The 566,809-nt window shown below is 39.1% G+C and overlaps 15 protein-coding genes and 2 long non-coding RNA genes across 25 annotated transcripts; 10 read left to right on the top strand and 7 right to left on the bottom strand.

Annotated features, from left to right (window-relative positions):
• Positions 1-3,644: 3,644 nt before the first annotated feature.
• Positions 3,645-41,275, bottom strand: chrnb1 (cholinergic receptor, nicotinic, beta 1 (muscle)). Its single transcript, XM_036597620.1, is given in 12 exon segments — positions 3,645-4,617; positions 7,005-7,152; positions 15,364-15,536; positions 21,973-22,196; positions 23,982-24,170; positions 24,831-24,975; positions 27,039-27,147; positions 31,528-31,603; positions 31,606-31,636; positions 32,620-32,664; positions 35,727-35,860; positions 41,089-41,275. Coding segments are annotated over 12 exon segments (1,494 nt in total). The 5' UTR covers positions 41,162-41,275; the 3' UTR covers positions 3,645-4,470.
• Positions 41,276-55,489: 14,214 nt separating this feature from the next.
• On the bottom strand, positions 55,490-138,358 carry fgf11a (fibroblast growth factor 11a). The gene is made up of 5 exons (XM_036597379.1): positions 137,111-138,358; positions 92,615-92,725; positions 80,028-80,131; positions 56,252-56,450; positions 55,490-55,630 (listed from the first exon to the last, which is right to left on the bottom strand). Exons 1-5 carry the CDS (start codon positions 137,301-137,303, stop codon positions 55,494-55,496), a joined length of 744 nt encoding a protein of 247 aa, XP_036453272.1. The 5' UTR covers positions 137,304-138,358; the 3' UTR covers positions 55,490-55,493.
• Positions 138,359-192,802: 54,444 nt separating this feature from the next.
• Positions 192,803-195,776, bottom strand: LOC118826397. The gene is made up of 2 exons (XR_005008747.1): positions 195,349-195,776; positions 192,803-195,199 (listed from the first exon to the last, which is right to left on the bottom strand). It is a non-coding gene; the product is annotated as an uncharacterized LOC118826397 (long non-coding RNA).
• Positions 195,777-195,784: 8 nt separating this feature from the next.
• tmem102 (transmembrane protein 102) lies at positions 195,785-209,339 on the bottom strand. Its single transcript, XM_036597355.1, has 3 exons — positions 209,221-209,339; positions 207,520-207,730; positions 195,785-197,288 (listed from the first exon to the last, which is right to left on the bottom strand). Exons 2-3 carry the CDS (start codon positions 207,719-207,721, stop codon positions 195,925-195,927), a joined length of 1,566 nt encoding a protein of 521 aa, XP_036453248.1. The 5' UTR covers positions 207,722-207,730; positions 209,221-209,339; the 3' UTR covers positions 195,785-195,924.
• Positions 209,340-217,362: 8,023 nt separating this feature from the next.
• On the bottom strand, positions 217,363-220,236 carry tmem256 (transmembrane protein 256). Its single transcript, XM_036597604.1, has 4 exons — positions 220,014-220,236; positions 219,214-219,251; positions 219,016-219,096; positions 217,363-217,825 (listed from the first exon to the last, which is right to left on the bottom strand). The coding sequence occupies exons 1-4, from the start codon at positions 220,219-220,221 to the stop codon at positions 217,682-217,684; spliced, it is 471 nt and encodes a 156-aa protein (XP_036453497.1). The 5' UTR covers positions 220,222-220,236; the 3' UTR covers positions 217,363-217,681.
• A 23,590-nt stretch (positions 220,237-243,826) lies between these two features.
• Positions 243,827-441,265, top strand: nlgn2a (neuroligin 2a). The gene is made up of 9 exons (XM_036597603.1): positions 243,827-244,435; positions 313,668-314,479; positions 338,450-338,503; positions 366,750-366,899; positions 426,540-426,725; positions 433,776-434,041; positions 434,639-434,798; positions 435,310-435,676; positions 436,498-441,265. Exons 2-9 carry the CDS (start codon positions 314,008-314,010, stop codon positions 437,330-437,332), a joined length of 2,490 nt encoding a protein of 829 aa, XP_036453496.1. The 5' UTR covers positions 243,827-244,435; positions 313,668-314,007; the 3' UTR covers positions 437,333-441,265.
• Positions 441,266-451,683: 10,418 nt separating this feature from the next.
• Positions 451,684-471,415, top strand: LOC118826592 (up-regulator of cell proliferation-like). 4 transcript variants are annotated; one of them, XM_036597602.1, is made up of 5 exons: positions 453,630-453,663; positions 454,069-454,160; positions 455,207-455,315; positions 468,899-469,146; positions 470,709-471,415. In XM_036597602.1, the coding sequence occupies exons 2-5, from the start codon at positions 454,137-454,139 to the stop codon at positions 471,312-471,314; spliced, it is 987 nt and encodes a 328-aa protein (XP_036453495.1). In that variant the 5' UTR covers positions 453,630-453,663; positions 454,069-454,136; the 3' UTR covers positions 471,315-471,415. The 4 variants fall into 4 exon arrangements, with proteins under 4 accessions (XP_036453493.1, XP_036453495.1, XP_036453492.1 ...); XM_036597600.1 differs by lacking the exons at positions 453,630-453,663; positions 468,899-469,146; positions 470,709-471,415 and adding exons at positions 451,684-451,730; positions 459,964-467,260; XM_036597599.1 differs by lacking the exons at positions 468,899-469,146; positions 470,709-471,415 and adding an exon at positions 459,964-467,260.
• Positions 471,416-473,381: 1,966 nt separating this feature from the next.
• Positions 473,382-476,362, top strand: LOC118825903 (endonuclease domain-containing 1 protein-like). The gene is made up of 2 exons (XM_036596764.1): positions 473,382-473,753; positions 475,524-476,362. Exons 1-2 carry the CDS (start codon positions 473,469-473,471, stop codon positions 476,100-476,102), a joined length of 864 nt encoding a protein of 287 aa, XP_036452657.1. The 5' UTR covers positions 473,382-473,468; the 3' UTR covers positions 476,103-476,362.
• Positions 476,363-477,742: 1,380 nt separating this feature from the next.
• LOC118826154 (endonuclease domain-containing 1 protein-like) lies at positions 477,743-479,735 on the top strand. The gene is made up of 2 exons (XM_036597041.1): positions 477,743-478,301; positions 478,886-479,735. The coding sequence occupies exons 1-2, from the start codon at positions 477,996-477,998 to the stop codon at positions 479,468-479,470; spliced, it is 891 nt and encodes a 296-aa protein (XP_036452934.1). The 5' UTR covers positions 477,743-477,995; the 3' UTR covers positions 479,471-479,735.
• A 928-nt stretch (positions 479,736-480,663) lies between these two features.
• si:dkey-85k7.10 (endonuclease domain-containing 1 protein) lies at positions 480,664-483,018 on the top strand. Its single transcript, XM_036596980.1, has 2 exons — positions 480,664-481,164; positions 482,156-483,018. Exons 1-2 carry the CDS (start codon positions 480,847-480,849, stop codon positions 482,732-482,734), a joined length of 897 nt encoding a protein of 298 aa, XP_036452873.1. The 5' UTR covers positions 480,664-480,846; the 3' UTR covers positions 482,735-483,018.
• Positions 483,019-484,660: 1,642 nt separating this feature from the next.
• ufsp1 (UFM1-specific peptidase 1 (non-functional)) lies at positions 484,661-485,751 on the bottom strand. 3 transcript variants are annotated; one of them, XM_036597792.1, is made up of 2 exons: positions 485,703-485,751; positions 484,661-485,551 (listed from the first exon to the last, which is right to left on the bottom strand). In XM_036597792.1, the coding sequence occupies exon 2, from the start codon at positions 485,542-485,544 to the stop codon at positions 484,810-484,812; it is 735 nt and encodes a 244-aa protein (XP_036453685.1). In that variant the 5' UTR covers positions 485,545-485,551; positions 485,703-485,751; the 3' UTR covers positions 484,661-484,809. The 3 variants fall into 3 exon arrangements, with proteins under 3 accessions (XP_036453685.1, XP_036453687.1, XP_036453686.1); XM_036597794.1 differs by having other exon boundaries at positions 485,709-485,735; XM_036597793.1 differs by having other exon boundaries at positions 485,648-485,724.
• LOC118826738 (zona pellucida sperm-binding protein 3-like) lies at positions 485,468-492,675 on the top strand. The gene is made up of 8 exons (XM_036597791.1): positions 485,468-486,314; positions 487,387-487,514; positions 487,610-487,713; positions 489,728-489,905; positions 490,012-490,129; positions 490,361-490,452; positions 492,243-492,340; positions 492,470-492,675. The coding sequence occupies exons 1-8, from the start codon at positions 485,655-485,657 to the stop codon at positions 492,565-492,567; spliced, it is 1,476 nt and encodes a 491-aa protein (XP_036453684.1). The 5' UTR covers positions 485,468-485,654; the 3' UTR covers positions 492,568-492,675.
• A 13,813-nt stretch (positions 492,676-506,488) lies between these two features.
• On the top strand, positions 506,489-516,788 carry epoa (erythropoietin a). Of its 2 annotated transcripts, none has more exons than XM_036597375.1 (5): positions 506,489-507,369; positions 512,984-513,114; positions 513,248-513,334; positions 514,467-514,631; positions 515,148-516,788. In XM_036597375.1, the coding sequence occupies exons 1-5, from the start codon at positions 507,291-507,293 to the stop codon at positions 515,298-515,300; spliced, it is 615 nt and encodes a 204-aa protein (XP_036453268.1). In that variant the 5' UTR covers positions 506,489-507,290; the 3' UTR covers positions 515,301-516,788. The 2 variants fall into 2 exon arrangements, with proteins under 2 accessions (XP_036453268.1, XP_036453269.1); XM_036597376.1 differs by lacking the exon at positions 506,489-507,369 and adding an exon at positions 507,498-507,761.
• A 1,321-nt stretch (positions 516,789-518,109) lies between these two features.
• pop7 (POP7 homolog, ribonuclease P/MRP subunit) lies at positions 518,110-520,491 on the bottom strand. 2 transcript variants are annotated; one of them, XM_036597583.1, is made up of 2 exons: positions 520,055-520,491; positions 518,110-519,151 (listed from the first exon to the last, which is right to left on the bottom strand). In XM_036597583.1, exon 2 carries the CDS (start codon positions 519,142-519,144, stop codon positions 518,689-518,691), a length of 456 nt encoding a protein of 151 aa, XP_036453476.1. In that variant the 5' UTR covers positions 519,145-519,151; positions 520,055-520,491; the 3' UTR covers positions 518,110-518,688. The 2 variants fall into 2 exon arrangements, with proteins under 2 accessions (XP_036453476.1, XP_036453475.1); XM_036597582.1 differs by having other exon boundaries at positions 518,110-519,177; positions 520,055-520,480.
• A 686-nt stretch (positions 520,492-521,177) lies between these two features.
• Positions 521,178-547,730, top strand: gigyf1a (GRB10 interacting GYF protein 1a). Its single transcript, XM_036597833.1, has 25 exons — positions 521,178-521,399; positions 532,020-532,607; positions 533,102-533,163; positions 534,029-534,158; positions 534,995-535,090; positions 535,426-535,540; positions 535,829-535,937; positions 536,903-537,096; positions 537,824-538,041; positions 538,174-538,294; positions 538,950-539,123; positions 539,245-539,390; positions 540,132-540,291; positions 542,162-542,325; positions 543,046-543,149; positions 543,406-543,506; positions 544,207-544,265; positions 544,424-544,555; positions 544,725-544,907; positions 545,290-545,465; positions 545,585-545,748; positions 545,984-546,147; positions 546,301-546,348; positions 546,541-546,685; positions 547,580-547,730. The coding sequence occupies exons 3-25, from the start codon at positions 533,129-533,131 to the stop codon at positions 547,645-547,647; spliced, it is 3,006 nt and encodes a 1,001-aa protein (XP_036453726.1). The 5' UTR covers positions 521,178-521,399; positions 532,020-532,607; positions 533,102-533,128; the 3' UTR covers positions 547,648-547,730.
• A 2,579-nt stretch (positions 547,731-550,309) lies between these two features.
• Positions 550,310-554,235, top strand: LOC118826762. The gene is made up of 2 exons (XR_005008774.1): positions 550,310-551,231; positions 552,497-554,235. It is a non-coding gene; the product is annotated as an uncharacterized LOC118826762 (long non-coding RNA).
• A 1,468-nt stretch (positions 554,236-555,703) lies between these two features.
• wrap53 (WD repeat containing, antisense to TP53) lies at positions 555,704-566,513 on the top strand. 2 transcript variants are annotated; one of them, XM_036596506.1, is made up of 12 exons: positions 555,704-555,927; positions 557,541-557,646; positions 557,733-558,038; positions 558,302-558,488; positions 558,683-558,778; positions 558,912-559,020; positions 560,006-560,094; positions 563,969-564,192; positions 564,987-565,198; positions 565,349-565,452; positions 565,570-565,713; positions 566,114-566,513. In XM_036596506.1, exons 3-12 carry the CDS (start codon positions 557,765-557,767, stop codon positions 566,331-566,333), a joined length of 1,659 nt encoding a protein of 552 aa, XP_036452399.1. In that variant the 5' UTR covers positions 555,704-555,927; positions 557,541-557,646; positions 557,733-557,764; the 3' UTR covers positions 566,334-566,513. The 2 variants fall into 2 exon arrangements, with proteins under 2 accessions (XP_036452399.1, XP_036452400.1); XM_036596507.1 differs by having other exon boundaries at positions 555,705-555,927; positions 557,736-558,038.
• The last annotated feature ends 296 nt before the right edge of the window (positions 566,514-566,809 follow it).

Genomic DNA, 566,809 nt, shown 5'->3' with positions numbered 1-566,809 from the left:
TCTGTTCTAGCTCCACAATCTGTCACCTTTGACCTTCACCAGCTCTATGGAAGGCTACCAGCAGATGCGAATGCACATACACTGAAAAGTCAATGCACTTACATTACATTTAAACTCCTAAATTCAGTGCATTACTTTTTCAGTTAAAAACACTAGAGCTCAGACCTTGAATTACAGCAACAAACCAGAGGCAGACACAGAGAGTTTTCTAGAGTACATGACACATGCCACAAACATGTTGTGCTGGATGTACTGTATGAAACAGGCCTTAATAAAAAAGTCTAGTAACAGAGCAGAGAGAGAGAGTGGATGTTAACAGCATTGATTTTTGATTACATCACCATGCACTAGCGTGCAGGGGAACAATATTAACCAATATTATCATGCTTTACTACACCCCCCCACCTATCACCACACAAAAATGCTTAGTTAGCCCAGATGCCTTACCTAAGAAACATGTCACAGTAACATGTCACATTATGGAATAAAAATCAGTTGATTTTCTGATTCATGTTGACTTTAAACTGGAATCCCAATGTTACATAGAGATTCTAAACAGTACACTGTAAAAACTGGTGAGAAAACTCAAAATATCAAGGCAACACGATGGTTTAGGACTTTAGAGTTTTCTCAAAAGCTGCTTTGTAGTCATCCCTACTACGCTTAAGATTTGTTTGTTATGCCAGCAATAAAATGTCACATTGTTTTAAAAGGGGAAATTTATATCACATTACATTTACAACATTTGGTAGACACTCTAATCCAGAACAACATTTAATCATGTTAAATCATGTTACAGAAGTAAGCTAATGTAGCGTAGCAGTCTTTCCCAGAGGTGCTCATTGGTATGACAGCCTGACATGTTCGTTTGGATAGAGGAATCAGACCCAGTCTGCTGAGTGGATGGCAGAGGTGTTATCCACTATGCTATACAGTGTAAAGACATGGGGCCTTATTACAGAAACATTCTAACTGTGAAATCTTATCTGTTTAGTCACCATGACAATTTAAGTTAGAATGAATTTTGAACACTAGCTATAACATAATAACAGTTCCAGAATAACAATTCCAGTTAAACAGTATCAGGTCAAGGTTATTGTCTTATCCTAACTCCTAACTAGTAGGAAAGAGTATTATATAAGCATCCTAACTAGGGAAAACGTCCTAAAACAGCATGTCCTAACTACTATTTTAGCTTTCCGTTTCTACCATTAACCATTTAATTAAAAAGAGAATGAGTGTATTTACGTGCACTTAATAATCCTATCATAATCAGATTTCTGCAGTTATCTGATTATTCAAATGGTCATGTAAACAGTGTCCACATTATCTTAATTAACCTAGTGCATGTAAACACACTCATCATTATGGTTTTTAGGCAACTGTGACAGGAAGCAAACTAGGTTAACTATAACTAGCATAATGACATTACATTTATTCATATTGCAACAGCAGTTTCACCTGTGAGAGTGATTTTCTGTTTAAAAAAACCTAGATACTGCAGACATGCCCTTCATTCCCTCTCATTACCCCATTCCCTCTTATTAATGTTGACAAAAACTTGCCAAATAAAATATTTCATCAATGGCTTTAAACATTGAGGAGACAAAGTTGAACTCTAGCTGTTTATTAGGAGGAATAATGTTAGCACAGCTGGCTAAAGCTTTGGAAAACGGACATAAAAACTGAGAGTGGAGCAGCAAAGATGCCCTATTAAGCAGCAGGGGGCACAGTAACAACTTTTTTGAATGTCTAGGTCATCACACTTTTGTTGTGACATTTAAAAAATAACCTGTCTAGCTAACTAGATTACTTTAGATCAAGTGTTTACATATTGCCAGTTGCTTGGTAACAAAAATAACAATTATCAACTTCAAGTGAATAATTCAGGATTTCATAACTTGTGATAAGATAGAATTACTAAATTATGTTTTGCTTGTATAATATGAATTTGAATCTTATCAAAGCATATCATATCTTAACTTAGGACTAAAGATTGGAAGCTGCTGTAATATGGGCCCAGAAGGGGAATGCTATTTAAATTCTCAAATTATTTATTTAAAAACTGTTGAGAGATGGTGTGCCTTCAGTGGAAATAACAATGGTAACATCACCCTTCTTGTCTTTAGATTACAGATGGTGTGGTGTAGTGGGTAACACTAGATTGATTTCCTGCTTGGGAAAGAACAAGAAATCCTTGGGCAAGACTCCTAATTCTCCATCAGCTAACTCTGTAACATGATTAGAAGTCACTCGGAAAAACACTGTCTGCCAAATGTCATAAAGGTAAAGTAAGTTTCTCCTTTAAAAAATATTTTATTGTCAGCCTTATGTTAAATGAGCAAACAAATCTACACTGTAAAAAATGGTTTGTCAGTTCAATTTAAAAAAAGTATTTAATGTAGTAACAGGCATTTGAATTAGTTTCATCCATCTCAAAATTACTATGAAACAATGATTCATTCACAGTATTTTTTAGGTTGAATAAAACTAGTTAATTTATTTAAATTAAATTACCACATGAAGTAATTTGTTTAGGTTAAATTGACAAACCAGTTTTTGCCCTGTAAGTTGGTTAAACAAATTAACCCTAGAAGGGATGACTACAACCCAGAAATTTTTAATGCATCATGTTGCCTTGATATTTTGAGTTCTCTCAACAGTTTCTTAAGTGTACGCTTTTTGCCAGTGCCGGTCTAACCTTGCAACAGTTGCTAGTTGCTAAATAACCATTTGTAAGCACAGATAGGTCAATTCGGCTAGTATGGCAAAATGTATTGAGTCATATCCAAACGTTAGACATCTTGAAATAGTGTGGCTAAACAAAGTACAATACATGCTTGGCAAGTTGGCACCTAGACTAAAATTTTACCGGATGTATCAGTAGCCCATTCTTCATAGCGGAGCCAAATGCAGCTTAGCAGGACAACTTAACACGCCAGTTAGATTTGATAGAACTGTTGGCCAATATTCAAAATAGGTGTGACAGAGCAGCAGGAACATAAAGTCCACTTCCAAACTGAGGCTGTACAGAATTCTGGGACCATATCTCAAATTCATAAGGGTATAGAGTACATTTGGAGATATTCCAAGCATGATGTCTAGACTTTATCAACTTAATGTGACCTGAAGGCCTCGTCTAATATGCAAGATGGGTCAAAGACGTGGGGCTTCTCAGAATATTTAATAATGATTGAAAGGTCATAATGATCCTAAGCATTAATTCTAAACTTCATTTACTACATTATCCTTTTTTATTTTATGGGACTAACTAAGAACCCAGAATTATAAAGTGAAGCAAAGCATAAACCTTTCATAAAAAGGCTATTTCTGTGTTTTGTTTGAAGGACCCACTTGTAACATTTGTGTGGGTTTATTTACCTAAAATAGCTATAATTATTTCTTACACGACCAATGTCCAACCTCTCTTTATGTCTTACAATTAAACAGGCTGTTTCTGATACAGTGCCTTAAAAGCTGAAATATACAAGTGACCTCTGTTCTGACTGGGTCCCTACACTGTGCCTCATTCAAAAAGCAGTCTGGGCTGAAACACTCCTAATACCTTCATTGAGAATTGGTAAAATGCTGTAGGCTGAATAGGTGGATATATGTAAATGAGCTGTTTTTTGTGACTTCACAAAAACAATGATTTTAAAATGAGCTGATTAATTTCCATACATGGGCTGTATTGAACGGGAGTGAATGGTTTGTTTTGAAACTTTAACCGTGTTTACACAATACATCAAACTCTGATTTCCAAAAAGTAAGGAAAACTTGTTTTTCCATGATATAGGCCCTTTGACAACCAAAACCTTTATGCCCTTGGTTGACAGTGAGTTCCAGTTCTATTGAGTGGAGGCCAGTACAGTAGCAGGAAGGTACGGGGAGCCGGCTGTGCTAGCTCAGAGAGCAGGAGGTCGCATTGCTCATACAGCCACAGGGATCACATACTGACAACAGATGGGCTGTCTCACCGCCTTTGATTCTCCCTCTCTCTGATCTTAATTTAAAAAACAAAAAGGAAATACGGCCAACAGGTGTCTCTCACCCAGTGTGAGTGCATGTGCATGCGTTTGTGTTTTTACTGAGAATTCCTCCTCTTGTTGATGCAGTTGCTAGATTAGGCTTGATAGGCTTGTATATGAGAATAACCTGTAAACAGAGGTGAGTAAGGCTTAATGTAAAGGCATTACCTACAGTTGCTCACTTGAATAGGTATTCTAGAGGGCACATACTGTGCTACATTTCTTACATATGACCTTTATTAAAACACCAAACTTTCATCAAAAAAAAAATACAAATTGCTATGCAAACTTTCACAGTACAGAAATGTTCCACATCAACACTGTATCTACAGTAAACAACACAAGAGCATAAAGGTGAATATATGAAATTCAATAGTCAGCATTGTGAAGTGCAGGTGCACTGGAGTTCAAAACACAATGGTCACAGTGATGACCTTTGGGATCAAGGGCTCATGAAAGGGTCAATGGGAGTGGCGTTGAAACTGGCATCAGCAAAAATAGCCAGCGTACCAACAGTGGTGAAGATGACGAAGATCCAGAGGAAAAGGCGATCGACCACCATGGCAACATACTGCCAGTCTTCTTTCAGCTAAAGGTGGGAAGGGTAGAGAAATAAAAGGGAAGAAGAAGATTAATAGTGGAAAGAGAAGACGATAAATGATACAGGAATGGAAAGCAGTAGAGGAAGAATGATATTGAGAGAGCTGACAGATATGTGAGAAATATGAAAAGGTCTTCAGAAAGGTACATGACACAGCCAGAAGAATGACTTTAGAGTATTTCTAACTGCTGACAGCTGACTAAAGGTTTGCAAAGTACTGTGCAAAAAGTTTCCAGGATGTTTAAATAATGATGACTCTTGTATCTTTTTTCTCATTTCACAAGAAGTGCATGGTAGCTGCATCATACCTTGCTTTCTCCCTTCAGCAGTTGCAGAAGCTACAGGTTGGGATGACAAAAAAATCTAATACTGAAAACACATTACTGTCAAGCTACTGACACACTTCCAGGTGCACACAGATGCTACAATTGGCCAATTTATCCCAACATTACTATCGCGGTGTCAAACTCATGACATCCAAACCTACCAAACCGATGAGTCATGAATCTTAATTTTCTGCTGCATGTGCAGGTTCATCTTATTCCCTGCACTTTTCCAAAGAGCAAGGTTAACTTTATCATATTTTCATTATTAATGACCACATTGACTGTGCAGGATGTTTGGCATAAACCCAGCGGTATGCTTGCTACTGAGTACAATGTGAAAAGTGTAATTTAGTCTGTAAATAGACTGACAGCAACGAAGGTCAGCAACATCTGCCATGGCCAACCAGTGAATAAAGAGTAATGAAGAACGGCAAGTCATGAGATTGATTAGAGCCATGATGATGCTTTAGGATCTTAAAGCGACAGTTTAGAAAAAAAAAATTAAATGAACACAATTCACCACTTACCCCAAATGTAGTCAATCAGACAATAAATGTTTGGTGTCTAAAGTTTGCGTAGTTTTTTGTGCGAACAAGTAATGGCTTATAGCCTCCAATTAGCATTGGGCAAACTGCATGCCTAAATCATCACACACTTTCCTTAAACTATGAGTTGTTAATGTAACCATTGCTATACCTGTTGTAAGCATGTCTACTCGCAACTTGCAGGGACAGACTCTAAAGTGAAATTTTCTGGTTTAAGAGCTTGGAAAACCCTCTTCTGATAATATACCTTGATGTATCTTGGAAATCAGATAGCTAAGGTCAGTGCTAGGGAGCCAAATATCATTGCAGTAAAGACAATGGATTAAAATGACAGAAGAGCATGAAAACAAGCTAAAAGCTAAAGTTCCCTCCTGAAAATCAGCTTAGATCAGCATGTATTGTATGCTGGTCTAAGATGGTTTATGCTGGTTTAGATGATTAACCAGCATGGTCATGTTGACTGACCAGTATACCAGCATCCAAAACACTACGTATGGTGGTTTTGCTGGTGACAAGCTATGCTGGACCATGTTTGTTTTTCTAGCAGGGTTAACAAGATAGATCCCTGACTATCTAGTTATTTTTTCTCAGTTTGAATTCTTGTCTTTGGCTGAAAGGGTAAAAACTTGTCTCTGACAGTCATTTTGTACTGAATAAAGGTAGAATTGCTGTTTTCTCTTCAATTTTGCATGATGACTGAGGTAAAAGTTACACTATTGAGAGCTTGGTTGTATTAATTAGTCTATAGATCAGTATTCAGGATTTGTTGACACCACAGGGATTCTCAGTGGCTGTATGATGTATTTGTGTCATGCATGCATTGCAGTGAGAAAACACGAATAAATAAAAACACAATACAATATAAAATATTTCTGTCAATGAGACTAAGGGATATCATGTTGCGCTACAGAATACTGCATAACACAAATAACATATTAAATGCTTGTTTTAGGCCAGAATACCAATTTAAATGATGTCATATGGACTTGCTTATGTGGTTTCTGACACTGTATAACATACTGCTTTCTATAAAAAGGTGACTATTTTTATAGATAACAGTATGTCAAATAGTATCAGAAACCACACTAGCAAAACAGTTTGAGATTGGTTAACAAATTAATGCAGTTTGGAGCAAGCACGTGATTAATCAGGCATGCTGTTTGTGCAGTGCTAACTGATGGCTATATTCCTTGTTCGTTACATTAAACTCTTAGCTTTAGTGGAAAACTAAACAAGGAAAATGTGGATATAACTTGGCCGATTTTCTACATTTGGGATAAGGGTGAAATTGTGTAAACTTTTTTTTTTTTTTGAAGTATTGCTTTAACTAAGGCCTAACTGAGTCTCCTGTCATGATGACAAAAGATATTCTTGATGGCTTTAAATGGCTCAGTTAGCTTCTTTAATAGCTCCACTTAAGATGTATATAACTGCCTAATTTACTAGTTATAGACTGGAGCCAAACACACTTTGCAGTAGAAATGATAGTGACTGAGTCTCTCACAGCTTCATAGTCCTTCTCAGCCTGTAGCTGCTCAGCGATGTAGCAGATAGCCTCCACAGCAGACTTCAGCTCTGGGGGCAAAGTCAGGTAGTGACTGGGGCCATCGATAAACTTCCGCAGGTCAGTGCACAGGCCATCTGGCTGGTACCTGCAACACAATGCCATTACTGATTACAAAAGGTGGTCACTTTAGCAAGATCAATTAGCGGTATGCCCAGACAACCCCTACTGTAACATTGTAAACCAACAGTAATAGCAATACAAAGTTTTCAGACTGCCAGCAAAAGGGATATGAAGTGTGTAAAGATTAAAAATATAGATTAAATATATCTACAGATTACAAAAAAAATAGATTAAACATATCAATAGATTAAAAAAAAACACAAACATGAACTCTTTTCACTGTTTTGAAAAATATACAAAGCTTATATAAAAAAGCCTTTATTATACCATGGCACGCCAGAACTGACGCCTTGATGAAGGTCATTCCCAGAATGTGTTGGGGTAGCTTTTAAACTGTTTCTTTATAGCCATAATGGAATTTAACTGCTTTCTTCTAGCTGGCAAATTAAGGTCTCAAGAGCAGGAACCAGACATCTGGTCTGGTTTGCTCTTTGTTACTGGAGCGTGAGGTATCATCATGTCTAGATCAAAAGAGCTCCCTGTGGCCTTCAGAAAGAAAACTGTTAATGCCTATGAGTCTGGGAAGAGGTTTAAGAAGATTTCCGAAATATTGGAAATCAATCAAGCTACTGTCCGGAAGATAAAGTGGAGAAGAATTAAAAGCCCAGCCATCTTGTCCAGGCAAGGCTGCCCCAGCAAATTTAACCAGAAAACAGACTGTAAGATGCTAATAAAAGTCTCCAAGAACCCCAATATTTCATTACAGGATCTGCACTTAGTTTTTGCCACTGTTGATGTAAAAGTGCATGCATCTACCACTAGAAAAAGACAATTTTGACCCTCATGGGAAGTGCGCCAGGAGGAAGTCTTTGCTGTCTAAATAGAAAACCAGGACAAGACTAAAGTTTACTAATGAATATCTAGACAAGGGCCAGGATTTCTGGAACAATGTGCAACAGACAGCCGAGTCAAAGATAGAGTTGTTTGACCACAGTGACACAAGCTGTGTTTGGTGAAAACCAAGTACCGGAAGCATGTTTGGTGAAAACCAAAGACAGCATTTGATCAGAAGAACCTCATACCAGCTATAAAGCATTGTGGTGGACATGTTATGGTTTGGAGCTGCTTTGCTCCCTCAGGGCCTGGCCAACCTGTAATTATACAACCGACTATGAATTCTCTTTCATACCAGGGAGTGCTTGAGGAGAATTTGAGACCATCTGTGAAAAAGTTGAAGCTGAAGAAGTGAAAGGATAATGATCCCAAACATACAAGTAAATCCATCAAGGAATGGCTCAATGGTCTAGTCAAAGCTGAGTTCTGAATCACATTGAAATGCTGTAAAATCATGTATTTTGATGCGTTTGTGTTTTTAAGTGTTTTTGTTCCTTTTGCTTCAATTCCAAGGAACTATCGACAGTTCCAGACATTAATTCCTCACCATCATGACCACATAACCTACATTTTAGCTTCATACTTGTTACTGACATTTTATGGTAATTACTGAATTTTAAAGTAAATAACCAAATAACCCTTGAAATTAATAAATAATTTTAAGCCTGAAAATTAATAACTGAATTACAAGCCTGCGGTTAAAGCAGAGAAATTAAATCTGTTTTTTCTTTCTAGGTAGGTTAATCTTGCTCCAGTGGGCACACAATATACATAAAGTACTGTAGTGTTTACCACTATTAAAGAAGACACATAAGTTATGCACAAGTTATTGCGCTTTTCAGCCACGGCATACAGAAAGCAAGGCTTTAGGCTAACAGCTAGCTCTAGCATTAGCTCAGGTCTGCACTCACCCATATCTGAGCCCAGATTTGCTAATTCTTCCTGTTGTACAGGCATAAACAAAGAATAAAGCTGGCTAACCCCACCTTCATAATGCTGCAGAACACATAACCTGGGACCAACATGACAAACATTTCTTGAACATGCTATAGCATGTCCTGTGAAAAACTGGCCAATGCCCAATAGATTGTCAATGTATTTTGCATGCATTGTTCCCTTTTAATGTAAAATGAGCATTCCTAATCTTGGGTAGCACAAACGTAAGCAGGGTCCTTACTAATCACATTGTCTCACCCACACATCTTTACCAAAATTGTGTTCCTCTATGGATGCTTTCTCTCGAGCTGGAGAAACCTACCTAACGCATACATGCTGGATATTTAATATAACACTAAATACACTGTGTTCCCTGAGACTTTGAGGGTTTAAGTGTTATAGACTAAGTTTCTCTGTAAGAGTTATTCAACAATCATAAATTATTCACAAACTCAGACATTAATATGTAAAATATGAGAGTGATTAACTGTTCCACATACAGAACCTTAATGTTTATGAGGTTATCAGACTGTTAAGTTTTGTGGAATTGCGTGGGTTAAACAGGCCATTAATAACAGCACTGACCACCTCAGGCTACTGTTCACAATTTCTCATGGCCTGTGCCACTTTGTCCTTGACAAAAAGGGTGCTAACACTTAAAGCTTTGATACTGGATACTGGATAGCTGTGTGTTTATGTCTGTATTTGTGTGTGATACAGAAATATAGACGTAATCCCAAATCAGAGAGACAGGCAGCTTCTCCTACCATCTCTTTCTCTCTCTCTCTCTCTCTCTCACTCTTTCTCTCTCTCCCCTCCCCCCTTCCTCCTTTCCACTTCCTCTCACTACCTCTCTTTCTCTCTCTCTCTTTTCTCTCTCTCTTCCTTTTTGTTTAATCTCAGCTCTCTGGTGACTGTTTGACCACCCATATAATTTCTCCTGCATGCTGATAAAATGGCTATCGCAACAGCTGTGTTGTGTCTTCTTTCCATGAGTCTGTTCTAAAACATCTGTGTGTTATAAAATTATTAAACTCTCTCTCTCTCTCTCCCTCTCTCTCTCTCTCCATCCATCTCCCTCCTGACCTTTTATAGCACCAGTTAATCAGTTAATCTGCTTGCTCTGGTAGTAATTCCACCATCTAAGCACTGGGGGGCAGTGCAGTTCTTCACTTCTCACTGCACACACTCCTCTGTTGCTCTGTTGTGAACTGGTTGAGTATTCCAGACATGTTGTGGCTGCTGTGGTTGCACTGGCAACCTCAGCATCACTCTCATTACACAGGAAAGCCCATTTCTGATTGTATCACATTTTGATGTGTATTTACTTAAACAAGACACACACACACACACACACACACACACACACACACACACTGCCATACCTAAACACACACTGCGCAACCCACTTAAACAAGGTAATTAAAGCAGGTAAATTCATTCAGTGCTGAGCCTATGTAGCAGGGTTTTAATCATAATTATCTGTTCCCCACATGCTCTCTTTTTGTCTATTTATGTATGGGTGAATAGCAAGATTTGCATGCACTGACAAAATAAATTAAATATATCAGTAGCATTAATCCATATCCATTCCATGTTATCAAAGCAAATATATAGCCTGGTATGTAACCAGAAAGCTTTCAGCTGGAACCTCTCATACTCCTTACTCAAGTAATTTGTGAATCACTTATCTGTTCAGTGAATAGTTTTGGTGTCCAAGGACAAGCCCCAAGTTGCAAATATCATGTTATGCAGACCAGACACTCGCAGAAATAAAATAAGTGGGTTTTATTTACAAAGGGGCAAACCAAAGGTGTAGTCAATAAACCAGGCCAGGTCAGAATCGTGAGGGCAATAAACAGGTACATGGGGAACCAGAGAGCAAAGTAAATAAACATGCAAGGTTCAAAGGCCAGAGCAAAAAACAATACAAAGCCAAAATACAAAACCAAAGAGAATCCAAAACAGCAAACAAGGAACGAAAAAGGGTCTATTAACATGAGAGGTAAAAGCAGAAAAAACGCTCAGTATGCAAAAGACAAGTCAATTGGCAATACTTTGCAAAGAGCAACTGACACTGAACAAGTATATATACAGACAAAGAAACGAGAACAGGTGAAGGCATTTAGAACTCGGGGGAAGAGGATCTGTGCAACTGTTTGCGATTGGTAGGTATAGGGCCTGTGACTATGACGTCCAAACCAGATGAATCATGGGAGTTGGAGTTAACAGATTGGTTGGAGACTTCAGAGGAACCGAGTAGCGTGACAGCAAGAAAAGTGAAGCTAACATACACAACCAGCATGGCTAAATCACAAACACTTGCCGCAAAACAATGTCCAGTTGTTAAGTAATCTTAAACAGACTTGCTTATGGGGTTCTGACACTTACCCATGAAGACAAAAGTACAGACAAATTCAGGTCTCAGGATGGCTTATACTGTTTACAGTGGGTTGGAAAATTTTTCAGTTCATACCTGCAAAGAAGGAACTACTACGTTGAAATAGAGAATAATGTTTCTGAGAGCATAACAGTGACCTGTGGTGTCCCACAGAGTTCTATCCTTGGGCTGCTCTTATTTAATTTATACATGATTCCTCTTGGCCAAATCCTACATGACTGTGAGATATCTTGCCACACCTATGCAGACAATATTCAGATTTACTTGGCCCTCTCCCCAAACAACTATGGACCCCTTGACTCACTTTGTAAGTGCCCTAAGCTCATCACTAACTGGACGGGACAAAATTTTCTGTGGTTGAATGAAAATGAAATAAAGATTATTTTATTTGAGAATAGCAATGAGAGGCACAGACTAGTTGCCTATCTGGATTTGAGATCCCTAAAATCTACATAACTAGCACGTAACCTTAATGGACTTGGATCTCAGTTTTAGCAATCATGTCAAAACAATTACTAAATCATCATTTTATCACCTTAAAAACATCAACAAGATGAGAAATTTTCTGACTAAACCAGACCTAAAAAAACTCCACCACAGCTTTATTTCTAGCAGTACTGATTACTGTAATGGTCTCCTAACTGGACTCCCAAAATAGACGAAAAGGCTTAAGTTGATTTAAGTGCAGCTGCCAGAGTTCTCTATGAGTCAAAGAAGGGAACACATCACTCCCACTCCTAAATCCTTACACTGGTTACCAGTCTGTTACAGAATAGACTTCAAGGTACAATCATTGGGCTATAAATGGCTTAACGGTGTAGGAGTAGAGGCTTTACCTCATATGCTGCAGCGATATGAGCCGAGCAGAATTCATAGATCATTAAGAACTATAAGTTAGTCCAGCCGAAGGTAAAGACAAAACATGGAGAAACAGCTTTTAGTGCTGCTCTTAAATGGACCCAGTTGACAGAAAGCATTAGAAGAGCCTGACACAAGACACTTTTAAATCTGTGCTGAAGATGTTCACATTTCAGCAGCTTTCAGCTCAAAATACTGTTTAAAACACTGTCAGTACTTCTGCTCTTCTTATTATCTTATCCTTATTATTCTATTTTTAATTTGATTTTATTTATTTTTATAAATGTAGTGTTTATTTTCTTCTCTTTTAAATCTATTGTTTTAAACAGGTTTTTAATTTCTATTTTTCTACAGCTTTTACATTTTTTATTGGAATCATCCTTGTATTTTCTCATTTGTAAAGCACTTTGAATGACCACAGTGTATGAACTGTGTAATAGAAAATAAACTTGTCTCACTTTTAGCTATGCAATACGCCTTAATCTGTTTCTTTTTCCCCAAGTTTTTCCTTTAGCATTGTCAATCCAGCATTTGTACAGTGGCCAATGAGATAAATATTGTGTAGAGATGCACACAATAACATTAATCATGTTTCCTCAAGTTCCTGAGGAGCAGAAGTGCCCAGATATCACTGCGGTCAGATGCAACTTTCATTCTGTCTACTACTTATAATATTTTACATCTGACATATTATTTGTCACTTTCAAACTGGGTTATTAGTTCACTGAGGCCAGCCTAGCAAAGGTCAAGTGCCCATACTGTATAATACTGAAGTATGATGTATCATAAAGAGGAACACATGGAGGGAACATAGGGGCCTGGGAATATAGGTACACTCCCATTTGTTAGCTACATTAGCTTTGTAGCTCCAGCGCAAAACTAAAGAAGCAAACTTCAGACACCAAATATTTCTTTGATGACTGGCTACATCTGGGATAAGGAGAACATTGCATATATTTTGATTGTTAAATTTTCGCTAAACTATTTCTAAACAAATTAGTCGTTACAGCACCCCAATCAAGGAATGCCTATCCATTCTCTTGGAAGTCGTTCACCTAGCAGGGTTTAGATCCATCCCTAATTTAACACATCTGTTAGACATGCTAAAGATGGAACTAAACTCTGCATGGCTAACTGAACATGAGCAGAGCTACACAATGTAGCATTCTCAGTATTTAGCAAAACTATCAAAATAGGAATCAGATTTCACAATCACAACCTTGTCTATACACAGATGGAACTGAAGACACCGCTACTGAATATGCTCCATACTAAAGATATGTGGTGAAAAGACAGCTTCTCCTAATCTGATTAAAACAGATGAAGCACTCATATATTCCCAGATATGTGTGTGGTCAACATTAGCTTTCATTACTTGTAAGCTATATTAGCCTTATAGCTGCCATTCAAAAATGAAGAATAAACTTCAGATACCAAACATGTCTTGGCTGACTGACTACATTCAAGGTAAGGAGAAAACTGTTTAAGTTTGATTTTATGCTAAACGATGACTTGGCTCTCTCACTCCCTTACTCATTCTTTCAATCACTCCATATTAGACCACCCGCTGACCCTCCCTCTGTCCCTGCAGTGTGGGTCACCAGACACAGATGACTAATCAAGAAGGACTAATTCGACTAAGACACGGCTCTGGTGCTGCCAAGACACATCGTAAAACCAATTAAGAAGCACGAGATACTGCTGCCTCATCAAATCACCCTGATAGAGTCTCCACCCCCCCGCCCCCCTCTCTCCTCTCCTCTTGTCCCCAACACAGGCCAGGGCTAATGTGTCTGAACCAATTTGCACTGATCATTATTATTTTAGCGATCATTTCTGCTCATTCTCTCTCTCTCATCCACCCCCCACCACTACACACACACACAGCTCTATGGGACACTGGAAGTGTAGTGTAGATTAGTCTCATCAGCAGACATTCAGCCACACTTTCACACAGAAAGGGAGATCACACACCCACACATACATACACACCCATAGTAATACATATAGTATTGGGCTTAAAGACCACCCTTCATTGTTTCATTTCCCATCAAAACAGCCATAAAGTACAAGTTATTCACTTTTCAGGAGACATTTCTGAGGAGATATGAGATACAAATTAATCCACTTCCATTACTGGAGTTCTAAAAACTACAAAGAATAGAGAAAATGAGACTTCTAGCAATTGTGCAAGACTTGGTAGACCACCAAACCGTAACCATCAGATAAACAGCCTGTCCACCCTTCCACTGTGAGAAGACAACTCAACGCTATGTATCTGAAAGGATGTGTAGCCATTGCTGAGAAAAGGAAATAGACAAAAAGTAAGAAAGTTTGCATATCCACTGGTGTTCTCAGAACAATGGACAGTCCAGAACATCACTGAAGTCCAGAGTCCAGACCTCAACATCACTGAATGTGCTTACTTGGATCGCCACCACTTTCTAAGACTGAACTTTAAATGTGTGGAAAAGTATATTGGCACATTTCTTAGAAAAACTGAAAGCAAATCTTCTACACATAACAGAAGCTGTAAGGCAAAGGGTGCACACAATAAAGAGAAAACATGTAGTAATATGTTTAGTTGTTGCAGTTTCTGAGTAATTTGCTGTGTTACTTGCTTTTTCCTGACACTGAAAAATTAATAACTTGTACTTAATGGCCATTTTGAATGGAAATGAAATAACTAAAGGGTGGATTTTGAACAGTGCTGTACATCCTTGATACATTACACAGGAACATGTTTGCGCATACGTAGATGTAGCAATATCACAGCAAACCATAGCAGATAATTTACATTTATTATTGGTGCTGCGTTTTCATCTGTTTCTGTGCATTATTACAGAGATAAGGTGTATATTATTACTGTGTTATTATGAAGTATATTATTGTAAAACCCTCCCATAACCCCTCAAACCCATTAGAGAGCTTCTATTGCTTAAACTGCTTCCATTTTAATTGCTCTCCCTCACAGCTACATAACTTACATATTGGTTCCATTCTAATTATGAGGTCTTTATAGCAGTTACTGAATTATAGGTTTTAATATTAATAACTGTATAATAGGTCTGCAGTTTAAGAGGTTAAGAGCTGTTGCTGTTCCCCATTGTAAATGCAGACTTCAGTGTGAGTGAGTGGTGGCCGCACCTGTTGGGTTTGGGAAAGAGCACACAGGTGTTAGGCTTCCTAATGAAATATTCATCTGCTGCACGGCTGATGGCTTTTGGGTTTTCCTTCTTGGGTGGTCTTTCCAGAGACAGCGGTGTCTCCACTTTTGGCCTTAGGAGCCCCAGATACGGAGGCAGCATGTGGATGAAAATCTGTAAGGAACCAAAATGAAATCAGTGCTGTCAATTTTGTTTATGTCAAGTAATCTACTGAATATTTTGACAATCAGGTTTGGTAAAAGTCAAAACAATAAAAATGGACTTAACTGAACTAAGCAAACTATGGATGGACTTTAAATGTTTCCAAAATATTTTCATGAAAAAAAATCATGAAAACTAGTAAGCCTTTTTAAAAATCTTGACAATAATCAATGATTAATTTTTTTATCAAATGATGAACTGATATCTGAAAGCAGTTAATTGTAGATTGTGTGGTGTCAGAGATTAGAACCTGTGTAGAGCACTGTGTAGTTCAGGTCTTTAAAATCTGCCATAAACACTAAACGTTTAATGGTAGCAGTTCCACGAAATTACTGAAGCAGCTGCCAATAAACGGTGCGTTTGTGATGCTAGTGTGTAATTAAGATAAAAACAGCATCTGCTCTTATTGTCAGTGAGTGGCAGAACCTTCAAAGTTTCCTTCAGAGTGAATATAACTGTACACAAAAACTGCTGACGAGAAACAAAGGTCAGTATGTAACAAAAATGTACTTCTTCATTGCAATGAGATTGATTAATGAGTCTTGCAGTGCTTGTCACAGAAAGGCAAACAGATGCCCTGCTGTTCACGAGCTACAACAGATAGCATTGATGAGCTTTGTTCCATCGTTCCAGTGCAAAGCGTAGGAGCCTTTTAACAAGCCCTGTGCCTCACGCATGAGGTGAAATTTTCTACCCTTGTTTGGTTTTAATTACCGATTGTCATGCATTGTTTAGATAAAGGTTTAATTCACAAGTAAACATTTACACTTGTTAAGGTGCAGTAAATGCTGCCCTGGATCAAAGAACTTAAGAGCATAACTTAAGATTCTTTGTTTCAGGGCCATTTCCTTGAATAACCTTGAATGGCAATAACTCACAAAAAAAAGCAGTGAGGTAGTGAGCAGCTGCCAACTATTTAAGCTACAGACAGCAGAGGCTGCCAGGCATGACTTCACAAAGTGTCCAAGAGACAGAAAGTGATGCTCTGAGGGTCCATGCACTGCGCACACACACACACACAAGCCCAAGGGTCAAATCCACAAAGAATCTTAAGACAAAGAGTGCTTTTTGGGGTTTAGAAACAAAAAAGGAGCTTAGAATAGCACTTAGATGATTTGTGAATATAAGTCACACAGCAAGTCATACAAACACACAGTAAGGGTGAGCAATATTATAATGTGTTAACATTATTACGATAAACTATGTCACAAGATGCTCTTTTTGCAACCATCACAAAGAAGACTAAGGACCAATTATAGAGAGGAGCCTGTAAACAGCAACAACAGCAATAATCAGTGTATAATAACTGCATATGAAAGGGGCATTTCGGCCTAAAACCAGCACTCAATACGTCATTTGTTGAATTATGCAGTAGCGCAGCACTGCAACCCTCAACCTCATCAGCTTGATAGAATTCACCATTTTGTATCCTTTTGTATGTTTTTGTTCATCAATGTTCTCTCACCACAATACCCAGCATGCATCACACTAATACATCATACAACCATTGGGAATTCCCCCAAGGCAATAAAGAAATCCTGATAGCTAGCATTGCCACTGATGTAGAGGCTAATAAATACAGACAGGATATTTGGCTTCCTAGCAGTAATGTTTGCTATTTGGCTTCCTAGCATTAGTCAGCAACTATTCATCCCAAAGCGCTTGTAGTTTCAAAAGTTCCTCCCACCTTCAGCATATATCATCTGAAGGGGAAAAAATTGAAAACCTCACTCTCGAGACTACTGTGGCACCACTGCAGGGAGCAAGTAGACGTGTTTACAGCAGATGTAGCAATAATTACATTTTACATTTTGGCCAGAGTGCCTCTTCAACAAGTAGGTGATTGGACGTGAGCCCATTACATCATTTTCATATTTTATTTGATTAATTCTTCTTAATTACTATATTTTTGCAGTTACATTGAAAAAAAAAGTTATTGTACTCATTTTCAAATCTCAATACATATTGTGTGTATCATGAAAATGTCTTCAAAAGTCATAAACAGCTAAGCTGATTTAATTCTGAATAAAAAAGCAGTTTTGTTGTGTCACTCTTAAGTGTCTGTTTGCATAAGAGGTTTATCTATCACAGTAAGGGGGTTAGTGACATCTGTTGGTTTTCTCAGAACCAGAATTAAAGCCTTCCAGTGAAACAGCACAAATCAAGTTGGACTGAGCCCCAAACTGGTGACTAAGATCCTGAGCCATCAATGTTAGACATGCACATACTGTAAAGCACTGTTAAGCAGTTATAAAGAGATTTTTTACACGACTTTCACCTACTTCCAAATGTAGCCAGTTAAGACATGTTTAGTGTATGAAGTTTGTTTCCTTAGTTTTGCACTGAAGCTACAAGGTTAATGTAGCTAACAAAGAATGGAAGTTTTTAGTTTTTAGCAATTAGAGTCACAAATGCTTAAATCACCACATGTGCGCAAACTGTGTTGCGGTGTATGCTGCATAGCTAAAAACAGTAGAAGTAACTTGAAGCCTGAATTTTGTCTGTACTTCTGTCCAATTTCATACATCACAGTGTCATACAGAGGCAAAAACCACATAAGCAAGTCTACATGAGATTACTTAATTACAGCTTGTGTAGTTTGAGGTAAGTGTTTGATGATTTAGATGTGCAGTTTGTATGATGCTAATTTGCCATCTTCAGACATCAAAGCATGTCTGCATTGACTACTTTTGGCTTAAGGCGAAAACTGTGTACATTTTTTCCAGAACATCACCTAAAGCAGTGAGCATAAGTTTATTACAGATCCTTTTATGTGGGACACAGTCCAACTGCCTAAGAAACAAGTAAAAACTATAGTGAAAAGAAAGCCACAGAGTCCAATTATAATAATCTGCTACTCTACAAATGTTACACACTCTCACTTCCACATGCACTTTTCATTCCTCTTTATTTAACTTGTTTGTACTACTTCTTTCTTTATGTGCATTTCTTATTTTTTCCACCATCTTGCATTCTCAAGAGGTTCTAGCTCCATTAGAGGATGATAATTTGTGTGCTGGCCTGTCTCTCTCTCCGTTCTTGGTGGTGAAGGAGTCATGGTGATCCGGAGGAGAAAAGCCGCTCACCCCTGCTCTAATGGACTTTCAATAATGTGGAGGCCAGCGCCACTGATAGAGGTTAATGACATAACACGGCGAGCGAGCTGTTTGGAGAGCTGCGGTTTAATTCACTTTGGAGTTCTTGCTAAACTAAATCTTTCTCCATTTCTATCGCTTTTCATCTTGTCCTTTTTAGTTCCAATGTGAACCCCTGTCACTCGTTCTTTTTTCTTCCTTTTTTCTTTTTCTCAGAACACCATGTGAGACTGTTCAAAGAAGAGTGAATGAAAGTGCTGAATGGAGGCTTTTCTTGAATCCGTGGTTTTACAGGAAAGTCATGAACCTGGCAAAAGTGGCTGACGTCATTAAGCTTGCTGCAAGGACAGCATCTCATTTGCTCATAGTGACACTCAAATCAAGCCTTCAAACCACTTACCCATGTTTTGCTACAGTTTCATGTTTGTCACCAGCTAAGCAAAATATCCACCAATACTTCATTGTTCAAATAACCTTAAACGAATAATGTAACAAAAATCCAATTCACAAGATTTCCTTCTTACCCTACATAGTCGATCAGCCGAAACATGTTTGGTGTTAAGTGTTTTACTTTCATACATTTTTATAGATAAAAGACTCAGTATCAGAAACCAATTAAGCAAGACTACTCAACAACTCAACTCAGTTTAAAGAAAGTGTGATGATTTAGGTATGTAGTCTGCGTGGTGCTAATTGATGGGGTATAAACTTCCACCACTTCTTAGCTACATTAGTCACGTAGCTCTAGTGCAAAACTAAATAAGCAAACAACTGACACCAAAAATGTCTTTGCTGATCGACAACATTTGGAGAAAGTATAAACCTGCCTCAGAAATAACTGATCAGTCAAGACGAGTTTTGCTTCTTTAGTTTACTGCTGGAGCTACGAGGCTAATGTTGCAAGAACGATACACTAGAAGTCAATAATAACCCACATCTTCTCTGTAAATACATCCTTAAAATTTCTCTCAACCTGCTCAGACTGCATCCAGGTCTTCATTAAGGCTGTCAGAGTCGTTTAGGACACAGTATAACTTACTGTGAACTATAGACAGAAATAAAACATCTCTATCTCAGAATATGACATGTTCCAAATACATATGGACTAAATTTCTGTTGTTTCTACTGATAAACATATATATTCAGTTAAAAAAATCAAGATTAACAGGTATTTCCCAAAAGAAAAACTGGAAAAAATTGAAATAGCAAATAGTAGAGGTGCAGGAAAAATCGATTCTTAGATGCATCGCGATGTGGACGTGAACGATTTTGAATCAATTCACAAATGGCAAAAATCGATTTTCTAAATATTTAATTTATAACGTAATGTTGACGGAACACAAAAGGCAGAACTTGGAAGTGCGGAAGTGCAGCGCCCGGACAGTCTGTGACAGCACATAACAAAAACACAAGTGGATGAGTGAGAAATCCGACCGGCTCCCTCTGCATTAAAAGCCAGGTTAGATCAGGAGTCACAGCACAAATGTTAACATTTTGTCCTTTCAACAAAAGTCAAACCACCTTGGGAGCCGCAACATTTAATGTCCAATATGTCTCAGTATGTGCTGATGTCCTAGAATAGGCTAAAAAAATATAAGCGAAAATGCGGACTTGCTTTGCTTTGCTTTAAGCTTTAGCTCAGCTACAGCCACTTTCCTCCAATTTCCACCAGAAAACTTTTCCTCAGAAGTAGACCAGTTTCCTGTAAAATGTCTCTCAGCGTTCGACTGTTTTACGAGGTTGAAGTCGCTTCTTATTCTCCAGTTTCTTGTTCGAATTTACCCGTTCCACCTTAAATGTAAATGCGGCACCATTTAAGGTGGAACGGGAGAATTCGAAAGAGAAGCGACTTCAGCTTCGCCACTTTTTAGCGTTTGACAGTCTGTCATTGCAGATTTAACGTACCAGGAAACCAAATGCGCTGCTTATAAATGCGAATAACACATCGCTGCTGTGTGACCTGCAGTCTGCACACCAGTTCTCAGTCGTTGCGAAACAGGGCTTTCGCGCTATGTTGCACACGACCCGTCTCAAAGATATTTTACTGACACAGCGACCCCTCCGTCCCAAACAACGAGACCGAAGCCGAAGTTATAAAATCACTAAAGAAAACGGGTAGAATAGCTGTAACATGTGCTGCATGGACATCCATCACCACTGGATCTTATTTCACTGTAACTGCGCATTTTATTGCAGATGAGTAGCAGCAGCTAGCAGAGCACTGAATGAGAGCCTTCTAGTTCACTTGCCACATCACTTCCATTTGTTTTATTAAAAACAAATTGGAAGTAAATTCATTATGGATCATTACAAATACTTTGCTTTAAAAGTACCAAGTCACTTTAAATAACACTGAGTCACTTAGTCACTTTAAAATGTATATTGTCTCTATATTCTGTGTATATTTCGTGTATATTTTGTGTATATTTAATATATTTCATTTTTTCTTGTATTTTTATTTTTACTTATTTACTTTCTGTAGAGTGATTAGCTGAGCCTCACCACAAGCATTTCAATGCATAAATGTCCTGACATGTTGTGCAAGTGACAAATAAACTTGAAACTTGAACTCGAAACTTGAGCTCACACAGTGAGAAAATACAAATGCTACATAGAAAAAAAAGATGCATCGATAATCGTTTTATAATCGTATCGCAGCCCTCTGAATCGTAATCGAATTGTGAGGTGCCTAGAGATTCCCACCCCTAACTGGTAGCTATATGGCAAATTTTTGCTCATTTTCTTATCTCACATTAAACCACTCTGTGCCACATAGACACATCTACATCTACTAATAAACCACATCAAAGCCTGCACGACTGGGCGTGAATGAAGACCTGGGCGGGTTGAGAGATTCAGATAGCGTTTGTTAGCAATGTCAGCCTCATAGCTCCAGTACATAACTAAAGAGACAAACTAGAGAAAACAAATATGTGCTAGCTGATCAACTATATCTGGGTAGGTGGAGAATTGTGAAAATTGTGTAATTTTTCGTTGAACTGTTCCTTTAGAAGTCATCATATCTCCCCAGTCACAACAGGAATGCTCTTGCTCTTGGAGGGTTGGAGGCCAACCCTAATTTAACACACCTAATCAAACACTAAACTGTGCATGGCCAACTGAACTGACTGTGCTGTATTTACCAAACATATCAAACTAGGTTTTCCATCTCCAGCCCTGCCAACACACAGAGGAAACTTTAGACACTGCTGCTGAATGTGCTCCATACTAAACATGTGGTAAAACCTTAGATATGTGCAGTAGTAATAGTGTATTTGCCGTTGTTGGCTGACCTTGCGCACCCACACAGGCATGTGGTGTGTGTTGGGTGAGCGGTGGTGCAGGTTTAACACCACCACACTGAGGATGACTGAGCAGGTCACCAGGATCATGGTGAACATCAGGTAGTTCACGATGATGGGCACACCCAGAGAAGTCTCAGGGACTTTGTCAGCCAACAGGAGCAGAAAGACAGTCAGGGTCAGCAGTACGTTGATGGACAGACCCATTTTCTCTCCTGAGAATAAGAGGAAGAAGACATGTATGTTTACAATATTTGCTACTAACAAAAATATTATATCACAAGGCTTAAACATTTTCTTGATAAATAATATGTACCAGGGTATTTCGTTTTTCTGAGGTGTACGATCAAGTAAGACTGGACAAAATTTACCAGTGAAAGTGCTACATTTAAGAAATGCTATGAGTAACTATGAGCACAATGACTTCGTAACTTAACATTTGAGGAATTTACTATTTATGAAGTAGGAAATAACAAATAAATAGTAAAAATAATCACGTAAAATAACAGTAAAAGGCTGACATGCATCTATACATTGGTTGCTGTAGTTTACAGGCTCTCTATAGTTGGTCCAACTAAGTCTTTGTATGACACAAGCAGTTGTTCTGTGTTGTAGAAGTACTGATGACACCCAAGACATACTCAGAAAAGAATATCATAATATTATTTATATCATCATATTGTCCACCCCATTTCTTTCATATGCTGCTTTCTTTACGTACAAGATGCACGTAAATAGAAAAACACGTCATTCTCTAATGTGCAGCTTCATCTCATAGGTCACTGAGTTTGGACTGGATAATTGTATCTAACAGCAATTTATGGAGTGGACTAAATCATCATAAGCACAATGAAGATCATTTTAGCGGTCATCTAATGAAGTGTAGCACTGCTGTTATAGGCCACAAGAGGGATTTATCCAGTGATTTACCGCTAGCTGGTCCATGTAATTTAACACCAGTTAACTTAATGGGACACGCAGTTAGGAGATCCTACTCTAAATGCTCTGACCCTCAAAAACATTGGCAGAAAATATATACTAACACAAGAACTAAATCACCAAACTCTAAACAATCCAATTTTATACAAAGTCTCAAATCCAAGCCAAGAGGTAACTGAAAAGTGAGTGCATGGCCTGCATTAAGTCCAAAAGGATAACTACTAGCTTGTTCCTTGATTATATATTGATGACAAACAGTAAACACAGTGCAAACATAGACTACTGGGTCTGGCTTTCTAAACATATATTAAAGCACAGTTTAAATTTCAAGACTTCTTCAACTGGTGACAAAGCAATGGCTTGGCCAAAAACACAATTTTCCATGCAAACTGCATGTTCAAATCATCACACACTTGCTTCAAGCCTAATCAAGTTGTTACGTAATCTGTACCTGTGTTGCTTATGTAGTTTCAGACAATTTAAGACATTCTGTTATCTATAGAGTGATTGTGTGTGTGGATGTATATGTCTGTCTGTCTGCCCTGCGATGGACTGGCGACCTGTCCAAGGTGTATTCTGCCTTCCGCCCAATGACAGCTGGGATGGGCTCCAGCACCACCCGCAACCCAGAAGAATAAGCGGTTTAGATGATGTGTGTGTGTGTTATCTGCATTAGCCTTGTAGCTCCAGTGCAAACTAACAATGTGAATTTCAGACACCAAACTTGCCTTGGCTGATCAATTACATTTAGTGTAAGGGGGAAATTATGTACATTTTATTTTTGGCCAAACCTTCACATTAAGATTAATCTAAAACTGTTCCTGAGAAGCTGAACACAATAATAGTCCACCTGTCAACAAACATAGGAAAATAAAATTGTTGCAATTATCTAACCCCAAACTAAGTAGGACTTTCAGCAGATAACAGATATAGTCCTAATCTGTACTAGGAAAACTAGTCACTGAAGTCAATGTTTTTCAACCTCCAGACTGTCCACATTTTTGCTCTGTCCCAGTTCTCTACTGTGCTAGATATTCAGGCAGTGGATAGTGGGGATTTACCAGCATCAGGTGGCAGATAGAAGTTAAAGATGGCAATGATGGTAATGAGGATGCAGGGCAGGATGATGTTGACGACATAGTACATTGGCTTGCGTTCGATGATGAGGTAGAAGGTGATGTCTTCATACAGGTCCTCTTTCTTCACATTCTTTCTGGATGGCTTGTGACGGACATGCCACTCGCCACTCTCTGTGGAAACAGGAATTAAGGGGAGTGTGTAGTGGGGTAGTAGAGGGGGCGGGTAGTGGAGTGTATCTTTGTGTGTATGTACTATACAGTTTGTTTTCACTAAATCCTTAATTTAACCTTTAGCATTCTAGAATTTGTATTGCTGTATTGCTATGCATTCAATTTACACGACAGTTATTTATATGTACTTACATAATTACACAGTTACATAATGTATTACATTTACATTTGATTTACATTCTGTACTGACAGGTTCAAGACCTGAACATTTTTGATGTCTGAGAACAAATGTATAGCAAAGATGGCTTTCCTTTTTACAAAACAAATCTCTATGTACAAAAATAAAAAATAAAAACATATTGTCTGTGCATGTGCTTTGTATAAGTGTGACTATTTTGTGTTTGCTAAATTGTATTCAGCGTAAAGGACAATCTGCATTCAATATATAAGTCCTTTTCAGTTCTCAGTATCCGTTACCAAGGCTAAGGCCACTGGAATAATCTAACCTTGTCCTGACTGCTGCTGTGAGTAGCTGAGTTAGTGAATAACACATTGGCTGTAATAAATGCCTGCAGACACCATTCTTATGCTGAAAGTTTCATGGGGAAGCCTCTACTGTGTTTTTCTGCTTTAATATGAGCTGGCTGTGTGTATCTGTACCGCTGAAGCCTGTGTCATAGATGATCTCCCGTATCTCATTGCCTTTCTCATCCAGAGCATAGTGAAGATCCACCTCAGAGGAGTCATAAGTGTACGAGCGGAACACCATGGTGCAGTTCTGCCAGTCGAAGGGAAAATACGTCACCTGGAAAAAAAAGAAGGAATTTGGAGGCAAGACAAAAGTAGGAGTGTGAGAAAGAGAGGCTACATCAAAGAGCGTGTCAGTGTGGGGTTACTCTCAAAAAAAAAGGCACTAAACTGTCATTGGGGTGGTACTGCTCTTGCCACTGGGGTGGTACCCTCAAGGGTATGTCTTCAGTACTTTTTAGGGAACATAATTGTTTCATATTTCATTGAAATTATATATTTTTTAATTACACTGACTCCACACACCCGATCTTGACTCCAGGCTTTTTATTCTATTGTTCTGTTTTAAAATATTACATTATGAAAATGTACAAAAATGTAACTTTTCCCTGTGAAAAAAAACTTGCTAAAGATACCACTGGACCTTCAAACCATTGTTGTTCATTTGAGGGCACATTTATATTGTTTGTACCTTGATAAGCAAAAAACGTACCTGCACAGAACCTTTTTTTCTGACAGTGCATTGATTTGCTTGCGTATATGTGCCCTATGACATGCATTAGCTCCTCTTTCAGATCATCCTTTAATCACATCTCTTAGATTTTATTGTGAAAGCTATGTATTCACGCACACACCTATACAAGCATGCACACACACAGTCAATTTTCAGATGACAGATAAAACACAGGAAAGCTAGAGCAAAGACAAACAAAAGCAGAAATAATAATGAAGGAAGGTGAAAAGTTCAGAAAGTGGTAAAAATAGTTGAAAAGCTTGAATGTATGTGTGTGTGGTTGTGTGTGTAAGTATGTATGTGCTGGGAGGACTGTGTAGAAAAGAGCTGAGGGTACCTTCATAACTTAGTCAACATGGACATTCATAATCATTATTTAATTTCAGATTCAATGTTCTATAGTAGATAGTGATGTTAGCTAACTGATGCCCACACTGCAGCTGTCTGACTTGCGAAATGTAGCTGAGACAAACATTGGATAAAAATGTGAATTATTATTATTTATTATACAAAGGCAAGCGAACAGCAAGTGAACAGCTTGCAGCTTTCCATGCACACTACCTCTTGTAATAACATGGGTCACATTAGAAACATATTTTATATAGACATGGTGGAACACACCAACAAACTAACATCACACCGTAAGATTTGGTCAAATTATTATTTTATTATTAAAATTATTTGATACATTATTCTTTCTCAAATTTTTTATAAGAAGTAAAAACATTTATTTATTTAACCTACAGCAACAACTACCAAACTATAAAAAATCACAGCAAGAACAAATTTAGTTCACAAGTTTCTGACCAGAAACACCAGCATTTTTTCCCTGGTTTGAGCAGGCTTCTCAGTGGTATGACCACATTAACTACCATGCAGAAAACAAGTCTGGAGAAAAGGGCCGCAGATATTGATTAAGCAAATTAGGCTTTAGCTAATCCTTCAAGTCAATATTCGTGGCTCTTTCTTCTATGGTGTGGGAAAATCGGCTTTTTCTCCCCACTTGCATGGCACCACACCCCTACACGATATGAATCAGTGATTGTATGCGATGGTATACTGCACACCATCTCACAAGCCTTTAGTAAATATTTTATCAACATGTACATGTGTGATTTTGTTTTTCTCAGAATAAACGTGGTAAGTCTTTAATATGTAAAATTTTTGCAAAAGAATAAAATAAAGATGTAATGGGCTCCCAAGTGGTGCAACGGTCTAAGCGTTGGGCCTATTTGTGGGTGGGATGGATGGCCCTCTCTCTCCCCTCATCACTTTAGCACAATGCGAGCCAACGCGGGCGTCTGTTAGCCGATGTAACAGAATTGGGCAGTTAGCTCTCTCCTCCAAGTACGTTCAGCTGTCCAATGACATTGCATCAGCATTAAAAAGATGTTGTGGCTGGCTTCACATGTGTTGGAGGAAGTATGTACTAACCTTCACCCTCTCAGCTTGGCAGTACTGTGTGATGGGGGAGACCTAGCTAGTGGGTGGAATTGGATATAACTACACTGGGGAGAAAATCCAAAAAATAAAAATATAAAATAAAAAATAAAGATGTGATTTGATGGGTGCAATGTAGTGTAGTGAGTTTGATGATAATGCCCTACCTTAACTCCACAGGAGCTGCGGTAAAGGGCAGGAGGATTCCACGTCACTCTGCCATTACTGTACGCCTGGACATGAACGTGTAGAGCCACGTGGAACACACCATCATTACTGCACACAAACAAGGCATACCACAGTGCTTACTATGTGCTTTGTTATACCTTCACAGCTCTTAATGTGCTAAATATAAATACTGAGTAGTAAACATGGTACATCTTGAAATCTGATTTACATTTAAATTACATTTACTCTAGTTTTAACTTTCGCTATCAACATCATGAATCATTTACCTACAGAAACATCATTTACATGAAAAAAAGCAGAAACATTACATGTTTTAACTGAGTCATCAGAACAGGGCTTGCTGAGAAGTACATACTGGATATTGAACCTTCTAGTTTGAGCACGCGTACTGGACCATTGACCATCATTCTGCAGTTACAGAGGGTCTTTTGCATGGAAGAGTTATTAACACCTTGATGCTCTTGTTATGAGTGTCACATGCACTTTGAAGTTTTTGTCTGATTGCAGACCACATCCATTGCGTCTTTTACAAAAGTTCTTCCATTTTGATGCCCTTATAGTAAAATGCTCTATAAATGCAAACAATATGGGACCTGCAAATGCAACACATGTAAACAGTCAAAAATGATTGCTTTACTGTGGTGGGATATACGACTAATACTGCTAGAGAGAGAATCAATAAGTAATTAGAAAGAAATTAAATATTTTGGCTTTGCACTCCCACATGTTGGATTTCAAATGTGGTTATAATGCAGTGTTTACTTCAATTTGCAATGTTAACTTTAATTTGAAGCTATTTACCTCTATCTTTTGAATCATATAGTGAAAACAGTATATTTTATACATTGACCCCTTCATTTAAGGGGTTTTTGGTTTCTGCTTGTTTCTGCTTTCAGTCTTGTCTGCAGTAAATGAAATGCATGCTCTGTGGGGCTCAGGACAGATAATTGACTAGTCAAGTCAAAAGCATTAAACTTTCTGGCCCTGAAAAACTGTTGAAATAGTATGTTTCTGGTCATTGCCCTGCTGCAAGGTGAAGCACCACCCACTCAGTTTTTAATGAGAGAGATGTTTTGCATTTTGCTCACTGTTTTGTTGAATGCCTCACGTCTATGTGCCCCATCTTTTGTGTGAGATGAAAACAGTTCAACTTGAAGTGGTCAAGTAGCTTATATGTCATAAGCGCTTTTTCTAAAGGTTTGATAGTCGTTGCAGTCACTGTGTTGCTTACCCACTGCAAAAAAATTAGTGTAAAATTACCAGTAATTTACTGTTTATTTACAGTGTTCATACTGTATTATAACATTACAATGCTTTACTGTATTTGGACAATTTTCCTGCACTCTTGTATTGCTAGTGTACAGATCATATGTGCTTTAATGTCCAGTTTATAATCAGTTTATATGTAAACAGTTTATATGTAGACAACTCTATTTAGCGAATTTCTGGTAGCAAATGTTTAAACATCTGTGCATTCTTTTACATACTTAAAACAATCACACTATTTTACAGTTAATTTACATGAACTGTAGATGAAAGAATAAAAGCAAATGAACAAAAACTAACAAAACAGCAAGGAATACTGGAAAGCTGCTCAACACTGCACAAAGTACCGCTCACTTTCCCAATACGCTTAGCAAATAAAAGCCAAATTTACATCAATTCTTCACAGTGACATATGATTTTATATATCTACATTATCATGACATAAAACACTCCACTGTAGTACAGCAAAAGGGAGCACTGCAGCTAGAAGAGTCCAAAAAACGTAGCGTGAACCCTGAAGATAAAAAAAGACAGTTTTTCAGACTTCCAAAATTCCATGTGAACCTCTCCATACTGCAGACTTCATCCTTCTGCAGCCAAAGTGTCACCAGTAAAGACCAGTGAGTTAGTCCAGCTGGCAGCTAAACATGGCCATGTTGGCATGGTGAGGTGGCAGTCTTTGGGTCATAAGCAGTTACTTTTCCTTTCTCCACACACTCTTCATACCATCACTGTTCATTCATGTTATCTGTCCATGAGACTTCCTTCCCAGAACTTTATAGGCATTTTCATATACTTTTTCAGAAACTGTAATGTAAATTTTCTGTTCATGAGCCTATTCAGTGGTTTGCATCTTGTGGTAAACCTCCCGAGCTCATTCTGGTAGGTTCCTCTTTTCATGTCTTTCTTTGGAACATCCACATCTACACCCTGTTGAAGGATGCATTCTTCAGTCATTTACTACTAAGGTCTTCTGTGAAGTGCCAGGTTGTTTACTATTTCTAAGCTAACTAGTGCATTTATGCTTCTTAAAAATAAAATGTTCCAAATTGCTGATTTCAAAACGCTATCAAAGCTCTGTCTTTGATTGATTTATTGTTGATGTTTTCCAGCATGAAAATGGCCTGCTTTACTGGCATTGATATATTTTTGAACTCAACTTTAGACCTGCTCTCTTGTGGACGAACTAATGATGCAACAATACAGCTGGCCAACAAACAACCAGCCAACCAGCCAACTGTCCGATTACTTACGGCCAAACTGAAATAGGGGGCCTATTTATAAAAGGGGCAGTGATTCCCACATGAACTACCCAGTGTAGATGTAAATACACTCTTATAGATTAAGGTGCTAAACACAGTTATTTGTAGTGATGCCATAGAAGAACCACTTTGGTTTCATAAAGAACCTTTCAATAGAGGGTTCTGACATGTAAATAAGACGTGAGTAAGAAGAACCTACACGTTATGTAACAGTTGAGCCAAAACAACAAAAAATTGCATCACTGTCCAATTACATAGTGTTGCTGTCCCAAAAAAACAACAAAAAAAACAACGTATATCACCATGTTTTTCTACTACCTTTCTTAGTTGGAAGAAAAAATGTCTTAACAAACATTAAATGTAAAGAACGTCTTTGCCTTCTTCTGTAAAGTTACCATTTTGGAAACTGTTTTTTTGGTTTGGAGAATGATGGTATTTACTGCACTGTAAATGATTATCTTTAATGGTGTGATCTTAATCAGAAGACCCATGAAAATTTCAGAAGACCCTTGGCCGCTCTTTTTTTACATGTAGAGGCAAGCTGTATCAAAGATTTGCATAAGTGACAATAGGAAGTTTGAAGAACCTTATTGAATATGTTCTACAGCACAACCGTGCTCCTGTCCAGTCTTGAAGTATTGTACTGCTGTGCTGCAGAGATTAATCTCTGCTCTTATATACCTGAGTCAACTCACAAAGGGTTTGCTATTGCTGATATTAAGCTGATGAGACATGTCTGATCTATTAGACCTACGTTGTGCAGCAACACTATCTGACAGAAATAAATTAATTTTATCACTAAATGATAACGTAAGGTTGAATGAAGACTCTGAAACCAGCTTTATGATAGGCATGCCCTTCATTTTTTAAAACATTTTCTCACAACGAAGCACAATAAAAATCTTATCCATGAGTTCAAATTTACCTCAGCGACAGCAAATTAAAGAGTAATCCACATATTTATCTATAATCTAAGAGGCACCGTACAGTTCTTATCATGTTTGTACCTAATTGTTCTTCTCCTTAACAGATATAGCAGTAGGCCAGGAGGCAGCATTAATTACTGAAGTTGAGGAGAGGAGAGTGAAAACTCTCTGGGCTACTGTTTCATCTCTTTGGTAGACGTGGGAGACGCTGAGTGGATTCCGAGGCAGCCAATACGGCTGATATTGGAAATCCATGCTCTTTAATTGGCTATAATGCTGAGATGAACAAATTTACAGCATAGTTAATGTGAGTCTGCCTTCTACACACTGTTACTCAGTGTGTGTGTGTGTGTGTGTGTGTGTTTGTGTGTGTGAAGAGAAAAAGAGAATGAGAGAGGCTGAGAAAAAGACAGAAGGCCTAATAGTTTCCAGGAGCTAAAAAACACAAGTCTACAGTGTTTAGTACATTTTTATGTCATAGAATCTTTATTTACATTCTTTAAGTAAAAAAAAACAACTGGAAAATTGGCCAACCCATGGTTTCTAGGTAGATATAGTTAAGCAAGCTCTCCTACTGATTAAAACTTCAAGAGCTGAAGGCCTAACGCATTAGATTATCCGTCAACATAACTACGAAGTGACAGAGGAATTACATTTTGATTTCCAACGGGCAGAACCAATTTCATGGAAAAAGGTCACTCTAGGCCTTTGGAAGTACCAGATACATCACTGACTGTGAATACAGCAGCTTCATCAGCAGGTTGTCAGAAATGGAAAAACAGCTGCAGCAGCTCTGCAGAAGCTCACTACTGAAAGTGTCACTGTGAAACCACTACAAGGTAAACTATGTACGAATATGTCTGTCAATGACCGCAATGATAGTTGTTACACTTTAGTGTTCAAACAATGCCACTGCATTAAATGAAAACACAATACCACAATGCACTGCTACATTCTTATCCATTTAAATTATGGAATATATTGGCAATGTGCTGTAATGTACTCCAACTCACTTGTTGATAAGAACGATGTCTGGAAGCCACACTTTTCCAGCAGGAATTCTCAGTACTTCAATTCCTTCATGTTGTTTGGATCCCAGGACAACCGGTGATCCTTCCACTCCTGCACAAACCAATGCATGAATATAGTGTATGACAAAGTTTGTTATTGCTGTGAGGATTTGACTGTATTCAGCCACAAGAGCATTAGTGAGGTCAGGTACCGATGTTGGATGACTAGTTCTGGATCACAAATGCTACTTTAACTAATCCCAGAAGTACTGGATGGTGCTCTATCACTACAGAGAATGCAGTTTCACTGCTCCACAGCTCAACATTGTGAGGCATTGTAGCCTCTAGAGGATGCTTGGCATTGGGCGTGGTGAACTTATGCCTATGTACAGCTGCTCCAGAGCGTCCCATTCTATTACCAATGGTTTTCTGTGGAAGTTATACAAGCTGCTGCATATTTTAATGCCTGTGTCTGCAGTGCACCTGGAAAGAGCTGAATTATTTTATTAGAAGGAGTGTCTAGATACTTTTGGACAAACAGCTTATTTCACCTGACTACAGACCAGCACTTTTAGCCTGAGATGTTCAATAACTGTGAGCTACCATCCTCATGTCTGTGGCATCATCCAATCAAAGAGCACAATACAGACCGTGGTACAAAAGGCAAGTAAGGACAAAACGAATAGGAAACAAAGTGTGACACCCTGGAAATGAGAAATCTAACCAGTTCATCATTTCATCACATTATTTCAAATTTGCTACCTTCTGCCATTAATTATACTGCATGCAATTTCTCTGTGCATTTGTCCGTGAATAATATCTGAGGCATTTGCATAATTTTTCGTTTTGCATAATTTGTTCTTTATTATTTCTAGCGTTCATAGCTTGTGCATAATGGATGTGTGTGTGTTGTGTTGACATTTTGGCCTGGCAAGTTACCGCCAGCATTACACAAATTTCCCAAAGAAAGGCTTTCTGAATTTGATATGACGGACTGGTTACATTTCTCGTTTTCAGGGTGCTGCCATTTCCCAATCCGATCTAGATGCAGAAAAAAATAACAGCAAATCACAGCTCTACTGTATCAGCACTTACCATGTTCATGATTACGATGGTGTTCATCTCTTCATCTTTCATGTTCTGGGATTGAAAAAAGAAAACACACGAGCAGGAATGTGCTAATGTCTAATTAATTAATGACAGAGGATATGCTTAGCTAACTGACCTGTTAATGAAACCATTACTGATGTGGGGACGCCTAGGTTTTCAAAAGATGTTTTAATACACGTGTGAATGTTTTCTTTGTCAGTTTGCAATAATTACATATGTTATTCTCATAATATATATATATATAATGAGAATAGCATAATATATATACAAACATCATACAGTGCCTGTGTGACATATGGGTCTAGCTTTTTAAAATGAGCATGTTATCTGTGTCAGTTTGCAGTTTGAGAGAAACAGTATCATGTAAATATTTGTGATAATAACTGAAAAAAATATATAAGATGTTTTAATACATGTGTGAATGTTTTCTTTGTCAGTTTGCAATAATTACATATGTTATTCTCATAATATATATATATATATATATATATATATATATATATATATATATATATATATATATATATATGTGAGTGTCAGCATCAGATGCACTAATATTATCATCACAATATTTGCTGTAGAAGACTTGTCGATCTAAGTGTGAGTATGTAAACATTAAAACCAGTCTTTTAGGACACTCATACTGTATGTTCAACAGGTGGGTAGGTAGCAGTGATTAGCAGCAAGAGAACTCTCCAGGGGGACTAGAACAGCTTGGAATTCTCTTCCCATAATGCAGTGCATGCTGGTGCCAGCAGGAGCTGGGCTACGGCACTGCAACCAGAGCAGTTGCGCTGATGGGATTGTTTAAGCAGGGAGGGCACTTCTATTTAAAACCAGCAGAGGAATTTTAGAGAGACAGCTGCCTCTGCCACAGGACACAGGACTCACACACAGACACAGGGGATGTGGGCAAGACAGCACTAAACACACACAAATACACTTACAACCATCTCACACATGTACTGAAGACAGAATACAATTGAAGCCATGTGCACAAGCAGTCAGTAGACATACAAGCACTACCAGACTGAGAAAGTAATGGAATGAGTGTGTAACATTAAGAATTGTCACTACTGAAACACATATGTTCTGCAGTTAGGTAAACTTTTGTGTTTTAATAAAAATGTTATGATTTTATGTGTGTACAACTTGTTAAAGTCACAATTGCTAGGTATGTACTGGGTAGCGAGTTCTGCTTAAAATTAGTATAAATAAAATACTGAAGACATAATACAATTGAAGCCATGTGCACAAGCAGTCAGTAGACACACAAGCACTACCAGAGAAAGTAATGGAATGAATGTGTACATCATTTACACATGAACAGCTTTCACTGTTTATTACACTAACAGTTTTTCAGTTTACCTACTTTTGATAAGTACTGTGTTGGTGTAATAGGTGTTGTTTGTGTGTGAATTATGCCCACTATCAAAGTCATTTAAAATGGTTTGACGAGAAATAGTGCAGTTTAGTGAAACGCACCAACTAAGATTTCTTAATGGTAGTAATAGGAATCAGGGGTTGTTTAATATAATGTCTAATATAGCTACAACACAAACATTTTATTTACCATGTGTAATTACCAGTAAGTCTACATGTGTCTTGCGAGTTTTATGTAATGTATATGTAATGGAGACTGTGGTTAAATAGTGGTAAAGAAAAAAAGTTCTCTTTGGTTACTTTTTTGCCTGCTTATAATGTCCTGTATGTACCTCTCAGCTAAGAATGTGACTAGTTATATTGGGAGAGGGGGAATAATTGTTCTTCACTTGTCCCATACTGTACATTTTGCAGAATGAGAAGAGCAGGCCTACACTATAAAAATGTAACATGATATAAATTGATTTAAAGTGCTTGTTAGACTAATAAATTAAAAAAACATTATTGAATTTATCTTACTTGAATAAAACCAGTTAAACTGTAAGCACATAAATATACACACAAAATATATTTTACGTTGAGTTGACCAAATACATTTTTCCAGTGTATAAGACAAATGATCTTTTAAAAGTACCACTTTTGACACCAACTACAGTTTGTCAAGTTCAACCTGAAAAAAAACTTACTTTCTGTGGCAACAAGCAGTTCAAATGGTTTTATCCAATTTTTGTACCCTTTTTTTACAGCTTAATTTTTGTATTTTGCTCTGTTTTTTTAAGTTGTTTAATGTTTACCCTTATTTTTACCATTTCACTCACTACAGTGCAGTCTGAAGTGCCAGATTCTGAAAATTGTCACAAACAAAAAATAAAGAATGTGTGTACATTTTATACAGGAAGAGCAGAGAGAGAGAGAGAGAGAGAGAGAGAGAGAGAGAGAGAGAGAGAGAGAGAGAGAGACTGTACCACATGCATGCCTATGTGCGTATTTGTGTATGTAAGCGTGTGTTATCTGAGACTGGCTATTAAAGTCCACTGAAGGGAAGTAGAGGATACTGTGACCTGCTTACTTACAGCACCACTCTGTGCGCTGAATCACACACTATTACACACAGACAGCAACAACAGCTGAACCAGTTTCAGTCAGTGCTACAACACACACACACTCTGTCAGTGCTTTAAAATCCAACAGTTTCTTCTAAATGGAGAAGAATCAAAGGTTATCATTCTCTTTAAAGGGACAGAGGAGGGGACAGCCTTTTGTGTAATGGAAGTTTCCCCAAATCTCTTCCAAATAATTTTAAATACCTACAATTTACTAGCAGTCAGTTCCTTTTCAATGAAGCCTTAAGTGCTTTGATTCAGAGTGTTTAAGATTACACTTAGATATAGTGCCTCCTTTTCACTGCTGCACCACTAACAGAGATAAAAGGTTGTCCTGGTACATTTTAAAATAATGCTGATATTCAGGAATGAGTACTGCATAATCTAGCCAAATGACTATAAATGTCTAAATTACTGTCCTTGGCAGTTGAAGGTATATGTACCAAATAGAGATTAGGCTGAAAAATGCTGGAGTATACATTTTAGTGTGTGTTGTGATGTTGAGTCCACAAGCTGTTTAGGGGGACTGTGCATGTGTATGTGAGTATATGTGGGTTTTTCTGGACGTGTTCACATATTTGAATGTGTATGTGTGTGATAGCATACCAAGCTGACAAAGGACGCCAGGGTCATGCCAACTCTCACCACCACTTTGCTCTGTGGTGTTTCCGCCGGCCGAACTTTGACATTGTAAGAGGAGAAAAGTGTCTTCATTAGCTGATTCTCTGCTTCTGAGGCATCTGTTGGAGACAGAATCATCACCCAATCAGACATAGTTTTTCTTTTTGATTTCTTTTGAAGTGAAGTTCAAAGAGTTTAAAGAGTTTCAGTCCCTAGGAGGATCCTTATTTCACCCACATCCCTATTTTAGAGCAGGAAGTGAGACTGCATCCCTGTCCCTCATGGCCACATGGTGAGCAGTTAGATCCTGTTTTTTGAAGTAAGTGTGTCCAGAAGTCTGGAAATCAGTGTGTAACATTAAGAACTGTCACTACCGAAACACATATGTTCTGCAGTTAGGTAAACTTTTGTGTTTTAATAAAAATGTTATGATTTTATGTGTGTTCAACTTGTTAAAAAGTCACAATTGCTAGGTATGTACTGGGTAGCGAGCTCTGCTTAAAATTATATAAATAAAATATAATTGTACTAACAATTTGTCACTACTAAAACAGTCACTACCAAAACATTTGCTAAAGTTTCAGTAGGGTTATGACTGTTTTAGTAGTCACTAAATGGCATGTTAAATCATTCATTTTAATAAAATAAAAATAATTAAGGTACAAGGTCACTCTAAGCAAACAGAATTTTAAGGTCTGTGTCAGTTAAAAGTCTGAAATTCTGAACTTTAACTTTGAAGCAATTTGCTAGAATTACCCATTTATCTGTAACAGCAATATTGATTTTCAGTTTTGTACTGATAGCGAAAGCATCATTTTCTTCCAATTATTTTCGAGGAACAATTCAAACTACATACAAAACAAAATGAACGACAGGTTTGTTGTCTGGAAATTTAGCTAATGTTTGTCATATTTTATAAGTCTGTGTTTAGTGTAATTTTCAGTGACACTGTGGTATATTTGTATTTTATCAATACTGCCCAGAATTAGTTATACAGTCACATAAATCTTTCTTTAACATGAAAGAATATGAGAAAAACTCTGCCACTGATGATTTCACAATAAACTAATCAATAAATACGCAAAGGCATTGATAACAGAGACAACGGAGGCCAGGCAATGCCAGCTGCCTTCATTATGCACCTCAGCACGCACGGTTCTGATGGAGCCTCAATTTTTGCTCCATAAGGCTAATGACTCTGATGTTTTTATGCATCACTCCCGTTTCTCTGCTTTCGAAGGTTAGGAGCATTTATAAGCGGCACTTTTGTCGCCGCCACATTCATCAAATCTCTTGGAGCCGCGGCCCCTGCAGGATCTGCGCTGACAATAACAAATGACAAGCATCACCCCACACACCACCTCCATTAGCAAATGCCAAGAGAAGCTGGTGCTGGATGCTGGCACACAAGAAACATTCTCAACAGCTTTAGTCTTTCAGAACATTTAGACCAAGTGCACTTTCAGCGTAAGATTGCTTAAACTGAACTTTAAATACAAGTGAAAATTTAACTTGAACAAACTTAAGACTATGTAAGAGCAGCGAGGGAGAAATTAGAAGAGGAGAGAAATGAAAATGGTCGCAATTTTTTTTGGATGAAACACAGCATTTGAAAATAAATGAGGCCTTACGGAGGAATGCCATCTGCCGCTGTGAGCTTCCCTCAAATGAGCCGCTCAGAGGCGGACGAATAATTGCTACAATTAACCTCTCCACAACACCTCTAAATTAACTGCTCATTTGAATAGTTGCTGATTCTGGATTTAAGTTAATTAACTAATTTCCTCTGAGCGTATTTCAAAGTCAGAATATAGAAAGAAACTGATGTATACTCTTAAAGGAAAGAAAGTTCCAGTTACAACCATTTTGGGGGTTCTTGAGTTTGTCCCTTTACACTTAAGAACCATAAGGAATGTGTAAAAAAGTTTTTAGTCATCCAGATCACTGAAAGACATTAGTAAATCAAAGTAACTGGACCTGAAGCATAACAATGAAAAGATTATATCAAAAGTAGAGATTCAATGAGTTTTTTTTTCTTTTTTGATCACAACACTGATTCTGAGATTTTTAACCTGCGTGACTCATTGTGTCACTTTGACCCACATGTTAACAGAATTAGACAGTCTGCCTTCTTTCATTTGAGGAATATAGCCCACACTTGGTCATATCTCACTTTTGTAGATTAGCGTAGGGGTACACATTTGGCCTGACAAGTGTAGGGGACCAACATCAGTAAGCTATAGAATATATACAGCATGTAAAAACAGGTAAACAAAGAGCACCAAGACATTCTCAATATATGATATGTTACAATATATATTTTTCAGACATTTGATTAATTGGAATAGACAGAACAGTGCCATATTTAAAAATTACTATCAAAAAGTTTGAATACAATTATTTATATTCAACATTTCACACATGAGCTGCTCTAAATCCCATTAAAGGAACCAATTAGGATCCATTTCTAATCAAATATGCAGTTGGGAAGTACTGAGGATATTCATGGTATGCTCACAAAAGTTTATTGTGACATACTGTGACGTAATTTATCACAATAATGGTAAATATTGTAATATTGCCCAGCTCTGTCACCATTACATATTGATATCTCAAGCTTTATATGTCAGTATTACAACACAAAAACAAATCATAGGTATATCATACATATTGAGTACTGATATTCAGTTCTGTTGTCAATTGCAATGCCATTTTTCCTTGTGTATCACTAAAATTCTTAGTCTGACCTGCATTATCAACATTTAGCAAGATATCCCGTTAATGATAAAAATGATGAAGAAAAAGGAAGAACTATTAATGACTGTTATGGGAAAAGTCAACAAACGATCATAGAACAGTACAGAAGTGTTGAAAACAACTCCCAGGCAGGTTAGTGCTTCCTTTTGTCACTACTGACTACTGACTAAGCAAAACAAGAAAATCTATTTTGGTTTTAATGAGAGTAAAACATATTTGACTGCTATATAATAATTCATTTAAAAACCATACCGTGACACCCAAAATATTCAAACTTGCACCAGTGGTCAAGTGACTTAAGTGACTCTTCATGTCTCGATTACTGCAATACTCTCCTCATTGGTCTTCCATCTCACACTCAGGAAATGTAAAATGCAGTGCAAAATGCAGCTGGACAGCAGCTTGCATCTATGTCTGTGCGCCATATTAAACCCATACTTAGGTTTGCACTGGTCACCCGTGTCACCAGATTACAAGATACTACTTCTTGCTTACTAGGCCCTACATGACACTGCTACACTGCATATCTGAAACGTTACTTCTTCACTGTCTTACTGGCCCTCTCAGTTCAGCAAGCTCAGGATTGCCAGTAGCACCCAAGACCAAGCTTCAGTCCACAGGAGATAAAGCTTTCTCCTCTCCTGCTCCAAGCCTGAGGAATCAGGTCCCTGATAACATCCGAGCAAAAGAAGCCTTCTAAATTTCTTTTTAAAACTTAACTTTTTAGAGATCCATTTTGTTGTTAGATAGTTGATTTATCTGCATCTGTAATTGGTTTATCGTGGATGTCAACATTTATCTTTATTTTGTATGTATTTTATGGATGTGCATAAGCGCTTCAAGCTTTTGAGAAGGTGCTGTATATAAATAAAAAATTACCATGTACCATTACAAAACCATTTAAATCCATTATTTATATATATTTTTAAACTACTATGTTTTTGAGTTACTTTTAATTGAAGCATTTCACTTGAAATGAGCATCTAAAAGTAGACTATCATGCTCAAAGTACTCTACTGCCCCACAGGAAAAATACACAGCTAACAACATCACATCACACAGTGTGAGTGCTATTTATTACAGGACTGGAGTCATTCTTTATTTTCCATCTGATATCCGATATAGCATTTTCTGCTGTTATTGGCCCAGTATTGATACTTGTATCAGACTGGTGCCACCTCTAATGAAGATTATACAGCAAGTCTAGGATCTTTGTCTTACCAATACACTATAAAATTACCAGAGAGGGTTGTTTGACATACAAACTGAAAATAATGTGTTTAATGTTGAAGTATCAAATTCTATATATGTGAGTCTCTTTGACTGAAAGGGAAGTTTTATGCTACAATACATTTTTATACTTAACAATCACTGTGTAGCTTAAACTCTGAAAAGAATAGCAAGAAAACAGCAACACATTATCTTCTGTTACGTCTTGAAAAAATAAAATGCTGATGTTCATTTTTAAAAAGTTATGATTGTTTCCGAACTTTGGCTTTGTAGTGTAGTTTAAAGACTTCGTCGAGCCTTTAGTAGAGAAGCAGTGAAGGTATATCGCAACCTACAGGTCTGTGATATTTACAGTGAATTTTTTAAATATGAATTTTATCTCACTGAAAGGTTTGATTTCAGTGTAAGAACAAGTTCGTCAATAATGCATTTTCCATAACCTTTTCTGTTCATCTTAGCCAAAAGTATCAATAACTCTTTGCCATTAAAAGGAGTATTCGATGCACAGTTTGGAGATTGCTCTGCTCAAATCTCTGTCGTAGAATGAGGGCATGCCATGAACTTTCTCATAATGAACATGTTACATTATAGTCCAGTTCTAAGCTTAATCTGTGACCAGGAAGCTGACCCTATGAGTTAAACTCTCAAACCTAAATTAACCCTAGTCCTGGACTACATTCCAGTCAAAGTCTTAAAAGCCTGCGTAGTCTGGACCACACTGCATTCTGAAGGAGATTCTCCATTTAAAAGACAGTGTAGCCCAGGACTAGACCTCCCTGTCCTGGAAAAATGACCCTATCTGACCCAAATGTGGGCCCAGACTTCAGTTTCTCACTCTCATATCTAGCATATCAGTTCCATATATACTATAAAAATGGAACACACTGAATTTGAAGTGACTGCAAGATTTGGTGTGATAAAAATAGTGCTGCTGTTTAACTTTTTCTTTAATATAATCAAAGAATCTGAATTTTCTTCGGATGAACGGCTAGCCGTTTTACAGTGTAGCAGTTCTTGTCTAATCCACATTAGTTACGGAACAAAAAGTCTTATCTGATTAACAGGTCAGGTTAACCGAATGACAGGAGAGGAGTTAAAAGGGTTAAAGAGTGTAGACCTGCACCTAATTAATCACTTATACTCAACGACTTTTTGACTCGGCGTGTATAACATTTTAGCAAAGCCATTTTCACTGTAAGTCCAGACGAACAGATTAATCAGACCTTTAGGGGACCATTCAGAAGGCAGAAAGTCTCGAGTGAACAGATGATAACGTTCATACTAACTCATGTGAAGCTACAGCAGGAGCGCGCGGACTGATGGCCTTCGCCGCGCGCACTAATAAAGTTTAATCACTCACCCCCGATTCCTCCCAGACCGAGCAGACAGCAGGAGAGAGTGAACCAGTCCAGAGCCTTCATCATCCTCACCATCACCCCCACACTCAGAACTCTCAAAACTCTCACACACACTCACACACACACCGAGCTCCCGGTCAGGAATCACCCGGCTAATGTCCACACACTCCGTGTGTGTTTCTCCGTGCTCTGAGGTGTGTGTGAGAAGGGGGTGGGGGTGGGGGGTCGGGGGTCGGGGGTGCGTCACAACACACACTGACAGCGCGCCCCACACAGGAACACTAAAGATCACAAACTTCACACGACAAAAAATAAAGTAGAAAGAAGAAGGTAGTTAATAGTAATTCGGTAATAATAGTTAATGCTAATGTAAATGAATGTATTATCATTAGTATTATTGTTGAAAAAATCTGCATTAATTAGTTCAACTCATCAGTAGTTTTTCTCACTCCTTCTTCAGTATTAAACTGTGTCACTGTGTCTCCAAATTCACAATATACTGTAACAGTAGGCCTCTACTGGAGCAGGCGCTGCTGCCTCTGCTGGGCTACTACAGATTGTAAGGAAAGTGTAAACCCGGCTCGGCCAATCACATCAGACCTCATAAATTGTAAGCCAATCACATCAGACCTGGGGTAGGGGCTTCGGAGCTACTTGCTCTGCAAGTACGGTTGGCAACCGCTGAAGTTGTGACAGGATTTTAGCTAAAAGCTTATTAAAATAAACATACCTTATTAAAAATACATCATATACCCAATGAAATAGTAAGTAGTTACTGATACCGACAATATGGATTTGTGATAAACTGTCAGTGTATCTGGCTAACGAGTTTTTACCCGACTGTTTGTTCGCTGGGAATTACGTCACATCCGAGTTGATCGTGGTCCAGTAAAACATTCAGAAAACCAAACGGACGCCTTCAAGAAAACCTTTGTTGTGCGTGTTCTTTTAAAATACAGACAACTATTGAACAAAACTAAGGTCCACCTCAAAAATATCAGAGAGGAAGAAAGAAGGCGCAGAAGGTATTTGTTTTCGTTTGTTTTGCTTTTATTACTGATGATGCGCTGTGCAGCCATCTTGGAAGTTCTAACGGAAGAATTGGAGTTCAAAAGTGCTTAAAAATATAACAGCGTTGTTAAAAATATTTTATGCTGTTCTGTGTTCAGGAAATGAATGTATTACTTTATATTAAAATGCTAAAGCATTTATTAACTATGCTCCATCTTAACCCCTTCTTTTTGGACTCGATGGGGAGCGCCCTCTAGCGTTTGAGAAACCCTACAAGTTCTCTGGTTGGGGCAGAGAACTTGTAGAGTAGAGAATTACCACGCTGCAATGTCTTCCGGGTTTCTCAAACGCTAGAGGGCTCTCCCGAGAGAGTCCAAAATGAATGGGTTGATATGGAGCATTTGAGTAAAATCATAGTTTATAAATACTTAAAGATTTTTAATGTTAAAGAATACATTCATTTCCTGAACACTGAATATCATAAAACATTTTAACACCACTGTTATATTTTTAAGAGCTTTTAAACTCGAGTTATAGGAGTTTAAAACGGAACCTCATGTACGTTCATGACGTCAGTGAGCGCGAACTGGAATACACAACTACTTAAGTTTAGGTTTGCATGAGATGAAGGGAATAGGCTTTATAACACTGAAGTCAGCAAGTGGACGAGCCAGCTATTTTAGCGTAAGCATGAATTTTAAGACCTTTTACTGGTTGTGAGTGTATGAATGTCCTTCCCAAATACCCACAGCATGCGTTATTACAGGACTTTTGGAGTTTTGGGCAGCAGAACGCTAGCATTACTGCTAGTGAGTGCTAATTGGTTGGCGAGCGGAGCAGCTCATTGGATGTTTGCGCTCACAGACGTCATAAACGTGCATGAAGAGCCATTTTGAACTCCTATAACTCGAGTTTAAAAACATTTAAAAATATAACAGCAGTGTTAAAATGTTTTATGCCTTTCAGTTTTCAGGAAATTAATGTATTCTTTTACATTAAAAATGTTTAATCATGTAAAAACTTTGATTTTGCTCAAATGCTCCATCTTAACCCATTCATTTTGGACTCTCTCGGAAGCGCCCTCTAGTGTTTGAGAAACCCAGAAGACATTATAGAGTGGGAATTCTCCTCTCTACAAGTTCTCTGACAGCAGTCTGCTGGTTGGTGGACTTGACACTGCTTTTATAGGAAGTGGAGGATGGGAGACAGACAGTCAGGAACGGGGGTGGGTTCAAGCAATCAAGAATGGCCAACAGGATGACAGGCTACACCTGGAACAGATGAACACACAGAAAACAGACACAGCAGATCTGCCAATTAATTGTGACTCGGATCGTAACAAAAGAGACAGAAATAACGTTATAGACAGTTGTTTATATATATTTTTTGTTTTTGTATATCTCTTCAGTGTTTCTAAACAGTCACACCAGTATTAGCCATGTGATGTTGTGTAGAACAAGTTAATGTGAAAAGGTCACATTTGTTGTGTTAACCATACCTCATTTTTATATCATTTTTATATCTAGAAAGAAGGTGACGAAGACCGACAGGTCAGAAGAAGCAGGTCTGATGCAGGTTAGTGATCAAGAAGGAAGCAAGTAGTTTGTTGTAGTAGTAGTAGTAGTTGTTTAAGCTTTCAGTTAAAATTAATACAGATTTTGTAGAAATGCGTTTCCCTTAATATACACAACTTCAGCATGTAGTTTTGTATTTATTTTTTTTTCACAAAAAAAAGGGGCATTTTTTGTAATTTCCACCTGTTTCTCTAAAAGACAGCAGTGTTTGTTGAAGGGATAACAGGCATATGGCAATTTCTTAGAAAACATAAAATTAAAAACAATTATAATCAAAAGTGCAATATCTATATAAAAGTAAACAAAAATATAAACAAGAAAACTACTCGATATTAAATAAACTGAGTGTGACACTTTTATTTACTGAACTTGTGTGTCTGTATAAAGTGTGGCTCTAACCTTTTTGCTGAAATGAATGTGAGAGCATTTGTAATTGTACTCGATGGAGAAACCTCACCATTTCAAACAGCTTGGCTAGTCAGCCAGCTAAGGTAGACTGACTATACAAGTTTTTTCCAGTTCCAAGAGCTGTGCAGTGGAGTTTTTTCGTCATGGATTGTGTTAGACAGAGCTATAGAAACCATTTCCATTATCACACATTTTATAGCATGAAAGCTAACTCTATTCGATTCACACAGCACCTCCTGTTTTTGCAGGTTATATGTATACAGACTAGCCACTTGTATCTACACTCTTTGTCCATTTTAACAGCTCTACTTGCCATATAGGCGCATGTTGTAGTTTGTAGTAGTCTACAAGGTAGGCCACAAGGTAGGAGTGTCTAATAGAGTGGACAGTGAGTGGACACAGTGTTTAAAAACTCCAGCAGCACTGCTGTGTCTGATCCACTCGTACCAGCGCAACACACACTAACATGCCACCACTACGTCAGTGTCACTGCAGTGCTGAGAATGATCCACCACTCAAATAATACTTGCTCTGCCATGGTGCTGTGGGGGTCCTGCCTTTGAGGAATAGGGTTAAGGGGGGTTAACAAAGTATGCAGATGGATTACAGTTACAGATACTGCACCTATATGGTAAGTTGCTGAAAATGGACAGAAAGTCTATATACAAGAAGGTGTGTTTAATGAGTGTAAGTTATACATATCCAGATAGATCAAACAGTAGCAAATGGACATTTATGGTCAGAAATATAATAAACTTTATAAATAAAAAAGCATTCTTAGCTTAACATGACCAGTACTGAGCTGAACTGAAGTTGGGTAGGTGGCATTGTAGTTCTTTTGGTTTAACCTCTCTTGTGTTCTAAGAAATTGGATGAATGTGGGTCCATATTGATGTTGGCCATTTTGAATGTGTTTTAAGGATTATACATTTTCAGATGTAAGATTTGAGGCCCCGCCAGCATATTGATGTATTCTCTTTTGGCCTGAGAGAAGCCCTGCTAATGTGATGTAGGCTTACACCATTTGTCCGAGTCATTAATATGAATTATTCACGGGAATCTCGGCAATTAGCTTAAAATACGATTATTCGGTTTAAGTGCTGAGATTTATACCGCCGTTGGTGTGTGGTGACACTTTTAGAAGGCTGCAGAACTGAGAGGGTAAGAGAATACTGCTGTAATATAGACAACATTCACAGAATTTCCATCTCCGTCCTGTGCAATATTAAATTATTAATATAGGAAGACTTGCCACAAGGCTCACACTCATCATCCAAAATCTAGATCTACATGCTTCAAGCGTATTCTAGGTGAAGAAAAGCACAAAATGTGCTTAGTGTGGGGTTCTCAGGACTGCCACTGGTAACCCTTTGCATTGAAGTGAGTGTAGGACTGAAGAGGCACACCTAGTTGCTGCATTACCTTTAATTGGCCCGTCATTTTTGATGATAAATGTGTTCTGGGGATCTTGTAGACCCACTCTGTCATGCACTCAATGTAACTTCTTTAACAAGTTTAAAATGTAAAACACTTAAATATGTTCTTTTATGACATTTTCCACTACACAAAGTACCAGAACTGTTTCCAGTGTTACTCAAAGATGTTCTCCACTGGTCTTTGGTAACACTTGCAGCTGAAGACAACAGCAATTTAGCAAATTCTTTACTCTTCCAGGTAAAAAACAAACTCACTGAGCATGTTTACATGACCAATAAGTACACTAGAGTGTACACCTGAATGGTATGTTGTCAGTTGCTATTTGTAGAATTATTACTTTGCAAAGAGTTCAGTAAAGTGACATAAGCTAGTTAGGAAGCTAAGGCTAATAACATTTATGCCATCCTCTACAGAATGAACAGTTTTTTGGTTCACAACGAGTTGATTTATCATAGAATTTATTTTACAATTACCAAACCCATAACCAGGACATACTGGCCACTTATGTTGTCAGATAACACAACGTTATCCCACACTTGCTGCTCAAAAAAGAGATTTGGACCGTCAATAACAGTAAAATGACTGAAAGAGAACATACACAGCAGCAAAATTTAAAAAAGAGCCCAAAGGACAATGAAAACACAGAGACACAATTTTACAATCATACAAATATATTAGTTTTATTCAATAATATCCAATAATATGTCTCCCTCAGACTCTGTGTAAGTTATTATAGAAATAGATACAGTTTCTATTGCAAATGCAGGGGCGAGGATGATGGGGTAAGGTATTATGAATGGGGTCGTACTGATTTATTAAATAGGGGTCACTTTTTTTTAAATGTGTCCAGTAAATGTCGGTTCATGCATGCTTTTAGAGTACTGTTGATTCCACTATTCTTCATTCATGTCATATTGCTTCAGGCATCAGTGAGAAGTCTTTGAACCCGTGTCCTAGAGACTTCTTCCATCATACAATGTGATTTCTCCTTTTTGCTGCCATTTTTGTTTGGCTTTCCACTGTGGGTTTGTGAAATGGGAGAGCCAATCCTTACACGATTCCACTGAGATTGTCCTTTTTTGTTGTTCTTTGATATAAAAATAGTGTCATCGTGGCTTTGACTGGAAGACTGTTGAACTCTCTTGGTTTGGAAGACAAGGGGAGAAAAAAGTAACACAGTTTGTTTTTAAAATCCCTTTTGGAAGACGATAATTCAGATCATCCATGCAGAACATACAAAAACCTCCAGGAGCCGTATGATATAAAGCTGACTCCTTCAATCAGGATATGCCACACACATGGCTATAAGGTCTGGCGTGTTTCATTAAGGGTGTATAAGACAGTGATAACTAAAATTGAGCAGTCTATATTGCTGCAGGAAATCCAGGCAGGCAGGCGAGGAGGCCTCTGTCCATTACTGTCCACAGCTCTTAATACACCCTTAGACACTAACAGTCTTTTTAGATTTCCCCAGACTGGACTGAATCAAAAAATTGCATTATTAGTCAGGGTACAGAGGTGTATGCTCACATCAGCATTTCATTAACAATTTAGTCCTAATCAGGCCTTCATCAGACAAACAACTGGACAAGTATGAAGAAAGAAAATGAATGAAAATGTGCTTGTCTGACACATATATACATGCACAGGACTGCATTTATGACCAATAAAAAGGCTTGCAATTTTAGTACAAAGATAAATATTTCAAATAATGGTAAACAGTAGGGCTCCATTTCAGGTCAGCTTCCACTTAGTTGCTATGGTAACAACATTTCATATCTTCATATTGCCAAAGTAGTATCTTTGTGGGCTCATTTAGCACAAACACTGTAAAGAAGAGCTGGCAGTGTTGGATAGTACCATATTACATATCACTGCTGTCGGACCAACACCTCATATCTTCAAAATGAAAACTTTACAGGAGAAGAAAAAATCATACTTTGCTTTTAATGTAAGTCAACTAAACCAGATTTTTTTTTTATTTAAGTGACTTTGGGTGTTTTCTTTTAGTCCATTCATCATGAAGTTTCAACACAAAATTAAGGGCAGCAGGGATTTTCAAATTATGTCAAAAACTGGAAAACAACAAAAATGGAGATATGTGGTTTTGTTTTCCGACAGCAGCAATATATTCTTATGTAATCTGATTACAAATGTCAGATACTTGTAATCAGAGTGGGAGACTTTGAAAAAAAATTGATCAAATTATGATTACTGTTTTAAGGATTGCATTTTTGATTAGGTAACATCAACAAATTGGTCTAATAATACCTTATTAATTGAATATGCCCATAAACGGCATATAGGCATATAATTATGACTGATAGCGATATTTTTTTTGCTGAAAATAAAAATGTTTAGAGCTTTTAGAGCTGTTTCTTGGATGGTTTGAACTTCAGACAGACAAGGTGGGAGTGGTCAGTATTTGACTAATAGATGTATAGAAACATCTTGAAAGGAAGAAAAGGGGAAATATACAAGACAAAATGTAGTCCAAAAGTACAGTTTGTAAATAATCTTAAAGGTTACTGATTATATTTTCGGTCATGTAATTTATAAGAAGTACCAGATTACATATTTTGAGTAAATATGTTAAATAATCTACCCAACACTAGCAGCTTTTAAATAGTGTACCAAATTATAATTAAAACAATTATGGAGTTACAATGACAATCGGGATAGTTTCCCAGAGTGAGATAAAGCCTAAGCCTAGACTAAATTGGATTTTTAATGGTGAAACACCATTAGCTTTGCAGTTTAGTCCATGACTAGACATAATCCATGTCAGAGAACCCGGCCTATGGTCACAATTTTTCTCTAAGTAAATGAATTCAAAAAGCTGCACTGGCTAAATTGAAACAGAATGGATGCTAACAATTGTGAGGACTCACAATCCACAATACCACAACTCACAGTGGAGAGTGGGGGTAGAAAAGAGTAAAGTCACTGTGAAGGGACAACAGGGAAGTGCAATAATTACTGTAGCAGTTCTCTCAGAGCCTCCAGTCTTAAAGGTCACCTTTAGCCATCCACATTTGTGCACAGGGACTGACGCACAACTGCTGCTTATGCAATGCAGATGTTTCTCAGCGTTGCTGCCTTTAAAATGCAGCAGGGGTCTCTCTCAGACAGAACACACATACACACACGTTCAGCCTTACAGTGGGAATTGACAGGGGTAATGACATTCAAGGCAGGGTGGCTCTGGCACAAAACGCTTCGGTGAGGGCTGCAAAGCGAGCAGGCGTGGAGGGGATAACCCTTTGGTTGGGCCACGTGAGTAGGGCTGGGTTTTTTTGTCTTTTTTTGCTGCATTGCAGATACAGGGTTGGGACTACACCTCAAAGTGGCACATACACATACACAATAAGCAACATGCCCGGATGAGAGCATCACTCTCACTGGGCACGTTTTCTCTGTCACCTGAATACACTTGTAGGTAATCTGTTCAATCTGCTAGATATTCTACTCTCTATCCAGGAAACAGGGTATAGATTTGTCTTCTGTAATCACACGTGCCTCGCTTAGCTCACTCTCTCTCGCACACATTTACACTGAAACACACACACTGTAAAAACAAATGCATTGAACTGACTTGATTCATATGTGCTCATCATTTCTGTATGAATAAAATATTTTACGTCAGCACAATTATTGGCAGAAGTAAGTAAACTGAAAGACATAATTATGTTCTAAAACAGCACTTTGTAAAATTTGAAGGGCCATTAAGTAAAATAAATTAGGAAAAAAGAAGAAAACATTTAACAGGAACATTTGCAGAACAACTAAATATAATAAATTTTCAATATTCCATGTGTCCAGTCTGCTTCTATCACAGCTTCCATTCTTTTTGGGAAACTTGCTTTCAGTTCTCAAAGAAATCTGCAGGGTTATTTTTCCATATTTCCTAAATTTAGTCTTAGAAGTTGATTACATTTTCTGCTACTCACGATTCTAGTAATCCCAAACACATTCAATGTTGTTGAGGTTTGGGATAACCAGTCCATCAACCGGAGGACACCACCAGCTTCTGTGTTTCTTTTGTAAATCTCTCAAAGATGTAAGCTTTAAGTACTGTTTATCTGATGGTGACAGTTTTGTTGGTGTACTGGGTTATTTTTTTCACTTTTTGACACTGCCAGCAACCCTTTTCACTGTGATAATTTATTGCATGATGAATGGGCCACCAAAATGGTCCAGAACTCATCACATTATCTTGCATTAAAAGTTAAGATTTCAGAGAAACAAGACTGAGTTACGATAGCGATGAAATTATATACATGTGGAAATAATGTACACATTTAAATCAAGTAAATTCAGTGCATATTTTTTTTGTGCACATATGTAAACAGAGAATAATGTGAAGCAGAATGAGAAGGTATGTGTGACATACATCCATGTAGAACAGTACTTATTCTTTCCTTACTGAGAAATTGAGGAAAGATGGGTTTCCTGGTAGCACTACGCAAGTTTTATACCGACTCACATACACACACTTTCATATTGTGTGTATTATTAAGAAATTCTGACAATACTTTCTTAGAAACACACATGATTCTGGAGTGAGAAGAGTGGGTGCCAGAACATACAACCATGAGAAAACAAGCAACCAAAAAAACAGTACACCATACCACACTACATAGCACCACACCACAAATAAATGGAAAAAACACAATTGACCTACCCATGCTCTGCCCACAAATGTTCTTTCATAGCTACTGTTGTGAGGTTGGACAAGTTTTACAGAATATTGGTAAAAATCCTTTAAACCTAATCACCTTCACCTAATGCTTCACTTCCAAGCTGGACTTTATTATAGCAATATATTTGAAACAGATTTGCCATCATGCTAACAATAACTCAATTACATGACAAAAAAAGTATCTGATCTTACTGAGACCTCCAGAGAGACTTTCCAAAAACATGTAAAAATATCATTTAAAACTAATAATGTAGGAAAGTATCACAGTTACTCTATAGATTTCTCGCTGAATGCCATTTTTATCAATGTCTTGTAAAGCTTGTCCAACATTGCAACAACTGCTATGAAAGAACACATTTGTGGGTAACCATACAGAGTACTCTGTATTGGTCTGAAGATCAATTTATTTATGAAAAAGCAACACTGCAGTACAACATTTGAAAGCTAATACTAACACAAGCTAAACAATAAACACACCTAAGCAATTAAGAGCAAAACTCTAAATGAATAATTACAAATAATATCCACTTGTGCACAGAGAAAACTGAGTAACTCTACTTTTAACTTTGTACCTGTTGTAAGGCATCTCATTTTTTGGAAGTTTGGTATACATAACTATGCTTGATGAAACTAAGCCTAAATCTAAAGATAACACACTTCAGATAAACATGAGTGGACTGTTTGTGTTGCCAGAGCAGGCAGTAGAGAACTGCAGCTTGCCCAACAACATTTTATCACCGTGACCCATGAAAACAAGGCCCGACAGTTTTATCTTCCCTCAAGAGAGGAATTAAAGTGGCTAGAGGAAGAGATAAAAATGCATGATTAAGGGAATTTTGAAGCTTTTATTTCAATCTAGAGATTCAGGTTAGTGTCATCTCTCTTCTGGTGTTGATGGTGGGATTTAATTGGTTATAACAGACTGCAAATGCTGTATTCAAACCTTTTCAGTACTTTTGAATAACAAAATGATTTCTTTCAAGTACATGGTTAACATTCAATAAAACCAATAATCATACCATTTGAAATGTCCTCACTTATATGATTAATGATTGCTTCTTGCTTTCACTGAATTATATGCTGTTTAAAGGGAAACGTCATTATTTAGTGTTTTAAAAAGAAATTTGTACAGAAAAAGGTCACCAATTGTTCATGAATCTATATTTGTACTTATAAGAAACAACATTACTTTAGTAATATTTCCTGGCTTTCAAGACATTTACATTATGCAAATATATTATGCCAAAAATCTTTGAAAATCTTTAGGCAAAGCTCAGTAATGAACCTTCTCTCCAAGTATCAAGTACCCTTAAGGACTTACTGGTGTCTGAAAAATTAGTAGCCTGTAGATATTGTACTTTTTACTTTACCACTGCTTTAACTGGTAGTGTGTTTTGTTCATTTGCATTTTTTGTATCAACAGTGTCATTTGTTATTATGAGCACATGCAGTTTTAATCTTTTTTGCAGTACAATTAGAATTTAGGTTGTGTAAGTTAACGCTGTTACTTTCCCAATTATTCAAGTATGCTTTCAACTTTTTCACTACTGTTAAATAAGTGCAGATGCAAACACACACAGTCATACACACACACTCTCTCTCACACACACACACTCACACACAAACGCACACACTGACAGCTACACAATGTTGACTCAAAATGTGCTGTCACTGCTAATATGTTAACAACTGACCTCAGCACCATGTAACACATTTAACCACCACACTATAAATACAGAATCTTTTTTGGAGAAAAAAGTCGTCTCTGTCTTCATACGTACAATGGGATCCAAAGTCTGGGACCACATTGAAAATCTAAGGTTTAATTTCATGAAATCTGGAAATAAACAGTTTTAGAATTTTGAAAAATTTAAACAAAGACAAGATTCTGCCTCTCTTCACAATTCAGATTTAATCAATTTTGTGGCACTGATCATGTTAATGCCTTTGTACAAAAAAAGTTTTTTAAAAGTCTTATCTTTTGTTCAGGTGACTTTCAGGTGAATTTGTTTTACAAATCAGAGGCTTTTTCACAAACTTGAGAGTCACTGCCAGTTTGTGTGCACGCTGTGACAAACCAAATACTAAGAAATTTCAAATTCATTTTAAAATTGAAAAGATTGAACTTTTTACTGAAATTGTTATGCTGATAATACATTATAAATTATATTATAATGTAGAAAATAATATAAACTTTGTATTAAATGGAATACAAAGGAATGCAAAAAAGAAGCATTTTCACTAGTGGTATCAAACTTTTGGACCACTGTATGGAAAAGCAAAGTGTTGAAAATGTTTGGCTATAGTAAAACTTGTCATTAGTGCCACTCATGTAGCTTAGAATTAGCCCTTTACTTCCATCTTCACCTTTCTAGTTTTATGGCTAACAAATAGCCAAGTAAGCAAAGATCTTTGTCCACAGAAATTAACCCCCATCTTTTGAGCACTACCTCCTCCTGCTTAAAGAATGCATGCTATGAAAAGTAAAGCATGCAAGAGGCGCTGTATATGTAAATTAATATCATAGACAGAAAGTCATTCAGACAGATCTTTTTTGCCTCTAGTTAGGCTATTTCATCACACACTCATTTTGCCCATAGCTAATTTAATTCAAACTTTCATTAGAGTAAAACCTATAAAGTGTGAAGAGCCCACTGTGTCCGGCTGGGTTCCTCTGCAAAGATTACAATTTCTCCTCTTCTAACACTCAGAATTAAACTCACAAAGGCCTAATGAGCTGAATCAGGTGTGTTTAATGAGGAGGAACACTAAACTCTGTAGTGTTGTGGAACCCAGTTTGGCACGCCCGGTTTAATGTGAAGTAATCCCCTTTTTTTAAAGCCCAACCAGTGTTTTCCAATCAAAGCACAGTGTTCATGTCTGTAGCCTCTTCATTAGTACCCCTGAATTTCAGCTATTTAGCTATTTAATCTTCTCTGTAATTGGCCATGGTAGGAGTCGTCCTGTAATTCGAATGGTCAGGTTTGTGAAAGTGTGTGCAAGGAGCAGGCTTTGCCTCAGGCAGATGAGAGGATGAGGAGAGATGAGAGATGAGGCGAGAGTACAAGAGACTAAAAGAACAATTCAGCGGCTTAATTGAAGTCATTAACCAGCACAGGCCAGAGGGTTTTAATCAGACCAAAGGCTTAACCTCCAAGGCCTTTCCTTTTACCTTCAGTTTTCGAAAGCCTCCACTTCTTGTCCCCATTGGGTTTCTGATCATTCTACTGCCTTATTATTTTTTGGTAGCCTATAAAGATGATCGTCAATGAAGCACAGCTCTTGGAGAACATAGTGAAGGTTTCAGATGATAAAAATAGCCCTTAAAATGATGTAGTTTTAAAGAATGAAGGGAGATCTCTCGCCATCATATTATAACGCTCCTGGTCATACAATAAAAAAGCACGGATAATGAAAGTTACATATTCTCCAAGGTTACAGATTCAGCTTTTTAAAAAACATCAAGGTGCACTTTGCTGATTTGAATGTTCTCTGCATTCCTTCCCTGGAAGTTGAATTGGAAGATTTCCGTTTCATTTTTTGGAAGACAGTGTGGTAAATAAATGGCAATAAATCCTAAAACTTAATGAAGCAATCTGTTATCTACTATCTTTCCATCAATAGGAAGCAGAAGTGTCCTCCATTCTTCCCTGCTGCTGTTAGAGAAGATTATTGCATTGATCTAAACTCCAAAACTACTGGAGCCTACCATCTTCTCTACCATCTTCTCTTTCATCAGCCCATAACCTTGGTGTACTCTCCTTACCTTTAATTTGCTCCAACATGCCTTATTTCAGGTTGCTGAATCCAGACTTATTGTTGTTTCAGCTATTTCAGCAAGAGGCTATCCAATATCACTGAGATCAATAAGAGATGAATAGCTGGAGCTTAATTAGCATGGACATTTTTGATTGAATGAAGACATGTAATATACTGTATGGCTTAAAAGGCCTGATATACAGTACACACTAAATTATTTGAGTATACCTGTAGGGAAGCTGCTGCTTTAAGATCAGAAGTCAGTGATGATATTGGAATTTGGGACCATCTACTGAAGCACAGAATCTCAAAGCCATTTCTCATAAATCTATACCGCATGGCATATGTTCTATAATATTAGGAAAATAAAAGGTAGAAAATATTATTGTTCGTGGTTCCATTTTGCTGGGAATATCTGCCTTTGCTTTGGGCCAAATGTGATAGAACAAAATTGATTATAAGGCCATGAACTTGAAGAAAGTTGCAAGCTCATTGGTTAGCAAATTATGCCTCCTGCACTGAAACAAAACGAACCCAAACAGGAGAGGAAAGGAGAGAGCAGCAGAAAAATATTGCTCCTGGGGCATAATGTGCAGAGGAAAACTAATCAAAAGAAAGCGATAATATACCTCAATTCCCGCAGTTATGAGTCACCTCACACGCACAAATACACACACACTCTCATCAGTTTTGGGGACTATTGTGTATAAACAGAAAAGGAGAAAGACTTTTACCTCCTCGGGGTGTAACTCTCTGCATTATCATACAGAAAGGGGAGAGTATGTGTTTGTTTTCTACGTCTGAAATTTCTTTCGTTGTCTGGTGATATGCGTGTGGGTGTGTATGCATGTGTGTGAGTATGCTGTAATGGTCCTCTGGAGAGCATGCTGGGCATTTCCTGTGCTGTGGAGTGGAAAATTGACTCTGTGTCACAAACTAATCAAACAGCAGAGAAGGTGAAGAAGAGGAGATTACACTGGGCTTAGAGATGGAGGAGGGGATTGCGGAGGTTGCTGAGCTATCAGGCAGGATTAGCGTGAGCAGATGCTTCCAAAACAATAAGATCGGCAAGATCTGCCAGGATCCAAGACCTTTCAATGTCATGTTCTGCTTGAGGTGGGGGGACAGGTTTCAATGTCAGGAAAAAAAACCCTTAGAGAGAGGAGATATGTAGGAAACTGACACGTCAGGTGAATTTAAGGGTGAAACAAACGGATCTTTCTTTCTGTTTTCTTTCTTTCTTTGCAGCTTGTTTCTCCTGTGATGTGCACCCACAGACAGCCCAGGGTTCTTATTGCTAAAAAAAATTCCCAGGTTCAAACAGGAAGACCGTAGCAGGAAGAGATCGAAGGTAGGCTTTTCACCAGGACTGCCATGTTCACTGAGCCCTGATGCATCTTGGGTAATGGAGTTCTCAGGGTCAGTAGCACGACTACAAGCAGTGTTTTTCTCATGCCTGTTCCGATGCCCTTTGTTTGTATGTTGGTGTGGTTGCCAGTCTGTGCTCCTTCAGTCGCTAGGAGGCGCTTGTTTTGGGTGGCGGCGGGTCTTTGTTGTCGTGTGTGTGGACAGGAGAGTCTGAAGTTTTGGCTGTTTTCCGAGGTGGACTCTGCTCACCAATGTCATGTAGCGAAGGCTCCCTGTACATGGCCACTAGGGAGAGAGAGAGAGAGAGAGAGAGATGGGGTAGAGAACAGAGAAAGAGTAGGAAAGAGATAGAAACGAGGAATGGGAGAAACAAGGAGTGAGAGAAAAAGACAGTGAAATAGAGATGATGAGCAAAGAAGAGAAAGAAAGAGGGAGGATGAAAAAGAGTGGGAGACCGTGTGTAAAAAAAAAGAGATAGAGAATAAGAGAGTGAGGAAGAGAGCAGATAAGAGAGAGCAAGAAAGAGGGAGAGAGAAAAAGAGAGCAGGAGAGAAAGGGAGAAAAGAGGCAGGAGAAGGAGAGAGAAAGTGAAAGAGAATGTGTGAAAAGGAGAGAGAGAAAGAGAGATAGTATCCCTATTATTTTCTAGCTGTTGTAAATAATGCTAAAATGTATTAAAAGCATTTACCAACAACAATAGGTGTCTCCTGTTATTGTTCCACTGACTGTACAGTGCATTTCTATAGCAGAGTTGTATTAACTTGGGGCAAATGATGAATGAATGGTGTACCATCAATAGGCTAGACTTTGGCAACAACTTTTGCTCCTTTAAACACAGTATTGTCAGTGCCTTTTCAGCAGTGGATGTGTGTGTTCTGCAGACAGAGAATATCATAGCTAGCGCACCTTCGATGAGTTTGGGCAGGAAGTGGGCAGCTCCTTTTGTCTTTTTGACCCGGTTGCCCTTCATGACCTGCCCATCGCGGTTGATGCCGATGTACCAGGCTCGTCCAGACTGCGTTTGCCGGTACAGGATGGATGAGTAGGTCACATAGTAATTTTCAAACACACACTCTTTGAACTTACACTCCGGTGTGAAGTGTTCCTGTAACACAAAACACACACATACACAAAAAGGTTAGTTATGATGAAAACAGGATGCAAATGCTGATATTTCTCCAGCAAGATATTTTGATATTTTCAGCATGAGCTGACAGGGCTGTGGAGCATTTCATTGCTATTGTAAGATAACTTTATGTATTGCATATACATATATATGCATGACTCTGTGTATAATATATATATGTTTATATATATGTTTACTATACACTATGTATAGTATATGTGTTTATAAGTACCTATATGTAACAATATGTCCCATGTGTATAATAATATCATATGATATATATTATATACAGTTGTATGACAAAGTTTAAATGCCCCTGGTCAAAGGACATATTTTATTGATTTTCTAAGTGAAAATAGGTTAACACACCCTCTACAGTGAACTTAAATATGACTTTTTTGGACTTGTTGTGCACAATTTTTATTAATTTGCTGAGTTTAACAAACTGGGAAAAACCTAAAATGTAAAAAGTGCAATAACTTTTGCACAGGCCATATTTTATGTTTCATTTTTCTTCAGTAATGCACAGTAATGATGCAGTAATGTGCGGAAGTGAGTTCTGTTTAAAGGATGTGCACTTTTTTTCACATAGAAAATCAACAAAACGTAATTTGGCTGGATACTAATACTAATGTATATGTTAGTACTTACATGTAATAATAATAATATGTCCCATATGCATTATATCCATGTAAACATTGAAATGTAGTAACTCCACTAAACCTGACCTTAACCTCAGCAACCAAAAAAAAACAACAAAACAAAACAAAACGATTTGGCGCTTTAGGTTTTAATAAATAAAACATACCTGACAGATTAGCCTTTTTCTCCTCTGGTTTTTCTATAAAGTCAGGATATTTTTGTCCTGATATCATACAAAAGTCTCTCTCTCTCTCTCTCTCTCTCTCTCTCTCACACACACACACACACACACACACACACACACACACACACACACACAAACCCACATCCCTTTCATCCACTGCTTTTCCTACATTAGGTATGTGCACACTAGCACACTCACTCACTCAGCTCATTTTAGGTGGACAGCAGTGCCACAGCCTAATCTCACCCTCATACCCACAAAGCAGCAAACACCTTCAGTCTCTAAATCCCTTCAGGAGATTGGAGCCTGTCAGTAAGCAAAGACTAACATCTTACTCTTCGCATCTTTCTTACTCCCTCTCTCCTCTGTCTCTCTCTTGCTTCTCCTTCCATCCATCCATCCCTTCCCTCTGCCTCTCTTTCTCAAGTGCTCCCTCCATCCCTAACACCCCCTCCTCTCCCCCCGTCATTTTGTAACCTTGTCAGGGAACAAACCAATTTTCAGGATTGATTGGAATCCTTGGTGTGACTGGTGAGCTGAGCAGCTGAATAAGGAGTTTGCTCTTCACTCCTTTTCTCTCTCTCTCTCTCTCTCTCTCTCTCTCTCTCTTGCTTCCAGTGTTTGGAACATACACATTGTCAGCAGGGGGAACAGTATGTTATTCATAAATTAAGTACATTTGCCTTGATACATTTCTGTAGCAAAAAAGACTGCAATTAATTTTTATGGTTAATATTTTCTTTGGAAATGACATTACACACTTCTACTGTAATGCAATGGTGAACTTAAAGGAATTCCCCAGATCTTTGACCTCAAACTTACTTTTTCGTTGAGTATACTCCAAAAAATCCAGCATAACCCTATGTTGGGCGTTTTTCCTGCACGCAGTGGTACTGCACGGTACAGTTACTAACCCAAACCCAGAATAATCTATACCCTGTGTCCTTTTCTCAGTGATCAACAGAACCATGAAAGGGGTTCTCTGAAGGTTGATTGGTGGTCACATGATTTCTCATGTGACTGTAGTGCTAACAATATACATAAACAACAGTTGCTTCAAGATCTGATTTAGTTCTTTCTGTGCATTTGGTTTTATGTGCAAAGGCGCAATGAATTTTCTGGCTAGCTAGTGTTTTTTAAAAATGGAATCATCTGAAACGAATGAAGATTCCTGATAATGGGGCGACTGCTTTTGACCAATCAGTGGTCTGCACCATTTCTAGCCCTACCCATACATTCATACTCAGCATGCTTGGTACCCTAGCAAACAAGGGTAATTAAGTTCAGCATGAGTATAAGGTACGTTACAGTTCACTTGGCAGCTGGATTTGTAACTGTATTGCAACACAGTACCTGGTAGAAACACTGCCACCTGTAATGTAAACACAGGGCCTGTCTTGTATCTGGACGAGGAGGAGGTTGCTTTGTTCTACTGTATACTGGTACATGGTTGGAAGGATGAAGTTCTTCTTGATCTTGATCTTCTTCTTGGTCTTATTGGGCAGATACTGAAGCTACTGCCAGTTGGCTTATATTATGAAGCTTGACTTCAGTTTCTGTTCTTTTAGTAAGCACAAGGAAACATATCAAAAATGATTGTGCATGGTAAATGACCATGTGCTACAGATGTGGCAGACAGAGATTAGTTTGAACAATGCAGGAGTATTCATTGAACCTATGTCTTCTCTGTTTAAAACTATTTTAAACAAAGTGCACGTCTTCGACACATGAGATCCTGTCTTGTGCAGATATTTGTCCACCTATTAAATCTTAGCCTCACTGTAAAACACCTTCGGAAGCAAATAGCAGGGGCTTAGGGCCAAGCCTTCCTCCAGCTTTAATTAATTAATTGAGGAATTAAGTGAATTAAAGTGAGGCTCTCAGAGGACAGGGCAGGATGGGAACACGATAGAGAGAACAAGAGAGAAAGAAGGTGTGTGTGTATGTGTGAGTATAGCACTTGCTTTAACTCCAGACATGGGGAGCCTCTCAATTAGGCAGTAATTAGGACCCTCTACATAGGCGCCTATCCAGTGCCTCCTCATTAAACTCTAAAGGGTCCAGTGCGGCCTCTTAAAGCCCAGCAGCCCCTTAGAGACCATCAATAAATAAGAACAGCACTGAGTAAGAAGAGGGAATACATAAACAGAGAGGGAGAGAGAACGAGAAAGAGGGAGAGATGGAATACATAAAAAGAGTGTGAAAGAGACCGAGAGAGAGGAAGAGCAGGAGGAAGATGATCCAGAACTATCGTCCAGCATCAGTACCTTACCTCACTATTGCTCTTGTGGCTGAATACAGTCAAATTCTCATAGAAGTCCTTAATAAAACATTTCTAAAATTTTGTTACTAGTTCCAAAGTAGCCCCAATCTGTACAGTCTATATTATGAAAACTGAACCCAAAAACAGCCTGTTTTGAATTCACTGTTTCTGTGATGTCACAAAAACCAACACATTCACATACATCAACCAGCCACTTCATTAAGTATACCTAACTTGTAGCTACACTCTTCGTCCATATATCAGCTTACCATATAGGTGCACTTTGTAGGTCGACAGTTATAGACTGTAGTCTGCCTGCTTCTCTGCAAAACTCGTTAGCCCCCAGTACCATTTTCCTCAATGGTCACGACCGCCACAGAGCAGGTATTAGTTGGGTGGTGGATCATTCTCAGCACTGCAGTGATACTTTCATGGTATGTCCACACGTCCTCTTACTGTCCACTTTATTAGACACACCTACCTTGTTTGTCCACCTTGTAGAGATAGTAGCTCATCTCTCGCTGCACAGTTTGTGTTGGTCATCCTCTAATCCTTCATCAGTGGTCACAGGATGCTGCCTGCAGGACGCTGTTGGCTGGACATTTTTGGTTGGTGGATGGTTCTCAGTCCAGAAGTGACACTGAGGTGTTTAAAAACTCCAGTAGCACTGCTGTGTCTGATCCACTCATACCAGCGCAACACACACAACACACCACCACGTTGGTGTAGTGCTGGGAATGTTCCACCACCCAAATAATACCTGCTCTGTGGGGGTCCTGTGCACCTATATGGTAAATGGACCTTATAAAATGGGCAGAGTGTAAATTCACAGAGGTGTACATAATATCTGCCTATTCAGTCTACAGCATATTAGCCCTGTCCAGTCACGTTATTGTTGTAAGGACAATTTCAGAGAGGTTGGAAAATGATCATGTTTAAACATATTATATTCACATGTTATATGTTTCTGGTACATAACACCACAAAATATCACAAGTAGACCTCTATGGAAAAAAATAAAACACAAGAAAAATGTAACATATGGGCCCTTTAAGATTAGTAGGCAATGTATAAGCCTATGTCATAGTAGTAGTATTTAGTATGCAATTGGGATACATTCTCTCTCACTCTGTGTATGTTTCTCTATTCACTTCTTCAATCCCTCTGAGCCATTCTGCTTCTCCTGCTCCATTTGTCTGTTCTGTTCGGGCTCCATTCTTCACTTTGATTTTCCTCTTCCCTCATTCCTTTTCTTCTCTGCTATCCTGCTCTTACCTGTTCTCTTAATCACTCTCTTTACACACACTGATGGAGGCTACACTGCCGTGGCAGCGCTCTTGTCTTCTCCTATTCCTCTCACAAGGAAAAAGCAACTCGTCCCCCATATGGAAGAATTTCCCTTTAATGGTCCTGCCTGCAGTTTTAAAGGAAAGCTGCATTACTATCAATCAGCAGCAGGTGGCACACTTTCACTCAGCACTTAGTCATGAGAGTACTCATGATCTAGCACTGCACTGCTAAACCAGTGTCTATTCCATAGAGAGCCAGATTAACTCATTTAACCCCCAGGGCTTGTATGTGTCTACAGTTCAGTTCCTCAGTGTCATAACTACACAATTTACATATATGTTTCATAGTAACTCATAACAGTTACTGAATAATAAATCATATGAATAGGCAATAGGAAAGGGCCCATCTGCTAATTTTTTCATGTATTTTATTTTCTCCCCCGAGGTCTACAGCTTTATCTCTTAGATTTAAAGAGGCTGTTACTGTCTTTAAAGGCTGGTAAACAGTCATATGCAAAATTTGGGTGCCCCTGCTCAAAATTACATGTTTTGTTGATTTTCTCAGTGAAAATAAGTTAACATGCCCTCTATAGAGAAGACACGTCTTCACATTGTAATGCACAATTTCTATTAATTTGATGAATTTAACATACTTGGACAAATGGTGCAAAGGTGATGGCATGTTTTATGTATTTTTTAATTTTATGTATTTATAAAATTATTCAAATATTTAAGTTTGTTCCCTGTGTAATGCCTCAAAAAGCAGGCCAGTTTGACATTTATGTGAATGGCAAAGGGGACAGTGGCAAAGACAAGATGTGAGGACACAGGAAGATAAGAGTGGAAGGAAGAAATAGGGAAGAATATATGAGGATAATACAGAAAGACACATATGTGACACTGATGTTTATCACTATTGCAGGCCATCCATGGCCATTCCACTGAAATGAACATCCGCAGTCAAATGTACCACAGAAAAGTGTTCACACTGACGTTAACTATTTGCTGTGCATGGCTTGAAATCTGTCCAATGGCAGGATTGATTTCATGTAAGGCCTTGAAGAAATGTCAATAAGCATTAGTGGAAAAACTGTGATAAGTATTTGATTTCCCCTGCTGGCTCAGACATGAGGGCAACCCCCGAAACCGCTTACACGCTTAAAACCAGCAAACTGGGCATTAACACACCAACACACATTGAACTCCTCATGCGGCACAAATGCACTTTGAAAGTATGTGTTGAAGTACATACATCACACAGGAGTAAAGTAACTCAGTAATATTCACTCCAGTAGATGAGCAGCTAATGTTAGAAGGCAAGAATTTCTGGATCCTCAGATCAAATAAATTTAATGCTTTTCAATACATATTTATTTAATTATTTGAACAATAGTAGCACTCTCATGCTGAAGCTTGAATTTTGTCTGTACATATTTGTAGAAATTGCATGTCAGTCTAAAGAACCAGACTTGGGACACCAAATATGTCTTGGCTGATCGACTACATTTGGGGTAAGGGGAAAATTGTGTACATTTTTGATTATCACTTTAATAACAGTTAAGTCAATTCTGAGAAATCTGCTGCTGCCTTAGTCAATGATTAACATGTCTATTAAGAGATGTGAACTGTCAGTAAACAAACTTTTCTTGAAACTAGGTGTTTGAAGAATGGAAGGAGACTTATATGCATTCTCTGTTGCCTCTCAGCTCATCTCTCTGTACAGTTATGTGTGTTATGAGTTTTAGGGGCTGTAGGCTGACCCCAGGTCAGGTAAAGGAGCAGAGCAGGGCTGACTGAACACCTGCACGTTTCTGCACCGCTGACCTGCGAACAGCTGGAGAGTGGAGTGTGTCCTCTGCCTCTCACCTTCACCAGCACAGCCTACAGGGAGGTTTGGGTATTTTCCAAAGAGGAAGAGTGCAGCTTACTGTTCCCCACTGTTCTTTCTCTCTCTATCTTTCTTTCTTTTTCCCTCTCTTTCCTTTCACTTTGTTTTTCTCATTTATCCTTTCTCCCTCTATCCTCTCCACTTTCTCTTTCTCTTTCTCCCACTTTCTCATTCTCTGTCCTTCCTTCTCTCCTCTCGTTCTTTCTCTCCCTCCCATTCTCTTCCCTCTCACTCCTCAGTCTCTCCCTCTCTCTTCCCTCTTCTGGCTTTCTCCCTTTTTCTCTTATCGTGTTTCTTTATTTCTTACTTTTTTCTCTCTTCCTCTCTCACTGTTTATGTATTCCCTCTTTGTCTCTCTCTTTCTCTCTCTGACTTTGTCTCTCTCTAATGTCCATTCATTTTTGTTTTTCACTCCATTTTCCTTTGTTTACACAAATGTTTATGCTCTCATTTCTCTGATGTTGGGCTGGAAAATGGAACAGGGCGGTTTGAAGAGAGGGGATAGTGTGTGTGTATGTGTACACGAGAGAGTAGAGTGTGTGTGAGAAGAGAGCGAGAGGATAAAGACAGGAGGAGAGAGATTGCTGACTTGGGAAAAAAAAAAGATGAAGAGTGTGTGTTTCTGAACAGAGAGTGGAAGGTCACGAGTGTATGTGTGTGTGTGTGTGTGTGTGTGTGTGTATGGGCTCTGGGTGGTCCCTGAGGTTAGTCGCAGTCATTCAGGGTCGACAGCAACAGACTAATTACCTCATCAGTGTGTATGTGTGAACGTGAGTGTGTGTGCGTGTCTGTGTGTGTACGTGTGCGTGAGCATGTATGTACATGCATCCGTGTGTGTGTGTGTGTACTGGGACGATAGGGTAAAGGGGCAGAGCAGAGGCCGCCAGTGCCTGAGGTGAGTAATCACCCTGCCAACACCTCACACACACACACAGTGGAACACTTTGTACCATCTACACCATCCATACACCATCAAAGTCAAGCACACAGAGTGCACATACATTTACAAAACCACAAACACACACAGGTTTGTTTTTATACGAAGTTAGGACGTGGAATCAGAAATGTGCCTCATGTCATACATCTAACATATGTCAAAATATGTATTTTTATAAGTATGTATGTATAGAAATAGCGATATGTAATAATGAGTCCTAAATCTGTTAATAAATGCAAGTACCTACATGGATTGTTTCCCATATGTATTATATATAGTATATATATCTATATGTAGTAACAATAATATGTTCCATATGTATTATATGTGTTATGAATGTTTTTATCCAAGTACCTATATCAGGGGTTCCCCAGTCCTTGTGATCCAACACTATGTAGATGCATATACATAACCCAATTTCAAAAAAGTTGGGACAGTATATGAAATGCATATAAGAACGGAAAGCTATAATTAGTAAATTCTGTTTGACCTGTATTAAACTAAAAAATGATACAAAAACACAGTATTTTATCATCGCTGTCTGATAAACAAAAAAAAACATGTATCTCCATTTTTGTCAGTTTTTTTTATATATATATGCGTAGCTGTACAGAGCCTTCATTGTTGTGTTTTGCACACTTTTTACAGACGGAAGACAGGTCTGGACTGCAGGAACGTCAGTCTAGCACCTGCACTCTCTTATTATGCAACCAGGCTCACAAAACACAGCATGCATTATTTCCATAAACAATTTGAAAAGATGACTCATCAGACCACAATACACGTTTCCTCTATGCATAGAGTGCCTAAATCTTTTGACCACTGAGGAACATTATTTTTAAACTGTTGGATTTTTTGCTGATGCATTTTTTTGGCCAAGTCAACCCATCCTTGCTTATAAAGCACTAGGCCTTTCCTGGATGGTCCTTTACCCAAGCAAGATGGCATCACCTATTTAGATTTTTTAAAAATATTTTGCAGTGTTCCTAATCTTAAATTTCCGTGTCACAACTTTTTTGGAATGTGTTGCAGGTATGAGTGTATATATACATAAAAAACAATGAAGTTGGTAAGAAAAAACATTACATTTCTTAAAAAAGGTTGTAATTAAAAAAAGTAGTTGCTCAGGCTGCCTTAAAATCTTTTAGTGAATTTTGAATAGTAAGACAATGGAACAAGAGTATGTGTTTCATGCCCTATCAACTTATTCAAATGACTCAAAAGTCCCAATAACTCAGAATTTTAAGGCAGCCTGGACACTAACTTTAAGTTAACCCCCCTACCACCACCACCCTTTTTTTTTTTTTACAGTGTACAGATCAATGTAGATATATAAATCACTGCTGTCTGTTTTTATCTACATTTCACACACTGTCCCAACTTTTTTGGAATTGGGTTTGTATATGTAAGCACCTGAATGCAGTAATGTCCCATATATACTGTAAGCATTCATGTACACACCTGTATGCAATAATGTCTCATAGGTATCTATATTATGTTTGTCGCACAAAAACCTTGTTTCTCCACTTTTGCTCTTTTTTTTAACTTTCTTTGTATAATTTGAAATATCCAGTTACCCTTTGGATTGTGTTTAAATTTCAAGATGAATGGACCATAGGAATGCTCCAAAATTACTTGTTACATTCACTGGCATTATGAGTTATGACTATTTTCTCCTTCTCTTCTAAAATTAACATTTTGGAGGTACAGTGCCGACATGTAAGTACGTATATGTAATAAAATGGCCAACATGTATTAACTACAAGTAATATAAGTTGGTATAGTGGGTATAGCATATCGCTGCTGTCGGAAGAAAACCTCATATGTCCATTTTTATCATTTTTCAGTTTTTGACATAATTTGAAAATGCCTGTTGTCCTTTACATTGTGTGTAAATTTCATGATGAATGGACCAAAATAAGCGACGCAAAATGACTAGAAAAAAGTCTGATTCTTTTGACTTACATTAAAAGTAAAGTAGGTTTTTCCTTTTGCTGTAAAGTTCTCGTTTTGGAGAAACAAGGTTTTCTTCCGTCAACAGTGATATGTTGGAACAGTGGGTATAGCATAGTGGGTAACACTACTGTTCTCCACACAGCAGACTGGAGTTTGACTCTTTGGCTGGTCAAGCACACCATACCAATAAAAGTCTTTGGGCAAGATTCCTAACACTGTGTTCGCTGCCTCTGCAACATGAAATTGTAAACTTTCCTGGATTACAAATGCTGTAAATGCAAGTATTTAATACTAAACCTAATCCGGATCTTAACCTCACCAAAAAAATGGTTGTACTCTTTCAGTTTTAAACAGTGAAACAAGGTTCTTTTATTTAAAGTAAATAAATACATAAAACCTTAGAAAGTCAGGATCATTTTGTTGGTTCTGATATTGTTGGTAAATCCTGCTTTTTTTCTGGTTGTCCCACATAGTCAGTGTAGGAAAACACCCAACACAGACACGTTGTGCACTGTGAAAGTCACACACACAGACACACATTCATTCACAAAACGATATTCACAGACACAACTACACATTCATAGTCTCTCTGTCATTATTGACATGCAGTCCCGTTAGCTGATAAGTCTCCAGCTCCGCTCCCCAATGTCCCTGCAGCAGAGACAGATGAGGCAGCACACATTATCATTTACATTCACCCAATACACACCGCACTGTTAGAATACATATTACAGCTTTTACACAGCTGTCTGCTCTGGGACCAATCTCTAGCAGCATACATTATTCACAATACTAAATACTGAATCATCAGAAAGAAATGGGCAGTAAATTAATTCAGAAGAGGTTGTGTGTGCATGTGTGCGGGTACATGAACTGTGATGTTGAGTCCTATTCAGAGTCCCAGTGTGACTAATGCTGTTTAAAAACTCCCAGGTTGCAGCAGTTTTGCCTGTGAATGCAGCACACTTAGAATGCTTTCTAACATCATTTCTCTCCTTCCACTCTCATCCCTCGCTCCGACTGGTCATGTGACTATGGTGATCCCTATCTCATTGTAAATGGCAGCCGATAGTATCTTCAGGGTGTGTTCTGCCACAGAGTTGGCGGTAAATAAACCTCATTGTTTCAGTTTAAAGGGGAATTCCACTGATTTTTCACAATCTCTGCATAATTCAATCATTAACATCTAAACATTCAGAGTGGTGCATTGTAGAGAAACATGATGGCTCGGATTTCTTTACAGTGGTACTGGTAAGAACCTGGAGTCACAATGTCAATAACGCAAACATAATTTTAGCTACTATCCAGAGTGACCAGTGAATCTAAAAGTCTTCAGTTTTGTTTTTTTTTATTTTTTATGTAAGCTGTTCATGTTTTGTTTATTTGCTGAAATTTCATGAAATGCCAAGAGTTTAGTGAGTATAAAAATTGTCTTTTTAAATATGTAGACCCACAAAATAAGAAAAAAAAACATCCTCATTGGACATCACACAGACAGGAGAAGAGGGGGAAGAAAAAAAACACAACTAGTAACACATATCAGCTTTACTGTACACTAATCCAATATGAAAAAGAAGAACCCCCTGAAGTAGTAAAGAAAGAATACTTGTATTCAAATGGGATAAGAAAGTTTGCCATATTTTATGAGGATTTTTCATGGTGAAAAAATGGCTTTGGGTGCTATTTGGCACGCTGCGTATACTTCTTCACCATGAATGTATTTAAGGAAGTATGTTATAGGCCAAATTTTTATATAAAATCTATCATAAAACAGTGCCTCAGGCATAAGGCAAATATTCACAACCATTTCATGCAGTAGCTTGCCTCAAGATAGATTTTACAGGTATTAAAATGCTTCAGACATCTGGTTCCTATCACCACTCTTGTGAAAAATTCTGATGCAGCAGGAATCTCTAAAATGCTGCATTTCACAACAAACCACTCTGGAGAAGTTTATATCTTAACTGTTTATTTTGCAGAAATTTTTAAAAATCTGTGAAAAGGGCTTGTTAAAAACCCTGTTCAGTCCCCAATCCATACAGTACTTGTTACATATATGTAAAATAAGCTGCAAAATGGTCCGTTCTATGTATACAGTTCTATGTAGTTGTGATGTCACAACTATGAATTCATTTATATAATGGTATTCAGCTTGCAACAGCTTGACCTTCCCATTCCCACTGATGTGATAAGGAGTGTTGTTACCACAGACAGTCTGTAATGATTAAATGATCCTGTTTAAGGAAATAAATGTCACTGCAGCCTTTTAGACATTTGAAAGAAGTGGCTGGAGTTTATTTTGCTCTGAGATAACCAACGATTCTAGTCTAAGCAGTGTATTCTGTGCATTTTAGCCTGGACTGTTTTTTTTGGACTGTGGCACAATACAAGACAGCCAGTCAAAACAGAGATCATTTACATATGTCAGTATTAAAGGCACAGTAAAAGCACCTGACAATGGTAATGTAAAAAAATAACTATGGTAATTGGAACATAAATCTGCATATATGGAATATGTTGATTTCAGGGGGACAAATTATATATAAGACAATATAGAATATGAGCCATTTGAAACACAACTCAATAGTAGAACATTATTTAACAACAATGAGGTGGGATTTGGTTCTGTTTTGTTCTGTCAATTATTTTTAATGCCATTCAGAGTAAACTTCAACAGCTAAATTCCCTGTACTTGATTTAAAAGCCATGTTTTCCACCAGTGCTCTCAAACACAGAGAAAGGAATTTAGTGTTAGCTGCTGGCTTGCTTTGTATAAACGTCTCAGGAGTACTTGCTCTCATACGGTTAAGAATTTATCACTTACACTCAGTGTATGACTCAGAATGCAAATTATTGCCCACAGCTCTCCTGTCTTGCTGAAATTTTACAATCATAAGAAAATTCAACTGCCTGCCATACTCTCTAGTGAAAGCATATGAAATTCTTATTAAGCTGGATGTACAGACCCAGACAGAGCTGATACAGCAGTGCTGCTGCTGCTTCATGTTTTGGTTTGACATCACGTGCTGTAGGAAAGAAGCCTTTGTTTTCTGCCATTAGTCTGAAAATCCTCACTAGAGAATGCAGTGTGATAATGTTCCCAGAAGCCAATTACAACTATTAATAATTACAAAATCATTTGGACTGATCATTTTTTAGACAGCCAGATTGTTTGTTGTTACCTTGGTGATGAGTGTTCTATGGGTTTTACCAATGGGGAACACTCAGGGCATGTAAAAGAAAAAGAAATAAAAATGACAGACATATGTCTGTTTGTTTATTATAATAAGTTTCACTGAATTTTTGGAAATGAAAAACACGTGCAGCTCTATGTCAGGACTCTTTTTTGAAAGAGTCTAACTGCTACAAGGTAAAATTATGTTAATATGTCTGGTAAAGCTTGAAATGATACAAAAAAGCTTTAAACATATGTGTTTAATCTACCACAGCCAAAAAACATACCTCAAGAATCCCATAGGTGTGTTTTTCCGTGTTTTTGAATGATTTATGACATTTATGGCCTAAGCTGAAGGCCTGGCTCTTAGTAGTCATGGTTTGACACTAGATTTTACATTACATTTTTGGGTGGACAGCATTTGTGTTGATTATAATTTGAGTGTTGTTAGTTTTTACCCTAAATGGAGTGTAATCACGACTATTTGGTATTACAAAATCATTTGCATTAAAGATCGAATCATTTGTACATTTTCAGATTGGTTGGTGTTGCCTTCCAATAAGCTTTTATTGATTTCACATTACATTTCTGGATGGGCTACTTAATGCAGACTTCATTTATCTCAGTAAGTAGTTGGATGTCCATTCACAATCCGTGCATCTATTTGTGCTTTCGTTTGGTCAGAGCAGGAAATGAGAGCACTGGCCTTGCAAGCCTATTGTCAGAGAGTCTGGTGGATTTTATCATTCAGTGTAACCAAGAGCCACCCACTTTGGCAGAAAAGGGACATTTAACGTGCAAACACAACCATGTGCAACAAAATAGTGTGCATTGGCAAACATGCCAGGATTTCTTGTTTACTAGCTACTAAAAGCTTAGTGGCTACTAAAAGAAAAATCTCAAGCAACATTTATGATTTTTGAGTCCAGCAACTGTATGTTGCTCTGAAAAGGCCCACTAGTTTCAAAAGGTTTTTTTATTATTTTTTATTTTTTTTTCCAGTGGACTGATAAAAGCCTGTGCATGGAGGCTTAGCATGCAATAAATATCAGCTTATCCATATCTCTGTGCACAGAGCATCTGAGATTATGAGGACATGATTGGCCCTGCTTATTTGTATGCGGCACTACACAGTATATAAAAAATGAAATAAAAAATGGAAAAACATTGGGCCTCTTTCACCAATATCTTCATAAGTTTTTTCTTAAATGTGTTCTTGAGAAAGATCCTAAGAGAAATTTCCTCTTAAGAACCGTTGGTGAACGAGGCCCAATTTTCTTATAGTTTTGATAGTATTGTTTAAATATGACATTCCTGTTTTGCATGGTGGCGCAGCAGGTAGCAAATATGTAAATATGTAATTGTGATTGTGATTGATGTAAGTGTGATTTTTTGACCAGTAATGTGACTGTAATTTAATTGTGAGTATTTTCTATTTGTTTTTTATTTGCTTTTTGTTTTTTCTATTTTTTGGTAATGAAGACCAGTATAACTGCATTTTTTATCCATTGAACATAGTGTACCAGACTGAGTTTGTGGTGATTGTGTTGTCATGTACACAGCTCATGGGTGTTTGGTTGCTTCTGATTGGTCTAACTCATCTACACACTGTTCAGAAGCTCTCTGTTATCAGGTTAAACTTCCCTACTTAAAACTTGCTAAGATAATGTAGACCACAACAAAAAATTGAAAATTGTCTTTCAAAGTTAGATTTCGGTATTAAAAATTATGAATTTTTCAGCCTGAATGGGTTTCCCCATAAAACAGAATAGTGTAGAGCTTTGCTACAGATGTCAGTCTACTCCTCATCACTTGCTGTCACGGCCACATTACAGCTAAACTTTCCTCCACGGCAACTTTCTAAACTCTGTCATGAGAAAAGCTGGCCTGCCTAAACACACTCTGCCCCAGTTCTGTCAGGTTACCTCCTTACCTCTATCACTGCAAATGGGTGCTTCTGCTTCTTGCGTGTGTTTGGGGTTGGGGGGGGGGGGGGGGGGAGGTTTGTACATGAAGGTGTATGTGTGTGTGTGCATGTATATATTTGCCCATGCTAGTGTATGTGTGTAAATATGAGTGTGCACATGTGCCTTTGGATGTGTGTTTATGTGCATGTAAAATGGTTCCCATCCCCTTCATTCTGAGTTGCGGGTCTGGGTGGAGTTCTACTCAGAGCAGAGTTAATAAAATGGGTCAGGTTACAGGACTGAGCACTATTTTTATCAGAAGCAATTTCCTGCAGGCCCCTACAGGTAGCACAGCAGCCTGCAAAGCACACGCCAATGACACGCAGCTTTCCTCCACCTTACACCACTCTCTAAAGACCTGACCTCAGAGACAGAGAGTATATACCGTATATATTGTTTTTATTATTTTACACCGTTTGAAAACATCAGCTGTCCTTTAAACTGTATGAACATTTCATGATGGATGGACTAACAGAATGATTAAAAATGATTTGTTACTGTCATGGTTTCCCTGGTCAGGTTCCCCCCTTTCTTTTGTCTCCCAATTCTTGGCTGCATTCTATTCTACAGGGTCCCTAAGCCCCCTTATATTCCTTACACGTTGAGCATGAGGTGTCTTTTGGGGGAACTGCAGTTGATTAAATAACTGATGGGTAAACTTTCCTGCTTTCCTGCAAAGTTTTCACTGCTCTCTGCCCAATGTGGAGTTCTCTTCCAATTAAACATTCCCGCTCCCTGTGGTTTAAAATAACCCTTAAAATGCCTGAATACCCTCCGTGGTCTAGTTTTCATGGAACTACTAGGGAGACTGAAATGCACCCTCTGTCGCCATCCCCAGCTCCAACCCCTCGTCATCCATGTCACCTATGTGTGATCTGTAGCACCTCATCATCAATAGAGCTAAAAAGTGAATAGTAAAGCTAGGCCCCCAATTTGGGCCATCAATGTCAAAACTCATTGTAATGAGGAAGATCATGAGGAGAAAAACCCACCTGAAGGATAGTTTATAAGTGCTAAGCTAACAGCAATTCACACTAACACTTTCTGATGAGGCTAACGTAAGCTTCTTATTCAAATTTCACCTTTATTAATGCAGCAGTTACATTTCAGCATATTTAGGCACCATGTAACTACTGCAGTGTTTCAGGTGGAAAAAAAATTGTTGGCACTTGCCGCACTGTTTAAGATGGGTTGGAAAATTAGAAAAAAGCAGTTCTAGATTAAACAAAGACATTTAAAGCTTTTAAAAGACATTACTTGTTTTACTTGAAGCTGGTGACCATATTACCATTATGTTTTACCTTGTAGCAGTTTCACAGTCACTCTTTCAGTAGTGAGCTCTGATACTAAGCTGCCATTGCTGTGTTCTGTTTCTAACAACTTACTGATTAGGGTGCTTCTCATAGTCACAATCAGTGACGGGTCTAAAACTTCCAGAAGGCTTAAAGTGACATTTTATCTCACAGAACTGATCCTACCCATCGGAAATCAAAACGCCATTGCTTATTTCCTCTATTGCTTCGTAATTATGCTGATAGTAAATCTAACGGGATAGGACTTCTCTCCAGCATTTGAGGTTCTAATCAATAGGAAAGCTTGCTTAGCTATATCTACCTAGAAATGGAGAAAAACAAATCCTGATTGGTCATTTCCCACTCAGTGTTTTTATTTCCATCCTGTACCTGACAATGAAACAAAAGTAGTATTCAAATGCATATAGAGTTGAAATACAGGAATGATTCTATAGAATAAAATAGATGCATTTTTAGTTCCCAGAAATCATGAGGAAATTATGAGGGTTTCCCTTTGGTGTTCATTGAATACATAGTCGATTGTTTGCCTTTTTAGACTGTTTCCTGACCTACATTGTTCATTTCCCTTGCTGTTTGGTACCTATGTGTTGTTCTCTATGCATTTTGTCCCACGTGTTTAATTGTCTAGTTCTAATTTTAGTGTTCAATACTTAATTGCTTTGTTGTTTTCTTTGTTTTCTCTCAGCTTTCCATGTTTCCTTTTCATGTGCTCCCCAGCTCTCTTTGTATTTGCCTGTCATTTGACCCCAGCCGCAAGCCTGGACTTCAATAAAAATGGCTGTGTCTGAAATGTAACAAACGCTGCCAACTCATACGGTATTCTGAGGTGGGAAGGCACCCTGTCATGTCTGAATCGCATGTTTATATAAAAAGCTGTCTGTCTGCTGAGGTTTCTCTGTTCAGATGTATTTTGAAGGCAGAATAGATGTATCCTTCACTGCCTTACATATCCTATAATCCTTAGTGTCAGCGCTGATACATTTAGGAAAAAACAGCATCACAACACTGCCTTCTAAGACAATGACTTAAGAGACAGCATGATGGTCCATGGAGGGTCCTGACCAGAACAGGGTAAAGGGGGCTAACAAAGTATGCAGAGAAACAGATGGACTACAGTCTGTAATTGTAGAACTACAAAGTGCACCTATATAGTAAGTGGAGCTGATGAAATGGACAATGAGCATAGAAACAAGGAGGTGGTCATAATGTTTTGCCTGATTGGTGTAGAAATAATACAATTCTAAACTGCCCTCAGTGGATGTTTGAATTTTGCAACCAATGAACATCAACAAAGGAAAGGATCAATTAGACCCTCAACCGCCAGTGAACAGATTTTATTTAAACATATAGAGAAAGGACTGTTTTTGTTGATATTCAATAGTGTTAGAAAAAAGTTCAGTTTCCAGTTAACTCAAACTGAGGCATTGCACTGGGCTGGTCTCCAGAACAATTTCCGAGTCCATTTCACCCCGAGACCAAGACAAGACTGAGTCTAAATGACTGAGACAAGACTCAGACTGTTAATTTATAGTTTATAGTCTCAAGATCTCCCGTGATTCTGAGACCACGCTCCAGTCCTGCAACACTACATAAGCAGTATGGTCTCTCGGATTATCTTATTGGAATACCCAGTCATTTTTTGCAGCTGTACTTCCTTTAAATGAACAGAATGGATAGGTACCTTCAAACACATCAAAAACAGTTTGAGATCTGTGCGTCTAAGCAGTTCTATTTGACTGCCAGTGAACAATATGCACAGTATATAACACTGAAAGAAAAATGTGTGGTTGTTAAAATTTTACCTGCAGTGATTATTAAAAAGAGATAGAAAGCAAGAGAGAAAAGGAGATGGGAAGACAGACTGAGGGAGGCCGTGTGCGCCAAGTGTATGCGTGTGTCAGAATGTCAGAAAGTCGGGGCATGTGTGTGTGTGTGTGTTTGTGTGGTCTCTGTGGAGGACACAGTGACAGCATGTCTGAGTTTGTCAGCCACAGAGAAACATGAATTATTGATGGGCATGAAGTTAGATACCATCAAGAGAGAAAGGCAAAGTGTCCACATGTGCACACACACACACACACACAGACTCTCACACTAAAACCACTGAAGAGTGGCGTAGCTTAGCATCCAAACATTTAGTGAAATCATAAGCAACATTGCAATGAAAATGTAATGACAAAGAATATTCACCATTTTACACCATACTATATTTTGTACTTAGAACAGACTTAAAGGGCCCATATGCTGCATTTTTCTTGCATTTTATTTTTCCCCTTAAGTCCATTTGGGACATTTGCATGGGTTTATGTATCAAAAACATTTCTAATCTTTCTGGCTCGCTTAGAATTAAGCAGGCTGTTTTTGCTGCTGTGCCTTTAAGACTGATACAAGAAAATGATCTGTGTTTTGATTGGCTGCTCTGTATTGAAGCAGTTCAGCCTTTACAAGTCTTTATAACTTCAATATAAATGGGGGAAGCTAAACTGATGTAGGCACACACACAAACGCAAGAGGAGCTGTTAGACTGTAAAGAGGTTACCTTCACATGCATTCTCTGGGTAGAAGAAAGCCAACCTATTTTTCACTGCGGGAAAGGACCACATCAGTGAGGGGAAAAAAATGGAGAGGAAAAAGAGAGAAAATCCCCACAAAGAAAGAGACTGTCCTCCTTTCTCCAGGAAAGTGCTCACCCTGTTCTACCTGCACTCCAGTGGCCTCACTTTTATCTCTCCTCTTTTTATCCCTTCTTTTCTGCTCTGTTATGCTAAAGAGATGAGCACTCACACTGGCAGTAACACAAACCTCAAACAAATCAACAAACCAGCCAAAACGAAAAGAAATGCAGAGGTTTGTGAGCCGGCGCGTAGCTCCATCCGGGAATAGCACAGAGGAACCCAAACAAGAGCACAGAGCCTCAGAACCTCACACACCACGCAGCCAGAGGAAAACATTTTAACATTCACCACCATCTGTCAGCAGAGTAACTCCAAAGTTACCCACTTTAGCAGTGCAGCAACACTACCTGAAATAATACCTGAACACACACACACGCTTGTTTTTATAGCTTTTTAGGACATAGGGTCATGTATATATTCTATATGCATTACATATTGTCACTGTCCAATGAAAAACATGTATCATATATGATTTTTATGTTTCTGCATCATTTGAGCTCAGCAGTCGGCCTTTAGATTTTGTGAAAATTTCATGATGAATGGACCAAAAGAAATGCTCCAAAATTGCTTAGAATAAAATTTAATTAAATTACATTGGAAGTAAAGAACGTTTTTGCCCTCTCCTGTAAAGTTACTATTTTCAAGATACTTGTTTTTTTTTGGACAGCGACAATATCTGTAAATACCTGAATGTAATAATATATCGCATACATTTTATATAAATATATGTACCTATATATTATAATATGTCCCATGTGTTTTATGTATGTGCAAAAGCCTAAATATATTAATAATATGTCCCATTTGTATATATATATAATATGTCCCATACGCATTATATGTTGATTTTCTAAGTGAAAATAAGTTAATACATCTTTTATACACAACACACTTCTAAACATTTTAATGCACAGTTACATATTGGGGAGATAAAATATGAAATGTGGCCTGTGCAAAAGTTATTTTATGTTTTTTTTCCCAATATGTTATCCCCATAACAAGCCTTAGATGTGTGTGTAGTATTGGGGTGGAGTCAGAGAGGAGCAAGAGCTGGAATGAGCTATTCCAGTCATGGCCAGTCCAACAAGTCTCCCCACAGGGAAGAACTTGTGACATTTCAGTGCAATTTATTTGAGTTTAATTAGAATTAAATTCTCTGTGCATCGGTGTAAACAGTTTTCATTCATTGAAACGTATTTTCATACATTTTTGTCTATTTTATGTAAACCAGTTACTTAAAAATAAAAGAAGTAATTTATTTAATGTCAACATATTTTCAGTTTGTAAAGCACACAACCCTGTTGGTTCATCCCTGAAGTTCATCTTACTTATTTAGTTCAGGTAAACTATGTTGCTGCTGAATGAACAGACTTTCCTACAAAGGCGTTGCACTTGATAATGATAAGTGTAAATTTTATAACTTAAAGCCCTTATATATGTTACTTGGTGTTGCTTTTTAAATTTTAGTAGCTTGTAAACTCAAATATAGGGGCAGTTTACATTCAAACCAGGCTATGACTGAAGCAGGTGTAACTGGCTACTGGACTTTCTTCTAAAGCTTCAGAGTCAGATTTGAAGACTTTGACATCTGCGAATTTGGACAGATCTATTTCACTCTTTTATCTCAGTCATTCACTCTCACACACACGCACAGGCGTACATACACGTGTACACTTACAAATACACACACACGGTAAGGATGAAAGAGAGCTCTGTCAGAATGATAGATGTGCTGGAAGGGCCTCTGCAGACTCTCTGTAGATCCTTTATGAAACAGTGTAACATTCTCTAACACAAGGTGAGTCTGATCGAGTAGAGATGGTCTGTGCGAGTGTGTGTGTGTGCATGAGGTGTCTATACCTTACATGCGTCATATCTGTAAGCTTGGCTGCTACAGAAGTGCACGCTGGCAGTATATCTCCTTTGAAGTGTGTAAAGATCTGCTTCAAAAGGCAGAAGACTGGCTCTCATGAAGGTAAGAGAGAGGGAACAGGATGTTTTCCTGCACTCACATCTTTCCTCCCTGCTCTTTACTCTTTCTTATTCAGCACCTCTACAGGGGACATGTGTCAAGCTCACGTGGAGTACCATGAAAAAAGAGTCTGCCGACGAATCCTGTTTTTACTTTAACACCCACACGTGCACACACAGACAGTACAACTGCTACTACAGCAGCATGTTTTGTCAGATACAACACACTGATTTAATAGAAAGGTTTGAACACCCCACACAAATTGCACCATTTTCTAAATGAAAAAAGTCAACATCTCTTCTACAGGGAAAAACTTAGTTATGTATTTTTCTGCAAATTTTAGTGCACAATTTGTATTTATTGCTCAGTGTAACACTGAGGAACAAGAGAATGTAAAATGTAAAATGTGCTATAACTTTTGCACAGGCCACATTTTATGATCATTTTTCAATACGTTAAATTCAATAATTGTGCATTAAAATATGCAGAAGTGTGTTCTCTGTAGAGGATGTGTACAGTAGCTGTCCTTTACATTGTGTAAACACCTGTTGATGAATGGACCAATAGAAATGTTCCAAAATGACTAAAAATAAAATCTATTAACATTAACTTACATTAAAATTTAAGACCGTTTTTAGCTTCTCCTGTAAAATGATCATTTTGGAGATACATGGCATTTTTGAAAGTGATGATATTCAATATAGCTATGATGTTGGCTTTTATTTGCTTTATCCTTGTAAAGCACTTTGAGCTACGTAACATATGAAAGGTGCAATATAAATAATGTTTGTCATTACTACTAATATTATAATGATTATTATAGCAGCAGGGTCGCACAATATTTACACAAAATTCCATACTGCGATTAAATTGCTACATACCGTAATTATGATATGACTTACATCAAAACACATTAGTGAATCCTTCATATACTGTCATACTTTTACAGCAGTATAAAGTATGACTACACGATATGTACATTCATTTCCAATACTGTTGCTAGATTTCCACATATTGCATACTGCATTTATGATATCATTTACACGTCAAATGTCACACCGACAATGCCTTCATTTCCTCAGGAGACTAAAGAGAGTCTGCCGTGGAGTGGAAGGCCCTGCAGAGGGTGGTGAAAACTGCCCAGTCCATGACTGCAGCTGCCCTCCCACTCATATAGAGCATTTACAATAAAAGATGTTTGAGCAAAGCCAGCAGTATCATCTCAGACCCCACACACCCCAGCCACTTCCTGTTCCACCTGCTGCCATCTGGGAGGAGATATCAGAACATTCAAGCCAGACACACCAGATTCAAGAACAGTTTCTACCTTCAAGCTAGTAAATTGGTCACCCCCACAGCGCCCACCCGATCATGAATACAAAACCACACAAACTATATGCACATTGCACTTCATTGTCATTCGGAACTGCTGACTGACTTCTAAGTACTTGGACTGAACACTTGAACTAACACGAATACCATGGTTACTAAACACCACCTCTAAAATTGCTGTACATATTATGCATATTTTGGGTTGACTACCCTCTGAAGATTTGACACACATATTTTGCACTTTCTATGCACCAGTACACTTCTGTGTCAGTAAATTATTTTGTATTTATTGTCAATTGCCTACTTATTGTATTGTCTATTTATTGTGGTGCTTATGTTGTGACTACATACTGTTTGTCATTAAACTAATACATGTGCACTCATGTCCTTGTCTTAATGTTTATGCACTAGCGGAGGACATGTTTCGTACAGAATATTTCGTTATACTGCACCCCCTGTATGCATAAAGACAATAAAATTTAATTGAATTGGATTTATAATATATGATTAATTCATCCAAACACACACAGAAACTCATTCAGAGCATATGTGTTGGGGTGCTCATAACATTTCATATTGTTTAGAAGCTCATTTACATATTTCAGCCTTCTGCTATATCAGTGTTGCAAAGACCAATAATGTCATAGCGATTAACAAACAATATATTGTGCAGCCTGAGCACACAGCAGTGTTTACCCAGTCTAGTCCTTGAGGCCCACCTGCACAGCACAGTTTTGTGTTTTTCCTGCTCTAACACACCTGACTCAGCACTAGACGGGTCTGATCATTAGCTAATGATGTGAGTCAGGTGCAGGGAAAAGATAATACTGTGTAACGCCTGCAGGCCTCCTGGACTGGAGATAGGAAGCTCTAGCACAGTAGACTCTGAACAGCAATGGACAATGTACTTTTACATAAATACAAAAAAAACTGTTTACATAAATGCCACAAATGTTTAGATTAAAGTTAGAGACAGGGCTGCTTCATATTATCCCATCATATCATCATTTTCTTCTTAATTTCACATGCATTCTTAGTAAAACCAAGTTTAAACAAAAGAATGTTAACCACTGCAGGGCTTTATTCAGTTATTAATCTAAATCTTTTTTAATTAATCTTTTTTTTCTGCAACTACTAGTGTTTCTCCTAGAAAACTGTTATTATTGGGCAGAGATGGCTAGTGACTAATTACTCAGTTACATGTAGCCAAGTAGCATTTTAATTTATACTTTCCTGAATATTTCAAAATCTTTTACCCATACTCAGGTAAATAATATTTTTTTATTCAGATACATCTTAGTCACATTGGTGACATCATCTGTGCTGCTTTGTGATTGGTTACACCTCAACCTTTTGGAGCTTTATGAAAAGGATCCCATAAAGAGATGAAAATAGAACTTGTTCAGAGCTCAGATCTAATGCTGAAAAATGCTGGATGCACTAAGAAGGTCCACTTCAGTTATTTAGGTTACTCAGTACTTCAGGGTTCTTTTTGGCTTATTGTACTTCTATTGAACTGTTTTGCTTTTGAAAAGAATTTTTACTTTCATTTAAGTCATTATTTCACTAAAGTAGCAATGTCTTTGCTTGAGTAAGTTTAGCCTGCTTTATATGAGTCTTTTAGTGGGCAGCATTGGTTGTCAAGAGGGATGATATGACTATCACTAGCCTAGCCTACATGACCCTCCTAGTGTTCCTCCTGCTGCAGTGGGACTGCAAGTTGAAATACAGCCCATATGTGGTTCTGATTATGGGCCTAAACTGAACAATATAGCACAAATGGTATATTTTTAGAGTTCCTAGCTAGAAACCACTAGCATACTGTAAGTGGCAAAAAACAGACTTTGATCATAAAAATTGTGCTTGAAGAGCTAAATAATCTATTATTAATGATGCATAATAGAATGATATTTAGAGATACCAGTGGAATTGAACAGATAGAATTATAATGGTTATAACTTACCGAAGTGTACAGGTAGCCCTCACTATTCATGGCGATGTAGAGACCTGTCTTAGTGCTCTGGATGGCTACTATCCTCAGGCCCACAGGAATCAAGTTGAACAGCACTGAGAGAGAGAGAGAGAGAGAGAGAGAGAGAGAGAGAGAGAGAGAGAGAGAGAGAGAAAGAAAGATTTATGGTTATAGTCCACCTTCATTATAAGTCTGAAATCCCTCAAATTGGCAATGACTGTTCTGTCAGTCATTTATTACTTTTGGGAATCTTCTAGTTCATTGAAGGTAACCACACACATACATAGCACACTTCTAAAGCTGTAAGACACACATTACACACACAATTCTGCAATCGTCTTACATCATGCCTTTGTAGGACAGTAATTCCTCCAGCCGTGGCCTATAGGATTTCATGTCCTTCAGAGGTGAGGACTTAATTTAGTGTGCGACTGAATTGGTTGTGACATTGTTGGCAGTGTGTGTTTATTCATAAGCCTGTCTCAGTGACACTGCGAGTGTTGTGCCTGTGTTTTCTGGGAAGAATGTTGACTGAAGCTGTAAGGCATGAGAAAAGTCTTGAGTGACATGTTGACTTCAGCAGGAGTGCCAAATTGCCAAAGGCAACGCATCTCCATGGGAGCACTGCAGATTTCAGCAGCTCCTCAAAAGACTTTAGACCTCAACTGAACTCCAATATCCTCTGACAGCAAATCAGGAGATATGTGAAGAGAGATCCCATCGAAATATAATGGACAGCTCCATGACTATGTCTTCACAAATCGGCTTTAACTGAAAGCAGTGGAAAAAGAGAAAGTGATAGAAAAAGAACTAATCTTGTCCAATTCCATCATCATCATCTCTCACACTGGGTGGATTACACTCTCTTCAGCCTGGAAAGTAGATAAGTCAGTCTTTTCCTGCTCCTCATTCTCATTCTCACACATTATATCGAGTGTGCAGCAACTTTTCAATTAAGTCTTTTAAAAAATGGAGTGTAAGTGTGGGTAAAAAAAAATTCTGATCAGCTAAATAAGAGGAAGGATTAATGTGTGTGCGTGTTTGCATGTGTACATATACCAATACTTTGCACCTACGCAGGCATGTGCACAGCTGCAGGGGGGCCTGGGGCCTAAGCACCCTCGTTTGAAAGCCAGGCCCCTTAGACTTCTGACAGTTAAAAACAAGCCAGTGAACATATTACTTAATGTAAGATCATCATGGGCAAAGGAGCTGTTTTATTTTTCTCACGACTTTCTGTCGACAAATAAATAAAATAAAACTCTCTTTAGATCCTCACAAATCTTCAGCAGATGCTATCGCCACGGCACCGTTTACATTGCTGCATGCCACTGTTGGCCACACAAATATGTTTTTTTTTAACTCCACTCCAACATGTAAACACAGAAATAGCACTACCACTTGATGGAGAACTAAGCTGAGCAATGCAATGCAGTTACTGTAAGCTGCTTACCTAGTTAGCAAGTAGTAGGACTTGACCACAAAAAACAAGATCAACACTGTGAAAAAGGGTTCAGATCATCACAATCTTTAACTATTCGCCCTAGACATCTACACCTAATGCTGTAAAAGGGAAGCCTGGGGTTGATTAGCCAATATCTTCTGTGGTTTGCTGTCAGCTGTTACAGAAACTAATGTTAGCAGTTAAATGTGACAAACAATTATGTGTTGTGTTTAATATTCAAAAATGTTTTAGCTATGATGGAGATGGCTAGCTGGTAGTTTTCATCCTCATTATACTCATGTCTCTAGGCCTTATTGCTTACTAGTTGGTCCACCCAACCTGTAACCAGGCCCTCCTAAAATGAAATTCTAGCTATGCCACTGATGCACACATAGACTCCAGAAGGCCCTGAGACTGATCTTCTGGTCAATGTATTTAATAAATGTTTTACATGTTTCAAGATCTGTTTCAATGAGTGAACTACCAACTTAGATTTCACCTCAGTAACTTAATGTGTCAGGCATGTACACATCACCGCAGCACTGGAAATCATGCTGATTAAGCACTGATAATCTCTTTAAGAATGCATCCCATTGCATATGTGGTCATTCAACATCTGCAGTAATAGGCACTAACAACTAATATAAAGCCCTATACAGACTGGATTAGGTTATCAGAGGGACTGTAACAAAACTTTCCTGTCTTCTCAGTGATAAAACTCTTGCATCTAGATTACAATAAAATTGCCACAGGATGACCGAGTTTTTGGTGGGTTGTATTTTCTACAAACCTGCATGTTTGCATCACATGTGGTCATAGAAAACTAAAAGATAATATTATGAAGATAAAATAATGCTTTATACCTGTAACTGCCATTTTAACTGCTCCTTTGATCAGCCTGCAGTTCTTGCTCTTCTGCAGAGACGTCACTAGACTGTACCAACACAGTCTAGTTTTACAGACTACTCAGCCTCTCCTCAAGATTCCAGCGTGCTTCCACTATGCACCGTAAAAACAGCTTGCCAGTTCAAACTAAACGTATGCCCATGTAATGCACACTAATATGCATATTACATTATTTTGTCTCCCTCTGTTTCTCTCTGCCAGCTTTTATCTCCTCTGCTGGTTCTCTTGCTTGTATAGTCAGTTTGTGTCCTTTCTTAGCTGCTTTTGTGCTAAGCTCCTCTCCAACCTCTTCTATCCTCTGTTGCTGCAACATTAATTAATTGTTTTAAAATATACATGCTAGCTAGTATGGTATGGTAGCAGTTAATGAGCTTATGTCACAATGGTGCATTTAAGTTTGTAGTGACGTTATGAGTAAAATAATATCATTAATGTTAATAAATCATTAATGTTAATGTTGTTTTGTTTTTTTTTTCTAGCATAAGCAAACGTTACTATTAGCCAGCCTAACATTAAAGTCTGTTGACCATTAGTGCTACTACTCATTAAACAAACTAACATGTGTTATATGAGTAGCAATGTGATGTGATTTGTGTGTGATTTGACTGGCCAATTCACCCCACACAAAGTAACTGTGTAATTTCCCCAAATTACCCCAAACAGCCTGGATTAAAACATCATTGTGCAGATGTTTACGTCAGTATTATGAGACAGGTGCCACACTTTCAAACAATAACAACACATTGTGCAGCTAAATGGCATATAGACCAGCATTAGGCTAGTAAAATGGGTTTACTTAACTTACCAAATATCGTTCAACAAGACAGAAAATGAAATGCCTTGTGAGAGGTGCTTTCTAGGTATATTATTTTCTTTCTTCTTGTAATTCAGCTGTTACCAAAAATGTTGTGGATTTTAGTAGGCTTGTCATGAAATTGAGGATTAAGAAAAAGGGATAAGTCAAGCTCCATTTTAGCTGTTAGTCTTCACGTCAGATAAAAAAAAGAAAAAAATGGAAGAACCATTTTCTGTTACCCGGTTTTGTTATTACATTACTGTGAAGTCAGTTCGAACAGGACGACCATTACTATCACTCAAATTACAGCACCTTCCCATGTAAAACTAATCCAGATCAAATAAGGCTTAAGACATTGTTAAACTGTAAAACACCACAAAAGTAAAATGCTTAAGGAGGGTATTTAGCTGTTTTTCTCACTTCTTTTCAAACTTTTATTGCAGCAATGCACTCGTACTACCATTCACACTGGTGTCTTCTTAGCACTAACAATGTCCACCAGCTATTGATGGAGGGTTAATTCCACACGAGTCGATTCTTTGACTCCAACATGTCTTGAGATGCTTAGAGTTGACTCTTTTACTATAAATATTATATGATTCTTATTTCAATCATAGAAAAGAATCTGGGGCTATTAAAAAAAACATTTTTTAATAGCCCCAGCCCGGACCTAGTCACACCCCTGCTTTTCTGATGAACTTTTTTTCATCCTCCTTCTGCTAATGCTCTCCCACTGTACAGAGGATGGAGACGAAGTGCATAGATGTGCATCTGTTTGGGACTAAAAGCTATGTAAGAGCATGTATGTGTGTGTGTGTTGGAGATACAAGATATATACACCTAGTACCCATGTGTGCGTGCGTGTCTCTGTGTGTGTGAAGAGTTAATATCTAATGAATAATTTGTATACATACACACACACCCATACACCTCTGGCACCTGTGGGAAATGAGAAATGTCAAAATCAACATAAGTACGCAGGGTGATTGATAAAGAGCAGAGAAGATGTGTCCTTCTCAGATCACTGCAGAAGGGTCAATAGCAGCCACTGACTCACCTCATACACACACATGCACAAAAACACACACACACATACGCAATACGGTGTGTGTCAGCACTGTCGCATGAGAGCATCACTGTCGTTAGAGTGTCAGTGAGCAGCTTATTCAACTAACCATCAATACACACTGCTGTCATAAGGGACAGCCAAGCTGCAGTCATATGGTATGAAGTAGAGCTCAGAGGTGTGTGTGTGTGTGTGTGTGTGTTTTATATGTAATTTCAGGACACAAATCTTCTGATTTTCTAGGAAAAAAAGAGAAAAAGCAGTACTAACCCATAATATCTGGGTCAACAAAATGATCCTGATTTTTTTTTTTTTTACAAAAGCCATTTCTTTTTGGTTACTGAGCTTAAGGGGAAATTTAATTTTTAAAATACCCAAATAATTCAACCATTTACATGTAGTCAGTCATTTAGAATGGTTTGATTTGATACGGTGCATTGTAGAGACGGACTGACTTGGATTTCTTTACTGTGATGGTGATAGGTGATAGGTCGTGCTGTCTATAATGCAAATATAGCTATTCTATTTACTATCTAAAGTAACCAATGAACCTACTTGTATGTGTCATGTTATCAATGGTAAAATGATCTCAAAACTATCGTAAACGATGTCTCAGCTATCAGGTAGTGTTTTTATATCCATTTCATGCAAGACATTTCCTTGATGATGCTCCATTAAATGCTGGTTCCTGTCACCACCACTGTGAACAATTCTGACTCAGCAAGTGTAACTAGCATTTCACATCAAACCACTCTGAATGACTTTGATTACATTGCAACAATTTAATTTTGCAGAAATTTTGAACAATCGGTTGAATTGTATATTTTGTATATGTGTTTATTGTGTTTTTTATGTCGAGGGAGTGGGTTTTGTGTGGGGAGTCACCATCAGAGTGAAGTGTATGGCTAGATGTGACCTTCACCTCAAGTTCAGTGGTCTGTATGTGCCCCATTTCTGTTGGTGTGTTCGATAAAGAATATGTGTTATAGCAGAACCATGGCTACTCCTGTGTTTATTTTTCTACCGACACTACGCTGGTGTCTGAAGTGGGATAGCACCCCTAGTGGTCTGGAGAAGAATGGTGCTACTCCAAACCCAAAGGCGGGTGGTGTGAAGAGCAGAGTTTGGCGAAAGACCGTGATGACAGGGACGATGCTGTGAGGCTCCTCGGGGAAGATGGCATCACGAGCCTAGGCTAGCAGGTAGACAGATGCCGGCTGAGGAGTTTCAGTAGTGCCTGCAGACGATGGGCCAAGTGCGGTCTGGACTACAGATTGTTCATCATGCCCGCCACCACAAGCTCGACAATATCTCTACTGCAACCAGCGTGCTCATGCACTGAGAGGGGCACATCACACAGCTGGAAGGTGACCATTGTCCAGCTCAGGTCAGTTACCAGTGCAGCACACGTGCGGCATTCGGGACAGCATCGCTGGCGCAGTGAGCAGTGGTAAGAGCGGAAGGGCCAGGTTGAGCCCTGCTGTTGCTACTCCCATTCCCAGTTGTGCGGGAGTTGACGTGGCTTGTTGTAGGGAGCTCTACAGTAAGATGGAGGAGCCGTGGCCCAGGAGAGGACTTACTGCAAGGAGCAAGTACCCTGCGGCGTTTGTTTATGCTGGGACTGTGCGTGTGCCCGAGGACTTGGCTTGAGCTGGTAGGTCGCTGAGGACCAGCTGACCTTTGAAGAGGGAGCTGTGTGGCATTCGGCTGCTGGCTGGCGCTGGCACCTGAGACTCGGTTGGTGTGGCAAGGCAGATAACCACATGCAAAGGCGCATGGTAGCGCTCACCCTCCAACAGAGCAACTTATGTTGTTTAGTGATTGATTTAAGTTGTGTATATGTGTTTACTGTGTTATTAGTGTTGGGGGGTAGGGCTTTTGTGTGTAATGGGGGTCACCATCAGGGTGAAGTATGTGGCTGGAGGTGACATCCTCCTCGAGTTCTGTCTGTATGTACCTCTTTTCTGCCGGTGTGTTCAATGAAGAGCACTGGTTATAGCAGAATCATGGCTACCCCTGTGTTTCTTCTGCTGGCTCATATATATGATGTCAGGTTGTCAGGCCAAGAAAAAGGTATAAAAACAAGTGTGTGTGTCTTTGCCCATCACTTTGGCAACTCTTAGAACCCGCCTCTGGGACCATTTTTCTGTGCACAGCATGCTGGGATGTGGCATAGGGGTCACAGCAGGTCACAGCACCAGCCTTAGCCAGTCTCCATTTTATTCTCCCACAAATCACCATATTTCATTTTCTGATTGTTTATGTTTCTTTTGACTTTCTGGAACTGATGTCAGCTGTCTTTTGTGTGAATCTTGAGCTGAGACATCTTGCTTTTTCAGTTTTAGCATCTCTGTTATCAGCTCCTAATATGCTTATGATGGGGGTAGAGTTGAAGAACTAACCATTCATCCATCCATCAGACCATCTATTCATACTTCTATCCATTCATTTACCCTTCCCTCAACTCACCCCTATATCCATCCATCCATCCATGCATGCAAGCTGGCAGTTCTAGGATCTGTTCCTCTCTCCGTGGCACAAAACGTACCTCCCTCTTCTGTCTTTCTTATTTACGAAGAACTCTCTCGAACACAAACTGTTCTGACACACAGACACATCCCACAGCGTTCCGTGCTCGTCTGTTTCCTGTGTCTTTTCATTACTGTGTTACATAAGCAGCAGCCGGCACCTCCAGAGGGCGGAGACTGGAGGGGTATGTGCCAGGCCCCCAGCCTGACAGGGCACACTCTGTGATTGAACACCCATCAATATCAGGCCAGACGTTTCTCTGGCATGCCCCAACTCCCCAGCACCCCTGCACTGGCCAGTGAGTGACCTGTCTGGGTGTGTGTTTTCACAGAGGCCAGGTTTACATAGAATGACTGTTTTCTTAAAAGGTCTTATTTACTGGTTTTCAGTAGGCAAATGCTTGAGAACCCTGGGTCATTATTAAAAGCTTAATTAGCCATGCTGAATTTTAGTATCCCTTTCTTAATCCTTAATCCTAAACAATGCACCCGCCCTTCCGACATCTTCACATTGGATGTGCTCTGATTAGCCATGATGAGTGCAGCATTCACATTAGTCAGCACCAAGAGATACCTGCCCACCTTAAAGGCACCGAAAATATATAATAAAGAGTTAAAGACATGGTTCAGCCAAATTGTCTCCTTACCTGAAATGTGGTGACATATTTCAAGTTCCGTTCTTTAGTTTTATACTGGAGCTATGAAACTCTCTAATAATGGGACTGTCTCAAACTGCTTGAAGTAATCTGAATAAAACATACTTGTGTGGTTTCTCACACTGAAAAACACTGTCATTCATAAAAATGAACAAAAGTACATCTTTTAGCTAAAAACAGTAGTAGCAGCTACCTTTAGGCCTCAAACTGGTCTGTTTATGAAAATGACAGAATGTCTTACAGTGTCAGAAGCCACATCAGTTAGTCTATTTGAATTTATCTAGCAATTCGACATGGTTTGTGTTTGTGTGGTGATTTAGGCATGTTCTTTACACAATGCTAAAGGATGGCTGTAAGCCTCCATTACTTGTTAGCTAAGTTAGCCTCAGTAGCAGATTCTGGACACCAAACATGTTGTAGCTAATTGATTGTGTTTGTGGTAAGGTGGAAATTGTCCAAATATCATTTTTAGTTAAACCATCATTTGAAATAAAATGCTGAGTTTCCTCAGGCTTCATTTAACGTGTGAACTGCTTTGCACTGTTGAAGTAGTTTATGCTAAAGGTTAGCATTTATGTTGCTGGGGAGAGAGCCTTTGTTCAGGATGAGCTGATGGTCAGCATCTTGACAAGGTGCATGATGGGGAGGTTGTGGAGGTCGTGAGCAGGGATGGGGCGGGGGCCGTGGGGATCAATAAGACAGGGCGGCTGTAGTAAAATGAGTCCTTAACTGGCTGAGATGAGCAAACCGCAGCATGTAATCACTCTGGACAGAGGCCAACGCCAGCCAAGCCACAGCCAGCCAGCTACCCTGCTCTCAGCTTAATTGTAGAAGAGAGAAAAAAGAGAAAGTGTTCTCATCTCTACACAGTGTCCTTAAGACAACTTCAACGGTCAACTGTGCTTTAGGAAGAGTTTGTAGAATTAACAGGTGGGTGTATGAGTGTGTGTGGTTGCATATGGCCTTGGGCTTGGCAGGGCTTCATGGCTTGATTCTCTATTTAGATTGGATGGGCAGCCGGGGCACACGGGGACAGAGACAGGAGAGGGGGAGGGAGAGAAATAAAGAGATGACATATCCCTTCTGACAGGTGGACTGGAGAGCTGGCTGTGATTCTTTACTGGTGAACGTCTGGTGTGTAAGCAAGAGAGAGAGAGAGAGGGAGAGAGAGAGAGAGAGAGAGAGAGAAAGAGAGAGAGAGAGAGATAGAGAGAGAGAGAGAGAGAGAGAGAGAGAGAGAGAGACAAAAAGTGAGGGGTAAGAGAGAAAGATTGACAGAGAAAGGGAGGGAGATACAGAGAAGTGGTAGAGTGAAGAAATACAAATGGGGGAGTGAGAAGGTAAGGGAGGAAGAAGAAAGAAAGAGGGAGAAACAAAGAAAGAAGTAGAAAGTGAGAGAAAGGTACAAGACAGATAGAAAGCAAGATGGTTTAAGAGAGTGAGAGAGAAAGAATAGCAGGGAGAGAGGAGAGAGAAAGAAAGAAACAAAGAAAATAAGGAAAAAAGAGAAGCAAAAATAGAGATACAAAAAAAGAAAAAGAAAGTGAGACAGAGAGATGGTGAGAAAGAGTGAGAGAAGCAGAGAGAGAGGAAAAGTAGGAGAGGAAAGAAAGAGAAAAAGATAGATAGGGAAAAAAGAGAAAAGAAACAGTGTGAAACAGAAAAAAAACAAAAAGAAATAAAGAGAAAGACAAAGAAAGACGCAGAAAAAGAAAGAGGAAGAGAGATAGTACAGTCTGTACTGTTGCTGTGGTAATAAACCCTTGTGTCTCTGAAATGGAAACTTAAGAAAGAAAATCTTCCTCATGTTTAATGTATGTTAAAGTAATGAGGTTTTATTCCAAGTCATTTTGGACCTTCACACTATGTGTAAAAAGGCATAAAAAAGTAAAAACTGTTTAAAAAGAAAAGTTTGAGGATTTGGTGTGAATGTTAGTGAGTGCTGTGAGAACACTGGTGCTTTTAGAAGAACACAGAAGGCTCCGAAATCTGCATGTGATGTTTCTACCACTGGTCATGAAACCAGAGCATCGTCTTTATTACTGCCAATGAACTGTGGAACTATTGACCAAAGTAATCCTAGAACCACAGAGCATTTGAAATGCACTTTCCAGATGCGAGTTAGTCTGTGTGTGTGTTAATTATTTAGCCCTTTTCACTGCTGATTCAGCGCTTTTTTGGAGCTCGTTAGCATACTCCGCAGTGTAGCGCATAATGAGCAGCCTGATAGCCCTCACACTGCTGAGGAGAGGGCACACACCTCTAACACCTCCTGCTGAGACAGAGAGAGACAGACTTCTTGTGTGTGTGTGTGTGTGTGGGTGTGTGTGTGTGTGTGAGACAGTGTTCACTGTAAAGGATGTGTTGACTTATTTTCACTTAGAAAATCACCAAAGCATGTAATTTGACCAGGGTGCCTAAACCTTTGCATACCACTATAGTGTGTCAATCCTTTGCCTTTATTACAACTTCCATTCTTTTCGAGTTTTCCACACCTCCAAAGTTCAGTCTTAGAAGTTTTTTTTGAAACTTTGAAATTTTTTGGAGCTTCAGCTTTGGGCATTTTTCCCCACTCATTTTCCTTTGTCTTCCTCTTCCTTATGCATGTACATGATATTATATCTAATCTTGTGAAAATTAATAACTTGTACTTGAAACTTTTTCTCTTTGTCCATCATGTGTTGCACAAAAAAAACAGAAATGGGAGAAAAAGCTCAAACCTTCAGCTCTTAACTAAAATCCCAAGGGCAAGTCCCAGGTGACAACAACAACTTCAGAGACAGTGATGTTTAGTACACAGAGCTTTAGGCTCTTATCTCTATAATGGGTTTATCTCACAGACACCTGACAGGCCTGCTGTTAGTGATGGGCCTGAAGGTGAGCTACAGGGCCTTGCTGTCATTCTAGCCAGAACCAGGGTCTACGACAACAACTTTTCTGCACCACTGCAAAAATAACACACCAACTAAACAGCCCTCTGACTACAGAGGTGTTCTGGGGTTCTTGACCGATGGTCCAAATAATATCTGGCCAACAGCTGTCCATTGGTCAGAAATGGAACAGTGGTACATGGGGCAGAGGGTGACGGAAAAAAACAGAACGGTAAGATAAGCTGCAAACATCTCAATCTCATGAAGCAAGTTTAATGAAACAGCCAATCAAAGTGCCAGTAAAGCATCACATCAAACAGCAGCATTTGAAAAGACTGATTTCCCTGGATCAAAAGACAAGAAAATAAAACAGAAAATGGCTTATTCAGCACTAAAAAATGGGGTCCTCTTGATTGACTTTATGTAAAGAATGTAGTTTTTCATTTTGTCAGTTACCATAACAATAACAATAATAGTTTCTCAGAGATAACATTTCTATAACCAGCTGGCTCAACTAGCCAGCTAATGCTAACAGCCTGTCAAACGGTCACCTTTGCCAGTGTTTTTTCTTCTTTGTTAACCTGCTGTTATTGTGATCTACAGAGGTAGCCCATTCATTTTCTCCTCTCTTGGTGCTGCCAATTTGACATAAAGCAGAGATTCCTTTGGGCACCAAAAATGAAAATTATTCTAGAAGTGGGGATTGAGATACTGCCCTAAAAGAACTTGCAGTGCTTCTAGAACTTGGAGATCATCAAATACAACCATAATGGTTGCTAATATTAATTGAAAGGCTTACCATACACAGCAAGTCAATTTTTGACAGATAAAAGAGAAATAAAGGTAAAGAAGAAGAACAGCAGTGACAGCTAGAATATCATACAAAGACAAAAAATGCTTCAAATTTGCAAATGTAAATAAGGTGGCAGATGGTTTTATATAGCAAGCTCGAAACTTACAATCAACTAAATTGTGTCTCAGTAAAGCATCTTGCTCAACTGTAACTTAAGCTGCAAATGTCTCAGTCTCATGATGCATGTCTCATGAAACAGCCAAAAAAACACCCCAGTAAAGCATCACATGATCACATCAAATACGATGTAGCTAAAAAAATACAAGCTGCTAATTTCCTTAATCATTAGTCAAATGTATGCAACTTTGTTTTTGAATTTTTGAATTTATGTAACATTTATTCTGCATGGAAATTAAGTTCCATGCAATTGACAACATGCAACCACCTGGAAGTTTTACTGTGTAAAGCCAGCTTTAGGATAATTCAAATGTTTTGTTGTGTAATCAAGCTAACATTAGCATGGTGGCAAATTTGCCACTGTACTTTGTTTTGATTAGCTATAACAAAATAGTGTAGCTCAGTAGCATAGCATTTTAAACCACAAGGTCAACATGATGTGGGTAATCTAAGTAAATATCATCATAAGGTTTAGGTTTAATGGATTTTTGCCAATGTTCTGTATAAACCTTCTCCAATTAAAGTAAAATATACATATCTGACTAGATGTTTGGCTCATGATACCTGAAAGTTCTCTGGACACATCACACTCAAGTCTAAGTAAAGGTAGAAGTATGCTGCTGTTTTGCCAAGTCAACTCTTAAGTCATTAAATTTGTGCTTTGGGGTTGGACTTGAGCCCACATCTCTGCATGAAAACACTCCAAAATGCCTCCCCCCATTAAACACACTATATGACTGCTCTTTGGGGAGCACTAATTCAAAAGCCTACCTGCAACCAGAGCTTTCACTCTGAGACTGAAAGAGCTGTCGCCCCCCATTTTTACGGCTTTTATTTGAGAGGTGCCCTCGAGTTGAAACCATGTCTGAATCACTTCTATCACATGGCACAGCAGCAGTGTCTGGGGAGGGTTCTTAAAATGTACAGCTCCATGGGTGTTGAAAGCACATGAACTTTTGTTTTGACTTTTAATTTTTCATCAAAAAAGCATTAAGGCGTAAGAAAACCTCTTGGCTTTGAGTTTGTTTCCCCACATGGGACAGATGAAAGGTTGTGTTGATGTTGACTTTAAAAAAGCGCTATAGAAAAAGTGCTATAAACAGTTAACAAAAGAAAGTTCGGGTTTGAACTGAGCTCACGCTGCACCACGCAGCACTCGATTAAACAGAAAGCAAGGGTTACATAAAGCATATTACAGAGCCCCACGGGGGGACGACGTGAGTCAGGGTGCTACACTTTCATCTTCTGTTTCTTTTATGATGCAGAATGGTGTTTAAGTGTGAGTTCAGCTGAGGTTGATGGGTGCTGTCTTGCTGTGCAAAGCATGTTTCTGGAGACTTACAAAAGGAGCTGTTTTCGTCCTTTGTGCCGTCCATGGTGCCATCTGGTAACATCTGGAGGTAGAATCCATGTCGGCAGTACAGACGCGTGACAATGCCTTTCAGCTGAGGCTCTGGAGGGAGGAAAAGATGGAGAGAAAAAGAGAGAGAAAATGGGAAGGGTGTATTAGCAAATACTAGTCATAGACTCACAGGTCTCCTACAAGGACCCTTTTAAAGCAAGAGTTTGGTGAAAAATATCATTTGTATGCAATTTACACACTTTATGTAAAAATTATCAACATAATTCAAGGTTCAGGATGGCTGTATTGGTACTTTTGTCCATTTTTATAGATAACAGTAGTATGCACACCTGAGTCCCTGAACCTTTTGTCTCAAAATTACACAAGCTTGATTGCTCAGTGCTGCTGTTTCTTCTCTCCAAGCATTTTGTGTCTGACACTTTCAGTTTACAGCTTCGAAATACAAAGTAACATGAGTTTAAATTTCACAACGCAGAAGATTGTAAGGCATGTCACTCTTATTTCTGTATGGCAATAAAGAGGTGTGATAAAGAAACACTTAAATTATAAAACAATGTAGTTTGATACTAAAATGAAGATGATGCACTTTGAGATTCTTATTGAAAACTGATGAAGCTTCATCATATTGTGAATTAGCCATCTATCATCACATAATATTTACAGTCATATGCAAATGTTTGAACACCCCTGGATAAATTACACCTTTTGTCGATTTTCTAGGTGACAATGAGTTAACAGATTCTCTCCAGGGAACAAACTTAAATATGGCATTTTGCCTGCAATTCTTTGTGCACCAAATCTATATATTTGCTGAGTTTGACATATTGGGAAAAGTAAAACATAAAATGTATAATGTTCCGTAACATTTGCATGGCCTCATTTGTTGTATATTGTAGTTTTCTCCCAATCAGGAGAGATGTGTTCTCTGTACAGGTACAGCTTATTTATTTATATGCACTAAGAAAATCAACAAAACATGTTGGATGACCCAGGGTGTCCAGACTTTTGCCTACAGTTTTATGCACAGGTTGGCTTTTGGGTAACACAAACAATGAAACAGTAAAACAATGGTTAAATAAAGAGTGTGGATACTATTACAAAGTCATTGTAATCGATCAACTATTATTATTTGTATTCATTAAACATAAAATAATATCTGCATAAAGACCACAATGAATAACCCTGTCCAGAATAACCTTGTGGTATGGTATTAATGGAATGGTAATGATATTTTCATAAACTGAAAAAGTTCTGATATAAAATCTGCACCAGAAGTGCACCCAGTTAACATTCAAACACCTCAGCCCATGCCAAAGTCTGTGCACACCACCAGTGTGTGTTACAGAAACCACATAACAAGTGTATTTGAGATCACATAACTACTCAACATGGTTTGAAGCAAGTGTAATGATGCAGACATGTAGTCTGAACAATGCTAATTGTTGCTTATAAGTCTCCATTATGTGTTAGCTACATTAGCCTTGTAGCTCTAATGCAAAACTAACGAAGCAGACTCCAGACACCAAACATGCCTTGGCTGATCAACTAAATTTGAGGTAGTTTGTGTAAATTTGATTTTTTTCTGAACTATTCCTTTAAAATACCTTTTTGTTCTCCTCCAGCCATGTTAATGTGTACATGGTAAAAGGTGGACATCACAGGTTGCTGGGAGACGAAAGACCGCAACACAAACACATGCACGTTTCTTGCAACTTCAATACCTCATTCCTTGCCTTAAAAATGAGGCAGACTTCAGCCCTGTCAAATAAACAAGAGTGCCACATTTACAAAAGCCAGCGGCGAGGAGAAAAGCTGTTTAGGGAGAATGTGAGAGAGTTTGTTTTTCAGGTTGAAAGCATGAGTTTTGTCTTGCTTTGCTCTTGGCAATGTCAGTCGCTAGCAGCTCACAACTGCCGAAAAGTGGCTGTTGCCCGGCTGTTCGGCAGACTTAATCATTAACTCCAGGCCTTCAGAGACAGAGAGAGAGAGAGAAAGAGAGATGGATCCAAAAACCACTAGGAACAAAACTACATTAAAGCATTAATCGGACAGATCAAATATGCATGAGCTCTGGGGCTGTTTCCAGGTGTCTGCTAATACAGGCCTGCCTTTATGTGGCCAGTAAAGGACGCGAGACAGAAGAAAATACACAGAAAACAATAGAAAGTGGCAAAAGCAGAGGAAAAAGTCCCCTTCAGGAGCTATTCTCAGGGGGTTTCATGGTTTTGGAAGCAATCCTGCTGAGGAATGTGAATTTCACTCTGCGTGGAAAATTATGTAACACAGCTCCATTTTATTTTGCTGTGATGCAATGTTAAGTTAATGTTGAAAAAGCGCTGAAAACTTTCAGCAAGCGAATTCTCTTAGGTAAGCTCGGTCTGTCTCACTGGGTTAGATCTATGAGGATCCAACATCATTCACGCTTGCAACATCAGTGTGAAGTCAATGTAGAAAGCAGAATTACTGTTGAAATGCAACTGGATATATAAAAGGGTAAATAAATAATACTTAAATAATTCAGTATGTGAACTAAATTACAACATTACAGATTGAAAGTTTTAGAGCAACATAACTTTATAGAAATAAACCTGAACATTTTTTCAATACTATCTCACAGGGTCTCTCCTCTGCAGCACGTGGGGAGATGGCACATGAACAATCTAGTTTTGTTTTGGCTCACTCTAACTCCAGTTCAACCCTGGCACCCACTCCTTATCACACTTACCTGCAGCTTCTTCTGGACTCATTATGATAAAATGGACAATAAGCGTAGAAACAAGGAGGTGGTCATAATGTTATGCCCGATCGGTATAAGGTATAATGACTATATATAATAAATTCTTTGAAATGTATTGAAAAACTGTAGCATAGAATACAAATCTTTGACTGTGACTGGGAAAACTTAGTATTTAAAAAATTGATGTTTGCAAAAAAATTTTAAAGTCAAAGTTTGTCCTCGGAATTTAGAAGAGAATATAAATCAGTGAGTGCACTTACAGTGTAAACCATTCATACCCATGGTCTGCTACATAAAGGTGGATGTTGTTCTAAAACATCATGGAGGCAGAAAGCAGTATGAGCAGATCCACACAGTGCTAGTGAGGGTTAACAGGAGCAGGAGCAGCAGAGGAGCATCTCCATCAGCTTTGCCTGTTTTTACACCAAAGTGATGGAGGCCTGGAGCTGACAAGACTCTTCTGTCAAAATATCAGTGTGTTTTTGTCTGTGAGAGTTTATCCAGGCTGTCTCTGTCACTTACTCTCTTCTCCTTTCTTACTGCATCTTCCTTCCCAGGCCAGTCTGCCTTTATTCTCCATTCTCTGATCTCTTCTTCCCCTCATGCTCATCAGTCTCTGTAGATAGGAAACCTTCTTGCTTTTTGAAATGTCTATCTTTCTATTTCAGTCATTCCTCTTCTATAAACATCAACTTTTTTATGGATTGTTTTGTAGGCTGAAATTGTGAACAGTTATTAAAGTTAGAAAGTGATGTAAGCATGGTCCAGCAGGTCCATATAATTGTTTCTCTGATGTAGAATATTTTTCTGTTGTTAAAAAATTGTATTATGTTTACTGTAAGCCATAGATCATTTAGATCTATGGCTTACCTGTCCTCACTTTTAAACAGCACTAGACAATGCAAACTAACATAACCATCTCAGATTTTACATGGAGATGAGTTTCACAATACAGAATGTCATGTGCAGTTTGGTATCAGCATCACTGATATTTTCACACTTAATTAAATTTATGGATGCATATGTGTAAAGTAATAGCATGTCTGTGTGAAGAGCTTAACCATGAAACAAATATTATAAGTGCATTGTTCTGGTTCCAAAATATGACTGGCTGAACCAAGTTCAAGTCTTGTGTAAAATGTTCAGTGGTGAACCATGACTATTAGAGATAGTCTGTCAGTTCAGACCATAAATGTAAAAACTTGGTCAGAAAATGAGAAAAAACACCTAAGGTTTATTATAGAAACTGGTGCACATGTTTTGGCAGTTCTAAACTAAACATGGACATTTGAAACTGGCAAAAGACATTACTAGTTTTATATGATGCTTGTGACAGACATTAACATGTATTTTACCTTGTATGTAGCAGTTTCACTGTAACTCAGTAAAGAGCCATGATACAGAGCTGCTGCTGCTGTTTTCCATTTTTATCCTGTTACAGCTCATATTCACAGTCAGTGATATATCTAAGATCTCCAGAAGTCCTAGAGTGATTTTTCTTATGAAATTGGTCTCACCCATTGTAAATCAGGACATAATTGGCTGATTCCTCTGTTATTTATGCATTATGTTAGGGATTAATCTAACGTGTAAGGCCTTTAGTCCAGCTCCTAAAAGCCTGACCAATAGGAGAGCTAGTTTATCTGTATGTCTCAATTCTCAGTTTTCCACTGGGCAGTTCAAGACTTTAACCAGTTTGGTGACAAACCAAAGTGTAACAATGAAATAAGATTCTATTAAATAAAAAGATTCTATTAAATAAAAAAATGAACTGAAACAATGTAGTATCTCCAAAATAATAACTTCGCAGGAGAGGGCAAAACATTCTTTACTTTCAAAGTACGTTAGTAGAAAGAGATTTTATTCTAAGCAGTTTTGGAGCATTTCGATTGGTCCATTCATCATGAAATTTTCATACAATGTAACAGACAACTGCTGAGCTCAAATGATGCAGAGAAGTAAAAATCGCATATAAATTGAGATACATGTTTTACATTGGACAGCAACGATATACAGACACAAATTCAGTTACAGAAAATCAATAGGCTTTTTCTGAGGCCCTGAAGATTCCCCTCTGAAAATACCCGATACACACATATGACCACATATATTAGTTGTAATCTGTATCAATGCGCCAAGTTATTAATAATCTGTGCAGTCTTTCACCAGCATGTTGCATGGCAACCATGGCCTACTTTTACAAACTGTATTGCTTATTTATTGAACAGTGTTGTATTTTGTCAAACTGGATTGAGTCACTTTTTTTAAAGCAATAAGACACTCGAGGCTGTGTTTTGATAGTCTGTGTTTTTCTGTATGTGTGTCAGTGTGTTGAAGACACCAGTGAGCCAAGGTCCAGGCCCTCAACAGAAGTCACATGGACACGGTCACCCAGGAAAGCATCACCAGGTGATTTTTCACTGCTTTTGAATTCAGGCTTCCCCTTCTTCCTTTTTTCTCCCACTTTCTGTCTTATCACCCCCTCTCTCTTTCTCTTTCACTCACTTTCACCTCATCCAAACCCCAGGCGGCTGAGTTATGCGGGTTTGCATCGCTGGGAATAACGCCATACATCAACCAATCAGCAGGAGATACAGAGTCATTACTTTTCTCTGCTGAGTGAGAGAGAGAGAGAGAGAGATAAAGGAAGGGTGTGGAGACATAGAGAGATGACACAGTTATTTCATTAGAGGAGATTCACACTCTAAATAAAAGTGGAGGCGCTCCATACTTTTACATGAGCCGTCGATAAAATGCTCAAACGCGACGGTGCTTAACAAAAACCTGCCCTTCCACTGGGGAAGCCTGCAATGTGTCAATGGTTGAAAGAGTGGAGAAAGTGAGAAAGAGGAAGAGAGATGAAATGAGAGCAAGTGGAGGCACTGTGTCTTTATAGAACAACAGTAGATGAATCAGCTCTGCAGTCACCGTCATTATCAGAGACACCATACCATGTTATGAGTGCCACGCTGTTCACACACATATTAGCTGGCAGTTGTTGAAGTGGTTAGCAGCATGGAAGTTGCAGTCCACAGCATGAGCACTAAACCATCTAGGAATGTCCCTGTCCCAGTTTTGGCCCCCATCCTATCTTTTAATATAAAGTATCTGCTGATACAGTATCTAATTTGGTATACACACAAAACTGAACTGGGACAGAATGTGAAATGCAACTGATTTGTAAATCCACTTTGACTTCTTTTTAAATAAAACAGTGCAAAATTGTTTAATATTTTACCTTAACGATTTCATTGAATTTTGTAAATATACATTCATTCTGAAATTGATGTTTGCAACACTTTCCAAAAAGGTTGGGACAGGGGCAGTTTAAGAATTGGAACTTCATAAAATGTTATAAAAAACATCTTGAAAAGGTGATGCAATCACTTGGGAATAAAAGGAGCTTCCATGAAAGGAAGAGTCCTTCGTGAGCAAGTATGGGTAAAGACTCATTTGTCTTGGATGCATCAGTGAATAACAATTTAGGAACATTCCTCAAAGAGTGAAGAATTTTATCTATATCACTCTCTATGGTGTATAATATAATCAAAACATTCAGAGAATGTGGAGAAATCTTTGTGCATATAGGTCAAGGCCAAAAACCACAGCTGAATACCTCTAACTTTTGATCTCCTAGACAGCACTGAATTAAAAAACAGCATGCTTCTGTCATGAATATCACCACATGGGCTTGGGAATACTATAACAGTTGAGACTGTACTAGGCACAGTGGAATTGCATAGTAATTTTTCTCCATAGAAAAGTATTTCCCCTTTCCTCCATGGTGCATATATAGAATTGACAAAAAACAGCATTTACCTATATCCACATATTCAACCTACTGCAGTTTAGCCCCGCCCAATCGTGCTGAAGCTATAAGCAGTGCAATACTGGGAAGCCAGTCAGAAAAGAGGTCATTAACATACAACAGGCACAGTAACAAAACTAGCCTGTTTAGTTCTAATGCAATTAAATAGCCATTGCCTTAGCATATTAGAATGCTACTGTGAGTACTGTGGAGGAATGTGCAGATTACTGAACCCATTACTAAGTAAGCATATGTGTAAATGACACTAAACCATCAATGCATGAACAATATGGACAGTTCCTCCAGCACAGAGACCACCAGAGTCCAATGCCAGTGCAGGAATGCTACTTGTATGTATAGCTTTTCAGGAGCAGAAGCATGCAGGTGTTGTTTCATATTCATGAGAATTGAGCAGCTAAACTGCATAAAATTACAGTGGGCGCTCCCGCTGCCCTAATCTGACTGTGACTAATGGAGAGACGGGGGGGGGAAGAGCCCGTGCTGGAACAGCAATATTTAGTTGGACAATCAATCATCTTCCCAGGGAAAACCCTACCATCCCTCATCAGACAAAAGCTAGACACCTCTAAAACAAACTCACTCCTGCTCCACAGGCCGAAGGCGTGGGCGCTTAGGAAAATCAATAATGATGTATTGTAGAAGGGCTGCTTCTAACAGCGTTTATAAGTCACTTATTAATGTTTAATAAGCAAACAGTTCATCATGAGTTAAAGAAAAAAAAGAAGCACATAAGCAATAATAAGCTTTCAGTGCTGGAAATCTAATACTCAAGAAAAACAATAAGATAAAACAATGATGCAGGTATGAACATGGCTGTTATTCTTTTCCTACTAAAAAATTAACCAAGTTGTTGTTTGACTTCCAAAGTGGGAATGTGTCACATTTATTGCAACTTTATGTTGAGGTAAGTCCATATATGCTGACTCTGCTCTATATGATTGATTGGAAATTATGTTTCTATGATTTTTCTTGTATGGAGAAGATATTTCTTTCAGGTTAAGGAATGTGAAATGCAGGCATTTAGAAAAAGTCACATCTGTTCATTAGAGATTCTTTATATAATTTTTTTGATACACAAGAATACACAGACCTTTCTTATATCTCAGTCTTTTTCATCAGTTTTAGGTATCACTTTACATTAGATATAAATTTTGTTGTTAATGAGTCATTGAATATTCATTAATGATATACAGTGGGGTTCAAAAGCCTGAGATCACATTGGAAATCTGGAATTTGTTTTGTTTATACATGAAAGTAAACAATGGAAAGTTTAAGAATTTTGAAACATTTTAAAACAAATGAAAACATATAACAAGTAAAATGAAGAATAAATGTTCAGAATTCTGCGCTATTTCTAGGTAACTTCAAATTTAAGCAGATTTGTGACATTGGTATTGCCTTTTTGTTTTTAATGTTAATTCGTCTCTTTTAAATCTATTGTTTTAATGATGTTTTGATAGACAATCTTTTGAATTTCTGTTCTCCTACATCTGTTTTATTTGGATTTGAATTATTTTTGTATTTTCTTATTTGCAAAGCATTTTGTAAGACTGCAGAGTATGAGTGAAATATGCTATATAATAAACTTGCCTTTTTACAAAAAGGTCTTGTTTTCTGGAGTTTTTTTTTCCTTCCAGTGAAGCTTGTGTACACTGTCATTAAAGCAAAAGGGAGACTTTTGCTTTCATGTTAAAATTTCAAAGATAAGCTGAAAATAAAATGTGTAAAAAACTATATTAAATTCAAAAAGAATGCAAAATCAAGTTGATCACACTGTCTTGATTTATTTACCATTTATTAACCATTAGTTATTACATAGTAACTCATTAAGTACATAGTGTTAGCAGAGTACACTGTTAACTATTAGTTTAGTTTGTTATTAACACAGTGGGGAAAAACTGTAACCTAAAATCAGTAGATTAATTAATAGAGAGTTAATGGAGTAAACACATGAGTACTAGTAGATAGTTCTCATCTTATGTCTTAATGTAAGCAAATCAGACACACAGCATTTCATTACCAGTGTATTAAGCAATCTTTTGTACATAATTAATGAAGAAATAAGCTAAAATATCAGTTTACACTGTACTCAATTACAAACTGCTAAGCACTTAATCAGATACTAAGTAATAGATAATGCCTAATGAACAGTTAGCTAATTAATAATGGGTAATCAATACATGTTTATTCATACATTTATCATACATAATTAATAGTTAATTTGTAACCTTTGAGGGAAATGTTACCATTTTTTCTATTAAACATGACTTTTATATAAAAACATGCATCTGCACACACACACACACACACACACACACACACACAACACACACACACACACACAAACACACACACACAAACACACACACACTTGTACGTGTAAGTTTGTGTGTGAGCAAATAAGTGCACACGCAGACAGCACTGTGGTGGCAGAGTGGTAGTTCAAGATTAATTGAAGTCAGATTAATTAGCGTTTTTTTCTCTCTCTAAAGCTTAATGATTTGTGGTTACACGAACAATCAAATGATTAAAGTCAGCCGACAGAGGGGGAGAAAGAACGCCTGATGAGAAAGAGGAAGATGGAAAAACGGCTCTGAGAGAAAAGAGTGAAGAAGATGCAGAGATAAATAAAGGGAGGGAGAGAAGAGAGAGAGAGAGAGAGAGAGAGAGAGAGTAAAAAGCCACTGATAAAGTTTCCTGTGTTCACCTTTTACAGCTGTTAATTACATTAACGATCTGCCCAACAAAGGCCCACACTCTGCCTCTTCCACACAACCTGATAACCACGACAAGTGTGTACATGCGTGTGCGCGTGTGCGCGTGTGTGTGCGTGTGTGTGTGTGTGTGTGTTTAACTCTTTAAAAATATTTTCTTTTAAAATTGATAATTAATGATATTACAGCCAGATTCATTTTTACACAACATAGAGACAGCACAATAGCTATTTTATTTTCCAATACTGATATTGGAACTGATAACTGATAACAAAACTGATACTGAAAGCCTAAGCATAAGACAATACAAAAATTTAAATCTCATCTGAAAGCTTTAAAATGAGCTATTTTTGATTGAAGCACCAATTATGATGAGCATATAAAAGCAGCCTTTCATATTCATATTACTCAAACACTGTCATCACACAATGTAAGTGTGTGCTATTTTAGAATAGATTTTCTTACTGTATTAGATCAGATTAATTCCTTTTTTACCCTCTGATATCCGATCTAGCATTTTCTGCCGAAACTCGGACACAGACACAGCATCTCTAACATAAGTCGATGTAAAAACCCCACAGATATAGTTTTACAAGACTGTATGACTGTGTGTGTGTGTTGCCATGTGGCGTGACAGAGATGAATGGAGTGTGTGAATGTGCACATGAACTGAGGAGTGTGTTTACCTCCAACACCCCTGACCTGTTGACCCTCTTTGGCACCAGACCCCCCTCCACACACACTATTATATCAGCAGAGACCCACGGTGCATCAGACAGCACAGCAGCAGTGGTGGTCATAGACCTCTATTGTCATGTCAGCACTCTGCAGTCAATGTCATGCCTAAATTAGGAATGTGTTATTAAGAATATGAGGAACCCCAAGTCTTAGCAGATTACCTCTATGTGAAAAATAATAACTCTTTGGAAATTGGCACAGTCATATGGTAAAGAAAAAATCTGATATGTTTTCCCCAAAGTGTCACTGGATCCTCTGAAGTACGACATCGTTCAGCAGTCATGATAAAATAAAAAATAAAATAATGCTACAGACGATACAAGCAAGCTAACACTCCTGAACACTGAATGAAAGTGTCTACTAATAAACTTTGACCATATTATGTGTCAACACCTGCTGCTCACATTGTAACCTAGTATTGAAAAAGCATCTTAAATACTACATTTGACAAAGCTTGATGTTTTGTGTTGGGTATTTTGATGAGGATCCCAGTCATTTGATGTCAGTTCAGTGCAGAGCAATATTGCTTTTAGCAGTATTTTCCACTCTCTAACGATGTCATGGTTTGAGTATTTAGCAAACTTTTAGTGAAAACAATGTATATATGGCGAAATGTATTGGCTTTGTAACATTGTTGTTTAACACAGGATGCCATAGTGGTGATTTTTGAAAAAGCCATTCATTTTTCCCAAAGAGAAAACCAGCTTAGATCCAGAGTTCCTAATGTGGGCATGATGCCGACTACAGAGTGACAACACGACTTTAGAAGTCTATGGCCACCACTGCTGCTTTGCCGCCTGAGTCCATGTGGGTGCCTAGGTGTGTGTGTCTTCATGAGTGTGCAGTTTTGAGCAAAGGTGGAAAGAAACTCCACTCAAGCAAAGTACCTGGAAAGAAAACACACTTAAGCAAAGTAGTGTTACTTCAGAGAGAAGCGGCTTTAAACAGAAGAACGCTCACAACAAAGCAGTGAGGTAGAAAAAAAGTGTTTGAAAAAAGTGCTTGTTAAAAAGAAAGAGTGAAAGTGTATCCGTCTACAGTGTTCTTCTCCCGTCTGGCCTTGCTGTTACACCGCTGTAAGCCGTCTGAGATTTCTCTATTGTTCAGAGCGCCATGTGAACTGAGACAAAGAGAGAAACGTATATATATATATATATATATATATATATATATAATATATATAATGAAGAGAGAGAGAATATAAACAACAACAAAAAAACAGCGGCCTAAAGCCTACAGCTAGTACCTTACCTGACACGACTCAGCAGAGAGAGAGAGAGAGAGAGAGCGAGAAAGGGAGAATGAAAAAGAAAAAGAGACAAAGAGAATAAGACAGAGAGAGAGCATGGCAGAGAGATAGAAAGAGAGAGAACGACAGAGACAGAAACAGAGACAAATTGCGACAGAGAGATGGGGTATAGGAGGGTGAACATGTCTCTTTGTCTACATTCTTTCTCTTCACCACTTGTTTCTCTCTTCCCTTTCTCCTCCTCATCACCCTGGCCCCCAAAATGCGCTGAGTAAGTTTTTTCATTCTCTCTCTCTCTCTCTCTCTCTCTCTCTCTCTCTCTCCCTCTCCCTCTCTTTTTCTCTCTCTCTCTTTCTCTCCCTTCCCTCTACCTTCATCACTCTCCCTCTCTCTACCCTCCTCACTCTCGTTCTCCCTCGTTCTTTTGCTTTATCTCACAGCAGAGTCACGGCAGTGGGACATGGACACAATGCTAATCAGCTTCTCTCTCTCTCTCTCTCTCTCTCTCTCTCTCTCTCTGATGTCAGGAGCTATAAAGGCAAACAAACAGCGGTGGGCGCGTCTCTCTTCTCTCCTTCACTTTCGTTCCCTCGCACGCTCACTCAAGAGTAGAAATACTTCATAAGCACAGCTAATCTGCCCGCAGAGCTCTGCTGCAGATGCAAACACAAACAAACTGACACATTTATGACTTTTTCAGGCGTCACTGTCTCTAACCGTAATTACTCTAAATATTGTGTTAAAGTGTTGCTTTGTCATATTAAACTGTGCATATGTACACATTTCCACATATATGGAAATGTGGTCTGCATGCTAAAAGGCCTCAGTTAGTGAGTGACTGTTCATGTACAAACTCAGACTCAGACCTGAAACCAGGTGTGAACGAGAGAGTATGAAGTTGTGTGTGTGTGCGTGTGTGTGTGCGTGTGTGTGTGTGTGTGTGTGTGTGTGTGTGTGTGTGTGTGTGTGTGTGTGTTTGTGTGCGTATAATGCTGAGTGGGACATGCAGAGCTTGCAGCTGGAGATGTCAGAACTCCACATCGTCATCACACTGTACCAGCAAAGCCACAGCGACAGGGCACACACACAAGCGTCCACCCACACTACTGCCAATGGAGAGCCAACCGGCCACTCAGACATGTACCCTTTCTTTCTTTTTACTGTGTCATCCATCCTTTTTCTCTTCATCCAGTCTTTGTTCCTCTTGGCCACACAGAGTCCCTATTGTACAAGAGTCTTAGAGCACCTGATGAAGTTATATAAAGACACTTGTCTGGCCAGTAAGTGGTTATTTGCTCAGAAAACACTAACATTACAATAGATACAAATAAATCATAATACAATCGATTGTAATTTCTTTCAGTGTGTTAACCATTTCCAACTCCCCTCAAGGCAGTCCAGTATTTGTAGTTACCATCCAATACCCACTTCATCTAATCAATACTTCATTAAGGGGTGAAATTTAACAAATGCAGGAGAAATTACTACTAATGGTTCGTACTTTGTGAAATCTCCTTTTTGAGTCTTCTCCTATAATGCTTGATGAGATCAGAGGAGCAAGGCAAACACTCCTCAGTACATCTCTACAGATCCTCAGGGGTCCTTTTTCCTCTCTTCAGCTTACCCTGCAGGTTTTTAACCCCTTAAAATCCCAGGTTTATTACAAACTAAGACCTATTATTCAGTAACCACAGGGACTTCAACTAGCTGAGCTGTTCATAGGTTATAGAAATGTGTAATAAAACTTTGAGCCCACTGGTAGGCCCTGGCCATTAAAGGGCTTAATGTGGTTAAGGTCAGGGGATTGGGATGGCCTTGGCAAAAGCTTGACTCTGCTGTCATTGAACCATTTTTGTGGGGATTTCAGTTCATGTTTTGGATCACTGTCTTCCTGAGAAGATACAACCACAACCTAGTTATAACGTTTTGGTAGAAGCAGGCAGTTTTCATTTAAAATCTCCTGGTACTTTGTTGAGTCCATGATGCCATGTTTCTTATCAAGGTTCCCAGGTCTTTGGACCTGCCCCCAAAACCATAGATCCTCCACCATACTTAACAGTGGGGATTTGTTTTTTTGCTGTTCAACCACCCTTCTTTTAACACCAAACCCTCCTTGTTTGTTTGTTTCCAAAATGCTCTATTTTTTCTTCTCTCACCGTAGAGCTCCCAGTCAGAGTTCAGGTGGTTTTTAGTGAACTCTGGGTGATTACATTTTTAGAAAAAAGAAAAAGCTTCTGGCACATTTTCTAAATTATTTATATCCATTGAGGTGGCTAATTGGAGGCCAAGTTTTCGAGACTTGGTGATCCCAAAAATAAACCTCCAAGCATGATGCTTAGAGAACTGTTTTGTCTTTCTTACAATTGTCCTCACTGTGAATAAGTAAAATAAACATGTGTCCTCTTCCAGACAGGTTCACTACAGCTCTGGTTGTTTTAAACTTCGCAATTTGCCCTAAGAGTAGATACGGAAGTTGTCCGGTCTTGTGTATAAATAAATATTGATTTCTCATTAGATTGAATTGGATATTTGCCAGTGTTCTGTAAAACATGTCTGAAGTAACAAGCCTCACAAAATTGCCACAAAAGAACTAATTTGTTGGCGAAGCAGAGAGAGATACATCTTTTGGTTGCTCTACAACTTTTGCACAGTGTGGTGTACTTGTCATCTCTACTGCTTAGTGTGTTTCTCCTTTTCTCGTCATCTCTTTCCCCATCCTGTTATCTCTCTCTCCCTCTCTCTGTGTGTAATCAATTCCTTTACACCGTAAGCCTGCAGTCTAATCTCATGCATCGATACTCTTTAATTAATCTGATTTGTTCTTTGTTCACTCTCTCTCGTGCCCATGGCAGCCATAGCTCCTCATTCCTGTCTCCACTCATTTGCTGCACTGTATCAGTCCTTTTGGTGGCAACGTAGACCAGAGCAGAAGAAATAGACAAGAAACAAAAGCAGGTAACCCTAAGGAGGCCCTGTCATCATGAAGCAGTACAGAGAAACTGAAGGAACAGCCTAATTGGCACAGGCTTCAGTTAAAAATGGTCATCACTGCCACAAAGACAGAGTGGTAGCCCTGGCACTCAATTAGCTAAAACAGTGGACAAAAGGGCTGGAAACTCAAGGCAGTAGGGATACACAATGTGACTGATGTAAAGCGCCAGTTTTACTTAGTGCCCTTGGTGCTTTTCTGCCTCTTGTTATCTCCAGTGTGAGATTCTGCTGGTGTAGGTTCATGTCAGTTTCCTCCATTTCAAAAGCACACACAGAATCTACTTGAGTGCTAAAACGAAATAAATAAAGTAAAACATATCCTCTATAAGTACTGATGATGTACACTAATGCCCAACAAATAGATATACAGACACACTGTGGATAAATAAGATAAAAGATGAATATATGTTACAGGTACAGAAACAGGCAAAAAGCAAATAAAATAAAAGTTAGCTTAAAATAAAAGCAATACTTTTAGTCTTAGCACACAGACAGAGCCTTAGACCTTCTAACATCATCTTTCATTCATCTTCCTCTGAGATATTCTGCCAGGCTTTTGCTGCAGTAACTCACAGTTGTTTGTGTTGATGGGGTTTTCATTTGAGTTTCCTTTTCATCAAGTGAAATGCATGCTTGATTGGACGTAAATTAGGAAACTGACTTGAAGAGCCCAAAATCTTCCACTTTTTCTCCCCCTCATTAAGTCGTTGGTTGCCTTTGTAAAGAGAGTGTTTTGAGTCATTATTTTGCTGAATAGCGATGTACTGGCCAATAGATTTAGAGGAATGTTATACTAAAAGAGCAGGGAAGATAGTATTGTACTCTTTTGAAATCATTGTAGTAGTGCCAGCCTTCAGCGTCAAAAAAGGCAGCTGAGCCGGTTCCAGACAATACACTGTACACTGGAAAAAGTGGCTCGTCAGATCTACTTAAAATGACTTCATATCGTAACAAGTAAATGAACTAGTTTTATTCAACCTAAATAAATGCTTTGACAAAATTATTTTTTCAATCAAAGTAGTTTTTTAAGTTGAATAAAACTAGTTCAACTGCTTGTTACCACATGAAGTAATTTTTTATGTCAATCTGATGAGCCACTTTTTACAGTGTAGTAAGTGTATTGTGTAGCTATATTGGGACAGTGTTTCCTTCTGTTCCCACTGTACTTACATAAACTCAATTCCAGAAAAGTTGCAAAAATGATTGAGCAATGATTTACAAAATATTCACAAATGATTAACAGCAAGAACAACAAGAAATTTCATGTTTCAACTATATATATATATATGTATATTTATATATATATATATATATATATATATATATATATATATATATATATATACATATATATGTGCTTATTCTACATGTGATGCCTGCAATATGTTCCAATAAAGTTGAGACAGGGGCATGTCTACCACTGTGTTACATCATCTGTCCTTTAACAATGTAATGTCAGTAAGCGTTTAGAAACTAAGGACATCAATTGTTGTAGTTGTGAAAGTCTGCGAAACTGATGTACTGTACACCAAGAGCTAAATTATCACAAAAAAAAAAAACATATGGTGCTTTATTTAAGCCCGCCCATAACTTTGAACTATATATAGCTAAATATAAGCGTTATAATAATAAATATGTAGATTAATGTTGTATCTTTTCAGGCTGCAGCATCATTTAACTGGCTTAAGATTTTAACTTGTTGTTTTAATGTGAAAAGTTTTACACACTCTTTCTTTCACACTTTCCTTAATGACAATTCAATCACATTGATTCACTGCAGTAAATCTTGCCAGGTGATCCCAGTACATCTTCTTAAAATCTTCAACAGCTTCAGAGGAACCAGGAACTCACTTAAGGAGATCCCTGCTAAGATTTGGTTCCTGACTATATTTATATGATAATGAGGGTCATCACAATAATAATTACAACCAGCCAGTTTCCACAGAAAAACACACCTAATTGCTTCCATTGGTTCTCCTGGGTTTAGTTAGTGTACATAAAAAATGTTTGTCTGTGCAAGATAAGACAATGAAAGAGAGAGAGAGAGAGAGAGAGAGAGAGGAGAGAGAGAGATTTTCGTTAATGGGATTGGCTATATCTCAGATTCTCCATACAGCTTTGGAGAAGAGAAAAGGTCGGCCGTTAATATACACCTCTTTTTTCTTTTTATCTCGGCAAATGTAGCATGATTGTTTTCTTTAATATACAGTGTTGATTCAAATCTGAGGGGTAAAGAGGAATTTGTCTGTGCTGACCGACATGCTTTTAATATGATCCTAACAGTTTCACAGTTTCTGATGCAGTTAGTCTGCTGAACAAGCCTGAAGAGAACATTCTCTAGTTTGATTTAATAAGAAGCAAATAAGAACTCTTTGAAAAAAGGCACACACTGTGACCAGTACAGAACTATACACTCACACAAGATCTGATTCAGTTTTCATTCTTATGCTCAGATGATAAATTACTACTACACACAATACCACTTCATGCTATGGGAATACATCACACTAATGTCATTACACTCCCAGAGCCAGTTATGCTAACACTCTACTACTAAGATCACTGTGGTCCACATACTTCACACTATGCTAACTGTCAGGCACTACTATGCACAACATGGTTTCTCCACACTATGGTAACTACTATGGTCAGAGGTATTCAAATCCAGATCTTGAATCTAGTTTCTGTTCCTAGATTTTGCAGTCAGTAGTGGGTATTACGCTAGATGGTGAAGTTATGTCTGTAGTTTAGTCATCTACCAATGCTCGCAAAATAAAGGACCAGAAAATGGATTCAGGGTCTGTATTTGAAGACCTATGCTTTAAAGTTACTCACACTATAAACCATAACCAATTCCATGCCTACTCATAACCAGTGCTATACTCTACATAGTTACTCCACCCTATGCTAGATCCTAAATGCTATGCTTCACATAGTTACTTCACACTATGCCAACTATGAACTGCTTTGCTTTACAGTTACTTTACACTATGCTAACTCTTAACTACCATACTCAACAGTATGCTAAACCTGCTATTGTGCTCCACATAGTTGCTCTGCTCTACACTAATTCCTAACTGCTGGTATCATACAACCTCTCCACACTATGCTAACTCCTCACTGCTGATGTAACAATGATCCACAGAGGGGCTTCGTGCTACACTAACACCCCATGTATCTCCAGCTGCCATTTAACTTTTATGTAGCTAAATTGCAGAGCTTAAAAGCCTATTAGAACAGCATGGTACCGTCACTTAGAAAATCATTTATACTGTATTAGCTCTTGTGTTTACAACAGACACTTTGACCTTGGGATAGTGCGGAAGGAAATGGAGAGGAATGAGTGGTTGTACACTTTTAAAAAGGGGGTTCAAATGGTGATTTAAAAGGACAGTGGTTCTATATAGAACTATGAACACTCAAAGAACCATTTGCATGGTAAAAGGGTTATTTGCATGGTGAAAAGTTTCTTCAGATTGATGGCGAATGTGTTGTATATGGTTCCAGCACCGAAAACGGCTCTACTATTGTTACTTGCAACAATAGCAGAACCTGTTTTGGTGCAATATAGAACCCTTTTCAAAAAGCTTCTATACAGAACCATGTACAACACATTTTACATCAATCAGAAGAACGATTTCACAATGTAAAAAAACATTTAAGCATGCAAATGGTTTGTTGAGTGTTCATGATTCTATATACATTGTCTTTACTAAAGAACCTTTAACAGTGTAGTGTTGACCAGTTTACATAAATTAACAAATCATCATGAATCAATGTGAATCAGACATCATAGCATATAACTGGTTTAACAATTTAACATGTAAAATGTGAAAATGTTTACAAAATGAGTTGTATTTTAAGTTTATGTTCAATAGATTGTTAACCCTTTAAAATCTCAGGCTTATCACTTACTAAGGCTTATTTTCAGTAACTACAGGGACTTCAGTTCAAACTGGCTGAGCTATTCTTAGGTTATAGTGTGTAATAAAACTTTGGGCCCTGGCCATTTAAGGGGTTAAAGTAGCTGCTAAATATTTCCAATTAACAGATCAAGTACAGCTTAGAATATTCCAGTGACTAATGTTAGTAATGCAACATAATGAGTTTTACTGATTTTTGTAAGGCTAACGGTAGCATATTATGACAAAGCACTTACTGTGTGAACCATGTCCTCAGGGAGTAGTTTGGTTTGTCAAAACACCAGCATGGAGGGGATGCTACCATTTACTGACCATTTTGCTGTTTCAGAAGCAACACTGGCATGTTTTCTTTTCTGGAGGTTAAAGGTAACATTAGGCTTCCATGAAAAGCTAAGTTAGATCTGCAAATGTTGTATGAGACTATTTTAACCTTCACTGTATGAACTTGCTTTCAGACTTTAGTTCTGCTTTAACATTCTGCCATTATTGTTCTTTTTCTTTCACTATCCACCCACACAAACAGAAGGAATCAAGTCTGAATGTATACGTAAACATAATTTACATTATCTTTAGACTACAATTGTGTTCACCTTAACTAGAGCAGGGACTAAAGGGTGGATAGCCTATGTGTGTCTTGTGTGTGTGTTTGATGTATTTGTGGGAGTCTGTATGTGGAGGTCATCTCTGTGGGTGTAAGCCATGTTGCTAAGAGAGCAGGACTAATTGCAGCTATTATTATAAGATAGAGACTTGAAGGAAGAGTGAAAGAGAAGCAGTGAGAGGAAGAAAGACTGAAATACACACACACAGGCCAGCTGGTAGCAGCTTTGCCTTTTGATATAAGGTTGTATGCCTGCTGGCACTTCAGTTTTTCACATTTTTCATGTCCTCATGTTTCTTTGATGGGCTTCTGAAAAGCTCAGATTTGCAGTTGCTCCAATATATCTGTTGGAAAAGCATGAGTCAGCATTATTTCTTTAGAGACATCCCTCGCAGACACAGTCGTATGATCCAAATAATGTAATTATTTTACAAATCTCTACATTTTCAGACTCACATCTTTTTCTATGGGTTTCTGGAGACCCAGAAGTCATGAATTTCTGCCTTCTCTATAGCGTCTTCCTCTGGTCTGTTCAAAAAGGTCAACATCAATTACGCTGAAGCACTTAGACGAAGGTGTTCATTAAAAGTTTAGCAGCCTGTAATATTTCTCCAAACTCTTCCAGAGGGAGTTATGTGGCATATTAATTTATGCCAACCAAATGAAAGCATGAGTGGTGTGAGCAGGTGCTCTCTCTCTTTCTCTCTCTCTCTCTCTCTCTCTCTTTCACACACGCAGACATGTCTCACACTCTGATGTTACATTCATTAAGAGATCCATTAAGACACTTTTAATTAGATCTTTTTATCCAATCCCAAAGACGCACTGTCACTTCATCCTATCACCTTCTCTCTCTCTCTCTCTCTCTCTCTCTCACTGTCTCTCTCTCTCTCTCTCTCTCTCTCTCTCCCTCTGTCTTTTTCTGCGTCACACTTTTTGCTGACTAGGGAACCCCTGAAAGTGCAGAGTGGTGCCTCCCATCAGCACAGACATCACAGGGGGGCCCGAGTGCAATTAGAGCGAGAGAGAGAGAGAGAGAGAGAGAGAGAGAGAGAGAGAGAGAGAAGGATAGGAAAGGGAAAACTCAAGCCCTGGTAATCATTCTGTGAGCGGACCTCCAGAGTCTCAGCTAATGTCTGTTATGCCACCAATTACCGCCCCACACACACTTACTTGCACACATATACACTTACATTCATGCGTGAACATTAAGCCTCCCAGACACAAGCACACATATATTTACTTATTTATACCACACACATATTTATTGCAAACAACATGATACCACTTTCTTTACTGATTTGGATATTGAGAGCTTTGAGTTTTGGCCAATAATGAGCTGCTATTTTTCCTTAAAAACTACTAGTTATAAAAATTAGCTATTTTTTTAACTACAGCCCTTACTTACAGGAATACTGAGACCAAAAAATTCAAATTAACATAATGCAGTGGATCAGCCAGGACATGTTTGATACCTGATTACTGCTTCTTTAGTTTACAGGTGACGCTAGGCTAAATTGCTAACAAACACTGGACTGTCATCAATCTCATCTCGGTAAATACATGCCAAAAAACTTTTTAAAGTTTTAAAACAAACTTTAATTTAGTAAAATGTCATGGATAGACCTTTATTAAACATTTGAGCTAATATTAGAAACTACATTTTCATTTGCATGAGGTCCCATTTTGTAGCACTATTTTGATTATAAACTGGACTGCAAGGAGTGCATTGTACATCAAAACGTCACCATGTAGGTATAAGGTTTGTCTGCATTGGTAAGGCTTCATAACTGTAAGATAGAGTTTAGTGCCTGTTTACACCTGGCATTAACATGTGTTTCCTATCCATCGTATCTGAATAAACTTTGGCTGGGTTCCAATTACTTTACTTTTCACTTAAAAGTCTTAAAAGTGTCACTTAAAAGTGTCTTCAGTGTGACCACATGAGAACCAATTGTACATTTCCCAAGTAAAAAGCACGTCAGCACATGCGCTGTTTCCATTTGATTTTTGTATACTCTTTTCCTCATTATGATAAGAGTCAGCTTGGATGCTTTCATCAGCCTGAAACGCATGGAGGCTCTTGGTTTGAGGCTAACTTCAATCTTGTATATCTTCCATCTTTAGTTTCCTTGTTTATCCTCTCAACTGCTAGTCCGCTCTCAGCAGACGCATTTCAGCTCACATAATTGTATACTGATAATGAAAACACATTTGTGTTCAACGCAGTCAAGATCTGTCTCTGACCACCTTCAAATGTCGTTTGAGTGATCCAATCATAATCCTGGCTTTTCACCAAAAGCACATGTCAATGCAAGGTGTAAACAGGCCCAGCAGAGACACTCCAGATGGGTTGGCATCACCTGGCAGTTGCCACAACTACACCACCAAGTTCCTGTCATACAAGGATTCGCAGGTATGCCTGGCGAGTCACTGGTGGGTCCAGCATCCAGTTAACTTATTTCTTCATGTGTATACTGAGGTTCAAACATATATAGTTAAGACTCATTGGTGCTGAAAATGTAGCTGTCAAAATCATAATTAGACATATGTTTGATTTCCTGAGTATACTAGCTTACCTTCTCTGCTAAGTTACCTTATGGTGTGTTTGTGTGTTTAGGAGTTCACACTGCCCCAGTGTTTAGTCATCCCACCATTCATCTAAGCAGCATTTTTATAGACTAAGGTAAGTCATACTGTGTTCTAAACCACAATGATTTTTCTGCATGAAACAGATGAAAATCTGGATGTGTTTTGAATGGGTTGAGAGGCATTTTTGGGCATATATTGATGGAGATGAAATTGGTGATAATCTAAGTTCAACGTTAGCCTAGCACCTCCCATTCAAAACTTATAAAGCAAATTTCAGATACCAAATGTCATGGCTGATCGACTGCATCTAGGGTGAATGATACATCATATTTATCATGACTAATCACTTACATCATGATTTTTAGCCGAACTAATCCTATTAAAATGTGGATTGAAAAGTAGACTATCATGCTCAAACCAGGAGTGTACCCAGTGGTGGTTCAATGATTGGGTCCAGCAGGCCTGGATTTACCCATTTTTATCATTGGCCCACCCTAAATTACAGCACAAGTTTACTTTCAGTATCAAAATCTTATGAATAATTACACTGCTGTACAAATTTACATTTACAATTATGGCATTTAGCAGCTGCTCCTATCCAGAGCGACTTACAAAAATGCTCTGTTGTCTATTTAGAGAATGTATTCTAGCTTGTATAAATAGGTCAGAGTCCAAAATATACTTTTTTTCAAGTCCAATATGTAAACACAGAGTGAAGTTGTTAGACTGTTTCTCATGATGGTGAAAACTGCTTAACTAGTTAGCGAGTAGCAATACTTGACTGTGGTAAAAAGAACAAAGTTCAATACTGTGAACATTGCTGCCATCAACCATTTGCCCTAGACGTCTACACTTAGTGTTGTGAAAGGTAGGGCTCTCAACAATTAGCCTGTACCCACCATGAAATGCTGTCAGTTGTTATAGTAACAAATGTTATAGTAACTAATGTTCAACAATTGTGTATTGAGTTTAATATTGAAAAATAGTACCCTTAAAATTAAACTCTGGCTATGCCACTAGTTTAAACTACTCAAACACTACACTACCCCACGGAAAAGAAATTAACAGATGACAACATGACATTATACAATGTAAATGTGTCCTTTTCAGACTAGGTTTGTTACAGAAACGCATTAGATTCATTTATTTTGATGATATTGCCTGGTACTGATGCCTGGTCAGTGTCATCTTTAATATTAACCTTATATTAACCTTATCCTCAGGAACTAAGAACTAAGAAAGAAATATTTTGATTTTTTTGTGTTTTGGAAGTGAGAAAATGAGAGGAGAAAAAGTAAGGGGTAACTAATGAGACTGCAGGATCCTTAGACCAGGGAAAAGACTGTCCGAACTTAAACACACAGTTGTTATTACAGGAGCTTTTGTTACTTGGGAGAGTTTTACTAAGAGTGTGTTCATGGGTGGAATACAGGTGTGTATGTGACGCTGTTGTGACGTGTGTGGAGTTTTACTGAGGTTGCTGTTTTAGATTCTGAGCAGGTGTTTGTGAGTTAAACACCAGCAGACAAACAGTCTAAGACACTAACACCATCTTTTACACTGAGAGATCCAGAAATGCACATCTTTTCTTTTCATGCTCAGTGAGCTCAGACATTATAAATAATACTGTGATGTTTTATATTAACTTGGAGATACGAGGTTTTGTTCTGACAACAGTGATATATATATTTTCAGAAGACTTGCTTTCAATTTTTCAAAGAAATCTGCAGGGATATTTTTCCACACCTCCAAAGTTCAGACTTAGAAGATGCTTTTGCGTTTCTTGCTTTTTATGATCCAAGTGATCCCAAACACATTCAATAAAGTTGAGGTCAGAATAGAGAGATCAGTCCACTGTTCTGACAACACCAGCAGCTTCACTGTTTAACTACCTTTCTCAGAAACTTTCATTCAGACTCATAGTGTTGAGTTGACAGACACATGTGGATCATTTCAAATCTGAAGCAAGAGTGGAGCTTGATTTTCTCCCCTCTCTCTCAGAGATGAAAGCTTTAAGTGCTGTTTATCTGAAGGTGGCAGCTTTGGTGATCTACCCCAACTCGTTTTTTTCTGTATCTTTGAATCATTTTTTGAACTCTAATTTTGGAAACTCCTATTTTTTCACTTATTTTCCTTTGATTTTCCTTTACCTTGCACAAGTGGATTATATCTTATATCTTATCTCCTCAGAAACATCTCCTCAGAAATAAATAACTTGTACATAATGGTTGTTTGAACTGGAAATTAAACAAATGAAGGGTGATCTCTGACTTCTTACCTGTCATCTTTTTCCAGTAAAGTATTTTGCAATGTCTGAAAGGCGTGGTTTATCACTGTTCAGTTAAGTCCATTTTTATTGCTTGGCCTTTTTAATACTTTGATAACCACACTAATCATCAAATTAATCAGAAGATAACTCGATATCTAATATAATCGATAGTGACAGTCCTTAATGTGTGTCTGTGTGTAAATCAGCGTTTGGCAGTCTCACACACTGATTTAATTTGGAGAGCAGTTCACTATGAGCAAATGTTTCCCTTTCTACTAGATTAAGATGCTGCTGTTGTCATTTTCCCTTCTTTCAGCTCAAGCTGTTTATACTTCTGCAGTACTTCATGATTGCTTACAATAAAAAGAACTTGGCAGAAAACAAAACATAAACAAGTGTGGTAATTACGACTCGACTGGCGAGGAAGAAATGATCACCAAAATCTCCCTGCGGTTCCGTATGGTTATTATCTAACAACCTGGGTGTTCAGCTGTGCTTTAATTACAGTCTGACTGTCGTTTTCACTCTAGTCTTTAAAGGGCCCATAACCAACATTTTTAATGGACATTATTTTTCCTCGAGGCCCATTTATTTTTGTAGGTTTCTGTACAAAAACATTGTAATTCATAGGAACATAATTCGACAGATCTTTATTCATCCTTTAGAGTGAAACAGACCAATTTTGTAAGTTTCAAACTTCAAAAAGTTTGGAATCACTGTACAGAGGTTTGGAAAAATGTCCAGTGTCCAGAATGATGAACAGAGATGCAGAAATCAAATCTTTAAAAGAACTGAGAAAGCTGTATAGCATTAAAAGTGAAATTATAATAAAATCAATATCCAGAATTCATCACATTTCAAAAGAGATCAAATCTCAAAGCAAATAAATTGACAGAAAAATATAAATAGACAATTACAGTATATTATTTATCATTTTATAACTTTTCTATTCACGGAATTCTTGAAATGGTTAATAAAATATCTAAACTGTTTATAAGTGAATAGTTTGTAATATTTAATTACACCTTGTATAACTTACTATTGTATATATAAATTCCAAACTTTTGAAGTTTATGTAATGCCAGGATCAGACTACATGATATTTTTGTCTTTAATGATGGTCACTATGTCAGATTAGGCAATCATAGTGCCATAAATCCATGCTATGTCTTAGTTGGGGGGCTGGCAACACTCCAAGTTTGAAACTGACCAATCATTCACGTTCATGTTCTTACGCGTTCTTGGACTCTGTCATAGTCAGAAATGCAGGGATATTGTTGCCAAAGTTCAACGAACCTCTCTTCTGTTTCATTGTTCTGCCTGAAAGTTGCAACAGCAGCGTCCCTCTTTCTTTTCGCTGTGTTTACATATGTGCGGCAGACAGTGCTCTGTCATCCTATAGGTTAACATCAAGGAACGCGTCACAGAAGATGTCAAATTAGGCGGAAAAATATAAAATATTCCGACATGCTAGACTTTTCATCAGGGTGTCATGGGACATCCCAGATGCCACATCGCTGTTCTTCGATTATGTCACACTGCAAGACCCGTTCTTCATTCTCAATGCTCATATTCAGGTCCGACGCTGGAAATTTGTCAGCTGCAATAAAATTATATCATATCAAAATCATATCAGCTCTGTGCTGATTGGCTGCCCTGATGTGTGCTCCATTATAAAAGCTGTCAGGACTGAAACACTACCTAACTTCAGTGAAGGGATGGATATGTGCAAATGGGCTGTCTTTTGTGACATCATAAAAGCAACAAATGAAAAATGGTCTGTTTCTGCATCTTAATTTTCACATATGGACCTTAGGGGGCTGATGAGGAATGTTTAGGATCTTTAACAGGGCTTACACACTACATCAAACTCTATTACTTCAAGGAAGGAAAACTTGTTTTTCCATGATATGGGCCCTTTAAAACCCTGCTGTTAAGCCTGTCCTGAAACAGGGGTGACAGTGTCTACAGTTATGCAAAATATCTCTTATTTTCCTCCAAGATCAATACACACTCATTTCTGCTAGACTCATGTTGGAGGATGAAAAGACAGTTCCTGTTTTTGTCATCCTCCTGTCATCCCTCCTCCTGTGTGAGAGAGGGAGAGCAGATGATGAATTCTTCAGCAGGGAGAGAACAGAAAGCTCATATGTAGTCTCGCAATGTGTTGATGTTCAATTGTGTATGTATGAATGAAAAGCACTGGAGTGTACTTGTGTGTGTACACATAAGTGCAGGAGATTTCCTACTGAGCTTTGAGTTTATTCATGATGTATTTACTGTTCAAAACATAAATGTGTGTGTCAGTAGAAGAAAGCATTCAAGTGTGTGTGTGTGTGTGTGTATTTGGTAATATGTGTGTCTGAGGCACCTTGCTGATTGTAGCGCTCTATCTGAATGTGTCTGTGTATGATGTGTGTGTGTGTGTGTGTGTGTATGTATGATGTGTCTATGATGCGTATGCATGTATGATGTTTATGATGGTGTCCATGATGCATGTGTGTTTATATAATATTTGTGTCTATAATGCATGAATTTATGATGCTTGTGTGTCTATGATGTATGTGTGTTTGATGTGTGTATGATGCGTATGTGTGTATGATGTGTATGAGTATGATGTGTGTCTATGATGTGTGTGTTATGTATGTATGATATGTGTATGATGATGTGTGTGTGTTGTGTTTGTATCATGTGTGCATCTGTGATGTATGTGATGCATGTGTGTGTATAATAAATGTGTCTATGATGCCTGGGTGTATGATGAGTGTGTTGGACGTGTGTGTCTATACTGCCCGTGTGTGTACACCAATCAGGCATAACATTATGACCATCTCCTTGTTTCTACGCTCTAGGGGTGGGGGAAAAAAACGATTCTTAGATGCATCGCGATGCGGACACGAATGATTCTGAATCGATTCACAAATGTCAAAAATCGATTTTCTACATTTCAATTTATAACGTAATGTTGACGGAACACAAAAGGTAGAACTTGGAAGTGCGGAAGTGCAGCGCCCAGACAGTCTGTGGCGGCACATAATAAAAACACAACTGGATGAGCGAGAAACCCGCCAGGCACCCTCTGCATTAAAAGCTAGGTTAGGTCAGGAGTTGACAACCCAAATGTTAAGAAGAGCCATTTTGTCCTTTCAACAAAAATCAAATCACCTTGGGAACCACAACATTTAATGTCCAGTATGTCTCAGTATGTGCTGATGTCCTAGTATAGGTTAAAAAGTATAAATGAAAAGGCAGATTTACTTCGCTCTGCTTTAAGCTTCAGCTATAGCCGCTTTCCTCCCATCTCCGCCAGAAAACTTTTCCTCGAAAGTTGAATAGTTTCTTGTAAAATTCTCAACATTCGATTGTTTTTACGAGGCTGAAGTTGCTTCTCATTCGCCAGCTTCTTGTTCGAAATTTCCTATTCCACCTTAAATTCTGACTGAGGCGCCAAATGTAAATGCGGCACCATTTAAGGTGGAACAGAAAAATTCGAAAGAGAAGTCGTCAATTCAAAGTTTATTTATATAGCGCTTTTTACAACAGGTGTTGTCACAAAGCAGCTTTACAGAAAAATCTGGGTCCAAGCCCCCATGAGCGAGCCAATGGTGACAGTGGCAAGGAAAAACTCCATACGAGCAAGAGGACGAAACCTTGAGAGGAATCAAGACTCAAAAGGGGAACCCATCCTCCTCTGGTCGACACCAGATAGCAAATAGTATTAAAGAAGAAGAGAAGCTGACTTCATCTTCTCAACTTTTTAGTGTTTGACAGTCTCTTGTTGCAGATTCAACATACCAGGAAACCAGCTGCAGTGCTTACAAATGCGAATAAGTCCATTTATCTCCAGATGTTCGTCTTAAATCTCTCTCTTTACCTTTTCATTAGCTACTAGCTAGGCCAGAGTGCGTTGCTATGTGACCTGCAGTCTGCACACCAGTTCTCAGTCATTGAGAACCAGGGCTTTTGCACTATGTTGCACACATCCCGTCTCAAAGATATTTTACTGACACCGCGATCCCCACTTTTTACAACGAGACCAAAACTGAAGTTATGAAATCACTAAAGAAAACGGGTAGGACGACTGTAACGTGCTGTGTGGACAGTCATTGCCACAGAATCTTATTTCACCGTAACTGCGCATTTTATCACAGATGAGTGACAGTCTGCGTCTCCTGTGCTCCAAACAAAGGCAGTGAATGAGAGCCTTCTAGTTCACTTGCCACATCACTTCCATTTGATTTATTAATAGGTATTGGAGGTAAATTCATTAAGGATCATTAAAAATACTTTGCTTTAAAACTACCAAGTCCTCACACAGTGAGAAAATAGTAGAAATCCTGTATAGGAAAAAGAAAGATGCATCGATAATCGTTTTATAATCGCATTGCAGCCCCCTGAATCGTAATCGAATCGAATTGTGAGGGGCCTAGAGATTCCCACCCCTACTACACTCATTGTCCATTTTATCAGCTCCACTTACTATATAGGTGCACTTTGTAGTTCTACAATTACAGACTGTAGTCCATCTGTTTCTCTGCATACTTTGTTAGCCCCCATTTTACCCTGTTCTTCAGTGGTCAGGACCCCCATGGACCCTCACAGAGCAGGTATTATTTGGGTGGTGGATCATTCTCAGCACTGCAGTAGCACTGATGTGGTGGTGGTGTGTTAGTGTGTGTTGTGCTGGTCTGAGTGGATCAGACACAGCAGTGCTGCTAGAGTTTTTAAACACTGTGTCCACTCACTGTCCACTCTATTAGACACTCCTACCTTGTCAGTCCACCTTGTAGATGTAAAGTCAAAGACGACAGCTCATCTGCTGCTGCACAGTTTGTGTTGGTCATCCTCTAGTCCTTCATCAGTGGTCACAGGACGCTGTTGGCTGGATATTTTTGGTTGGTGGACTATTCTCAGTCCAGCAGTGACACTGAGGTGTTTAAAAACTCATACATTCTCTAATTGTAGAACTTCAAAGTGCACCTATATAGTAAGCAGAGCTGATAAAATGGACAAAGAGCGTAGAAACGAGGAGGTGGTGTGTCTGATGTGTCTATGATGCGTATGTGTATATGATGTATGTGAGTATTATGCGTGTCTATGATGCGTCTGTGTGTGTGCGATGTGTGTATGTGTATAATGTGTGTCTATAATGTATGTTTTTATGATTCCTGTGTGTATGATGTGTGCGCGTTATGTATGCAAGATATGTGTATCTGTGATGCGTGTTCATGTGTGTGATGCATGTATGTGATGTGTGCCTGTGTGTGTATGATGTTTATATAATGTGTGTGTATGATGCATGAGTCTATGCTGCACGTGTGTGTGTGATGCATGTGTGTATGATGTGTGTGTCTATGATGCCTGCGCGTGTATGAAATGTGTGTGTGTGTGTATATGATGTGAGTGTATGGTGCATGTGTGTTGTGTATGTATGATATGTGTGTGTGTGTGTTGTGTGTGTTCCCTGAGGATGAGGAGCTCAGGTGTGTGTCTTGTCCTTCACTTTAATGTTCCATCAATCTCACACACTGGAGGCATGCCAGGGTGCTCAACACTTTAGACAGATATTAAACACACACACTCACACACACACTCACAAAGACATCCTCAAACACCCCTCAGCCCTGTAACAGTCCCGCACTCAAAAAAATGAATGTTACTTAAAATGTTACTTAAAATGTCAAGTGGTTCCACTTAACTGTGTTAAGTAGCTTCTAAGATATTTGATTAAGTAATGTGTATATATGGAATTTAAATAAATCACACAAAGTGATTTGAGTAAATAGTAATTGATAATCTAATATGTGTGCCCGGGGACCCGAGTCACCAGGGAGCCCCCATGAGCAATTATGACAACCTAACAGTTAAACAGCTGTTTTGACTCATGGTGGTAACGTTACTAGTGGTACACGGTAAACATGAACTAATACCATGTCCTAAAAGCAAGCAATGTGAGCAATCAAATTTCTGTGGGAGCCAGTGACCACTGAATGTGGATTACTTGGATTGTGAGAAGCAGAAAATGCAGCCAACCTCTGAGCCTGCACTTTGGAGGTGTTCAGAAATATCCCAGCAGATTTGTTTGAAAAATTAAAGCAAGATTTACACAAGACTAAACTAACTGACAGCAGTTCAAAAAGAAACAAAAAAAGAATGGAAGCTGTAAGAAATATGAAGGGTGGACACAGTAAATAGTGCACTCAAAACATGGCCTGCTCACCACTCACACACACACACAGCTCTGAACATGCTCCCACTAATGACTACACTTTTCAGCAAAACTGAAAACTAATGAGGTTTTATACTATAACATACAGTAATAAGATCTTCTTTATGGCGTTGATGAAGCCATTAAATTGCAGGCTACTGTGCTGTGGTGCGAATAAAGACATGATTAGACAACATGATTTTTCTATAGTTATATAAGACTGTGTCATGAAACTGTCACAATTATAACGCTGGTTAATTATTAAAGCTGCCCTTTTTGTACTATTACTGTATTACGTTGTTTTAGTTAGGGCCTAATTAATGCAGCCGAACGTGATGAGCCATACTGTTCAAAGGCCAAAGACTAATTTTCACTTTTAATTAGATAGACAATGAAGGTAAAGCTAAATCTTAATTTAAATCTAAGGCAGCTTATAGGAAATGGCCCTTGTTAATTAATCTTAATACATCTCAGTCTTGGTGCTGTTTTGTCTTGGAACACACTGTAATTTTTGCTATACGTTTAATCTACATTAAATAGTTATTAAAATGTAATTTATGAATTACATACGTGATGAAATACATTTATATTTGAGTTTGTATTGACAGCTTAAAATCTGCACTCATGGCTTTTTTCCTGTTTGTTTCAATACAAATTTGTAAATGGTATCAGTTAAAAGTTTAGAATCTCCACTTTTGGAAAAAAATTCTCCACTGAGCTTTGAGTCAGAAATTCCACCAATTTTTCCAAATGTATATAATTCAATTGTTAAGAGAAAATTTAAGAAAAATTTGTGACCTGTGACTGAAACATACCTAATAGCGTGTAATACCTCCACAAGCATGTATAACAGCTGGTTGTGAAGGACCTGCGTTGACTTCTAGAAGCAATTCTTGCTGGGAAGCGAAGTGATTTTTCTTCACATGCCGTGAAACATGCTGCTGGTCCCTGTCTGTCAGTTTCATGTTTCGGCCGCAATTCTGATGAGAATTTCCTGTAAACTGTGATTTTTGCCACTGTTGGTAGACCCGTACGACCGTTCGCCTCGATACACCTGCAAATTCAGCTACTTCCCTCACACTGTGGCCTTTGGCACGCCCAAATACAATCACTTCTTTTTATCAATCATTAACATCTGCTTTGCGACCCATTTGCCACACATTGAACAAGACTGCACTGTACCACCTAATCTATGAATCCTGTCACACCCCCGCCCAACATCCTCGGGCAATGCCATATGCAGGAGCCTGAAGTTACTACCACCTCACCACCTTATTTTTTGTCCGGGGAGCTTAGTTGTTTTATTTACTATCTGAAATAATCAGTGAAACTACATGTCTTCTGATTTTTTATATGTAATGTTGATAATGGTAAAGTAGTAGGGGTACTATTTTCCTTACAACCTCTTGGATGCACCTCTTGCTTAAAAAATATATACATCAGGCCAAAACCTCATCATAAAACAATGTCCCCAGCATCAGGCAGCATATTCATAACCATTTCATGCAAAAGTTTTATGTGATGTAGTTTTTGGAGACATTAAATGCTTCATATGTCTGGTTCTTATCACCAATATTGTGAACAAATTGTCTAGTTCCTCCTGAACAAAGCATGTCACATCAAACCACTCTGAATGACATTTACATCTCAACCAACTGATTATGCAGATATTTTGTAAAAGTAATGGAATTCCCCCTTTTAAGTTATAGGAGCGAGGAATAGAAGTCAGGGCTCCTCAGAGTCTCCTGGCCATGTAAGGTGTTAAGCAAAATGAAATGAAAAGATGGTGCATTTTAATTGAATAAAAATGAATACATTTGTGATCACATAGGTCTACAAATATTCCTGTCAAAAAATACTTTTTGTTTGATGTAAATTCTGTAGATCCTGATTTACGTTATATATTCAACGCACCATCATGTGGTAGAGCAGCAAAGTGCCGAAGTCTATAAAACTGCAATACTGTTATGTCACCATCCTCCAATGTGCATCACACTCCTGCTGCCCTCACATAACTCATAACCCTGACAGCATGGATCTGATGGGTCACGTAAGGGCTACGTCTGAGGCGAGAGCTGATGGGGCTGCCATGACACGGAGAAGGACTGGAAAGAGGGGATGAGTCACAGTTCCTCTACAGTAAATGAAAAAGACTGACTGCCTTCTCTACCAGCGACTCACTGTCGTAATGAAATGTTACAGCTCTACAGTACTGCAGAATTATAAATGGAAACCTACAGAGTACTTACAAAGTACTGCTCCTGCAGAACAATCAGTGGTGGTACTTTTTATTATTTGCATGATAGAACAAAATTAGGGAAAAGTCACACTGTGGGATTTTAGGGTTCTGCAATAAACATGGCGACAAACCAAAAATGAGTCTACATATGTCCCAGATAAACTATTTCCAAATAGAGCTCATTATCACTCATGCAGTGGAAATGTGCATTTAGAGTAGGGATTAAGGCAATATTCTGCTTAAAGGTGCAAAATACTACATTGCAATTAAATTGCTACATATTGTGATTGCAATATACCTTCCAATATATTGAAACCACTTCAATGAATCCCTGATGTGATGTGGTTTAGAATTGACGGAAATCTTTTATGTTTTTTCAGATCATGTGACTGCCTTGATTCATGTAAACACCCAAAGAACGTCTGTGATTGGTCAGGATGGTCACAGCACATGGTAAACCATGAAGTGATTCATAATAAGGTTCATTTTCTTATTGCAACCTTCTGCAGTATCAGTGATAGAAAGACCGATCTAGAATAAGGAATAAGTAATTGTATGTTTTGTTGCACTATTAGACGGTGCCTTTTACAACAAACATTGTCACAAAGCAGAAGTCCAGACACCTGGCGAGCAGACGAGAAAGTGTGGGCATCCCAGGTCTCTGTACATTGTGTGATCACTGCATGAAGAATGGACCAATAAGAATTATGCATAAATTATTTGGAATAACATCACTTTACATTCATTTACATTGAAAGTTGAGAATGTTCTCTTTGTACTGTAATTGTTTAAATTTGGAGACACATTTACAGTGAGCTCCAACAATCTGAGATCACTAGTAACTTTTTAAAAGAAGGAGGAAAAAACATTACTACCTGCATGTTAATATGAGATTTTATTCAGAGTAATTTTGAGCCATTTCTATTGGTCTAAAACAAGAAGAAACGTATAGTGATGCCCTTTTGTAACATTTTCTTTTTTATGCTATAAAAAACAGAATTTGCTGCTGTTCCAGTTTATTTCCTCTAACTGTGCGTAGCTTTATGCATCATGATCCTGTATATACTAAGGATTACATTTCAAGATATGACTTGAAGTGGTCCGATGACATGAAGCCACAACTAAAATCCTAAAGGGGAAAACTTTGGACGGGACAGCTGACCTCTCTCTCTCTCTCTCTCTCTCTCTCTCTCTCTCTTTTTGTCTCTCTCTGTCTCATGCACACACAGCAAACACATGCACAGACAAGGTGCTGGTGCCAGAGATCCTGTTATGAGTATGTTTATTCGCTCTTCAGAAACAGTCGGTGGGTATTTAAAGCCCAGATGCTTCAAAGCCAAAGTGTGTGTGTGTTTGTTTGGTAACATAATGGAGATGCCGTTCCATTCTGTCACATACACACCTGTTTTCACCATGAAAAGACTCCTAGTAAAACTCTCCCAACTGACAATGCTCCTATAACACACACACACACACACACACACACACACACATGCTCACTCACTCTCTCTCTCTCTCTTTTCTCTCTTTCTTTATGCGCTGCTATTAAAACTTCAACAGGTGTAAACCAGAGAGAGTAAGAGAGAGAGAGAGAGAGAGAGAGAGAGAGAGAGAGAGAAAGCGTGTGTGTGTGTGTGTGTGTGCTGTATGAGTTTGAAATTGAGCCTCTGTATTGAACCTAATACTCTGAACTGAAACACAATAACACCACAGCATCAGGCCTTAACACTCACAGTGCACACAGTGGAGAGTGTGAGTGACAGTCTAATTAGACACGTTCATGGATACAATCAAACAGGTGTGTGCATGTGGCGGGGTGGGGGCAGAGGGAGAGAGAGAGAGAGAGAGAGAGAGAGAGAGAGAGAGAGAGAGAGAGAGATAAGTGTGAGAATGTGTGTGTCTCTCTCTGTCTCATTTGTGTGTTTCTGGGAACACCACAATAAAGTTCACTTTCCACTAGCATTACTGAATGTAAATCAATGCTACACTGTAAAAAATGACTCATCAGATCAACCTAAAAAAATTACTTCATATAGTAACAAGCAGTTGAACTAGTTTACTCAACTCATAAAATAACTTTGATTAAAAGAATTCCTCATTCAAAGTATTTATTTAGGTTGAAAAAAATTTGAGGTAATTTACTTGTTACCACATGAAGTACTTTGTTTAGGTTGTACTGACGAGACATTTTTTACAGTGTCGTATGTGAACATTGCTAAGATTTTAAAATGCATCATTCGTGCTATAGTACAGTCTATATATGCAAACTAAGATGCAGCTCATTTTTGAACTTACTGTTTTTATAATGTCAGAAAATCATCATGTTTACATATATTACATATATATTTACATATAGTGAAGCCTGGATTGCTCTTTTAATGAGGCAAATACATGACAGCCAATTAATTTAACATCTGATATCACTCTTAAAGACAGTGATAAAAAAAAAGCCTCTTTCATTTTTAGGAATAAAAAGAGGTTGGAAAATGGCCAATTGGTACTAAACACAGAAAAAAGTAGTCACAAAAAGGTAAGTTACAGCTCAACAGAGCACAGAATACAACGTAAATCAGGAGTGCCCGAACCTGGTCCTGGAGATCTACCACTCTGAAGAGTTCGGATCCAATACATCTAGCTCTAATATTCAGAAACCTTCATTACCTTGATTAGGGTTGGAGCCAAACTGTACAGGGTGGTAGACCTCCAGGACCAGGATTGGGTACCTGTTCCTACATTTTCCTTTTTTTTTCTCACTGAAGTCCACTTCGAACATACTATGAAAATTATTAAAATTATTTATTTTCACATACCATTTTACCACTTCTCTTAATTTTTTAGAATTAAATAAGTTGTTTTTGTTACTTTTGTTAGTTGTTCTGTTCTGATTGGCTGCCCTGTTGTGCCTCATTCAGAAATAAGTCTTGGCTGAAACAGTCCCTGTAAAGTCAGTGTGAATGCAGCTGGGTTTCCATATATGCACTGGTGAGTGAGTGGTATGTTTTGAAATATTTGCAATGTTTACATGCTACATTATTTATTTCAGAAAAGAGAAGAAAATTCAGCTTTCAATGATGTAGAGTATTGAATTGTTTATGATGTTGTAATACCGAAAACATACTGAACCTGACTCTTCATACAACACTGACAGACAGAGAGAGAGAGAGAAGTTTAAGGTTAGGTGTTCTGTGTAGGTTACAGGTTGTCCTCTGGTTTCATTATGCAGAGGTGACTCAAGTGTTCCACTGTATTCTGATACTGTTTAAATGTCACTGAAATGTCATCACCTTTTGTGTGTGTGTGTGTGTTTGTGTGTGTGTGTGTGTGCATTTAATTGTCAGAGACCATTCTTATTCTGGTTATTTGTTGGCACAAGTGAACAAGCATTTCTGGAACTTTGCATCCCTCATCTGTGTGTGTGTGTGTGTGTGTGTGTGTGTTGAGTTGGTGTATCTGCTCTTCATGTGACCTCAAATCAGGCCAGCCAAAACACCTGGGACCAAAAAAGACGAGGTCACACACACACACACGCACAAAGACACACACAGACACACACACATATACACACTCGACTCGTTCCTAACAGGTCATGTTTGTTCCGTGTTGAGGCGTCCACGTTCCCGTCTGCAGGTGAAGATAAATCTGTGTGCACTGACAGATCAAACAGTCTATCAATAAAATAACTGAGTGCTGGGCAGTCACAGTGACCTACCACACCCTCCACAGAGAGAGAGAGAGAGAGAGAGAGAGAGAGAGAGAGAGAGAGAGACATCATATATCATCACTATTGGAACAAAACCTATAATGGAATTTAATGTAAATATTTTCCAAGTATTACATTCATGTAATGTAAAGGGCAGCTGATATTTTAAAATTTTATTTAAAAAAAGCCCAAAAATACAAAAGCATAGATACAAGGTTTCACTTCAGACAGTGACAATATATATATATATATATATATATATATATCTATATATATATATATATATATATATATATATATATATATATATATATATATATTGTTATATTGTTAGAATCAAGTGCCATTCAGTATGAGACATCCCAGGCTTATTACATACTAAGGCTTATTATTAAGCTATCCTAAGTTCATAGAAGTGTGTAATAAAACTTTGGACCCGCCAGTGGGCCCTGGTCATTTAAGGGGTTAAAAAGTAAGCATGAGTACATTTAGCTCTAGAGCTTTACAGTCCTATGGACAACTGTGGACAACTAAAAATGATTGTTTTTATTTTCAATATGATAATATGATAATTCTTAAGCTCATAAATACACAGCACCTTTCTCACAAACACAATGCAGTAATGCACAGCGTATCTTCAGCGGCCTGAATTAGCTCTAATCTAAACAAGGAGCAGAGATCAGATGCTCAATTCCCCCTTTATTGCAAATGTAGTTATAAGTCTGAAGTTTGTTTTTTTTTTTAGTTTTGCCCTGAAGCTACGAGGCCAATGTGGCTAACAAGTTATGGAAGCTTATACCCCTCCAATTGTTCAACCTGCAAACCTAAATCAATACATACATGTCTTAAACTATGGTGAGCTGTTAAGTAATTTCAAATAGACTGGCACTGAGTATCATAATACTCTCTATAATAATGCACAAAAGAATAGACAAAATTCAGGACTCAGGATGGCTGCTAATACTGTTTTAGCTACACAATGCATTGTTGTTCATTTGTATAAATAACAGGGTTTTAATATATTTCTGAATATTTTTTAAATGAAATCATTTCGTATATGTTGAGGTTCTTGCCTATTATTTTGGCAAAGAAGACCAGAACATCTATATTTTCTTTACATTTACATTTACATTTACATATTTTCTGGGTTGAAGCTTTGCAGTTAGCTGTGGTTGTACACCACACATGGGTGTTTGGTTGCTTCTGATTGGTCTAACTCGTCTACACACAGTTCACAAGTTCAGTGTTATTAGGTTAAATTTCCCCACATAAAACTTAAGTTGACATAAGCTAACATTGTTGTTGATGCAGGCTATAATTTAAACTGCAGCTCCTGCGATTTGAAAATCGTTCAAATTTCAAAAACAAATGATCTGGCAGCAATTTCACATAAAGTGGACCAACATTTGCTTTAAAGCATGCGCTTGGGCAACACAGCAAGGAGGAGGGAGAAGAAAAAAGGACAGACTCGAGAGGCTCCATTCTATAACAATGAGACAGAGAAGGAGGGAAAGAGAGAGGGGGGAGAAAGAAAGAGATTGACAAGAGAGCAGATGTCCTTCACTAGATAAGGGTTAAGGGCATAAGTGGGGATACACTACCTGGCAGGGGAGAGAGAGAGAAAGAGAGAGAGAGATGAATAGAAGTGAGGGATCAAAAAGATGCAGTGGAGGGGGGGGGGTGATAAATGAGAGTGTTAATGAGAAACGGAGTGTTCAGACGAATGAATCACCCAGCAACAATGAAGTGCTCCAATGACACAGGCACACACACACACACACACATACACAAACACACACACGCACGCACACACACGCTGTACTGTATTCTGAGCGTGTTGTCGATCAGCTGCAGTGGCTCACAAAGTACAAACAACTCCTGTACTCGAGTGCAGGTACAGACATCCTTTATAACACATTACTCAAGCTGAAGTTTCCTGTTTAAAGCTAAAGTTGTGAAGTTGTAAAGCACAAAAGTACTTGTTTTTGAACACACTCAACTATCAAAATTAAAAACACTGAATTTTTCTAGCTACTAGAATTTCTAGTAATAGTTTATTTTAATAGTTTTATTTTAACTTTTTTATTTCTGTTTATACCTGTTTGGTTGCATACATGATTAACAGTGTTTAAAAAATAGGCAAACCTTTAAAAAAAATACGTTTTCAGCATTTCAGATAGACCCAGGACTGGTTCTGTTACTTGCATGCTGTTGATTTCCAACTCTCCCCTGGAATCGTACTCTGATGCACGTCACACAGGTGTATGGACGTTAGATTACATTTGACGGTTTTTGTTGTTTATATTTATAAACATGTATCTTCAGTTAGGAATTTCAATATTAACAGTTGTTTTATGAACAGGAACAACAGAAATTATGAACATAATATGTAACATCCATATGCCTGTGCACCATGTAGCTGGACACTCTCACTATCAGCATAACACTTTGAGTGAAAAGTAGAATCTTTGAATGCCTGGTTTGTCCCCGTTTTGCTTTAATGACAATGTGCACTCAAACTGGCAAGAAGTCCATAGGTTTGTGCAAAAGCGTGAGCTTCAGTGGAAGAGATAAGAAAAACACAGTACATGGTCAATGTCACAAATTAGCTTCCATATCATGGAAAAATGACTTTTCCTGACGTTCAAGAAATTATAGTGTTTGACGTAGTATGTAAACGTTAAAGTTTTGAAATGTGCCGTTCCTCCTCAGTCCATATATGAAAACTAAGCTGTCTTGAAGTTGTACATATATCCACCTACTTGGCCCACAGCCGTTTAGCTTCGCATTTTTGTGGTGAATTTACAAGGTGTGTTTGAGCCTGGACTGCTTTTTGAATGAGATTCAGTACAAGGCAGCCAATCAGAAGAGAGCCTGTTTGCATATTGTCACTGTTGTGCAAAAACCTTACATCTCCATTTTTGTGGTTTTGGACTTTTTTAGTAATTTAAAAACTCACACTTCCCTTTGTGTTGTGTTAAATTTTCATGATTTTCCGAACAATTCTTCTTACATTAACTTCTGTTTTAATTTAAGAATATTTTGTCCTTCTCCTGTAAAGTTACTATTTTATAAAAATGAGGTTACATTTTGACAGTGACATTGATCAGTCTTAAAAGCACATTATCAAAAATAGCCTGTTTTATTTTTAAGGAATAAAGAGAGGTTGGAAAATAGTTGTGGAAAAATTAATTATGGCTGTTTTTGGCTCATAAAACCACACAAATGTTATAGGTTTAAACATTTTATGTACAAGTATTTTATTTCTTCATTCTACTTGTCATAACTTTTCTTTGTTTTACATTTTTGAAATTCTGAAACTTTCTGTTGTTTAGCTGCAGATTTAAATGAAAAATAAAAAAATCCCAGATTATCAATGTGCTCTCAGACTTCTGGATCTCACTGTATATACTTTTTTGTTTTCTTATGTTTTCTACATATGATAAGGCTGGCAATCCATGTCAGTCTATTTGCATGCATATCATCACTGCTGTGCATCTCTAACATCTACGTGTGTGTGCGTGCGTGTGTGTGTCTAATTGCAGTGTACCTGTCTGCTGCATGACAGTTTAAGTGTGTGCGGGTGTGTCACATGCTGTCATGTCAGATTGAGTCTGTGCTAACGGACACTAATGAACACCGGTCACAACAGCCCACTCAGCGTTTAACAAGGTCATCACGCCCCCCAGCACTCACACACACACACACAGGGTGAAATCTCACAGCTGGAGAGCAAAAAGACACACAAACACACACACACACACACACACACACACACACACACACACACAGTCTCTGTAATTCTAGTATTATAATTCTTTCTATATCCTTATTTACTGTATGTTTTGCCTACTGTGTGCACTTGTCGTTGCTGTTCTGTGTTGTGTCTACTCAATTTATGTCACATGGTTTAATGTTGTGAAGCAACCTTGAAGAAATAGAGCAATGAAAAAATCAACTTTCCACTTGTCTCAGATTCAGCTGATCAGTCAAGACATGTTTGGTGTCCAGATTTGCTTCTTTAGTCTAGTGCTGGAGCTACAAGGCTAACTTTGCTAAAAACTAGAAGTCAATAGTTACCCAAATCTTTTCCATAAACACATCCCTAAAACTTCTCTCAACCTGCACTGCATCCAGGTGTTCATTAAGGTCATCCAGACTGGATATGATTTAGAGGAAAGCATGACTTACTGTGAACTATAAAAATAAACAAACTACTGTGTAGCTGAACACAGTTTTAGACAACAAGTGATTTGCTGAAATCTGACTCACCCTCTGCATGCACACAGGCATATGGACGTTTGTCTTCTTTTCTGATTTACTACAAACATTTTTATTATGAATTTTTATACATTTTTCTTACTATCAGCATAACACTTTGAGTGAAATGTAGAATCTTTGAATGTTTACAGAAATTTCACAATTTTAGTATTTAGTTTATACAAAAATTCATAATGAAAACTTTTTTGGTAAATTAGAAAAGAAAATTAAAGTAGATACAAAGTAGATACATTTTCACAAGCAGTCTCAGATTTTGGACCCCAATGTTTGTTGGTTTGTTTACATTTTTTCTTGGTTCTAGATTGTTTTTAAAACAGCTGAAATCCTGATAGGGAAAGAAAAGGAGAGAGAAGAGACAAAATAAGGGGCAGACAGAGAGAGAGAGAGATTTTGAGGGAAGGAAGGGAGGACGGAAAGAGAGGAAGATAGACCAGGAAAGAGGGAGAGAAGGAGTGATGTATGACAAGAGACATAAAGAGAGGAGCTAGAGGGATCAAGGCAGAGAGAGACAAAGAGAGAGCGTTGGAGAGAGAGTGAGGGATGAGGAAGGGAGACAGAGAAAGGAGGGAAAAAGAGACAGAGTGAGAGTTAGAGGAAGGGAGGGCACCCTGAGTTCATATAGGGTAAAGTTTCTAAAGTAAAACAGCGTATAAATTCTCTCGTTTACCCTGGGGTACAGAGAGAGAGAGAGAGAGAGAGAGAGAGAGAGAGAGATCAGCGCTCTCTAAGGAGTATTTCCTTTGCAAAATTACACACCAAGGGCTTTCTCCCTCTCTCCATCTTCCTCTCTATCTCTCTCCCTCTTGCTCAGGGTTTTGTGCTGACAGGCGAATCTGTGCGTATGACAAGGCAACACTATGAGCACCGTCAGCCGCTGATTCTCCTCCATCAAAGCTGAGGCAGACCCCTTGCCATTTCCATAATAAAACAATAAGCACAGCACTTTGGAGCAGCATCCGGTGATCCTAACAGCGACAGAACCAAAGGCAAAGCAGGCTTGTGTGCGGCCGTATTTTACCACATAATTACAGCTGGGCAGCCGGCGCTGTGCCGCAGCAGATGCTGTGCTACGCGAGGACGCTTTCCCTGGTAATTACCATGATGAACTTGGCTCACGCCTGTCATCAATATCCCGACGTGATGACGCGCACGTAGCCAAGCCCTCTGAACTGATGAGGCTCTCTCAAGTGTGCGTTACTGTGTATACGTGTGTGCGAAAGAGAAAAGCACCTTTGGAGCTGGACGAGCTTTACTAGGGGATGTTCCATAATGTAATGTTTAAATACTAAATAATTCATAGGGATAAAGTATATTGTCACTGACACTAACACTAACTGTCATAACTAAACTTCATATCCACAAAATGGGAACTTCACAGGAGAACAAAAATAAAGTTTGCATGGTTAAAACAGTTAAACTGTCTGGATGTAAGCAAGGTCATGCAGAATGTTATGATGTGAAATGTGTGCTTTCCAGAGGAACATGTTTGCAGAACTGTTTACAGTGGTGGTGATAGAAACCAGTCATCTGAGGTGTTAAATGCCTCTAAAGGTCCCTCACAGAAAGTTATTACACTGTGAGTACGCTGCCTGCTGATGCCTGAGACACTGTTTTACAATAGATTCACTGGTCATGCGTGGCACCACCACTGCGAAGAAATGTGAGTTGGTAAGATTATCTACAATCAATCAGTTCACATCATAAAATGTTTACAGAATATACAAGACAGACATGATTTTTTTAAATGTGCAAAAAGAAAAAAAAATGGATTTACCACAGACAACCTGGATTGAAACATCAGTTCATGTTAGCATTACATTATCAGATCACAGTCAATGACAATAACATTATTTTCAAAATGTTGTAGCTTACTGTACACCTGTATTGAGGATGAAAGAACTTTGTCAAGACATTTTATACACCTTGTCCTCCGACCGCCAAAAGAAGTGGTGTTGTTTATTTCCAGTGGGTTTTGTTATTAAATTATTGTTATTGATTTGAACAAGACTTCTTTAGATCTTTGAGGTAGTGTCATCATCTATTAGCAACCAGAGTCCTGGGTCAAATCTGTGAAAAATAGATGGTGTTATCATGCTCCAAGGTTAACCAATGAGTTCCAAAGTAATTTTAATTACACATACACATATGCAACATGAAAACTGGCAACCTCACCATAATATGCCATGGAAGCCAGTAAGCTTTATCATGGGTGAAAGTGAAATTATTTTGACAGTAGGCTACAGTCTGAGTAGCTGGTGTTGTGCAACTGTGTTAAATTATAGTAGCAGCTTCTTTCACACAGTCAGTACGATGCACAAGAGTGTTAGCTTGCTTGTAGTATGTATGTGGCAAAACATGTATGTTTGTATACTATTTAGTAACCTCATAGATCAGAGGACCTGGCGACATTTGGGGGAAAATATACACAGAACAACACATATTATCTTTGGTACATCTTTGTTTACCACAGGGTGCAATAGCGGTGATTTATAATGACATTCATTTTTACCACAGGCAACAATGGAATTACTCTGGAATTATTAACTGTGATGCCTGTGATGCTGGGTTAAAGTCACAAATCTCTACAAAAGTCATTTCAATTATAGTACCTAAAGATTTTAGATTTTAGAAGTAGTCAAGCTCAAATAGGGTTAAAGAAAGAGTTTGTGCCCATAAGAGACTGAAATAAATCAGCAGTGTTTGCCTTCTGGATGCCACTAGGCAACACATCCACCATACAACTTGTCCCCGTGTCACCTCTGTACCAGTAGATAAGGCTAAATCCGCCACAGGCACATATTCGTAGCATTTTCTCCAAACCGTCTCAGAGAGTATTATTCTATTTTAAAAGTTTCATTCAAATGTAAATTGAATAAAAAAAGAAATGCATTTATGAAAAACAGGATGGCTAATTTCTGGGGTGAAGGATTCACCGTGTCTAAGAGCAGGAGACCAGAGGGGTCTGATAGTAAGAGAGACCCAATTCAATTTCCATGCTTCATTTATGGTATTTGCATAGCATTCACCCCAGCGGCTCCCTATGCTGACAAGAAACACAGAGGACTCCATTTAATTGTTCTAGATATTGTTCTAGACTATCTCTTGGGTAAAGCTGATCATTATCTCATAATTGGCAAGCTGCACTTTGTACATACATGCACACAAACATAAATACATTTCAGATGAATTCATCTACTCAAACTTCAAACCAAACCCCTCCGGCTATCTTTTGAAAAGCTGTGTAAAATGCATTCAGGCTTTTCCAACAGTAAACATTGCATTACAGTCTCTCAAGAGGGAGATGAGCACATCTGTTAAAGATGGTTCAGTTCCCCACCACTTCTCTATGATGTTATAAACCTCTGAAGGGCCTTTGCCCGTATTCTTTACCACCTACCCAACATGAACTCATCAGTAATATGATCGATTTATTGTGACAGAGTAAAACTGTCATTGTGGTTTATTACACAAACAACAACGTTCATCCACCCAGCCCAACACTCATCCATGCAGTCTCTCTATACATACAGTTGCATAGTGAGAGGACGAGTGAGGCAGACACTGGAGGACTTGTAAATGTTTTTACATGCGACTTTTGCATCTGTTGGCTATAAATTGCCAGGCACTGCAGCGTCACACAACCAAATAATCAGGACGATTACACAGCAGTAAGCGCTGTTCTCCACCAGACACTGATGGACAGCACACTGATGTCTTTTACGGAAGACGTTACTGCATACTGGGTATCGGTATTGGGTCGATATCAGCAGATCAGATATCAGGAGACCACAGTAACCACAGTAACCACCTTAGTAGTTTTGAAAAAAAAATTGGCTGATACTCAAGATTTCAGTGTTGGTATCGGTATCAGCAAAGTGGTATCATGCCAGCTCTAGAGGACATCTTTAGTATCCCTATGAGTGTCTCCAGTATCACATACACACTTCAGCACTAGAGTAAGAAACTGCTGATAAGTAAGTATTTTGTCATTTACAGTAAATGGCAAACTGATCTGACCAATCACAATATGGAAGACCAAATTACACTTTTGGAAATTGGGTAACATTTTTGTTAAAAGTGGTTTAAAAGCGACGTTCTTCATCCCTGATAACCAGAACATGCTTACATCACACAACTTGTCAATGCACCATACACAATCACCCAAGTTCAGAGGGTATCAGTGCATGAGTGCTCAGAACACTCACAGGGTCAAAGCAGGCAATAATGATTTTTGTCCTTCAGTTAGTTCTTTAAATTATTATCAAATCCTCCTACTCACAGATAAAATCATAACAGAAGATAACAAAAGAAATGTGATTGTGATCAACTTTAACCCTAACTTGAAGCTGGAAAGAACACAGAAGGTAAGTGTGGAAGAAGGAAAAGGAACCTTTCTGGACTCACCGGGTCTCTTCTCCAGTTTCCTCCCTCGGCCGCCGCATAGCCGCACTTTGGAGATAAGGATGAGGATTTGTTTCTGACACAGGGACTTGTTGCTCTTGGGGCAGGGCTTGCGCTTGCTGGCGATTTGCCGGTTGGCCTGGGGTTCCTTCACTTCCCTGCGCTGTCGGATCAGTGAGCTGGCGAGGGCAGCCATCTTGTCGTGCCAGGATCACCCGTCAAAAGGCCGCCAGCCCGCCCAGTCACCCAGGGCGCCGGACAGGAACAGGCAGGGGGAGCACAGACAGCAGGAGAGGTACAGGGTCTCCCGAGGCAATCAGCAGATGAGGAGGCAATATCAAAGAGAGAAAAGGGGGCTGGATCTATGAGTCAAAGGGGTGGGTTCACACCAAATAAAGTCCCAGTAAAGTTTTCTTTGGTTGAAAAAACAGAAGCAAACAAACAAAAAAAAAGAGTCTTTTTGAATTGAATCAAGGTTGTTTCCTAAATGGCAACTGCTGTTCTTATTGATTTTGAAGTGGCAAGTTCAGTTGCTGGTGTTGTGTTTCAGTTGTCGTGCCGATATGCTAACGTTGGACCACGAGTGTGGCAGTGGGTGATTAGCGGAGTCATGTTGTTGCTGTCCGGCAGCAGAGAGTGAGGCACCGCTCGTCCATGCTTCACTCTATCTCCATCTCTTGGAGTCTCTGCAGTCCCATCCCAGCCTGTCCTGGACAAGCCTCCACACCACATGCACTTTATCCAGCTTCAAATTGACTTCGTAGCTTCCCAAAACCTTGACTTTAGACTGGAAATCAAGACTTTAGACTGCTGTCAAATTAAAAAGCAAATCACATCATCCAGATTCTCTGACCTCTCAACTGAGACAACTCCAACCAAACCTTCCAAAAAATCCATAAACACTAAACTGACATTCTTTTTCTTCAACCTGAAATCTGTTTTGACTCCATTACAATTAAATTGAAATAAATAGAGAAATTGCTTTTAAACAAACAAAGAAAGGTATTTAAAAAACATCAAAACCTGGTACGGTCGTCCCAGAAGCTCACATCCAGAGTGAGGGATTAGAGGAAGAGAAACAAGGATGGAAGGAATCAGACGGGAGACGGCTTCCCTCCTCCATGCCCCCTATGCATTCCCTCCATTTCCAGCCCCTGGGAGAGGGTTTGTAAATTTCACAGGCTCCCTCGCACAGGGGTGACATTCATGAACGAGGGAAAGCGGACACAAAATGAGAGAGAGAGAGTGGGAGCAGGAGAGAGGAGAGCCTCTCCCTCAGCGTAAAAAGGAGAGCAGCGTGGTGTGCAGCTAATCTCCTGGCAGTTCTGTGTCCTTCACACACACTGAGACACGAGACAGGAGAGAAGGATGAATGAACGTGGGATGACGGGAGGGAGAGGGAGGTGTGGAGAAGATGGAGGGTGCAGGTATGTGCTCCTTAGAGAGATCGCTGTAGCTTGTACGTGTCAGTCAACTCCGGAAACCAGCTGTGTTGTACAGGTCCTGAGAAAAAAAGTCAGGCAGGAAGATTCAGTTCAATACAGTTGTGTCCTGCTTCAGTACAGCTCTCTCCTAGTTCAGTATAGTTCTGTCCTGGTTCAGTACAGCTCTCTCTTGGTTCAGTACAGTTCTGTCTTGGTTCAGTACAGTTCTGTCCCGGTTCAGCACAGTTTTCTCTTGGTTCCGTACAGTTCTCTCCTGGTTCAGTTCAGTTCTGTCCTGGTACAATACAGGTCTGTCCTGATTCAGTACAGCTTTCTCTTTGTTCTACACAGTTCTATCCCTGCCCTATACTGTTCTACACAGGTTCAGTTCAGTTGAATTTAGTACTGTTCCGTCCAGGATCACTGTTGTTTGGTAAATGTTCTGTTCAGGTTTAGTACTGTTCTGTCCAGGTTCAGTATTGTTTGGTCCAGGTGCTGTCCCAATTCAGTACTGTTATGTCTAGGTTCTATGTCAGTTCAATAATGTTCTATCCAGGCCCTCTCTCGGTTCAGCACTGTTCTGTCCAGGTTCAGTGCTGGTTCATAAATGTTCCATCTAGCTTGTGTTCCAGCACTGTACAGTCTTGTTTCTGTTTTGTCCCAGTGCTGTAAAGTTGTACAGTGCTATACTCTCTGCCCTGGTTCAGCACTGGTAGTCCAGGTTCTGTCCCGGTTCAGCATTGTTCTATCCCAGTGCTGTTCAGTTATGTACCATTTCTGTTTTGTCAGAGTTCTATACAGATGTCTGTACTGTCCAGTTCAGTACTCTTCTGTCCAGGTCTTTTCCCAGTTCAGTAATGATCCATCCAGTTTCTGTCCTTGTTCAGTGTTGTTCAGTCCAGATTTTGTCCCAGTTCAGTACTGTTCTGTCCAGGTTCTGTCCCAGTTCAGGACTGATCTATCCAGTTTCTGTCCTAGTTCAATTCTGTTCAGTCCAGATTTTGTCCCAGTTTAGTACAGGTCTGTCAAGATTCCATTCCAGTTCAGTACTGTTCTGTCCAGGTTCTGTCCTGGTTTAGAGCTGTTCAGTCCAGGTTCTCCACAGTTCTGCATTTCTAATGTCCTGGTCCATTTCCGTTCTGTTCCAGTTCTATCCAGGTTCTGTCCCGGTTCAGTTCAGTTCTGTCCCGGCTCCTCTGGCTTCTCTGTACACACTGATGCCAGTTTCTATCACTCCTTCTCCTTTAGTGTGTGTGTGTGTAAGGTAAGTCTCCTCAGCTAGGCACCTCTGATTCGGCGCCTGCAGTTGACAGTAAGTGTGTGAGTGTATGTGTGTGTATATGTGTGTGTGTGACTGAGAGTGTGTGTGAGTGTGTGACTTTCTCTCTCTCTCCCTCTTTCGTGTATGATCGAGCCAGCACGGGAAACATGCTGCTCTCTCTTCCCCTCCCTCTCTCTAGAAACCCTCCCCTCTTCTCTCCTCCCTCTCTTGTTCCCTCCCTCTCTGTCACTCATATCCCTCCTTTCTCTCTTGATCGCTCACAATCCCTCCTTCTTCCACTGTCCTCACTTGAGTCCTCTCATTCCTCACTTCCTTCTCTCCTCCTCCCTTCCCTCCCTCTCTTCCATTCTCTCTCTCTCTCTCTCTCTCTCTCTCTCTCTCTCTCTGTGGTGTGGTGTGGAGCGTTAAAAAATTAAAGCCCCCTGATGTTGGCTTAAAGGGACAGAGAAAGAGACACTGTCAGCAGCTGCTGTGCTCTCTATAGTTGTAATACTGACAAACTGCCTCATGTATGAGAAAGAGAGTCACACACATTAACACATGCACTCATAGTTAGAAATATTACATAAATTCATAGACTCAAGAACATATAAAGGTCAGACAGGTGTAGTTACAGATGCTGTCTGCACAGTGACAACTAAAGGAGAATTTGACCGATTTTTAACAATGTGTTTGTAATTCTGTCTTTGAGATGTAATCAAAGTCAAAGTGGTTTGATATGACATTGTACTCTGTAGAGAAGCTTATAAGCTCAGATTTCTTTACAATGGTAGTGCCAGGGACCAAGGACACAGTGTCTTTAATACAAATATAACCATTTATTTACAGTACCAAATGACCAGTAAACTTACAAGTATCTTCTAAGTTTTTATATGAAATGCTTATAATGGTAAAATAGGGATTAAAAAAATGTTGGTGCTATTTTGCCTTACAATACCTTGCATGAACCTCCCAGCCATGCCTGGGCCAAAATTATACCTAAACAATGTCTAAAGCATGAGGCAATGTACTGTATTTATAACCACTTTGTATAACAGCTTTCTGTCAGATAGATTCAAAGGACATAAACTCTTCTGACATCTTGTTCCTATCAACACCACTGTAAAAAAAATCTGTGAGATTCTCTAAAATAGATATTTTGCACATCAAAACACTCTGTATGGGACATGAAATAAAAGCCTGAAACTGATCCCTACCCACGAATTGAGACCCAACCCAACCAGGCCCGACTGGTACTGCTTAACCTGAATCCCGAGCTCAAACCAAACCCACTCACACAGATGGATTATTGCAGACATGTTTAACTGTGCTTTGCTTTGTAACAAAATGCTTGATTGACAGAAAATGTTATGATGGGAATGCTGGGATAAACTGATATTTTCACATCTGTAATACATTAACAGTATTAGCATTGTATTTTTTATAGAATTGCTGATTGTACCTGGCAGAGAACAGCATCCATGTTCCTCCGATCAAGAGTTAGCTCCACTGGGCTAAAGTTCCTTATGTTACTGCTGCTACTGCAGAAATGCTTAACACATTTTGGGCAAGTTTAACAGGCAAAGGGGAAAGATCTGCTGCAACCTTTTTATCAACCCATCAATTGGATGATTGTGAATGATGTACTGTCAAACTTCATTCCAGTTTTGTTCAGTGGCATGTTCACCCAATTCTAAACGTTGTATGTGATAAATTCGCCAAAATCTCATATTTTGTACTTGGTTGGCTAGCAGACCTCTACTTTGCTTATATCTTAACAGTTTAATTATACAGAAATTGTAAAAAATCTTCGAAATCCTGATACCACTGATTAAAAAGTACTAAATAATTAATTAAGTGACTTATGTTTATATGTTATCGTTAAAGTTACTTCTTGATCTCTCTGCCTTAGAATTACTGGGTAAACTACCAAACTGGAGAGACAAATCCAGTTACCTGTAAACTACAGAATTATCCTACACTTATCTTCCTCACACATAAGTGTTTACCACTACATGACCTTCATTTTTCTTGTCTTTTAATTCTCGGCTCATCTTCCTTAAATCCGATAAAAAAACACACTCACGTACAGTCTCTCAGACTGACGAGCAAGTGTAGTAAACTTGCGAAGCTGCTTTGTAGAGCTCTTTAAAGGACAGTGTGGCTCTGAAATCTGCTCTAAAACAGCTGCGAGACCCATCCTGACATTCACGTCTCTCTCCCAATCCACTCTTGCGCATCAACCCAATGTGATGACATTTAGATACAAGGCCGCCAGCACTGACAAAAAACAGTGATATAGGGGACCACCCACTCCTTACGTCCAGCAGGCTCATTCTGCAGGCCTTAATAAGGTTCCATCAGGCACATGCAACCAGAATTAGTGTCTGCTGCTGAAGCTTGTTGTCCACTGCTGAAGACGAGCTTTTATTACGCCCACAGAGCATAAATTCCCAGACAACCTCTGAGAGACGGAGACATCCAGTACTGAAAAAGAGAGAGCACACATGCAGGGTCACCAACAGATAGTGAAGACTCCCAAACTGGGCTTCATAACACAACTGACCTATTGTGCTCTGCCCTCAAATGTGTTCCTTCATATCAACTATTGTGAGATTGGACAAGCTTTGCCGAACACTGAAAGAAATTCCAATTCAACTGAACAAATTTAGGTTGGAGTTCAGATTCACTAAATGATATTGAGTGACTGGTTTAAAATGCTACACTACCCAGCTGGAGTGTGTTATTGTGGCTAATTGAAACCAGGCTTGGAAAATGCCATCAAGTTTCCCACAGCCGCTCGGTTATATGATTCTGGAGGGCCAGTTTTCATTTTTGGCTCATATTACCAACTTGATTGGGTCATGCAGGTTTCTCCTCTACAACATCCAGAATATTTGACCCTTTCCCTTTAGGAAGGACACCCAGGTGCTTGTTCTGTCTCTTATCACCTCAAGGCTTGACTACTGCAACACATTTCTGGCTTGTCTTTTTATGCATGCCATCAGGCTCTTAAAGCTGATCCAGAATGCAGCAGCACGGCTTGTCTTCAATCTTCCTAAGTTCACCCACGTCACTCCACTGCCACGTTCTTTTTGCTGGTGTCCTGTAGCTGCCCGCATCAGATTTAAAACTCTGATGCTTGGCCACAAAGCCAAAAAAAGGACTTGCTGCTCCCTGCCTGATGACAAACTCAATCTATGTCTTATACCTTCTTAGCTTGACCCACCATCCTTCAAAACACATGGAAGACGTGTTTTCTCTGTCCTGGCACCAGGTGGTGAATTGAACATGTGAAGAGCAGAATCCCTCACCATCTTCAAATTCCAATTCTTATGAAATTGTCTGGTTTTGCAGTTCTGTCCTAATTCTTTATTTTGGATCTTTCTTTCAAGTTATCAACACCGGCACTTTTCTGGCAGTGTCTTAGCTCTAATTTATTTTTACTAGCTAAGTGGACGGAGTGAGCAACAAAGCACTTTTGTACATCACTGTGGATAAGAGCGTCTGCTAAATGCTTTAAATGTAAATGTACATACACAAACAACTATACTGTATCCTTTCTAACAGTGTATACTCGATCCATCCTAACAGTGTTTGAAATACATAAATTTGAATAAATAATTTCCGTGACTGTTGTACGCTACAATTTCTCATCAAGATAAATGCACTTTTTATCGAATGTTCTGTAAAGGTTGGAAACTTGCATAATAAGAATATATTTGTAGGTGGACAGGAGCATGGAATCCCCATCTTTGCTCTGCCCAGTTCAAGCTTTGCTCCACATGACTGTGCCTGCTGTTTTTTATCGTTTATGTCTAGGATATCATCTGTTTTGCAGTCTAGTCATCTCTCCCTGTTTTCAGTGTTTTCAAGTGTCTTCTTATGTTTCTGTGTATTTCAGTGTTTTTTTATATACATTGCAAAGTTTTGCTTGGGGTGAATGGTGAATATTTTTCTAGTTCTTTCCCAGTGTTTTTTTTTCAGTCTAATTACCTGTATTTACCTAACATTTCTATTCCCATTTGTTTTTTTTTTGTTTGGTGATTCTCTAGTTTTGATTTTGCTTCCTGTTTCTTTGTTTTTTTGTATTTTTGTATTTTTAATATGGACATGTCTATGATGTACCAGACTGCTGGTTCTCACTGTCATGCCACAGACTGTGATAAAGATTTAAAATGCCCTTCAAGCAAAGATGATTCTTGTTGTAAGGTTTGAAGCAGAGTCAGACGCTCGCAGATGTAACTTACAGAAAGGGCTTTACTGATAGGAGCAAAGTTCAAAGTCGTCGTCAAAAACCAGGCAGTGTTCAGATCCAGAAGGCACAAGAAATACACACAGACATACATCAGACAATGCATCAAATCCAAAAAGGGAAAGGCAGAAGCGTGGTCGAAGGTGCAGGCAATTGGTCAAAATCCAAGATCAGAATCAGTGCAAACAAATCCAAAGGGCAGAGCAAAAAGGGCAGAGTCAAGAAAACAAAAGGCAAAAATCATACACAGAATACACAACAAAAGAAAACCGCTCAGTAGATCACAATAGTGGATACAATACCTTGCAACTTTACTAAGCTAAAGCCCGGGCTTATATACTAAACTAACTGTGTCATATGACAAATAACACAGATGATTCACATCAATACTCCAGAGCTCTAGAGCGCTGATAGGAGCGCAGAGTCACGTGAGAAGTCATGTGATTCCTCAGAGGTTCTTGGGAAATTGAGTCCATCTCAGTGTTATTGCCTACGGGAAGCTCGGAAGTCATGTGATCTCCCAGAGGATTCTGGGAGATTGAGCCGAATCCACAAGGGAGTTTGGTGGATGCGTGACACTTGTGTACATTCTGCTTCAAGTTTGCATGTATGTCACAAATGCACAACAGGCAAAACCCATATTTTTCTTTATTACACATTGATATATGTACCTAGAGTGCTTCATGACAACTGCTGTTGTAAAAAAGTGCTATATACATAAAAAATATTTCAACAGACTTGAATATATACTTTTGTACCATTTAGATTTTAATATTCTTCACTTTTTCTAAAAATGTTCACTTCTTTCTAATTACACAGTCAGATCAAGAAAGAAAAAAGTGTACAGATCTAAACGATTGCTTTCTGTAACGCATTTAAGTAAATCCAAATCCTCATGCCTCATGACTTGGCTTTGAGACACTATAACAAATAAGGCAGATGTTCAGTACATTTTAACTGGCTGAACATTTCATCCTTGCATTTGGAATTTCCTTGAATGCATATTTGCCTTGAATGTGCACGTGTTAGAAGAACTTGAAATGATGTGAAGTGAGTGAGCTGACTGTTGGATGTTAGTGTAGAGGACAGTCTGTATGATATAATAATGACGTAAACGCTTACATGGGCTGCATTCTTTATCGTCAAAACCCCCAGACATGATGTGACCGGGTCGTACTGTCCGTCTAAAGAGATTACACTCATCCAGGGACCCCTGAGACCCTACTGTGTGTGTGTGTGTGTGTGTGTCTGTTCAGCTGTTTCCCCTCTCTCTCATCCACCTCTCCTCTTATCAAACTCACCACTACTTAGCACAAGTGTCCATGTATTTCTCTCCCTCTCTCCCTTGTTCGCTCTCTCTGTCTCTCTCTCTCTTTCTCTCTCCCTCTCTCACACACTCTCATCTCTCTTGCTCTCTCATCTCTCTCTCTCTCTTTAACACCCTGCCGAGGTAACAGGCTTTCTGCATTTAATCCTTTCCTCATTATGTAATGGTGTGAAGTGTCCTTCTGTATTTTGGACTGTAATACCCTAATGGTACTTTCCATGTTGCAGTAGCTGAGTTTTTTGCTTATTGACCTCTATGCTAATCATGCCATACTAAGAGGTTTAGTCTAGCGAGAGAGATATATATATATGTATATATACACATACATACATATACACACACACACACACTTATATAGTAGGGTCTCAGGGGTAGTTAGAATTTTAGCTAATTTTGAGCATAACTCAAAAACACATGAATAGCAAACACAGCTTTGAACAGTTGTTCCCACAAAAGATCAGAATATACTTCATTAAAACATTATGTTTCGGTAACGGTCATTCTTAATGTTCCACACTAATTTTCAGATTTCAGGACATATTTACACCACAACCCAGAAGGATAAGCGGTTTAGATGATGTGTGTGTGTGTGGGACATATTTACTTAAAAAAAATTGCCTCTACCAGGGATGCAGTCTCACTTCCTGCTCTAAAATGCAGGGGTGTGGTTAAAATAATTCTCCGTCTACAGACTAAAACTGTGTGTGTTTCGGTATAAAGTTTTTATTAAAAAATTAAACTTATGATACTCTAAATCCTTCAACTCATTTTCAAAAGACATAAAAAAATCTTTAAAAAGAAAAACAATACAAAAAAAATATTAATTCACAAGTTGAAATTTAAGGGTTAAGGTTTGGGACACACACATCCCAATAGAAAGTAACTAGTGAATGATAATTTTGTAAATATTTAGTATATTACTTTCTCAATTCATGCCTTTAATATATCATAACACAATCCTAGTAAACATCCAAGGTCTGAATGTGTAATTGTTGATTTTTATATTGTGGGACTGCAGTTTGAACTAATTCTGTAAAATTGTCTGCATATGTTCATATGTAAGATGTCAAAACCCCAAAACTGTCTTTGAACACATTTCAAGCAAATGGATTTCTGGGATATGTGTTTTCTATGTGGGTAAGAGGTTAAACCCCTGAACTGTGTCTGAATGAATCTGAAGTAAGAATGCTGGGGGAGCAGCAGTGTAGGGGAGGTGAGCGAGTGTGAATAATGTGAGTAAAGTGTGTGCGGCCTGCAGAGGAAAAGAGCTGCTCCATTTTAATCAGGCAGCCTTCAGAGTGTGTACCACACAGCCACAAACTCCTGCTGAGTTACACACTCAATAACACACACTGACACACACCAGTCACTGTGCAGTAACTCACTCACACGCACACACACACATTTGAAATTCGTTTGCTTGAAATGAATTCAAATACAGTTCAGGGGTTTTAACCTCTTACATGTGAATACACACACACAGAGTTGTGTGTAGAGACTCCAGCAGCAGATTTGGTGTCTGTCTATGAGATTAGAGGGGAGAAGCTGTTTGGCCAAAAACCTCATTTCAGCCAACAGAGGCTACTTCCAGGTTCATTTCCCCTTTAAATCCCTGCAGCACACTTACACACACACTCACACACTCCCTGGGGTTGACTCGGGATTAGAATGTTATAAATGTGTCCTCAGTTTGGGGTTACTTTTGGATCACAGGTATGCGCATGCAAACAGAAACTTATCACAGTTAGTTTGTAGTTGTAACTTAAATCATTTTTGCTTCTTGTCTAAAGAAGAAACTGTCGAAACTGTTCTCCACGTCAGTGATTTTATTCCACAAGTCCAGAAGCACTCTTCTAGTCTCCAAGCTGTCAGGCTGATAGAAAGGTTGGGGGTGGGGCTATGATGGGTTGTACAATGGTTTTGTGTAAAAAGAAAAGCAATCATGAACATGAGAAAACAGCAAAAATAGTTCAGGCACAGTTACATTCAAGGAAATACCAAAAAGAGAGAGTAAAGAAATGTTTGTATAATTTGGACAAGTTAAGAAAGGATTTTCTTTCCTTATCTTTTGAGAGGTTTGTAAGCCAGTAATGTAATTGTGAGTGAGTCTCATGTGAGTGAGCAAAAATGCTTCCTGGTCCTGCTTCTTCCTTGAGATCACCACAATAATAAAGCAAGTATATAAGCAAGCATATAATTTATTTGTCATTAAAATGTTTTAGCAGTTTTACAAACAACCATGCTTGGTGAATGCATTCTAGGTTTAAGGATTTTCTCAAAACATTTGATTTGTTACATGCCTTGGTGGCTAAGTATAATCCAATACAAGGCTGTTGAGGTGCTTAATACACCTTTTACACAAGAGGTTCGTAACAAGAGAGAACAATAACTTAATAAATGTCTAGATTTCATTTCGATCTGTACTCAGCTACTCCACATCCCAGGCAGAGAGAAAGAGAGAGAGGGAGAAAGGTACAGAAAGAGAGGGAAAGAGAGAGAGAGAATAGAAAAGAAAGAGAGAAAGAAAAGGACAAAAAGAGAGGGAGAGAGAGAGAGAGCAGAGAAGATGGAAGGGAAAATAGAGTGGAAGCGATTAGCATAATGCTTAATCTTAACACATCTATGAAGAGAGAGAGAGAGAGAGAGAGAGAGAGAGAAATAAAGTGCTGAGCCAAGTCTGCAATTTAGCCCTAAAACAAATGTTGTGAAAAAGCAAGGGATGGGAACGGAGATGGACAGGGTATGGGCTGACAGAGCTGGTGAAGGCTTATGGAGAGCAACAGAGCAGGCTGAGAGGAAAAAAGAAAGATGGAGAGGAAGAAAGATTGAGGCGTTCTGCTAAAATCTGCATAAATCAGCACTCAATACCCCATAATGAGAAAGTGAAAACAGAATTTTAGAAATTTTTGCAAATTTATTAAAAAGGATAAACTAAATTTTCACATGGACATAAGTATTCAGACCCTTTGCTATGACACTTGACAATTTAGCTGTGGGGGCCTTCCATTTCTCTTGATCATCTTTGAGATGTTTTTACACCTTGATTGGACTCCACCTGTGGTAAATTCAGTTGATTGGACATGATTTAGAAAGACACACAACTGTCTATATCAGGTCTCACAGCTGACAATGCATATCAGAGCAAGACATGAGGAAAGAACTGCCTGTAGAGCTCAGAGATAGGATTGTGTGGAGGCACAGATCTGAAGAAGGCTACAAAAAATTCCCAAGAGCTGGCTACCCCACCAAACTAAGTAATGGAGGGAGAAGGGCCTTGGTAAGAGAGGTGACCAAGAACCCAGTGGTCACTGAGCTACAAAGATCCTTTGTGCAGATGTGAGAAACTTCCAGAAGGTCAATCATCACTGCAGCACTCCACCAATCTGGGCTCTATGGCAAAGTGGCCAGCCAGAAGCCTCTCCTCAGTAAAAGACACATGAAAGCCTGCCTGGAGTTTTCAAAGCAGGGTTGAGGGAAAGCTGAGTGGAGCAAAGTACAGAGATATTCTTAATGAAAACCTGATCCAGAGCACTTAGGACCTCAGACTGGGACAAAGGTTCACCTTCCAACAAAACAATGACCCTAAACACACAGCCAAGACAACACAGGAGTGGCTTAGGGACAACTCTGTGAATGCTCTTGAGTGGCCCAGCCAGAGCCTTGGCTTGAACCCAAATGAACATTTCTAGAGAGACCTAAAAATGTCTGTCCACTGACAGTCCCCAGTTACCTTAGAGAGTTTGAGAGGATTTGCAGAGAAGAATGGAGGAAAATCCCCAAATCCAGGTGTGCAAACCCTGTGGCATCATTTGACCAATTGACTGGAGACTGTATTTGCTGCCAAAGGTGCTTCAACTGAGTACTGAGTAAAGGGTCTGAATATTTATGTCAATGCAATATAGTTTTTTCTTTTCATTAAATTTGCAAAAAATTAAAAAAAATTATGTTTTCACTTTGTCATTATGGGGTATTGAGTGCAGAATGATGGGGAAAAACTAGATTTTTTTTTTATTTTAGCACAAGACCGCAACATATGCATTGTGTGCATATATATATGTGTGTGTGTGTGTGTGTGTGTGTGTGTGTGTGTGTGTATGGAGAGAGAGAGAGAGAGAGAGAGAGAGAAAGAGAGTGGATGATGACTAAAACCTTCAGCTGAACACACATTCGTGAAAAGACCTTACATCAGATCAGCAGTACAGAACATAAGCTACTTCCATTCTAAACTTTGGTGTCACTGTTTTTAATTGCATTCAACTTTTTTGTTGCAGATAGATGTATAAAATTATTATATTATTATGCTACAACTCTACAATTCAATGATAATCAAAATGAACACCCAGAATGCCTCATACTTCAAAAATTGTGAACAAATGTTAATCAAATACACTCTCAGCAAAACAGATTACACATTGTACACAAAATCTTCTATAAAATAAAAAAACTTCTATAAAAATTTCTTTAAAGAACCACAACATGTTTAACATCAAAGAATAACCATTCAAAGAAATATTTAAGTTTTTAAATGTTTATCTGAGTTGTCATGGTTCTACATATAATCATAGCCTTTACTAAAGAAAACTTAATGAACATTTATTACAGGTGTAAATAACACCAGCTGTTCCCAACATAGTGTAAATCTACATTATTTATATAGTCATATGCAAAAGCTAATCTGCAGACGATTCACTTAAACATGGCATATTTGTACAAATTTTAGTGCACAATTTTTAATTATTTGCTGAGTCTAACATTGAAAAAAAATCATAATGTTTGCAAATAAACAGTAGTTGTACATTAAATGTGCAGATGCTTGTTTTCTGTTGAGGATTATTCCACATAAAATAAAAAAAATGATCAGTAAGTGATTCCAAACAAAATGTGGTGTTCATTAATGAAAAAGCTAGAGATGGTCCCGATAGTTTGAACGTGAGAGGTGAGAGAGACATCAGCTGATGTCAGCTCCACACAGGGCTCTGTAAATTACAGCTTCCAGACAGTCTGCAAGCTCAAATATGCTTCTAGTGCATTAGAGTGGGTGTCAGTCAGAGCTTGTTAACTGGCGACCAGTCTGAATGAATCACTAGGGAACGAGGATTGATACTGCAAACAGCCCTCCAGGGAGCGTTTAATAACCGCATAACTCAGTGAAGACGTGCCGTACGCGTTCCATTATTCACACTCACACATGCAGGAGACGGGCAATGGAAACCGTAGTAAACATCTCAACAACATGATACAACATTTGGCAGAGAGCTGTGTGTTTCTGGTGAGTTACACTTTTGGGCTAATCAGAGATGTTTAAAGAACAGTAGATGAAGCACAGCTTCTTTCTCTTCCTGAAACCTCACATCAAAACAAAAGCTCAACTGAGAAATCAAAAAGCTGAGTGAGTGTATTTCATCTCCTGTTTTTTTCTGGGAGCTCCATGCATCACTTTTGTGCAATTTAAATTTTTTTTATATGACCATTTTCCAAGCTTCCATCTCTTAGGATGAAACAGACTGTTTTTGTTACTGTGCCTTCAATACTGTTATATGTAAATTAGCTCTGTTTGTCTGATTGACTGGCCTGTAATGGGCCTCCTTCAAAAAGCAGTCCAGAAAAAAAAGTCCTTATAACTTGTGAATGGTCTAAACTATTTTACAAGTATGTGCCCCCTCCCCAAATTCTTTTATTTTTGCTAATTTGTCACATTTAAACGTTTCAGATCGTCCAACTCATTTTAATACAAGATAAAGACAACACAAGTAAACACATAATGCAGTTTTTAAATGATTATTCCATTTATTGGAGATAAAAATGTATTCAAAATCATATCATATTCATATCACCCATGTGAAAAAGTAACTGGCTCCTTAAGCCTAATTACTGGTTGTGCCACTCTTGGCAGTAACAACTGCAATCAAGCATTTGTAATAACCTGTGATGAGTCTTTTACATCGCTGTGGAGGAATTTTGACCCACTTTTCTTTGCAGAATTGCTACACAGGAAAGTTTCTGAGCTGATGAAATTATTGTTTAAGGTCTTGCCACAGCATCTCAATGGGATTCAAGTCAGGACTTTGACTTTGACTCATTGTCCTGCTGCATACCCCAACTGCGTTTGAGCTTTAGGTCACAAACTGATGGGAAGGCATTCTTCTTCAGGATTTTCTAATGGAAAGCACATTTTATGGTACCAACAATAATGACAAGTTGTCCAGGTCCTGCAGCAGCAAAGCAGGCCCGGACCATCACACTAAAACCACTATGTTTGACTGTTGGTATGATGTTCTTTTTGTGCAATGCAGTGATGACATTATACCAGATGTAACGGGACCAATGTCTTCCAAAAAGTTCCACCTTTGACTCATTAGTCCACAGAATATTATCCCAAAAGGGGTCATCTGTTTTTTGGAAAACCAGAGATGTTGCAGAGATATCTATTGAAATTAGTATGCTAACCAGCTAGCCCTGGCCTGTCTCGTAAAATAATAGTTAACATCGGCATTGTTTACACTGCTGGAGACAGCTCTTGGCAAAAGGGACAAAGTTTGATGCTTAACTTGCAATGTTTCTTCTAGATTGGTAAGTAAACAGGAGGAGGAGTGAAGAGGGAGGAGGGACTGTGAGGAGTATGAATTTGACAGGTTTCGTTGTCTTACATATTGCTCCTTTAACCTCAACCCAAAACCTAAACCTTGGTCCTAATCCCATCCCCAGTGCTGTTAAGAATCAACTGAGTTTCACCAGATAGTTTGCTAATAATTTGAACATCTGTAACGGGCTATCCAAATAAAGTGGGACCACATTGGGTTTTCTATGATATGAGCCATTTAAAGCTTCTGCATGATTCAAGCACAGGGAAGGCACGACTGACACAGCAATGCTTTCTTGTTCATGCACCAGAGTACACAGTGTCACAGTCACAGTCACTATGTTGGCTTTAAGTATATAAGTGTAGGTGGGCTTTTATGCTTGTGTTTTGTGTACAGCCTAAATAAAACCATTTCTTGCTCCAGTGTGAACAAACCTTGGACTTGATATTGCTTTGTAAAGTGTCAGCCTGAGGGGAATGAGCCACTGTGTCCCACTCATCCAAATACAGAACACAAGATCCTGCTGAATGAAACAAAAACAGCATGAAAGTTTCAGTAGGAACTGCTCCTCCACCGTTCCAAACACTGCTGGCTCAGATATCAGCATGCTGACAGGGAACTGCGCAAGCATTACTGGAAAACTAGACATGGCTAAAGTTCAGTAAATCAAATTTTCAGTTTCCAAATACACAAAATGCAGTCCAACATATGTTTGGTATCTTATGTTTGATTCTTTACTTTTGCACTGGAACTAACATTTCAGCTGCAGTTCAACCAATATAAACACTATAAACACACAATATAAAAACAATATAAATAGAAAAGTTGACAGGTGTCTAGTTCAAGCAAATAGTTTGTTTGAGTTCTTTGCTCCAACACACCTGATGCAACTCATTAATAAATTACTGAGTTTAGCACAGCAAGGAAATCACCAAACAGAGCAGGACAGTGGCCCTCCAGGTCTGAAGTTGCCCGTCCATGGCATAGACAAACCACTTTTAGTTCCCAAAAGTAACTTTCAGTGGATGGTTCTTCAAAGAACAACTAAAAAAGAACAATAAATGACATGATGTGTGAATGTGAAGAATCTTTTAAAAAGTTTAAAGAACCTTCACGGTGTGTTTCTCAGAACCATACATCCAAAACAAGAAGAATTAAAAACGTTCTTTTTTATAATGTATAAGCAAAGCATATGAGGCTGAATATACACATGACTGGTTCAACATTATATCATTCTGTATTCATGTAAGTTGATCATGCGGTGGTCCACACAGCCTCAAATGGCCAATGGTCTTAAAGGTTTCAGTCTTCATCAGATACGATGGTCTACACAGAAGCATCTGAGTGTGTCTGCATTCTGCCCTTGAGCAGTAAGAAAGCACAAAAGCAAGCAAGGCAGTAGGATGAGATAGCATTAGTGATGGAAGTCACCCGGAAAACAGGGGTTTCAGTGACACAATAAAGCGAGATATTACTGTGGAAGTGATATTCCAGTGTTACTGAGGGAGACATCAGCACTGAGTGTTACAGGTCATCGACCAGCACACAACTCAATTCAGCTCAGGCCTACAGGACAGAACAGGAGAGCAGAGGAGAGTAGGGTCATTTTTACAGCCTTACGGCAAACTACAGACCCTCTGCACGGATCACAGAGTGCCCTCCAATCCCTCTCTCCAGCTGTTTACGTGTGTGTGTGTGGGCATGTGTGTGTGAACTCCAGCTGTTGCAATTATAGTCCCTGAGTGTCGGGATAATGCTAATCCCATCTGTTGCGCTGTCACTTAGATGAATACAGGAACCTAAGAGTGCCTGTTAAACAGAGTTCGGCTGAGTTCAGCAACACAAATCAAAAGGGGAGGGCAAGAAAAAAACAAACAGGCAATGGAAGAGAAAGAATCGTTATGATCAGAGTAAAAGTTAGAAAGAGTAACAGAGTGTAGTTAAACAATATTGTGATGTCAGTAAGGAAGAAGTGGCAGCAGGACATTTAGAACTAATGGAAATGTTCTTTATTAGCTTGCTCACACTTATAGCATGTAGCCCAGATGCCTGGTAGCTACCATCCAAAACCAGAAGACAAAAGGCTATAGGATACCAGTGGGGGGGATTAACCATCAATCTCCCACTGATGGCAAACATTATGACACCTTGCATGAAAAAGCAGGTTAACGTGCATTTTAACAGCAACACTTTTTCTAGCTAAAAAGACATAAAACACAGAACAGGCCTGGAATATGTCATTTCTGCAATATGTTATTATGATTGTTACAATACACTTGTCTGAGTATTTTGTGGATATTTTGGGAATTTGCTATCTAACTAACTAATTTACATATTCAAGCATCCAACAATGATCATGAACGGATGCTCAATTAACCATAGGGAAGGATAAACAATGGAAAAAAAAATGACTTTGGCTGAAAATAACGTGGGTTATGGCTTACCTTTTTTTGGCAGCAGCACTGGTGTTGCACAAAGCAGTACACAGAGGAACATGTGTAATTATTCAAAAACAGCCAAAGTACATCAGTAGGTTTTCGTGTTGGATAAGTAACGGATGTTGCCTCTTCAGATGAGCTAACAAAGTGTCACGGTGGATGCTAATAAAGAGTCACTGTCTTCTACACAAGGTGTTTTCTCCTCAGTGGACGATGTACAAACGTTATTTTTCAGAAAAATATGTTCATTGTTTCTAGACTTTGCCAACAACAGCTAGAGTAGCTAGTCTAGCTAACGATAAAGCACTATCTCTGCCTCCTCAGTCACATCTTTAAAGCTGCACTTTACAAGTTTGGCAAATTGGTGGAATTGGCAACATCTCTGGTGGAAATATACAACTGCATGAAACTTGTGGAAGAACATTTTGTAATGTGGGCTGTGCTGCTGACCCCTTTTCCAAGCAGATTAATCAGAACCTGTGTTGATTCTGGTCTTAGCTCAAGCTCTGTCGCTCTCCCTTTTAGCTTGGCTGTCTTCAGTTCTACGTTTCTTTGCTTGGACCACGGGTGACGCTGTGGAGGATGACTGGGTTTGCAGTTACACATATAGCAATATCTCTCTCCTTTCTTTCACTCTACAGATCACCAGCGTTGCTCATGTAACTTGTCCATATCGAGCCAGACAATTATTTTGTGTCTGTGCGTGTGACATCAATACATAAAGATGTCTGGCATGGTCTGACATGGTTTGATGCTCCAAAGCTCATCAAAGCCGACCCGACAGTTCTAGCTTTTGAAAGAATGCTTCAGGCTTTACAGGAAGACTTGCAGCATCACAAGAATGCCATCTTTTAGAAGATTTTTTCTTCTTGACTCAGTAATGTGAATTCTTTCCATTTCAACAAACAAATCTTACATAGTGAAGCTTTAACAATGCACTTGTGTTTCAGAGTAGCAAAGTATAACCATCACATTTAATTTAATTATCAGACTGTTTGCCTCTGTTACCCACAACAAAACACAACAAATACACAAATACTGATTTCAGAAAAACTGTGCTAAAAATGATTATTGCCCACCCTGAGAAGAGAGCATGAGGGGGACAAGAGAGGGAGGCCAGGACAGGATGTCAGCTGGCTGGAGAGGGAGAGATACAGACACACTCAAACAGAAGTGCAGACATTCAAACAGACAGAGGGAAAGGGCAGATAGCTGAGGGCCTCTTAGCTGTCTGAGAGAGAGAGTGTGTACACATTCTACAGAAATCTCCTAAGGCAGTAGATGGGCTATTGTCTTTAAAACACAAACACAAAGCCCCTTAACAACCTCTCTACACAGCAAGTGTCAAGTGTGTAAGAACGTTAAGCACTTTCTTGTAACAACATGGGTTCAAACCAGGTGGCGGTTTGGTTTGGTGTTAGGTAAAGAAGGCCTTAGAGTTTTAGTCTTAGTCGTTAATATTTTACTATTATTAGTAGTAATGGTAATATTGTATTTTTCCCAATTTTCTCACCCAATTTATTCATGTCCACTTGCTAACTATGTCTCCCTTCAATAGCATGATACTACTAGCGCTAGGAGGGTGAAGGCTAGCACATGCTATCTCCAAGTCATGTGAAGTCAGCCACCGCATCTTTTCGCAATGTCACTGGACAGCTTAACACACTAGGAAGAGAATGTTAGATGCCAGTTCTGTTACATTAGCTAACAGACACCCACACTGGCTACACTGGCCACACTGGCACAGAGCAATGGGCCATCCTACCCACCCAGAGAACAAGGCCAATTGTGCCCTATTGGACTCTCAGCTGCTATGGATTGAACTCACAATCTCCAGATCTCCAGAACATCCAAAACCTAGACGTTGCGCCTTGGTTGATAAGATTTTTGATTTTAAGGTTAAGATTTGATTTGATTTTTAATATATTATGTGTTAAAAATGTCTTGATTCCACAGAGCTGTAATTATATACTGCACAGATTAGTTTAGCTCAGATAAATAAAACGTTCTCCAATAGTTTTAATCAGTGCTTGCCATGCCAGCCCTCTAAGAAAATAACAGCTAGAATTTATAAGAAGCTTAAGAAAAAATTCTGTCATTTTATTATTAACACATGTGTAGCAATAAGCCCCTCCCCGTCTCCTCCCACTTTGGTTTTTTTTTTGTTTTTAGTTTATTTTAATTTTAAACCCATTTTATTCATATTTTTAACAATATGCCATGACACAACACTTTCTGCTATTAAAAATCATTAAACATGTCTGATCCCTATAAAATAGCAACATGCTTTTGTTATCAGTGGCAGCAACTGAGGGTTAAAACATGTCTGCTGCTCATTAAATGGGAGTTTTTCCCTCCAGTGCTGATGACTGACTCTGCTAATGACTGGTAAGAGTGGGACAGATAATGACTGGTGAGAGAGGGATGCTCAAGCCTGTATTATGTCTCTCTTCCAGTGAGAATGCAGTGCTAGTGCGTCCTCATTGACCTCCAGCCTGCAGCGGCATTTAGACTTGCACCTGAATCCCAGCTGTAGGAAACGTCTGTGCAATGCTGAGCAGAGGTGGGTTAGTGAAAAGTTACACTTACAAAAGTACATGTACTCAATGATATTTTGATGGATTTGTACTTTCTTGAGCTTTTTCAAATCATAGTACTTCTACTTAAGTATATTTGTGTTATTTTTTACTTATTTCCTTCATTAACATTTAGTTACCAATTGTGTGTGTTTAATTTCATTATGTTATGTGTACTGCTTTGTGACTGGTCATTCCTCTCACATTTGAGTTTTATTGTTTTATTAGTTTATTTTAGACCATGAGCACATCAGAAAGGGAAGAATTAAACCTCACAAACTTCACTTCCTATGCTGATAAGTGCTGGATGCAATAAAACTCCATCTCAGTTCTGTATGCTACTAACTACTTAAAGAGGCACTCTGACCAAAATTAAAAATGTAACTATTATTACGTCTGTTGTAAATGTGCCTACTCACCTCCTGCAGTGATGCCACAGTAGGCTCTAGAGAAACATTTTCCAGTTTTAAGATTAGGAAAATCTCCTTCAGATGATGTATCTTGAAGGTAGGAGGAACTGAAAGCCACAAGACAGTGGGGACAGACGCCAGATAGCTAATGTTATTTCTACGAGTATAAATAATGCTGTCCCATGTTTTCATGTCACTCCCGAAATACAGAGTTTTAGTCCATAGGTGGAGCCTTATTTTAGCCACACCCTTATTTTAGCCACGCAGGAAGTGAGGCTGCATCCCTGTCCCTCATGGCCACATGGTGACCAGTTAGATCTCATTGTTTTGAAGTAAATGTGTCTCAAAATCTGAAAATCAGTGTGTAACATTTAAAATTGTCTACCAAAACACATTTTTGAGTTTTAATAAAAATAGCATAATTTCATGTGTGTACTCTTCAAACCTGTGTTTTTTAGTCATGTACTGGCTAGTGTTTTTGACTCGTGCTCAACATTAGCTAAAATTGTCACTACTGAAACATTTGGTGATGATTTGCTAGTGTTATGATTGTGTTCGTAGAGACAAAATGGAATGTTCAGTCATTTGTTTTAATAAAATAAACATAATAAAGGTACAGGGTCAATTAAAGAAAAAATTAATTTAGTCTGAAGTAAATGTCAGCAAAAGTCCAAAACGTGTTATAAACTTTAAAGCAATTCAGTAGAATTGGCTATATTAGCCTCTACATCAGAAGCTATCCTATCAGTTTTTATAGCAGGCTATAAAAGCAGGATTCCTTTATCACAATCAGGGCTTTGGAATCCCAATAGCTGTATGAGTCATTTGCATAAAGCATGCTGGGTATTAAAGTAAGAGAACACTGACGGACGAAAACACAAAATTGTGAATCCTGTCAAACCTATGGGGCTGAGGGACATTACATAACATTACAGCTTGACATATTAGATAACAAGTTACATGCTAGTTTTAGGCCAGCTACTTTTGTACTTCTACTTAAGTTGTTTTTAGAGAAGTACTTTTACTGGACTGATTATTTCGCAAAACAATAATAACAATATTTTATATTGAGCTGAGGCTATTCTACTTGCCTCTGATGTAGAGCAGCGCTTTGACTGGATGTGCTCTCTAGCACAACAGTTCAGCTTGAATATACAGGAAGGAGAGAAAAACACAGAGCTGAAAAAAGAAAAAAAGATGAGTTTCCTCTCCTTCCCTGAACTCGTCATCTCAAGCTACAGTCTCTTTCCAAAAAGCCCCTGCCATGAGCTGTTGAGTAGGAAGCATTTAAAAATTTGATTTATTTCTTTATTTTTAATTAAAGCCATCCAAAAGCTTTACATAAAAGCTTAATTTTGGCGCAGGCTTAGCAGAAATGAGCTTTTCAGGCGGTGATTAAAAAGAGAGGCAGTCACAGCAACCCCAGCAACACATGGAGATGAAGGGATGTCGACGGATGAATGCGGAAATAAACAGACCGCATGCTGAGAGAAAGCGTGGACGGCCAGATCCTACGTGAATGGATGGCTGTGCCACTGGACGCCAGCAGAGAGAACACGCTGACCTCTATACATCCATTACAAAACTCAAGCTAGTGTACAAAATGCTCACACTGGTCATTTTTTTGGCTGTGGGTTCATGTCCAACGGATGAAGCTGTCCTCAGGAACGTGAGTCCACTTCAAAGCAGCTTGCAAAACAATGTGCTGGCTATAATGTACACTACAAAATCCTAGTGGGGTCAGATCATGCAGCATTATCTTCATAAATCTAAATCTATCACATGGATAAAAGAGAGAGAGAGAAGTCACAGAGAATATGCACCAGACTGCTAAACTCTGCGATGCAGGGTAAACTTGGGGTAAAGTGATGAATACTCCAGAGGCTGAAATGAAAGTGAGTTCTCGCATCACCCATGAAGCAGCTCAAGAAACAAGAAGATCTGCTTTAGATCAAAGCGGGAGTAAGAGTGTGACAATTTCAATACAACATCGAAAATGTTCCAAACTGGTATTGAAATTTAAAACTCTGTCTCCCTTTTCTTCTGAGCATGCTTTCTTTGCTCTCTTTTGTGGAAACCATGAAATATGAAAAAACAGTAATAGTACACTAACATAGATTTAGCACATATTTTAATAAAGCAATAAGCCACAAGAGGCCATAGGTAACAGTGATTTTATCACACAAAAACGGTGGTCTTTAAAAAAAGTGGGTTACCCCTCATCTGAGGTAAAATCACTGTAATGCACTAATGACTCAAGTGGCTTATTGCTTTCATAAAACAGCAACAACATAAAAATATAATCAAATACACACATTTACAGTAAATAACAGCAGTTTTGTCAACTAATTAAAAATAATACAATAAATAAACAATATTGATAAAACTTATTCAAATATCACCTTTCATACATTAACGTGCAGCTCAAAATGCTTCATGCTGACATATGAGCCACAGAAAACAGAGAAAGAAAAAAAACTGAGAAAAAGGAAGGAAAATAAATATATAACAAAATATAAAAAAAATAAAATTCTAAAACTAATTACTTCTGAAAATAAAAAGCAAGAATAAAAATAAAGTATCAAATATGAGATAATGATGAAATTGGACAAGAAATTATAACAAAATTAAAACACTTAAAAAAATATATAAACATAAAAATAAATATATAATTTCTGTAATAACAGAAAATATCAAAAATTGAAAGCAAAATCAATTTATTTGCCAAGCTTTTGGAGGGCTCCCTATCCAGGCATTGTAGAAATCAGGACCCCTGGTTCCTGCCACTATCACTTTAAAGAAAATATGAGTCGATCAGAGTTTCTCTGCACTGAACCATTTCACATCAAAATTCTCTAAATGACTTTGTTTACATATCAACAATGTAATTGTACATTCTGAAAAAATAGTGGAATTCTTCTTTAAAAGGATATGCTTTGAAGGATAGAGACAGGGACAAAGAGAGAGAGAGAGAGAGAGAGAGAGAGAGAGAGAGAGAGAGAGAGAGAGAGAGAGAGACAGATATAGAGAAAGCAGGCGATCAGAGGAATGAAAGAGAGGGGGATGGATAGCTGGATGTTTAAGTGGAATCCTCCTACAGTAATTAAGTGGCTCAAGTGCTGGAGCTGAGCTTTCTGGTGCAGGGCTGCTCAACCAATCAGCTGACAGAACAGTAACAATAGCACTGTTGTCCTATCTCTCTGAAACAGATTGAGATTAGCTGCATATGATCCAAACACAGAGAGAGAGGGAGAGAGAAAGAGAGAGAGGTGGAGCTTTTCAGAATGGTGGGATTTCACTGCGTTCACCCTTTATTGAAGATGAAGAGGCTGGATCCATACCATAGAAAGCTGCTTGTACATACTGCCAAGTCTCTCTCTCTCTCTCTCTCTCTCTCTCTCTCTCTCTCTCTCTCACCCTCTCTCTCACTCTCTCTCTCTCTCTCTCACTCACTCTCTCTCTCTCTCTCTCTATTCCAGTCCAGACAGACCCTCAGCACAATGATTAGTCAAAGTGATGCATGAAAACTCTGAAGTGCAAACAATATATAGTCACCTGTTGAGGGAGGTCAGGAGCAAATGAAGCGTAACGGTTTTGGAGAGACATCTTTAGATCAGTTAAAAGTGGCGTAGGACATAGACCAGCCTTACCCAAGGCTGAGACACAGCTTCAGCTGAGGACAAAGTGATAAAATGTGAATGCTGTGAAATGTTGAAAATGATGCAAGGTCTAGTCGTTACAGCCAATTTGAGCTGCAACTTTCTTGCAACCAACTGAGGTGACATTTTTATCTGGAGCGCTGTGAAAGGATGCGGCCTGCCAGCGCTACTTCAGAAAATATGCAAGACAGGCATGGCAAATATTTAAAACCAACAGACAGTGTTTAACAAGTCTAAGAAGAACAAATGTCAGCTAGCTCTGTCTCCTGTGTTTGGAGAGCCTGGAGTGTAGCAGGGGGAAAGAAAATGTATCTGTTACCGAGCTAAGAGCAACCATCTCTTTAGAGTGCAATGTGATACCAGATCTGTATTTCTGCATTGTTTTGTAGAAAAATACCAAAAGAAAGTGTCTTATAACATTCCCAATGAACTGTGGACCAAAATGTGTACATCACTTCAACCTAAATAATAGTATATAGTAATAAAATATTATACAATTATTGATATAATGCATTCATGTGGAAATTTCAGTGTGTTTATAGATCATAGTACATTCTGCAGGTGTACAGTGTCAACGTCAAAACTGCCAATCACATGAAAATCCTCCTGACCTTTTCCTCACATTTGCCATTTTTTTTATGAGAGTCTGGCCCAAAGCTCTTCTGAAAACCCAGTTTTACATCAAAAGCTACATCTAAGGAGTAAAAATCCATCCTCTAACTGTTTGTGCAAAACCCCCAGCCCAGAGAGCAGAACGTATCAGACAGATTTAGGTGGTCTTATTTAAACTTCATTTCCTGGCTCTGCTTGCTGTTCTGATACCCTGGAGTTCAGTCGTAAAGATCTGTAAGATCCAGTCATGGCTGTGAGTCATAGTTTCTTTTACACTGTATTTTTAACAGCCTATCCACTCCAGTAAATCACAGACCAAACTGGGCCTTTCCATGAGGCCTCTGTATTAGATGCTTAAAAGTTAGAGTGATAACTGAGATCAGTATAACTGAGAGTGAGTGAAGAGTATAACTGAGATCAGATCAGATCAATCTGTGGATGGATACCCAGCTATTGAAGCAAGTGGAGAGATCCAGTCAGAAATGGCAGTTTTAAACTTTCAGTCATGCTTGTCAGCAAAAGAGGAGATTTTTTTTATGATTGTGATTAATAGTTATAGCTGTGTGTAGTTTTGTTTCGCAGAAAAAAAACTATCCTTTATATTTTCACACACTCTCAGAAAAAAGGTCCAAAACAGTCACTGGGGCAGCACCCCACTTGTCACTGGGGTGGTACCCACAAGGGTACATCTCAGTACTTTTAGTCAGTACCCTAATCCATTGAAATTATATTTTGTTATATATAAGTTGTATTAACTCCACACACCCTGTCTTGTCTCCAGGCTTTTTGTTTTATTGTTCTGTTTCAAAACATTAGGTTGTCTGCAAGGGGGGTGTGATACCTTTCCATTCCCTTTGGATGAATATAATATCCTAATATGATTATGTGATATACACTGAGATGTCTATTATAGATTTTTAAATTCCATCCAAATGTGATATTTATAAGTTGTGTTGGAGGTACTGGGTTCTACATTTCAGACCAACCAGTTACAATCAGGGACAACCATGTATTTTTACGTTTTAAACGCTGCTCATATCTCTCCATTTCTCTCCATTAAACTAAAAGCACCTCTCCTTGTCTCCTTGTCCACCGGTAAATCTTTCCTAATCCACTGTGATCAGCTCTGTCCTAACTGCCAGGAGGAAATTCATTTCTTTCAGAAGGTCTCCTTCAGCGGGGCTACGCTGTTGGACATCACTGTGTATCGTACATAGGAGAGAATTACAGTCTGGGTGACACACGTGCAGGAGACGAGGGGACAAGGAAGACGTTTTGGGAGGCAGCCATGCCCTCTACACCCACCAGTGTTTGAATAAATCAATATGGAGCAGAGCGATGTCAGTTTTCATGTCATTTGGACTGGATCTCTGAGTGGAGGTCAGAGAGAAGACACTCAGACAAAAACACTAGCCTTTCTCTGTAAATAAATATATACAATGTGCAGACAGGGCTTTATCTGCATAGTCTGCCACAGGGATATAACCCACAACAAATACATCATTGCGAATGAAAAGATAATGTGTTCTAAAGAGATACGAATGCAAGCACGAATAGGCGGCATGAGACAAAGTTTTCATCTGCAGAAAAGAACTTGAAACTTGCTTTTTTAGATCCGGAAGCACAGAAGAGACGAGATACACTGCAAACTCACTTGTGTGCGTTAGTCACTTGTCAATCTTGGAAACCAGACTAAACATAACCTTCTTCATTTTCAAATGAATCCTGTAGCTCTACACCAGCTGGCAAATTAGCATGTTAGCATTGCACTGATATTGAGGTGTAACAATTCACAAAATTCAGAATAAATTCCATACAATACATGGTGTCATGAATCAATACATTTGATGATAAAGCAAATACTAAATACTAGTGTAATAGTAATAAATACTAAATACTTGTGGCTAAATGTGCTTTATTATATCAATATTTCCATTTTCAGTTTATTAGAGCATTTGTCATTAAAAAAGTACAATATTAAAACAAAAGCTTTAAGATGTCCCAACCTAACGCTGTAGTCACAATCTGATTTGTTATCCCCAAGTTAATCCACTAGCCCCAAGCTAACATGCTAGTCACAGTACAACAATACAATACAATTAGAGTGGAACCCTCAGGACTTTCTAGGCCTTCAGAGAAGGCCTAATGCTTTCTGGGAACAAAAAATACATTACTGTAGTTTTTAGCTCATTTATTATTATATTCAATAAAGGCATGTTTGTATTTAAACTCTGCAAGTATACTCAACTGTACTACTACTGTATACTGTACTACTCAACATGTTAGATTAACCGTCAACATAATTATGAACTGACAGGGGAATCGACAATCATATTTTGATTTCTAATTACTGGGGCCAATTTCATGAGAAATAAACATACCTCTAGACCTTCTGGAAGTCCAAGAAATGTCTTGGACTGTGAATAAAAGTGGCAGTTTACTCAGTAGCTTACAGTTGTATAGAAAACAGTTGTGGCAGCTCTACAGCAGAGCCCTTTAATGAAAGAGTCACTATGAACCTACTACAAGGTAAAGGATATCCTAATATGTCTGTCATATTTATCAAGTAAAACATATGAGGTCATTTAGAAGCCTTAAATGTCTGTTTTTAATCTAGAATGGCCAAAAATGTTTATGTTTGTGCCATAGCATAGTGCTAAAAATGGTATTAGAATCCCATAGGGATGCTAGCAGACATTAGAATTATCATAGAAGGCTAGATGTGCAATACTTAGCTAAATTACTAGCCTGACCTGGGTGTGCTACTAACTGAAAGAAACTTCTGAAAGCCCAGTTCAGCATTTACAAAGTGAAAATCCTCTGTCTGTTTGTGCAAAATCTGTTTCCCAGAAAGCAGAATGTATCAGACAGATTTAGATGGGCTTATTTAAGCTTCATTTCCTGGCTCTACAGGCTGTTCCACCACCCTGGGGTTCAGTAATAAAGATCCATACGATCCAGTCATGGTTGTGAGTCATAGCTTCTTCTACACAGTATCGGTTAAATTGTCCACTGCAGTAAATCACAGTGCGCATGGGGAACTTATTTCAGGAGAGGCAAGTAAAGTTAGAGCCATGAAGGTGGGGCAGGTGTTCTCATAACGACAACAAGGTCTCAGGCAGGTGTTAACTGTCTGCTCGTCATAACACTTTGCGCTGCACAAGCGATAGGAGTGATTGAAAGAGTGACAAGGGGAGGAAGAGGGTCAGACCTTCATCTTAAATCATCCACCCCCAGACATCATTGGTCTGTGTGAATGTGTGTGTAACTTGTCAGGTCTTTGCATAACCAGACGACATTCGAGAGTATTTAAGGTTTGTCTAAGACAATGTTGCCATCAATGTCACCTCCTATTGGTTCAATTACTTATTCGTCCATCTTATGGTAAATAATGCAGCATGACACACGACTGTAATTAGAATCTGTTCAGTGCATAGAATCAATGTAATGTGTATTTTCTTAACACTTTGACATGTCCTGTTAAGGACAACACATTTTGTATTTCTTTTAATAAATGTGTTAATTTATTTGACGCAGAAAAATTCTGCATGATTAAATAGTTGAGATGTAAACAAAGTCATTCAGAGTGGTTTGATGTGAAATACCTCATTCTGGGGGAACCTACCAAGTCAGAATTGTTCACAGTGGTGGTGATAGAAACCAGATATCTGAAGCGATTAATGTCTCTAAAAGCTTCCTCACAAAAAACATGAAATTGTTGCAAATACATTGCCTGATGACTAACACATTTTTTTACCATAGTTATAAGATCAGGTTTCAGTCTGATCAGCAGTAGTACATGCAGGGCATTATATGCCAAATTAGTACCCAAATTTCAGACGTATCACTATTTTACCATTATCAACATTATATATAAAGAGATTCATAGAGATCTAAATGCCTAGCTTAAAATTTGTTTCAGGTGATAGGTCTGCAGCTACATGGTAGGTGTAGCTCATAAAATAGCCAATAAGTGTTTTTAGTGGTTAACCATTACTATTACCTAAGATTTCCTAAAGATCTAAAGTGATGTCTTTCTCTCAGAATTGGTCACACCCACTGGAAACCAAAATGTCATCTATTAGAAACCAAAGGGTAACTGGTTGATTCCACTGTCACTTCCTAATTATGTTGGTAGTTAAACTAACATGTAAGGCCTTTAGTCCAGCTCCTGAAGGCCTGACCAATGGGAGAGCCACTTGGCTGTATCTACCTAGAAACTAAAGAGAAAATAAATCCTGACTGGACAATTTTCCATTGGGTGTTCCAAGATTTTAACTTTTGTTTCCAATCAGAACTTAACAATGAAATAAGAGCATCTCTCTGGTTATTACAGAGATTAATACAACAAGCATGATGATTATACTAAATAAAAATGATAGAAATGTATTTTTTTATTTTACAGACATCATTAGGCCTAGAAGGTTCTGAGGGTTCACCGCTGGTGTTTCTAAAAAGCTGCCAACCCAGTGTAGATTTGTTAAGTACACATTGTTTAACTTTTATCACTAAGAATAACCCCCCCCCACACACACACACACTGCCAGCACTAAATACCCATGTTGTTGTAGCATTACTGACAGCACTGAGACTTAAGTGGAGATAAACAGAAGTCTGCTTTTACTTCATCTGCCAGATAGCGTGACCTTCATGGAAATGTATTAGCAGAACAAGAGTGTGACATGCACCCCTGCTGAGTTTTCTCTCGGGCTACGGCTGTGTGGAGTAAAGTTGACACAGTCTGGCAGCAGATACTGTATGAGCTCAGTTTGCGTGTGTGAGTGGCAGTTTGGCATATGGCTCTCTGCTTCAAAAGAAATGGGGATGACACGGCCGCCTCACTGACACCAGCCCCCGCAACACACATACACACACACGCTTACGTCCCAATCACTCATCACTCGCACTCTGAGAGCTCTTGACATGGCTCTCATCAGACGGAAGTTGATGTGTGTTATGTAAGCCCTTGTGTGTATGTGTGTGTGTGTGCGCCACTCCATTAAGAGCCAACACTGAATATAACAGGATTAAACAAGACTCTGATCCAAAATCTGAATTAGACAGAGAGGGCACAGGGATAATTCAGTGCCACACTGTGCACACAAATGGAATGGTCAGAGATCAGAAATAAGCGACTATTGAGAAAGTGAAGGAAGGAATGGGGAAGAGGGGAAAGAGGGAGATGGAGAGTAGAGAGTAGGTGTTAGAGGACAGCAGGAGGATGAATGAGCTGCCAGTGTGCTGGGATTCCTCGCTCTCACACAACTTTAATTGGAATTTTTGTTATGTGCCATTTGTCTTTATCAGGGCTGCTGGAGAGGGGGCTTCCTAACTGAGAGAGTAAGAGAGAGACAGAGAGGCCAAGAAAGAGAGAGACAGAGAGAGAGAGAGAGAGAGAGAGAGAGAGAGAGAGAGAGAGAGAGACGCCTCTGGGGACTGGAGAGATGAGAGTGTACCGGCTTTACAGGCTCTCTGGCTCCCCATCAGTCACATTTGGTAACACACACACAAACCCTCATGTTCATAGCTGTTGTAAGAAAACCTGTATCTCTGAAACAATAATCTTCAAAAGGAAAAACTGTATTAATAAGAAGGGGCTGCACTGAATTTTTACATTTTTTTGCACTGAATAAATGTGTCCATCATTGCCACGTGAACAGAATGTACTACACCATCACAAATCTGTTTTTCAGTTTACTTTTGGCAATAAATGTATTGAATAAAAATGATGCGAGGCCAAGACTTAGTAAGGCATGGGAACGAGATCCTAATGTCTGGCCATGATTTAGTAAGGTGTGGGAATGAGATAATTAAGCCTTGACCACAGCTTAATAAGGCATGATCTGATTCCCGCCAGCCTTACTAAGTCATGGCCATAACTTGATTTTCTTCATGGTCACGTATCAGGATCTTGTTCCCACATGTTAATACGGCATGGCCACACAATATTTTTTATTTGTACGGGATGTCACCAGCAGGGATCCATATTAATAAGCTTCAAATGTCCATGTTTAATCTAGCAGCCCTAAAAATGATGTGAATTGCTGTTAATTGAGCTAGAACATACTTCTAGAGCTTCATAGGGGCCACTGTTAAAACATTTTTGCATTCTCCCATAAAGTTACTATTATGGAGATAAATGGTTTTGTAAGGACAGCAACAATATATACCTAGAAGAATAACTCAAATTCCAAGTGTGCTTTTTTATACTACACAGATCACTGCACAGTCTGTGCTGTTCTCACACACCCTCAGCCCATTATAGTTGCATAATTACATTCATTATCACACACACACAAAGACACACATAGTCATGCTTTTGCTGATGCAGATGTTCCTCTGGGCAGGGCTAGTAACATGAATATTCATATAGTCCTGTGATTGTAAGGATGTGCAAGCATCTGGTCATAAGTGTGTGTGTGCAAAGGGGGTTGGGTGGCTGGTTTAGAGCAAACAGTCTTTAACAACTATTCCTGTTTCTCTGATAAGACAACATTGTAGACTTTCATAGAACTAGTCTCTGCTATTCTGTGCAAACACAGTGCAGACTGGATTAGCACTGTTTGTTCTGAGGTGATCTGTAGCTTGTGTGGAAGTCAGTGTCTGACCTGTATTAGTGTAGTCTTTCTTGTGTCCCACAAACCATGTGTGCAGTCCAGGCCATCATCATCATTATCACTTTTCAGATTTTTTAATATTATCTATAAATCCTTTCCCAAGCCCAAGGTCACCTCACAATAAACGCACAATGTAATGAAAAAATTATTTGAGAAAATAAGAGAACTAGACAAATTAAACAGGGCACAGTGAAATCTCAAGACATAATATCAACACAGAGCAGTTATACAACACAGCTTGCATCAATAATATGTTTAGATCCTGGGGGATGGTGAAAACAGAAGGAAGAAAATAAATCTTAATTAAAGATTAAAACAGCAGAAAAGAATGATCATTATGAAGGGTCTCGGGGGAGGGGGTACATTCTGAAACTTTCAGGCATATGATACTGAACAACAGTGCTGTAGTATTCCAGTCCTGTCGAGTCTATATTGAAGGCGTTTTTCTATAGTCTCTGCCTTGTCTTAGAGTTCAGTATTTGTACTCTGCCTTGTCTTGGTCTGCTGCTATAATAGGGGGGGCAGCTGTAATAGCCTCTAAAGTTTCAAGCTGGTCCCTCCTTCTCTAACCAAGTTATGGAGCTTGAAATTTCAGTGAGTTTCCGGCCGCTCTTGCCAATTCCCCAGGGCATGGAGGGTCGGGGGCAGTCTTATTTAAACCCTAATGTTTGGTGTTGGTACAATCTCTTCTTGCAGAGTAATCATCTCCAAATTTAATCTCGGGTCTCGACTGAGACCAGCTCCTCTTTAAACAAATTATATTTGTAACGATAGCACCACTTGTAAAGTCACATGCTAGGTAGTTTTAGTGAGTGTGTGAGAGGTCCAAAAAGTCCCCAGAGTGTCCTCAGTTTATTGAAGCTATTCATACACTGTATATTTACACTCACAAGAAAAAAAATTAATTAAAAAAAACTAGGCACTTGAAGCATAACTTCATTGATCCAAAGATCAACATACAACTGTTATTCTATGTTTTTGGAACCCATCTATCCAAGGTAACATGAGTCTGGAGCTATGAAGCCACACAGAACTCTTCTATAGTACTGGCCTCCTCGCCATTTTTTCCTCTATCCTTCTGTCTCCCCTTTTAAGCAGGTGGGCCCTCTCATTTAGGGTCTGGGTTATCCCACATTTACACCCTGGCTGACAGAATAAGAGACATAATTACACAGATACAATATTACAGTCATGGCCATCATAGTTAGTACATATGTGTATACACATATATATCATGGTACCATTCATATCTTTAGTTAACTAGCATGCTCTAATCATAACATTTCTTTCCACAGGTTCTCTCTCTACAGGTTCCCCCTTCTCTTGGATCATCATGGACCCTTCCGGGCCTAGAAAGGAACAGGATCGTTTGGGCTTCCCCTCCTATAATGGCATCACAACAAGTAAACATTCAGTTATTACAGTGTCCAGTGTTCACATGTGTGCTCTCATTGCAGTCTCCAGCAGTGTCTTGAGGGGAGGTGTATTAAACGGTCTTGTGATATCTTAGGGCTACCTGCCATAATCACAATATGTATTTGTATTTTCTTGCTTTTAACTGGTCACCCATGTGCACTGACTCTAGTGCACCAAAAAACAAATCACTGTCTGTGTGTCCCACAAGTTTTTAGTGGGATTTAAAATTTTATTTGGGGACTATTTTGCCAGACAACACCCTGCATGTACCTCCCAGCCATGAATGGATTTTTAAAAAAGGCCAAAAGCTTATCTCAGAACTTTTCTGTGAGGTGGCTTTTAAAAGCATTAAAGGGGAATTTCACCAGTTTTTCAAAATTTCTGCACAATTAAATGGTTGAGATGTAAACAAAGGCATTCAGAGGAGTTTGACGTGAGATGCTCTATTCTAGAGGAACGTACCATCTCAGAATTGTTCACAGTGGTGGTGACAGAAACCAGACACTGACCTCTAAAAGCTCAGAAAGTTATTACATGAAATGTTCATGAATATGCTGCCTGATGACTTGTTTATGATAATTTTGAGAAGGTTTTTGGCCTAACACATAGTTCTAATTCCATCTCTAGTGCAGTGGGACTTGCAGGGCAAAACAGTCCCCAAAGACTTCTTTTTTCAGATTTCCCACTATTTTACTATAATTAACATAACACATAAAACCCATGTAAGCAGAAGTGTAGTTGTTTACATCTCAACCATTAAATTATGCAGAAATTTGGAAAAATCAGATGGAATGCCTCTTGAAACGCTTGACGTCTGGTCCCTGTCACCACCACTGTGGACAATTGTGAGTCTGAACAACTTAAGCATGCAGAAACTTACCATTCCCATTTAAGTGAACACGACAGATAGATCCAAACACATCAAAAATAGTTCCTAAACACCTTTATATGACATATATGGCTTATATTGATGCTAATAGCTTCTATTACGTATTAGCTACATTAGCCTCATAGCTTCAGTGCAAAAGTAAAGAAGCAGATTTTAGACACCATACACTGGCTGGTGGGGTGAGGGGAAAGTAATGTACATTTTTTTACCAAAACTATCACTTTATGCTTCGGTCTACTCCAGACCTTCCAAGGCAAAGAAACTGGAGTCTGGCTTTCTGTGCTATAGTGAATATAGAGAACTCTACAGCCATTTTAAACAAGGTGCATTCCTGAACAATGCAGGCATTGTCAGAGGTTGTTACTGCTTATCTGACAGTCATTGTCAGAATACAAAGCAGCCCCTCTATTTCGGCTCTCTTTTGTTGGTTGTATCACTGGTCATAAAACTGTCCTTTTTTCTAGGCTGATCAGTATAAATGTGCTTATTTACTGGATTATAAATCCAGCTCTCATTAATGCCTAGTTTACAGTAGATTATGTAGATTTATGTAGAATCTTTGCATCCGTATCTCTGCGGCTCATGCGGGACTTCAGCTTGTGTTGATTGCCCTGTCATGGTTGAAAAGCAAATAGTAACCTTCCAGTGTGTGCTCAGCCATTTCAGAAGTCAATTGCGGCCACTTGTGTTTTGAAGGTCCTATTGATTGTTTGATTGCTGGACTGCTTTGCCTGATTGATTGCCAATACAAGTGGGTTCATCCACACCATTGGGTGAATAGTGCGTATTCCCCAGTGTGTACAAGGGGCAAGAAAAAGGCGTGCAGACTGGATTATGACCTTGGGAAATGACCAAACTCTTGGATGTTCCCTCTGGAGAATGGAAGGTGTAACTGGATTTGTAATTCTTCATTGTCTGTGGAGTGCGTGTGTGTGTATGTGAGAGATATACACACACGCGTGGGCTGATATGGCCTTGAGTGCAGGGGGAGATGTATGTACAGCACAATGGAGAGTGACAGGCAGAACTCACACAGCCTACCTCCTGCTGCCACACACACACACACACACACGCATGCGCATGCACGTGCGCACACATGCACACACATACTCACACAAACTCTTACACCTTCCTCATGCTTGCCAGAGGGTAAGACACATGCCATAGCTCAGCTCTTCTGTTTTCATCTGAAGATTCTCCGTCTCTCACATTTTGCAAGTACTCAAATACTTGTTCTCAAAATCACCCTTAAAACAACATTTATGCTTCTTGATTAACCATAAGATTAAACATTTTAAGAATTTTCGCTGCTGCAGAAATGTATCCACTAGGCAGCAAGAATGTTTTAATAGTCGGGCTGAAGCTCAGCTGCTCACGTGCCCTATGTTACTATAGAAGCCCTATTTATCATTTTAGTTTTTGTTCTTTTTATTTAGTCGCTTTTATTTATTTTATTTAACTAGTTCATCATTTCTAACCGGGGAAGCAGTAGTAAGGGGGACATGCAGGCCGAATTGAGTTGCCATAGCCACGCTACAGAGAGTGGAGCGGAAGATTGGAGGAGCTTTAGGAGCTACAGGCTGAACACAAGGAGCACCACTCTGGAAGCAGCAGGAGAAGTGACGACCACAGAGCCGCTGTTCCTCTCTACTGATCCACTGCCAGAATTCACCACAATAAACAGGTTTTAGGCTCTGGGCTCCCAGATATTAGCATCGCTCTTGCCAGAGTACTAGTGGTACTCGGATAACTATCACCACACTATCACTATACATTTGAGATGATTCACATGTCATGCCTTCGTAGCAACCTCTCGCAATGAGACATTCTAGCATATCCACCTACTGGATATATTTAGCCAGTAGTGATGGCTAAATGCTGAATACACTGATCCAAATGTATTCACTAACATATTCCAATACAATACATATAAATACAATATACAATACATTTAAAAGTAACATATTCAGAATACATTTAGGCCCAATCCCATTTCTTATTTTTACCCCTACCCCTTGTTTTTGGTGTCACCTTGCCCCTTGGAACTGAGTTACAACAGGTAGTGGTTGAAATCTTTCCCTATGAAATGGGACAACCCTCAAATAAAGAAGAACATTGCTTCATTAACAGGCTCCTAGAGGTGCTCCATGGGCGACACTGCCAGTCTGCAGTGATAGCAGATGAATGGTAAAGTTCAGCAATCTCACTGCTGAGCTTTAGTTAATTTTAGGGCATCATATGCTTTCAAAGAGGGGGGATGCGACAACTATCACCCACCCCTAATTCTTCGGTGATATGAAGCTGAAGTCAGCTATTCGCCAGCTTCTCATTCGAATTTTCCTCTTCCACCTTAAATGCAGCAGTTACATTCTGGCACTTTAGGCATCAGTACTGCTGAACTATTTAAGGTGGAACGGGACATTTAGCTAACTAGCTACCAAGACATCTGCAAATTATTAGCGAATTAAAACTATTAGCACAAAACAGAGGGCTAAGTGCTAAGTGGTAGGGGCAGGGGGTGAAATGGGATTGGGCCTTAGAATACATATTGATAAGGTACATAAGAAAAACTCTACTACTGTAATTTGTATTTAATTCACACTGTTCCTGTTAGTCGTTGGTTGTTTTCTTCAAATAATTCTTCTGTTAATGTTTCATGAAAAATTCACTTATTTAAATGAAGTAACAAAATTCTCAACATTATTTTATATTTCGTCTTCTGCTTCAGCCCACCGCTGCTCCTGTAATCCCACTGCTGTCTTATGAACTAAGCAACAATTCACCAATAACAAAACCAAAGCAAATTTGACTATAAAGTGGGTTGCTATGTGATTTTCAGTTAATAACATGTATGTAACAAAACACATGCAAGTCCAGTACAACACTAATGCTAATCTTATCACTCCTGAACACGTCTACTACTGAGGAGAGTGTTCAGTTTAGTCATCCCTCAAAAGAATTTAGTAATGCTGAGATTAATAACTGACTCATTATCTTGATTTATCAGTCTACTCAGGCTGTTTGTAAAGATTTGTTTGTTCTGTGTTTGTAAAGAAGCCAGATTTTTACATTCTATGATCTTAAATTAGTGAATATCCAAGCATTGATGTTTCATTAAAAGATGGTACATATTTTTAATTTAGTGGGTAAGTATACTATAAATATTCTATTAAAATTTAAAAGTTCTGAATACTGCCTTTACAAAAATGTAACTTGGAGTGAATACAGATCCTTAATTTCTGTATTCTGAATGTGTTCCCAACACTTGTATGCTTATACATCCCAACGCTGCTTATCGCTGGATCGCAGCTACAAGTCGTGTACTCCCATTTTTCTTATTACCTGATCATTTAAAGTGCTCTTGCACACGTGAGTTCTCAGGCATCTTTCCTCTTTTAGCTTCATTGACCATATGGAAGCAGTGCAGTTTGTTGCGATTTGTTGGCAAGGCGACATGGATCCCTAAACTAAATTAGCTATACTTGACTTATTTGATAGTTTGCATATATTAACAATATCTGTCCTTTTTAAAGGCCTTTGCTGATGAAATGTGTTGTAGTTTAGGCTACATTTTTTGTGGCTCAAAAGAGAAAAAAAACAAAGCTTCTGAATACTAAACATAGAATTAACCTGGTATTCACATTATTTGGGCCCAGTCCTAACACACACACACACCCACACACACACACACACACACACACACTTGTTTTTATACAAAGACTTGAGTTGAATCCCTGGTTTAAGGGAAGACCAATGGTTTATTAATAGTACATAATCAACTTGATGATCAAGGTGTCCAGCATGAAGCATGTACTTCACCTGTCCTGTATCCAGTAATGGGGGAGTCCTAATTAGCAGTGGATTTGGACATAAGTCAGTTTGGATGAATTTACACTAAAACTAAACCCTGGGAGTATTTAATACTAAAAGTACAGATAGATAAAGAAATAGTTTTACACTATTAGTTTTAAACAATCAAATGGAGCTTCTGTTAAACATGTTACAAAGTCTGAATCATTTTGTTGCTTTGAATATTGTAGATTAGTCTTGTTTTATTCTGGTTTTCCTTCAAAATCAATCAATTTTGTCTTAAAGATGAAAAAAGCACACACAGGCACTGATCTTTTCTCACGCTCCCCCAGCCCTTCATTCATAACACAGCAGTAAGTGAGATGAGTCATCCTATAGTGTAAAAGAGGACAAACAGCACTTTCTCCTCCCCCTCCCTCTTCCATCCACCCACTGCATGCCATGTAGCTGTGTGTGATGTAATTCAGTGTGAGAGTAGCATGTATTGAACACTGTTAGTGTTTAATCTGTGTGACTCTGCTGCTCTACAGCTCTCTGTACTCTTTACACTGAGCGGAGAAAACAAGGCACTCTCTTCATTAACAGCACGTCTCTGACATAATTACATATTTACTTTGTGTTAAAAGTCACTGGCTGTGTTAATATGTAAGATGTTAAAATGAACAGAAAATAATAATAATGTACTTAAATGGGCGTGAAATTTTATATGCTACAAAAACACAGAACATGTTTTTAAATCTCTCTCTTTCTCTCTCCCCCATCTTCCTCTCTGTTTCGCTCTTTATCTCTCTCTCCTTCTCCCTTTCTATGTCCTTTGTCTTTCTTCTTCTCCCACTCTGTTTCTCTTTCTCTCTTTCTCCCCATTCCTCTTTTTCTTATCTTACTCCATCCTTCCTTTCCTTTCTCTCCCTCCCTCACCCCCTCTTTCTATCCCTCCTTCTCTTTCTCTCTCTCCCTCTCTGTTACACTCCTTCTCTCTTCCTTTCTCCTTCTTTTTTCTGTCTCTCTCTCTCTCTCTCCCCCTCTCTTCTTCTTCTTTCTCCCTTCTTCTTTTTCTTTCCCTCCCTCCTTCTCTTTCTCTCTCCCTCTGTTTCACTCCTTCTCTCTTCCTTTCTCCTTCTTCCCTCTTTCTCTCCCTCTCAGTCTTTTTCCCTCTCTGTTTTGCTCCTCTTCTCTCTCTCTCTCTCTCTCTCTCTCTCTCTCTCTCTCCCCTTCTCTCCCTCTCTCCATCTGTCTCCTGATTTTTCTTCTTTCCATTCATCTGTTCATACTACCAACTCTGTTGTAACCATTTCAGAAAAATAGATATGTGTATATGTTTTTTCATTTTTTATCCATGATTATCAATTTTATTAATAAAAAGTAAAGGCAGGAGCAGCAGATGATTACTGTGTATGCGCGCCTGTGAGTGCATCCTGTGTTTACTAGGCAGTCCACTCCTCCATTCATTCCTCCTCCTCCCTCCCTCCTTCCATCCCTCGCTCCTTGTCCTCTCTGTGGTTCAATGTCAGTGGATGCAGGGACATCAGCTCTGGCTCTGCGCTAAAGGGCTGCGCGCGCATTGGCCACTCCATTACTGAATCCATTTTCCATCGACGCGCGCCTCATTTCAATTCCCGCGTGCAACCATGTGCATGTGTGTTTTGAAAGTGAATGCGCGCGTGCGAGGGCGTGCTCGTCTGCTTACAGTGGGTGCATTTTCATTTCTTCTCAATGACTTTCCATTCTTAGAATCAATTCTTCTCCAGAATGGGAGGGGAGAGAAGAGAGAGGGAATGAAAAGAGGGAAAGAGGCAGACCGAAGGAGAGAGGAAGATGTAGGGATGGTGGAGGAGGGATAAGTGATATCCCATCATCTCCCTGCTCTGGCTGTCTGGCATTCGGAGCCACACACTGGCTCTTAAACACACTCCCATTAAACTAAGTGCAATAATAAATACAGCAGGAGCGCCGTGGAATTATTCATCTGCTCCCAGTCTGGAGAAAGAGAGAGACAAGAGAGAAAGAATGAGACGGAGTGAGGGAGGTAGCTAGAGAAAGAGAGACAGAGAAAGAAAGAAAGAAAGAAAGAAAGAAAGAAAGAAAGAAAGAAAGAAAGAAAAGAGGAAGGGAGATTGAGGGAAAGAGAGAGAGAAACACACAGGGGGAGGAGGGCGGAAGAGAAAGAGAGAGACAAGAGAGAAAGAATGAGACAGAATGAGGGAGGTAGCTAGAGAGAGAGAGACAAGAGAGAAGGAAAGAGACGGAGTGAGGGAAGTAGCTAGAGAAAGAGAGACAGAAAGAAAGAAAGAAAGAAAGAAAGAAAGAAAAGAGAAAGGGAGATTGAGGGAAAGAGAGAGAGAGAGAGAGAGAGAGAAACAGACAGGGGGAGGAGGGAGGAAGAGAAAGAGAGAGACAGGAGAGAAAGAATGAGACAGAGTGAGGGAGGTAGCTAGAGAAAGAAAGAAAGAAAGAAAGAAAGAAAGAAAGAAAGAAAGGAAAAGAGGAAGGGAGAGTAAGCAAAAGGAAGAAAGGAAAGGGAGAGATATAGATGGGGACAGTGAAATAAAGAGATGGGGGAGAGAGAGACAGAACAGAGAATGATAGAGAATCAGACAAAAAAGATGGAGAAAGAGAGGTACAGAAAAAGAAAGGGAGGAAGAGATAAAACAAACATGAGAGAGAGAGAGGCGAAAGAGAGAGGGAGAGAGAGAGAGAGAGAAACACCTGGGATAGAAAATGAGGTTACGAAGGAGGCTACACTGTCTCACGGCAATAAAAAATTAAGCCAAGCAAGGTCTTTGGCTCAGATGAAATTTTCCCCACCAAATAGAGGCCCAACAAAATAGTAAAATACTGCAAAATTAATAACTCTGTTTTCAGAGAGAGACAACTGCAGTAAATAAAGGAGAAACTTGAGGTACTAAACTGTCACTGGGGTGGTACCCCTCTTGTCACTGGGGTGGTTCCCTCAAGGGTACATCTCAGTACCTTTAGTCAGGGAACATAATTGTACCCCGTCTCGTCTCCAGGCTTTTTATTTTATTGTTCTGTTTTAGACCATTAGGTTATGAAAAGGTACAAATAGGTACTTTTCAACTGGGGAGAACTTATTTAAGGTTCAGAGTTGGACCTTAAAACCTCTGTTGTAGCTTTTAGGGAACATTTACATTGTTTGTACCTTGATGAACGAAAAATGTACCTGCACAGAACCTTTATTACTAACAGTGTATGGCTACAGTAAGATATTCAGCTTCTAGTAGTAGTGTTAGATGTTTTGTTTCTTTCTGCATTCACCAGCTAATGACACCAAAAAGAACTTTTATAATATTACACAACGAAAATCCACCCCAAAGCAGCTTTTCCAGAGTTCCTCCCACCTTCAAGATACATCATCAGAAGGGGAGTTTCCTAATCTTTAAACTGGAAAATCTCCCTCTGGAGACTACTGCAGCACCACTGTTTTTCATCACATTTTTCATTTTGTCTGGAGTGTCTCTTTAAGTAAATAGTGGAACTTTATTTGCAATAGCCTCAACAAAATGCTCTCTGAGCTGCTTATCAGTCAAGTTCAGTGGTGAAGAGGTATTTTGACTCATCATTCCTCTATACAGAACTGCCTCAGGTCATGTATATACTGATGGATCCATATTGCAGTTGAACAGATTTCTGTTCACATAGTTTTTTTGTAATAGCAGAACAGGTCAACCTCCCCTTGACCTGAACTGATTGGAACACCTGTCCTCAATTACCCTCTCTTCAAGAGGTCATTTTCTAGAAGTTCATATTGTTTTTCCATAAATGCAGCATGAATTTGTGGTATTAGGACTGCTATGCCAAAATGTGGAGCTAATTTTCCCATTTTTCCCACCTTAATATTGCACTGCTGTATGTTTCACCGTTTACATGCTTTTAACTGTAATTTGCTTTAGGGAAGAGCATCTGCTGAATGACAAAATGAAGGGTAATTTTCACATACAGCCCATTTAGCTCAAACAATTCTGTTATCCTGCCCCTTGAAATGGCCTACAGCAAAGCTGACTCTATAACAAAGTAATCAATACCAGTCTCAGGCCTAATGACTATTCTGCAATACAGTATAAATAAACAAGGCCATAGTGTGGTCAGTAGCAGAGTAGGGGTTAATTACAGGAACAGCTAGAGGTTAATGTGGCTCTTCAGCACTAAGAATGATAGAACACCCAGTGTGAATTTGCTGATAACACGAACAAGCCTTAACTCAGATATGAGGTCGCAGTTAAATATGATTTACTGCTGTACTATGTAATACATTCTACTAAGACCAGAAAACAGCCAAATGTGTATTATATCATATTTCAAAATGCCTCTACAGAATTTTAAATGGAGGCTTAAAAAGTTTACATTAAAAGTTAGGAATGTGAAAAGGAAAGAAACAGATGCGAAACAAACATGCAGTGAACAAGCATACAACAGGTTTGATGGCTGATACATCGAAAGAAAAGGCTGGCTGGTTAGGAAGTGCAAAAATGTTTTCAAGCACTAATTTTATTTTTAAAGAAGGTTATCCTGAGCACTCAGTTTCTAGGTGCCCGTGTCCTGCATTGACAAGTTTTACACAAGCTTTGCAACTCAAAGAATTGTGCTGTAATGGACTACATAAGAAAGTTATTTAGCATATATGCTAGCACATTGTACATTTAGTTAAACTTGAAGACTTTAACCAGTCTTAGCAGGCTTAGTTACATACCTGTCACATGTTCCCCAGACACTTTCCTTCCCTCTCTGCCCCTGCCTTGTCACCTCTCATTCCACCCCCTTGTTATTCAGTTTACCTGTGTCTTGTTTGCAACCTCACCAAGTTATCTATCTCAGGCGTTTCTTGTTGTTTTTTCCTAGTATATATACCCTTTGTCATTGTCTTGTGTTTTGCAGGGCACTGTTTGTTCTGGGGCCAAAAACTTTCCCTGTTTCCCTGTAATAACTTTCTCTGTCAACCAGGCTGAAACTCAAATGGCTCCCTTGTTCCTATGCTATGTTATGAAAGTTATGAAAAGTTAAAATCTGGCTTTAACACCCAAATAGTGCATTATTTGTGCAGTATTGAACTGTACACACATAGCTGAATTCCAAATTGATATTTCTCAAACCTATTATATAATGAAAATTACAACCCCCAACTCCAAAATGTTGGGACACTGTGTAAAATGTAAATAAATGTAAATAAAAACAGAATGCAGTGATTTGCAAATCTCATAGACTCGTATTTTATTCACAATAAAACATAGAATACATATCAGATGTTGAAAGACATCTTACCACTTTATAAAAAACATTAACTCATTTAGAACTTGATGGCAGCAATGCATCTCAAAAAAGTTGGGATAGGGACAACAAAAGGCTGGAAAAGTAAGTGGTACTAATAAAAAACAGCTGGAGGAGCAATTTGTAACTAACTCACATGACTCAGTACAAAAAGAGCATTTTAGAGAGGCAGAGAAAAACTGCATCTAAAAGTTGTGGAACAATTTCAGAAAAATGTTCCTCAGTGTAAAATTGCGAAGACTTTGGAAATCCCACCATCTACAGTACCTAATATCATCAAAAGATTCGGAAAATCTGGAGGAATCCCTGTATGCAAGGGACAAGGCCAACAGTCAATATTGGATGCTCCTGATCTTCGGGCCCTGCATTAAAAACAGGCATGACGGGAATCTGTACTGGAAATCACTGCATGGGCTCAGGAAGACTTCCAGAAATCATTGTCTGTGAACACAGTTTGCTGTGCAATCCATAAATGCAAGTTAAATCTGTATCATGCAAAGAAGAAGCCATATGTGAACACAATCCAGAAACGCTGCTGTCTTCTCTGAGCCAAAGCTCATTTAAAATTGACTGAGGCAAAATGGAAAACAGTTCTGTGGTCAAATCAAAAATTGAAATTCTTTTTAAAAACCACAGACACCGTGTCCTGTGGACTCAAGAGGAGAGGGACCATCCAGCTTGTTATCAGTGCACAGTTCAAAAGTCTGCATCACTGATGGTATGGGGTTGCATTAGTGCCTATGGCGTGGGCAGTTTACACATCTGGAAAGGTACTATCAATGCTGAGCAGTATATAGAGGTTTTAGAACAGCATATGTTCCCATCCAGACAACGTCTCTTTCAGGGAAGGCCTTGCATATTTCAGCAAGACAATGCCAAACCACATACTGCATCCATCACAACAGCATGGCTTCGCAGAAGAAGAGTCCAGGTGCTGAACTGGCCTGCCTGCAGTCCAGACCTTTCACCAATTGGCGCGTCATGAAATGAAAAACCAGTTTCTAAGTGCCCAGATCATGCACTGACAAGTTTTACACAAGCTTAGCAATTCGAAGAATTGTGCTGTAATAGACTACATGAGAACGTTATTTAGCACATATGCTAGCAGATTGTACATTTAGTTAAACTTAAAGACTGAACCACACTTAGCTGGCTTGGATCTATACCTGTCGTAGTTTTCCCAGACACTTTCCTTCACTCTCTTAGAAATATTATTCACGGACATATTGTGCAGGAAGGAGTATTTTAATTCCTATGTAGCGCACTATGTAGGGAGTAAGGAGCCATTTGAGATTCAGCCCCAGGTTTAGATACTCAAGCTATGATTAATCCACTGCCACTGTGTTAATGCTTACTGGAGTAATTATTGCTTTATATTCTTTTTTTGCCCATCTCCCCATAATTTTCTCCCCAGTTTTCTCCACAATTTAGTCATGTCTAATTCCACTCACTAGCCTGGTCTCCCTTAATTACTGTCACACATTCAACGGCCTCCAGCAAGGAACCGGACTTCATCTCCCAGACTCCTCTGGGGGATCACATGACGGAGCAACTTCCCTCTGACTCAGACTCAGACATGGACTCCATTTCCCACAATACAGTGGGGACTCGCGTGACTTCGAACTCCCGCTCGCGCACCAATCAGCGCTCTGCATCTCCAGAATACTAACTGGTTTCACCTGTGTTTCTATTCACATGACTAGTTAGTTTACTTTAAAAGCCCGGGCTTCAGATAGGTTAAGTGCGAAGTATTGTATCACTTTGATCTACTGAGCGTTTGTATATTCTTGCCTGTTTTTCCGTTTATTGACCACCATTTTGTATCTTCAACTTTGCCTTTTGCCTTACCCCTTTTTGTGCCTTTGCCTATTTGGACTGACCTGTGTTTTTGACCTCCTTGCCTGTTTTTGTGACCTCGTTTTTGCTCTGCCCTTCTGCTTTGTGATTATATTGGTCATTCTTCTTACATCCGCAAGCGTCTGTATTCTGTTGACTCCTGACAATTACATGATACTACCATTGCTAGGAGGGTGAAAGCTGGCACATGCTTCCTCTGAGCCACCTCATCTTTTTGAACTGCCGATGTGTGTCAAAATAATGCAACATAATTGGACAGCTCAGCACGCTTGAAGAAGAACGATAACTGCCAGCTCTGTTACATCAGCCAACGTTGGCTAGCATTGTGCTGAATGACGGAGGGGAGATGGAGGACTATCACACATACAGCTGTGCTGTCCTGGACTCCTGGTTAGGGATGGTTTTAGCATCACTGGGGATTGAACTCATGATCACCTGATGGTGGGGCCAACACTTAGGCAGTTGCACCTGTCCGAGGTGTTTCCTGCCTTCCACCCAATGAACGCTGGGATAAGCTCCAGCAACCCCACGACCCAGGAGGATAAGCAGCTTAGATAATGTATGTGTGTCAGTGATGATAGAAAATCCAAGGTTAGAACAAACCAGTGTTGAAGTGGGTAATCAGAAGAGTCGGAAGAATTCCCCGTGGGCTCGGAGCATTTTGGGTCAGTTACTGTGAGCTAATGTAAAAACTCAAGCACAGAAGCACAAAAACACTCAGACAAAGTGTACATGTTACATCCAAGAGTAAATCTGTAATAATTTAGGTGTTAAACCAGCAACCAGCAACCTTAAGTTGTACAGCCTTGGTTTTCTAATTGTAACTTAGTCTCGTACAGTGGATAGAGATATGTCATTTTAAGGTAGCTGGTATGTGGGGTCTCTATGGTAACTGACTGATGAAATGCTCCTGAATTAGCCTATACTAACATTCTGTTAAACTATATGTGCCTAGCAGTTGAAATCCTTTACATAATCATCCCCTAAGTAAGCACTGACTTAAGATGTATATTTGTGGAGATCATTGATTTGACAGCATAAAAAAAGATGCTATTTTTGCCAATATTACTCATAAGGAGATTTTATGCTAAGAAAGGAAGACTATTTTAAGCACAGCTGAGGTAAATCAAATGCAAGAAGGATTATCTTGAGAAAATCCATGTCATGAGTGATTGACTAAATCTTTTGGGTTCAGCAGAGGTTGTTCAGTCCATTTTTGTCATTGGCATTCACTGTCCCTTTCTGACAGTTTGACTAACAGAGGGCCAATAAGTGTTTAATAGATAGACTGTATAGTTCAGAGGTCAGAGATATTGTGAATTACACACATACAACGTAATCTGTGTAGCCGGCGCTATCATGACTTCTCCTCCAGAGTGTGGATCGGCACCCACCAGCACCTGATTCATATTCAAGCCACAGCTGGACCCTGTTGTGGTTTAATGTGGTTTAAGCGAGGAAATTGAATGTCTGGGAAAAGACGCTTAATGCAGTTTACAGGCTAATGTGGCGTGAAGCCACTGTTTGTAAACACAGTTAGATTGTGTGCGGTCCCCAGAGGTATTGGTAGCGTTAGCATTAGACACGGTATTGACTAGAACATGCTTGGAAGCTGCTATTGGGGGTCTGTCCTGCCCCTGGGTCAAACTAATGTGGTGGTAGAGTGGACAATGCTTATTCAGGTGAAACTGCATGCAAACGCATATACACATGCCAGCCATATGGGAGGATATTATAGAGAATGTTCCTTAAAGGAATCCATTTTTCAACCTGCTTCAACTTTACGATCAATTACAAAACATATTTCATATTTCCCTGTACAGAAAAAACATTGGCATAAAAATCATAATAAAAGTATAATAAAGGTCAATGGGCAGGTGATGAAGCAACTGGCCCAGTGGTTTCTATTATAAATGCAGCTTGAGTCAACAGATTTTCTGTTCTTTTCTAAGTACTTAATACAAAAATATTTGGTGTTGTCAAAAATAATGACACACAACTCAAAGTATTATGGAGTCCACTCTGAACCTTGACTCCGATGGAGGTGACTCCTCAATTCCATTTAATTTTAACCAAGATAGCATTGATAAAGGCATATAATGGAAAGTAAACAGTAAATTATGTAATCAAAATCATAATGATATAATGCTAATTTGGTAATTATACCAATCAACTCTTTTGGAGTTGACTCTCCATACTGTTCCAGTCATTCCAAAGCAAAGGGAATTTTTCCGCCACTGTATGTTAAATCAGTAGCTAATGCTGGAGCTAACAGTGATAGATGAGGGGCAGTTGTCATCTTCTGCAGGAGGTAAATTATTTTCTGCTCAGGATGATGTGGAAACATCTTGGCTTATTGAAGTAACATAAAAAATGTAAGAAATATATTTTCTGTAGCAATCAAGGTCAGCTTAGCTGCAATATGTCACACATGTGTCACATTAAGGCTTGTGTTTTGTATTAGGGTAAAATAATATCCAATAACAGGACACTACACTGAAGGGTTTAGAGCATTTGGCTCAAATAATACACAGAAACACTTCAGGTAGATCTGACTAGTATGCATGCGCATTTCTCCGCAACAGCAGAGGACTTTTCCCACTTGCGGCTTTTCCTGCAAGCCGACTGGCTATTTGTATTAAAGAGCAGGACTTTCCCTGTAATCAGATGCTATGTTGAACATTATGAACATTCCCATTCATTTTTCAACCAGTGAACTTTGTCCTCTTCCTTTATAATATCTCTGGTGTTAATCACTGACTAAAATGCTCAGCAGGTTGCCGGGCTAAACTCTAAGATGTACAGCTGTATGCCAAAGTTTGGGCACACCTGATAAAATTATGTATGTTAATTTTCTAAGTGAAAAGAAGTTAACACACCCTCTACAAAGAACATCTGTCTGCACATTTTAATGCACAATTACTGTTTATTTGCTGAATTTCACATATTGGCAAAAAGACAAAACATAAAATGTGGCCTGTGTAACAGCAACAACAACTTATTTGCAACAAATGTCTCTCCTACCAAGAGCGTTCTGCATGGCCACGCCTCCCTCGCTCCTACAGCAGTGTGAGCCAGTAGTGGGATGCTACAATATGATGTTAAATTTTGCCCTAAACTGTGCACATATTATCACTAAAAAATCAACAAAACATTCATGGTAATCAACATATGATATACATGCAGCCAGAGATTCGGCTGGAAAAATGCCGGAGCATTCCATAAAGGCCAGTCTATATTCAGCTACTTCTTGTGTTGTTTTCTTGGTTTTCCATCCCTCATCTTTCTCTCTTTGTTCTTAACTTCACTGAAGCTATTCCACATCAAAGATTCAGCAGCATGACCAATTTCCGGCAAAGCCTCGAATTCCCTCCTGACACACAGTGTAATTAAAAATTTAATTTAATTAATACCAACCAAAGTAGGGAGGGAGGAAGAGAGACGGATATCTTTGAACTGTTGATCAGACAGAATTTGTTGAGTTTGTGCGATGCTTCAATAAAGAGTGTGCATGTGTTTTCTTGCAGTGGGTGCGGGTGAGGATGCCATTCCTGGGCTCTTCCTGGATGATGAGGAGCAGAGTTTGTGTGTTTGTGTGAGCGTGTGAATGTGTAGGCTCGTCTTTTCTCAGCGGCAGGGCTGTGGAAGTAACAGAAGGTGGAGGATGACTCCTCGTTGCTGTCTCAGCACTGCCTGCTCCCTCCAGAGAATAATAAAGTTTAAAATCACCCTAACACAAGCCAGGACCAGCAAGCTCCACATAAAACAGAACAGGCAGCAGCCAGAGAATCAAGCTCAGATTCACACCTATCTGGATATCAGTGCTAAGGGTTCATGTCCTGCTTTTGGCTTACTTTCCTTGAGGTTCACACACTGGGGAAACATCAGTGGGGGTGTAGGGGACATTTCCTTCCCAACTTTTGAAATTATGCAAGACAATTCTGGGGGTCACAGGATTGTTGTTGAGAAAAAGGACATAGCTGAGATGCAAATCAATCACACTTTAATCCTCTAATGAAAGTCAAAATAGAGTTTGTTGTTTTGTTTGGTCAGAAGGGACCAAACGAAAGAAGCACTCACTTGCCCTGTAATAGTTATCAACACTTGCATTATAATTGTGTGTTGAATTTTGATAAAATACTTATAACAACATGTAGATCATACAAAAAATTCTGCTAACAGAATAGTAACAATAGTAATAGTAATAGAATTGTAATAGGCAGCAAAATTTTATCTCTGTACTGAATATTTAAAATATTATTACTGTTAATAACAATATTTGTTTTTGAATTGTAATACTGACATATAAAGCATGAGACAACCCCCACCCCAACCCTGACATCCCATAATGAATTTAAAACAGGCTGTTTTTGCAGTTTACTTTCTATAAAGGGACTGTATGGACTGAGATGTAAATAGTGTTTTGAAACTTGTTAGCATGCTACATCAAACTCTTATACAAGGAAGTTTTGTTTTTTTTATACTGGCTGTTTAAATGTCAAGTGTTCTCAGATCCGCAAATTGCAGGTTGTAGTTGCATGTACAAATTATAAAATTATTTTAATGTGGTGCCAGTACTGTACATCTTAAAGCTACACTGTGTAAGATTTTTTTGTTAAACTTGAAAGAAGTAGTACTAAATTATGGTGTGTGTGTGTGTGTGTGTGTGTGTGTATGTGTGTATGTGTGTGTGTGTGTGCGTGCTGGTGCCACACTGTAAAGCCTGAAATAACAATCTAAAAGTCAGTGGTGTCAAGTTTTCGGACCACGTCGTACGTCTTTATATATTAACATCACAGACACAGGCTGAAAAGAGAAGAAAAGATCTGGCTTGATGTTTAGGTCTCAAAAGCAAAGTGGACATTAGAACACTAGATTCATTCATTCATTTACATCCTTACGTCCTACACCAAGTTTTGACTGAGTTGTCCTTTGATACTCTTCCGATGCCTTCACAGTCAGACTGATCCAATCGAGGAAGTATACCAAACACAACCAACAATACAAAAAGTTCTTCTGCACGTTGTATTCAATTACACATTTCCACCAAATCCCCAAAATCTAACATAGTGTAGCTGTAGTCAAGAATGATGAACTATAGACGACTTTAGAATGACAGAGAAAGTTATAACATTGAGATGGAAGTTCCAATTTAAAATGTTGATATGAAAATTCATAATAAAATTAATATCTAAAATACCTCACATTTAAAAAAGTGATTATCAAATTTTGAAGATGACAAATATTTACTGTATGCAGTATAATTACATAGTGAACTGTTTTGAATGCTGATCAGAAACGTTCATGTACAGACCAATATTTAAATAATCTACTTTGGGTTAGTATAGAAAAAATTGGTAGAAAACAGTTTTAAAAAAATTAACAAATGTGTTTGTGGTCTGAAGAGAGCAAACGCAGGAGAAGGAGAAGACATTGTGTGGAGAGAGTGAGTGAGAAGGAGAGAAAGCAGCAGCACTGCGGTGCATCCCAGGCCAGGCAGAGCCTTCGATCAATAAGCTTTAATTGCATTCGCCATTTAAAATGATGCACATCATCACAATCATCACTCGTGTCTTACACTTCATTCTTATCTTATCTGACATCATATGACCTCCGACCTCGCTATCAGGACTTTGCAGCTAAGGCGTTCTTGGCAAGGCTTAATTGGACAATATAAGAAAGGTGAGTGTTTTTATCCCGAATAAACACACAGACACACAAAGGCACCAAAAAAAAAAGTAATAGTGGCAGAACGTGCCACAGGGGAGCCTGACTAGAGGACAATGATTAATATCTCCAACAACCCTCTTCTTATAAAAAAGGAAAGGATTTGGAAAGGGCTGAAGCACCAGTCCCACAAAACATGATGACAACTCTGAAACAATGATAGCAAACCAAAGCAGGAAACTGTGGGCATATGAGAGAGAGAGAGAGAGAGAGAGAGAGAGAGAGAGAGAGAGAGAGAGAGAGAGAGAGAGAGAGAGAAGAGAGAGAGAGAGATTAACGAACCCATATAAGGAACAATAAAACAGTTATAGCAGGCTGTGAGGGTGGGAAAGCCTTTGTCTGTTAGATGGTAAACAACTTAAGGAATGCACAAGAGCAAAAACCATTCTCCTTTATTCTGCCCCAGAAACTATTAATACTCATGCATCTCTAATGGAGATAAATGTGAAGAGGCAACAGAGCAGGAGAGAGAGAGAGAGAGAGAGAGAGAGACAGAGAGAGAGCGGGAGACACACAGAGAGAGAGGGAGAGAGAGAGAGAGAGAGAGAGAGAGAGAGATATGAGTGTGACACTGTACATGAGGAGGGGAACTGGAGACAAGAATGAGAGATGGATGGTTGGAGGAGTGCAAGAAAGGAGTGTTGACCTGGAGGAGAAAGAAAACTAGCACAGCTAAATGATGAAAACACAGCCATGATGGATCCGCACACCCATAGGCCAAACATGTGCGCACATACATACGCACACACAGTAAATGAATGGAAGCCCACTTTTACTGCTGCAGTAAGCGATATTGGCATTTTGCCACAAGTAAAAGCTTAAAAAATACAGATGTGATATTCAGCTTCCTACCAGTAACATTACATATTTAGCTTCCTTCTGCATCAGCCCACCTTCCTGTATTCACCTTTTTTCAAATGTTCCTCCCACCTTCAAGAGACATCATCAGGGGGGGTTTTCCTAATCTTTAAACCAGGAAATCTCTCCCTAGAGACTAGCATAGTACCACTGGAGGATGCAAGTACAACAAATGTAGCAATGGCTACATTCCTATTTTGGCTGAAGTGTCCCTTTAAGCTGTAGTACAAGACATGAGTGTGTTCAGCTCTGTTTGGTTGTTTCGGGAAAGCAGTAGCCTATTTAACCTGTGCCAAGTTACAGAGCTTTTTATTGTCGTTTAACACGACCGTCTTCTCTCTAGAGCTCAGAATGATCAGTGTGTTGGGAGCTGAAACTGAACAACAGAGCAGACATGCTGAGAGCCCTCATGAGCTCTGGACAGCTAGGCACTCGGGCACCAAGCTGCACCTGCAGCGGACAATAATAAACAGCACAGCAGGTGGCATCATCTATGTGGACAGACAAAAGTTCAGCCTGAAATACATCTAGTACATCTAGTACTCATTTACACTGTATTACATCCAGGGCTCATAAATGAAAAAAAAATATCAATCAATTTGGTGAGCCATACCAACATTTTTGTTGGTTACCATTGATTAATCTAAACACTCCATCCAATTACAGGCTGGTTTCTTTTTTCTTTTTCTCAACATTCAAGATTGTATATTACCTGCAAAATCTTTTCCTCTGTTCATATTGCTTGTGTTATTGTTCGCTATCCGGTGTCACCCAGAGGAGGATGGGTTCCCCTTTTGAGTCTGGGTTCCTCTCAAGGTTTCTTCCTCTTGATCTTTTTTCAAGTTTTTTCTTGAGACTTGCTCATTGGGGCTTAGACTTTTATGTGACAACACCTGTTGTAAAACTACTATTTAAATAGACTTTAACTTGACTCTTGTGTTCCAATGGCCACATAACTTCGGGTTAGTTATGGGTGTTATGATTAAATAAGCACAAGAGTTAGTAAATTACCCCATTTGAAAATGCATAAATATGCTAGCTGGTTTCGATGTTTTCATTCATCTGTGTTCTCTCACTACAATACCCAGAATGCATTATGCAAATACATCATACAGCCATCGGGAATCCCTGTGTTGTCAACTACTGCTGACTGCTAGCCTAGCCACTGATCTATAAGCTAATAAATACAACAGGCCAATTGTTAGAATGTTACACAATATACCATAATGTACCATACCATAACATCAGCACATACAATACCACCTTTACTGCAAATCATTATATCTAGTGATCCTCACAGTAAAATTTCAAGTGCTGAATTAAACATATTCAAAATAAGTGAATAAATGCAGTGTCTGCATGGCTCGCAGGCAGAGTAAATCTCTGCATGTTGTGCTCATGTCCTTGAGGAAGTGTGAATGACCTCAGAATAATAAGGTAAGGTTACAGAGTGGCCTGTTTCCCCAGCTCTGCCTGAGGTTCAGCCCAGCCTTGGCCCACTTTTACTCTGCCTAGGACAGGAAATACAGCAGACACACCAGACACGGGGAATCACAAAGGCACAAAACAAAGGGCACATACCAGAGAAAACCCTCGCTTTTCAAAATAAAAGAGTTTGATGTAAACACTGTAAAGGTTTCAGCCATAGTCCTTAAGCCCTCATATTAAAACTAAACAGAAGAAACAGGGCAGCAAATTAGAACGAAGGTCATTTACATAAAACACTCTTAAAGGCACAGTAACAATGAGAGATAAAGAGCAGTTGGAACATGGTCATTAGGCCTGTCACGATCATGGCACTCTAGCTGACAACTAAGTACCATGTAATTAATTGCAATTAACAATTTATTTCTTAATTTAATCCTTTTTGGAAAGACAGCTGAATTGTATTGACGTACAAGCCTAAAATGGCCAAACTGGCTGATTAGCTATTTTGCTTCCTAGCTTTTGATACTTAGGAGCTCCCAACTGAAGACACAGCTTGAGCCCAGATAAACAGAAGGTGTTACAGCAACTGTCAAAAGGTGAAAGCTTTGTTGTTTTTCGTAAGAACCATTGCGTGTCTTAACAAATGAGTTTTCTGCTTTCTTTTGTATTTACCTCAACTGATGAAATGTTCATAAGTAAACAAGTAACGGAGCAGGTTCACTCTCAGTTCACATCCTGTTTGTTGTGACATAAAAACATAACGTGAAACCTAACAAATGTGCAAAATCACTGCAGTCAGCTTAAACAACTGAGATGATGTAACAACGGTCAAATAAAAATGGGGAAAAATAAAAGAAGCACAGGATGAGCACAATATGAGCCCTTTAAATGCACTAAATAGGCAAGGTAAATCCAACCTTTCTTTCCTGCTCTCTGTGCAGCACAGTGGAATACTAATTACCTGCACTAACAGAAGCTTTTGAGTGAGTTCTGGAGAAAAGGGTTCAGGGAAAGTGCAGCTGAGCTCCTGTTTCAGTGCTTTGTTACAAAATACACGCTGAATGCAGAATGTGGTGGAACAATGTCTGTCTGTATTTACAGTGTATTCATTCAGGCTGTGTTTATTAGGGGGACTGTATGTCCCTCTGTGGCCCAGCAGAGGCAGCTGTTCTGGGGGAGAATTCCCTCTCCGGCCCTTCTGTACACCTCCAGTGGAGCTACAGACACTGCATAAAGGAATATTTTCCAACCTAATCTCGATCTGTTTATGCATCATATAGTCCAGTACCACAGACAATCATTTTGACGCATATCTCTGTGCTTAGTGAAAGAACAGACTAGGTTATTTTTTTAAATATAACATTACACTATATTGTGTTAATGAAATGCTTCAAAAATACAGTTTTAAAGGAAAATAAGAATAATATATAGTACATAAGTGTTTGCTCTCTCCTCAGGTATGGGGGTGGGCTAGGTTAACATTCTGATGGGCTGATAGGCCACATTTTGGGCAGCCCAGAGATAGAGATTAGGTTGAAAATGCTGCCGTATCCCTTTAAAGGCTTGCAGCTTATGGAGGGACAGAACAGAGTGCATTTACTGTGGTGTCCTCACAAGTTAAAAAAGCAGATGACCCCTGTTTAGCCTCGAGCGGCATGAGTCAGGATAACCTTATGTAATGTCCAGCAGTGGTGGGGTTGCTATGACGATGACTGACAAGCAAGACACACTGGGTGTAGGTGTCACTTTGGGGGTGATCTCATGTGCTGGACATGTAATTCTCTTAATGAAAAAGGACAGATTGTCTTGGTGTATGCGTGCGCGTGTGCAGTAAGTGTGAATGAGTGAGACAGAAACTTCCAACTCCTAATCTCATTTCTCACAAGCTTTGGCAGCCTCAGCACTCGGCTCCCCTCTGTCCATTTAATTTTGAGTGCAAGTCTGTGGTGGCAGTGTTCATTTCTCTTCCAAACTTTTTCGAAGTGTTAGAGGAAGCAGAAAATCTACTAGTTACAGACCAGCCAGTGTGGGCATGAGGACAGCAGCCTGGATAGGCAAAAGGTACAAGACTGTGCAAAAGTTAGAGACCACCCTCCATTTATTTTATTTCCAATCAAAAAGGTCAGGAGTACAAGTTCATTTTTCAGTGGCAGGAAAAAAGTAGAAAGCATATATAACAGAAAATTATACAGAAGTTTGTGAACAACCAAATATCACATTTTTGTAGCCCTTAGTGTGTCCACCCTTTGCCTTTTTACCAGCTTCCATTCCTTTCAGGAGACTTGCTTTTAGTTTTTCTAAGAAATCTGGAGGGAGATTTTTCAACACCTCCATGGCTTAATCATGGAAGTTGGTTGCATGTTTTGCTTCTCACAATCAAAGTAATCCCAAACACATTCAATGACGTTGAGGTCTGGGCTCTGGGGTGACCAGTCCACTGTTCTGAGAACACCAGCTACTCATCCTTTCAGACTCATACTGTTGTCTTCTCACAGTGGAAGGATGGACAGAAGCACCTGTGGATTTTTTCCAGCTCTGACGCAAAAGTGGAGCTTAATCTTCTCCTACCTCTCAAAGATGAAAGCTTAAAGTGCTGTTTGTCAACTGTCATCTGATGGTGACGGTTTTGGTGTTGAATGTTTTTAGGAGTCCTATTTTCTCTATATCATCTAGAAAACACCATTTTTTTCCCTTATTTTCCTTTGACGTTCCCCTTCCTTATCCAAGTGGATTATTTTATATCTAATCACCTCAAAATTTCTTCTGAATAAATGAAACAATTGTGTTTAATGGGTGTTTTGACAGGATATTAAATAAATGAAGGGTGTCTAACTTTTGCACAGTACTGTTGGTGTTTTTAAAGGAGGTATATAAAAATCTATCTTTTAAGAGAGATTAACGTGTGGTAGGTTTGAGTGTGTTTGCGGCTGTAACACAAAGCAAGAGAAGGGAATGTGTGGTATGACAGGATACAAACTGCAGGTTTGGGGTTAAAAAAAATCCTTTCCTCTGGTTCCTGTCTAACCTTTGCTTAGGCTTTTATCACCACCGTGACTATCGGGGCAAAGCAGGCTGCAGTACAGAAGAGGCAGTGTGCTGTACCACAGCGCCCTCTGTTGGGCTTCGACCAGCACTATAGCTGGTGCTCAAGCATGAAGCTTTCTTTATATTTAAAGTACAGGTAATTTATAAGAATAAAATAAAACAAAATATCAAACTGAAATATGGACCATTATGTAGACTAATTAGGTGACTGACCACACTCACTTCATGATATAATGTTTTATTTCATGCTACGACCGACAGCATCGCACATGATCTTAAAGATAAATAACAAATCAACTGAAATGCCTTTGGAAACGAATAACAGCAAAATGCACAAAAAGAAAAAAAAAATCTGGCATGAGAAAAATACAGGACAGAAATTTCTTGTGTCACTGCACAGTTTAACAGCTTGTTTCACGTCTAGGTTCATTCATATACACTTTAATTTAGAGGTAAAACATGTTTACATTCATTATCTTTCCTCATTCCATTACACTGTAACTACAAAACAGCTTTGTGCTGTCACTTTAGGAACTGCCTAGGGGCCTGCCTGTCTAGCTGTGATAGCACTGCTACCTTGCAATTTCGGGATAATATAGTTTAAAAAACACTGCAACACAAATTGTCAGGAGAATAATGGCTGTGCTTTGGTTTTTATAAAGTTATCACATCTAAAAATGTGGCCATTAGAATATACTGTTATCCCCTGAGGCAGACACTCATCGATTTTTGCCACTGAAATCATTTTCCTCCATATGAAATGCTCTTGGTAATTACCTCAGACAGGGCAGGGGCTAATATCTCACTGAAACAGATAAGCTCCTGACAGATATGGTGAAATTGCATAGGACGATTGTTCATCTAATTTTAGGCATTGTGCGGTACAGTGATCATAATCAATGAGTAGAACATACATATATATTACTGTTCCAAAGACGATATAAATATTGATTCAAACATTTTACATGATTCAAGCCCATTAAAACAGGCTGTTTAAGGTACCCAGTGTCGAGCTTAAGCATTCATCCATCATATTCTGTAGTTTTTCACCAAGAGATCATTCAGACATTAAATCTAACCTCACTCTTTGGCTTCTTTTCCGCAACACGATTGTTATACTGTCGAGTTCTAGTGTACGAAGTTGCCATGCAGTCATGGCCATGTTTTGTACCTTCAGCATTTTCAGTAGTACCCCATCTTTCAAGTGCATGACACAAACCTAACAAATCTATCACACTTAGAGCAATTTACAGCCAATTTGGAAAAAAAAAATGACATAAAACAACTGTCCAGGCCCATTTTATAACCATTTTCACTCAGCCAAAGGCCTTATCTGAGCCTGACTGCTCTGCTTACTGCATTCATTTACAAAGAAAAGAACTGTTTTGGGTTAGGTAGAGTGTAGAACTCACACCAAGGGAAATGCACTACAGTTCAGTCTCTGATGTGGAGAGAGAGAGGGAGAGATGGATAAAAGAGAGAGAAAAAAGGATAAATTAGACACACAGAGAGAGGTAGAGACAGACAGAAAGAGAGAAGCAGCTGTCTGGACTCCCAGGAGCTCCATCCGTTCTGACTAATCTGCCAATGGAGACTGCTGCTGGCTCTCTCACTCTATCCATCCCTCCATCCCACAGCTACCAGTGCACATCTGTGGGAGAAAGATAGGAACTGACTCGCACCCAAGACAATTTCTCTGAAGATGCTTCATGTGACATCATTGTGGTGCTGTGTAACATTTTCGCTGTCCATCCTTTTCTTTCTCTCTACCCATCTCTGAATCTCTGTTGAAAGAAACTGCCGTTTTCCAGCGATTAGCAAAACAAGCCAGCCTAGCTGAGGAAAATGATGCAGTACAGTTGAATACAAAAAGTATATTAACAAGAGTTGCTGTATTGCACTCTCTCCCTCTCACACAAAATTATGGAAGCAAACAAAATTGAGATTTGCACATTTAGTATTTTGTACCATATGTAGAGATTAATGTACAATCAAGCACCAAGCTGAGAGCAGCTAAAAATCAACCATCAGCTCAAAAACAATTCCAGTATGATACACAATCATATGACACATTACCAACTTTGTCACAAGGTAACATCATAGCGATAATCTTTTGCACAGCAAATGCGGCAGCCGGAAAGACATGACATTGTACTATTTCTTCATCTGAGCCATCACTCCTTTGCTTTGATGCAGCTAGTTTTCACCCTTGTGACACTGGCAGGTCTTGCTTTGTAGTTTGGTTCGATTACGTGTCAGATACACATATACTACAGATATGTTCCAGCAGAAATGCACCAGATCATGATCCTGCTTTAAAAATGGACCTGAGGTTTGAACAGTTCAGAGCTTCAGGCCCATGGCTGATCCAAAAAATAAGTGTATAGTTTAGCTACAGGGTATGACCCGCTGAAGCAGTGCACTGGACTGACTTCCTCACCTTTAAATCACAATCATCATCTAGCTGTCTTGTCTTCTAAGCCAAAAGCAGCTCCTGAACTCTCATCTGTCAACTTGTACAATGTTCAAAATGGTGGGAGGCACACAGGCAATACCACAGACACTGGAAATGCCATCATCTTCATGTAGCAATAAAAAAAAGTCAGCAACAAAAAGTACCTGAGAAAGAGAATAAGACGAATAAGAGAGATTCAGTATAGATTAAGTAAAAGAAGTAAAAGATAAAGATATTGAGTGTTTCACTGTGACTTTCCCCAACCTTTTTTCACCCCCAAAAAAAAGAATACATTCATTTACATTATATGTACCTTCTTTTAGATCATTTCCATGACGATCTTGTTTACCAGAAATAATAGACGTTTAAAAAAAAAAAACAAACACCTCAGTAGTACATAGCAGGATTAACACCTATAACGTCTAAATTGGAGTACTGTTCCACTGAACAAGTCAACTTGTGCAAGATGTTATGATCCACAGCAGTTTGCAGGATTAAATTTCACTGAGCGATACAGCTCCAAGGCCCCATCAAACAGCATACAAGACTAAAACATTTTTGCAGTCTTCTGACAGCTGCTCTTGTCCCTTCCTCCATTTGGTGATTTTCTCATTTTTGTTTGTGCTTCTTTTTTTGGTAGCAGAGCCATGTAGCTGACAGAGGACTTGATTTGGGTCAGATGGTCTCTGTAGCAGCAGCTTAATCATATTTTGCAGAGCTGGCTTACAGATTGTAGCGTTGGCAAAACATCACTGATTACGCCCAACTTGTGTGGGGGCTATTCATTTTGAAACAGTACAGTGCAATGCACAAGGTAGGAGTGCATGCTCTCAGCTTTAACATTTAGCTTTAGCATTAGCTCTGTGGCTCTCAGCGTGACTTTGTTATCTCAGTAGAACTTATCGTCAATGCGGAAATGTGGTCTCGTGACATCATCTGGGTTGAGGAAGACCGAAATGGATTTGCCAGGGTTTTCTGTGACTAGCTGCTGCAGCCTCTGTGCTAGTCGATCATCTTGAGGTGACCCTGCTGCAGATGGCCCACGGCTGGGTGACGAAACCCCATGTCCGTTACTGGCCCCGGTAGCTTCTCGTTTCAGCTGGCAGGCCTGCCTGGTTTGCTCCAGCGCCGCACGCAAGTGTTCGGCTGGATCAGAGCGCAAATGTGCTAGTTTCCGAGCCACCAGCAGGGCGGCGCCATCGGTAAGGTGCTCTAGCATGTTATATTGAGGGAGGAAGTAGTTGGGGCAGTTTTTACCCAACACGCAGTGGGCTAGATCGTCCAGGAGGCCCAGGAGTAGGCGGGCAGGTGTCTCTTGTTCTGGGCAGCTCAGGTAGGCTGCAGGTAAGCGGTCACAGGCCCAGAAAAGCAATGTGCGGAGGTGGTAGAGGCTAAGGCCGGTACGAGGACGAGCAAGCAATCTTGACAGAACGGCCTTGGCCGCCTGGAAGGCCGCAGCCATAGGGTAGGGCACACACTTCTTCAACTGGACCTCACTCCGCGAGAAGGCCAGCCTCCACTCACGGTCTGGTCTAGAGGCAGACCCTGCAGCCGGGGAACAGCAGGGCAGCAGATAAAACCCACTGATGGCCTCCTCTTCGGTGATCTTTCCATCCCAGAAGTGATTGGTGGTCAACCAACTTTGTGCAACTGCTGGCCAGCCACGAAACGACACAACGGGTAGAAGATCGTAAAGCACACGGCTGGTACCTGCTTTGAGGATCAGAGTGGTCAAAGGCCCATTCCGTTCAATGCGATCCGGAACTGGAATCCCTCTTTGAGGATTCCGCCGAAGTTCATCCACTGCTGTTCCCACCACATTCCAGAACCAATCCGTAACCAGCAATGGCGAAAAGTAGCATCCATCCAAAGACTGTGGAGACTGCAATGATGGAATTGACCCCAGTATGGAACCGCCTTCTTCCTCTCCATCCTCATCTTCCTCACGCTGCCCATTGGCTTCATCCTCACAGCAGATACCCCATCGAGCCAGCATGGCAGGGTCGCAGAGCCGTAAGCTGAGCCAAGAGTGGCATGGCGGAGACTGGCGCATGTCCAGAGTTACAGGCTGGTTGCGGTCATGCAATTTGAGGGCAGGGACCAACAGGGTGAAATCCAGGTCAAAGTCCACGCCTCGGGCGTAGTCACCCAGGTCCTCGGGGTTCAGGTCCAGAACACCCTCCCTGGCACCACCGGACAACAGCAGGTACTCGTTTGCCACCGGAAGCCTCTTGTCCACCTTCTGTACCAGGCCTAGGAGAGGACACATTCACCGAGTCAGAAAATTACTTTATTACACACCCAAAAAAAGAGCACCCAGACTTTGACTAAAGTACGGTACATAATGTTCAATGACATTATCACTGGGTATGAATCCGACTTGGACTTTTTGTTTTAAATGTCAGCTTTCCAAAGCCCAAGGCAATGTTTCACTGAGCTATGTGTATTTTTTTATCCTTTGGAGAAGTTAAAGTAATTTTTAGTAATTCTTAACATCTCACCAAAGCTGCAGAGACATTCCATGTACAAGCAATGCAGTGGATATGTGTAAGAGACTGTTGTGTCTGTGTGCGCTTCTTTCAGACTGTAAGCTACATCCTGCAGTTTAAATCTTATAACATGATTTCACTCATCCAATTATCTGCAAACTAAGCCAGCGTGTGAACCCCCCGCCACAGTGCTGCAAACGTGGGTGTATAACTCTTCTTGTATGTGTGAATGAGTGTGAAACAGACAGCTTGAGAAGGAAAAAGAGAGAGAGAGAGAGAGCGAGAGAGAGAGACTGTGAAAAGAGAGGGGACATGCTGAGAAGAACATAACACATTTGGAAAGGATATAAGAGAAAACAAGCACTTAATGTTCTTGCTCACTGTACTATGACATATAAGAAGTTTAGAATTTTAGATGCTTTCTTATGTCTATTTCTCACAATTCTTCATTACGGTTCTGTGCACGGTTAGGGAGCTTTCACACCTACCTTATTTGGTCCGGACCTTCGGACATTTCAGTTTGGTAGAACCAAAATAGCAGGTGTGAAAGGTGCCTCGGACCATGATCAAACTAAATCATTGTTCAGTTCGTTTGCAGTGTGAAAACAATGTTCTGGATAGTTCCGACTTTTGGACAAATTACAGTAAGGCTATCATCGGCCATTAAACAACAGAAGAAGAAAACCAGGAGAACCAGAACCAGGAGAGAACTAAAAATGAGCCACAGTAGCACACAGGGAGAAGACAAGATGAAATGTTTAACTGTAATTTGGTCTAACAAAAAAAGTCAACTTGAAAAAACAATGTCAAAACTTGCAATTTTTTTCTGAGAGAATAAAAGAGAAGGGATATTCATTTTTCTCCATTCAAACAGAAAAGGATACCCACAGAACTGACAGTACACCAACGCCAGACGCTTGCTCCTCTATAAACAATCAATGTCAAGTATAGGGAGATGCAGCTCACATAGATGATGATGATGATGATGACAATATGTAGGGATGTCATTCTAAGTTCTTTAGTGCGCTCACTAAATAGCAGTCTGAAACCAAAACTAACTAGATCAAATACAATGTAACAAAAACATTAACCTTGGTTTGGACTTTCAGGTGTGAAAACACAACATTAACCTTGCCAGCGACCAGGGGTGGACACAGTAGAGAATTGAGCCAACGCAGACAGCATTTAATTTAAAGGAATAATTTGTTGAAAAATCAAATGTACAATTCATTAGTAACATGTCACTCCATCACTGTCCATTCACTCTCTTGTGCCATGACCTTCCATGTGAGGTTCCAAAGCATACAATTATTTTATACAATAAAAAAAATAATAAAATATCAAGCAGCAACTACATTAAAGACGAGTTAAAAATAATCTTAAAGGAGTAGCTGGGAGAAAAATCTAATTCACCCAATTTTCCACTTAACCTAAATGCAGCCAATCAGCCGAGACATGTTTGGTGTCCAGGTTTTGCTTCTTTAGTTTAGAATAGGAGCTGCTCCAACGGTGCTAACAAACACTAGAGGTGGTCATTAAAACCATTTCTACAAATACATGTCAAAATCTTCATATATTTGTTTTAAATTACATCGGTAGGTCACGTAAACATGTTTGGGAAAAAAATGGTAAAATGCCAGACCTTATTTAGACATTTAAGTTAATACTGGAGCTACATTCTCATCCACATAACACCCCATCTTCCGGTACTATTCTGCCTTCAAACTCTGGTAGGATGTAGTGCAGAGCCTTCTTGTAAAATGTCACTGCACAGGTAGAAAGTGTTAACACAGTCAAACCTAAGGCCTGCTTACTATAAGAGAGTTACAAGCTGTTTATTATAAAGAAATCTACTGGTAGTCTTGTATGTTATTACCAATTTCCTACTGATGCAGACACATGCAAACTGTGGCTTTGGGCAATGAACAACAAACTAGCAAAGGAGACCTTTAGAAAAGCAACACAAAATTCAAATAAGAAGCTGGTGAATAAGAAGCTAACCTCAACTCTGTGCTAGAGGGTGGGTCCAGAGAGTCACTGGTGGGTTCAGCATCCAACTGACGCATTTCTTCAAGTGTATATTCAAGTTCAAACATATACAGTTGAGAATCATTTATACAGAAAACGTTTGACTCAAATTTGTAATCAGACATCGCACAGTTTCTGTTTCTTTTCTTTTTCATTTTTATAGTTCACAGTGAATCATACTGTGATCTAAACCATGTTGACTTGTCTGAGGAACCTGAATTAAGACCTGGATGTGGTCTGAACGGGCTGAGAGTTTTGGCATGTATTTGTGAAAACGTTTTGGGTGATTATTGACTTCCAGTGTTGGTTAGCAATATTAGCCTCATGTGAATTAGATTTTTCGTCAAACTGTTCCTTAAAGATTGTTTTTAACTGATCTTTAATATAGTTGCACCTTGATATTTTATACTGTGTATATAGTGTATACTGAAAATACCATTCCCACTATATGTCCATAGAATTAACCAATCAGGTTGTATGGACCTTGAGACAGGGAAGAAGGCATCCATGACATTCTTCAGAATACAGAATACAGCAGTGTTCAGAAAACCCTTAGTCATGAATGGCCACTTAAGCAGGAGAGTTTCTTATCACACATATATCTCTCACCAGGCTGTGATATGTAAAACGTCACACATTTAATACATGCAGAGACCCCTAAAGCCTGTAAGACAAGCAAGATTAAATCAAAGTGCGAATGCTGTCTTTTGTTGTTGAGAAATTGGACGCGCACACACCCGCCTGCCAGAAATAGGCAGAGCATTCTCAAGCACTTCTGAAACTGAAAAACAAAAGATAAAAGGAGTGGAGAGGAAAGAAACTGCACAAAGGAAAAAAGAAAACGAGCGAGGGGGGGAGGCATGCAGAAGCGAGGAGGGCAGTGCAGCGAGAAGGCTCGGATTTGGGTTTGTTTTGTTTTATCTGAGAGGAATAAATTGGGTCAAATGGGGAGCAGAGGAAGAAGAAACTCTTATCTCAGTGTGATGGCTTCACACACATAGAGAAAGCAGTCAGTCCATTAGAGCAGCCTTACAGCCTCGGCCCTCCACACTCCACTTCTGCGCCTATCTGCTAGGCAAGGAGGGGAAAAAAGCACCGATGAAAAACTTTTTAATTCAACTCCTGTCAGTGCTCAGTTTTCTGGGGAGACGGCAAGAGCTGTGCGTCATCACACACACCCACACTCATACCAGCATAGATCTCTCCTGCCTACACTGCACTACTGTGACAACTGCAAATTAACTTAAACAAATTCAGCATCAACTCTTTCAAAAAAAACACCTGAATGCTAGACAAAGCAAACATGATTCTGTGATTCTGAGTTGAAAGACATCATTTAAAACTCCTCTGAGGTAATAATTAAAATGCTGGGAGTTGGTGATAATATGCAGACAAAGAGTGGGGGAGTAGGTAATATATAGGGGAAGACTTCAGAAGGTGTAATTGCTATGCAAAGCATAACATAATTAAACAGAATTCAGGTCAAAGGAGCCGGAGGAACATCTCTAACGAAGCCCCGATGTCACACTCGTCTAAAGTGGTTCCTCAAAGATGCAGGCCTTGATATTTAAACAGAGACATTCCAATTCTTTTTACAAACTTAAAGCATTTAAGAAACTGGCAAAAAAAAGCAAAAAATTGTTTTTCAGAGAGACAGAGCAATCGAGACAGACAAATGAAGATCTATGACCATTTGCACATCTTTTCTCTGTTTAACAGACAGAATCTCTATCTGTCTTAAGAAAGGCAGATTACTCTGAGAAAATGTAAATGAACAGCCTCACTAAATTCCACATTTATTCATTCAGGCCACGTATGTGGACCAACTATCGTTCTCTAGTCCAAATTAGATGAACGCCTAAAACGCAGACTCGGCTGTCATCTGTCTGATCCTTCACTCTGAGTTTTCTGTGTTGGAAAAAGAAAAAGGAGTACAGCTGAAATTCATCTTTTTGTAAGGGGCTGAGTGCAGTATTCGGTGACAGATCTAAATACATGATCTGTCAAATCTAAAGCACCTTTGGGCAGCTGTTCTTCATGCCATATGTTTGGGCATATGCTGTTCAGATACGTGATACCCAGAGCAGAGCTCATAATTATGCAAATGTAATCCCCTATGGAACAGAAACCAACAATTAAAATCATTTTACATCCGTTCATGAATTGGGGTTCATCCAACTTAATTACATTAAGTAATATGAGCTACATAAATAAATGTTGAGAGGCTGAAATGATCTGTATGGAGTACCTTGCAGTGTTCAGATCGGGGTGTCTAAACCTGATCCTGGTGAGCTACCAACCAGGAGAATTAGTTTAAACACTTCTGGCTCTCAGAGTGCTTTCCAATGGACAGCACATAGGCACGATACGGTTACAAATATGCAATCACAGATTTTATCATCATTTCCACTGCCAAGTGACATACCTGAGCACCTGTGCTGAATTTGGTTACCCTTCTTGATGGAGTACCAAGCACACCAAACCAGAAACTATGAGTTGAGCTAGAAATGCAAATCTTCACAGAAAAGGTTCATATAAAACCAAATAGCATGTAAATGCCAAATCAGAACTTGAAGCTCCTCCACTGTTGCAAGAGTTTGTGTCTATTGTTATCACTAGTGTTGACTGTCACCACCACCCCTTCTAAGGAACCCCATCTACTTTCACAAGTACCATGGAGTACCAGGAGACCAGAATGCAAAGGTGATGTTCTAGTAACTGGATATGTGAGATGACTGACAAGAAACTCGATGAGGATGTTTAAAAGGTGATAATCACTGTGTTGGGAAAAAGAACTAACAGACAACTAAAGAGGACTAATTTACCTTTAAAGAGTTTGCCAAATAATGTTAAACAAAATGTACAGATAACGTTTTATTCACTTTTACCGTTACTGTGATTATGTAGGCAATGGTATAATCAATAATGGTTACTAACTAGAATTAAAAAACATAGTGCTTATTATTTTTGATATTGCTTATGCTTATTACTAAATATTAATGATTAGAGCATCATTCTTGTTGCAAAACTGCATAGCAACTCTTTCTTTATCATTACATGATTATTTAAAAATAAACAAAGATAAGTGAGGCTTAGCAGTCACAAGTCAAGGACACGACCAGACATGGGTGAACTAACTGCAACTTAGAACAAAAAAAATACTTTTAATTCTACAAAAAGGAAATGGACACAGGCGTTTGACTAAGGTACAAATAGTTCTGGATTCAGATTAGTAACCATACCATCCTGAAGGCCTTCATTAACTGGATCATGTGTGTTAGATTTGGGTTAAAGCTGCATCTCTTAGGACAAGGCAGTAGATCTCCAGGACCAGGGCTGGGCACCCTGGCTTTAAAACCTTCAAAACAGAGATATTCTTCGATGAAGATGATTGGCAGTTAGACATTATTCAAATTTCAAACAATTATCCGTGACTGACGTGTGGTGATGGATTTGGATGTCACGTAATTATACTGCTGATTGACATACAGGTACAGGCTAACCAGTTTGGGATGTGCCTATTAAATCTGCAGGAAAAAAAAAACGGAAATAGCCAGACCAGTGTGCAAAAGCCAGTCTATCAGCAGTTGGCCGTCTGACTCCATGATTGCTCTGCCTGAAGCATTTTACATGCCGGCATAAAACATGCACTGATCACCTCATTAAATGCTAGTTAATTACTTTAATGTTACGATGGGAGTCTATTCATAAACATGGCTGTTATGCACAATATTAATCACCACAAAGCGCCACACCAGTATTGCCTTTTTACAAGGTATTAATTCAGCACCATGCTGGGTATGAAACCCTTTTTTGGACACATAACACAGCTAGAGGAGTTTGAACTCAGTGGCCCTGTAATCCACTCAGCCCACTCAACAGGATTTTTTTTTACCAATAGTAAAATCAGCACTATATATGCTCCATAATTACCACAACACAATCATCTATGTAAGACAGCATGTCAGATTGATACGCATTCAAAATTTAAGCGGAATGAATACTAAGTTCCTGTTCTACATACAAGATATAAACGTGATTAGCCCACAAATGCACACAAGCCATCAGGGCAATGAGAAGATGTTTTACTTAACATGCAAATATAATTAGCCTTTGACCATGAGAACAAGCAACCACATCATCTGCATGAAAGCAGTGATCACTCAGCACAACGTGATTATGGAATTAGTAGAAATATCTGTCAAGTATCTATTTGAAATGCACCAAGAGGGAACAGGGACCCAGGAAAAAGGAAGAAACCACACAAAAACAGCGAGTGGAAGCAAACAACCACAAATTCGCATTATGCAAGTGACAACATGCTAATTGGGGGATACCGGCTTCCATTCATTGCTGGCCATGTTAGCATATTTGGTTAAGTTACTCATTTAAGACCCACTAAGGATTCCTCCCATCTGATAGAGGAAGAATTTGAGTGAATACTGAACCAACAAACTAATGCTTTATTCAAGCTGGATTTGTTTTACCAGAGAAGGTCCTGTAGTGTCATTTCTAAGGGCTTTAAATGGCCAATTTGTATGGAATAATATATATAAATATATATAAATATCTGTGGAATTTACGCCAGATTGCCCAGATCGAAATACGATAGCTTGGATGTTCTGTTAATGTTAAGATTAAAATGAAACTGGTCCAAACAAACAACAAAAACTAACTTTTCAGTTAACACCAGATAGAACAGCATTAGGTCAACAGAGTGAGCTCACTCAACTTAAACAAATGCCGCCTGACAAGACTTCCTTTGCAAGAGGTACTTCAATCACATTATCCTTTCCTTTGTCTAATTAGGCAATCACCAAAATGTAGTAGATTACAGCAGTCCTGTTATGAACTTGAGGATAAAGGAACTGTGCCAGGTCAAGCTCATCTGAGCAGCAAGCCTTTTCTTCCAGTCGGGGGATGTGGTGCGTTGAGTGGAGCGGAACTTTATGCAAATTAATTAAATGAAGCCAATGAGATGTGTCTACTTAATCAGGCGCTTGCATGATTCATGTCTGTAGTTCAAGGTATGAAACATTAGTTCTGTTTTTCAAACGTTTCTTTGCAACATAGAAGACCAGTGACAAATGAGAACGGCCATATCTGAATTCATGCAGAGAATGTGTAGTGAGGAGAACTGCCACTTATTGCTTATTACTTATCAGATGTCTTCCAAGTTTAGCAAGCATTAGAGGGCGCTCACGAGTAGGTCCACAATGAATGGGTTAACATGGAGCATTTGAGCAAATGCATCATTTGTAAATCCTTAAACATTTTTATATAGAAGAATGCATCAATTTCCTGAACACAGAACAGCGCAAAACATTTTAACATCGCCGTTATATTTCTGAGCGCTTTTAAACTTCAGTTATAGGACTTTATAACAGCACCTTACATACAATTAATGACGTCATTCAGTGCAAGACACTTTACTCAGCCAATGAGCTGCTCCATTCGCCAGCCAATCAGCACTCACTAGCAGTAATGCTAGCACCCTAATGCCTAAATCCTGTTTGCTGTAGAAACAAGGAAATATACAGTTAAGTTTTATTTGCTTTTTTTTAGTGAAATATAGACTCCTACTTTCTAAATTTAAAGCAAGCTCCTGTTTAACTTTTTGTTTTTAGCCGTTTAGCTCCATTTACCTCGATTCATTTAGGACTCACTCGTGGGCACCTTCTGGCATTTTGCAGTAATGTTTTTGATATAACAGGAGAAACTGGAAGTGGCCTGGCTCCCCTTAAACTGGCTCTAATTCATGTGTTTGTTGTTTTGTTTTGTTTTTAGGCATATAGCAAAAAAATACAGCAACGAGGCTTGTAATGTGAACAAAGCCTTAATTACTGTGAGGTCAATTTAAATAGGGCTATTATTACTGTGGGAGCTCTATAACTGGCAAATTATAAAAGGTAATTTGCTGCAGAATTATTACTTATAAGACTTGCAAATTCATACTGGATTAAAATTTTGACAGTAATCTCTCAAATTAAGGCATCTCCACAAGTAAAACTAATCCATCTTAAAAAGAGCTCAACAAGAACCCTGTCAGAAAAGGAGGAACTGTGTTTGGCACTTGCATCATTTCACAAAAAACCCATGACCTTTATCACAGGATGGAGAGCAGCTGCATTTTTGAGAATAAACACTGCGCTCCCCACTGGCTTTCCTGCACAGCACTGAGCCTTTAAGAATGCTATAATGCTGCTTCAGTATAATGAGCTCTTCTGGGGGAAGAGGGTCGAGGGTTAGGCCTGAGTACATAGAAAAGCATGCCGAAAGTATGCAAATGTTTGTCTGGAACAGCACTGTAAGATAAGCCGAGCAAGTGATGGTGATTGTGATACACTGTTTTGATCAGAGTGAAAATTTTTCTGCTCCCTTTCATCATCTGTTTTTAGAACCAGAGTGGAATAAATGAAGAACTCAGAACCTAAACTGCATGTGAGCTAACAGGAAAACAGTGAAGCAGTTCTTTGAGGGTATACTTGTATTGTAAGTTGTAGTTTTCTTCAGCAGTTTTGATTTTTTAAGTATGTACCCCTTGAACAAGGTACCTGGATAAGATCATTTTTCTTGTTAACCTACAAATGCTCAATCTCAATACGTGTGTGATAAGTTAAATAAACAAAGCCCTAAAATAGCTCACTATTGACTCTGTGTCACTAAAGAAAAGGAAAGAGATAGTGTTGGAATTCTCTATCAGTGAAGTTCTCACTTAAAGGAATCTGGGTGCCAATCAAAGGGGGGGCTGAACGAATGAGGAGTAGCAGAGAGATAAGCAGAGTGATATAAACTATTTGAAAATCTGTTTGCACCCTGGGGAATGAGAGTAGATAAAGATAAACAACAAAAAGTACCAGAGAAAAATAAATCTCTCCAGCAGGCAGAGAATAGAGGACAGAAAGCACTAGACAGATAAAGTACTGTGAGGTATTTTACAGACACTGACAAAAAAATAGGTCAAAGAGAAAGCTACAGGCTAAAGTGTGAGAAAAGAGTAAAGGAAAAGGTTATGGTGGAAAACAGTACAGCAGGAGAGCCAGAGAGAGAGAGAGAGAGAGAGAGAGAGAGAGAGAGAGAGGAGAGAGAGAGATACATGGAAGCTGTCTGTTAACTAATCCAGTTTTTGACAAGATTATGTGAAGCGGCTGTTATGATATTTTCAGGAGAAGAATGAAAAGCTCAGGCAAATCTCCCTCTCCCTCTCTGAGCTATTGTCATAGAGACTAGCAGAAGAAGACGGGATGACAGTTACTTTGTGCGTGTGTGGTGTGTGTGTGTGGGTGTCTAGGTGAGAGAGGGAAATGTAGCAATGAGTGATGAGAATGGGATATTGAGAGTAGAGAAACAAAAAAGAAAGAAAAAATGCAGGGATTTAAACCAGAATAGATCTGGCTGGTGATGCTGTAAAACAGAAATAGACAGAAAATGGGAACAGTGCCACCTATTGGTCAGACAGGCTTACCTGCAATCAACAGTGTGGTAGATTTGTGTGGAAATCTCACCAATGAATGATAGAATCAAGAGAAATACCTGGACAGTGGCCACTGTGTTTGGAAGCATAGATTGAAACTACTTCAGCTTATTAAAACCGTAGCAATATTGAAAGTATGTCTGCTCATTAAAGGTATACTGCCTGTGAAAAGTTTGGAGGAGTTGTGTGTAATCTTCACCTTTGAATAGGATTATCTGATGTAAAAATTATGTCTATATATGTGTTGTCAGAAAAAAACCTTGTATCTCCATTTCTGACGTTTTGCAGTTTTTGACATAATTTGAAAATGCCTGTTGCCCTTTACATTGTATGTAAATTTCATGATGAATGGACTAAAAGAAATGACCGAAAATGACTCGAAATGACTCGAAAATGTGTGGTTCCATTGACTTACGTTAAAAGCCAGGTATGTTTTTTTTTCCTTCTCCTGTAAAGTTATCATTTTGGAGATTTTATAAAACGTGTTTCTCACCAAGCATGTTGAAAATGAAGTCTTTGGCAGTGTGCACCTCCAGTGCAGTCTGGTCCCCGAACTCGCCCTGCTCCAGCTGTACGAGCTCCTGCACCTGCGTCGCCAGCTGCTCCAGTGTGGTGCCCGAGCGGAAGTCTACCTCTGCCACGCGCTTCACTGGGGCAGCTGGCCGAGCGGCCACTGCGCTCATCAGCGTTTCCATCAGGAGAACCTGAGAGAAGAGCATATTATAACAATTAGACATGACAAGCAACCTATTACTTTAAAGGGAATTTACCTAGTACCTTCACTGATAAGTTGTCCACATTTTGGAAAAAGGAGTTTTGTTTTTTTTTTTATATAAATTACATTACATTACATCTGTTAAAATTTTAGCTAATCCAAAGCAAGATGACCTGATAATACAATAAGGACAAAAGCTAAACGATATTAAATGCACCATCTTCAAACAGGAATGTGTGGAATGTATTGATTCTACTGCTACTAAATAACATCTTTAACGTCTTAAGGGTCAAAATGTGCTCGCCGTGTTTATAAATGTTTTTATCAACCTGATCACTTCATAAATAAAGGTGTCTCTATAGTGGAACCTCTCTCTCCTCAGCCGTGGTCCCAACAGACAGAGCTATTTTGGCTGCCTTTACCGGAGGACACACGTTTGGTTGCTGTGTTAATTCTCTTCATTAAAACTATCCGATATTAATCGGTATCGCTGACTGACCAAAAGAATCGTCAATGCGAATTTAGAAACGTTTCTCCCTACACTTTTGGACTCACAATCCTAAGATTTCCTCTTCTTAAAAGCAGTGAAATATCAATATTGGACGAAGCTGAAGTCAGCTTCTTATTCGAATTTTCCCGTTCCACCTTAAATTGTGCAGGAGATCTGTTCTGGCGGATGTAGCTGCTGCACCGTTTAAGATGGAACGGGGAAATTTTGAACAAGTAGCTGGCGAATAGGAAGCCAACTTCAGCCTCGTAATACTGGAGCATTACTGACTGAAAACACATAAGAAAAAGCTTTAAATAGTCTCACCACAGGGCAACAACCTGAAGTGGCTTATAGTGACCATAAATAAAACGGAAATAAGTCCCTCTGTAATAACGTTTGGGGCTGTTATGCTAATATTCTAACGTTACTTTAGCATGTCACGCCAAAGCTACGTTGTCTCTAACTTTAAAATAATAAAGTATGTAACGACTTAAAAAGACGTTTCTGAAGTTCACTGAGTTGATTGAGCTTGTTGGCAGGGCTCAGTGAACCCCGGCAATCCGTCTGTCCAGCACTACACGGGTCAGTGGGCAGATTACGGAGCAGCGTGGCTAGTTAATTAGCCAGCTAATGTCCAGCTAACTAGCTAGCTAACTTGCCTGTTTATGTTTTCACACTACCGACATTCGTGAATACCGAATCCAGACTGTGAAAGCCGTCAGCGCTGAGGTTTGCTGAGTCTATCGCGGGAAGGGAAGTAAACGGCTGACAGTTTTGCACATACATAACCTATAAATGTACCGTTAGCTGCTGCTTCTGTCTCTGCAGGAAAAATCACATTCCACAGCTTTGCTCAAGCAGCTCGGATTAGCCGGCTCGCTAGCAGCAGAGCAGGTGTGGGACAAGTGCATGAAGCTAACAAAACGGTTAGCTGCAATGGTTTAAACAGTCTGTTTCTACGCCTTTTTTCCACACACACATACACACACCCCGGTTCGTTGGCTTGCAGCTCTGTGTCTTATGCCCCGCTGTTTTTGTTGTGGTATGTGATTTGGAATCCAGTTTCAGCTCCCGTCATTTCCAACTCCAGTCCGGGAACACGCCTTCCCCCTGGCAACACCAACCTCGGAAATCATGGGCCACCTCAGAGGATCCTGGGATTAGTAGTATTTTAACGGGATCAAGCCGTTAGTGCTCCCTGTTTTCTTATTCACCTTCCTTCACTGTGGTAGTCCTGTTCTGAACAAGAGCTGGGGCCAATAAGCGGCGTGTAAAAGCAATAATACACCGTAAAAGCAAATTTATACATTTACTCTTTACCCCACATGTAGTCAATCAGCCAAGACATCCCATATTTCATAGAAATGTACTTTCATATTTTTTACTAACGTTTGTTTGTAATGTATTTCCATATGTTTGCCATATGTGTGAACATTAAACATGGACATTATTACATATATTTCATATATACATATATATATATATATATATATATATATATATATATATATATATATATATATATATATATATATATATATATGTATGTATGCATATGGTTAAATATATTTAGCAAATGCATTTTAAAACATTACATATTTTGAACATATTTTGCATGTATATTTTTAATATGAGCAAATGTGTGTACATCATTTTTCTTTCATATGGTATGTTTGGTGTCTGTGGTTTGTCTCTTTGGTTTTGCACTAGTACAAAAACTCAAACACCACTCAACCATGGGGTTATTTTACAAAGCAAGATTTCTCAGGAAGCTGGATATCATAAGCCAAAAGTTGAGGACACAGTAGTAAACATGACCCTGTCCCAACCTTTTTGAAATGTGTTGCTGGCATCAAATTCAAAAAGGGTAAAAAAAAAGTTTCACAATTTGATATGTTGTGTTTGTACTGTTTTCAATTAAATACAGGATTTGAATGACGGCATTCTATTTTTATTTACATATTGCACAGCATCCCAGCTTTTTTGGAAACACGGTGGTAGATCTTTTTTCATAAGGGACAGTTTTTTGGGTGGAAATTACTTTTATGAGTGGAATTTATTTGGTTTGTTTAATTAAAGAAAAGCAAAAAGTTAAAGTTCTTCTATTAAAATAGTTTTACCCACCTGCATACCTCACAGAATATTTGTATGTTTATGTTCCAACACATAATAAGATCTGCAGATACTGGCCTTCTACAAATATTCTACAAATACCTTCTGTAAAACACAGAATACGTGCACAGACTCTTTCTGTTATTATGCTTCTAAACTGCAGAACTCAAGTCCAACTTTTATAAGGCAGTCAAACTCAGTGCTCAATTTTAAAAACATTTGAAAACATCTCTTCAACTTGCCGTTTAATTAAATTTCTGTGTCTCTTTTGGTACTTATCTGTATAATTTGATCTGTGTCATTGTCTCCTATGACTTCAAATTTATACTCATAATTTCTTCTACTACTGTTAAGCTTTGTCAATTGTCTCTGAAGCACTTTAAGCTGCCACCAGTATGAATAGAGCTCTATAAAAAAAGATATGATTATTAGTATCACACTTGTCATTTACTTGTCGAACAACTTAATAGACCTGATCATTGCAATTGTAAGAGCTACACCTACAGTCTTATTACTGGTTTGTGACACACCCTCACATTCCACCACAAGAGTGGAAGCCAGCGAGAGAAAACCATCTCAAGCTTTAAAAAGACGAAATGTCACCACAGGCACCTCTCAAGCGAGCCCCATGACAGCTTTTAAACTCTTCCTCTCCCCCCCTCTCCCTCATTTTTCTCCATCAGGTGAAATGTGATCAAAAGATGTTCAAAACTACTGCCAGGTCCCCCCGTTCCATCCTGACCCCCTCCACTGAGGTGTCACCTTGAAGCGCCTCCCTTTTGAAGAGGCATCTGAGTGGCTGGCAGTGCAGATAATTGGGGCTGTGGAAGGAAGGCCAGAGAAGTTTTAATTCCTCAGTGCTCCAACTTGGTGCCTCCTTCTCAGCAGTTTCTTCTCATAATGTAGTACCAGAATCACTTTTATTTGCTAATACAAATAGGGTACGTGGACCTTGTAAAGTGCCAAATACAGTGCCCATCACAAAAGTATATACAATATGGGTTGGTTTCCCAGACATAGCTTAAGCCTAGTTCTAAATTGCAGAGCCAATGGTGAATCTCCATTGACAGTTCTATTTATTCTAGGTTTAGGCTTAATCTGGGTCTTAATCTAGGTTTAAGATGGTTGGGGTTATACCCTCACTAGCTGATGCTTGGCATTGGGTACTGTGACTTTAGACCTTTAGACTATATATTTATTTATGAACAGTGGGATGATTTACAAATCTGATGTACAAATGTACTTTTCTTTGTTTTATTCTCAAAATATTGAAACTGCCTATTTATTTACAGCTTTAAGTGAAAAAAATTCCAGATTTTCAACGTGGTCTTAGATTTTGGGCCACCCTGTATGTATGTACAGTTGTATGCAAAAGTTTGAACACCCTGGTCAGATTACATGTTCTGTTCTAAGTGAAAATAAATTACTACATCCTCTACAGGGAACCATCTTAAATATACTATCTGGTGGGTGGCAGTTCTGTGGAAGAAAATGCCTTGTTAATGAGAGAGGTCAATAGAGAATGGCCAGACTGGTATGATCTGACAGAAAGGTTACAGTAACTCAGATAATTTCTCTCTACAATTGTAGTGAGCAGAAAAGCACCTCAGAATGCACAACTATTCAAACCTTAAGGTGGATGGGCTACAACAGCAGAAGACCTTGTTGGGTTCCACTTCTGTCAGCCAAGAACAGAGAGCTAAGGCTGCAATGGGCACAGTCTCACAAAAACTGGACAGTTAAAGACAAGAAAAAGGCTGGTCCGAGGAACTGTGATTTCTGCTGAGGCTCACAGATGGTAGGGTGAGAATTTAACACCAACATCATGAAGGTGTAATAGTCTGGGGAATGTTTTCTTGACACAGTTTGGACCCACTAATACCAATCAATCACTGCTTGAATGCCACAGCCTATTTGAGTATTGTCGCTGACCATGTGTGTCCCTTCATGGCCACAATTTACCCTTCTAATGGCTGTTTCCAGCATAGTAATGCACCATGTCACAAAGAAAAAGTCATCTCAAACTGGATTCATGAACATGACAAAGAGTTCAGTGTTCTTCAGTGGCCTTCCCAGTCACCGGATCTGAATCCAGCAGAACATCTTTGAGATCTGGTAGAACTGTAGATTCGCAGCATGAAAGCACACGCACACACACACACACACACACACATATATATATATATGTGTGTGTGTGTGTGTGTGTGTGTGTGTGTGTGTGTGTGTGTGCATGGACACAGAGAAAAAGAGAGAGAGAGAGAGAGCATTGACTAGGCAATAATGTAATCATTTCTCAGTCTCAGCAACTGTTAGACAATTATCAATGAAATGGATTTCGCTGACCCTAATTTCATTGTACAATACATCTTTCTGAGCTTTAAATCAATTTTCACAGTTTGTGGTAGAGTTACGCCATTGAGAACACACACACAAAGGTTTTTGAAAGAGTAAGTGAGACATTTTGTTGGTTTGCTCTTTAATGATGTCTTTTACACACCTCCTGTAATGTGTCTAGCATGTTACAGCCACCATTTGTGCAGACAGAGAGCACAATGGAAGGTCAATAGTGAGACTGATGATCCAGAAAAGCTTAAATGACAGTTTCAAATGCCATTTACTTTAAGGGAGGTTTACTGCAAACCATAAAAGCTCTCTAGCCGTAATGGTCACCTTTAGAAGGCACAGAGAGGTTGAAAGTGAGATGCAGTGTTACTGTATCCTGCTCAGAGATTCCACTGACTCTGCGTTATGGACTATACTGTTATGATTTATGCTTCTGAGAAAAAAAGCACTTTCTCTGTGCTCTTAACACTCTTAACACATTACCCTCAGTGTGTGTGTGTGTGTATGTGTGTGTGTGGAACGGCTTTGGGTAATCGCATCAGTGTGTGGGCAAAACATTTTCATTTCATTTCAAAGAGGGACAAGCATATCCTCCCACAAACTCAGACAGAATCTCTCTAAACCCTCCCTGCTGACGGGATGTATGTGCGTGTGTGTGTGTGTGTGTGTGTAGCGATTGAGGGTTAGTGTCATGCTGACTTTGACCAGAACCGGAAAATCAATTGGGCTCCAAACACAGCTAGTGTCCAGAAGAAGCAGGAGGTGAGGTAATTACAGTGTGCAGAGGAAGAGGCCTAAGGAGATGTGTTTTGTATGTGTAAGGGAGGAGAAGCAGGAGTAGGAAGAGAGGCAGGGGAGAACGTGAGCACTAAGTAAGCCCTAAAACTTTCTAGATTCACTTATTTTATTTACGGAGAGTTCACTTCATTTTTTTTGTCTCAAAATAGCACCCCCTCCCCCGCTCAAGATTATGATAATTCATTGGCTAATCATGTTATTAGATGATGCATCATTATGGACACTACTATTCAAAAGTATGGAACCACTTGCCTTGTTACTAACTGCTGTTATTTTTTTAATGGTAACTCAAACAGTGTAGATTGGAATACTATAAGCTACACTCTTGGTTCTTTAAGGGTTCTTTAGTAAAGACAATGGTTCAATTTAGAACCATGAGTTATATATAAAACTATTTCATGCTTAAATGGTTCATGGCATGGTGAAATGGTTATTCAGACTGATGGTGAATGGGTTGTATATAGTTCTATATAGCACCTAAAATGGTTCTGCTATTGTTACAATGTCAAGATACAATGTCAATGTCAAAATAATGGATTACCCCCTTTTTGGAGCTATAATAGAGTCACTTCCAAAAAGATTCTATGTAGAACCACATACAATACATTCTCCATCAGTCTGAAGAACCATTTCACCATGCAAAGAACCATTTAAGCATGAAATGGTCCTATATAGACCCCATGGTGCTAAATAGTACCATTCCATTTACTAAAGAACCTTTGAACAACCTTTTTTTATAAGAGTGTAGATAGCAGACAATACTGTGTAAAAGTTTTTTCAGAGATTTATTTAATGTCCAGTCAAAACAGCCATTAAGTACAAGCTGTTCACTTTGAGAGTCAAAAAAACTGAAAATAAATATTTACCAGAGAATTACACTACATTTAACAACTAAATATGATTGCTAAATGTTCAGCATTTAGAGTGTTCACCCTTTGCCTTCATAACAACTTGCATTATTTTCAGACTTCCTTTGAGTTCTGCAGGGATATATTTTTTTCCCACACCTCCAAAGCTCAGTCTTAGAAGTTGGTTGCATTTTCTGCTTCTCACAATCAAAGTAATCCCAAACACATTCAGTGATGTTGAGGTCTTTTTCTCCTTTACTCAGTAACAGCGTCTTAACAGCTACACATCCTTTCAGACCCATAGTGTTGTGTTGTCTTCTCACAGTGGATGGACAGAAACACCTGTGGATGTTTTCAGATCTGAAGTGAGAGTGGAGCTTGATTTTCTCCTCTCTCTCAAAGATGAAAGCTTTAAGTACTGTTTATATGATGGTTTTGGTGGTCGACCAGGTCTTGCATAGTTGTTAAGAATCCTATTTTATCTTATAATTATCTTATTTTATTTTTGTGAAGTCTAGTTTTGTAAACTTTTTTTCACTTATTTTCCTGTGACTTCCTTCTTCCTTATGCAGTTGGATTATTTTACAGCTAATTTGATCATATATCTTCTATGAAAAATCCCCTGAAAAATCTTTTTTTGACTAAAAATTAAACAATTGAAAAGTGGTCTCTGACGTTTGCCTACTACTGTAGTTTAAGAGGTTTTTTGGGAACATGAAGAACGTATGAAATTATCAAATAAAAGGCATTCTGATTTTTTGTTATAACTTCATTCTCAATGCTATACAGCTTTCTCAATCACTATGGAATCATCTACAGCTCTGTTCATCATTCCTAAGAAACGTATAAAGTTGTAGAGTAGAATCACCTTCATATGCATGTACATCCGACAAGCAAGTTTTATATTATTGAAAACAGTGATTCTAAACTTCTGCATGGTTATATTTCCTTGAGCAAGGCATAAAGCTATTCCAGAATGTCAGATTGTGATTGAAGTGACATGTGACGCATCAATATACTCCTGCTCCTCTGACTCTGACAGAATGATATTTTTAGTAATGATTATGTGATTTTCAGCATAGACCAAGACATCGAACTTGTTATTTTGGGAAAACACTGGGCCCCATTCACCAACCGTTCTTAAGAAGAAATTTCTTCTTAAAACCCACTTACACAGTTTTCACAAAGATACTGACATTTACCAGTGTTTTCTTATTTGGGGTTTGTTCTTAGGTAAGAACAGAATCTACACACACTCAAGAGCACAAAGGAGTGAACAGTTCTATGGTTTAAGAGCATTATGGATCTGATGCAGACTTTTTCTCAGGATCTTTCTCAAGAATAAATTTAAGAAAAAACTTAGAAGATATTGTTGATATTGGCCCAATGTTTCAAGATCTCAAATTAATAATGCTATTTCAAGGAAAAGTTTGTAGCAGCAGCATCCTTAAACTGCATTATTACACAGAGCAACCAAAATCAAAGTAATTAACTGGCCAATTACGGATTACATATTTGTAGCAAAATCTGGTGATTCCGATCTTGGCTGGTTCCCTAAATTTGACCCGTTATCCTTTGGAGGCATTACACAGCTTTAATAGTCTTCTGTCGCCCCTGTCCCAGCTTTTTTGTTGCTGCCATCAAATTAAAAATGGCTTTATACATTTCAAAAAACAATAAGACTTCAGTTTTAACATTTGATATGTTTTCTGTACTATTTTCAATTAAAAATAGGTTTTGAATAATTTGCACATCATTGCATTCTGTTTTTATTCATGTTTTGCACAGTGTTGCAACAATTTTTGAAGCGTAGTTGTAAATTATGTAAATCCATGCCTTTTTAGGATTCTGCACATTTGTAATACAGATGTATGTCAAACTCAGATGAAACATAGTTAAGGATATCTTCCATAAACTGTTACCTCAGCCAACCATTTGCCACCAGACAGGTCAGTGGCACAGCTACAAGCTGCAAGGCCAGCGGACTAATTGCCCACAATGCTGTGGCCTACCAGCACCCACAGATAACGCAAGCACAATGAGAACTTCACAACAGAGTGACCACAAGGCCTTGGTGATGTGTTGGCCACTTAAAGACATTGATTTCCGCAGTGTGATCCTTGCCAAACAGTGACCGAGAAGAGGGAAGAGAGAGGGGGAGAGAGAGAGAGAGAGTGCGCGAAGAGACACTTAACGTGGTTTCCTGAAGCAGAGCGGTATGATACGCCCTTATGGATTTTAACGAGGAGACGGCGATCTGACTCTGATAATGAGCGGCTGGCGGAATTCCCAGCACTGCTGAAAATGTCAGCACTGAGAAAAGAAAAACACGAGAAAGAAAACAAACTAGAAACTTGTAAAAACAGCCTCCTCACATGAGTTCTGGAACCTTCTCCCAGCCTTTAGAGACAGTACTCACTTAGGAGGGCCCCGACTCCAAATTAGACCCAATTAAATGTGGCAGTGACATTTAAAAGCGTGATAAAACATAGTTATATGCTGTTTAGCCCCTTGTTTTCAGGATAGATGTCCTATTTGTGCAGGCAAATGTGTGCTCTCCCCTAGGTCCCATGCAGCAAAGACTGAAGTAGTTTTGATTGCTTGACCCTGATTTGCAGAGCAGCGCTAATAGTCTCAGTTAATGAGGGTTTTACTAGAGCCGATCAGAGTTTACTGGGACATGCAGGGTCTATAGGAGTGTCTCCTCTCCGTGAAGTCGGCTTATGAGGCTGGCCTCGCAAATTGACCTGGAGATTTATTAATCAATTTTCAAAAGGTCCCCAAACCCAGCACTGTGCCTACCATCAGAGACCCAGGAATTAGTGCCTCAATAGATTTCACTTTTTCATTTGAATATAGATAGGTTGGAACACTGGCTGCTCTAAATCGAGGCTGCTAGTAATGAACTGCCTCTTGCCATCACACTCAGAGGATCAAAGCCAGAAGGGTTATTGAGACGTCTCAACGCTGACCTGCGGGACTTCTTCACAAAGCCTTTTCCTCCACAATATCAGAAGGTCAACCTGGCAATCAGTTTCTCAGACAGCTTTATTTTTCATCCCGAGAAATAAAAACTGCACTTACATGATTTCAAGACATCACACTTTATCACTCACTCACATTAAGTCACAGCCTCACCAAGTATTTCTATGCATATAAAACAAGGATTTCTGTAAAGAGAAGTGTGATCCCTGACACTATCATCATCTGCCAGACATGACTGAACAATTCTATCCTCTACACCACATCTCCAGTTCTCTTCCACTGCTCCATCTCAACACTTTACACCCCCTGCCAGAGTGAGGTGGTCAAATAGTCAGGGGCCTGTGTACCAGAGAGAGGTCCAAGTTCAGAGAGCCATGGCAAGCCAGCCAACGATGAAAAGTACACCACCAACTGGCGCCAGCTTGGAGAAGGAGGGGTCACCTGTAAGGGCCTGATGGTAGAGGGGACCACAGAAGCAGCCCATGCCAGCCAGAAGAACAGTCCCGGCCTACAGACAGAAAGGAGACATTAGGTGTGGAAAATGATATGACATGTCAAGATGTGTCACATACTGTTACTGAAATACGCAATGCACCAAAAAAAACCACCTGTATGATCATTTTGATCTTCTCCAAAAGTATAATTGTTGCATAACTTTAGAAAGGATCAGTATTCAAACATAAAAACATCCACACAATAATATTTCACATACCACACAACACTGAATACTAATGTTTCAGTCAGTGCGGACTTCTATACTTTGTCTTGTTTGCGCTTACTGCACAGTATGTGCACTTATGTGTATTTATTATTATGCATACTTGTACATATATACAGTGGCCCCAAAAACTATTTATATATTTGTTACATACTTAAAAAAGTTAACCGACATTTCTACCTCTGTGCTTCACGGTTCCCTTAGTGCAGTCTGGTCAGAATTCTACTCAAGGCTTTTCCTACACAAAAAGTCTACAGTCAATTTGATGTTGTGCTAAAACTACTTTTCTCTGAAACAAACACAAACCCAATTCCAAAAAAGTTGGGACCTTAGTTAAAATACAAATAAAAACAGAAAGCAGTGATTTGTGAACTGTTTGGTACAGGTATTTGAAAACAGCACAAAAAAGAACTATTTAACATTTCATTTTATCAGCTTTACTAAAGTGTTATATCAAGCAAGAATTCTTTTCTTTTGTTCTTTCGCAACTACAACAAATAGTGTCCTCAGTTCCTAAACGATTACTGCACATTGTTAAAGATTTTGTAACACGGTGGTAAACAAGCCCCTTCCCCAACTTTTTTGGAACATGTTGCAGGAATTAAATTTAAAATAAGCAATAATCAATAAAGTTATATAGCTGAAGCATTAAATTTCTTGCCTTTGTACAGTTTTCTATTCAATAAATGTTTTTATTTACATTTTCTACTGTCCCAACTTTTTGCAATTAGGTTTTCCACTTTATTAAGCACTTTACCAATGATTAAATGGTAAAGGTGTCTGAATACTTTTGGGGGGTCAGTGTATTTGCTGTGTGCCTTTGCTACTACTGCACCTATATTTCCCCTTGAGGAGTTAACCAAGTCTGTCTGTCTCTCTATGTATCTATCTATCTATCTATCTATCTATCTATCTATCTATCTGTCTGTCAGTTTATCTGTTTATCTATCTATCTATGTATGGCATTGATTTGTACTTACTAGAGCTGGCTTTCTGCACCGAGCGGCTCCTAACAGGGCCAGAGTGTGATAGAAATGATAGGTATTGGCTGTGCTGTACAGCTGAGGGTAAAAAAGTTAACTTGTTAGATTCACCACTTAAAGGCATTGTCCATAAATCATTACACTACAGAAAATGAATTTCTACACTTTACTTAAGCGCTTGACAAACATACTTACCTCTTTCTGGTAATCATCTCTGTTACTCAGCCTAAGGCCTGAGACAAAAAGAGAACTTTCATTAGGCAAGGGCCATATTTACTGTTATAAATGATATTACATTACTCATTACTGCACAGTGTACTAATATCAGCACTTAAACAACATCATAAAGAGAGTAGTCCTGTCTAATCGGACTTAGAACTGCATTGTATGTGAAATGTCAAATAAAAATCATTGCACTCAGTTTTTGAGTGTTTTTTTAAATGTGGCAATACTGATTCTTTCTTTGTGTGATCCAACTAACCAAACCTAAAACTAAATGTCAAGATACACAGGATACATGGAAATGTCTTGACTTGGCCCTACTGTGACATATTATGTTTCAGCTTTTCCTCCCACCGCTAACCTTCATTACTGAAAGTAACGTGTCAGATGTAGAAGCAACGACATTGTTAATGTCTCTCACTGCTGTAATGGATTAAGGAAGCAGGATGAATGATAAAAACATAAAGTGCTAAAGCGTTCACCACCCCAAGTTAAGCAGAGATCCTCTGCGCCTGCGCAAACCGTTGCTGCTGTGACTGACTGATGAGAAGTTACGTGACATTCTGCAAGCAGCCACCAAAACACGGAAAGATCTCAGTTCTCACACGAGGATTTCTCAGTGAACTGAACCCAAAGTGACAACTACCCATGAATGACCTTTAACTCTTCCCCTATTGGGCAGACTCGACAACTGTCTTAGTCTGATTTGTGAAACCCTGCTCTTTGAAACAGGTCGCGGGTCACTAAAATAACACACAAATAAGTCTGATTACCGTGAGCTCCGTAAGCACCAGCGGTGACCGCCAGAGCCCCGCTTAGAGCCGCTAACCTCTGCACGGTTAAAGACGCGCTCATATCTGCTGTCTGTGAGAGGACGAGCAGAGAAACAGAAACAACACAGCAGAAATAAACACAGCTCTCACTCTGAAAGACCCGCCTCCGCCGCTTCCTGCATCCGCTTCCATCACGCTGAGCCAACATGGCGCCTCACGACCCAGTTTCACACTTCCGCCACTGTCCTGCTGAGTGAACACTGGTTCAGCTCTGCCCCTCACCGCTCACCGCGTCCGGCTGAGTACGCTGTGTGGTAAAGATGGACAAAATGCAAAATGACGATATGTTATTATTGTACATAGCTTATCATAGCAATATGAGAAATTATGTAATAAAATAAGACGGAATAAAATATAATCTGCTCCAAAATCGTGCCATAATACGTATATTCCACGTACGAAACTTTAAAGAAGTCGTTAAGGTGCCTTTTGTTTTTGTGCACCAAAGATTTGGAACTGGCAACCAATACATATTTGTCAGGCTACACAGTAAATGAATAAAAATAAATAAATAAAATGTATTTGTTTAGCATCTAATAAGCTTTTATTATTTTCCTTAAATGCATTGTTTTTCTGGAATGGTACTTTTACACCATTTTTATATTATCTTAATTGCTATACTTTTATTCTATTTTCTTTGGTATTGCTTTGTTCTGTGCATTTTTGACTATTATTTCATTTCTTTCTATATTTTTACCTCACAATGTAAAGCACTTTGAAAAATATGCAATAATAATAACAACAACAATAATAATAATAATAATAATAATTATTATTATTATTATTATTATTATTATTATTATATAATATAGGTAATATAATATAAATAAATGAACTCAAAAAATCATCAACTCATAGTTTTTCATAGCCTTATAAAAGTCAACCTGAGATCAGTTCAACCAGTTCATCATGTCATATCATATAAAAGAAGAAATTCTTGGTTTTCTGTATCTTTGATCAAAATGTTGTGACTTTTGCCCAACTTGAAAATGTCTTTAGCTATTTTTGGTTATTCTGTCTGACATTCTGTTATGGAGCACGTCAGTGAGGATGTTCTAATGACTGAGAGATTCATAATATGACAAAAGTGATGTGCTGAAAGAAAAGCCTAGAATAACATATGACATTTTATTGTCTCTGTCGAGTTTTAAATAGCCTAAAAGATATTTAAACACACATATTCTACAAAAGTAGAACATTAACCGTATAACTACAAAATCTGGAAAGAATAAGCCTATTATAGGTTGGAAAATTAATATTCCACATAAACACAAAGGTTGGCTAAGCTGTGAGCTATAGGTTTAGGTTAGGTTAGGTTTTCCAAATGAAAAAGTATGTCATCTGTATTATAAAATTGGAGATACATTTCCCCAGTCCCGAACCAACAGATAACAGATTCTCCATTATTCTTAGCTTCATATCGACCTGCACGACCCCAATTGAGTGTTTAAAAATCAAACAGCCCTTTTTACCTTGGCTGTTCGAAGACCGAGCCCTAAAAATGTATAATTCATTCAGCGAGCTAAATTATATGAATGTGATTTTTATGAATTATTAATAATCTGCCATTTCACTAAAAAAAAGTTATTAGAGAGGCTTGTACAGCCCTTTGCAGTCTTAGCCCAAAATAGCAATGGATAGTGTGCAGATCCGACTGTCGTGTTAGACTCCATAAAACCAATTATACTCGCATAATAAAGTGCAGAGAAAATGCGCAGCGGTTTTATTTCCCTCTGCACTTGTTTGGGGAGCTTCATGTTTATTTAATTCCATCTCTTGGCAATGGAATTCAGAAAGGAGCTGATAGATTAGAATTCCAATGGGGGGCGCTGTTTTACTAAACCCCTAAAGAAAGTGAAGCTCCTGTAAGTAAGCCTGAAAAAAAGAAGGTAAATTTATGATGCTTTCAACACTCACTCTTTAAACAATCCTGTCCTAGGGTGCAAAAGACACATTTCAGTCCCTTTTCATAATTAACACATTTTAATTACAGCCTAATTAAAAACAAGCCTGTTAGCTTCACATGCACATCTGGGCAAGTCTGGCCTGAGGTGAAAAAGGACGTAGACATGCAATCATTCAGCTTCTGCTTGACTGCAAATTGATTCACACACATCACACATACACGTACATATATACACATTATGTCCAAAAATACCTAGACACCCCTTCTTATTAGTGAACACAGCAGTGCTAATAGAATGGGATGCTCCAGAGCAGCTGCTTGTCAGCCTAAGGTCACCATGCCCAATGCCAAGCAGCTAGAGGTGTATAAACCTCCCCAGCATAAAATGTGGAGCAGTGGAGCATTGTTGGAGCATTGTTGGAGTGATTGAGCTCCATCCAACACCTCTGAGATGAGTTGGAGTGGAGTTTGTGATCCATAACTAATCATTCAACATCAGTACCTGACCTCAGTAATGCTCTTGTGGCTGAATGCAATCAAATCCTCACAGCAATGTTCCAACATCTAGTGTAAAGCCTTCCCACAAGAGTAGAGGCTGTTACAGCAGCAAAGGAGGACAAACTCCATTTTAATACTCCTGATTTCAGAAGAAATGTTGAATGAGCATTGGATATATAGTGAATATTTGCGAGCATGCTTCCATCCTCTTTCTCTCCTGCAGGTAACTGTAATAGAGGCAGCGTAGCCCCCTGCCCTCAGATCCATACAATGTTATTGTGCTGCTGGAGAAGTTGAAGTACCTTAACATAACATTTTCCATGTTAGAATGATATGCAATTTTGTCATACATCACTGAGCTGGATGTGATTGTTAGATTGAGTGCGCTGTGTTGCTCCATTATATTACTCTGTTTTTTTGCAGCCATTTATGGAGCAAGAGTGCATCAGCAAGTGGGTCCTACAGAGCCCTGCTGGTGACATCCTGTATAAATAAAAATAATGCATGGCATATTAACGCATGGGAACGAGATCATAATGTGTGGCCATGACTTAGTAAGGGGTGGGAAAGAGATAATTAAGCCTTGACCACATCTTAATAAGGCATGATCTCATTTCCACACCTTACTAAGTCATGGTCACAACTTTATTATCTCGTTCCCACGCCTTACTAAGATGCATTATTTTTATTTATGGGTCATTTTCCATTTGGAGTGGGAAACCATGTCACAAAGGTTGCAGGGCTTAAAAAGATGCTTGAAGTATTAGGCACAGCTCCAAAAGTCGGTATGTACATTTACATTGTTGACCTAGGATTAAATAACACAATTTCATTATGATTTCTCAGATTTTTCTTTTTTTATCCTGTTTCATAGTTGCTCTGCATGCGTGAAACAACTCGCTGCATAACTGGTAAGAGATTTAACTTAGGGATTTGTATAAAACAGATTAATGTTTACTTTTTTTTGACATAGTATTTTCAACTCTATTAAACTGCTTCTTTAGGTTGAGGCTCATCAGAGAGGAAGCATCCCAAGGCATGAGAAGGTGAGTCCACACTTGCTCAATATATTTCATTAATTTATTAATAATTTTGTTTATCAGGCAGCACATAGCTTCTATATGTTACCGGGTGTTTGTGCTTTACTGGCTGGGTAATTAAAATTTTGTAAAAATAATACTATATATCATTTTTATTACAGACTTTAAATAGTTGCACAAGCTCACCTGACCACCAATGAGTCAGCCAATTCACAAAATCTTCAGTTTTACCCAGAATGTCACTGGTGTCACAGTCACTGGTGTTACACTATATTCATATAAAACATGTAAAGTATGTTTAGAATGAAGCTCTCCTTTTTGCATATATGATAATAGGAGGTGTTAATGGACATATTAAGATTATTTAGTTTTAGAATGAAAGAAATAGATTTTTAAAAAATGTATCCACCTGATTTCCCACTCCAAATGGAGAAAGACCCTTATACGGGATGTCAACAGCAGGGCTCCGTAGGGTCCTCTACTGTCTGAGAGCTGTATAACATGGCAGTGTTCTGAAACAAAATACTCTTGTACTTTCAAAATCCTCCTTTTTGCCTTTCATCTGTTTGCAAGCAGCAATATCAAACAATGACATGCTATGCCAAACAAAACAATAGCGCAGTTATGAAACATTCCCTTAGTCGAAGCACAGATTCCAAAGTCACCCTGCCAATCTTTCACAACGGTTTCCAAGCATTCACTAAAGAGCATCTGTTTTTCTGAAGCTCGGTACAGATGTTCTTCTCTTTAAATCTCAATTGCAGTCAGTCATGTCATGATATTGTTTAAAAAATTTTAAAAAGCCACTTGACATCCTCAGAAACAGCAACAAGCACTTAAAATCAAACTCACTCACAGACCTTGAGGTACAGCTGACTCTCCTACTGACCATGTTCCTGTAGCTGAATGTGGCTCATTGTGTCCTTGTAGTCCTTGTGGGTGATGGATTGAGTCTTGTAGTGGTGAAGTAGACGCTCTTTTGACCGTGGAGTAGATTTGTAAGGATATGTATGCCAGACATTCTTTTCTTACTCATTTCATAACCTAAATTGTCACAGTTCAAAGGACAATATACTACACTGCAGAGGTGGGAATCTATGATTTTGGGCCTTTTACTTCATACTCACAAAACTAATTTGTGACAGTAAACGTGCATCACTGAAACTGCATTTCCTTTCTTTCTCAAAGCTGGGCTGCTCCAAAGCGTCCTACTTCATGAAATCTCTGGCCGCATGAGTATATTTTAAAGTAGGGGAACACAGAGCCTATATAAAAAACTTATCCTCCCATTTAAAAGACAAAATTCTTTGTTTGCTTTATGTTTGCCTAAACTGTGATGACTTTTGCACTCCTTGAAATTTTCTTCTGATTTTTGATTGTCATCATGCACAGTAGATGTGAAAAATAATATTGACCAATAACATCATGTTTCATTTCCCCCTCCCATCACCCCATGTATCTCTTTTTTAGCTGAATGAAGCTGCCCGTCTAGCTCTGAGACCTTCTCTGATTCTCCATGTTTCACTCTGCAATATTGTCATGGTATGGAAAGAAAATTAGTTATGATTTCTGATTCACGTTGACTTTTAGCTGTTGTTCTGATGCATTTTGTCTGTTCCAACAAACCTCGAAAAAATTAAATATTGTGGTATGTATTGTATATCATGAAAATGTCAACAGTGGAATAAAATAAAACATTTAATTGTATCTGTTGTGCTTTAAAGATGAGATATTTTGACACACTTATATCACAAGGCAACAGAACATGTGATCCTCCAGCTCTACGTCTGAAAGTGATAGGCCTGTTATATCTTAAAAAATGTTCCACGTGAAGGTTGGCTATGCTATGAGCTACAAGCATTTGGCAGGGTATGCTAAGCTCTTCTAAGATCACCACTAAGAAACAGGCTTAAAATGACATTTGTACAAAAAAGGTGCTCATTTCAGAATATTATTTCTGCTATGAATGAAATCTGTCATCTAAGTGATAAAACTGGAGATACAGTTTCTCAGTCCCCAACCACCAGTTCTTACAACCTGCATGACCCTAATTCAGTGTTTAAAAATCAAACAGCCCTTTTTACCTTGGCTGTTCAAGGACTGAGCCCTAAAAATGCATAATTCATTCATTGAGTTAAATTATATGAATATGGTTTTTTATGAATTATGAATAATCTGCCATTGACATCTTTTGATCAATTCTAAATCTTTCAAGTGAGAATTGCAATAAATTTCAGAATAAATGGAACGGAATAAGCTTGAGAATTTAAAGGGATTAAATTATCTCTTAATTTTAGACTGACTTTGTGTTGCTTATTGTTTTTTTTTTCAGGAAGTGTGTTTGAATAGATTACCTTCTACTTCATTTCTACTTTTGATTAAAGGAAGGTTCTGACATTTTTGAAAAACATTTCAGCATGAATTGTTAAGAAATAACCAAAGTCAAATGTTGTGTGTTTCTAAAGAAAACAGTATATTCCAAAGTATTTACCAGTTTTATAAAGATGCAATGTTAGTAGTATTAAAATAGTGATACATCAATAAAAAAAACAGTATATTGAGTGTTATGTAGAGTGTTATTTTTCCTTACAATGTCATATGTGTTTCTCTCAGCTCTGCATGCATTACCTAAAGGTATCAAAAAGATATAGACCAAAACCTGATCATAAAGGGGAATGCATTCATAACTATTTTCTGCAGTACCTTTCTTTGAGATGACTTTTAGAGGCATAACTGCATCACTGCTCTTTCAGCTTAACTCTTAACGTGAGATTATTTCAGTAGCCTTCTTTGACCCAAGCAAGTTAAAATAATTTAATGCTCATCATTATTCATTGTATTTCTACAATACATTACGTTTCAACAGTGGTTTAAATCATATCAGGATACAATCCAGATCCATATCCCATGACTGACCAAGTGTAAACAGGGTCTATGTCTTCAGATACCACTATAAAATGGCAAATTTCTAAAATAATGCACTATGTAGTGAACAGGCTGTAGTTTCATACACTGCCTGCTGAATCAGATGTGGTGGATTAACTGTGAGGATTTCACTGATTTTTCAAAAATTTCTGCATAATAAAATCATTAAAATGTGAACAAAGTCATTCAGTGTGGTTTGAAGTGAAATGCTACGTTCTTAAGAAACTTACTAAGTCACAGTTTTAAAGCAGTGGTGATAGGAACCATATGTCTGAAGAGTTTAATGTCTCTAAAAACCCCTTTACAGAAAGTCATTACATGAAATAGTTATGAATACGCTACCTGATCACTAAGACTTTTTTATGATTTTTTTTTTTAGATTTGTTTAAAGGCTTAAAACATATTTTTTTAAACACATTAATGGTGGAGAGGTTACATTCTGGTCATTATAAGGAAAAACAGTCTCCCATTTGCCACTATTTTACCAACTATCTTATCACCACCACTGTAAAAACACAGAGTTGGTGTCTCTATAATGCACTACTTTACATCAAGCCTCTCTGAATGACTTTGTTTGTGTCTGAGCGATTGAATTATGTGGTATTTTTGAAAAATCAGTGGAAAGGTTGGAACTCTGCATGGTAGATCACTGTGCTAGGTCACCACAGAAAGCTGCGTAGTGTTAAAAGTGTTGGTAACATAACCATTTATAGGCTGTGTGTTGAGAAATAGCTCTTATAGTCAAAACAGAAATCCATAGACGCAATCAGACATAGCACCACACGGCTCGTTTAGAGATTCCAGCCATGACCTCATGTTTTCTACTGACCCATGAGCTTAAATGTCGGGTCCCAAGATGATCACCCAGCTAACACTCCATGGTCATCCCAATCTATGTTTGCACCAGTGAGAGAGAGAGAGAGAGAGAGAGAGAGATAGAAGGAAAGAGAGACCTAGAGAAAGTGAGAGCAAGTAGCACAGTTGTAATTAGCAGAGCTCATTAAGCCCATCTGCATCCCTCTTCAAAGGCGATCAATGCAAATTGACGGGGTTTAGCCACCGGCTCCTGTTTGAAAGGCTCAGCGCTACACAGCCGTGCCGGCCCCATTCACTCGCTCTGAATGCTGTTTGGGAAAAATAGATACATTTCATTCAGTGCTCTCCTCCCACTCTGACCAGAGTCTATTGAGCAAAGGGAATGCTGGGTCCCTGTTCCTGCTCGTTAGGAAACCAGGCTGGGAATTCTTTTCTGCATTCTTTTACTAGGTCATTTGTGTCAGGAGAGGTCATTGCCAAGGCTCTGATTGTAGGCAAACCCTTTATTTGGCTTTGATAAGGTGTGGGGGATTTAGGTGATGAAACAAAATGCTGCTGCTGTAATTGTGTTGCATCGAACGGCGCCCCGAAGAGAAGGTTCCAGGTCTGTTGCTACGGCAATGTATGTTCGCAATCTGTTGCACAGGGTCTCTGTGGTGATGACGCTGTATCGCTAAGCAGCTCTTTCTGGGGTTCTGAGAATATTTGGGTGGTTGCTAGGTGATGTTCCGTGTTCGTCGTGAGCTGACTGTCTCCAAGAACTGCTCTCAGACAGTCACGTCTTGTCTCTTTTTCCTCCACGTCTTTTTTTCTGCTCTCTCTCTCTCTCTCTCTCTCTCTGAGGGTCTGTTTCTTGGAGGTCATCTGCTTCATCTAACAAGCCAAGATTCACTGTTTTTCCAATACTACACTCATGACTAATGACTTCCCAATGGAGGCTTCCCTTTTTCTATCATAACATCTAGATCAATCTGCATGGATTTTTGCAGAGGTGCTCGAATGTGGTGGGAGGATTGTAAGAGGCGCCCCCAAAAGTTCAATCGCATCCTCTCGAGCAAGGTGTTACCATTAATTTGCAAACTAATATTGAAAAGAAAGTTCTTAGTTGCTCTTAGCCAAAGAGTGACTCCTATTAGCAAGGTTAATTGAAAGAGGATCAGGACTGTGCTGGCCTCAAGGGCCGCAAGCTTCTCTTCATTTAGGAAGATGAGGTTACAATCTCCGGTGCAGTTAGGATTAATACAGCCCTTTAAATACACACATATGCTCAGTGGAGTGTGCAGTGTACATAGAGGAGTATACACATGTACGCTCTGTGCCTGCATGTGCGGAGATCATACACACATATGCTGCCTTGTGCACAGCGAACACTTCACTGCTGCGCAAATGCATGCACACAGCCTGAAGTGGCACTTAGTAATTTTGAGGCAGATTTCAGCAACACTCCAAGGCAGTAATCACAAAACTTGTTTACTGCAGATGAAGGAGGGAAAAAGACAGAAAAACAAGACGAAACTCATTTTAGGATGAGCCTCCTTGAGGCCAGGTTTGAAGCATTTTTCATCCTTGCCTTGTTGGACCAGGCCCAGCGCGAAAGACCAGGATGCTGAGAGGAATTAGAACAACTAATGCTCCAAGAAATCCCTCACAAATTCTGCAACATATTTTATAAAAACAGACAGTTCTAATTCTAAAATTGGAATTGCACACATCAGTGACCGCACACATCAATGACCGCACACATCAGTGACTGCACACATCAATTGAAAAATTTAGAACATTCAATTGAAAACCATTCTTTTGAATAATCTTAAACTGTTACCTGTTGCTAAGCAACCATAGCGTACTATAAGCAAACTAGAAGAACTGACTTTTTGCAAAATAATGATTGACGTGCCTCTCCGCCAATCACAATCATCCCTATCCTTACAGAAAAAGTCACATATGTAGTGTCTGAAAACCACGCTTACTTGTAAACAATGAATGTTGAATAATGAAATAATAAATAATGGTTGGTCATGTGACCCAAAACAGCACATGTGATCACACGTTTCTGTTATGGTTGTTTTGCGTGTTGCCTTTGAATTTCATTTGGGAACAGATGATGGCGTGTGTGCAGGGTCCTGTATTTGCATGTTTGTACTGTAAGCACATGTAGGTGTGTTCACCATTGCAATGCACAAGAGCTGTATTCTGCTGTAGGAAATATCAGTAATGTAATGTCTGTTTCAGTGCATGCATTCATTGTAAGAAATGAATCAGTTTATTGAATATCAAATCACTGTAATGCACAGCATCCCATAGCTTACTGCTTTATTCTACTGTGCAGACTAGTACCTCACTCTGGATTAGAGCATTAAGCATTAAGGATTAAGCCGTGTGAGTAGCCTTACAGCACAGCACTCTGATCATATGAATATCAAACTCATATCCTACTTAATTACCTACTTTATTCCATAATCTAATGGATTACACCGTCTCATTAATGCAATCTGATTATTTGTTTTCATGCTGAGTTACTTGAAGGGTAAAATGAAGTCTTGGCTTTATTTCCATCCTATCACATATCAATATTCCTTTTCACATTTCTTTTGTTTATATTTTCTTTTGTGTTAGAGGAACACATTACTTCAAAATCACAAGATTTCCTAACTATGTGAATATAACCCACAAGAGCTCACTTTTATCTACAGCTTTATCTTATTCTTATCATTCGTCTAGCTCATAATCATAAAGGAATGAAATGTAGATTTTTTAAAAAAGGTATCAAATAGGATTTTTGAAGTTTTAAGTGTTTCAACATGTAACTAACCAGGCAGGTATCCTGGAATAAACCCAGCAACATCTCTTGCTTCGCTGCATTCATTAAAGCTTGCAGTGTTGAGCAATAAGAATAGATCAAGCTTGATTAATGGCTGAACAAAAGCAGAGGATGCCACTTGGAAAGCCCAAGACACTTTCCTTATGATATATTGACATATTAGAATGGAGCTCAGCTCAGACAATGGAATGTACAAATAGGGTTCGATGTGAGAGCTGGCCACGCAGTAGCTGCCCACTACAGGCCATTATTCTACTGGAGGCAAGCGATGCAACCTTGCAGGAAATTATACTGCCCACAATTTCCTGCCACAGAATGAAGGTCACAATTGATCATTTACTTTGTCTCATCTATCTATCCATCAATGTATCTACCTGTTTGATTTATTTTAGTTAATCTGTCTATCTGTATTTATTCGCTGTATGTATCTGTTTGATTTCATTGTAGTCATAATACGTTCTTGCATGACCTCTTGGCTATTCTGCTTTCATTTAGTTTTTTTGTTTTCTTAAGCATAAATAGGGGATATAGCTACCTTTCATTTCTCCATAATGTGTCTGTTTACAACTCTTACAAACAGTAATGTGCTGCACTTCATCAAACGCTGAATTACAAAGTAACTTTCAAAAAAGCAAAGAAGCAAATAAATAAACAAATGGAGATAATTACTAGAGTCAGCACTATGTTGAAACCAGGATGAGTCGATTTAATAACCTGTGAAATTGCATTCTATTTACAATAAATATGGAATGTGTGTGTGTGTGTGTGTGTGTGTGTGTGAGCGCTTTCTGGCTTTACCCATATACTAGCGTATGTGTTTTCTCAAACTCTCCAGACTGCTTGCCTTAAAAGGTCCAGATCAAACATTTCTCTTGTATTTTTGTGGGTTTATGTTCCAAAAACAGTCATAATTCATGCTTGCATGACCATTTTCCACTTCACTTTATCGTTTAGAAATAAACAGGCCATTGGACCTCATTCACCACCCGTTCTTAGAAAGAAAATTCTTCTTAAATCCCACTTACACAGTTTTCATTTAGATTCACCAATGTTTTCTTATTAGGTAAGAACAGAATCTGCACACACAAAAGCACAAAGATGTAAACAATTCAACAGTTTAAGAAAACATCATGAATCTCACATAGACCTTTTCTCAGAAACTTTCTCTAGAACAAATTTAAGGAAAAACTTCGGAAGATATTGGTGAATGAGGCCCATTGTTACTGTATCTTTAAGACTGATGTAGGTAAATGACCTCTGCTCTGACTGGCTACTCTGTGTGTAGCCCAGGGGCATAGCCAAGGGGTGGTCAGAGGAGGCCAGTGCCACCCTAGCCCAAAGCATGGCTACCTTTCATGGCTACCTTTCTGGCCACCCTAGTTATGCAAAGTTACACAAAGTCAGCAATCATCAATAAAACAGCAACTATCTGAGCTCTGCAGATCACATAACTGAAGATTTTATGTTTAGCAGAAATTAGAAATGCAACAGAGAACTGTTTTAGAGTTAAAACAGTTGTATTTAAAATGTGGTTAATTGGTCAGAAACATTATGGTCAACAAATATTATTTTGTTAATCTTGATAGAATTATTTATGGCTACATTAATAATTTCGCCAGTACATGACATGCTTTAAAGTTAATGTGCACTGAAAAATGCTGCAATGAACACTTTTGACAGTAACTTGATGTAATGTTGTATAGAGGTGGAAATTATGTACATATTTAGTTGTGTATAAAATAAATGCAAAACACATTTTTACATTATTTTAACAGTGCAGACCTAATATATGCATAGACATTATTACCTGCACTTTTATTTTCCTCCTGAAAAGACTGCTGGGTCTAACCTAACCACTATAGTGTAAAAATGTTGGCTACACTCCTGATTGTGTTTTATTCAGAGAGCAGTCCAGGTTGAAACAGTACTTACAGGTGAAAAGATGTGGCTAAACTACTGTAGACTGAATAGGTATATATGTGCAAATATGTTGGTTTTTGTGACATCACAAAAACAATGGGCTGTTTTTGTAACCTAATTCATATTTATGAACCATGACAATGCGTAAATTCTACATCAAACTGTTTTATTTGAAATAGCAAGAGAAATTCAGTTTTTTTATGATATGGGCCCTTTAATGTGAACTGTGGGGAAAACATGTATGAGTCATATCCAAAAGAGTAACTTTACAGGAGAAGCCAAAAACGTGCTTTACATTTAATATAAGTTAATGAAGTTTTATTCCAAGTGATTCTATTCTATAACATTTCTATTGGTCCATTCATCTTGAAATGTTCACACAGGGTAAAGGACAGCTGCTGTGGTTAAATAATGTAGAAAAATAAAAACAGAGATACATGTTTTTGTTGGAAAGCAAGGATATGCAATCCCAGGGCTAACCATAACGACTAGCATTAATATGGGAGTGCATGACACTGGCTTTAATTCCAGTTGCGAGTGTGTAAGGGAGCACTACGTGTCCTCAATGCGTCATTACAGAGAGAGAACTCCCTTCAAGGAAATATCAAACAACTACATTTTTCTCCTGCCGTGATTTTTACGAGCCTCTCGTCATGAATAAAACATCAACTGTGGGGTTTCAATCCCAGCAGGAGAGAGAGCACACGCACACGCACACACACACACACACACACACACACACACACACACACACACACACACCCTCCGCCATATTCACAACTGAAACATATACAGTACATATGTATTCTTACAAGAGAATAGTATGAAATGGTATGAAAAATGACCACATAGAGGAACTGTGTTCAGTACTTTTTCCCTTTCTCTCCAGCTCTGCTCTTTTTCTCCCCATGCCTTTGTCTCCCCCTCCTTTTTTTCCTGCCTTCATCTAATAGAACACATTTGCAGTATGCACTCTGTTTCAGTTTGTTGTACGCCATGTGGAGTGAAACACTTGACAGGTGCTGTATAAATACAGTACAATACTGTATTAGTTTTCTTTCTTTCCTCATTTCTGTATATCCTCTCTCTCTCTTTCTCCACCAGTTACTTCACATTCCCCCTTCTCCAACTCAGTCTGCTTCATAGATGAGCATCAGTTAACGGCAGATGCCAAGGGAGTGTGAGACTGCATACGCACACACACACTCACACACACTCACACACACATGCTACATCCCACTTGTACCAAACTTAGCAGTGTGTCTCTGATCACACAAATGAGATACAGAAACGAGAGAGAGAGAGAGAGAGAGAGAGAGAGAGAGAGAGAGAGAGGAAGACGCAAAGGGATGCCAGTCTCCGTTGCCCCCGGCGACTACCGTTCCACTGCCAGTGCCAGGTGGCGGCCGCTCACAGATGCCCGTTCACTCAACTGGCCACGGACTGACACACAGGTCACTGCTGCTTAATTAAGATTTAAGAGAGAGTGAAAACATTTGCTTGCTCTGTCAGAAATCCCAGAATTACCGGAGATTCTATTTGGCTCTAGTGCTGTCTCTCTTCCCTGTTTCACTCCAGAGTATCTATACCCTGCGGCATTGTAGCCACTAGCAGAATAGAGCTTGAAATAATTGACGTATGTCATTTCTTGAATATTTGTCAGGCTCAGGTTGGGCTCAGGTATCACATTCAGGTTTGTCAGAGACCCATTTTGAACTGATTTTGGTCCACATTTACTCTGCTTTAATTAAAGTGGAATTTAAAGTTCATTTTGGGCAGCTCATAATCAGGGTGTTGGTTCTGATTTTGTTTATTGAAGATCTGGTGACGGTTGCCATTGCCACAAGGTAACCTAACAAGCTCCACTACTAAGAATGTGAAGTTTTACAATGAGAAATTTTATCAGAGGGTCAAAGGTACTTTGTAAGCATATCTACATTTTAGAACCTTTTACTAGCTAACAGGTAAATTAAAAGATAAAGGCTGGTTAACTACTGTGTTCAAACAGCTAAGAGCTTTCTCTAAAATCTGGGCATCTTCTTCGTTTCCACTGTGATTTGCTGCACTGATATAGCCAAGCTGGTTTGATTTTACTCAGAGATATTGTTGGAGTAAAATTTATTAATAGCCAAACACAACACACAAGACTAGTACTGCACACTGACAGCATTGGGCAAGTTACATTAAAAAAGTAGAATACTGAACACTGAAGACACTGTCCTAAATATATTCAGTAATATGTTCTATTACAATAAATAGAAAAGTAACATATTCAGAATACATTTAGAATACATTTAGAGTACTAGAAGAAAAGTAACACTGAGATTAATAACTGATCATCACATTGATTTATCAGTCTACTCAGGCTTTAGCAGAGCTCAGCAACACTGAGATAAATAATTGACTCTTTACATTGATTTATCAGTCTACTCAGGCTTTAGCAGAGCTCAGTAACCCTGAGATTAATAAGTGATCATCACATTGATTTGTCAGTCTACTCAGGCTTTAGCGGAGCTCAGTAACACTGAGATTAATAAGTGATCATCACATTGATTTATTGACTCTTTACATTGAATTATTAGTCTACTCAGGCTTTAGCCAGAATAACTTTTGGTAAGGAAACTATTAATTGAGGGCCTCTTAAGGGTTCATGGTGTTTCTCCAGTTTTTTTTCTTTTTCTTTTCTTTTGTTTTCTTTTTTTCTATTTTAGTCAGGGTACATCTGGGTTCAGGTAGATTTTTGTTGGATTACGGTACAGTTCAGAGAGAACTTTGTCTGACTACAGTTGAGTTCAGACAAAATTTTAGTCAGGTTCAGAAAGAATTTTGCTGGCTTACAGTTGGGTTCAGACAGAATTTGTCATGGTACATTCATGGTTCAGTCAGGTTCAAACAGAATTTGGTTGGTGTACAGTTGGGTTCAGACGAAACATTGTCTGGTTACATATGAACTCAGACAGAATTTTGTTGAGCAGGCAGGTTTAGACAGGATTTGGTTGGGCTTCAGACAGGTTTAGACAGAATTTTGTCAAGCTACAGATGGGTTTGGATTCAAAACATGGAGCTGTGGGTTGGGTTTAACTTGGGCTTTAATGATTGGGCTTGGGCAAACTACTGTGTAAAAGAACATCTGACTCTGTGGTACTGATTTAGGCATATAACTTCCATCTCATAGTATTTTATATAGTTTATTTACTGTTTATTGTAAAGATGTAAAGCTTGGTCAATTGTTGCATATCTAGTCACAGTATCATGACTATCCAAGTGTGATGATGTCTAGGCACTTTGGAAAATCTCAGAAATCATGTTGGTGATTCAACAATTGACTTCAACAGGTTGAATGGACTGCATTAAGGCGTTTTCAAGCACAAATATCCTGCTTTTTGAATCTCAGTTGAATTGAAAAAACTGTGAGAGACTGTTAGAGATGACTGAGATTACTAGTTGAGAATGATACAACATTTACTGTCTTTCTTTAATATGGCACAGATGTTGCCAGTGTCTTTCTTACAGTTACATCATGCTATACACATGATGGTTACTCATCCTAATGATTCTTCCAAGAGGTGCCTTAAAATTGCCACCATGGAATAGATTGGGATATTCTCGGTTTTGTGCTTTTGTGCCTAAACTGAGAGTGCTTTTAATGCTGAATTGATTCAGGTCTTCACACTTTATAACATCTTATTATTTTTGGTAACCAAGTGTTGACACATTGGGCTGCTTGGCACCAAGCCAACAATCCAATTTTATCTGTCACCGCAGGTTATGCTAACACTTGCTACAGCTTAGCAAACAAACTCATATAACGTGCAATGCCATCTGCAAACCTCCATCTAAAGTTCTGAAAGTGTTTTGACACAAGTGCCTGTCGCACTGTGACATTCATTGTTGTGACAGGTGTCACGGCACAGTTCAAATGCAGCTTTGGAGCCACTAAGGACGAGGCTGACAGGTTGTCTTTTTTAAAAAACAAAAGTGAAATCAGCGAGATAATAAAAGATTCCCTCAGTTTTGCTGTAGGATGGAGAGCATTCTGCACTTTCAGGATTGTGTAAAGCAGCCAAACACGACCTCCCACAGCGTGAGAAAAGATCACGTCCCACAGACAAATAGCAAAGTGTAAATCTACTGTATTTCAGATTAGAGATGCCTACACATGCAAGTGTTATACAGTGTGTCAGTGTGTTGGGGTGTTTGTGTGTGTTTGTTTATTTGTTTATGTATGTTCTCAGGACAAATATATCTTGCCTATGCGGGAAAGCCAGGAAAAACAAGAATAACCCATAAAATCAGGAGCAAAATAATTACATGTAGTTACTGCTGTAATATTTCTTTGTATCTTTGAAATGGTAACTTTATAGGAGAAGGACTTAAATGTATGCTAATGTGATAGGATTTTATTCAAAGTCATTTTGGATAATTTCTATTGGGCCATTCATTGTGAAACATTCACACAGTGTAAATGTTTTCATATAGTGTAAAAAAAAATAAATAAATAAGTGTTACTAGGTTTTGATATGACAATGATACATATAACAGAGATGGAATATGTATGATCCTATGTCCTCACAAGATATAAAAACAAACCTGTGTGTGTGCTTGAGAGTGTGATTAGATGCTCTGTAGGAGGGGTAAGGTGTGATTGCGGTGAATATGGTGATGGGGGTGTGAATGAGAGTGATTTCAGTACTGTCTGTGTGTTGAATCTGAAATAGAGCATAAGAGTCTCTTTGTCTCTCAGGAGAATCGAGCGCCTTCACAGAATCCCACTGCTGTCTGCCCACTACATTAGTCACAAGAACTGATGAACAAATATTACTGTAAATTTTTTGCCTAAAATAAACCGCAAATCATTAGGAGATTTGAACAGTCTGTACATTTCCTACAGGAATTCTGTTTAAGGCTTTAGTTTTTCAGGATACAATGTGAATTGGGGTATAGATTATGAAGACACATCACTAGCACAATAAAACTGAAAATGTAATATGCAAAATCTAATATGCAAAATGCCAATGTGCTTGTATATTTGCATCTAAATTTTACACCCATATATGTTGGGCTGCTATTTTAATTTGCCATTTGGTACACTAGTATTGACATTCTGTTTACACAAAAACTTAGATGCTTGATAAGCAAATTTGTTTAAATTAAAATTTATTTCCTGAACTGCATAGCCTCATGTGATTTTGCAAAAATGGTTTCAAGATGTAATTTATGCATTTGCACTATTTAATAAAGCATTTGAAATTGCATGATCAAATAGTACAATATGCACTGTAATTACATATGTGTGCCTACTGCACTCATTCTATGGCAAAATGATTTTGAAAATGCATTCAACCCGATTGCATCTTCATTTTCATAGACTTCCAATCATCATCCCATTAGAGTTCAATTGATTGATTATAATCAATTCTAAAATTACAAAACTGATCAGCATCTCAGAGAGGTAGTCAGTCAGGCAGGTATATGCCACATATCCTTTAAGAAAGGTATACTCTAGGATCTGCAGATACTCACTTTAAAATGCATAGTGGTACATAAGAGATTCAGGTTTTTGGTCATTTAACACAAGAAAGAAAATAAATTTCACTGAATAAAGACTTCCTTATTTCTCAAGCTGACTGGCAAACAAAACCTTAAGATGTCCCCCAAATGCAAACTGCATATTACAAATTACGCTACTACTACAAAAAGAAGAGTTTTGCCATTGCCAGGTTAGTTGATATGAGGCAGAACAGGTCAACACCCCTTTAGAATCTTTATATCAAAAGTTCTTGAAAAATGCTCTTTCCTGGTTTAAGTGAGCCTTGTAGGTTATACCTGAATTTGCTCCATAATGAATGTGAATAAAAACTTAAGTAGACATCTTTAATCTGCTAAATGAAAAACATTCAAGATTAAATCTGAAGTGCTATTACACCATGATTGCAATGTTAATGGGTAAGTGGTACGCTATTAATGTAGCTACCTCACAGTAAGTGGGGTGTCTGGTAGCTTAGTGGTAGGAGAGGTGAGCCAACAACCAGAAGTTTGCAGGATCAAATCCCAGGGCAACACCCCCAGAATTGCCTTGAATAAAATCTGTTATAATAATGTACATTTAAGTTAAGGACATGAGGGATTGAATCATTTCCTAAAGAATCGTAATCAGGTCAGCTAGTCACAGAATACCCACTACATCATACTGTTCTACACCACTGCTTCATCTTCAGCTCAATGTATCCTGATGCACTGATGCATTTTTTCACCCCTAATGAGTAGAGAGTCATAGTGTGGCTCCTGTGTGTGTAGGAAAGTCTACATGTGTGTAAGTCATCTTTTTAAAAGCAAAACCCCTCCAGCGCCAGGGGGTTGACAGCAGCGCAGAATCCTTTAAGAAACTTCAAAGAGCCTTTTCACTGGTCACTTAACAAGAATGAGGCCGATCAAACATCGCTTCACAAAGAGAGATGAAGAGGGAGGAAGAGGGAGAGGGTGAGGAGAGCAAAATAAATGTAAAAAAAGACTAGAAGCCATAGAGGGAATTCTCTACAGCATATAGAGCTCCCTGGGGGTCTTTTCCTATTGGAGCTGACATCCAGCAGTTAGGTTACATGGTGCTTTTTGTGTTCGTGTGTGTGTTTCGGCAGCATGTTTGTGACTGTGTGGTTGAGAGTGTGTGTATGAGAGATAGAGGGACATCAGGTATCAAAGCGGATGTGCAATGTTAGCTTTGATTGGGCACGGATGTCACCGCCTGGTAGCGTGGGCCATTATCTTTGATGGCCAATCCTTATTCACTGAGAACCACTCATAACCTCTCAACTACCCTCCTCCATCCTCTCTCTCTCTCTTTCTCTCTCTGTCTCTCTCTCTCTCTCTTTCTCTCTCTCTCTCTCTGTTTCTCTCTCTGTCTGCATGCAGCCTAACAAGATTCCCCTCACTTGATTTTATAGTTCAAATAAGGTTTTGCTGGGCTATTCAGAAAATATTTGTTTAGAAATGTCAAAACACACACACACACACATATATACACACACACACCCATACACACACACACACACACACACACACACACATATAAACATTTTTTGGTCCATCACTTTAAAGAGAAAACATAGTCCAGTGTACCGTTTCTCATTCCTATTAGTCAGTTATTAATATTAATGGTTATTATTCAGTAATGAATATTAATTATTCAGTAACTATACTCTTAAAAATCAAGGTATCAAAAAGCATTCTTTGGTGCAATGCCACTGAAGAAGCATTATCGGTTTCTCAAAGCAGAGGTTCCAAAACACCAGGCCATGGATCGTTTAGTACTGGGCTGCAACAATGCAATTTCATATGTTTGTGTAAAATATTTTTGTGTAAAATATATGTTTATTTAAAAGGGCTCCTATCATGGAGAAACAGTTCTTCATTTTTTTAAATAACAGTGTTAATGTAGTGTTTATTTAGTACATAAACACTGTTAAAGTTTCAAAATGTGCTATTCATTCACAGTCCATGCATATATGGAAATGAAGCTGCAAAACCAGCTTGACTTAAATTTATAAACCTACATAAATGTCTAGATAACTAGAAGCCACAGTGGAACCCCACATAAGCATCATAAAAAATAAAATACAAGAGTGCAAATACAAGTGTAGGCTGTTGGCCCTTTAAATATATACAGCCTTTGTCATGTCTCCGCAAGGCCTTGTGCATGTGAGCAGGTTTCTACTGGATGTTTTCAGCTTATGGCTAGTTTAGGAGAAGAAGTCAAAATATAAGAAACGAATAACATTAACCAGCCTTTTCTTTGGGTTGCAAACAGAAAAAAAAACAAAGCCAAGAAGAAACTAAGAAGAAAAGCCTGAGAAATTGAAAAAACTTTTGTATGATGACAGCTACATAAAACACGGATTCCTTTAGTGGGAATGCTAATACAACAAATAAAATGTGTAGTAGACAGGAACAAGCTAGTTAATGAGGCACTTTGCATTGTGACACCACTAAAACAACACTGGCACATCGAAAATATCTGTGGGCCGTGGTTCTGTCTGTGGGACTGTGGACTGTTCTGTGGGAGGTTGGGAACCTTTGTCCTGAACAGCCTTTCAATGTTACTTTTCACAGTCGGAAAAAAAAACCTCAAAACACACAGTAAAAACTAATGAGCAGTGTGTTTCGACGTAACGTTTTTTCCATTTTACTGACTACTGGGAAAACAGTCTAAATTATTGTCTATGGTAAACAACCGTGTGTTACATATGCAGCAGAATCAGCTGAAAACACTGGAGGATTTGTTTCAAGAACTCTTCATTCAAAAGGAAAAATTTTATATGAATTTTCCACATGCAGATGTGTACCGTTTGCTTCCCAGTTCATAAAAACTAAGCTGCAAAACAGCGTGTTTTGAATTCATCGGAATTCAAACTGGAATTTTTGTCCATTCAGTCAGAAAAGCATTTGTGAGGTCAGGCACTGATGTTGGATGAGAAGCTCTGGCTCACAATCAATGTTTCAGTTCATTCCAAAGGTGTTTGAGTGGGGTTGGGAGCAATGCGCATAGTGATCTTTGCCTTGGGTGCACCTGCTCGGCCATGGAAAACCCATTTTATGAAGATCCCAACGCCCAGTTCTTGTGTTGATGTTTCTTCCAGAGGTAGTTTGGAACGCTGTAGTGAGTGATGCAACAGAGGATAGGCATTTTTTTACGTTCTTTGTTTTCAGCAGTTACTGGCCCCGTTCTGTGAGTTTGTGTGTTCCACTGCTCTGTGGCGGAGCTGTTGTTGGACCTAAATGCTTCCATTTCAGAATAATAGTACTTACAGTTGACTGGGGCAGACCTAGCAGAGCAGAAATTTCACAGAAGTCACTGAGCACTCCAGCCCATACTGCCAATATTCGGCCTTGGAGATTGCATTGCTATGTGCTTGATTTTAGACACCTGTTAGCGATGGATGTGGCTGAAGCTCCTGAACCCAATAATAAAGAGAGTCCCCCTACGTTTGTCCATATAATGTATCCACATATACAGCCTACAACAGTTTGGTCCCACCCATTCATGCTGACACTATAAAAAGTATTTAAAACCAGCAGCCAATCAGAACAGATGTCATAGATATATCAGTCTACACTGGTGGAAATTGGCCCTTTAAAGCAAGAGTGTAAGAGTGCACAGCTAGCTCGGCCACTGTAATTGACAGTGCTATCATCTATCATTTAAAGCTATGTGTGCTTTATTTTCAGTAGAAGCGCTGATATTGTTGACTCTGTTAGCCAGAACCAATCGGCTTTCGCATCAGTCTATCCCAGGTTGAGCTTGTTTTGTTTCCAGACACAAAGAGACACATACAGCCACAACCTCTGAGCCCAAACCACTGGTCCCAGCTCAGCCCAAGGCAGATGCTTAGATTGTTTTAACAGATTTAGATGCACCTGCTGCCTTCATGCTAGTGAAAACAGCCAGCATGAACGCAGATCCTTCTAAAGTTTGCCTGCATTACACTGAAATAAGCTGGAGATGATGGATAATGAGATTTTATAGTTCGGTTTGTTTTCTTTGCATATGTATGAGCTACCCTGTATTATTGTGTTTGATTTAGGGGTCCACTGCAATGAGACATTTCATAGCCTATTTAAAATGTCTCATGGACTTCACCAAATATCTCATCTCCATAAACAGCTTCAGCACAGTCAGCAGAAACTCAGAGCCACTGTTGGCTTCTGAATGCTGTCACACTCTCAGAAATTATGTGTTAATTAACAACATACTTTTTGTGCTATGACTCTTTCAACACATTTTGTATCAGTAACACAGCGCAGACTGTGTAATTAGAACACATGTTAGTGTTAGAAATCTTAACACACAGGAATAAAGCCATTTGTCATCCAGACCCTTAAAATTATGAAAACATTTGTAGGTTCATATTAAAAATGTAGGTATGGTGACAACTTTTTTTAATTTAGGCAAAAGCACAGCTTTTTTTTATCTGGCTTTTAATTAAAATACAGTTTTCATTAATTAATATATCTCATTTGTTTCTTGGTTGATTTAATTTTGTTTCTGCTTCATTATCATATTTTATATTTTTATTATGTGTATGCCAAAAGGTATCCAGGCAGCCCTAGCAATTAGTGAATTTGGATGCTTTAAAGGGGAATTCCACTGATTTTTCAAAATTTCTGAATGATTCAGTCATTGAGATGTAAACAAAGTCATTCAAAGTTTGATGAGAGATGGTGGAGTTAAATTTTCTTTACAGTGGTGGTGATAGGAACCAGGAGTCATGCTGCCCACAATATAGTCATTTTATTAACAATCCAAAATCTTGTCCACCATGAAGGGATTTTAAAAAATGCATTTTAGGTCAAAATATTGTTGCAAAACTATATAACTATATAAGTAAAACAATGTCTCAGGGATCAGGCAACGTATTTTAAACTTTCTGAGATATAACTTTTTTGACGCATTAAATGCTTCAGACGTCTAGTTCCTATCACCACTGCTGTGAACAACTCTGACTTTGACTTTTAAAACCACAATTACTTGTTTAGATCATAACCATTTAATTATGCAGAAATTTGGAAAAATCAATGGAATTGTCCTTTAAGGTGCACCCATTGCTGAGACAGATGTTCAACTATGCACACAGCTCATATAATCTCCAAAAGCATTGCCAATAAAATGTAAAACTCTGGATCAGCAGCACATGGGCCTAAGGTCTGTGCCCAATACCAAGTGTCGGCTTGGTATTGGGCCCCCAATATTGGGGTTGTAGAGCTGTGAAATTGTTGTCTCTGGAGTGATGGAGCTTCATCCAATACCTTTGCAATAAAAAAGGGGGGAAAACTCATTATTAATCCCCTTGACTTCAGAGAAAATGGTGAAATCTACTGTACTTTCTCACAGTGCATAGTTATGCTGCACCTGTCATAATGTTGTAGTTGGATCCTTCGGCCAATGTTTTATTCTGCTCAGGCGCAAAAAAGCTCCCTTTGAAATGGTGGCACTGGTCCAGTGCTGAGCTTTCTCTCCGTCTCTGTCTCTCTCTCTCTCTCTCTCATTGCAGGGCCTGTAATCTCCACAGTGAGGTTAATTAGGGATATGACAGAGGTACAGAGCAAAAAGCCAAATCCAAATCTCTCAGGTCAGATACAAAAGCATCAGGCTGTGGTGCTGGAACGATTTCATGATATGGTGACAGTCAACGTGATTACTGTAGGCCATGATTAATAAATTCCACTCTAATATCTATTCCATGTAATTGATGTTGATAACGGAGTGTCTAAGCTATATATAAGCCACCAACATTTGTATTTCTGGTTGGTTTTCAGGGATGATGATCATTGTGATGCACTTACAAAATAAAATGAACATTTCCTGCCCTGATTATAGACTACTCATAAATAACCCGCACACAAACGGAGAGAATATCCTGTTATTTAAGGGTAGAAAATGGGTAGAAAATATTCTTTTATTCAGCGGCTAAAAGTAGAAAATGGGGCCTGTATCGCTTTAATGGCCTCTGACGTCATCCTGATGCAGCTCGCCCAGCTGAGGACGACAGAGAGAGAGAGTGAGGGAGAGAGAGAGAGAGAGAGAGAGAGAGAGAGAGAGAGAGATTGTGGATAACATGCAGTTCATCCTTTGCGTTTTGACCGCCATGTAGCTGTGATCCACTGGTGATTCAGTGATTAGAGCGAGCAGCTTCTGCTGCCATTAAACACAGCAGGAGATGCTAGCAGAGTGAAAGCGGTGGTCCACCTGAAGAGGGGGATGCAAACTGTCTACGACATGGAGCATCACTGAGAGAGAGACACACACACACACACACACACACACACACACACACACACACACACACACATATACAGGGAGAGAGAGAGATGCTGAGACGAGCCAGCCAATGACGGTTGATCAGAAGAGGCCAGCATCTTCCCATGTAAGGCAAAGCTGCCGAGGAATGAAGGAACCGGGCGGTTTCTGCAGCCCGAATTAAACCTTTACAGACACACGGACACGCGGAGAAACCTGCCGGTGGATTTAAAACCGACAAATGTGAGTTTTAGTCTGAGAAACAGCGAACTGGAGCGGCACATCTGGCTAAATTAAACAGGAACGAAGCAGCGGGCTTGCGTTAGAACCCACAGCTAACGGCTCCGGCGCGAGACAGAGTCGGTTTTTTTTAGTGAGCGGGTTTAACGATACAGTAAACTCGACCCGTTTTCGCCTCTGTTTGTCGGGAATTTAGCTCCACAAACATTTAGCTCTATCTAATAGGTCAAAACCCGTTTGGTAGAGATTTAGTGCCGGGCTCATGTGAAAATGTGTGGAACTGAAGGAGGAGGAGGCGGAGGAGTGGTGTAACGTTAACTGAGAACCGAGGACGGAGAAAACGAGGGAAATATCAGCCGACGAGTGAACAAACGCGAGGATTTCTGCCCATCTGGTCATCTTCAGGTAGGAATACGTCTCCATAGTGCCAGAGCTGAACGTAGCCTTCAGCTTAGCAGTCAAGCCCCAGCATCACTCAGACTGCCTGTTAGCTGTGATCCCTTAACGTTAACAACTGGCTTTACATTCGGAATAACCACTTCATTCAGCTGCTGCTGTTTTCCAGCCAGCAGTAGCTGTAGCTGTTGTGAAGACTCCCAGGCTGTCAGCCTCAAAGTGAAGCCCTGCTCGTTATATCTGGGTTAGAATGAGGATGCTGGAAAAATTAAAAGTACAATGACCCATTTTAAACGTGACACTCACCAAATGTGCCTTGGACGTTCAAGCTGAAGGTTTTTCTTGTTATTTCGGTACTGCTTTTGTAGCTAGGTCCTTCACGAGTCCATGAAGCTAAATGGTAAATCCAAATGATCAGCTGCTGAGAGTATGTTTTAATCTCTGTTCTTTCGTGCTTGGGTGTAGGGGTGGGCAATATGACGATATGCTATCGTTACCGTGATAAATGACTTCACCAAACAGTTTTCTGGGTATTTTCATGGGTATGGTCAGCGTTTATTAACTTGTTCTTAGTATCTTGAATGTGTTCTGTTTTAGAAAATGGACAGATGATCTGATAGAAAAGCTCTCTCTCCATCTGTCTCTCTCTCTGTAGTTCACCACACACACACACTCTCACACACACAAACACATAAAATCTATAACCGTATATCAAAGACGAGTAATCTTCTCTGATGTGCTGATCGGCTCATGGGGAGAGGTGTAGAACAGCACGCACACACATGAACGCTTGTGCACGTACACACATACACACACACACACACACAGGAAGAATGGGCCACATTTATATGCTGTTCTGGTTTGTCCATTCCAAGCCTGGTGGATGGTGGAATTCAGCAGAGACAAGAAGATCTCTGTTCTTTGGCTCTTTCGCACTCTCTCTCCCTCTTTCTTTCTCTCTCCCTCCCTCATTCTGTCTTTCTCTGGCCCAAATGAGAGATATGGATAGCTTGCCGTGTCATTTGGGAGTTTTGTAATGGATGGACATAAGTGTGTGACTGTCCTTGCATTCGACTGATTTGTCACCAAAGTTGTTTTCCAACCACCAAGTGTGTGTGTCTGATCTATTTCGGTGTGGCTCTGCCTCCATTAGGTGTGTATTTGTGTGTTAGAAGCAGAGCCTGGAGGCCAGTGTTGTTCATTCATATGGAAACAGCAGATCGATGAGCTCTAATTGATTTGCAATGGGCTGATTAAACACAGGGAGACAGGTGGCCCTGTCATTGAGAGGATGGTGTGCATAGGTTTGTGTGTGTGTGTGTGTGTGTGGTTATTCTGTGGGGAACTCTAAGGCACACATCAGTCAAGTGATAAGATGCAAAACCCTGAGCAAATGGGTTCATTTGTGCAAAGGCAAGGTGAGTGTGAGTGTGTGTGTGTGTGTGTGTGTGTGTGTGTGTGTGTGTGTCTATGCTTGTGAGGAATCTCTGGTCCAGCAAATGGATGGAAAGCTTGTTGGCAAGTTTTCTGTGTCCCTCCATTATACTGAAGCCTTTTACTATTTCAGCACAATCCTGTCATTTTCATCACATTTCATTTCAGAGGCTTCTTTTTCTTTGCTACATGTGTGTAGGGGTGGGCAACATGCAATATGTTGATATATTTTCACGATTCACTTTTCTGAGTATATTATGGTTATGGTGAGTACTTCAAGGTCAGTACTTGTCAAACAATGGCATGAGCCAAAAAAACAAAACAAAACAGATTTAGACCAATAGAGCAACAGTAATAAGTGAAAAGTAACTGCACAAACTACGTGCTAACAAGTAGCTGGCTGGAGGAATGTCGGAGGAAAACTGAACAAATCTGATGCAATCCTGTAATAAATCTGTCCTGAAATAGCACACACTCTCATTGTGTGATGCTGTTTGCTATTTATTTCTTCGTGTGGATAAGCAGTGTTTGCGTAGTTTGAGCAAGATTGCCTACTTTTAGATGCTTGTCGTAAGTCAAGTGTTGCAATTAAAAATAGAAGATTTTAAAGGTTTTTTTTAATATTGGATCAATGTTGTTATTAGTCCATATCCAAGGTTTCGATATTGGTATCGCTTTCAGAAGAGAAAAAGTAGTGCTATCTCTAACAGGAAGTCATCCCATTATGCAATTGTCTTGTTATTTTTAGTTAATATTGACAAATGGTTTTTCTTCTGTTCCTTCTTACTTTGTTTTTGCAGATGTTGGAAAAAAGTATTAAAATTAAAAAAATAATTTATTTTTTCACATAAATTTAGCACTGCTGTTTTGCCAGTGCATTTTATCTGTTTCCAATTGTTCACAAACCTTTGATAAACAAAATATTGCGATACATATTGTTGTCAGGTATCGTGATGTTATACTGTTGTCATATTGCCCACCCTTACTTGTGGGTCTGTCCATTTTTCTGTGCATATGTGTGACTGTGTAAATGTGGTACAGGTGTACACCAGACAGGTGTTTGGTGAACTTGGCGCTGTCCGTGTTGCTGAATCTTGGAATGCTTAGAGTGATCACTCTCACACACACACACACACACACACACGCAGGATTGTGTCTGGTCATGCCTCTTAGATCTGCGCTGTGCTGAGAGCTGGAAGTTATTGCTGGCCACCATGCAAATGCACTGTAGGCCTTTTAATGAGATTTTTTTCCTCAAGGGTATGTGATGCCTCTCCTGCATGTGTATGTGTGGTGGAGTGACAGCAACCATGTGTGTGTATGTGCGTGTGTGTGGGACTAAATATCTCTACAATAATAGGAAAAGAGTTTCTGATATTGTGGGGACATTTAGCTTTTATTTCAAAAACATCAACGCATTTTGTTTTGCTTTTTGAGGTTAAAGTGGTAGTTTGGCAAAAAGTCAAATGGACAAAATTTACATGTATTGATGCAGCTTACAGCTGTAAACATGGACATAAGTATAGACAAAATTCTGTTTTTAGCAATGGGAAGCACTTTTGTCAGTTTTTATAAATGACAGTGTTATTAAGTGTGATAAACCACAAAATCAAAGGCTTTTTGAGATTACCTAACAACAGTTTGAGGCACACATGTGATGATTTAGGCATGCAGTTTGCATAATGCTAATTGCTAGGGCATTGGCTTCCATTACTTATTCACTCAGCCCATGTTCTGATTTGATACACAGTACTTTGTTTGTGATTTGGTATTCTCATAATATTTTAAACAAAATTCAAATAACCAAAAATGATGACGGTACGAGTACATGTTTTTAGTACTCACCGATACTGATACATACTGAGTAGCCTGTTTAGAATTAAGTAGTTGTTAGTTTAAATGAGTGGGAAGCACCTTAACAATTAAATCATCAAAATGTAGCTGATCTTAAATGAAGTGCATTAGCTAGCTATGTTGAGTTAACTACCTTGGAGTGAGTAGCGCTGCAGTGGAGTGAAGTGAGTTTGTTCCACACCAGGAAGGCACTTCCATGCAACTGTAAGTGAAGTATGTTTTATAGTTTTACTCCCTGCTCCTCATCTGTCTATTTCAACAACAGTCTTTGTAGTACAGTGACAGCAGGAATTGCATGCGAGGCTAATGCATCCGAGGAGCCCGCATTTCAAATTTTACGTCTTGTTGGAGTCTTTTTCTCCTTTAAAGCTATGTGAAACACAGCCTGTACAGACAGTTCTGTCAATAAACAATTTCCAATAAAGCTGCTCCGAGTACTGAGCAAAAATGCTGAGAAACTGTGCTATACCAGTTCTGCTAACGTGTACCACACTGTGCACTGAAACTAAACAGTGAAATACATGGGTAGGACCGAGTGGTGATATACATGGGTAGGACGATGAGTAGGTGTCTCTCAAGCCCATTTTGTAAAGACAATTTAAAAAATCAACATAATAACGTTTATACCTCCCAATACTATTAAGTCAAACAGAGTAAAAAAAGCATATATGGACTTTGGTACTGCGAAAGCTGGCTTTTTTGCCTCTGTTTAGCTAATTTACTTGTGACCCTTGTGACTTGTGATTGCTAGCTAGGTAGCAAGCTTGTTCACGGTTGCATTTATTACCAAGAGTAAATTCACTGATAAGAGTTCACTAAACAGTTGTTTTCATTTTTAAGATGATAGTTAAAAAGACACAGTTTGCTCTGCTCTCTTGCACCACTTCATGCTGTTCAGACAAAACCAACAACCTTTTCAGGGTTGCCAAATTGAGCAGGTCCCTGGTTAGGAAAATTTATCAGTGATGTTTTTCTTTAACTCGCAGTATTTTAATTAAAGTTTATTAAAAAGCTAAATAAATAGAATTTATACACCCCTACTCATTAGCTATATAGCCTTGTAGCTTCAGTTTAAAACTAAAGAAACAAACTCCAGACACCATGTCTTGGTTGATTTACTGCATTTTGAATGAAGGTAAAATTTAGTAAATTCGATTTTTATTGAACTGTTCCATACTGTTTCATAGTTAGGGTTGGGTTAATGCAGGTATGGCAGTATTTACCTGTGGTAATGCATAGTTCAAAGGAAAACTCCAACAAAGACATTTTTAGAGTGTATGTGTGTGTTAACATGATTTATGATGGAGTGATGGTGTTTCTGCCTGGGCGGATTACTGTGTCCTCTTTTCTTCTTCTGATTTCTTCCAGTCCTTTTGTCCACTGTGTCTTTTTTTCTTTATCTCACGGGCTTGCATTTTAAGGTTAGAGGAAGGTCGCTTGCTCTAAAGAAGCTTGAAGCTTTGCACGCCACACACACATACCTCATACACGCTCTCCTTCGGTGTGTGAAACACTGTCGCAGGGCTGCAGAGCAACCAGACCAAACTACCGAGGTGGACAGACATCATAGATTGCTCAAAGACATGAAATAAAAAGTTGTAGACACTCTCACATACACACTTTTTGGTGTGTAGACCTCCTACAGAGCAGCAAGATCTATCTCAGAGTTTAATGTGGCTTGGATGGCTGCTGCCAGAGTTTGTGTGACAGAGGATAAGCCTACATCAGTGACAGGGCTTGGTTTCCTCTTTGCCAGACAAATGACTGCAGTGTGTTCTGAGTTTAATCTGAAGTTGGTCTGGTTCATGATTAACAGCATGGGGACAAGTATACAGACACCCAGTTATATCTTATACTTCAGGATGCAGTGATATAATTTACGTTATTACTGTTATCATGTTTGATTACTTTACAATACTCTTTTCTGAGTATATCATGGGTATCAAAACTACATATGATGCGTAATGACTAGTATATTGGCACACATAAACCTTACAGAGACAAGAAGCTGATTGGATGTCAGCACATTATGCCATTATCTTATTAATTAATTGCAAACAATTGTTTGATTTTTCCTCCTGTTCCTTCAGGTGAATTATATCCATTCCATAATAAGCTTCAGACAAAGATAAATATCATTAGACCGACTGAGTATTGAGACAATCCCTTGAATTACAACCCCATTTCCAAAAAAGTTGGGACGCTGTGCAAAATGTAAATAAAAACAAAATGCAATGATGTGCAAATCATTTAAACCCTGTATTTTATTGAAGACAGGACAAAGACAACATATCAAATATTGAAATATCAAATATATGCCCATTTTGAATTTGATGCCAATAACATGTTTCAGAGAAAGTTGAGACAGGGGCAACAAAAGGCTGGTAAAGTTGTGTAATGCTAAAACAACACCTGGTGGTTAATTGGCAACAGGTCAGTAACATGACTGGGTATAAAAAGAGCATCCCAGAGAGGCTGAGTCTTTCAGAAGTAAAGATGAGGAGAGGTTCACCAATCTGTGAAAGACTGCACAATCAAATAGTGTAACAATTCAATGTTTCTCAACATAAAATAGAAAAGAACTTTTGCTTTTCATCATCTACATAATAACATTAAAAGATTCAGAGAATCTGGAGAAATCTCTGTATGCAAGGGACAAGACCGAAAACAAGTATTTGCTGGCCATGATCTTTGGGCCCTCAGGAGGGCTCAGAAACACTTCTGAAAAACAGAAAAAGTAGAGAACTGCAGACCTCGTCAACCCTTGTTCTTTGTTCTTTTATTCCCTTCAAAATGTCTGGTGTAAATTACCGCTTACAATACAGCGTCCAGTGTGAACCCTCTACACTTTAACATGCATATCTACACTGACCTTTTTTGTTTATTTTAATGTAAAAAAACAAAAAGGGCAATGCTGTAAAGGATGTATTTTTTCTTTCCATAAAAAAGGCTGTACACCAATGCACACCAATAACTTTTCATCAAATTCAAATCATAATACACTATTTCCTCTTGTGCTTAGAAACACAAATGTAGTATCAGTGGAATATTTGGATCCACACAAAATTTCTGTTTTTTTCAGTGAGTCGCAAGTGGGAACAAATCATATAAATAACTACAAGCTTCTAAGTTTTGACACCTTAAGTTTTTATTTAGGATTGATGATTTTACATTTCCATCCATCTGTTCATTTAGGCATCTGTTTGTCCATAGTAACACAAGGGAAGTCATCTGTAGGTCAGTCAGGTGTCTGTTAGCCCACAAAGGAAATAACAGCTGTCTCTGAAGCAGCTACTTCATTAAGAGTCACAGCTTTATCAATAACAATGTGTACTATTGATTATCTCTGAATGATCAGTATTGATTCTCTCTATGTACTCCTCTCTTTCATGTGCTCACAGCATTGCGGTCGCTTCCTTTCAGCGGCCCGCTTTCGTCTTCCTGCTGTTGAAGGGATTTGAGTAAATCCGGATGGCATGATGACGCCCAGCTAGATTAGTGCATTTTTTATGTAACATACACACATACACATACAGACAAATACACATGCAAACATACACACATAAAAGCAGACAGTAGCTTTTATAGGCCCATAATAAAACCGATGCCGCTGTTTCTGCCCTATCCACAGCTGCTTGTGTTCAGGTGACATGAGTTGCTCTGTAATATCACCATTTCACCCGGTAGATAAGACACAGAGTGTGCGCTAGCCTACTAAACCCTCGCCCACCTGTTCCACCGCTTTATTTATAGAAACCCAGAAACAGAGGGACGCTTTTAAGCCGAATGGCTACCCATGAGTGGTCAGACCCATTTTAGCACATTTTCACTTCCAGTAGGGAAAAAAACGGAAAAATTCAGAATACTCAAGCACTGATATGACATCTTGCGTCAACCTGCAGCGTTTCTAGCACTGGCATAGCTGCCAGCGGTGCAGGCAGTGCAATTGTACTGGGGCCTGTAGCATGGGGGTACTATGGTGACTGCACTTGCAGTGTCTTTATTGGACCCCTTATATCACTGCTTGTTCAATTTTAGCCCCATGACTCATGATTAGCTGCAAAAATGTGATATAATATTTTTACCACAAGCCTATATTAGAGCACCAGCTTGATTGAGCAGTCGTGACTAAACAACCAAATTGAATTGCATTTTTTCAATGATAGTGGTCATTTTTGTATGGAGAGTCTATGAGGTCCTAATTATGCTAGCAATCCTCCTCATTTACTTATTGTTGATTTTGTCCTGTGTGTTTTTCCTTCCTTTCTGTTTTCCTAACAATAATACATACATTTGCATTTCCAACTCTCATGTAGTAATCTAGTAGTCTAGACTGCGTTGTGGTGCTGTAGGAGAGGGATGTGGGTGGCTGCTTCTCTCTGTGTCCTTGTCTGAATGTTAATGTTTAATAGCAGTTCTCGGTGAAGAGAGCCACTGCTAGCAGCAACAGAACAAGCAAGCAGCAATGGTGACAGGCGCCCGTCACACACAGGCCGGTGTGGAGACTAATGAAGTGTTGAACATTCTGTCTGTTATAGTGCCTCGCTTTTGCGTGCATAAACAGGCGCCCACGCACACACACACTCACGCGCTTACACTACCATTCAAATGTTTGGAATTACTTGTCATATTAACAACCTTTTATGTTTTCTGCAACAGTAACTTATATAGAACATATTGAAATATTATAAACCAGACACCAAAGGTGCTTTTAGGCGGTTTTGAGGACAGCAATAAGTTGAACTAATCTACCTTGATATTTGATCATCACTGGCTCATATATGAGCCATTTTTGGATGTTAATTTAATTATGATTTCACTCTAATAGCTTTCTTATTTATTTTAGAATCATTTGCAGCTTTGTTCATCATTTTGAGCACATCTAAAATCATGTGTTTTCACAGCTTCCTAGCATTCTAATAACTATACATGCATCAAACTAGCTTATTGTTAAAACACTGATGCCAAACTGAAGCTCTAAATCTCTGTCCTTACAATGCTTCAGTTCTGATTCTTCAGATGATTCAGCGCATTGTGAAATCTCAAAATTCACCACAATTTGTTTTAATTTGATTGGTGAATTTCACAATTATTTTTAAGAATAAGGAATACACAGGTGTACCTTGAGAACTTTACACAATACTGGAACAAATGTACATACAAATTCTGATTTACCTTTTATTATTAAAAAAAAATCTTTTCTAAATCAGTGCTTTCAGATGAATGGATCGATGCATTGTTAGACCTCTGATTCTAAACTTTTGAATGGTAATATATATCTGTCTCTTTATGGCTTGGTGTTGTGTTGTGAGGTTGCTCTGTGTCTGACATGCTCTGGTCCTGGTTGGCCGGTTGGTTGGTTGGTTGGTTGGTTGGTTGGTTGGTTATGTAGGTTATGGAGGCTAATGGAGGAAGCAGGCTGGGCTGTGCAGTGGTGCTCTCCTGGGGCTGCTGAGCTGATTGCTGAGCCTCTCTCACACTCTCACGCTGCAGGCTCTCTCTGCTCCAGATTGGGCGCGGCGGTGTGCCGGCCGCAGGGGGGGCACTTGACCTCGGCCTGCATCAGCAAAGAGAGACAGAGAACCCCTACACTGCACTTAGATCAGTGCTGCAGGTGTTTTCCAAACAGCCGCACTGGAAGAGATGTGGGTGGCTAATGGAGAATTTAACCCCCACTTTCTTTAACTCAGAGAGCTCTCTCTCTCTCGTTTTCTGTCTGTCTGTCTTGCTCTCTCTTACCTTCTTTCACTCTCTCCTTTATAACAGTGAGATTTAATACATTACTTTATCTCTCATCCCAACCCACCAGTAGTACTTCACTCTACTCTCAGTGCTTCTCTCATTAGAACTCACCAGAGAGAAAACGTGGGAGAAAGAGAGAAGGAGAGAGATGATTAGTGTTAGAGCTGTCAGTGGAAAAAAATTGTAATCGATTAAAATTGACCTTCTTGATGAATAGACAGTATTTAGTATTTAATTGACAGTTTGCATGGTGATGATGCATATTTTATTTTTTTTCCACTGACTGGAACAGCAATTGTATGCATAAACAAATGTTTTACTTTTCCCTTTTTTGGGGCTTCATAGTTTATTTTTTCCCATTTCTATATATTTTATACATAGTTTGTTATTGGTCATGGGTTAGGATTATAGTTAGTTTGTCTTCGTTTGGCTGTTTTTGGTTTGTTGTCCAGTTTTAGAAACTGATTACTGGATTAATCATCAAGATAATTGGTAGATGACTTGATTACTTATATGACTCTATTAGTAATCAAGTCATCTAGCAATTATTTTGATGATAGTGACAGGCCAGTTAACAATGCCATTAAGCAGCAAAGAAGGGCCAAGTAATGAAGAATGGCCAAAACTGCAGTGTTGCTCATTTTTCTACCCTTTTCTTTACAGCGGTACTGGTGATCATTGCTGCTACTGTCACAGTCAGCACAGAAAACATCAACCTTAAGGCCCAGTGGCTTGGGGGGTGGGGGGCGAGAGAAAGAGAGAGAGAGAGACAGAGAGAACAGAGTGAAGAGAGAGTTCCCCGGAGCTGTCTAAAAATGGGGAAAAAAGAACACTTGAAAAACATACACAGAAACACTTGACACGGTTTTCTTGGCCAATTTAGCTTGACAGCACTCCTTTCTTAGGCAGCATATTTTGTGTTTTGCCATTCTTCATGCGAAATGGCGCTCGTTGGTGTTTCATTAATCTGCTGCTGCCTGAAGGCTGAGTCTATCACTCAAAAAGAGAGGGATAAGGGTGGGACACTTCTTAAAGATAAGGACAACGCCTCATTGGATGCCTGCCCTGTTACTCATTGGCAAGTGCATAAGATGCTACTTGAAGTATTGTGCTACTACAGCATTAATGGTTAGAATTATAGAATTATATATAATATGGAATTATAGTTATTACCTTTGTTTTGCTTTTTATAATTACACATTTAATTACACAGTGATACCCAATGAATTACATTCACTTTTGATATGCATTCTGTCTGGTCAGGATACATTTTTTTCTGTTTGTCTTGATGTCAAGAAATTACAAAAATATGGCAAAAAATGTAAAGGATACAAAACAAGACTTTTCAAAAAATTCAAATTATAATAAAGTATCTTCTTTTCTGCTTATAAACACGGACACTACATTGATAAAAAGTTGAGACTTCACACTTCTAACTGAATTTCTCCACTTGTTTCAATGTGCTAGCAGTTAGAAATAATTCATATAAACTTAAGCCATGCTTTTGTTATCAACTGCCATAAAAAATGCTTTGTGAGGTTTAAAACCAGTATGACCCTAAGTGAAATGGAAGGAGACATGCACTTCAGTGGAAAGTTGCATGTTGTAAAATACAGATTTCTACTGGTGGCTAGAGCTGTTAGTTGCTTGTGAGCCTTAGCCTAGAGTGCTAATTGTGATGGATATGCTAGCTAACATAAACAGTGATGCTGTTGCGTCATGCTACAGTTAGAAAATGTGATTAGCAGCAAGTATAAATTGGGGAGAGAGTGATATGCAAGACACTGCTTAGAGTTAAAGTACTGTACAAAAAGAGAAGGGAGAGAGAGAGAGATAGCTGGAAGGGGAAAAGCCTTCATGGTCCCTTGGTACTCAGATGAAACGATCATGAAGTTTCTCCTTAATCTCAAGGGACTGTTTTTGAAATGAGGGGAAAAAGTGTGAAAAAGAGAGGGTGGAGAAAAAACACGAAGCAGCGAGTCAGCAGGATTCTTCTTTCTCCCTCCTCATTTTTTTTCCTAAGGAAGGCAGTAAACACATTTCAGAGGATGAGGCTCACTGTTTAACTGGAAAACATGCTTCTCATCCAGCCCGAGGATGTGAAGGGCCACCCCTGTGGATGCCTCACCCATGCATAAATTTATTATTTATTTTATTTTTATATTTATTTCAGTTGTCCTCCTGAGCTGCAGGGTTTCTCAGAGCTGCTCCCTCTGCAGTTAAAACCCACGCAGGCCTTCGCAAGTCTTATTTAACCTTGAATTATAAAGTGCTTGTCAATTAGATCCACACTCTGCAGTTACACACCACAGGAAAATACATTAGCAGCAGTGTCAGAAATCTCTGACATGCTAATTAATCATTTGTAAGTTTCACAGCTTCTGTATTGCTGCCTGTCAAGCACACATGGAATGCCAAAGGTACTTAATGCTTCCTATGTAAATGATAGTATAGTTTTAACAGATGAACTGCATTTCCAATCACCCTCCAAGGCTTTTTTGGTTTGCTCTCCAGCTCCTTCCATCTCTTATCCCTCCACCCCCATTGCGGCCACTTTCCTCTCTACTTAATTAACCCATTGATCAGTGGGCTTGTAAATTAGGCCTCTTGAGAAAGGCTGGCTAAGCTTTCCACCCACCCCCCGTCTCCTCTCTCCAGCCATCCTCCTCAGTCAGTGCTTCCTCCTTTCGTTCGATACTGAAGGCCTGAAATGGAGGAATCCCCCTCCGCCCCCTTTTAACCACAGACGTGTCATCATTAAGGGCCAGAGGCATTGTTCACCTGTGCTGTGATATAGAAGGTCCAGAGAGGGTCAGCCATGTTCCTGTTAAATCACAAGATTCATTAGCCACTAGCTCTGCTCAACCTTTTACATGGATCCCTTTGGCTTTGCTCCCTCCTTTTCTTCCTCTCTTTTTCTCTTACCCCTCTTGCTGTCTCTGCCAGCCTGCAATATTGTTTTTTTTCTCAGTGGCAGCTGGGATCACTGCTCCAATTAAGATGGACCTTCTTGATCACTAGGGCGAGCAGAGAAGACCCTCTGAGCTTGATCTCCTACCAAATGCATCCTTCTTTCCCCAGCATTAACCAGAACTCTTCACTTTAAGCACAACCTTCTCAAACACACATACCTTCACCCCAGCCCTGTCGGCATGGCCATGTCTGTGCTTAATGATGCAGGCAGGTTGCTAAATGGATCAGAACTATTTCGAGGCATGTGTGCAAGGTCTCTTGGTGCAGATGATTTAGAGGGTCTTGGATTCGCTGAACCCTAGGTTGAAACCCTCTTCTTCCAGCTGTAAAGTATACTGTTTGTTTATTGTTACTGTAATAATGGCCTCTGCAGTAGACCTCTGAGGATGTGTCATAATTTTATAGCATCCGGAAAAGCCCTTGTGTCTTGATTAACTGAGAGTGAATATGTTTAGTTTTACCTAAGCTTTCCCTCAAATATGACTGTGGCATTGAATTACAAGGTCAATGAGTAGTCAAAATGAAAGTATTGCTATACAAAGAGTACATGCAAGCTAAAGTGCCTGCACATTATATTGTATCAGCTTTGCAACATTGTAGTTTACTACAGGGTGCGATATGATTGATTTTTGTTTTAAAAAATTGCCATTCATTTTTCTCACAGGAAATGGAAAATGGCTTAGACCTGGAATTCCTTATTTGGGCATGTCAACAACTACAAAATGTAACACAACCTCACTATTCTATACCCCTATTGCAGAGAGCCTCAATATGCAAATGAGCCCTCTAGTTAATCATAAAATTGTTTATTGCATGTGCATTTTGATCAATCACAAACTTTCCTGTTGAGTGTTCTGTGGGTATTTTAACGAACAAAGGCGTAACGTTATCCAACAAATGTACATACTTTTTGTTCAGGCCACATCAGAGATTCTCAGTGCATTTCTAATATATGGCAAGGCGTATCATAGTCACAATATGTAGCAATAGAAGTGCAATATGGCTCTTCGTCCATATTATTATTCTCTACTTCCAGCCCTCCACGTTGCATTAGCATACAGCCAGTGCTTTTACCAATCCCGTAATGAGAAAAATGACACGCTGTAGAAGAGCAGTGTTTATACCTGTGATTAAGAGGTGGAATTTTGTGCTTACATTGAGAGGCATTTCTCAATGCTTTATGATCAACAGTGCAAATATAAAGAGCTTGCCAGGAGTCAAACATTGCACTCCAGATCCACTTCTTCTCCCCACACAAAGGCATTACGCATGGAATAAATGAGTATGGCTCAATAACCACATTACGAGCAGACATACTGTACCTCATACCTCCATTATCCCACAGCTCCTTCAAGCTACAATTCGACGTACCTTGTGTTTTCATGAACCGCACACCTCACTGATACAGAAGCTCATTTTCCCTCAGAGGCTATTGAGTTTTTCTTCCTTAATAATTCTGTTTATTGGTAATTTTCATGGTGATACTAAGCTTTTTTCATAGCATGACTGATTGTGAGGCTGCAAGTGATTCTCGAAGGTGTGCCATTTGCTCTTTTTACCAGCTTGGCTTAAGTACATATGAATCAGTCATATTTTTATTTAACTGCCAACTGAATTAATCATTGAAAAAAAAAATCTTTATGAATTTAAATCAGGCAAAAAGTGTGTAAGCTAAATATTTATGGTGTGAAAGCTTTGGGGAGACTATCACGCAGACATATAAGTTCTTTCTTGGGCATCATGCCAAACTTCACCATGCTCATACCTTTTGTGTGTTTAAACCACCTTTGGGTTAAAAGATTTCTAGTATGTGTTATGTGCTTTTAACAATAGTTTAGGAAAAAAACTGACATGAAACCTGCTCTTCATACCAAAGAGGATGCTTTGATGAACACAAAGAAAAGTATTAATAAACACCTCTCACTTATTCTTATAATGTATTTTTGCTTATTCTTATAATGAAAATCCAACAGTACTCTGAACATTATGCTTTCCAAAGAAGGCATGATGTCTCCAAACGTTTGATGGATAGTGTATGCTTGTGTGCATGCTTATTTGCCTGCATGTCTGTTGGTCCTGTCAAATTTGAATGGCAGTATGTATGCACATTTGTCACGTATTATCACAGCTTTAGCATTGCCACAGCCTTAGCACTGCCAGCAGCATTGAGACGCCTCTGTAGGTGGCAAATAGAGAATCACAGGCCTCCCTGTACTTTCCCACTTCCATGCTAGTGACCAAAGATTATACAGCCCAGGGTCAGTCTCCTCAGTAGCCAGTTTGACTGGTACCGGTATAGAAGGGCTGCTATTTCTAGCTGTTTCTTTCTCTCTCTCTCTTTCTCTATCTCTAAATGACTGGAGAGTTGGCTGTGTCTCTTGGGAGCAGCTCTCTCTTTCTCTCTTTCTGTCTCTCTCATTTCTTGGTGAGAACAGTCTATGGTCCTCTCCCCCTCCATTACTGGACTGCTGAGTGGGGCAGAAAAGAGCTGCACATGGAGGCCTTGTCCAAGCGCCTGCAGGGAGATTCCTCTAACCACTGGCCTTCTGCTGTAAATAAATACACTACAGTCAAACAGACTTACACTGGTCTTCCTACAAGGGCTTTCATTTGCTCTTTCCCAGTCCTACTGCTTCCTGTGTTATGTGATAGCCAATGTCTCTCCTCTACTTCAGGTTGATTCAGTTTAGTTTATATTACTGACTTTACTGTATCAAGCGCAATATTGCCAAATCATAGTAAAAGAAATGTTTTACAGTGTAACTGTTTATAGTTGAACTTATTCAGTGATAGTAATAGCAGAAGTTAATGACAACAGTAACAACATACTAAAACAACAGCAACAATAAAAGCAATAATAGTTAACTACAATAACTACAATGTGTAAGCCTGTTGTATTCCGCTATTTGGCAATACATTACAGACAGGAAATCTGAATGTTTTCTCCAAGAACACTCATATGATTCAATCATTTCTGAACTATGAAATATGTCAGCATATTTATTAGAAAACATTAAATTGTAATTAAACTTAATCAAGGCTGTTCCTTTAAAACTGGACTGGGTACCATCATGCCTGTCAAGTTATCTTTCACTTGAAGCCTAAAGGAGGACACAGAGAGTTATGTATCAATCTCACTGTATTTCTATATATAGCATCCCTATACCAGCCAGTATGTGATAACATTGAATGAAATATGAAAGTGATTCTGTCTTCTTTATATAAAAGGTAGTAGGTGAAAAGTCTAGGTGCAATTCAGGCTATTCAGTACTCTGAAAGCATTTACACATGTAAGTGTCAGTATTTTATATGCTGCTGTATCTTTGTGCCACAGTCTCAAGCCCTTCACGCTTCAGCCTACATTGAGTCCACTCATTCAGAAGACCATAAATAGCTCTGAAAGAGGAGTTTTAATCTCTCACTCCCCACTCCACCTTTGACTGCAATACACTCTGAATATAAATACTTTTGCTTTGAGTTTACATTCTCTTTATAGCAGGATTTTTCTTTTTCCTGTGTATTAGATATTCAAAAATATTCAGAGAGCAAGCTGACCAGGTTGTTTACTGACCCAAACTGGTGCTGAGAGATATATTGTCTGTATGAGTACACTGGTATTGGTGTAATACACCCAGCATTATTGACTTTTAGTTTTAATGGTATTGACAGATACTCTTTGACCCCGTTTGCATCTGGTCGTTTCATGTGATTTGTATCTGGATTGTAACTTAGTAAGATTTTAACCACGTTTTTAAACTTGGTAGGCAAATGTGTCTCTGGTTTGTCAGAGTAAAATCTGATTGCTACATGGCACATAATATGCAAAACAACTCATATACAACAACCGATTGCCTGTTTTCCTTGTTTTCCCCTTTGTATTCAAAAGGTGGTTGGTGCCTCAAAAATCACAATTTTGCATGGTGTTATTAATTTTCTTATACTGGCTTTACACCGATGTTTACAAGAAGAGGGCAGATTAGAATAATTAGTCACTGTGGTTATGGACTATGTGAGTTAAATGTAAGTTATTATAGTGAGATGATGCATAAGGATGAGACGAAGTATGCATTTATCAAACTGGTACTTAATTCTAACTAGCTCGGGCTGCTGAAGGCTACTGAATTAAACTCAGAAGAGAAACTTATGTCAAGATCTGAACTCAAGGAGCAGTGATACCTCTGTATAGAGGTGGCAGTCCAGTAGACATTTTTTATCCCCATATGCAGAACAGTAGAGGGAGGTGCAGTATTGGGAGGGGCTGTCAAGTGTGACTTAGAGAGATGTATTCATTTACACCTGTATAACATCTGTCTAAAATGCACCTCACATCACCTTCTAAAGTGCATTAAGTGATCACCTCTTTCAAATGTGTCTTAAGTGCATCTACATCTGCATTGTTATGTGGATAATTTTGAATGTAATTCTGATACTCAAGACACATGAAATGACCGATGTAAACGGGGTCCTAGCTTCAGCTTACTTTGAAGGAACAGTTGAAAATACATAAAAAGTACTAGAAATAGCTTCTGTCTCACTAGCTCAGTGAAACATGCTAGATTTAACTCAGGTCTAAAAGAAATTGTTCTATCATGGTATAGCAATACATAAGAAGCTTGGGTTCATTTACCTTATTAATGCAAATTTAAATATCATCTGATACCATAATATATTTAAAAAAAAAAACAGGTTACTGAATTTTAGCAGTTCCTCCCAGCAGCAGGCAACCAGACCTACACATGCGCTCGCACACATAGACAACAAAACTGGAACATTTTCATTGTGGTCTGCAGGAAGACACGTTCTACCAATCAGCATTCAGTTGGGTAGTTCTCGACCAATTAGCTATCAGAACGAGGGACCAGAGGACTGTGGGTAAGGCTGCCTGGCGGGTGGCTCATCGCTCATCTGGTGTGTGTCAGTGATGGAGCGAGTGTGTGTGGTGGTATTATCGCATGGGGTGCGTGTCCCATTATACCCAACATCAGCACACCCTTCTAAGAATAAACAGCCCTGTGCTTTGATTGAGAAAAATGAGAAGTCACCCCAGAGAGACAGGTGCAGACGAAGAATAGAGAGAGAGAAAGAGAGAGGGAGAGAGAGAGAGAGAGGAGGGGGAGAGAAAGAGAGAGAGAGAGAGAGAGAGAGAGAGAGATGAGGGGTAAAAAAATGCATCAGTGCAGGGAGCTTTTAATCTACATGGATGAATTAGCGCACACATACACACAAACGCACTCCAGCTTCCTATACACAAGGGACATTAGCACATATTTGTTCGTGGAATCTAACAAAGGCTTGTACATACCTGCATATGCAAACACTCTTTAGAACACTTGTCACTCTACCACTGGTCCCCATTAACGCACATGTCGTGACACTGTACTGTACACGCGGAACACACTTGAGGGCTTTTAAAGCAGTCGGCTGTGCCATAATTGTGATGTGATACAGGTATCATTTTCGCTGTCATGCAAAGCAGAGCACCTCATAGAAAATGAGCACCATGACAAGTGCATGATTATACACCTGCAGATGAATGGCAGCAATTATCCACGTCTTCAGCAACCCCACCCCCAAGCACTCTGGCTAAATTCACCTGCCAATCAAAGAAGATAACAAAATTAAGGATTTTTTCATATTGAAGCATGCAGGTCAAGTAGATAGTCATCTGCATGAGTTTGTTATGGTTTCACTGTACACACGCATACGCTGATAGATAGATAGGCCTCACCTGCCTGATTAGACTCAGCGCCATTTCTGTGGCTCTAAATGCTCCCTCTTCACCCCCAGCACTTACATAAGGCAGACAGGTGCAGGAAGAGAGCGTGCGAGAGTGAGAGAGCGTTTTGGAGTTATTTTTGCCCACAGGTGGACACGTGGAGGCAAAACAACGCATCACACGCTCTAGAGAATGCAGGCATTCAGGGACCAGATGTGCGCTATCTCACTCTCTAAACATGCACATGTGCGCACGCACATATCTTTAGTGTGGTTGGCTGTTCACTAGAGATGCCACTGGTTTGAGTGTCAGTATCAGGCTGATTTCAGCAGAAAAAGCTGGATCAGGTATGGGAGGAGAAAAAAGAGCGACTCATCCGATTCTGTGAGAAATCTAGCTGGAAAAGTGCACAGAATTGCTTGCAGTGCAACACAGCAAGGCAAAGTAAAGTAGGTCACGTGACCACAACAGCTTAAGAACAATGAATAACGAATTTTGAATTTTTTTCACTGTAAATGAAATCTGTTTTTTTGTTTTTTTTTTGGGGGGGGGATAATTTAAGAGTATGCGCGTGAATGAGCAATGCACGTGTTGTCATGTTCTTGGCTATGTATATGTCCCTATAGAATAGTGAGAGGATTTGTTTGAGCGGTTTGAGCATAGTTTTAGAAGGCCATCTGAAGTAAAATGCTTCAACTAAAAATATCTAATTTTAAAGAAAAATATACTAGATCATTATCAATATCATACACTCTACGTTTCGGCATTAATAAATCATAAACGAAACAGTGGTATCATGCCCTCTCTACTATGCAACTCCTCTACTGTTCCTAATGCTACCTTATGACATCTGAAAAGCTTTGAAGATAATACTCCTACTAGTGTTCCTGCTGTTGTTGCTTGTGGAAGTGCACTGATGTTTGACATTAAAAAAGGATGACTTTATTATAAATTCACATATAAGGCAAAATCTGTTATGATGCACTCCCCGTGCTCATATTTTATTGATAGAATGTACTCAAAATCCTGTCCATAGACACTGCCATAGGTCAGCAAGGCAAGAAATATTGATGTTGTGCGTGCATGCGAATCTGTTTGAGTCTCTCTCTAGTTTCTTGTGTTACATTAAATGGATGAATACTCTAGGGAAAAAACTCCCGGTCAACCACAGAAGTCAGCATCTATTATATTGACTGAGATGCAGGCAGAGAAGCCCCCCAGAAACTATTTGTACAAATTAAGAATGTTCAAGGATGGAGTCAAATCAGATTTTTCATCAGTAAATTAGAGTTTTTTATTTCCACATACGAGCTAAGACTCGTAGTACAGGCTAAACAAAAAAGGCTTTATTAAATAGTGTTTTATCCATCAATTTTTATAACAGATTTCTCCTAGCCTTAAACCTCAGATGATATTGTTAGCAAACCGGTATCAGCTCATACTTTTGGAAGTCATTTCAATACAAATCGACTGTTTCCTTTTGAGAAATAACATAACCACAGAGGTGCAATTCAAATTAAGGATAAATACTGAAGTATGGTCCTGTCACAATGCAAATTGTTATTTTTCTTCCTGGGACCAATCAGTTTCCACTCTTTTCTATTCAAAGTGAAATTGCTTTAGAAAGAGATGTCATTGTGAAGCTTGTGATGGCTGGAATTGGGACTTGAAAACTTGAGGGCACCGTTGGGAAGGCCATGGCACTGTTTCAGCAGCTTCTGCTTGGAGACTTAAATAGTGCATTGTAGTATTCTAATAGCATAAATTTAGGCAATCACACTAAATTACAACAAAATTTCTGCTGCTTTCCATTACATAAATCTTAGTTCAACAAGGGAGGCTCTGCACCAAGCTCAACCCTGACATGAGGATATTTAAGACTAATTTTTAAAAATTGCAGTACCTACATTGGTCGCATGCGATTTAAAGACGCAAATTTCCCTGGGTGATGGAGTAAATTGTGTGAGAGTAATTTAGATAGAGCCGGCATGAAGCAGGATTGTGGGCTGCGGAGAATTGGTTAGCTGTTAGAGAAAGAAGGTAAACGCAGTGCTGGTACGAGAGCGGATTATATACTCTTACTGTGACCCGTACAGAGCCTTCCACACGGAGAGAGAGAGAGAGAAAAAGAGGAAGAGAGACAGAGAGCTTAATATGGAGGGTGTCTTGCGGGTATGATAAAGGGTTTTGCTGAAGCTGAGGAGAGGGGAGAGAAAAAGCAAAATGGAGGAAAAGAGGGCAAACTGAGGGGATAATTTAGTGCAGAAAGGGAGGAATATGAAGCAAAAGAGGGAAATGACAATACAGGGAAAATGAAGAGTTGCTCCATACTGTAGACTGATCCAATTTGCAATAATTGGGTCTTTTGACACTTGGCGTCATCTGTGAGTGATCACTGGTGGAGACTTCTGAGCCACCATCGATAGTTACAAGAGCCTTACGGCAAAGTTCATCAGTGTCCTCTTTTATTTCTTTTTACGAGTCCATTTAACATGGTTGCTGGCACTCCCTCCCTAGGTTTATAGCCTGCCCAAGCCTGACCTTGGACTTAGAAATAGCTCATAGTGAGTGTAAAGTCACGACTGCAAGCGACAGATAGGTGGGCTGTAGGCTGTGATTGAAGTGGTTGCTTTGCTCTCAGCTGTACTGCAGGCTTCAGTAACTGAGGTCAGGCCTTAGTTAAAGCAGGATTTCACTCTAGTCTAACATGCCCCCAGAGCACAGTGCTGGAACAGGGTCAAATTTGAACTTGTATACACTCTGGAGTTGCTATTTCAAAGGTGCTCTGAAATGTTCTGCTGGGGCATTAGTAGACCATGTGGGCGGTTAATAATGGTGTTATTGCCTTTTTCCTAGAACAGGTGTCAGCAATTCTGGTCCTGTAGAGCAAGAGTCCAGTACAGTTCTCCTGTTCTAGCACATGAACTAAACCTAGTAATTAACTTATCAGGTGTATGAAATGTAGGACTGTCACTATTAGTTAGTCATTAAATAATTTACCAGTTATTTTGATGATTTGAAAATGGACTTGTCAGAATGATTCCAAAAACCATATTTGTTTGTTTCTGTTTCTTACTGTGTCCACTGCACATGAATTAATCATTCAACATATCGCTTCCATTCATTTACAACATGGGGTAGCAAACAAATGTGTGAAGGATTTTGGATTAGCGAGCAACGACATCTTGATGCCATGGTGAAAAAAGTTGAGCTTGTTTTGGCTCATAGAGATTACAAGCTGCAGCCATGTAGCACTGACTAGTAGGGCAAAAGCAACTTTACATTTTCTGTATGCAACAAAAGTGTGTCTGAATAGTCCAGTCAGAAAAAGCTCTTTAATACAATGATAACATGAAGATACTCCTCTCAAGCGGTGAGGCATTGGCAAAGGAATTGGACTGAGATATTTGTGGACACATACTGTAAAAGACAACAGTTGGTGAATTTAAAATGCACATTATCATCTTTTGAAACAATCACTGCTGAATCTCCAAGATGGCAAATTCAATGATCTTTTAAAATCAAGTGATCATATCATGACAGACCTAATCCGGTGTGTTTGAGTAGGAAAATCACTAAACGGTGCTGGATTCTGACCACCAAGGACTATGAATTGTGTTTCCAGTCCTAGGGCTCATTTACTTGTGAATTATCCATTTTTGTAATTTTTTTTTTAAAGTTTTTTTGTAAACTAGTATCGTATAAGAGAAAGTTACCCTAAAACCACCTAGTTGATTTTTCCCATCTGCTAAGGCTTGCATCAGCACCTTTTTTTATGCAGTAGACGATACAAAGAAGAATATCTGGCCCAAGGCAGTGGTCCTGTTACTTAACACCAGGCTCAGTCTTGACACAAATGACACAACTGCATGGCAGCTTGTCTGCGGTCGATGTACCAGTGAAGAGAAAGAAAAAGAAGAGCATGTGGCCAAGTTAATGTGACTTTGATAGTGAACGCTTCAGCAGAGAGAATATACTGGGAATTCTGGAATATTTATACACTCATTAGCATGTTTATACTCTCATTAGCATACCCAAGGCTATATTATGGTTATATTATGGTCATATTGATGTAGCTTCACAAATAGGACGCTAATGAATTTTAACAAGGCTTTCACACTGCGGCACTGTGTGTTTGTGCACTTGGCTATCGTCAAATGACAGATTAAAGAGCAGAGTAAAACTGCATTGGTCACAAGCCTGCAGCTGATTGATTGTTAACAATCGTTCAGGATTGATCAGCCAACAAGGGCTCACCAATTAGGCTCATCACTCCTCCCTTTCAATTAATCAATCAGGGCAGCGGAACAGGAGCAATCGAGCACCTGACGAAATCTCTGCGCTAAGACACCTTCATTTGATTAGCTGTGCCAAGTGATGACTTGATTTGTGCAACGATGAGCCTGACTGAAACTGTGGTGCCATTTTGAGCAATAGATTTAAATCATGAACGAATGGCTTCATTTACATCACAGAGCAAATAATGTTTTTGTCATTGTAAATTATCACTGCATTTCTCTTATATTCATAAGCTGAAGGGTTGTCGCTGTAATAATGCAAGTGTGTCAGCTGCATGGCATTTGTTTCTGCTGAAGCTGACTGCTTTTAGCATTTCATCATTGTAATGCATTGTCTTTCGGGTTGTGACAATTACGATTATTTTATTAGACATATTAATTTTTACAAGCTTTTTCTGCTTTGTGGTTGTTTCCAGTGGGGTGAACAAGGCCATTAAAATAATTAGCTGTTCCCTGTAATTGTTTATGAGAGTTTGGATGAGGTGGTGGTGTGGCACAATATGGCGCCAGACGAGAACGAGTTTCTCTCTCTGTCTCTCTCTCTTTCTCCCTCTCTCTCTCTTGCTGTCTCTGCTTCCACCCCTCCCTTCCTCTCTCCTCCTGTCCTCTTCTCCATCCTCTCATTCTGTATGCGGGGGGATTTAGCAGTGGGATAGTGGCAGATTGAAGTGGTGAGGTCATAGCGCTCCATAATCCACAGGTAGGCCAGTAGCGTTTGGAATCCAGTCAACAGAAGAATTACGCACACCTAAAGCGGTGCACCAACCCCAACAACCCATGTACCAATTTTACTCCTGTTGGTACTACAGTGAGGGTGAGTCTACCCTGGCCGTCGTCCAAATCCACAGCCTGCATATGTACGCTCGTGTATGTCCATATGGCTGATGTCCTCCATAACCGCATCCCAAGCAGGGCCATTCTAGATCTATGCTTGAACAATCTGATTGAGCAAGAGGCAGTTGAAATGTTATCTAATGTTTGGTCCATTGTGACTTATTGACCATAAAGCACATTTCTGGCCTCATCGGCGGAGCCCTTAACGCCTTTTTAGCAGGCATCTCATTCACACCCAGCTTGTTTGGAGCTCCTCTCCTCCATCCTGGAGCACCTCTCAAAGGCCCTTCAGAGTCACTCAGCTTCCCTGAGAGCGACTTGCCAGAGTGGGGTCAGGTTAAGATGACAGGTGGTGTTAAATATGGAGAAGTGGGTGTTTATCCTCTTTAGCTGCAATAATAATCACCACCTCTCAACCCCTCCATCCTCATGGAGACCGTCCTCTCCAGAGCACGCAGAGAGCCTTGTGAACGCTTGAATTCATGCTTCAGGGTGCGCTTGACCTATTTGTTTTTTTCTCTGTTTACTATGGACTAGATTTTTCACTAGCCTAACATTTAATAAAATCCAGATCTAAATTCATACATACAGTATATGGACAAAAGTATTGGGACAGCCATCCTAATTATTGAGTTCAGGTGTTTCAGCCACACCCATTGCTAACAGGTTAATAAAATTAAGCACATAATCTTGCAGTCTCGATAGACAAACGCTGACAGTAGAATGGGTCATACTGACGAGCTCAGTGATTTTAAACATGACACTGTTGTAGGATGCCACCTCTGAAACAAGTCATTTTGTGAAATTTCTGTCCTGCTAGATCTGCCCCTGTCAACTGTAAGTGCTATTATTGTGAAATGGAAATCCAGGAACAACAACAGCTTAACCACGAAGCAGAAGACTACGCAAACTCACAGAGCGAGGACACTGAGTGCTGAAGTGCACAGTGCCTATCCTCTGTTGAATCACTAAAGAGTCACAAAATGGGTTTCCATGGCCAAGCAGCTACACACAAGATCAAAATGCACAGTGTAAAGCACGCAGCCACTGGACTCTGGAGCAGTGGAAACGTATTCTGTGGAGTGACGAATCATGCTTCTCTATCTGGCAGTCTGATGGATGAGTCTGAGTTTGCTGAAAGCCAGGAGAACATTACCTGCCTGGCTGCATTGTGCTAAGCGTAAAGTTTGGTGGAGGAGGGATAATGCTATGTTTTTTTTTTCAGGGGTAGGCCTAGGCTCCTTAGTTCCAGTGAAGGAAAACCTCAATGCTTCAGCATACCAAGACATTTTGGACAATTGTACGCTCCCCACTTTGTGGGAACAGTTTGGGGAACAGTTTTGGCATGACTGTGCCTCAGTGCACAAAGCAAGGTCCATAAACGCGTGGCTGGGTTTTGTGTGGAAGAACTTGAATGGCCCCCACAAAGCCCTTACCTCAACCCCATCAAACACCTTTGGGATGAACTAAAACAGAGATTGTGAGCCTGGATTTCTTGACCAACATCAGTGTTTGACCTCAAATGCTCTTCTGGATGAATGGCCGAAAATTCCCCCAGACTCCAAAATCGTGAAGAAAGCTTCCCAGAAGAGTGGAAGCTGTCATTGCTGCAAAGGCGGGACCAACTACAAATTGATGCCCCTGGATTTAGAATAGGATGGCATAAAAGCTCCTGTAGGTGTAACGTTTAGGTGTATGTTTGTCTGCTGGGATGAACTAGTGCTTTCTTGGTCGACTGCGGTCATGTGACGTCTAGCACATGAACGCAGTAGACCAAACCAACCTCTTCGACGATACTGTCCACGGTTCATACTCTTATTTCTAGCTGGGCTCTTATTGCTCTGGTTTGCTGGTCTTGTTAGTCTTTGGGCTCCTATTTGAGTGCTTTCTACACGCGCTTGTCGTCCAGCGTTAGCATCAGTGTCAAAGGCGGTTAAGCAGCTGTACGTTTAGCCAACACGTTGGCAGAGAACGACAGAGCAGCGTTGGTGTCGGCCATGAGCATGTGCTCTGAGGCGCCTCCGAGGACTCACCGGAGACCTAAACTTATTTTCCTGCAGAGTAGCTATTTTCACTCGTTCTTGTCTCTCACTCTCTCTCTGTATATTCCTGACTCACCACCTCTTTTACCATCTCGACGTATATCGTTCTCGGTTACCGTCTGTTCACCCACTCCCTCTTTCATTCTCTCTCTCTGTCTCCTGTGATTGGAGATGATTTATATAGCTGGTGAATTCCCTCTAGCAGCACACACTTCTGTGTGATTGAAAGCGTCGGCTGGTAATTATTCTGCTAGACGTATTGACTCAGCAGCAGCAGTCACTCTGAGCTGCGATTTAAATCAAAACGGCCCGTTACCATGGCGGCACCACCCGCCCAGTCTTGCAGCTCTACCTTTTTTTAATGGAGTCCCCATTTTACCGCTCCAAACCCTTTCGCATACTGAACGCTCTTTCTCTCATGCACACTCGCTCACTGTCGCTCTCTTTTTCTGCTTCCTCCATTTTGTTTGTCTCTCCCCCCACTCAGTCCCCCCCTCCCCATCTCCTCTCTCCTTTTCTCATTCCAAAAGGCCATGTCACATCAGATTTCGTCTGCTTTTTAACGCTCTTGCCCGTTTCCTACCTCTCTCCCTCTCTCCTCCCTGGCTCTTAATCTCTTTTCTCCTTTTCTCCCTCTTGCTGTGTAATCCCTCCATTTACACCTCTTCTCCTCATTCTGGCGGCCTGTCCTTTTCCTGTCATGCAATTTTTGCCTCTTTTCTTCCTGCTCCCCCAACCCGCTATCCTTTTTTCCCTCCACCCTGCAAAGGGGTCGATGCCAAGACAGCTGCAAGGAGAGGGATTAAAGAAAGAGAGAGCAAGGAGGACGGAGGGAGAGAGAGAGGAAGAGCATGACTGAGGTAGAGAAGGCAGAAAAGGAGGAGAGAATCATGGAAAGCACAGAGCTGTGATAGATGTTTATTAGATGTTTATTAGATTGTAATATGTGAGAGGTGGTAGACATGTGGAGACAGTGGCCTCCATTAGAAATGTGTAGTCTATATTAAAAGTTTATCTGCTGTCCTATGTTTCTCCTTAACTGAAGTGACACATCTGATAAAAAGTATCATTTAGGGATGCGCATGGCTAGTTGGATACTTGGTTATCTGCTCCAGGTGCTGAGTTGAATGTTCGGGTGTTTGTTATGTTGCATTACAGGTCAGTCTTAGCTTCAGGCACTCCGGCTATGTATACGCAAAGCATTTTATATCTGTAGTAAATTATGCTAGCACAGTTTTGCCAGTTGCATACTGCCTACCCCGACTTGTGTGTAAACACACTTCCGTGCAACCTGGTTTTAGTGGTTCATTGATAAACACACTGTTTTTCCCATCAAAGGAGTTACTCTATGTGCTGTGATACCTACAAGCCTAAAGTTGATGGACTGAAAAAAGTTTGTGAAGTTCATGGCATCGCATCTTTCAAAGTTATTCAAGAGATTTCTTTAAATCATTTAATAACGCTAAGTGAGAAGTTCTTGTGTATTTGCTGAAGCATACTGACTCATTTCTCATGGGTGTGCTTATCTTCTAGTGCTGTTTTGAGAATTGCCTGACCCTGTACATCATGCACAAACATACGTTTATGACTGGTTATGTTGTGTGTCTATCAAATGGCCCGTTCCTGTGAAATGGGGCGTTCTTGGCCATGTAAAACAGCAAAACTTAACAGTCTCTGAAGATTATGGGAAAGACTGTTGCGCAGAGGTTAAAGATCACCCTTTTTTAAATTTTCTGTCAAAACGGCCATTCAGTCAAAGATTTTTTTGAGGAGCCTAAATATGTGTAACATTAATAATTTAAAAGGAATGTGACAAACATTGCACATAATGTTGGAAATTATGTGCTACGCTGCATCCATAGCTCTCAGTACAACCTTTTCCACTATGCTGGGGCAGTTCATGCTGAGTGGCTACATTTCAGAAGACCTGTCACTCTAAATCAGTTGACCAATAGAGAGTCTAGGTGAACACCCTCTGTCCCCTGTGAAAGTGTGCCAAAAAATCAAAGGCTAAATAAAGATTTCAGAAGTAAAAGAGCGATTTCAGAAGCAAAAAAGTCCAGACCTCAACATCATTAAATGTTTTGAGATTACTTGGATTGTGAAAAGCAGACAATTAAGCCAACTTCTAAGCCTGAACTTGGGAAGTGTGGAAAGATATCCCTGCAGATGTCTCTGGAAAACAAATACAGGCAAAAACTGGACAAACTGGACATACTGAAAATCTGATATTATTTTTAGTTTTCTCAGATTTTGACTTTTTTACTTAATTTGACATTTTACTTGATTTGACATTTTTACTTAATGACCATTTACCGTTTGTGCATATTTGCAATTTTGCTTCTATTAAACTGAAATGTCTCAATGTGAGTGTGTTGCCAATGACATGAATGAAAAATCTGAGGTAGTACAATTCTATCTCTACCTAGCTGATGTTAGCTAGGACCAGAAACAAGGAAAGGGTATTTCTCTGCTCTCAGTGCTACATTGACAAACTAACATGTTGGCATTTCATCCACTGAGGAGAACAGGCTTGTGTAGAAGCCTATGAGTGTGTAAGTGTAAATAACAGCCTGGACTTTGACATTACAGTGACGTGCTTGTCATTATTCTTTTTTTTTGGTGTCCCTAGTACTCTTTAACTGCAAATGTAGCTGAACACATGAGAGTGTCAAAAGCATGTGGGTAAGGCACACTGCATGGCCACAACAAACACGCTCAAAATGACTTTTTATGGCTCAAGGCCTTTTTACCTTTATTTGATGAGACACGCCAGACGTGCAGGGATATATACTTTCTGCCCCCTGAATTACACAAACACCACCCTCTCCTGTGCCACATGCATTATTTAGACCCCTTTTCACCTCCATGACATTTGTTCTATCAAACATATGCATGAGGCATGAAAGAGTTTTTTTAAATGATCTGCTACTTTCCTTCCATGGATTTGCACAGTAAAGATCCAGCTTGTGGATTAAGTGTGTTGAGTATACACAGATTAAAACTGTTGAGTCTACATAGATTAAAATGCTTCTTAAACATTGATTAACTCTACTGTCAAATCTACACTACTCTTGGCCCAAGTGACTTTGTTAATGGGGATTCTCCTTTGTAAATCCTTTTTAGCTTAGGACAGGCTTAATCTGTGGCCAGAAACCCACTCCAGTGAGTTTCCACAGCTTGCATTTAAAAATACAATAGGATTCAAAGTCTAATTGCTGTGTGTTACCAGAACAAGCAAAGGTACAATCGAAATTTTACTTGGCAGAAGTACCCTGAACAGCAATCAAGTGAGACATTATTCAGACTGTGCACACTACTATTAGTATTTGTGAGTGCAGACCATGGCTCAGGTAATCAATTGTGGTTTGAGAAGTGAATGCATAAGTGAAGAAAGGGCAAGAACTCAGACAGCATGGACTGGAAGACAGGGTGGCTTCTGCTTTTTGCTAGAATGGTGGTTTTCAACCTTTTGCAGCTGCTTTCGAAAAATGTAGTTTTGAGGGTTTGTGGTCCCCATTAGTTTGTTTGTTACTCACCCTGAAACACATGACAGCAACCTTCTTCACATTTCTTCACTGAAACAGTCCAACAACCGTCTTTGCGTTTCTCCTGACAGGAGTGTGGACTTTATAGAACCAGAAGATTGGGCTTTGCAGTCCAGTTCTGTTGTAAACACTTGCTACATTGCCACCTCTGCTTAGACTCCTAGTACATTCCAGGCCAGAAGTTAGCAACATTACTAAATAGAGTGGCTACCAAACACAGGAGAACATGTGATTTCTGACCATAAATTATTGATTTTAAAATGTATGTGAATATTTGCATGCAGATAAACATCCTTTATCATCTTACTTCTGCTGAGTGATACCTGATATGTGTAATTTTTATAGGTGCCTAATAATTACATTATGCTGCTGCACATAGTGAGAAGAAGTGTAAAAAAGCAGTAATACAACAGGCTACACTCTCAGAAATTCTCTTGAAATAAAGGTTCCAGTGTGGTTCTCTTTGCTATATGGCTCTAGCCAAATCCTTTAATTGTCATAAAATCATTTACATTATATTGAGATTTCTCAAATGTTAAAAAGATTCTTCACACTCACATTTATCTCAAAAATGGTTCTTTACTGACCCAACGGTGGTTCTTCTGTGACCACTCCAAAGAATCCTTAAGGGCAACTTTATTTTTAAGAGTGTACAGTGGTGTAGCAGCAGGCTGTTTGTCAGATAAATGACAGCTAGCAAGATCCAATGAGTGTGACAGCCAGGCCTGTTAGTACTAAGACAGCCGTTGACTTCAGCTTGTTAATGAAGTGGAATGCTTGAGGGTAAATTCCTGAAGCAGCTGACCATTTCCACCTCTGCCTTGTCACTGTGAAGTGACTGTGCCAGTAGGCTTTTTCTTTTTGAAGTCCACAAGTTCCACTTTACTGACAGTGGAAGCTGAACTTTTATTCTGACACCACCTTGACAAGTTTTCTGTAGGTGATTTTGTGATTTTCTCTTTGTTACTGCAGTATCGTATGTGAATATTGATAAAGTAATTGCTGGTATTTTAGCTGTGTGGTCATGTGTGAAAAGAGAATAGAGCCTCAGGCCCAGCCAGCAGCCTTAAAGATCTCCAGTGTTTGACAGATTTCATTCGTAAACTCTTTTGCTGATCTTTTCTGCCTGATGTCCGTCCAGCTCTCAGCAGCAGGTAGAATTTGATATAAATATATATATTAGTAAATGCAGCTCCCTTGTATGTTAAGCTTCTGTCGGAATCAAATGTAATCATGCGTTATCTAGGAAGATAGGAAGACCACTAGATGTTGGACCGTTGCTGCTGGGGTTTGATTCCATTCAGCCACAATAACATTAGTCAGTCAAGGCATTGATGTTGGTTGATGAGGTTTGCAAACAGCACTCCAACTCATCCCAAAGGCGTTTGATAGTGCTTCCACACGAGAGAATGTGATTCTACTGCTCCACTGCCTACTGCTAGGGAGATTTATACCCCTCTAGGGATTGCAGGCAGTCACAATTAGATTTGTGGCTGTTCCAGAGGATTGTATTCTACTACCAATGCTTTTGTAGCTGTGTACATGCAACTGAACGTCATTGATGGGTGTACCTTAAACTCGCTGAATCCACTAATTAGAAATGGTATCTAGATAAAATGATCTAGATGATTTTAACATAGACCCTGCCCCATGCTGCAGTGACTTCCTAAAACATTAAGACACAACAGGCTGTGTGTTATAGTAATTTTACCACGGTTAAGCGTTGTTGTTTATAGAAGGCAGACAAAATACAATATTGTAGAATGCACTCATTTAATTTACTATGAATAATAGTCACAATGAACAGGTCTTCTGCTAGGCATCAGTTAACAGTTGGCTGTGGTTGCCAGGCAGCCCTAACAGTCAAGGTTATTCCATGAACAGCACAATTATGTTTTTAATTAATACACAATTTTTACTAGCTTGGCTAATCTATTCATTTGATGTATGCAGTGTATTTTACAACAGCATTGAGCACAGTTCAGCCAATCAGATTTTAGAACCTATCATGTTTTTTTGTGCATGCCATCTCATTCTTGCCATTCATTCCAGGGTCACTGGTGGACTGTCCTTCAGGCAATGCCACCTTTAATTTTCCAAGTAAGGGCCCATGATGCTGGGATGTGTTAATGAAAACGTCCGTCAGCCCAGGCATATCAGCCTTAATATTTCCGGCCATTGCATTCAATTTCTGTTTTTATGAGGGCCTCTTCAATTACTATTACCTATTTCTCCACCTTTCTCTTTCTTTCGCTCTCTCTCTCTCTTTCCACTCTTCCTATAATCTGCTCTCCCTCTGTCTGTCTCCTAAAGAGCACAGATGAGTTTTGGAGAGGGAGCTTTTTTCCCAGTGCTCTGGGCTCTATGAGCTGACCGTGTGTGTGTGTGTGTGTGTGTGTGTGCGCGTGTGCTCTAATACCCGTGTGCACAGAGGTGTTTCAGCGACCTCAGTGGCGGCTCAGCCGGAGCGGCTGGTGGAATAACGAAGAGAGAGAAGTTAACGGCGGGAGGAGAGGAGAATGGGAGCAGCCAGGGCCTAAAAATAGAGCAGAAGGCCAGCCACTCAGCAAAGAGAGAGAGAGAGAGAGAGAAAGAGAGAGAGAGAGAGAGGATTGCGGAATAAAGAAAAAGCTCTGCTCTTCAGACAGCAGCTGCCTTTCACAGTGCCATTACATGTAAAGAGAAGGTGGCAAAATTTCCATGAATTTGTATGAGTGTGTGTGTGTGTTTGTGTGTGTGAGAGAGAGAAAGAGAGAGAGAGAAAAAGAGATATGCAATAGTCAGTGTATAGAGATAACACCTGCCATCTTGGTCTCCAGAGAGCAGGTGACAGAAGAGGAGAAAAAACAAAATGTATTGTATTCCAACACACGTCTGTCTTTTCCTCGCTGTCTCTCTAGTGCTGAAGAGAAGGAAGGCTTCAGACACAGATACAAGGAGAGATAGAGTGGGAGAAGAAGGTAGAGAGTGAGTGAGAGATAACCACATTTAGAGTGAAGTTGTAGAGGACTATGAAAACATTAGCAGTGGCTCTCAGTGCAGTGGCTTTAGCCAGTGCCAGGCAATTGTCTGTACCAGTGTTGGTTTCACACAACAATATTGATTTCTGTTTGTAGCAGTGCTTAGTTAACTGTATGTATGCAATTTGAGTGCTTCAGAGACACCTTGCTAGTGTAATTTAATAGTAGCAACACAATTCTATTGGTGTGTGGTCCTATGTGTGTATATCCAACCCCAGCATCAGAACAACTTATCAGGACAACCTATGCATCATGTGCACATAAAAAGGCTTGGCCGTCCAACAAGCTTGTTCTAGAATTGTGGTTTGGGTATACACACAAATGACCACGTCAGTTGACATTTTTGTGTATATTTTAGGCAATTGCTTGTCTTCTAACACCTCTCCAGCAGGCCTGATGGGCCTTGATGCTGGGCCTGTGTGTGCCGTATATTTTACAACAGCTCTGAATGTAGCTCAGGCAATCAGATTGTAGAACACAACCTATCTGTTTAAAATACATAAAAACTAAATAAGCAGTGATTTTCCTTTCTAAACATAGGGCTTCTGTGTAAGGTATGTGTAACATTACAGTGTAGGTTCTCTTTGCTGTATAAGATAAGAAAACAGAACAAAACTGTCCAATCAAAGCAAACTGTATTGTTTAATCATAGAGTACTGCTATTTAGGAAGCTTAGGGTCATTTTATTTACTAATACAAATGTGGGTGTCATCCATGGCCGGAAGTCCAAGAGAGCACAATTAGTTGGGTAGGACGGCCCTCCTTCCCCCCTATCACTTGACATAAAATGCTAGCTAGCATAGGCATCTGCTGGCTAGCACAGGTGTCTGTTCGCTGACATAGCAGAACTGGTAGTTAGCATTCTCCTCCAAGTGCGTTGAGCTGTCCAGTGACGTTGGCAGTTTGAAAAGATGCAGTGGCTTGCTTTACATGAGAATATCCTAGCCTTCACCCTCCTAGCGCTGGTAGTATCATGTGATTGGGGAAGCTAGTGGGTAGAACTGGACATAACTACATGTTTGGAGTAATGATTAAATGAATTTTATCATTACTGCTCAATAGTAGTTTAAACTGAAGCGGATGTTGGATGTGCAGCTCCACTGACACACACATGTTTTATAGAAACCAGCCCACAATGCTTTGCTGTCACTAATGTGATTTAAAATAGTCTGCATCATGTGGAGAGAGTGCTGTGCATATGCGCACACACACACACACACACACACACACACACACACACACACACACACACACACACCACACAGTGACTGTTTATGGCTGAGGGCCCCTTTACTGTCATGACATACAGCACACATACATCCAGCCATACACATATTAATTCTTTGTATTGGTCTTTGCTACATATCAATCTGATTATGGTAGCTGGTATGATTATATGCATTGCAAGCCCCGAGTCTGTCTACTAGACTAGACTCTATAATCTTTATTGCTGATTCAGCCACACCCAGTACTCTAATTACTTAGAGATATAAAATACGCTTTGCTTATAACAAAAAACTGTCTTGTTGATTGACTCATGGCCTCAGGGTTTTTTTTTTGCCTCATGCTACCTTATACCTCCCTGAGTTGAAACAATCAACTCCAATCACCTAGACCTTAGCAGTATTTTGATGGTAAGTCGATTTAAAGTGGTCTTAAAGCAGGTAAGATGGATGCATGCTCCAGCCAGTGCGTATATAGCCAGATCCAAGAGTTGTTAACGTTTCTCATATCCCAGTATTGTTTGTTGATTTTACAACAGTGCTTAAAGTGCCAGCGCAGTGTTCAGCACTTTTAGTTTGTGGTCATTACTTTTTTGATTGACTACAAGATAGTAATATAAAGCAGGAAGGATTTTTCATTTTCTCCACAGAAATTCCACACTCAGACAAATGCACCAAATGTTGTTTCAGGCTACGGGTATAGGTGAACACAAATGATGTACAGTTGTCTGCAAGAATTTGCTTTCATAAACAGTGATGGATGTCATTCAGACATTGCAGAGATGCAAAAGACTGTTAAGAGATTCCAGCTTAGGAATATGCACTGTAGAGCTTTGATTTCAACCAATAGTGCCTTAAAGAGTCAAATGCAGAATTAATGTGACAGATTGGACTATAATGGAGTGGAACTCTTTAGGAGCTGGAGGTAATGCTAGTGGAAGAGTTAGTTCAGATACTCCTGTAATGTCTCTTGCTCTCTTTCTTTCTCACTCTCTCTCCTCTCATTGCTTTTATTTACTTGGGTCAGCATGACTATTCCACCTTCTCACCACACTGGGGATGTCTAGCAGTTTAATATGTTATTATTATTTAGAGGTGGGGGGGGGTTGATTCTTAGATGCATCGCGATGCGGACATGGACGATTCTGAATCAAATTCACAAATGTCAAAAATTGATTTTCTAAATTTTTATTTATAACGTAATGTTGACAGAACGCAAAAGCTGGAACTTGGAAGTGCGGAAGTGCAGCGCCTGGACAGTCTGTGGCAGCACATAATAAAAACACAACTGGATGAGCGAGAAATCCTCTGCATTAAAAGCCAGGTTAGGTCAGGAGTCGACAACCCTAATGTTAAGAAGAGCCATTTTGTCCTTTCAAAAGTCAAACCACCTTGGGAGCCACAACATTTAATGTGCAGTATGTCTCAGTATGTGCTGATGTCCTAGTATAGGCTAAAAAATATAAACAAAAACGCAGATTTACTTTGCTCTGCTTTAAGCTTTAGCTATAGCCGCTTTCCTCCCATCTCCGCCAGGACACTTTTCCTCAAACGTTGAAAAGTTCTTTGTAAAATGTCTCTCATCGTTCAACTGTTTTACGAGGCTGAAGTGAGCTTCTCATTCGCCAGCTCGTTGTTTGAATTTTCCCGTTCCACCTTAAATTCTGACTGAGGCGCTGAATGTAAATGCGGCACCATTTAAGGTGGACCGGGAAAATTCGAAAGAGAAGCTGACTTCATCTTCGCAACTTTTTAGTGTTTGACAGTCTCTCGTTGCAGATTTAACGTACCAGGAAACCAACTGCAGTGCTTGTAAATGCGAATACGTCCATTCATCTCCAAATGTTCGTCTTAAATCTCTCTCTTTGCCTTTTTATTAGCTGCTAGCTAGGCGAGAGTGCGTTGCTATGTGACCTGCAGTCTGCACGCCAGTTTTCAGTCATTTCACGCTATGTTGCACACATCCCGTCTCAGAGATATTTTACTCAAATCGAATTGTGAGGTGCCTAGAGATTACCACCCCTATTATTATTATTAATAGTAGTAGCAGAAGTAATAATAATAATAATAATAATAATGATAATAATAATCTATATGTCCAAAAGTTGGATACTTCTTCTTATGGAATTCAGCTACTTTAAGCTGCACCACAGCGAACACAGGGAACACCACAGCGAACACAGGCATTCCACTGTGAACACGCAGCTTGAGTGATTTTCATGGAAAAGCATTGCCAATAGAGTGAGACGTTCTGGAGCAGCTGCACAAAAACCTAAGGTCACTATGCCCAATTACCGAGTATTGACTAAAGGGGCAGTAAAGCCCCCCAGCATTGGCCTGTGGAGCTCCATCCAGTACCTTTGGGAGGAGTTGGAGTGATGTCTGTGAACTTTTGGACATAGTGTTTAAATTTCTCTTCATCTTTTTTTTTTATTATTATTATTTTAATAGCACCAGCATAAACATTAAACAAGGAGAAATAAAATAGGAAAAACTAAATAACAACCCCAAATAAAAAAGGTAATTAGGTAACATAACATTAATATAACATGACATCTCCTCAGTGCTAAAACAGAGTGAATTTGTTTGTGAGTGCACTTGTGCCATTTAAACAAATGAGCAAAATACAAAAAAAGGAACAAAAAAGCATCTATTATATTTATTCTTGTTTTGCCTCTGTCACCTTGCTAGCATTTGGCTCGCAGCATTGCTTTTCATGCAGGGAGATGAAAGAGATGTGGCTGTGTTTAGCAGTGATACGTGTGTGTGTGTGTGTGTGTGTGTGTTTGAATGGAGCGTATTATTGGAGAAGGGAGTTTGTTTACAGATACTACATATAATTGCTTGTGTATACAAGAAGACCTCGATATACAGAAAAGGAGAGAAAAATTGGTCCATTTCTGTACTCATCATCTTTTATTAAAGGATGCTCTGTATGTCTATTTTGAGCTCTACAGTAATATTGAAAAGCAAAACTCCCAAACCCACTCTGCACAGATGCACTCCCACCACATGCACTCACACATATACGCTGTCTTTACAGTACCACATGCCTAGAAGCATTCATGCATGTTTGCACATGTACTGTATTATGAGAGAGAAAGGCAGACATGCAGTGGGTAATCTCTACTCTGTACTGACATGAGCTGTGCACAGCTGGCCAGATGTCACATTTTTCATACACGTACAACTGTATCATACCTACTCCTCTGTGTGTTACTGCGCTAGCAGCTCTCAGTGATTTCCCAGTGATTTACCCACCTGTTTACTGCTTTTTAAAAACTAAAAACCATCATGATTTATTTCATGCAAACCATAGCAAGACACTAGTATTCCCACATGTGAACATATGTGTATGTATATATATATATATTATATATATATATATATATATATATATATATATATATATATATATTACAGTGTAGATTTTAGGACATCCTCAGAACACTACTTTAAGTTTCAGAAAAAAAACATGAGCAAAATCACATATCAGCTCTTGTACATCAGGTGGATCCGGCAATTTCAGATGGTCTCTGGCTAAGCTAAGCTGGCACAAACTCTGGGACAGTAAAGTTTATGTGATATTCACAATTCAGATCATTCTTTCTAGATTAATTACAGTTTTGTGACCAAATTAAAGATCATACTAGAACCACAACTGAACTGCACTTCTTTTATGTTCTTTTATATGACAAAGATTAAGCTGTTTTCTTTAATTACTGTAAAGAACAGAAGTAATTTATAGTGGAAACACTGCAGTACCGCTACTGTACAGCTGTAAAAAAGAGCATTCTAGAAGATACAGGTCACGTTTCTTGTCAAGTTTCTTGTTTTTAAGGTAATTATTAAGGTAATTATTTGCAAAGCAGTTTGAAAAAGAGGCCAATACTTTGTGCAGTCTTGAGCAGCCTGTCTCGAAATATTGTAGTGACAGGGGCAGAGCTTCCTAGCATTCCTTGTGGTTTTTGTTAAGTTGATCCCAGAATGTTATAATGAGTCGATATTTGGTTACTACCATCTTTGTAGTCTTAAGCCCTATTTGAATGAGATTAGTCTTCCATGGGGTGGTGGGGTAATGCTAGTTTATCTCAGGACATCTGTAATGTTCACAACGATTAGGAGGGGATGGGAAATCTCGGTCTAAATGACAGAGATAAGAGTGGCTACTCGTTTTACATGTTTTAAAGATGTGAAAACATTTAATGTAGCCATTATTTTGTTTGCCCTAACCATTTACCTTACTGTTTTAAGTGAATGCAGTCACTTAAATCACCAGTAGCTTGAGAATTCACAGCCAACGGTCAACTTCACTACATAAAATCAAACTTTTTGTCTGTAATTTTACATGTTCTAGGGTGCACATGTGAGACAGGACAGTAATGTTACAAAAGCCTGATTTTAGCCAAAGAGAACAGTGAGGCTGAGGTTGGCTTCCTATTTGCCAGATTCTTGTTTGAATTTTCCTGTTCTAGTGGAGCAGTTACAACCTCAGTGTTATAGTAACTGCCGCACTATTTAAGGTGAAATGGAGAAATTCAAACAAGAAGCTGACTTTAGCTTCATCAGAGAGCAAAAGTAAGCGCTTCTTCAAGTTTCTCCATATTTAAGAAACTCCCTTTCCACAGGATATGATGGTGCTTCTACCGACATGTTGATTTGCACAGGATTCTAAAAACCTGAGGTTATCTACATGGCTCATTTTACAGAATGTAAAAGGCACTGGAATCTTTACTGACGCAGAAGTGTGCAGTCGGTAAAAAGTACTGACATGGCACATTCGGATGGGACTGGAAATAATTACATTACCCCACCTCCTCATGTAAAACTAATCCTGTCTGAATAGGGCTTTAGTGAACGTAAGTACTATAATGTGACGTTCAGTTCACAGTGTGATTGATTGATAAGCAGTATTATGCTGTTGTGGAAAATGGTGTGATCTTTCTCTTAACTATGCAACAGCGTGTATGAGCTTCTAAGCATTTGCTACCAGAAGCTTTCTAGATATAATGGTCCTGTTTGCCTATAGGTTTTGCAGTAAAAAAAATGTTCATATACAATAATGAACTGTATGTAGAAATACAGTAAAACATGTAATTTCATAATACAGTGAGTACTGCAGGACTAATGGTTTCTAGACAATACAAATCTGTAATTCTAGAAGCATCTGTAAATCAGTAAGTTTATTTTTACTCAATAGAATGATGCTCTTATTTAAACTTTGCAAGTATTACAGTATGTACAGTATTACAGTACAGTATCTTGTTTCATTGTTGCATTTTGGATAGAAACAAAAGAGTTAAATTCTTGAAACATCAAGTGTAAAATCTTGTATAGATATGTGACACAAATGTGTAATTAATGGGAACAAACTTGTGCCAGATTTGCTTTTCCACACAGCTCTGAAAACATCAGATCTATGTCACAATAGGGCAAAAAATTAGATTTGTACCGTTTCAGCCTGGTAATGTGAACGTAGCCTAAAAGTCATGGTACACATGGTTTTTTTACAGTCTTGCTCCTGCGTTTGCCTCAGTGTCAGGGATCTGCACAAAATTACCAGATGAAAAAAGCAAAGGAAAAAACACCCCACCAGCCCACCCCCAGACAGATTTAAACATATAACGCAGTTACTTTTCACACAGTTACCTGAAGTAGAGGACTCTGTTACTGGCACAGACCTAGTTTAATGTAAAGCAGTTCATTCAATACGTGTAATTATGTGCCGTGAGATAATGTGAGAGAGAGGGGTGCGGAAAGCATTGAGAGACAAATGCTGAAAATGAGAGGGAGGGAGTGACAAGAGAAATAAAATGGAACACACACGCACACACATACACAAAACCAAACACACGCGCAGAGCAGTGATAGGTCATGTCCCTATTTGTTAGCTTCCTCTGTGCGTGAGTGTTGAAATAGCAGCAATATTTTCATGATATGCTTTCCTCACATTATTTGTGTGAGTGTGTATACGATATGAGAGAATGCCTGTGTGGAAAAAGTGTGTGTGTGTGTGTGTGTGTGTGTGTGCATGTGTGTTGGTATCTTATTAGTGTTCTCTTCAATTGGTCTGTAATGGCTCCGTTGCCATGGTCACCTCTGATCTACGCGCATGCTCTGAGCTCTAAGCCTTTTGTGTCACCGCTGTGAAATAAGCCCTCAGAGGACATCACACTCACATGAACGTACACATGTTGGCTATTTCAACATTGTAGCAATATTTTCTTTATTAAAGCATCATGTAATGTACATAACGTCAGTGTATAATTCAGTTGTCAGTAGCAACCTATGCTGAATACCTCAGTTAATTACTTCACTTAATTAACACACAGCTTTTTCCCTGAGAGATTTCTGTAGCTTTTACATATCATATATTGCACATAATTCACATATTATAGAAGCCCATGTTCATTATGCCACACACACACACACAATTTAATTATACAGTGTCAGGATATGGGGGTCATACTGTTGTATTTTACATTGTTATATTGTATATTGGCAGACATTGTTGCCGTCAAATCCATAATCAAAATTCAAAATGATAGCATTACAGGAGAAGTAAAAAACATTATTAACTTACAATGAAGGTTTATGGAACAAGATTTTTTTTCCATAGTAATTTTAGACCATTTCTGTTGGTCTGTTACTACTTGAATGTAATAACAAAGTCCTATATAAGTACCCATCTGTACCCACATGTACCCATCTGTTATAATAATATGTCCCGTCTAAATGTAGTAAAAATGTTCCAAGTCTAAAGCTAACCCTAGTCTTAACCTCAGAAACCAAAGGGAATAGTTTTACTTTTTCACCTTTAAACAATGGAACATGGAGTTTTTGTTAAAATAAAAAGTCTGGTCTGTTTTGTTGGGCCTGCAGTTGTAGATTAGTCTTGTTTTTCTCTGTTTTTTCTACTAAGTCAGGATATTTTTGTCCTGAAAATGTACAAAAATAAACATTCACACACACCAGGACTGATGTGACTTACATGTTTGGCTTCTAGTTATATCAGGAGGTGATTTATTGGATGGCTCCTTCAGGCACATGTAGCCAGGAGGATAGATGGCGAGAGAGAGCCAGAGAGCGAGAGAGAACGAGAGAGGGAGACGGAGGGTGGTTATGGTCTGTGTTCCACATAACATACATGTGTTAATGAAATCCATAATTCAACTGCCAAGTACCGTTTACAATAACAATAAAAAAAGATTGTGTAAATTGGTTTCTCTCTATATGGGGGTTAGCTAATACAGCCTAGGCAAAGCAGATAATCGCCTGGTTTGACTACAAGCGCTGTGATATATGGTAACCCACATTTAAACAACAGCAGGCATTAGTCTCAGTGATTCCTCGTCTTGCTTGCAGACCGTCTCCGGTGGGCAAGACACCAAGTGTGTAGAATGAATGGAACAGCGTCACTGTTGGGAAAATATGTAGCATGTCCCTGCCACAAGTTTTCTGCTCAGTATAAACTAAGAGTGTTCCGAAGCACATATTCAGTAGTTTGTCTGTGTGGTGGTAATGAGACAATGCATGCTGTGAATAAAATACATTTCGTTTTGAAGTGTTGTATTAAAAACTGCTGACTTTTGTAATGCAACATTATGTTCTAGATGGCAATTTGTTTTCTTCTTTATTATGAGATTTTGCCAAATACGCATGTGGAAGCAGTGTTGGTTCATTCACATTAAGATGTTGCAATTTAAATTAGTTTTTCTGTTCTGTTTTTATGTTAATTATGCTTTATCATGTGCTGTGGTCTTGTTTTGTCAGATGACTGTTGACATGTTTTATTTACTCCTGTAATGAAAATGTATTGATGCAGTATGTACATTACATATGCTGTCATAGCCCAAAGTATAAAGCACTCACTTTGGTGTTTCTGTGCCAGGATTTTACATTAAGATTTCAGCTCTCTGTTTCTGTCTCTCTGTCGTCAGAGGGACCTATTCTAATCTATTGTTGCCTGCAGCAACATCACAAATGTCAGGCTCTGCCAAGGAAATGGAATTTAATAGATGTTGGCACAGAATTTCGTGGTAGTCGTCCGAAACGTAGCCGTTATAATCACACTTGACGTCGTGAGGAGACAAAGTTGGCTCATGAAGAACATGTGCACCAACTTCATCTGACACTACCTGTCATAACATCATCTGTTTGTAGGTTCTTCAGGTAGCAGAGTTTATTCTGGGCTTTAACCCCTGCCACCTGCTTTTGGCTGACCCAGTGTAATCCAGTTTACACTGCTGTTCAAAACTTTGGAATTACTTATCATAATAAATGTTATTTTAGTCAGTTGTAACTCATACAGTGTAGACTGAACTCTTATAAACTATACAGGTGTTTTTAATCATTTGAAAGTAGTTGTTGAGAACAAGAAGAAGCTATTAAATAAAAAAAACTGTAATTATTTATTTATAGTAATTTATTGTCAAGCAACCTTCGTTCTGGCTTGAAAACAGAGATAACTAAAAGTAACAGTTCCATGCTGGGAGTGGCAAAAACCAAAAAATCCATCCACATCCACAAAGCATGTGCAAAATAATGTCATTGACATACCATTGTTTTGTGTCCTGATGAAGGCCATATTTTCAATAAAGGCTTTTTATACTTTTCTTAAGGCTGTGTGCCCAGAAATTATTTTGCTCTGGGATTTATTTTGCACATGCTTTGTGGATGCGGATGGATTTTTTGTTTTTTGCTACTCCCAGCATGGAATTGTTACTTTGAGTTTGCTGCACCCATAACCCAGGAGCACCTGTCTTTTTGCTTTGTTTTCGTGACCTCTGCAGTGCTTCTTTGTTTTCTCTGTTGCTATGGAATTATTTACAGCACGGTTCATCTGGACACAATAACAATAAATTAAGACAAACAATTTATTTTTCAACATCAGAAAAGAACAGAAAACATACATTCAACAGAAAATTATATAGAAGCCTCAACAACTGCATATAATATATATAAAAAAAAAAAAAAAATCAGTATTCAGTGCTTCCATCCTTTGCCTTTATTAATCTTTCATTCATTTGAGGAGACTTGCTTTCTGTTTTTCAAAGAAATCTACATGGATATTTTTCCACACCTCTGAAGTTCAGTTGTAGAAGTTGGTTGCATTTTTTGCTTCTTACTGTTCAAGTAGTCCCAAACACATTCAGTGATGTTGAGGTCTGGACTCAGTGAACAGTCCGTTGTTCTGAGAACACCAACAACTTCTTTTTTTGATTTGCAAATTTTCCTCTTTTTGGTCTATTTCCTTTACGCAGTAACAGCTTCTTGACAGCTACTCATCCTTTCAGACTCATAGAGTTGATTTGTCTTCTCACAGTGGAAGGATGGACAGAAACACCTGTGGATTTTTTTTAGATCTGAAACAAGAGTGGAGCTCGATTTTCTACTCTCTTGTGAAGATCAGTTCTTTATGTACTGTTTATCATATATTCACTTATTTATTTTTCTTTGAGTTTTCCCTTCTTTTTGCAAGTAGATGCATAAAATACATTTACATTAACTTACATGTAAGAATGTATTTTTCCCTCTCCTGTATAGCTACCATTTTGGAGATACAGGGTTTTGTTCTCACAGTGACGATGTATTTATACAGCGTGCTGCAGTACAGTTTTCCCCTGAAGGTCCGTGACTCAATTTTGTAATAAGTTTGACATTATTTTGTGCCTTCTCTTTCTCTCTCTCTGTCACTCTCTCTCTCTCTCTCTCTTTCTCTCTCTCTCTCTCTCTCTCTCTCTCTCTCTCTCTTTCTCTCTCTCTCTCCTCTCGTTCTCCCCTGTTGGTCTCTAACTGAATGAAGTTGCTTGGCTCTTATAGCAGCATGCTGCTGTGTGGATTGTGTGTTCCCCTTAGGAGCACACTGCGATATTACACACCATCACCGCGCGCGTTCTCACGCTCAGCTATGTGCCATCGTCGCTCAATCTAATGAACAGATGTCTTTATTGATCCGAACAGCCATGTTCCTCTCCCCACAGTGCACTCAGTGGGGAAACTCTGTTAGGACAGCAGTTGACGGCTGCCTCTCTACTGTACGTACATATATATATATATAACACACAGAACACAGTGTACTGCTGCTTTATTGGACGGAGGTCTGAATGATTGGCATGGGAGTGGAGGTTAGGCTTTAATAACTGAGATTGAAGTGTGTAATGGAGTGTTGGTGATGCGGGACATTCGGGATGGTGTTTGAGGTTAAGGGGTGGTCACGTGTAACAGAGGTGACTATGGTGTCTCTAGAAGTGGGCAATATGATGATACGGTATCTTTATCATGATACATTATGTTGCACAACACTTTCCTAAGTATATCATGGGTCAGTACTTCTACAACACTGAACACTATAACACTATTACAGTCTGTCTATCATACATTAGTTTCACTAGAGAGTTCTTACATGTGCAGATCAGCTCTTTTTTAAACAGGCTTCCACTGTGCTCTTACAGTCTGTATGTGAAGTAAAAGGGTTATAAAACAGTATTACATACCCTTCATAAGAGTGAAGTTTTGTGTAACAACCAACTCTGTCGACTGCTAAGAGGCTAATCGAGTAATTTCAGTTAGGCTTTGAAGTTAAGATGTTTACCGATAGATTTAGTCTAAAACTGGAACATACAGAGTAAAACATGCTACATGAATGTCTCTTAAAAGCATTGAATGTCTGTGTGTAGACTGGAGCTGTGTAGTGTTAAACTGTCAGCATGATGCTAATTTAACATGAGAAAAGCCATTAGAGTGCTAGTATAAATTAGCATTATCGTAGCGGTGAATAAACACTACTTATAAAGTATAGACCGCCACATTAAGCACCATTATATCGTGATTACATGGCTGAGGCACATTTATGATTGCATAATTAAAGGATCAAAAAGTTGAAGAAAACCTCTGGTAAATCCTGTGCTTTAGTTTGTCGGGGTGTTTTCACAGCTCTCAGAAAGGGTTGCAGTACTCCTTAGCAGGGGTTTTCAATTCCAGTCCTAAGTGCAAATGGGCCTGTATTATAATTATACAAACAGTCAGCATCAATATGAGGTGAGTTTTTGAATGACATTGATGAATAATGTTTTATTTAGCTTTTAAGTACAATAATATTGTTTCTAGTACCGTGGTCTGTTTTCATCCATGCACAGATTCAGAAATTGAAAGAAATAATATTATTGATATTTACAATTTTTTCGCTTGTTTTAATGCAACAAAATGCGTTTGTATCACTTTTAACCACAGAATTTTCCTTGTAGACTGTAAGGAAGTGAACCAGTCATTCAAAATGTTATGTAACATAAGTAACACTATGTTTTGCAAAATTTATATTTAAAAAATTATAAATATCGGTAATGAGAAACAGATGTGTGGGTACATTGTGTTAATGAGAAACAAATGCGAAAATAAAAATTTAAAAATAGAAAAATGAACTCCACAAACTGCTCTACCATGTAGAGCTCCAACTGGTCTGTTTAATCTGTATGGTGCTGATGACACTCAAATATTTATGGACATGTTTCGAGGTGGCTTCGATAGAATAACTTGGTGTAACTTTGTTGTAAACCTCGGAAAAAACTAAAAATGATCATATGTATTGTGAATTGTCAAGTATTGTAATTTTGTGTTTTCCTTTTTGCCCACCCTTAGTGGCCACTCAACTCTCCAAATAAAGCATTCAGTGAGAGAGAGAGAGAGAGAGAGAAAGAGAGAGCAAGAGAAGGAGAGAGTGTGAATGCAAATGTAGTCTGGGAGAATGGAAGCAGTATGAAGAGGTTGGGGTGCGTGTGGTTGTAAGTGTGCTACAAAGCATATATAAATGTGCTAAAGATGATATCACGAGCTATGAAATGTACACCAACCTTGACCTTAAAAGATTTCACAGTACTCAATTGGAAAATGTGAAGCAAATTCCAACACCAATTTGGTAAAATCAGATATGAAAGAACATTCCAGAGGCTTTGCTGCACATATTTCTGATATGAGCAGGGTGTCTGTTTTCTCTTATGAAAGAGGACATTTACAAGGGATATGACTCCCCGCACTGATTCAGACACTAGTCAAAATCTTTAACCATTCACACACACAGCACACACACTTCTCTGTGAGTAAGAGAGGGAAGGATAATGGAGCAGGCACAAAGTGCGCAAACAGATCCAGCAGGCGTGTGTGTGTCTGTGACATGGACTTATTTTGGCAGGAAACAGCCGTCCGCCCGCATCGTGGGATGTTGCCCGAGGGTGGTTACAGTGGTGGTTTCGCAGCGTCTGCTCTGTGTGTGTGTGTTTGTGTGAAATGGGGGAGGCCAAGCGTTCTGGTGTCCACAACCAATCGATAGCAGGGGGAATAGTCTCAATTTATCACTGGGGTCAGTCTAAACATATACACACAGGCTACATTCAAATTACCAGGCTGAAGTGGCACAAATCTGAATTTTTGCCTTCATGTGACACATATCTGATGTTTTCAGAGCTGTGTGGACACGCACATGTGATCTTTTCAGATCACATCTGAGCCACTTTGGCTACATTCACATTACCAGGCTAAAATAGCACAAATCCAATCCAAATTTTGCCCTAATGTGACATTTATCTGATGTTTTCAGAGTTTCCTCACCCTTTTCGCCCTTTGTCTTGCTCTAATAATGAGCAGCTGAAGGCTGTTCAGAGCTAATTATATTTGCAGCAAAGGCTTTTTCTGCTGGTTAGTTTGCTGTTCATGATGCATCCGATTAATCTGCATGACTTTGATTATGATGTGCGCATGCAGGTTGTTCCACGACACCAGTTCGTTAACATTAATGACAGATTTGAGTCACTTACCAACACGAATGTGAACCAACATATTAGAAAAATGAGATCTAAGCAGAAATCGAAATTTGAGCACTGAGGCTTGTAATGTGAACATAGCTACACATCCCTGTAAAGAGTAAACAGAAGAAGAGCTTGTGTTGTGCCATGCATCAGAATATGATCATTACTGTAAACACTCCTAATCCCCCTGTAAACTTATTATTTTAGCAGGAGTTGTATTTTCAGTCATTATTTTAAATTCACTTAGACATGGTGTGAATGTATTACTGACCTGGGATCTGGATATCTTTTCATTATTAAAAACAGTACTACAGATGCAAGACACCCTGTAGATTTATCAGTAACCTGGGAGCAGTGTGTCTGCACAGTGTTTAAATTAAGATGATCACACACTTCTCAATAGAACACACAGGATTATCACTGATAGAAGATGAGTCACACTGATCGTTAATTTAACTCTTTCTGAACTATATTAAGGCCTGTCTACTTCTGCATATCTTTGTATTTTTCATCATCATGTCATTTTTGACTGTATCACCAGACTCAGCATAAACCTGGCTAATGAAGTATGGCATGCAAAAATGCTGCTGTACTTTAATAGGATATATTAGTATATTTAAAAACAAACAAAAAAAAAACACAGAATTGCATCTAAAAGTTTCCTGATACACCACCAACAAAATTTTTTTTAAAACAAATTATGCATAAGAGGGAGTTAAATGTTTGTTTTCTTGCTTTTTTAGACTTTTTTCATCTCTCCAATGGAGAAAATCGGTCATGACAAATTTCCACCAGCTAGCTAGGTCTCCCACCATCACGCGATGCTGGGAGGGTGAGGGCTTGCACCTGCTTCCTCTGACACCTGCAGCCAGCCACTGCGTCTTTTCCAACTAACACATCATTGAACAGCTTAACACACTTAAGACAAGACGACTAACTGCCAATTCTGTTACGTCAGTTAATGGACACCTGTGTTAGCATGGTGCTGAGTGATGGGAAGTGGGAGGGAAATTGAATCCACCCAGAGGCCACTCGTGCTCTCTTTGCTTTGACATCACTGGAGATCGGGATTTGCCGTCTCCTCCTGACAGGGCTAGTGCTTAGACGGTTGCAAGTTTAGTTATTTTTAATCTCATGTAGACTTTTAACTAACCAAAGATCAGGCCTGCATTGTAATGCATTAATCTGAATGTGGTGGTATAACTGCATTGATTTCGAAGTGTTATAATTGATTATAATGTTTTTAAAAGACTATAATCAATCATAACTATACAATTATAATATTCATTAAAGAATGCACTCATTTTTTGGACAATATAGTTTCAGGCCAGTTTCCCCCAGATTATACTGTTATAAAATTCACTTTTAGCTCCTTATGTGGCCAAAGTCCAAAGTTTTTTCACACACTTCCATGGCCTAAGAATAGCTCAGCCACTTTAAGTCCCTTGAGTTGCTGAATAATAAGCCTTAGTATGTAAGAAGCCTGGGGTTTTACAGGGTTAAAAACTTGACACAAAACATACCTTCTTTCTTTATTTGTATATTGTTTTTTCTTTTTGGTCCTTGGGCCACAGGACAAAATGTTTGGGCACTCTTGGCCTATAACTTACAGTAACACCACGATATATTTATCCTCATCATTTTTCAATGATGATAATTCCCTGTGTATGTGTTTGCCTGCTGTAGAACACACACACATTCTCACACACATAAAAGCTGAACATCTCAGGGATAATTAGACTGCCCTTGTTGGTGAAACAGGTGATAGGCATGCCATGCATACACTTGCACGCAGCTGCTAGATGTTTATTTTTGTTTATTTTAATATCCAGTAGCACGTCAGTGGCCATTATGGAGCGCAGTGTGGCGTGACGGCTTTTTGATCCACAGGAAAATAGGAAATAAAGAAATAAGGGAGGAGAAAATTATACCAGTGTGCTAGCTATTTGGAAACAGCCGCTATGGCACTCTACATCAGCATGCTTTTGTTGCATGTGTGTATGCCTGCATCAGTGTGTGTCTGTGTGTGTGCATACACAGGCATTAGCAGTGTTCCGATTACGATTCTTTAGGAATGATTCAGTGCATCATGAATATCACCCTGATTTGATTAGATTTAATTATTTTGTTTTAATTCAGAATATTGTAGTGACGGGGGTCCTAGCATTGTTTGCGGTTTTCTTGATTTTTATTGCAAGTAATGTGATATTCATGATGTGATTGATAAACAGAACTACACTGTTGTGACTTAAAAAAAACCTCTAAATTCAAAATGCAAAGGGCCCTTAGACAGTTGTAGGTGTGTAATCGTGATATTGTGATATCACAGTGCAAAACTGTGGCAGTGTGCATTAGGCCAAAAAATTTGCTCGAAACATCGTGAGCCTACAGAATTGTGAATCTAAGATTGTCAAATTTAATTGTGGGCTAAGTGTACTGTTATGCTGCTAGTAGTTTTACACTATTTTTACAGTGTAGTTGAATATAGACAATATAAACAGTATACCTTACAGTATACCTTGACCCAAAAAAGCAGACAGCTTTGAATTTGAGAATTATTTTAGGTAAAAAAAAATATAGTGTACATTATTATGCTTAATTATAAATGACTCATAATAATATAATTTATTATAAATGATTATAACGTTCCAAAGTCAGTGCAGTTGCTTTGCCAACTTTACTGAATGAAGAATTTTACATTGCTGATTGACACCTCATTATAACAGTGTCAACATGTGAGATTTGCACTGTGTGTGTGTCTAGGTGAATGTTCCACCTGTGGTGTTGCTTGTGCTGTGTGTTGTTATCCCTTTGTGTCTTGCTCCCTCAGAGCTTGTTAAGTGTGATGCTCCATCTCTACACGCACACACACACACACACACACACACACAAACACGCGCGCGCACACACATGCACACACACACACACGGCCAACCTTCCAGTCGCATAAAGGAGTCAATTTGTCAGCAGTGCCAACTCTCTGCCATTCTGGTGTGTGTGTGTGTGTGTGTGTGTGTGTATGTGTGAAAAGTCTGTTTACATGTTGCTTATGAACACACACTTCTTGGCTCACTGTTGGCAAGATGACACTGGAATGCCTCTCTCTGCATATATTTCCATAATCAAAGAAAATTTGGTTTAATACACTGGGCCTTATGTTAATTTGGATTTTGTTTGCTGTGTGTGTGTGGTGTCTCTGTGAGAGGAGCTGTTTAGGTAGGTGTGTGTGTGTGTGAGTGTACTGTGCATCATGCTGTCTTTGTGTCGAGGGGTTGTAAAGGTCAGTGTGTGTGTGTGTGTGTACCTGTGGTGTGGTGTTTTATAGCCCATTTACTGAGCATTTCACATCACAGTGGAGAGAGGAGGATCACTGCAGAGTCTGGATGACTGCAGTTAATTATCAGACGCATTCACACAGCGACACACATTCGTTCCCTCTTTCTCGCTCCATCTTTGTCAGACACATACACACACACACACACACACTACACTTCCCACCATGTACCCTGTAAGATCCTATATCAAAAAGCAGCAAGGTGTTCATATCCAGCAGGAGCTTAAGGGAGTACTCCAGTGTTTTCCAATAGCCCAGTCTCGATAAACCATCTGTAGTGTACATTCAATTAACATGGACCAGGGATGTCCCGATCTGATCAAAAGGATTAGGATCAGAGCCAATCCAGGCATATTGTAATGGCTTAAACCTGATCCAGTTCTGATTAGGTGTGTGTCAGAATCTTTGGATATTTGAATAGTCATGAAAGTGTAAAAAATCTGATCTGAAAATCTGAAATCTGAAAATCTGAAATCTTCTCTCTAATGTTTTATGTTCACACATTGAAGGACCATGAGGTGTCTGGTTGAGCTTGCATCTTATGTTTTGGTCAGAGTGTCTTATCTGTTTAATTCAGTAAAGTAAGCCCAGACAGACTACTGCAGCCATCTAAAGGAGGAGAAGCTCCATGCTGCTGCCATAGGGTCTCTGGCGCCAAGTATCACAGCTAAACCGCATAGGAAGCACAGCAGAAAAATACCGATAAACAAGACACTTAAATAAATTGTACACTTTGTTTATGTACATTTAATGGAGTAAAACTTTCAACATCAATTTGTATGTTTATTTTTTGGCACCAGCAAACTAACTCTTTACAAACTCACTGTTTTTAAGCTAAAAATATGATGTGAAATGCTGTGTGACGAGGCTAGTGATGAGAAGAATTTTACACTGAATGAAAAATATCTGCAGTGACAGTGTTTCAACAGTGTCTGAGCAAGCCATTTTTCATCTGAACACCAAATGTGAGTGAGCAGGTATTACACTTTGAGTCTACTTTGTGCCACTTGCCGCGAGGGGTATGCCACCAGAGGCATGTACAAAACCACGGAAATGTCCTGCTTTACTGGTCATGCTTTGTGCTTTTGGTTTTAAACTGGTGTCAGCAGAACTTTACATTTAAAACTGTAAGAAAGAAGCAGCTACTGCTCAAGCACAAAACCAATATGAAATCATATTGTATTCACAGTGCTGTTAAAAATAAAAAATGAAATGGTTTACTGCATAATATTTAAAATACGTGGAAGCCATATCATCAGGAATGTAAATCAAATTTAATCATAAGCCATTATCAAACACACTATAAAATGGTCATTAGATGAAAGAGATAGACCAAAAAAAAAGCCAAAGTGCAAAGTGGGTTTGGACCAAGTACAGGGAAAAATCCACAGCCCCACATTATGGACTTAATAAAAAGAAGTACTTAATTAATAATTGTATTTATATATCATACATATTTAAAATTATGTAGCTCTGTAGTCTGTGACAACACAAATATGAGATTGATATGGGTCAGTACTCAACAATAGAGTACTGAGATTGGATCAGGGGGCCAAAACAATGGATCATTATATCTTTGAAGTGCACAGTAATGCAGATCTGTTTGCTTGTACTGAGAAAAGAACAACACATTTATTCAGTCAAAACAGATTTGTAATAAAAGCCACTGGACAGCTGCTGAAGCCAAACTGCTAAGTGGGTTTTGATTGAACAGGTACAGGGAAAATATTATCCACGGTCGTTTACTGTATTCTACAGATGCACCAGACAGAGATTAGGATAAAAAACACTGGAATATTTCTTTCTCTTAACTCAAATTTCAAAAAATTTCAAATTTCAGTGTACATTTATATTGTCTATGTTATCAAAGTTAATACTGACAATGCAAGCTAATGCCATGGGCCTTTTAGAAATCAGAATTAATAGACCATGTTTTTGCTCTACGATGAGGACGGACCATGTCCACGCCAGCACTTTTTCCACCATATTCCTCTAAAACAGCTGTGGCTAGCGTTAACCAAGGATGACAGTAGTTAATGAGAGAACTAATATACTCCCCAAATCAAGTAATTAAACTCTTGTCTAACATTAATTATCATGTAACTATATGTAGTTATGATTATTAAGCTGAGATTCCATTTAATCTATTACGAGATACAGAAAGGTGACCCCTATTAAAAGCTATTATGGAGCTAATATGGTGGACCTTAGTGTAGATTTGGTGTGTGTATGAGTGTGTGTGTGTGAGTGTGTGTGTGTCGCAAAGGGACTGTGCGGATTCTCAGTCTTTGCCAGCGTTAGTCAATACTACAAAGCGAGACTTGGCAAAGCTGGATGGCTGGCTAAATATTTACAAACTTGTCAAATGCAGAAGTGACACAGCTCTGCCAAGAATTTTCCATCTTTTCTATCTCTCTCTCTATCTCTCTCTCTCTCTCTCTCTACCTCTTTCTCTCCCTCTTCTTTCTTCTTTTTCCTATCCTCTGTCCCATCTCTCTCCCTCTCTCTTTTCTATCCTTTTTTCTCTTCTCTGTCTTTTTTTTCCCCCCATCTGGTCCTTCTTTCTCTCTCTCCCTTTCCCTCTTGCTCTTTCTCTCTTCTGCTTCTGTTTCCGTCTGTCCTTTTCTTTCTCTCTCTCTCTCTCTCTTTCTCTTTCTGTATGTCTTTCTCTGTATCTCTCTCTCTCTCTCTCCTTCACTCTCTCTCTCTCTGACGCTGTTGTGGATATTGTAATATTGAGATAAAGAATGGGTTTTGGCCTGAATCTGCTGCGTGGCTGTCTCTAAAGCCTTGCTGTTTTTTCGATTTAACAGTGAACAGCACAAATACGCTCACAAATATGATTTCCACTCATCGGATTGTTTGTTTACCTTCAGGCTCCTGGCAGGCAGACAGGATCAGGGCGAAGGCTGATGCCGTGTGGACGGTTGCCATGGCAAGTAGGAGTGGTTGCCGCGGCGCTGAGACAGTTTCTCTCGGCCTTTAGCCTGGCTTAATTACTAATGGCTGGACTCGGCCTGCTGGGCTGCCCCTGCCCAAGTGTGCCTGGACCAGGGATGCCCACAAGGCTCTCTCTCTCTCCCCCGCCTCTCCTCTTTCACATTCTCTATAATTCTCCCTCCCTCTATCTTTCTCCCCCTTTCTCTTTCTCTCCTCTCTTTCACTTTCTTTATTTTTCTCTCTCTTCTTCTATCTCCTTACTTTTTCTATCTTTATTTTTCTTTTCTCCCTCTTTTCTGTTTTTCTTTTTTCCCCTCTCTCTCTCTCCTCGTTTTAATGTTCAAAGAATGCATTTTCTATACTGCAAGCAGCGCAGCAGGATTCGAAGCAAAAGCTCTTGCCTGTCGTGCAGTCGATGAAAATAGAACCGCAATAGGACAGAGAGCAGGAGAGAGAGTAAGAGAGAGAGAGGGAGGAAGAGAGACAGAGAGAGAAAGATGTGGATAAATGTCCCATCTTCCTGTAAGCATACAGCATGTGGGGATCTGTATGTAAAAAAGCTTGGTGCTGGCAGGGTGGATGGTGGAAGAGAAGCTGTGATGGAGTGATAGAAGTCTGATGATAGAGAGAGAGAGAAAGATGGAGTGATTGAAAGCAGCCTTTTTCTTGTATTCTGTTGAAGCATTGTCATACATATACATTATACACTCTCCTGCAAGGCCAGTGGCAATCTTTTCGTGTGTTTCTCTCTGCTATTGGTGTGTGTGTGTGTGTGTTGAAGGACATTGTGTGTTTCATAATGTCCGTGTGTTTGTGTATAGATGAGCGTGTGCATTCAGATGTGACAGCATGGAAGATTTCGTGATGTTCTCTGTATGGAGCCAGATGATTATAGCTTCATTTAAAAAAAGTGTTTTTATTTCCATATGTCCCTGAGTGCATGTTTATGTGTGTGTGTGTGTGTGTGTGTGTATGTGTGTGAGTAAGTGTGCATGCATTTAAAAGACAGCATCACTCTTTACATGCAAGGTATAGTTTCAGAAATGTGGGCTTATTTTTATATGTTGCATAACAGAATGTACAAGGCACATCACATATGCGTTGTTTGATATATGTATATTATAAATCAATTAAGACATTAGTGCGAATGTGTCTGTATGCGTGTGTTAAAGAGAGAGAATATACCTGAATAACATTCTGCCAGCTTGTAGTGTTTGTAGATTTGATATGTATGCATGATTTAATAATATAACCTTACAACCATCATTTTGTCACCCTTTTTAGTGGCTAGTCTTGCCATTAAAGTAATAATTTGATGAAAAATCTAATTTACACAAAATTTACAGATTTTACCCAACATGTAGTTGATCAGCCAGGCAATGTTTGGTGTCTGAAGTGCGTTTTTTCGGTTTGAGCTACGAGGCTTATGTAGCTAACAAGTAACTGAAGCTTCTATACACCAGTTACTGTTGCTCTAAATCAACTCAAACAGCGTAACGTTGTTAAGTAATATCAGACAGACTTGCTTATGTTTCTGACAAAGTGCTGGGTGTCTTTCAGAATATTTCAATACCAATATCAGTACATATTCCTAAATAATACTGCTTTTGATGCCATCTATAAAATTACAAACCTGACATAGGTGCGGCTTAAACCAGAAATGAGTGTGAGGTGCAGGGAGTGAGTATATTTCCTGACAGCAGTGGATTAAAGACAAATCAAGAAATGCTGATATTAATAACTTTCATACAAATTGTGGTTTAGACAGCCAATCAACAGTCCAGTGATTGTAGTACAACTGGGACCAGCAGGCCTAGGCCCACCCACTTTTATCATTGGGCAACCCACAATACTGCTCAAATTAAAATAGTATTAATAAATAAACTTAAACACAAATGAAAATGTACTTGTTATATACATACATGTATACATTAACATGGCTTGTTTTAAAGCATGTAAGTAGCTGAGCACATCATGTAACATTAGATAAAAGCAGTAAACAGAAACAGTTATTCAACTCTGAACATGGTAGTCATCAAACAGCTCATTAAGACAGAATGCGTAACTGCATGAAATCATCAGCGTATTAAAGTTAGGTCGGCCGTTACTGCTCCTGTGTGCAAAACAAGAGATATAGGTTTTCTCTGTTATGAGCTCCAGGTTTTATAAGCAGTGTCTTCTACTTTAGCATATGAATGACGGTTAGCAAACACCTCAGGTATAATGTATATTTCATTTTTAACGCATATATCGCCTCACCAGTGGGAGTGAAATTAAAGGTTTGGCTCACCAGTGGATTTGTTGTGCTCATCTGAAACGGCAGTTTTGGTGCCGCTCTGGAACAGTCTGGATTTTGGAACAAGCATGGTTATTGGCTCACACATATGCTGGTAAAACTGACTACTTAGGTTTTAAAATTTGGTGTTGAATAGCAGAATTTTTTGATGCTTGGTGATATTTGGTCAGTACCATTAAAGTACTGAATCTTTTGATATTCAGCCCTGTTTCAGACACTGTTTGACATACTGTTACCTTTAAAGTGGACCTTGCTTAGCTAAAACAGCAGTAGAATCTTAAAGGCTAAATTCCATCTGTGCTTTTACATGGAGTATAAAATGTTGGGATGTACCAGATTTATTCTGTGTTCTGTGCTTTTGTGAATGGTAGGAAGTAGAGTCTGTGTGTGGGTGCGCTTGTCGACATCTGTGCCTTACAGACGAAGCCCTGGGCAGTGTGTGATGATCGTGGGAGTTGTCTGTGGGGATTGGGACCCATAGGATGGCACAAGCTTTGTGAAGTTGTAAACACTTCTCCACGCACATTGTCACTTGTTTTGTTTCTTCTAGCCGCCATACATAATCCTTTTTGTTTAGCAAGATTTACTTTTCTAAACGAGTGTTTTAATCACCGGCTAGAATAGCCAGCTCAGGCTGCTCGCTGCAGGCATTAAGGCCATGTCAGCTCCAATTGGAGTACTATACAGTGTCAGAGATGATGTTGCGAGAAGTTAATTTGTCTGTTACCTGAAGCTGAGTGATATGTCTGGAGATGCACTAGGATTAGGATGGTACAATAATTCCCCATCATCATGCCACTGACCAAAATTATCACAGCCTTCGGTATTATCACACTATTGTTAAAATTAGGTATGAAAGTCTCTAGGCTCCTTAGAATTTTTGGCCATTGCCGATATCAGATATGAAATCTGATATTTTTGATATACATAGCAGTTGTTGCATTTATGATATGATAATATAATGACGATGATCTGATTACCTTTAGATACGGTTTTCCAGGAAAAAAGGATGTATTTGTACCTTTTCATAACTTAATGTTTTAAAACAGAACCAAAAAATAAAAACCTGGAGACAAGACAAGATATGTGGAGTCAATGCAATTTAGAAAAGTATAATATCAGTGTATTATGGTACAGTTATGTTCCCTGAATAAAGGTACTGAGATGTACCCTTAAGGGTACCACCCCAGTGACAGTTTCCTCCCTTTATTTCTGAGAGTGTAGAATGATTAATTGTCTTTGTGACTTTTCCAAATGTATGTGGTAAGGATGTGCATTCCAAGTAATTTTTATATTTTATATTTATTATTATTATTGTATATTATTATAATATATTATTATATTTAATTTTTTTTATATTAATGAACGGATTTACAATTAACTGCATAACTGAGTAAGGAAAAAACACGATAAACAACCAAAAAAAGACATTTCAGCTGAAATTATTGTAGGGCTGGAGCATGAGGCTTACTCTTTTAGGTGATGTCACTGTTAATAGGCTAAAAAATTAGTAGCAGAAGGATTTAGGAACATTTAATAATGTTTTATTAAAAAAAAAAGCCAGTGGAAATCTGTAGTCTTTGTGTGGAATGAGGCTGCCTCTTCAGATGTGAGCTTAAATTACAGCTAACTAGTACAACACTAGATGCTGAGGAGGACTCCTCATCCTACACAGGGTATTTTTTCCTCAGTGGATGATGCGCCAATGTTAGATTGTCAGAGAAATATATTTCCACTGTTTTTGGATCTAGCTCACATCAGCTAGAGTAGTTAGCTTAGTTAGCAATAAAGCTGCGCTACATCTTTCTTCTTAATCACCTCCTTAACAATGCGTCCTTGGCAACCTGCTCATATTAAAACACTTGTTTTTCGGAGTGGCAAAGTAAACCATGTCATTTCACAGTCTAAAACATAAAAGTGGCATTTCATTGACCTGTTAGTTTGTATGTTTTCTCCATCTTCCTCTGATGAAAAGGAACTAATACCTGAATAGTGATTTCAGAAATCGAATACTGGCACCTTGAATGGTGGTGAACCGAGTGCTCGTACACATCTCTAGTACATGGTTATGGTAATTATTAAAATTTGAAATGATTATAAGAGGGTTTTATACTACAGTAAATCAATAAAACTGGTAACTGTCCCACCAGTAAAGACCTACACACTCACACAATACTTGGATTAGGCCTGCCACTATCTGACAATTGCCATAAATAATTGCAGTTAACAGTTTTATTGTTTTGTTCATTGTATGCAACTGTGTTGTCAGACTGGCTGATTAGTTATTTTGCTTCCTAATTGTCAATATTTAGTAGCTGATGACAGACACTCAAATTGACAAACATTAACCACTGCTGCCCTTTAATGTTTTTATAGTGCCAAATCAGCTGTCTGAACTTTTGCTGTTTTTACAAAACCCATGACTCGGTAAATGTGTTTTACACTTTCTTTTATTTGCATGCATTTGCCTCAACACAACTGATTAAAATGCACCAGTTCATGTTAATGTCGTGTGACATATATAAAGTTAACAACTGTGGGAAATACTTGTGGTCAGCTAATATAATAACGATTAGTTCAAAGAATTGTGATCGGGCAGTTATGATACAGCATTATGTCCTAGCTAGGATGGTCTTGGAGTCACATTTTGGTTGGGGTTACTGACAGGCATAGTGTGATAGTGGTGCTGCTGTCTCAGCTACACACACACACACACACACACACACACTGCCTTACATAGTTTTTTCATCCTGAGCTCCAGTCCTCTCCTCTAATCACTACTGGCTGAAGTGATTAGTGTGTAGTGGCCATTATGCTGTAGGAGGTGTATATGTGTGTGAGTGTGTTGAGAGGGGGTTTAGTACAACAGAACTGGAAGGATGAAGTGGAAAGGAACAGGAAGAGAATGAGTGCCAGTGCAGGTTTATAGAAGAATGGAAATGACTGGGCAGATCCTGTGGGAATGGACAGAGAAAGGGCAGTTTTAGCGCTGGCCTTGATTTGTGATTCTTTCAAGAATGCCCTGCACTCAGTGGAGCATTAAAGTGGCTACAGCCTGTCTTGTTAGCAGGAGATAGAGAGAGGTTGTCTCAGATTCAAGGCTGTCATTCCCTTTTAATGAGTCATATACACAACTACACACGTGCAGCGCTGTCATTGCAGTGTTGGCCACAGTCAGCTGCACTGCACTTCCCTCCAGAGAGACTGCAGCAGACCTACCGATGCCTAATGGTATAAAACTGCATGGAGTGCATCCATTTGGAAATGGTCATTCTGTTGCATCTATTTTGAAAGGTGGAATTGATTATAAACCATTATAATAATATCCAATCAACTATGCACTCATTTAGTGAAATCTGAAGATACAATTTTTGTTAGTTTTTTATTGTAATATGTGCTGAGAACACAAATATAAAAAAAAGTTTTAATTATTTCCAGTCACATTTGTGTATTTGGTGAATCGTTTAGGGATGTACCAATACAGCTCTCCAGATACCAATTCCAATACGTGAATTTAGATTTGAATCTGATACCAGAGCTCTGTTAAGGGATATGTGTATCATTGTAGCACAGTAAAATCTCATATGGTTAATTAGATGCAATGCAAAGAATTGCACATGTGCAAGTGCATAAATATTGATTTTTGCACAGAATATTTACATTTTAATTTAATTTAATTTTTTGATTTTATTTCAATTAGAATACCACTATAACTTTTTAGTGCTGTGCATTTTTTCAATGATATTGCTCTATGGTTATAATGACAATATAAGGTTTATAATGACAATTATTAAGAAGCAGAATTGGCTCTGTTCTGGTTGTGTCTCAAACTTATCTTTGGGGTAGGAATAACACATTAAAACAAAGAACCCCTGCAGATGAAACATGTTAGGAGTCTTGCTCAAGGACTTGTGTGGCATCCTAGAATGCAGTTTATTTACAGTAGGCTAATGTGGAGTTTCTGCTGTCAATTTACCTCAGTTATTTACAGGTTGAACTTTGTTGGTATGTTGATGTTTGTTTATTCATGTGAATTAATTGACTTGATTGTGGCCTGTAAATGTGAAGAGCTGCAAAAATAAAATGTTTGGCAACATTGTGACAAATTGAGGTACTGTTCACCAAGAGCTAAATTACCTCCATGCAAAGTATGTGGTGCTTTGTTTAAGACTGCCCATAATTCTGAACTACAGTAAGTAATAAGCAATATCTAAAAGTGATATAATAATAAATATGTAGATTATAGTTTGTCAATGATTTTATTATTGTCAGCATTATCAATAATGCTGAATAATTGTTTCAGCCCTACTTTGCAGTTAATATTTTTGAAAATGATGCTTAATTGACCAAATTACTAGAACTAAATCAAATCCTGGTGTAATTTCAGAAGTTATGATTTATTGAATCATTTCCTATATCGAACTGAATCGTTTTGATCATATCCCTGTAGGCGCCTCTGTGGAGCTCATGATGGCTGGAACCAAGAGTCCTCTGGGGCATCCAGAGTGTACATGCACACACACACAGAGGCTGTGAGTGGGGGAGGATATGCTTGCTGTGCTTTACTGTACATCTCTTTGATTCCTCTCCCGGGGAAGAGTGCGAGAAAGAGATGAAGGGAGTGAGAATGCAAGGGTGAGCGGAGAGGAAACCTCTCTGCTCTCCTGCTGTTACTGGCTGCAGGCGTGGCCTTCTGCGTCAGCTAAACGCCTGCTTAGCATGAGCCTGCTCCGTTTGATCCTGGGGAACACCGCAGCAGGCCTGTGCACCCACACTGACTGTGCAGCAATCCAAAGGCTTGGGGGATTCCACTACATGAGCAGAGTCCTATTCATTTATTAAATAGCAAAGAGAGAGAGAGAGAGAGAGAAAGAGAGAGAGAGAGAAGGAGTTTCTCATTCAGAGTTCCTTCACCTTTTTCATTACCAAACTGTTATTGTTTAAAACCAAGCCTATTCTAACCAATCAGAAGGTACCATTTGTGGAAAACATTGATATGGTTGTGGAAAACATATCAAGTCTTTGAAGGTAGGTGCTGCTAGGACTTTTCAGTTTGGGCTGGGGATAGGGCAGCACCTCAAAAAAGCATGGTAGAAAGCTTTTCTGGCCCTGCATGCACATAAGAAGACCTGGATGGAAAAGCCAGAAATAAAAAAAAAATGGCAAAAAAATGAAGTGGAAAATTTTGCAAGAAAGATGAAATGCAAAAAAGGTGATATAAGGTGAATAAATGATGATGTAGTGGGAACACAAATCTGACGATAACAAACATAGCTCCAGATAAAAACTATCAGGTGTGTCTCAAACCTCGTATTCCATACTAAATAATACATCCAATTAGTGCTCCATCAGTACAGCCATCAGTGCTACATCTGGATGACGTTAGCAGGGGTCTACTAAGAGCCAATAAAGATTTGAACACCTCCATGAGGTAGTGAAGAGAATTTGTGCATAAGATTAGCTTTTGGAAAGACTGATTTTCCACATTTTCTTATATCAACTTTTTGGAAATTTGCTTCAAAATTTGTAAAACATTTGAATGAAAACGCTGCTAGAGAGAGAGAGGAAAAAAGAGAGTGCAACAAAGCGGGGCCTAGAGGCAAAATGTTAACATGCTAAGAGAGAACACTGAAGCACACACACGCACACATACACACACACAGAAATGATTTATCTTGTGACCTTATCATAGAGATGTGTCTGAAATTCTCCTTGAGGAGCTGAAATTCTAGAGTTCTGAGTTATGTATGACTCAGCCCAGCTCTTATATTTCTCCTCTACCCTCCATGCCTCTCTCATCCATCTCTTCTCAGTTTGTGGAAAGTAAAGCTAAAGTACTTGACTGTTGCTTTTCTGAGAGTCTGAACATGATGTAGTTGGTTAGTCATGTTTTTGGCAGCTTAACATGCCAGTACAGAAAGAGAAACTGACTTTTTACTGCTAATGCTGTTACAATTCAGATAAAAATATTGTAGTGTACTAACATCTCAAATTAAACTGACCTGTGCAGAGATTTATTTCAATATTTCAAGGAGGAAAAATGAGCTTTAGATATTAGATATTAGATGTTATGACCAAACGTAAAAATAACCCTTTGATACATGTTTACATTCAATTTAAAATCATACTTCACACTTTCAGGGATTAGTAGGATTTACACTCAGAAATGTCTTGAGTGTCTTTCTCTCTCTGTTAATTTTCACTTTAGCATCTCTGTACTTTTTTTTTCTCTTTTTTCTTCTCCTCTTCCCTCTCCTCTCCTCTCCTCTCTTCTCCTCTCCTCTCTTCTCATTATCTTTCATCTCCTCCCTTCCCTACCTCTGCTTCCCATTGCACGTCTCCTCTTCTCTCCTCTCCTCTCCTCTCCTCTCCTCTCCTCTCCATCTCTCCTTCCCACTTTTCCTCACCTCTCCTATTTTCTCCTCTCATCTCATTCCTCTCCACTCCTCCTCTTTCTTCTTTTATCTCTTTTTTCCTTCTCTCCTCTCATTTCATCTCTTCTCTTCTTCTCTCCTCTCCTCTCCTCTCCTCTCCTCTCCCATGCTCTTATCTCTCCTCCTGCGGCCCTGTCTCTCGCATCTACCTCACTATTCAGTGTGTGGTGAGAGGGGCAGTGTCTCTTTTGGTTCTGTGGTCAGCAGATATGTTGAATATGCATGGCTCCGCACCCCGCCTGCTGTTGAATATTAAATGGAGCGAGAGGCAGACACAGTGACAGCTCTGCTGGTGTCTCCGCTGCTTACTCTGGAGGAGTGACAGAACGGAAAAGACGCAAATGTTATTGAATTTTAACAGGGCTGTGACACGCTCCCTCTCTCTCCCTCTTGCTTTCTCTCTGCTCACACACACAGTTATATTAATGAAGCACTAGTGTTATGTAGGGCTGCACAATATATTGCTTGTTAGTTGGAAACAAGAATAACATCAAACATTGTATCAATTGTGCTTTAATAGTGGCAAAAAAATAAAAACTAGTAGCCTTTTCCATTACAGATAGAGTCATAGAACTGTTGCAATATCAGGTTCAGCTCAGATTTTTCAGGACTTGCTAGATTAACTTTAATATCGATTTGTTCCAGCCAGTCTGTAAAGTATTCCATAGCCTAAGAAGCCTTTAATTGCTTGCTAAATTGTATTCTGTTCACTTCATTCTAACTCCACTTTGTTTAGTTGTTCTGCCGTTACAGCTGCCAGCTGAAAAGCTTGCTTATGGGCAACGACAGGTTCAGAATTTAATGTAGGCCTGCTTTCATACTCTTCTTCAGAATCTGACCATGCTGCAGGTCAAATATTATCTTGTTAGCTAATGTATCCATTTTTTTGTTTTTATATGTCGTTGCTGTCCAAAAACAAAAATCATTTTTATCCATTTTCATTTTTCTGCATCATTTGAACATGAGAGTTGCTCTTTACATCATGTGAAAATTTCATGATGAACGTTTTTGCCTTCTCCTGTTAATATTTTGGAGATGTTTTTATTTGGACAGAGATGATATACTAACATAGAAACTTTGTAACAGTGAACTGTAGCATAAAGCAAGTCATTAATTTGCAACCAGCATTACTTAGCAACTAAATTACTGACATATCTACACAAAGATGCTTTTACACAGAGTGACTTCTAATCATCCAACAGAAATAAGTGCAAGTAGCCTTAGGAATCTTACCAAAGAACTCTTATTGGTATTGCTGGTGTGCTTGCCCAGGTGGCCTCCCATCTGTGTGGAGGGCAGCGGTGGTCCCCACCAACCACATCAGTTCCTGTCTTGACCATGTCCGATTTGTTATTGGTTATTGAGTGACATTATTGTGTTTTAATGTATTGGAAGATTTGTTGCAATTGCAATATGTGGCAATTTAACTACACAACTAGATTGTTCAGTGTTAGCACCATGTCAAACATATATGCATACATACACAAACACAAACACACACACGCACACACGCACACTGCAGACAGTGAGTGAGTGCAGCGGTCATTGTGCTGTCTAATTAGTCCTATGCTCTATGGAGCTGGTGTGACCCTCACTGGTAGAAGAGGCGTCCAGCCACATTAAAGCACTCTAAATATTTACTTTTAAACTCCTCTGGTCTTATTGTTCCTAATTTTGTGCTCCAGTGGTCTGTGACCTCTGCTCCCCCCGAGTGTGTGTGTGTGTGTGTGTGCATGTACTGAGCTCTTTTTAGGAACTGTATTTTCTGGTCTCTCTCATTGGCTGTGTCCTCCCCCATTCTGTTGTTACTCTCTCTCTCTCTCTTCCTCTCTCTCTCTCTCTCTCTCTCCCTCTCTCCCTCAGTTATTGTTGCATACTGGCAGCATAGGCTGTATTCACTATTCAGTATTCAGTGTTCTCATTAGGCTGGCTGTGTTGAATGCTGAAGTGTTTGGAAAGTGTTTGTTGAGGGTTTTGGGGAATAGACCATGAAACAGGTTTCAGTCCCAAAGCCCTAAGCTTCTTCTGTCTATCCACCGTCAGTACACCTGAGCAACTCATCATTCTTTAACTTCCTCTTCTTCTTTCTCTCTAGCTCCTCTCTCTCTCTCTGTCTGTCTTTCTCCGTCTTCCTCTCTCTCTCCTCCTCTCTCTGTGTCTCTCTCTGTTTGTGTGGTTGAAATGAGCAGTACTGGGATTGGCTATCAGTCTCCCACAGTGATGATTCTGCAGACATGCGGCCCGACAAGGAGAGCACTCAGGATACGAGTTTGTCAACAATAATGTCTCTCTCTTTCTTTTTTTGTTTTCCCCACAGTGACCACTGTCTCTCTATCCATCCCTCTCCTACATTGCTCTTGACACAGTGGGGCCCTGATGGATCCTTGTCTTAATCTACCAGGAGAGAGAGAGAGAGAGAGAGAGAGAGAGAATGGGTAAAGAAAGGAGACTTAGAGAGTAAAAAAAAGAAATATAGACACAGAAAGAGGGAGATAAAATGGCGGAAAATGAGAAAGAGAGACAGAATGAGGGCGAGAGAAAGAAAGAGATAGATATAAAGTCATTTAGAAAGACAGTGAATCAGTGAGAGAAAGAGAGGTAAGAGAGAGAGACAGACAGGTGAGGAGAAATAGAGAGCAAGGCAATGAGTGAAGAAGGAGGCTTAGAGAGAAAGAAAAAGAGACAGATAAAGAGAGAAAAGAGAGAGACAGACAGAAAAAGAGAGAGAGAGAAAGTAGGGGTGAGACAAAGAGAGAGAATAATATTAAGAGAAAGAACCCTCTCTCTTATAGAGAGATAGAGAGAAAATTTGTGAAAATGGGAGAGAGAGAGAGAGGAAGACGAGTGAAAGAAAGACTTAGAGAGAGACAACAGTAGAGAGAGAGACAACTGAAAGAAAGGGATAACAGAGAGAGAGCAAGATAAAGAGACAGAGAAGGTGGGAGAGCGAGAGCACGCGAGAATGAGAGTGAGAGTGAGGTGTGAGCGTAGTTTGACCTGCCCGTCAGTGGTCTTGCTATCAGTGAGCTGTCTGGCTGCTTTGTCACACACACACGTACACACACACACACACACACACACACACAGACTTCTGTCATCTCCCAGGGTGCTGAGGCTCCACAGCAAGAGGTTGAGCTCGGGCCCGGAGTCTTACACACACACGTTGTGGTCCACCCGCCCACACGCACACACTCTTGCAGTTATCTGCTGTCCTGATCGTGACGACGGCCTGGCGCCAGCTCTCCAATTCACACTCCCCACAGAGAACAAAGCAGCGTGTCTCTGTGCGGGTGTGTGTGTGTGTGTAAATTTATGGACACTATTGCTTTCTCTCTGTGTTTATTTCAGCCATTCATCATTCTCCGCTGCCACCTCGCCGTGCAGCACGGCCACAACAGCCCAATTAGGCCTTGTAACGATGCCAATTAAGCAATTAAGACACAAATAACCTGAGTGTCCTGCGGCAGCGCCAGCCCTGCCAGCCACATGCCCACTCAGTGCCCGGCCTGTGCCCGCTCCCGGCTGCCCAGAGGGCACAGGCGTCAGCTGCTTTGAGACCAGTCCAGCAGTGTGATTAACAACTGTGTCACACTGCCTTCGGATCAGAAAGGAGACAAACTCGTTAGACCAATGCAAACCTTTTGTTAGCAAGGCCACTGATTCCAGATCAGCTTGTATTGGAGCAGGTGGGAAGTGGACAGTGTAAATATACACTGTTTGGAATTGTCATTCGCACGCTTGGAATGCCATGATGGGATGAAGTTATTATAAAATTAGCACACAGAATGCCTCATGTAAAGTGGTAAAATCTGAGGCCAGTTACCATGTGTGTATATATATATATATATATATATATATATATATATATATATAAATACTCACCAAGCACTTCATAAGGAACATCTCATTGTATCTACACTCATTGTCCATTGTTATCAAAATTTGTTAGCTCCCTTTCACCTTGTTCTTCAATGGTCAGGACCCCACAGGACCACTACAGAGAAGATATTATTTGGGTGGCTGATCATTCTCAGCACTGCAGTGTGGCATGTCTGTGTGCGTTGCGCTGGTATGAGTGAATCAGATTAAGCAGTGCTGCTGGGGTTTTTAAACACTCACTATCCACTCTATTAAACACTCCTACCTTATTGGTGCATCTTGTGGATGTAAAGTCAGAGACGATAGCTCAGCTGTTGCTGCACAACACACACTAACACGCCACCACCTCGTCATTGTCACTGCATTGCTGAGAATGATCCACCACCCAAATAAAACCTACATGGTAAGTGGAGCTGATAAAATGACAATGAATGTAGAGACAAGCAGGTGTTCCTAATAATGTGGGTGAGTGCATGTAGCCCCTAATAAAGGTACAATTATTAATATAACACAGTACTCCAAAATTTTAAGTTTGGTACAAGTGGCTGATCTTTTTTCTGTTTTTTTGTATTACTGGTGCAGACCACCCTTCATTTATTTAATTTGTAGTTAAAACAGCCATTAAGTAGAAATCATTTTTATGAGATGTTCTTGAGGAGATTAGATATAATATAAACTATTTGCATAAGGAAGGAGAAAAATAAGTAAAAATGCAAAAGGTTCCAAAACTGGAAAATTTATTAATCGATATAGAGGAAGCAGGATTCCTAATTCCATTCGTGCAAGACGTGGTAGGCCCCCAAACTTGTCTCCATCACATAAGCAGCACCTAAATCTTTAATCTTTGAGTGATGCCACATTCTTGCCTCAGATCTGAAAAAAATCTGAAAAAAGCTGCTAGTGATCTCAGAGCAATGGACTCTGTCCAGACCAGTCCATGAGCAGGAGTCCAGACCACAACATCATCGAATGTGTTTGGAAGTACTTGGACTGTGAGAATCAGAAAATGCAATCAACTTCTAAGACTGAACTGGATCTATATGCCTGCATATTTCTTTGAAAAGCTGAAAGCAGGTCTCCTGAAAAGAGTGGAAGATGCAATGAAAGCAAAAGGTGAACAAACTAAATAGTGAAAAATTTGATGTATTTAGTTCTGTGTAATTTCTTTTAAATATATGCTGTTTTCTGTTTTTTCCTAAGGTGAAAAGTGAATAAATTAATGGCCGTTTTGACTGGAAATTAAATATAAGATGTTATTTATCTCAAGATTTGATAAACACATTTTCATTCTGAATGTTGATTTTACTCCAGCATCATTCCTGATGTTATACTTTCTTTGTCATGTTAAAATCTTCCCCATTCTGGAGACAAGAATTTCTTTTTTTTTTTAATATAGAAAATTAATTTATTTTTTTTCAAAGCTTCTAAAGTTCACAGGGCTAATGTACTGAATTTATTTTATATGTTTGTCTAAAACCAAATTGGTTTTATGTTATTGATTCCTTTGAACGGTGATTCCAAACTTTTGAACATTGATTCCAATTTTTTGAACAGTAATTCGAAGCGTTTGAGGAGCAGTGTAGTAATGCTGTGTTGCCCAGATTGGCTGGTCTGTTCTGCTCTTTCTCTGCTCTCAGGTGAACATGGTCTTTTCCTCATCTTTTTTCAGGCTTTTCAGTATCTGCTGTTTATACATGCCTCTCAGATGTATTACAGTGCATGTTTCTCTCTGACTTGAGCCTTCTCTTTTCTATTTATCATTTGCTTCACTTCTTTGTTGGTGCTTTTCTCCTTTCACCTTTCTTTCGATCAGTTTTGTAGCATAAATGTTTGATGAGAGTGTGTTGGATTGTGAAGTGTGTGTTTGTGTGTGTGTGCTGGCCAGCATGCATGGTCTCTAAGGTTTAATTAGGGACCAACCAGTAGATCCTGTCAGTAGTGGCAATGAAACACACACACACACCAGTCTCTTGATAAAAGAAAGCAGAGTTAGTGATTGCACGAAAAACATAAATAAACTAGGAATTGCACGTCCTACACTGTTTTCTTTACAGTCCCTGTCCACTCAGAGTAGGAGAAATAGTAGAAGTTGTCTTTTCACCCAGAGATGTTTTTATATCCAGGAGTGAATTGGATTTTTCTTTTTATGCTAGCTTAATTTAAACTTGCAGTGGCTGCGTGGGCCTGCGGGCTATTTACTGAGCATGTCAAACCTCTCTCAGTCCTGTACCTCACTTTACCATTCACACAGCTTTATTGGCATAAGAAAACGCAGACCAGACTGGCAGTGCAAGAGCAGCACTAACAAAGACATTAGACTATTATGGGATGGTGATAAAGCAATAAAGCAGGACAAACTAGAGAGAGGAGTGTGTGCAAACTGCTGATTATTTCTGTGGCAAAGATAATGATAGTGATGGCGATGATGACGGTAATGATGACGACGATGATGATGAAGATGATGGTAATGGGTATGATAAACAGTGCATATTGTTTGCATCTTTACAGAACTTGCTGTCCTCATTCAGTCATTTCGTTCATTATTTAGACTCGCTGGGCTTGAATCTCTTTGTGTTCTCCGGCACCCCGCTGTTCTTACTGTACTTTGTGTGTGTGTGTGGGAGTACTCTGGTTCTGGACTGCGAGCTGGCAGCAGCTGCTTTCTCACCACTTGTAGCTAACTCCAGAGGAAATTAATATCAAAACACGCAAGCATCAATCATCTCCCCCACAATTAGAGGATTTTAAAGAACAAAAGGAGCGCTCAGTCTGTGATGTTTGCTCATATTCTTAATTAGGCTTCATATCCTCACATTATTTCCCTTACAGACTCCAAATGTTCCTATGCCTACATTTGGTTTGTTAATCATAAATGACTGAGCAAATGTTCTTTTGAGTCTGAGAACTGTGATTGTGTCTTTGCCATCAGAAATTGCAGGATGGGAGATGGCAGATAGCTTAGTTGTACACACTCTCAGCACAAGTGGTCTATTTAGAACCATTTTTAAAAGGTAATCAGAGAACTCTGTACAGGTTCTCCATCATGGGGGTTAGACTAGATGGCAGTAAGAAGTGATGCAGTGAATATAATTACCAATCATGACCTTGTAGAGTTGACTGCAGCATAATTAGAATGGCACACAAAAAGGAACCATTTTCTGAGCTGGATCTTTGAGTTGTTATGGTTGTACATATAAGAATTGCCTTTAAAGCCCTCAAAGAACCTTTTTTAAAGAGTGATAAAACAAGCAAGCTACTGTAGGGGTGCAAGTTTGAATTCCTGGACTGACAGGTTGACCGGTTGATTCTTCAATGACTGGTGAGCAGTTGGCCATGGTGGCCTTGAGTAAGACCTTTAACCCCTACTGCCCTAAACAGCACTGCTTTGCTTACCAGTGCCATGCTGCTTTCATGAGGAATTTCTGTTGAAAAACAGATCAGTGTATTACAACTTAACCAACATAACATATTGATTATTCAGAAGACTTACTTAGCAGTGCCATGCTGCTCTGAGTCTAGACACTGTTAGGCAACTGAAAGACTTATTTCTATTGTAAAGTGGACCAATAAACTACAACTTAACAAAACATATTGATTTCCCAGGACAGCAGATACAAAGCTGTTGTGGTGCTGAGCACAAAAAATGTTCTTTTTCACCTTAATTCTGAATGATTTCTGCAGCCACAGATTCTGGAATATGGGGAGATTTGTTAGCCTACACAACCCAGAAAATGTCAGTTGGCATACATTGTCAAAGGTCATCATTGTATATTCAGCTGCTATATGGAAATGTCTAACCTTTAAGAAAATGGGTCAGCGTTGATTAGCGTGTTATATAATTATTAATTTTCTGCCCTGAGATTTGTGGATTTCTGCAATATTAATTCTTAAATGCACGGATGTTTCGCTAATCATCTAAGGGTTGTTGGCAATCAAGCACTTATGTCTAACACATATAGATCTACAAACTCCCACTTAGTGAAAACTGTCCAAATCGTGTACTAACAATACAAATTAAGGTAAAATATGCTGTGTGTCACATTACTAATCATGCCATATCACAGCGATTGACAGCTGGTGTACCCAGCAGAATATTTCAGAGGATTGTACCAAGGACTGGAAAAAAATTTGTAGCAAAGCTGATTAACTTGCCTAAAGAAATTGTGTTTCAGCAACATACTTGAACATGAACCAGCGTGGCTTCTGTAGTAGTCCTGTATTGCAATTTATCCGACCCACTACATGGACATTAACAACTGTAGCCAAAGGCAACATATTGGAACAGTGCCAACAAGGCTGGATATCAGTTTAGAAAATGAATAATTTTTCACAAATGTATTTTCGTAGATTTAGTATGTACTATTTATTAACTTATGTTCTGAGTGGTGAAGTGACAAAAAAAGTAAACAACAAAAATAGTGTTTAAAAACAAATGAACAGAAAACTATATTTTTTAATTTATTTTACTTTATGACAAGGCAAGATTTCTTGTTTTTACATACAATGGCTGATGCCCATATTCTCATTACATCATAAAAGTCAGTTCAAAATGAAACAGTTTGAACAAAATATATTTGTTGTGTTTTATTTCATTTCATTCATTGCCTGGACAAATATTAATGGGTAAACATTTAAAGGTATCTGTTGTCACTGTTTGCTTATGTTAGGACCTTTGATATAACTGGACCATCACACGTTTTAGTAGAATATCCCTGCTATATGACTTATGCAAAAACATATGAAATGGAATGAGGTCAAGGGTTATTAGCTACCTAAGTTGCGCTTTTAAGGGTTAGTGACTGTTGGTGAAGGAAGAAAATTTGACTTATGCTCTGAACTCTAACCTTTGCTCTCCTTTTCTTTACTCCTAACAGGATTGCTGAGTGGCTGTGTGACCTCTGTGACCCCATGAGGACCGCTCAGGGAGATGGAACGTAACAGACTTTTCACCCTTGATCTTCACTTTCTGGTCACAGTGACTCACCACGATTGAGACTGAAGTTGCCAGGTCCTCGTCCACCTCCCCGACCCTTCCAATCTTCCCCCGTTCCTCTCTTCCCTCTCCTCTCTGCCTTCCTCCACAACCTTCCATCCTGGCTCCTTCCTGTTCAGATAATCGCTTCCTCTTCCACCTCTGACCTTTCTCTTGGCCTTTCAAGAGAACAGACCTATAAACGAAGAGAGTGCAAGATCTAAAAGAACAACAGGACAGTCATGCACCCCTTACGCTCATGTAAGTGTGACTTGGGCACTGCCCGCAGATCGGACGCTCTAGGCTCAGTCTACTTAGTGTGTCTGACCTTATGGTTGACACTGGCAACATGCCAGCGCTTTGACCCCAGCGCCAAGTATCCCACAGTCACTACTAACTATGGCAAACTACGGGGGATCAAAAAAGAGCTCAACAATGAAATCCTGGGCCCCGTGGAGCAGTACCTGGGGATCCCATATGCCACTGCGCCCATTGGAGACCGACGCTTCCAGCCCCCAGAGGCTCCAGGCTCATGGCAGGAAGTGCGAAATGCTACACAGTTCGCACCCGTATGCCCCCAGAACCTGCATGGAGTGCTGCCAGAGATTATGTTGCCTGTGTGGTTCACAGACAGCTTGGATGTGGCAGCCACCTACATCCAGAACCAGAGTGAAGACTGCCTCTACCTCAATGTCTATGTGCCCACGGAAGACGGTGAGTGCCACATCCAGCACAGTGTAGTGCAGGATAATGAAAGCACTTCAGCACAGGAAAACACAGTGCAGTGCTGTAGACAAACACAGGGTGTCCCTTAACTCATAGAAGTTGCAGATATCACCAGCCCGCACTGATGCTGATGCTGTGTGCTTCTGAATAGATTAGGAGATATTTCATTATGATTTGAACCAATGCACCGATCATGAATTCCGAATCTGATTTCTTCAGTGCCAAATTGGCCAATGGCTGAATTTTTGGCCAAATTAATGTCCACTTTTTCAGCCTTTTCTTTAATCCGAAGCTCACACTGTGTGGGTTAAATGAAGACATGAAACACAGTAGCACATTTCCAGAACTGTTTATTAGTCAGCCCTGCAATAGAAACAAAATTATTTTCTCATTAATGCCAAACTGACATTTAAAATCCTCTTTTTTAAATCAGTTGCCTAATCAAATAACATGAATCAAATAAAGTGCTACACTGAAAATACGAAGCAACTTTATAACAATGAACTGTGCATAATTAAGCGACGACATTTTGGCACAGGTGTAGCAGCAGCATTCAAATACCGCACATACCTGCCTCACATTATTGACCTTAAAAACTGCAACAGAGATTGGCCAAAATTAAAAAAATAAATTGACAGATTGCTGATTTTGTGTTTTAAGCAAAAACAATTTGCCAATTCCAATCACGGCCGATTCCTTTTGTGCGTCTTGAATTACGCGAGGTTAATGAAAAGTTGTTGTTGTTGTACTGTTTTTTTGTTTTGAGGAAGGAAAAAACTATCCTTTAACTTTTTACTGTTTTTGATTTTTTTAGCATCATGTTGAACAGAAAATAAAAGTCTTGAAGATGACTTGTTGAAACAGAATATAAATGAAGTGTAAATGTAATTCATTTCATAACAAATTTTGCAAGCAATTATTTAATGACTTGTAATTATAAAAATGAAGTTAATGTAAATTGAATGTATATCAAATTGAGAGCAGTAATCTTCTAAGACTTCTAAGGGTTAAGGAAATGTTAGGCCTGCTAATATAATACATATCATACCATGTTGCTCTGCACAGCTTTTGTTTTTCAGGAGGCGGAGCTAAACACTTCACACAAGGGATTTTTTTTCTTCTCTTTCCATCTAAAACACTCAATACAATGGAGATTGTTCCCTATTGCTGATTTGCAATGCTGGGAGACTTTTGACCCAATGCACGGTGCTGGAGCATAATCTTCTTCTGCTTTCACTTTAGATCCTCTTCAGTGGATCAGGAAGTGAGGTTAGAGCTAGTGGATGCAGGCAGGAAAGCACAGAACCACACTCAAAAAAATGAATTGTTGTGTGAACTTCTTTTAATTATGCCACATATTTCCATTCAGTCAGATAAGTCTTTGTTACCTTAACATAAAATGCAGTTGCAATAAATGTCGAAATATTTTCAGTGTGTCAAGTCAAACAACTTTCTTGGTTCATTTTTTGATTATTGAAGTCACTGGGCGCACAGTCAAACTGAAATGAAACAAATCAACTGAGAATTAACAGCCCAAATGAATGAATGACTTTTGTGGGCTGGGGTAAAACCATGACTTTTTTCTCTTTTCCACTTCTATTTTGTTTTGGGTTTTCAAAGAGAGTAAAGTGGACAGGAGCTCTCGGTGGACCAAAGTATCAATTTGCGAGGCTACATTTTATTTTTCTTTTGCAATTAATACTCCCCTGTCAGCTGCCAAAGAAACAAATGATCAATATTGGTGGCAATTTGTAATCTCTGAGCATTTTCTCCCCACTTCTCTCCATCTGGTCTTCTGCTTTTGTGTCTATTTTTGTTGTGAGATGGTGAAGTTCTCGCTGAATTCTTTTTATCATAAAGTGCTTTTGCAATCAAACCTAATTTAACTCAAAATCAGCACCATCTGAATAAGAAAGAAGAACCTTCACAGTTTACAGGCTACAACTTCTGAAACTCTCTCTCTCTCATACACCCACATAGCGCTAGTGGATTTAATTGAGAAATAATAGAGCATAGCACGTCAACATGCAAGTGCAATTCCACTGGGGCTCTGCTGAGGACAGACTGAGCATGCTTGTTTGTGTGTTTGTGCGTGAGTGAGTGGGTGAGTGTGTGTAACTGTGTTGTGCGCTTGTGTGTGTGTGTGATTTCATAGGAACACCCCTGGTGCGAATATGGCTGTTTTATTCTCTTGCCTGTCAACACCACCAGCAGCTTGTAGCTTTTTTGAGCATTCACAGCTCCTCTCTCGCAGCTCCTCTCTCTCCCTCTCCCGCTCTCTCTTTCTCTCCCTATCTTCAGATATCTCTTTCAGTCTTTCTCACTCCTCCCTCTCTCTCTTTCTTTAATCTGTCTTTCTCTTTCTGTTTCTCCATCTCCCTCTTTTCTGCTTCTCTCTGTCCCACTTTCTTTGTCCCTCTCACCTTCTTCTTTTTTCTTCCTCTTTTCTGCTTCTCTTCTCATCTCTTTCTTTTTCTCGTCTCTCTCCCTTCTTCTTTTCAACCCCCACCACCACTCCGGCCCCCTCCTACCCGTGACCTCTACGAAATTTGCCAGTTCTCGGAGGCTCAAATCTGCCAATTTCCATTTTCCCAAATCCCCAAATTCCTCTTAATCCAGCCAATCCTTCCCAGCGGCCAATGCTCAGGCCCACATATTAGATAATAAGTCATTTTGTTCAAAACTCATAATCATAGACTTTTTTGTCAACACCAAAGAGTGCACTTAACATCTCACAATCCCTGTTTACCATGACTGACATTCCAGCACATTTCCAATCTAGTGTCTATAACTCTAATGCGTCTTAGGGCTACTTATGTGGACAAAACATTCATGTTCATAATATATTTAGATGTTATTGTGATATCCAAACACTCTGAAAAAGTGACCTGGAGAGTCAGTCTTCAGTTGGTCAAAGACACAGTAAAAACAAGGGGTCAACCAGTATGTTTTTTTGTGGCAGATACCAATACTGATACCGATTATTGGTTTAAAAGGACACTGGTAACCGATATTTGTGGCCGATATTCATTTATCCTAAATTTGATGCGATTCTTACTCACAACTTATTATATAAGATTATTATATTAAATAAACATTAGAACATTACAAGAAATAAAGTGCTTTGAGCTTTAGACATGCTCTTAAAAAAGATGGTCCTTCAAGGGTTCTATAGTAAAGAAAATGGTTCTATATAGGATATAGGAACCCTCATGAACACTCAAAGAACCTTTTGCATAGTTAAAGGTTTCTTTGCATCATTGAAGTGTTTTTCAGAGTGATGGATAATGTGTTTTATATGGTTCTATGTAGAACATTTTTGATGTTTCTTCTATTGTTACACACTTAAAAAAGATGGTTCATTAGTGAACGATGCAAAAAACCCTTTAATCGTGCAAAGGGTTCTGTGAGTGTTCATGGCTCTCTAAAGAACCATTTTCTTTACTAAAGAACCCTTGAAGAATTATAATTTTTAAGTGTGTATGATGCCAAGCTTGTAAAAATAGAAGAACCCTACTGGATGCCATATAGAACCCTTTTTTCAAAAAGGTTCTATATAGAACCATCTATAGCACATTCAAGCATGTTTTCCGTCAATCTGAAGAATGCTTCCATGATGCAAAGAACCGTTTAATCAACCTAATTATTAAATGTAAAACGATATGTTATGATTTTACAAATAATTGACCGTTTTCTGGAGTTTTTTCTGCATAGTTGGCTGACTGAAGCTCCGCTGTAGGTGCACACATTCTGAGCGCTTTAAAATTTGGTGCAGAACAGTGTGTCTGCTCTCTACACAGAAGCCACACTCACGCCAAACGCATGATGTTTCGGGCAGGGCTTGAGCTGCACGCACATGTCTCGTTTAAATTATGTGACCAAATGCATTGAGCTTTTTGCCAACTATGTTGTTCAACTGTGAGAGCAAAGCAGGTGCTGCTTCAGTCCCTCCCGCATCTTTCACATAACTTTTCACATAACAAAATGGATTTACTCAACATGGAGTGACACAGAGACAGACTACAGAAGTGTGTTTTGTTGATCACGGTTGCATCAGATATGTGCATAAATAACAGAAGGCACTTTTATCACCAAGGAAGCAAGTTCATACGCCGATTCCGATAATTAGAAAAGTCCTGAATATCGTCTCCGATTAACAGTCAGACCGCTAATTGGTCAACCCCTAGTAAAAGTGTGGTTGGTTGAAGGATTCATTTAGCAGACTTCTGTAGTGTGAATATTGCAAAGGCTGATACCAAGAAAGCGTTTAACAAGCGATATTTTTTGCAGCCTTTGTGTGTTTGTGTGTGTTTGCATGCAGTAGGCAGCAGAAGTGTGTAGCCCTGCAGGGTTTGGGGCTGGTGCTGCAGCTCTGTCGTGTGAAGGCCCAGGGGGCGGCTGAGCAGAGGCCTCTCATCAGTCACTGTCCGTGAGGGCGATCGGCTCACCCCCCCCACCACTGCCCCGCTCCAGACAGCATGCCCTCCCATACATCTCCCTCCAGTCAATTCTGTGAGTGCTCAGCGCTGCAGTGTGCTCCTGCCCAGCCATGATCTGTCATTCAAAGCCTTCTGTCAAATTCTAGCAGCCACGTGCAGCCGTGCATCATGCGATAGGTAGGCCTGTTACAGTACACTGCAAGTCTTAAGCCATCAGAGAACACCACATTTAAAGCTAATTGCTGAGAAAACACTAACATTGCAATAAATCCAAATAAATATTAAAGGTTACATTATATTTTCTTTTCATGAGGTCCACTTGTTACATTTTATGTACCAGCACTGTTGTAATTCATTTTTTACATGACACAACCTCCCTTGGTCCCTTAGAAATAGACACGCAGTTTTTGTTACTGTGTTTTTAGGCCTGATATATGCAAATAGCCTCTCTTCTGATTGATTGACCTGTGTAGTGCCTTTTTAAAAAAGTGTGGGCTAAAATGTAACAAACTTTTGCATGAAATCATCAAGGATAATGGAAAAATCAGGTTGAAAAACTTCAGCCACTACTTTTGAATGTCTCGATCCATTGGTGTGCTGCAGTGATATACTATATGGCCAAAAGTATGTGGACACTAATAATAGAGTTCGGGTGTTTCAACAAAGAGGTAGACAATGTGAACTCACAGTGAGAAACTTGTTGCATGTGAAAATTGTCTATCCTCTGTTGTATCACTGCAGAGTTCCAAATAGCCTGTGGAAGCAACATCAGCACAAGACCTATGCACCGATTCTTCGGTGAAGCAACAGTACACAAGCCTAAGATCACTGTGTCGGCTGGAGTGGTGTAAAGCACGCTGCCACTGGACTCTAGAGTGATATATCTTACTTCACTATCTGTGCACAACAAGCTCATATAAGTGTAATGGTCAAGTGACCACATACTTTAGGCCATGTAACGTATGCCCTCTGACAACCAGGAACGTTGCTGAATTCAGAGTGAGCTGTTTTTTCTATATGTGAACTGTGTGGACTGGATAGTGAATGATATGCTTTATAACTGCAACAATGATTGCATAGTACATAACTGAAGTGACTGCTCTGTTTGAAAAAAGCAAGCAAATGTGTTTTTCAATAGTGTGAGGCTTTTAATGGCTTGCCCATTTCCAAAGCCTTCCTTAAGACAGTCCAGTATTTGTGATATTAATATCTTCTTTGGCTAATCAATACTTCATTAAGTAAGTTCATTGACCTAAATCAAGCGAAATCAAGGGTGCTGGTGGTGGAATTTAACAAGTCCATGCAATGGCCAAAGAGTGTCGAGCAAAAGAACCATACTCTTGTTATTTTCTTTATGTTTTAATGTTTATTAGCAATTAATCTTTTATTATGTTTTATAATCCAAAGGATACTGTAATAATATGTAATAGTAATATAGTTTTAAGCAGTTGTCCTTCTGTACAGTACAGTACGTCCTTCTCTGTATCCAGATTTTAACAAAAGTTTGATAATTAACTGATAAGCTGAATCAGGTGGATTGGGCTGGTGGTAAGTAAGCTGTGCTGCCCTCTAAGACTGAGAGTTGTCCATTCTTGCCTTGCATATATTAGCATTGTCTCAGCCTTTTGCTTTGTTCTGTCCTTGAAACAGGTAACTTACTCTCTTATTCCCTGTTCAGATGTGCTAGTAGCCCATCTGCACATACAGCCCTTTGTACCACACCTCACTCACTGTCCCTCCCGTCCTGACCAATACCCAGAGCAAAGCATCTCATAATGATGCATTAAGAGCTCTTCTAGAGAGTGAACTATTCTACTGTAGTCCTCTGAAGTCTGGGAGAACCGTAAGGGCACACAAAACTAGGACACACAAATGTGAACATGTTTTTCCTTTATTAGGCAATGCAGTGCTGTTTTTGGAAATAGGCTCTTTTTTCATCTCTCGCATATTTGTGTGGAGAGTGGTCTCTCTCTTACACACCCCCTTTCTTTTTTCCACTATGCCTCCCAGTCTCTCTCCCTATCTGCTGGTGTCTTTCTGTCTTTCCTCCTGCAGTCATCCCAGCTCTGACCAAGCTCCTTGGGGATGCAAACGCAGGCTTCAGGACCCTAGGGGAGCTAGGAGTGGAGACTGGGGCGGCCAGTCACTCCCAAGTGTTTTGGGAAGGGTCTGATGAGATGGTTTCTGTGTGACTGCTCTGCCAGCTCCCTGCTGACGGTATTGCTGGCATCTACATTATCTCAACCCTAAGCCCTGCTAACATAAAGAACATAAGATGTTAAAGCTAGCGCCTCTTTCAAGCACCCTTAAGTACTTTACTCTAAGATGATCTTAATATAAGTAAATGATCTTAACACTGTCATGGCCCATTTAGGTGTAGATGTCTCCCTAACATCTTCATCATAGCCTAAGGCCTTGAAGCATGAAGGCCATAGAGACTAAAGCTGGTATTTCTATTGAGTACTTTAAATCTCTAAAACGTCAACTTTAAGATGGTTCTAATATACAGTAAGTACAGGGTATATTACCAATACGAATAATAGTTAACTAAGGGTGGGTGATATGGCAAAAATATAATGCCACAATACCTTTTTCTGATACATGATAAGCATCACAATAGCTGTCTAAGACTAAGAATACCCCAATTTTGTTTCAGTGTTTCATATACTGCACTGCACTAAATCCGATTAAACAGGCCTAAAATGACTTAATAATCAATTATTTGTTTTTTTCAGTGTTCTTTAAGTACTAACAATGTCCACGATATGCTAGAGAAGCTTTTTCATCACCTGAACCCTAAGCCTTTCAGCATCCTCATATAAAGAACATAAGATGCTAAAGTTACTATTTCTATCATATGCTTTATGTAGTATGTAGTCTCACAGGTCTACTACTAGATGATCCTAATAGATGACCCTTATGGGCAATCTCTCCCCTATCTCCAAACGCCAGACCAAATACTATCCAATAGGATATTGGTTTACTTTGGACTTAAAAAGGCTTTGGTAGTGTCTAAAAAGGCTCTACAAAGGCTCCACACTAAACTCCACTAGAACCTCTAAACAACCCTTAAAAAAGGACATAAAAATACAACACACCGTAATACCGTAAAACGACAAAACATACCCAAAGATCAACAGCCTCTTACCCCTACAGCTTCCTAGACTGGTCCATTAATCACTGACTGCATAAGCTCAACACTAAATCTTAGCTAACCGCAATACAGCAAGTAGGTAATAGAGAAAACACACGCCAAGTTTGACAAAAACCCACTCACACCCAGCACATCACGTTGTTACAGATAGGGGAAACTGGAGCCTGTGCACAGTGGATGTGCTCAGAAGTCCTAAAAACACTTTTCTCCATTTGTGTGCATGAAGCAGTGTCCAAAACATGTCCGCATTGCTGCGGATAGCATGTCTGCTCTATCTGTACTCTATGTGCTTGCCCCGGAGGTATAAATAGATAAACAAATGCATGGATAAATAGACGAATGGATAAATAAGTAAATAAATGCATAACTAACCAGGCGAAATGCACCACCACACAAATATGATATTATGCGTGGCCTTGATGCAAGAACAATCAGGAACTTTATTTGCGATTCGATCTTTTCATATCCCAGAGGCCGACGATGAAGGGTATTTTTGTCAGAAGGAGGGTGGAAAGCAGGGGAATTGGATGGCATTTTCTCTGGCAGGGAAATGAAGGAGTACTTCGAAGCGGCACCTGAGTGTTTGCGGATGGGCCTTTTTTAATTAGCGTCAGAGCTAAAGGCATAGGTGCCAGTCTGAGACGTCCCTGTTCCGACCGCAGAGTTGAGTACCAGTGGAGAGCAGAGAACAAAGCAGCTTTGAACCACCAGACCACAAACAAATACAAGTCCAAAGTGAAGAGTCTGGGTTAGATGCAAGCACAGAAGTGTTTTTAAATTAGATACATGCTAAAAAGAATAGAGTAGTGGAGAACGGGGAATAGAATATGGTCTAGAATGAATGAAGTAGAGGAGAATTGGGACGCAAATGTGATAGAGAACCAATGGAGTATTGGAGAACTGAGAACTGAATATTCAAATTCCAAATTCATTTGTATAGTAATTTTACAATGATATTGTCACAAAGCAGCTTCAGCAGAATCCAGGCTCATGCCATTAATGAGCACGTTGGGGATGACAGTGGCTGGAAAAACTCACTAAGAACATGAAGAACACACCTTGTGAGGATATCTTCTAGATGCAGCTGAGAATTGCATGTTCTAAGAGGAATCAAGTACTGGAGATTTTGGTATTGGGTGTGTTCTAGAAATAATGAAGTATTGGAGAATTTCTTATGTTCTAGAACCCATGTGTCAAACACAAGGCCCATAGAGCCAAGTCAGGCTCAGGTCCTATTCGGCCTGCGGAATTATTTTAATTTTCTATTCTTATTAGTCATTTCACCCTGAGATGCAGTACAGTACCCAAATTTCACTGCAACATAGTGTGCCTTCTGCCCCCCTTCCCCCAACAACAATCTATGGGCCAGCAGTTACACAAAAAGAAAAGATGTGTGGTGTCTAATTCAAGCAAACAGGCAGTAAGTAAGTTTTCAAAAGTAAGTTTTCAGTGACTTTTTTGCTTTTGCAGTTTTGGCAAAAACCCCCGTTGGGGTCATGGCAAAATGTTCAGTAAAAATGAAATAAAAACACAGCCGGCCCATGGATTTTTTAATATGGCCCTTTTAGTGGTTGCTTCTGACAGCCCTGTTCTAGAAAGATTTGAATATTGGAGAGTTGGGTATGGGGCATGCTCTGGAGTATTGGGGATTTGGGTATTGGGTATGTTCTAGAACGAATGGAGTATTGGAGAATTAGGTATGGGGCATGTTCTAGAAAGAATGGAGTATTGGAGATTTGGGTATTGGGTATGTTCTAGAAAGTATGGCGTATTGGAGAATTAGGTATGGGACATGTTCCAGAAAGAATGGAGTAATGGAGATTTGGGTATGGGTCATGTTCTAAAAAGAATTGAATACTGGAGAATTAGGTATGGGGTATGTTTTAGAAAGAATGGAGTATTGGAGATTTGGGTATTGGCTACATTCTAGAAAGAATGGAATATTGGAGATTTGGGTATTGGCTACATTCTAGAAAGAATGGAGTATTGGAGATTTGGGTATTGGCTACATTCTAGAAAGAATGGAGTATTGGAGATTTGAGAAATGGTGATATGAATGCCATGTAAAACTACTTCTCTCTTGCCCTGCGTTCTTTTTCTCTCTCCAACATCTCTCATTTTTGGCCACTGAATGGACAGCAGTTGATGGAGGAGTTCAGCTTTGCTGCAGGGTGGAAACATTGAAATCTGCTGAGGTCAATTACTCATTTAGAGTTAGAGTTTTTATTGCAAAGTAGTGAGCAGAAATTGGTAACTTCCTGGTTTGTGTGTGTGTGTGTGTGAGCCCAGAGAGGATATTTTTTGAGGTAAATCCTGAGCTTGAGCTCATGTTTTCTAATAGGTTGGGAGTTTTAATGCTAGTTGGAGAGCCTGATAAAGAAACAGGGAGAAGCACATATAATGAGAGCCAATGAAGGGATGAACAGGGAGACATAGTGGATAATGGAGAGACAGAGAGAGAGGGTAAGAAAAAGCTTTTGCATTTCTCTCTCTCTCTCTCTCTCTCTCTCTCTCTCTCTCTCACTCACTCACTCTCTCTGTCTCTCCTGCTTTCTCTCTCTCTCTGAAGGTAGATGAAGCTGAGATTGAAGACAGAAGTGGGGGATACAGAGGGAAGGGTCGCCTTGGCAACCCTGCAGCTCTTTCAGCTTGTAGCTGTCAGGCATCGCATCAGAACTGTGTGTGTCTGTGTATGTGTGTGTGCATACTCAAGGGTGTGTATGTGTGTATGTGCGTGTGTTCATCCATTTGCCTCTCTGCTAGACTCTCAATGAGGGAATTAGCAAGAGCTGCGCTCTGCTTGCTATTTATAGCCTCGGAGGCGAGAAAGAGTAGAGGAAAAAGTTTGTGAGTGTATGTGTGCGGGTGTTTGAGTGTGTGTATGTACTCCTGACTGATGCCGTCACTGTGCAGATGTTGCATTCTCTAGAGCCTCTCTCTCATGGTCTATCTATCTATCTATCTATCTATCTATCTATATATCTATCTTTATTGCAGTTTGTTGATTTCTCTCCCTCTTTCTCTATATTATTGCCATTGTCATTGTTTTATTCTCTCTCTCTTTCTCCTGCACTTTCTCATTTCTCTCTATAATGTTCTCTCTCTCTCCATCTATGTTTCTATCTTTCTTTATTGCTCTTTCTTGGTCTCTCTCTCCCTCTTTCTCTTTATTGCTGCTCATTCTTTCTCTCTCCCTCTTTCTATTCATTATTTTATTCTCTTGCTGTGTCTCTTCATTTTCTCTTTATTGCTCTTCTATCTTCTCTTTCCTCCTGTCCCTTTCTCTCTATTGCTCTCTTTCTCTCTCTCTCTCTCTCCCTCCCTCTCTCCCTGTCTCTGTCTCTATCTCTTTCCCTCTTTGGCTTTTTTGCTTTTTATCATTCTTTCAGTCTCTATCTATCTATGTCTTCCTCTTTCTCTCAGTTGCTCTCTCCCTCCCTCTCTCCCTCTCCTTCTCTCTCTCTCTCTTCCTCTGTTTTTATTGCTCTTTCTTGATCTCTCTCCTGCTTTCTCCCTTTTACTCTCTTTTTATTGCTTTCTTTCCCTGTTTCTGTCTGTTGCTCTCTTTGTCATTCCTTCATTCTCTCTTTCTTTCTCTCTATCTCTTTTTATTGCATTCTGTTTTGTCATTCTCTCTTTTCTCTCTCTCTCTGTTGCTCTCAATTTGTTCTCTTTTTTGCTTTTCAATTTCTCTTTCTATATGTTGCTATCTTTCTCATTCTTTCATTCTTTCTCTATTTTCTCTCTGTATTACTCTCTAAATTATTTTGTTCTTGTCTGCACTTTCTTTGTATTTTTCTCTCTATTTCTCTCTCTACCTGTGTTTGCTCTCTTGTTCTTTCATTTTCTTTCTGTTGCTTTTTTCTCTTTCTTTTGTTTTCTGTCTCTTGCTCTCGTTCTTATTCTTTCATTGTCTTTTTCGGTCTCTTTCTCTGTTTCTAGCTCTCTGTCTTGTTGTTTCATTCTCTCTATTTGAATCTGCTACCTACTCTCTCTCTGCCACTCTGTAACTCTTCCTCCATTTCTGAAAACCTCTCGCATCCTCTGAAGCTTCAGAAAGGCATAAATGTTTGGTGGATTGTTAGCGTAGAAGCCGCTGCGATTGAAGCTGGAATTCAGCTGCATCACCCGTTTGAAGATTTAGCACATCTTGACCCTTGGTGGCATGAAAAGCACTGAGAGCTGGAAATGAATGGGCCTCAGTAATGGAGATATTAGCTCTTCAAAGCCAGAGGACAGTGTGTGGTGGAAGATTCTGGAATGGCAGGTGTTTGTGAGCTGGAGGTTGAATTGGAAAAAAGCCATAGGAGGGATAGACTGGCCTTCTCACAATGAAAATTCACAGATGCTATAAAGGGTTTAAGTCATTCTTATTCTGTTTTTGTTATGGTTTTCCAAAATGGTTCTCTCTCTCTCTCCCTCTCTCTCTCCCTCTCCCTCTCTCTCTCTCTCTCTCTCTCTCCCCTCTCTCTCACACACACACATACACTGTGTTTGCATTCACTTGTTCTTCTCCCGCCTGCTGCATCCTCTTCTTCTCTTTTTCTCTCCTCTTCTTCTCCCCTTCTCTCTCGCTCTCTCTCTCTCTTGCTCACTCTCTCTGCAGCTCAAAGGGATGTCTCTTCAGTGCCTGCTGTAGCTAAGGTGGCAAGTGGCTCTGAATGCAAATAAGATTCACCCCTCCACCCCTTCCCCTTTCTCTCTCTCTCTCTCCTCTCTCCCTCTCTCACACGCACGTACATATATATATATATATACATACCCAGGGCTTGTACTCCTATCTGTGTTTGGGAAAAGGGCTCAGCAAAAGAGCAGTAACCGAGAGAGGGGGCCAATAGGATGGAAAGAAGAAGGGAAAGAAAATAAGAACATGATAAAAAAAGATTAAATGCAGTTTGTTTTGTCTTTTTCTTTCCTTTGACTAAAAAAATTGTGATTTTTATTCTTGTGTTGCACAGATACCACTTTTTCCCTTCTGATCTTCAAGTATCACCCGACACAGAGTATCAATGTCAGTCCTAACTCAGTCTAACCTACCTGCTCAATCGTGCCTGATAATCAGGATATTCAAACCATTCTACATCTTCAATGTTGTATTTTGATAAAATCAGTTTTCTGTGTCACACATAACACACATTAAATTGAATAAATGGAGTTTACAGGTTGGATTATATACTGAAGTACTTGCTGGTCATGCCTCCCTTAGAAATACTGTCGTTACAGAATTAGCAGTCAGCATTTTTACTACTGCTTGTCTGAAGTGTGAAATAATCCCAGACTGCAACATGTTGCTTGCTTCACTCAAGCCCTACTGGCACGCATGCAAGCATCACTCAGTAGCACTGTCACCAATTGTTTTATGGAATCAGTATTCTCTTGCCAATAACAGTACTATTAAATGCCAGTGTCAGGGCTGATACCTGTGCGGCATTAGTATCGGCACAACATTAATTTATTAATATACTGAACATTTCTACTGTTACTCTCCACACATAGCATAGCAGATTTTTATTTGGTTCAAGTTGGGGGAGTAGCAAGCAAGCATTAAGTCATCATCGTAGTACAATTAGCCTGCTTCATTCTGTCTGTATCATTAGAAATTGGTTCGTCCTAATTACCCATAAGCAAAGAGAAAAATGAGTTTTAAATGTTAACTGCCTGCTAAAAATAATAGCATTCTATAGAGGCCTATAGGTTAGGCCTACCTTTTACAGCCCTAGGTTCCAATGTTGGAGGTATTTGTCCTTCTTTTGCTACCTCTTTAAAAATTGCAGTATTGAGCATTGTTTACTGACTATTATGCCGGCTAGCTAGGTAGGTAGTATGTTACAAACTAGCACAGCTCAGCTACATTTCCACTATCAGGAGAAGCAGTCAACCAGCTACAGTAGTGCAGGGACAAATTGCATTTTGTCAGTTAGATCACTTAAATGATGGCCTTATATTTTGCAGCTGAGCAAAATGCAGTACAAACAAAGACCGAGAGGAGTGGAGAGGAAGGCCTAATCCACATCCAAAAACATGCTAGGCCTAAATCTGCCAGGCTAACAGTGCTGTAAGAGGAATGTGTCAAAGTGTTGAAGTGGTCCAGCAGTCTTTGGACTGCGAACCGTGCAGAAAGTGGCACGCTTTATTTTAATCTAAGTGATTAGTGGCCACGTTTTGTATGTTTTAATAAGATTAAGTCAATGTCAATGAGACATGGAGGAGAGAGATTGTCCCACAAAATGAACTAGATTACACTAAACCAACATGATTAGCCTGCATCTGTCACACACACACACACACACACACACACACACACAGAGGAAAGATGGGAAAGAGGCAAACCAGCCAATGACTTTGCAGTCTTCGCAGCCATAATAAGGGCTTTTTAAAGCAATTATTACAGCATGAGTAGTTCCGGTTCTGAAATATGATTGGTTGACCCACATTTAAACCACTCTAAAATACTCAGTGTATGGACATATGAACACACAAAACAGCTTAATTCTGCATTAAAGCACAGAGTTTTTAAAAGCCATTGTGCTCTTTATAAGGTAATGTTATTGGCATCTAAAGCCTGCTGCTAACTACTGTAACTAAAAATTAGATACATTTAAATAAAAAAAAATGTAAAAAAAAAAAGAGAAAATTAAAAGCTAGTAACTAGTAGCACGCTGTGATTTATTTAACACAGTGATGATCCTAAAGATCCTTTTACGCAAAAAGAGTGATATGTATTTGTTCGTTTTAAGCAACAAAACCCTCAGTGCTGTGGTGAAAGGCATAAAGTAGGACCTAATTTCTGTCTTACCATTTTGGAGCTCTAATTCAAGGTGATAATACCGGTTTTAACACCAGGTTCAGTCCAAAATTAGTTTCTTACTGCTCCTGATTCATGTCTAGTTTGCATACTCACAGCTGCATTCATTTCCAAGAACAAAACAGAGTGTAAAATCTAGCGAGCTGTTCAGAACCATAGGAAACTGCAAAAAGACTGACTTTGTGCAGAAAGTGGCATTTAAGCGCTTAAAAACTTTCATCGTGTAGAAATATGACTATAGCTTAGCTACTCACTAACAAGAGATAACAAACAGTGTTGTTTTCATTTTTTAAGACACTGGTTATAAACACTCTTTGCTGTTCTCTTGCGTCACTCATTATGTTAAAAACAGTGCAGAAATAACATTTTATTCTACTTTCTGTGAAAATAATTGTTTGTCAGTTATGTCTTTTTAGTGTACTGTGTTAGTTCCATTTAGTTTCTTTATAAAGCATCAATAAAAATATTATTAAGAAAAATAGAAAAAAGTGGTACCAAAAAATCACATGAAAAGCAACTAGACTTTGTTTTTTTCATGCACTCAATTAAAGTAAAACGTGTCATGAATTTTTAATGCTTACAGAACATTTGAAAATATTTGATAGATGCAGCCCTACAGTTATCGTACCATTGTTAAGGGGTGTTGTAAGGCATGAGACAAAGCAAAATCACTTTGATGCACGGCCTCTAGTGGCTTATTGCTTTATTACACAACCTTTTTGACACTAGCATTAAATAACTGATAACAGGCGGTCAGGGTTGTGATACCCTGTAGTCAGACTTTATAAAGCTGCTATATCACGTGTATGACCTCACTGAGGCTTTATGAAGGATGTAGTGAAGCTCAGCGGCAGGGCTGCTGGTCATAACGCTCATGAAACCTGCCTGTAATTGTCACTGTGGCTGGTGTTGCTGGAAATTGCTTTAACCTTCATGCCTTCTCCATCGCCACCACTCCGTAAATGTCATCCTATCTGGCTGCTCTCCCTCTGCTCGCTGTTTAAACACTCCTCTTTTCACACACTCACTCTATCTCTCCCAAACATTCCCCCTGTCACAAGCACACGCACACACACATTCTGTTCCAATCACCTTGTGGCAGTATGCCCTCTATCTTTCTCTCTCTCTCTCTCCCTCTCTCTTTCCCTCTTTCTCTCTATCTCCACCAAACATTCCTCTTCTCCCTCACATCCTCCATTCAAATCGACATGTGCAGTATCTTTCTTACTTTTTCACGCTCTTTCTTTATGTGTCCCAACCACTGGCTGCACTCACCTGGACATGCTTTGTCATTGTATAGCATCTCAGACTTAGAATTCTGATTTAGGATCAGTAGGAGATACATGCCTTTCATCTCTGTATAAATATGCTTTTATGTGCAGAAAGAGGCAGATCTGGGCAGGTGTGAGACATGTAGACCAAGGTGTTTGTCTGCTAGTGCTACATTATATGGCCAAAAGTATGTGGACACCCAACCATCACACCTATATGAGCTTGTTGGACATTCCATTCCTAAATAATGGGTATTATGAACCCCCCAACCTATTTTTGTGGCTATAACAGCCTCTGCTGTTCTGGGAAGGCTTTCCACGGTAGGTAGTGTTCTCCTGGCATCCACCAACCCCAGATTCGTCCATCAGACTGACATTTAGTGAAGCATGTTTTATCAATCCAGTGAACAAGTTTCCGCTGCTGTAGAGCAGATTGTGTCAATCCAGATGATGCTTGGCATTGTGTCACGTTAATTGGCAGAATAGCATGTGTTTATTTCACGCTGTAGTATTATTATTATTAAGCTGTTACTTGTTGATTGTGCTTATTATTCAAAATAAATAAAATTAGTAATCGAATACATCCATTTTCTATGAATGTAGTGATACTCTGCCTCCTGTCTGTCATGCTCCCACTTGCTAGTGCCATGATCCTTAATTTTGAGCTTGTGCTATGATCATGAAAATGGGGCCCTGATTATCTTACTCTAATGCTACTAGGTCAACATATTCTCTCTCTCTGACCTCCATGTTGGATGAGCCATGTTAATTTAGCAAAATAACCCCAACCTTCATGCTGCATTACGTTTTAGCTTAGCTATCAATTATGGTTACCATAGTTGTTCTTATCTTGAATTTGTATGACAGACCACAAGTGTAGCAAGAAATAATTTTTAAAGTTTCATAATTAAGTTAATTTGCAACCAGCACCCAGCACAACACCATGTGATATGATTAGAGTGGAATAATCACTAGGAGCATTGTACTCAGAGTGTTTTGTTTTTATGTTAATAAACATAATACTGTTCATTGTCTCTTGAAAAAAGTGCTAAGTTCATGTTTTTGTTTTTTTACAAAGTTAATATTTCTTCTAAACTTTTGGCCTGTAGTGTGGATGAATTAAGGCAGGGTGTAACACCAGGCCATCATCGGGTGTTTGCCATCTGTTTACTTCTGAAAAACATTGTTGAATCTGTCCAGCAGATTTATAACCAAATGTGCCTTCTACACTTAAAAAATAGAACTTGTGGTGAGTTTGAGCATTCATGTGTGTGTGTGTGTGTTTGTGTATGCCACAGGGAGCAGTCTGTAGCCTAGCCTTGATTTCCAGTCGATTGCATTGCCTTGACAGACTGCACCACCAAACTGGCATCAGCCCACCCCCCTCTGGGGCAAAAGGAAAGATATTTCAAATAGAAATATCTTCAGTTCTTTCACTTAAATGCACAGAGCCACAGTTTTGAAAGCTTCTGAATTCTCCCATCATAAAGTGATGGAGAAGAGTTGTGACCAGCTCTGTTCAATGCCAGGAATCGAACTAATTCCAGTTGTCAGCTAGATTGAACACCAGCTGTGCCCATTTCCTTCCTTCATGCGTTTTTAGAGGAAGGAGGAGATTGCCGTCATTTACCTGTTAGACCTGTGTGGCCTTCTGATTACAAGACCGGGTGTCCAAATCAGAGAATGTGTAATTTTGATTGACATCAGCTGATGAAGTATGCTCTGAAAGTAAGTGTGTGTGTGTGTGTGTGTGTGTGTGTGTGTGTGTGTGTGTGTGTGTGTGTGTGTGTGTGAAGGTTTGTTTTTGTACATTATAAGGATAAAAATATTCTGACTTTGTAAGAAAACCAAAAAGAAACATGGTTAACGTACAATTAAAATGATCCTGACTTCGTGAAGTGTTTTTTCACAAAGAGCTCCATTTTTCATTGTTTAAAACTGCAATGTTAAAAGTATCTATTTATGGTTACTGAGGGTTAGATTATGATTATTTTTAGGGTTAGGCTTAGAAAATTCTTTTTACATTACATTTATAACATTACGTAGTGTGTTTTTGCCTGCAGTAGAATAGAATAAATGCTAATACAAATAAAAGTAAGTAGCCATGCCAGGACTGTTTTAGATGGGCACAATAAATTCTTGGTTTGGAGGAACCTTGAATTTCACCTCTGTGGGAAAGGGGGCTACAGTAAACGTTGTTTCTAGAAGTAATAACCTTGACTACAAGGCATGTGTTAACTTCAGGACAGGAGAAAACTCAGACATAACTCAGAAAAGAAAAGAAACTTCTTTCTGTTACACAAAGAATCAGTAATATTTATTAGTACTTTAAAATTCTCACAGTTTCTTTTTAATATTCTAACATTCATGCCTTTTAGACTTTTTCTATAAGCCAGCTTTAATGTTAAATAACTGTTATTATAGAGCTGTTAGTTCTGAAGGCACCGTCTGTTTGATTGAGAAGTGTTTTTCAGCAATAACTGTATAACTCTGTTGAGCACCGGTTGCTAAGCAACAATTTGCTTTATGCTCCAACTAACTGTTACAGAGACTGTGTCCAAAACTGTGCCCTGTTCACTATATAGTGCACTATTTTGGGGTCTGGCATTTTGTAATGGTGTCTGAAAACAGTACAAAATATCCAGTGCATTCAAGTGCACTGTCCCACAATGCACCACAATAAGTAGTGTACAACCAACAGTGATGAGCAAACCCAGTGATCCAGATGTTCTAACATAGGGTATAGTGATTAGGGAACTATTTCAGACACAGCATAAGTTTCTACTTGCTAGCACATACAAAAACAGAAAATGGATACAATAGATGGCTTCTGTAGGTATTATTTGACCTGCAGTCTGTTTGGTTAGATTCTGAAAAAGAGTACAACAGCAGGCCTACATCAAATTCTGAAGCTGTCATTGCCCATAAGCAAGCTTTCGGCCAGCAGCTGTGATGCACACGCCAAAGGCGAATAACACACTCCCCCTCGTGTTCTATTGCTAAGTAGTTAGTATATTTATGGAATGGTGTGCTTGGTAATAGAGCTGGGAAATATGACAAAAAATGATATCACAATAATTAAAGAAATTTTCACGGTACACAATATATCACAATATTTATTTTTTTTCTGGTATCTGATAAATTGGAACAAACATAGTAGTACTACTTTTGAAAATACTGTCAAAAGCTACGAATGCAGTGATTTGTATTCAAAATTCCACACACTGTGCTGCACTAAATCAATGTAAACTGGCCTAATTATGTTTTTCTAGTAATCAAACATGCAGTTGGAAAGTGTTTTTTTAAGTACTAGCGATGCTCAGAAAAGCACATTATAAATGTGCTTAAATTATCATGATAATGATAAATATTGTCATATTGTCATATTGCCCAGCCCTACTAGGTTACTTTAATGCTTTAAATAAGCAGTGTATATATTTATCCAGTCCACACGAACTGATGATGGCCTTGGAAGAGTTTTGATTTTTATTTTCCTGTTACAAGGTCGAAGTGCTTTGCTTCAGTTATGTTTGTTGATTAAACAGGAATTTAAAAATGTCACATATTTCAAAAGTGCAGATTTATTTGTGTTTTGTTTTATTTATTAATGATATTTTAATAATGAAAGTACATTTAAGCAGGGAAAATTGGTGGGCTAGTCCCACTGGGACCAATTACAATGCCACACCTAGTTAGAAGAGCTCAGGTTTGGTTCCTGACTCTTCTGTGCACTCCAGCCATCACATGGATTTGTTCAATTTTATCAGAAGCACACCTGATTTAGCCAAACTAGATATTGGATGGGACCTGTAAATACTGAACTTCTTTGAAGGGAGGTATGGAAATGGTTAAGTAAATACACTGACAGACATTAAATCACGATTGTTTATTTGTATTAATTTACATATCATTTTCTCAAGTGCCCTAGACACTGTATATATAATACGTATGAGGCATAAATATGACCTCGCATCCTGATATAGCATAAAAACAAACATGTCTGTGTGTGTATGTCAGTCTCTGATTCATCCAAGTAAATCAGTGGCCTGGTCTCACTCCTGCAGCCCTCATAACCGTTGGCAGTCACACTCATAAGCTCTTGCAGATACATAAAGATGCATACGTGTGTACAGACATCAGCTCATGTTAAATCGTCACTCATCCATGCACTGCAAAAAAGTAATTAAACATACATACTTACGAATGCATATTCACATACACATTAACATAAACACACACACACACAAATTCACCTACCAAACCTCCAGTTAAGGCTGGCATTCAAAGCTTTTTAAAGGATGAAGTGCAGAAAGCACCCCCTCCCACCCCCCCATACTCAGTGCTGGCTGGTGTTCGCAGCCCTGTTAAGGCTGCAGGGCGGCACGAGCTGATTGGTGCAGAGTGAGGTCAGTGCAGGAAGTGGAGCTGAAGTAATGTATTACATAAATACTAAGAGAGAGAGAGAGAGAGATTCAGAAGGGGAGGGATGAACAAACTGTGGGACAGAAAGATAGAGAGAATGTTACTATTACTCTCAGTTACTGGGTAAATGCAATGAAACTAATTTAGAAATACTGCGAAAAGGTCACAGAGACATACATGTGTAATTTTCAGTCAAAATGGCCATTAAATGTAAGTTATTCTTTTTTCAGTGTCAGGATAAAAGCAGAAAACATACATATTAACAGAACATTACACAACCTTAAAAAATACATTTAATGTCAATTTTTTCTGTATTTATTGTGTCCACCTTTTTCCTTTACTAAGCTTCCATTCTTTTAGGAGACTTGCTTTTCAGACTTGCTTGTCAGAAATCTGCAGGGTTATTTTTCCACACGTTCAATTCAGTCTTTGAAGTTGGTCGCATTTTCTGCTTCTCACGATCCAAGCAGTCTCAAACACATTCAGTAATGTTTAGGTCTGGATTCTGGGGTGGCCAGTTCAGTACATTTGCAAATGTTCTTTTTTTTCCGTTTTCTTTTCTCAGTAACAGCTTCTTGACAGCTACACATCCTGTCAGACCCATAGTGTTGAGTTATCTTCTCAGAGTGGATGAATGGACAGAAACAGCTTGGTTTTCTCCTACCTCTTAAAGATGAAAGTACTGTTAATCTGATGGTGGTAGTTTTGGTGATCTGTTTGGTCTTGCACAGTCTTTAGGAGTCCCATTTTCTCTACGTCTCTTGTTTTTTGAACCCCAGTTTTGGAAACTCCTCAGAAATATCTCCTGAAGAATGAATAACTTGCACATAATGGCTGTTTTGACTGTAAAGTAAATAAATGAAGGATGGACTCTGACTTTTGCACAATACATTAAGTACAAATATTACAAGATCCCACATACAAGACCTTAGGCTTTAAGGGGTTAATGAAATTTGTAAAAGAGGAAGAGGAGAAATAAATAAAAGGTGAAGGAGAGAGAAAGAAAGAAAGAGAAAGAGTATTACAGCTGATACTATATGCTGTCTACCAGCTTATGACTGTTTAGCCTCCACTGATGCGTAGCAATGCTGTAGAACACAGCGATGTAATGAGATTTTGCCTAATTGCCTACAATGCAAAGCTGTGCCACACTAATGCTAATAGAAACAGCTAGAAGAGAAGCTAAAACAGATTTGTATGAAATATGCTGCTAATTCAATCATATATATATATATATATATATATATATATTATATATATATATATATATAATACAAATCACAAAGTAACATACATATGATAAGTATGGTTTTGATTGAAATGTTACATTGTCTGATCAGGAATGTGTTTCTTACTTTTTTACTGTTTTATAAGTGGGATGAACACAAGAGACCACAGAGGCACAGGTTCATGACACTGCTATGTTCTTTTTCATGTTCCTGTAATGTTATGGTAATCAAACTATTGCTTTTTGATAATGTTTTAGCACAAATCCAGCTGAGTTACGGTAGTAGCTTATCAAGCCTGGTCCAGTTCAGCATGGCTCATACATGACGAGGGTACTGTAGGGACCTGTAACATTACAAATGTATTTATCGCTTTACATAAATCACAGTGGAATGCCATAGTGTGAGTGTGTGTGTGTGTGTATGTATGTGTGCTGTGTACATGTTTGTGAACTAAGTTCTGTCCAACGTTATGCCTCAGTTAACTATGTGGCAACTGCGCAGTTGCTGCAAATTGGCTGCAGAACAGACCAGAACTTTACCCATGGCTCACAAATTAAAGTAATGTGGCTTAATGAGTGCAGTGACAGGTTCTACCATCCAGTACTCACGATCAGCAGGCTTTATTAGCTTCACACGCAGGATGCCTCTCATTCTCTGTGGCATCCTGGAAGCTTCTTGGCCAAATTTGAGTGGCTCCACAATTTAGCCCTGCAGTACGCCACTGAGAGAGATGTGGGGAAGAAAGAGAGAGAGGTGCACTGAGGAAGAAGGGGCGGAGAGTTAATGGATAAAATGGAGAGAATTGGTGGAAAGGCAGCAGGGAGGCAGAAGAGGAAAGCAAGATAAAGAGAGGGAGGAGAGGAAGGAGAAGGATTTGGCTGAGTCTGAGCATTGGCGCTGTACTCATTAAACACACTGAAACATGCAGAACTATGCACACAAGGTTGGCTCTGAATTGATTTTCTAAGGTAACTGGACTTGCCTGAGGCACGTAAGCCATTTAGAGGCAGTGCATAAAAAACAGGAGAGAAATGGAGAGAAACGGGAGAAAAATGAGAGCTGCTTGGTTCACCTTACTAAACTAAGCTTCAGTTATTGCCTGAAATTTTATTTTTTTCTTTCGTCCTCTATCTTTCTGTATTTTTCTATTTCTGTTTCCACGCTATGGCTGTCAGCCTCGATCGCCATTCAGAGTTCAAACACAGCTCAGTTTCTCACTCACATCCATCCCAATAAAGGTTTCCATCTCTTTCTTTCTCTCTGTCTCTCCAAAACTGCCTAACTCCCATTTTTTGTTGTTTATTGTTTTAAAGCATTGCTGACTGACCTTCACATTATGTAAACGTTTCTTAGCAAATGAACCACAAGAAATAACATATTATAAATATAATAAAAAGCTATGTTAATGTAGATTGAAATTAAGAATGTTTTTTCATCTCCAGGAAAGTTTCAGAGATTCATGGTTTTCTTTGTGCATATATTGTGTAATATGACATATTAGAAGATGCATATTACATATTAGAAGATGAAAAGTTCTTTTTCATCAGTACAAGAAAATTGACTATTTTCACTGTTACCTGATAAAAGGTATACTGTGTTTCTTTCCCACTTTTTCTACACATTATAAGCACAATCCAAGGTGTACTCCATTTCTTCATTTTGCTTTGCCAGCAGAGTGAAGCAAAAATGTTTTGAGCCACAAAAAAATGAATGGGTCTGATATTGGGATGCATGATTTTGACTAATGTCCATCACATAACCTGATATTTATTCCTGCAGGGTTTTGTCTGCTTGGTCTTCTTCATGTCCTGTTTGCTCTGCCAAATAAAGCTTTATTTCCATGACTGTGTGCTTAATAAAAGAAAAATACACATCCCTGTTGTTTTATGACATCATCACGACAGGTTTCGATAAACACCTGCTTGTGCTACAAAATAATAATAATAATTACAGCATCCCTATCCATGTGTTCCCAGCATGTGTATGTGCAGAGTGTGTGTGTATGTGTGAATGTGTGAGCATGTGTGTTTCTCTATGAGGGGCTCCTTAGTCCTTAGGCTCCTTCACTCCCCACGTGGTGTTTTGTTTTTTTGTTTTTTTTTCGGGGCGTGGGGGTGAGAGCCGGACAGGGCAGAAGGGAGCAGGGGAAAGAAAGAGGAGGAGGAGGAGGAGTGGGGGGGGCAGTCTTGTTTTTCAAGCCACTGAGGTTAATTCCTTATTCCTCCTCATTGATTTTTCCTTCATCCCCGGAAGCCAAACAAGCCGTTGGAACCATAGACACTAAAGATAGTGTAAAAAAGGGCAATAACAAACAGCGCAAACAAGGACAGAGCCAATTCCCACAAGCCACAGGGAAATATTCACAGATCTAATAGCACATTTCTTTGATCTTGCCAAGAGTTTGTGTCTTTCTTGCACTGATTCTGTGTTTATGATGCCTTTTTTGTTTTCTTTTGTTTTTTCCTCTTTTGAACAAATAAGATCAATGACCTCTTGATGATTTGTCTTTTTTGCTCTTTCTTCTTTTCTTTTTTTGATTTTTTTCTCTTAGTTTTGAGGTTTTTTTCTTACCACAGTAATCTTTTTTGAATTTTCTCTTTTCTCTCTTTTTCCCCCCTCCTTTTTGTCTTAACCCTAGGTCCGCTCACAAAAAAACACGATGAATCTTCAATGAACCGGCCGCGAGACGAAGGTATTTTTGTTGCATGTTTTTCCTTTTTTCTTGTATTTTTTAAGTCTTTTTTTGGGGGAATTAAAAAAGAGCCTTCTTTATTAGTCATGTGTAGTAGCATTTGTTATCCTCATGTGCAAATATAGATATTTATATGTGTGCGAGTGTGTGTGTGTGTCTGTGTGAAAAAAACTTGAAAGCGTTATTGGATGTCTTCGAAGAAGAGTGGTAAAAGACCATCAGCAGAGCTGATTCCTGTGCAGAGAAATTGTAGCTTTATAACGAAAGGAGTGCTGGCCAACGACAAAATCCTGCCGTATCACCAATAACGCAATAGATGACAGAGGCTTTGAAACATAATGCTCAAACAAAGTTGTTTAAGCCATAATTTCACAGCTTTGCTGGTTTTACCAACTGTTGCTGCTGTGTGGCGGCGTTGTGCGAGGCCACGTAGAGATTATGATGGCTGAAATATCACCCCAGCTCTAATGAGGACAAATCAGCCAGGCTCTATTCTGCACTCCAGTGCTGGAACTTCTGGAGTGGCTTTATCTGCACACACAGTAAATACCACTCTGCAAATATAAGAACATTACTGATTCAGTAGGTAGATAAAAGCATTAACACAGACACACAAACACACACCAGACTAAAAAAAGTGGTGCACTGAGTTTACTTGGTTCAGATGTGTACATCGTTCAGTGATGAATGAGGGCGTGTTCACGCTTAGCAGGTTTTGTTCGATTAAAGCAAACCTTACTGCAGGAGTAGTGAACTTCAGTCATGGAGGGCCAGAATCCAGCACAGTTTGTTGATGCTCCTACTCAAACACCTGATTCAACTCAGCAGTTAATTGCCAGGTTAAGGTGGTGTTTTTAGAGCAGGAAAATCACCAAACTGTGCTGGACACTGGCTCTGCAGTACTGCAGTTTGCTACTCCTGCTCTAGTGCAGTTCGCTTAAACAAGTGATGCTGCCATTCAAACTCTTGTGCGTCTCCAGACAAACTCCGGAGCAGTTGTTTGAAGTGCAGACCTATGGTATAAGCAGCAGAAGAATGTTCACAAGATGTGTTTTATCATCTCTTATTGGGCTCTGAATTGGTCATTATAAAACAGATTTCATTTTAGAAAGTGGCTGAGGCACATACAAAGCCATTATAAAATATTCTATAAACCATTATAAAATATTCTTTAAATATAACCCCACATTTCAACTGTATTGTGTTTAAATGTATAAAACAACACACCAAGTAAAGCTAAGCAAAAGCAGTATGCCAAGACCATGTGTTATAGTGGTTTTACCTTGCTTTGTCAGAGAAGTAACACATGGCCTCTCGTGGCTTATTGCTTTAAAATATCAACAGAGATAGATAAAACAAGACATTCATAAAACCCACAAGTTAGGCCAGAGAATACATTGGTTATGAAAGTTCGGTGGGTGTTATGCTACTAATTGTCACCAAAGCCTGTCAAAAGTCAACTTTTACGTACTTTCTACTCGTAAAGGTGTCTTTTGCTCACATCTTTTGGTTTGATGTGGAATATGTCAGTGTGAATCCTAACCGATCTATTGCTAAATGCAACAATGTATAATTTCCCTTTGGTCCAGATCCAGGAACCTGAACCATAGATATTAAGAGTGCTTTCAAACCTACGTTGTTTGGTACAGACTCATAAAATGTTTTCATTAGTTCGGTCTGTTTTGACATGTGTGATAACACCCGTGGAGCCGTACCAAAGAACTGAACCGTGCACAGGTGAAAAATGTGAGTCTCAGTCTTCCAAGTCACTTCCAAGTGAACACTGATTCAGTTTACTGCCTCTGGGAACACATTTTTATGATGGTCAGCATCAAATAAGAGATTTCAACTAGTCATGTACCAATATGGGAACTCTGGGCCAATGCCAGTATTTGATATTTACATAAACATATTTTTACATCTTGCGCATGCAAAAATGCCTTCTGTACAGGCCACTGCGCACCGGGCATGCCGTTTTGCACAGCGTCCAAAAATTTGATTCCCCAGCTCGTCACAGCATGCCATTTAGCATTTTGCCTTTATTGCATTAAATTAAAGCCATATCGAGCCCACAGAAAGCCATAGTAGATCACATGTGGCTTGAAATTTACACAGAGGTAGACAGGCAGTCTTTTAGGCAAACAGCCAAACGCTAATGGTAAGTTACCACAGCTAAAGTTACTCATATCTTTCAGCTTGAGAACAGCCTGTGAAGAGGTAGTAAACTGATACCAAGAGTGATAAGTAATGCTGAATGCTTTATTTCATTCAATTTATATGAGTAGAGTGTAAAAATGAACTTGAACCTATTAACGACTCTCTTTGCTGGTGTCTCGGGTGCCAGAATGTAACTGCTGCACCATTTAAGGTGGAATGGGAAAATTCAAACGAGGAGCTAGAGAAGAAGGAGCCAACTTCAGCTTCATAGTTTTATTGCTGGTAGTGTTTGTTTTTAAATAGAAGATTTAAGCTGTCAGAAAATCCTACCTAGAGTTCTATGTATGGAGCTACCTACTCGAGTAGCTGCAGGTTTTGTGTTTTGTGCAGTGCTGTAGGAGACATTTTAGCTGTGCTGCTGTAGGGCATCCAGTGTCACCTAAATGTTAGTGGAGCTCTTCTGGCATATAATAAATACGTCATCAAATATCTGTTTGAAATATCGGCCAGAACTAAGCTTCGGCCCAATGCTGTTGATTTTTGAAAAAGCAAATATCTGCCGATACCGATATGGTTCCGATATCATTGTGCATCCCTAAATTTAACATCACAGAATGATTTTCTGCTAGTAACAGCAGGCAAGCAGTAAAATTATAGCAAAGATATGCTTTTGAATTTGGCATATGGATTTCAAAACTTATTTTTGGCCAAGTATACATGACCTCATTGGTTACATTCAAATTGACAAACCAATCACACAGAAGCGGATATTAAACAAGATTTGTTATAACAGACTCTTATCTGTCTGTTATAGCATCTCTATTTTAAATTTTTTTTAATAGTGGCAAATGTGAAAGTAACAGAGCATTTGTGTTTCTCCAAAATGTCTGGCCCATGTAAAAAGATGCACAAAAATGTCACAGAAACTCAAACTCCGATGTGGACCTGAGCAAGTGAACTAGCATATATAAATATATATATATTACATCAACCCAGTTTTGTCTTTATTGTGTTGATGTACTATATTTTATTTATGTGGAAATGATGTACACTTATGAATGAAGTAAATTTAATGCAGTACTTTTTTCAGTGCTCACATTACCCATGAGCTCCTGTTCAGAAATGTTTAAAATCTATCTTAGAAATGGTGATAAGCACCTCTTTGTCCTGGCTCTTTTTGGACTCCATTCTTGAGAGGGGTTTCTGATGGAACTGTGTGCTTTTTGCCCTGCTGCTGTTTCTTGAGACGGCTTTTCTGTTGAGCTGTGTGCTTCTTTCTTTGCCCTGCCACTGTTTCTTGTGCCAACAAAGAGACTCTTTTTCTCTCTTTGCCATTTTCAGTCTTGTTGTTTTCTTTTTTTCTCTCTTTTTTGGAAACTAAGTTTGCGATTTGGTTTTAAGGAGTTCTCTGTGCAATATATCTTCACTTTTCTTTCCTTTTCCCCCGAAGACATCAACACAGTTTGTGGCTAATACGGTGTTTTAATTTATGAATGGTTGGATGGATCCTTAGGGGGCTAGTCAGAGTATCTTTCTGCCCTAATAGAGTAGCGCACTCACTGAGGCATCATTAGTGCTTTTAAATGAAGCTTTCTCATGGTGTTTTGCTGTTAACTAATGGTAATCTGACGTAGTGCCAGTGCCTCTGATAGCCAGCATGTACTGGGCCCATATCCTACATTTTTCTTGTGTTTTATTATTTTCCCCCAAAGTCCACTTAGGGCTTTTGTATAGGTTTATGTACAAAAACAGGCAAAAATCATTTGTACATGTCCACTTTTCAACCTTCTGTTGTCCCATTAGAATTAGGCTGATGTAGCTTCTGTGCCTTTAAGACTGATGTGTAAACGAGGTCTGTTCTCCTTATAGCTTCTGTGTGAATTGGTGGGGCTAAAAAGCTCTAGACGAATAGGCAGGTATACACAAATGTGTTGCTTTTTGTGACTCATGAAAAAATTGAATTCAAAACAAGCTGTTTTTACAAGTTCATTTCCATATATGGACCATATAAACCTGAGCGTGACCAGCACATATTAAAACTTTAACAGTGTTTACATACTACTTCAACTGTTCATACTATTTTATTTTAAAAAGGCAGACAAATGGGTCTGTGAAATAAAATAAAAATGATAAATGTCTGTATGTGCTAGATGAATGTTTGCGCCAAAGTCACTGTGTGTTTGTGTGTGTGTATGTGTGTGTGTGTGTGTGTGCGTGTGTGTGTGTGTCAGGGCCAGGTGTTGAAGGGGATGATATTTGTGTGCAGGGTGGTGTTAAGCCGGTGTGCTGAGAAAAGGATTGATTTCTCGCTGAAGGAGAGGAGTGTGACGTCTGAGGTGTGTGTTGTGTGTATGTGTGTGTGTGAGAGAGAGAAAGAGAGTGAATCAGAGAGGATGCATGTCCACCTGAGCCCAGCTGATTATCCACAGAAAAACTCATCACCTTACATTATTAGTACACACACATGCACATACTTATTTATACATCTCACATTCAACCCACCTAGCTCCTTTCTCTCTCTCTCTCTCTCTCTCTCTCTCTCTCTCTCTCACTCTCTCTCTCTCTGATTCTCTCCCTCTCTCTCTGTCTCTCTCTTTTCTTTCTCACACTTTCTCTTCTCTCTTTTTCTATGTGTGTGTGTATGTGTGTAAGCTGCTGGACCTGAGGTTGTGATAATGGAGAAGTGAAAACTGTCATTCTGTCCATCAGATCGTCATTCCATCTTTTATTGCTCTCAAGGTGGCTGCACATTTGATCTGTCACAGCTAGGCATGTGCCAGTATACAAAATAACCTAAAACTTTTATCAATATAATTCGATATTGTCACCATATTTCATGTGTGTATATATATATATATATATATATATATATATATATATATATATACACACATATATATATATATATATATATATATATATATATATATATACATACATACATGTGTATATATATATATATATATATATATATATATATATATATATACACATACATACATCCATCCATCATCTAAACCGCTTAACCTTCTGGGTCGCGGTGGGGTGCTGGAGCCTATCCCAGCTGTCATTGGGCGGAAAGCAGGATACACCCTGGACAGGTCGCCAGTCCATCGCAGGGCCATACAGTGCAATTTTTGTTTTATATTTTATTATTTCATTGTAAATTTTGCACGTGTGTCTACTTATGACATATATATATATATATATTTATATATATATATATATATATATATATATATATATATATATATGTCATAAGTAGACACACGTGCAAAATTTACAATGAAATAATAAAATATAAAACAAAAATTGCACTGTATACTGCACTGTATCATTTAATTAGTATGCTACATGCCCCAGCAGTCATTATATAACAGTGCTTACTGTGGAAACCTTTACTTAGTAGCCTATGTTTACGAGAAACACCTGCAACAAGAATGCTAATTTCTGCTTACGAGAATATGATATTTTGATTCATATGTTATCAGCAGGCTAACAGCAATGGAGTTTTTTCCACACTGGGTTCAATACTACACAGCTTCATTCTACATCCAAATGTTGGACAGTCATTCAGGTACATTTTTTAACTTGTTCCAGCTTTACATTAAATAATTTTGACAGTATTTATATATCAATGTTTTCAACAATACAAAACCAATTTGGTATGTTTGGATAATTTGAGTATAAATTCTATATGTTCTAATATACTTGTCCTTCTCAGGTTTGAGATATTTAGTAGTCTAAGAAACTGTAAATATAAATGAAGAAGGTTGAGATATGTGTAGAATGATAAACAGATTCTAAAATGACTGAGAAAGCTGTATAGCCTTGAGAATGAAGTGATAAAATTAATATCCAGAGATCCTCAAATTTCAAAAGTGTAGATCAAATTTCAAGGCAGAGAGCTTAATAAAAATGTTGTAAATAGACAATTACTGTAGATTATTTATAATTTAATAACTTCTACTTTACACAATGTATAAAAATACCTTCTGCCAAATAGTTTGTTGTATTTAAATCCACACTGTACAAGTTATTATTGTATATAAAATAATCAAAAAAGATAATATGAAAAATATATATTTCTGCTTATCAACATCATTTTGCTTAATGTGAGCCAAAAAATCAGCTACTTGTGTCACAGCATTCTGTATCAGACACTCTTTTTATACTTTAACTGCACATACCTTACTTCATATGTTATTCAGGTCACAGATCAATATATTCAAATAACCACACTCATTTCGATTAGGAGCCAACATATGGTATAAAACATAAATAAATAAATACAAAAGCACTACTTAACCTGTTTACTGCTCTCCACTCAAGCGTAAAGATTCTGTATTTCAAATCAAATGCATTTTACAAGAAAACAAAGAAAACAGGACAGTGTATGATATGAGAAGCCAGCAAGACTGAGAATAATTTCTGAAGTAAAAGAAAAGAAGTGAAGATGGGAAATACATACATTATATGCCTGGAGAATAACAGACCAAGCTCCAAACATGATGAATGTCATTAAGGATGTTTACAATAACTACGGCTAATGCTGAGTTCTGCCTTAAATGGATGCATTTATCCAATTTGCAACGTCGCTTTCACCCATTCATGCCTTTTATGGATCTCCACTTTCAGCGCAGACAGATTGAATGTACAGGCTGTCTTTAAAGTAAGCATCCAGACTGATCCCAGGCTTCCATTCGAAAGTGTCCTTGTATGTTTTCCAGGAAGAATTAACATGCAAATACTGGAACTGAATGTTGATGAATGTGATTCTGCCATACAATAGACAAGAACACGCAGCAGCTTAGACTGTAACACAATGCGCCACAAAAACCACCCAGTTCTATTCAGGTGAATACAACATGATATTGTCGAGAAGGGCTGAATGTAGCAGGATGAGGCTTTGTGCAACACAATGCCATATTTTATTTTTATTTAGCACGTATATAAGAGGGAACTCAGTAGACCATGTTAGTGCTACACACATATATACAAAACCTAATTAAAGAGTTGCTAAAGACAACAACATCCACAAAACTCAAAAAGATTCAGTAACAAGAACCAGCAACGTTTTATTATGTATTACATAGTAGAGGAACACCATAAGAGAACATGTCAGAAAAGATGTAGTGCGTCTGCTTATGTTCTGCTCATGAAATAGTCAAGCGAGTAGGCAGTTACTCTTTACTTGCTACTTACTATTCGTTATTTACTGAGGACTCAATTGTGCATGACCTAATGTTTTTCTGACTTCACTTTATAAAAGTTAACAAAACACAATTTTTTGTTATTCACCAAAGCAATACTGTTGTTACCTCTGCAGATACCAGTGTTGGGGGGAATGTGATGCAAAGTTACAGGTTACAGGAATGTGATTACTGTTTCCCGTAACAGTAGTAGTGCAACGCATTACAGTATAAAAGCCTGTAATCAAATTACAGTTACTGCCTTTGATACTTGCATTACCCATATGTGATATGGACCCATATGTGATATGGACAGAGCAATATCAGTTGCATATGATGTATTCAAAACATACATCTGTGTCTGTACATAATTGAGCATGTGTGCTAACTGCACCAGCTAACTGCTTAACTTTGCTTATGAATATGAGCAGTGCGAGTGGGAGAAGTACTGTCTCCAACAAGTCTGTCAAAGCATCTGATAATGTTAATATGAAACTAATGGATATAGATCCCTGTGTTATGGAAGAAAGAGTCTAGACCTCATCTAATGATTTTATTTTGAGGCAGCTGTTTCTGAAATATTTCTAGTGGCTAGTTTTCAAACAGCATCAGATTTTCATTTTTATCAGCATAACTGCGTATGCCTGACTGAAAGGCAGAGATATTGACAGACCTTTCAAAAAATGTTTACTATGTTAAGTACTGAAATGAATTTCCCCTTGTACCATTTGGTACAGATCTGTGTCAGTTTCTGAGTAATGGGATTACAATTTAAGAGTAATTAGTAATTTGTAATGGATTATTTTGAGTAACTACCCAAACACTGGCAAATACTGCCTACTTAGTGTAAGATAGCAAATACTATTAAAAACAAACCAGGTGGGGTACAGCTGTTGTTTCAGTCTTGTTTCTTTGTACTTACTTTGTAGTTACCAGTTCTATATTTAGACGAATTATTGAATTGAATAATTACATGATGTTACAGTCACTATTTCATCTTTATCAGCTGTACTTACTCATTTCTATCTGGTATGCATGTATTTCCTGAAGCAGTTTGGTAATATTTACCATTATGATGTTAGTTCTTGGCATCACATACTGCTGGATTCCTGGTGTTTCTCACATTAGTTGCTCTGTACTTACATTTACAAACTGCAAACTATAAACCAGAGAGTACTTGTAAGAACTGCATTTACTCATTAAACCCTGATTAGTTAATAAAGTGTAGTACCAAGTACTGCTGTGTATATCTGGTTAATATCACATCAGTTACTATGTACTTGCAAGCTATAGGGGTATCAGCAGAAAATCCTGGATTGGATATGGGAGAGAAAAAATAATTAATCTGAGCCAATCTGGTAATAAATCTATCCTGAAATAGCACACAGTCACACTGTGTGTTGTGATGTTGTCAGCTATGTATTTCTTCCTGTGGCCGTGTAGAGTGATTGAGTAGTTTGAGCATGATAGTCTACTTTTAGATGCTCATCTTAAGTGAAGTGCTTTAATTAAAAATAACTTATTTGAAAGTACTTATTTGCAGTAGTTTTCTAAAGAAACAGTATCTGTATGTGTATAAAGATGTGTATCTGTATCAGGATTGTCCAATGAGGTTTCAGTAACATTTTTAGTATTAGAACAATAAAATTGGTATCGTGCCATTTCTAGTCACTTTATTAGACCATATTGTTACTGTAGTATAGTCCATTGTTACTGTAGTATAGTCCATTATTACTGTAGTGTAGTCCATTATTACTGTAGTGTAGTCCATGTACTGCTGTAGTATAGTCAATGTGTTGTTTTTCTAAGTATACGTCAACACATCCTCTACAGAGAACAAACTTAAATATGACATTTTTCTGCAGTATTTGGGCTACAATTTCTATTTATTTGCACATTTTAACATTTTGAGAGAACTAAAACATTCAGTTTAAAATGTGCCATAACTTTTGCACAGGCCACATTTTGTGTTGTATTTTTTTTGAATATGTTAAATTCAACAAATAAACAGTAATTGTGTATTAAGATGTGCAGAAATGTTTTAATAAATAATAGATAGTTATGTAGATAATTTATTTTTACTTAGAAAATCAACAAAACATGTAATCTGACCATGGATGCCAAAATCCTGCATATGATTGTGGTTCATATTTTTACTTTTTTATTTCTATAATAGTCTGATTTTACTGTAGTATAGTTATTTTTTCTACTGTATTATGGTTCATGTTTTACTGTAATATAGCCCATGGTGGTTGTTATAGTATGGTCAGTTTTTGAGACTGTAGTATACCCCACATTTATATCCCATGTTTTATATTGTAGTTTAGTGATTGTTTTTACTGTAGTATTGATTGTGTTTTAATCTGGTATTGTTCATGTTTAAGTGTAGTATAGTCCGTGTTCTAACTGTAGTATAGCCAGAGTTTTTACTGTAGTACAGTTCATCTTTTCTACTGTAGCTTACTCTGTTTTTACTATAGTGTAGTCTGTGTTCCTACTGTACTGTAGTGCATGCGTAATGTAGTATAGGGCCTGCTTTGTTCTTGTAGTTGAGTGCTACTAAAGGCACTCCAGTGAGCAGGAGATGTTTTTTTTCTTCTGCTGATGCGCTTGCACATCTCCCATCAGGCATGATTGGCTGATGCAAATTGCAGAGAAAGAGTGTTTGTATGTGTGTGTTTCTGTGTATGTATGTGTGTGGCTTTCTCTCTTTCTCTCTGATAAGCCTTCTCTTTCAATCCCTGTTTACCCTCTTTCCAGCCTTTCGCAAATCTCCCTAACCTTTCTAATGCGATTCCCTGCTGCCCCTTCATTCCTTTTATTTCGCTGTATACCTTCACTGCTCTCTCTTTCAGTGCAGTAGTTAGCTTGTGGGGTATGATGTGTGCTGACAGCTGACTATTCGCCTGTACCCTTCCATTAGCAGTAGTGTTCTATACCTCCATTATCCCCTCTACCGCACGCAGTGTCTCAGAGCCATACAGACATACCTACACCACACACACTCTCTTGTCCTACATTCTTAAAAAGATAGTTCTTCAAGGGTTATTTAGGAAAGAAAACGGTTCTATATAGAACCATGAACTCTCAAGGAACTCTTTGCACGATTAAAGGGTTCTTTGCATCATGAAAGGGTTGATGGAGAATGTGCTATATATGGTTCTATATAGAACCTTTCAGAAAATGGTTCTATATAGCACCAAAAAGGTTCTTCTGTTGTTACATGTTTGACATCTTAACAATAGAAGAACCCATTTTGGTGCTATATAGAACCCTATTTACAACACATTCTCCATCAACACTTTGATGATACAAAGAGCCCTTTAATCATGCAAAGAATTCCTTGAGAGTTCATGATTCTGTATAGAACCATTTTCTTTACTGTAGAATCCTTGAAGAACCATCTTTTAAGAGTGTAGTACTACCACCTAGCATTAGTAGAGATTACCTTTTTTGAACAGATCTACACAGATAAGAGATCAGTCCAGTGGTACATCGCGAAACTTGTAAGGTTAAAGCAGTGAGCTACAAGAGGCCCAGCATTACAGTGATTTTACCACAGTGAAAGATGTTGGCGTTACAGAAGATGGCAGCATGCAGTCTGTAAATGTTTCCATGATGACAGCATCACCATACTAACAGGGCAGCATAAACTAAAACTAATCTAATTAACCATTGCTCCACCTGTTTTCCCTGTTTTGTACTATAATACTTTATACCAACACTGTTTGCTATCCGGTGTCGACCAGAGGAGGATGGGTTCCCCTTCTGAGTCTTGGTTCCTCTCAAGGTTTCTTTCTCTTGCTCTTAGGGAGTTTTTCCTTGCCACTGTCACCACTGGCTTGCTCTTGGGGGCTTGGACCCGGATTTTTTCTGTAAAGCTGCTTTGTGACAACACCTCTTCTAAAAAGCACTATATAAATAAACTTTGCTTGCTTGCTTGCAGCGGTGTACGATTGGACTAACTGCTGCAGAATGATATGGAGCATCTAATTTGTCGTCATCTGTCTGCTGTCATAGTGTAAATGCAGCATAATCCACAGCCGCAAATAGTCGATTACTGTGTGTATTAAACTGAAAAATTCAAAATGTGATAAAATACACATCTCTATTCTTAAGGTTCAATAAAAAATTGGATCTATTATTAAAATAATGACAGTAAACCGTTATTTTACCAAGCTGTTTCTTAAGAGTAGACCACGATTGCCAAACAACATGAAGACAATTCTGAGAGCATTACATTGTGAAGGTATACCAATTTCAACACATTATTGAAAAATAAAAAAAATAATGTTTAGAACAGTACATCAACATTAACAACAATTTAGAACTCTATTGAGAGATGTTGTCAAAACATCTCTCATTTACCATCTTTTGTCAGAACCACTGTCAATATTCAAAACTAGACATTTGATTGCGTTCTGTGGGTGGGAATAAGAAGGTCCTTAAAGTCTTAATAGAATATTTGTATTAAAATAAAATATTTCTTTTTCAGTATTCACTTTTGGACTCCACTGTACATAAAATTGCCTCTTACTGTATTAATGTTATTCTTATATGTTCTAATATTAGTGTTTTCCTAAGTATAATTTTCTGAGGTGCCTAGGACTCATATGAGCTGATCCTATGCTGGCATAAATGGGCATTCTATACTAGTTACATGTGTGGGTTCCACAGCTCCCTCTGTTGGTGTATGACCCATGGACAGAGTCAGTGCTGGGGAATAGTGTGTGATAAGAGAACATGAATTTCTGTGGGTGCAGTGCTGAAGAAGCCTGAGATGTGTGTGACAGGACTATTAGGCAGTGTGAGTAGAGGAATAGTGCAGGCAGCACAGAACAGGTTAAAGCGTTAGAAGGACCATCATTTAGTCTGGGGGCTGTGTGCTTGTGTGGTGGTAGTGTGTGTGTGTGTGTGTATGTGTGTGTGTGTGTGTGTGTGCATGTGTGTGTGTAGAGGAGGGTTAATCAGCAAGCCTGTCAGCTCCTGGCTGCATCTGCACCATCTACAGGGCTGTCAACATCTTCCGTGCTGCCCACATTAAACACACACACACATACACACCAGTTAAAAGCTGACAGACTCACAGGGCAGGGAGGGGGAGAGAGACAGAGAGAGAGAAAGAGAAAATGTACAGAGGAAGAGATAGATGCTGGTGCCTACTGAACCACCAGCGTGCAGCGAGAGATAATTGCTGAGCTAGCATTAATCAAACCACAATGAGACTACAATTTAATTCACTGCTTTAAATCTTATTAGAGAGGCTTTTAATCTTACCAGAGACTGCGCTTGGATTTTATCAATGAACCTTGAAATGATATCAAAATAGTCCAGATTGTTCATCTAAAACCAATATAATGAAAATCATAGATACAGAGCTATCAAAACATGTTTGTAATCAGTTTTTAGAGCCATAGATCCATAAACACGTCAAGCCCGCTTTGTTTCTGTTCTTTTTTTCTGTACTTTTTCCTTTTTTTTACTCCCACAGGTGACTGTAGTGCAATATCTGTGCTGTGAGAACTTTGTTAAGCTTCTCCTCTCCATCGAGCACCCGCTGAAACGACTAGCGTTTTTCAGCCTTGTTTCAAAGAGAATGAGAAATGAGACATTAAGAAAATGTGAAACATAAGCTCTGATACCCCAATTCCTGCTAGAAATGTGAATCATTTGGGCCAAATGAAAGTTTTAAGCCCTGTCATCCAGTTTGCTTTCTCATTTCCTCATGTGAATTTGAATCACTTGCTGAAAGAGAAATGAAAAAAAGCTAATGTCAGGTTTCGCATTCCCAAGTCTTCAGTCAGGCGGTACAGTCACGCACAGGTATGAGATATAAGCTCACATTCAGGCTGTATAAAATGCATTAACCCAAATGTATCTTTACAGAAATATTCAGAGACTTTAGCTTTGTACCCTTCAACATGTTAGAATATGATGCAGCACTCTTAACGCTCTTTCAGAAAGGGTTGTATATAGTAATAAAAAGGGTTTTATCACTCCTAACAATAGTGGAACCTTTTTTTTCAATGCTGTAACTTTTTAAAGAGGTTGTTTTAAGAACCATATACTACACCTACCAGCTATCATAGAGAAGGACCATTTGTCCATGCGAAGAACCATTTATCAATTCAAATGGTTCTATGTGTTCATGGTTCTATGTGGAACCATTGCCTTTACTAAAGAAACTGTAAAAGTGTAGTGTATTTGCAATGTGTGAAATGTCCATGTTGGCCATAGTAAAATGGATCAGCACATGGAATCAGAGCTTTCTGTGTGCTATTGTGTTTTCTATCACTGTGTAAAAGAAGCAGTATGCTGCCCTGTTTGTTGGATGCACTGCTTCTGAGACAGTGTGCACACACATTCAGAACATTTCACATTTACAGTATTTGGTAGATGCTCTTATCCAGAGCAACTTACAGTTTTTGATCATTTTTACACAGGTAGGCGAAGGTAGTGTTAGGAGTCTTGCCTAGGGACTCTTACTGGTATAGTGTAGGGTGCTTGAACCCCATTCTGTGGCCTAGAAGGCAGAGGTGTTACCCACTATACTATACCAACCTACAGAACAGCATTTAGGGTACTGTTATTGATTTGTTTCATCAGAGTAATGATAAAAGGGGACTGAAGTGAGAAGTATATTGATGGTAGTTTGTGACACCTCTTGAGAATTTTCAGCTTTGGTAGATCATAGTCTTTACATATCAAAATAAAAGGTTGGATGAGAAATGAAGTTACTAAAAAAGAAGACTAGAGAAAAAGGCAGCAATAGCCACCTGTGTACTATGTAAACACTGTAAAAGTTTCAAAGCTGCTCAGTCACCAGTCTATACATTCCATATCTAGAAAACAGCCCATTTTTTGGTGTCACAAACAAAACTACATATCTGCCTATTCAGTCTTTAGCAGTTTCAGACCCACCCATTCACATTGAAAGTGTTTCACCCCATATTACTTTTTGAATGCAGTGTAGCCAATCAGAGCAGAGGTAATTTATATGTCTTGAAGGCAAAGGACCGAAACAGTCTGTCTGATTCTAAGGGGATAAAGAAAGGTTGGAAAAACAGTCGTGAAAAAATGAAGTACAACTGTTACATAAACCCTCAAACTACCTTTCATCTGTCTAGTGCTGCAAGCCAACCAGACCTGTTCTAAACCTGATACTTCACACTAAGGCTTAAAAGTGCTTCTTCTGTGTCTGATCAGAGTTGCTCTGATTATACTTCCACACTACTGAGCATGGGTAGAACTATACTTCATTTGACAATCCTCTCTTTGTCATTGCTTTTTTTGCCCTACTTCTTAGATTATGCCATTCTTTTTCCCTGTCCTTTCCACCGTGCCTTCACTCCACATTTTGTTTATTATGTATGTGATGATGACAAGAGAGACAATAGCAGCTCTAGTGTAGGAGTGTACTGAATATAATACTGAAATACTAAGTGTAATTCCCAAATACTGAGTGTGACATGTTTCCTTGCCCATAAATATCTGTTGTTTTCAGCATTAAACTTCAAGGCCCAAACTAAGCTTGACTATATATTAACTAAAGTAACTAACCAAACTAGTCTCTGTAAATGGTGCAGTCTCAACTAGGGGAGGTATGGATAAACCAGTCAGTGCTTCAGTACTTTAACCCCTTGAACTCTGGGCTTATTATTTAGCTCCTAGGACATTGAGTTACTACTATAACTGATTCAGTAATTACTATGAATCTACTATGAAAGCTATATATGAGACAGGAATGAAGGAATTCAAGTGTGGGCCCATATACACAGTTCTAGGAAATAACTTTTATTGGTATAGAACTTTCACCTCATGTGGAGGTTCTCTGAACTTTAAAAAGGTCCTTTGTACCTGGACATCTCATTTACAATTGAAAAAGTTCTTTACGGAACTGAAAGTGGTTCTTCTATATATCTTTATATCTATATATCTATATATCCAGATATCTATATACAAAATAGGCCTACATGTATTTTATGTATTTAATGTCAATTCCAAAAAACTTGGGACAGAATGTGAAATGCAAATAAAAACAGACACCGTTGATTCATAAATCTACTTTCCCTGACATTTAAACGAAAACAGTAGCAAGACAAGATATTTAATGGTTTACCTTATCGAAGGCAGTGTTTTTTGTAAACCACAAGTGAATGGCTCTGACCTTCAACCCTTCAGACGGTCCTGTCCATGCCTGTTTCAGCATGACAACAGAGAGTGTGGGTGCTAGACTGGCAGGCCTGCAGTCCAGTCCTGTCTCCCTTTGAAAAAAATGTAGTGCATTATGAAGCACAAAATATGACAACAAAGGCCATGTATGGTTGCGCAGGTGAAGATGGAAGAACCGAAAAAAATTCCACTTTCAAAACTGCATCAATTTAAGTCTTCAGTCATAAATAATTATTAAGTAATGTTAAAGGGAAGGTGATGCAACACAGTGGTAAACATGGTAAACACTAGCTTTCTTGGAAGGTGTTTCAGGAATCCAATTTGAAGTATATTTCAAAAAAAAAATTCATAAAGTGAAACATCAAATATTGTGTTTTTGTACTGTTTACAGTATAACACAAGTCAGACAGAATTTACTGACCACTGCTGTCTGCTTCTGTTAGCATTTCACATACTGTCCCAACTTTCGTTTTAAAAATGAGAAATAATGACCATCCCAAGGTCTGTAGCTGAAAGCCAGCTTTTCGGCACTAAACAGTTCTGACTCTGTTCTTAACTGGGTGAACCTGGATGTGCGTTCCACTTCACACATGCATCATAATGGGATAGAGAGTTGAGAAGTTGAAATGAAGCAAAGGTGACTAAAATTCAGGCTGAATTATAGCATTCGCATACCTCTAGACACACAAGAGCTTGGGCATGTCCAGGCTGGTATTGTCTGTCACCATCACAAAGTAAATAAGATGCTGAGTGAAAGCACAGTGGAAAGGGCAGGGAAAGAGAAGGGCATGCACTATAAAGTAGGGCAGAAATGCAAAATAAAGAATCAGTAGATCGGACTGTCAGCTGAGATCAGATTCTCTCCATGCTTACTGTGTGCAAACCTGTGTATGTGTGTGTGTTTGTGTGTGTATATTTTTTTGTGTGTATGTGGCTGTTATTTACGCTTGAACTTCACAGCCTCTCGATCGGCGCCATTGATCCTCTTTAAATAAAGACAAATCAAATCGGCTCTATTTAACCACTCTATTTTGGAGCGCTTGCGAGACATGGAAAGCAGAGAAAAGAGAGTACAGGGAGCATCGTAAGTGCTGCAGATCAGGCAAGAGAGGAGAACGGAGCGGACTGACAGAAGAGCAAAAGATGAAAGAGAGAAGGGGGGATGCTCTGAGCGCTAAAAGAAGTGGTGGATGGGAACGGGGGAGTTCAGGGGATGAGGGAGAGACAGAGAGAGAGATAGAAAGAGAGAGAGAGTGAGAGAAAATATGGTTTAAAAAAGGAGTGGAAAGAACACTGCACTATCTTGAGATTTGAGCAAAAGGCGACTGTAAATGAAGTCCCATAACGAAAGGCAAGGGAGGGAGAGAAGGAGAGACAAAGAAAGAGAGAGAGCGACATAGAGAGAGGTAGAGAGAGAGGGGAGGGGGAAAAAGAAAGAGAGGGAGAGAGAAACAGTGAGAGAGCAAGAGAAATAGTGAGAGGCAGAAAGGGAAGGAGAGAGTGGGAGAGAGAGATCAGAGGAAAAGAGCGAGGGAGGCTGGGGGAGAAAGAGGAAAAGACGCAGGCTAGAATGGTGCACTTGTTTCTGTCGATGCTGTTATGAGGCAGTGAAGATGGAGAGCACAGGGAGGCCTTTGTTTGTTATAACAGAATTCCTCACTGCTTCTCTTCATTTTTCATTCTTCCACTCTCTCTCTCTCTCTCTCTCTCTTCCTCCTCTTTTGCTCTCTGTCTGTCTTCACCCCTAACTGACTTTCCATTTTTGTTTTTCCCCTTTTCTTTCTCAGTGTCGTTTTTCTCTTTGCCTTCTCTTTCCTGAAGTTCATCTGTTCTCCTCTCAGAAAGCAACTCCAAATTCTTATCATATACAGTTAGTGAAAAGGAACTTAAAATCCAGATCTGGGGCCAGTTGCACCAGCTGTATGGGAGTTCAGATGTAGGCTAGTTATAATATAAGTGTGTGCTTAGTTCAGGTTTACGCATTACTAAATCAAAACGGGCTGCAGTACACAAACTAATTTATGTGCTGAGCTTAGGAGTTATTAAATATTTACACCTCCCCTTAAGCAGGTGTTGGTGAACTAACGGGAACAACACACACACACACACACACACACACATTTTCTAAGCCTTTTGCTAATATAAGTTAATATAACAATAATAATAAACTAATAAACAATAAACGCTGTATGCTTTGGTTTTACTTTCATCTCCAAACCAGATTGATGCTTGCCATTTAGCCAGATCAACAGAAAATGTTGTTTGAATGTTTAAATATCTGCACATTTGGGTGTTGTGCAGAGACATAAAAAACAAATAAAGAAACTATTCAGTTCATAAAACTTCAAAAAAATCATTTTTCCATGGCATGTTTCCATGGCAGCGTGTTCATTGAATGGTATTGCTTTGGTGGTGCAAGCACATTTAGTAAAAGGATAGTTTGAAACTAACTAAAGACTTAGTAAAGACTTTATGCACAAACTTAAGCACAAACTTACAAACATATTCTTACGGGTACCACCCAGTTCTGCTCATTTCGTCAGGCTACATGTCTCCCTTATATTGCAAAGTTAAACAATAAGAAGAAGAAGAATAGCTCTTTTCTTTTTAGTTACAAAATCTTTAAATTCATTTGGTTATAAAAATGCTTTAGATAGGAAGATTAGCAAAACATTAAAAAGATTAAACATTTTGGTTGAAATGAAGTAACAGCACACTTACAAACTATACAGTAAAAAGAAACGCAGTAGTCTAGTCATATGGTAGTTTGAACAAGTATGTTTTTAATCTAGATTTAAAAACACCTACTAACCTTACATTTCTAATGTTCTCTGGAACTCTATTCCAGTGATCCTAGGAATTTATAGTAAGACTACAAATTCCTAATTTATTATTCATTTAATAATCTTATTAATCTGCTGCACAGGACATGTACTGTCACACAATGCACCCTTTAACATCAAGCTCAAGTTTATTTTGCATTATAAAACAGTAGTTCCGGTCCTGTAATCTGATTGGGTGAGCCGCGTTCAAAGCCGTTGTAAAATCACCGATATTCCACGGCTATGATTGCCTCCCAGCGACTGACTCTGTATTACTGCGCCACAGTGCAAAAAAACCTTCTGCTGTCAATGGATTAATCTTTGACTCTAGTGCTAATCACACGGAGCACCAAGTGTACTGATGAAGTAAGAACCTGTTTTTTCAGCCCCTCAGTTTAAACAAACTTATTTTCTAGGCTGGTCAGCTAGCCAACAGGCTAAAAGCTAGCAAACATGCTAAACAACTCCAACAAACAACTCCAACATCACGGGCAATATAAAAGTCTAAAGAATGTCACCTGAATGGATTACACGCTGCAGATGTCCGTGTGTCAGTCAGAAGTAGCATCAAACCAAGGCTGAATCCCAATAGGCTCCGTACTCCCTAAATAGTGTGCTGTGTAACATTAAGTTTAGAAATTCAAGCTTCTGCTGTCAAATAATGCACTGCTTGTCGAGTATGAATGTGGATGAATCCCAAATGACCATTTTTAGCAATATTTTGCATTGTTGGGGTGCAGGAGTATTTAAATTTCTACATAGTGCACTATATTGGGGGCAGGGAGCCGTTTGAGATTCATCCCCAGTGTGAGAAAAGTGGCGTTGTCAGACTGGCAGAAGAAGACTTGCGGTGGTAATTTGGTGACCAAAAAGGACTTATAAACTGAAAGTTTTTGCATTAAACAGTGCTATGTTACATATGTTTACTGTTATATGAAAAATGTTTTAAAAAATCATGAAATGTCTGCAGTTTACAGCAATGGGTGACATTCTTGGGTGCAATGGGTGAACATTCTTCTCCTCATTCAGCGGTCCATGGTTGCTTAGCAACAATACTGTACTCTAAAGGAACTACATTTCTTGGTGGAATACTTGTGTATGTCGATTATTATTATTAATAACTTAAATAGTTATCTAAAACATTGTGCATTTTAGTATATTTTATGTTGAAATTATTCACTTTTCACAATCAGTTTATGAGCTGGAAAAAGATTAGGCTAGTAATGATAGCTGAGATAACAGTCCATTAGTATTTATCTGTTTATCTTCAAGACTTTTGAATGACTGCCTTCCTCTGTGTAAATTTCAAGCCACATCTCTCCTACTATGAATTTTGTGGTCTCGTTCTGTGTTCAATTTGTGCAGTTTATCCATCCATCCATCCATGTTTTACATATACACATCGTTCGATACCGATATCTGATACTTAACATGTACATATGTTTACATCTTGGGTATGCAAAACTGCCTTCTGTAAAGGCCGCTGCACACCAGACCAACCGGGCTGCATCCAAAAATTCAGAACCCTTGTTTCTAGTGGAGATACGCTCAACTTTAAACTGTGTTTAAACTGTGTTTAAAGTGATTCTTGTATAATACTTATCGTTATGACTAAAAGACATTCAGTCCACCAAGCGCTGTGACAACAACCAGCATCTTTGGTTTGTTACGCTAAATTAAACTATCACTGTCAGACTCTTTGTTTGGCTTTAGGTCCTTTTCTGGCATCTACTGGGAAGGTAGACTTAAGATTAACAGTTATTTACACATAGAAACAATCTATCATGTCCATATGCCTGTGTGACACGTGTGCACACAAAGGGGAGTCAGAGTTCGGCACAACACTTTTTACTTGGGTGTCATTATGCAGCTGCTGCACTATTTAAGGTGGAATGGGAAAATTCATACAAGAAACTGGTGAATAAGAAGCCAACTTCAGCTTTGTAGTTTTAATACTGGTAGTGTTTTTTTAAAAAGGAGATTGAACCTCAGAACATCCTACCTATGGTTTTATGTACAGAGATATCTACCTGTGTAGCTGCAGGTTTTGCTTATGTGTGCAGCGCTCTGAGAGACATTAGCTGTGCTGCTGTAACATTGCTCTTCTGGTATACAATATATGTGTCATTAAATATTGTTTGAAATTTAGGCCAAAACTAAGCATCGCCACCATGCCGATGATGTTTAAAACAGGAAACATTGGCCGATACCAATATGATTCCGATATCATCGTGCATCCCTACTGTCTATTAATCTCTATTAGGAACTCACCCATATGAAAAATTTGGGCTATAATTATCTGTCGATGCCAATTGTGATAAAACTGTGATAAATAAACATTTTAAAAAAGTAGAAATGTACTTGGATTAGCATTGCAAAGAAATGTAAATGCAGTAAAATGAATAAAATGCAGAGATTTTTGTGCAGGAGTCCAACGTCGCAATTAGATTCCAATATAATTGTGTATACCTACTATCTGTCCTGTCTGTCTGTCTGTCTATCTATCTGTCTATCTATTTAGGCCAAGCATATCAAACTGGGCCATATCAAATCCTTCTGGGCCAAATTGCTGCAGAGATTAGCATTTACCCTCATCTAACGCTCTGGATTCAGTTCATGAAGGCCTTGCTAATTAGCTGATGAGCTGAATCAGGTGTGTTTAATGAGGCAGCGTGCTGAAGTGTGCAGTGTGTTGGCCCGCACGGACTGGATCCTGACACATGTGATCTAGGCGAAATAGAGAAAGTCCAGACAGGGTAGTTGATATGTTGGAACTTTCTTTTAGAACTTTGCTCCTTTGCCCTGCTTATCCACTAAGAAACAGCATTACTGTCCCATAGTCACAGGTGTGCTGGTAAAGTTTTACTCCACAAAGCTGGCAGTTTGGCTGCTTTATAATCAAGCTTTTATAATCAAAGCAGAAAGTATCCATCACTTAATTCTCTTTATTTCTTCATCATATTTCATCTCCCTTACTGTGCCCTCTCTCCTTTTTCAAATATTGTTGCTCATTTATGTTCATTAATATTAATAAAAGGATGGGAGAGAAAAAGAGAAAAATCATGAGATTAGAAATTAAAATGATTATAGAGAAAATCATATCAGATCATTTCTTTCCCATTTTTGGGTTGGAGTTGGTTTTTCAATTCACCTTAATATCCTTTTAATTATAACTCTCCATACTAGGAAGCTCTAATCCATTTCCCTACATGCTTGAGTTGATACATGTGAGATTATGTTCGACGATAGTTTTAATGCACTTCTTTTTTAGAGCTACTTTATTTCTCTCTGTATGGATCCACTTGCAGTGTGAAGTGGATGTCCAAAATATTTCCAGAAATACATTCCTTTTTTTGCTCACAGCATTTTTACTCTCTCTTTCTCTCTACCCACTTTCCTCTCTCTCTCTCTCTTGCTCTTCCCCCTTCTCTCTCCCCTCTTTCTCTTTTTCCCTCTCTTTTTCTCTTGCTCGCTCTTCTCTCTCCTCTTTCATTCTTTCTGTCTCTCTCCCCTTCCTCTCTTCTTTCTCACCTCCCCCTTCCTCTCTTTGTCTCTCCTCCTTCTTTCTTTTTCTTTCCACTCTTTCTTTCTCCCTCCGCCCCCCAGCTCTCTCACCCCTCTTTCTTTCTCTGTTTCTTCATTCTTTGTCTTTCTTTCCTTCTCTCTTTCACTCTTTCTCCTCAGTCTTTTTCAGTCTCTCCTCCTCTTTCGCTTTCTCCTCTCTTCCCTCTTTTTCACTTTTTCTTACTCTTTCTCTCCTCTCTCTCCCTCTCTGTTTCTCCCACCCACACCCCCCCCTCTCTCGTATAGAGCTGCTATGATTTAGCTGAACAGTCCTCCATTTTCTTTCAGCCAGCCCAGTGATGCATTCTACACAGTCTCTGTGGTACATGGGAGTGGATCAAAGTGAAAATGAACACTTAAATGACTTATAAAGGTCTTCACTCCCACAGGCCTAAAGCACATTGGTTCAACATTACTCTCCCCTTTACTGCAAAATGTACTGCACTGCTGATTCAACATCGAAAATGGGTGACATCAAAAGCACGGCCTATTGAGAAGAGAGTAAAATCTGCAAAGCGTTTGCTCCGACCCGGCGCAAAACCACTTCAGTTCACTAACGAGCTTTTTTAACAAAGAAGAGAACATAAGTAGTGAAGTCAGTTTGGAGGCTGAGTTAAGGCGCCCTTGTGTTATGCGTTTAAAGGACGGAGGTTGAAGATCAATTTGAAGTAATAGCGAGACTGTGTACAGCAAGACTGACAAAAACTTCAGAGAGAATCTTACAAAGACACTGTAGTGCTGAGGTCGTTGCTGCTTGCTACCAGCTCAAAGGCAACTATGTTCTATTTTACTTTTCTTGTATTTTTCTTTCCCATAAATTATAATTATGTATAAACCAGTTTTCACATCATCATTTTCCAACCTCTCCTTATGCCTGAGAATTAAACAGGCTGCGTTTGTTACTGTAACTTTAAGGCTGATATATGTAAATCCTGTGTTCTGATTGGCTGTCCTGTATTGGACTATGTTTAAAAAGCAGTCCAGGTTGACATAGGGAGCAAGGGAGCAAACATGTTCATCCACTATTCACTGTTGACTCTGCCTAATGTGGACATGCATGTGCTGTATGTCCTCTGGAGGCAGATTTAAACAAGCTAAAGGGACCATCACCAAAGTCTCTGAATGTTTCGCTAGGGAGATGTTCTGATTGATGGGTTAATCATTTTCCCCACATCATTCGGTGCAATAATGCTACTACAAACTGTCTGCAGTAACATCACCTCTTATCACTTCTGCAATAACATCACCCCTTATCACTTCAGTGTCAATGGGCAGCTAAAACTGCTGAATATGTAAGTGCGTGTTTGTGGTTGTGACATCACAACCATGGTGAATTCAAAATGGGCTGCTTTTGTAGCTTAACTTCCATGTATGCACTGTAGGACTAGGTACTCTTTGTAACTTAACAACGTTTACATTGAGATTGTGTCACAATACCCCCCCCCTCTGGAAAGACTCTTTGGACCTGACCCATCTGGAATGGCTCATTCCAGCTTTTGCTCATCTTTGGCTCCACCCCTCTGTCATTAAACATACCTGTTGTTAGTTTATGGGCTCAATAACAACCCTTACATTATACTCCTGCATTTGGTCTTGTCCCTTACGAAGTTTACTTGAGCTCTAAGCTTCTGAGTTTACTTGTATAGTTTACTTGATACAGACACAGTGTTGATCTGTGTTGGTTTCTTATGTTTACACCCCTGCTTTGTCTCCCGTTTTTTTGTCTTTTGAATTTGCCTAGTGCAGCGGTCGGCAACATGCGGCGCCACAGCAGAATTAGATTTTTAGGTAAAAAGAAAATCCTTCTTTGCAGTAAAATAAAGCTTTTTGACAGTAAATGGTTATAAACGCTGGAGTTAATGTATAACTGCTTATTCACCCTTCAACACTGAAGATCGGCGCACAGACTGCTGGTCACCATAGCATAAAACAGTCTTGCGTAGCTAGTAGCTAACAAAAAGACAAAAAGAAAGATTTAAGACAAACATTGATAATTTGGAGATGAATGAAATTGGAGACTGGTTTCGTGCTAAGTTTGATCTGCAGCGAGAAACTGTGAAACACTGAAGTCAGCTTCTCGCTCGCCAGCTTCTTGTTCAAATTTTCACGTTCCACCTTAAATGGTGCAACAGTTAGCTACTCAGTTAGCTACATTCTGGTGCCTCAGGCACCATTTAAGCCTCGTAGAAAGTCGAACGTTAAGAGACATTTTGCAAGAAACTATTCTACTTTTTCAGAAAAGTTTCCTGCCAGATATGTGCAAAAGCAGCCATAGCTGAGTTAAAGCTTAAAGCAGAGTAAAGTAAGTCTGCATTTCATTTATATGATTTTTTTTTTAGCCTATACTAGGATATTAGCACATACTGAGACATACTTACAGCCAAGAAAGGTGAAATGTTACTTCAATAAAATGGACATGAAATGTGGCTCCCAAGGTGGTTAGATTTTTGTTGAAACTTGACAGAGTGGCTCTTCTTAACATTTGGGTTGCTGACCCCTGTCCTGGTGTGTGTCCGCCTGCTTGTTTTTTGACCCCTGCCTGTTGTGACTATGATTGGTAGAAAGCCCCTAATAAAGCTATGATCAACAAGTAATGATACGGGCCCGTTAAAACTAAACATTCAAAGCTACAACTTTAAATTTGATAGATATTGATGCACACCGCAAACAGATATTGATCCCAGAGTTTTACTGATAAAGTGGTTTGGTTTCCCCAGATCAGTTCCTCCTGGTCATCATAATCACTTGCAATACCACAACCGATACATAATAAATTTTGTCCAAGAATTCAAGACAGCGATACTGTATCACTCGATAACAGCAAAAACACCCGAAAACAATGACCACAGAGTACAGCAGTGCTCAAATGAGGTCCAGACCACGGTCTCACATGGCAAGTAGCCCATTGTGTTGTGATAGCGTTTTAATGGGATGAAGAGTGGGAGGAGAATAGAGGAAGAGAATGGCTAGCAAGGCTGTGTCCAATGGATTTAGAACTAATTAAGTTCACACAGGAGATAGAGATTACACAGTGGACTCACACCCATCACCCAAACAGAAACACACACACACACACACACTCACACACACAGAGCAGTAAACAGAAGTTTGTTTCTAATCACTCCATTGTCTTTGTTCTGCATGAAAGGATCAGCAGTAAGCAGCAGGCCCTCGTGGGTCCTTCTATCAGTGTGAATGTGCGTGTGTATTTCTGTTGCCCATTCGCCTTCATTTAGTCTCTTCTCTCATCAAGCTCTTTCTTACGTCAATGTGTTTTTCCGTTTTTTTTTGTTTTTTTTTTACTGCATCTCTCCACTTTCTCCTCTCCCTCTCTAAACGCTTCTACTCTCTGGCTGCATGCATTGCGTCCAGTGCTTCTCTTTCATTCACTGCCTCTGGTCACGTTCTCGTTTACTCTCCTCTCTTCTCTCGCGTAGTGTCCACCCCTCCTTTGCGTGCCCACGTTTTACTGTATATTGTGTACAGTTTGTGAATGCAGAAGCAAACGAGACTTTCAAATGTGCTATTAAAAAAAAAAGAACCAGAGCAGAAACATTTTGGAGAGAACACTTTAGACTTTACACTCAGATCCACTGGCAACAGGAGAAGGAAGAGAGAGAGAAAAAAGAGAAAGAAGAGAGGGACAGAAAGGATTTTGGATGAAATGAAGCAGAGAGAGACAAGGAGATGGGGAAAGGGGGTGGAAGAGAGAAGATTTAAGCCAATTTACAAGAAGAGAGTGGGTTAGATAGAGGATGAAGGAGAGAGACGCCGGAGGAAGGAGCAAGCGGAGGGAGGGGGAGAGAGAGGGAGATAGACAGAGGGAGAGGGGGGGGAGAGAGAGAGAGCATGTCTCTGGGGGTAGAGGCTATCAGTCACTGTGGGAGGCAGGTTGATCAGGCCTGAAACACAGCCTGGACCACATTACCACAGGCTGTGAGTGACGTGTCACAACTATTCCGTGTCACTCTGCTTATGTCTGACCGTGTGTGCGTGTGTGTGAGACGTCTCCATGCCAACAGTCAGTGAGGCCAAGCCCGTTGATGGAGTGGCTGCTGTTGGAGGGCAGAGGTGGGGGAATCAGACTGAGACAGTTACCGTAGTAACGTACTATCACAGCTAGGCAGTTACCGTAGTAACATACTGTCACAGCTGCCTGAGAGTCTGTGTTGCTTTGTTCATATGTAGGCTTGACATTAAGATTTTTTTTCAAGGTCTTCTCATATCCACGAGTAAATCTGCATTTCATTTGTCTGAAGGCCAAAATCACTTGGAAAAAAGGTCAATAACATTAGCAAATGACTGCATTGCATAAGTTTATTAAATGTTACAGTTAGCGCTGAACAATTTATAAGGTGTGTGAGAAAGAGAGAGAGAAAAAAGGAGAGAAAATAATTCAGAAGACTTCGGGTTCAAGAGAGAGAGAGAGAGATTTTAGCCTACTCAATTTAATTGGTGTTACTTTCACAGGTTTTTTATAACTTCATCACTAAACCACAGTCGGCATAATTATTCTTTCTCTCTCTCTCACTTCCTGAATCTCTGCTTCCCTTTAACTTCTAAATGACCAGTTGCTGTGCTAGCGTTCAATAAAATTAATTCATTAGATTAAATACATTACCTAACTAGCATTGAGTGTGTCTTGTTTCTTAGCACTGTATGTAAGTGAAGGTGTGAGCAAGCCGTATGGGTCGATGGTTACTTTTGCAGCTAACGTAGCTACTGGCTTCTCAGTTGAATTGGGGTGCAAACCCCAATATATCTGATGTAGATATAAACTAACTCGCTGTTTGTAACCACTGAGCACACGCTTCAATTGGCTGCTCTGCAGGGAAAACAACACATTTAAGATATACCGTAGTTATATCACCCATCTCAGAACTTTGTTTTGTAAAGTAATTTGGTTGCCTGTTTGTTATTTTTATATTGCATTTTTGCTTGTCTAAATTCATTATCTACTTGTTTGACACAAACTTCCACTTGTCCCAGACAAGCAGACAAGCATTAATGTCAAGCCCTGCACGGTACTGAGCAACAGTCAGACACCACTCTTCTTTTATATTCCTACCAATCAAAACAGCAAGTTATTCATTTTCATTCAGCAGATATTTCTGAGAGGATTAGATAAAAGAAAATCTACTTGCACAAGAAAGGAGGAAGCCGAAAGAAATTGAGTAAAATCAAAAATTCAAAAATTCAAAAATACGTTAAATACCACCAAACCTGTCACCATCAGATAAACAGTATTTAAAGCTTTTATCTTTGAGAGAGAGGAGAAAATCAAGCTCTCTCTTGCTACAGATCTGAAGAAAATCCACAGATGTTTCTGTCCATCCTTCCACTGTGAGAAGACAACTCAACACTATGAGTCTGAAAGGATGTGTAGCTGTCAAGAAGCTGTTACTGAGAAAAGAAAATAGACAAAAAAGAAGAGAATTTGCACTAGAACACCAAAACTAAGAACTGGAGTAAGGTTTTATGGACTGATGACTCTAAATTTGTAATTGAGATTACTTAGATAGAAGTAGAACTTTGGAAGTGTGGAAAAATATCCTTGCAGGTTTCTTTAAAACTGAAAGCAAGTCTCACGAAAAGAGTGGAAGCTGTAATAAAGGTAAAAGGTGGTGTTGATGATTCTGGGTAATTTTCTGTAAATATTTTTTCTGATTTTTTCTGACACTGAAGTATGAATAGCTTGTGTTTCATGGCCATTTTGAATGAAAATTAAATGAAGGATGGAGTCTGAATGTTGTACAGTACTGTATACTGTACTACACTGTAAATGTATAATACTACTGCTAGGCAGTTACTATAGTAAGATAATATCACTGCTAGACAGTTACTGTCGTGGCTGAATATTACTGAATATTATTGCTGCATATGTGACTGTGTTGTTAAGTTTTTGGTTATGTTTTGAATAAAACTGAAGCAGATACACCACAGTAACATACTATCACACCTAGGCAGTTACTGTAGTAACATGCTATCACAGCTGTCTTAGTTTCTGTGTTGTAATGTTAATGCGAATGTGGGTGTGTATGGCTGAGTCCATGAGTGTGTGTAGGTGCGTGTTTAACACTTCGATATTACTGTGTGGTTTGTGTGTTTAAAGAGTGTTTTCCTATTTCTCAGTCTTCCCAATTGACACAGGCTGGGTGTTAAAATGTTCTATAAAATATTCCTTATATTTGAGTAGAAATGCATTTCTCATTCAGACCCAATTGGAACGATTATATCTAGAAAGTTCCTCCAAAGTTCCTCCGTGTGACTCAGAGCTTTTATCCGCTCTCTAGCCTCCACTTACATGCTCCTTATATATTTTTAATCATTTATTTTCAGATATCCGCGACCGCAGAAAGAAGCCTGTCATGCTGTTCATTCATGGCGGCTCGTATATGGAAGGAACCGGAAACATGTTTGATGCAAGCGTGCTGGCGGCTTACGGCAACGTCATCGTGGTCACCATGAACTACAGACTGGGAGTGCTAGGTAAGTCACCTGGCTTTATTCAGAATCATCATTCAAGCCTTTCCTAGGCCCAGTTAATGCTCTGAAGTATTTGATTATTAGATTGAGCTGCTGGTGGTGGATCTTCTGCTCAGGCCTTAGGTTTCATAGATTGTAGTTATTAGACCCAAGATCAGAATGATTTTCTACCACAGAGAGATGACTTGGTAGTCAGTGACTGTCAATTACAGGTCAGAGATCAGTTTCTGCCTTGCTGTTCGTAATAGGAGCACTTAGATTTAAGTCATTTCGCTGCTTCTGAAACTAGAACTTGACAGGGATTAGAGCTGTTGGCAGTTGTAGGTTTCTGAACGCAGGCATAGAGACATTTCCTTCCTATTTGAACCAAATTCTTTGTGGGACGTTCTACAGCACGGTTTAGCAGTGTCTCTGTTTTTACATGTTCTTAAACGAGTTAAACGAGGTGTATTTGAGCAGGGAAAACAGTAATCTGTACTGTCACCAGGACTTGGACTGGATTTGTACACCACATAGAGCTACTGTTGATTGAATTTTCAACTCCACTCTTAGGGATGCTCTTGTCCTACAAGATATGGGTGATTCCACGATTTTCAGACGAACAAATTGGGGTGCCATTTAAGCCTTGCAACTCTACAAATCTAAAAATATTAACTTTTTTTCCAAAATTGAATCTAAGAAAACATCCATTTCTCCACTCAAAAATGTGTTAACCCATCTCAAAAACAGTATCTCATTTCTTACAAGATTTCTTTGCTGACAATGACTTACATGAGTAACAGGGTTGAACTCTTTTAGTTGTTTTTGTTTTTTTTTTAGCATAGAATTACCAAATACACAGCACATAGTTAACTAGCATTCATCTTAATAATATTAAAACATTCAAATGATTTCCTTGAAGTCTTTTTAAATAAATAACATACTTTAAGTCTATAATTTGGGTAACAGGGTTGTACTTTCAAAGTGACATTATCAGTGAATTTGGCAATATCATTGAACATTAAGAAAAAAAGAACGAGAGAATGAACTTTTCTTCCTTTCATGATATTAAGGATTTTCAGACGAACAACATCCTGCTGAACATGATTTTGTGTAATATTCCAGATACACCGATCAGAACATTATGACCAACTCCTTGTTTCTATGCTGATTGTCCATTTTATCAGCTCCACTTACTATATAGGTGCACTTTGTAGTTCTACAATTACAGACTGTAGTCCATCTGTTTCTCTGCACACTTTGTTAGCCCCCTTTTACCCTGTTCTTGAGTGGTCAGGACCCCCATGGACCCTCTCAGAGCAGGTACTATTTGGGTGGTGGATCATTCTCAGCACTGCAGTAACACTGACGTGGTGGTGGTGTGTTAGTATGTGTTGTGCTGGTCTGAGTGGATCAGATGCAGCAGTGTCACTGCTGGACTGAGAATAGTCCACCAACCAAAAATATCCAGCCAACAGCATTCTGTCGGCAGCGTCCTGTGACCACTGATGAAGCACTAGAGGATGACCAACACAAACTGTGCAGCAGCAGAGGAGCTATCGACTTTACATCTACAAGGTGGACTGACAAAGTAGGTATTTCTAAGTGGAGCTAATAAAATGGACAGTGACCCTAGAAACAAGGAGGTGGTCATAATGTTATGCCTGATCGGTGTATGTAATGTTGATGAATGTGTTTAAGTAACACACACACACACACATTATCTAAACCCCTTATCCTTCTGGGTCGCGGGGGGTGCTGGAGCCTATCCCAGCGGTCATTGAGCAGAAGGCAGGAAACACTCTGGACAAGTCGAAAGTCCATCGCAGGAGAGACACACAGACTTATACAATCACACACACACATTCACACATAGGGACAATTTAGCATGTCCAGTTGGGCTGACTGCATGTCTTTGGACTGTGGGAGGGTGTTTAACTGCCAGGTTGAGTGAATGTTGAGTAAACACAAGTAAAATGTACATTCATAACACATATCAGGGATGACTCATGAGAAAGAATTTTTGCAGTATTTTACTGATTATATTTCAAGGTAAAGTGTAGTTGTAGTGATCTGGGGCAGACAAAATACTGTTTTCTAAGTGCTGTGCATAGTTTTTTTTAATGTTTTAAGTTATTTATCTGTAAGATATACATATGTTGTTGTGAAAGACACTTTTTTGTTAAAGAACATCTTTTATCTTTATTTTATGTACATATTTGTAACTGTAATGTCAGTGGGACATAAGTGGCACCCCAGTAGAATGATAATTACAGTGACTTTAATCAAATGTTAAAGCAGAGAAAATGTGAAACTTTGAAAGCCAGCAGGTCTCCAGGAGCTGCAGTAATAGCAAAAATGCTTCCAAATCATTTATTTTGAGCAGCAAAGCTGCACCATCTCAGCGAACACACCAAGGTTACATTAGTGTGTGATAATTAAACATATATTATTGCTCAAAAGATCTTTCTCTCAGAATGTATTTAATGTCTGTGGAAAGCTCTGCTCTCTAATCATTTGCATGTCTTTGCCAAGGTCTGTATCTTACAGCCTGTGTTCACATATGTACATTTTGGATGTAGGTGGATACACTGGACACAACTGCTTTAGTTTTGCAGTAAATTCACAGTACAATTTACAATAATATGTAAATTGTACTGTATTTTTTCTGTTTTCTTAAATAGCGGTATGTTATTGTATTTTGCTATGAGTGTAACAGTTTACTGTATAATGTACAGTAAGTCATTGCAAAAATACTTTGAAAACATATGAAAACAAAGTAAGAAAACCAAGGACGTTCTTTCAAATTCTACATCAACATAAAATATACATGAAAGGAAGAGTCTGTGTGAATGCAAAGTTTAAATACTTTATTCATAATAGAAAAAAGAATATGAATTATGAAGTAGTCAGTATGGCTTACTGAGAAATTTCCAGCTATAACTATTTAGGGTGAAGGTTTGATTGAGGATGAATTCATTGTAGGTGTAGGTGCATTATTATTATTATTATTATTGTTGTTGTTGTTGTTGTTGTTGTTGTTATACATGGCACTAAAGTTTCCATTTTGTCAGTTTCAACTTATTAAATCTCAAAAAACTAAATATTGTGATGCATATCTTGTACCGTAAAAATGTCTGGAAGTATCGTGACAATCTGCTGTATTTCAGGAATACAGTAGACTGCTGCAGTGTTTCTACTGTACAACAGTTCTTTACAGTGTTAGTTGATAAACATACAAAAAGTCTTGTAATTCTGTTGTCTGTATCATAAATAGAAAAAAAGAAACAAAAACAGATGCTGAACGTTATAGATTAATATGAAAACACCTTAAAATGCTCTGCCATGGATAGAGCATGGGTTTGTCAAAAACAGGGAGCTGTAATTGGTTTAAAAATGTGCACTGAGGTCTTACGAGAGCATTTTGGCACCATAAACTCATGTTTTTTTCTCTTTCTTTACATGGCTGAACTATTGGAGCGAGGTACATTCATGCAAATCAGCGATGACTGTGATAGGTTTATTGGGCGAGCACAGTTAGAAATATATTTCTCCGTTTCTCACTTTAACTTCTGCACTGCCCAGAGCGATAGCCGGTCAGCCCTGAGATTTGTGCTTTATTACAAAAAAGAGAAAGGGCTGTTAAAAAAAAGTCATTTAAAGCTCCGGAGCTGCTCCTCTCAACCTCAGGGTGTGATAGACTGCGGCAATGCAGTTTCTTGAAGACTCGTAATATCTCACACATACACACGCACTTGCGTACACACATTGCTGGAGGTATGGATGCTGACTCAGTTGTGGATATGAGCCTTTTTGGTTTGCTTGTGTGGTTCTCAGTGATTGAGTGTGGTGTAAGGGGCTATTGCGTAATGCGGTTGTCTGTAATAGAGTTAAGTGAGAGAGGCCAAGAGGTTTGGGATGCCCTTCAGTCAGCCGTATCTAAAAGTTATAAGAACTTCATGAGAAGAGACTGAAGATAACCTAAATGTATGTTTGTTTTTTTTATACAATTCCAGAACCAAGCAGAGAAAAAAACAAAATGATCCTGATTTGTAAATGATTTTTTAAACTAAAGTCATTTTTTAAACAGGACATGTCGTACATGTTTCTTGTATGTTTTTTTTACTGAGGTCCACTTATTTTGTGGTTCATTTTAAGACTGGTACTTTGTTCTGATTGGCTGCCCTCTATTGTGCCTTATTGGAAAAGCTGAAACACTGCTTGTAACATCAAGGTGAATGGGTGGAGCTAAACTGCTGTATGCTGAATAGGTGGGCGTGTTTAAATGGGTTCATTTTCGTGAAAATACAAAAAACAGAAAATTCAAAATGGGCTGTTTTTGCAGCTTGGTTTTCATAAATCAGCTGTATTCAATGGGGAGCGAATTGTATGGAAGTGTTATTCAGACTTGATGTGTTTGTGACACAGAACATGGCTTTTACCAAAAAAGGGGAATTATATACATATCAGAACTTGTAAACTAGTTAGGTGATGTAGAGCTTTTATCAGTATCGGTACTTCACATCAGCTGATGCTACTTAGGTATCAGTATCGGTATCAGAAAGAAAAAAGTGGTATTGGTGCATCCCTATGAGACATGTGTGCATGTATCCTCCCATGTCCTGATGTACAAATCAAGTGTGTGTGTATGTTTCCCTGTAGAATATGAGTAGCAGTCATTACTGTCACAGTATAAAGCAGTGACTCGGAAGAGGAAAAGGGGCTGTGTGTGTTCATGCATGTGCATGCACACATAAATATGACTAGACTTGCCTGTTACAGGTGTCAGAAAAGAATGTCATGATGTAATGAGAGAGAGAGAAAGAGAGAGAGAGAGAGAGAGAGAGAGAGAGAGAGAGAGAGACTGCAGGCCAGCATGCAGGGAAAATAACTGTCCTTAGCTAAACCCCGCTGGCCTTCCAACTCAGCTGTGCCATTTCTAAGTGGTGTGTGATAAAACTCAGTGGGGCACAGCTTCTCCTGTGACCCATCTAAAACTGAAACTGGACTTTGTTGCATGATAAATGTGGCACAATGCTCTGTCATTTGAGCTGAGTTTTTGTTGTGTCCAAATTCACTGAGTTGTATATAATATTGAGAGGGTCATTTCAAGGTTATTCAGCATCAGCCCAACTGATGGCCTAGTTTTAGATACAACACCATTTTATCCTTCTGTTTGTGTGTTTGTACATGTGTTTGTTTTCATACATTTTCAGGACAGAATGTCCTGACTTTGTGGAGAACCCAAACTAAAAACAGTTCACATACAATATCAGGACCTGACTTTACAAAATGTTTTTATACAAAAGCTTTATGTGTCATTGTTTAAAACTGAATGGAGAAAATTATTTTTGTTTACTAAGGTCAGAGGTAGGTTTAGAATTAGGCATAGAACATTCTTATTATATGTGGATACATACATATTCAGTGCCCTCAAAATGTATTTGGACATTTGGGCTGTTTTTCTGATGATGGTGTCGTGAGCTTGTGTTCATTGATACAATCATGAACTGAGAAGTGTTCAAAGGCATTTTGGATGCAAACCTGCAGAATCTGCAGAGAAACAGCTTAAACAATAGCAGTCTGAAACACCAGCTGTCTTTTGGAAGAAGACTTAGCCAAAAAGAAAATTACAGTCTTGGAATGATCAGTTTAAAATAGATGCTACTTGGTTAGATTTTTTTTTTTTTCCTAATACGGTGAACCTAATATATTTTAAGCATGGGCCCACTATATATAATACATATAGGACATATTGTTACATATAGGCAGTTACATATATATAATAAATATGGGACAATATTATAACATATAGATAGCTACATATATATAATACATGTAGAACATGTTATTGTATATAGACAGTTAAATGTGAAGGGATTTGCTTTTTTAAGATAAACATTGTTGTGAGTGTGAGTGAGAAGAAATATCAGTGCTATATTATGATTAATATCACCTTTATTAAAGAAATAGAAATTTATTTCCCATTACGCCAGCTGCAGCAGAAACTCATTATTTACAGCATTTTGTAATAAAACCCTTCACATATATAATACAAATAGGACATTAACATTATATATAGATACTTATATATGAAGAATAATATATATATATATATATATATATATATATATATATATATGTATAATATATATATATATATATATATATATATATATATATATATATATATATATTACCACTGATATATCTTGAGTCTGCAAAGCCCACTCTCAGCAGCATATATCATGAAAACAAAAGTACATTTTCGAAAGTAGTTCCCAATGTTTGCAAAGAAATGTTCAGGACATATTATTATTATTATTATTATTATTATTATTATTATTATTTTACAAATAGCTACTTATACAGTATCCACATGGAACATATATATGACCCTTAGTTACAAAGTTAATAAAACAAAGTTATAAAGACCCCTGAAGTTATAAAAACAAACATGGATGTACATGGATGTGTGTAAGTGTGTGTGTGTTGAGCAGAGTGTTCAGGTGTCAGGTCAGCTCACTATGGGTGTGTGTTGTCAGGTTGAGACAGGTGTGCCCTTGGCTCTGCATGTTCCAAACTACATGCCTTCAGCCTTCATCTCATCACCTGCCTCCCTCACACACACACACACACACACACACACACACACAGCCATACACATATCTCCAGACACCCAGCAAGACAACCATACTGTACATTCAATCCTAAACAGGCACTCAGAAAAAACCTCCTGTTATGCATATATGCACATACATCACACTTAACAACCACCCTTTTCTAACACACACTCTCATCTTAACAGCATGTACAGTCCCTGAGGTTCCTCTGCCTCCCTTATCACAAAACACGTATATATGTTTTCTGCTGAGTTAAGTCTGAGCGCAGTGCGTTTGCCCTTGGCCCTGTGGTACACCTGCATTACTCAAGTCTCTGCCATTCGCTCCTGCACAGAGCCGTGCTTACGAGTAGCAAATCCTACCACTTTCTGTTGCTACCCTTTTTTCCCCACTCTCTGCTCAGCATCCCTTGTTGCCGTGGCGGCGGTTGCCGTAGTGGCGGTTGCCGTGGCGGCGGTGATTTAGACTCACCCCTCGCCCCGTGTCTGTCTGGCTGTTGATTAAAACGCTGTGTCGACCCCAGTCATCAACCACACACCGGATATCACAGGGGTTCCATCACTAATAAAGCAAGGAGACATCTTTACTCCTTCTTTCCTCACTCTGCTGCTTTCTTGCTTTCTTTCTTACCTCTTTTCTCTTTTGGTCATTCTTGTCTTTTGTGTTTTGTCCTTCTGTTCTCTCTCTGTCCCTCTCTCTCTCTCCCGCTTGCTCTCTCTTTCATCTCTCTCTCCCTTTCTTTCTTCAAACCTTCTCTCTCTAATTTCTTTATCTCTCTCCCCATCTCCCTCCATCTCTCTCTTTTTCTTTTTATTCTGTCTCTTTTCTCTATCTCCCATATTTTCTGTCCATCTTTGTATCTTATTTTCATATTTCTTCCAGCTTAGCCCTCCCGCTGTGGAGAGCTTTTTTCTCTCTCTGTCTGCCTGTTAAATAGGAACGTACATGCTGTTCAGCTTGACCTTGGCTTAGCTGCCTTGGCTACGTGGGTACACACACATACGAATGTGTGTGTGTGTGTGTAAAAGAAAGCAGAGGAGACAGACAGAGCGAGAGTGAGCCATGTGCATTTTCAGGCAGACAGAAAAGCAGAATATGAAGCAAGGATTCTCCCTCCGTCTTGCAACGAGGAAGGAGAGAAGAGCAGGGCAGAGAGATGAAAGAAAGATATAGAGTGAGACAACACAGAGGTATGCAGAGGAGATAGAGGAGAGAGACATGTCAGAGATACCTGCCTAGTTATATATCTATTATTATTATTATTATTATTATTATTAGACTTTTACTATTTTTTACTAAATGTTTTTCTTTTACTAGTACTATTATTATTATTCTTATGTCTGCTTATTTTATTTGATGTTATATGTGGTTCTTAAACTCTTTTATCCCAAGCTTTGACAATACAAGTGCTAATATTTGTCATGCCAATAAAGCAACCTTGAATTGACTTGGCAGCAGGAGAGAAAGAGGGAAAAAGAAAGAGGGTGGAAATAGTTAAGATGGGGCAGGAAGAAAAAATATGAGAGAGAGAGAGAGAGAGAGAGGGGGGAAGAAACAGAGGGGCAGAAAAAGAGAGACTGACAGTGAGAGAGAGAGGGGAGCAGAGAGAGAGGGATGGAGAGACAGGGTATGAAAGAGAGACAGATTGAGTATGGTAGAGAGATATAGGGAGAGAGAGAAGAGAAGAAAGAGACAGAGAGAGAGATAGAGACAGAAGACGAGAGAGAGTAAGAGGGAGAGAGGGGAGTAGAGAGAGGTTGCGTGGCATTGGATGCTAAAAATAAAATTCGCAGCTGCCTTTTAAATCCGCAGTGATCCATGTAGCCACTAAAACAAGAGACGTACAAAACAGTTATTCAGTGAGGTTAGGTACACACACGCACACATACACACACACGCGCGCACATATATCTGTAAAGGAAAGAGTCATACATTGAAAAGTCAGTTGATACTCAGGAGCACAGCACGCTACAGAAAAGACGGGTCCACACTGTAGGTATATGTATGTGTGTAAGTATGTATGTACGAGTTTTTGAGAGAGAGAGAGAGAGAGAGAGAGAGAGAGAGAGAGAAAGAGGGAGAGAGAGAGAGAGAGAGCGTGTGGTATGTAGTTTGCCCTGACAAGGTTGTGGGAGATATTAAGACATGAACGAAAAGCTTCTCCAAATCCAGACCATCCGGACAGTTTCCATAGCAACCTACAGCAGAATTGATAAGCAGAAGCCTCTTGACTCTGATAGAGAGAGAGAGACGAAGGAGTAGGGGGTGGAAAAGAAGAAGGAAAAGTGAGGGAGAGATAGAAGGGTGACATTAATAAGTAAGGTGAGACGAAATGAACTCCGCAGCCTCCTTCACGTGTTACATACACGTACACAAACACACATATACACACAAGCTGCTCTATTCCTCTGAGATTTCGCATGTTTCTTGCATATCATTGTCACATCTTAACTTTTTTCTTTATAAACTAAGTGTGTAAAAGTGTGTAGACACTTGCTCATCCAGTGTTTCTTATAAAATCTAGTTAATTTACTAGATCAGACTGAGTGTCTCGCAGGCGGTCTGTTCTAGGAATTTGCCGATGACCTCCTAAACTCTTTTAAATCTGCGGCCAGAGGAGGTACAGATCGTGCATGTCTGCATGAGCTTTTATTACTGATTTTGAATAAAAATAATCATAAAACACAACATAACACTAGTGACATAATACTCTTCATGTCTTTGCTGGTTTTGATTGGTTGTTTGTGAGATTACTACTAACTAAATACAATTCAATAATTTTCGGCTTTGTCAGATTAATACAAAAGCTCTATGAAATCACATTATTAATGGAGAACAGACGATTAAATAACAGAAATAGCCACGGTTTTGGGTCAGCCTTAAAGAGTTTGTCCCCTTTTGATAAACTAACTGCATCTACCCGTCTGATTACAAACGCCACTCCAACTCATCCTAAATGTATTGAATGGGGCTCCATCATGCTGCCTTTACATTATGACGGTACATGGTGAACGACAACCCAGACATTTAAAACATTCACTGGAGCAGCGATGAAAAATTCTGCCACCATAATGGCATCAGCAGCGTAGCACAGCAAGAATGCCATCTTCCCAACTTTTGCCCTTATATGGGCAAGAAACATCAGTGATGCTGTCACTATGGCAACGTTTCAATGGCTGCACACTACCTTCGGTCACGTTCCTTTACTAATTCTGCTTTTTTTTTTTTATATATATGGTCAACATGTAAACACAGCAACACTCCAGAGATCACAGTTCCACTGACCCACAGCCCACAGTCCTATGGGGGCTTTATACCCCTCTAGCCAACACTATTGGGTTGTGTGCAGCCACAGAGTGTCCCTGTGCTTTTTCTGTAGAGATTAATCAAGCTGTGTGCACAGTTGAATACCTGTGTCAGCAACAGATGCACCTTAAAGTAGCTAATCCGAGGCACCGTCTGGAAACTTTTGGACATATAGTGTTTCTTATATATGTCTCTCTCTCTTCTTTCTCTCTCTCTCTCTCCTGTTTCTTTGTATCTCTCAATCTCCTCATTCATTATCTATTCTGTCTTTCCCCAGCGTCCTGAACTGGATGAAAAGATTAATGGTGCTTCTGGCTCTGATGGATGTGTAACACCTCAGACGCTTATTTCCAGAAGTTTCAGTAAACTTTGCCTCTATTATAGCTGCAGATAAATCACGCTGGTCTGACAGACGGCAGAGAATTCACGGGCCTTTGAGCAACTTTTCTTCAAACAGCCGATACATTGAGTTTCCCTCTTCCAGTGTGCCGTGGCGTGCTCAAATGTTGAGCGTGTCAAACATTTGTGTTTGACACCTTATTCGAACCAGTGGGAATTGTAGTATGCATCGATTGTGGAGAAAAAGAATCAAGAAGTCAAGAAGTAAAGAACAACTTTATCATCATCCCTTTCCGTAAACTAGAGTATAATTAATGTTCCTTTAAGACCTTGATGTGACCTACAAGACAAAGGCAGAATGCTCAGGACCATACAATACAGACACAAGACAAAAGATTGCACATAATAAAAAATAGACAAGACAGTGAAGCACAATATAGTAAGTGCAATAAATAAATAAGCTGTGCAATTAGACACATCATGGCAGCGCAATACAATAAATACACAGGGCAGTCTGAGATAGATAGGCAGTATAAAGGTGTAAATTATGTGGGCAGTGCAAAAGTGTGCAGGTATGCAGACCTGAGCAATTTGAACGTGCAAATGGCTTAAGTAATTATAGTATTAATCTGTCACTATTACTTACAGGATTAATCAGGTGATTGTTTTGACAGTTGATCAAGGTTCTTATTCAGGGCAAAACAGTAAAATGGACTGAACTAAACAATAAAATGCATTGCCGTTTAAAGATTCCAGAAGAATTTATTGGACTAGAAAGTCTATAAAAAGCCTTCATGAAGGAAAAAACAGGACGGGGCATGCCTACTTGGCTGCCATCAGATGTATGGCATTTGTTTCTTGTCAATACAAACATTTTCAACCATATTGCTACAACTATTACTGCGACTACGACGAAATAATAATAATAATAATAATAATAATAAATTAAATAAATAAATAAAAATAATAATAAATAGAATTTTCAGGGTTTTTTCGCCCAAGTAAGTCAAGTTATCTTACGTTTAATCCGTTCAATTATATGGAACTCTTACTGTTATAACAGTGGCATTCCTGCCTGAGCTATGCTGTCCAATTATCATCCCTCACTGGCAAAAGAAATGGGATAGATCTGTGTTGTCCGTGAATTCATTTGATAATTCATTTCATAATTCTGACAAGGTATGTCTCTTGCTGTGCTATATCATGATTGAATCCATGAAGACACATCTGACTACTTCTCTAGCTAGTTCTAAATTTGCATAATGACATGCTTTAGGACAGCTATTAGCATAGTAATATAACAATTAGCCTCTAATATGAATTGTACTCACACACACACACACTCACACACATGTCTACAGTTATACAGAATCATGTGTAGTCAGGCAAAATGTAAACTTACTTTTGAGAGTGTTAAAATCAAAGCAAAAACCACCCGTTCTCCAGCTGCTAATATATGCTAACAGTGCTAGCATTACATCTTTAGAGCTAGCTAACATGGTGAACTCTTTACAAAGTGAATTCTAAAAATAGTGATCGGCACCTAAAATATTATTGCTACATTTACATGTTGGCGGTAGATGGGCGATGGCAAACTGGATATTCTATTGTTTTCAATGGAACTGGGATGGAAAATTGTGCCTCTGTACCTGTTATTGGGTCACTGTTTTTTGTAAGACCCATGATGTTTCACTGAATGTGTTTCTGCTTTCTTCCATTATTTATATTTTAGCCTTATATTGGTAGTATTGGGAGGGTGTGAGGGTGACATGAGTGTCTAGCATCACCTGCTGCTTGTCTTGGGTGACGCTTGTGCATGCACGTTTCAACAATGCGTCTCAGGAACAGGCAAGGTCAGTGAGAGACAGCGACTCTTGTAGACATTTCAATGGCTGAATTCATCATGAGTGTAAGAGATTCCAGACCGGTAAGAAGACTTACAATATATATTATTATCATGCAAATTGGTGTCTAATTGCCAATAAGGTCAATGTTAATCCATGATTTTTTTTAATCAAGTTTAATTGAGTAGCTGAGACAGCTCTAGATTCCATGTGAAGACAGTAAACAGCATATTGCATGCAGCAGGTAGATCGTCACAAGTAGCAGCATAATAATTAAGACAGCTGTGTTCTCCTCTCCTCCCACTGTTTAACTTGTTTTCTTGCACTTTTTCTCAGATTTGTTCAGCTCAGCGGGAGAAGGTGGTAAATCCTTTGTTGTACTCTTGCAGCACATTGATCTACTTTATCTCCTTTAGTAAGCACAGGATGTGGTGTCTAGACCACTGTCATGCTCTTTTCAGTGGTAAATCAGCTGAACCTGCACTCCAGTCCAAGACTAGGCCTGACCTCCATCTAAGCAATTTGACTGTGGTGATTTTGGGATGTAATGTCTGAAACGGAGTGTAATGGGACGTGGCTGGAGGTCGTCTCCAGGGCAAGGCCTCCTACTGTTTTTCTCTCACCAGAACAGTGCACTCTGACTGGGCTACAGCTGGTCCAAGCCTGGGTCATCTCCTCGCTGATGGAGCTCCAGTTAACAACAGCTGAAGCCTCTTACAACTGATAAGAACAAGTCCTCTTCTCTTCTCTTCTCTTCTCTTCTCTTCTCTTCTGGTCTATTTTCCCCTTGTCTTCTCTTTTCTTCTGTTCTCTTCTCCTCTTTCATCTTCTCTTTTGTTCTGTTGTCTTCTCATCTGTTCTCTTGTCATTTCTTCTCCCCTCTCTTTTTTTCTGTTCTCTTTGACCCTTCCCGTCTCTTAACGCCACTTCTCTTCTCTTCTCTTCTCTTCTCTTCTCTTCTCTTCTCTTCTCTTCCTGTAATTCTCTTCTCTTCTTTACATCACTCTGGGTTAACATGTGTTAGGAATGCAAATTATGCTTTCATGTGTAAGATATGCGCACACACACATACAAAGTGCAGGCAGGTCCACTGACACTGGGAGTGGCACTCAGGCTCATTTGCATGATGTTTGCTGAAGGACGGGTTGAGGATATGACCACAGTCCAGTGTGTGATTGGCTAGAGCTCCAGTGACTGACACAAAACGTCCGCCTCCTGCCCGATACATGTCACCACTGTAGGGAACAAAGCGAATGGATGCAGAGAGGATAGAATGTAGAGAGTATAAATTAAAAAGGTTGAGAGAGATGGAAGGTTGGAAGAGAGAGGCAGAGAGAAAGAGAAAGAATAAAGAAAAGATGCATTGAATGTAAGCTCTAAAAGGGGCAATGCTGCAGAGAGATATGACAGAGAAAGAGGGATGATAGGCTAAAGAAAAAAGAGACAGGGAAAAAAAGAAGGAGAATGGAGGAGTGAGCAAAAGAAACCAGGAATGCAACAGTTGGTCGATGTAGTTGATTTGCCGTCCGATGTTGATTATAGAAAAAGTCAAAATAATTTACCTACAACAAAAAAACAGCAGCACTCAGTAATGTTTTGTAATGTTCCTATGATATACGTGTGGTCATTGTGAATGATTGCAGTATACTCAGGGGTGGAAATGGATCGAACCACGTTCTGGGAGTAAAAGTCGAGACAAAACTGTGTTTGGCTCAGATCTTGAAACCTGGGTAACTATTTTAATAGGGAAACTACGCACAGAGTTATTTTACCCTATTTTAAAGTGTGTGCATGAAGTGAAGTGTCTGTTGAACGCAACTCAAGTTCAGCCTTAATTTAGGTTTGATGAGGAGATTAATCAAGTAATAGTGAATAGATTCTAGAAATAATCGTTAGGTAAAAAGCACAAAGAGAAAGGATGGGTGGGGGGAATGATGATAGAGGAGAGGAATGAGGGAGCGGGGCACTCATCCATTCACTGGGACATGCTGAACACAGGCTGCCCTTGCTACCCATAACACACTGCAACAGCTGCTGAGAGAACATGGTCACATCTGCGCTCTCTCTCACGCTCTCTCTCTCTCTCTCTCTCCCTCTCTCTTTCTCCCTTAGCATTGTTGAGCAGCTCTGACTGATATAGAGTGAGTAGATCAGGTGGGCTACACCAGTTAAGTGGGCGGGTGAATAATTAGAGCCTAGCTGTACTTTATTGCATCAGTGATTACCTGATGACTGCCTCTCTTCTCTTTTTATGCTGCATTCCTCCATCTCTCCACCGGCACCTCCGCTGCAGTGGTGGAGGAAAGACAGCTGTAGCCTTTCAGCCTTTTCTTGCTACGCTGATTGATCTATCCATGCTCTGCCCACAAATGCATTGTTTCATTTTGCGAGGTTGCGAGGTTGGACAAGCTTTACAGAATGCTAGCCAAAAACACATTCAGCCTTAAGGCCCAGTCACACTTGCATTTGCCAGCGAATTTTTACAAGCACATTCACGTCAATAGAATTTGCTACAATGAGCGATTTTGAGTCATACACTTCCAGGGTGAACAGTGTTTCGTACTGAGTTCCACTCTGGTTAACGTTGACACTGCTTTAGCCGTGTTGACCTCTGACGGGGTGGCCCTCCCTGCTGAAAAAAGATACTTAGAACCATTAGGATCAAAACCTAACCATTTTTTGCTTTCCAATGGCAATTGTTCTAATGGTTACCTTTAGATACCACTAGTTTCCTGTATAACACCTTTAGGTCCCATTAGGAAACCATGAAATGCATCTGGAATCAGGGTCAGGTCACCTGGTAAACCATTAGAATCCTTTAGACTGTGATATCGACCCATCAAGACATGCCACAACACGTTACAAAACCACCAGGAACAAACAGAAACATTTAATGGTTTCTGTGCTTTTTTCCCGCAGGGCTTTATAGCACTGAACCACTAAAATAGAGGAATTGTTTATTTAACCACAAATGCCATTTATTTCACACTGGCTATAAATAATCATCAAAGAGAGACTGCATGATACACGGTTAGTCAGGAGACTCTATTATTATTTTTACTTTTGTGGTTTTTGTGGTTAGCAAGGTAGCTAGCTTGCTAACTGCACTAGCATTTTTCCATCACCAATGTTCCAGACGAGTATCGGTTACACTCACATTTGCAAACTGCACATGTCTAGCGCGACTGGTGGCTTAATGAGAAACAATTCATACAGAATTTTAGAGTAGGTTATTCACTTCAAGTGATATTTATTTTGCATGCCTGTTAAAGGTCACACTGTGAGTATAGATTGAGTGTAGTTTTATGTTGTGTAAACGAGTTAATGTTTGAATGCTACCAAATTATGTTATTGTTTACTACCTACCTGTTTTGATGAGCTACAACAACATTGTCCAGTTTGGTAGCATAGCATTTTGAACTGGAATGAGGGGAGTCTAAACACCAACCTGTGTTCATTATGTTAAATGGGATTTTTGCCAACATTCAGTAAAGCTTTCCCATCAGTTGTTTCTAAAGAATACATTTGCAGGCAGAGCATGGCCGGGTCAATGTTGTTAGAACAAAAAAATGCAATTACTGTAATTTAACAGTTATGTGCCTATAGTACACACGCATACATGAAACATTACTGGTGCGAGCTAGCATATGGTATTAGTCAAGGTGCTTAAAGGTTCATTTAAGGTTGCAGTGCGGGATGTGAGAATGTGTGTGCGTGTATCTCCACATTTCACATGGAGCGGCAAGCTGCTCATGCTAATTTACTCATTAACTCATTAACTGGTGCATTCTGGGAAAGCAGCCTGTTCTCACTCTGGTCCCATAAGCTTAAGGGAAAGGCTCCTTCCCCCTATACACTGTGGTACATTTATAGTCACGGATAAAGCAGTTCCGCTCGGCTGAACAGACACAAAGACATCCACCTCCATTATGAGAGCTAATTTGCCCCGCAGATGCTTTCGCTTTAGAACGAATGAGCAAAAACAAACATGTTTATATCCAATCTATCCAGAGCTCAGTGTGGAGGCTCCATCACACAGCAGCAATGCATCAGACTGCATTTAGCATGTCTGCCTTAACCACAGCCTTGCAGCACTGTCTGTCAAACTTTTACATTCTTAATCAGCCGGTCAGACGCTCCACACACTGGCCACTTTTGATTGGGAGCCAGTCAGGCGAGTTAGCTAGCTGTGCTGGAATGGGATGAAGTGATATAGGATCGCCAGGGGGTGTTTTGAAGCCATGTGTGTGCACATATGTGTGGTGTGGCATTCTGAGTAATCTGCAGTATTCCAGCTCGCAGACATCCGTCCACTTTAGGAAGAGACAAAAATGAGATGAAGGGAAAAAAAGCTTTGCCTTTAAGAGGAGATATAAGTGTCAGATTTGATCACATTTGCTTTCCTTACAATGATTTGCCCACCAGTCATACCCGCTACCCCTGTTAAACATTCACTACACCCCTCTGGCTCTCAGTTAAAAGCTTAATGAGCATTTTCATTAATTGGCTTGATGGTAGCTGAGCTTCTACATGGCTTACTGGCTGCAGTGGTGGGACAGGGCCGAGAATCAAAGGTCACAAGTAGTTTTTGAATATTGTGGTTAATTAATTTATCAATTTTTTAGCAACTTTTTGTTCAGCCCTAGTCCCAAGGACACGTTATGTCTGCTGCTGCTGGCCTATTGCTGTTTTTCTTTGATAATTAGGGCACATTTTTATATGTTGTCACTATATTCCTTGATAGATAAAATCTATTGTACTACAGTGTGGCTATTCAAAGAAAACCTTTTATCTAAAAAATGGTAACTTTTTTAAGAAGATAATAACATTCTTAAAGAGCCCACATCTCTGATGTTCACTTATAACATGTTTCTTTTTTTTTCATTATTTGTACCAAAAACAATCGTGATCCGTTTTTATACAACCATTTTCCAAACTCGCTTTATCCCACAGAAATAGAATCAAATAGAACTGTTGCTGTTTTTGTTACCGCCCCCTTAAGACTAATGTATGTAAATTACCTCTGTTCTGATTTGCTGCCCTGTGTGCCTCATTCAAAACACTCAAAACACAGATGTGGGGGCTAAACCGCTGTAGGCTTTTTGAACATTTGACAGTGTTTACATAGTGTAACTCATATAATACAAAAGACTAACAAAAATTGCTTTTCCATGATATCGGAACTTTAAGTTTTAATGTTACAGGATATTATAACCTTGGACCATTTCTATTGACACATTCATTATAAAATTGTGTGTTAAAATGATTATGTTTTTAAAAAGTGTAGTTATGAGGTTTTTATAGCAACCATATTTTTCAGTACATTACTATTTGAGGTCTGCTCGAATATAAAATTGAAGTCCAAACCTGACTCCACAACCTTGAGACTTAATCCTGACCAGGACCATCTAGTACTGCTAAATTTTAAGCCCAAACCTGCTCGCACTGCAAGGTCAATGTGTCGCTGAAGAGGTAACTTGCCACTGCTTTCATAGCTCAAAATACTATAGCAGGCTCTACACCGTACGTGACCAGTGTGCTTTTTATCTTATGTAATGGCCAGGTCATAATGTTTCCACAGTGAAGATGTCCCTGACTAATTTGGAATTGTAATTTCCCTTTAGCAAGCTTTCTTTCTGTTTTGGCGATGAGCTCATTTAGATCATTTGTCATACAGACTATACTAGAAAGAGAGAGACAGAGACAGAGAGAGAGAGAGAATTTACATGAGCATATTAATTCAAATAAGAACAGATCTACCTAATTAAACAAATCACTCATCAGAAAACAAACCCAAGCCCAATACTGTTCGTGAAATATTGTCTCAAACTCCAATCCTAATATTTTGCCAGGCACCATCATGTGCAAGTAGCAGATCTCTAATGGTGAGCTTTCCAGTCCAGTGATAAACGACACACAGCCAGCGTTATTTTGTTGGATTCCTAAAGTTCCTGAGCCAGGTAAACAAGGCAACATCCCAGAAAGATTTCCACATTTCCTCTCCTTGTCTACTATCATACTCCATTCATCATCTAGTTTAAAGTCCATGAAGCAGAAAAAATGAAGAGGTACATCAGTGCACCCCTCAGTACAGCGACACCCTTATCACTTTGGTTCTAAATTGAACTTGTCTACTGAGCTAACCCAGCTCATACCATGTGGCACTTTTTCATAAACTACATTTGTATCTTTTCATGGTCAGTTGAGATACAGGGGTCTGTAGACAAAGAACTTAACTGCCACTTTATATATTTGACACTATTGTTAGTCCATCAGATCTGTTTATGATCTGACTAGTTATATTCTCAGCATAATTCTCGTATTTCTCATCTGTCGGTTGGTTGTACTTCTGACCGATGTTAACCAGAGGTGGATAGGTTTTGAGTCATGGCTCCTCTGAGTGGTTTTTCCTCATGCTTTCAGGCAGTCGTTTCCACCTGAGGCCTGGTTCTCTCAGTGTTTCGTCCTCATGCTCCTGGCAAGTTTTTCAGTTTGACTCCTGGTTATCTCAGGGGTTCTTCTTGTGTCCTTAGGGAGTTTTTCCTTTTGAGTCTTCATTCCCCCCAGTGTTTCTTCTTTATGCTGTTCATGCTATTTTCTGTCTTGGTTCCTCTTAGGGAGTTCTTAGAGAGTTTTTCCCGTCGCTGCCACCCTGAATTGAATTGAAAGTGAGGGTCACATTCCTTATATGAACAGCAGGATGCTGTCGTGTGCGTGGGTGTCACCCACAGGTGTAATTCTCTTCTGCAGTGGATATGCTTTGACATGCCCCTGCTTAGGGGACATCTGAAGGAAATTCTCCACTCATCTCCTTTGGTACTTGGATTGTACTTGACATGGCAAATTTTGGAAATGTTTCTGGGTCGAGAGGGGACACCAAGAGGAGCTTTCAAGTGGAGGAAACAAAATTGGACTTTTGGAATGGGCACTGGCTGAGAGTGCCTGAACTGGAAACTCCTAAATTGAAGTTAGAGACTGAGCAGGTAGAGATGATCCTGGATCAGCTTCAGAGTTCCCAGCCGGACATCCCACAGCCAATAGCTGGGCGGCCAGCGTTCCTGCTAAATTTATCAAAGCTCATTTGCACTCTGATATCTTTAAATGAAGAAAGGTAATCGCCATAGTACTGTCACTAGTTTGTTGTATGAGTCATATATTGTGGCTGTCATATGAGAACCTTCTAACTCTACAGCTGCCCTTCACATTGTGTGACTATTTCATGGTGAAAGGACCAATGGAAAAATATTATTATTTGGAAAAAAAATATATTTTTTAATATATTAATGTGCAAAAGTCACAGACCACCGTTCTTGTATGTAAATTTACAGTTAAAACAGTTGCTAACAGTCACAAGTTCATCATTAAGTACAAGTTATTCATTTTTCAGAATCAGAAAAAAACAGAAAACATTAAAAAAAATACACAGAAGCTTCAACTTTTAAATATGATAACTAAACCTGTCAATAACTAAATATAATCTTGGTTGTATTTAGTTCAGATTTTTTTAGGTATTTACTGTCCATTCCTTGTCTTTCTTCCAGCTTCCTTTCTTTTTGAGAGTCTTGCTTTCAGTTTTTTAAAGAAATTTGCAGGGAAATTTGAAATACTTCCAAAGTTCAGTCTTAGAAGTTGGTTGCATTTTCTGCTTCCCAAGTCATCCCAGTTACAAATTCAGACTCAGCAGTTCATAAAACCTTACTGCACATCTACTGTACTGCACATTAAGAAAAGTTTTCTTTCATTTGTAAAGTTACCGTTTCTGAGACTGGAGGGTTCCTTTATGACAGTGGCAGTACCCTCGTGCTTGTGTGTTTGTGAGTGTGTCAGAGCACATCGTCTGCATCACAGAATGTTCACGAACCCAATTAAAAGGCTCTTGCAGGCGGACAGGTTGTTTCAGAATGCTGGCTGTTTTCATTGCTTCTCTTTCACTGGAAGTTTGACATCTGCTTTTGTTTAATTATCTTCTGTTGCAATTAAAAATACTTAACTTGGCTAAGACTTGAACAAAAAAATTGAATCAAATAGCAGAAATGTGAATAACAGGAAACTTTTTGCAAGTAATTGATTTATTCTATTGTGACGTCAGCATAGAAGAAGATGTGAAAAACAGCACATACAGGTGAATGCTCTTTTGTTTTGAATAGGCACTTCAACAGGCAACATTAAGGTGACCACACTTCTAAAATGAAAACTGGGGACATTTCCAGTTTGGCAGTCATTAAAATATCCGATGTTTTTATCTACAAAATAAAAAATCAGCCTACCAAGTAGTACAGTTCAGTCCTGTAACCCCACGCGTGCTTTTACTCCCTGGGTTGCTTCGTGTCTTGAAAAGACATTTGTGGTGATGTTGTGGACTCGTTTGACACTTGCTAGCTTCTGGTCGAGTTTTACACAGCAGCATTTCTAAAACTAGATGAGCAAGTGGTAGAATAAAGCAATAAGCTTATTGCTTTTATAAAATGATGGCCATCATCAAATATGATAAAATACAATTTTCAGAAAATAAGTTATTAATAATATTAATGGACATAAACAAGTATTGTGCCTAGAAGTGTAGTTCCTTTAGAGTATGGTATTGTTGCCAAGCAACCACTGACTGTTGAATGAGAAGGACGTTTGGTCACCCATCACTGTATATTGTGGTCATTTCATGAACTTTTTACCTTTTTGCCGTATAATAATTAACAAATCATAACACGGCACTGTTTAATGAAAAAATCATGTTTTTATAAGAATGTTTTGGTCACCAAATTACCCCAGAGAGTCTTATATAGCACCAACCCAATGGTGCCTGTCATCCCACGCTGGGACTAAATCTCAAATGGCTCCCTGCTCCTTACATAGTGCGCTATGTAGGAATTGAAATACTAGCTCCTGCATCCCAACAGTGCAAAATATAGCTAAAAAATAGTCATTTGCAGTTCACCTACATCCATAGTTGACAAATTGTGCACTATTTGGCTGTAGAAGCTATAATTTCAAAACTTCCCTAGCACACTATTAAGGGAGTATGAAGATTTTTTAGATGTTCGATGCTTTTTCTGACTGAAACTTGGACATTTGAAGCCTTTTAAGTGACATTCTTTAGTCTTTTATATTACCATTTTACAGTGAACCGTATCATAGGTACTTTAATTCGTCTTTGATTTCAATGATGATGTTGTTTAGCTGTCTTTCCGCCTGTTAGCTAACTAACCAGCCTAGCTGTACTTAAGAAAATAAGCTGTCAGCTCCTCAGTTTAAACAAAATGGGTTCTTACTTCATCAGTACAGTCGGTGGTCCATGCGAGCAGCATTAGAGTCAAAGATTATTCCAATAACAGCACAAGGATTTTTTGTGCTGTGGCGCAGTAATACAGAATTCAGTAGTTGTGATGCAGTCATATGCATGCATATATCGTGTATATACAATGACTTGGAACACGGCTAAGCCAATCAGATTTTAGGACCAGAACTATCCATGTTCTAAGTGGTTAGTAGCCAGCAGCAGCCAGCTCCCTCTGTTGGCCAGAACAAGCACAACATGAAATGTCTGTCTGTCTGCTCTGCTGCCAGGTCTTTCTTAGGACTTTCAGGGGTGTTTTTAATTCACAGTTAAAAATGGGGACATTTACGGGGACAGCTCCGGCTGGGAACAGGTCACCAAAATGGGGACTGTCCCAGGAAAACGAGTATGTCTGGTCACCTTAGGCAGAAATGTTCAGCCCAGCGCTAACACAACACAAAACATAGGAGAGGTAATGCTGGAGAACAAGTCATCTGTGGAGGGTGGACACTTCAACACACTGTAAAACAATCCTCCTCAGTCACAATTACTCCAAACAGCACAACCACACTAATAAAATCAACAACAACAACGTCAGCAGCAGAACCTGTTTAACCCAGAACCAAAGCGCCTCCTGAAAGCAACTTTGCATGGTACCCCCCAAAGCCCCTCACAGCTGCGTGGAGCCTGTGGTGGATGTCACAGGATGTGCATTGCAGTGTTACATATTTCATCAGAGTAATATAAGTAGTCTAGATATTTGAGATGCAGAGGTTTTTTATACCTCCATTTACTGTCTCTTACTAGTTCTTTACTTCACTGCTGAATGTCTTTACCCACCCTTAGTGTGGTTTCTCACTCTTATCCCCTCAGCATTGGCTCAGTACATTTTGCCTCTGCACACTGCGCTTCTAACGTCTTTCAATAATGTATAGCTTTGTATGATCTATAATTCAGCACAGGGCTTATAGTTGGTACTCCCTGTTTCACTGTACAGCTGACATTCTTCATATGTAGAACACTGCTCTGTCAGTGTGTGTCTGTGTGAATGACAGGGAGCGAAATCTCACTTTATACTAATATTGTCATTTTACTGCATTAATTTGCAGTGGACCCAAAGTGGTTATGCTGGCAGTCACAATGTTTGGAATGAACAGTTTGTCTCAGTGTTTTTGTGTGTGGATTATTTATAGCTGTACACAAAGACGTTTGAGCAATTGATTCAGTCACACATCCTTCATCATACAATGACACTTGTGCTGATTTTAATACGGCAGTGTATGTATCATGACAGCTCTCATCAGAACAAACGATAAGTATAACGAATACAAATGCTGAAATGTAGAATGCAATGTTAATCACATGAGTCAGTTTATAGAGGATGAGAAGTGCATGACTGCACTGACTACATTTCTGTATGTATGTATAGTCACTATGTGTCTATACACTGACATCTGTTAGTGATGTAAAATGCATTGATGGATCATTGTTCTTAAACTGCCCAAATGTTTTTACTGATTATAATCTATTATAGTTGTGTGTGATTTATAAATCCACTTTGACCTGTATTTAATTAAAACAGCACAAAGAGGAGGCATTCAATGTTTTGCCTTATTAATGTTTTTAATATAAGTTTTAAGAATTTAATTTGAGGGCAATTTAAGACTATTAATGTGAAATGGTCAGAAAACATCTTAAATAGGTGATGCAGTCATGTTTGGGTATAAAAGGAGCATCCTAGTCCTTCATGAGCAAGGATGGACTCACCACTATGCCAAAAATGCATCAACAAATGAGCCAACAGTTTTTAGAGCAACATTCCTTAATGAGTGATTGCAGTACTTTTAGGTATTTCACCCTCTGTGGTGAATAATAGTAAAGGGAATCTGGAGAAATAAAGAGAAATAAAATCTGGAGAAAGGGCAAGGCCGAATACTACAACTGAATATCCATGGCCTTTGATCCCTCAGACAGTTCTGCATTAAAAGCCAGGATGCTTCTGCGATGGATATCACCACATTGGATTGGGAATACTTTGATAGACTCTCAATAAATACTGTTTGTCACTGCTTTCACAAATGCAAGTTAAGACTGTACAATGCACAGTGGAAGCGTTATGTCAATCATGCCCAGAAACATGGCTGACTTCTCTGGGCTCGAGGTTATTTGAAATGCACTGATGCATGGTGGGAATGTGAAATAATGGACATTGTGTTCTCTGGGCCGAAAAAGAACAGGATCATCCAGATTGTTATCAGTGTATAGTTCAGAAGCCAGGGTCGGTCATGGTATGGGGGAAGTTATGGGGGTAACTTCCACATCTGTGACCCTGTGACTTCTGTTGACCCTAAAAGATATATAAACATTTTGGAGCAACAATTGCTGCCTTCTAGATGACGTCTTTTTCAGGGCATGACATCATAACGGCAAGCCACATTCTGCACGTGTTATAACAAGATGGCTATGTAATCAGAGAGCACGAGTGCTAGACTGGCCTGCTAGACTGGCTCTCTAAGTACTCTCTATGTAGCCTCTCTCTCTCTCTCTCCATCCCTTCTTCCTTTTCCTTGCACTTTGCCCTGGCTGATGGGTGCTGGATTCTAGCTGTTATGACAGTCTGTCAGTGTGCATTCACCACACAGTCTCTCTTTCTCTCTCTTCTTCTTTTTTCTCTTATTTTCTTTCTCTCACTCTCACTAGCCCTCCTTCTGACCTGTCCCTTTCTTTCTTTCTTTCTTTAGTCAGGGCTTGTCTTTCTTTCTGTCTCTTTTCTTTTTCCTCATTAATTTCTCTCTCTCTCTCTCTCTCTCTCTCTCTCTGGAACTAATTTCACTCCTTTCTCATCCTCCCTCCCTTCCACCACTCACGCTTGTTCGGCCTGCATGCTCTTTTTCTCCACCTCTCTTTCTGCTCCTCATCCATCATTCTCTCATTGTCTCTTCCACTTCCGCTCCCTTCATCTCAGGCATTAATAGCCACCGCATCTGTCTCACCCCACTCCTACTCTCTCACCTGCCTGTCCTTTTTCTTTGCCATTTATTCCTTCTCTATCTCTCTCTATCCCTCCTTTTCTGTCCTGTGTTTTCTGAGGCCCATGGCCCATGTCCCCAGACCCCAGCCTCATCCGTCTCTGTCTGCTTCTCTCTTCTTCGTTTTTGCTCATTCCTGCATTCCACTATTGTTTTACGGCTGCTGTAGTTATGGGTATAAGAGCAGAACAAGTGAAGACTTGTTGCAAATTTCGAGCTGCAGACTGTGTTGCTGTGGCAGAAAGGCTATGTGCAAAGACTGACAAGAAGTTAAAGGGTGTGTGTGTGTGTGTTTGTGTGTGTGTGTGTGTGTGTGTGTGTGTGTGTGTGCATGTGTGTGTGTGTGTGTGTGTGTTTAACTGGCTGATCGGGACAGCAGTAAGCTTTTGCTCGTCAGCTCCCATTAGCTGCTCTTTAGCTCCGGCCTTCATGTTTACTCAGAATGAGTGACAGCAGGAAAGATTCACTCACAAACAAAACGTTTGGTCCACTATTTTGAGTCCAACTCTAATAATACAACCACACACACACACACACACACTCATTCACACAGGATAATTAAGCTCCCACACAAGTAAACAAAATGAAACAAAAGTAATCATGATCAGTCCCCTCCGTTAACTTGCTGAGTGTATACCTCCGTTGGGTGGGAGGTTGTACTTTGTGTTGTATGTATGAGCACTCTATTTAGTCTCCAGTGAGAGGAAAGCATGAAAATTGTGACATTTTGGGGACATGTTGATGATCCCCATAAGGAAAAAGCTTGCTTCACACTAAAAGTGCCTGTTTGCTTCGTAGGCTTAAGGTAGACTTAAGAGACTTAAGCAGCAGACAGTAATCACTGATATGCAGAATTAACTTGTTTTAAATGTAATTTCCACTTGAATAAAATATATCAACACAGCAACAGTTATTGTCAAAAGCAAACTGGAAGACATTGCTGTGTTGATGTAGTATGTTTCATTCATGTGGAAATGGTGTACATATGTTCGGAGCCTATGGTGGACACCACAGTATGTATATTGCAGTCTTACGTCTTTCATCAAGGTAATAAAAGTAGTGTAGATATTTGAAATGCAGAGATTCTTACACATCTTTCTTCCATGTAAACTGAAAGACAGTACTGTGTTAATGTATGTTTCATTCATGTGGAAAGGAGGTACACATTTGTTGCGCATACATTACAAATTCAGAAAAAAGGCACTGTACAGGTGCATTTTTGTTCACCAAGGTATAAACAATGTAAATGTTCCCTCAAAGGTACATAACTTAGCATTTTAAAATAGAAAAATAAAATAGAAGTTAAGGCAAGTTAAGACATGGTGTATGGAATCAGTGCAATGTAAAAAAAAAAAACACCCTTCTTACGTTTTAGTCAGAGGTTCAAATCTGGTTCATCCAAATGAAGGAAACACAGCATTACTGCAGCCATACAAAGGCTACCATGATGAGAAGCGCCGTGCAGCAGACAGTGCAGAGCACAGCTATAGCAGAATTTACACTTGAGCATTTAACTCAAGTTCATTTTACAGTCTACTTGTGTAATTTAAAGGAATAAAACTTGTACCATCATTTAGTGAATTTATCATGTTTGATATCAGCTAACTCTTCACAGCTGTTTTCCATCTTAAAGCTACATGAAGAAGTAAGTTACAGTGTGACTAGGCCAGTGATGTTAGCTGAGGTATCAGATGATTAGCAGTTGTTTATTTATCTTGTGTCAAAGACTTGCCTGTGACTGCCTTTCTCTCTGTAAATTCCAAGCTACATGTCACTTACTATGGCCTTTTGTGGTCTGGTTCTGGATTTCTTTTAATGCAGTCATAGAGAAATGAGGAGTGGTGCTCAGAAACAGTGAGCACACTTATAAATTAATACACCCAGTCACTTTGTCCTCAAACACTGTTCCACACCTTTCATGGCAACAGCTCTTATATTATTTGTACAACAGTCCCTGCACAAAATGCAGTTATTGACTGATAATGAATCTAAATGACAGTGATTTTAAAATAACCAACATTAAACATCTGACTTGGTTTCAAAATCAAAATTCAATTTACCCACTTATAACACACCTGAGCTAAACATCAGAGCCTTTATGACTTAGACGAGTTATGTGAAAGAGCCTGAACTGCAGCGCTGTAGACCTGAAGGAGTTTAGTAGTGTTAACAGCTCAATTCTTGGCTGGAGCAAAGCGATTCTCTAAATGAAAGCAGTCAGAGAGTGTGTCAAATGCTCTTAAAGTGGAGTGAAGGCTGAACGATTAATTGGTGTGAATTGGAGCTGTTAACAGTCTGCTTAATATTACGTGAGAAATTCCTTCTCTCAACTTTTCCCATTTTAGTTATTGAAGTGTTAGGGCAAAGTCCACAGGGCATTTTGCTAAAATGAGGCTATAAGTGTTTTCTGATTTGAATATGAGATTTTTGAAAAATGAATGCATATTACACACTGGCTTGGCTGTAGTAGAGTTTTTGTGAAAGGACATTTTTGGTAATGAAATTTTAAAATGCAGCACCAAGTCATTTCAAGCCTTATGAACATTGACTCCTCTCTGTAGTAATCCACCAAGCCTGAACTGGTCAACAAGGACTCTCTCTGTAATGCAGACCAAGTCCTGTGATGCAAGATCTAAGAGTACCATCACAGCAGCTGCTACTTCTTTTAAAATTATTGTTCTCATTTTCTCATATTATGTAAACACAAAACATGGCAGAGATGTAAAGGATAGATTTTCTTTCTGCAAAATAACACTGTACACAAGAATAACCTTTCAGCAAAGGTAATAACTGAATATATCATCTTCTACATACAGCATAGATGTGGTATTCATTGAAAGTTTCTATTCTGCAGAATTTCTTTTGCTTGTTTCAATGAGCTATGAGTGAGATACAGTTAGAGATGAACTACAGTGTCAAATTAGATCTATCAGGCGTAAAGGCATGCTATTAACATTAGTTGGCTAATTACATTTGTAGGATTATATCTGATGTATCTCATTACGGCATATGTTGGCCTCGGGGTCAGGCATATTACAACAGAGTAAATCACATGAGGACCTGTGAAAACAATATGCCTGCTTGTGTTTCTTGGGAATTATATAAATAATTTAGAAAAGAGCTTATATAGTTGGCTTAAGTTATTTCATGCATGACATGGGTGCAGTCCAACCAGGTCCGTATACCCTACCAATAAAATTAATTAATTAATTAAGTGTCTGCTTCCAGGCTAACATGAAAAGTTCACATTAGCACCTATTAGCTAGCTAGCATGTGCCATTCTGTTACATCCATGCTAGCGCAAGGGTTAAAGGGTGGCCCCATCTCCACGCTCTTGCCATAGGCTCAAACATGTACGCATTAGTGTCAGTACCAGACAGCTTGAGTTCCACAAGGATGTCTGGTGACAGGAAATGTTAACTTTGGATTTGAATGAACTGAATCCGATTTAGTGTGCTTCTGTCGCTTACAGACAGATACCACTCTGAAGATTGTCCCGCCAGTACGACTGTCACAACAAGTCTGACCCTTAAACAGGCTCCCCTAGGTATTAGCCATAGCTAAGATGTATACTTTGCTTGATTTAAGTTATCTTTTCGGAGACATGCTGGATTCATTCGAATGGCTCAGTGAAGGAGATCCAACAGCAGCTTACAGGTACTGCTTTCTAAACAGGGGCATACCTGCATGTTTACAGCTGAATTCCAACCTTTTTTAACAAACCCCTGCTCTCTGTGATTTGTTAGGAAAAATTACAGACATCTGATAGACGTCCCTTAAGAAGGATGGTTGATTACACAGCAATTGCTTTATTTATCTAAGCTATATTACCTGGAATTTGAGGCTAGTATGGCTTAGGTTTATGTGTGCCGAAATGAGCTCTCTCCTGCTGTTCCAGCTGTGTGAAACAGGTGGGGAAAATTTTTCATAGCAGTGGTGAGAGGAACCAGACGGCCGAAGTGTTTAATGTTTAAAGATACTTCGTGTAGTGAAGTAGTTGTTGCCTGAAGCCTGAGACATGCAGGGTGTTGAAAGGGAAAATGTCATAAAAAAAATAATATGTATATATATATATATATATATATATTGTAAGCACTGTGACCCCTGGTTCCTGTCAACACCAGTGTAAAGAAATCAGTAAGTTTCTCTACAGTGCACTAATTTCACATCAAACCACTGAATAACTTTATTTATATGTTATGACTTACGCAGAAATGTTGGTGGAAATCCCCTGTTAAGACTTATGAATGTTAAAATATTACTTACACACTGTACATACGTCGCATCCTCACATCTATTAAAATTTGAACGATAACATACGTTCATCAAAGCAGAAAATAGGGGGTCCTTACTGACCAGAGGTGACACATTCTAAACAATATGCTGTATCATTGACAAACCAGAGACCAAATAATGGATAAACATCTAAAAGGGAGGAGAAGACAGATAGAGAGTGATGAAAGTGAATCAGATGGATTTGGGCAGCATAACACTTGCCAAACACCACCTCCTGATTGCCTCAGGAGTCTAAGAGAAACCGATTGACTTGGAACATGCACTAGTGTGTCTTCGTGTGTGTTTGTGTGGAAAGATGCCCCCCTCTCTCTGGAGGATGAGCAGCTTCTATTGTGCAGTTCTAATGATAAGGAATATATTTGGTGGTGTGTTCCCAAAGGCCGTTCATTTCAGTCCAGCTTGAGCATTCAGTGAGGTGCGCTGGACAGTAGGTTTTAAATAATGTGAGCTTTGAAGGTATTGGCTTTGTTCTCTTTACCGAATGTCAACTCCTATATACACGGACCTGAAAATTACAGTAGCTGCAGCGTTAGTTTCTAAATTATTCTCTTTAAGAAACCCACACACACGTTCTTACACACATTACTCGCTCTTCATCAAACTGTAATTGACACTCATTCAAACCCATGCTCCTAAATGAGGTGGAAGCTATTCTGAGGCTGAGGATGGGTCATGTGGTGATGGCTACGAGAACGAGAGTGAATTCCCTTATTTTCTCCATGCACTCTTCCATGGTGGAGCGTGGGTCTTCAAGGTTAGCCCTACATTATTAATCACGCATTCAATATTACAATCTTCTTCTGTCCTTTCAAGATCCACCCCATTAGCAGGAGGAACCTTTGGGAGTTGTTCACTGAAGCACATTTGCATCTTTTCTTCAGCTGTAAAATTTCTGGTTTGCATGCGAGTTACTCTTAATGCATTTTTCAACCTAATCTCTATCTGCCACATCTATATCGTACTGTTGGTTACTATGGACAGTAATTTCTAGGGATGCACAATGGTATCAGAATCGTATTAGTGTCTGCAGGTATTTGCATAAAAACAAAAAATATCGGCACTGGACAGATGTTTATATTTGACCAATATTTCAAGCAGATATTTGATGACGTATTTATTTTAATTCTGAATTTGTGACCCTAAAAATCAGTGCTGTATTTCTCCACAGTGTTAATGCAGGTGTTATGCCTCCCTCCAGTCCTGCTGTTACTACTTTCCAGCCTCTGGACTCCATTTCCCAGAACACCCCACTTGATCACATGACCCCAGATCTGCCTCACGTGACTCTCCAACGCTCTGCTTCACCCGATTACTGATTCAGCTCACCTGTTAAGCCCACTACATAACCCCCCCTTAGTTTGGTTGCACGTTGTTAAGTATGTTGTTACACAGAGCCTTACTGGGCCTTTCAGTCTGTCAGTTTAATTTTTCTGTGTATGACCATTGCTTTGTTTGTTTTTCGACCTCACCTTTAGCCTTGCCCTTGTTGTATTGTTGGTATTTCTGGTTTTCTCAATTTTGCCTCTGACTTTGGACTGGTTGATCTCCTTTTGCTAATAAACCTATTTTACTTCATTTTCGTCTGCAAGCGTCTGAATTCTGTTCAAACCTGACAGCAGGTAGTTGTAGTCCCGCTTTCAACAATTTCTGAATGTTTATGTATTGGTACCTATAATGTCAAATATCAGCATCAGCCCAAAATTCCCATATTGGTGCTTTCCTAATAATATCAGCAGCTGACCCTTGACTTGTATTGTAAGTGTGCTTTGAGTCAGCAGGTTTTTTGTTCTTTAGTAAGTACAGGAAAGCAAGTCACTTTTTATGTCTGCGGTAATCAACTGTATGCTACAGATTTGACAGAGTATTATTAAAAATAATTGAGTATACATTTGAGGTTAATAGGTGCAATCAGTCATATGTCAGGACATCTTTTTACTTTTTTGTCCTTATAACATCATTCTTTGGTGCATGTCCTTTATATTATGTAATCATGCCTAATATAGAAATAGGCATTATTAGCTCAGATTTTAGGTTATTATCGTGTTCATATAAATTTGAATTTGAGGTCATTTGAGTGTTTTTTGTTCAGGAAAGAGAGAGAAGGGCGGCTTGACCTTGCGAGATTTGGCAGGTAGCTCCTGGAGCTGAATGCGAGGACTTCAACAGCTATTGAATGGGACTAGGGAGGTGTACCTGAATGCAAATTTGATGGAGGGATGCTTTGAGGGAGTGCAGGAGGAGAGATGTGTGTGTGTGTGTGTGTATGTGTGCCTGTTCTGTAAGATGGAACATTTAACGCTGACTTATAGACTGACAAGGCAGGACTGTGTATAATGGCGATGATATTGTGCACTTTAATTCCCATTATTTCCGTGACCTTGGTGTGTGCGCCTTTGTGTTGAAACGAGTGTATGTGTGTTATACGTGCGTGTGCAGTTTGCGCATTCATGTCAGCGTCAATGTGTGCGTTAAGGGGAAATGAATGGCAAGCCTGCTCTCGCCTTCTCTCTTGCTCTCTTTCTCTCCCTCCCTCATTACTGCACTCTTCTCTCCCCGCTCATGCTCTCCTTCCACAATTATAACAGCCATTAATTATGAATCCTTCCCCGGATGAGCGGAGCAGAGGAGACAGACGAAAGAGAGGGAGAGAGAAGAGAGGGAGAGATTTGGAGACAGCAGAGAGAGAGAGAGAGAGAGAGAGAGGCAGAGAGACAGTGTCAGAGTACAGAACCAGAGAGACAGAGAGAGTACAGTTCGAAGTGGTTGCCATGGCAAAGGGCCATTTGGGTTGTTGATGCTGTCTGTTTGCCTACGGAAGCGCAGGATTTAATTTTCCCTTTATTAATGCAGGTTGTTACCCAGCGGAGCGGCAGGGGGTTGGGGGCACAGCTTCTATAATTATTTTCCCATTATTAGTCCTAATAGTAATACTGCTGATAAGAGGGAATTTGTTTGGCCCTTCAACCCCAGCGCTGAGCTACAGTTTTTGAATATGGATTATATTGTATTTAGCAGGCGCTGGATGACACTTGGCAGGAAAGGCCTGTGCTGTTTGTAAAGGCTGGTGAATTCCCCAGGTGTCATTGTTATTCAGCGCCAGAACAGCATGAAAAGGAGGACGCACTGACACGCAGACGTGACGTGATGGAAAAATGGTATAGTCAGCAGAAATATTGTATTCAGGGTGGCTGATATGGGAGGTAGGCTGAGAGAAGCAAGCCAGTAAGCAGAAGGTTGCCGGTTTAACTCCCATAGACTGACTGGGTAATTCCTGTTTAGTGGCTGGACTGGGAAACAAACAGATGCCAGTCCTAGATGTATCTAGTCTGCCATTGCCTTTAGTGGTTAGAAACTGGACTGATAAGTGTAGTGAACATGAAATGGGGAGAGAACATTCTAAAACAGTATGAATGAAGCGTATCGGATCAAAATGTTCTCCCCACACTCTGTGCTAGAATATTCTTTTTTGTCTACCTTTTTCAGTCAGGTTCTTTTGCTTTATAGTTTTCTGAACAGTCTAAAACAACAGCTTGGTGTTTGTTGCAGAATGTTGATTCACTTTGCTTTGGCCTTAACCGCCACTGCACTGGACAGCGTTGCCCTGCTTGTGTGCACCATGCTGCCTTTAGTCTGGACATTGTTTGGCAGCAAAATGATGCATTTCGTTTGTAAGATGTAAGATAAGTTAAACTGCCCAGCTCACCACTTGTTACTAATCTCACATACAGGCAGTGACAATCAGAAAGAACGCAATCATATTTCTGTGCAAAAATGTGCTTTTATAGAAAACCTTTTATGTTCCATGACCTGTTACAGCACTCCTAGCTGTTTGGAGACTTTCTTTTTATTTGCTGAGCTTCTTCTGAGCTCTAACATCCTCCATTACAGCTGCAAAATTATGCCATTAAGTTGTGCTTTGTCATCAAATCTTGCCCCACTGACTCTCCTGAATGTTTGCCAGTGTCAAATGCGGATCATTCCAGCAGAAGAGGATTAGCTGAGTGGTCTTATGGTCTTATGTGCTTTATGTATTTGCAGTCTCCCATCCACTGTTAAGGTCTACTACAATGAAGTCTGCAATGAGCTGTGACTGTGGCCCATTTTGGGGCACTGTACTTCCAGCTTCATTTTTGGCTGTTCCCTTTCTCTGTAAGACTTGCCATCCTTCCAAGTTGCTACGTCCCAAATGACAGGCCATTCCCTATGGAAAGAGCTATTTTGGGTAGGATAAAGAGAATTCCTCTTTAGGGCTTTTTAGAGTGGTGGCATCTCAAATCTCAAAGGCCCGTCTCATTAGCCAAATGTCATCTATGTCCTTTTTTACTTTATAAAGCGAATCCCGCACTCGAGCACTGTCATTCGTTAACAACCATGGCCCCGCCTCTCTTGGCAACAGTTAGATTGTGATAGCTGAAGAGCACATACAAAACGGAGTTGAAGAAAAGGCTCAGCAAACACAATTAGTACATCTATTATTAACATTGCGCTTTCGGAGTTTGTCACTTTGAGTTTTCGCAAGTGGTCCCATGAGGTGGTGTTACCCGCATTGCATCTGACATGGAGAGGAGCCAGCTGATTCTCAGGAACAGCAGCAAGCAAAGTGCAGGGCTTTGTTCAAGGGCATGTCTGAGGTGGGGAGATTTTTTTTGTCTCTCTTTTTGTCTCTTTAATAACCTGTGATCCGTAAGCCAGGTCAGGGGCAAACATGCAAATTGAGGTGTCTAGGAATGCCCGTAGCTCATGCTGTAGAACTAAAAACCATGACCAGTTTTACTTTTGTTTTCCTCTACGTGCGAGGAAAAGAGAGGTGGTGTCAGGATTCTGGCATGGAATATAAACACTGATGCACATTAGAAAGTCTAATGCAGGGAATCGACAGTTGGGGAGTGACGAGAACGGGGTCAGTGCCCGCAGTGTGTTCACCGAGGCGTGCGGATTCACATCCTCTGAGGCAAAATGGGTCGATCAGCACCACAAGGAATGACCCATGTGAAGGTCACAACCCCCGTCAGGAAGTGGGTCTTCGTTGGGAGCGGACAGGGCTTAGCCACTCTTGTGTTGGTGGGATTCGTATGCAGGTTGGTTTACTAATACACACAGCAAGGATAAGGAGTGAGGATTAACCACCATCAGCACCTATTAGATTAAAGAGGATGCTTTTCAGTGTTTGATATCACAGAGTGCTTTGAAGGCAAGACATTATTCTGGCTGTGACAGCACAAGTGCAGCTCAGTATCAAAGCATATGCTTTACATTCCCATATATTTTACATCACACTACCAGCAGACCACTCTTTTGGAATCATATCTGCCAATGAGGACCTCTTCTACCATTTAAAGTACTTTTGCTCTGATAATGATATGAAAGAACAGTAACAGTGGGATGCGTTCAATACATGAGCATTGAATAACATGTTTGAAAATGTTTGAGTATTTATGAACAGTTTATGTCAGTATTCACAATATGACTTAAGATGTTTTGTGAAGGTTAATGCTGTTGTATTGACACAAAGGCCCTTATACTAAAGTGACGGACATTTGCTCTGTTTATGACACTGTTATGAATCGTCATTCCCCAAAAATGGGGCTTGTAAGGTATATATAGGTAACCCAAATACATCAATCCAAACAAATTCATGGTTTCTCCAGCAGAAACCAGTTCAGCAGATTAACTTTGGATGCACTTTATTAAAATGTACATGGTACGTGTGTGTGTGTGTGTGTAGGTTTGACATATGCCTCAAAATAAAAGCTATTTCAGAGAGAATTTAACAGATGACACATTACTGATCATTTGTGATATGTTGGATAGAAATGGGTCAGCCATAAATTCAGTTTCCATTTTTTTGTTGCCCCACCTGGGCAAATAACTAGGGTCCTGTCCCACACCTTTTGAGCCCCTCTAGGCAACAGTTGACATAACTGGATTCTTTTGTTAAAGATAGCTAGCTGGCTTTGGCTAATGACATTGCATTTAGATGATAACCTTTTATCATCAGCTGCTGTACAACTGCTGTTAGACAGCTTTGGCTGGCTTGGCTCACTGTCAGACAGAAGTATAGCTATATTTAGCTAGCTTTAAGCAGCAGTAATAAGTTTTGGCTTTGGGCTTATCAGGTATATACACAGACTCATTAGGCTTATTATTGCCATTTAGCTCTTGTTGCTTATAACCAAATGATGAGTGATGTCACTCAGTGTGTCCAAATTCATTCCTTGTTAAAACTATGCATCCGTGTACATCTGCACACCTCTAGTTCAAGCCTTCCTCAACATCACCTTCATGGACATCATAGCACATGGAAAGTGCTTGTTCCTTGCGAAAGTTATTGTGACATGACATAAGGGCTTTTATAGGCCATCTGCAAACTATCCTACCAGGCAAGTGGTGCAGACTATGGTAGTGGAAATTACCCAATAGTTCAAGGGTGCTAACACTTGCTCTAAGATCCACCACAATGATACTTTGTATCAGTCTGCATATTTGCAATGGAGGGCGTAAGTATTTTCAGATAGGAAAAAGACAAGGGAACACTTTTTTTGAAGACTTCCCATTTATAACACATGCACATGTTCTTAATTTATAAATATGTTATTCAGTTTAAGTAGCCTTCAAGTAATATTGTCCTAACAAAACCTTGTATCTCCAAAATGATAACTTTATATGAAAGGGTTTTTCGGTGTAATATAAGTTAATATTATTTGTTGGTCAGTTCATCATGAAATGTTCACACATTGTTAAAGCCAGTTGGTGTTTTCAAATGATGTAAAAACTAAAACAATTATATGATATGACAGTGACAATATGCATTTTTACCAAGACCATTGGTTATGCAATGCAAAGTCTTATTTAGTATTTCAGACACAAGTATCAGAAATACTGTCCTTCTTTGGTTATTCCAGCACAAATCATGTTTCTGCTAACACAAATGTGGAGTAGTCATCTTATAGGAGAAATGAGCTGCCTTGCACTATGAGGACTTTGTGAAAAAGTTAAAACACATGAAGAAGGGAATCAGGGTCAGCCTTGGGTCGGCCTGAATCTATGTAAGCCGCAGCACATTAGTAGGTTTCCCTGCTGTTTTCTCTGGGGAGTAACATTAGCTAATTCAACTTCAGCATTAACGTTCATCATTATAATCCTCTTTCTCTTATCATCGCCCCCATTACACACTGGAAGGACACGGGCCTTGTCAGTGCAGTGCAATTGTTGTGCTAAGAAATGCAGGCATAAAACACATTAAGTGGCACACACGCTGAGACAGAACAGCATTAGACCTTTTTTTCTTTTCTCCTCCTCCTCCTGCTGATATTGTGTTTGTAGAATACTATTTAATGGTGGGTGTTCTACTCTTATCAACACCCCACCCTCAAACACATACATACACACTTAAATACACCCATTATCATGCCTATATTCCTAGGAACGATGGCTTACTGAGTCTTTTGTTTGACCTGCGGTGATCCCCTCAGAATTTCACTGTGATGATGGCTTAATGTTGTGTAAGTACTGGAGAGATAGCCTCACTGCTCGAAGCCTCGCCTGCTGCCAGCTTCCCTGTTTCAGGACGTTTAGATATGCTGGAGATTTGCGTATCACAAGATGGGTGCCGACAAGAGAAGGCTGAACAAGATTAGAGAGAGAGAGCGAAGGGGGGAGTCAGTGGAAACCTATTCACTTCCATTATCAGGTTTGGTTAATGTGATGACATCAGCAGGCTGGCAGGCAAGTAAGATTTAAAGTGAGATTGCTCCCCACACACACTCACACACGGACACACACACACACACACACATTCACACACACACTCACTCTACTGTATTTAACTCAAAGTGAATTCTTTCACATTTGGCCCAGGTAATAATAGTATTCCTTCAGCAAGCAATTAAATAATAGAGCTTTGTGTATGACCTAGGAGTGCTGATTGACATTGTGATTGTCCGTTCAAATTAATGTTTTTTTCTTTCCTCGACCAAGCTCATCTACTTTATTCAACAAGCTTTTATGTCCAAGAAACTGTCTGTTCGTCTGTTCATCCATTGTTTTCCTTGCTAGTCAGTACATGCAGGGATTAGGGTTAAGAGTTTGTGTCCACATTAAGCCACATTCATATAATCCTATATGGAGAAATGAGCTGCATTGCCATTGGCCGTAATGAGGCAGTCCAAATACAAGACAGTAATTAGAAGGGTTAGATAAGATCACAGTCGCCAGTCTTGTGATATTCATCCTCAAAACGACGAGCCATCTTAGCTCAACGCTGCAACTCGGTTTGACTAGCTTATAGCTACTGATAATGAAACTGATAAGGTTGTCTCTTTGAGTGTTGCTGAAGATGTTTACATGCATTAAAGCCGTCTGATGTCTTTTAAAAAGAGAGCAGCGATGATTGTATCTGTGCCTCGTGCTTTCTCTCTCTGACTCCCTCACTTTCATTGATTGGGTATTGAAAATAAAGCTTCTTAGTCTCTAGCTAATCAGTGCCATCATCATATTTAATGATCCTATCACAATTTTCTCATTATAATCAGGGTCTGATTTAATTTTTTTGCTGAAAATGAGATATTCTCAGAACTAATTAGCAGAGTAATAACCATGGTCTGTCGAACTGAAATATGAGATTGATGAAAAAACGATGAATTTCTCATTTCCATGAAGCAAAAAAAAAATCAGCTTCATAAAGCACAGAGTGAGATCCATCAGATTAAATCTTAATATTATTCTGTGTGTGTGTGTTTGTGTGTAGAGATATGTGGATGGGTGTGTAATTTGAGGGTGAGAATTAGAGTAAATAATTGAGGGTGAGATCTGAAATAAGTGTATATATGTGCACTGAATTCATGCCAATTGCTTCAATCAATTAAATGCTAGTATGTGTTACAGTGCTAAAGCTTTTCTGGCTGTGAGGTTGAAGGTGCAGTGTATCATGCTTGGTTTGTTTTGCACTGTAGTGGAAGATGGAAAAGTTTTTTTTAACAGCAATTTGTCTCGTGTTTGTTAAACTGGTTTGCTTTTTGCTGCTGAGATTAAGGTTATTTAGGTTATATAGGTGTAGGCATATACAGTACTGTGAAATAGTCAGAGACCATCTTTTATTTATTACATTTTCCAGTTAAAAGTACAAGTTATTCATTTTCAGCTCCAAAGTCTTTAGTCTTGGAAGTTGGTTGTATTTTCTGCTTCTCACAGTTCAGGTCATCCCAAACACATTCAGTGATGTTGAGGTCTTGATCTGGGGAGGCCGAGCCATTGTTCTGAGAACACCAGCAGCTTCTTCGCTTGATTCTGTTTTTTTTTTTCACTCTTTATCCTTTGACTTGCCCCTTCATCATGCAAGTGGATTGTCTTATATCTAATCTCCTCAGAAATATCTCCCGAAAAATGAATAATTTTTACTCAGTGGCCATTTAGACTGGAATGAAACAATTGAAGGATGGTCTCTGACTTTTGCACAGTTCTGTATTTAGCTATGATAATAGTCAGTGTAACAGTGATACTCACTAAAGATACCGTGCGTTTTTGTGTATGTGTGTAGGGCCTTTAGGTATTTGTGGGTCCACGTAGCCCCTATGGTGATGCATTGTTGGTGAATTAGGAGCAAAGCAGGCTGTTTATAGCAGGCCTAAACCTGATGCCAAGGCCATACATAGGAAAAATGACCTGAATCCACCCCCCCTTTTTATACTTCATCCACACTATACTTTCCCCCACAGCCGACAAGGTTAATCAATTTACTCCTTCAGTATCCCCCCAAGCAGATATCCTGAAGATGTTTTTACTCCTTTTCACTTTGCCTCTCTCTTTCTCTCTCTCTTTTTTGCCCCATCCTCCTCATTTCCTCCCATTTCATACTCCTCACCTGTCTGTCTGTCTGTCTCTGTCTCTACTGTTGAGTTACCTGAAGCACTCACTACATATTCATAAGCGGCCTGACAAACTGCAGCCCTAAGCTCAAATCTAGCCCCGAGCATGCACACACACACACACACCCACACACGCTCACAAGTTTGAATTCCTATTTTTGTAGGAAATTTCCATTGACTTTTGTATTACTGCAGAAAAATACTGTTGGTGTAACGCTACACATATTTTCATGTTTGATACCATTTTCTAGGTAAAAATTATATAATTTTTGATATTTTGTGTTAAAAGGTGTCTTGATTCTACACAGCTCTATATATACTATATATATATATATATATATAAGTATGTACTACTTGGCTCAGATTGGTTTGCTGCTCTGGCCCATTTAAAGAAGGTAGCTAAGCTTCTAATTGAGTATATAGAAATGTATTTTCTAACATTACACTATGTACTGTTACTAAAATGACAAAAATACAGTGTTTAATAGGCATATATATTTATAGTATTGAAATCACTGGGTGAAGGAGTGGAGTTTGGGTAACATTCTTGCAGGCCGAATCAAATGTCCTCATAGGCCAAGTTCAGGCAGCCCTCATGTATAACATAAGACCCTCCCCCTCTCCCTGCCCACTTTACTCTAATAGAATGCACTCAGATGCCTAGTTTAGATCACTGACAATGGTTTAAATTAAAGATGGCAAATATAGTTTTACATTTCCATAAACTGTTACAGATGCTTGATTTTTATTTCATTTTTTTGATACTGTACTGAAATTGTTACACCCTTATTGCTATGATACACCTTCCCCAACACTAACCTTAACCTTAGGAAACAAAGGATATTTTTTTTGTCTCATAAATGTTTTTAAACAGTAAGTAGCAGAAAGCTTATGCGTTTTTAAATAATAAACTGAGAAAGGTTTTGGGGAAAAATCCTCATGATCCACAACATTTATGATTTTGTTTTGATGGAGAAGACCTAAATACGTGACCACTCTCACACACACGGATCGACTCAGAGGCAGAAAGATGGACATAGAGGGTTTGTCCCTTTGCTTGGAGATGGCACATCTCTTTTCAATAGCAATTGATGGTTGCCAAGCAACAGCAGACTGTGGCTCAAGGGCTCAAGGGGCCAAGCTGTAGCTTCGGAGGATGAGCCTGCAAACCCCGCCTCTCCGCATCAGCTGCTCAAATAGACCAGGGCTTGCACACACAGCCATTCATTTCAGTTCATTTTCGTCTTTTCTTTTTTCTTTTTTTCCCCAGTGTTGCTTTTAGCCAGTTCATTCTGTTGCTGTAGCTCCGCCTGTCCCTAGAAGCCAGGCTGCAAAAGTGAGGGCTAACAGATGCTTTCTTGGTCGTAAATGTCTCAGTCATTTTCGTGATTGAATAAAGAGTAATTTAAAGACATATATGCAAAAAGTCTTTCATTTGAGTTGGCCCAAAACATGAGCATTGTATCTTTATTTTTCTCTGCAAGGCAGCATCCTTTTTTGTATGCTGCTGGTGCTGTGGCTACTGTGACCTAAAGCTGTTTATGGATTTAGTTGGCTTAGCAATTCACAATACACACCTGCTACATTTAACAAACACACACACACACACACACACATCCATACAGGTCAAAAAAGAGTGTGGATGTCTGTTAGGGCTGCATGATATATGGTTTGTTAATCAGTATTGCAATGTTGACCTTTTAATTGATTATATTGCAGAAGGCTACATTATTCAAATGAGTGTTCTAACCATTCACAGTATGTCCTGCAAGCAATTTGACCAATCATAGTTCCACATGAGCAGGCCCATGCACAGACATTGTGGGGCAGGGCCTCGTTGCATAGAACACCTTATGTTTTGCCTTTAAGTATGAACCTTAAGGGAGGGTTTTCCCTTATCCAAGGGAATTTGTTAAAGGTGTTGCCTAAATCCCTACAGGAAAACACTAAGGGGTTCACTACAGTGACTGAGGTTTAGCTGTAGTAAAATTCCATCGCCTCTATGACAGCCTTCTTTCGTTAATGGACCTTACTATTACTAGATAACATAACCTAGCTAAGTCCTGAAACTAACCAGCTCTACTAAGATTGCTGCTGCCAAGTTGAAAATTGACTCTTGGTTTAACCATCTGCAAAGAGTGTCTTCCACTCCATGGACACCGAAATCTCCCAGCATGGGCTGGAAACTCCATTGGAAATGTTGCAATGTGCAGTTTGGATAGAAACATTCATGAAAATGTATCAGAAACCATTATTTACTTTAAGTGTATGACGCTCAAAGTCGTCTTCCATCTCGCTTTGTATTTACACATTTAGTGATGGTTAAATCTGTACTCTCAGTATTATTTATAGCTTTAAGGTACGTTCTCCTCTTCAAACGCTTGTCTTTAGCTTCTCACACTGGTCAATAATCTTAAGGGGGTGTTTCCTTGCCTTAAATTATCTGAAAAGAAATGACTGTTAAGAAACTGCATGCAACGCTTTGAGGAAAATTTGATAAGTAAGAAAGAATGTAAGGGTGTGTGAAGATTTCATTTAAGGAAATCCTTGGTACCACCTGAAGGCTTTTTGTGCAACACACTTAACTTTAGGAAACACTTAAGGGTAATGTACAACTTAAGATTTTTTATGCAACAAGGCACAGTGCCTAAAGAGAAAATTTGGCACAATTTCCATGAATTAAACTTCATTTAATTTACAGCATATTACAACCACTCATTGCAACAATAACCACTTCCTCATGTTTCAGGGGAAAACAAACCCAATGCTGAGTTATTCCCCCCAGCATACTCCAGCATACAGGGTCATAACATTATCCACCGTGGTATCTAATGGCTATGAGGTGTGGAGTTGCAGCTTATTTTGTAGCACTCCACAAAGTGTAGCGTAAATCCCTGTTTTTATAACAGAAACTTTATTTTTCAAATTTTGCATTTTTTCGGTTGTTATGAAGAATAACCACATTATGCAACAGGACATTCTCTTAGAGATTTTCAGTGCTTTATCAGTGGGATTTTCAGTGTTGTGTTGATGCATGCATCCATGACAGGTCCGAGTTACCGAGGTGAGATCTCCATAGGGGCCACCCAGAAGCGATAAAGCTTGCGGGACCCGAGCTGACCCATGAGCTCTGTTCCCGAAGTAACCTTCAGCCTCACATTGCAGAGCCTCACTGAAATTGATGTTGAAGAATGGCCATATTGTATCATATTAAAGACAGTGATTACACACATCAACCAAGAGGGCACTGGTATAGTCTGAGGGCAAAGGAGCAGTGGCTTAAGCCGCCCCCACTGAGGTCTGTCTCTGTGTTCGCCTACAGTTGAGTGTTTCTGTATTACAAGAAAAGACAATTATTTTGGTCAAAATATTTCAGGCCAGTCTTTAACCACATCACATTGCAAGGCATATCACAATTGCAGTGTATAGCAATATAATCACAATATTAATATTTTATCTGTAGCATGCAGCTATAGTATGTGTGGATGTCACAAACCCTCTAAGTGTGTGTATGTGTGTACGTGGGTTAGGTGTGTTGTGCAGTGACTATTTGAAGGTAGAGGTGTTTTTTTAGCTCTTTGTCTATATGGAATAGTCTTGCTCCAGGCACCATTTTAAAGGGAGAGCACTCTCTCTCTCTCTTTCTCTCTCTCTCTCTCTCTCTCTCTTTGTGCGGTCTCTTAGCACTTACATTCTTCTTCTTCTCTCTCTCCCATCACTCTCTCCTCAGGAACACACTGCTCTTCGCTGGGACCTTTATTTTTATCTGGCTTTTTATTTTTTATTCAACTCTTTCAGAAGAAATGTGCTGAAGATACTGAGGTCACAAAACATTTCTGTCTCACTTCCTAACTCTCTCTCTCTCTCTCTCTCTCTCTCTCTCTCTCTCTCTCTCTCTCTCTCCCTCACTCTGTCTCTCCATGCACACCTAGACATTTGCTCACTTCAAACTTTCTCTACCTAACTGCAGAATGTGAATGTCCATTTCTAGCAATTAGAACCTTAGAATTGTTCCTTCTTTCACAAATAAAAGTTCCTCTACAGAGTTTCCCAACCCTGGTTCCCAGGTTTCTCTGCCCTTACACACCCAACCTTCTGCTCCAGAAAGGCTTGTTAATGAGATCATGAGTTGGAGCAAGTGTGAAGGAGCAGGAAAACCACCAAACTGTGCTGGGCAGGTGGACACCAGGAGCAGGTTTGGGAACATGTGCCATAAAGAAACAAGCAAATAGCTATGAAATGTTAATAGCCTTCCTGTTTTTAGAGATCTGCTGCACTATATATTAACAGTGCAATGCTTTTTCAGTGCTGCAATGTAGTATTATGTTGTACAGTCAATACTCCAGCTTTCAGTACTTTCAGTTCTTTATTAATATAGATTATGTATTCTGCCTGTAGGCAAATCAAATTTTGCATACTAATTTGACTCAGATGGGGAGAGGTCTGTCCATTAGCAGGTTAGTATCTAAAACATACAAGTGTTTTATTCAGTAACATATGACCGTGACCCTCAAAAACACTCACAATAAAGTGTCAGGCTGTGATGTCTGATCTTATCTCTCTGTTAATCTTCCCCCAAATAACATGCTGAATGAGGATATTTAGGATCTTCAATTACTTTAGTTAACATTTGAAGAATTTTGAAAAATTCTGTTATAACTAAATCAGTTTTGAAAATAACCTTCGTCGAAATTCATCTATTACTTTCAGTAATTCATTGACCTTTTTTCGTCATTGAATGCAGAGTTCACATGAACGTGAACATGAAAATCACATGATTTCCTTAGGGTAATCACAGCCTCCAGTCTTCATCATCAGTATTCAGTGAGAGCCATCAGTGGCTGTATTCCAACCAGTGAGCGTATATATCATTTATATCATATATACATATATGACTGCTCCACCAATGTAGCTTCTCAGTCTCTTTCTCCTTCAGCTCATTGATTGTTGTTACAGTAGGCTAGGGGTGGGTGATATGGCAAAAATATTACATCAGGATATTTCGAGACAGAAAATATCTGAGATTTCATAAGTTGCAACAGATGAAGTAGAACCTGTAGGTTCTACTAACTATAAATACTATTAAAAGATACAATAGTAAATCGACAACTTTTTGTGTAAACCTACAACACTACGATTAACATCAGGATTAATAATGCTCTTTTTGGTGTTCTTTAATTACTGATGATATTGACAATATGCTTAAAAACCTATTGTGACATAATTTATCACAATACGATAAAATATCGTCATATTGCCCACCCCTACCTCAGCCTGCTTCATTACAGATGGTTTCAAAAATCAAACATGGAAAATGCATTTACAGCATTTAAAAAAAAATTGTTGCATTGGCAGTTTACCACAGTAACATGTTTTTGTCATCATCAAGATATTAACATTGATAGCGCTAGATAATACACATGGTTTGAGCATCAAAGTCCAAGTTCTGAGCCCTCATCCACCATTTAGCACTTAGAGAACCCTGTTAGAACTATTTGTTTTTTATAGAACCTCTACAGGAACAAGCTAAATAGGTGTAAAACCCCTTCTTCCTTTTAGAGTATAGCAGAAAAAGAAAAGTATATATTAGTTTTACCCATTTATTTATACTGTGGCTGAATTGTGGGGTTTTTATGTCTTTTTCCCCTCCTCAGTCTCACCATGGCATTTTGGAAAAGATCTGCTCCTAGAGTAACCAGCAGAAAATGTTTTCTTTCATGGACATTTGAAAGAGAAACAGGTACAGAGAGATAGATAAAGAGGAGGAGGTGGAAATATAGTTGAGTCAGTTGAAAAGCATATTGTTGCCGTTGGATTTTGTGGCAGCATCAGCACATTGGCATTACGGGTGGTTTGTCTCAGTAGGCTGAGGGATTGCACTTGTAAAAAGTCGTGTCCATAACAGCTCCTGTAGCGGAGTTTTCCTCCAGCGCTTTCAGGCCTCGCACCCACATCTTCCGCCTCTTTACAGCGTACACAGATAAATGGATAATCCTCTTTGTCATTAGTTTCATATTCTCAACCCTCTTCATTTGGTGCGTACGGATGCGCTTTGCTCGTTATCTGACAGATATATTCAAATATTCGCCACATTCAGCACAAACTGCCACAATCGCCGCTGTTGTAATGAAATGTGTTTTATCATATTATTTGCATATTTTAATTATGCCGCGGGGTAAGAGAGAGCGAGATTTGAGCCGTGGGTTTTTCAGCTCTGGCGGACTTTTGAATGGGAGGAGATGAAAACAGCGAGGAATTCTGGGAGTCATGTAGAAGTCACCTAACCACATTAGCGTAACGGCATTGGCATCAGTTACTCCAGATGGTCCGAGCTCAAATACGAGTCAGAGGGGCCATACAAACATACAGTCATATGCAAATCGTTGCCCATGGTCAAATTGCATCTTTAGTTGATTAGTGAGAGTAAGTACACTCTCTCTACAGAGAACACACATTCTTATGCACATTTGCTATTCATTTGCTGAATGAAATGTGTTGTGAAAAAAAATAGAATATGGCCTGGGCCAAAGTTATGGCACATTTTGTATATTATGTTTTATTTTTTTTTCCAATATGTGCACCATAAATTGCAGGAAAATGGCTTATTTAAGTTTGTTCCTTGTGAAGGATGTGCTAACTTATTTTCACTCTGAAAATCAATAAAACATTCATTTTGACCAGGAGCGTCGAAACGTTTGTATACCACTGTAACTACATTTATCATTCTACTTGTTTTTTTTGTCTGTGTACTTTATACATAGTGGAGACAGTATACACGGGCATTCTTTTTACACATGGTCACGTAGGCCTTTGACTGCAGTGGCAGGCCTCTGCCCTGACATATAAATAGGAGTGAATGAACTAACATGCTTGCAGATGTGGCAGCCCAGGTTTGCCAGGATCAGAGAGGTGTTTTCTCAGTAATGTGGACTCTTTCTATAGCTCAGACATTAGACTACAGTTTCTTTCTACATTGCTTAAAATGCTTTCTTGCATTTGGCAAGCTGTTAGGCTTTTAATCCACACATTATTTGTATTACAAGTTCAATATGAGCATGTACACAATTCTACATGATGTTTCAGCAATGAAAAAATTGTTCTTTTCTGAAATATGAGACAGATCACTGTGTGGACAGAGAGAGGCATGCAAAAATGCAAAAATGTGTTTAATAGATTAATTTTAATTGGCCCCATATTTAATCAAAGTAGAAAACAGGGATGTAACAGTAACCTATTTTAAATACATATACTCACCGAGCATGTCTGCAGTTGAAGCTGGTTGTCTTAAATACCATGAAACTACCTATCAAATCAAATCTTTGTGAATTCATCACCGGATGTGAAATGTTTTCTTATAAATTACAGTATATTTATGAGAAATTATAGCAGAATGTCCCAACACAGGACAGTGTAATTATTAGCGGTGGGAATCGGCCAAGGCTCTGCAATACAATATTATCATGGTACTTCAGTCACCATATGATATTATTGCGATTTTAAACATACTGCAATATATTGTGATTTATTACCTTTTTTCAACTGCAAATACAACCAACAGAGTGTATTCTGCAGTTTCCCATTCTTGTGCTACATTTTGCAGGAGGTTTGTAATGTATGCCCCAGTGTAGCTTTCATGTACTGCTCTTGTTTGGAGAATGTGAGACAGCAGTCGCCAGTTCTTAGATAATGCGCTGTTATAGTCACATAAGAATCCACTGCCCTCAATGTCCACACATCACAAGTTAATGCAGTCCTTTCTGCTATACTCAAAGATGCCTCAGCTTTAAGCTTTACTTCTCTGATGAGCTTGGGTACGGCTGTGTCAATGAAAAATGTAGTCACATACCTGGGTTCCAGTGTCTTGAGCATGTAACAAAAGCCTTCATTTTCCACAACGTTGAATGGATGGATGCAGGTCTTTGCACATGAAGTAGGAGATGGACTGTGTTATTTTCTTAGCTCGCTCAAATCTGGAAGGTAGCTTTGTCAAGCTGATTTATTCAGTGGAGCTGATTTAACACAAACCAAAAGTCAGCTTCTTATTCGCCAGTTTCTTGTTGGAATTTTCCTGTTCCACCATAAATGGTGTAGCAGTTATTATCCGGCACCAATTAGTACCATGTAGTGGACTAAAAAAGCAAATGATTCTATTATTCTAGTACCAGAAGGATTCATTTGTATTTGCAATTTATATAATAAACTATCTATATTTGACGTCCATGTATCAATACTTGGTGTCCATGTATGAATACAATATTCCCATGAAAAATATCATAATATTCTGTATCGATTTTTTCCCCACCCGTAGTATTTATGTAATGTGAGTGCAGCATAACTCAATTAATGATTTGTTGAAACATACTTAAATTGACATTGTCTGTAGATGGTTTTGTAGATGTGTTATTTTTATTGTCAATCATCACTATCGTAAATGAGCAGCGAACTAAGAAAAGCAAGAGCAAACTGGAGTGTGGAAAACTACACTTGCTCTTAAAATCCTCAAATGTAACAAGTATATATAAAAGATATGTTCAGGTTCATGATGAAAATACACACACACACATTTTTAAGCCGCTTATCCTTCTGGGTCATGGGGGAGCTGGAACCTATCCATGATGAAAATAATGTTATTGAATTATTGAAAATAATAAATCAATTCTGATCAAGCTTATTTTGTCCACTCACATAGCAATAAAAATGCACCATAAAAAATCTTTATTTGGGGAAATAAGACAAATGTGATTAATCGCAATGAACAACACAAGATAATTAATACATTGTTTTAATAAATTAATTGCAATTTATTATAAATTTGTTTAACACCCCAAATCTACATAAATATAAAGACACATTATGCTGCAAAGCTTCATAGGCAAGAAGTCATTTGGTAAGTTATGGGATCCTATCCTTATATCTAAACCAAATGATAAGAATGTGTAGGATTAATTAAGTCATATGCTCAGTGTTGGATTTAGAGCTTGACTCAGTGCTCGGCATTTTCATCAAAGTTTTTCAGTGTTTTTAATCTCTGTCTGACAGGTGTTCTTCACACTGCAGCATTACCATAAGCACTTTGTTCTGTATTCACTTCAATGCAGAGACATTTCCGCAATACTGTGTGATTGCAAGCCGCCAGAAATAGCATGCTGTGAGGTGATAGGGTACGATACGATACGATAGAGTGTAACTAAAGGAATGGAGATAATAACTTCATTACAGCCTATACATGATAGTATTTCACGATACCATGTAACTGGCAACTAATGTTAGTACTTGAAATGCTTTGAGTTGTCACAAAAAAGTTTCTAACAACTTTAGAACACCCAAAGTAGGAAAATGGACAGAGTCCATAGTGCACCAGATGGAACAGATGGGGTCAGGCCTTCTAGCTTAAAACAGAATGAACAGAACTCCAGCTCATGTTCGAGTTCTGTCCCCTCCTACAATAATACAGTCTTTACTGTAAACATATGTTAATGAGCTAGTCTCAGCTTGCAAAATATTTCTTCATACAATTGTTGAGTGTGTTTTAAATGCATTTCAATAGCTTGAGATATTAAAGCATGTTTATTTTGAGGAAAACAAAACAGTATAGTAGTATTCTGAGAATGTATGTAAATGTTTGTGACAGTACTACACTGGGTATAATGCCAAACCTCACACATTTGCCACGATCACTCATCAGCACCCCAAACTTTCAGCTGTTTAAACCACCTTTGGGCCAAAATATTTCAGTATGTACAATAGTTTGGAAAAGAGACACTATTAGTTAATTGCTGTTTGATGTTAACGAAACCTTTGCAGATTTTTCTTATTTATATTCATACGTATGGTTGTCATCATTTACTTGATTAATTACATATTATTTTTATGTTATGTGAGTATTTTATATTCTCAATGGACCAGCAATTATTTGCATGATGATAATGCACATTTTACATTCTCTTAATGTAAATGGCAATTGTAGTAAGAAATAGATCCTTTTTATGCATTTTTGCCACATAGCATTTTTATACAGCACTATGTAAAAGTCAGGAAACACCCTTCATTTATTTCATTTCCAATCAAAACTCTAAATATATAAATAAACCTGTGGTCGAGCTTCTCTGGCTCTACAAAAATGGTACTGAATGTTGTTTCAAGTTCAAATTTCTCAAATAATTTTTCTCGTACATGCATCCCGTTCACTCACACTTACATCTCCAAGTGTCAGTCTCTGCTGAAGTTCAGCAGATATTACAGTTGTTCACGCTGTCAGCAGCAGCGGTTGAGCCGCAGATTTCTCATGAAGTTACAGGCTGCGAGACCCTGCCGCTGCATGACACAGCTGACCGACGACGACAATAGGTGAAGGAGCCCAAGTGGGTCTAGTGGACACACAGGCCCTACTAGCGAGCTGCTATGCTAAAGGCTAGACATAAAGGCTATCATTACCTATAATTGCCTATCATTACTCCAATAACAACCTCAATAACAACCTAGACTAACATTAACTCTGACTGTATCTACCTGCACTGCAGGAGATTAGGGATTACTGAAAGAAGCGGCTGAGCGGGTCAGGTAAGGGGATCCTGTTAGCGTTTTTTACACTATGTGTATGTTGTTATCTGGTGCATTTGTGACATACTAATACCTTAGGAAGAATTCAAACTGGAATATCACCCACCACCACTGCCTTTTCACAAATAACTGGCATTACAGATTCTGTCAGGAACTTTTTTACTGCTGCTTGTCAATCCACACTGCCGATGTGTTCTTGTATACTTATGTGCATGCATGCATCACAATCGCCGAATTACAGCGTTTAAGTTCCAGTATCAGCTCTTACACATATAAAGTATCATCATCAGTGGGACCCCTAGATGTAAGATAATGCCACTTATATAAGGAAAATAGGTGAAAAACAGGAGTCTGCAAAATTTAACTTTGAAACTGAATTATTAAAAGACTCCTAACAACCATAAAAAATATGGTAGACCACCAAACCTGTCACAATCTTATAAACATAGGAGATAATTAAGAACCATAGTAAATGTGTAGGAGAAAATTAAGAACCACTTTTGCTTTAGTTCTGAAAGAAATCCACAGGATTTCTGTCCGTTCTTCCACTGCGAGAAGACAGCTCTACACTAAAAGTTGTTTATCTGCTGTTCTATATTGTTTTACTGTAGGTCATTTTGCACTGAATACTGCCTGAAGATTACATCAAATTCACTGTAGGATTTTCCCAAACTGGAGTTCAAAAATCATTAAAAGATACAGCTCTACTATTTGACTCTGAAAGGATGTGTTACCGTTACTGAGAAAGGAAACAGACAAAAGAAGGAAATGTGCAAATCAAACAAACAAGCTGCTGGTGTTCTCGGAACAATGGACTGACCACCTTAGGGCTAGGACCTAAACATCACTGAATATGTTTGGGATTGCTTACATTGTGAGAAGCAAATAATGCAACCAATTTCTAAGACAAAACATTAGGTTTGTGAAAAAAGTCCCTGTAGATTTCTTTGAAAAATGGAAAGCAAGTCATCTTAAAGGAATGGATACTGTAATAGAGGGTAGACACACTAAATACTGAAAAAAATTTGCGTTATACATATAATGCATCCTTTTCTAATAAAGTATATTAGAATCTTTGAAAGCATATTTATGGTTTGTTATTGTTTGGTGGACAATGCTGTTGAATATATATATATATATATATATATATATATATATATATATATATATATATATATATATATATACATATATATATATATATATGTGTGTGTGTGTGTCTGTGTGTGTGTGCGTAAAAGTAAAAGGGTTACTCATAGAGTAAAATCAATGTTAAGAGCTACATAGCCACATATGTATTTGTGTCTAACTGAGAAAAAAAACTGGAGTCACTTGTTGAATATAGTGCAAACAGAACCTCGGGCACGTTTCCATCAAAATAAATGTGAAGTGGGAAAAAATGAAGGCAAAGGCAGAGGTCGTCCTCCCAGAGATTCATTTGTGTGCTCTTCATTTGTGTGTGAATCTAATCAGGGTATTAATAAAAGAGGAAGCAGAGTGGGCGAGGAGGCCCCCCGAGATGAGTCTTAAGTAGATGTAGTGCTCCAGCAGGGTGTGCACGCATCAAAGGACGTAAATGTGTGGGCACAGAGACGTTTCACACACACACATACTCCCACACACTCCTGCACACGTGTGCATGTGTTGTGGAAGGCTGGCAGACTGCACTTAATTAAGTTCTGTTTTTATCTGCTGTGCTTTGTGTGTGTTTAAATGAATTCCTCCCTTTCTGTGTCAGGCTTTGATACTTGTGTACTGCAATAGCACCCAGGGTGTGTGTGTGTGTATGTGTGTGTGCGTGCATGTGTTCCATCATGCAGTGCTTGGCTACAAATGCCCGCTGTCACCCCCATTTCACCCCCCATTACCCCCGCCAGGAGGGCAGGACAGGGAGCGAGGGAGCAGAGAATGAGAGTAATGGAGGGAACACACACACACACACACACACACACACACACTCAGAGAGAGAGAGAGAGAGAGAGAGAGAGAGAGAGAGAGAGAGGTTGTTTGTTGGGAGTTTGTGGGGAATTATAAATTGTCCTCCTAGGATTCAGGATTGTTTTCATGGTAGAACCACTATTAATTAGAAACTAGAAACATCAGCAGAGAGGGAGACCTACAGAGGGGGGATTTGGCAAAAGTTCTTTATCTACTGTTTTATACTGTTTTACTGTAGGTAATTTTGCTCTGAATACTGTCCAACAATTACACCAAATTCACTGTAGGATTTTCCCAAACTAGAGTTCAAAAATTATTAAAAGATGAAGAGAAAATGGGACTCATAAAGCTTTCATCTTTGAGAGAGAGGAGAAAATCAAGCTGTATTCTTCCATCAGATCTGAAAAAATCCACAGGTGTTTCTGACCATCCTTCCACTGTGAGAAGACAGTTCAAGAGTCCAGACCTCAGCATCACTGAATGTGCTTGGGATTATGTGGAAACAGACAATGCAACCAGTCTCTAAGACTGAACTATGGGGATTTGGGAAAATATCCCTGCAGATTTTTTGGAAAAACTGAAAACAAGTTTCCAGAAAAGAATAAAAAGCTGTAATTAATTCAAGGTCAAGCAGATCCTACACTATGACTGGGCTAGAGGTGTGCTACCCAGTCCTCTGTGTTCTGTGATCAGGCTCATGACACAATCCTATCTGGCCCCCAAAACTATTTTAATTTTCTGTTATTATTAGCCTGTTTCACAATGCCCTGCACTACATTCCCCAGCAACTTAATGTGCACTCTGACTCTTCTACTCCAACAATCTATGGGGCAACAGTTACACCTCAATTCTACACAATTCTACACAGTTCCATACCAGTCATACCACCAAACACACTAGCTGCATTTCAGCTGCAGTCCAACCACATAAACACATAGCATTAGCTTAGAAATTGAGCCCAAGTCTTAATGAACTTGCAGTAAAGAAAGGATACTAGGTGTCTAGTTCAAGCAAATATGTAGGTTTAAAAGACTGAGTTTCTAGGGAACTTCATTCATATTCATGTAATATTTGTTCTACAAGGGCCTATATTTTACTGCTGAAGTTTTTGTGTATTTTGAATAAACAATGGCCGGTTCGGGTTATAGCACAACGTTAATTAAAAATGAAAGAATTTTTTTTCTGGCCCACGGATTTGTTGAGATTTTTTAATATAGCCCCTTTAGTTGTTGAGTTTGACACCCCTGCTCTAACCCATACTTCCTCATCAGTGTTGTGCTACATCGGAAGGAGGATTATTTAGTTTACTAAATGACAATAAAAATGCATTAATGTGTAAACAAATTCAGACACTTTCACATCAGCATTTTTTAAAATTAGTAATTAAATAAATAACATTTGGCTTAAACAAAGCTGAAAGTATTGTCTTTTTTGTAGCTGTTGAGATGGGTGTAACATGGAAGTGCAGGGGATGATGGGAAAAATGCTGCTCAATGAATTTGGACACTAAGACTGTGTGGCATGTGTTACAGTGCCTTTAAATGCAAATAAGGATCCATTTTGACCCCTGTCTTAGAAATTGAAACATTAGTCTGTTTAATAGGTGTAAATCTCTGTCCTCACAATGATTTGACTGTGATTTTTTAGGAAATCTCGAAATCTCACATTCTACCACAAGCCTGTAATGTGTATAGGGAGCACAAAGCTGAGTGATGCTGATGTTGTATGTCTTTAATAAAGAAGGTGTTGATACACAGTGGATGCCTGCTGATAGACTGAATCACATAAACCTTAGTGCACCATTTCACATATGCAGTTATAGACGGCACCTGTAAATGAAACACACACTCACACTGATTTCCCTCAGCAGTAAATATTCTGGAACAGGTCTGCCTCACACATAACCTCACACACCGCTCAGTGCTCAGAATTACTTCACACTTTTTGAGCTGACTTTCTCTCAGACGTCTAGCGTTTGTCATTTTGGCCTTTTTTCATCTCTTTCTCACTCTTGCTCACTCTCTGTGTCTCCCTCTGTTTTCTCTCTTTTTTCTCTCTTTCAGATATAAATGTCCTTTCAATCTGCTGAGGAAAACATTCACCTTCATTAGTTTTTGATCTGTTTGCTTCAAGGTGTAGAGGCCTAAGGGAGCTATCCTTGCTCCATGTGAACATGCAGCAGTGTGAAATAGAATAGAATGAGCTGGCAGAAGGAGGCTGAGCTTCATGGAGTGCTGAATGTGTTCACAGAGGTGGTGATAGGAACCAGACGTCCAGTTTAATGGCTCAAAAAGCTACTTCACTTGATGCCTGAAGTATTGTTTTATGATACTTTTGAGATAAATGTTTGGCCTAAAATGTATTTTGTGAAATCCATTCATGATGCAGAGGTAAATGCAGGGTGTTGTAAGGCAAAATAGTACCCAAAGAAAACATAAAGGAATCCAGGTCGGTAAGTTTCTCTAAAAATGCAGCATTAACATCTCACCACTTTTAATTACTTTGTTTGCATTTCATCAAATGAATTATGCATAATTTTGTAAATCAATGAAATTCCCAATTTACTGTAATTTGAGGCATTTTGCTGTAGCAATATGTAGCAGTATAATTGCAATATGGTATTATCTTGAAGCTCTAATAATGACAAACAGTGGTGTGTGTAAAAGTGTCTTTCTCCCTTTCTCTCTGCATCTCTCTCTCCTTCCCTCCCTTCCTCCCTCTGTCTCTCACCCGCTCTCCCCTCTCTCTCTTGCTCTGAGCTGTATCTCAGGAGTTACTGTATCTTCACATTATCTGAGCTGTATCTTCACATTTCTCTGAGACTGTGTGTGAGCATGTGTGTGTGTGTGAGTATGTGTGTGTGTGTGTTTCGCCACAACGAACATGTCCCTGCAAGCACAGTGGGAGTCACACTGGTGAAAACTGAGAGTAGCCTTTCTCTCTCTGCAATACACACATACACACACACAAACACACACACAAACCCATAATCATCATAACGCACATTTAACCCTAAGGGTCCATATGTTGTCCCACACATTAGATTCAACTGGGTTCTCTATATTGATTCCATAGCTATTCTATTCGTTTTCAGTGTTGGGGTAACAAAATAATGCATTACAGTAATATGCTTACTTTCTCCTTTAACAAAGTAGTGTAATGCATTACCTTCCAATTTTTGGAATCACATCACAGTTGCTGCCTTATTAAGAACTGTGTTAGAGAACAATAATAATTACACACAGTTAAATCATTCATTTCCCCTATTCGTGCCTGTCTGTACATAATTTGTGTGCGCGTTTGCTGCTTCAGCTGATTGAGTGAATATGAGCAGCGCGGAACTGGTCCAACAATCTGGCAAAGCATGATAAAGATCCCTGTGCTGAAGAAGAGAGACCCTCACCAAAGATTCATAAATCCTTTATTTTGAGGCAGCTGTTTGTGAGCTCTGTCTAGTGGCTAGTTTTTGGGTTTTCAAACAGCATCAGCTGTCCATAATTTTAATCTGACATAACTGGCTGTGCTGTTCAGAATAAAGGCAGAGGTAGTAACAGGCTTTTTAAATGATGCTTACTATTATGGGCTTTTTCTTTCTGAATAAAGTACCATTTGTGAGTTTTTTTTTATACTTTCCCATTGGTACTGATGTGTTTGGGTTTTAGAAAGTAATGCAGAAGAAAATAATGAGCAATAATTAGTAATCCCATTACAGTTTGAGAGATGTAATTAGTCATTTGTAATGGATTGCTTTTTTAAGTAACTTCCCCAATACTGTTAGGTTTTATAGCAGTTAAACAACAATTGATGGTGGTTACTGAAAAATTAGTCTTATGACTAATAAATGAATGATAAGAAATAAGGCCGTGATTTGAGGGCTCTTCAGTTCTGCTACACCAAGCACACTCATACCTAGACACTCTCATGTGATAGATCACTATGTTCATACAGCAAGCCCTGCGCTTTATGCTCTTTACTGTATTTCATGGAACACTTGCTACTATCACATATTCACATACAGTGCATCTTATATCTGTGAATACACATTCATGTCAGCACACAAGCTACACACACACACACACACCTCAGTACTGAAGCTAATCAGAATGCAGCAGAAAGAGGCATGAAGCAGCGTCCACTGAGAACAGGCCTGAACTTCCAGCTTTCACTGAACATCCACCCATCTCCAGAGAGAGAGAGAGCGAGAGAGAGAGGGGGGAGAAAGAGATTGTAATGTCAGAGGAAAAGCAGCAACGAGGAAGATTGAAAAGAGTGAGAGAGTCGCAGGAAATATTTTATTTATGGAGATAAATTAGAGGAGAGATGCAAAGAAAGTGGAGGAGAGAAGGTCAGATAGAGAGAAAGGGAGAGATGAAAAGGAAGAAAAACGTCTCAGATCTGATGCCTTTCCTCCTGGAAATGAGGGGGCGGGGGGAGCAAGAAGAAGTGCACTGGAGAGAGAATCCTGCTTAAATCCATCCATATTTAGCTCATTATGGTCCAGATTTCATTATATATTTATTTTTTCTTCATTCCTCAATTAATACAGCTTAACATATGTAAAATGTTGACTCTGGTTTTAATTGCTTTGTACTTGCTTTTGAACAGTTCTGCCAAGAAGCATTTTTGGAGCGAGAGATTAAAACAAAAGCCAAAAAGCAAGAGACAGTCATGAGAGGGGAGTGTGAAAAAGAGAGGGGAAGGAGTCTAAATGAGGAATGCAGTGGAACTCAATTTGTCTTGCTCTTAATTGCTTTTGTTTGGCTGAAGCCTTTGAAAGCCTGTGATTTCAGACGTGTAGCTTCTTACTAAGTGGCTCATTTAAACATTACTTGCAGTGGATCAGTGAAAGGGCTGAAATGCCAAACCTACATCATTTACTAGCATTATGAACTCTCTCTCTCCCTTGCTCTCTCTCTCACAAACAATCTCACACACACACACACATATACAGAAGTGTGCATTTCACTGGAATAATTGGGATGGCGCAGCCAAGAAATGCTAATGATGATGGTGATGATGATGATGATGATGATGATTATTATTGTAGGTATAAAACCACACTAATTAGAGCAGGCCTAAAGTAGCAGCAAGCAGCTTGCTGTATGTTTTGGTTCAGAAAGCTTTCTGAACAGCTCAGGAGGGTGAAAAATGGTTATCCAGTGTGCTCTGACATTTCTGAATATGGCGTACAAACAACAAAACTTTTGTCGCTTTGTGTTGCGGAACAGTAGTATATTTCAATATTACTCCAGCATCTATCACACCTGAGCCAGGTAATCAGCACTATAGAGCACCAGAATGCCTACATATGTTGAGATGAGCTGAGAAGTTGATTAGAACAAAAATATGGACAGGCCAGAGCACAAGAGGACTAATTTAGCAGGCTTTGTGTTACATGATGTTGTAATCACTGTTACATCAGACATACGCCTATTAGGTAACCATTAGAAATCACAGTTACTAGCAGTGCTGTCAAAAACAATGTAATTTTGATATAAATTCTTTTCTCACTCGTCACTCAAAATTTTGTCAGAAGTGCAGATTCTAAACTTCAGATTGACACTGCATTTGTGTCCGTACATAAAAGAGGAGATAATTAATTTATTAATTGAATTTGATTTCTTACTTTGCAAAAAATAAAACTTTCCTTGACACTGAAGCTAAAAGAAAAATATCAGAAGTGCAGACTCAGACCTGTTTATATATAATGCAAAAGTCATTCATTGTGTAGATCACTATGTAATTAAATATGTAATTATGTATGTACATTAGGAATTAGCTGGCCACTTTGTAGGCGTTCTACTAAAATACATGCAAGTTCAGCTGTCCAGAGTAAAAATGAATGCAGGCTAGGATAGTTCTCTGTTTTGATAAAATGCAGGTGAAAAAAGGCCTAATGATGTTGTAAAAAAGTCAGGTAATGTAAAATTGCTCACCAACTTCTCCCCATCTCCTCAACATTAATTCCTGTGGTTAGAATATGGATGTGGCACATGACAAACGTACCATGTCAAATTTCACATTTCAGATTGTTGTGAGTTGTTCAGAAATAGTCAGCTTTATCATTCCGTTCGCCTACTTTGGTCTGCTGCTTCACATACACCATAAAAATGATTTAGTATTTTAACTTTAAAAAAATTGCTTTTTATAAGGAACCTAATTGATGTTCATGGGACATATAATAAGTTAACAGAGCAATAATCTGTTTTACATTTTCTCAACTTATTTTTTGAAGTTCAATTAATAAAAATTTTAAGGCAACAAGCTTAATGACTTTTTTTTAAGTTAAAACATTGAATCAGTTTTTAAAGCACATACTGCCACCTGTCTCGTAAAGGAATTGTAAATTGCTTCACTGTAGTATAAATGCAGCAAAAAGGTTAACATGGAAATAGTGCTTGTAGTGTTAATAATTACTAAACTATTAATTTCTTACATTTCCAAGGTTCTACTTCTAGTCATTTCCTGGAAAACTTATCAGTTAACAGTTCTTCCTAGCTTAGTTAGCTACATTTTAGGAGTTACTTCCCTGCAACTCTGGAGCCACTCATGCATCTTGCATGGCAAGCTGTGCATATTGTGTAAGTTGTGTGTGTGTTTACAGTGGGTGTGTGTGTTTGTGTGCAGATGGTTAAGCAGTTGCACTCAGTACCGGCTCATGCTGTGACAGCTGCAGAGGCAAGCGACTATACAGTAGATGTGTAATTATAATTGCAGACTTGGCTGTGGTGTGTGTGTGTATTTGCGTTTGTGTATTTGTGTATGTGTATCCGTGTGTGTATATCCGTGCGTGTGTGTGTGCGTGCACTGACAGCTCGTCTCTCTTTAGTGTGTATTTCTCAAACGGGGGAGTTTGTCTGTGACGCCTCGCTGTGCAGCAATATGTGGGGAATGGGGGTGCACGTGAGTGTGTGTGTGTGTGTGTGTGTGTGTGTGTGTGTGTGTGTTTGGCGGGGGGGGCGTTGAGAGGCTGTTTGTACATCTCTTGCAGCTAAGCCATTTTAGGCAAATTATATATGGATATCGTATGTTACTGGTTGTTCTATCAAACTCATAGGTCTTATACAGGGAGATACCTGGCCTTGTCCAAAGACCTAGTCAGAATTTGGTAAAGGATGTGTCTTAAAAAGAAGTAAGTAAATGGTCTGCTTTTGTCATCATACCTTAATTAGTATAATGTTGGTTTTGCATTTGACACCTAAACATCAGGCCTGTTGTCTTCTTGAGCCTGTGCACACAACGTTGATATGTAAAGACACACCTGACTTTTATATGATTATATCAGGCTTTACAGGACAACTTGCAGCAGCATATACACACACACCACAACTACTTCTAACATGAATATCTTACATAGTGTTGCTTTACCCCTTACCGAGCCACAAAAAGCTCCATTAGTTCGCATTGAAGTCCCTGTAGTCCCTGAATAATAAGCCTTAGTATGTAATAAGCCTGTATTGTTAAGGGGTTAATGGACCAAACTGGCTTTTTAAATTCTTAACCCTTCAAGACTGAAGCAAAAGTGTGTTTTTTTGCCATGCAATCTGTGATGTGTAAATGCTGTTGAAGCATTTATTTGATATTGTCAGTATCGGGGCAAATCCTTTTTTTTTAAGATAATTCACGGATATCAGCTGCCCTTTACACTGTGTCAAAATTTCATGATGAATGAACTAATAGAAAGTTCCAAATTTGTTGGAATAAATCATTTCTGCTTTAATAAGTTAAAATGTGAGGCTTGTTACATACTAAGGCTTATTATTCAGTAACTGCAGGGACTTCAATGCAAACTGGCTAATCTGTTCACACCCTCAACAATGTCACGCAGTGATACACACACTCTGATGCTAATTGTATGATGTTAAAGTTTATTAGATAAGAGGATGCAGCATGTTAAAATTCTTTGAAACACAATGGGCATCAGTTGTAATACAGCAACATCTCACTCTGCATCAGCTTTTCTGCTTTTCTTTCTGCATTCAGGAGACATTTCACACATTTTTGAGACACTCAGCATCTGTGTGTGTATGTGTGTGTGTGTGTGTGTGTGTGTGTGTGTGTTTGTGTGTGTATGTGTGTGTGCGTGTGTGTGCGTGTTCTCTGCAGAGTCAAGCTTTGATCATGTATAGTTGCTGGTGTCTTGGAGGCAGATGAAACAGTTTCTTCAACTCAGCTCAAAACACCCACCATCTCCCTTTCCCCTCTCTCTTTCTCTCTCTCTCCCTCTCTCTCCCCCTTTCTCTCACTTTCTCTCTGTTCTTCTCTCGCACACTCTAGTCCCACATATTTATCATTTATTAGCACACCTTGGTTTTGTTCCATGAGTTAACCCTGAATGGAGAACATTGAAACTGCTGCTGTTTCTTATACCTCAGTGAAAGTTGCCTGAGAGAAATGAAGGTGTTAGATGACTTTTCAAAACATGGTTTATTGAGCTGAGGGAAGTGATAGCACTCGTTCCTTTCTCAGTATTGCAGTTTACTTCAATTTAATTGGTGATTTACTGCTTAGAGTACAGAACACTTGCCAAAGTGATGACCTTATTTATTTCATCTCTCCCTTTCTCTCTCTCTCTCTCTCTCTCTCTCTCTGTAGGTTTTCTCAGTACAGGAGACCAGTCTGCTAAGGGAAACTATGGGCTGTTGGATCAGATCCAGGCTTTGCGCTGGCTGAATGAGAATATTGGTCATTTTGGGGGCGATCCAGAGCGCATCACAATTTTCGGCTCCGGAGCTGGAGCCACCTGCATCAACTTACTCATCCTGTCCCACCACTCGGAGGGTAAGAGGATTGTGGTTTTTTTTGTACATCTTCAGATAAAAATGTCTCACCTTCATAGGAAAAACACAGTAAAACTCTGGCTGTGAAGGGCTTTTTTAAACTAAAGCTCCATGTTTCTTTGTTTAAAACTTGGCCTGTATTTGGATTCTCACTTCAGTTCCTTACTCTTGTAACTACATATTCAGAATAGTTATTGAATAATTTGTTTTAATTGCTAAAGTCTTGCAATTTAAACCAGAATAATAAAACTGCAGTTAATTTTTGAAAATTCTCATTACATATATACACTTGCATATATATACAGTACATATCGCACATATCATTAATTTTAAATATATATTTATATATATATATATATATATATATATATATATATATATATATATATATATATATATATATATGGCACATTACTATTATTGTTACATGTTACATTTAACTACTATGTAATACATATGGGACATATTATTCCATGTACTTGCATACAGTACATACAGTACTGTGCAAAATCTTAGGAACATAAGCAAATTATTTAAAATGTTAATGCATATAAAAGCACCATATATGATTAGAATAAATTCAAATAAACAAATACAGTAAAAAGTAACAAGAATTTCTTGTTTTAAAAAATCTTGTGAACTAGTTTGAAGAAGAAGGTTCCAGATTTTTTTCTTGACACCCCTAGTCAGTATTAGCTGATGATTATAAGTAATACCAGGCTTCCAGGCGGAGACGTTTGGACAGTTGTACACACATAAAATCATAATATTTTTCATCAAATCATAAAAAAATACTGAATTGCAGAAAATATGTGTTTCAGTAGTGACAGTTCTTAATGTTACACACTGATTTTCAGACTTTGGGGCACATATACTGTAAAACGATGAGATCTAACTGCTCACCATGTGGCCATGAGGGAGGGACAGGGATGCAGACTCACTTCCTGCAGTAAATGCACGGGTGTGGCTAAAATAAGGCTCTGCATTATGGACTAAAACTCTCTGCTTCAGTAGTCATATGAAAATGTGGAGTTGTATTTTTTTAATTTAAAATTAAACTCATGATAAATTTAAATATTTCAGCTTCGCTTCTGAAGAAATCAGAAAGATCTTTAAAAAACAGAAAGTGTCCCATAGATGATAATTTTGTATATGTTTAGCTTATGACTAACTCAATTAATGCCTTGGTTTAAATAGATCATGACATAATCCTTGTAAATATCTAAGGTCTAAATGCTTATAAGTGTGTCTAAATGAACATGCTTGTGTTTGTCTTGACCATTTAATTATATAACATGTAAGTGTTTGCTCGCTGGCTCTCGCAGTCATTAGGCTCAGTGTCAGTTGTGTATGCAGGGCCTGTGTGTATGTGTGTGTATAATTTCACCTGCCCTTTCAGACTCACATCATCTGTGTGTCACTGCTGTCTCACTCCGTTCTTCTCCATTGTCAAAAAAACCCTCCGTCTTCGTCCCCACCGTCCTCATCCTCACTGTCATCCTCACCTAACACCAGTCGTCCAGCCCTGACCTGCCAATCACCACAGGTAAGCCATGACAGCCCTTCTCCCTGGAGACGCCAGCCATGTCAGCTCAGCCTCATTCTATGGCCTGTGTCAAATCCCAGCAGAAGACACACAGCTGTAAGCTGTAGAATAGATACGGAGATAGGGCAGAGGAATGTGGAGAGGAGAGTACAGAGCACAGGGACAGGAGATGAGAAATCCCAGACACAGGGCAGGAAATAATCATTTTAAGGGACAGTTTTGCCCTCACAGGCATTTTATACATGTATAGGGACACCACAAACTATACAAAATAACATTTTCACAAATCACAATGCTAACTAATGATACTACTTTAACAGCAGAAAACATTTCAGTTAACATTAGCCGGCCTGTTGGTAGCTAACTAAATGAGCCCATTCTTAAATGATCACCAAATAAAGTAATGCAGTACATATGATCTAACTTGCAGCCCATTTCAATCTAGCATCTGTTTCTCAGTGGTAGATAAGCTGACTTTAAGCAACAACAGCATCAGGATGGCTACAGTGGCTGACTCACTACTTCCTGGCGCTTTAGCCAGGGTCACTTGTAGCCTTTCAGGGACCCTAAGCAGGATTTTGCTAGGTGATGGACTGTAAAATTAGGGGCTGAAGAATAACAGTAACTACCACAAGCTGTTTAAATTACATACATTTATAACTGGCTAATTTGTGTATTCCTGATGATTGCATGCTATAAGCCAAAACAAATGGAATAAAGTTACCACAAATAAAAACACATACCTTTATCTTCAAGTTTCAAGCTTTTCCTTCTCATCTTCTGTTTTTCTTTTCCATTTTTTAGCTCCATATGCATGTTCTTTTTTGAGGCATGATTAACCAGTCGCTTTTTCCTCTCGCTCAAGCATCTTAGACATAATGGAACAGTAGTAACCCAGAAGTTGTCAGAGAGCCTGGTGGCTGTGGGGCCCTAAACAGCTGTTTATGGCACTTATTATGTAGAGCTGGCACTGCCTATAGCCTGCTGCCTGCCATAGTCGCTAAAACATGGCGTTTCAGAAAGTTAGCCCTTCGAAGTTGACGCAAAAAACTATTTCTGTTTAATATCCTCTTCTCCGTTAATCACGAGTTCTCCGTGCCGTCACTGCGTTTGTTTGATATGTAAAGAATGTGATCTAACAGAGCTAAAAGAATTAAGATTTTTTTATTTAGTTTGTATCACAAGCTACCTCTCTGAACAAGAAAACACATGACTAGAAAAATAATTCACATCAGTCACGTTTTATCGTTACTCTGATTAAACAAATCAGTAATAAACTCTTACTGATCCAAGCTGTGCTCTCATGAATTCATAGAGTTGCTTGGAAAAAGATCACAGTGCATCCAGCAATAATGGAAGCATTGTGCACTTTTATGTTTGACTCCTGTGTTGAAAGTGGCACTGCTGTTTGTAATAATTTTTTATATTTAAAACATTATTTTGGGGGCAAAATGTTGAGCATGTGGGGATTTTTTGTCGCTTGCTATTGGTTTCCAGCTCTGCACTAACTCAGCATTCTCCAGCAAACCCAAACACTAAGTTGGTGTGTTGTACCTTTTCTGATTGTTGGAAATACAGAAATAGAAATAGCTCTTTGGCATATTCCCCTCTGTTCATGCTGGTTTATTTGGCTTGGAAATTATGCCTCTATTCCCTCCAGCCAGAATAAGACACTAGAATTTTGTAGTTTGTTGGAAAATAATGTGTTGGCATATCCTGAGCTGCAGATTGCAAGTAAAAGTGAGCAACGATGGATGAAATTTGTGAGAAGATTTTGATTAAGAAGACATAAAATAAATTTAAATGAGATCAAAATAATGATTAACAGAGGTGTTTGTGCTGTTGTAGTCTTTTTACAGGAACTAAACATCCTTCCGTTGACAGAAATGTCGTCTGACACTGTGGGAGTATTTTGCAGGTCCCCACGAGAAGTAAAATATTCTTATAAAAAATATAGATTTCGCTTGAAAAATCGCAAGAGCCAAAAGTCTTTTGGTTGCTGAAGTCAAGGTTAGGGTTGTTTAGGTACAGACGTATTTAGCTACAGCGATTAGAGAGCAAGAGTGTGTGTGTGCATGTGCTTGGGGAGGCAGTGGTGTTGGGAGGGTAGGTTTGCAGTGACTAAGCTACAGTAGCTACTTATTGATCTTTCTGGGAAAGAAGCTCCAACATGTTCTTCAATAATTAAACAGAGAAAGAGAGTCAGCAAGCGAGAGAGTCAGAGGGAGCTAGAAAAGAACGCAAGAGAAGAGAGAGAGAATAAGGGGGGAGAGAGAGAGCTCTTCACTAACAAGCATCTACACTAGACTTGCACTAGAAAGAGAAAAAAACAGATTGTGTTTGTAGAATGTGTACTTGTACATGAGAGTGAGAGAAAAAGGAAGAAAAAAGTGGAGAGGAGCAGAGGGGAAGAGACAGTGCTGCTGTACAGGGGTCTTCTCGTCTTTCTTAATGAGTGGATGTGGGTAAAAGCGGACGAGGCAGTGAGATGGAACAGAGGATGAAGCTGAGCAGTGCGAGAGGTACAGGTCTTTTCTGAGCGTGTGCAGTAGAAGGGCAGTATAAACCGCCTTATTAACATCTATAATCACCTCATTTAGATGAGTTCAGCTCTGCACTGCACTAGAGCGCACATGTAAAAACACAGCATTTACATTACAGGGTTAAAGTGGCATTGACTGGATTCTTTTTACAGCAGAATGAGCTCAAATCTGATTGTTTCAAATCAGAAGTTGATTCACCTGCTTCAATTTCGGAATGTCAGTATTATAGTGGATTATATTAATATTCACAAAAGTAAAGATAAGGACTTTCAGACACATAAATCTTAAATAACAGTTTGGTCTGTTGTTTTTTATTGTCTGTGTTCTGCTACTGTACAAATAATTCTGTCAGTCACAATTGTGTGTTCAGTGTACTTTTAAATAATTCTAAATCATACATAAACAATCAAGTTGAATCATGGTCTACTGACTTGTCTCTTAGAACATTCAATTAATTCAGCACAGTCGGGCCCGATTTGAGGAAGACTGGTTAGGTAAAATGACAAAAATCACCCCCCCTTTTCCATTCCCTCTGGATTAATGTTGGTATATCACCTAAGGTGTCTATCAGTATTTTCATCTCATCTATATTAACACACTAAGTTGTCTATGATGTACGATTGTCAGAAAGTTTTTTATATTGTGGGTTATTGGCTGGACCTGATAACACAAAATATGTTCTAATACCGTAGTATTAAAATATGTCAGATTTCAGATCACTGTGTTTTTAAGATTTTGAATATTAGATGAAAAGTTGTCAGAAAATATGTTTTTTCATATGCTAAAAAAATGATGTAAGTAACCCCCACTCTACCATACCCCTTGATTTTTTTTACAGTTTTACCGTTGGTTTTGCATCCCATCACAGTAACATGCGAAATATCTCCAAATATTGAATCATTGCTTTGAAAATACAAAATGTATTGTTTTACCTGTTTACACCCCTACTCTTACACAAGGGTGGCTGAAGTGAGAACAGCTCTTTATTTATTGAGAAACCAAGGAACAAGCTCACATCTGTGGGACAAAGGGTTGTTCAAAGCAAAAACCACTCCTGATGAAACTGAAAATATGTTGTATTATTGATTGTGGTCATGTTTGGAGCTGGGCAGTGAGAAATGTTTGACTTGAGATTCTAATAGAGTGTGTAGACTCTCAGCTTGGTACATTTAGCACACTGGCAGTAAAACACTGTGGCTTATTTGTGTGGCTGTGTGATAAATGGTGATTTCTTGGTCATAACATAACATGGCTGTGTCCTTTCCACTCTTTGCACGATTCCACACCCCATCCACACAATCATCACTGCTCAGAGCATCATTCAGACTGAAATGGGTCAGTAATAATGGAGATTAAACCATATAACACATCAAAGCAGTTTCTCAGACTAATCATTGCTGCAACCGTTCTGACAGGACATTGTTGTAGACGTTGTCTGAACCTACACCAGGTTTAGGAGTAATCATTAAATGTAAAGAGCTTCTCTCTTCAATCCTGTGATTTCAGGTCACATTGTGAATGTTTTAAGCCACTGATCATGCAGCATGATCATTCACACACCTCCTTCAGTTCACTTCAAGTTTATTGGCACATGCAGTAACCGTATAATGTGTAACGTAAGTAGTGAAATTCTAAGCACTGAGCCCCCAGGACTTTGCATAGTAAAATACAATTGTAAGCATCAGCAGGACATGCACAGATAGACCCCCAGGGAGGTGTGCTTGAGCCCCTGACCTTTTGCCCTCACAACTGCGTAAGTGCCTTCTTGATCATCATGTATAATCATTGTCTTTTGTATGGTCATTGTTGAAGATCAGTTGATTAGAGCTTGTCCGAATATGGCACAGCTTCTGCAAGTTTTATTACTCTTGGGCACCCCCTCTGCAGCAGGATCAGCGCCTGTGGATATTTCAGTTCAGTCAACCCCATCCTGACTCTTTAAGAGAGCGTCACATTGAATAATGAGGCTACTTTGAGCAACATCCAAATAAAATGCAAGGGCTGCTAATAACTTGATAAAACATTTTTGTTATTGTGAAAACAGGGATTATGCTAGCTCTGTGCAGCTCTGAAACAGAGTTAAAACTTAATGGTTTATAGCAATTAGGTAATGTAGCGTCCAGAAAAACATTTTGTAACATCAGTTGTGCTTCAGATTCCTTCCTTGAGCAGATGAGCAGAGCTGATGAGCATGTTGAAAAAGTATTCTGTCTCCTGAGGATGTAAGTGAATTATCTACTATTGTCATCACATCTTCCTCAGTATTATGTTGATTTTTTTGCATATGAGACTGAAACATTGAACCGGACCTTCTTTATGAGCCTGTGCGTGTGGTGTGGTCTAGAAAACTCCCATGAAATCCAACTTGACACCTCTGACTTTTAAATTATTATTTCAGGCTTTATAGGGTGACTTGCAGCAGCACATGTAAACCATTTTTGGTGTGTTTTTTGTCCTGTGTCAATAATGCTACTTCTTTCAATTTTAACCAAAAATCTAACATAGTCCTGCTTTAATGTTCATATGTCCTTTTTTCCCTTAAGCACCCCAAAAATATCTGTGTGTGGGCCTGGATATAAGAATAAAATAATTAAATCTAAATCTAAAAAAATCTATAAAAATGCACATAATACTACCAAAATAAAATGTATTAGTGATAAAATAACAAACTCTATAATAATAAAAAAAACTACATTTGAAATAGGCCACAAACATGATACAAAATTATTTGGAATTAAATATTGGTAAATACACATGAACTTAACTTACATTATCTTACAATAACTTTAAAAACATTCTTTACTTCTCCTACAAAATGACCATTTCCGAGATGGAAGGTGGTTGTGTTTCAACTGCGACGTCATCACGCTATCAGCATACAGTGGAGTAAACATCATACTTAGTCTCTGAAGTGCAAAAGCAGATTGTGTTTGATATATACTCTGTGTTTGGTCTCCTGCAGGACTCTTCCAGAGAGCCATCGCCCAGAGCGGCTCGGCCATCTCCAGCTGGTCCATCAACTACCAGCCTCTGAAGTACACCAAGATCCTGGCGCGCAAGGTGGGCTGCACTTACGGCGAGACGGCCGACCTGGTGGACTGCCTGCGGAGGAAAAACTTCAGGGAGCTGGTGGATCAGGACATCCAGCCCGCACGCTACCACATCGCCTTCGGGCCTGTGGTGGACGGAGACGTGGTGCCGGATGACCCTGAGATCCTCATGCAGCAGGTCTAAATGGCTTTAGAATTCACTTCCAACTGAAAGTACCTTTCTTCACATGCCGATGGAGTGTACTTTCAGACCGAGCATGCTGCATGCTTGGAGGGCCGCAGAGCTACATAGTTTAGCGGTTTCCCAGTTGTGCTGAATCAGTTAAAAAGCCGGGAAAGCATTAAACTGAGCAGTCTTGTGGTCCTCCAGGACTGGAGTCTGTTTCATAGAATGTTTTCACAGAGAATTTTCATTAGCAGCATAATAACATCCAAGGCTTGGAATAATCAGTGGCCGAACTACATACAGACGGTTGTAAGTGCTACACACTTCTTGGATGTAATTCAAAGCCAAACATAAAACGGAAAATGCTTCACTGAAGCTCCCTATGCTTTATCCTTGAAGAGTAATGCAAAAGCGTGCACTTTTTTCCCTCAAGAGATATCATTCTTAGCTCTAGTGTGACACTTCACAGACAGGGCTGTGAAAGTAAAGTTTCTTTTTCTAAGTGAGCAGGTGCTTGTCTGTTTCAGAGGAATGAGAAGGCATTTTATGTTTTTTTAATTATTATTATTTTAAGATCTAGCACTGTAACTTGCACACTGTGTCCACTAGGGGGAGTTCCTGAATTATGACCTATTGATTGGCGTGAACCAAGGGGAGGGGCTGAAGTTTGTGGATGATGGTGGCTCCGAGAGCGAGGAGGGAATTTCTGCAGCTGCCTTCGATTACACTATCTCCAACTTTGTGGACAACCTTTATGGATATCCTGAAGGTGAGCGTTATCAGGCCCTAGAGGGATTGATAGCTGGGCCTTTTTTATGTTATTTTTGAATGCCGCATTATAAAATACAGCCAAATCTGTTCAAATCTACACATCAGCGGAAACAAGACATAAACAGCGAAAGCTGCCACACAACACAGCCTGCATTATAGAGCAGCTGCCACTAGAGGATGCTATTGGACTAGAATTTTTTATCTCTTGCCAAAAACAAGGTTTTGAAATGAATTTATGAGAGAATAGTGGATTTCAAGCTTGGTTATCTTACCATCTGGGAAATCATTTGTCCCTTCAAGGGTAAAGGTGTCTTGCTGAAAGGAACATGTCAATACAAACAGGGGGCATCTATGTTTATTAGTGCTGAAGTTTCATTGTCCTGCACACAAACCCAAAATGTTAATTTCTTCATTTGTCAACACTTCAGATATTGGATATTTGATGCCCTATTTAAATTTGTATATTTTCTCTTCTCTTTCTGCATTTCTCTTCTTTCATCTTCTTCTAGGTAAAGACATACTGAGGGAGACCATTAAGTTTATGTACACAGACTGGGCGGATCGTGATAATGGCGAAATGCGCCGAAAGACCCTGCTAGCATTATTCACAGACCACCAGTGGGTGGCGCCAGCAGTGGCCACTGCCAAGTTGCATGCAGATTATCAGTCGCCGGTCTACTTCTACACGTTCTACCACCACTGCCAAACAGAGACACGGCCAGAGTGGGCAGACGCTGCACATGGGGATGAGATTCCTTATGTGTTCGGTGTGCCCATGATTGGAGCAACTGACCTCTTCCCCTGCAACTTCTCCAAAAATGATGTCATGCTCAGTGCTGTGGTCATGACCTACTGGACCAACTTCGCCAAGACTGGGTACGTTTCTGAGCTGTGGTCAAAAGATGCCCAGTAGGCAGTGGATTCAGACAATCCTGCAGACTGTAAGGTCACTAATTTCACTCACATGTCTCTCTTTTAGAGGCAGAAGACCTAATTAGTCACATTAAAGTTGGAATAAAACTCTCTCACTCCTTATGAAACCTTAGAACAGACCTTGTAGAACTGGAGAAGGTTATCATTTTTAAAAGTTAATTCCAATAGATTTAACTTCCAATTTATCTCAAGAAATCTCATTAAGTACTGGCCAAGGCCTTTTCTCATTGGTTGATTGCTTGTTTGTGTGATTACTGCATGTAGCTCATGCAAAAGTTTTCAAAGACACTTACAGATTTACATTTGGCTCAGTGTGCTTAGATTTTATTTGAATTGGACAATGCAGTGATGTAAAGTACATACACTACATACACTAATGTTTGTTAGTTTTTTGTTCTGTTTCCATTAAATTAATATTTATGACTGGACTTTACTGTAATATTATCTGAATGTAATATACCAGTAAAATATAATTAATCCCCATTTACATTATATAATATAATATGCATTTTCATATTAAAGAAATGTTTCTATAAAATCATTTTCAAAAAACTACAACCTTGGTAGCGTGCTTTTTTTATTAAAACTGAGTTGGCATGGTATTATATGACTGTGATTATTGCACAGCATTATAAATCCATAGGCAAAATTCTACAGGCATAATAAATCCACAAAACCCAAATAAATATGGAGTCAGCCCTTATAGCACATTTTATGTAGATTGCAAAACCATCTTACTGACCAAGTCTTCTGCCTTCTTTCAGGGACCCTAACTTGCCAGTTCCCCAGGACACCAAGTTCATCCACACCAAGCCTAACCGCTTTGAAGAGGTCATCTGGACCAAGTTCAACTCCAAGGACAAGCAGTACCTTCACATCGGCCTGAAGCCTCGCATCCGTGACAACTACCGGGCCAATAAGGTGGCCTTCTGGTTGGAGCTGGTCCCTCACCTCCACAACCTACATGAAGAGCTCCTGAGCTCCACCACCACTCGCTTACCAATAGGGACCACTCGGCCTCCGACCTGGAAGGGTCAGGGCCCCCGCACCACTCGTCTGCCGTACCCCACCTTCCCTCCAGACCCAGATCCAGAAGGATCTGAGCGGCCTCGCTTCTCGCCTTTTCCTAGCGACACACGAGACTATTCGACAGAGCTTAGCGTGACGGTTGCCGTGGGCGCCTCGCTCCTCTTCCTCAACATCCTGGCCTTTGCTGCGCTCTACTATAAGCGAGACAAGAGGCACGAGATGCGCCGGCATCGCTTGTCCCCCCAGCGCGGCGTTCCAGCTAACGACTTAGCACACAGCCAGGAAGAAGAGATAATGTCCTTGCAGATGAAGCACTCTGAACACGATGCCCACCATGACATGGAACCGCTGCGGCCACACGACATCCTGCGGCCTGCCTGCCCACCCGACTACACACTGGCACTGCGTCGGGCGCCCGACGACGTGCCGCTCATGACACCGAACACCATTACCATGATCCCCAGCACCATCACTGGAATGCAGCCCCTCCACGCCTTCAACACTTTCCCCACCACTGCCACCGGCCACAACAACACCCTTCCCCACCAGCACTCCACCACTCGCGTATAGTTACTGCCCTCTAGTGGAGAGAGGGAGGACAACACGCCCTTTCACCTGACCCCTTTTACTCTCTCTCTCTGTTCTCCCTTTAAAGGCCCTCTCTCTTACAGTTCCACAATTCTCTCTGTTGAAGAAGCGCAGCAGCACCCCCTAGTGGTGCTCTCACAAATCCAGATAGACAGCATGTATTAGCTGTAAACGCTGTAGCCATTGAGGCAGCTTCTTTTTCAGACTCTGCTGTGAGACAAGGCTGTGGTTGGCAGTGACGCGTTGTCCATTAATGGTCACTTTCGTATTCTTTTCCACATTGCTGTAAGTGGAACCAAACAGTCAGTGGGCGAGCGAGTGCTGTTGTCATGGCAGATACGATGCAGACAGAGAGAAGAGAGAGAGAGAGAGAAAGAACGACAGAGGGATTTTTTTCTAGTTTTCTTTACTCCCCTCCCTTACATGAAAGACTACAGTTATTAGCCCTTCATCTCAGCTCTCATCATATCCCTCTGAAGTCTTATTCTCTTCCTTACTCTCCATTGTTCCATTACAGCGCTCTCATTATCAACTCATTCTCCCCTCCTCTGAGCACTGTCTGAAAATGCTCTGTGACCTTGTGTAATGCACAGTGGAGTCATTTTTTATATACAAAACAGAACGTGCAGTAAGTAAACAACACATGATGATACACGGATATGTTCTTTCTACCAGCAATCTTGGTGCCAAGTACTGTAGTACACCCCGGCAACAAGATAGACCAAGAGATCAAACGACTACGTCCTGGAACCGAAGAGAAAGTTAAAAGTGCCAACCTGATCGCTCTCTAGCTTTTCTTTTATTTTTTCACCTTCCTTTTTTGTCATTTCTACCCTAACATCTGTTAGACTTTGGCTGTGTCTTTTTTTCTTAGAAAGATTTGTACATGTATAGATATAGATATTATATAAATATATAAATATATATATATTCAGAGAATGATATATATTTAAAAGGTTTGCTCAGTGGGATCTATGCATGAAATATTTTTAAAATGACAAGGAGGAACTCGAAGGTAAACTCACAGCACACGTCTGAGGTACTTGAGGTTCAATTGTTCAGTTTCTTCATTTTTTTGTTTACAGTTCAAATTCATGGAAAAGGCTGACTGCGCGTATCTGCAGGAGCAACTCGTCCTCAGTAGCACTAAACAAATTAGTCAAACATGCCATAGAAGAGCTCCAGCTCCTTCTTTCCTGCCTTGCTCTTGCATATGACACCCCTTGCTTTTTAACCAGTCATTTGAGACATTGCTCTGCTAACGTCCTTTCATACATTCTTTCATATCAATGTATAATTATTGGTGCTATTGTTTTATAGTTGGCCGTTGACTACGGCTGTACTATATCTTTAAGTATACTAGTGAACAGCAACATGTCCATGGTCACCTAGCCTGGCTAGCTGCCGTTACGCGAGTGATAGACACATGTAGCTATTCTTAAGCTTGTGAAATAGGGCTTGGTAAACTAGTTTACAGAGTTTGTTATGTTTTTTCAGCATTCACACTCTGTCATTGCTTCATTTTCACTCTCTCCTGCTGTTTGCATCTTTATTTCCACAGCATGCTAATTCTTTTGGTGGGAGCGCTAATCATGTTTGCGTCAGAATGTTAGAGTACGTGTGTATGAGCTCTGAGCTGACAGCAGTGCCTCACAACAAGACTGCTAATTGGAGAGAAATTGAGAGACGAAAATTCAGAATAAGAGTCAGAAATATAGCTAGATAATGTGTTCCTTTAGAAAAGACTTCCCTCGTTAGCTTTTTCCTTCTCTCCTCTCGTACTCTCAGCATTCAGCCCCCTAGACTGCACAGTGTGGTGGGAAGTAGAGCGGTGGCGCAGAGAACGTAGTGAGTCTTTTTTAACTTTTTAGTGACGCAACTCCTCAAACATAAAATCCATATGTGGTGTAATCCCACGTGCTCCTTCAGTGTGGTTACAACAAGCACAGAGAACAGAGAGAGCCCAGTGAGCTAGGCTAGGCTAATGAGATTTAAAGCACTCATTTCCAGTCTTCTGGATGTCTGAGTGCTTTCTGGTAGCTAACCCATGTTGTGCCTCAATGGATAGGCCTCAAGGACTCTCCAAAATGCCTGTGCAATGAAGGCAGACATCAAAGGCCTGTGAGTCCTATATTAAATTGGTCATGACGAATAAAAGCTCTTTCTGGATGCTATTGTTTTGGTGCCTGCTGAGCATATTTTTTTTCTTTCTCAACAATATGTATAGCCTGTTAGGCTAATGTAGCTCCGATAAGATTGACCTGAGGTCTAGGACATGGTGTCTTTTCATCAGACACAGCAGGCACCTCATGCACACACAAAATCATAGGAACAACACAGTATAAATATCCACCATATCTCTTCATTGCCTTAGCTTTGGTTAGCATCGCTGTCCTGAGTTCTGTGAGAGTGACAGGCTGTTGTGGTGGAGATGTGTCTTTTTCTACAGGCTCGTATGTGGAACAACTGCTGGACTGCTGGTGTAGCCTACCGAGACTGAGCAGTCTCAGAGCGGGGGCTAACAGTCTGATGCTGCACTGTAACATATGAAAATATTAGCATTGCTGAACTAGCATACTGGAGATCCTGTATGCTGGACAGCGGAAACAATTCAGTGCTGAATCTTTGGTACTGGATTCTAACTTGGAGGCACACAAAACCATCAAGACAGAAAAACAGAGGACGTTTGTAGCGTGAAAGCTACTGTGAATAATGATTCAGTATAACTGGTTGGACCAGTGTGCCCCACTGATGACTATTTGTGGTAGGAAGCTTATCTGAGCTCTGAACTTAGCTTATCAGCTAAGCTTACCAGAAGTGGACATGAGGTGCATACAAAACAACATGAACTTTGAAATTCTTCCTTTCTTTTATTTTGCTCTGTTTTTGTATGCTAAACCACTAGAGGGCAACATTGTGGTAAAATTACAGTAGAGACCTTTTCCTCTTGATGAAGGCGTACGGAAAGCAAAGGTCCTAAACGGAGAAGAGGACTTAACTGTACATTTTTAAGTGTAAGATCAAACCAACAAAAATATTTGTAAATATTCAGTTTCTCGTTTGTTTGTTTGTTTGTTTGTTTGTTTTCTGAGTGAATGAAATACTTACTTTGTGAGCAGGACAACAAGTGCAAGTTTGAATTCAGCCACCAGCAAACTTCAGTATAAAAGCCTGATTTTGCTGTCTCATTCATTTTAGGGCATTAAGGAGTAATGATGCAGTGATTTTATGGTCCAGCTGGATGATCATCTTTTCAGATAAAACACATTAAATAGCTAAACATCTAATTTTTACAGTTACACTTAATCATCAGCATGTTTAATCAAACCCTTTACATAAACCTCATTCTGACAGTTTCACACAGAGAATTATAGTTGTTCCATTTAATGCTGTGAAATGGCGGCTCATATAAAGCTGCTCTGGAATTTTACAGGATTTTGCAGGATTGCCTCTCTATAACTTATGAAAGTAAACACAGTTGAGTCTGGTTTTGAGTTGGTTACATTTTGATCGTGTTTAATTTCATAGATGTTTCATTTCATTATTACATTCATTTTCAAATTCATCTGCTGAAAGTTCCCTGTATTTCAGAACACTCGTGGTCTGAGTAATGCAGAATTAAAGAAGCACATTATTAATCTCCCTGGGGGAAATAAGTCCTTCCTGATAAGCTTTGCTGGGTGGCTAACTTGCGCCTGTTGTCTTGTTTTTAATTTCTTTGTTGAAAATCAGAAACCCAAGACTTGAGATGAAGAAAACATGTTAATAATGGATTTAAAAATAGATGCTTATTAAAAAAAAAAGAAAAGTAAAAAATATATAAATAAGGAGATGATATTTCTGTTAATTTAGAAATTATTACACACTGTATGCTGTGACTCTGATCTGGGGAACATTAAATACATTCATAGCCGACTCCTGTCACTGTTTCTTTACTAAATAAGTGTATATAATACTGTATAATCACGCACACTGTTTACTGACTACTTATGCATAGTGTACCTTCACAGAATTGCACTGTAGTCTAGAGTACCATAAAACATCACTATGTCTCTTTCACTGCAGGTTCACTGCAAAACATTTCGGTGTCCAGGTCTATTTTATGGCTCCTGTAGTCAGATCATCTAGTGTCCTTAAATGAAGCAGCATTTTAACAGCTATAACATTACATGTCCAAAGATGCTACAGTGTTATACAAGTTTTTGGGAAGTAACCAGTACAATATTTGTGACAGAGACTAAAACATTATTACACTTTTGAGTATTAAGTGCATTTCCATACTTGCTAGACCATATCCAGTTTCATGTTGTTTCTTGACCTCACACTTAACTACAGCAGATAATACATAAATCTAAGGTCACCACATGTCCAGGATTTCCTTGGATTATACAGGTTTTTGGTTGCCTGTCCTGGAAAAAAATCTATTCCAAAAATAGCGTTTTCATATGTTGGCACTTCTTAGGGTTTAAACTGCTGTTTTTATCCAGTCAAACCTTTGGTATACAAAGAATTAGTTCGATTAGGTCAGGTTAACATCAAAGTAAGAACAACAGTTTGAGAAAGGTGAACTGTTGGTGACATTTAGGAACTACAGGCATCACTTCAACATGATAACTGAGAAGATTACATTCTATAACTGAACTGACATGTATCTACCTTAGCCACAGGGTTTCACTTCCTGTTTAGTTTGATAATGTTGACTGGGCAAAAGCACAGTAATAACAACAACAACAGCACTACTACTACTTATATTAATAATAATAATAATAATAATAATAATAATAATACGTTAGGAATATTAGAAATTAAATTAATATAATAATGTACCCACAGCTAATGCACCCACTCCAGTAATCTCTGTCTTCACTGTAAAAGGCTAAGCAGTTGAAAATGTTCAGAGACAGACTTTAAATGAACGTATTCACTCAACATTCAACAGCCGTTGTAAAGCGGCAGCAGTCAAAGTGAAGATGTTACTTCATGTGTCATTCACAACTGTTATAGGTGGGTTTTCTGCTCCCAGTTCACTGTAAAAGTCGCAGTGCCTTATGGGATTGGCTCTTGGCGCTCATCAAAGGGTGTGTGCTGAATGTGCGGTTAATGAGGTAAGTGAACTTTTTAACCTGAATGATACTGGTCTCTTTGAAATTTCGCTTTGTACTTGTTCCTGTGTCTAACTAGCTGCAGTTGAATGTAGTATTTCGTTCAAAAACCAAGCCAGTCAATTTCCTCATGCTAGCTAACGTTAGCCTTCGTCTTCTTGCTAGTCAGTTAGCTAACGCTAACTGTAACGTTTTTGTTTGTCCGAGTTGAAGCTGCGAACATTTAAGTGAAGAGGTGGTTTGGTCAGCCGTTGTGTTTGTTATTTATGTTGAGGTTTAGTCTTATAACAGTTCAGCTTAAGCTTGATTAATTTTAAGACCGGTCTCATCATTTAGCCCAGATATTTGAAAATTAGAAATATGCAGAAAACCAGGTAGTTAGCTAGTCAGCTAAATTAGTTAGCTAACCTAGCTACCTTAGCTTAGCGAGCTAGGTTAGCTTTCGTTCGTTTTGTTCTTCCTGTTTCAGTGAACTTGCTGAACAGCCATAGTCTGTATGGACATGCTTGCTGAAAGGATATTTTAGGGGAGCTTATTTTCCTTCTGTCAGTGATAATTCAGAGCTGGTCATTTATTGGTAGCTTTCCTTTTGCTCTTTGCTAACATTAGAAATGAAGGTAAAGTTAGCTTGGTTTGTCTGTTTTATCTTGGCACCAATACAACTGGCACCACAGAGGGTTTACAGAGAGGGACATTGCTGTGGGGTGTTTACTGTGATTTGTAAGTTATGTTTAAGTTAAAAATAACTTATACGTATAACTTACAATCAGAGTAAACAGCTAACAGCAGTGTCACTCTCTGTAAAAGTATTTACTAACTACATGTCTATTAAAAAATAACAGACACGTAGTTAGAAAATACATTAGAGGTACCGTTAAGCCCTATTCGAGCTGGAACAGTTTTACCAAAGGAGGTCCCATAGTGTAATTCATAAGGGATTTAACTGGCTAGTTCGTGCGGGATAAAGTTATCTGTAATTTCCCCACATTAGCTCGGATAGCCCGGATCAAAACCTCATAGCTCGGACATTCACTTCAGCATTAAGGCCTTTACACACCGAGCGCGATTTATAGAGAAATTAAGCATGCGTATAAATAGCCACGTTTACATGCAGCCTAATAATCCATTAATAATCCGACTAATAACGCTAGCTCAATCGGAATAGAATACGTCCATGTAAACACCTCAGTCGGAATAGTCTAGTCCAATTGAGGCCATTCGGAATACAATTTCTATCCGATTGAACGAGGTGGGTAAACTAAATAATCCGTTAAATAGAAGAATAATAACCATGTAAACGCCTGAATCCGATTACATTCCAATCGGAACGTGTAAATACGTTCTGCTCTAAACTTTAAAAGACGGCGGTGGGACGGACGTCCAGCTTATCTCAGAACTTCTTCAATAAGGACATGTAAAGCATGTTTTCCTGAGTCTGACATCATTTTAAAGCAATTAAAAACACAAGCGTGCCAACTGGAAACTCATCTCGCTCGGACTGGACCTCACGTGATGTTGGCTGTCATGGTAACGTTTACTCTAAGCGCTACTCCACGCATGCGCGTCATTTTGCATCGGATTACTTGTAGTGAGCATGTAAACGAAGATTTTCCATCAAACTGTTGAATAGAGTGTGCATATAAACACCTCAGTCTGAGTCTGTAATCCGATTGTATTCAATCAGATTGGCAAAAATCTTTGCATGTAAACATAGCCAATGATGATATTCTCTGGTGTTGGCAGGACAACGACCAGCAGACAGAACTTTTTGACCAGCGTTTGCTTCCTCACGGATGGTGTTAGAAAAAGCAGCTCAAACTGAGTTACACATATCTGAGATTTATGTGAAATCTCATACAGTTCCAGCTGAGGAATGTGGTGGTGAAACTCTCTGTGCTTCTTTAACTTTTTTAGAATGAACAGCAGCCCCCCCAGTGTCATGGTTTACCCACTGTTAGAGGAGCAAAGGAGATCTGTCACTGCATATAAAGATGCGTTGCAAAATAATTGCTGTGCTTTTGATACGGAAAAAATAGTGTCAGAATACTTTACATTTTTGAGCTGTTCATTCGCATCCGGTTCGATGTGTAAAGGCCCTTAAAATTAGAATTAAACAGATCCAAATAAACAACAAATATCAACTGCCAGTTAATACCAAATAGTATAGCATTAGGCTCATTCAACTTGGCAAATGTGTTCCAACAAGACAGAAATACTGCTGTCTTAGAAGAGGATCCTTCAGATATTTAATTTCGTTCTCTTTCTACTTAGCCCATCACCAAAATGTTGTAGACCACAGTAATCCTGTTTGAACTTGAGGATAAAGGAACTGTGTCAATAGCTGTATTTTAGTGGTTAGCATTGTTTCCCAGTCACCTAAAAACAGAGGTGCCGATGTCTATTAGCAGATTTTATTAAATTACCATGAGGTGGATTAAAACAGGACCTTTATTACTGAAAGAGCCAGATTTATAGAATGTAACTCACTCTGAAATTATTACTCCACAGTACTGACTACGGACATGGATTAATGGACTTGTAATGGATTAAAATCACAGATAATCATTCGAATTACAATACTTCTCCAGGTAAAACTAACTTAAATATGGTTTTGAACATGATTAGTTTTACAAAGGAAGATTGGGGTAATGTAATTATTATGTAGTATTTCATATTGTTTCTCAGTGATTTTAAATTCCCAATCTAATGACAGTGCTACTAAAACACTGCGTTCACTTAAAACAGCTATGAATGATGGTAGATGAATTATGATTATGATCATGTGGACATGTTCTCTACTTGTGAGCAGCTGAATGCACTGCCTTTTTGGTGTGAACATGCATAATTCAAGTGGCACTCCCACCTTGGTAATTTAAACAGATCACTGATATACTGATTTATAAGATTTCTTATCGGGTATGAATCAGTCATATATATTAGACATCTTGTGGTAAAATTACTTTTTCCCACATCTACTAATCCTGTCTGAATAATCAGAGTGCATTTTAATCAAAGGTGATTAGTTGGTTTTTGAATGTAGGTTTTTATTTGTTTTATATATATATATATATATATATATATATATATATTTCTATAGTAGGGCACTCTCCCTCCTTATTTTTATTTATCATTTAATACCTGGAATTCCTAAATCGTTGCAGAACTTCGTTGCAGAGATCAGCATCTCCAGCAAAATAAAAATGTTGCCTAATTCTAGCTATTAATTGCTATGACTGGCATGTAACACTGTGGCTTGCTAGCCAATGAAACTCCAGTGAATAACTTTGTTCTGAAGTAGTATACTAAAGGGGGTGTGCCTTTTGCCCCTTTATCTGAAGGGGCTTTTTACCCCAGAGATTTAACTTTAACTTAAAAAGACAAAAATGTACAAGAATCATTCTTATCATTCGGCAGTAAGAGTGTTTTTGCTTGTAAAAAGTGTATATCATTAGAACAAATCAAAATATACTAATACAGTAAAAACAACAACAAGATAACAAGAGTGACTATTTATAAAGAAGCTAGTTTAAAGGATAAAAATTGGTTCCAGGTCTCAAGCTCCCAGCCATCGCATACATTTATTCCGTTTCATCAGCTTATTAAACCTAAATTTCTCAGGTGTCTAAAACTTGTACTGTATATTTTATTAAACAATGTAAACTAAATGATCTGACAGCGCTACACACACACACAAATAACCACATAATTTTAACATTTCTAAATATTTAATATAAATACATGCACCACTAAAATCCATTGACAATAATATTTGTCAACTGAGGCCAAAACAAAACTTTCAGGGAAATAATTCAGTAAATATGTTAAAATTAGATTTGGCCCATCATTTAATCTGGAGTGAACATAAGTGGGTGGCGTCTTAACCTGGGGACTACTTTCCTCAAGCTTCCATAATTGACTTATTTAAATTATGTTGCAGATTACAAACAGGATTGGCTAAGGGGTCAGATGTGAAAACAACGTGGAGACTGATGGAAATGCTGCTAACAAACTGGCAAAGGAGGTTAACAGGAAAGGGGTGAATGGGAAAACTTCCTTCCGGTCCTTGTTGATGAAGGTTCATCAGCAATGGTAAGTAGTAAAATTATTGATTAGGTAATCCTTAACAGTTTGATGGAGCATAATCAAATTGTTTGCTAAAGTAAAATGAAAAAAACAGTTGGAGCGTAGAACCACCTGAGATATTTTATATTTGGGTTGTGGATCATTGTTAGCACAGCAGTGACAATGACATGGTAGTGACATGTTGGTGTGTGCTGCACTGATATAATGTATCAGATACAACAGGGTTTTTGGAGGCTTTACACACTATACACTTACTGGTCACTTATTACACATCTGCATCGTTGGTACAGTGTGTAGCTGCACAGTTAGAAACTATAGCAGTTTCTGATGACAGGACCACCAATGGCTGGATATTTTAGTGTACTGGACAGCCTAAAAGTGACACCTCAGCAATGCCGCTGTGCCTGATACAATTGTACTAGCAGCACACACGCTACCACACCACTACAAAGTCTCTGTTACTGTTTGCTGAGAATTTATTGAAATATAACATTTACAAAAAGATAACTTGTTGGACCATAGACAAAAAATACAAAGAGGGAATGGCTCTCACATGACAATGACAGTGGCACAAAATAGCCTGGCATCAAATTTGAGCTGTTTTTGGCAAAAAGAAAAAATGTGACCAGTTGTCTCATAGCACTTTTTAAAATCTCTGGAGGTAATTTGATGTTAACGGGATTTATCCTTTTTTTCTCTCCCTGAACAGTTGCTGTTAAGAGGAACCCTATGTTTAGCAAAGCTGCTGATAGAAACATTGAAAGATTCATCAAGAGATGGTTGTAGCTGGCACTAGAATGGGATTCATTTATTTGTTTATTTTATGCAGGTGTGTATACAAGTTAGTCACCAAATTCAATAAATTGACAGTTGTTTTAAGTGTTTATAAATGTCCATTTTAATTCAAACAAGCTAAATTTGTATATATTAAGAATATATATTTGTAATCATAATTATCACAATATCTAAAACTACACAATATAGAAACTCAGTGTTGTCATTTTTCTGTTTTAGGAGATCTATACAGGTAATCTAGTTAGGTAATCTATTTACATTTTGCCAAATGGTATTCCCTAAAATTTCCTTTGTGGTATGTAAATGTAAAAGAGATTTCAATTTATTTAGTAATTATTGTGAGTTTAAATAATAATTTACATTCATAATAATTTGTTTACATTTAATAATTTTGTATTTTAACACAACAAGTTTAATCTGTGAATTAAGCTTTACGTTCATGTGGTGTAGTTCTAGTTGACAGGTCTCGGCCTAGCAGTGACACCTCAGCAATGCCACTGTGCCTGATAGTTTTAGATGTTAATGAGAGGTGTAGTTTGAAACCTGTAACTTTTTTTTCAGTCATAGAAAGAAATAATGACATTTAAATAAATTTGCATTAGATTAAGCATTGTAGGGGCTCATGGAGACCATTTTTGCACAGTATTTCCAAATTTGGTTAAAATCAGACAAAGACTGGTAGATTTGTAGCCCCTCATGTCAGAAAAGCTAAGGTTAAACAATGTAATTGATGTCTTTTGAGTAAAATACACAGAATAGTTTGAAAAGCTCATTTTTGAAACTTTAAACAATTGCAAGAAATTGTAAAGAATTTTGAAAGACTTGCATTAAAAAAATGTCAGTTTTCATGCTATGCTTGATTTATTTTTATCCAACAAAAAATCAATAAGACTTATTCTTGTCGTTTTTTGTTTTTTTTTAATGGGGTCACCTCATGGCCAATTGTTGTCAAACTTGATAGGCTATTACAGAATTCCTATGTGGACACATCATTCAATTTGTGTGATGATGGGCCAATGCTAAGCTCTCCAAATGCCTGTTTAAAACTTATTGGCCAATGGCGGCCATATTTGTCCAATGTTTGCATTGTCCTTAACACGTATAAAGTACCCCATTGATGCAGCATGCAAAGTTTTGGCTCAATTGGCCAAGCGGTTGCCGAGAAACAGATTTTTGGTTGTTATAGTGCCCCCTATTAAACTATAAGTATCAAACTTGGTGGACTTCCACAGAATCACGTCGGGTATAGGCTTGTTAAGTTTCATGAGAATTGACCAAAGCAGTCCTAATCTATAACCATTGTTGTGAATTAAGCTCCACCCAGAATGGTTTAATTGGCATGTGACAGCCATATTTTTATACATGTCAATCTTTTTTGGTAGTTATTTAGGATTTTGCAGATAATTTTAAAAAAATAAGGTTTTTCAAAAAATGCAAAATATCTCAATTTTTCCAGGGGGCCGTTTTGAGTTTTCGATGAGTTTTGGTACAGTATGAGTCAACAAAGCAGCACCAAGAATTATGTCTGTCACCTGTACGGACCAAATCTTAAAACTATGCTGTAGCCCTCCCCTTTAGGCCAGTTGGCGAACATTCTAGAGACTTTTAGTACAACCATCAGGAGTTATGGACACTTGAATGATATAAAATGTTACTTACCTGTATTCCTTTGAAGAACGTCCTTTAGGGGATGCTGGCGAGAACAGGGCCTCCTCTTATTCCAGTCGGACGGATCCACCGACACAGGGAGGAGGGGTCCACTCTCGTGCGGGTCCTGGAAAGAAAAAGAAAACACGGTTACAGTGATCATGATCTTTATATACATAATGTTTGTATATACACACCGATAAAACTGTCATGGGTTGCAAACAGGTGCATGTAATGTTGTTACTGTACAGTATGTGTTGAGTGTGTGTTAGCTGTGTACCCTGAGGTTGGGATTTGGTGTAGGCTGGGGCGGGGCTTAGGGTACAAGAGCTCCGGGACAGTCATTAAGAAAAAGCTCGCCTGTACTCACTACTAGCCGTCCGTGTAGTTTGAGTCAGCACATGTTGTTGATGTGTGTGTATGAGGAGTTCTAGCCTCGCGGCTGTTACTCCAATATACTTGTCAATAATGTATATTTTATTGTTTTTCATTTTGTTCAGTGTTCGTGTCCCGTCGTTTAATGGTCACTTCTAGTTGGAGTCATCCCGTTAGTACGCACCAGCCCACCCACACAGACTTTGACCACAGAGCTAACTTAAAGCCAAAGTCCTCCATCCGGGGGTATCACCATCTAATAACCAAAACCTCTTAAACTTGCAGTAATTAGACCTCTGATTAAGAACCCTAATCTTGATCCCTGCGAGCTGTCAAATTATAGATCTATCTCAAATCTTCCTTTTATATCAAAGATTTTGGAAGAAGCTGTGGCACAACAACTAAGTTCCTATTTGCGCAAGAATGACATATATTAAAAATTTCTGTCTGGGCTGGCCTCATCATAGTACAGAGACAGCACTAGTGAAAATTGTAAACAATCTCTTATTATTCTCTGACCAAGTTAACGTATCTCTGCTGGTTCTACTTGGTCTTAGTGCGGCATTTGATACGATAGGCTAGAAAACCTTGTGGGAGTAACAGGAATAGCTGTTTCCTGGTTCAGATCTTACCTGACTGATTGCTATGAGTTTGTGAATGTAAACAGTGAATCATCTGTTCTTACAAAGGTAAAGTATGGTGTTCCACAAGGCTCTGTTTTAGGACCTCTATTATTCATGTTACATATGGTAACACTGGGTACCATCATCAGTAAACATGGCCTCAATTTCCACTGCTACACTGTTGGCACACAATTGTATATATCGACCAAACCAGATGATAAACTTCAACTTCAGAACATTGAGAACTGTAAAAGACATAAAAGACTGGATGTTGAGTAACATCCTCCTACTCAACTCATATAAAACAGAGGTTCTTCTTCTTGGTCCAAAAGCTGCTAGAAACAAACTGTCTAATTTAACACTTCACATCTGGCACATCTGTAAAAAACCTTGGTATCCTTATCGAGCCTGATCTTTCCTTCAGTGCACATATGACCAATATTGCTAGAATAGCTGCCCTCCATCTTTGCAATATTGCCAAATTAAGAAATGTACTGCACTGTCTCTCTAGTTCATGCGTTTATTACCTCAAGGCCTGATCACTGTAATGCCCTGCTGTCTGGATGTTCCAGCAAAACCTTAACAAGCTTTACTTAGTCCTACACTGGTTGTAAGTTAAATTCTGCATTGACTACTAAATTCTTTTACTGATACATATAGCTCTGAATGATCTCGCCCCTCAAGTGAACTTATCTCTTATTATGAACCATCACACCTACCTAGATCACAGGGTGCTGGCTTACCTAGAATTAGTAAAATTACATTGGGGGTAGAGCCTTCACATACAAAGCCCCCCCCCAGCTTTGGAATAATCTTTCAGTCAGTGTACTCAGTGGATTCAGACACAGCCTCAGTCTTTAAGTCTAGGCTGTAAAACTGCTTGTTTAGTCAAGCTTTTGGTAAGTAGTTTTTCCCGTTAGATAAAAGGTGCTGATCTGGGAGTTCATGGACATAGACTATTATGGTAAACTAGGAGTGTTGCTGCTGTCCTGTTTCTCTCATGCGTTCACTCAAGTTTGTTGACGGTGGCGAAAGGGAGCTGACATCTCAGGGAACCCTCATGTCTCTGTTATCTTTTGGCTCTCCCTGTTAGGGGAGAAATAGCTAGACCTGCTGGAGTCTCTGCTGCACTCTGTTACACTGTTTACTATAATCAGTCTTTCTTAACAGAACTAACTGTGTGTTTCTTTGCCCATCCTGTGCGACCTGATGCTGTTGCTTCATCTGCCTTGATCGGGTGCCCACTGCTCACCCACTTTCTGAACCAATTTGACCACCATTTTGGAGCTTCCTGCTATACAGTGCTGTGCAAACCTCACCTGCATGCCATTTGACCCTCCTGATGATACTGCTGCATGCACAGACTCAGACTGTTTAATCATATCTATTGCTTCACCTGCTTTTCCCTTTTTCTGTATTTTAATATTTTATACTAATGTTAAAAGCTTATTGTCTGTTCATTTTGCTCATGTTATTGTTTTGCTTTCCAGTGTCAACCAGAGGAGGATGGGTTCCCCTTTTGAGTCTTGGTTCCTCTCAAGGTTTCTTCCTCTTGCGCTTAGGGAGTTTTTCCTTGCCACTGTCGCCATCGGTTTGCTCAATTTTTCTGTAAAGCTGCTTTGTGACAATGCCTGTTGTAAAAAGCGCTATATAAATAAACTTTAACTTGACTATGAGGCAGGCTGCACATAATGGTGTGACAGATGACCGGGTGGGGTGCCTGAAGAAGAAACTTCAGGGAGATGTCAAACAAGGGTATATATGCATTGTTTTGTGGCCTACTTAGTTTATATTGTTCTTTCTGGCCAATATAGCCTGTTAAGCTAATGTTAAATAACTCCTTCAGATGAAACACTTTACTGGGTGGCCTACTTGTAGCTTGTTTTTAATTTCTGTGTTAAAAATCAGAAACCCAAGACTTGAGATGAAGAAAGCATGTTAGTAATGGATTTAAAAATAGATGCTAGTTAAAAAAGGAAAGGTAAAAAAAATATAAATAAGGAGATGATATTTCTGTTAATTTAGAAATTATTACACACTGTATGCTGTGACTGATTTGGGGAACATTAAATATATTCATAGCTGACTCCTGTCACTGTTTCTTTACTGAATAAGTGTTTACTGTATAGCACACTGTTTACTGACTGATTGTGTATCCTCATACAGTTAGACTTTAGACTAGAGCATAAAGCCATAAAGCTAGATTAGATTTTGTTGAACCAAATAACTACAATGCAGTAAGAAACTTTGCACAGTTTGATTTCCAAATTCAATAACACACCCTATTGAGGGGTATTTGTTAGACATGAGACCTTCAAAAAGCAATGCATGACACCCAACCAAAGCATTTAGGAATGTTTGTTTAGGTGGGTGTAGTTTCACGAAACATCACTATGTCTCGGTCACTGCAAGTTGACATTTCGGTGTCCAGGTCTGTTTTATGGCTTTGCTCATGTGGTCAGATAGTAATTTTCCTTTAGGGTCCTTAAATGAAGCAGCATTTTTAGCAACTATAACATTACATGTACAAAGATGCTACCTTGTTATACAAGTTTTTGGGAAGTAACCAGTACAATATTTGTGACAGAGACGGAAAAATTATTACACTCACATGTTTTCTGTTTCAGGAAAATAAATAGTTCCATTCTTGGACACTTTTTTCATATGTTGGTATTTCTTATGATGTTTAAATTGCTATGTTTATTCAGTCCAACCATTTGTATACGAAGAATGCGTTTCAGATTACCCACAATGCAGGGACAACTGTTTGGGAAAGGTGTATGACGACATTTAGGAACTATAGCTAGCGCGTCAACACAATAACTGAGAAGATTAGGTTTTATAGTTGAATTGACATGTATCTACAGCATCATGAGCAATAACCCATCTGCTGAGTTTAGTTAAAAAAAACTGAGGGCTGAGGTGGCAACACTACATAGATCCCAATGTGAATGAACACATACAGCGCTTTATTCACTTTAATGGTGTTAATTTGTGTCTAGCTGGTCTACACTGTACATGTGAACTGAATACTAGCTGTACTTGTTTTTGATGTGGACTATTACATAATCAGTTGGGTAAACTGATGGTAATGATTAATATACTTTGAGGTCTTAACGTCGATAGATAAATATGAAAACATTCATAAACTTTGGAACTTGATCATTTATTGTTGCTGCTCTGCGGAAAGTGGGAAACTAGTTGACATGGGTACTGATAAGATTTGGATTTGGAAGATGAGTCAGCATAAGCCATAGGCCTTTAATTATCTACCACCAGCATAAACGTATTGGTTTTAAAAGTGTTTTCCGTTCAGGTACAGCTCCACCCTTTCATTGCATGCAAAGCACTGTGACCTGTTTCATTTATCCGGTTGATAAAAAATAATCAAAGTGCAGGGAATGGTTGGGTTTTGCTTTTGGTTATGCGACGGACTAAACCATTGCCATTATTTACTGTTACCTGTTAATTCTTTAAGAAATGATCTGCATCTTCACTCACCACTGCTCAAATTTCTGAAATACTTCAACCTTCCACACTAACTGACTGTAACTCTGTACTAAAATACTGATGGTTCACATAACACTCCTAAACAGATGTTTCTGCTCTAAATGGTTTTGCCCCATGTGACTATTTAAGCAGCTAGATCTAATATTTAATCAGAGATGCTTCTGCTTCCAGAGGAGCTGTAAGTAAAACTCATCATTTCATAGCTGTCAGATCTCTCTAATCGCTCAAATCATCAGTTATAATACATAGAATAGTCATTTGTAGAGCTTAGATAAGAACTTTAGCCAGATAATAGCTTATCTCAACTTTGTTTCCTTTGCACACTAGCTATTATCTAAATGTGTGATATATATGTTAAATAGTTAAATACAAATTTTAAGACTGAAATACTTCAAATAATTTATGGAATACTCTTCAAATGATGTTTGCTGCCATGTGTCTATGTGTGTGTGTGTGTGTAATGACACATCATTAAAATCACCTCTCCTGTGCTTCTGCGCTTTGCAGATCTCCTTCCATTTGCAGAAGTTCCAGTTACAACACAGTTAACCAATCTGAATACAGCTCTTCTGCTCTTTTACAGTAAAATCAGATGACGACCTCATGAAAACCTCAACCTGACACTCAGAAAAAAACATCAGCACTGTCACCATGGATTCATCCTCTGATCCAGATGTAAATATTGTTTCATAATAATGTTTCAAAAATAGGATACTATAATTTTATTATTTACAAATGATTTGTTCTCAAGTTCTGAGTATCTGTCTGATTGTCATTATTTAATCAGAATTGATACTGTTTTATTCCAAAAAAGTAAGTGGTAAACCCAAACCTCTCATCAAGATATAAAGTAAAACAACCTGCTGAAAACTTCTTAGACAAGCTAATGTGTTTCTACTTTTGGCACTTGAAGTCATAGATTGCTTCAAAACTGTCATTTTAATAGGTCATATTCAAGAGTCACATTTCTATGGTTTTGCCCGTAAAAAATCTTGGACTGTAAAATTGCTCAGATTCACTTTTTCAATAGACACTAAGAGTAAGACACAATTGATCAATTGAGTAGTAAGAGCACAAAAGTTACTGACTTGAGTAACAACCCATTCTGCTAAAACAAGCTCAAACACCAACTCACACCTGAAGCTCTACAGTGTCAAATTTGTAAGCATTGTAAGCATAATTGTAATAAAACTAGGTTTATAAAAGCCGAGGAGTGCATTAATTGATAACAATGTTAATCAGTTTTGTTGCATTAATTTTCATAGGACAGCATTTTACATCAACGAAAACTAGGATTTTTATAGCTAAGTATTAAACTGTATTAAAAACATAAAGTACTGTGCGAAAGACTTAAGACTAAGGCACCTATCATACTGTGTAAAACCATTCTTGGCAGTGTGTTTTGCCACCCAAAAACACCATATATCATTAAACATAAACACAGTAAAAAAAAAAAATAAAAATTTTGAATTTTGATAAAAAGTAGTTTTTGATATCTTGTGAGTTAGTTTGAAGAACAAAGTTTAGTTCCAGATTGGTCTTGGACACCTCCAGCCATCACATCGATTTGTTAAATTCCATCACCAGCACTCAGCAAATAAAAGATTACTGTCCAGATTAACAGCTTTATAATCCTATTTTTTTCAAGTCTTTTACACAGTACTGATAGTTTTAGTATTCCTTTGAGATATCTATTAAAATATTAACATTTTCAACCCAAGGAATTTGAAGATGCCACCGATGACTTCATCCAAGATGAGGTACAAAAAGGTTCTTCAAGAACTTGTTTTGTTCAGTCAGGAAATGAGGAGGACACTGTCACATCAAAAGGTACAGTGCATTGACAGCATCCATGTATTTATATGAATAGTTTGTACCAGATCTTTCATTCACTGATCCCAGATGTAGACTATTTTCAAAATGTATTTTTACAGTTTTTACTGCACATCTGCTTAAAAAACATCATGCATATTCTGATTACATGATTACATTCTGTTAATTACATTTTTTAAATTTACTAACTACTTTTAAAAAAATAATTGTGTCTCTGTGTGTATATAAATTAACAAGGTAGCAGGTAAGTAAGAAGTATGATAATTACCTAGGATTTGTTACTATAAATAAATAATTACAGTATACAATTTACCATTTAATGACTCTTTGATGTTCCCCAAAAATATTGAATGAAACATCATACAAATAAATAAAAAATGAATAAAAATATGAAGTGTGGCATGTGCAGAAGTTTAGACACCTATTTAATCAGTAGTTGGTAAGACCCCCTTTGGCTGAAGTCAAAGCCTCTAAACATTTCCTTTAGCTAGGGCCGGCTCTAGACTTTTGGGCGCCACCATCTACCCTATTCCCTCCCCAGACCTAAACATTGTAAACAGTTTAAAAATAAAAGCAAAGAGAATAATTTGTGGCCCTACTAAGTGCCTTGGTGATGTCAGCTTTTTCTAATCCAATAGCTTTTTTCTGCAGTTCTCACTCAGGCTAAGCCAGTTAGCTTGAGAGCACCTTCATGTAATTATGTTCACATAATAGCATTCATAATCATTATATTTTTGTTTATTTTTGTTATTATATTTTTGTTTACTCTTTGTATTACTGATGACGGTAAGCTAATGAATGTCCATTTAGAGTTCTAAAAAGTGTAAATTACAGATAGCCATCTCAGTGTTCTCTGTCCAAACCAGCTACTTCTTGTTTTGCACCTAAAAGCCAAAATAAATGTTAACCTTTATCTTTTGGATTTTTCTCCTCATCTTCTCTTTTTTTAATTTTCCATGTTTATGTATGTGCTTTTTTGAGGCGTGATTAACCAGTCATGCTTGTAGTCATAAGTTGTCTTGCATGCACAGCATGTTTAAGATCTAATCACAGATTTTCAGTAACAGTCCAGACTGGGGTTGGTGACAGCCATTCCAAAACCTTAATCTTATGTTTCTTCATGTAGTTCAAGGTTGATTTTGATGTGTGTTTTGGATCATTGTTTTGTTGTTACAGTGCCCTCTACAGATATTGGCACCCTGTAATCAAGAGCAAAACAGGCTGTACATTTTTTTTTTCTTTATTGCTTATCCATTTGATCTTTGATTCAAAATATTAACAAAAATCTAACCTTTATTACAATGAAAAAAATGAAAAAATGATGACAAAACCTATATTTAATCAGGAAATAAATATTTTTCTCAAATCTATGTGTGCAATTGTTGGCACCCTTTCTGCATCCTCCTTTTGCAAAGATAACAGCTCTTCTCGTATAATGCTTAATGAGACTGGAGAACACATGGCAAAGGATCTGAGAGCATTCCTCCATACAGAACCTTTATAGATTACATGTAACCAAATAAATTGTCCAGGGCCTTTGGAAGGAAAACAGCCTCACAGTATCACAGATCCACCATAATACATATCAGTGTGAATGGGGTACTGCATGGCTATCTTTGCGTCCACGCCAAACTCACCTCTGGTGTTTGTTGCCAAAAACCTCTATTTTGGTCTCACCTGACCATAAAATATGGCCCTACTCCCTGACAAAACAACTTGTGCTTATATAAGTGGTGTTTAATTGTGGTTTGGGAGACATTCTCACCCCAAGACCTAACTATTGTCTTCAATTTCCCATCTGTGATCCTTGGAGATTCTTTGTCCACTTGAACCATCCTCCTCACTGTGAGTGGGGTCAGTACGTACAACAGTACGTCCTCTTCCTGGCGGATTCTTAACATCTCCAGTTGTTTTAAACTTACCAATTATTGTCCTAATAGTGAAATATATTCATCTCATATATATTCTCTAATGAAAGAGAAGTCATGGCTGACCATTTAAATGTTCCTAATTGTTCAGGTGAACTTAAAAACATAAAAATATGAATGGGAATATACTAATTTTAAAGCTTCCAAGCATTTGAGGCAAACATACAAAATATTTATTTCATGACAAGATTTGTTTTTTTCTTTCAGTCTGTGTTCCTTAAATAAAGGTTAGATTTTAGCTAATATTTTGAATGAAAGATGAAAAGCATAGATAATGAAGAATATTTTTTACAGCCCGTTTTGCTCATGATTACCAGGGGTGCCAGCATTTGTGGAGGGCAATGTATATCCAACCTCTATTCATCTTCATTTTCTTTGCTGACTGCAGAAGATTAACTTGCAGGGTTTTCTGCTTTTTAGCCCCACAACATTTCCGGTGCCACTGGCTGCTGTACAATCTCAAAACATATTACATCCACCCCCATGCTTAACAGTTGGCAAGATGTTCTTTTCATCAGATGCTGAATTTTGTGATGACATCACAGTTAAGGTTACCTTCTGTGATTCTTCTACCTAGATGATGTTTGTGCAACAACACTGCACAGTAGACCCATGCATCACTATTCCTGTGCCAGCCTCATCTTCCTTTAGCTTTTTGGCAGTGATGTGGGAGTATCAGTCTGTGAGCAATTCTGTCAGGAGATTTCCAGGATACTCCAAATCTCGTATCTTGATTTTAACAGTTCTCCTTACCTTCCATTTCTTGTTCAGATATCTTTTTGTAGTCTTCTCTTGCTCTGTAAGAGTCAGTTATCTTTGTTTCAGATACTCAGTCAGCTGCTTAGATTAGCCTAATATTTCAAAAGCTCTATGACCTTAATAATAATTGTGCATCAACATTTGCAGAAATATGTCATATTTGTTTAGTTTGTCCAGGGGTTATGTTAGTCTCTTTTTATTCTGAAAATCACCAAAATGTATCAACTAATTAGGAGTGCCCAAACTGTTGCATGTGGTATTAGATACACATAAACTAGCAGGGTCAATCTGAATAGTCTGCGGCTATGCAGCCCCAGTACTCAGCAGGGTGTGATGTGTTGTGGCACATTCCTCCTGTAACTATCTTTTAAAATTTCTGTGACTTGTGCCACAGTAGCCCTTCTCTCTGTTCAGACCACATAGGATATCCCTCACGCATCACTGAGCCTTGGCAACCCAACACCCTATAACACTTGTACACAGTGTTAATCCTTGGTATTCAGAGAGGTCCCATGTTGGCTAGCTGCTCCAGTGTGGCTGACTGCTCGCTCGCCATAGCAAACAACAATTCACGTTTAGCCCTTTTTCTTAAGCTGGCAATGCTACATGAATGAGCAGCATAAAAATGGTTGTAGTCCATGATCTTATCATGTGCAAACAATGCATTTGTAGTATATTTTATGTTTAAAACCCCTAGATTTATGATAGAACTGCTGTCAAAATGTATATAGACAGTGGAACTTTTAAAAGGATTCCTTGAGTTTCCGGTTTAAAAATCTATGCAACAAAACTGGACTAGGACAAAAAAATCTACAGTTTGAACTTTCACATGCATACAAAGTATGCAGTATATGGTAATAGTAATTAATAGAACACTTTAAAGTTAGGTACTTTGATCAAACTTTGTGTGCTACAAATTCTCATTAGGTTGAAGGGCTTGTCCATGCGTCACCATAGCTGGTAGAAGGGGAGAGCATTTGTGGGCTGAGTATGGGTAGGTTAGCAATCTAGTACTTGTGGAGAAAAAAAAGTCCTTCGTAATTCAAGGCTTGAATGGAAATACACCTTACAGTTGATATAGATGATATCTTCATTAAAGAGTTTGAAACGTGCATGAGCAATCTTTTTAGAAAATAGTCTATTGGCCATTTGTCCAAATAACATACAAGAATAACTAATAGTGTGGTTCTGATTCTGGTATATGACCAGCTCTTATGATAGGAGGACAACCAGAGTACTGACACTCACAGAATAAGAAAATGGGCACACAAACAGTAAAGGAGTGTCTGGCCATTGTATTTGGCATCAATATGCCTACGGCCATAATGTGAAAGTACACTCTGACAAACCACTGGAAAGCATTAAGAGGACATCCCAGTTCCTAAGAGGGTACACTGGAAAGAACAAGTCAAGAGACAATAGCAAATATGCATACCATGCTGTACTGACCCATATCAAGAAACAGATATGATTTAATACTAGTCTAGATCAAGGCCTTCATTAGTGATTGTAACATTTGCCAATCAGTATTTTTTAATATTAGTATTACATTACACTTCCTGATGTTCTAATTCATACTACTGATATTCTTGAAAGAGACAATACTTAATTATTAAATACAGGACATTATTTCACAGTCTTGTTACCACTCTGTTATGTTTTACTAATTAATAGACCTAGTATGATTGGCTGAATAATGGACTAATTAATGTATACAGTTAATAACTTGGTAAGTATTGTATAATCAAATACAGAGTATTAGTAATATTTATGAATAATTCTTACACCATACTGACTTTTAGTTTAAGGCATTTGTCACATGAATTTTTTTATACAGTTCATAAAACTGTTTGTAGAGTTCAGTGAAATGTTTACCATGGATTATTGTATCTCACTTTTTAGTAAATTTAACATGTTGATTATTGTTTACTAATTTCAAGCAATATTTTTTTTTTCAGAAATCAGACTTTACAGCTTTCTCCAAGACTTGGGGCTAGAACACCATTACCAAAATAAGCTGTCATTGAGCACAGCGCTGCAAATAGACAAAAGGACAGTTAGAGATGACCCAGGACAGTCCCTATCAGCTTTACCATGGTGCTTCCTGAAGAAGCTGATGATGGTCAATGTGACTGCCAGGAACATAAGTTCCTTATCAGATAAGGTAGCTGCAGATAGTTCAGATTGGGAAGATGATCAGGAGAATGACAAAGATGAGCAGAATCTTTTAGTGAACCCTTCAGACATTGTGAATGCTCTTTTCCTGTGTGCTGATAATTTTCTTCAGCAAGAGATGGTTTCAAAAATGTCTGTGTGCCAGTTCTCTGTTCCTTTACTCCTACCAAACTGTGCAACCAATGAGGTCATCTTCATGCTCTGGGCAATGAGAGATATTGTGAAAAAATACAAACCACACTCATTGGAGGACCCAAATGGATTTGTTGAAGACAGGATAGTTCTCTCTGACATCCCTCTAGTGTCATTTGTACGGCTAGATGACTGTAGCACTTCCAAATCTCAGATTTTGAACAAGTTGCTCAGCAATCCCCAGCAGTATCATGATATCTTTGTACACAAAGACATGGAATGTGGTGACGTTCCAAGAAAAATATCAAACGGTTTGGTGGAGATCAGCTGGTATCTCCCATGCGGGAACAAAAACATTGACATCTTCCCTGAACCTGTGGCTGTGGCTAACTTGAGGGGTGACATCAGTATGTTTGAAACTCAGTACTCTTTCCTGTGTCAGACATCTAACGCAGTTTTTGTCTTTTTTGACAAACTGGACAAACACGAATTTGTGACAAATCAGCCAATTAGAGGACAGCTGTTTTTAATAGGAAATTCTGAGACCAGTGATCTAAAAACAAAAGCCCGACAACTGAACCTAAAAAGAAACAATGTCATTTTCAGGGCCAAACAGAATGAAGATAGCTTTGTCAAAACAATGCGTGCAAAGATGAACACTGTGATTAAGAACAGTCAGAATAATAAGTCACTGGAGAAGGGGACTGAAGTAGCACATGAACTTGGGATCTTGGTTGATGAGGACATCACAGAATGTAAGAATGCAAAGGTCCTTGCAGACAAAATCACTTCAGAAATACGTGCCATACCACAGTTCAAGGAAACCCAACTTCCCCTTCAGGGAGAAATCTGGAAAGAACTGTCAAAGCTGGAGAAAGAAGAGAGCCGGCTTCAGAAAGCAGGAGATCAGAGCATTGAAATGTATAAATCTGATCTCAGTGCAAAAAAGAAAGAGCTCAGGAAGCAGCAATGCAGTTTTAAAACATCAGAGACGATGGCACAATTCATGGAAGCACTTTCAAGACCTCGCCTGGAAAGAGCTTATTTTTTTAAATGGATGAGGATGAACCTGGACAATCTGACCACTAAAAATGTCTCAGCTCTAAAGGAACAATATCAGAAATGCCAAGAGTCTTCAAGAAACAAAGAGGAGATTTCAAAGTTAGACAAAGAAATCTCATGTTGTTCTCTAGGAATTGAGCACTTTCTAAGAGAGCTGGGTCAGGTATATGAATCTGTGGTTTCTTTATCAGAAAAAGAGTCTGAAAAACAAATATCAGATCTTCCGAAGCTGTGTGCAGAGCTGCTGCTTGAAGGATTCCCTTTAGAACTTTTAGATGGAGAGGCATCTAATATACCAATGAGATGGATCAGTGATGTGCTGAAAGAGTTGAATGATTTGTTGCAGCCTAACAATAAAATAATGGCAGTTACAGTTTTAGGAGTTCAGAGCACAGGGAAATCCACACTGCTCAACACCATGTTTGGGGTTCAGTTTGCAGTCAGTAGTGGGAGATGTACTAGAGGAGCTTTCGTGCTGCTTCTCAAAGTCACAGAGGAGTTCAGAAAAGTACTAAACTGTGACTACTTAGTAATTATTGATACTGAGGGGCTAAAATCTCCTGAATTAGCACAACTTGATAATAGCCATGAGCATGACAATGAGTTGGCTACGCTTGTTGTTGGTTTAAGTGATGTTGCAATAATCAACATTGCCATGGAGAACTCCACTGACATGAAGGACATTTTGCAGATTGTAGTACATGCCTTTCTCAGGATGAAGCAAGTAGGTAAGAAGCCAAAGTGTTTGTTTGTGCACCAGAATGTAGGAGATGTATCAGCACATAATAAGAACATCAGAGACCGAACACTTCTGTTGGATCAACTGAATGAAATGACTGAATTAGCAGCTAAAATGGAGAATAATGACCAGATAACAAGATTCACCGATGTTATGGAATATGATGCACATACATCTAACTGGTATATTCCTGGACTCTGGCATGGGAACCCACCAATGGCATCGGTCAGTGCAGGCTACAGTGAAACCATTGCTGAGTTCAAAAAGAGAATGATAGATGATCTTGGGAAATGCAAGACGTCTCGAAATAACATGATGGAGTTTCTTGAGTGGACAAAAAGTTTGTGGAGTTCTGTGAAGTTTGAAAACTTCATTTTCAGTTTCAGGAACAGCATAGTGGCAGACGCATACAGGAAAATATGTGTGGAATTCAACAAGTGGGCCTGGTCATTCAGAAAGAACATGCACACCTGGACATTAACAGCTGAGACAAACATTTCCAATTTTGGGAAATTCTCTGAAATCACTACTGCACATAACTTAAATGAGCTTGTTAGCAATTTGAAAAGTGATGCATTGTCAGAGCTTTCAAAAGAGGAAAGCACCATTCTTAACAACATTGCCAGTTACTACGAACAAACAGAGGGTCACGTAGAGCTTGTGGAGAGATACAAAGAAGACTTCATGAACAGTGGAAAATCTTTGCGTCGAGAGTTGGAAAATACAGTCAACAACAAACTAGACGCTGCTGCAACTGTCCGTAAAGCAGTAACAAAGCTAGAGTACATCAGAAAGACACAAAGAGAGACGATGGAACAGAGAGTCCTGGCGTTGCTTGAAGAGTATAGAAAAAGCAAATTCCACAAGACAGATCAGGATCTAGAGCAGGACTTTGAGAAGATGTGGAATGAAACCATTGAGAAACTGTCTTTTCAGCCACTTCCTAAACGAAGCATCATGGACTGTGTTTTTAAACAACTTAGGATCAACCTGCAACACAAGGGAAGCTCAGTCACTGAGGAACTTGACAAAACTAATCTAATGGACTGTGGAACAGGTTCCTTCAATGTCACAGTAGGGAACAAATTGCAAAAACTTTTACATAGGCACACTGTGCTTGAACTGCAAATGTTGTCTGAGAGAATCGTTGCAAAATCAGAGCAGTTCATAGCAGAAAAGGTCGCAACCAAAACTGATTATGATGACACATACGTCAGGGAGGTTTTGCAGATAGTTGATGAGGGATTAATCTCTTACAAAACTCCTAAACATTGTGAGAAAATTGAAGTCCCATTAAAAAAGCACATATGTGGTATTGCAGGCAAGAAATTTCAGACCATGCATGATAGTTTTATTCAAGAGAATGACCCCTGTAGATGCTTAGAACAGTCCAGAGATATGTACTGCAGTGACTTTAAGGATTTATTCCATGAACGGGATCAATGTCAAAAGAAAGCGAAAGATTTTGCAGATTGTTGTCTTATGCCTGCAGTGGAAGCATATCTTTTCAGTGCCCTTGGTATTGAAATTGTTGATGAAATGACAAAAGGAAAAATTCATTTCAGCACACGCACATTTTTTCAGGAGTTTATTTTGAAAGAATTGCTGGATGAATCAAACTATTTAAATTATCTCAAGTATATAATTACTAATGAATCTTTCATTAAGTCCAAGATTTTGATTGAAATTGTAAAATGCTTCATAATTGAGGACAAACTTGCTGAATTAGAAGAGCAGCTGTTAACAAAGATTGCCAAAGACATAACAAAGTCTATCTCCAAAGCACAGGTGGATAAACAGAAATCCAGCAGCATTAAGGATTTTATTTTTACCATTTGCAAAGACCTGGAAGAGACCCTGGTCATTCCTGTGGATTCAGTTGAGGAGCTTGTGAGTCTAAACAATGCAAAAGTTGAACAGTTTGCTGAATGGCTCACAAAATCAGTTGAGGAAATGAAAATGCTATTGCAACAGAAATGTGAAAAACAGAGTCTGGAAGAGAAAATAGAAAATCTTCAATTCAAGCCAGTAGAGGAGCTTATACAACAGTTGGTAGGTTGTGGAGAACAGTGTCCATTCTGTGGTGTCCCATGTGAAGCAACAGGTACAGGACACACTGAACACTTTGCTACAATTCACAGACCTCAGGGATTAATCTCATATCATTCACATCTGACTACAAAACTTGTGACTGACATATGCACCTCCTCTGTGTTTAGTGAAAAGTTGTTTATTTGTGAGAAGACAGGTAACAAGCCACATCCCTACAAGAGGTATAGTGAGATTTATCCTAACTGGCGCATCCCTCCAGACACCACTGAGGCTTCCAACTACTGGAAATATGTGATGGCCAAATTCAGTGAGGAATTTGCCAGTTACTATAAGACACAACCTGCTGATATTCCTCCTGCCTGGAAACACATCACCAAGGAGCAGGCTGAAAACAGTCTGAAGAAATCTTTTGGAGGAACATAAAAACTGCCTCAGTAGAGCAGGGCATGGTTGACGCCAAGTCCTCCAGCATCCTCGCTGATAGTGCTTTGGAAATAAGCACATAATTTTATATCTTCTGCAAGTTTCAAGCTGAGAGAAACCATCTGCACGAATACATTGCTTATATATTATAACAGAACTGAACCATTACATTACTGAAAAGAACCATTACATAATCTCCATCTTGACAATAACGTCTACAGACTATTAACATCTACTTTTCTATTAACAACTAACTTAGACTTAGGCTAAGATAGTGGACTGTTTGGTTACCTGTTTATTATCAGCTTTCCACAGTTGTGTTGAACTAATGCCACTGGTAAAAAGGGAAGACAATTTTGTAAAATCACAGCAGAAATGTTTGCAGAGAAAGTGGTAACATACACATCAGTATAGTGTTGCAGATAAGAGAGATTTGATAAGTTTGAAGGATGAAAAGAAGAACCATGTACTATTTACCATTAGTATAAATACTAGAACTCACTGAAACATTGTATCTCTCTAATGTGATGTGTGACCCTTTTTTTTCTTGGCAATTAATTGTTGGTGATTTCAAGTGTAATTGAAGTAGAATTCAAAAGAATATAGAATCGAATAAATAACATTTGTCACTGTCTAAATATTGCACTGTATGTAGTTTAATATATATAAAATATTGCTTAGTATATAGTTGAAAGCCATTTGGTCTTTTATGTAATATTTACCTTAATTTTAAGTTTCACTACTGCAGGGGCTTTATGATTTGTGTGTATGTGTGATCTGAAGAAGTTAATAATGAACCCCAACTTCTGCAAAAATGGGTTCATACAAAGTGTAAGCACAAATTAGCATGGACGTAATGTAAGTGAATGAGATCCAATGATATACTAGTGCAGTTTCATGACAAATAGGGAAGGCATTGTGGAGCCTGATGGCAGTTTGTAGGGAAGACTCCAAAATAGCTTGAGGAGGGAGTAGCTAAACATGCTCCTGGACAACACATCATGGAGAGGATGGTCAGAATTGTTAAAAAAAAGAGAATTGAAAAGCTGAAATAATTTGTTCTTTATAGAAAAGCCATAACATATAATTTCAAAGCAAATTAATGATTTCTGTAACCTCTAGTAAAACATCATCAGTGACTCCGCCATCTTCATCAGGTCTGCTAAGTACTAGCCTCTAAAGTGCTGGTAGATCTTGGTCTACAAGGTGGGCTGCAAATATGGTGAGACGGCCAACTGGGTGGAGTCCCTGAGTAGGAATAACTTCAAGTAAGAGAATATATGCATTGTGTGGCCTACTTGGTTTATATTGTTCTTCCTGGACAATATAGCCTGTTAGGCTAATGTAGCTCCGATAAGATTGACCTGAGGTCTAGGACATGGTGTCTTTTCATCACACAGCAGGCACCTCATGCACACACAAAATCATAGGAACAACACAATATAAATATCCACCATATCTCTTCATTGCCTTAGCTTTGGTTAGCATTGCTGTCCTGAGTTCTGTGAGAGTGACAGGCTGTTGTGGTGGAGATGTGTCTTTTTCTACAGGCTCGTATGTGGAACAGCTGCTGGACTGCTGGTATAGCCTACCGAGACTGAGCAGTCTCAGAGCGGGGGCTAACAGTCTGATGCTGCACTGTAACATATTAAAATATTAGCATTGCTGACCATCAAGACAGAAAAACAGAGGACGTTTGTAGCGTGAAAGCTACTGTGAATAATGATTCAGTATAACTGGTTGGACCAGTGTACCCCATTGATGACTATTTGTGGTAGGAAGCTTATCTGAGCTCTGAACTTAGCTTATCAGCTAAGCTTACCAGAAGTGGACATGAGGTGCATACAAAACAACATGAACTTTGAAATTCTTCCTTTCTTTTATTTTGCTCTGTTTTTGTATGCTAAACCACTAGAGGGCAACATTGAAACTATTCATAAAATCAAAACACCTTCTAAAAGACACCCAACCAGCCAAAGTGTTTAACCCTTTAAATGCCCCAGATCTGCCAGCAGATCCAGGCCTTCTTTCCTCTCTCTTTTTTTACTTAGGAATATCTCAGTCAGCTGGGAATAAAAGATGCATAAGACTTTACTATGTCCCCTTCAATATGAAGTTGTTTCAGTGTCCATAATATCAAATTGACATAGGGTATGTTATTATAAATTGTTACCATAAATGGTAAATCTTTACTGCTCTAAAACAAACCTTGGCAATTAAAGGGAAATTCCACCTATTTTTCAAATAATTTCAAATATTTTTCAAATAACTTCCACTTATTAGTGAACTTTGACATGAAAGCGTGCACTTTCTTCACGGTGGTGGTGATAGGAAACAGGTTGATGATTCCTACAATACAAATATAGACATTTTATTTATTCTCCAAATCACCATAAACATTGCATATCTATAAATTAACATCTTCCAGTACTATGCAAATTATTGGGAAGTCTCCATTAAAATATTTACTACGAAGATTGGTATGAAACAGTATTACACTGACACTGTGTCCATATTATAGCCTCACCATATAATACTCCCTGAGATTAAAGCCAGCTAAAGAGATTTGCCCAGAGATCTGTTAATGTTGTAAATTCTATTATATGAAAAAGACTGGGTGTAAATGGCTTATATGGAAGGGTGGTTTCTAAAAAAAACAAAAACAACAACAATAAAAAAAACTATAAAGCATGTTTATCTTTGTTAAAGTGCACTGGAATTAGTCTTTTAAGATTAACAAAAATCCATTGCACCTTGTTTTGGGCTAATAGACTGATTTTTCAATTATTTTGTAAAGTTTAATAAACCTTTATGATTAGCTTCTTTGCATTTACTATGCAGTGATGTGCTTGAGCATACAGTGTTAGGCCACAAGCTGAAAATAACCAGCATCCTTCAGAAGAGGTAACAAGCTGTGGTAACAGTGATGACAGATTTCAGTGTAACAAACAGTTTTCCTTTATTTACACCATTAACTTGGCAAAAATGTAATTGTGCTTTAAACTTAAAATAAGTGAGTATGCTTTTAGTACTAATCAGAGATATACAATATATATATATATATATATATAATATATATATATATATATATATAGTTCACTTATGGTGTAGTTCACAGTAGTTTAAGTACAAAATAAAAAAATAAACTTAGATGTAGTTATGTACTCATATTTTATTACTTTTACACCTAAAGTATACTTAAAAGTATACTTGTATAAACTAAAAAGTGGGCCAATTTAATATTGAAGTACTGAAATAGTCAACTTAAAGTATAAAGTATACTTGGGAAATATACTTGAACTTAAGTTTACTTAATAAAATAAGCTATAAGTATACTTTCTTTTGTAAGGGTTATATGTGGAATACATAGACAGTCTGCAGAGGGTCAAAGAATCATGGGAGTTTAATACTCCGTTTCTGTCCTTCACTTCACTTCACAAGCCCCTTTAAAAAGACCCAAACAGACTCAGATGCTTTACCATATGAATTACAGTAGTAATAGAATGCAGGGTTTCTGTTAAATGTATTTATTTGCTTGCTTGCTCAGCTCAGGGATATGACTATACAGTTCTATGCAAAATTTGGGTGTTTAAAATATGTTTTGCTGATTTACTAAGTCAAAATAATTTAACACATCCTCAACTGAGAACACACTTCTGCAGATTTTAATGCACAATTACTGTTTATTTCCTGGAAATATAGTAAAAAATAAAACATAAATGCAGCCTTTTTTATGTTTTATGTTTTTTTTTTCCTACATGTTAACCTTGGCAAATAAATAGAAACTGTGCACTGAAATTTGCATAAAAAGTGTGAGTTTGGTCCCAGCAGTGGATTTGATAACTTATATTCACTTAGAAAATCAACAAAACATGTCATAGTTTTTGTGTAAAACTGTATGCACAATGTTCTGTGGTTGTACTGACATATTGCATCTATAGATCAGAACAAAAGTGAAAATAATGAAAGAAAGGTCCTGTCTATGATTATGTTCCATTTGAAGTTCTGAGAACCAAATTACTTTCAGCTGCACTAATGCAATACCACGGTCAAACCATTTTATGAACTGACTCACACCACTGATCTCCTATTGGTCAAACACAGTCACTGACATTTGCATACACTATCTCTCTCTCGCCATGTTCCCTCTGACTTACAGCACCAAAAAATACATCTGGATCTGCTTTCAACTATATACATCATCATTCTCATCATCATCATCATCATCATCATCATCATGATAATTACATCATCAGACTGTCTGATGGCTCCTGTGAGGATCCCTCTCTTTACTCTTCTCCTCTTGGCAGGATTACGAGTGTCAGGAGCTACAGTCTCTGACAGCTTTAAAGAATGCAGTCAGTTCCTCTACATGCGCACAGCACCAACTGGCATCCGAGGGGGAAACCTAAAGAAAATTTGCCAGCGATATGGAGACAAACCACGCTATGCCACCCTGTACGACAGTAGTCGACGTCTGGCTCTCTACTCAGCCTACACATTCAAGAAATCAGACGGACAGAGGAGGATGGACACTCCCTGGATGTATGAACCTCAGGTAGAAGAAAGAGTTTGGCTTATTTTATGTGCTTTATTGTGTTGCTTGCAGCCAAATTGTACACACTATATCATGAACTACAAAATACGTGGAGCATAATCATTTCATAAAATAGCCTCTGATAGAAAACTATGTACAAGGCCATGAAAACTAAATACTGTGCATTTAAAAAGAAATCAGCACACTGGTAAAAATGGTCTCCAAAGTCCACTGTCCAGTTCCACAAAGGGCCCATATCCTACATTGTACATTATCTTTTTCTTAGCTTCTCTTTATTCCTTAGTACTAGACAGGCTGTGCCTTTAAGACTGATCTATATATATATAAATGACCTTTGTTCTAGCTGCCCTGTTTTGTGCCTTGTTCAAAAAAGCTGACCCGTGTGAAACATCCCTTAAAACTTAAGTGTGAATGGGTGGAGCTAAACCACTGTAGGCTGAATATGCAGATGCATGTAAATACATTGGTTTTCATGACATCACCAAAAAAAGTTTAAAAAAAGAACTGTTTGTGCAGCTTAGCTGTAATATGTGAACTATGTGGCCTGAAAAGTGAGCTGTACATTTTAAACTATAACACTGTTTACATACAAGATCAAATTCTTTTCATGATATGGGCCCTTTAATAGTGATGAATTTAGTGTGGACTAAAGAATTGTGTAAGGTCAGTGGTCAGTTAGTGAATATACAGTACTGTGCAAAAGATTTAGGCACCTGAGAAAATTATAATAAAAAAGCTGTTTAAAATGTTTTCAGTAGGCATTTATTTAGTCGGAAATACACCGATATAATAAATATAATAATAATTATACAATTAGTAGTGATATTATGTATGATGTGTTTGTTTAACAATTAAAACGTCTCTTTGTGGAAAGCAGGTAATATTTGTAGTTGTCATCTAATACCTGGTTTGGCAAACCATTATTTCATTATGTTAAATCAAGTGTACTGGTGATGGAATTTAATTGTTCCATGTGACACCTGGGGCATCCGGGAGATATCTAGAACCAAACTTTGTTCTATTTTACAAAAATATATGGTGTTTTAACAAGCAAAAACCTACTCATTGGCAAGAAAAATAGCTTTAAATAATGTGTTTAGGTGTCTTAGACTTTTGCACGGAACTGTTCAAGACAAAAAACTTTTAAAGCAATGGCTAAACAAAAAAACTAATTAAACACTTTACCCCTCACCTCAAATGTAGTCAATCAGACAAGACATGTTTGGTGTCTGAAGTTTGCTTCTTTAGTTTTTGCACTGGAGCTACGAGGCTAAGGTAGCTACCAAGTGATAGAAGCTTATAGACACCAGTTAGCACTGAAGTTCCTCTGTAAGAAGACCAAAAAGAAATGAAAACTTATAGCCACACATATACAGTGCTAACTGGTGGCTATAAGTTTCCAATACTTATTAGCTACATTAGCCTCATAGCTTCAGTGCAAAACTGAAGAAGCAAACTTCAGACACCAAACTTGTCTTGGCTGAAAATTGTTTACATTTCATTTTTGACCATTTGTACATTGTCTTTTTTATGGTAAACATTTCTCATTCCCTTCCTTCCAGCTAGCCTCTGAGGAGGAGAGTGGGAACATGCAAACACTGCCCCCTAGTGACAAGACTGACCCATTGATTGAAGAAAGCCAGGCAGTGTTGGAGGACTACGTTGATGCTGTGGAGTATGAACGTGGCCCACTGAACCCAGACCAGCACCAGGCTGACAACCAGGACAAAGCTGCTACCTACACTCTCACCAACATTGTGCCTCAGATCACTGACTTTGTGGAAGGTTCCTGGGCAGCATATACAGACAGAATAAGACGACGACTCAACAACTTCTGTCGAGGTGTTTCGTACGTGGTAACTGGGGTGACCATTTCTGGGTTGACCATTCGTAGAAGTGGGCAGGACCGCATGGCAATCCCTAAGCACCTGTGGTCAGCGTACTGCTGCCCACGGTATGATCGTAACTCACCGTATGAAGTTAGGTATATGTTCCCTTCCTACGCGGCGTATGGACTCAATGAGATAGTGGGCCACAGTGTAGTGGAGGTTTCTCTAAAGACACTGGAGAGCTTTCTGAAGAACCAAACAGGAATGGACGGAAATGTGAGCATATTCCTCAATGGCTGCGTCTCAGAGAACAAATGGAAGAAAAGGAAGAAGAGATAGAAATATTGTATGTGACAGTGTTTAAATGCTTATGTTTCAAAGTTAGAAGAAGCCAGTAGAACATAATGTGCAGCACATATTTATTTTGAGGTATTTTTACCTCAAAAAAGTTTTTCATATATATATATATATATATATATATATATATATATATATATATATGAAACATATATATGATATTTTAATTTGTATTCGGTATCTGTATGTCCTGAAGTACTGTGATAGTGTAAGGTTTCACTCTAAGCTGTAAAATGAGATAAAACTCAGCTGCAAACCAAAGACTTTGAAAGTAGCGATGTTATAAGACTGTTGTAAATGGACTGTAAATAAAGTCAGCTGTGTTGGACTCTGTCTCTCTGTGCAGATCATTTCCATTCTTATCATCACTGCTGAACAATGAAGCCGTGTGTAACGTACTACCACTACTATCTCAGCTCACTTTTTAGCGTGGCAGGTTAATACAACCTGAAACTACACCAGAATCCAAACTACACTTACTGAAGAACGTTTGTCCCCAGTTTTCACTGGTGTAACATTTTGAAACAAAACTGAAATCAGGATGAGACTTACACTGTATTTTTTTTGGTGCAGATGTGAAAATACTGCCTAATAAATCAACCAAAAATGACCACTGATGTTTTTTTGTCTTGTAGTGAATACCTCTGTGCCCAACATTTAAGGAATTAAAAAAAGTGATGCATTTGATTAAAATGTGAAAATCATTTCCACGTGTATAAAATGTAGCACATCAAAACAATTACTGACATTTACATTGACCAACATTGCGATAATGATGTACACAATTACAAAAAAAGGCAAGGTACACAAGTTTATTTATACAGCAAATAAATATATATATATATATATACACACACATAGATACATATTTATGTATTTCACAGCATTGGCCATAAAATACAATTTCCACCTGTTTTACAAGAGGCCCATCAGTTGAACTGTGCTTTTTTAGTTTAGTTTATTCAATCTACAGGGACACATTGATAAACATCTCTGTGAATGTTTTCAACTGCAGGCCCTGGATTTTTATCTTCAATAACATTAGTGTCATATGTTTTAATGGAATTGTGTATACAAATTTGGAAGCAAGCTGGATTTTCATCTTCGGTGAATAAACATTATGAAATGATTTTATTGTGTTCAAATGTTATTTTTTATTGTGGCAGTTGCACATTATTTTTGTATTAAGCAGGCTGCTGTTGTGCGATGTGTTTTATCTTGGCACGGCCATCTTTGTGCAGAGGTGTGAATCCTGTTCACAGCAGACATTTCACACACAGAGAGCCAACAGCATTCAACAAGTAATCTGATAAAAGAGAAAATAGTTTATTTGATTACTTTTTTAAAAACATGAGTCTATTTCCACTAGGCAGCCAGCAGAAAGGGGTCAAGTGTCAAAGGCCTGAGAAAAAAAAGAGTGTTTAGTCTGTACTTAAAGATGACCAAGTGGTGCACAACAGTTTAAACAGAAGTAAAATGTTACAGGAAATCTTGATGGAGTTACGTACAGAGGGAAAGGAATGACAAAGTTACATCTTATTGTAAAGAAGGCATCTGTTACACAGTAAAACATAATAATTTCACTTGATTCATGGGTTTACTTTACTAATTTGTCAAACTTTCTAATACAAATCTAGTAACACATACTATTTCTTGTGTAATCTTTAGTTAGTTAGGCACACTGAGATAAGATCAGTTCATTTGGATGGGCCCTACAGGCTGAAGAGTCTTTTGCCCAAAGCTTCCCAGCATTCTTAGTGGTTTTGTTGGTTTCTCTGCTATTTAACTCTTACTTTTTTATTTTGGATGCATTTTACTCGTTTTTATTATAATGATTGGGCTGTGTGAGTTAATAACCTTACTTACTGCAGAAGTGAGGATGACTGAAAATTAGAAAGTAACTCTAACTCAGATATAAAGGTATTTAAGCTTGAACTTGTTAAGTAACTTAATTATTTAGAGAGCATGATTTTTTTAAGTCAGCTAATATAAGTTTACAGTGTAGCCTCATTTCCATATCTTCTCTCTTTCTCTCTCTGAACTTTCACATGCCACTCCTCTCTCTCTCTCTCTCTACATGTACAGTAGTTTCTGATCATCAGTTGTGAGCAGTAAGTGTGAGCAAAGGTAGAGGAGATGTTTTCTCTTTCTCTGCTCTCCGCTCTGCTCCTTCTATCCTTTCTCGTTCAGGCCAGTGTGGATGAATCTTTCAGGGACTGTTCTCAATTCCTCTACCACCAGAGGCCCCCCCGGGGCGTGCGGCTGGATGGTCTTCACACTATCTGCCAGCACTATGACAGTGAGCCACGCTACGCAACCCTGTATGATCCTGCCCGCCACATACCTCTCTACTCTGCCTACACGTTTAAAGGCTCCGCTGGAGAGAAGATGGACAGCCATCCCTGGATGTATGAACCACAGGTAAAGAATTCCATTCCTCACTCCTTTATCTTATGGCTTAGTAACTCAATGATTTTGCATTGTTTTATATGTAGTTGCTGAATATTAATCATTGGGATGTGAATGTCCATGAAGTTTAAGGGGTTGAGGGCCTGTTTTTGGGTCCAATATTTAATTCTTTACTGTCATAACTACATAACCTACAGATTAGATAGTGCTGAATAGTGCATCTTAAGATTAATGACTGAATAATAGGTCTACAATTTAAGGATTAAAGATGGGCATGCAATTTTCAACCATGGCAAACAGCTTATAAGACTTATTGTTTTATAAGAAAATAAGACTAACAATATTGTACATTCTTAAATGTCACTAATAATAGAAATGTAATAACTAAAAAGACAGAAAAATTAATCAACTTAGAATTCTGCATATATAAACGATATATGGAAACTAATAGTATGAATTTTGATCAGCTGTGAATTTGGAAACGTGCAGTAACCATATGAATTTTAAACTATTGTCAGTTCTGAAATATATAAACTGAAATGTGAATTTTAAACTATGGTGAATTCTGAAATACACTATATGGACAAAAGTATTATTACACATTACACCTACAGGAGCTTTTATGACATCCCATTCCAAATCCATAGGCATTAATATATAATAATAGAGTTGGTCTTTTTGCAGCTATAACAGCTTCCACTCTTCTGGGAAGCTTTCTACAAGATTTTGTAGTGTGTCTGTGGGAATTTTCGCCCATTCATCCAGAAGAGCATTTGTGAGGTCAGACACTGATGTTGGATGAGAGGGCCTGGCTCGCAATCTCTGTTCTAGTTCATCGGAAAAGGGGGTGGATGGGGTTGAGGTCAGGGCTCTGTGAGGGCCGGTCAAACTCACCCAACCATGCCTTTATGGAGCTTGCTTTGTGCACTGGGGCTCAGTCATGCCGGAACAGAAAAGGGTCTTCCCCAAACTGTCCCTACAAAGTTGGAATCATACAATTGTCCAAAATGTCTTGGTCTGCTGAAGCATTAAGATTCCCCTTCACTGGGACTAAGGGTCTTAGGCCAATCCCTGAAAAACAACCCCACAGCATTATCCCTCCTCGACCAAACTTTACAGATGGCACAGTGCAGTCAGGCGAGTAATGTCGTCCTGGCATTCACCAAACCCCCGACTCATCCGTCAGACTGACAGACAGAGAAGCGTGATTCGTCACTCCACAGAATACATTTCCACTGCTCCAGAGTCCAGTGGCGGTGTGCTTTACACACACACACACACACACACACACACACACATACCCAAGTTTTCACAAACTGACTTGTGGGAGAGGAGACATCCTACAACAGTGTCATGTTTAAAATCACTGAGCTCGTCAGTACGACCCATTCTACTGTCAGTGTTTGTCTATTTGGGAATGCAAGATTATGTGCTTAATTTTATCCACCTGTTAGCAATGGGAGTGGCTGAAACACCTCAACTCAATAATTAGGAGGTGTGTCCCAATACTTTTGTCTATATAGCATATCTTAACTAAAAATATTAATTTTAATAACTGTTTATTCTAAAAAAAGTGAATAAAAATCAGGTCTGAATTAACAGTATTCATTTCAACACAGCCTTTCAAATATAGCAAGCAGTTTACTACATATACATTTTGAGAGGTTGTTATATCTTTTTATGACTAATATCTCTCTTTTTTTCTCTCTTGATCTCTCTCTCTCACTCTCAATCTTTCTCTCTCTCTCTCTCTCTCTCTCTCTCTCTTTCTCTCTCTCTCAGCTCTTCAGCACATCAGAAACAGGAAACATGCAGCCTTTTCCTCAAACTGGAGCTGACCAGCATTTGGAGCAGACTCAGGCCGTATTAGCTGACTACACTGATGCTTTAGGTTATGAGCGTGGTCAGCTGACCCCAGACCAGCACCAGTCCAGCCCAGGGGACAAGGCTGCCACCTACACCCTGACCAATGTGGTGCCCATGACCAGAGAGTTTCTCCGAAACCACTGGGAGCCACACCTGGACACCATCCGCCAGCGCCTCAACAACTACTGCCATGGCACGGCCTACATAGTGACCGGCATCACCACCGCTGGACATGCCATACGAAGGGGCAACATCAACCGAGTGACCATTCCCAAACACATTTGGTCTGCTTATTGCTGCCCTGACTTTGATCCTGGAGTGCCATACGATATTCGCTATAAGTTTCCTTCTTATGCTGTGTATGGCCTAAATGATGTTCTAGATAACTATGTTAATGAGGTTTCACCAAAAAGGCTGGAAGCACTGGTGAAGAGGGAGATGCCAGTGGATCAAGACTTTCAGCTCTTTCATAGCAACTGTATATCAGCCATGTAAATATGCAGATTATAAAAACATGTATGCATTTCTTTTGTTCCTTGCTTTAATAATAGTTAAATTAAATGCTATAAATTAAATGCCTGGTTATAGAACTTGTAAAATTGTTCAATTTGTTTGAAATGTACTACATAGATAATTTTACTCAGCTATTTTACTCTGTTGCTAAAATATGTGCATTTGGTGGTTTGATGTACCGTTGTGTAGACTGTTAGCATTGAACATCTTGAATGACTCCAAAAATAAAGATTTGTGAATTAGTCTCTGAGCTCTCTAGTAACAGTGACAATTACATATTGACTTATCCTTACTGTCAGTATCAAACTGACTCAGCGACAGAAATGATTGCAAAAGTCACTCACTCTATCTGTGTGTGTGTGTGTGTGTGTGTGTGTGTGGTGTCCAGGGTGCTGAGGTGGGGGGTGGGGGGTTCTTAGTATGATAACACTGAGTGAAGCGATGTGTATGTTTATATGTATGTTTGGTTTTGAAAGAAGAACAGCCAGCATTAAGTTAAAAAGTATATACACTGGTAGAAATTAGGCCCTGCCTTTATTAGCAGCTCATATTTTTAATTACAATATATCGTTCCTCTGAGATGGACTGGCAACCTGTCCAGGGTGTTTCCTGCCTCCCGCCCAATAACCGCTGGGATAGGCTCCAGCAACCCCCCATGACCCATGAGGATAAGTGGCTTAGATAATGTGTGTGTGTGTGCGTTTTGCTCCTGTTATCTGCAAGTTATCTGCAAAGTGTAATGTCTATAATTTTAGCAGTTCAACATCTTTGTATATTTTTCTAACTTTTATTGCCATTCTTTTCGTTTCTATTTAGCATTAGCTGGCTAATAATTCATTTGTTTACAGAAATGTTAGCTTCGGGACACACATGGTTGTTGTCATAGCTCAGGAAAGCTTGAGTCAGGTGGGAGGGGGGGTGTCACCTCAGCTGTTACAACTCTCTTTTAAATGAGTTTCAGAATGCTTTACATTATGTAACTTAAGTACAATTTAGTTTCATATAGGTTTCACCATGTAAATCCAGTCCAACATTAACCTAAATGTTAATAGTAAACTAATCATTTAAGATTTTAAATTATAAAAATTTATTGTATCATGCTGTAGGTTTTGAAGAATCCATAAATGATGATACTGTAAATGGTTTTAATGGATGAGATGCATTATAAATATATAAGGGAGGTAAACAGATGTCAGGGCTGCCTCTGTAGTGTTGAGGGACGCTCACAGATCAAGTGAGCCTCAAGTATATTGTTAAGAAATTGGATCATTCTATCAGTCATGGGTGAACAATGTCTGCACTTATAAATATTTTAGTGGACCCTGTCGCCACGGGCCTTTCTCAGTGCAGTGGGACCTCCCCCCACCCCCACCCCCAAGTAGTTATGCCAATACTAAATACTAAATAAAAATAAGACTGAGATGAATAAATTTAAAGCGGAGTAGACCCATGTCTGCAGACTGTAGAAACCAAGCAGCTGAAATTCACCATTTCATATATCAGCTCTGCATATTTGCATGTCAAACTATTCTTTCATTAATTCATTCATACTTGTTCATGAAGTGGTCAAACATCATAGTCTGTCTTTTCCATACCTTGAGAAAGCAGTGATGAGTGGATCAGCTGGGACCAAAGGTCCCCTTCTGGTTTGCATACTGGAGTAGATTACAGCAGAGTGAAGCTGTTGTATGAACGTGCCTTTATTCGTTCATAGTGGGATAGTATCTAGAGTAAGAGTGTGCGAGTACAGACAGCATACTGGCTGAAAGAGAGTCAGAATAAGACTACATCTAAGAACTTAGAGCTTTTTAAGAACTGCAATCTTGGTCACTCAATTTTAGTTCACCATTTTGTCTTTTTTGGTAGTTGTACATCATGATAAAGTTCTGGCCTCGTATTTTTTCTGTAACTGCTATTGTATTGCTTCTAGCGGGGCTGCCAGTGAAAGCTACGGTGGAGCAGACTCTTTCCCCAGAATGCCGTGAGTTCCTGTACATGGGCACAGCACCGGTGGGGCTGGAGGACCACTCACTGCTTAAAATCTGCCAGCGCTACAACAGCAAACCTCGCTATGTCACCCTATACAACACCAAGGACCATGTGCCAGTCTACTCAGCCTACACCTTCAAACGCTCTGATGGAGAGAAGAAGGTAGACGTTCCCTGGATGTATGAGCCTCAGGTGAGTGAGATGTTTTATTCATGGCATTTTTAAAATAGTCTTGCTTGTTCTTCTCACTAACGTAGTGCTATCTTCACTCAGTCTGCAATGAGACAGCATTGTCTCAGCAGTCTAGTCAATTGCTCTCTTATAGTGAGAGCTTGAAACATAAGAGCAAAATGTTAAAATGTCATAATTCATGAAAATATCTCTGAATACTAAGATCAAAGAGAGTTTTATACATTGAGATTTGTAATTTCTGGCAGTTCTGGCTGCTACAGTGCTTAATTATATGCAAAGTTTAACAGTACTATACAACAGAGCTATATACAATGTGCATAATTACACTACCTGCAATATACTCATAAAAAAGGGTTCTTTGGAGCAATGCCACAGAAGAACCACTTTGAGTTTCCTATAGAACCTTTTAGCGGAAGCATTTTTGTAATGGAGATAAGCAAGTCTGAAAAACCTTTCCAAAAAGAGTAAAGAACTTCCACATAAAATAGCTTTTATTTTCATATGTGCAGAAGTAAGCTGGAACTGATGACAGCTTCTCAAAGACAAAACATTCCATGTCTCTTTCATTCTGTCTTGATGAGCAGCTATCCACATCCTCAGACACGGGGGAGATGCAGCAGTTCCCGCGTGGCTATATGCACCAGAACTTTGAGGATGCTCAGGCTGTGCTGGAGGACTACACCAATGCTGTTCTTTACGAGCGTGGACACCTGAACCCTGATGAGCACCAGGCCAACCCAGACGACAAAGCAGCCACCTACACACTGACCAATGTGGTCCCGCAGGTCCGTGAGTTCCACAGAGGCCCGTGGAAGGCCCAGGAGCACATCATCCGCCGCAGACTCAACAACTACTGCAGGGGCACGGCCTACATGGTCACCGGCATCACCACCTCTGGCAACATGATCCGCAGGCATAACATCGACCGGGTGGCCGTCCCCACCTACCTGTGGTCAGCTTACTGTTGCATTGACTATGATCACAATGCACCATATGACGAACGCTACAAATTCCCTGCCTTCGCCCACTACGGACTTAATGACAAGGAAAACAATCAGATCTTGGAGCTGTCTGTCCCCAAGCTGGAAGAGTTCCTAAAGAAGTCCACTTTCGTTGACAAGAACTTCCAAATATTTGTGGATGACTGTGTGCCGCCTGGATCGGCCTAGCTCTGTCTAGTCATGCTCTATAAATTACTTCTCCATATAAATTACTTACATTACTTCATGACAACAGACAATATTTAACTAGTCAATTGCAAATATAAATGGATTTAATGGAAAATTGATTTATAATGAATGGTGTCCCATATGAAGTTTTCCCAAAGCAAATATGTAAATGTATGTTTTGGTGCAAAAAAACTGCTTCTGCTGGAGCACTTGTGCTAAAACTGTACTGTTTAAATCATCAATTAAAATTTCACAATCTGTCATCCTTATTCATCCTTATTATACACATCCTCATGTTCACATGCATACATTAAAAAAAATAATTTAGCAATGCATTATCACTAGCCATCACTAGCTATTGGTTTAAAACATACAAAATATGGATAACGGAGTAGTCATAGTATAACTGTAAATTTAGAGCCATACTTGGTCTTAGGTGGTAACATTAGTTGTATTACATCAATCAAGATAAAAGCCTTCATTCAAAAGAACAAGAACATGATTATTATTAGAACACTTCTTATAAGATGTGAATTATTATGTCTCATAACAAGAATGTATGACTGCATAGAATGCAAACTACATTAGTCGTTTAAACTTGAATAGCCTGCTCAGGTCCAGGCTGACATTCCTCACTCCTATAACTTAAGAATAACTTTTTCCTTGAAGTTACTGAATAATAAGCCTTAGAACGTAATAGGTCTGGTAAGGTATACTTTCAAGTTTTACTATTGCTTCTGGTTCAGTTACACTCATACTATACAGTGAGGATTAGAGAATCAGTGTTGTTCCAATGTACACAGAAACAAGCCTAAATGTTGTTTGCCTTTTCTGTTGGGTCAAACATTCTTTATAAATATGTTGGGTTTGGAAAACCATGAAAATCATAATATGTATAGTAGTAAAAGTGATAGAGAAGAAATTCAAGGTTGCATATAGAATGACCACAAGATAATGGGCACTAAATGCATAACATCATGGTGAATGTCTCTAAGAAGACTTAAGAACACTCAGCGGTAAGTCTATCGGCACAGTAGCCATGGTGATATTCTCTTAGCCAAGCGATTAAACTGCTCAAATTTCAGTTTGCTTATGATTTACATACACACCTGCAAATGACTCCTGCCTTCAAAGTACAGCTCTGATAACATTCGAAATAAGCCAATGGTTGTCTGTTCCCTCTACCTCTGAGGAGTACACTCTTAATGAGTATAGACTGCCTACAGAGATAGTGAGAGGACGAGTGACAGTAGATTTTACATATGCTTCTGTCATTTTACCCGTAGCTCTGGAGCAGGGACACGAGGGACCTAGGTTGAAAATATCTGAAGACATTTGAGAATAAATAGAAAAGAGCTGGAACTGAGCTACTTATCATGAGGTGCAATCTCTCACACTGTGTCTTGTGCACAGTTTTAGTCATCCAGCTGTTTCTTCTGACTGTGCACGTAAATGCTGGGGTTGTGGATGACTTCAACCATATTGAGCGCTGTAAGGATTCTCTCTACATGGGCACTCCGCCTCGAGGCTACCTTAGCAACTCTCTTAAGAAGATATGTCAGCGATATGAAGACAAACCCCGCTTCGTCTCCCTGTACGACCCCCAGAAACACATCCCTGTGTACTCTGCCTATACTTTTAAGAAGTCTGACGGGGAGAAGAGAGTGGACTTTCCTTGGATGTTTGAACCACAGGTAAGTGAGCCTGTCTCTGCTGTGCATAAATCAGTATGATCAGGAAATTCAAGTTGAAATAAAAAATCTGAAAAAAAAACCCAAAAACTTTCATGCCTACTTGTTCTCTGTGGTGCTATTCACTTTATTTAATTACATAGTTAAACATATACTTCCATATATTTAATATGCATTCCTTATATTTTAATGTAGAGTTCAATGCGAAGGAATATCCCTGGTCAACTATGATGTTTTGTTAATTTTCTAAGTAAAAATAAGTACCAGTGATGTTAAGTATTCTTAAACACTGCATTTTTCTGCAAATTGTAGTGCACAATTTCTATTTATTTGACACACTGAAAATTATGAAATGTGCCATAACTTTAACAGAGGGAACACTTTTTGTTTTATTTTTCCCAATATGTTAAATCGAGCAAATAAACAGTGTTAAATGTATTAAAATGTGCAGAAGTGTGTTGTCTGTAGAGGATGTGTTTACTTGTCTTTACTTGGAAAATCAACAAAACATCTTATTTGACCGGGGTGCCCAAACTTTTCCACAAATCCATATTTTTAGGACTATATGATCATCCAGTCATCCTTTTTTATGTTTTAAGGATCTTTCTGACAATCATTTTTTACCAGGTTTTTGCTCTATTTTCATACCCAATTAAGCTTTTGATATAATTACTATTCATTTAATCTTTTTCCATTTCATCATGTTTACAATATCATATATATTATATATAATATATAATATTGTTCAGTTTTTTCAGTGCTTTTGTTCATGTTTGTGGGGGAATTCAATCCTTATTTTTTTATAATTCATTTTAATAAATTAATCACATTGAACTTTCCATTTATCTAACATTTATTCCATATCCATACATTCCATATATTTCCATGGATCCATTTTCTTTAGTGGATATCATCCAGTCTTCCTTTTATTTATGTTTTGAGGTCATTTAATCTCTCTGACACTCATTTTTACCATCTGTTTCTCTGCGTGCAGTTGGCTTCTGACAAGGGCAGCAGTAATATGGAGCCCTTCCCCCAGTCCTCCCACATGCATAAGAACTTTGAGGACACGCAGGCCGTGCTGGAGGACTATGCTGACGTGGTACAGTACGAACGTGGCCAACTGAACCCAGACCAGCACCAGGCCGACCCGATGGACAAAGCTGCCACTTACACCCTCACTAACGTGGTGCCTCAGATTAAGGAGTTCAGTGTTGGGCCTTGGGCCGCACACGAGCAGCTCATCCGCAAACGCCTCAACAACTACTGCCGCGGAACGGCCTACATCATTACAGGGATCACGACCTCTGGCAACATGATCCGCCGTGATAACTTGGACCGTGTGGCCATTCCTGAATATATGTGGACTGCTTATTGCTGCACCGACTTTGATCATAACGCACCTTATTCAGTGCGCTACAAGTTCCCAGTGTTCAGTGCATATGGACTTAATGACCATGTCAATAACAACATGGTGGAGGTTCCCATTAAGAATTTGGAAAAGTTTCTGAGGGGTAGAATGGATGTGGACAAGAACTTCCAGATCTTCTATAATGACTGTGTGGCTGACTAATAAGGTGTTATCAAATGATATAATCTGCCACTGCATTGCATTTGCCATTATATAATCAGAGGCTGTGATCCTAATACTAATGAGTGTATTTTTGGTGGCATATATTTGAAGTGTCTCATTACGAATTGCTGTATGTCCATTCATAACCATTTCAGATATAATGAAGTTGAAAAGAAAAACAGCTGATGTTTAACGTAAAAAACGTATTAATCATGATATAGCATTGATACGTCTTGTGTAAAGCCACTCTCAACAACATATAGAGTGAAAAAATACATAATTAAAGCCATATCTCATTTTATAACTGCTTTTACAAGTTCAATAATAAATAATAAATATGTTATTTTGATTAGTGCAAATGTCATAGGTTATATAGGTTGAATGGAGTCAATGTTATATTATTTTATATATTTTATGTCCAACTTTGGAAAATTAACTTTGGCAGCCTGTGCAAAATTATAGTTACAAGATCATTTTTTCTTCACTTTAAGTATTTCTTTCAACATGTTTTCAAGCTTTGGCAGCTTGCTCAAATGAGACGTCTTAAAAAATTCAAACCCAATATAACAATAAAGTTCCACTAACGTCTTAATCTTTGCCTTTGATCACTAGCTGCATTTGCATGTTTGCCTGTAAAACTGTACCACGTGATATGAATGAAAAGTATCAGCTTTTCTCCTTCTGTTATCATTAACTGTTTCTCCCCTTGAAGATGCGACAAAGCTGTGTGTCTAAGCAGAACACTATTAATACAAATGTAGGCCTTGTTTTAAATGTCCTGTTGTGCTGTGGAATTTTCACTGTTAATGTGGTTAGTCAATAAACCAATTGATTACTTAAGCTTCAGTGTCAATGATTTAGTCTCCTCACAATAAATGTGCTAATGCTGCAATTGCACAGTGTTAATATGAATGTGGTGAGTGAAAGTGAACTGTATTGACCAGAAGAGGGCACAAGAGCCTCAACTTGCAGTTACAATCAGAAATCCCTGAAAAAGCACTGCAGTATAGCTCAAACTGTTGTCCTACAGTCTGTTTAAAACTATTTCCAGTAGTGTTTAGGTAGAGGTGAGTAGGAACCAGCCCATGAGTTTTATGAACTCAACAACAAATTTGATAGATTTTTTCTTTACTATTCTCAAATGATGATTAGATTCTACTCTAGTATATTTGTGAGAAAAAGAGGGACGTAGTTAGAAAAACAAATTAACCAAAAGCTCGACTAAACCGGTAAGTTTTTAGCCTAGACTTAAAGATGGAGGCTGTGTCTGAGTCCCGAACACAGACTGGTAGGCTATTCCAAAGCTGGGGGGCTTTGCATGAAAAGGCTCTTCCCCCTGACGTAACTTTATTTATTCTGGGTACTAATAATGAGCCCGCACCTTGTGATCTAAGTGGGCGTGTCGGTTGATAATAGGAAATAAGGTCACTGAGGTACTGAGGAGCAGGCCATTCAAAGCTTTATATGTCAGTAGAAGAATTTTGTACTCAATGCAGAATTTAACTGGCAACCAATGTAAGGTACACAAAATTGGGCTAATGTGGTCGAATTTCCTCGTTTTGCTGAGAACTCTGGCTGCAGCGTTCTGGACTAACTGAAGCTTGTTAAGGTAATGTGTTGTATGGTTCCATATAGTACCGAAAAAGATTCTTCTATTGTTACAAGCTTGAACAATCGGAACAACAGCAGAACCCTTTTTGGTATTATATAGAACAATTTTCAAAAAGGATCTATATAGAACCATATATAACGTAATCCACCAATCGGAAGAGCCACTCCACCATGCAAAGAACCATTTAAGCATGAAATGATTCTACACAGAACCACTGCCTTTACTAAAGAACCTTTAAAGAAGCACCTTTTATAGGTGTAGAGCTTCCTCAGTACTTTAGAAGATTTTTGACCTGTATTTTTATTTCACCAAGTAACAATACTTCCACTTGAGTGCAGATTAAGGCCACTCCACCTCTGCTTTTAGACAAACTCACACAAGGCACCCTTTAGCCGACATTGGTTATTTATGCTGAAACCAATTAGAGATTAAGAACAGAACTGTATCACATTAATTATCAAAATTACATTTTTGTTTGTGGCAAACAAAGATTATAGAAGGAGCACTGATCTAGAGAGCTCACTCGCTTCCACGCCACCCAGCCCTGCCTCTGCAAAGACTCTTTATCCAGCGCAGGGCCATAGTAGTGGGGGTCCATTATTAACAGGTAGCTCCCCTGTTTCCCAGTGCACACTCCCAGAATGCCTTTAGAGGAGTTGTCCCTGTCCCCACCCATCATTACAGGAGACCCACGGGTGAGGAAATGATGGTGAAGTTCCTCTGCGGCCTGCTCAAGCTCTGACCCACCACTCCGCACATGTGAGATACGGCAAGGAACATCATAAAGTTGGTCGAGCACCAGAGCAGCTTCATAGGTTCCTATCCATTCTCTGGAGCCCAAGAGGGAAGATGGTTTATCTCCTACTGTGACCAGAGCTTGCTGGATTTCTGCTAGACTTGGGGGAGGTCTGGTTCCAGACTGAGATCCACTGAACAACCATGAGCATATGGTCTGAACAGTCCTGTATCCACAACCCCAACCTCTGTCATCCTGCCCATCACAGCCATAATGGTAGTAGAGACATTCTCCTGATATCAGAGAACATCTGTCACAGTCTGCCAGCGGCTTGGACAGTCCATCGTGGGCATTTTTCACTAAAGTATCTTTCAAATTGCTTCCGATGGTCACTTTATCTTGTCCACATAATCGCTCTCCCCAGTCTATGAGCTCACCTGTCACTTTGCCTGTCTTCTCCATGAACTGGCTGCGTATAAAGAACGATTCAAAACGTCACTCTAGCTTTTACATGCACATCTATGATGAAATTAATATATTCTCTCTTACATACATTTCAGCATACATGAAAAATGTGCACAGTTTTCTTTTATTTTCGTGAACAAACAGAGAATTTGTACCCTTACAGCGCCTCTGGGACTACGTGTCCGTCAACAAAAGCCGTCCCTAGAGTTCAACAGCGCCTACTTAAGAGTTCCGCATTCAAGACGTTGACTGGTTGGGAAGCTTCTTACTTAGTTTATGTCCACTTCGAGCTTTATCTTAGACACATAATATATAGTAAATACCCTAAAATGATACAAGTACTTTTCTTAATCAGTTTGTGTGCTCTTGTAGCCTGTGGGCCCCGACCTGTATACGAAAGTCCGAATACCAACTCTTCTGCCTCTTCTGGAAAGTTCGAGAAGACGCCAGAGGAAGAGTCTTCACTCAATAAAAGTGACTATGATAGTCCACACGACGAGTCTGACAAAATATTCCCCGGATATTCGTTCTCAAAAGTTAAAAATGCCTCAGAGAATGGGGGTCTAATTGTGAAGTGTGGAGAGAAAAACTGGAGGATAGTGGTGAAGAGAAAGTACTTCGGACGCGGCCTTCCTTTCTCACCGCGGGCTGTTCGGCTCGGTGAGGATGGCGGCGCTGCCATTGAGTGCAAGCCTCAGACAGACTTTCTCACCGCCTCTCACATGATCATTTCTGCAGGTTTACAAGACTGTGGTAGCGAGTCTTGGGTAAGAAATGACAAACAACCAGCACGAGCTGGGTTATTCCACGATTGGAGTGCCGTTAGCCCTCACTTGTTTATTTCTTTGTTTGTTTCTTAGCTACTTAGTCTAAGAAACGTCCATTTAACCATGTTTTTTTTACAAGGTCTGTTTGCTGACAATGGCTTAAATGAGTGACAGTTGATAGTTTTTAGCATAAAATTAGAAAAAAAAACACAATGTGGTTAACTAACGTTAGCATTCATGCTAAGGGAATGAGGGCATTGAGGACATTTTTATTTTTTATTGTATTGTGGTGACTGGGGCAGGCAGAAATACTGTTTTCTAAGTGCTGTAGGATTTAAGTTATTTATCTAAAACATGCACATAGGTTGTTGTGAAGGATATGTGCCTGTGTTTAAAATGTGTTTTATCTCTATGTACATATTTGTAAATGTACAGTCACAATATATTGCACCCCAAACATGGAATCATGGAGCTGCTGAAATAATTGGTGTTTGTTTTTAGAAGTTATTCAAAATGGAAAAGTAACATGAAAAGTTCTTGTGCTATGTAAATGTGCACTATGTAAGTTTTGCTGATTTGGAGACCTCTCTGGTGGAAATGTGTAATTCCACGCAACATGCAGCAGACTATTTTGTAATGTTAGTTGTGCTGGACCCCTTTCCAGAGCAGATCAGTATGATTACTGTGAATGTGTTAAAGTTTTAAAAGAAAACCCAATCAAAACTTTGTGACCGTGTCTTCCGAGAATGTGAGTTATGTACAATTGTCATCATCTCTTTATCAGTACAATATTGCTTTTGCATTTGATTTGTAAACATCAAGCTGGACCTTCTTTTTCAGCCTGTGCGTGTGATGTCATGTAAAGATGTGTGATATGGTCAGAAAAACTCCCACACAAAAACAGCCTGATGGCTCTGACTGTACTATGTCAGGAAAAACTACTTGTGTACCAAGTTTCCTCTAGAGCTGTAGTGGAGCTCGAAGTACTGCTTGGTGAGAAGTAAAATGATAAAACTGAGAAGTCAGTGGTGTGAGCAGTTGTAAAGCTGTATTTTTTTCCTGTAATTTTTAGGTAAATGGTGACTGGCTCATCTACTCCAATAAGTTGGTGTTTTCTTCTGGTCCTTTTCTCACCTTGGATGGCATCCTGATTTTCAGACGCACTCCTACTGTGGTTCCCATTGAGTGCCATTATAAAAGGTTGGCTGTGTTTTCGGTGTACGATAACCATGTTCTCTTCCCACTGTCCTGACAGAAATTCTGCTTGTTTTTTTATCTTTTTGTATCTCCCACAGAAGGTTTAGAGTGAGTGCGGAACCACTCAGCCCTACCTGGTTACCTATGACCTCCACTATAGAAGCAGCTGGATTGCTGCACTTCTCTTTACGTGTTGTTAAAGGTGATCTACCAGTTGAATCTCACTGTTTACTTACTTACTTATTTTGTTCTGACTTATCTCCAATTTTTGCCCATTCATAAATGAGGATTATTGGCATTTTCATCCAGTTCCACAATTTGCACAATTTACATATGGCAGAAGCCATTCATAATGCCACACAATCTCTCAAAAAATAATGCCTGAACCACTCTGGTAAAATTCCTGGTAAGACGCCAATGTGGATTAAATGATGTTTTCTGTAATGTTTCCATGTTTGGTCACACATGCAACAAATAGTACACACAGCTGATTAACCAGTGTGGTTAAAAGACACGTCTTGATCTGTTTGGACTGAACGTCATGACCTGCCTTTTAACTGCTGTTGTAAGAGTACAGAAGAGAGAAAGACTTGCTCAAGCAAGAATTTAATTATGGCAGATTTAACTGGCACTGTACTTAAAACAGCTTCTTCTTCCTGTGCCAGATTCAGTGTTTGGCGAATTCCCATGCTGTGTGTGGAAAGTATGTTTAGCTTGCATTCCAAATATGTGAAGAATAATTTGACCTGTTGAGATTCTAATTACATATTACTGCAATTATAATGAATTGAAAAATGACTTGAATTATTATTATTTAACTTTAATTTTTTATTTATAATAGTTTATAATTATTATTATTTAATTATTTAAATATCTTGTGTGCAAAAGTAAAATTCCTACAGTTAGAAGTTAGGGTTCCTGCGCAGTATGGAAAAGTGTGGAATTTGATTTTAATAAATTCCAGGTCTGGATAAGTATGGAAAAAAGAAAAGAAAGTATGGGAAAATATTTTTGTTTTCTAATATGTAAAATTCATAATTTGTAAAAATTGATCGTACAAGCAGGGTATTCTTCAGGGTATTTGGAGCAGGCAGACAGCACAGCCAAAATGTTTACCATGTACCACTGTGTGAGAGAGCAAGGGTCAGAGCGAGCTTGATGTTGTCGAAAGTAAAGCAAGTATGATGTGCGACTAAACATACAGAGCTGCCTCTACTTCTGTATGTCACAGCTTGCAAAAGTTCTGCCTCAAGTGCCTTATAACTGTAGCAAATCCGAACGTCCATGAACAAATTAGATTGAAAGAAAATGTGGGAACGACAAGAAAATGTCTTTTAATTGCATCTATACATAGCAACACAAATAACCAAATATTACGCTTGTCTGGACATTTAAGAGTTATGCAGTGATACAGTTGTCAGAAAAGTAAACAGACTGTCTTTTCGTGTTCATTGTCATTTCCATGGACACAGTAAATAAACACGGCCACCATGAAAACTATTAAACTTTTTTCAGTTTTTTTTCTGGCTCTTATCTGTAATAGAGAAAAAAAGGGGGGACAATAATATGTGTATATATATACTTCTTTGGAAAGAGATGTTTGACAGTGGAATGTTGTCCGGCTTTCTGCATAGGAATCTGGACTGAACGGCCACTATGAGTAAATGCAAGTTTTCCGAGGGCTGGAAAAGTTCCGAAAGATCTATTTAGGAATCTGTAATTTTAAGTTTGATTTTGATTTTGAAACATATAAATGTCATTTTTTTTTTATAGAACAAACTTTTAATCAAGAAACAAAGTATCAGAAAAAGTTAAAAGCATCTTTACCAAAAAAAAAAATGTCAGCACTGTTTTCCCTTAAAATTTATAGCTTTGTTTCTCAGTATTTTTTTTTTTTGTTTGTTTTTGTTTTTTTATCTGTTTTGGCAGCCACTTGGAGTGTGGGTCTTTAACATGTATGACCTCGTTTACGTGTCAAATTTCAGTTGGCTCTTGCTTGGGACACTGGAGAAAATACTGCAGAGTTAAAAGATACCATCGCTCTAATCACCACCACAGTGATTTCTGAATAGCTCATTTTTACTGTGGTGCATATTTTGCGTGGCATAGCATTGTTAACACCATGTTTTATGAATCTGGCTCAAAGTGTCTGTATTGACATGAGGAAAGAGAGATTTGCACACAAATGATTGTAGTTGATTTTTGTCTCACCTCAGATGGCAGTGGCTCCACTCGTCAGTCCACTCATTTCCAGCAGGGAGAGCCATTGCTCCTGGAAGCAGCAGTATATGCCCCATTGCACCCTCCTTTACGAATCTTCGTGGACAGCTGTGTGGCCACTGCTAATTCTGACCCGTTCTCAAAGCCCAGCTATGAGTTTATATCCAACCATGGGTTAGTGGTAAAGTCCTTTGAATGTTTAAAAGTGAAACTTTCTCAGACCTGTTCTTTTAGATCAGACTGCCACTGAACTCGGAGAAAATGCTTTATTTGCTCCCAGGTGTCTGGTTGATAGCATGCTGCCAAACTCGTCTTCTAAATATTACAACAGGCCAGAGGAGAACGTCCTCAGGTTCAGCATTCCGGCTTTCAGCTTCCCCCAGGATCAGAGAAAACAGGTTAAATTCTGGTTACTATTATAGAGTGTGTAATGAGCTTGTCTCTAAGTTGTTCTAAGGATGCTGTATGGCAATGCCATCTCCTATCCTGTTTACTTTTGACTGCCTAGAAATAGAGCAGCGGCTGCCCAGTTGCATCTACAGATGGTTATTAAAAGTTTTTTAAAATGATTTTCAGTGGCACATTACCTTGCATTCTTTCATTCTTTGTGCCATCTTTACACCTCTTAGGTTTTCATTAGCTGCCATTTGAGAGCTACTCTTCACCACAGTCCATCTGACTCCCAAAATAAGGCTTGCTATTTTCATGGACCTTCATTCAGGTCAGTTATTTGATGTTTATTTTAAGATTTGCAGGTTCTACAATGGCAAGAAAAAGTATGTGAACCTTGAAAGTGCTTGTATTTATGTATTAAGTTGTCTTAAAATATTGTTTGATCTTCATCTAATTTACAAATCAAGAACAAACACAATCTGTGTAAAATAATGACACAAAAATAATAATGTTTTTGTCCATATTAAATATGTCATTCACAGCACAGGTTGGAAAGAGTATGTGAATCCCTAGGCTAGTGACTTCAACACAAGCAAATTGAAGCCAGGAGTTAGCAAACCTGGAGTCCAATAAATAAGATTGGATATGTTGGTTGGAGCTCCTTGGACTAGTCTTTTGATAATAACCTCTCAAACATTTTGGTGTTTTCTATTCACAAAAAGCTTCTGCTGATGTGAGTCATGAATCACCAGAAGAAATCTCAAAAGGCCTACAATCAAGAACTGTTGATTTGCATCAAGCTAGAAAGGGTTACAAAGTCATCTCATTGAGTTTTGGTGTTCATCAGTCTGCAGTTAGAGACGATTTAGTATTGTGTTTACCTGAGAAGTGGGTGCCCAGCCAAGATTACTCAAAAGGCACAATGCTGAATGCTCAGTGAAGTAAAAACAGAATCCTAGAGTGACAGCTGAAAGCTTGAAGGAATCAACTTAGTAGTTAACGTGTGGCAGGACACCATGGAGAAAGCCTCTGCTTTCCATAAAAAAACATCACTGCATGCCTGAAGTTTGCCAAAGAGCACCTTGACACTCGAAGAAAGCTACTAGGAAAATGTTTTGTGGACTGATGAAACTGAGGTTGAAATGGTTGAGAAGGAAAGGCAGCGCTATCTATAGTGTGAAAAGGGTACTGCGTACCAACGCGAAAACATCATCCTAACAGTGAAGCGCGGAGAGAAGAGCATAAGGATTTGGGGCTGCTTTACTGCCTCTGGCTTGGAATTTTTTTTTTTTTCCCTCAATGATGGCAATTAGTCCAAGTTATCAAGGTACACTACAGGATAATATCTGGGTGGATGTCCTTTGGCTGAAGCTCAGTAGAAGGTGGGCGATGCAGCAGGACAATGACCCTAAACATTAACTCAGAATAGCTTAAAAAAATTTAGTTTGCATTTGAGCTGGCCCAGTTAGAGCCCACACCATATCCCAGTAGAGGTGCTGTGGAAAGACCTCAAGAAAGCCATTCACAGTAGACATCCTAAGAACATGGCTGAGCTGAAGCAGTTCTGTAAGGAAGAGCAGTTATTAATTCCAAGGGTTCAATTACTTTTTCCACCAGCACTGTGAATGTCTATTTCAGGGGTGTCCAATCTTATCTGCAAAGGGCTGGTGTGGCTGCAGGTTTTCAATCCAACATAGCAGGAGGTCACTTGATGAAATGTTTGAAGCCTGAGAGGAACTAGTAAAATCAAGTGTGCTCAGCTTGTTTGGTGTGAAAAGCTGCAGCCACACCGGATAAGATTGAACACCCCTGGTCTATCTGGTATGCACAATAAATACTTTGAAAGATTAGTTGTTTTTGTTATTAGCTTCAGCACAATGTGTTTGTCTATACTTCTGATTTAGATGAAGAATAGATCACCATTTTGTTGACCAATTAATGCTGAAAACCAGGTAATTTCAAAGGGTTTGCATACTTTTTTTGCCACTTTGCATTACATTCTGTAAATATCATATTTAGTAAGACTTCACTTGGGAAAAACTTGATTGATGCTGAAACAAAGATGACTTATTTATTTAAGAGCTAACTCATTTCAGACGTAATGTCTGATTTGTTCAGCTGGCGCTCGATAGAGGGGAACAACACTGTTTGCTTTTGCTGTGAAACTGGAGATTGTGTGGCAGGAAAGATGGACTTATCCAGCATATACCTGGGAGGTATGTGTGTGTGTGTGTGTGTGTGTGGTGAGAGCAGTACCTGCATTCTGGTTTTCTTGTAAAACTCTACAATCAGTTGTCATAATTGTCTGACAAATAAAAAAAAAATACTAATCTTGTCTCTTAAAGAAGAGCAGACTGCAGTGGATGTAGGCCCACTGCAAATTCTACCCACAAATTCACACTCGGCTGGGAAACTTACCATAGGGGATGTAAGCCTCACTTAAGCTGTGACCTGCCTGGAGCATGCTGTACTTCACCAGGTGAGATACTGAACAGTCCAATTGAATTTAATTGAAGATATAATAGTACAGAATTATAGGAGGCTGCACTTAATTCAGGGTCAGTCCATGTGATGTCACCTCCCGACTGACCACCTCTGATTAAATACTTACAGGAAATAATGTAATTGCACCCAGTACATGGCAAAATTTTAGGCTTGCATTTTCATTAGTTCCTGAGATATAGAGGCTATAAAAACAGCCTTAATTTTGGTCTTAGAAATATCATGGGGCCCATATCATGGAACAAAAAAGTTTCTGCACTTGTTTAAAAATGTGATGTGATGTATAAACATTGCTAAAGTTTCATGGTCCATACGTGGAAACTAAACTGCAAAAACAACAAATTCCACTTTTTGTCCACATCTCTGAATGATGTAGATGCAAGTCTGAACTTTTGCATGTATCTGTTAAATCTGAAATGGTCAACTTTTTTGAAATCTTGTGATTTGGGGCAGATTTCAGATACAGTTAATTTAGCTGTATTTGGATTTTAAGCCATTTGAGAGTAAAGTGAAAAGCATTCAAAACTATCTGAATACCTACAAATAATTATTTAATGCTATTCATTGAATTCAGGTTTGTACTGTATTATCAAATACCCAAATACAAAAAACCCTTTTTTCTAACTCTGTTTTATGATTGATAGACCTGTATTATTCTGATCAAAATTATTTGCATATTGTATATATCTGTAGTATTGCAATAAAAATTAATATATAATGTGCTACGCAGTCAGAGCAAACTTGTAGAACTTAGCCAATTATTTTTGTCTTTTTACATTGTTTTATGCTATTTCAGTTTCAAGGAAATTGCTAAATCACAAATGGCACCAATACAAGAAGCAGTTGTTTTAGTAAGATCTGTAGTTGCTCTGTCTTTTTAAATGAATTCATCTCTTTGTTTAAGTGTAATACTGAGTGTCTTTGACTGTTAATGCAGTCTTATTGTTGGTCAGTGTTGCCTTCAATTCTCATTACCTTCCACAATTCCTGAAATGAAGTATCACACATTTTTCAAAAAATGTTGTAGCACTGAAATGGGCAGTTCTCCCATTTTTTGGAGCACCCTTTAAGTGGAGGTTATATCCATCCTGTTTCTTTTAGGTGTTTCCTCACAGACTCAAGCCAGTCCTGCAGAATGTACATCTGTTCCCTTTCCAGTTTTTCTCCTTATTTCCCTGCATACTTTTTGAAAATAAACAAAACTTGTGACCTTCAGTTAAAATGGCTCTCAACTGCAAGTGAGGCCAGTGTAGGAACACCATTCAAAAATATTCCTGTATAGATAGGATCCCATTGTCAAAGAAAACAAAACATCCAGTGTGAACATAAACAAATAGAGTGGTAAACACATCTGTCCCATACTGCTTCATGTGTGTCAGTCCTGTATATAATGCTGTTCATAAATACTGGGGCATTAAAGATTTTTTGCTGTGTATTTGAGCTGTTTGAATTAAAGAAGTTTGTCAAATGAGACAGAAGTGCAGTAAAAAAAATCAGATCACCTTGTTAACCCCCCACTCCCTCTTTTCTGGTCTTGATTCTGTCATTTTGTTTTTGCATCTTCAAGTGTTGCCTAGTAGAAAAAACACCATTTCTGCATTCTAGTTATTATAAATTGTCAGACAAAAGGTTGCAGTGTTGCAGTGCAGGGTACATTTTTGTTCACCCAAGGCACAAACGCTTCTCATGGCATAATCCCTTGTCAAGGCAAGGAGGCTTGTTGCACTAGGAAAGCATATAGCTGTTCTGCCTGGAGTTTTGACTCCTTTCAGTGTCTCCCATAGCAGAAAGGTCTTAATCTTTCCAGACTAAACTTACCATGTGAAATAGTTGTGGGAGAGCAGGGTTTAAGTTGGAGGCAAGTTATTGTGATAGTGTGTCCATTAAAACACAAGAGGATGAATAAACACGCAGGGAGATATCAATAGTTGCTTTATATTATACCTGATGACATTGAGCAAACAGAATATGGCACAGATGATGTTCACAATGTGGATGGATGAGGATATAAGATGTAAGTAGGAACACAGTCACACACTGACTCTTCAAACCATTAGCCTTGCCCTGTCCTGTTGCAAAGATTCATGATTTTTAGAGTTTATGCCTGCTCCCTGGGGAATTTCCGACAGCCACCCCCCAGTATTCTTGCACATTGACTAAAATTAGAATTAAAGAGAATATGGGTCCAGTATAGGCCGAAGAGGAAGAAGATGAGAGACTGGGCTACTGTCATTTTTACCACTGAAACAGTTTTTGAGTTGTTGAGGATTCATTACATGTAACACTGCTAGGGGTGCTGGACTGTCAGTCAGTTTTATTCATTTGTGCCTCAACTGCAAGATAGGGGGAGATTGTCTAATCAGTTCCTAGAGTGGTTTGTCGGGATCTGACTGTTGCCACCGCCACTGTTTCACATTTCAGAGTTTACATATACTGCTTGTAGTAGTGATATATTCCACTGCCCCATGAGCAAATGTTGAGATTGATAAAAGCAAAGCCAGAGAAATCTGAAGATGCATAAACCAAAGGCTTTGAGTTCAACATACCTTCAGTCTCAGTAAGTACTGTCCTCAGCACCTTCTCAGTCACTGACTGGATGCCAAGAACAGCTTGAAGTGCTGCTTTGATGGACATGATTTCCCTTTCCCCTTTTCCCATCAAAATAATAAGCATTAGGAGGGTTAAAGTGAAAGTTTGTTCGCTGTTTAGCCAGCTGTGTCTTCCAAGTAGCGCTGAGGGCTTCAAAAGTTCAGCTCTTTATTTCCTCCTTTGAAGTTTATTCCTTGATCTGACCACAGCTCATAAAGGCACCCTCTCCAGGCAATGCATCTTCTAAGCTGTCCATTTCCATAGACCATAAAGGAGACTGCCATATTTGTAGGCAAGAAGGCAGTAGATTTGCCATTTGTGGAGTAATAGGTTTTGCTCGCAATTGCTTGCATTGCACACAGGACCACTGATGTTTGCACAGTTTGCCAGCCACGTAGTTTCCAGTAATACCTGCGGATTTCTGCAAACACACTTTCAGGACCAGCGTGAAACTAGGTCTCTTCATAATGTTTAATCAGGAGTGTGGTTAAGGGATGTTTGAAATCAAAACTACTTGATGGATGTTGTCCGGTTCACCACTGTTCAACTTCTGCAGTCGGCCTCCGACTCTAATCAGTCAAGTATGATGGTTATACACAGGTGCTAAAGCAAAGAGTTGGAAGCACTTAGAGAGGTTAAGCTAAGACATTCTGTTATGTCATCTGCAGTGTTGCCAACGCCAGAAACGTGTATGTGCAATGCTTTCTGCATCTTCTTTTATGATGAGGCTCCATTGTTCTTAGAAGTGGCGGAGCGGTTCATCACCAAACTCAAAGGTGGACTGCAAAGAGGACAAAGCCCAGAGGAAGGGGGTACGTAGCACTATACTTGCCCCCTCCCTGCCAGGTCAAGCCAGCCCAGAGCAAGGTGGCTGGCAGGGGAAGACAGCAGTGGAAACAGCAAGGCAAGGATTGGCAGTGGAGCCCGCCGAAAGAGAGACAGCACGTACTCACTTACCATGCTACAATGGCAAGTGCGCCTGGGACCAGTACTTCACACATCTGCAAGTGGTTGCTTGGCATTATGGCTGGATGATGGCAATCACCATGATGCAGCTGTGTCTGGCACTGGAGAGGAAGGCAGTGCTTGTGGGCCTGTCGGCAGAACAACATGACGACCTAGCGGCATTGACCACGGCCCTCCAGCAATGATTTAGGCAGGTGCTGGCAGCGTTGACGGTTGGGTGGCTGCTCCTGGAGAAGCAGGAAAAACAGATAACCATGCTGGCTGTAGAGTTGAGCACAGTGGTCTAACAGGCATATCCAGCATTGAACAAGGCTGTGCAGGAGAAGTTGGTGCTGGAGCACTTCCTGAAAGCGCTGCTGCTGGAGGAGCTGAGATGGCACACGCAGGAGTGCTAGCCTAGCCCTTTTCATCTTTTTGTATTCTAGCTCAAAAACAGCCAGTCAGTGAAGATGTTTTTGGGCTCTCCCTGCTGACATTCTATAGCAGAACTTTGCTACATGATGCTGCGCGGCACATCTAGTGTGCAGCGGCATTTTTATCCTTGCTCCTTGGAGAATTTCCAGCATACCACCTATTGGGGAAACAGCAATATAGGACTATGTCAGCAGCTGATGATCACAAAGTTAACATTGGTACAGACATCAGTTCAGCTGAAGAAGGCAATGGTAAACCGCTTCTGTGCATTATCAAGAAAACCACATAGATAGACACAATACAATGATTAATGGTTGTTCCAGAAGATGGGACCTTTGGGTCAGAAGGCACTCATCATGTGACTGAGCAACAGCTAAGGATTCCTCACAGTACATCTTGTGTGTATGATGCAGCTAGATTAAAGCCTTCTGGATATCTGGTTGCTGATGTTGACAAGTGAGAAAAGAGAATTCAAAACTGCAAAACAAAGTCACAGTGAGAACTTTGAATGTATGGAGTATGAGTCATGGTAAGAGGTAAGAAGGCTAGAAGTAATGAAGATGGGTTGTCTACACATCAGCATCCTATGGGTCAGTGTACTGAATTGGACTGGATTAGGGCCCTTTTCCATCAGGAAAACACACCACCTACTACTCGGCTTATGAACAACAAAGGAGAAATGGAGTGGCTTTAATGATCAAAAAGTATGTCAGTGAGTTATTTGATATAATGCTTTGAATGACCGACTGATGTCAGTCCAATTTAGTGCACAACCATTCAGCATTACAGGTTTATTCCCCAACAACAGTTGCAAGCAAAGAAGTAGTTGAAAAGTTTTCTGATGAAGCTTGAGTTGAAATAGACAAGATCTGCAAACAGGATATACTGCTGGTGATGAGAGACTGGAATTCCAAGATCAGAAACAAGGAGGAGAAACAGGAGTGTAAAGGCTAATGACTTTCTGTACTATTACGTTCTTCAAACAACCAAAAACAATCTCTGTGCACCTGGACATCCCCACATGGTTTTGTTTTTGGTTTTGGTGAGACGGAAGAGAGATGGAAGAGCTTATTTTTAATGGCAAAGAAATAGTCTGGAGCTGACTGTGGAACAGATCACAAACTTCTAATGTGCCATTTCCAAGTGAAGCTGAAGAAAAAAACAAACAAACTATCAAATCATCAGACTTCCAAAATATGACATGGACAACCACCTGTCTTCTGAGAAAACTTCAGGAACCTTTTCCTGGATAAGTCATTACTGATTGAACAAAACTCAAAGAAAGACCTCTACAAAAAAGAGCCTCAACAATATTTTCTGTGGCTGAGTCTACAAAAATTGTCAAGACACTTTTGTTATTGTCTACGTAGCTGACGAACCTTAAGTGCTACCTACAAGGCTTGAGATCATTGCCAAACTAAAGCCACAGAAATATAATAAACAATAATATTGCAGTAGAAATATTTCAAGATTCTGAAGAAGATTTGGTCATAGTATTGACCAGATTATGCCAACAAAGCTGGAAAACCACTTATTGGCTGGCAGATTGGAAGAGGTCAGTTTATATCTCACTACCAAAGAAAGAAGACCAGAAAGAGTGTGCGGACAATTGTACCGTTTCCTTTCTTTCACACAGTGTGTAAGTTGTAAAAGTATGCTCTGGATCCTTCAAAGCAGACTAGAGCCTTACATTGAAAGAGAACTGATAGATGTGCAAGCAGGATTTTGCAAAGGCAGAGGAAGGGATGTCATTGCTGATGTACCAAGGATAATTGAAAAAGCCAAATTCATTCACTACAACAGAGCCTTTGACTCTTTTGGTCAGATATGGAATTATGGATTGTAATCAGGAAAATGGGTATACCAGAGCATGTCATTCTAATGAGGAACCTCAACAAGCCACAGTCATGACAAAGTGAACAAACCGACTGATTCCACATTGACAAAGAAGTTAGACATGGCTGCACACCACCATACATGTTCAGCGTGCATGCTGAACATATATTAAGAGAAGCAGAACTGTAAAAAGATGATAGAGGATTCAAGATTTGTGTCAAAATCATCAGTAACCTTCAATATGCGGATGAGGTGACACACTCAGTGAAAATCACAAAGGCCCTTTAAGTTAAAGAACAGAGTGAAAAAGTGGGACTTCAATTCAGTATGGAGAAAACCAGTTACGACAATGGGAAAGGCCCCTAACTTTACTATTAGTGCTGAAGGTGCAGACGTGGTGAAAAGGGCTTTTCCCTATTTGGCTCAATGATTAACTACAAATGATCCAGCAGTCAAGAAATACGGCACAGATTGGCACTCAGCAGAACAAGGATGAATGATCTTGAAAAGATCTTTGAATGTATTGATGTGTGTCTACAAATAAAGATCAGAACTGTCCAGACTAGTCTTTTCTGTGGTTATTTATTCATGTGAAAGCTGTACAATAAACAAGTGGGGTTAGAAAAATGATGCCTTTTAACTTTGGTGCTGGCAGGGACTATTGACAGTAGTTTGGACTGAAAAGAAAACAAATAAATGGATCCAGATCAAATGAAGCCTCACCTCTCACCAAAAGCCCAGATAACCAAACTGAAACTAAAATCTTTTTTTGGACGTATTATGGACATTCCATTTCTGCCTTTTCTTTGTAATGTAATCCTCCTGGCGGTTGCTTTCGATAGTTTCCATCATTTTCACCTTGAGTAAAAAGCTGCTTCCCAAAATATACCAAATTGCTTTGGATGATATATGTGCAGTGATTCTGATTCTGAGCTATGTTTTCTGAACAAGACTGTTTGTTTGTCATTTGTAGAAGGTTCTGAACTTGCTTCTGTCTGGTGACATTAAGGACATGCACTAAAAAGCGCTGTTATTTTGCAGCTATAAAATGTAAATAAACTGAAATGGTCAGAAATAAAACATGTTCTGTACTTTTGTCTTCTGTATTTTTTTTATTTGAATAATAAGTACAGTGTAGAGATCTATGTAGTTATATCCCCAACTCCAGTTGTATTGAGGTAATTGCAATGGAAAAATCAGACAGCAACAGCACTGAATAGTGCTGAGTAAGCCTATTTATTAAACCATTTTTGCGTGCATGATCTGTGTCCGGAAGTTGAATAACATTAGGAAAAGTTATGGATCAGGTGTGGAAAAAGGCTTAAAGCATTTTCACAAGGTCACAGACATAACAGGTAGATAACAGGAACATGGCAAAACATCAGTAAGCAGTGAAAATAGACTGCAGGCACAACAGCAGATCACAGTAAACATAAAGCATGATAAGAGCTAAGTTGATTGTGATCCAGAAATTAATGTTTTGACTTTAGATGGGCTGGTCTCAAAACACTCATGTGGAGAGGGAGGGAATTAAAAAGCACATCTTGGAGTCCCAGATGTAGCAAAGCATTGTGGGCAGGATGGAGCTGAGCTCAGTATCAGGAGGGTTTAAACTATCCATCAGTGTGTAGTTATGAGTCAGACTGGACACGAGGAGAGGTCCAAGACTGTAAAGAGATCTGCTGGTGAGTAGTAAAGGTTTTTTAATCAACCTGTGCTGATTATACTTTTTATAACAAAAATGCAGAATTGGATTAGTTGATTATTGCCCATATTGATATTGTAAAATAGTGGTAACCTGCTATTTTCACTGCCACTTTTTTGTAGAGATATTTGTCAAAATATACACTTCTGTACAGGCATCATTGTGGTAATGTTACAATTTTATTGCCTATTGCCTCGTCCACCATTTCTCCAGATTCTGTAACGTTTTATTGTAATCTCTTGACCATGAGCCTTTGTACTGGGTTATTTGGAGTTCTAGTTGCATGGCACTGACATAGTGGCATTGTTAGTCTGCACCTGCCAGTGAATTTCAGTGTGCAAAATTTGCTGAGCTGCCAGAACACACAGTGCTGATTTTAACTGACGAGCAATGTCAGGAATTAAATTTCAATTATAAGAGAACTCTGCAGACCATGTGAGAAACCATTTCAGTCCCTTTCTGGTCTGACTTAGTCTTCATATACAGGATTACATAGCTGAAATATGCATATGATCTATACATCATGAAAGTCCACCAATGTTTCAAAAGTTATGCATAGTTCATTTGGAGTGGTTTGATGTGTGATGGTAAATTGTAGAGAAATTTACTGATTCAGATTTCTTTACAGTGGTGGTGATAGGAACTAGGGGTTGTAATGTCTACCATGCAAATATAACCATTTAATTTATCCAAAACGACCAGCCAATCTACACAGGTATTTTGAGTACATAAAGTAGAACACCCTGCATATACTTTTCTGCCATTAATGTTAAAAATGTAAAGAATGTTTTAAGTCAAACCTTATCTTAAAAACAATATAAAACAATGTCACATGCATCAAGCAACATGCTCACTTTTTTAAGTAATAGACAATTATATTTCTGTGAACTAAGTTTTAGAAGCATTAAACACTTCACATTACGTTCCTACTGTGAAAATCTATGACTTGGCAGTTTTCTCTAGAATGGCGCATCCCGCATCACTGCTCTGAATTACTTTGTTTACATCTTAATGATGTAACTATGCAATGGAATTGCTGAATCAGTAGAATTTCCTATTTTATATTGCAGACATTTGCCTGTGTGTGACTGGCATCCCTGATAATGCAGTTGACTGCATTTTCAGTGGAAGGAAGGAAGTTAAAGCAGCATTGAGTTACCAACATCATATATATTTTGGCATCTGCTTCATTGAAATTTATTGGTGACTGTTTTAATAAAAAGTACCTGAAATTATGAAATTATACTTAAGACTTCACATTCTGATAATGTTATCGGCTGCTGAGCACTGTATTTACTTAAAGGATGCAAAGTGATGTTTCAGCACATTCATTTGGACATTGCTGCTGCCAGAGGTGCACATCAGTTCCAGTGCAGATGACTTGAGTGTTTTTGGTCCCAAAAATTGACTTTATGACTGAGTGAATCAAGGGTTGGAACTGTTGTGGACAAAGCAGAGTGAAGAACATTTTCCAATTAAATAGTATTAGGTTTGATAGTGATGCTTTATATTTTGTGCTTACTATAGTGGGAAGCACATAAGCAGCAGCAAGCTGATAAAAATACATTCCTGGCAAAAATGAGTTTTTACTTGTAACTTATTTATTTATTAATTAGTAGATGTTCATTTGTGTGTGCGATGTTCAGTAACACTCTAGGAATTCTACTGTGGACACAGGAAGTACAGTTCTGCAGTGCCACAATAGTAATGTTAACTTTTAATACAAATGTTGATATCCTTTTGTGTTACAGCCACAGATAATGCAGGATCTATTTATTTCCCTGCTGCTGAAAAGAGCAAAAGGCAAGGCTAAAAATATCTCCTTGTGTGTTTCCTGATAGAAAAAAAGAATGGCATTTTGGCACGTAAAGTGCTGTTTATATCAGCAGATAAGGCTTTTTTCTCAGTATATTAAAGTCCCCACATCTGCTATTTTTATCAAAAAAATGAGACGGGGTCTTCCTAAAACATTCAGTGCAAGTAGAGGTTGGAGAGGGATAGCAGGACCATGGTAAGGCTATTTGTGTAAGAGACCTGCCAAATATCTGGTCAGCCTAAGAGGTTTCCTCTTTTGGTTGTTAGACCCTTATCTTCTTGTGGAGTGTGAACTTTACCTCATAGGCCATCCTCATGACACTATGAACGCATTAACATATCTCATAGTGAGACAAGGGCATGCACTGGGAAGGAAATACTCTTAGGTGAGAGAAAGGCATAAATAGCTATAAGATCATGACTGTAATAAGACACTAATAACTAAACAAAGAGTGAGGGAATACGGGTTAAAATGTACACGATTTATACCAGTCAGTAGTAATCACGTGCTTATTTGATTTGGACATTTTAACCATTTAACCATTGGTAAAAGTTCCTTAGGTTACTTTAGAAAATGTTTAACAAAATAATGTTTGTTTAACAAAATAATGTTTATTTCTGATATTTAAATAAAAAAAAAACTTTTAGGTCTGTGGCAGTTTTTCTGATGTCGCTGAACTTGGGTTTATTGATGGGATCATAAATTTAGAATTGTACAAAGGCATTTTGGATACAAAGCGGGAGAAATTCCTCAAACAAAACACATCAACCACCTTTGCCAAAAAGAAAATTGTGTTTAAAATAAATAACACTTGGTTTGACGTTTTGTTTCCTAACGAAGTGAATATAAAACATTTTTAAGTATGGCACAAATGTCCAATATATATTTTGGTTTTCCGTCTGAATTTACATGCCAAAATTGTAAGGCAAATTATTCAGTAACTGCATGAAATAAATATAAATTAGTTTTTTTCCCCCCAAATTAACAGAAAATGTGTTTTATGATCACAAACATAATGCTATATGCTTACAATTTACTGCTGAAAGCCAAAAATCTTAGATGCTCTGTGTTTTTTAAAAAAATAATTTTTACAGAGTATATCACTGAAGAGACACCATCTGAGATCCAGTTTATAGCTCAGATTTGTGGAAAAATGGGTCAACTTTCAGTAGAAAAAAAATGTGAGTTCAGCTTTTATTATAAAGTTTTAAAATTACATTACCCATCTATTTGACTGGAAAGAAGACAGTTACAGTTTTCATATGACACCCACCTTTTGAATGAAGCTTATGAAATATGAAAGTTATGAAGTAAAGAATATAATGACATGCCACCGGTGGTTCCAAGGAGTTAAAAAGGTTAAGGCCACTTTGTACTTTACTGTGCAAAGACCACCTTTTATTTATTTTTCATTCAAAACGACCATTAAGTACAAAGTATTCATTTTTCTGTATTTCTGGAGTTTAGATAGAAAAAAAAATCACCAAAGCTGTCACTATCACATGACCAGTACTTAAAGGTTTCATCTTTGAGAGACAGGAGAAAATCAAGCTCCACTCTTGTTTTGGATTTAAAAAAAATCCATCCTTCCACTGTGAGAACTTCATGTGGGCCTCAGTGGATGTGTAGCTATCAAGAAGCCATTCCTGAAAAAAGCAAAGAAACAGCAAGGGCAAAATCTGCTAATCAAACAAACTACTGGTGTTCTCAGAACAATGGACCAGTTGAGACCTCAACAGCACTGAATGTGTTTACTTGGATTGTGAGAAAGCAGACAACGCAACCAACGTCTAACTTTGAAGGTGTCACCAACAAAAAAGATGACATTATGACCTCTGTTCCCTTAAATACTATGATAACCGTTTTGGTCTCCTACTGGCCTTGTCAATGTGCTCAGTGACTGCTGTAATGGAAAGCATACTACAGTTGTAGAGCCCCAAGGGCAGCTTCTACAGGCCATTTCTTTGAAATTTTCAGATGCACAAACTGAACAGAAAAAAGTGCTTATTCTGCCTTTTTTAAATCTTGTTCATAATATTGCCACTTGTATGGTAAGAATGATCAATGAGTAGTTAGATTTGTAGTTGGTAGTAATGTAACACACATAACTTATAAAGAATGAGTTTTTTGGTTTTCTTCACTTTTAGATTCTGAAGGTGCCAGTATTACCTTGAAAAGGTCAAGTGTGTCCATGGCTTTGCAGGATACACTCCCATGACACATATCTTCCATGACGTAGTATTTAATGCTGTATTTTGTAACAATGTCCGAAATGGACCAAGTGGGAATACAGGTAACCAGCCTGGCTTGCAAGCAACAAAACTGTCCCAGATAAATACGGCAATTACCCTTTCTGGACGCCTCTGGCTTAGAAACAATAACTTCCGTCAAGTCACCGTAGTGGCTCCTACTCCCCCAACCCCCATTCTTTCATATGGATTTCCTGTCTTGTGTCGCGCCAGTGGACCTGCAACAGGGAGCCCTATCTGGCTGTCTTCCCATTCAAGAGTCAAGACGGGAAGAATAGCCATACACTGTTTACTATGCAAAAGTCCTTCTCATTCTCTCTTTTGCACTCTGTCCTGGCTGCCATTGTTTATTATCAGAAAGGGGAGGGGGTGTCCTTGGGTCTCAGGCCCACACATGCCCCCCTTTTTTAATCATAGCAATTGCAGTGACAGCGTTCGAGTGGAGTCACCATGCCGGGACGCCCCCGCCCGTATCCCCTGCCCCCTCCCCAGCCGACGACACATGTTTCACAGCACGTACCTTGTGGCGCGCTCTGCTCTCAGTTTGGCTAAGGCATAAGCAAACTGGAGTTTGATCAAAAGTACAAGCTGCAATAGGATACTCATGTAACTATGCTAAGTTTGCAAATGACTACAGACAAGTTCTTTTTCCCCAAAGAAGAAAATATAAAATAAAAAAAAACATCAAAATGGTTGGGTTTCCCAAAATCATTGTAGCATTAAGATCATTGAGGCTGATAAAGCATTTAATCAGTTATCTCACTCACCTTATGATGTTCTTTCTGCTATGCTTTTAGGATACTCCCCCCCCCTAGATTTTTATCTGTAATTAAGTTGAATCCCAAGTATATATTTTAACATTTTTGTGCTTGTATGCAGTACTATTATTAGATTAGTACCTTAGCTATTCAGATTAGTGATGGCCAACTAATGATAGTTAGATTAACCTACCTCATTGTGCCATTTAGTGACCCCTTTTCTTTCAAGGCCGTCCGCTTCTGTATTGGCAAGTTACTATGGCATCAGAGAGAGAGGCTGACACCTGATATCAGAAGCAGCACACAGTGCGCTGTAAGTGTGATGTAGGTTCTTGTCAGGACTTCACGGTTATTTGCAGCAGAGAGTTCCTTTGCTTTGCCTTTCTCTGACAAAGCAATTCTTAACCTTAGGCTTGGATTTCTACTGTCCTGCACATTTAGTGGGTTCTCTGCTGTCACTTCAACTCAGGAGGGGTTTGTTAATTAAATGATTCGTTGGATCAGGTGTGTTAGAGCAAAGCAAGGAACGAGGATTGGGAACCACTGCTGTAAAGAAACTTCCAGGATGTTATATAGAGATTTATGCACAGAGAGGTTCCACTGGGGCTTTAGGTTAGTTTAAGAACAATCGTTTGGCTCACCTCATCTAATTCCATACAGGACGCATGGAAGAAATGCTGCTGCATTCCTGTCTGCTGAGTTCACTGTAAATGTAGTACTGTGTAATGTTTACAGAAGTTAGATACAGAGTACCTATATGTTACTTGCATTATACATGGATAATTGACAGTTGGCCATTAATTACCCACGTTTTCATACATTTATGTTTATCAGGTATTATTTAGATGATCTGAATGCAGCATTTGACATGTATGTAGTTCAGATAGAACTTGCAAAAGGGAAAACAATCTCAAGAATGCTCCTGACCCATGAACTTTCCACATTGTGTCTAGTCCTCTCTTTGACCTTGTATTGTTTCCTTAGAGTGTTGCTCCCTGGATCTAACTGGCTGAGGAAAGCAGGCGTCACACCACCTACCCAAATACTCCTTCCAACCTTGTTCAACTTGATTGCTAAAAGATGTGTTGGTTTTTCAGGCCTCAGCATTTTCATGTCCAAAAGCATCCACAAGCCCCTTCTAATTAATGGATTCATCTATTTTAAAATGCATCAATTACTGTCACAGGTGTTAAATTGCATGCATACATCAGTCCAGTTAGCCTAAGCCTAAGGTGACCATGCACAATGCCATGCATCACCTAGAGAAGTGTAAAGCTTCCCACAGTTGTACTGTGGAGCAGTGGAATTGCATTGAATGAATTGGCGAGTCAGGCCTAATCACTGAACATCAGTGCCTGACCTCACTAATGTTATTGGAAACTGAATCCCATCAGCAACAGTCCAACATCTAGAAAGCGGAAGGGAAGCAAATACCCTCTCCTGGACATGGATTAAGCCTAGTCTTGGAATAAAAAGTGATTCACCATTAAAAGTCTTTTAGCGTTGGTTTAGACCTAATCTGCTTATTGACTATTAAAGATGATTAACAATGCTCCTTGTATAGTTTCGTATTTCTGTACTCTGATCAGGCGTGTTAAGAGCAGCAAAATACTACAGTGTGCTGGGCAGTGGCACTCCAGGACTACAATTGTGAACTACTACTGCCTGCATATTCGGTTATGGCTCTTATTAAACTTAGATGCCATCAGCATGAAACCTGAAAATTGTTTACTCCTTAAATGTACGTTTTACATTCAAGCCATGATCCTGTGACTATTATATAATAGGATTTCCCCAAAACTGCAGGGAGCCCCTTCCACTCCCCCTGAGCACTGCTTCTGACTTGCAGCCCAGACAGTCTCAATAAGCTGAGGCATGTGAGAGGAGCACCACCTGCATCCAGAGAGGGTGGCGGGGGCTAACTTGTCTCATCCGACTTGTGAGGTTCCACCATGAATATGCTCATGCGCTAAAGAGATCTCTGACTATTATCATGATTTGTTTGTACTGTCATCCTTCATCTGGACGTCCGCCAAGAAGAAAATACAATTAGAGGACCATTCAAAGAAACTGTTCAGTGAGGAAATCACAGGAAACTTTTTAAAATAATATGTCTGGACTTCTGTGTGAAAATAGATGTTATGTGGCAGCAATGAAAGAAAGACAGCTTTTCAAAACAGGAAGTAGTTCAGATAGGCATTCAAAGACAATGCAATTTAATTTGCATAGTCAAAGATAAAAAGGGGGGGAAAAAATCAAACGCATCATAAGGCACCTACCGGATAAGTGCTAACCCATGACAGTTCCAGAAAGGCACTCCAGCCACAATTAATGGGCAACAGACAGGGCAATGGACAAAGCGACGAAGATCCTGTAAGGGACTATGCGGATTCTGAGATGGAGATACCCAGTGAGTAAAGCCACCACGGCGGTGCTTTTTTTTAACCAGAGCTTTCACTATTTCCCCTCAGGATGACGGCTCTGCTCGTGCGTTCCCACGCGGAGGTGTGGGAGTTCGCCCCCTTATCTGCTCTATCGCGCTATCGCTGTCTTGGAGTGAAGGTCGATGCGTTGGTAGAGGCTTTTGGCAGCAGGCTGATGGAGAGCCAGACAGGTTGCAGCAGCAGTGTGAGAGAGAAGCGGAGGGAAAGCTGAGAGAGGCAGAGAGACAGCGCCAGGTTGGCTTCCAGCCGATACATGTCGTTTGTCCGAACGGTCACTTTGGCTTTTAAACGTGTCGTTCATTCATCATCGCGTGTTTGAAAAAATGTCGCGGCGCTTCGCGAATGTTTCACACTTCAGGTAAGAGTTTGTCCTCTCGGTCAAATCTGGCTATGTCACACAGGGCGATTTGAAGTCCGCTTCAGCGTGTAGTTCATCCACCGAGCTCTCCAGTCACTTGTTTAGATCCATTCTTCGTTCTTCTTGCAGAACTTTTGGCTTACATCTTTGAAGTCTGTTTTAGGCGCCCTAAAATTGCCCGCCGATTTTCTTTCATCTTTCATAAATTCCTGGACTCGTGCACTGCTTCATTTAGCTTTAGGCAGCCTGTAGCTTAATCCGGTTGTTTGATTTGTGATAGATAATGATACTTGCCACGCAGGGGAGAGGTCTGATTAAGGGGTGCCTACGTGAGATTCGTGAAATTCTGCTCTCTTTCAGGAGGGGAAGTATCTGAACCTTGTCAACGATAACCTTATCCGTCTTAATCTATATGATGATTTATAGCAGTTCCGCAAGATGATCTGTAGAGGCATGATACGCTGGTAAACTCATCGCGTCCTTTTTCGATTTCTTCTAAAGCTGTAAGCTGAATGAATGAAGTGGTTGCAGTCATCCACAGATGACTGTTCTCAAGATAAGGCTCCTTGAACTGTTGTCATTTGGGCTAACCTTGTTAATGTTAGAGTCAGGCCTCCTTTATTCTTTCACTCATATCAGATGGATTTATGGCACATCAAACACTTTTCTTTTAGAAACAAACAAAGTTATCACACTTCCTTAAGGCTTGCATCACTCTTACAAAGATGGTTCTTCGGGGGTTCTTTAGTAAAAGGAATGGTTCTATACATAACCATAAATTCTATATAGAACTATTTGCATGCTTAAATGGTTCTATGCATGGTGAAATGGTCCTTCAGATTGATGGAGAATGTTGTCTATGGTTTTTGAAAAAAGGTTCTATATCGCACCAAAAATGGTTCTTCTGTTGTTACAAGCTTGACATCGTAACAATAGAAAAGTGCTTTTTGGTATATGTATATATATATATATATATATATATATATATATATATATATATATATATATATATATATATAAAACCAGGTACAGCACATTCTCCAATCTGAAAAACCATCATTTAAGCATGAAATGGTTCTATATAAACTCATGGTTATATCTAGAACCATCCCCTTCACTAAAGAACCATCTTTTTTAAGAATGTAGGAAAATGCTGAAGAATTGCGAAAGCGTGAAAGTTCCTCTAGGTTCAGGGCATACCACATGGCTTTCACTATCTGAATTTCTCAACAGTGACTTGCCAAGTCACTGACTGTAGGCACGAGTTACTAAAAGAGTTTAAGAAGTAGCTGGCTCGATTTGCAAAAATTGCTGAATCATTGTTCCTATAAGTTTTGCATTGTCAGAGTGATTCAGCAGGAATTGGAGGAATTTACCGTAGGAACTTTTTCTGCTTTATTGGAAATATAAAGTGCACACTTTGTGATTCCCCTACTGAACATTGCAGTATCTCTGCTTTAAGGTTATGATGTCAGAAAACAGCAAAGCTGCAAGGAGAGTGCATATTTTACAACTGTAATGTCTTACTTGATGTAGTTCCTTTGTATTTTTGTTTGTATGCATCCCTTAGCTTTGCTTGACTGTTCTTTGATGCATACCCCAATATACCTAATTTGTATATACCAATAAATGCATACTTGCACAGCATAGTTAACTAAAAGATCTTCATATCATAAAGGGTTATACTTGTCAGTGATCATGATCTCACACTCCCTAGGCAGAAAATAGACACTATGTAGGAATGCCGTGTAATGTTGGCACGCTCCCTGTTACCTTTAACACTGGCTAAGGCCCAACTTTGAGCCCTTAAACTCACAGACACTTAACACGTGTTTGATTTGGCCCACTGGCTAACAATGAAGATTCATGGGACTACTGCTCCCCCTCTTCCTTTTTCCATCGCTTTCTCATTACGTGGCAAAAGGCAGGTCAAGTGTGCGTGTATGAGTAGGGATATGGAGGATAAGCACATTCTCTATGAGTTCTTATTTAAAGGTCAAATCCTTGATTTCTTTAAACAGCCTTTTCCAACCTTTCATATTAAAACTTTCATATTAATAGCCTTAGAGCCTCATTTAGTAGATAGTAGTACGCAAAGGTTTGATCTTAAAATGAGCATGTATAAAAATTCACATTTAATGTGACATGAAAATGCATAGATGAACACAAGATTCCAATCTGAGATACAAACAGCTTTTGGATGCATTTGTGTGTGCATTTCATAAACATTACGATTTATAAGTCATTTGTACGCAAATGTTGAGAAACTCCATTAAGAACAAACTTAGAATAATGTCGTGAATCTAGAAGTGACGTGAGCAGCCAATATATGACCTTTTATGTCAGCAGGAAAGTACAAGTGAAGCTGAAGGAAGAGGGACATCTAACTCGGTTAAATTCCCAAGATAATCACCATTTGTTAAGATTCAGGAGGCCACTTTCCCTGAAAAGCTGTAAGTAATTGAGTTTAGTGACCCAAATTTTTAAGAGACATGATGATCTAAGTGTAGGCCTAGTTCATAGAACGGCTACCGTGTAAGGAGTAGCTAGGAGAGACATGGGTTCTCTGAAAGAAGCTCTCTGGATTTCTGGAATTTATCCTAGTTTAGGGTTGTTTTAGAGTTCAACAGAACATCTTTGGCCTTTGTGATAGTTCACCATGTCTTGCTCTGTCAAAATTCAGTAGAATGATTTAAAAGATTAAGGCTGTCAATGGAGGATTCCTTCACTTTTGTTATCAATATGAACTGCACAATCTCTGTTCCTTTTTCATGCCAACTTTTTGTCTGATTCAAACCATGAAATTGTCATTTTTGAAAAAACCAAGCCTACGGTACTGTTTAACTTTGTCCTTGATGCTTGGATATGCACCTATATGCATCTCAGGGCCAGGAAACCACATTGCGTTTAGATTGGGGAATCTTCTGATCGATAATGATTGTTATATACAGTGCGAAATCAGCCAGCTGCTGTTGAAAGAATGCATTCAAAATGCATCAGCAGGGAACAGTATTCCCATGACCATGCTGCAAGGAGCACTAATTCCCTGTCTCTGTCCTGAATATTCACAATACAGTAAGAGGAAAGTAGCAGGAGAAAAATACTGAACAGCATTTCATAGTCCAGATTAGCTTCTGTTGCCACTGCAAATATGTTTTTTCTTTTTCTTTTTTAAATCAGCTCATTTTTTGCTTTGACACAAACGTCTAGCTCTCACACAATCTAACACGCGTGACCACAGTGATAGCAGATTATGGGTGTCAGACTAGACATACACAAACACTCTCCCTCCTTAATCCTTTTCTACGTGCCAGGCAGGGGTGCAGAGGCAGATGCTCTACGTGAAAATTTTCATCAAAATTTACGTCCATATGTTTTTGTCACGAAACTACATTCTATTAATTCATTCAGTAACTCGGTGCAGTTAAATATATTTATGGATGTAGGGTCATATCCTGTGAGATTCTGATTCATAAACAAGAACTAACTTGGCAATAAAAGTAGCAGTTATATAGTAGTGTCGTAGTAACACATCAGTAGCAGATGATATTGTAAACTAACACAGCTTTTCTCTTAAACCACTAACCTTACCTTAAATTATGTAAGTCTCTGGAACTGTATCGTAGAGATGTAATGCCATTCTTTCAAAACATATTCGCTCAATTGGTCTTTTGATTATGGTGCTATCTGACGTTGGTCGGTTCAAAATCTCCCATAGATATTCAATTGTGTTGAGATCTGGTGACTGCAAAGCCTATATCATATGATTTACATCATCACTGACCCCTCATGACTTGTGGAGTGGGGGGGGGGCATTGTCATCCTGACAGAGACCCCTCACATTAGTATTGAAATGTTTCATCATAGGTTAAAGTTGATAACTTACATTATGTATTTATTTGCAGTGACCCTTTCCTGTAACGGGACAAATGGACCCAAACCATGCCAGCAAAATGCCATGCAGAGCCTCTGGACTCACTGTAGGGGTCAACCATTCATGCCTGTTCTCTCACTTTAGGAAAATATAGTGAAGGATGACTTAAATTAACCCTTTTTTTGCATCTCAGACCAGTGCAGATGGGTTTTGCATCACTGAACTCTCAAACATGCATTTGTCTTTGTAATAAGGGGTTTATGCATTCCAACTCTTCCATAATATCCCTTTCTGTGTAGTTGTGGAAGACTGTTCTTGCTGACACAGCCTTCTCAGTCACCAACATTCTCAGTCACCTGAGGAACAGTTCAGAAGGAAGAGAACTGCTTGTTCTGCTAATGTTTTTCTTCATATATTGCACTGATGCACAAGCATCAGGGCCTTTTAATGTGCGCTTTTGACCCTTCAACCTTGTTTACTGATGTTAGACGTTGTTCTTGTTAAAACACTAGCCACTTGAGCAATCTTTGTGACTGACGCTTCTGCCATTTGTGCCCCAATAATGAACCCTCTTGCAAAGTCACTTAGATCTTTTTCTCTTGCCATCTTGATCTAAATTGAGGTTGACAGGGCCGGCTTAGCATTTTTATACATTTTTGTATATATATGCCGTGGAGCATGGAAGGATGTTAATTGCTTTATTGTGTCATGCAGTGCTTCTGTCTGAAAGCATCTGCGCTTATAATATTTCTCTACTCATTTCTTTAGGTTTTTCCTGTCTGTACAGATATAGAACAAACAACTTCAAAAGAGTCTGAGGCTACATTGTTAACGAGTTGGTGAAGATGTAAGGTCATAATAATGAAGGTTATATGTCTAATAAGCATTTGTGTTTTAGGACCCTGCAGTGAAATCAGCTTTTGCCTACAGTTGAGAGCTATTAGCAAACTAAAAAATGGAAAAGTGCAACTTGGTTTAATGAAAAGTGATCATCTTAGTAAATTTTTTTTTCTAGACATCTTAGATTGTTGATATTATTATGATATAACAGAATACTCAAGGTGTGTTCTTGTGTAATAAATATGAATGTGTTCTATAGTGTGTATAGTTATATTGCAGCTTTGAACAGCATGAAATCCCGCTGATGAATTGTCATAGTGTGTCTGTGCAGCAGCCTCACTCCCCCTTGTGGCTAATTTGTATCAGTCTGTACTAACAGCAGTTGTGTTTTATCTTGATTCTTTGTTTTCCCAGATCCAAGCAAACTATTCAGGTCTTAGTTTTGTGTAATATTCAATGAGGTGGTGGTGTGGATTACATTGAGCCCAGTATACTATGTGTGCTGCAGGACTCTTTGCCTTTCTGCTGATTGTGCTGGAGTGGACTCGGCCTGGCTTGCCCTCCCCGCTGCGGCCAATCTGTGACCTGCGTGTCCTCGACCATTTTATAAAGCAGGCACGAGATGCTGAGGCTGCTATGGTAAAATACACATACACTTTCAAATCATCACACTAATAGGTTTTGGAAGACTTTCTCTGATGTAGACTGTCTATGCTGATGTTCGCACTTTGTCTAAGCTCATCTACACTCATTCTTTCCCTTGTTATCTTAGAGAGTTTGTAAAGACGACTGCAGAATTGGTGTGCCCCTCGTGGTTCCTCTGACCAGAGTGGATTTTAGTGTGTGGGAAAAGAAAAATGTATGTAGTTTTCTTTTTCTTTTTTTTTTTTGTAGGCCAGATAGCTGTCTCATGTCACAATGTTTTGTCTTGTTACAAAGATTTTGTTGGTACAAAAAGGTTTTGTTCCGACAGCAACAATATATATATATTGTAGCGTCAGCGCAGAAGAAGAACTGGACAGCATGGCGTGTACAGGCAAACGCTCTTTCAAGTTTAGACAGGCACTTCAAGAGCAGCAAAAAATGTCCAACACAGTGCTACCCCAACAAGAAACACAGAGAGGGGATAGCATGGGAGGACAACAAATGAAGAGGGTAGACACTTCCAACACACTGTAAACCAACCACGCTTGGTCATAATTACACTAATAAGTACAACTAAACCATACAGCAGCGACAAGAAGTCACAACAAAATGTCCTTTTTATTCAGGTGTATGGCGCGTTCAAAGAGCCACTTTGCACGGCCTCACCCTCTAAGGTCCCCACACAGTGCGGAGCCTGTGGCAAACGCTGCGTCACTATGTGCATATATACACTCACTGAGCACTTTATTAGGAATACCCCCTTGTATTCACACTCATTGTCCATTTGATCAGCTCCACTTACCATATAGGCACACTTTGTAGTTACAGACTCTAGTTCTTATTACAGACTCCAGTCTGTATGTTTCTCTGCGTACTTTGTTAGCCCCCTTTCACCCTGTTCTTTAACGGTCAGGACCCGCACAGGACAATCACAGAGCATGTATTTTTTGGGTGGTGGATCATTCTCAGCACTGCAGTGACACTGACGTGGTGGTGGTGTGTTACGCTGGTACTTGTTGATCAGACATTGCAGCCCTGCCGGAGTTTTTAGGTTTTAACACTGTGTCCACTCACTGTCCTTTCTATTAGACACTCCTACCTTGTTGGTCCACTATATATATATTAGTCGCTGTCTGAACAAAACATTTTGAAAAGCAAATCTTCTATAGCAAATCTAAATTGCAACCTCGGTATAGCCTGATATTATTGGCCAGCTGACATATTGGCCTGGCTGTAGCTTTTTCCTTCTGCTGCCACGTTTCAGCGGTATGAGATTGTCTTACAATAGTGATGATTTATTGTACATCCTATGACCTATGAAATTAAAAGATAATTTGCTGTTCTAGATGGAGGAGCAAGCTCGAGAAGTTCAGACAGGCCTATGGCTGCTAAACAAGGCCATCAGCTCATTACGTACATCAGTCAGCACCTCTGTACTGCACTCCCACATAGATGCCAGTGTCAGAAACATTGCCAGCGTTGGACAAGTACTGCGTAGCCTCAGCATACAGGTGAGTCACACACAGTATAATTACTACTGAGTTCAGCTGGACTTGTACTTTTGCGCATTGATAGCGATAAGGGTAAAGTGTACATGACTTCGTAGTGGTTGTAACTGGAGGCGACACAGAGTTTACGTGCGTACATGTGCGTGTGAATCAGCGAGAGAGAGCTGGATCCAACCATATCACAGACTTTTAGATACTGATATGCATGTTTGTGGAAGACACACACATTCACAGAATTCTTGGAAAGACTGGATTGTATCACTGTGTTCAGAGAATGCTGGGAGACGGTCCAGCTCTACAGTTATTCAGCAACTAAAGCAAACAGCAAATAAACATAACCTCCTTCCTATCTGCTAATACCTTATGCCATACCAGTATAGATATCATCTGGGCAGATTCACATTAACCTGTAGCGCATATATTTTTTTAAAACAATATGGTAATGAACACATAATTGCATTTAAATTACAACAAAGGACATTTGAAGTCATGTATGTCTCTCTGTTTTGTTCTTTGCAGGACTATGTGCCTACAGATGAGAGTATAGATGTCCAGGAGACGTGGAGAGTATCTTCTGCCTCAGAGCTCTTCCAGGTCCACATTAATTTCCTGCGTGGAAAGGTGCGTCTCTTGCTTGCCAATGCACCCGTCTGCCAGCAAGACGTCAGCTGATTGGAACACAACAGGCAGGGGCCCAGTTGATTGGAGTGGTCCATGACGCAAGGTGGAACAGCATCATGGACCCTTTTGAAAGACTGAAACCTTAAAGGTGTCAAGCTCAACTGGGCTTTGAAAGTGGAGAGTGGGAGAAGTTACGGCACTTTGGAAGTTCTCACAGTGGACGGAGAGCGGAGGAATATATTTAACTTCTTGGACACTAGATTCTCTTAGGATACATGTTGCACACTTTTTTCTGTCATGCAGCCAGTCACTACTCAATTGACTGACAGTGCTGCCCTCCTATCACAGCTGCATTGGAGGCTTGCCTTACGAATCACCACACTTGCTTTTTCAAGATTGTTGTTTTTTTTTTTTAGAATCTCAGAAGTATTTTTTATTGCTTTTATAATGTTCATTATTTATATAGATGTATATTTCACTGTCTGTGGCAGGTTTTATTATAAAGGTAGTGTGAGGAAGCCACCTGCTTTCCATCTTAGCCTTTACCACCTCCAAAAGTTGAACTGCTGATGAAATCATATTTATCATTATTAATATCGCACTGCTGGTTTTATACAGATTTTATTAAGTGTGTGAATGTCCGTGTCTGTGCGTGTGAGAGACAGAAGATGTTCGAGAGAAGAGGCTGTTTACGGGTCACTTCTGGTGAGAGGAAGAGAGACCAAATAGTTGCGTTTTTTCGGGGAGGTAAGCGGGGGCCTACGTGAGGACTGATGAGGCTGTGTTGATTATCAGCATCTGCGTCGTACTCACGTGGGACCGTGAAGCCCTGCGCAGATAGCATCACTGCCAGGAAAAATATTGATTGGTTTGCGTGATGAACATCCTGCCTGACTCCTGCTCTGGTCACAGTCCAGTGTCTTGGCCTGGGAATCTTTTGAGTGGTAGACATTTCTTCTTTTTGCGTCGGGCTCGGATTGGTCATTCTTGTGTTTGTATGTTGTTTTTCTGTGCTGTTCTTTTTTTAAGGTTCGTCACTCAATCAATATGTGAATGTGAAGGAGGAAGTTTGTAATAGTGTTTTTCCTGTTTTTTTGTTTTTGTTGTTGTTGTTTGGTCTCTGTGCCACTGTGCCATTTGGTATTAAAATGCTAAATATTATTCTGAGAGGGAAAAAATAGATGAATGAAAACAAGGATGGAGGATGTTTGCTTGTTTGTTGGAAACTCTTCAGTCATGCGTCTGAGTGCACTCCTTGCCACACACTGAATCAGTGGCATTCCCTGAAGCCTGTTGGAACATTCATGTGAAGACCACAGGACTTAGAAACCCAAGACTCTGTGTAAGTACACAAGATACTGTCTAGCATCCCTTAAACATAAATGAAGCATACAGGAATGAAAAAAGTAATTTTGCTGATTGTCAAGTTAATCACTTGTCCTCTAATTAAACTCTGTGCTGCTTGGCCGTGAAAAAACTGTCATCATGAATATTGCAGTTCTAAAGAGTGAATAAAAAGTGCAAATTGTCTAAACGCTACACTTGCTTGTGAGTGTTCCTATATGTGATATTAACATAGAATTACTGGTGGATAATATGGCCCCTAATGTAAATAATGATACCTTAAGGAAGATTGTGTACAGCACTGTGCAATATCACCAGAGACCACCATTTCATTTATTTACTTGCAGTCAAAATGGTTAGTTATTTTTTTCTGCATTAGGAAAAAAGCACAAAACATATTTAAGAGTAAATTACACAGAAGTCTCAACAACTATACATAGTACCATTTTTTCAGTAGTTAGTGTGTCCACTCTGTAGGGTGACTGGTCCGTTGTTCTGAGAAGCTCAGTATGTGTTCATATTTTCATCAGTCTGCTTGGTGTATTACTTTACAATTAATTTCTTCCCAATCAAGCATTTTCCAGATGGCATTGCATTATGTATTAAATTTGTTTGTACTTAATTAGCACTCGTGATGCCTCCAATCAAAAACAAATCACCTCATCCAGATGATCTCCCAAACTTGTGCTGATCCTCCACTGTGCTTGCTGGATGGTTGTAGACATGGTTTGGCGGCATAACATGCTGCCTTATATTTAACAAAAAGAACTTACATGGACTGATGAGTCCTAATTTAAGTTTACATGTCAGATTTCTAGTGCAAAATTTTATTTATTTTTTTTTGTAAGTATTGGCTCCTGACAGCTACACATCCTTTCAGAATGATAGTCCATCTCTCACAGTGGAAAAATGGACAGAAAAACCTGTGGATTTTTTTCAGATCTGAAGCAGGAGTGATTTTCTCCTGTCTCTCAAAGATGAAATATTTAAATGCTGTTTATCCATTGTTGACAGTTTTGGTGGTCTACCAGGTCTTGCGGTTGTATTTTTTGTATCTTTCAATATTCTTTTGAACTCCTTTCCAATATGACTCAGTGTAATGCCATTCTGTAACCAGCTTTGTAACTAATTCTTCATTTTTTACTTTTTCTAATTTTACATCACTGAAATGCACTAAAGTGTTGTGCATCAGTCAAACATGCTTTTTAGACACTGTAAATGATTGTGGCCTTAAGTGATCAAGCCTGAAAGCCCAGAAAAGCCTTTCTGTGACGACATTACTCAGTAAAAGACTTAAGAGGTTGCATAAACTGCAAGTTAGTAGATGTTATACTGCCCTCAAGTGGGCACAAAGAGACCTCCAGATTCAACAAGAGCAGCCTATTGTTGTACTGAGTACAAATGACAGGAGGGCATTTGGTAGTGATTTATTTGCACAAATAAGCAAAAGAAAAGAGCCTTCAATACATGAATTAGATCATGTTCCTCAAAAAGAAAGTAAGATATTAAATAACACTTACAAAAATACAACATGCACAGGCACAGCAAATAATACTTTGTACTCTAAAACAGCACATCAATACAAAATTATTTCACTTTTGTCTCAAACTGTCTGTATCAGAACTACAGAAACCTACACATATAGAGGGCACTAGTTACACAGACATTACTGCTTATCTCCCAAATACACTGATCTTCCTTACTTCCTCCCATCCAATTTCAGTGCCATAAGGAGACAGGTGGATAGAATGCGGTCAGTGTTGGTCAGCTTCTTCCACACCAGGCCCTCATAATCAGGCCTAGCCTATGGCCTGGTTCTAATTCAGATATAAAAACACCTCCTAGCATCTTCCACTTGGGAAAATCCATGTAATACGGGTGTAGACTGATCATTTCACATACAGCAGTTTCTTCTGATCCCAAACTATTTGCATCACAATTCTTATGCTCTTGTGTAATCTTCAGGAGAGCTGTTACAACCAACAGCAGAAGTCAGCTTATCCCCATATCATGGATTCACCACTTAGAAAAGAGTGAGGAGGGTCTTTTTACATATGCATTAGTATCAGGCCTTTATGTAGCTGATTCCAAGTCTCTAAGCTTTGGGGTAAAAAACTTTGATATGGATGGCTGAGTTGTTCCTTGTTCGTGTCAGCGGCTCCCCAGCTTCGTCTGGATCGTCTGGCTCCAGATCATCTATCAGCTCTACGGTGGAGGTGTTAGCAGCCAGCTGCAAAGCCCCCTGACTGAAAGCCTGCAGCTGCAGGGCAATATTAATGGCCCGGTTAATGGCAAGTCCCAGACCGTGGATGCAGATTTCCCTGTGTCCAGCACCACCATCTAGCAGTTTCTGACACCTGGCCAGCTGGGCCTTGAAATCGGTCTTCATGTTGATGTAGACATCATTACGCCTCTTGGGCAGCTTCCTGGGCAAGCGCTTTCGGAGGGTGTACTCCATTGGGTCCATTTCAACGGTACTGCCCTCGGATGCAGAAAAGCCCAAAGGTTTCTGAGGCACGGAAGCTGAGACCTGGCTTCGTGGATCTGCCATCTCAGGGCTGAAGAGAAAGGTTGGAGAATAAGTCTGGGAACAGAAACAGACAGCAATTGATATCAAAACAATAATTAAGGATGACTACTATTTAATGTAATGAAATTGGCCTTCTCCATTAACATTCCAGTCAGTGTACGCCCGAGCAACAATGTTAATGATCTAATATGATGGCTAAGATGTTCATCTTATTCAGTATTCAGGTTTATTCACTATAATTTGACTTATGTCAGTCTCAAACTATCCAAAGCTTTTACTTTTCTTCAATCCTGATTTATTTATTTAGTTAGAAGACATGATAAATGATCTGTCGCATAAATCATCAAAAGACTTACAAAATCTCAAACATCACAATCACCAAAAAGGAGTGGCACTATATTATATTTATATAATATAATATTTCAGAGGGATAATATTGTTAGCAGCCATGTATAATGTCTGCAGCTATGATACTCCTTTTAGTTCCCTGGCAAGTAAATAATTTGAGGATAAATTCCGATACTTCCCCCCAACTGAGGCCACGTACAAGGCTGTTAACACATGGTTCTGGAATGTATCCTGTATCCTATAGTTATGGCACCTAAGCAAGGAGATCTATCTGACCAATATAGGTGACAGCGGGGTCAAGATGCAACAAATCTGGCTGGAAGAGCATTTTAACACCTGACGAGACTACATTAATACACAAACATACACAGATCAACCAGTCTTGAGGTCGCTGAGATCTGACATCATTTAAAGCACGTCAAGCTGCCCGGACGAGCTATCGCGTTCCACCTTAATCAATGTGTGGCTATACTGCTGCTTCAGGTCTTTACATCGAAGCGTTCTGCTATATTTCTGCGAAGCATGCCCTAATTTGGTATCGTTAAAAGAAACGAGAGCGTGCTGTATAAGAACAGAAAAATACCTGCTCTTCTTTTAGAGCTCGTCACACCGCCTCGCCGCAGAAGATACCGGAACGGTTACCTGTTGTGCCGGAACTGATGCCTCGTGTTTACGTTCTGTAGGGCGTCCGTGTTCGAAATTAAGGCTGCACAACTTCGGCTGAGCGCCCGATTCCTGCCAACTGGACGCACAGGATAATACTTTTGGGTGTGAAAAGCATTATTTCGTTGCCTATATAGCCATTTGTTAGAGTGTGTGTGTGTTTCCCCTGCCGGTCTGTGCAGATGTGTAGGTGGAGTGATGGGAAGATGGCGTTCAGAAGATCGACTGCAGCGTGTTTTCTGCCAGCGCACATGACTTACAGATCAGCGGCATATCCACCCTCTCTGTACAGCTGAGCTGTGTTACTGTATATAAGTCTATGGATTAAAACATAAATAAAATGTTTATCTTTATCACTTTGTTTAGCATTGAGGTATTGCAAATTTTACAGAAATAAATAACGAAGAGCATCTATTAAATTCATGGAAGCAAACGTGGTTTTAAATAAATCATTGTTAGTTTTGAAACTAACTAGCAAGTTGCAATTTAACACATAATAATGAATATGTTCACCTAAAATTGATTTAATACAGGAAACGTGCTATCACTAATAATAATAATAATAATAATAATAATAATAATATACCAATGACGATATACCAATGTTGTTGCACCCTCTTTTACATATATAAAATAATACTGAACAATGAATCAGTTAAAGCAGACGTGCTATCAATTATCATCTTTTATTTTTGCCATTTATTTTTTGCACATGCAAATAATTACGAATTGAACTTGAATCCGCGAGAGCCAACGTATTTCCAATAATTATCGTTGTTGTAGTTTTGTTCACGCATAACAACTTGTATTTAGTGGTAATAAGTAAACGTGCTACCAGTAATCATCTCCGTTTTTAACACGTGTCAATAAAAGTGAATTATGAGTGTCTTAAACTGGATCAGTGAATACAGGCCAATGAGAACGCCTGTAGGGAGGGCCGTTGGACGCTGGGGGCGCTGTAGACCTGCTTTCAGACGCACTTTATATTTCACCCCAGTCAGTCAGTCGCCTCAGGGTCACGTGGTCTCCGCCGAGCAGAACGGCCATCTTCCTAAAACACAAACAACAAGAGTAGCGAGCAGACGAGCTAGCAGCGCACCGTCGGAGAGAGCAAAAACACTTTATGTACATATTACACGCGGTTTGATGAGGATTATAACGCGATTCCTGAAGACGAGCACGTCGACAGTCAGAGACTGCACGGTCACAAGCGCAGAGTACGAGACGACTGGAAATAACACGCATCTCCAGCTCCAGAAATAAAGGTGAGAGAGAGAGAGAGAGAGAGAAAGCCCCTCCTCTCCTCCTCCTCTAGTGTTTTTGGCTGGCTGTAATGGGAGAGCTAGGCTAGCTTAGCTGTATTCGCTACACATTTTAAGAGCACTTATACGGGCGCTTTTGCAGTCAAACTCAAACGAGCGTCGAAGCGTCAGCGTTGCGTTTGTTCGGGGGTGAAAATGGAGACCGCCGCCGTCGCGGTGGTGGTGGTGGTGTTGCTGCCTTTCTGCGTGAAGGGGAGGGAGGGGTGGGTGGGGGTTGTATTTTGTAGAGGAGTGAGCTTTGGCCGTAGTGGTTGAAGGCCACGGTGAGGAGAGGAGTTGAGCTGAACGAGGCTGAAGTTGGCCTCAAATTCACATTTTTCCGCTCCGCCTTAAATGGTGCAGCACTTCCATTCTGGCGACTGTGCGCTGTTAAAGGTGGAGCGGAAAATCCGAATAACAAGACAGTTTAGCTTCGCGTTGAGTTGAAGGGGTGGCCTCTGAAACAGTGGCGGGGGGGGAGTGAGAGAGGAAAGTGTGTGTGTGTGTGTGTGTGTGTGTACACTCTTACACATGCGGATACACCGCCCCCCTTCTCTCTCTCTCTCTCTCTCTCTCTCTCTCTCTCTCTCTCTCTCTCTCTCTCTCTGGCTCTGTTACTGAGGTTTGTAGTGCAGCTTGCTAGGCTAGCTGGAGCGCCATCAGCGTGCAGGCCATACTGAAATGCACCCTCTTATTTGGATCAGTCATACTTTACCGCGAAAAATAACACACGCAACACACTAACACTGCCCAGTTTTCCGTTGGGTCCTACCAGCGTTGTCCAGTCCAGCGAAGCTGGTGTAGCGTAACGTGACCAGTTAGCCTTGATAGGCCGCCATCGCACATTCACATCAGCGCGCTGAGTAACCGAATAAACGCTCGCGCTGCTGCAGAGACACGCTGTGGGCTCAGGTCTGGTGTAGAAGGCTGCACGATGGCGTCTGGCCTTTTAAATGTGTCTGTGCAAACCCAGAGGTGTGTAGTAATGTTACATTTACTCACATCTGCTACACCTAATTTTAATTTCTTTGGATTTTTACTCTCCTGAGTATTTCCAGCACTCCAATAATATTTTTACTTGTTCTCAGTTATGTTAGTGAGGAAAGAAATCTACTTTTACATTAACAATTTTGCTAATTCCCTTTTTTGTGTTGAATTGATGCATGATATGTCACCATATATTTTTTTCTGGCATCCGATAAATTGTAAAAGACAAAGTCTTGCTTCAGAACTACTATTAAATAAATGATTCAATGAATGCAGTGATTCACATTCAGTTTTTCATATACTGCTCAAAGTACAATTAAAAAGGACTGATGATGCTCTCTTTGCAATCAGACATGTGGTACTTACAATGTCCACAATATACTCAGAAATATTGTCATGTAATTTATCACAATAACGATATGGATTGTCATGTTGCCTAATTCTATTTGCATCTCTGAAAGAGAGGAGCAGAATCTCACAGACTCCACTTCTTTTTTCCTGATAGATGCTGGATCTCATTAATGTCATTAGTTAAGGTAGCTATGCTGTTAAGTTACACCGCTTTTCTGTAAGTTCCTCGTTACTTTGGTTGTAGTTTGACCTGCTCCTTTTTCTGAAATTGCATTTTTCAGGAGTATTTTTTGATGATTTTCACTAAAGTAACATCTCTTTTACTTGCGTGTAGGAATGTGCCAGTAACAAAATACAGTGTCAAATTACAATTTCTTTACAGGAGATTTTAAAAGCCTTTTATTTTTTACTCAAAGCTTTGGATGTGAATGCTAAATAAACACATTAACACACTTTCCAGTACTTTTTTTATTAGCCAAAGTAACAGTGTAAACCGGCTTTTAAAATTCTGAATGAAAAATGAAAAATGATTGCCCTGTTTTAAAAAATATGAATCAAATGAAATGCTACATCAACAGTAAGAGGTAACTGTGTAGCACAGTGAGTCATGCCTAATTAGGCTACAATATTTTGGTGTAGGTGCAGCAACAGCATTCAGCTGCAGCACAAGTGCACTGACTAAACCTTTGCTATTTACGCCATAAAACTACAACACAGATTGGCCAAAATAAAAATAATTAATTGGCCAGTAGCCGATTGCATATTTGATTAAAAAAATCCACTGATTCTGCTCGTGCATTTCCACTAGTATGGGATTCGGCTACTTTACACACTTCTGAGTAAACCTCAGTGATTTTTTTTTTTAAATGCTTGGTAATTCATGTGTAAAGAATGTGTGGGATAAGAGAGAGCATACAGTACTCCAGGAGAAAGTTCAGGGCCACCACTGGAGCAGTGCACTTTCACTGGTGTGGTGAACTTTTATGTAAGTCCTGCATTGCACTTGCAAACTTGTGTTGGCTGTTGTTCTGTTGTCTTTTCATTGCAAGGACATACTGAAACCAGGACAGCATGATGTGTACAAAATATATTACACTTAATACATCAGTTTAGACCATGTTAATGTCTTCCTTCATCAGAACACTCATCAGGAGCAGGAACAAGCTCACAGTAGGGGTGTTTTTACAGCAGAGGTTTCTGATTTGTTAGCATGTTAATGTGCTTTGTGATGATCAGTATTGCTGTGATCTTGGAATCCGTACTCCCTAAACGTTTCATGCAAGTTATGAAGCTGATGTGATGAGACTTTTTTTCCTCTGTGGAAAAAGAAATATAAATCTCCCTTTCTTTTTGTTCTGCTGTTAACAGTAGTTTAAAAAAAATCTCAGCTGCATGTTTATTAGAAGAGCTGGGGATTATATGTTATTGTGATCAGTTATGTCTCAGTATTCTTTTCTGAGTATGTGATGGGTATCAGAGCTTTCAGAGGACTGAACAACTGCATGGATCATGAGACAGATTTAGATCAACAATCACAAACCTGTAGACAACAACCACCACCAGTCTGTAGTAACTCCGTAAACTGCACAAGAAGGAACAAGTAGCTGATTGGATAGTTTTTATTATGATTTTTTTAACCAAATATTTGTTTTTTTTCCTACTGTTTGTTTTTGTAAATACGGAATTAAAAAAACTCATTTTTGAATAGTCCTTTGGGCTAAAACAGTTATTTGAAATGATCAGTGATGTTGACTATTAAAAAATCAACAATTTTGTTGTTTTTTTTTTGTTTACATTTTCAACGCGACTTCCAGCCAAGAGTGAGTTAACATCGTATTTACATTGTTTGAAATTTTCATGCTAAATACAAAAAGAAATGCTTGAAAAGTGCTTGGAATAAAATCACATTACATTAACTTAAATTCAAATTTAAAACATTTTGTCCTCTTTTGTAAAGTTAATGTTGTAGATAACATTGAAGATAGTTGTTTTACTTTGGACAGCTACAATGTTTATGTCTGACTGACCACTGGAAAAGAAAACATGGTCAATTCTGAAGCAGCAGAATAGTGAGAAATTTCCCTCCAAACTATTGTTCTCTAACTGATTTGCCAGAATGTGCTGTTGTTAACCCTACAAAAATCACTAAAGTTGATCATGTTACGTTACTATTGTTAGTCACTGGAATATTCTAAGCCGTTTCTGTTATTCAGATTTATTTAGCAGCAGCTTCAAAAAACTGTTTAAGATTTAGCAGCTCATCCTGCCACAGCGTGACGTATGTTAGCTAGCTAACTACATACAATTGGAGAAGTAGCTTAAAGTACAACTCATTTTGTAAACGATTTTAATGTAGAAAAAAAACTTATCCACAGGTGTTACAGATACTGGCTGGACTTGTCAGGTCTACGGGCTAGGCTTGACGTGTAGGTCTATAGGGTAGGTGTAATTTTGACCACAGTGGTCAGTTACGGTATGTGCAGTACAGTTACGCAGGTTATGACCTCTGTCAGTTTAGCTGCCGTCTAGCTCAGTCAACATGAAAGTGAGCCCTGCATATGAGCATAACTGGAAACGACAAACAAGCAGTCAATGAGAGTTTGGTGTATTCAGTATATGTAAATAGCCAACTTTTCATCAGTCTTATTGTGAATAGGACCTTCTGGGTATCTGGACACTATTTACCTTTTTCCTCCTGTTGCCCACACTGACTCTCTTAGGCAACACTGTGAGTGTGTTTGAGTAATACAGTTTTCATGCATATTTGCACAAATGCCCTTTTTTCTTTCAAGATTTCCTGTAAATATTTAACGTATGTCAGAAGTGGGATTGTTTAGAATAACTTTAATGGCGCTATATTTTGAAATATTGTATGACTCACTTCAGAATCAATGTGACACAATTTGTGATTTTGTTATTCCGTCAGCTCAGATGGCAGTTTTTTTTGTTGAGATTTAGTGACTCATGAAGCACTTCAAGTTCAAAACCTGCCAATTTTGAACCAGTTTCATTTTAAAACAGTTTTTGAAATAATTAAAATATAATTTAACAAAATGGTGAAGAAAAGTGAAGAAAAATAATAATGAAGCAGTTACAGTAGGTCACCTTTAATAAGTGTCTGAAAGTGGAATGTTGCAAGCTTTCTTCTTGACTGAACTAGCCATTGTTTGCTTCCAGTAGTGGTTTCTGAAACAGATCAGTCTCTTTCAACCTGTGGACCACAGTGGTACTGCTAGGGGGTCGCTATTTTAAAATATTTAAAAAATTTAACCGTTAACCACAAGGTTATTTTAAGTATGATTAATTATTTGCAAAAATAGAACGTCGTATTTAGGTCAACCTCATTTATTAGTCTGACAAAATGCTAACTTTGCTATGTTTACATTTAGGAAGATTCTCTTTTCGTTCATATGAAATTAATCTGCTCCAGATTAATGATTGCAAACAGTGTCTTTCAAAAAGATCCTGAGGCTGGACCATCTACAAGTGAAACAGCCACTGTATTTCAAACTAAAAAAAAAAGCAAGAAAACCGAGTATAAACTGCCACAATGCAAAATACAGCAGTCACTATCGAGCTGTTTCGTGCCACGACAAAAACAAACAGTCAGGCAGAATGTCTTCAGACAGAGATCCCCTTTGCTCCTCACAAAATGAGGAAACTGACATTAAGTGGGCTTCTTTCCATTCTGGAGAAGTAAAAGGAGCACAGAGTTTCATCACCTCATTCAGAAACTGGAACTTCAAGAACTATGAGAGCTTTCAGATACAACTCGGATGTTTGTAACTCAGTTGGAGCTGCTTTTGGAAATGTTTGCAGCATCTTTGAGAAAGCAGAGCATGAACAAATCATGTTACCAGCAAAATTTCATAAATATTAGTGTGAATGAAATAACTGCATTTTCTCAGTTCGAAAATTCTCGTTTGGTGTGCAGTAGGCACTAGGCCTTGGTGATAGGACGATGTTAGCGGTTATCGATATGTAAAAGGTGATAATCGCTGTTTTGGTAAAAGAACGAAGGTATAATTAGAGAGGACTAATTTACCGTTAAACAGCTTTAAAAAATATGTTAGGAAACTGGCGTTCACGTTTAAGAAGTGTGCTAGCTTGGGCACCTGTAGTCAGTTTCAGAGAGCGAGAGAGAGAGAGGTTCATTTCTATGTTCCTTCTCTCTGCTACGCACTGTAGTGCTAGCTTTACTGCACGGATTCTTGGTAATTTACTTTATGTGAATAGAATCGAAATGAATGCCAACGTGCTTTGGAACTTGAGCTCGCCGCAGAGTGACTCAGTGCAGTACAAAACGAGCTAAAATGACAAAGTTAGTGTAGACCAGCTAAGTTCTCGAAGTTCTCTCTAAGATCTTACCTGAAGAGGAAGTTCCTCTGATCCTTGTCTAGGGCTGGTGTGCAGTATTTTCTGTATAGATGAGGTGTCCCAGTGGTTAGTGAAATGATCAAAATGCCGCTATTCATTGTTTATTGTAATATATTTGTTACCTTTTTTTATGATCTGGTCTGATGCATCTAGTGAGCCGCAGAAGCTTTTGTGGTCAGCTGAGTGGGTCGCAAGTTAGAAAAGGGTTAGAAACTTCTGGTGTAGATATTACATTAGCATTGTTTTTGATTTTAAGAATTGACAGAAATTGGTGCTGTGCTATGATACGACTTCGCTTTTTTAGATATTCACACTTGTGGCTGTTCATTCAACACTCCCCTTTCCACAGTTTAAACTTCGTGTTTTAAAGAGAAGACAGTGTAATCTTCGTATAAGATCTCCAGGTTCTGTTAATGTTTGTGCTTAAATGTCAGTCAACAGTTTTCAAATTTGCATCTTTTCTGGCGTGGACATGCATCTTACCTGTATTTAGTGCATCCCTAATTTCCAGTGTTCTTAACCCCAAGTTATGCTATTCTTAAAGGTGAATTTTCACACATTTGTGTTTTTACAAAAATAACAGGTCTAGTCGACATGCTACATGAAATGCAGCCCTACAGGCAGCTCTGTCTACAGTTTTCAGTAAAGCTGTTTATTCAAAACAACGTGCTGTGCGTCTGAGTACTAAGCAAACATGCTTCTACAGTAGCTTTGCTGACGTGTACCACGGTGTGCACTAAAAACTAAAATCAGAATGTGATGTACATGGGTCGGACAATGTGTAGGTCTCTCTACAGCCTATTTTACAATTTAAAAAATGAACTTACTAATGTTTATACCTGGAAATTTTTTGTCAAACAGAGTGAAGTGTGCACATACAGACTTTGGTACAGCAAATGTTAGCTTTTATGCCTCCGTTTTGCTAGCCTACGTGTGTCCACCCGTATTGGGGAAGTGGCTGTGATTGTGTGTTTAAAAACAGACTGTGATTGCACACTGTGTGACTGGTAAGATTATGCTAAGGTGGAATGTTCAAAATGACCAACAACTTTACGTCCGGCCACCACAGTGTCAGCGAGAGTTCGCTGTGTGAGTAGTCCTTTCTTCACTGCCAGCCTGAGTTGTTGTTCATTAGTGCAGCAGTGTACACTCTGCTTACATCCTGTATCGGTGAGTACGAGTACAAGTAAATGATCACGGTATCACACCGATCCCCATATTGGTAATGCATATAATCCAAAATGAGCAGTGAATCTGCACACATCTTTTGTTTCCCCAATCACAAGTTGGTGACGTTAACAGGGTTGAATATGTCTTCTTCACTTTGTGATTGGTTCATTAAAACCAGTTTTGAGGTAGTCAAGGATGCATATGACCACAAATCATTCGTAGTGAGAACGCAAAAGTGTCTCAATATGAGCCAACACTGTTTATAACCATTTTGTGTAATGGCTTTTTGGGAGGAAGCTTTTAGAGGCATTGAACGCTTTGGATCTCAAAACGCGTTAAATGCATTTCACATCAAGCCACTCTGAATGACTGTCATAATTTTTGCACAATTAAATAATTTTGAAAAAGAAACAGTGGAATTACCAATTCAGTTCTTGTTGAATCAGAATCTTTTTAATTCTTAAATATTCAGTCAGTCAGTTAATAAGGCAGTTTTGTACTCCTGTAGTTCAGTTGAAGCATGACCACAATCTAAAATGGAGAAGGTCTCTTAAAGTTGTAATTTAAAAATGATTACACATAGCTAACTATAAGGTGACGTTCTATAGCTATTCCATTTTTGTTTTTAATCCAGTTTGATGGAAAATGTAGAAGTATAATCAGGTTTGGCTTAATTATTCTCGTTCTAGTCAGACATGGGAGATGGGGCCATGTAATTGGATATTGGTTGTAATTGACAAGTAGACCGATGAAGGTGCCATGTTGGGAAATTTCCCAGTTTCCCAGAATGTGATATACTGTCTGAGGAAAATTCTCAGCATTTTTCGCGTTAATGAAGTGTCCTGGTGATTCAGATGAGTTGTAAAGTTCTGAAAATGTAATAATACATTACGAGGTTTACCAATATGTAAAACTTGTGGGCATGGCTTTGGAACTCTCATTTAGATGACCTGTCACAATCTGACATTTCTTCAGCAGGGGGCACTATTAACATGCATGAATGTTTGCAGTAGCAACTTTCGAAACAGAGAGAGAGAGATCGTCAGTCCTGAATTTTTTTTTTAACCACATACATATATGTATACGTGTGTCTGTGTGTGTGTGTGTGTGTGTGTGTGTGTGTGATATTAAATATCGCCCAAGCCTAGGTCTTGTTAACACTGTACACTGTGTCATTGATTCATCATTGATCCAGTTTTTTAAATGGAAGCTTTCATTTCACTGTTTGTTATAATGAAAATGTGTTTAAGTTAAGCATGGCTGGCTACAATTTAACATGACAAAAACGTGCATCTTTACATTTAAATAACCCTCATATTCAAAGTTATACTGTTAGTAAAATGCCGTTTGCAGAGTTGACATTCCTCTTTCTTAGAACCATCTTTATACATTTCTGAATGCACTCACAGGCATAATTTTCTTTCATTGTGTTTTGTCTTCTTCTTCTGTGTTTCCTTCACCTTGCTCTTCAGAACCCAGTAAGTTGCTGATGTGTGTACATTCAGACTAAAACATATGGTCACATCTGGAGTCTTAGTAGCTGCATTGCCCAAACTGCCATTTGCAGAAATAGCAATATTTTTACAGTAATTCACTTATAAAAGCAAAGAAGTTCATTTTTAAATAAAGAAATAAATGCTATTTTAGTCAGTAGTCAACTGACAATCTTCAATAGGAACATATTTTGAAATAGAGTTTTAAAATTTATGGACATTTTTCAAGCATCAAGCAGCTCTATCACGACTTGCTGTGAAAGATCATTCTGAAGGAAGCAGTGTGTTTACTTTCTAAGCTGAATAATGGTAATTGGCAGGAATTAGCTTGGCTAGCTTGCACTGCTGCAGAGAGTTAGACTTAGAAATCTGGGCTCATATTCATAAAGCATCTCAACTGAGAAGTGCTGATCTAGGATCTGTTCCTGTTAGTAAGATCTTTATGATTAAGACATCATCTGACATGAATCAGCACTCCGGCACAAGAAAAATGTACAGTTGGTCTCCATTAATACTGGTTAGCATAATGTATGGCACCATAAAACAAAAATGTTTAGTGGATGAGACCCAACATGTTTTCCTGCCTGTCCTCTATGTACACATTCTTAGCAAGAATTCTGTTCCTATAGCTCAAACTCCCCCAGTAGCAGAAAAAGCACTCTGCACCAGGCTGTGTTGCTTGGATATCTCTGTTGCCATGATGTTTACAGATGCAGTATCTCAGCCCTTGGGATATTTTTTTTCCACAACTTTGTGATTGGCCCACCATTTTGTATATGAGTCTGGCTATAACTCTGAAAAGCACCAGTTTACTTAAATTGACAGCTGAATCTGAAGGGGGGGGAAAGAAAGCTTTGTGCCGTCAGCCTTTTGTCTGAAAGAGCTTTGTGATGCTCATTACTTAAGTAAGGCTTTCAGTTCCTTTAGTAAAATGTCAGCAGGTGGTGTTTAAGTTTTTAAGTTATATTACTGCAGTCTGTACTTAAAAAGCTATTCGTAGGTCTTGTTGTCAAAATGCATACATTTAAGCTTTTCTTGAAGAAAGTTACAATCAAAACATTCCCAGTCAAGGCTAATCAGTAAAACAAAGGTGGGTGCTAATTAACTCAATGCTGGCTTCAGCTACATCCTTTCGTTTTTGGCAACAAATAAAAATACATTTACTAAAAGAGGAGTGCAAAAAAAACTGGTGGTCACACTACTCACTTTACGTTTGACCCCCGACAGGGGAAGCCAGGGCCTTACACTGTGCTGTTACTATGCTTTGAAAAAATTTACTGTTTGATAAAGTTGTTGTGATGTTTAGAGGATAAAATGCACATTAATAGGAAAATGGTGCGCTACGTTTTATTGAAAGCCATCCTTGTGTTTCACATCAGGCTGCAGGAAGGATGAACAGTAGACACATAGAAGATATACACAGTTTGTGTATTTAGACCTTGTTAATTTAATTAATTCGTTAATTTATTTATTTTCCTTGTAACTGTAAATTGGGGTAAGGGTGAAAAAAAAATCTGTGTTGCATCCCTTTTCCTGTCTATAAAAATATGCCATGAGTTCCTTTGTATTTGTCATAATTATTCCAATAGATATATACAGGTAAATAGCTAATGTTTAAGAAAAATAACAGGTAATAGAGAAGTAGAATATGCTGATATTTATAGATTTTTTTTCGTAATGCGCAATATGCTTTTGTAAACATTGTAGAAATATCTTAAGTACTAAAATAACACTCACTAACTGCATGTTTCATTAGTGAGAGAGCATAATTAGTTCTGTTTAACTGGATTTAGTGCAGTACAGAATGTAAAATGTTGAATAAAACTCACTCACTGTATCAAGTTTTTGAGGACTGTTTTTAAAATGTAGCACATTTTGTGCACTGTCTGTGCGTCAGAATATTATGATATTTATTGATTATCTTGAAAATATATAAAGTCAGCAGTGATTATAGTGTGTGGGTAGTTGGGCTTTGTAAACAAGCAAAATTAAGAATCCTCTCTTGCACATACATAAACAACAAAATAGTTGATTGAGTTCTTATTTCATGTGTTTGTTTTTTGTTGTATTATTTTTATTTGATTTTTTTACAGACCAGGCTTTATTTATTGGTTTGTAGTAAGTTGTAAGGAACTGTGTGAAGTTAATTGGATCATTCTGTTGCGTTGTGTCCTCACTAATTTCCTGTTCTCTTTTTTCCATGCAGAGGTTGGAGAAGAACCATCAGAGAGTGAGAGGGGTTGCCTGTTGGGGCCTGGTCGTACAGCATTTCAGCCAGAGCCAGAGCCAGAGAAAAGAAGGGAGAGGGAGAGAAGAGGAGGAAAGGAGGACAGAGGAAGAGAGTCGCGGTCACCTGCTTTAGACGGCTGCATTGCCAGCTGATCTGACTTTTGTTTATAGCATTCAGTTTCTCCAGCTGTACTTAGGTTTTATCATCAGTATCAAAGTTTTGCTGTTATCAGGCAGTTATTAGTGTTAGTTAAATTTTATTTTTTTCCCATCATTTTTCCAGCTCTAAGTTTTTTTTTGTTTGTTTGTTTTTCGTATGTTTTTATTTGTTTGATGTTTTGGGCTGTGAGCAGGAGTTTTCACATCAAATTTGACCTTTGATCCTTTTTACCTCCTGCACACACCCAGTACAAGGCAGCTATTTCCCTACTCTTTCTCAAGTTCGGAAATCTTAAAACACCTTAAAACAACATACCTTCACACACGCACACTCACGCACACCACTCAGCCTTCTCACCTAAGCCTGGTCCAGCCTAGTCTCTCCTGCTCTGCTCCCCTGGACAGGGTAAGACCTCAAAGAGAATGTTTGCCTGCATGTGCTTGCCTTCATTAGATGAATTAGCATGTATTGTAACTAACTGTAATTGTAATTGTGCTGGTGCTACGGCTTTAGCAAGTTATTAAAAACAAAGGTTCCGAAATGGCTCTTAACTTGAATATGTGGCTTTAGGAATAAAAGGATCCTAGGAACCCTATATAAAGGTTCTTACCACATATACTCACACATCTCATTTACGAATGTGGTTCTTTAAAGAACCATTCACTGAAAGTTAGGAAACCAAAAGTGGTTCTTCTGTGGCATCATTCCAAAGCCTGTGAAGCATTATCAGTCAGGCTGCTGTATTTTAAGATTGTAGGCTGCAGTGTGCTTGCATTGCTTTTTTGCACTAAATGTAATTGGCATTTCTAGAATAGTGCAGTTAATACAGAAAGATGTAGTTTGGCTAGCTGATACATCCTCATCTCCTTGCTTTTTGAATTCTTCTTTCTTTTTAATAGATTCAGCTCAGAGACGAAGAGAGGAATATGACAGCTGAGACACTTAACTTCGGCCCAGAATGGTAAGTGTAATTTTCAGTATTCACTTCTCATTGTCTTTGTCCTACTCTCTGTTTGTCGTTTTCTTTCTCACCATCTCTTCTGTTTCCTTTTTCATTTCCTCTTTGACATGTCTCCTCCCTCATTCTTCTGTGCTAGTGTCCTCCTGTTTCTTCCTTTCTTTTTTCAACTGACATTCTTTTTTTCTTTTCTCTAGCACAGTTATATACTCGCCCACTGATAGCCAGGAAGAATTATCCTTAATCTTTAGCCAGTGAAAGTCTCCCTCTATCTAAATCACCTTATTTTTCTTGTTTGTTAACTCTAAATTTTCTCTCTCTTCAATCCCCCACCTCCTCCAGCACTCAGTAAATGTTTATATAGAGATTAGACTGTGAGGTGTGGCCCGTTTTTCTGGTGCGAGTCCATCTCTAATGACAAGGACTGCTGTGTTTGCATAGTTGGTCAATGGCCAGCATAAGATTTCTCCTGGGTTTGATATGTTCACTGCAGAGTTGCTGTTTTTTGTACGGCTGCTCTCTTTGCCCAAAGCCATCTGGATGTGGTGTGTGTGTGTGTGTGTGTGTGTGTGTGTGTAGTGTAGAGGAGCCTTGAGAGATAAAGGGTGAAAAGGAACACACGGTAGAAGTTTTGAATTAAGTCTGTATACATAAAGTCTGTAATGCTTTGTAAGTCAGCCTTCTAGGTGTTGAATGTGTCTTACTGTGAGCCCTAATATTGAATATGTCTTTTTCTTTTCTTCCTCGCTTTTTCTTTATTTTCTTGCTTTCTTTTCTTGCTTTTTTGTCTTCTTGCTTTCCTTCATGCTTTTTACTTTTGCGCTTTCTTTCTTTATTTCTTTCTTGCTTTTTATCTGCTCCCCCACAGGCTCCGAGCACTTTCCAGTGGAGGCAGTGTGACTTCCCCTCCTCCCTCTCCTGCTATGCCAAAGTACAAGCTGGCCGAGTATCGCTACGGCCGAGAGGAGATGTTAGCACTTTATATCAAAGACAACAAGGTAATGAGCTTGAAAGATTAAAAGAAGAAATTACTCACCATTTATAAAGGATTATGAATTTCTGGACGACAAGTATTGAAACAAAAAAAATCAAACACCACTAACATATAGTAATTTAAGTAATATAGTAATTTATTATTTAATGGTCTCACAGCACCACAGACATGTTTCAGCACCTGCACATGGAGGAAGGCCCTCTGCTGAAACATATGAAATTCTGTATAAAAGGGCTGATATAAGCCCCGTGTTGATGACTGGGATCATTATAAACTCAAGAGGTATATCTGATTCTAGATTCTGTAAGAGCACTATGTATAGATACAGGTGACCACTGTATCTGTGTAGATATCCCTTTGCCTCAACCTCTCTGAGATCAACTGTATTTATATATTTACATATATCAGCGTTCAGTAGCAAAGCACTGACAAGAGGTCATAAATTTGAAATGTACAAGCCCTGAGGCTCATTCCTTACCAACCCACATGAAGCTCCTGCAGATAAAGGTCTCCGCCTGTCTGTGATTTTTACTGACTTCCAGAATGTTCGTCCCCTTTCAGATGAGTTGGTTTGACTGAACACTCATGTTTCAGCATTCTAAGCATTCTAGAGCAGGCAGCGGACAACTGAACGGTCTCGTCTGATGTTGTAACATGCGCCAAAAATTGACCTGAGGGCTGTTTTAAATGTACAAGTGTCGAACCAGATTTTAAATATAGGCAGCTTTGCTTTATCCTAGTAGTGTTTTTGCCTGGTTGAGTGGGTGTTTTGAATTAATCTGCTCTGCTTGTTTTTCATTTTGTGTGTGTGTGTGTGTGTGTGTGTGTGTGTGTGTGTAGGTCCCAGAAGACATGCAGGATAAGGAGTTTGCTGCTATTCTGCAGGATGAGCCTCAGCAGCCTCTGGCACTGGTGCCTCTAACCGAGGAGGAGCAGGTGAGAAAAACACACAAACATGCACAGGCTGTAGAGGTGTCTCTCTCACTGAGCTGCGGTAGAGTACCTTACAGGTTAGGTCAGATATGACCCAAAACACACTTATTTACCAAACACATAAATCCCCAATAGTTACAGTATACACAGATGACCCCTTTCCTGTAAGCTTTCGATTTACTCATGCAGGGTTTTATGGTGTAAATAATGGGATTACATTCTGTGTTGTAACTGAGTTCAAGAGCTGCACAAGGATTGCATTTGGTTGTATTCTTGGCTTTATTCCTGTTTTTATTCTCGGTTTTTAACCCTGTTTTTCTATCTCCCTTTCTCTTCAGCGGAATTTCTCCATGTCTGTCAACAGTGTGGCTGTGCTGAGGCTCATGGGTAAAGGGGGTGGAGCCACCCCTACCGGCATGGCCCGTGGCAGAGGCAGCGTGAGAGGTGGCCGAGGTGAGCTGACCAGAGAGACCATTAAGTACTGATTAACAGAGCAGGCAGTGAAATGATCAGTTTCTTTTGTCTGTCAGTTCAAGGGTCCATCTTAAACAGTAAAGTGCAGAAACATGTATTAACACACTAAACATGTGAATATTAGGCCAATTTTTTTCAGTAAGAAACTCTCAGACATACGCAGGAATTTATTACAATTTCTGTAGAACACAGCCTAAGATACATATAAGATATGAAGACACTTGCTGAACTGACTCAGACATCTGATACTTCTATATGTATTTGTAGGCAGAGGCAGAGGAGAAGGTGGATTCTACCAAAGAAGTACTGAAGACGGCGAAGTGGGTTTCAGCAGGAGCGTTAGAGAGATCCACCGTAGCCAGAGCTGGGATGACAGGTATAAAAAATCACCTTTTCTGTGTACAGCTAACACAGAACACACCAGAGACTGAGAGACGTGCTATTTTCTTTGTAAATGAACTCATTTCAGTTTCTGCCTTTAGCTGATCTGTTTAGAAGGTTTGAAAGTGACAAACCACATTCGAGTGTTGAGGTTTTGTGTGTCTCTCTCTCTCTCTCTGTATATCTCTGATTCACATTCACAAGGCTCTAGTTGCATGATGGAAAAAAATCATTAAAAAAAATCCCAGCATTAACATACATACACATGTACAAACTCATGCACACAAATTTAAATATATGTGATTATGCGTACACACATTCTTCAAAATTTGTCAGTATGTGTCCCAGGGGTAGGCAGATCTGAAAATTTGCACTGACCACTCAAACCACTAAGTCAGTGAAATTTTTTGACCAAAACGTGCTCAGGTAACAGTACCTAAAGGCTGAACTCAGCCTCACTCCCTGCTATTATTTCACGGTTTCATCTTTTTCTTGGAAAGACTGAAGAAAGGTAGGTAAAAGATGCTAAAGTTGCAGACAACCATTAAACAAAGAGAAATAGCTGAAAACGTACATTTGTTTGGTCATAGTATTGGCTGTTGAATGGCAATCAAATGGAAAAAGCTGAGTAGCTTATTTAACATTCAGTTTTATATAACACCTTATTTTATAGAGCAATATTAGCAAACCTCAGCCAAAGAAACAGCAACTGTTACATGAGACAGACCAGCTCAGTGGGGTGGCCACCACGGTCACCACACCATCACATTACCTGTTGCAGTGGTTACATTTCAATATTGTGGTGAGGGGTGCTAGGCAGTTGCCACAGTTTATCCCTCATGTGTACACTTGCATAGATGTTTCCATACGATAGGCTTCGGACACCGCTTCGTTCTTTTTGCTAAGGGCATGACAGTTGCATGTATTTTGCTGATAAAATTGCTATCTGTGTCTCTGCAGAGGTGAGAGACGTTTTGAGAAGCCCTTGCGTAGGGAAGGCCTACGGGTGGGCTTTGAAGAGGTGGGCTCTGGGGGAAGGAAGGAGTACATGCGCTCAGACAGTGACAACTGGCGCACACTTCGAGAGGAGCACGAGCAGGAGGAGGCGGGAGACACAGGGGGCAGCTGGAGACTGGCCGGCTCACGTCGTGATGGTATGCAAAACCAAACGCACATACCTATCACACACTTGAACGTGTTTAATATTTACGATTCATGATCGGGGTGAGACTAGACTGCAGTTAGATCGGAGGAGTAAAGTACTGAATCTGGGAAGATCATCGTTTAAGATAACCCTAATATTGGAAGACCTTTTGCGACCAGACATTAGTTTTGCACAGGGGGTAGAAGGCTACTGTTGCTAACAAGTAATTTGAGCTTCTAACTATGAATTAGCAAAACTGCATGCCTGAATCAAAACACAAGCTTCAAAGTTCTTAAGTAATTTCGACCACATAAGCAAGCAGCATGCCTTTAGTATGATGTAACCTCCCATAGCTTATCTACATTAGCATTGTAGATCCAGTGCAAACCAGTGGCTGACCGAATACATCTGGGGTGAATTGTGTAAATTTACATTTTTTTACAACTCATTTTTCTGAAAAGCAGTTCAGGAATGCATTATTGCTGGCTCTGTGTTGTACATTCATAGATAAAAATACACACAAGTGCAGGGAGCAACATCTGTCTTCCACCCACTTTCACATTAATATCAATTGCCTCCTGTGATGAGTACATATTGCTCATTAATAAGCACAGTAAGATGAAGTGATGCTATTTTAAGAGCTAGAAAAAGCTGTGAAATTTCATGTCATTGTTAATTTACTGTCATCTGTTTTTCATTCTCCTTCTGTGTCCTTCTCCTCACATTTCTTTTTTAAGATGGTGGTCCTCGCTCAGCAGGTTGGCGCGAGCATGGTGAGGTTCGCCGCAGAAAGTTTGACTTCGACTTCCGGGATGGAGGTGTTGAGGGAGGCAGGAGAAGGGCAGGAAGTGAAGGTGCAGAGGAAGAGAGAGATGGGTTGCCAGAGTGGTGCACTGATGAAGAGGATGGAGAGATGGGCACCTTCGACTCTTCCGGAGCTTTCATGTCAATCAAGGTGTGTGTGTGTGTGTGTGTGTGTGTGTGTGTGTGTGTGTGTGTGTGTGTGTGTGTGTTGGATGTTACATGCCAAAAAGAAATCTTGCTCTGTCTCTCTCTATGGCTCACATAATTACATGTAAACTTACAGAAAGGTTCCAAGGACCCTATCCCTGAGGAGGAGTTTGAGTTTCAGGGGTTGGAAGATGAGGAAGAATGTAGTACGGATGGAGAGAGGAAAAACAGCAGTGGTGGAGAGAAACCTGAGAGAGGTGAGGAGGAAAAGTCTGTTTTACTGAGCATAATGTTAATGTTAGTGTGTTTTATGGCAGGTTAAATTTGGTCATTAAACCATTACATTTGGCACCATTTTTGCCAAACCAGAGAAGCTGCTGTATGATTGTTTCCATACCAAAAGTTTGTAGTATTTGGTTCTATTTTTAACTATATTGCATGGTAAGTATTTTAAATTTACTTTCATTGTTAAATATTATTCTTATTGCTAAAGACTTTTTATTACTAATTATAAAATAGTAAATAAAGATTTTAAATGGTTTATTTATACAGTCATGAGAAGTAAGTACACCCCATAAATGTATGTGTGTATGTATGTACACACACATACCTACACATCCTTTAGAGAATACCTGAGGTTAATTTTTTTTTTTTTAATTGTGTAAGGCTAGTTAGGTGAAAGAGTTAGCATCGGTATCGGTAGTCTGTTTCGGTACTCGGTTCCAGAAGACATTTAAGGATCACCCATTGGTATCAAAAACTGTTGTTGCATTCCTGGTTTCATCTCTCAAGTACCATATTTCTCTCCCTAAACACACATTTAAATTGCTATCAATGGCTGTGATGCATTATTTGTCATTGCAGTTTTTTATGTCCATTTTTGCTCTCTTTGCTCTCTTTTTCTCTGATTAGGTGAGACTGACTCTGCAGCTGGGACTGAGATTGAGGTGAAGTCTCTTCCTCCCTCCTCTCCTCCCTCTGTTTCTCTCTCCCCTGCTCAGTCCGAGCCTGTGCCTGCTGCTGTCCCCGCTGGCCTGGAGGATCCTCAGCCTGCCCCCACCATGCCCAGTAAGATGCCAAGTGAAGGTAAACAGCCTTTTTTTTTTTTTCTTAGTTCCCCTTGTGTACCTTTTGACCTCCTGCTCTTGAGAGCCGAGTTGTATTAATTTTATTTGTACATTTTTTTTTATTTTATTTTTTTGTATAGTGTTATCAGAGCCCCTGTCTGAGCTGAGCCCCAGTGCCTCCTCCAGTCTGCCTTCATCCCCTCCCTCCTCTTCCTCTGCTGCTACTGACCTCCCGCCACCGGGGGGTGACCCTGAGGATGATGAGGGCATGAAGCACCTGCAGCAGGTAGCGAAAAAAGCTCCAACGACCTATGAAGTGAAGTTTGGTTAGAGAATTGTTTAACCCTGATACTTCAGCATGTCATTGTTGTCATCAAAACCATCTCCTTTTTTTCCAATTTTTATTTTTCTACGTCATTTGAGCGCACCAGCTGCCTTTTACGTTGCAAAAAATGTATGATGAGTTGACCAATAGATATTGCCTGTGATAAAATTTTATTACATTAACATTAAAACATTTTTGTTTGCCAGTAAAGTTACCACTATGGAGACACACTGTTTTGATAGGACAGAGATGAAATCCTATGGCAGAGGTCTTCAAAAATGGACCTTGAATTTTATTTCTGGTCATGTATTTTGTAATCACTGATGGTTAACTGACCTGTTACTATAACTCACGGGTGCTCAGTCCTGGTCCTGGAGATCTTCCAACCTGGAGAGTTCAGATTTAACAGACCTGGCTTACATAGTCAGATGCCCCTCAAGGCCTTCATTACCTGGATCAGGTGTGTTAGATTAGGGTTGGAGCTAAATTCTGCAGGCTGGTAGATCTCCAGAACCAGGATTGGGCACCCCTGCTGTAACTGATTGGCCACCTAGTGTCATGCCAATGTCTGAAAAATCCATGACTGGAAACTGGATTAAAGGTCCATGTCTGAAGATAGACCTCTGTGCTATAGTGTAGTCTGCTGCGCTGCCTGTTGATGTGTATTTCTGTTTGATGGATTAAAATGTCACATGTACACAGGAGGCAGAGAAGATGGTGGCAGCGCTTCAGGACACATCTCTGGAGGAGGAATGTTTCACCCAGACGCTGCAGGAGAATAGAAACACTGCTGCTGCCCTGCCTCTCTCCCACGACTCCGCCATGAAGTGGTTCTACAAAGACCCGCAGGGAGAAATCCAGGGTAAGCAAACAGATATATGTGTACGTGCACCATGAAGCATGAAGTGGTTCTACTAAAACCTGCAGGGAGAGATCCGTGGCACACATAAACACACAGATGAAGCAAGTGACACATTTACATCTACAAGGAGAGAGATATTCACAAATATGTGTTTGTGAATGCATGTTTGATTTTGAGTGCATGTGACACCACTTCATGCTCCCTTAATGGAACAGTTTAGCAAAAAATCAACTTTGCAATTTTATGTTTCATCCAACATGTAGTCAGTCAGCCAAGGCTTGGTATTTGATATCATAAATTTGCTTCTGACGTTTTGCACTGTAGCTTACTGGTGGGCTGCCACCAGTTAACATTAGGGGTGCTGATACAGATACTTCTATCGGGTTTCAGGCCAGTACTGTGCTCATTTATTCATACTCATACTCACCGATATCAACATTCTGATACTTGCAGATGTGACCTAAGCTGATTGTACACTGCTACTCTAGTGTACAAATGCAGTGAAGTTGGCTCTGTTCACACAGCGACGTGTTACTGACTTGGTCACAGTTGGACACAAAGCCATCAGTCACTTCAAACATTCTGCCATGGCAGATTCCCACCAGACCCACACTGTGTGATTTTATCCCTTTTTAAACACACAATCACGACCGGGTGGAAACAGAAAGGCCAGAAGTACAGTGATTGGAAAAATGTCGACATTTACTACCAAAGTCTGTCTATGCTGACTTTACTGTGTTTGAGTGAGTAGAATTGCGAGGCATAAGCATTAATATGGTTATTTTTTTTTACTAATGTGTACACCACCACCGTTGGCTTCAGAGCACAGTGTTAGTAGCGCTGCTCAGTTTCTCAGCATTTCGGTTTGGGACTCGGCATTTCAGACAGCATGGACTGAGCGTTTTAATGTAAATATATGAATTGTACACTTTGTCCGTACATGATGGTCTGTTCAAAAGTACAGTGTGAGTCACCAAAGAACAAGATTTCTGAAACCACACAGTGTTTGTCTGGCTTTAGAGGGTGTTCAGCTACAGCTCAACCAGCCAATCAAATTATGCTGAGGAGACATAGAACTCAACAAGTGAGCTCCTTGGATGCCTTAGCCTCAGGTGTGATTCCTGCTGTCACTGGGCTGCAGAGAGACTGTTGTTTAAAGACACAGGTGAGGAGTAAAGCTACAGCTCTACAGAAGCACTTTTCTAATATGGAACAAACCCGCTCTTCTCCATTGCGGTGCTACTCAATCTAAGGTAGCGTCACATAATATAGCATAGCTAGCTAGGGCATGTCATTCACAATCAGCTAGATTTGAATGATTTAACTGTTAAGGTACATTTTACTCATTTACACTAACAACTACTTGATTCTAAGCAGGTTACTGAGCATGGTATTGGAATCGATGTCGGCGAGTATTAAAAAAAAAAATGTACTCTGTCTAAAAAAATTGTATCGATGCATCCATAGTTAGCACACTGCAAACTACATGATTCAGTCATTATACACGTTTCAAACCACATAATATTGCTGGGTAATCTCCAGACACCTACCATTGTGTTTTCTGCCACTATATGCTGTATTATACAATACAAATTTGTACAAAGAGTTATAGCAGCCATGTTGAAGCCTGAATTTTTCTACTTTTGCCTATTTTCGCTTTAAGCATAAAAAGACTGCTGCATGCGCCCTTAAAATGTTAAACGGTTATGACACTAGTTTGTGACATTGTACCTTTTGAAATTTCCCCTAAACGACTCACCCTCAGTGTCGAGGGGTGGGGGGAGTGTGGTGGGATGGGTGGGAAAGAGGAAAAGGTTACACGGTTACATTATATGTTACATGTTTTCATTTTGTCTCTCATTTCCTGCAGGCCCCTTCACTACAGTGGAGATGTGTGAGTGGTTCCAGGCAGGCTACTTCAGCATGTCTCTGTTGGTGAAGCGTGGCTGTGATGAAGGTTTCCAGCCTCTCGGGGATGTCATTAAGATGTGGGGGCGTGTGCCTTTTGCCCCCGGACCCTCCCCGCCACCACTGGTGAGTATCATGCACACACAAATCCGAAAGCATCTTTTTCAACCACGCCAAAAGTCAGTCAGTCATTCTCAGGATTCAGATTAAAGCAGTGATTTGGTGAAAAATCTGATTTACACAGCTTTCCACTTAGTCTAGATGTAGTCGATCAGCTAAGACATGTTCGATGTACAGTTTTGCTCCACAGTGTTGAGATACGACATTAATGTTGCTAACAAACACTAGATGTCAAATCTCGTAAATACAGGTGTTGTGCCCAGTTCACTCCTTTGCGCACATGCATGCCATGCAGGACAATGGACAAATTATGTTCACGATTTCTGTTTTCCTTTTTATAAACTAATGTTAATAGTGAATTTTTTTTTTTTAACCAAAAACGTTTAAAAATAGATACCGAAATTGCTGATGTTATGTAGCGTCCATATGCCTACATCTGAAGGGATGGCGGAATTCGGCACAGTGCTATACTTCACAACAGTACTAAACTAAAGAAGAAAAAATTGGACACCAATCATGTTTTGACTGATCAGCTACAAGTGAAAAATTGTGTTTCATTCTTTGCCAAACCATTCCTTAAATAATGCTACCTTAAAGGTCATCACAGGTTTAACTATACTTAAATTGTTCTAGCTTGTTGTGAAGTCCTGTTCATGTTCTGGCTGGATGTGATCCAGGTGAATTGTTGGACTTTATGAAGTAATATGAGTGTTTACTTGCTCTCAGTGTAATCTGGATCAGGAGAGGCTGAAGAAGCAGCAGGAGTTAGCTGCCGCTGCAGCTCTCTACCAGCAACTACAGCAACAGCAGCTATTCCAGCTCATTAACAGGTGGGTGGATGGGTACATATGTTTCAGTTTAGGTGTGCCTGTTTTAATCAGCATTTTTAAATGTTCTACATATCTCTCTAGCCCTTATCTATGTGTGTCTGTTGATGTTGATATAAGTAGGTTGGTCTCTGAGCTATCTGCAGAGTTGCTGTGTTGGCATGTGTGGCCTTTCCAGTTGTGCAATGTGTAACAACTTGTTGCATATTTGCTTTATTGCTCTGCTTATCTGTGTGTGTGTGTGTGTGTGTGAGGATAGGTGCGGAGAGCAGGGTATGATGCCTTCGATGAACAGGTCGATGTCAGTGCCAGATACAGGGTCCATGTGGGACATGCATACCTCAGCCTCACAGCCAACAGGTAAATGAGCATACATCCTCTTATACCAGTAAGTTAATACAGGTACTTAAAAGGGCAGTAAAAGTTAATAATGCAAGTTATGTTGCTATGATAGAATTTGTGATTGTATACCTCTCCTTCAAGTACAGCTTTTAAATGGCTTTTAAACAGTCCCTTTGGTAGACTACACTGGACAGAGCTGACAACAGATGTCTCGATATATCAACAAGCAGCAAACTAACAAAAGCAATAGCGAAGTAGAAAACTCCACAAGAATCCACTCTGCTGTAACAACAATCTGTGAGGTGCATGGCCGAGAGCCAGGGAACTACAATCATAGAGGAGTTGGAACAGTTGGCTGTGTATATAATGTATACACTCATAGGAACATGGAGCCACTGTTTCTCTCACTGAATGTTGGTGATGAAAATCGGAAACTGCATTCACCCTACTGAGATCAAGTTCATGTGCATAAAGTTATTGAATTATTGAAAGCAATAAATACAATTTAATGAAGCTTTTTTTTGACAACTCATAACACAACAAACTGCTTTTTAAATGGAGCTAATCTTTCTTTAAGGTCAAATTTGCGAAAACTACATAAACAAAAAATAGTTTAGTGGTAACTTATTTACACATGTGCCTCGTTACTAGTCATAGCAAAATGTTCATTTGCACATTTTATTCTCTCTCTCACTGTCTAATTCTCCTCCTCTCTCAGGTGGTGAGGCCAGTATATGGGACTTAACTCAGGGTCCAACTCTCGAACAGCTTCAGAAGGTGAGTGCAGCATTCCCTGTTTTCTTGTGACTGAAATGCACCACATGAATGAATTGGTGACCAGGGTGTTATCTTGCATTTGAACTTTAAGTGTATGACTTGTTTAACACCCTGTGTGTATTTTTGTGTGCGTGTATGTATGCTGGTATGTGGTTCAGCTCCAGGAGAGAAGAGAGGCTGAACTCAGGGCTAAGAGGGAGGAAGAAGAGAGAAAAAGAAGGGATGAAAAGAGGAGGCAGCAGGAGGAACAAAAGAGGAGAGAGGAAGAGGAACTCTTCAGACGCAAACAGGTGTGTTTGTGTTAGTAGTGCAAGACAAGTGTTGTATTTGCGCAAAAATGTGTTTTGTTGTTTAGAATTTTGTATCATTGATGAAAGATTTCACCCATCCATGAGCTGTTGCTTTCCATGCATGCTTTTGAGTTTGGTCTTTATAGTCTGTGTTTTCTTCCTGTGACAGGAGCTGCTGATGAAGCTGCTCCAGCAGGCTCCACGTCAGGGGGGTGCTGGCTCAGGGTCGGGCTGGAGTGGCAACCCCATGTCCGGGCTGGGGAAGCAGGGAAAGCCCCTCAACCTGCTGGAGTTTCAACAGGAGGCTGAAAGGCTCTACAAACAGCAGCACAGAGCCCAGCAACAGCAGAGGGTAAAAAAAAAAAAAAGGGGGGGCATTTAATCATTCGCACTTCTGAGTGTTGCTGTATTTAAAGCTACAAAAAACTTGAGGATTGCTGATATAATGATAAAAATACATTGTTGCTGTTGTAACAAGACTTGTAACAAGACGTGTAACAAGTCTCCAAATTAATATAAAGGACTCTTTACTCTAAGTAATTTTGGGCTATTTGTATTGGTACGTTCATCATGAAATGGTCACACAGAGCAACTGATGTTTTCGGGGGGAAAAAAAAGGTAAAGAAATTGCTTTGAAGTTTTGATATGACAGCAATGATATATGTAAAATATTTTGTATCTAGAGATTTTTTACATGCACGTTTTGATGCTATGTCTTCTCTCCCTCTGTTTAGTGGGGTGCTGAAGGTGTGGGGGCACTCTGGGGGTCTGGAGGCATGGAGGGCAAGGCGGCAGGTGGCAGTAGTCCCTCAGGAGGGAGCATGGGCATCTGGGATGAGGCCCTAAAGAACCAGAGCGCCCTTCGCAACAGCATGGGTCTGAAGAACAGCCGCAGCAGCCCGTCGCTCAGGTACGTTGGCAATTCACCCAAGCTTACTGAGCTTTCTAGACTCTGTGTTAGCATTTTCAATCCTGGGAGGTGTCTGCCATGTTCAGTTTTCTTTCTCTCCCTTTCCCTGTCTTTGGTAGTGATCAGTACATGATGTTAAATCGCCGTAAACGGACTGAGGAAGAGGAGCGCTTGCTAAAGCTCTTGCAGGGGATGAAGGCTCAGGATGGCTTCACCACGTGGTGTGAGCAGATGCTGCATGCGCTTAACACCTCAGCCAACAACTCTTCCTCCTCCCAGGACGGTAAAGACATTATTAGTTTGTCATTACTTTGTTTTAGTTCGTTGAGACACATTTTCCACAGAGCCTGGTCCTGATGGTTAGCAGTAGAAACTGGCTAATGAAGACAGATCAGGGTGCATTTTACAGCTGAGTCACTTTCAGTTTTACAGCACATTAGAGTCCATCACACTTTCCCGCTTTGTGGGGTTGTTGTTAATTTTCATTATATTTTTACTGTGTTCTTGGTTCTGGACAGTGGCCACCATCGTGGCGTACTTGAAGGAGGTGGAGTCGCCGTATGAGGTGCTGGACTTTATCCGCCACTACCTGGGCGACACCGTGGAAGCCAAAGAGTTCGCCAAGCAGTTCCTGGAGCGCCGTGCCAAACAGAAAGCCAACCATCAGAGGCAGCAACAGCAGGTTTGTGTCTGAGAATTTTGGAAGAACAAGAAAAATTTTGTATTTGTTTTGTTTTAGAGATGTTGTTTGCAATGAACAAACACATGTAAACTTTTAAATATGTGTCAGTTTACTGTTCTGACTGCTTTTTTCTCTTTTGCTCCTGTTTGCCAGCTTTCTAAAGAGGTGGCTGGGCTGACCATGAACAGCTTCCCTCTGCAGGTAAAATTAGACAGCTGCTACACATTTTTACTTACAAGTTGCAGAAATTCAAAATAGGACAGCTGTGCTATTTTACTTGGTAGCATCATAGTAATACTGTATAAAATATGGTATAAGAGTGCCTGCTGTGAGTGCCCAGTACAATTATATGACTCTAATCAAGCGTGCCATCATCTTTCATATTCTCTTTAGGATTCTATGAGGGGAATGAATCCCACAACTCTGCAGTCCATGTTCCAGTCAGTGCATTCTGGGAAGGGGGGAATGGGCTATGACCAGGCGGGTAAACTTAAGAAGAAACAGCCCATGATGCTGCACTCTGACCCAAGCATCTTAGGTACACTATGTGACTCGCTGTCTCACTCCACCTTTTCTGTCACCTCCTTCTGCTGTGAACAATTTCTTTTCTGTTCTTATCTTCCTCAACCTGTCTCTCTTTGTTTTGGTTTTCTGGCTTTTCTCTGGAGTCATAACTTTAGGAGAGAGGAGGAGAAAAATACTAGCTTGGGCATCAGTATTTGTGACATTCAAATTCAATGCATTATAAAAACGAAGAATTATTAAAGCCCCATTTACTCATTTTCCTATTTTGACTCCAGATCATCTATAGTTTCACAAAGTTAGCTTCCTGTTTGCCAGCTTCTTATTCTGATTATTCCACTGCTGTCGATCTCTTGTTCAAATACAACTTTTAAATGGTTCTAATAATGTGTCACTTGATAAAACCGAAGTTATTTCTAGCTATTGCTAGGGTGAATTTGTTTATGACCAAAGTACCTTGCACCTGAAGTATTGTTTACAAGCAAAATGCAGCACTGAGGTCAGCAATATCAGCGATATTGCTAACATTACCTCCGGAGGACACCTTTTGGCAGACCATGCTAGATAGAGCTCGCAGTAGACCTATGGCACAGTAAACTAACAAAATCTTAGGAACACAGTTCAAACCCCGCTTGGTTTGTTATTGAATTTTTGAAAGTAAAAAAATATATCCTTACGAAGGTTATTTTGTAATCTCATATATCTCTTAAGAAATATACATCTTAAATTGACAAAGGTTTTCCTTTACGGTTGCATTCAAGTACAAAACAAATGTGATTAATCGCAATTCACTACACAAAGTAATGAGATTAATCTTTATACACAGTGAAGAGCAGCTGGCACTTTCAGATGGTGGAAAAATAATTAATGCCTGGTACCACCTGTATTCTCTCTGTTTTTGTGTCTGTAGGGTACTCATTCCATGGTGCAGGGGATCGGATGAGCCTGAGTGAGATGGAGATGGTGGAGGATTACTGAGTCCACAGCAATAGCTACCTGAGGCCTTTTATTCGCGGGTCCAACTAATCAGACTCCGCAAGTCCAATGTGCACTGCTGGGGATTGGGGTTAGAGCCAGGATAATTGGAGAGAAGTATATGTTTGGGGGTGGAGGGGAGAATGAAGTGAGAATGTAGTTCTGTTTTAATGGGGGTAGATGGTGAGCAGTGGTGCTCCTGCACCCCTTATTACACAGCTTCAGGCTTCCCCCGACAAAGCCCCCAAACGTGAGGTGGTATGGTTGGGAAAAGGGTAATTATTGTGTTTTTTGGGGGACGTTAAACTTCTGGCACTTAAAATAATAAGCACCTTACTCAAACTAATGCACTTTATGAAGGCAGGATGTGGATAGGGTTTGGTTGTTTTGTTTTGTTTTTTTTTCTCCTTTTAAAGAAGGTTTTACATGTATAGATATGTGGTGTGGATTCTGAAAAATTCCCACATAAATATGTGTGTAGAATTAGAACTGGACACGGAGGCAGCGGTGGTTAGAGATCATGGGGGACCGTCCTGTTTATTCAAACCGTATCAGAGGAAAAAAAAAAGAAAACAAATATCTCTTCAAAGACAAACACTGTTTTTGTTTTTTTTGTTTTTTTTCCTTAGTTTTTTTTTATTATTAAAAAAGTTTCTATAAAAAAGTAAAGCTATATAAAATAAGATTTTTCGATCATAAAACTTGAAGATTTGCACTTGTATAAAAAAAGAGAAAAACAACAAAAAAATGCGTTAGATATATGTAATAGAGATTAATATTTTTGTCTGAGTGAGTGAGCGCGTGTATTAAAACCAGAACGTGAGTGTTTGTACAAAGCATACCAGTCTGCACAATTTTTTTTCCTTTTTTTTTTATTTTTGGGTGGGAGTGGGGGGAGAGCTTTGCTTACCAAGATACCAAGACGTATGAAACAACACAAGAGGCCATTTTGTGATTTTTCAAGCGAATTAGAAGTTTATTTCATGAGCAGAATGTGTGGTGAAAGTGTGTGTGTGAGCGTGTTTTGTAGCTCTGCCGCATATTTGTGTATTTGACTGAGGGGGACAGTGGGCAATGGCACAACACATCCTTTCTTTTGTCACTTCCTCATCCCCAGATAGACATGAAAGCTCTAGATGCAACCTGAAAAGCTTTAGCTTCTTTTACACTTACCAGCGCTCTGCATGCAAGTTTTTTCTCTTATTTCCCCTCATCACCACCTATATCTGTGCCTCTAGTAGGCTGATGGGCCAAGTACTGAGGGTTATTTGTGTATGTCTGCATTCGGGTGTTTTGCGTGCGTGTGAATATGTTTCTGTCCACACATGTGCCTAAGAACCTAAAAGGGCGAATGGTTGGAGTTCATTGCTGCCATTGAGACATTATTTTTTTGGAAGTGTGCATGCGTTTCGATGAAGATGCTTCGACACACTTCCTGTGCTTATAAACAAAGAGCTTTGTGCATTGCGCACTTCATTCTCTCTAGTTATTCTAGTGTAGCCTGGGGATGGTCCATTTGAGAGGATTGTCCAGTTTTTTTCGGGGATGTGGCTCACATTGCCTTGTTGTCCACTCTCTTACTCCTGAGTGAGTGACTGACTGGCTTAAAAAAAAAAGATCCCATCAAACTGTGCAAGTGCACACAGCCGTGCACAAAATGTTCATATAATGTTACTTGTTTGTTGTTGTTGTTGTTGTCGTTGTTGATGATAACTTTTTGTTATTGCAAATATGAATCTATGATATAATACACATACACACAAAGTTAAAAAGTATTTGGACTACAAAAGAGCACTTGGGGCTGCTACTTTTTCGTTTATTTTTTGAAATGATTTTCCTTTAGGTTTTAGTTTCATTGCCACCATGTGAAGTGTGTTATTTCTTTCTTAAGAAAACATTGAATGTATTCCAAAAAAAGTGAAAAAAAAAAAAGATTTTTTTTTTTTATTCAATGCAAAAATGGAAGTGTAGTTGGACATTGGAACGGAGAGGAAAACGTCTTTTTCTTCAAAAGCCTGTTCAGCAAGCAGATGGACAAAGTCAAGATGACTACCGCTAGAACACACTGCCTCTACAATCCTGTTCATACAGACATTATGACTATGAAAATGAAAAAGAAAAAAATCTATTCCATACTGGAGTTTTGGTTGTTTACAAAAAACACTTTTGACATTTGTGGGTGCATTTTTCTTTTTTTGGGGGGGGTGGGGGTGGGGGTGGTTCAGGAGGGGGTGGAGGAATGTCACTCAATTCAGAACCATTTGGAGGAGTGGGGCTGTAGTAATCACATGGTGACGAGCTCCTCCCTCTTGTAGTGAAATGGGTGTGGCATACAGAATGATTGTGTCTCCATCCTTGTTGCAACTTTGGCAAGACGATGTCTGGACGAGGAGTTATCACAAAGCTGACCGTATTTTGTTTACTGAATTTGTTTTTGTTTACTTTTTTTGGCCTAATTTTCCTTTACGGTGGATTTAAAATGCTTTGTGTTCATCCAGAGAAAAGAAATGGTTCGTGTTTCTGGAAGAGAAAGCAAAATCAAAACAGCACAGACCATTTTTTCGGTACTTTGAAATGCACGAAGACAACTGTTTAAGGCATCGCTTTAACAATTTTCTTCCCCAGCGTATCTAGAATTGGCCTCTAGATTTTTTTTCTTAAAACAAAAAACAACAACAGAAAGATGGACGTGTCTGTGGCGTGCTGGAGCATTACGGATATGACCGGAACAAATGAGGGATGTGTGTGTATGTATGTATGTATGTGTATATATATATATATATATATATACATATATATATATATATGAGACCTCAGCTCTGCCATCACAGTCTGTGGACCGTAAATGGCCTTCTGTTTCCACATGGGCGAAGGGAGCATCATGGCAGTTGACTTTACAAAGAAAACAAAAGAACTAACATTGCCTTGATGCTCTCACTATGCACTTTTCACATACTCAAAACTGTGAGGACCCTGTGTGGACGTAAAGAGGAAGAAAGGGGGCGCTGTTTAGACGCTTCAAATTCAACTGAAGCCCCTTCATCAAGAATATAAACTAGCAAGACAGCAAGAACAGTAGTACATCTCTTTTTCACTCCTGTGTACATGTACATAGATAATGCTGTTTTGTTTTTTTGTTTGTTTTTTTTTTCTCCACTAACTCTCAGCCATTCTTGGGACTGAACTTAAGCTTGATTACACACCAATGAAGGAGGCTAAGGAGACATCAGATACTCTGAATGTTGAGGAATAACAGCTCAGCTCCTTGTTTGGAATTGTGAACTACACAATTAAACTCCAGCCATTCAGAGATTTCTCACTTAGACACAGAGCTGTCTGAAAGTTGATGAACTGCTTGATTCTGGGTGCTAGAACACAAACACAAAAAAAGATTTCATCGGAGGCTGGAGTTGAAAGTGAAATTCTGGGGATTGTTCCCTTAAATGGTCAAGATATGGCCTTGGAAGAGGACTAGAGGATGAATGGTTGAGATGATGAAACTAGTTATAATGACTGCCTGCTGCACAGCTGTGGATTAATTTCAGCACGGAGTCGCCTGTGACTGCATCGACAGAACTGTCCATTTGGTAATGATTGCATGTATTAGTTTACTCATTTATGCCACACATCATCTGAGAACTTTATAGGGATACTCATAACCCCAAGGTTTCTAATCCCAGTTCTGGCAACCTCACATTATGTATGTTTTTATGATTTGTCTCATCTGGCACCTGATGCTACTCATTAACTAATTAACTAACTAATCAAGCTCCTCTTGAACTAAGCCAGGTCTGTAGAGCATGGGATTGGAAACCCCTGACCAGATCTGTCGCACAAAATGTCAACACTTCTTCCTGTACTTGGAAAAGAATTAGAATTTCCTTTTACTTGAAATTTGCTTAACATGGAAGCCAGTGGGCAGTGGTTAGTGATGGGACAAGACTTTCTGAAGCTTAAAACTGGACCCATCATTTAAAAAAAGAAAAAGAAAAAAAGAAAGGTACTTGCATGCTGGTGCCACTTGCTGGTCAAATTGCTGCATTGCGAAAACCTTATTAGCAAATATTTTCATTATTTCATTATTGTTATCAAGTGTGTTTTTTTTAATCATGTATGTACTGTATAGAGTATTGTGTACTGAACTGGGTGTTGCAGAATGTTTAAGCAACTGAATAGAAGTGGGAGGTTTAGATGTTATTGAGGAAAACAATCAGCGTTTTTGTATTAAACGTAACAATTTTTACTCACACTTAGATGTTGGTGGGACAGTAACATGCCAGGTGTTCTACTCAAAACTCAGGGTTACTTGAATCATAATTTATCTAAATTATGACTACTGATCCGGTAGATGTTGAACATTGGACCTGTTGAACCACAAAACTGGGAATACACACCTCAAAACACTTTTAAATCAGGTGTCGCAAAAGCTATTGAATCTCATATCACTTTTTTGAGAACGGCCATCACTATTGGGCATTGTATAATACAATACAGCACTTAGAATAAGACAAGCATCAAAAAAGGTCTTACTGATTAAGTTATCCAGGTTTCAAACACTGGGACAAAACACGGTTATTACATACATATTGCAATAAGGGCTTCATTTACAAATACCTTTTGACTGTAGAATTTTCATAATTGTTTATTGATTGAATTCAGCAACTGCCCACTGTTTTCTATTGTAATTGTGTTTTAGGTCAGCAGCTTTTCTGTTCTTTGCCAAGTAGAAGGAAACATTATTCTCTAGAGCATTCCTTTAAGAACGTACAAGTTGTTTTGTTTCCTTTCTTTATTCCTGGTCATGTAGTATTTTCTCATGTTGCACTGTTTTTTTGTTTTTTGTTTTTTCTAGACCAGTATTCCAGAGCTTCTAAAGAGGATGTTGACCAGCTGTATTCTCGTTTTTCTCTCTCTCTCTCTCTCTCTCTCTCTCTCTCTCTCTCTCTCTCTCTCTCTCTCTCTCTCTAACACATTCACTTGCGAAGATTTAAAAGGAAGACCACTGATGTTACATGTCCATAGATGAGGAGGGTTACTCGCTCTTCTACCATGGCACTACTTTCCAGGAACAGCTACTGAATGAAAACAGGAAGATGGGCTCTTCTGGAGGTGACTTCAAGAAGACAGAAGACTCTGGATACTGGAACTGTGGAACTATGGTAGTTAAAACCTGTACAGACTAGTAAACCACCTGTACGGCCGGGCCCTGCTGCATACATGGCCAGGCATGTTCAGCATACATGCAGCATGATCATCAAATACTATCACACACAAAGCAACTTGCATCAACTGCTGTCTTGACTGAACCTTATTCAAACACAAACAACTACAAATATATACAGAGACTCCGTACCCATGGCAAGTGGCTGCCCTGTAAACTGTGTATACATGACTTCTGCTTTTTCTTTTTTTTCTGTTGGGTGTGGTGATTTTTTTTTTTTCTTTCTTTTGACATGCCTTAACTGTACAGACAAGCCTGTACTTAAAGATTGAAAAATGTGTTGACCATGCTTAGTTCAATATTCTTTTACTTCAACACTGAACTTAAAGGCTTTTTCATGAATTCTCTATCAAAAGCTTTGGGTGATGATGTGTATCTGGAAAACAAACCCCATTTGAGCGCTAAATTTAACTTGCTGCATCAGGTTACACTCAATCTGGCTAATTGTGACACTTAATACTATGTGACATGGCATTGCACCACTGCAGAACCATATGTGTCCTTTTAAAATGTGTATTGGAATTGATAGATTATGAAGTGTAATTAACTTTTAGAGGCCCTTAAGCCTACTTGTACTTGTGCACTACTGTGGAAGTAAGTACAAGTATTTTCAGTTGTATAACGAGATTTTGAGCATGCATACAGGTTTTTACAGTGTGGCAGTTCCCTTAAGCAGAAGTCTACTATGTTTCTGTAGCTGACCGAGTGGGACTGTCTGCTTTTTAAATTCTCTCTAACTCAGACATTTGGTTGTGGATGTGATAATGGGGCTCATAGGTATACAGTCTCCTTTTACAGTGGCAAAATATTTAAACCAGGCAGTTTAACAATGATAGTAATAGAGATTATCAGATTATCAGGAGTGAGTGGTCCTATTAGCTACCACAGATTACTTACATGTTCTGCGACAAAAAAGATGCAGGTCTTTGCAGACCGTGTGGTCCCCATGTTGACTGTGGGCTTTATAAGAATGTGAACAAAACCTGTTATCCAAACCGTACACTGAGTAACGATAGTGACTGTAGGAATATCTGGAGTTTCCCAAATACATTTCATGTCCTTCATTTTTTTTGATATACGAAGGGAGAAGTATATATCAGTATTGAATCTACTATCTTCATGCCACTCGCATGTTAAAGCATAACTTTAGTGGAGATGAGACAATGTTCATTTGCCTTTTCATTGTTACCTGTCAGCTTAGCCCTGTAGCTAAACTTTTAAATGAGTCAGATATAACTTTTTTGAAATCATATTGAAAATGTTAGCGACAAAGTAATAATGTCCTGATTAATCAGAGTGTAAATAGTTTGGGGTTTTTGTTTGTTTGAAAATGACGAAGAATACTAAATAAACGCTTATTATTAAGGCCATTGACTTGGTTGCTTGGATATTTTATCAGAAGACTCTAAAGATTTTCAAGTCTTTCCGTTTCCCAGGAAGTTACAACATTTGTCTAAAAGTTCGTAGGCACCTGCTCAAGTGCTCGTCTAGTTTCTTCCCAAATCAAGGATATTAATTGGGAGCTTGTCCACCTTTGCTGCAGCGTCATCTACTCTCCTTGTGGAAAGGTTATATGCTAAATGTTTGGAACAATTTCTGTAAGGATTTGATTGCAATGAGCCAGAAGAGCATTAATGAGGTCAGATACTGATGTTGGCTACTAAGTTCTGAATCACAAACACTACTACAACCCATCCCAGAGCTGTTCATAGGTGCTCCATCACCCCAAAGTATGCAGTTACATTGCTCTGCAGAGCATCGCTTTCCTACATAGATGATATAAGCTGTGTGCGCAATTGGATGCCTTTGTCAGCAGTGTGTACATTTTGAAGTAGCTGCAGTCACTAATGAGAAAGGGCATCTGAACTCTTGGGAATACTGTATAGTTCAGGGGTCACCAATCTTATCCCCAGTAGGCTGTTTTTCATTCCAAACAAGCAGAAACATACCGAATTCCACTTGTTTAATCAGTTAGCCTCAGTCATCGGACAGCTGGTTAATTATATAGGTGTGATCCTGCTTGGTTGGGATAAAAACCTGCAGCCTCGCTGGCCCTTTGCGGAGAGGATTGGCAACCCCAGTGTAGTTTGTCATTCCAGGGGTTCCCAAACTTATACAGTGTCCAAAACTGAATACTACTGTACTATACATACTATACTAAGGAATGGATGGTGGTAGTTTTGATTGAGACAAAACCTTGTATCTCCATTTTTGACGTTTTTCATTTTTTTACATAATTTGAAAAGGTCAGTTGCCCTTTATGATGTCTCAAAATTTGATGACGAATGGACCGACAGAAATAGTCCAAAATTATTTGGAAAAAATAACTTACCCATTTACTTCCATTAAAAGTTAAGAATGTTTTTCCTTGTCCTGTGAAAGTAGCTTTTTTGGAGTTATGAGCATTTGTTCCGACAGCAGCGATATGTTTCCTGCTCCATATTTCTCAACTCTGGTCCTGGAGGCCCACTGCCTTGCCCTTTTTAGTGTTTTCCCTGCTCCCAGCACATCTGATCCAATTAATCTGCTTACTAACAGCCTGTTGGATCAGGTGTTTTTGGAGCAGGAAAAACAGTGCAGTGCAGTGCAGGGCAATGGGCCTCCAGGACCAGGGTTCAGAAACACTGCCCTACTGTACACACCTGACCCATGCCACAAGGACCTTATTAATTAGTTAATGAGTTAAATTAGGTGTGTTAACAAGACAAAAAAAGTGCTGAGTGTGGGGTCGCTAGTCCTGTGATTGGCAGCCTCTGCCGTATTCTACTATATAGTCCGTGTCTGACATCTAGTGGTTGAAACGAGTAGTGCAGAGTTGTACAGTACAGACAAATCTCGCGATAAGTTGACGTGTTTGTACTGCTGATATGGCGGGTCACTCCGTGTGTAAACAAGCAGCATGAGTGTGTGCTCATGACGGGCCTTAGTGGCTGATCTAAACTCTGAAACTTCTGACTCTTCGTGTAAATAAACTAAAGTAACGGGTGGTGACGATATTAACTGCTGGGAGCAGAGTTAACCTCACAGCCGTGACTGGACACAGCAGCGTAACAGCACAACAGGTAACCAGCGGTGTGCTAAAGAGTTTCTCGAATTAACGCATTTCTACAACTTTACCAGAACGGTAACGTTACTGTTACAAATTCGTTCGAGTTATTATGAATGTAATGGCCTGGCTTCAGGTAGCGAATGATTTAGTATTTTATGAAGGTTAAACCGAGTTTGTGAGCCGATAATGTTAGCTTGCTGTAAGCGTTCGTTAAACGTTATGCTTAAATATAGCCAGTCAAGCTCTAACGGTTTTTTACGCACGTCCCTGACGTAGGTTAGCCAAAAATGACACATCCTCTGATCACTAACGGTCAGTCACTGTTTTGACACAATCCATGTAGCCTGTCCATAAATGTCTATGTATGTCAGTGAATAAAAGGTAATATGTACTGTGGAGTATGTCTTGGTAAGGTGGTCGTCGGGCAATTAGGCCTTTTTTTAAACTTAATATGAACCGTTACAGCTTCGTCATCCCTATTCTGTTCATTCTGTTCTCCTCTTTTTTCCTCAAAACGACTCTGTCGGTCGGTATACAGCCATACTCACAGAACAGGGGGAGCCATACATCAGACATCAGCTGTGGATCTTTCCAAACACAGAGGACTTGGTTCTATACAAAACCATACACAACACATTCTCCATCAATCTGAAGAACAAGTTCAGAGAACCATTTAAGCATGAAATTGTTCTGTATAGAACTCATGGTTCTAAATAGAACCATTGCCTTTCCTAAAGAACCCTTGAAGAACCATTTTTTCAGTGTGTAGGAGGTGCTGCAGTAGTCTGGATTATCGAGTTTAAAGACTTTGGTAAACCCTATTCTGATGATGTGTCTTGAAGGTATGAACTTATGAAAAGCTGTGAGCACTTTGGGGTAGATGCTTGAAGGTGGGATGTTTGAAAATTTTACCCCCCAACTGCCTAATACAGAAGGAAGACATAGATAATGTTGCTGCTGTGAAGGTGAATATCACATCTGTATTTATTATCCTCTACATAAGTGACTAGGCTTGTAGTCAGTATTTCTTTATTACTGTGGGGGGCTCCCAGTGGTTGTGTGATGTATTTGAGTAATGCATCCTGGCTGTTTCAGAGAGAGAACGTTACTGGGCAAAAACACAAGACGTTCTGTCACTACAAAACATTACCTAACACAGGATGGTTAGTCCTGTCCCCAAAGGGTTGATGTGGCTGCAGGTTTTCATTTACACAAAGCTGGGCCTCTCTTGATCAATTGCTGGACTTGTTAGACTGAGACTAACTGCATAAACAAGTGGAATCTGTGTGCTCTGCTTGTTTGGAATAAAAACCTGCAGCCACACCAGCCTCTTATGGATAAGATTTGACATCCCAACTTAACATGACAAATAAGATTAAATGATCATTTTAGAATGCCTCTTTAATGTTCCTGGAACAACTCACTCCAGCATGTTAATGTCATATAGATGTCCTGCTTCCCAGCTCTGGATTTATTAACAAAATGGATACAGTCATTATTTTTATGTCATTTTGTTTTCAAAATATTGTGAAAATATCAAATCATGGGTTGGAAGTATCGTTACACTCCTTATCTTACAGTAACATTGCTGATTCTCTCATTCTTTTCTTCTTCTTTTCTCTTCAGGACTGTGTGTTCGCTGTAATGTTTTCAGTGCCATCGAGACTCAGTTTGAACCACTGTCGAAAGAAACATTATCCCAGTAGCACCTACCTGACTTCTCTTTGACAAGGTCAGACAGGTGCACATTAAACCACCTTTCTTCTGAATTTTTCACACACATACAAGAAAATACAGCACTTTTTTGTTGTTAACAAGAAGAAGAAGAGACCGGCGGAGTTGTCAGTGAAATGTCAGATCCAGGGCCCAGTTCTGAAGGGGGAGGTTTGGGGGGTACAGGGCAGGAGGCAGAAGCTGATGGAGAGCCTCCTCAAGAAGGTCCCCGGAATCCACCCTGCTGTGGAGGTCAGCAGAAAATGGAGGAAGAGGAGGAAGCGCCGCCTGCTGCCAAACAGCCACGCCTTGGTGAAGGAGTGGGTTTGGACATTGGCTTTTCTGAGACAGCCACAGAAGCGGCGTTGGATATTGGTGGACATCAAGACATTGTTTTGAAAACAGACAAAGGTGAATTTTCTCTGCTGTGTGCTGCTGCAATCATTGATGTCAGCTTTGCATTTTTGTGTCTACACAGATTCAGACATCTTTGTTTGATGTGATTTCGGTTTATGATCTAGCTTCTGTGCTGGATTTGCTGCTTAATCTCAATGACTTAAAACAAGCTGAAATATTTTCCTCTTTGGCTGTGTAGAAACATATTTAGGTCATAGCTTTCTTAGGTGTTCGAACAATGTGTCTGACCCAGAGTCTGTGTTGCATTGGTTGCACAGTGCTCAGTCAGCCAGAGGACGATGGAAAGACAGCGGGAGGATCAGAAAAAGGAGAGGAAGAGGAGGAGTGCTTCCAGAATGGAGGAGAGAACAAGGAGACAATGGGACAATCTGAGGGAGGAGAGGATAAGACAAGAGATGAGTTGGAAAACACCAGTCCAGAAGGCAGTGCCTGCCAGCGCCAATAGTAAGTAAAGTTGGTCTTTATTTGCGTCTTTATTTAGTTGCTGGTCAAGAACAACCAGAAAATGATTCTAAAATTATAATGACATACTAATCATCATCCAAAAGAAAGAATAGCTGCTATGATCATGCCCATTTATCTTTCAGCTCCTAAACTGTTTTTATGTCTTAGGTCAATGTAATATTGTTTTTCCACAGCCTTGGCCTGGATTTCAGTCAGAACCCCCAGATGTTGACAGGGTCCTGGGCAGAATACACTCACTGTCCTGAGAATTACCTCAAAGGCTGCAAATGGTGAGCAAAGACTGAAAAATGATGCACACAGATGTAAACAGTGCATAGAAAACCAAATCTCTCTCTCTCTCTCTCTCTCTCTCTCGCTCTCTCTCGCTCTCTCTCTCTCTCTCTCTCTCTCTCTCTCTCTCAGGGCTCCAGACGGTTCCTGTATCGTCTCAAACAGTGCAGATAATGTGCTGCGTGTTTATAATCTCCCGCCTGAGCTCTACAGTGGCAGCTGGGACCTGCTGTCAGAAATGGTCAGTTTCTGCCCTATTCCAACTTCTATATTCGTTTGTTTATGCTGTTCCAGCTAGCATTGGTGCTTATTTGCTTCATCATTGTTAATAATGTGGACATCTTTTACTTTTGTTACGACAGAGTGTTGCATTCTGTGAAAAGGGAGATTTTATCAGCATGTTATTGATGATTTTTTAAATTATAACCTCAGACAACCCTGGAATTAGTTGGCACAATGCACCATAAACTGTATGTCATTTGATGTTTGTGTTTTAAAGGAACAGTAATACTAACACAGGCCTCTTGTATATTAGTCCTTCTGCAACTAGGCTTGCGGATTTTATTTTGGGTCATTTAAATGTCAGGCAAAACCTTTGGAAGTTCACTGAAACTTTAATCATATATTCTTTCAGGCTGAAGTTTCTAAAAATGACCTTTAAACACAAACATTGCATGGCATATTTAAAATGTAGGTACTGTTTTTGTATTATATGAATAACTAAAGAATACGAAGAGATGAAAGTCCCATGTTTCACTTTTAAATAGTGAAGAATTTTACTTTCTGCTGTTAATTAAATGTTGAGTGTTGTTCTGTCTTTTTTTTCAGCTCACTACGACTGTATGCTTGAGATCGTAATGTCATGAGTTTGAATGTAACTCTCTGATAGAAACAGTGAACTGGAACTGTTCATTTAATATATGTTATCTGAAGTGGTTTGTTTTCTTTCATTCTTATATGGATTTACTCTCCAGACTGTGGAAAAGCAAAAATTTAAGACACATCACTACCTTTTTTCATGCAGTACATGCTCCAGTCAAAGGGGATATAGATTTTCCTAGAGTTCCTAGGGTTGTTAAAGGATACTATCTCTGTAGAAATGTCTGTTGAGAAAAAATTCTAGTCTGACTGTCTGCCTGCTCTGCTGCACTGGCTGATTGAAGAACTGATGATGAAATCTCTTAAGAGATCATAATAGTTGTTTTCTTCTGTTTGTCTACATCTAGAGTCCTGTGCTGAGGATGACTGAGGGAGACACCATCTATGACTACTGCTGGTTTCCTAAGATGAGTTCCCTGGACCCAGACACCTGTTTGTGAGTGCCCCTTCTCTTGCATCAGCTTTGCAATGAGAGACGTTGATGGACTGTATATGTTGTGTTATCTGAACCCAAAGAAAATGGACTGGGTGTGCAATCTGGAATTGATCTTTCTTCTTGTTCCACAAATATTGTCAGTTCTGTGTTTGTCTCCCGCAGCCAGACTTTGTTTTTTTTTGTTTTTTTTCTCTTTCTAAAGCCATTTGTTGTTGCTGAATAAGGCTGAATCCAGGTACCCAAGCTTTAGAAATCCCCAGCACTCTGTGTGCTAATTATGAATATGACTGTGGTTCTATAAATGCTGGAAGATCACCACAGCTGATGTGTTGTACAATGCATTATGAATACCAGCAAAGTCATGTCTAAATGTTTAAAAAAAGTATGCTGGTCTAAGGTGGATGCAAAGCTATTTAAATGTAAAGACAGTGTGTTTTCTTAATGTACCAGCAGTGACTTGTTTGGCCTTAAAATCCACATTGTTCTTTAAGGACTAGACCAACAGGGAGCAACAGGTGCGCTGGTCATTTGAGAAGGAAGCCTACTCAATCTGCTGATTGCCAAAATAAGAGTTTAAAACCTTAGAGGGAACTGCCGAATTGGGCATTTGCTAATGCCAGATGATGGTAGAATCAGTCCAGACCTGGAGTTCCTTGCTTAGAGGGCTTTTCAAAAACAGAGATACTGGTATATACTGGTCTTAAGCCATGGTACCAAACAATTGCCTAGGCACTGTGAGTAGACACTCCTAAAGTGCTGGCTCTGAGCCAGTCAAACATGGCAGTGACTATGAGCTAGAGAATCCAAAGGCTTAGTATAATCTCAGGCAGTGTAGCTCCATGACTAAAAGGAGGAGTTATCCAGCAACTCTCTCCATGTTTACAGGTTTGAGCAGGGAGTTCCATGCAACTATTAAATGAGAAAGGAATTTCCACATGTACTTCAGGTGTGCCTTAATTTTAGGCCTTGACCAGGGATTTATCCGTTTGACAAGAAGGCCTCATAAGTATTGGTAAGCTCTTTCTCTTCAGGCTGAAGTATTAATGAGGCTTTGGGCAAGGTGCTGGATTTGGAGGAACTATGCAAGAACTGCTTCTGTCTCCATTAGCTGTGGCTTGATCTAGCAGCTGCCACAGCCAAGGCGTAGCAGGCAGGATCTGCTAGGGGGAGCAGCCTTGCAATTTGCACTGCAAAAAATGATATCTTGGCAAGTTAAATTGTCTTAAATCACATCAATGTGTCTAGTCAATAAATGTTTTTTTTTGAATGAAATGTAATTTTGAATGAAAGAATATTGAAAGATTAACATTTTTTACTTTTTAAATAATTGTATCGAGAGAAATTGCCTTATTCTAGGCAGATAATTTGGCTTGTTTTAAGAATTACATCTAAAACTACTTAATTTTGCTTGTTTTGAGAGATAACATGCCAGTTTCTGTAGAAACCTGCTGATAAAAACAGTTGAACCATTTCTGGCTCCACCCATGCATTCTGGCTTGGCATGCTTGGTACCAAAACAAGAAGGGTAACCAAATTCAGCATGGGTACTCGGGTTCAGCACAGTTCGCTGGGCAGTGAAAATGATGAAAAAATGTGTGATCCTCCATTTGTTACTGCAGTGTAGCATACCTTATTGAACAGTAGAAAACAGCATAACACTCTATATGAAGTTACACTTTTTTTAGTCTATTTCTGGCAGAAAGGTATTTTCCACTATTTGGTCTATTATCTATTATCAACTTCACATATAAAAACTCACAAGGCATGAGTAGATTTACTGCTGGTTTTGTATAGTCAATAAAATTGCTGTCTTTGCATTGTAGACATTGCAGAGTCTGTAAAAAAATCTGAGGCAGTAAGTTTCTCTACAATGAGCCATTTCACATCAGACCTCTCTGGATTACTTTGTCTCAATATCTGAATAATTTAGGAAAATTGGTGGAATTTCCCTTTAAGTCTGTATAGCTGCTCACTCACTTTCACAGTATTTTATAGGCCATTTCCTCTCCCTGCCATCCAGTTTTGGACAGCCCATAATGTGGTTAGTCCTCCACATCAATGCGCAAACTAAGGAGTAGTGGATAGGCCTAGAGAGTAGAACCAGAATGAGACTGGGGGAGAGAGTCATGATCGTCTTAGACTTCACCTGGGACTGTAGGATATTCAGTAGCAATTTATTAGAAGATGTAAGAGGCTTAACATGGTGTTACTCGGCCAACTAACAGTGGAACAACCCAAGCTGGCAAGTCGTTGCTAGCGAGGGGGCCCACTCAGACAAACAGCAGTTTCGATAGATTTTTAGATTTATGGTGAGCAAAATTCAGTCCTTCATGCAAGATGAAAGACCTTTTTGTAAAAAGAGAAAAGGTGTATTCCACTGGAACAATATTTTAATTTTGCAGGACTCTGACCTCACATGTCTCCAATGGGTGTTTTATATTGCATCCTCAAAGCAGCCTTGAGTACTGTTTCATTCCAGGTGTCTTGGTACTTGTCCAGAATTCATGAACCAGTCTGCCAAATCAGCTTTTGGATACTCTGGTTTTACTGCTTTCTTTGAAATGAAACGCCCCATCCGAGAGAAATTGAGAGAAGGGGAAAAGAGAAATATATGAGCAATATAGCATCTGTTTGCATCGCTGTGTGTATCTGTATATGTGTGTGCACCAGGCAACAGTACTGCTGGAGGCGTTAAGGGACATTCTAAGTAGTCCCTGATCTTCCCCCTTCAGCCATTTTCATCACCTCTGGACTTGTACTGCAGATTCCTCTTTATTGAGCAATGTTATTGTGCGCAAATAGGTGTCTCAGTGGCCTCATCGTTTATCCAAACGCAGACAGAAGCCGAAATAAGTACTGTACAGTCGTCTCCAAGGAGACTTCTTTTGTCACAGGCGATGGCTGTAGGCCACTAAGGAGGGCTCGTTAACCATGTTTTCCCAACACACGCACATCGTGCTGATCAAACACACTGCTTGGGTGAACCGCCTTCGCCCGGCGGCAACAGAAAACGAGGGGTGAAGAGGTCAAGGATGAAATCACAGGCAGAAGAAGGATGGTGTTATGATGAAGAAGGGCCCAGTGGAGAGTAGACCCATTGAGAGACACACTCAAAACAAAAGCTGTGGTTCCGAATTTGGTCTGCCAGGAGGAGGTAGAACCATGGGAAACATTTCCACCATGATCAGGCAGCAGCCTTGTGTATGCATGCTCGCTAGACATTCTAATCGTTGAATCATTGTAATCTAAACTGAAGCCCAGTGGGGTTTGTCTTTAACATAGGCTGCTACAATTGACTGCTCTATTGCAGGGAAGCACCATGGGTATTTATTTCCTCCTCATTCTATGTTGGCTCCAGAAGTGCGATCTCAGTTTCTCATAGTCAGAAGGCAAACAGCGCAACTCTCCCGGAGAGATGGCCAAGCGGATCTGCTGTTGAGCGCTTTTGTTTTCCTTTCTGGGAAATGGTCCAGCCTAAACTGTGAAATTGTAGTGCCGTAATTGTTTTCTTTTTCCCAGAGCTGGAACAAGGAGCGGATGAGAGGAGAATAGGACCACTTTCTTGCATGGTCGGCTATGTAATTATGCCCTTGTAAAATGTGTCATATATTTAAAGTTTCCACATTTTTGACTATTATGGCTCTGCATCTTAAGAGGGTGGGATAGAATGGAGTCACATAGAACTGAATAGACCTAACTGTCCATGCTGAGTTGAAAGTGGTTTTAAACTAATAGGCTTATGATAACAACTCATGCTTTAATCTTTCTGCATGTGACTTCTGAGTCAAGAACATTTATTTGCTTTCTATGCATGACCTGCCCCACTCAGTCACTTACTCTCCTCTCTCTCTCTCCCCCTCCTTTCCTCTTCCAGTATTGCCAGCAGTAGCCGTGACAACCCAGTCCACATATGGGATGCGTTCTACGGTGACCTTCGTGCGACATTTAGACCCTACAACCATCTGGACGAGCTGACAGCGGCCCACTCTCTGTGTTTCTCTCCGGACGGCTCACAGCTCTATTGTGGATTCGAGAAGACTGTCAGGGTGTTCTACACAGAGCGTCCAGGCAGAGACTGTGAGGAGAGACCCACTGTTGGTGAGAGAACACAGCACACAGCCGCATATTATATAAATAATACATTTTGTTAATCAGCATTGTCAAATTGACTTTTGCAATACTGAAATCACAGAAGGCTGAATATGCAAATGAACCCTCTAACTAAGCACCCGTGTGCGCAATCATATTTCCAGATGACTGTTTCTGTGGGTGTTGATGAAACATAATACAGCATAAGTAAATTATTTTGATCAGAATAATACAGTCTAGTCTTTAACCATGTCACTTTAAAGGTTTACCATTGCATTTACACATTGCTGTTGTTTGTAGTAATATAACTGCGTATGTAATGTTTATTACATGGTATAATATTGCCCATATTGTGTAGCTGTAGTTCATTGTCTTTTTCTAGAGCTTTCACTCCCTTCAGTGCAGGAAATGTCCAGTTCTTCAAGCATGAAAAACTGGCCTGCTGTGCTGAAGATGGAATGAACTAATTATTTGCTTGTAATTATTTTGCTCTGGAGCCAAATTAGGATTCTAGTCTGCAAAACTGAAACTAATAATTTAACGTTTTTCTTTCTTTCTTTTTTTTTTTTTATCAAACAGTGCCAGGTGTGCTTGTTACGAACTAGAGACGTGCAAGGAATGCAAAATACTCATGAAATGTTCTTCCCAATTAAATTCTTTTTCTTTTTCTTCTTCCTCCCTTCCCATCATCCTTTCTCTGTACTTTCTTTTTTTCTTTTTTCTTCCTGTCTATGGGTTATCCTTTTTTTTTCCTTTTTTTCTTTTTTTTTCCTCCCCTCTTCTCTCGCTCTCCTCATCACCAGTTAAGAAGCATGGTCAGAGTGGTATTATCTCTTGTATGGCGTTCAGTCCGTCTCAGGCGGTGTATGCGTGTGGCTCGTATTCCCGCACTGTGGGGCTGTACTCGTGTGAGGACGGCTCTCAGCTGGCCCTTCTGCCCCAGCGCCACCATGGAGGAGTCACCCACCTGCTCTTCTCCCCTGATGGCTATCATCTGTACACAGGCGGCCGCAAGGTGGGTATGAGAGCAGGTAGTCAGTAGTAGATGTCGTTTTTCAGCCTCCATATGTCTAGGATGAACAGATTTTATTTACATAATTTTTCTAGCAATTAATGTAGTTGCATGTAGCTCAGCCATAGACCCTAACTGTGTCTGTGTTTGTAGGACCCAGAGATTCTCTGTTGGGATCTTAGAGACCCAGGTAGAGTTCTGTTTTCACTGCCCAGAACCATAAACACTAACCAGCGCATCTACTTTGACCTGGACCTGTAAGTGACAGCATTGTGTAATCAGAAATTCATAAATATACTTACACCTGTTGTGCTCTTGTGATCTCACTAGATCTTGAGTGTTTATGTATGTGTTCTTGTTTGTGTTTTGTGTAGGTCTGGCCGGTACCTGGTGAGTGGCGACACAGAAGGTATGATGTCAGTGTGGGACACACTTACAGCGCCTCCTGATGGCAATGAAGAAGTACTGCAGCCCTTCCAGCAGTTTCAGGCTCACAGGGATTGCACAAATGGGATCAGGTAACATCAGTACTGCTACAGTACCAGACGTTTCTGTTGATCACATTAGCCTGCTTTACTGCTTTTAAAAGGTTATTATGAAAAGACTTAAAGATGGGTCTTACACTAGAGATCTGACTCTTCATCTTAAGGCAGATGTGATTTCAGACTGATAAGAAATGTCTATGTATCAGTAGATAAAATGTCAGAGATTAGTGCTTCTGATATTAAGTGCTACCCTGCACTGGGAATATTGTAAGCCTGTTCAGTTGACGTCTTTAATGTTTTAAATACTATGTCAAGTGTTGAAGTTGACGCCAGTTTTAAGAACAGTGCTAATTACAACCTTGTGCTGCATTTAATTTTAAGGAATCTTTCAGCTCTTTGTATTTTTTTCCCTTCCTTTGTGCATTTCGTCCAGCATCCACCCCTTCATGCCTTTAGTGGCGTCCTGCAGTGGTCAGCGTCAGTTCCCCTGGCCCACTGAGAGCGACGACTCAGGCTCAGAGCCAGAGGAGGACAGGGTGATGTCATCAAACGGCATCAGAGAGGACAATGCGCTCGTGCTGTGGTGGGCTGGACCGCTGGGCTCAAGCAGTGAAGAGGGCCAGCAGGAACAGCCAACTGTGCTTGAGAACTAGAGACATCAGCTATAACTACTAAACCTCCTTTCTTGCGTTCTAAACCAAATTCTGCAAACTGCCTGTTTTATTGAGTATTGAATGTTGAGGTGAATTGCAGGGTTGTGTAATACTGCCCATTGTGTTCTATTTGATTGACACAATCCAGGACCAACAAACTAAAGAGAGACATTTACTGACTATGGAAAAGCTTTCAGTTCTTTTTAATATAGGCATTCTATAGCTTCCAACAGCAACAGATCATGCATATAAGTGAAAGATATAAGTGGAATGTAAAAGCTCATTTAATGAATGTCTTAAACTCAAGGCCCAAACCAGCCAAAAATCCCCTTTCACTTCTACAGAGTCAGTTAGTTCATTTGGAGTTCATGAGTTGTCAGATATGTTTTATTTTCTTGGGCTGTAACATTCTTCTAAGAAAGGAATTAGCTGAACTGAGCTGCGCTGGAAAGGGATTCAGATTCTTTCATCAATGC

Source organism: Colossoma macropomum, unplaced genomic scaffold, assembly GCF_904425465.1.
Source record: "Colossoma macropomum unplaced genomic scaffold, Colossoma_macropomum, whole genome shotgun sequence".
Lineage (NCBI taxonomy): Eukaryota > Metazoa > Chordata > Actinopteri > Characiformes > Serrasalmidae > Colossoma > Colossoma macropomum.
This window is presented reverse-complemented; position numbering and strand designations above follow the sequence as displayed.

Coding starts and splice junctions, on each gene's coding strand:
- fgf11a (XM_036597379.1), bottom strand. CDS start 137,303: ATGGCTGCCCTCGCCAGCTCACTGATCCGACAGCGCAGGGAAGTGAAG. Junction 92,726..137,110: donor GAAACTGGAGAAGAGACCCG/GTGAGTCCAGAA, acceptor TCCTCCCTCCAG/AGCCTCAGCTGAAAGGCATT. Junction 80,132..92,614: donor GGACGAAAACAGCTCCTTTT/GTAAGTCTCCAG, acceptor TCTCTCTCTCAG/TGCTGTTCAACTTGATTCCT.
- tmem102 (XM_036597355.1), bottom strand. CDS start 207,721: ATGGAAACGCTGATGAGCGCAGTGGCCGCTCGGCCAGCTGCCCCAGTG. Junction 197,289..207,519: donor CTTCATTTTCAACATGCTTG/GTGAGAAACACG, acceptor GTCCTCTCCTAG/GCCTGGTACAGAAGGTGGAC.
- tmem256 (XM_036597604.1), bottom strand. CDS start 220,221: ATGTTGGCTCAGCGTGATGGAAGCGGATGCAGGAAGCGGCGGAGGCGG. Junction 219,252..220,013: donor TGGTGCTTACGGAGCTCACG/GTAATCAGACTT, acceptor TTTTTGTCTCAG/GCCTTAGGCTGAGTAACAGA. Junction 217,826..219,015: donor GGTGCAGAAAGCCAGCTCTA/GTAAGTACAAAT, acceptor TTCTGTCTGTAG/GCCGGGACTGTTCTTCTGGC.
- nlgn2a (XM_036597603.1), top strand. CDS start 314,008: ATGCACCCCTTACGCTCATGTAAGTGTGACTTGGGCACTGCCCGCAGA. Junction 366,900..426,539: donor CTACAGACTGGGAGTGCTAG/GTAAGTCACCTG, acceptor CTCTCTCTGTAG/GTTTTCTCAGTACAGGAGAC. Junction 434,799..435,309: donor CCTTTATGGATATCCTGAAG/GTGAGCGTTATC, acceptor ATCTTCTTCTAG/GTAAAGACATACTGAGGGAG.
- LOC118826592 (XM_036597600.1), top strand. CDS start 454,137: ATGGATTCATCCTCTGATCCAGAT. Junction 454,161..455,206: donor ATTCATCCTCTGATCCAGAT/GTAAATATTGTT, acceptor TTTCAACCCAAG/GAATTTGAAGATGCCACCGA. Junction 455,316..459,963: donor GGACACTGTCACATCAAAAG/GTACAGTGCATT, acceptor TTTTTTTTTCAG/AAATCAGACTTTACAGCTTT.
- LOC118825903 (XM_036596764.1), top strand. CDS start 473,469: ATGTTTTCTCTTTCTCTGCTCTCCGCTCTGCTCCTTCTATCCTTTCTC. Junction 473,754..475,523: donor CCTGGATGTATGAACCACAG/GTAAAGAATTCC, acceptor TCTCTCTCTCAG/CTCTTCAGCACATCAGAAAC.
- LOC118826154 (XM_036597041.1), top strand. CDS start 477,996: ATGATAAAGTTCTGGCCTCGTATTTTTTCTGTAACTGCTATTGTATTG. Junction 478,302..478,885: donor CCTGGATGTATGAGCCTCAG/GTGAGTGAGATG, acceptor CTTGATGAGCAG/CTATCCACATCCTCAGACAC.
- si:dkey-85k7.10 (XM_036596980.1), top strand. CDS start 480,847: ATGAGGTGCAATCTCTCACACTGTGTCTTGTGCACAGTTTTAGTCATC. Junction 481,165..482,155: donor CTTGGATGTTTGAACCACAG/GTAAGTGAGCCT, acceptor CTCTGCGTGCAG/TTGGCTTCTGACAAGGGCAG.
- ufsp1 (XM_036597792.1), bottom strand. CDS start 485,544: ATGGAGAAGACAGGCAAAGTGACAGGTGAGCTCATAGACTGGGGAGAG.
- LOC118826738 (XM_036597791.1), top strand. CDS start 485,655: ATGTGCACAGTTTTCTTTTATTTTCGTGAACAAACAGAGAATTTGTAC. Junction 489,906..490,011: donor GAGTTTATATCCAACCATGG/GTTAGTGGTAAA, acceptor ATTTGCTCCCAG/GTGTCTGGTTGATAGCATGC. Junction 490,130..490,360: donor CCCAGGATCAGAGAAAACAG/GTTAAATTCTGG, acceptor TACACCTCTTAG/GTTTTCATTAGCTGCCATTT.
- epoa (XM_036597375.1), top strand. CDS start 507,291: ATGGGCAACAGACAGGGCAATGGACAAAGCGACGAAGATCCTGTAAGG. Junction 513,115..513,247: donor GAGATGCTGAGGCTGCTATG/GTAAAATACACA, acceptor TTGTTATCTTAG/AGAGTTTGTAAAGACGACTG. Junction 513,335..514,466: donor GTGTGTGGGAAAAGAAAAAT/GTATGTAGTTTT, acceptor TTGCTGTTCTAG/ATGGAGGAGCAAGCTCGAGA.
- pop7 (XM_036597583.1), bottom strand. CDS start 519,144: ATGGCAGATCCACGAAGCCAGGTCTCAGCTTCCGTGCCTCAGAAACCT.
- gigyf1a (XM_036597833.1), top strand. CDS start 533,129: ATGACAGCTGAGACACTTAACTTCGGCCCAGAATG. Junction 544,908..545,289: donor GAGCCCAGCAACAGCAGAGG/GTAAAAAAAAAA, acceptor CCCTCTGTTTAG/TGGGGTGCTGAAGGTGTGGG. Junction 545,749..545,983: donor CTCTTCCTCCTCCCAGGACG/GTAAAGACATTA, acceptor GGTTCTGGACAG/TGGCCACCATCGTGGCGTAC.
- wrap53 (XM_036596506.1), top strand. CDS start 557,765: ATGTCAGATCCAGGGCCCAGTTCTGAAGGGGGAGGTTTGGGGGGTACA. Junction 560,095..563,968: donor CTGGACCCAGACACCTGTTT/GTGAGTGCCCCT, acceptor TTCCTCTTCCAG/TATTGCCAGCAGTAGCCGTG. Junction 565,453..565,569: donor ATCTACTTTGACCTGGACCT/GTAAGTGACAGC, acceptor TGTTTTGTGTAG/GTCTGGCCGGTACCTGGTGA.